We start from the raw sequence: 570,223 nt of genomic DNA, 5'->3' as shown, positions 1-570,223 counted from the left end.
TTCAAGGTTATCATAATGATTTTTAATCGGACTTTACAGCATAAATCCCATTTCCTCTCCCTCTATCCTATCCACCCACCGTGATGGAAATCGATTCCCACGTTAGAGTGTAAATTACTTTTTTTTCTCTCTTTAATTCTGATCAATGAAAGAGGGGAAAAGTTAGTTTTCTGCATGGCAGAGGACGGAAGCAGAAATACATTTGAACTGATGAGCATCTCTAAAGTGATAACATGGTAGGTCTCGGCTCATTCTCTCTGACGTGCAATAGCTCGTTTCACCCCTCCATTTCCCTCACTCTTACTCTATTCCCCATCCTCGCCTCCATCCTGTAGATTTACAACATCCAGTGGATAAAGTAGGATTTCACAGGAGCCTCAGTCATATTCAGTAAAACTGGCACTACGGAAGAAAACACAATATTTAAATGGGCAAAATATACAGTAAGCAAACAAACTATCCTTGAGCTTCTGAAATACACAACTTGATGTACAATGAAGATATAGCTACTATAGCTTAAACTTCATCCCCAGTAAAAAAAAAACAAAAAAAAACATTAATTCAAAAATAAGCTGCAAAGACAGCCTATTCATTGAAACAATACATGATCATTCGCACATCGATATCACCTTTTCATAGCGAAGATTTGAAGGGCAACACAACCATAGAAATGCAGCACAGGCTTCTCAATTTTTTGAAAGCCATAAATATTTAGATCACCTCTCAAAAGAAAAACAAACTGCAAGTTCTAGGCACTTGCAAACCATTTTACTTACTAAGACTGAGATATTTTAAAAATGCATACTATATACAGGCAAGCAGATGAGCCCATATGAACGCAAACTACTAATGCATGTTAAGTGTTTTATTTCTTATGGTAAAATGCTTAACATACAATTTATAGCATTGTGTTCATATTCTAGGAAAAGCTGCTTGTCTGTATATAGTATGCATTATCAATAATTTCAATAATTTTTGAGGATTTATATCACAGTCTTAGCACACTACTTAGTAGAAAACTGGAAAAATAACTGGTGGGCAGCAGAAGAAGCTTTGTTTTTCCCTCCAAGTGTGCGTTCAAGGATTGACGTGAAAAATATGTATTGTTATGGTCAGGTAGTAAAGAGAAAGTCAGATAATATTTTTCCTAAATACCAGAAATCATGATATAAAAAGTAAACTAAGCCTAAATCTTTCAAACATTGTCCCATTCCAAGTTGCATGTGCATGACACTTGCTGCTCTGCATATCATATCTCAACATTAGCCACAAGATGATGAAGTATATTTTTAATAAGACCCTGATAATTCCAGATCACAGTAGCTATGGTTACATGCACATGATTATCATCAGTCCAACTACAGTCTAAGAGCTGCAGTCCAGTGAAAATATCCATTTGTATGTGTATCACAAGTTTACTGCTGTGACACAAATCTGTGCAATAAAAATTCACAATAAAATATAAATTACATGCTCATAGTTACATGCACCACCTATTTCAGTCAGAAAGAAATTAAATGTGGATCAAACTCAGTCTGATCATTTTTAATCCTACTGAGGTTTAAATTGAGTTATCTGTTGGAATTGAATTACTAATGGATTATAAGGATGCATGTAAACATAGCTACTGTAATGCAGGTTTTGCAAAACAAGGTTGCTATTGACAGATGGTAAAGATGCAGCAAACCAACAATTTCACATGAGAAGAAGGTTCTTCTTAAAGGCACAGTGGCAAATAATGTATTATGAAAATGTTTTGTTTTGACATGTTAACATTAAAAGTAGTTATACGTTACATGCCTGTTGTATAAGTATGTGATGCAGAAGCCATTTTGCCTTGATGATAATCCCTGCTTGAATTTAAAACATTCATAGGAATAAAAGCTGAACATTAGTGATTCAGCTAAACATGGCAGTCACAGCCAGACACACAAAAAAAAAAAACCTGCGGTATTTCTATTCCCAGCTCTCTGTTTTACTGCCATTTATTTGCACGGGAGGAGCTGCTTCAAAGCTGCTAAAAATAGCCTGAGTTCAGTCCTCTCACAACTTCCAAAAAAAAGCCTGAGTGAAGGAAGAGAGGATGTGAGAGGGAGCAAGGGCAGAGAGGGGAACGGGGTTAAAGGCAAAGAGGAGAGCTGTGGGCCAGGGAAAGAGGTTAGGAAGGACCCAATGGGGAAAAGGATGATAAAAGAGACAGATGCAGAACAGATGGTGGAACGAGGGGAGGAGTGGAAGAGGCTCACCAGGCCACTGACAGAACTAGAGTATGAGAGTTACAGCAGTCAAGGGAAATGAGAGCTGATGAGGACCACCGGAGCAGAGGGAGAGAGATAATGAGGGCGCGAAAGAAGGGGTGGATGATACTACAGTACTAAACACAGTATGGCTCTCATCAGCAGCCCTAAGTAGTATTTGGACACTTAAGCCACACTTGAAAGTAAAATGAAATCAGACCTGACCCTTTTTAAATCTATTATGGATATTCCTATTTTTATTGTGACTGATTTTTTGTTAACTTTATTTCTAAGAAGAAAAATGCAAACAATCGCTGATCATACAGTGGCATAGGCTACAGAGGAATTGATATATGGTTAATCTTAGCGCTGTTTTAATAATAATTCTTCAGGTATGGCAACCTGATTTCATTAGAATTCATAGGTGTTTACAACATTAAGACACATTTTTGTACATTTGGATATACTTGGAAACATGCTATATGGACATACTGACAGCACCTGAAATGTAAAAATGTTTTTTATACAACTTAATTTTTTTTTTCAAATTCTCTATATTGTTCTTGAATAGTTATTTTACACATTAAGACCTTTCTTCTCAACATTATGGTTATAATATCCTATAGTATAGATTCTGTTGTGTAGTCTTAAAGTAATGAAGTGAATAAAATAAACTACTAAAATGCGATGCATTGCATTGACCATCTTTGTATTTCTTTTTATTTTATTGGTTTATTGTATCATAACATTCACTGTACAGCTCATATATACAATGCTACTGTTTTAGATGTTATTTTCATAAGAAGATTAAGCCAAGACATTTTAAATAAACAGTATGATATCAACTGTAATATTCCCAGGTCCAGAAACGTAGTAAGGACATCGGTTAAACAGTCCATGTGACATCAGTGACTTAAATTTAATTTTGAAAAATTAAATTTTGTAAAGCTACGAGAATTTTTGCACAATCTTTGCGCAAAGAAAACAAAAATAACAATTTACTCAACAATTTACTCACCCGAGTTACGTCTTCCACCATTTTGAAGACAACCCAAGAACGTACAGTATTTGACGTAATCAGCATTGTTTGCATTCAGGGGGAAAGTGCACGCATGAATGTAATCTGCACAATAAGCATTGTTTACGCTTAGGGGAAAACTTGTATGCATTGTAATACTCTCTAAAATGGCGGAAGACATAACTCAGTGGAGAATAATGATTGAGTAGATTGTTATTTTTGTTTTCTTTGTGCAAAAAAAGTATTCTCATATCATTGAAAAAATTAAGTTGAGCCACTTATGTCACATGGACTGTTTTACTGATGTATTTACTACGTTTCTGGACCTGGGAACATTTTTGTTGCATTGCTGTCTATGGAGGATCAAATAGCTCTCCGATTTCATAAAAAAATCTTAATTTGTGTTCCGAAGATGAACGAAGGTCTTACGGGTTTGGAACAACATGAGATTGAGTAATTAATGACATGATTTTCTTTCTGGGGTGAACTAACCCTTTAAATGTGCCATATATACATAGCTTTATGAGTTAATGTGCCACTGCGAGGCTGTACATGAAACCAAAAGGGGTGAAAGACTGTAGTGAGGAATCAAGTATGCAAGCGAGATGCACAGGTTTAATTTACTTCCTTTCACTGCAGCATGAGTTTAATTAAAAGCAAGCCTTTAGAAAATTAAAAAGTAAAAGAGTAAAAGACAAAGGAAGAGTGAGCGAGGAAGACCAGCAGGAAATGCAGAGAGAGGGAGACATGATAATTAACAGAATAAACGAAATGACACAAACGTTATAGCACCTGCCTCTCACTGCCTCCCCTCCCTCCCCCCCATCCCCCCCCCCCCCCATGCAAGTCCCTCTTTCCCCAATCAATCACAAACCTAATATCATCTTCCTCTATGTAAGCCCTTCCTCTCTCCACTCCACTGTTTATTTATTTAGCCTGAAAGTCCCATTAGGCCCTGCTGAACTTCACTCATCTCAGCATAATATATATAATTATAAAACAGCAGGCGCTTTATAGCTAACATGACGCTATTTGACTCTGGAAGTCAAACACTACCTGCCAAAAGTGCAAGAATAAAATACAGTATGCATAAAAAGAGACTTCAATCCTTGATGTTTTAGCTTGTAGTAGTTTTTTACCAGTTTGGTTTTAACCTGTCATGACAGAGTTATAGCCACAAACTCCTCCGCTTAAGCAAGTGCCGCCCGCGGTCAAGTGCAGTCTGGTGTATCCACACCCTTTACCGTGATTTACTGTAGCTGTTTATTACTGTTTGGTAAAAGACAACTGTACTCACTCACGGAGCAGCAGCGTGCTGAAACCATCTTTGTCAAGCTAAAGGCTAATCAATGGCTGTAATTAAAAGGTCGGATCAATTTCAGCTGGGGCAACCCAATAAAAGTTGGGCTCAAACTGCAAAGCCCGTAGCCCCATCAGTCCTGAAAAAATTCCAAGCTGAGACGAGACCCTGAGCAGCGAGACTAATGACATACACAGCACTTTCTGCCTTTCAATTAATCACACACACACACACACACACACACACACCCCGGCCTGACACCACAGTACACTCCCAAACGCAAAACCAACCACTTCCCAAGGTTTTATTTTCCTCTTTAGAGAACTTGTAGCCAATGTGCAGTTTGTCCTTTGCTTTTTATTTATTCTATTTTTGTAATTTTCTGAAGTGTCTTGAATCTAAAAGGGATGTTTGGGATACCTTGTCATTACTTACCACAATGTAGTTTTTTTAAACCTTACTGATCCAAAACTTTTGGTACGGTAGTGTAGTTAAAAAAAAAAAAAGTATTTATTTCCTGTTTTCACAGGAAAAATAAATAAATAATACATGGGTCCGGAGCAACAAAAAAATGCAAAAATGAACAATCCCTTTATCTTTCAGACTAAATTACCACATTATGTCTCATCGGGTCCACATTTTCCTCAGGTCATTTATATAGTTATATTAGCCCATAATCTGTTTCAATTTGCATTGACTATTGTTATACAGAAATGACACTGGAGAACATCATAATCCTCCAATAACATCTGCTTAATCACCTTGTTTCAACCGTACAGAGTCACTGAATCCTCAGTCCCTCGTGTCCTCAGGGCCAAATAAACATTCTCAATAATGAACCGCCAAATTAATCACAGGCTGGAGGACATCCCACACAAAAGCAGGTTCACACTGAGGGCGACGCACTTGTGCACTGAATTGAGGACTCTTACGCTAATGAGTTTTGAAGAATCTGTGACAGACGGAAGCTCTCGTAAACAAGTGTTTCTCTTCCTCACTGCTGTCCAGAGGCCTGGTATGAGAAACAGAACTGTAGAAAAGAGAATCAAACATGAGATTGTGGCATTATTGCTCCTACACAGCAATGGGATTAAAAGGAGAGCAAATGGAGATGAATTTTCCTGCTACTGTTTTTCTCCTGAGAAAGAGATTCTGGTATTGTCTACTCAGTAGTTTCAGAAAAGATCTCAACAATCTGAGAAACTGTGCCGTTTGCCAACATGTAAAAGTATGTTATGATAATATCACTGCTATGAACTCAAATTTCTTATTTAATTTGTCAAGACCAATTATTTAAGCTATGTCATCCGCAATGATTTTATAGCTTTATAATAATCTGAGTGCCAAAGCCTTATTTGCAGCATTTATTCTCTAGAAATTTAACAAAAAAAAGATCTGTGTATCTGAGAAATATTTCTTGCTTAAAGTGTGAGGTCACAAATTCAAACTATATAGAAATAATAAACTAATTAGTGTTTATATATTATTTAGAAAATACTATCTTAAATGTATTAAATAAGTGGAAAAAGCAAAGCAAAGTGGAAAAGGACAAGAAGTTGCCAAACACCAAAGCACAGCAAAATAAGTAAATCAAATAAATTACAATATAAAATAAAATCATAACTGGACATGATTATTGCATACACCATATCTGTTATTGGCTAATATTAGAGAATAATATTAATATTAATAATATTTTTGTGCTGTCTGTGAAATGTACAAGCAGTGTCTGGGAACTTTTTTTTTCCAGTGCATTTGCTACCATGGGCTTGAAGCCAGAAGAAGAAAAAAAAAAGGATATGACATGTGTCAGTGCAGCTTGGCCTTTAATTAAAAGGTTTAAGATTAACATGAGGCTGATTAACATGAGGACGTTCATTTTGTTTGTCATCACATATCTTTCCTGACTGGCGAGAATCTCTACAAACACTGCATTTTTTGTCAGATGACAAAGGCTCTGAGATTCAGTGCATAGATCAAGGCTGACACTTTAGACACAATTCCTCGCCCCAAAATGCACTATAAAACATAATCTCTTGATCTGCCTTCTCCCTCACATCGGTGTCATTTGGGGGATCGGTGTCAGCTGCAGAGCTGCCTCTGCCTCTCCCCCTGCAGCTCTTCCTCGACTACAGTGCCGCATCAACTTTTAAAGCAAAAGAGAGATGGAAGAGTCTCTCTCTCCACCTCTTTGCTCTTCTGCACCATGGGAGGCTACGCGGCTTTTGAGACGTTCAAACTTTTTCTCTGTCTTTTTATTTTACTCGGTTTCTCGTCCTCTCTCTCTCTGTCTCTTGCCAGGAGCAACACTCTCCGAACTCACACTGACAGAAATGACTGTGCATCTCTCTCTGACAGACACAACCCCATAGTATCCACAAGGCATAAGATGACTCATGCCAACACATACATGTCTAAACACAAGTGCTGTGTTTGACAGGTACAAAAAGTTAGGCTAGCCAAGTATATAGGCTGAGAGCAAGTTCAAGGACAACTACGTAAACCAAAACTCCACTGCAAGAAGTAAATGTAACTAATATATAAAGTATCTAAACATCATTAAAGTAAGTTGATTTAGAAGCAAGATTAAGTTTTCAATAATTATTTGTACGATTAAACGAACATACATTTTTAAAATACACTAATAATGAAGGCTACTGGAATCATGAAATTGTCAATGTAATATTAATTTATGGGTTTTATTTATAATCTTTATTTTGCATACTTAAACAAACACCAATTGTATTAGCAAGATGCCAAACACATGCAAAGATAAATCAGCACACCAAATTATTAGGTATATATATATATATATATATATATATATATATATATATATATATATATAGCTATGGCAAATAAATAGATAAATACATAAATAAATATAGATATGTAATTCATGAACATTGGAGGGGGTTGGGGGGGGGGTAAATATATCCTGTTTTATTATAAAACACTAATTAAGAAAAACATTTTTAAAGCACATGTGTCTGCCTGGCCTATACTCATTCTCAAGCTCTCAAACAGTCTTGTCAGTTTTGCTCTAGTAAGCATGTATCAGTCAGTAAAATTATAGTCTTTAAACCAGGTGCTGAAAAAAATCAGCATTCATTCTGGAAGAGTGAAAAAGGCAGCTCATTATGATTTATATTGGAGTGGTGAGTCCTTATTTCCTGCAGAGCCACTCACACAAAATACATTTCTTCAGTACACACAAAATTACAACATGTCATGAGACAAGCAGAATACTACAAAAGAGAGACAGACCCATTTACACACTGTGAGAATGCATCTTCCTCTTTCAATTGTTTATCTGTGATTGAACAGAATGCAGATCTACTTCTAAAACATCCATGAAGCCCATGACAGAACGTGTCATTTGGACCAATTTGTTCCACTTTGAGAATGTGAGCCTAGAGATGTTGCAAGCGGGAAACACTGTGTAAAATCTCCTGGTGGGCAGGGATGTGATATCTGACAACTCTATACTGCACAACTGTCTTATATTGATGCAAGCTAATGATATTTGAGGTTTAAATCCTCTCATTTTAGATGTACATGACAGTGATCAAGTAAATGCAGTCAATCCCTTTTACACCTGGCATTCTCTCCTTTTGAGGAAGGAAATGTAATACGGGTTTCGAAAGAATTTTTCTTCATTATTAATTTCAAACATTCAAACACACATTCAAACATCAGGTCACGATCAACTAGCACTTAATCACATTACATTCCAGGTGTAAATGTACCCAAAATGCACTTGTATCATATTAGTACAACCACATTGAGTAACAAACAATAACAGTGACATTTACATTTAATTTATAATGTTAATACCAATCTATCCTAATGAGTCCTGGATCCCAGGAAAGGGCGGCATATTCATCTCCCAAGCAATTATTACTGTGACCCCAAATAAGCACTACAAAACTGCTCTTAATCAAAAGATCTCATAAAAATAATGATACAAACAACAGAATTTGACAAACAATATCAATAAAATGCAGTTACCATCTCCATCCTACCAGGTAGTGTGCGTTGGTCTGGAAATTATTTCAATCTCCCTTGTGGCTGTTGCAGTAAAAAAAAGTGTTTTTGTTGTTGTTGTTTTATTCCCAGTGGAAAAATCAATCAATCGGCCCTTTTACTAAACCCGGCCTTAAAACCATTTTACCAGTCTCATCAATGTTTCGATCATGCAGCTTTCTTTCCTCCCTCGTGAATTTCTTTGGCCAATCTCACTTTAATTGGCTTTTTGTTTATAAACTGCTAGATATTAATGTTCTAATAACTAAGGCTTTCTAAATATCACTAAGGTAATTCAAGTAATGGCTTCCCTCTTTACGGCAAAAATATATATGGTCTCAGCTGTCCATTTTCAGAAATGTTATCATAAAGCAACCAGATGTAAACTCACCACTCACGTGACACAATACAACATCAATATAATTCATGGCATAGCTTCTCCCTGACCCCCAATTTTCCTCCACTTTTCTCCAATGTAATGCAATTTTATAAACATTGATCACAAACACATTAGAATAAAAATAGGAACATTTTATTGATCAGAGTTTGTTCCATAGCCAGAAGAATAGAACCATCTGAAGAATAGAGATCTCAATTATTCCATTACTAATAAATTAATGTTTACTTTAAAAATTTAAATCCTTGATTTTAAAATCAAAAAAATATTATTGTTGTTGTTTGTTTGATTTATTTCAGAAATGAAGAAAGGGTTGTATTAACCATTGTTTTATACTCATAAAAATACATTTTCTAATATGGTGCCAATATTGTTTGATCTCCGACATAGTGTTACACCAGTTACACAAATAAATTAAGCATATGAAAAGAAAATCATTTTATGTGGGGACAAGCAATTTTTTCTTTATTATTTGCATTATTAATTACATATTTTGACTTGCTTTTTGCACAGTTGTTAGATGCTGGACTCAAGTTTAACATTGAGAAAAAAAATTTTAATAAACAAATAATCAAATAACACGGTAAATCCCATGTTACCAAGGGAACAATGTATTTTCAGACACTTTTTTAAATGTGCAAAATAATATAAATATAAACCATTTTATATTTTTCATAAACTTGACTATTTAAAACATTTTTGAGTGAAGAGTCATGATAAACAATATGGTTTATCGCCATATTTTGATAATGACCATATACAAAATGACACAACTGTTGACATCTCATGTGATAAGAACCTATTCTAATTTGCTCAAATAGTTTGTTCTTGGATGAATCTGATGAAAAATGTTTGTTCATACTATTGATTCCTTGGCAGTTCTGAGCACAGTGTAAGTTCTTGGGATCTCTTCAGAAATTCTAAAGGAGTCACATTTACTAGTGTTTTTCATATCAAGAAAAACTTTGAGATACAGAAGAGTTAAATAACAGTCTCCATTTGCTTTCCATGTAATCTGTTTACCATCTAGGACAAACATTAAAGAGAATGTGTTTGCATTTTTTTACTTCATATGGAATGGGAAAACATGAGGACCTTGAGAACCAATAGGTGTGACAGATGTAAGGAATGTCTGGATCGGCTTAATATTAATACGGGAATAAAACCGCTTGAGCACTACTCCCATCTGGTGAAATGGCATGAAGAGATAGCTCCAATAGACATGTAAAAAAAAATGGAGGCATCTCACTCTGAAGGTCTGCCTGGGGGACACAGAGCCCCACATCACATGGTGCTGACAGCACTGAGGAACACAGATCTGTGAGTGGCATTCTTTCACTGGGGAGCACACTGCAGTGTTCTTCACACACACACAGCCCAAATACAGATGGAAAAACTATTGGTGAAAATAGGAGCTCCGTTCCTCCAAGGACATTTCTCAGCATAGTTTTGTTTGTATGTAATGCAGAGGCAGAGAGAGAGAGAGAGAGAGAGAGAGAGAGAGAGAGAGAGAGAGAGAGAGAGAGAGAGAGACTCGTGCTTCCAAAACTAGTATTATGTTATCAACGACAAATCCAGCTGATATTTCTAAACTGCCTAAAATGTCAGGGTTTGGCTTTATCTTCCAAATGTTTTGATTGCTAAAGGTAATGACTTGTTGATTGCTTGACCAATAGCATGCATGCATTGTACATAATCGACCAATCATGGCATGCGAGAAGGTGAGATATAGAGAACGGTCAAATCAATGCAAATACACGTACATATAATGTATGAGCGATTTTTTTTGACACTTCAGCTATGGGTATTGAGGGTGGAAGAGCACTGTTCATTCACTCCTGTGACCTTTCGGGTTACAAGTCCAACTCACTAACCATTAGGCCACAGCTCCCCCTTTAGAAATGTCAGCCAGAAAATGCCCAGGAGAAACAGATCTAGTTAAACTCAACCAAAGCATCTGTGGATCACTAAACAAAGTTTATATTGCTCTGATGCATTTCCTGTGTGGCTCACGGCATCATCGCATTAACCTGACTGTGGATCCTCCATTCAAAGCTTGAGGAGGTGAATGAAGGGACAGTTATTAAAACAGCTCAGCTCTCCAGTGCCTCACTGTGTCCTTCCCCTCAATCTGCCCTCCTTAGCCTAAACCAAGTCAATTAAAATCAGACTTGTCAGATCAAACAGACTTCCATTTACTTTTGCACACATAACAACCCCCTGAAGAATGCAGGGAGGCTGAAGAGCACTGCCTTTTATTCACAACTAGAGAAGGATCAGGAGAAGAAAGCTGACGTTCGAGGACAGGCGAGTGCTCAGCCAGGAGATCCCATGATGCATTCGCTGCTCGATACGTCCCTCACAGCTGCTCCAGTTCAATTTGGAAAGTGGGGTGTGAGTCCGTTTGATCTGCTTGAGGAGACAGAGAATAAGCTACGATCTTCACATGAATGCAGGATGATTCTCTTTCCCTCTCTCTCTCTCTCTCTCTCTCTCTCACACACAAACTCACACACACACACACACACACACAATCTCACTATCTGTTTGCATACTATAGTTAAAATGATTTAAAATCAACTATTCTTTTTTATGTGGCAAGATGATATGCTTGTTATCACAAGCAAAATTGTGATATTGCTTTATAAAAGTTCAATGTATTAAAAAGTTAATACTGAATCACTTAAATTTTAGACGCAGTACTGCCAGTTACTTGTGCATTTAACTCCACCAACTAAAACAGTCTGAATCCACTGTGGAACTAAACGTGAATGTCCACTACAGTGGCCACTTACTAGAAAGCCTCGGCTTTGTGGTGTCTCTGTAGCGAGTGTGTATAATCCTTGTTTTTTTCAGCGCATGGCCAATATAATCATCATAGATACACTGGATTACAGTTGGAAAGATGCAAGCATTGTTTCTGAATGCCTAAAGTAACAATATGCTTTCAATTTTATAAACTTTTGTAAACCCAATTGGAATAATCACAATGAAGCATCCAAACTGCAATATTTAATATTTTTATATAACAAATGCAAAACATCCTATGTGTAAACAATATGCTTTATACACACTAAATCCAACATAAACTCCAGCATTATCTGCATATTTTTAAAAGCTCAAGGCAGAGGTCACTACCTTGAAGGAGTGGATGCCGAGTTGCCATATCCTTCATACTGATATTAATTATATTATTACATTATTTCTTGTTTGACTATTAATCAAGTTATGGCAGGAGTGAAATGTGGAACCTTGAGAATGTGCGCTTATGAGATATTAAAGAATCCTGCTTTATGCCGTACTTCTACTTTCTAAGATGATGACTTCATACTGTGTGTGTAACGAACCATACTGATAAAATTCTAGCTAGGGCTAGGTGGCCTTAAAGTTCTGATAAGTTTTCTGCGTATGTGTGTTAGTATCGGTCTGTACAGGAGGAAGCTCAGACAGTCTCAGGACAAACGTTCAACTGCCAATGTCCAGCATTTCAGATATACGTCTTTGGAGAGTTTATCTAGGTTTTGCAACCAATCAGAATATTGTTGACTTATGCATTGACGCAATTAGTATCCTCTGTCAGGGTATAATTGTTGTTGATTTTGAATTGTATGCAGAGCGGCCTACGAACTCCATTGAGAGTACTGAAGCTGACTTCTGCTGATGAAACTGCAAACCATGTTCTTCAGTAAATTTTTCTTTAATTGAACGCATCTCTGACTCCTGGTCTTCATTCATCATATTTGGTCCTTGGGTTTTAATTGTACATTCCCCTACAACCTGAACCTCACAGTGTCAATCCCAAATTCCACCGTGCCAGCATGGAACTCAACTCCCAAAGAAATTAATCGAAAATGCAGAGTAAATGCTGCGTTTCTGCAAAGTACTCAGTTGTGGTGCCTGTGGTTCCTCAGTGAATCCGTGTTTTGAAACTCAGTGATTCAATGAGTGAATAATTCAATGACTCATTCAAACAGCAAGTCACTTGTTCATTCCTGAATTAATCAGATTTTAAACAAATTGAATGATGGAATGAATGATTCAATCATTTGGGCTTGTTTCATTCATGAATGAATGATTCTGTTTTTTGAATGATTTAATGACTACTTTATACAACCGGTTACTTGTTTCATTCCAGTGTTTTATTAAACTAGTCTGAATCATTCATGAAGATGGTGACTGGACACTCCATACTGGTAACTTGAGAAAAGAGTCAAAACTTGTGTTTAAATGATGGCTATATTAAAATCATACAGTCTATAGAAAGTTTCAACAGAAAGCAGATTTCTACAGCCTTTGAGGAAAATTAATTACATAGTAAGCATGACAAAATGTTCTGACAATAAATATGGCCTTAAACACAAAAAGTGTTATGAACTGCTCAATGTCCAAAATACTGAAGGATATTCAATTAGATATTCGACAACAACAAATTTCAATCTTATATAAAAGATGACTAGGTCTTGTTTTATTACACTGCTTACACTAGAATGAAAGACAGAGTCATCGCAGGACATCAGACAGCACTGAGATTAGACATATTTCAGTGAACATCTAGCATACCTCTATAGTTAATGAAACTGTGCCAATATACAATTCAATAATGCTAAACACACTCAGTTTCCAGTAGAATGAAAACAATGAAACAGCTGTGCACAAATATGCCACTGCAAACTGCTGACAAAGGCCGCTTTTTTTGTTGATCTGTAATATTTCTAGATAGATATTCCCTCTGCCAAAAAATAAAAAAAAGATTTAAAGGGCGTGAACTTTTGTGCTATCTTTTCAGGGGCTTTCTTATATTTGAGGGCATATTTCTTTCTAACCCTATGAAAGATATGTCATCCTTGTGTCAAATACTTACATTTAATCATTTCATTAACATAAAACATAGTAACATAGTAATTTTTTCCCCTCCATTTTATGGAAGTCAATGGCTCAGCAACAATTTGGTTACAAACATTCTTCAAAATATCTTTGTGTGTGTATGTGTGTGTGTCTTCAACAGAAGGAAACTCGTACAGGTTTGGAAAAACTTGAGTGTGAGTAAATTATGACAATTTTCTTTTTTGGGTGAACTATTCCTTGAATAAAAAAAATAAAATAAAAAAAAGCAGAGGAATTCATTACCAGCCCGCCACAATTTCAGAGGCATTTTTGACTCATTTTTGACCCCACATTTTTGACACTAGACTCATCTGATATTGTTCCCTAATTTCAAGAGCAGCATACAAAAGAGACAAATTCTCTGTGAATCCAACTTTCAATTAGTTTAACAGAGCTCCGCTGCAAAATCTCATTAGGAATTTTATAACTTGAATATTTGAAGTTCTTCTAATGCTGTCACAACATTTATTACACAATACCCTAATTTGCATAATAAGTGATAAGGGCATGCATAATGACTCCCATTATACTGACATGACAGGGGAATTCAGGTTCCTTTCAGCACCTCCTTTATTACGAGACTCGAGCAGCCATGATGATTATTAAAGATGATGCTGACCTGTAGGAACTTACAGAGGAAGATGCGGCACTGACAATGATTTAATTACTTTAAAAAATAATGCTTCGCAGAAAGACTTTGAATAAGTGAGTGATGTCTTCATGCGTTAGGACTTTGAGAGTTTACGGAGAGGTTCCCATGTCTCAGCTGATCTTGTCACCTAAGACAAAAGAGCCATGACGTAATAGCACATATGATACGCCTCATTTTGGAGAAATAATCACCAGTGCTTCAGCAGAGATCAGGTCAAACGTCTGCCGCTCTCCCCACTTTTTACTTAGCTTAACATTTTGTCAGCGTGTCAACAAGGTGCACTTTAAACATGACAGAGGGTCAACATATACAAGGCACCCTAGTGACCCCGCCGCACAACGAGAAGACAGGCGACGTCAATGTCACTCACTAAACCAATGATTCTCTAATGAGCCTATCAGCACAGACGCAAGAAGGTCGTGCAGACCTTGTGACGAGATAGAGACGGAACATAATCTGATGAACTGCCATATTCCATAACTGCCATCCAGCCCAAACGAGAGCAGCGCTGAGCTCAGAAAGGTGTCAGCGGGGAGCAGATTCTGACATTAAACAGTAAGAGCATTATCATCTTCACCCTGACAAAGCCAAAGACTACATGTGAAAGGGTTTAATGTCACACAGTGAGAGAGCTTAACAATACCACCAGCTGTCAGACAGGATGTGCCTGTGAGTGCAGTCAGATGTCCTACATCCAAATCTTGAGGATGTTTCTCATTTGACCTCCTGAAAAGTAGATCTAATACGAGGGGTGTTTCATGCACTTCACAATGAAGAAGGATTAGCCCGCCATGCAGCAGCAGGGGACAGAATTAACAACGAAGAAAAAGAAATGCACTGTTCTGCTATCACATTGGCTATATTATTGGATCTGCATTAGATCATTCCACAAAATGGGACCATGAATTTAAATTCATTTAGTCAACAGGATGCAGAAGTGTAATTTAAATTTAAGGAAATAATGAATTTTAAAGGAGTTTTAAGCCAACAAAAAAACACATAATTTCCTAAAATGCCATTATTTAATCAATTCAATTATAAGGTCAGTAAGATTTTTAATGAATGCATTAAATTAAAGACATTTATATTGTAACAAAATATTTATATTTCAAAATAAATAGTGTTCTTTTGAATTTTCAATTCATCCAAAAAAAGCACAAATGTTTTCAATAATAAAGCTTTCTCAAGCACTAAATCAGCATATTGAAATTATTCTGAAGGATCATGTGACACTGAATCATGTGACATAACTTTTGTAAACTCTTTAAGGAACAGGTTTTCTCCAATCATTTTCACTTTATGTTATGTTGGACAGTAGTTGGGCAGCATTAAAATGTCAACACAATCATCATGATTTTGTACAGGAAATAGAGAATCAACCTTTTGTCCTTGAGTTTAATGCCTTGACTATATGTTTAATGTTTAAATGACTAGAAAATTGTTAGAAAGACGCAGTTTTGATTACCATTGACAGAAAAAAAAGAGACATTTTCAAAATATTTTTTATGTTCCACAGAAAAAAAAGAAAGTCATATAGGTATGGAATGACATAAGGTTGAGTTAATGATAACAGAATTTTCAACCATCCCCAACCTTCAACTCTCAAGAAAAACACACAATCTTATTTTCAATTGCCTGCACAAAAAAAAAAAAAAAAAAACACTGATCGATAATTGCAATAAACAGAATAAACAGAAATACACAGCCTCTTTTAAGTGGTCATAAATACTGTGCTTAATGAGGGAGCATTTATAGCACTAGTCTGGACACAGCAGAGCAGTAGCTTCCTGACACAAGGCCAATAAACATAGCCAGTGCCAGCTCACTAATCAGCTAAACCAGCCGTACGGCATTCACTTCACGATGACCAGACACCGGGTTAACTATACAACGAGAATGAATGACTGTAATTGTAGCATAACCTGGCCTTGTCTTACTCACTGCTAAGGGAATTTTAACTGTATTTCATCCCAGACACTTATGAGGTCATAAAGGAACCCGATTTCACCAGAAACAAGGGTTGTGGTGTCATGGGATTCATTTGATGTCATGTCAGACTCTGTGTGCGAATTCCTTGATCTCAGGGCAGAATCTCTAAGCTACAACTGGTCATGTGATTTTCCATGAACAACCTGTTACTTGCAGTTTCTGACCTAACCCTATCTTCCCCGTACAGTCCTTTTATCTGTGACCAACCTCCCATCTCTGCTCCGTCCAGCAGCGCTTTCATTCCACACCACCTTCTCCCAATCTTACTGTCTTACTTCCACAGTCCATTGAAAAGCCATCTGAAGCCATAATCAATTCCAGCTGAATCAGTAACAATTGGCTAGGAGGAGCAAGAGGTGGCAGTGCTCATTGAGCTGTCAGTCAAATACTTACTCCAATCTTAGAGTCCACAGCATTCCTAGCCATGGGTAGGGTGAACGCAGAAAGAAGAAAAAGCTGCAGAGGTCCCTAGTGCAATGTTTGAAATTCCAAACGGGTAATGAAAACACTTCAATCTACGCCATCAAATGCAGAGTAATCGAAAATGGTTCTGTCGGAGTGTAATCTTTCTTACCGCCTGTATGTTTATCAACTTGGGATTGAAGCAATTTGATGGAAAGGACTGTGGTTTATAACTGGGGAAAGTGTTTTTGTGAAACATGTCTGCTGCCAGTAAGATAATTGCTTGGTGATTTTATGGTTACTAGGTAGTGCAAAGTTTGTGGTATTTTTGTAAAATAATGATGGAGGAAAACATAAATAACGTATTTTAAAACAGGGAAAACAGAACAAAGAGAGCCAGCAGTGCATTTGTTCACCTGACATGATACTTTTTCTTCACTAGGCAGAACATGGTGTCTGGTGGGAGATAGAGCTAACTTTTTCTGGGGTCCACATACAGACACGGATGACTAATGTGTGTTGCTCTTAACAGACTGCTAGCCTTGGTCTTAAAAAAAAAAGCTTTGAAAGGGCCAACAACAGACCCAGAAAATTGTAGTTATATATCTTCTCTTGATTCGGTGAGAAGAGCACATCTATTGTGTATGTGTACATTGTTCATGATTTTCCATAAAAGAAAGTAAGTGATACAGGTCTGAAATAACATGAGGTTGAGCACTTGATGACAGAATTTAACTTTTTGGGTTAAGTATTTATATGTTTATTTTTATTTTTTTAAATTATACTCTAAATAAGAAACTAAAACTGCCATTAGGTGGTGTTAAATGTCTTTATGAATAAGTCATTGAGTCATTTATTCATTCAATTCATTCAATCTGCTGATTCATTCAGGAATGGAGTAAATGGCTCACTTCATTCAAAATGTGGATTCATTTAGAAACAAATCACCGCTGTGTTGCTCGAAGAGACACAACAGTTCAGCTGTGGCTTTACAGGTAATATTTTCTTTGGCAAAATTGAGCAAAACAGACGATATTTTAGCCTATCTAAAATATAACTATATATATATATATATGTATATAGGGAGGGATTTATAAAATGGAATATGTGTGCCACACTGAGTTCTGTAGGTATGTTGATTATGAGTGCCACAGTCTAGAAATAGTTTTTTATTTATTTATTCATTCAGTGATGTCATAAAATAATTTTTGGGTTCCTTAACCTTTCAGTGATCAGTTCTTAAAATAACCTTTTTTTTTCTTAGTTTTGAGTAACTGGTATTTGGATTCTTTTATAAATATATAATTTATAAAAACATAATCTGTATAATTTTAAGATTACAATTATAATTTATATTATTTGTAAATATTTATAAATAATTCCTATAATTAATTTAATAATGGTTAACATTTTTATAATTAATATAATCTTAATAAAGATTCTTTTGGAAAGCCCTTCATGTGGGAAGCAGAGCAAATGTGTTAGCCATGATTACTGTCACCCACAAACACAGTAGCTAAAGATCAAAGTTAATGACTTTGAGAATTTAAAATTAAAAAATAAATACATCTTTCCTTTGCATAAATATATCCATTTTGTATTCAAATTTACCATGTTAAAATATAACCATGTTAAAAATATTAAAACAACCTGCATTTTTTATTAGAGTAATTCTCAATGCCTCTTAATTTAAATGGTGTTGCATTTGATTATACATTTTTTAGGCAAACTACAATAATTGTATATATATATATATATATATATATATATATATATATATATATATATATATATATATATATATATACAATATATATATATGGAATTATATACATAACAAAAAAGTGTGAAACAACTGAAAATATGTCATATTCTAGGTTCTTCAAAGTAGCCACCTTTTGCTTTGATTACTGCTTTGCACACTCTTGGCATTCTCTTGATGAGCTTCAAGAGGTAGTCACCTGAAATGGTCTTCCAACAGTCTTGAAGGAGTTCCCCGAGAGATGCTTAGCACTTGTTGGCCCTTTTGCCTTCTGTCTGCAGTCCAGCTCACCCCTAAACCATCTCGATTGGGTTCAGGTCCGGTGACTGTGGAGGCCAGGTCATCTGGCGCAGCACCCCATCACTCTCCTTCTTGGTCAAATAGCCCTTGATGCCTTCAGTGTGACTCTACAATTTTCATAGTCATGAAAATAAAGAAAACTCTTTGAATGAGAAGGTGTGTCCAAACTTTTGGTCTGTACTGTAAATATATATATATATATGTATGTATGTATGTATAGAGAGAAAAGGGCAACACAGTAATAAATAATTCCAAAAGATGTTGCCCCACCACAGCCTAACATATCCCACCTCTCTTTATCTTTGGAATTCATGTTTCAGTGATAGCTGCTGATAGTTTTTCACATTATGTCCTGCCAGACCCACCCTGAGCCACAAGAGAATCTGAGGATGGGACCTGGAAAGAAAGCCAACACCGTGGGCTTGTAAGGATGGATTTAGTTCAGGGCTTGCTGCTCGCCTGCTGCTCAGAATGGCTTTGAAGCCTTGAGTCGGGCCTTCGTCACACTGCCCGCAGCATCACTTACCATGGCAGAGCTCACAGCAAACCTTTGCTAACGAGACATGGTCGCAGCATCCGAACAGACATATCTCTTTCTTGACAGGTCTGTGTAGTCCTATCACGTTCCAGAGCAGACTGCAGGACAAGCTGTGCTGCTGATCTTATAGCGGTCTGCCAACAACATCAGTTGCCCACTAGGAAACAGAAGGTCACCAGTGGGCCAATTTAGGACACAATGTTTCAGCATAAGATGGGAGTGTATTACTACAGATTTGGTGCCTTTGGCTGTGAAGGCTAGAGCTTGCCTACTCAGTGTCTTCTCTCCAGTTTTACAGGACTCGTTGCCAAGCTTAAAGCTCCTCCAACGGATATTTCAGGTTGTGGTTGCTTTCCAGTGATTATATCCACTCAAAGTTATGCAGAGTCATTACCATGGTTTTTCTTCTTAGATGCTTGTCACAAAACCCCATCCTCAGTAAACACACACCATCAACAACTGCTCTCAGAAGCACAGACTGGGTCTGTTGGCTCATTTGGCAGTAAGCTTACTTAGTCAAGCTGATCTGTAAACAACATTTCACAACAAGCAAAGTATCTGCCAAACCTAAACTAATTTGCCGAACTGCTTTTACATTGCTAATTAAAAAGACTTCTGGATGTGTTGGGCTACTGCCTTTTGTCTCTCAGTGTGGAGAAAACCATGGCCAAAACTATCATGAAATGGCATTTACAACCAATTTAACTCTAGAAACTTGACATACTTCTGAGAGTATATGGCAAAAATATTGGCATGAATACTAATTAGGTGACAACTTTTCCCCGTAGTCCTAACTTGGGGAAAATCGAGTACTCATACGGCAAAAGCACCACAAAATGACACTTACAACCAATTTAACTATAAGAATTTGATAAATGGGGGGGGGGGGGGATTTGACTGGATTACAATCAAAGCAATCAGTTTAGTTCAAGAATATTAATTAGGTGATGAAACGTTCACCTTGTAGAGTCCTAACTGAGAGAAAATATGGCACTAACCATGGCGAAAACATCATGAAATGCTATTTAACACCAGTGTAACATTATGGACATACTTCCAAATTAAACAGTATGCAGTGGCAAATGATGTAAGATGGACAATCAGCTTTGTTCATAAATATTAATTAGGTGACAACATTTGCCCAGGTAGTGTTAAATGGGGCAATAAACCTATAATGGCAAACAGGACTCCATGGTCGTGTGGTTTTCATGTTTGTGCAATTCATAACAGGTGCAACTAATTGGAAGATTCTTCTGCTAGGTAAAGTTGAGAATTAATTATTTAATTAATGTATTCATTTAAATACAATGACAGAAGACACAGAACAGCAGATTTTTTATTTTACTTTTAGGCTGAGCAAAAGTAACTGTCAATACTGTCTAAAATATAAGTTACTCAATATTTATTTTACTTTTTACTCAATATTACCTGTTACTGTATATCGCACTTGCAATCAACATGCTAATATAAAACCAGCTTTGGCTGTCAATGAAAACAGCAGAAGAGGGATCAAAGACCAAAGGATAGAGATTTAGGATAGCATTTACTAGAATAGAATTTACTTATGAGCTGTTCACAAAAAGATGATTGACATTTACATAGAAAGTGCATTTTGATGCCATGTTTTCTTTTCCACATATGATTTGGTGGGACCAAAGGAGGATCATGAACTTTCGTCACACATTCACTGACAGATGGAGTGGAAATGGAAGAGATAAGAGTAATGTCTGACAGCACTGCAGAGGATTCTTTCATTGCAGTACTCTACGTTTCAACTCAGTCATCAGCTGTCTGTCTTTTCCCCGGCCCACTATCAACTCTACTCATGAGTGACTGGAGGGATCCTCTGAAATCAGCCTTTGCTTTTAAGATCTAAAATAATATGTCAGATTCTCTCCCATTGACCTGGTGTAAAGCTATCTGAGTGTGCATTCAGTAAGACACAACATTCATGTTAACAGAGACAGATTTCTCCCACTCAGCTCGAGACAGTTTAACTGACCGAGAGTAAATGAGCCCATTTCTTTCAAGTGTAGGAGGTGGTCTGAACAAACAATGGGGGGAAGGAGTGCAGAAAAATTGCACTGAACAAACAATTTATCACACTGAGATTAGACAACTGTCCACAAAGTAGAGAAAATGAAAACTCATTTCACTTCAGACAAGCTCTTTTGTGACTGTACCATCTTTATTAGCTCAAGAACCATACTTTGAAAGACTTTCGAGGAAAAAAAAGCTACAACACTCTACCAAATCATGGAGCAAGATAAATTATTAAAGAATTACATGACTCCAGGAAGACAATGCAGATATCTTCAGTATATCAAACATATGCAAAAGAAACAAAACCTCAAACCAAATCGCCCAGCAAGTGTTCTCCTTTTTTTGCTTGAACCCTCTCTCTATATATATATATGAAAGACAGAATTCTCAGTACTCAAGACTAGACAAACTAATGCGGCTGCATTGATCTGAACAGAGGCATCTTTGCTTGTCACTACCCAGCACACTCACAGTCGACTCATCCCCCACCAGGAAACAACTTAAAGGAATATTTGCAGCTAAAACAATCTTCAACCATATTTTGGGTGAACTATTCCTTAAGGCCTGAGCAGTTTTGATGTGCAATTATACTGTTTTTGCTGTTGCAGGGGACAGTTACATAACCAAAATGTCTGTAGAGAAGCTTGTAGAGCTGTTTTGAAGCTTTGTTTATTGAAGTCCATAGATGTTAAGAGCTTTTCTGGATGGTGTAAACACTGTAAAACACAGTCAAGAAAAAACAAGAAGAGAGAAATGAAATGGTGAAAACAAAACACCTCTACAGTTAAGCGATTCTGCCATGATATGCCAGTGTGTAGTGTCAATGGCATCCTATGTCAGGGATTTGCAAACTTTTTTCTAAGGACCTACAAATATAATAAACTAATGCAACCCCCTTAATAAAATATAAAGTCAGCTATCTTCATGTATAAATACTAAAATGTTATGTTATATGTTATATTATGTTATGTTTTGTTATATTTTTCGATTGCTATTTTCTAAGATTTTAATGTTGTCACAGTTTCATTATTAAAGAAATGTTTAAATGAAACTAATAATATCAAACTGAATAAATGTGTTGTAATAAGAAATTAATTTCAACCCCAAAACTGAAAAAATTAAAAATGCATTTTGTGAAACCCTATTATTCCAGGACCAGGGATCCCTGCACCTTAGTTTACTTTGCTTCTTACTTTTTAGAAGTACTGTTGATTTTGTATAAGGATACCTTTCATTCAACATCCATGAAAAAAAGCTCTGTTAAACTCACAGCATCTACACAATATCTCCATATATGAAGAAAAATCTAGAATTAACAAAGGATTTTTTGAGATTATCAAAAGTTGGGCTATGCGTATTCAAATTTTAAGGAGAATAGATGTGCTGGTGACGTGACACGTTCTGCATTTGTATTATGTTCCTTTCATGATTTATTATGCATCTGCAATCTCACTTCCCAAACTCTTCATCTGCTTCGTGAAAAGAAACAAAACCACTTGACAAAGTAATTTTTGAGACGATCAGTCAACATTCTCCAGTCACAATAAACAGCTCTATTAGACTCCATCTTATAAACTGCTCCCTGTGTCTATTTATCTCTGTTCAGGACATTGCGATTTAGCTCAGTTTACTGAATTGCAATTTGAGTCACATATTCTAGTGCTGGAGAACCAGAACAAAAATGATCAGTCTTGGACTCATCTCATAACTCACACTCTGTCCTGTCACATAATTCTGTAACCATTTAGCAGATATTAAATATTCATTCATTATACTGGCACACTTGAAACTGCTCACTGCAGTCTGCTCATCCATACATTACAGTGATATATTCATGCTAATAGTCCTGCAATGACTTTAGGCTGCTGAACATGTTAAAGGCACCGGCGGCGCCAGGGGGGGTCCTGGAGGGTCCTATACGGGATAAATATAAAAAAAAATTTCTTCAAACTACGCAGAATAATAATAAATAATAATTATTTCGACATTTATTCGTACACTGAACGAGAACCGTTTCTGTCGGACGCGTCCGATTCGAGAACCGAGGAGCTGATGATACTGCGCATGTGTGATTCAGTGTGAAGCAGACTAACTCACAGCTCGTCTGAACCGAACTGATTCTTTTGATGATTGACTCTGAACTGATTCTGTGTGCTAGTGTTATGAGCACGGGTAAACCGAAGGCTTGAATGAAGGGCAGTCATCGCTAATGACATTACATCGAGCGCAAAAGAACTTATAATCACAGGAGCGTTTTTACTAACGAGATGCGCATGAAAATCGCATTCGTTTTTTTGCACAGCCCTAACATCTAGTTTACAAAGCTAAACAGTGTTGCCCTTTGTTGCAACACTTACCAGTTGTGGTCCATAAACAACGCCTTCTCCAGACAAAGAGGGAACTGCTCCATCTTTCAAGAATAATCTTTGTGCGAATCCGGCATTAAACTGATTGAGATTGAGGAAGTTGTCCTCAGCAAGCTGTCCTCAGCAAAATGTGCTGCACATAGTTTTACATATGGATTATAATTCTCGGGAACCGAATTAAACATAAATTGTAACCATTAATCTCCAAGTACAGCGTCCCTGTGAACCCAAACATAGATGATTGGACTCCGAGATGGAAATAACAGCGTTTCAACGACATGGCGACAAACACAAACGCAGCTCTTCCTTCTTCTCCGTCGGAGCGCAACAAGACCACGCCCCCTTTTTTGTGAATTCATGTGGGCGGAGGTTAGTCAAAAAACTGTTTTAGTGACGTCATTACTGCAGGAACTAGAGGGCTGTAGTCCAAACAGGTCGTTTTTTTTCTGTTAAATAAAATATCTCGCTTGGCATTGAACTTTGAGCTTTAGAATTTTACAGATATTATTTATACTCTAAAAACAACATTACACACTAACTAAAGTTTAAAACATGGGATCACGAAGAACGGGACCTTTAAAGTCCTCAAAGCCTTTTTGTTTGAATTGTATAATCCTAAATATGATAATGAATAGTATTCATTATCATATTTAGGATTATACAATTCAAACAAAATAAAAAAAAAATTAATCATAAATCTATATATATTTAATCACAATATGTTGTAAAAGTCTGTATTCATTGAATACAGACTTTTACAACATATTGTGATTAAATATATATAGATTTATGATAAAAAAAAATTAACGCACTATATTACGTTACTTATCTTGCCTGTGAGGTCAGGGACAATTGTAATAAAACTGAAACTGTATGAATTTATATATATGCAATGAACATTTTTCATTAAAGTATCTACTAGAAGACTGTTCTTGAATTATTATCTGGTCAATATACAGTATATATTTTCATTTTTCAGCAAGGATGTATTAAATTGATCAACAATGACATTTATAAGAATTGTATTTCAAATATTTGCTGTTTTTTAAACTTTCTATTCAATAAAGAAGCCTGGGAAATTAAGCAGCTGTTAATAATAAAGCTGATAATAATAAAGGTAATTGCTGCTGAAAACTCAGCTTTGCCATCACAGCAATGAAGCCTTCTGCTGTGGAGTTGTGGAGTGTTTGGAAGTGAATATTAGAACACTGTTTGAACAAATTTTGCATCTTTGATGTTGCTACAAAATTCCATCCACATTCAAATTATTGTCACGAGGGTCATCATGATGGGACGGAGGCTCTCCAAAATTCTATTTGTTTTCATTGATTGACACTTGAACAAGGATTTACAGACTGAATAAAAAAGAATGATCCACATTTGGAGTAAAAAAGCTCCTGTCTGACAGATATAGATGCTGCGCAGGGAAATGACAACACTCGCCCCTTTTGCTGCCAAAATGTATTATTTATTGGCATGAAAGAATACGTCTTAGTAATCCGGCGTCTGACAATAGAAAACAAATAACACTATCTAGAGCCTAATCCACTTACAGAGGAGAACAGGAGAGGAGTCAAAATGTAACTTGTATCTACAAATTCATTCTCGACCACTTTTTCGAAGGACACACAACCTTGTTTCCTTTTATCTCAACAATTATTTAAAGTATCTGCCTTGCACCTGCCAACCACATAACTGTCTGTTGAATGTTTAAAAATGAATTGAAATTGAAACCAGAGTGTTTTGCCTATGCAGGCCACGTTGATGTACATCTCAAGCCCTGCTAAGGCTACAAAGTCTACTGGTTAAATCTTACTGACACCCGCTTTCTCTGTCTCTTTTGAGAGAGGTTCCAAGTGAGAAATACCGTTGCCAAAATGTGACGTGTAAGTCCTGCTGATCATGGATTGGCTGGAAAGAATCATCACTACCTGCATCACTGAATTTGTGACATGAGACACTACACCCGCTAGATTAAATCAGCACAGCCAGCGAGGATCGAACGCAACTTTTTTTGAATGAACACAACAGTTTCAAACAAGCGCTGTAGTTTGTTTGGCTGCTATCAGCCTCTTTTGAAACAAACTCCTTCATCCTGCAGTTATAAAAAAATCCAGATGCCAAGAATAAAGAAAACAATTCCATCAATATGCTCCATTGTTGTGTGTTTGTTTGTGTCACGTTTACGATGATGTCACAGCAGTAGAGGCAGCGGAACTATAACGACATGTCTATAATCCTGCCCACTCTAAACCGGTACTTAACTGCCATGGAAACTGAGCCCAACCTCACTGTACTCTGCCTAGTCAAGCTGAGCCATACCATGCAGTGCAAGAGTGCCGTTAGTTTTCTCTTATTGAAGCCTCCGCATCTGCGGCAGGCCTATGAATCTTAACTGAGATGCCCACATACTGTTCCCCTCTCCATCCATTACATCTCTGCATTTGTCTCCAACATGCTACCGTCTTCAGTACTACTGATTTACGGTCTGTTATATCATATCAGTCATATCACATGAACACAAACATTTCAGACTGGGACAACCACTTACAAAACACCCACGTGATACTATATGCATCATTTTCTAGGCCACTAGTGGCACCAATTTTTGGAAGCCAGTTTCCACTTAACTCTAAAACAATTGCTGGGTAAAAAAAAAAAAAAAAACTTTTCTGGACTGGTTAAATATGTGAGACGTGACAGGAGCAGTAAGAGCAGCCAATGGGAATTTGTGGAAAGAAAACAATAGGTTACTGTCGTAACCCCGGTTCTCTGAAACATCGAGTGGAGAGATCTTCCTGCTCCCACCACAGAAACCACCATGGAGTACCCAAAGGCTTAGACACCCTGCCAAGCATTACAGAGGACGAGGTTGTTAACTGTGAGCATCTCCTTTCAGTTGGTGAGGGGGATCCCTTATCCATCTGTTGCCCTAAATCATCCAAAATATCCGCCTGGTAAGCAGAGAGAAGGGAGGAAACATTAAGGGCCCTGACAGCCAAGGCCGAGGACTTGTGAACTGAGGCAGAAAAACGGTCCAATTTGTTAAGCAAGACCAGCTTCGGGAAAGTGAGCAGCCTGCCATGGATGGAGTTAAGGTGCCTGGTAATCGATGGCTCAATAGCTGGGGGATCACCCATGCCGAGAGCCGCCATATCTTTCACCTCAAGGTTCGCTCCAGTTGCGTTTCATGTGCTTCGCACATGCTGGAAGGATGGGAAAGAGTTGTTTCTTCAGGCGGGAGTGGGACCCAGAAGTTTCCCGCCATAAATTTCCCTTTCCTGGTTGGTGGAGCTCTGTAGAGCCAGCCACTCAATGTTGAGGCGAGCAGCCGCTCGTTTGCACACGTCCAGGAGGACAAACTAGAGTAAGGCCATGGGGGCGTTAGCCTGGGGAACGACAGAAGGCAGAAAGGCCTCCTCATCCTCTGAGACCCAGAGAAGGGCCATGTCGTCATCAGAACTGGTCAGCCCAATTGAGGGATGTTGCACCATCATCAGATGTCGCCATCACCTTGTCCCCCATCCGAGTTACAAAAGCTGAGCTCGATGCTCAACGCAAGTCATGGCAACTTGAAGATGGCACTGCAGGAGTTTTTAGGCAGCATAACACAATGGCTGTAATTCTTCAGGTTCTCCAAAAAACCTCTTCTGCGTGCTTGATGCCCAAGCAGACAACTCAGAATGGGTGAGAGTCTCCAGCAGCAATCAGGTCACTACACACAGCCAGGCAGGCCCGTGATGAGCTGTTTCCCTGCAGGAGCTGCAGATTTAGGGAGCGATATATCAGCAAAAAACTCAGTGAAGTCCATGGTGGGCAGCAGTGGAATCTGGTGAGATAATGCAATGTATGGGTGAGCTCAGGACGCAAAAGACAGCTAACCTTGGCTGAACAGACGATCGTCACATCTGGCGGAGACTGATCTAGGGATATTTCCTCCTGAGGCACACGGAAATCTTGTTACATATAACAGCGATGTCGCGTCATGTTTCAGCCCTGGTCGTGCATTCGTTTGGCGAAAGGTGTAACTTCCATAAAGGCTAGCATTACAACCAGACGTTAGCTGCGACGTACATTTAAACATAAAAGAAAAATGTGAGACTACAGATGTTTTCCTATTTGTACAGTAATAATTTGACATGAATACAAGGTAATACCAACCTTAATTTAATTCAGTAAGTTTCCTCTCAGAAAGTTTTCTCTCAGGACAGAACAAAATGGCTGCTGACAAAATGACCATAGTTTAATAACCCAACACTGATCCAGCGCTGGGTAGGTATGTGAGAAGGTTCATAATTTGTATTGACAGTAAAAATGACCCAGAAGTTGAGTTACAGAAAAACTACCCAGCACCTCGGTTAAAAACAATAAAATGACCCAACAGGATGAACCCAGCATCTGGGTTAAAAATAAATAAATAAATGTGAGTACAAAATTAAAAAAGAAAGTTTTAATTCAAATTAAACTAAATAATGTATTTTTAAAAATGCCACTAGAGTGAACGCCTTGGAGTGAAAAATAAAATGAAATATTAATTAATAAAAATAAAAATAAGAAGTGCCACTATAGTGGAAAACTATACAAACTGGATTCGCCTTACAGTAAATAAAAAAACAAATAAATAAAAAAAAAAATAAAAAAAATAAAAAATTACCAGTGGAAACAAACTAGAGTAAAAAATTAAAAAGGGAACTTTAAAATAAAATAACAAAGTAAATGAATACATAAAATTAAGTAAATTAATTAATAAAAAATAAATACATGAAATAGTCATAGTTTTAAGAAGCAGCCGCACTATGTGATATAAATTCACAACTGTGAGAAATAAATTTATTGTGACATTTAATGTTGTATTGTGAGAAGCACAGTTAAACTTAAAAAAAAAATGTCAGAAATAAAGTTGCAGTTATAGGACACAAAGTTTAATACATTTTTATTTTTTTACTCTGATGCAAAAATGGGCTTTCATTTGAAATAGATGTTTAAACTCAGTATGTTGGCCTATGAATGGCTAACTTTCAGGATTACTTACAGGTTTGCTCATTAAACTGGGATGGGATAAAGTATTTTAACAGAAAAAAACACACACAAAATTCACCTTTAAAAGAAGGCAAGTGGAAAAGAAGCCATTAGCTGAATTCTCACAATATCCTTTAGAGTTAAGGTCAACGTTTGGAACGGAAGGTGTATGCATTAACTTCAGTTGATAGAATGAGCGCACTTTGCATAATTTCTTTACTTCTGAGCCTTGTCACAGCAAGCAGGGCTAGACCAGTGCAAGCCTACAAGATAATCTTCATCACTCCCCTCAGCCAAATCACCGTTTGAGGTCTTAATCAGGGCAGAATGCCTCCGCACAATGCAAAACGTAACTCCTGCACAGGACTCCAGGGAAGCAGCCAGGCAAACCGGCTTCTTCATTACCACACACGTCTGCCTTTATCTGCCACTCTGAGGACTGCCAAGAGCCCTTTCGTAGTCTGGATAATAGCAAAGTGCATCTCTCTCCAAAGCGTCTGAGATAATCCTCCTGCAGAAACTTCTCTGCCACTCTCTTCTCAGTTGTTATCACTTCAATGGATTTATAACACTTTTCAGGATGCTCATATTTTGGTAAGTGCAGCTGACAACCCCCTTTATCTGTTTGGCTTCATCATGAGATGTCACACAAGAATCTAAAAATAACAGAACAATATAATGAAGCACTATAGTGCAAAAAGGTTAGAGATGCAAAGTCAACAAGAAGCCAGAAATGTTCTAATATAATGCCATATTATAAATGTTTTTATTGTTGTTGCTGTTGTTTATTTCATTTTTTTTTTATAAATTAATGTTCATTCATTCATTAAAAATTGGAATGTAAAACACACGTAAGCATAATTACTAGTACCAGTATTGGATTTGAACCGAATACACAGAACCTAAATATACACAATATTGACTAACGTGAGGTCAATATCACACATAAAAAAATAAAAACTAAACCATATTTTAAGACCATTCTTAAAATAGCCAGAGGCACAAACTTGCACAGGCACAGACTTGCACCATGCACCCGCCTCCATCCCAAGCCTGGACTTGCCCTGAGGCTTAAAAAAAAAATAAAAAATAAAATACATGCCACTCATTATATCGCTATTACTCACAAAGGTTAAGGCACATTCATACGAACCAGCAAATGATGATATAGAAGCACTTTCATGTCAGTCAGTCCAAGGTTTTCTTTTCTTTTTTTTTTGCTCAAATATGAAATTTAGAGCACGAATCGCCATGACTATCGCTACTCATGGTTATGCGTGAATTAACAGGAATGAATACTAGCTGGCCTTACTCACAAACATTCATCAAAAAGTAGACCTTGAGAACAGGAACAATACCACTTAAAACTACAATTCACAGCAGCCCGTTAGGAATAAATTAAGAAAGTGCAAAGGTGGGGTGACAAAGAAAGAAGAAAGGGTTAAAGGGAAAACAGACTGTTTGGCCTTCATATACAACAAAGAACAAGTAGTGTGCAAGCACGGTGTTTATGTCGTGTTGTGTGTTTGCTGCTGGGGGATTTCACCAGAGGATGCTATTATCATAAGACAAAACAGAGTTTTTTAGACGTAATGGGAGAGAACAACAGTCTGAAGTCTCCCCAGAAAGTCCACAGAACCAGATTTAGAGATTTGTCAAGACACACAATCTTCAAATAGAACAGTCCAGGTTAATAGCGCATGGCCAAACTCAGAAGGTCACACTTTATAAGTTGTGTTATAGATGGTCTGCATCACAAAAGTCCTTTCAGGCAAGTCGTGCCACTCGGCCGCCATCTTGGCAATGCCTCCGGGCAGCTATTTCAGAATAACAAGACCAGCTCCTATCTAAATGAATGGGCAGAGAGTCAGAACTGCACTTTCACTGGTCACCGGGACATAAAAACAGCATGTATAGAAACAGCAGTGAAATATGATAATCACTGAAAAAATTTGATGACTTTGCCCCAAAATAAGGTTTAAAACGCCTTTTTCCCCACAGGTTATACCTTTACTATGCATGCGCAAGGGTTCCTCAACTGTGCGCATACGTCAGTGGAACCAGACGATAGGCTTAAATGTTTCCCGGCTTGACTGTTAAGAGCAGATGATTGGCTTTCCAGCGGGAGGGGCAGGACATGTGCACACAACCGCCATCTTTGCCGTTACGGGTTTTCCTTATATAGTTGTATTGAGGATTGAGGAAATGGCATGTCTCTTATAAACTGTCTCTGCTACTACTCAAGACTTGCTGTAGGGTGAATGGTTGGCCCAATTACGAGTCCAATCTCCTGGTTCCTGGTTCTCTTCTTTAGTGGAAAGCGCCTATGCAAATTTTAGCTTATTTTATGGTCTGCTAGAAGAATGGTTTCTCAATATTCCTTAAATTCCTAATTAAATAAAGTCTTGATCCATTTAAAAACACTTGGTTATGTTATTTGTCTAATTTAACCCCATACATCATAATGTATCATAATAATCATAAATGTTGTAGTAATCATTATAAACATGGCACTGAACACTGGCAGAACACTTAAGTTTAAAGGGGTCATATGATGCGATTTCAATTTTTCTTTTCTCTTTGGAGTGTTACAAGCTCTTGGTTCATAAAGAAGATCTGTAAAGTTGCAAAGACTATGGTCTCAAATCCAAAGAGATATTCTTTATAAAAGTTAAGACTCTGCCACGCCCCCCTAAAACGCCTGGTTTAAAAATGCCCCTGATATTGCAGAGTAGCCTACAATCCGTCTGTCCTCAAAGGCTGTTTCTATATAGTGGGGCAGTTCCAACTATGCAAGGACTATGCAAGTCTGGCGCTTCCGACTCACAGCAAGCAAAAACTTTTTTTTATATTTAAAGAATTTGCCACTTATTTTTTAAATGTGAGTTTTTAGCAGTGTAGAGTAGTGCTTATTTTACATGATTTTATGTTTTACGCAGTGCGATACGCAATGCAATGCATAAAAACACAGTATAAGTCATTATAATCAGTGATTATGTACCCACTGGATGCAAAAAAATGCCTAATTTGTAATGGGTTTTATTCGTTTTGTCTCGTCGGGACACGGCATCACAATATAGTAAGGAGCATTACATTTCCGTCACATGCTTGAGGTATTTAGCAAATCACAAAACATTGGATGGCTGGCCAACCAGCATACATCTCGCTTTTCAGAACGATGAGCTTTGTTAAAATCGACGCGTTTTTAGAAAGGTGGGGCATAGAGGAGCAACAATGTACATTATGTGGAAAATAATGTTTTTTGAATCTTAAATCGCATAAATACATTGCATTACACCAAGTACACAACAAATACTGCAATGTCATATGACCCCTTTAAGAAAACTTTTTTTTATAATGATAGGATCATAAAAGAGAATGTTTAGCACTTAATCTATTTACAATATCCAATTAACTACTAATTAAAGTGACCATTTTACAGCAAAAAGGTACTACTTAAAGGGTTAGTTCACCCAAATATTAAAATCATGTCATTAATGACTCACCCTCATGTCATTCCAAACCCGTAAGACCTCCGTCCATCTTCGGAACAGAGTTTAAGATATTTTAGATTTAGTCCGAGAGCTCTCAGTCCCTCCATTGAAGCTGTGTGTACGGTATACTGTCCATGTCCAGAAAGGTAAGAAAAACATCAAAGTAGTCCATGTGACATCACAGGGTCAGTTAGAATTTCTTGAAGCATCAAACACATTTTGGTCCAAAAATAACAACTTTATTCAGCATGGTCTGCTCTTCCGGGTCTGTTGTGAGCACGTTCACGGCATTGATGACGTATGACACTGCTGACGTGTTTTCTGGTGCACCAAAAAACAAAGATAACACTTCGGCAGTGTCGTACATCAACTCTCACAGCACTCGCACTCACAACAGACCAGGAAGAGAAGACAATGCTGAATACAGTCATCATTTTTGTTATTTGTTATTGCTTCAACAAATTCTACTTTGATTATGTTTTCATTACCTTTCTGGACATGGACAGTATACTGTACACACAGTTTTAATGGAGGGACAGAAAGCTCTCAGACTAAATCTAAAATATCTTAAACTGTGTTCCGAAGATAAACGAAGGTCTGACCGGTTTGGAATGACATGAGGGCCATTAATGACATGATTTTAATATTTGGGTGAACTAACCCTTTAAACGTTAAATGCACTATATGTTAAGCAGAAAATAAAGAAATAAAAATAAACCACAAACACAGACTCGAGAACACAAACAGCTTTATTATTTGTAATAAGAGACATACAGTGTGAATCTAATACAGTGTGTGCCTTGTAAGCACATGAGTGTGAATGGGTTTATCAATGTCCTGCAGGTTTGGTCCAGGCATTCTTACAGTGACAGGTTGTACTTTTTCTCTAGCCAACCTAAATCACTGCTGCAGATCCCTGAATGTGCACTAATTTATAATTCTCTAAACTCCAAGTCCATTTCTTTCTCGATTTGTCTCTTCTACGGTCTTCAGTTCAGCAATTTCTAAAGAACTTCAGGCCCTTTCCAATCAGTCAACCCTGGGTACAACAGCACAAGCTAATCTGATCTTGCAGTTTTTTAAAAAGTTATTGTGAAATTACTGACAAACACAAAATGGAGGAAAACAAACATGAAAAAAAAAAAAAAGTCAAAAGATGCTATACAATAAGTACACACAGCACCATAAGAAACTCAAAAGTTCCACACAATAGCTGAAGGATTTGTTCTTTGTAACACTGGCAGTTCTTCTACTGTGCAGCCAACTTCCTTATGTTGATGATCAGCCGTTTGCTGTATTCTCGATGGTCAACCGGCTTGGCGTCCACCACTGTCACTTTGATGCGAGACTCATCCTATTCAAGACAAAACAAAAGGTATTAGCATCCATCTCCCCGAATTTCCCAATTCATCCCTATCCTAGAGCAATTTTAAGGTCTCCTATGGAAACAAATGTTTTCTGTTTGAATATAAACTGTTCCTATTTTTAAGCCCAAATCAGTATTCTGAGTTATATTCATGAAACAAGTAGAAACAAGGAATGAACCTGCACAAGCTAAGAATAACCTGTAAACAGACTACAATCACAATTTTGGAATAATCATGAGTATTTTCTAATGCCGCATGTGGAAACTCCACAACATTAGTTTAAAAAAAATAAAAACTTTTAGCCACAACTGCAGGCATTAAACATCTTTAAATGTGATATTGCCTCAGAGACAAAGGGCAGATTAAATGTAAATCTGCCATACATTAATAAGCTTTAATAAAATCATTCCCATTAAGACCCACAGGAAGCAAAAGCAATCAAATGAAACTGCAAAAGCAGCATTTTGAAGATTCTGTTGTTTTGCCATTGCAGAACTAGGTCTAGCACAATCTTTAAAGCCGAATTCAGATGATGGGCAAAAGACACCAATTTTCCACCAAATTGTAGCTCTCTTGTAGTAGTCATTTGCAGATTTAATCTTCCTTCTGACGGCTTGATGGCATCAAACCTAACGAACCAAATACACTTCAGCTTCAAACCAATGAAGGCATATTTTTTTAGAGATGAGTCCTGGACATACCTTCCTAGAACCCACACAGTCATTCCTATGCAAATCCACATTAGTTAGCTTGAAATAGTTTGACAATGCTGTTCTATTCTATAACATATTCAAAAAGCCTCCACAAAAATAAAAAATAAATGTCACAAACAGCCTGTAGATATTTTAACAGATAGAGCAGCAATGAGAAAGATGACCAGCAATCTAATAGCAAACAAATTAGTGCATACTATTTAATGACCGTGAAACAATACAGCTTTCTATTAATTTCAACTTATTGCAACTTGCATTTGTCTCAATTACAATAAGATCATCTGCAGAAAAACAAAATTTCAAATTGGAATAAAAAGGAAAAAGATTTGTTAGCTTCAATCTGGATTAAGAGGAAGCACACACCTGGGATTCACAACTTGTGTACACACAAATCTCTTCTGAAATTTGGGTAATTCTAAATAATAATAATAATAATAAAAGTAATTATCAAAACATGTTCCAATTATGTGCATTTCTGCATACATTTATTCTAAAGGGTTCCCAATAGCTTTGGTCAATGAATTTCCAAATAAAATATTAAAAATAATAAATTATAAAAAACAAATATTAATCATCCATACCACATTTCCAGCTAATGAAGAGAGCTAAAATACCCATTACTTTTAGGATTTATATATATATATATATATATTAGTATTTATTTAATGATGACTTTATAAAACAAAACGGCCTCCATTCAGTCTGATCTTTCTAAAAGATAGGTTACATTTGGTCAACTGAACCAAACTGAGTAGTTTACTCCTAACTTGTACTCTTCATGTACATACCTAGAGAAAATCCTAACCCTGTTAACATTCATATTTTCATAAACCCCAAGTTAATGGTGGCCTTCACGAGTGCTGACTGTGGCCTTGTATTCGGATTTCATTACCTGAACATGTAATTTATCGATCTCCAGCAACGTTACGGGTGGGAATTCAGATACTGATACAGCATTTTAGATACTAACATTCTAATTTCCCTTCAGAATAATAAATCACATTACCAGAGACTGACTGCAGCCCCACTATATGCCTAACTCACTTAAAGAAACAAGCTAGCCAATTTAAAGCTATAATTGTATGTAGCTAATATGAAATGGAGTCAAATTTAAGTTGATTTGAATTTTGAGATGTAACATGAATCTCAATTCTGATAATTAGAAAAAAAGTTAATAGAAGAAAATGCTAAAATGTTGTTCTCTGCATTAGGTTTGTAAGCAAGTGCGTTTGAGGAAGCCATATGGAGTAGGTGTTGTTCTTTGCTTCAGGTTCACAGAAACAACCCAAACATCCTCAATATTCACAGTTAATCTATCAACATTGTTCTCACACAGCTCTCATGTAGCACGTCATGCGGAGAAAGAACAAGGAGCAGAGCAATTTTCATCAGCAGTACTGTGATGGACGGGGTGGCAGAGATGCCGCGTCAATTTCCATAAACCTCAAATCACATCAAACGGTGCAAAAACACTGTGATATACACATTATGTTCAACTTCGAAAAAGATTCCTTCATCCCTGTTTTGTATGCAATTTCTGCAAAATATTTTGGCTTAGAAAGTACAATGAGTGGGGGAGATATACAGCAAGGGTATTCAACATTTGTCCACTTGGGTGGATAGAGATGGAGCAGTTTGTTACAGTATAAAACATGTTGCATTTTACACCTAGCCTTTAATAATGAGCATATATTTATGTACATTTCTGTTTGAAAGTTTTAAAAGAAGTCTATTATGCTCATCAAGGCATTGTTTTGAATTAGAATTTCTATATTAAAATCTAATTCATTCCTATCATGGCAGAGCTGAATTTTCAGATTTTCAGCAGTCTTTCGTGTGACAAGATCCGTCAGAAATCATTCTAATATGATGATTTTCTGCTTAAAAAATAAATTTTATATATATATATATATATATATATATATATATATATATTTTTTTTTAGGATTCTCAATAGAAATGTAAAAAAGAAGTGTTTATTTAAAACAGAAACAATTTGTAACATTAAAGCATTTACTGCCACTTTTGATCAATTTAATGCATGCTTTCTGAATAAAAGTATTAATTTCTAAAACAAGAAACATCTTATTGACGCCAAACTTAATTTTAAATGTAATGCATACATTTCAAATACATAAAAAAAAATCACTGACGTACAAATTTATATTTTCATTTTACTTAATATATTTTAATGTGTGAGGGACAATGAAATATTCTTCATTTTCTTAAATGCAACAATTTTACATAAAAAGTTAGTATGAAATTCATCTGTAGTTGTCATACACCCTGCTGTACCTCCATAGCCCACATGTGGAAGGTCCATGATATTTCTTATTTTAAACTTACATTGTAGGTCTCCAGCTTCACTCGGTTCCGGAAGACAAAAGTATTGAAGTTTGCATGCTGAAAGACCTCATCAAATGCAGCTTCGTTCTGTAAAAGCAAGGCAAGACAATAATGTTAGAGGATTACAAACAACACATTGTAAAATAACACTGTCTCTTAATATTAAATCACTTTATGAGAGATTTAATCAACCTCTTAGAGTAAGACCTTGTTAAATATCCTTGGGCTTAAAAGCCTTTTTCATACACGTGTCACAAAAAAAAAAAACCTCAAATTCACACACAATGTGCTACTTCTCAGAGCATCTCTGTAATATGCTGGCCAATACTCGAGGCCACACTTTCATGTACCACATGGATGGAAAACTTATAAAAATGAGAGTGAGAAGCAGGCAGGATAAAGAAACTCACTGAGTCCTTGAGTTGGCCAAGATAACCTGCATTTTGGCCCAGGAGGGTCTCTGCACTGTCCTGAAAGCAAGTCACCCATTGGTTGTCTCCAAAATCAGCAATGTTGGCCTGCCGTAATGAAAGGACAATTAATAAATAGCACAAAACAATTTCAGTCCTAGCTGGCCAGAAGTCATGTCCAACGAACAAAGGCCAGGCTGAATCGACAAATTTGGTGGTGAAGATCTGAAAAATTAGAAGCCATGTACATGAGATCCAGAGTTAAAGACATCAATTTCTGTCCTGGAATTTGCATGCAGCTTCTAAAAATAGGGGGCAATCAACAAAATGTCTGAGCTGACGAATAGAAGGTGGCCTCCAATGAACAATACATTTAGAACAGGAAAACAACAACTCTGGTTGCTAATTCATTTTTAGAAATAACTATAGTTAACTATTACTATAAGAGCAGAAAGGGGATGGCATAGATACTTATTTTAGGACAACCAGAGAATACTGACTGGAGGAGGTAAAGATGTTATATTAGAAGAGGCATGGGAGCCAAGGGCAAGTCCCTTACCGAGAGCATGAGACGGTATTTGAAGTCGGGGAACTCTTTGTCGCATTTCTCACAGCGGTACATGCCGTTCTGCTGGTCCACCACCTTCTTGTTGCAGTCTTTACTGGAACAGGCCTGATACAAGCAGTTCTCTTTACGGATATAGACTATGGTGGCGATGCAAGAGAAATAATCAGCCTGGGAAGAGAAGACCATTGACATTGCTTAAAAATAAAACACTATACGAGTGGAAAAGGTGACAGTACTGTTTCTGCAACACAAAGCTGATTCTAATAAACACATTAGAAATTTATTTCCATTTTGCACTATAGTAAAGACAGTTGGTATGTACAAATTTTTGATTTGTATTGCACATTCTAACTACCAATTCTATAGTAAAAAATACCTAATGTTATTTGTTATGTGGCAGATGCAGAACTTAACATGATATATATAAAAACTAAATGAAACCTGCCTGCCCGGCCTGTATTCAATTAATGAATACGCAAAACCAGAGATTTGCATAAACATTAAAAGGCTTCTGAACTGGGCTGAATGCAGAAGTGAAACGGCAGCCATAGAGCACCTGGAGGGGAGGTCAAAGGCTCTGTGCTAAATGTATGCAGAAGAGACAATGGGAGGACAGGAAGTGCACAGCCACTGGGGCTGGAGATGAAAAGGAAGACAGCGATACAAATAATTATTTTGTGCATTTGCCACTTCCTGCAAAGACAGTACACTCAGGTATCTCAATTAATTTTCTGAGAGCTTTATAGGCACATACACCATGTTTTTGTTGTTAGAATCATAAGATGTGTCAGATAAAGTATTATCTTACAATAAAATAACCGCATAAAGAGTTTGTTTGCATTTGTAAAATATCCTATATTTTTATGTTTAATTACATTGATCAAGCTCTACCATTCAGCCCTGTTATAGGGCTGGACAATAATTCAATATCAATATTTATCGCAATATATTTTTTTTTAATTAACAGTGATATGATTTTTAAACACATTTCTGATATTTCCATATACATTATCCAGTGTTACCCATGCATTAATTTATTTGTGGCATTTGACTTTAAATAAACATGAGCACTGCATGTTTCAAAATCAAAACACATCGCGGGTGTTTTTAAATAAAAGCATCTCATAAGAGAAAGATTTATCTGATTAAGAAGCGTTCATGAGTGGAGCTGATTTGATTACAGCCGTTACCAGTAAAAAACGCTAGTTTTATCAGTCTAAAAGAGCCTGTTGGCAGAGAATCAGCTTGCAATTTCAAAAAGCCCGTCTACAGCAACGTTTTTGTTGTTGCTCAATTATTTTATTGATTTATTTTTTCTGCAACACTTTTCATACTCTTTATACTGGCTAAAGTACTTTTGTTTCAATACATAAGAAAAATCAGTCTACACTACCAGTCAAAAGTTTGGAATAGTAAGAATTTTAATGCTTTTTATTTATTTTAAGAATTCTCTTCTGCTCACCAAGCCTGCATTTTTTTGATCCAAAGTACAGCAAAAACAGTACATTTTTACAATATTTTTACTATTTAAAATGTAATAAATTCCTAAGATCAAATCAGAATTTTCAGCTTTATTACTCCAGTCTTCAGTGTCACATTATCCAGAAATCATTCTAATATGCCGATTTGCTGATTATCAATATTTAAAACAGTTGACAATCTTTGATGAATAGAAAGATCCAAAGATCAGCATTTATCTGAAATAAAAAGCTTTTGTAACATTATACAACATTCCATTCAAACATGGAGTCAGTATGATTTAAGAAATTATAGAATTTAATACTTTTTAGCAAGGATGCTTTAAATTTATCAATTTATAATGTTACAAATGATTTCCAGAGATCGGGTTGTCGGGGGTCTCGCCTTCGACTGTCTCTCGATCCCCCCGACGACCCGATCTCTGGACACGGAATCTGGCTTTAGGGACGTGGAATGTCACCTCTTTGGCGGGGAAGAAGCATGAGCTTGTGCGGGAGGTCAAGAGGTACCGACTAGATATAGTCGGGCTCACCTCAACGCACAGCTTGGGCTCTGGAACCACACTTCATGAGAGAGGCTGGACTCTCTAACACTCTGGAGTTGCCCATGGTGAGAGGCGGAGGGCTGGAGTTGGTTTGCTTATAGCCCCCCAGCTCAGCCGCCATGTGTTGGAGTTCACCCCGGTGAACGAGAGGGTCGCTCCCCTGTGCCTTCGAGTCGGGGATAGGTCTCTCACTGTCGTTTGTGCCTACGGGCCGAACGGCAGTGCGGACTACCCGGCCCGCTTGGAGTCTCTGGGAGGGGTGCTGGAAAGTTCTCCGACTGGAGACTTTGTCGTTCTACGGGGGGACTTCAACGCTCACGTGGGCAGTGACAGTGACACCTGGAGGGGCGTGATTGGGAGGAACGGCCCCCCTGACCTGAACCAGAGCGGTGTTCTGTTATGGGAGAGATCTTCAACTCCCACCTCTGGCAGAGCTTCGACCGGATCCCGAGGGAGTCTGGAGATATTGAGTCCGAGTGGACCATGTTCTCCACCTCCATTGTCTCTGCGGCTGCTCGGAGCTGTGGCCGTAAGGTCTCCGGTGCCTGTCGAGGCAGCAATCCCCGAACCCGGTGGTGGACACCGGATATAAGGGATGCCATCAAGCTGAAGCAGGAGTCCTATCGGGCCTGGATGGCTTGTGGGACTCCGGAGGCAGCTGACAGGTACCGGCAGGCCAAGCGGACTGCAGTCCGGGTAGTCGTGGAGGCAAAAAAAGGCCTGGGAGGAGTTCAGTGAGGCCATGGAGAAAGACTATTGGCCTCGAAGAGATTCTGGCAAACTGTTCGATGCCTCAGGAGGGGGAAGCAGTGCAGTGGGGGTTGTTACCATCTTTTGATTATTTTAACAAAAGCAACAATATAATAATTGTAATACTAATTCTATTATACTATATATATATATAAGTTTAAAGATATTAATATTAATTAGGTGAGTGTGAGAAGATGATTTAACAGTGATTTTACATTTCTTGTTTGTATGGAACCTGAATACAAATAAAAGGTGAACATTAATTTATTTGTGCTGTTATTTTCACTCTAAAATATTATATGGTTTATATGAGGTGTCAGACATGGCAAATTTGTTTTTCATTAGTCTGTATGCCCAGACATCTGTTGTGGGCGTTCTTGGCAATATTGAGGAGGCTTTTCTTTAAATAGTGTTCATATCGATATATCGGAAATAAATCGTATTTACTGGAAATAAGAAATATATTGTGATATAAATGTTGGCCAAATCGTCCAGCCCTACCCTGTTATCAAAGTTATTGCAAGCAAAAAGGTCAACCAAGCATTTCTTTAATTTAATGGAAATGCTTTTATCAACTACAAACCAACATTTGGTCCTAAACATTCCAAAACCTTCTGATTGTTTTCTTAAAATCAATATTTGTGCCAGTGTTGTGAATTTTACCTTATAAAGTTTATTTTGGAATTTTTGTTTATTGCTACAAACAAATGGGTTTTGAAATGGATTTAAACAGGTAACAGGGTTGGAAATTCTTATACAATGAATAGAAAACAAAACATGCAATTTCAGGTCCTATTCTGTAGCCTTTTGTGGAAAATACCTCATCTAGAAGAACCTAAATAAGGTTAAACAAAATCTCGAAGAGTCAGCTAAGGGCACCTTATTGTTTTCCGCACATCACACATCAAGAAAGATGATGGAGGACAGACACAGGGCATTGTGCATTACAGGGTAAAAAAGGGGTCAGTGGCTGGACATCAGCATGACTCTGCTCTGGAGAAACATTAAACCAAATCTTTCCTACACAAACACTCATGGAAGCCACGTTTACACGGGTTACATCGGTGTTGACAAAAGCACTAAGATGAGATTCTTCAGCACTGACCTACAGTAGGAATAAGAAACTTACACTCCTCAGAAAATCAGGGCTTGATTCACATTTATGCTGTAAAATTGACTCTTCAATGAAATGCAAAAAAAGGGCACTTTGCCTTTCAGAGGACCGAGAATTCGACAGTGGATTTATCATCTCTCTTTGGACCATAATCTATACAGGAAATGGGATACAAAAACAACAACAAATGGCAAAAAAAAAATTCTCAACTGTTTACTTTAACTTAAGACATAACTGACAGTTTTTTCGAACATACTATCCAAGACGGGTATTTTCACATATTTTTTATGTATTTGTCGGTACAAGAGCAAAAACAGACAAATTCGGTGTTTAAGTGTTTTGAGACGCCTCTCTCTGCGCGAGCCCTGAATACCAGAACACCGCAGTGCTGAAGTGGGCTCTTACACATCCTTTTCTGTTTGTTTAAACAACTGCGATTTGTATTTGTTCGTTCAGGTACAGGAGGAAGTTCGAGGAGAACTTCGCAAGCGAGAGGTCGGTTCAGTGTCGCTGTCTGTGAGACACGACTCTCTCTCCGCGTGTGCACCGAGCACAGCACGCGAGTAACCAGCTACTCAGTTCAGCTTTTCCGCGTCTTGTGTTTGAATGCTTTAAATTCTTTTGAATGGTTACATTTGCAAGTGGCAAGGCTTAACACGTGAAAATGATACGCTTTCATGACGACACGCAGCAGCGTTCTGTCAACTGTCCTGAGCGTCTTTTTAGACTGGCCTCAGCCAGAAGGTTTAATCGACTATTAAAGGCGGGATATTTTTTCCTATTGAAAGAACGATCATAGCTCACTATCAGCAGTTATTTTATCTATGTTCGTAACATTTCTTACATATTATTGCTCTGTGAAAGAGAAAATAAAGATTAAAGGTAAACAGTACCAGTACGAGTGATTGCGTGTGTGAATTAGTCATACCGTCTTTATATTATTGTGAAGCTGTGGGTTGTAAATAGCCTAGTTCCTTCTAAAGTAGAAAATTAGGCTATTATAAGTTTTGAGATTCTAAGATACTTTAGTGATAAATCACAGGACAGCGCTGACAACTGCGTTCCTCTGTGCGCGCAATCTTCACAGTTATGAGTGTTCATGCCACAATGCAGCTGCGCGAACATGGTAGCTAGATATAATAATACACATCCGATCGTCTAATCGCTTTAACGTCCAAACCATAAAACAAATACAACTGACAAAGTTTAGTGAAGACTCAAGGCTCACCGCTCGCGCACCATCACTACGTGTTGAACCAGCGTTCACCTCCTTGTTTTGCTTTTATTTATTTTATTATTTTTAGAATCATGTGGCTACACACACTTTTAAGGGGGAAGTATTAACAGAAAATAACCGAAATAAGCATAATATTGCATACAGAATATAACGAAATAAGCATACAGAGCATAATATTGTTTCTAGCTGCTGGGCAATATGGCTGACAATTTTATTTGTTTATACAAAATAAAGCAGCAGTTTGGGAAGTCAGAGTAAAGTCATTTATTTAGTTCCATAAGCATAGACAGGAAAAAAAAATCAGATGTTAAAGTGCCCCTATTATTCCTTTTCCAATATTGTCTTTCATGCAGTGTATAATGTAGCTTATATGTGAAGTAGTGGTCGGGCACTCAGTATTCTGGGAAGTTTGTGTTGGCAAACGAGAAAGTATTACAATGTTTGCCTTTCCATCTCCACATCCATATCAGACAGAACTGTTAATGACAACAACGAACAAAGAGTGTGAGCACTGTGCGCGCTCAGGCGCTGCCGCTCTCAGCGCTGTCAAAATAAAAGTCCCGCCTCGAACACATCAGCCAAGCAGAAAAACTTATATCGGCCAATGCCGATATTTGAAAAATGCTGTCATAAGCGGAAGCTGTTCCAGTGGATGACACAAGAGCGTTGCATGATTAGTGATGAACGTGAAATTGAAACAAAACAAAACTCTTTATAGAGCACAAAACAAGTGTTCCTGTAGCTCAATTGGTAGAGCATTGCGCTATCAAGCGCATGGTTGATACTCGATCGCTGATGTTTGAATAGAGAAACATAGGCTATGGCCATTTGGAATTACTATTGGGGAATTTCACTGATATGTTTACCAGTTTCCATATAGACAGAGAAAATGCAAAAGTCTTTGGTATTCATTTATATATATTTATATATAAGAAATAGCTATGTGCTTCAGCAACTAGCTCCCCATTTAAGAGGGTTTTTAGTGTCAGTAGGAAGTTTCATGCCACAGAGCTTCTCTTAAAACCACAGACAGTTGACAGACTTGTGTTCTTAGCTTAAAAACTTGTTAAAAAAATTAAAATAAAATACTTATCCTAGTTGCATAGTTTAAATTGTGAATTGCTTGCACTAAAAAGTTGACAGAAGGCACTTTCTGTAACTGTAACTTAATTTGCACTGCTTCAGTTACATATAGGCCTACATGTATTCATTTAATAAAAAGCAGTAAGTGATCTCTTGGTCTAGATTTTTTAACTGCTTAAATTAGCTGTTTAATCTAAATAGTTTTTTTTTTTTTTTTAATGGGCAAAAGAAAATCATGTTTTATTTTTTATTATTTAAATGCAAATGCAAACATAGAGATAAATATCGAATATCGTAAAACTTTTGACAATATCGAGATATAATTTTTTTTTGTTTATCGCCCAGCCCTATACTGAACTATGTTTATACCATTGTTTGATGCAACTGCATGCTATATTTTATATGAAAAATAAATGGCGACCGTCAAAGCCCTAGCTGTAGTATTGCAATAGTCATCTATAATTGCCAATTAATATAAAATAATCTCTGGTACTTATCAACTACTAAAACAGTGGTATCATGACAAAACTACTCCCACATATATGACAGAAAAACCAAAAATAGGCAGCAGACAAGGTAAGATTTATTATGTATCTTATCTGTAGTATAATCTCTTAATTATTAAACTTAATAAATGGAGTCCTGGTAATCTCCATTCTCTATCTCCAGTGCTGAATGTGAATAATGCTTAAGCACACACCTTGGGAAGATGGGAAGGGCATTGCAATGCATGATAAATGAGCAGAGAGAAAAGTAACAGTGTAGCTAAATGACTGCATCGGTCTCTTGTTTCAGAACATGGTGTCATGCAGGACTGACGGAATACAACTTACCAGATGAACAGACAATGAGACACCCTAATAAAGTGATGATCCACAAGACAAGGGATTTCTAAAAAAAGGGTCATAATTATGGCTTAATCGTTTCATTTTCTTTTAGCTTTCTTTTTTTTGCACTGAAACGAGCCATTTTTATACGCCCATTTTCCACCCTCTCTGTGACCCTTGAAATTAAACAGGCTGTTCATTGCTGCAGTTTTGCTATGCACATTTGTTTGCTATATACTACATTATAACTATTAATGTGTAAATGTGAACAGTCAAGTGTTGTAGGTTTCTGACGTAAGAATTCTAACTATTTTAGAATGAGCCAATCAAAAACTTATTTTTAGACCAGAAAAACTTTCGTCAATCACAAGATCCCTTTAAAAATATTTATTTATAAAATGCAAATTTGAGATAGAAACTTAATTTTATGAAAGTAATATATAAAAGTTAATAAAATAAATGCAATTGTTTGGAAATGTATTCTAATGTATTCTTCACAGAGAAAAAAAAATGAGTCAAATCTTAATGTGTGGCGACATACTTTGTCTCCATGTCCTAAGTGCTCATTCTTGACTTCCGCAAGTGTCTTCCAGTTTGTGTTTCCACCACCGCCGCCAGGTCCTCTTAACTCAGTCATCGACTGGCCATCTATAGCATGTCCTTCCTTATCATACCTGTAAAAAACAAGACAAAAAAAAATGCTGTAAATTATATTAAAAAAAAATAAAAATTCAGTCAGACATATGTTCATCTCTAAATACAAAGCAATAACTCATCTGTTCAGGCAGATAAGAAGCGGATATCTTAACTATATCTACAGAGACAGAGAGATCAGCTTTAGCTAGGGAAAAACAGCAGCGGCAGCCACAGAGATGCTGGGGGCTACTTGTGAAACAAATCAACAGTGTAGGAATGGTTCAGGAAGATGGGGTCAGGGCTGCATTGGTGAAATCAGAAACACATTTCCACTCATGCTCCGGATTGGCTGGAAAGATGAGGTTGGAGAGAATAGAAAACTAAGCTCACTCAGGATGAAGCAGTGTGTCTGAGGAATCAATACAGCATTATAATCTAGAGACCACAGGCCTGGTTAACAGAGGGAGTAGGATGGTTTGGATCAGTAAATACAAGGGTTCAGGGCTTGTTCTGGGAGGCACGACTAATTGAAAATATCCACGTAAATAGACAAGCGAGTGGCCCTGGCTGCTTGTGCTGTGTTTGCCAACTGAAAAATGTGTTGAATTCTAAAGCATGGTATCTTACCTTAATTTTCAGCTTCTTTATATGACCGCACTTATGTACTTCCCAGAATAATTCCCCAAATACAGCGCTAGTCATGTGTTGCAAAAAGGATCAGCCAACTTCTGACAAATTAAATATAAAATATATTAAATATAATTAATTTTTTTTGTCCCCGGTGTTTTCAGCACACTTCAATGAAAAGTGGATATTGAGAAAAGGCAAGCATATTCATACAACTGATGTTAACTGATACTACGCTGGAATAAAACATGAAACTAATTGTGAATCTTGCGAATGAGTCATAAAAACTAAACAATACAGCAGAATAAAACAAACGCTTCACACGGCCAAGACCTGATTGTGTGCGGTAATTGGCAGACTGAGCCTGAATATATGGATAATGGGCGGTGCCATCAAGGCAGAATGAACACCGGAGGAGCAAACTGGAAATGGCATGTGCTTTAGAGCAGTGGAGTGATAGTCTGGCGTTCAGTGCAGCATGTCTGAACTGAGCTGAGCAGACAACAAGTGGAAAGCAGCAAGATTGATCACTGAACGGACTTGTCACATGTCAGAGGACATGAAATACTCGTGACAGGAATTGTAAGAGAGGACAGGAATTGTAAGAGAGACAAGAAAATTAAGAATCTATGAAGGAATGCCATCAACAAGTCTTGGTTGAGAGCCATTTCTCAACGGCTTGGAAAAATTGTGATATTTTATGATTTTTCAGCTCGTTTCTCACATATTGCTACTGTATGGCATCAGAACACTTAGAATGTAAACACTCCAGTCATACGGACTACTTTAATGGAACTTGGCAGCATAAATCCTCTTTGCTATTTGGAAAAGTTTCGAAGAAAATAACACTGGGGTGGAATGATATGGGGTTGAGTAAACAATACCATTTTCATTTTTGGATCAACAATTCTTTTGACCTGGAAACAGCATGGCAGCATATATTCTCTTGAAGCTCATTGTACAGTACAATGTTCCCAGAGGACTTTGCTCATGTGCAAGCCAAGCAGAGAACCCCAAAAACGTATTTAAACAAAACAGAAACTGAAACTAGTGAGCCTTTCTTAAGATCTCTAATAGGATTTGGTGGAGGCAGGAGAGTTTCCACTGCCTCTGAGAAGTCTGTCGAAAATGAGCCAGTCAAAGTAATTGGCAACCTATGAGTAAGAGTGCATCAGTGAATGAGAATGAATGATAATGAACAGGGTGAGAGTGGCAGAGGGAGGAGGTGTGACTGATAGTGTAGTATGAAGTCCACACTGCAGTAGGAGCAGACCAACAGTGGTCCTAGTCTCTGATGCCATCTACTGGACAAAAGATGCCTTGCATCAAAATGCTGACATAACCATATTCTAATATAATTAAGGGTTAGTCTATATAAATTATGGAAGCTTTGGCCAAATATGTACACTGACTGCCACACTAAAACCAACAGAGGTGACAAAGAGCAACTGCTTGCCAATTAAACATTTAAGAGCTAAGCATTGAAAGAACAATACATATTCAAATACCTACAACTTCCCAGGCTCAGACATTACAAATGTAAAATGCCGATATATCATAAAAATAAAAAATGTCCAAAAAATTTATCCATTGGTAATATCTATTACACAAGATAATACAGTCAGAACCATGTCTTATTCCTGGATTATTATTATAGTGAGAACAACTCTCTACACTGAGCTCTGGAGCGTGAGAAAAAGATCCTCAATCAATGTGATTAAGAGTGAGTGAGTGAGTGAGTGACGTGAGTGACGTGAGTGACGTGAGTGACGTGAGTGACGTGAGTGACGTGAGTGACGTGAGTGACGTGAGTGACGTGAGTGACGTGAGTGACGTGAGTGACGTGACATTCAGCCAAGTATGGTGACCCATACTCAGAATTCGTGCTCTGCATTTAACCCATCCAAAGTGCATACACAGTGAACACACACCCGGAATGAATGAACACACAAGTAAATTGACTTTAAATGGCAGACATAATGTGTATACCCCAAAATGAGGACCAGACTTCAGAATCCCACTGAGCCTACAGCTTAACAGAACAAAAATGGGCACCATTCTTTATTTTTTACAACCTGTTTGTTCACACATTTTACTCAAAGCATTTCCAAGTAATACAGGATATGCAACTGAATAAAATTCAAGGGGGAAAAAAAGCAAAAACTGTTTTTCAAGTGCTTAGTGCATCTTTCTAGCACCTTTTTAACCAATGGTGGCAGAAAAATGACTATAACAGCTGTAAAATAAAGTTACAACTTTAAGAGGTCTCTGAAGTAGAAAACTGGCACAATGTGTCAAGTGGCTGAATGAGTCCTCATGCTGCAGACCTCAACAACACCTCCAGGTTCAAAATAGCATTTACTGCAGCTCTACTAATTGAAGGGCACCTATCGATTCTACAGTGGCCCGCTGGACCTTTAGAAAGCTGGCCAAGAGGCCATACACTGTGCGTTGGCCCATGATTTGAAAGCTCATTACCTCTGGTTCTCCAAGTGAAAAGAGTACAGACGTGAGCCCAGAGACTAAGCAGCTGAACTTACCTATGACTGGATCAGCAAAACTGAAGTTCTGAAACATCGCTGACAAAGAGCATTTTTAGGCCCTCAAAATGCTAGGAAATACAAGCCCAAGCCCAACGCACAGCCATGCATAGAAACCAGAAGCTTCGAGCTGGCACTCTGGGATTTTAAGGAAAGCTGCTGTGAGATCACTACCTCACCCCACTGTGTTCAGTCACATTCCACTACCCTCATTATGTAAATGAAGCCTTCAGAACCCCCCAAAATAATTAGACTCAAACTTGCAGACTAGAGGCTGAAATGAAACGGAGGCTGTAATCGCTTGTCAAACTGTGCAAAAAAAGAAGTGGCAGAAAATAAAGTTAAATTCAACTCTGCAGCCCTGTTATGCACCGCTTTCATCTTATTTCCCTTCAAGGCTGGGGGTCTGTGTGATACTGGGAGGTAAATAAATGGAGCACACGGAGAGGAATTGATTGAAACCTGCAGGGAGAATGAAGAGAGACACTCATGGATTGCTTCAGCCAGGTAGGCTATTAAGCCCGGAACACACCTACCCAATGGTCATTTTTGTTCGTTGGCCGACTAAGTTTTCTCAGTGTTAACCACACCAAGTTGGCTCTCATAGGCTTTTTTTAGGCCGATTCGACATGTTAACTGGGCGGAGTTAATTGGTCAGTCGGGCCATCTGATTATTCTGATTGGCTGTTCAACTGGTGAACCAGTGCACGAGAAAAAAAAAACAACACGGATGTGCTACTTGGCTGTCAGGCATCGAGCGTCGGCTTAGTGTCAGGGCAACTTAAGAATCAGATGTTGTATCAGCGGCACCACAAAGGATACATTTTTTGTATATTTACGCTTTGATTTGAAAGAAAACAGCGCAACCTTGTGGCGTGGCTGACTCAGAAGAGCATATGCTGCCTGCATTCAGCTCATAATCTCCAAAATGGTGCTACAGTGATGTGGAGAGAAACAGAGGAGAGGAATTGTTGATTAAAGTCGTTATTTAGTAGACAGTAAAAAGCCTACTGGTTTTCATCCAAAAATATCTTAAATTGTGTTCCGAAGACAAACAAAGCTTTTACGGGTTAGGAATGACATGGGGTTAAGTGATTAATGACAAAATTGTAATTTTGGGGTGGAGTATCCCTTTATCAGTGTGGCACTATAACAAACAGGGTTAAATGAGGTTTAAAGCTGAATATCACTTCATGAATAGCACACAGACCATTTAAAGGGATAGTTCATTCAAATTAAATTGGTCATTTACTCATCCTCATTACATTCCAATTAAACCTCTATTGATTTTATTCTATTTTGAAGAATGTTGGGGTTGAAAACTGTAGTGAAAACTGTGGGTGTGGTCATGTCACTTCATATGCCTCTTTCACACAGTAATACCAGTAAATTGCCGTAAAATTACCGGAACGACTTTACCGGTAAATTCAAAAAGGCGCTGTTCACACAGTCAACGACATTCCGTCCTTTTTCCGGAAAAGCACCATTCACACATCCATTCCAAAATACCGGTAAATTCTGTGACGTCATTAACCTCTAAACATCTGCGCTTGTATTTTTAAACATGGAGGGTAATACGTGTTCAGTATTTCTGTTGATGGTTTCATTTTTGTTTCAAACTTTAGTATTCATGCAACTGCTTTTGTTATGGAGACATCGTAATAGACGACTGGTTTAAATAATTATACTCACCATTAATAAAACACCCGATGCTGTCGGGAGCTGACCAATTTAGTGAAAATCGGCTTGAAAGGATTAATAGCACAATGAAGTTGCGATTGTAAATTGCAGTCTGTAAGATGCGCGACATCGCAGAAAATGTGCGTTCACAAATGTAGACTATGCTGATGCAAATTCATATCAAATAGTCAGCGCAGATAAACAGTTCTGCGTTCAAATTGAGTTCAAAAGATGTCGCAAAGCACCAGAAAAAGTAATTACCATGAATGTGACAGAGGGAAATAGTAAAAAGATATTTTAATTATTTAATAATAAACTAGTGTTTTCTGAGTCTGTGTCCCAAGGATGAAGTTGTCTGACTCGTCATCTCCTCATTAGACGCGCCTTCTATAAGGATGATTGTATTGAGATTTTTTGTTGTTTGTTTTTATTATTTCGTTAAGTAGTAATTTAAAGCTTTCTATAGATATATTTATCATGTCTGTGAGGCATGTATTCGTTGAGTTTCGGTTTATTTTTGTAAGCTCTCCTGTTCAAGACGAGATGGCAGAAAGCATGTTTGTTTTCTTTATTTTATATTATGATCGCTCTGGCACCTATATGTCCCAAAAAAGCGTGCTTTATCTTGCACTCTCCGCACAAAATATTAGATATAGCACACATGTATCTGGATATAACGTTAAAACATTGTTACATGCTTGAACTGTTTTATATCTTTAGATTTTATTTTAGACCATTCGTGATGATTTGAGAAGGCTAAACTGATAGGCTATGTAAACTCTCTCTCTGTGCTTGCCGCTTTAAAAACAAAACTTATAGGCCTGTTTAATCAAAAGCTGCTCCAAAGATACAAAACTGAACTATTTTAATAGCTGAAACAGTAGTATAAGCTGTTTTGGGAGAATTGGGGAAAAAAGACGGGCTGAACATCCTCAAGTGAGTTGCGGGGCAAACCGAAAGTTGTGTTTCTCCCTATGTGTTTTTACCTATGTAAAAACTAAAATAAGTTGTAAAACTTAAAGTTATTATTATTATTATTTTATTGTGTTCGGCATGGTGGGCCGCATGTGATTTCATGATGTGCCGCGGGTTGAGATCCACTGGTTTAGAGCTACAGGATTTGTGGAGTAGCAGGATCCCCAAATAGATTGACAAAAGTCATAATAGGAACAAGAAATACTTCAACTACTACTTCGTTTGTGATGGTCATTTTTTTCAGATATTAAGACGCAATGTTTTCAGTTTATTGATGACCTGACTTTGTCCTGTGAATGCATTGCTCTCGGAGATAGTTAACAGTTATTTTATCATACGTTACTGCATCACTAACAGTTTCTCTCAGATGACGACAAATTTCTTCATCCGCCCGGATAAGGAGAAGCACTTTAATTTCACTGTCGCTTCAGTTGGATGACATTTATTTATTTTCTTAAACAGTGCGTGAATGCGTCACATTGCTATGATTGGCCCGGAGTAGACGTCTTACGTCACCGCGTTCTGAACTCGTACGTGCTCATACCGGTAATTTTCCTTCTGCGTTCACACACAGCAGAATTCCGGCAATTTACTGGTAATGTTACAACTTCTCATACCGGTAAATTGCCGGAACGAATTTACCGTTATTTTTGAAAAGATCCTGTTCACACATGATCTCTTTACGGCAATTTACCGGTAATTTTCCGGAAAAGTCTGTATGTGTGAAAGGCCTTACAGTGTAATACATATACACGCATCTTTTTTTAAACAACTATTAAACTGGGCATAAGTGGAATATATATTTTTTTATTTGCAAGTGGAACTGCTCCATAATTTTTTATTTATTTATGAATGTATAAAGTTTTAGTGGTACACTTCATTGTTCGTACTATTTTTTTAATGAAAAGAAAATTTAGTTAATGCAAAATTTGTGAACTGAGATGATTCCAGTTCATCAACCGTATTTACATAAAACTGAAAGTGTACAACGATTGTTGTTCACTCAAATCATAACAATCTGGTGATTATGCAATAACGTTGACGGGTCTATTCGAGATATTTTAAGATTTATAATTATAAATTTGGCAGTCCCAACAAACGCCTAAATTGGCAAGATAAAGCAGAGGAGAACATTAAAGGAGTCACAAGAGTTTTTCCAATTCCTTCAGTAGCCAATAAGGATCTATGAAGATTAAGACAGCTCCTGTGCTTGGAAAAACACAGGCAGCCATAATATACTTGGCGCTGCTGCCTTTTATGCAAGTATTTAGAACACCACCATCTCTCAACAAGGCATTCAGTGCCATTGTTTCCTCATATTCCTTGTTGCACATTCCCAGAGCAGAAATAAACATTCCTGTTCTCAAAGGAAAGGATTAGCCATGATTTGCATTCCTATATCAGCCTGAATGCAAAGCCCACCAGAGCACAGCTGATAGAGCTAATCTTGATATCAAAGGCATGAGCATGCTCACCCTCTCAGAGTTCTAGAGTGTGCATTTTAGTGTTTGCTCTCTGCTCGTCCCATTTCTCACAAGTGGAGAAATAAAAACAGAAGCGCATCAGAATGCATCCGTTTCATCTAGGACAAACACTTAACAACAGATGCAGCGTATTGTCTTTGAAACAGAGAGAAAAATCACTCACCATCCCCGCAGTTTGTATGCCTCAGGAATGTCAGGGTTGATCATGACCGTGCTGCTGTAGAGAGTGGAGAGAGAACGCCCACCAAAGTCAGACAATCTTGCTCCCTTAATGGCCAAGATAGGCTGCCCACTGCCATCAAACGTCTCTGCCTGGAGAGTGAGGGAAGGAAAAGAGAAATAGTTAAGCACCGAACAACTGCTCATACTCCTTCTACAGTCTGATAATTATCTTTAAAGCAGCAGTGCAAAGGATCCATAAGTATTTACCATCTAATTGGTTTTAAGCATTTGGTCTTTTATGGCACATCCTGTTTGGATTAGAATGGCTAACATGACAAATAGAAGCCGACATCTGGCAGCTGTAAATAATGGGAGAGGGAAGTTTCTCCAAATGCTTGACAAAAACAATCCGGTACAAAATCCGATTGTTTAGGGCTGGATGTCACTGTTTGCATGAGGATTATAATCAACTGAGATTACATTACCATCCAAATATCTATAAGTCTATAATTTATTTTTATGTTTTCTTTTTTTGAAGGAAACTAATACTTTTATTCAGCAAGTGTGCATTAAATTGACTAAAAGTGACAGTAGAGACATTTATGTCACAAAAAATTTATTTGAAATAAGCACTGTTCTTTTGAACTTCCTATTCATCAAAGGAGAAATAAAAAGTACTGTTGTTCGGTTTAATATTTTTTATGGAAACAGCATTGATACTAAAAATTAATATTAAAAATGCTAAAAATGTTTCTTCAACACCAAATCTGTATATTAGAAGTGAAGGATGATTTCTAATGTGAAACATTAAAATCTTTAATGAGTCTTTATGCAACTTCACTGTCCACAGAAAAATAATAATCTTAAGCATTACATTTATCACAATATTAACTAATTTTACAAAATCATTTTATTTTGTACTACAAGGCACTGAATAATGTAAAATAAATAAAGATTGATCTGATCCGTTACGTACATCGTTACCCCACATGGTGAGCTGGATGACTTTGCCGGACATGTCCATCAGTTGGATGTTCCTCTTCGATACCTCACGACTGTTTTTGGTCGTGATGCGCGTCACATCCTCTGTGTTTTTACAAACTGCAATCACATCTGCAATCACACACGCCACGTGGGTTTACAACACTGCTTCTCCCCCCAATTTACCAACAGTAAATAGGTTTGGGATGACTATACCACTCATCCAAAATGTAATTCCACAACACCCTTCAATGCTCCATTACAGCGCACCATCTTAATCCTCTCATATCAGAAGCTGTTATAAATCATTCAGCTGCCATTAGGAGCATTTCACAAATCACTGCCAGCACCTGACTCAAATCTCGGATAAGAAATACGCCTGCTAGACCTCGGTGTTCTCCAACTGCCATTACCATAATTAGAGGCATGCTTATTGACTTCATTCTACCAGTGACAGTATCTTTCACCTTTAGTGCTGCTAGAACCCGATAGGGACACAAAGTCAATCTGCTCCACAGACCATTACTGTCATAAGCATTATTAATATTGCGTTCATCAACGCTATAATTACCACAACCTCTTGGGTCTCAACAAATTTGTTACAGAGAGCCATGCTGCTTTCTCCATCGCAGTTAATTATTAAAATACTGGTTATTGATGATGCCAATCGCACTGGCCCGGGTTAGATGCTCACCTACGATGGTGTCTTTCTCCCGGGACTCCAAGTCAGCAATGGAAACAAAGTCACACTGCACCTTGGGGACATCATGGCTGTCCTCACAAGGGATGATGCTTGTCTCGCCATTGAGAGTCATTTCATAATCATTCTTAAGTGAGGAGAATTGTTTGTTAGCAATCTTCAGGCTGCCTTTTGAGATGTAGTAGACCTGAGGACAACAAGAGGGATGAATCAAGTCATGTTAGCAACACAGATTATAACTTTATTGTTCTAATCAATTGTGTAGCCCTACTTCCACACCATATTAGATGAGAACATAACTAAAAAGAAAGTAGGCCTTACTTTTCCCTGCTCAATGATTGAGTAGAATTTGTCCACCTCGTGATTAAATCCAGTTGCTCTAATCTCCCCCTATAATAAATCAAAATAAAGATGTTATTGCATTTTAACACTCTTACAAGCTTCTAATCTGATCACTGATGATGAATGCTTACGCTTTCATCCACAAGCTCCATGGAGAAGAGCTTCCCATCCCCTTTGGAGTTACTCCATGTGCGGATGGCACTCTTATTGGTGACTCTGGCTCTTACAGTCCATCTGAAGAAAACAACACTCTTATGAATTATGCCCAACACAATATGTTACGTGATATGCAACGGTCAATAGGATTGAAAATAAAAATGTGAGATTTAGACTGACTTTGACTGGTATGGATTGAGACTGGAAATGGGCACAACTTTAGAGCTGCCTCCAGGAGTGCTGGGGGCAGCCATGGGCTTTTTCCCGAAGCTCTGAGCAGAAGGTCTGTTCACTGAACCTAATAAGAGAAGAAGACAAAACCACACGTCACTGCAAAGAACTACAGAAATAATCACAGACACCAAGAGCACAATTTTAAAATAATTAGTTTCGGTTTCATACTTTATAGATATACACTTATTTGTAAATGCTACTGCTTTTAATGTTAGCTTTTGATATAAAGTTTTATCCTTATTAAAGCCTTATTAAAGTCGCAGGACCAGCCAAACTATGAAACAAAAGTGCGACTTATAGTCAGGAAAATACGGTATTTAGGCTAAGCATCAACATTCACAAACCACTGTCCGTAATCATTACTTTATAAGTTGGAAATAGGAGGTTTCCGATAGCACAGGAAGAGAGCAGAGTTGAATGCATTGTTTTGTTAACTTTGTGGTTTATTGTTTTGAGTCCTATGGGACGCAGTAACACACGTCCCTCTCACAATATATTGCTTTACACATCTATCGCTTTTGCTACTCAGAAATATTCATGCAATCCTGCAGCATGTATCAGAAGATCTGTGCTCCAGTGCAGTTAGCGCTCACGCTCACTGATCTATATATAACTGAACCGCGCTCTTGCCCACCTCTTCCTACTGAGCCAGGGACTGATAAATGGAGCGATCACATTAGTCAAATGAATCAGGCTTTGGGAGTCAAACGCACTCCGGTATGGTTAAGATTCCCTAGTGTGATTTTATATAAAATATTTTCTATTAATCGTTAATGTCCTCCAGTGACAAATGGCTTGTTTTATATTTTATTTAATTACATTAACGTTATAAATTGAGATTTAGGCTACAATCAATATTTTAACTGCTACTATGTAAAAGGAATACTGCTGTAAAAAGCACCTTATTTGTTTAAAGTGTTTGCAAACCAAATATTGTTACAGTTTTTGTTCATATAGCAGTGGGCCTACTTTTAAATGGAAAAAAGTGCACAATACACTACTTTTGAATACATTATTAGTTGTGCATGATGCAATTAATCACAGAAAATAATGCGATTAATCCAGATTTTTTTTAATGTATCGTTGCCAAGCATCAATAATTTCTATCAGTAATTAACAACTCCCTTTGCATTGAATTGAGTTTCGTAACTTTGCAGATGTTGTTTATGCTCAAAAAGCAACATTACACACTAAAGTTAAAAAAAGTGAAATCATAATCAAGGACCCCTTTAATATTCATTTTAATATTAATACCTGCCTAAAAAAGCAAAACTGGGAGTGATAAAAATATTATAGAAAATATATAAATGCACAATATTTCAGAGGATATGATTATCTACTGACATTCATTAGGACATGAACAGCAACTAAAGGGATGCTGTGTACCAGCAATATGATTCCTACCTTTTCTACTGTTGTTCTACTTCATACTGTTTCTATAACCCAGCATATGAATAGTTTAAAACATTTCTGATAGACGGTGGAAAGAGTAAAGTGAAAAAAAAGTAGTTTGGATAAATTAGTAGTTCATTCATAGGTTCACCCAAAAACGTTGATCAGTTGTTCGTTTTTAAATCAGTTACCATAGTTACGAACAGTTTATCATTTAAGGCTTATTGCCTTAATTTTTTTTTTCTGAACTTTAATAAATCAGCACTTTTCAAGGAACTATGAGTATCTTGAAAATGGTCAGATCTTCAACTGATATATTTTAATTTATTAATCACGTAATGTTTATAATCTAAAATACAATCAATTCAGAACTTCAAAACCCAGCCACTGCATTAAAGCTCAGGAACACATTAATATAACTAATTTATATACATATTTGAGGGGTTTTATATACAAACATCTATACTAAAAACTGAACACATTTTTGTGTTTTTCCTTACCATCATTTCCATTCTGAGGCTGTAATGGACGCACAGTTGGAGCCGGAGCTGTACTCTGTTGTTGCTTTGACTGGCCTACAACACACAAATTAAGACATTGCAGGAAAATGATTCATTTCATCACCTTAATCCCCTCTAGACAAGGTGACTGACATAAGAGAACCTCAAAGCTAAACTAAATTTAAAATGTTTTAATATGAGCATAAATAATATAAGTTTTGACATAAGTTTTTCAAAATTTGACATGTCAGATGTACTCTCACCCTCCACATAAGGAGTTGGGTCTCCAATTTTTCCTGCCATCTGGTCAGCAGACTTGATCACCTCCATATCCAGTATAACTATCACACGTCTGTGTACATCAAACATAAAAGCTTGATAAGATGCATTAATAAACAAAGTTATTGTTCAAAATTTTGATGTCAGTAAGATCTTTTTTTTTTTTTTAATTCAGCAAGTTTGGACTGATGAAAAGCGACAGTAAAGACATTTATTAATTAACAAAAGTTTTCTATTTCACCTAAACACTGTTCTTTCAAACGTTCTGTTCTTTCAAACTTTCAAAGGATCATGAAAAAAAAAAAGCATCAAGGTTTCCACAAAAATATTAAGCAGCTGTCTTCAACTTTGATAATATGAAATGTTTCTTGAGAACCAAATCATAATACTAGAAATATTTCGGTAAGATCATGGGTCAAAAATTATTTTAAATTGCATATTATTTTATAATAATAATGATTAATGTATTTTTTATTTAAATAAATGCAAACTTGTATAAGAGGCTTCTTACAAAATCTTTTTATTTTTATAAAAGTATATATACTGCAATGATCCTATTAATAACAACTGGAGACAAATGCTTACCGTCCATCTTTGAGAATATTAGTGACGCTTCTTTTCAGCATACACACACAGTTAGTGGCCAACTGTCCTTGCTCAGCCATGGGATTGAGCTGTGTGGAGAGCATGAATGCTGGATGCAAGGAGAAAACAGACAAAAACGATTAAAGAATATATGGTGTCAGGCTATTTGCATTTTTATAGAATAGCTGAGGTTTGAATCCCAATGATGAGACAACATTATATCTTAATGGCTAATGAACAAGCATCACTCACTCCTAACTTTAAATAACTCCTTGTCCAAATTATCCCAATACTGGCTTTAAAACACATAAGCACCTAACAAGCACATTTATGTGTACCTAAAAAAAAATGCAGAAAAATATATGGCTTTGGATCTTATGGCCATCCAAACATAAAGCTCCACATGTGAACTCAAGTAACAAAATAACATCCTGGACATGGAAATTCCAATCGATTTAAAGGACAGATATCAAAGTAAATTTACAGAACTTACAGGACATAGTGTGCAGCCCGTCACTCATCATGACACGGAAACGAGACAGGCCATTTCCCCCATCAATCTTGCGAATGTTCTGGAAAAAATATGCAACAAATTAAAGTTGACTGACTAGCATGAAAAAAATTGGTCTGATGCTTTAACCAAACAAAGAAACTAAAGTGTAAGCAAACGAAATATGAACTAATTACTAACAAAAGTTACTGATATGAACAAAGAAAAAAGAGAAACAAAACTGATACACCTAAAGTTTCCCTTTAGGCCTTTTGAAATGTTACAATTAATGGCTTGCAAACATAAATGTAACATTTACATTTCGTTTGTCTCAGAAATATCAAAATCTGAATACTGCATTAATGCAATGCATAACTGCAATATCTGCATTGACCACCATCCCTTTAATTTAAATGTAGAAACAAAATAATTTGATTAACTTGTAAACAGTGTGCAAGAAATATGACAGTTACCACACACTGCAGAACAGGGTTGTTGACTTCAGTTCCTTTGGTCAGGGACTGAAAAGAAAAAGTGCACAGTCACTTAAAGGGATAGTTCACCCAAAAATGAAAATTATGTCATTAATAACTCACTCTCATGTCGTTCCAAACCAGTAAGACCTCCATTTATCTTCGGAACACAGTTTAAGATATTTTAGATTTAGTCCGAGAGCTCTCAGTCCCTCCATTGAAACAGTCCCTCTCTCAGTCCCTCTAATAAAAACATCAAAGTAGTCCATGTGACATCAGAGGGTCAGTTAGAATTTTTTGAAGCATCGAAAATACATTTTGGTCCAAAAATAGCAAAAACTACGACTTTATTCAGCATTGTCTTCTCTTCCGTGTCTGTTGTAAGACAGTTCAAAACAAAGCAGTTTGTCATATCCGGTTCGCAAACGAATCATTCGCTGCAACCGGATCTTTTTGAACCAGTTCACCAAATCAAACTGAATCGTTTTAAACTGTTCGCGTCTCCAATAAGCATTAATCCACAAATGACTTAAGCTGTTAACTTGTTTAATGTGGCTTAAACTCCCTCTGAGTTCAAACAAACAAATATCCCGGAGTAATTCATGTACTCAAACTGACCCTCTGATGTCACATGGACTACTTTGATGATGTTTTTCTTACATTTCTGGACATGGACAGTATACTGTACACACAGCTTCAATGGAGGGACTGAGAGCTCTCGGACTAAATCTAAAATATCTTAAACTGTGTTCCAAAAATAAACGGAGGTCTTACGAGTTTGGAACAACATGAGGGTACGTTATTAAATGACATACTTTTGCAAATTGGGCGAACTAACCCTTTAAAAACAAGAAAACTTTCAAGCATTACCATAGAAATCAGATCAACCTTAGCAAATTGAATTCAGATGTCTGGCCTTATTTCACCTACATTCAAAACTCGGGGAAGAAAAACAAAGTCCACTTTCCATGTAAAGTAACTCTGACATTCTTATGATCTGCTTAAATAATAATGATATATTATCTTAATATTTCAATATTTAATTAAAAATGGGTAACGTTGACGTTAATTCATGCAACTTTACTTATACAATGAGTTTACACTGAGCGGACAAATTAAACGATCGTTGCATTTATGTTGTAATGTGTTGGCACATAACATTTTATTCATTCCATTTAACCTCGTCACATTTAAAACATGCAACCATTGTGAAAATAACTTCAGGAAACATGGAAGTCAACGATAACGACTTGATTTGATATTGTTGTACTGTTATAGTGCAAAACCGCAGGATATAAACTTGCTGGCTAACGCGCTTAAGTTAGCGAGCTTATGTTTGCAAAGGATGTAATAACTCTGCTGCCTTATTCTTACCTCAATTGCCCCCTCTGATAATCGAACAGTCATATTTTCACAAAAAATATTGCGAACCGAAGATTAATCCTTGTAAAGACAATAAACAACGACAGCCGCTGGTGTTCAGCACTCTCCAGTCTCCTCCCGCCAACTCAGTCCAAACGCGCGAAAGGGTAACAAACGATGACGCGTTTCCTGTTACAAACAACTTCCGCTGAACTTCATAATAAAAATGACAATTTTTTTTCTTTTACCAAACTAGTATTATTCCGGCTTTAAAACACTGAATTTTTGTTGTTGTTGTTGTTGTTGTTGTTGTTGTTTTGTTTGCACGTTGGAGACCACTTAATCTGGCCTATGTTTTATATATATATATATATATATTTTTTTTTTTTCTATAACGTTTTTCATTTCATACACCAGTTTTCTGTTAATGTACTGTAAAGGTTTTGTGTTCTGTCATGATGTAATTTTTTTTTTTTTCAATTTTCATGTAAAGATCAGCAAAGAAAAGAGTAATAATCTGAAGTACATGTTTGCAAAACCACAAAGTGTTTAGCAAGTGATTTCTCTATTAGTAATGCTGAGGATTGTTATAGGATCTGAAAGAATCCTATATAGAATTTCACTAAATTTAATAAACAGAAAAAACTTATGAGACACTTGGATTTTTCAGTCAAATTTCTTTAATTAAAAAAAACAAACAAACAAATACACAAATCATGTCTTTTTAACAAAGATTATGATATTTAAAACAGTATAAATTTATTTAGGGGGGGATAATTTTAGATCATCTGCTAGAATTAATTTATACAAGATATGTCCTTAATTTGCTTCCGAGTGAGGACCAGCTAAGCAGTCAACAATCACTTATGGACTCATTCTGCTAAATGTATAATAACAATCTACTTTGGAGGAACATCAAAAGAGTGTGGCTTGTCATTAATTTTATCTGAATTGCCAGGATTCGTGACCACAATAGATGCTCCAGGGTTTGGGTTAGAAATTACTCCCAAAAACAATGGCGTTTGACTCAAGTCATCCATTAGGGCAAAGAAAAATGGCTGGTTGACAGTAAATGAAGGGTTGGAACGTGAGATGACCACACTTGTTGCAGCTGCTGCCTTTGCCCCTTCTTCATTTATCTCAATACTGGACATATGCTGTACACTGGACACAAACAAAGGGCCCTCAGAGATGCGGCCCAGCTTTGGATGACTAAATAGCATTCCTAGACCTGGATTGGAGTAGAATTATGTTAATGTGTTAATATAAGTAATTAAGAAATATTAAAAAGATTTTGAATCCAACGTGATTCTAATGACTAATGAGTCATGAATTAGATGCAAGACATCTTACCCATGTTTGTCATGGCCTCTTGGAGGTCCTGGTTGAAGTCAAGTTTGAATTTTGGGAGTTTGACCTGCATGTTTCTTTCTCGTGGTAATCGACGATAAAGATCTGAGATATTGAGCTTAGCTGCAACGGCAGATACATTCACATGTCCAGATGTTGGCATTATTACTAGTAGACTCTTGTCACCTTTAAAGGGGAATCGAGCAACCTATAAAGATGAATATAGATCAACAATGATGCATAGAGGGTTAATCAGTGGTATATACTGTATAAAGTAGTATCTTAAAGGCAGTAACCTGGGCATCCAGCTCATGGTGGGTGAAAACGCTGAGAGGATACTTTGGCCCAAGCATCATATCCACATTAACAATCTGGTTTTCATCTATGTAGAAGAGCTCAGTGGAGGTGAAATGAGGGTCAAAGCGAGTGAGCCACTCTCCTGTGAGAGAGATAATTAGACTTGTATTCTTGACTTGTATAATTCATCTTGTGTGGTCCTTTATCGATTTACACTTATATACTTAAATAACAAGAGAACGATAATGCAACAGATCTGAGTATTACAAAACCTCTGATGTGACTCACTGATGTACTAGAGGAAATTGTAAAATACTTGCTGGTAATAGGTGTTTGTTCTGACCTTTGTAGTGCAAAGCATTGATGAGCATCATAACGGCGCTGAGAGGCAGGCTGGACAAAAACTCTGAGATGTGCCCATTTGTGACTTTCTTAACCCATTCATTGATGTCATTAACATCAGTCAAAGTGGCCGGCTCTGAGTCATACAGTTTCTGAGAATCTTCCACAAAGTCCTGTTTCACTTTAAATCCTAAGGGGAAAAAAAACAAAACCTTTTATGTTTCTCAGATATAAAAGCAAATATCAACCCGAAATCAAATTTCCAATCTAATTAAAAAAAAAAATAAAATAAAATAATATATATATATATATATATATATATATATATATATATATATATATATATATATATATACATACACAGTGACCCCAAAAATTTAATTTGGAGACTTTTAACACCTTTAAAAAGGGTATTCATATATTTTTTCAATATTAAAAAAAATGTCAAACCTAAAAATATAAATAAATGTAAAATATGTTATATCATTTAAAATAATTAGAGACTGAGATGGACACTTTCTGGTTGTCAATCCTTAGTGGAATGTATTCATGAATTTCATGATTTTATGTGACCTTTTATGCCACTGTATCAACCTGCATGACAATATATCTGTTTTGTGGTATATTTGTGACTCTCACCAGTTTTAAGATAGATGCGGCTTGCGATGGACAAGCTCCTTTTGCGGAAGTTGCGCAGGAGGCTGCTGAGGGCAGTGTGGTAGCAGGGCAGTGCTTCTGCATGCAGGTGGTGTAGAAGCAGCTCTTCAGTCTCATTAGTTGCTCCTAAGATTCAGAAAACCTTATTGAAATATATATAAATATAGTGTTCCTGTAGCTCAATTGGTAGAGCACTGCGCTATCAAGCGCAAGGTTGGGGGTTCGATTCCCCGGGAACACATGATAGGTAAAAATTGTTAGCCTGAATGCACTGTAAGTCGCTTTGGATAAAAGCGTCTGCTACATGCATAAATTTAATATATATATATATATAGGCCCTACATTTGCAAAAATAAAATAATGCAAAAAAGAAACTGAATTTGAACTGAATGGAAACCAAAGCATTTGTTAGTCTTTTGTTTTTCATTGTAGATTATAGACTTGCCTAGCGCTAGCTGCGAGAGTGCTACAGACAAGCTAAGAGGGGAAATGATGACATTGGGCTGCTCTGGACTAGGCTTCAAGTTTTCCAGGAACCAAAGGCCAAGCTTCAGAATGCCGCTGCCAATGGTCCGCTTAATCTGTTGGCTGGTCATGTCTCCATCACAGAGCGAATCAAGGTCCTCCTCAGAGGATCCTTCTTTCTGACCAGGAGAGGGAACCGGGGCTGAAGGATCTGCTTGCAGGTCATCTGGAGAAACTGTGAGTGCTTCTGTTGTGGTGGGGTCAATAGTGCTCTTCAAATCCTGAAAGAGACAAGTGATTGAAGTGTCAAAAGTCTTAAAGTGTATACCTTCAAAAATGTAACATTGTGGGTTCGCACTGATATGGGTGTACTAGGCATCAGTGGGATGAGAGGAATTAAAGGATCCCCTCCATCTTCTGGTTCAATCGCATCCTCCTGCAGTGACGGAGAAATTTATGGCATTTCAATAGTAGAATAAAATCAACAATAAAATATAGAATAAACAACATAAGATCAGTTGAGTGCTTTACCGTCCAGCCTTGCTTGGCATAACAAAGGAGGAGGAATGCCAGAAAACACAAGTTCATGTTCTAGAAGTTGTTCTAAAAACCAATAAAGAGCACAATTTATTCAGAATTTGGAATGATTTGGCATTGGCCGCATGGTCACTGGTTATTTGTACAAATGCGCTCTTTCCATTTTACTACATATTATCCATACTTATTAAAATATTACTATTAGATAAAACACTTCATTAGATCAGATTGTTCAGATGGAACAGAAGATAAGAACCCTCTCTCACTTTTAATCAATATATTTGTTGATGATAGAAACTGTCTAAAAAATAATTCCTGTAGGTCTCCCTCACTTGCAAAGAAATCCATTACCCAGATACTGGCAATAAACCATAAATACATGATCTGATTAACAGCTCTTGAACAAAATATTCAGTCTGATAATCAATAAATGCTTCACAGGGCTAAAGGTCTGTCAGCAGTTGCATAATTCCTGGATTAAGCATTTTAAATTTGCTTAAAGCTACAAGTTAAATAAATTCAGATTGCAAGAAAAGTACAAATTTAAATTAGGTATATGTGTGTGTGTGTGTATATATATATATAGTTTTTAAATAAACAAGGTGAATTTGGAAATGTTACTCCATTATAACTAATACATTTTCTTGTACACACTAAATATGCTTTATTAAAAATGTTTTATAATAACGGTCTTGTAGTAATTATTTGTGATTACTGGGAATTATACTTCAAAAATACGCAAACCTAAGATAAGGTGTACATATTTACTAACCAAAAGAGCTGGCAACAAATTAAACTTTCATATTTTAACACAATATCTCCCTAATATATTGCAAACAATTATTTATAATGAGAAAGTTTGAAAATGAACAAAGCTGGGTGCTTACCGTGCAAATATCCAGTTGATCCAGCCCTGATTAGAGAAAGAAACACAAAATTCTTTGCTGTAGGGGTTGGCAGTCTTAGAGCAAGCAGTTACATTTCAACTTTCATTGATCTTTTCCCTTATATAGCTCTCAGACCTACCTCTTCAGAGATGTAAATACAGAGAGACCTTGGGGTCAAACATCAAACTCGAGTGTGTAGATTTGTGGATCTGTTAATGCTTTGAATGAATTAGGTTAGAAACTGGTGGTACTGTATAGTTTGCTGAGCCAAATAAACTCACTGCTGACAGTGCATGTGAGCCACTGAAAAGGAGTAAACATGCTGCACAAGAAAAACTGCACATAAATGAGGAGGAGATGACGAGTCAGCACTGCCAATACTGATATTAATAAACACTGTTATTGGATAGAGGGCTTTTATATTGCTTTCTTATATACCAGACAAACAAGCCAGTGCCAGACTCTACCATGACCTTGGATCATCTGCAAGCACATGCCAAGATCTCCAAATTGAGAGCAGTTGAAAGGCAGTGTGTTGCAAACACTCAAATGGACTTCAACCTATCAGAGTAACCTCTCCGGTGGGAGCTCATCTTCCAAGCACGAAAATCTAGAGCAAACTGAACGAATGACCAGTCTTTCTCATGCATCAGTGAATAGGTCATCAATCAGCCAGTTAGGAGTTTTTCAGACAATTTTTTTAGACAATATATATATATTTTTTTCATATATGATCAATGTATTTTACTTTAAATCATTGAAGAGAGTCATTTTAGGGAACATATAGAAAAAGGTCACAGTTTAAAAAAATGAAATATAAAAGAGCAATGGCCAACGTCACAGACAGTGTGTTGCTTATGTTACTGTACATCAGACAGATGTTTGTCAATCTCAAACAGACATTGTCTTTAGCATGAATCATCAAAATTATCACTCACAGTAAAATACGACCAGTTGCATTTTTAAAGGCTTTTAAGAATTCAAATATAAAGCGAGATCAACTTTTCCAAATTGTCTTCCCATATAGTATTCACTGCAATCCTCTACTTAGTAACATAAAATAATGTGCTTTTCAAAATGAACGCTATACAGTAGTAAGGCTGTTTCAACACAAAATAATAAAGGCATGCATTCTTATCAGAACTTAGAATTCACAAGCCAATTCTCCAAACCTGACAAATAGTGGCTTACAGAAAGTATATCGTGCTGAATTAGAGAGCCAGTAACGTATGAATAAATTCTCATTAAATATTCTAACATTATATAATTGGAATGTCTGGAGACGATAATGTTTTACATAAAGCAATCCAGTAATAAATTTAATAGTTTTTTTCTAATTCATATCTATTCAAGGACGCTGCATAAAATTATACTTTTATATAGTAAGCATTAGGCTCAACAAAGATATACATATATATATATATATATATATATATAAAATGTAAAATGTGTAAAATGTAACATGTTGCTTGACCTGGGGTTGATGTGACAAACAAATGAATTACATCATCAAGGTTAATACAGCATCTAACTGATCTATATAGTCATAAGATACATTTTAAATGTCAGAGGGTCCAATCTGAGGCTTAAGGACCGTCCCGTTGCATATTAGGTGTTTACACTTACAATCAGTGTACAGTAACAGAATGAACAGTCATCTTGGACTTGACCAAGGTCACATTTTGTTCACATTTGTCTTGTTCTTTATGCTCTATTGACATGGATGAAGAAACATACTGCGTAGTATAAAAAAAAAGTGCCAAAAATGATGCACTATAAAGGTCTACCATGAATACTGCATAGTTGCTGAGCAAGTCTGGTGAATCGAATCATATGATATGATCAACATAGACTAACCTGTGATTCTCACAGTGTTGTTTTTGGCAATTTCAATCATCTAATGGAAAGTGTTATCGCTACACTAGAACCACACTTCAACTTTCCTGAGCAGCTCATCGCATGCAAGCATCTAAGTATCCATTCATCTTACTTTTTTGAAGAGAATTTATAGAGTTGATTATTATGTACAAAGCAGCTAGTGCAGTTATATCACATGAACCCTAAAAATCATAAAAAAGATAATTCATTTGAATGTATGTTTCAGAGGCAATATTCAGTTTTGGTCACTGCCTTAATGAGCGAGGTTTTAACTTCTCTTTCAGCGAGTTTAAAATGGAAATGTCAGGCTTACTCCTTCTGTGACTGAAACAGGTTTCTTTGTGCATGGTTGGCAAGATCGTTTCATTCTGGGAAATGAGCCTAAGGTGGCACAAGAAATATAATTTTCTGAAAAATCACACTAGCTAGTTTAAGCTAGCAGCCTGATGGCACCATTGTCAGAGCCAAGCAGCAGAAGCCTCTTGGTAGGCAACAAAGACAGACTTGTGAGAGTCCCACGAAAGTTCTCTGTGCTGAGCTTGGTGGATCCCCCCAGGTTGGCTGAGCTGTCCAAAATGGAGTACACCCCGATCTTGTTAGCAGCAGTACCTGCCACAATCTCAGCACCATAAAGATCAAATGCATGGATGGGGTCAGATGGAGTCCTGTACTGGTGGAGTGGCTTGTGCTCCACATCTTTCCAGACTGTCAGTGTATGGTCTGATGAAGAACTGATCAGCAAATTTCCCTCAGCTGCCTACAAAATGATACACACACAAAAAAACACGTCAAGTAACAAATGGATGGGGAAGTATCTACATTTAGCCAGCCAAGTACTTCTGATTTTTACTTGCCCATATTTTGTATTTATTTTTCTGAAAAAGAATGGCACATGATACAAACCATTACTGATTTATAAGAATGTATCAACACATGCAGCACAGTTACACCACAGTTTTTTATGCTCATCAAGGCTACATTTATTTGATTTTCAGGATTCTTTGATGAACAAAGTTTACAAGAGCAGCATTTATTTGACATAAAAAATATTTTGTTACATTAGGCATGTCTATATTGTCATGTAATGCATTCTTTTTGAAAATTACAAAAACACACACACAAAAAAAATTTAATCTAATTTTTGAACAGTAGTGTACTTACTGAAGTCTATCTTGATTACTAATCAGCAAAATATGCAACAATTATGTTGAACAGATCACAGAAAACCAAATATTTAAATTCATAAGATATACAAATGTATGCACAAGATCAATGAATCTGAGATTATCAATAGCACCACAGCAGCAGCCTGAAACTCCCTCACACTGGCCCAGGGCCAGCAGGACATCCTTATTGTTGAGTCCTGCTAAGGTTCACCTATTTCCTGATAGTCACAAATAATAAAAGTAATAGTGCAGCAATCTGCAAAGCTCATAGATTTTGTCCTAATGAGTAACTCATGTCTATATTTGCCCAAACAAGGGCCTCTGGTGGCAGAGACATACCTTTAACCCCACAAATCAGGGTTAAATAAAGTTTGCTTAGTTCTAGTCACTTGTTGACTGCATCGGAACAAACCAACAGGGTACAACTTTTACTCATCCTACTGAAATCTCAAATACAGACATGAATCATGACACCAAAACAAAGACGGGAATCTAGTTCATGTTCTGTAATGATTCCTGGTTCCACTCCGTTCTAATTTGTGATTATATATAGTACATATAGTCGTCCTGTAAATGTGGAATTATAACTCTTCACGATGAGGTGGAAAGGAAAATCTTATTCAGAATTTTTGTTTCAGCTATTTAAAAAAAAAAAACTGTATCCATATAATATAATACTCCCTAAAATAAATAAAGTATGTGAACTGCAAAAACATCAAAGGACAAGAGAGCATGCAGTTGTAAGCACGTCTTTGATTACACATTAACCAATGACATGCATACTCACTTTCATTTGCAGTATATCTCCCTCGTGACCGGGCCAGCCTCTTAGCACCAGACCCGTTCTCGCATCCAGCAGCACTATAAATCCAGTGGAGAAGCCTGCCGCCACAGTGCGTCCGCTTGGACTGACAGCTAGGCAGCGGATCAGGCCAGCGTTCATGTTATTGTAGGCTAGACGGGACTCATGCTGTCAAAAGAGAAATAAAAGTGTCCTTACTGGTAATCATAGGCATTGCAATTAGAAAACCCAGTCAAGACAATATAATGCTGAAAAAAAAAAGATCTGAAAATGGCTTGTAACGTAACATGTATTGATGAAAGAGGACTGAGCAATACCTGCAAGCCAGGTTTGCGCGTGTCTATGAAACGCAGCACAGAGTCTGCGCTAGCGAACACAACACTGCAGTGAGGAGCAGGCAGAGTGGTGATGGCCGTGATGGGGTTCTTCCCGTCCAGAGCTTCATAACAACGAATATTCTGACCTAGTTATATGAAAGAGACAGCCAAACAATAAATTATGTTAAAGCTGTCAGTCTGACAGATACAGTCAAAAGACAATCTATATAAGAATATATATGCATTATATCTGTATTAATGTATATATATATTTTTTTATATTAATGATCTATTAATAATATCATTATGTGATGGAAATGACAGTTGTGGATATGCTTTTTTTAATAATAATTTTTTTTAAATTAAATAATAATTTCATACCATTTGCATCATATACAGCTTGACTAAATTATGCACAAAAATATAGCACATTTCATATTTTTCATTTCATATGCTGACATTGAAAATTAGTATGGGACGATCAGAATTTTTATTTTAGTTGTTTTTTTTTATTATCATTTGAAATGTTTTGTTTTTCAGGTAATAATTTGCATTTTAGGAATGGATTTTCAAAGTTTTATTACTGAAGGCATCATTAAAAGTTAAAATTGAAAGCATATTACTCTCATTAAATACCATTTTATTTGAGGTGGGGTAAGATTTTTTTTAATGTTTTTTATGTAAATAAAACAATAAATAATAAGTATAAAATACTTAAAACATATATAGTACTGACACCAAACTTTTTAGAAGTAGTGAACGTAAATGTGAAAAAATAAAAGATTAATCACCCAAATCCTATGCCATAAAAGGACAGTTGCTACAATACTATAATACAACACATGCTCAAATTAACAATATTGTTACTCTGTCTCACCTGTGAATTGATTCCACAGATGCACAGTACCATCGCAGCTCACCACTTCCTGTGAGGCCTCTAGCTGGCCAACATAAAAGACAGATTTGCGGTGGTCTGTGTATGTGAGTCGGGGTTCAACCTCACGTGTGCCATCACCGTTGTTATAAAGGGGCCACAGCCTCACCGTTTTGTCTTTACTCCCAGACAGGAAGTAGTCCTCCCCTACTAGTGGTGCCAGACATTTTGCCGTGCCTGAGTGGCCCAAGAAACTCTGAAGACGTATCTGGTGGAAGTGGAAGTGCGAGTCCTGCTGGTTAAGACCTATCTCATATTGCCAATAGGCAAGCCAGTTACCCTGCAGAGAACGGTTGCTGCGTGGGAGGTCCTGTTTCAGTGCACTGTCCTCCGGTGTGGGTCCCAAGACCCAAGAGTATGAAGAGTGAGAGAAAGAAGGTATGGCTGAGGAAAGTGCAGTAGTGGCTAGACTCGTCTGAGGGCCACTTATGCCATATGGCCGTGCCCATGTTTCCAAAGAGGACAAGTTAGGACTCCCACAGGCTTCAGTGTCTCGGGGTACCTGGATACGGTTTCCCACCAGATGACTGCCAAAGGTTCCTGACTCAGGCAGGATGTCTCCACCTAGTGGTGTGGAAGTGGATGAGGGAGCAGGGAAGGGACTACGACCCATGTGGCGGCCCATACTAGGAGAGAGGCCCATAGCAGTAGTTTTCTGACCTCCAGCTGGGTTGGTTTCTGGGCTACCCGGGCTTTCTCGCTTGTGATAAGATTGAGCCAGACTCCAAACTAGCTCATGATTTGTAACCAGTTTACGAATCGCTGTGTCACCTAAAAAAAGTATATACAAATTAGTTAATGTAGATGAATAGAAACACATTTATCAATGCTTAAAAGCTGTGTTTATCAAGCTAACCAGTAGAAGTGTGACTTACCAATAAGACAGTAAAAAGGAATGTAAGATGCATAAGCCATTTCAGGATTAAACACAGCCTGAAGTTCCTCCAAAACCCCAAGTTCACAAGTAATCTCTGTTCCATCTGGAATGTGCACATCCAAGTATGTGCTGTCTCCAACCTCCCTACGTGGGGCACTTTCCATCTGCACATAAAGAAAATTAGTTAACATCATTGATGTAGAAGTATATGAATAAGAAAACAAACTATTTCGGATGAGGCTTAAAAATTCTCAGAGGGTAATTTCAAAGTATGCTACCATTCAAAGGTTTGAGGTCAGTAGGATTTTGTTTTTTGAAAGACATTAATTATTTTATTTATTAAAAATTTGTGACAGTAAAAGACAAAAAAGACCATGTTTTTCACAAAAAAAGCACAACTGTTTTCAATATTGATAATAATAAGATTTTTTCCTTGAGCGGTTAAAATAATTTCTAAAGGATCATGTGACACTAAATTTTTAATTTCTTAAATAAATGCACCCTTGGTGACCATAAGAGAAGTCCTCCAAAACATTAAGTGAAGAAAAAAAACAACCCCAAATTTTTCACCGGTAGTGTATATTCTAATTTTACAAAACTGTCAGGAAGTATAAACAACATGAAACTAAACAAATGAAAAACTAATAAATAATGATGCATTGATATTAAAATTCTATACTATTTCCTATACATTTTTTGTTAAATAAATTAAATATAATAAAAGACTTAATAAAACTAAAACCAATTATTTTAAACGCTATAATTTTTTTTTTTTTTACATAATTTCAATCTACAGTATGAAAATAGAATACTGTTAAGATGTGCATAAGATTAGATCTAACAGTGTTGTAAAATTATTTAATTATATTGTTTTTAACTTTATGTAAGTGTTAGATGATGACAAAGGTTAAATGTAAAAATGAGCACTTAAATATCCAATATCCAAATAAACTAAAAAATCAATCATATCGTGTGATTACAAATATGATATTGATAAAGTATGCATCCTATTATATATTATTATATAATATTACACAATATTGTAAACTGTCTATGGTTACCTGTTTTTGCAGATACTGCAGTAAGGAGAAAACCCGGAAGAACCTGGAGAGGGTTTCTGCCATGTGCTGCTGTACCATCTCTCGGCCAATACGCAGACAGATCAGTGCCATGAGGCTAAGAGTCTTTAGACATACTGCAGAACGAGTTTGCACTCCACTAGGAAAGCTGAACACAGAGAAACAAGTTAATAAGAGTTCATTTTAGTGCACATGGTGCATAAAGCAGAGTGCAGCTCTGATTTTTATAAGTTGCCAAGTTTTAACTTCCTGAGTATGACTGATGCACTATATGTAAGCTTTTACCCCATCTTAGTTGATGTTAACAAATCCAGCAGAGGCAGCAGAACCTCCTGGTTAATCTTCATCAGCATATCCATTAGAGTGGTGTCTGACAGGAACACTATAATCTTCTGAGTGAGTACTGCAGCGCCCAAAAGCCCTGCCTCCTTTCGAGTGTTCAAACGGCAAGAAGACGGCGGAGAGACCTGCAAGTTTCAAGGATGTAAACGTTTAATCTATAAAATCTATAAAGAAAAATAAATTTTACAAGCTAAACTGTTAATCAGTGCAATTCAGAAATTTCAGTTACCAGGTAACCAATGTAGGGTAGGTATTGGTAAGTCAAGACTGGTTCTCCATAGAGATGTGCAATGTAAATAAGACACTCGAGAACTGGTCGTGCAGTCTGGTCACCAACAACTGGCTTCTTCTCATACACACTTCCTACGCTATCAAGGCTATTCTCCTCATTTGTAGAGAGCATGAACTGGTGTTTATCAAGACCTTAAAAAGAAAAAGATTACTTATAACAGAGATGACAAAACCACCAAATACCACAGAATATAGAGATAAGTGTATGCAGTTCAGAAATTATACCTATGTAACATGTAGTAAGAAGTCGCAGCAAGTTCCTAGCTATGAATCGAGATGTCAATGTCGGCCCCAGTTTTGCAGACAGCCATCTGACAGTTTTGCAAACAGTGTCTGGAAAAAGACAATGTATTTTTATTTTCTTTTTGGTATTGAATAGTTCAGGCATACTATGAATATTAAACATGCACAAATAAATCAAAGAAATACTCAAAAATGACCAAAAAGACACATCTGTTCTAACTCACCTAACAATATCTTGTGTTCTTTTTCCTCTGAGTCTTCTAAAGGGTCATGTTCAGGGTCTTCTTCCTCCATGTTTTTCTCTGCATCTTCTTGCACAATTCCATTCATGACGTCTCCCTCAAGTGTGGCCACGGTTGCCTCAGACTCTTCTGTGCAAACTGAAAGAGTCATCTCTAGACTGGGCAACCTTTGCACTGTAATTTCTCGGTCTTCCACGGTCTCCTCATCCTCAAGCTCTCCACCATCCTCACCATCACTAGCTTGCTTTAGGTCCTGACTGCTGTCAACAGACTTTAAACTTGCACGGTCTCCAATGGACACCTCACTAGTGCTGCTCTTGTCGCTCAGTTTCCCCATGCTGAGAGATTCATGGTCTTGATCTTTGCTTGCAAGGCTTTGGTTCTGCTGTTTGGCAGCAAGCAGCATTGTTGCCCCAGATGCACTATTATTCACATAAAAGCCATTCTGAAAGTCCTCACCTTCAGTCGGAAAAACCTGGTCATTGAGACTGATGCCTGAGGAATAATCCACAAGTCCTTGGTCTCCAACAACACCAACACCTCCACTACCACCTCCGCTGCCTCCTCCTACTTTGCCAGATGATGTGGCAGTAGATGACCTTCCATCCTCACACTCATAGTCCTCCTCTTCTTCCTCTAAGGCACCAGCAACACGCCTTAAAACCTTCAGGCCTTCCCATTCAGTCCCTGCAGCTGTATTGCAGCTTTCAAAGCCGATGATGACCTGCAGAAAATGTGGAAGAAGGCTGGAAAGAAAGGCTTGCAGACCCAGTCTTACAATAAGCTGCAGCACAAAGCAGTCTGTGTAGAGGTAGAAGCGGCCTCGAAGGCATCTGGGATTCTCGTACACACCTACCAGAGGCTTAAGTAGGTACTTGGAGGCATTGCGAGGCCCAAGAACCCTGGAAACAGGTTCAAATAAGTACCAGGCAGCATAAACAGCAGTGGACTCTTCTGACATCAAAGAAAGCACAAAGGGAAGAAGAATCTCAAGCCCCTCTGCAGTTATGTTGTCCTTGAGAAGTGTCTCCAGCTGTTGCCATAGGCTAAAAATAAGGTCACGGCCCTGAACACCGTTAATGGACTCCATATTGGAGTGGTAGGAGAATATGAATCTATGCAGTACTGGAAAATATGCTGGAAAGGGTAGAGGGGAAAGAACAGGACTAAGCATTTGCCAAGGGTTTGGTGGTGGAAGACCCTCACATATAGGGTCATATTTGAATAGATACGGTAGTCCTTGCGGGTGTATTGTGAATGTTTCAATGTTTGCCTTAAAGCAATACTTGTGGACCTGCAGAAGTGTCTCCAGTGCATGATGGAGTGGCAATGGAACATCTCGAAGGTTTGTAGAGTACAGCTTCAAAACGGCTTGAAATCTATCACTCAGATGTGTTCCTGGTCTCAGTCCCCGCAGTTTGGAGAAATAAAAGATCTCAGCAATGAGAACACCTAAGGCTTGCATATCTCTCTGGAAAAGATCTCTGAATGACAGAGGAGCTTTCAATACAGGTCTCAAGTCGTTCTTGTTAATGCCAAGGTCCATTGTATGCTGGACTTGACAGTGTAGACCTTTCACCAAGAAGTTGTTTAGCTTTTCTAACTCTTCCAAAGGCTGCAAAGGTTTAAATCCCTCTGGCAGGCTTATCTTAAATTCCTCAAAATTAGAAGACGCTGGCCTTTTACTCACAGCAGCTGCTCTGTGAAGCACGGATGCTCTAATACCTGACCCTAAGGTATTTGTGACATTTCCAGGTGTTTCACCAGGGAAAGAACCATGAGAAGGTGACAAAGCTAAAGCAATACTCTCTCCATTAGTCTTTCCACCAGCAGTACCAGCCGAAGGAATTGGAACAGAATTAGATGATGACGAGCCACTTAAGTCAAGGGCTTCTATTGCTTGCTCAAGCTCCTCATCCCGGCCTACCACTGACCAATTACTGGATTCACATCCTGTTGTTTCCGGGACCAGTCCATCCACACCATCCATTGTGGCTTCAAGTGGTGGAATCTGCCAGGTTGTTACATTGACAGCCCCAAATTGGGGAGGCTCTGAGGGTGAATACTGGTAAGGTGCAAGACGAGGTGGGTGAGGGTGGTCAAACAGTTGCACAACTCCGTAGCTGGTGAGATGGGTGTGATTATCCACCAAGTGCAAGCACACATTCTTAGTTTTGACAGCTTCTTTACCTGATAACTTGTAGCCAAATGTTAGGTCAATCCAGTGATGCAACTGTTGAGACACTTCTCGACTCTCTAATAGTTGTCTATGCACAGCAATAAACTCTTCGTAGGAGTTACACCATGGAGGTATATCAAGATCTGGCATGTCTGGGTGAATGGAGTGGAATATTGTGGGATCCGTGTAGAATTCTGGGATGCATTCATCTGGGGTCCAACTCTGAATACGTTCCATACTAGCTGGATATTCATTGGGCTCCCACTGGGAACGAACATGGCTGCACAGGACAGATTTGGGTGTCTGTCTAGCTTTGTAGACATAATAAGTGATGTCTGACAGAACATCTGAGATATGATGGGGAACGTGGAGGTGATCCGACTGGCCTGAGCCAACAGGTACTACTGGTCCACCAAGGTCTGAGGCAAGATTGCTTCCACCACTTCCGATAGCTGCTGCTAGTGCTTCTTTGGTCATTTCATACGTGAAGTCCAGTTGTTTATCACCCTTATTCAGACGAAATTTCGACTTCTTGAGATCACGAAACCTTCCATATGGCACAGTGAAATCGACCACCCAAGGTAAAACTGGGTGATAATTTGGGTCTCCCTCACGCCTCCCAGCCAGTCGATTTAATTCCATCAGATATTGGAAATTGCTGACTCGACCATTAACCCAGTCTAGGATCAGAGATTTAAGCTCATCCAGACAATTTCTACAAAGATGTTCTCCCACGCTACTTTTATGACTCTGGTTGTCTTTTGCTGTAACACTTGTTGGCACTTTAATTCCTAATGCATGCGGCACAGCATCCCTGTACTCTCCAAACATTTCATAATGTGCCAGTGATATCTTTAGGCGACTGCAGAGCTGCTCATCAACTGCAATGTCAAGTAAGGAGAGTTCACCACACAGTAGGCCTGAGGCATGACATTCACGCACTGCTATGAGTAGTTGGTACAAAATGAACAATAACTTAGCATGGCTGTTAGCCAGCTTAGCTGGACTGTAAGTGACAATGTCATGAACAGTGTATTGGGTGTATGGGAAAACCACATAAAGAACCTCTTCCGACTCCAGCAAGCATTCTGCAGGTAGCACATTTGGACACAAACTGTCAGTACTTTGTTTGGGAACTGAACAGTTGGATGGGAATGGGCTGTCTTTCTCCTTCTCTTTGGCTGGAGAGAGGGATGGGGACACTCGATCAGTAGAGATAAAGCTGGAGCAAAACAGCTTCTGTAAGGCTTGGCGAACAGCATCACTGGCCAAAATAGGTGCTAGCTCAATGGAATCTGTGTATGGTTGCACATGATTCATGTATGTTTCACGCCATAGATTTCTGAGAAAAAGAAAAAAAAACTACAAAATTTTATTACAAGTAAACACTGATTCAAAAAGTTAACCAAATGCTCATTGTTTGGAAAATACTATAAACGTAAGAGCACAGAGAAGAATTCTATATGGAATAAGCAAGCACAATTAAATATCCAATTCTAACATCAGCAAAAAAAAATTGAGCAGATTGTTTTAATCAACAGAATTAAAAACACAACAATTACGCAAGTATATTCTCACAAAAATATCTAGAAAAGACATAGTATTGTACCTGAAATTAGACTGGCATACTCCCTGCATCAGGGTCATGAAAGAGTCCTGTGAGAGTCCCTCCCCATGGCAGCCTGGCTCCCTGGCTAATCGGTATCCCAGTTTGCACTTTCTAAGACCTTGGATACAAACACGTGTCCAACCAGTTGGCGATTTCATCTGAGAGCGCTGGAGGAGAGTGCAGATGTCCCCCTCACTGAAGCACTCGTATCGCGCACAGCGTGTAACTCTTTTGTTTCTCAGGGCCATTACCCATCGAGTTGGGACCAGGACCACCAGTTCATTGGGTCGCTGACTGGGTCCAGTCTGCCGCTGGTCAATACCCAGGTCCCTCTCCAAGGCTGCCGTTAGCCACTCCATGATCTCTTTTAGTTAACCAGACTGTGGCCCTTGAAGGCCCCTATAAGAAGCTAAGAAAATGTAAGGAATGACAGGAAGTAAATTAAAAAGCACTAAAGATATTACTATCGGTTTCACCTTATACGAGTCATGACATGTGTTCATAATAAGCTGCTCAGTAAATTGCACAGTGGATACATGTACTAATGTTGTGGAACTAAAAGTTATATCTTTCAATATTCTCATTCCCAGTATTTTTCCTGCTTTTGGGCCCACTGCAAACTTGACTAAGACCCTTAATGCACATTGTGCAAGATGTGTGAAATCCAAATAAATGTTAGTTCACCACAGATGATATTAAAAGTGTAAACTAAAGAATCACATTACTGAATACTCTATTTATAGTAGCTTAATTTGAATACTTTCACATTACATTTCAGGAGAGATCCATTTAACAATGGCAAACAATGCATATTACTAAAATCATAAATGATACAATCATTTGAATGCTATGTTTATGACGTAGAGATGTAAACTATTTGAAAATAAAATACTGTAGAATAATATAAACTTAAAATAACATTAAAATAACAAATAACATTTTATTATACAAATAAAATAATGTTATGCATACAATAAAATAAATATGTATCAGTAGAAGCTTGCAGATAAAATCATCTTCAGGGTAGCAACAGCTTATAATTTGTCGAGGACACTGATGTCATCACTGAAAATGTCATGCATCACCCCCGTGACTTTATTCTTCCACACTTCGATCAGATTATTAAACTTCATTTATAACATCCAAAACATCTTCTCGAAAGATTGAGCATGTAAAATGTAGCACATACATTAATTTTTAATTTCTGTATTTAATTTCTACATTTTAATTTCCTCTTACAACTGTCCAGACAATAAGGAAACAGTGCGCTTCTGTCAGATGATTCTCGCTTGTAAAGTTATTTAAAAGAGCACAGCACTATACATGAAGTCGCAACCTGTTTGATTAATGTAAACACACAAACACTACCGTAAAGCAAACATTTGTAAAAGAGGAGATCTGTCCATGTAAGCTGTTGTTGTTGCTCACCTCTGCACTGTTTGCTGCTTCTCAGCAACTGCGCTCTTAAACAGCTGCCGTCACGATGCCAAGTCCCATGTTTGCGGGATGTATAAACTGAAATTCCAGTACTTTAAGAACCACCATAACCGCACAAATATTTCCTAAGAAGTCGAGAATATGTTGTTGTCTTCCATAGTGTTGAGTTCAGATCCTCACGTGACTCTCATCTCTGTGCGTGCGCTTCCAGACCGTGTGACTCTCAGCCAGTACAATTGTGTCATAATATAAGTCACTTATTTATATATATATATATATATATATATATATATACTCAATGTATACTCAATATATATATATATACTCAATATCAACTCAACTGACCTGCTGATATAGTTAACTAGGTAATCTTATATAAAATAATTTTAAGTCATGTTGAGTCATCTTTAAGGAACCCGAATTGAACCACTGTAACATATGGACATGCAAATATCTTGTAACTTTTAATTAAAAGAAATAAAAAAATCCATGAGCTGAAGCATGGGACATTTAAAATGTGCAGTGCTGAGGGCCCAAGAACAGGAGAAATACTGGGAATGAGAATACCGACAGATATAACTTTTTTAGTTCCACATCATTAGTACAGGTACCCACAGTGCAATTTACTGAGGTTGACCCGGGCGTTGGAAGCGACACATGCGCTGCGGTTGCTCGGCTCTCAGTCTCTGCATGACTCGTAGACTGAAGAGTAAACCTGTTGCCTAAAGAGTTCCACTAGAGGGCGTCCTGCTATTAATTCTGTTGTGTATTAACGCTTATAACTGATCTGTTCTAATGTTCTACATATACAGTCAGTCACAAAATGAAAATTGGGAAAACTGTTTCAAAATCCTACACCAAATTTATTGAGTTCCGTTTTAATTATGGTTTAAATTTAGCAAAATCTATAATATGCTATTTTATGAGTCACCTACTCTGAGGAATATTCACTAGCAAAAAGTGTCAAAACTAGTCCCATACTTTTCCTTTGATTATCACAAAAACAAACAAACAAACAAACAAACAAACAAAAAATTCATCAATTAACCTCCAACTAAACATTTGACTACATGGGTTTATTCCATCTATAACAATGAAACGCACCTGAATAAAACTTTAACCATTTTTGTTCATGTCAAAGTTGTTAATATAGCATCTAAACAAGTGCAGGTCTATAACAGTGTTAAATGCATAGACTGTAGGTTAAATGACATCCACTCTTTTGCTAAATCTCAACAGCCTATGCACAAACAGCAACTCCATCCTTACAGTATCATCAAGTTCTAAACATGGGAATATGATTTAAAACCTGGCTATGCATAGGAGTCTAATAATTGTTTTTTTCTCTATTATATACTCTCCCTCACTCTCTCACTCCACCTCAGAGAGCAGGTTAAAAGGATGCGTCCAACACTGTTAAAACTTACTTTATATACACAAACTCTCTTTTTTTTTAGATGATCCCAACTCTAAAATCCATATGGACCTTGAAGAATGGGATAGTTCTTTTCTTCACTCCTTTGAATTTTCTTCCAGTCCCATACACTTGTCTAATTATTTATATTATGTAGATTTTGTATAAGGTTATAATTGTTAAATATAAGTCTTAATTCCTGACTCAGAGGCAATGCGTTTTGGTCATGACCCTCATGTGCATATTTGAGTCAATGCTTATATTAAATGGATAGCCTATAAAACTACAATGTGGGTCCAAAAGACATAACATAATAAAACAAAGAACATGTCACAACTTTAGGGTCAACTAAAAATCAACTAGGTTCATTTCCAGGCAAAAGCAGTCTTGTCTTTGCACTGAGGTTTGTCCAGAAAAGCACACGCAAGCAGTCATCATCATACTGTAAGTGACGAGGTGGTAAAGGTCCCGAAACTCTTGTGTGTGCCTCTCAACGAACTGGTTCCCCTGTGAGAGAAGGAGGATTCTTTTTGCTACTGGATCCATTCTTTGGGATCAGTACTTCTTTCACAAAGCGATTACAAATAAGGAGGTGAATGCAGCAATTTAGATTTCTTTACATAAACTCAAAACAAGAACAGAACAGAACAGCCAGGCTAAATACAACGAGAACTAACCAAGAACAAAAGAAAACACAAGGCTTAAATACACTGAAACAAACCAATCAGCTAAATGAATAGCAGGTGCAAACACTCAATGAAACCATCAGTAACAGAAACTAATGAACACAGACAAAGGAAACTGATCTAGAAACAATGAAAATTCAAAGTCAAAAACAAAACACAGACACATTTCAAATGGGTTTAGCATCATTCTAGCATGCAGTTATTAAAGAGCACAATGTTTCCATCGTCCAGGAGTCCAGCTGTGCATATGTGATCATACTGATGGCACTTTACTGGTGTACTGAGGCTCTTCCTATAGCTGTCACTTCACTGCTACCAGCCTGATGATGGGCTTCATGGGGATGATAGCTTTCCTTTCCTTCTGGATCAGTAACACGACTACTACGGCCATGATAGTCCCCATAGTGCAGGCTGTGCTGGAACAGCTGAACAAACAGGAGACCGAGTCGTCACAGATTACCTGCGGTGAGGGGCGGCCCCAGGCCCCTGAGGCGGAGTACAAACAGACAGCAAAAGACAGAGAAGGTCAGGCGAAGAATTGATTGTGAGGTCCAGGCAACAAGATTAATTTTAGCAGTGGACTACTGTTCAAAATTTTGGGGTCGGTCAAAACTGTTTTTGAAAGAAATTAGTACTTTTATTCAGCAAGGAAGCATTCAATTGTGGAAGCCAGTTTTCACCACAGAATAAATAAATTACTTTGTTTCTTGCAATTCTGAGAGAGAGAGAAAAAAAAAGTCTGAATTGTGAGATCCAAAAACAGGATTTTTACTTTGCTATTCCGAGTTCATATCTAACAATAATGAGTTTATATGTCGTAATTCTGACTTATTCTATGAATTCAGAGTTTCTATGAATTGTCACAATTATGAAAAAAAAAACAACAACCAAAAAAATTCTTTATATCACAATTTAGATTTTTTTTTCTCACAATTGTGAGTTTATATATCACAATTGAGATTTCATAATTCTTTTCAGAATTGTAAAATTACATCTCGCAATACTGAGTTTATTTCTTGCAATTCCGAAAACTAACAATAGCAGGATTAAAAAAGTATAAAAAAAAACATTAACAGGTATAAATTGCATTATTATTTCAAAGCATAACTGTTTTTTTAAAGTGTGTGTGTTTAAAGGGATAGTTCCCCAAAAAATGGAAATGTGATGTTTATCTGCTTACCCCCATGGCATCCAAGATGTAGTTGACTTGGTTTCTTCAGTAGAACACATGATATTTTGATATAACTGATATTTTAAAAACAAACCATTGCAGTCTATCAGTCTTATAATGGATGTGAATGGGAATTACGACTAAAACGTAAAATAAAACAAACAAACAAAAAACATACACAAACAGAACCAAATTAAACTCTGGAGCTCGGAGTCTAATCAGTTGTGTATGGACTGGCAAATATTACATACATGGTATATATTAATTAATGTGAAAGTGTTGTATGAACACTTAAAATCAGTGACGTGTGTTCAGTTCTCTATAGGGTTCAGTGAAGCTGTTAATGTGATAGTGGGAAATGCCATGTGAGCAGGAGCCGTGCTCAGACCGAGCTCTCTGCCAAACTCCCTATGATTTGTGCAGGTAATACTAAGAAAAAACAAAATTTTTAGTTTTGTATACATAAATCATGATTTTATGCCTGTTCTTTGCAAATAGGTTGCTTATACATCACTTGTGGTGATCTATATCCATCACTAGCTATTTAGCCATTCTAATATTCTTATTGAATTTTTTTTTTTTCAGTGTCTGTTGCATTAGTTTTGGCAATTCTCGTTGTTTCTTCAAAGGATGTAATTTCTTATATCTTCACAAATGACAAGTGAGTGTTCTTCCTTTAGTTAAAACATTTGCTTCATTTTAAAGCCCCAAATTCATAGAATTCATAGCCTCACAAAATAGTCATAAAATAATGTTATTTTCAAAAAACAACATTTTGAGAAAAACAAGACTAATATTGGGGCAATTGTTTTCTTTCCTTCCTCTCACAGAGACATCAGAATGAGGGTTGCCACGGTAATGGTTTTATTCGCTCCTTTCCATCTTCTTGATGCCACAGTGGTAAGTCATTAGCAGAGTTGTGTTAGAGCACTCACAGCACTCATTAGTGTTAATAACAAAACTGACAACACCAACACATCGATCAGGAAAGTGGAGCTCAAAGCTTGATCATATTGGATATTAACATCTGAAACTACACTGCAAAGGGTCATGTGGGGAGAACATGTTACTTATTATTTCTTCCTTCAATCCAATCAGGCAGCAGGTGGCAGTATAGTGAAAGGTCTGGGGAAGTAGAAGATTGGGGCTATCTGACCGTGTAGGATATTATGCTGTTGGGTTTCCTAACGGAATATTCCTGATGTTTGCTGCGAAATGGGGACTTTTTGGTGAGGCATATATGTAATATAATAAATTAAAAAATATATATTTTCTATCTGTTACATCTTATATATTATTATTTCTATTATTGTAAAATAGAATTTATTATTGTTTATAATTATTATTATTAATAATATTCATTATTAATTTATTCCTAATGGAATATTCCTGATGTTTTCTGCAAAATGGGGGATTTTTGGTTAGGCATATATGTAATATATGAAAAATATATATTTTCTATCAGTTACATCTTATATAAATTATATTTATTATTGTAAAATACAATGTGTCATTGTTTATTATTAATTAGTATTGTGTATAAATAATTCATAACTTATTTTAATCTTAATATAAAAAAATTGTGTGTATATAATAATAACAATAATAATACACTAAATAATAATAAGTTATTAGTTTATTTAATATTTATAATTATTTAAATTATAAGTATACATTAAAATGACATGTAACAGAAAAAAACATAACCAATAATAAGTCAATTATATTTAATAATATTTATAATTTATATTAAAATATGAATATACATCAAACATTTTAATAATTATATTTAATACTAATATGTAATTCTAAAAAAAAAAATTCTGTTTCACTCTGTCTTGCCATTCCTCTAATCACCTCAAGGTCTGTGGACTGGCTGTTAATTTCCATCTTCCTTCAGTCAGTGTTCCTCTCTGTCATTTTTTTTCAAACTGAACTGGACGAAAGCAAAGAGGGGAGGAATATAGGATTTCCTTTCATTAAAAGTTGATTTAGTCCTTCTCCAGTGCACTTAAATGTGAAACATTTCACTGATCTAATGAACTTTTCACTTTCCAGGCACAGATGAGGGCTGGTGTGCTGCCGAGAAGGACAAATGATGGTAATATGTTTGTTGTGACACTAACAACTCAAAAAGTAAGTTTGAGGGCTGTGATGCGAATAATGCTTCAGATATGGATGGATATATATATATATATATATATATATTAATCTGCCATTTACTGTTTAAAAAAAAAACCTTTACAATCCCAAATCCTGCTATAAATCTGCAATAAAGCTGTTTCAGCATATAAGGCTATACTTTCATTCCCACATGCTCTCACATGTCATGAATTTATATTGAAAAGAGCAAATGTGTTGCAGCAAACACAAATGACAAACATGAATACCAAAACCTCTTGAAATGAATGCTGTTTCAATGGACTATTAGTTGAAATGCACAATAATCAAAAAAGTAGATAGACACACATTGTCACTGAAGTCACTATGAAATAAAAATTCACTATTCTTATATTTCTTTTTAATAATTCAAAGTTTATTATAAATGATTTATCAGTGAACATATATATACAGTATGTGTGCTCATAATCTTAATCCAAATGTGCAACCTGTCATTGAGATCTCAGCAATTAGCAAACAATAATTACGTATCTAATAAATTCCCAATGGGCAAAATCAAGTCACACCCAAAAAAAAACAAAAAAAAAACTATTTTTTGGATTTTTATATTATATTTTCAAAAAGCAGTTTTACTCAGACATCATTGCAATATGGAAGAAAAGACTATTACAACTTCCATTTCATGCCGACTGAAACCATGCCACAGCACATCACATACACGACCTTGGATTTCAAACTGGACAAACACACTATGATCAGGGGATGTACATTGCATCATTCCAATTTCATTACATTTTTATTTTATTTTATTCTATTCATCCTTAAGTGACCTGGCTCTGACTATAGCTGCTATAGAAAAAATAACCCCAGATACTCTGAATAAAATGGGATAGTAGTTTATTGACCCAGGGATTTCACTTGTGATAAGCTGCTTTAAATCCACTATGTGCAATCTTTGCAGCGGTTTAAAAGTAGGAACTACATCTAATTATAGATTATATTTTTACAACAAACAGTGCTTAAAATGACTGTAAAATGACTGTCCTCCACAGGGCATGTGTGTGTTTATATGTCTTGTTCAATTTAAATTATGTCATTGACTTCGTTATTTCCAATGAGACAACCCCCATTAATAACACTCTTTGCTCCCTGCAGCTGAATTATCTTTCCACACATGAAACTCATCTGAAAACAGCCCAGATCACAGTCCCAGTCACATCAGACGGTTTAATCTGCTAAATTCCTTTGGTTAGTTAATCCTAATGGTCTATAGGAGCCTTGTTAGACATGTCAGCATGTATGTGAATATATTTATGTATTAGTCATATGAAGTCTTATAGGGTTAAAACGTAGGTAAAAAAAATGTAGTAATCTCACAAAAGGTTGCACTATGTATACACCAGACGCAAACCACATGATGTGACAAAAGTAAATAGAAGATAATATAATCAGTGATTCGCTCTACACTAGATTTGCCGTAACGGCGAGTATAAACAGATAACCTTTTTTGTTTCTGATGTACAATATGTCACATGATTGCTCTACTTCCAACAGTACATATGGATGAGCATGCTTCTAATGTAGACTTTAGAGACCGTGTTCTTTGTGTTTTTGTGTTTAAAAACGTGAGATCCAAGGCAGTGTAAAGGGCTGTTCACACAGAATGCGGTTTTGTATTCCACTGCACTGTGTTGTCATTGATTTTCCTATGTCAACGTGTTTGACTGTTGTGCTTGCATCTCATGTATTTTACAGCATCTCAGGCAAGACACAGTTTTCTGAAAATGTGGCACTCAAGTAAATGGCCATGTTTTTAGAAAGGCATGTTGAAACATCCCCATCTATCGCATATTTTACATCAATCGAATAACAACAGAGTGGAATTAAAAAATGCGTTGTGTGTGAACAGCCCCTTCTTGTGCCTTTTGCAGTATCTCACACATTACACGATGTTCTAAAAAGACAGCAACCTTTTTTTCTTCATTCCACTGCCCTGCAACTGGCATTTCCAGTGCAAAAACGCTTTCTGTGTGAACAGCCCCTCAAGTTTCAACTATTCCACCATGTTTAATAATACAGATTTTTCAATATATGACAGTGGCTCTATAGAACATCTTTTTGACAGTATTTCTCCAGCTGCCGCCTGACTAGAAATGTCAACTGAAGAGATTATATGACTGTGCCAGTGGAGAACAGACCTTTTTGATGCTAAGCTGTTTGATTTTCTTACTACTTGGTCTAATGCTGTGGACAGTGCAAGTGCACACAGAATAAAAATATGATCCTCTGTCTAGGTCACAATATACAGCCTCAGACCAATGTTAAAATGCTTCTATATTTCTAATTCAATACAGTTTCTTCATTACCTCTCATTTGCACAGCATAGAGATAGAAAACATTCACAGTAAATCTATCTGAGGTCCAGGTTTCAAATGATGCTCACTGACTAAATGGGAGTAGCTGTGGTAAAGTTTGAGTCCAGACTAGAATTTGTACCAGCACCATAAGACACTTCAGGTAAAGGCACAGTGAGATGCACAGCTATCCCTGCAGCTAGGATGAGAAGAGCTGCGAGGCTGGTCAGACCCCTCCTGAGGATCAGCTGAGCGGTAGATAGCAGAACTGCAGGCTTTTCCTCCACTTGAGTCACGTTTGGCCCCTCGTGTACCACAGTACAGTTGAGTCCCTCATCCTGATCGTGAGAGCCCACAACCACATATCCATTCCCATTCTAAAACAGTAAGACACAATTTAACCAGATTACTATAAGAGATTTTACTGTGCAACACTTCTTTAAGAGGGCATCTTATAGTTCATGTGTATGACTTGTGTATGGACCTTTATGACTTTGTTTTGCTAAACACAAGATTTTTGAAAAAAAAAAAATCTCTGTGTGTGTATGTGTGTGCATTCTTTATAATATCTTAATTTGCATTTTTACAGAAGAGATTAAGTCATAGTTTGTTATCATAGGAACAACATGCCATTTTTATTTTCAGTGAACCAAAGTGTATGTATGAATGTATAAATGAGCAAACATCATTAAATGAATTGATTTTTTTAGCATGTTATTTATGCAAATAAGTGTAGTAAATGAATGCATTAAACTAGTAGTTCTGGTTTATTATATAAAATGAAAACTACAAAGAAAGAAATATACCTCTGCATTCAGGACCACCTGGTAGAAGCTGTTGCGATGGCTCGGGGTAATTGCTCCATTTGCACTCTTTGCAGTACGCTCAATTGCCTTTCAGAGATAAAGAACCACGTTTAGTCATCAATTCATCATATGATCATGAGCAATATAATTAGAAAAAAAGCTGCTGTTTTAATAGACCTGATATGCCTACCTCTTCTGTCATTTTCTTCCAGTTTAATTTGAAAATAGCCACAATGAAAAAAATCGCTAGCAAAAAGACCGCAATGAGGAGGCCCAGCCAGAAGCCTGAAAGAGTGGACAATAAATAATTGTATATATCAAAAGGTTCCCTGATTATTTATGTAACTGAACAGCAGTAAATGTGGTAAGAGTCAATATGATGCATTCAGACAAACCAGCAACTTGTAACTTGGCTGTGAACATTAGAACAATGCTCGATGGGAGGCCAATGCAGTAGTAGCCAAAGAGGTTAGCAATAGCGGCTATCTTCTGCTGCCCTGTGCCAAGCAGAATGCCCATGCCAACACCCTGAAAGAGAGAAAAAGGAATATTCATTTTAATAATTACACACAGCTACATTTTAGTTCAGTTATTTCAGTCATTTTTGTTTAGTTTAACTTGAAGTACTAAAATAACCAAAAATGCAAAAAAAATATACAGAAATAAAATTTAACAAGAAAACATATATAAATAAATTCTAATTTAAAATATATAAAATAATAATTAAAAAAATTTTTTTTAAAAATTATATATATATATATATATATATATATATATATATATATATATATATATATATATTATATACCATTAACTGTAATACTATATTGATGATACTAAAATAATACTGCAACAAAGTCATCATAAGTTGGGCTTCATTAGCTCAAAGCATGCTGATAAGTTTCTGTAAACTGGCTCTATACTGAGCGTTACAATTTCTGCCATTTATTTTAATACGGGTGGTCAATCTAGTCCCCCTATATACTGTCACTGGTAAAAATCTTAAATGTGAGAAATAAAAGTCGTGTAGAACTCACCAATATTCCATTAAAGAACTGAAGAGGGCAGTAGATGTTCAGTAGCTGAGACACAAGTTCTGCTATAGCCCTTAATAAGACAAACATCACAAAGTGAAAAACCGAGCAGCTGTTGTTGACATTGTTTCTTTTAAATCTTAATTGTTAATGTAAAGACTGGAGTGTTTACAGATTTGTTAAGTATTCTTATGCCAACAAACATTTTGTTTTATGCGCTGGAAATAATGAGATAAGTGGCTTACTCATCGGAAGTGAATATGTAGCCAATGACTGTTTTTGTCGAGCCCAGGATAAAACCTTGAAAGATTGCTATAACAGCTGGGGAACAAAATCAACGTGTATTCATGACATCAATCGGTGCTGCATATGACTGTCTAAGTGTTATGACAAGCTTGGGAATGATTGATATCAAATATTTTTACCTGCACTGATGAGAGACACCTTGCTGGTGAGGATTGCAGCAGCTGTTTCCCCAGCGCCGAGTGCATTTCCCACACGAACACACGCTGCACCTTGCAATCCTAACGGGATCTGACATATATCAAAAGGAGGTGAACATAAGCTGCAGCATCATGAAAAGGATAAAGTAATTTTTATGATAGTGTGAATATTCTTAGACCATCCAAACAAACCATGTAGTTGATGTACGCCAGCATTATAACCACATGTTGAGCAGCCAGGTCCACCTCACTCAGCATTCCTGACGGGAAGAAGTCATTCATGAGGGAATGATTCAATACAAAAAAATAAAAAAACAATAATAAGAAAAACTGTACTGTACTGTGAATGTGCCAGTGTTATTTTAGCATCATCTACATACTATAATAATTTGCATTAATATTTAAAATATAGTTTTAATAATGTTTATAATTTTGTTGTGTTTTTGTCATTTTTTTTTTCAGAGGCCCATGGGCACAATGTTTTGTAAGGGCCCCCACCCCACAAAATTAAGGTCTTAAATTATATGCTACTATTTGTTCGAAACACCTCTAGCTTATACAGGATTTACAATGACAGGCTACAGTCTATGATCATTACCTGAAAGACAATATCAACACCTGCAGATATTCTCCATCATACAGTATTTACACCACATGATTGCAACAATGCTTTCCTGGACCAGCATTATTTTTGTGAAATATTTCCTATTATATATATATATATATATATACGCTTATATATGCTTAACGCCCTACGATACTGAGCTTGTGGCATAACTTGCATCTTTAGTAATGTCGTCTATGTCAACCAGACATTGGTGGGTGGAGCTAGTGTAAATATCCTCTGCCGACAAGGTGGGCTATTTGCACTTAGTTTATCATCGAATGTACCTGCCAGGAAGCCTCCAACTTCATAGATCCACCATTCAAAACAGGTCATCAGTGTGCTGGGAATGGCCAGCTTCATGTAGGAACCCCAATCCTGGAAGGCTTCTGAAGACCACCCTTTTGGAGCAAAAGGAAAACAGTAAGAAATGAGCCACAGAGCAACTAAGTCTCAATGTGTTTTGCCTTCACAACCCAACCAATATTCACAGGGACTTGCATTCAGAAGTAAATAAGCCAATGTAGCAAATAACGGTATAATAACCTGTCAGTTGTACAAAAGGTTACGTTTTTAAAATTGTGTAGGTTGTCCAATAACAAGCTCAGTTTTCAGCAAGTAGCGTCAAGCAAGCTGAATGAACAAACACGCTCATTTTAGTGAGAAGCGTTAGTCTGATTCATTTTCAGTTTAATTGTCTTGGAAAGTTTCATTCAATTTAGTTAATGGGTTCGTCCTAATGGTTTTCTACGCCATGTCTAAGAATATATATACACAAGAAAATCAGAATTATTCCAGTGAATTGACTCCTACACTGCTGCATACAGCAGTGAAAAGTCTGATTCAATTTAGTGAATCGAGTCATTCCAAATGATGCTGTCTGTCATAGTTCGAAATTATTGTAGTGAATTGGTTCACCCTAAACTGCATTCAAAGCATTATTTGCATTATATAGCTTGACTAGGTAGTTTAATATGGTAGTCAAGGAATTAGTTTCAAAGTAACTTCCCCAACACTGATAGAAACTCACCTCCCCAAGTTTTCTCATAGAGCCTCTGCCAGCGAATGAAACAAAACAGGGCAAAACAATTAAAAACCTGAGCAAAGGTGTTTGCAGCAGCAGACCCACTAAAATGAACAGAAAAAAGGCAAAAATATTGAAAACCAAACACATTTGAAAAACATATGGAAACCATATACAATATAGCAAACTCACTAGACTCCATAATCCCACCAGTACAGGAGAAAGTAGTTCACTATCACATTGGCAACATTGGAAACTGCAGATGCATACATCTGAGGCTTGATCACTCCCTACAGAGAGTACATGTGAATTACTACATCAACATACAAGAACTGAACGCAGCTATTAAGTTGTTCTTTTACTTAAAAGATCATTTTATCTACCTGGTTCTGAAGATATGACAGTTGCAGCTGATAGAGAAACATGGCCTGTCATATAGACAAGTGACAGGATGAGGATAAACAGAAATGCATACAAAGAATTATTTGATTTGAATTCATCTAGGCTGGAAGTGCAATCCATAATCATCCATTAGTGGACCTTACCGGAATTGCTGGCAAATATGCAACCACATAGAGCTGTGCAATCCTGAGAGAGAGAAAGTGTCAGTCAGTCACCACAGACTTCTAGTGCTTCATTGTTCAGTTTAAGCATTCAACAGCCAATATCAATACAAATACATACATTCAATCAGTGTGTGTTAATAATAAGTGAGACGGTCACCTGGCCACTTCAGGGTCCTGCCCCAGATAGAGAAGCAGAGGCTGGGTGTTCAGAAGCAAAGCCCAGCAGGGCAAACTGAAGAGCGCCAGAATTAGGATGCCTCTTTGCAGGATGACACCTACACGGAGAAGGTTCTTACTCCCGAATGTCTGAGAGCAAGATTCAAGACTTGCATGAGCTATTAGTTTCTTTACTATACACTCTCAGAAAACAAGGTTAAAAAACCGTCACTGGGACAGTAACTTTTTAAAAGGTACTAACGTACACTTTGGGAACTAAAGACACATTTTAAAAGTACGTATATGTGCCTTCGAGGTACTATTATATACCATTGTGGGATAAATAAGGTACAAAAATTTACCTTTTAGCTTTTTTACCTTTGCTCCAATTAAAGGTTTTTTTTTTTTTTTGGAGGGAATCAACCTAAAAATGTGTCTTGACTATAAATGATATATCAGAATCTTGTTTTTATCAGTTACTTTAATTGATCTATAATGGAAATAACACATAAAACCCGTTAAGGCTATTTATGTAAATTTCTTGGCCTAATGTTATACAGCATTTCATTAATATGAGATGCAAGATGTCAGAAAATATGTAAGGTTAGATGCCATATTGAATTTCACACAGAACAAGGCTGTGAGGGATAAACTAATGGCAAGTACTATATAAAACTGACAGATAAACTTTCCAAACTGATTTATAGAGTTTTTGTCACCTGAATGATTTTTATTTTATCAGATGAACAATCGTAGAACTGTACAATCCATTAAACGCACTGTATATCAGTCCCTCACAGCCTCATTTTCATTACTGTCAAAAATTGTTGTGTGATTCACGGTAGGCCTTTCATTGTTTAATTCATTTCTGGCTTTTGGTTTATTATTTTATTAGGCAGTTGGAGTGCTATTTGTATATAAAACACACCTGTGATACCAAAGTGTCGCAGGCCAAAGCAAGTCCCAACCCTGTCGCTGCAGCTGTTACATTTATTGTCTGAAAAACAAATGGAGCAGATTTTGTGTTGCTTAATGCTCTATAGCTATATTGCAAACCATAATAATGTGGTACATAACACATATTGGGCAACAGAAGTTTTGAATAAAAACAGACTTACAGCTGAGGCCATTGCATAGCCTGCTAACACAGTGTTCCCCATGCGGCCACAGAACATTGTCACCACAAAGAAAAGGAGGAAATTCAGGAACCGGCACACAAGCTAAGAATACAAACAAAGAAATATTTAGCACAAAATGAAGATGAAAGTACTAGGCTCACATGGATTACAGCTCTGAAAGTACACAGGCACATGGATGAAAAACAAAGCACCTCTATAAAGATGCATGAGAGAATGTTGTTTGTAACAAATTTCTTTAATTGATCTATTTTGGAAATTTTCCATAAAAACTGTTAATATGATTTCTAAGCCATTTACTCTATGACATATTTTTATGCAGTATTCAAAATGTAAGACATCATACATTGTTATGGCTGCATTTAGCAATCAAGAATCAACTCATCCAGGATTAATTTGAATTCAAATGGACATGCATGAAGACATAATACAAACTGTTCCCAAAACAGATCATGGTCTATTCAGTAATGCAGCTGCATTTCTCTGCCAGCTCTCTACTATTCATACAGAACAAGCATAGCACATTTTCATGATGTGTATGTGACAGACTCCTCACCAGGGGTCCAGTCATGCGCAGGATGTGGTATAGCTCTTCTCTATGCACCAGAGGGATGCAACGCCTCACGAAACCACAGCAAAACAGCTTGGCACTGGGCTCCATTGATAGGGCATCAGTTCTGGGACTCGAGACATCCATGATCTTCTCAACTGTAATCCTTGAAGACACTGCAAGAGGCCTGGTTTTGCTTCATAGAACGTAAGGGGCCCTTCTACAGCTGTTCATTCTTCAGGTCCACATTCAGCACCTTTGAAGGCTTACCGATTAAATGAGGTAAAGACAATGAGAAGCTTTGATTTAATCCACAGGATGGGAGGAGGATGTTTGCAGTCCTGGAAAAGAGATGCATTGTGTGACGATAGATTGTTTCACAAGATCAATCAATCCCTTTTAGAATCCAAGTTGATTAACAACTGTGTTAACATATATATATATATATATATATATATACACATATAAAAGTAATATGCACAATTTAATACAGGCAGAATTACCAGTACTAAATTAATTATTTATCCACCACAATAACAACTTTAAAAAAGCTTTACATATTATTTATTGTTACTTAACTTAATGACTTATTGTATCACAGCTTGGTGGAACATTTACTATAGTGTACTCTGAAGTATATGAAAACTACTTGACATGCTCAAATAAATAAAGTATTATTTCAGCTTCAAACATTTTTTTAATGAAAGTACTGTACAGTATATCTCCAGTACTAAAAATTACTATTAAAATTATTTAAAAAGACATTTTTAATCGTATTCAGCTATTGGATGCATTGAATTAGTTAAAGGTGATAGTAAAGACTTTTACATTGTTACAAAAATATATATTTCAAATAAATGCTGATCTTTTGATCTTTCTTGTCAACAAAGAATGCTGAAAACAATGTATCACAGCCTCTGAAAAAAAACATTTTAAGCAGTTCTCACTGAGTTAAATTAGGCATATTAAGCAATAATAAAACTGTTTTCAACATTGATAATTATAAGCAATGTTTATTGAGCACCAAATCAGTATATTGGAATGATTTCTGAGGGATCATGTGACACTGAAGACTGGAGTAATGACTGCTAAATTCACTTTTGACATCACATGAATACATTTCATTATAAAATATATTAAAAGTGAAAACAGTAACTTTAAACTATAATCATTTTTCACAATATTACGGGTTTCAATTGTAGACAGTGTAAAAGCTTAATATACTAAAAGCTTATGCTACTAAATAATCAAGTTCTCAGGTTTTTGATACTCCACATGACCTTTGGCCTTTTCTCTTGCAATGTCCTTCAGATTACAATGACACATATATATTTTTTTTTTGCGTGTGCATGCCATTCACATTAACGTTATCTCTCTTTTCCTCTTTTTCACATCCCCCTCCATGAACCCATGTGAAATTATTCATCCAGCTGCTCTTTCCATTCTCAAGCTAGACCCACAAATATAACTTTAACATTTCAAAAGCCAAGATTTGTTTATCATTACAACTTGCTTTCAGTTGTCTTTTGCTGGTAATGTCACTGTAATTGTAGATCTATTTTGGTTTGTTTCTTCATACAGTACATCTCACAGTCACAAACATTTACAAACAAATCAGTGAATCATCAATCAGGTTCCTGGAAACAATTTTACGAGTGACTAATATCTGTTGTACATTAGACGCATGATGTGTTGGATCATCATATACAGTAGACTGATTTCATACAAAGGATTACTTTTTTTAAGGAGAGAAGTAAACATTAACATGTCTTCCCTTCCTCCTCAGTGAAAGATCTGGCAAGATTTCAAGAAAAAGACTAAGGAAAACAAAAGAAGAAGAGAGAAAAAGCTAAATTATGTTGTAACAGCTACTCCGAGTTTCTACAAAGCTGGACTCATGAATTTGAATATTGCAAATGTGTGTTGAGTGACAAATTTCAAAGTAGTTTTATTTAATTTTTTTTCTATCATTTGCCAAATAAATATTGTGCATACACCAACCTGTCTCCTTTTATTTCTTTTTCAATTATGTTTAAAATATTAAGGATTTGTGCTAAGGATTAATGAACATAGGAACATCTGTTTTAGCATTTTCATTTACCTTTTTTTTATTATTTAAAATCAAAACAAATCAAATCAGGAATGCCTGATTATATAAAATATGATTTAAAGACTGCTCATGATTGAAAACTTTTTAATTGTATTTGTGTATGCAATCCTAAGATGTTTAAAAATACATGTAAAAATGTTTGTATTGTGCTTTTTTTGTATTTTGTATGTTTCAGAAATTCTAGCATGTAAGGCTTAATGTGTCAGAGGATGCGAGTAAAATAAGAAGAGGGTACAAATCCCTAAAATTTTTCTAAGGATTGTTGCATTTTCCTTTCTGATAACAGCAGAACATAGTCAGCAGATGGGACCATTCATTCAAGGTGACCATAAAAATTGCTTTTTTTTGCCCTATGAATCCCTGGGGAAGAGGTAAAAATGTAATGGATTATGCTATCAATGTTGTTCCCAAACAATCTCAGTCAAACATGAGAGTCTAAAACATTAATAATCGCTGCAAATATTTATGAATTAAAAGAACAACAACAACAAACAAAAAAACAGACCGAAACAAAACAAAAGCAATCTGCAGGTTTAAATGTTATTTTCTTAGTGTTTTATCTTGTTAAAACTAAATATTCTTAAAACCAAATATATTTGCTTTTTTTTGTTTCTCAAAGATTTATATATTATTTATATATTTATTATTATAAATTAACTTTCTAGATAATGGCGAAACATAAAACACCTGGCATATATGTATGAACAGCTACAGCTCTAGCCTCTTGTTTTCAGATTGAGATTGAAGTTGAATGGATGAGAGATGAAGGAGTAGTAAAGTTTGATCCCAAAGTAGTATTTGCTGTGAGGGCATAAGACACTTCAGGTAAAGGCACAGTGAGATGCACAGCTATCCCTGCAGCTAGGATGAGAAGAGCTGCGAGGCTGGTCAGACCCCTCCTGAGGATCAGCTGAGCGGTAGATAGCAGAACTGCAGGCTTTTCCTCCGCATGTGGCTCCTCGTCCTGATCATTCAAGTTCATGGTCATGTACTCATCCCCATTCTGAGAGCAGACAAGACGTCAAGCTCAGTTTTCAGAAATGTTTTGTGTTAAGACACAGTAAAAGTCAACAGACGTACCTCTCCGTGCCTCGCTGTGAGACTATTCGGAGTTGACACTGCAGACATTTGACTCTTTCCAGCCCTTTCCACTGCCTGAAATGTTATGGATGTGCCATACATCATGTCATATAATTGATGAGAACAGAAATGAATTAAAAGCTTGATTTTGTTTGAAATTGCACTTGCATTTTTGAAAGGAAATAACTGTAAGCTACTGTAGTGCAAGCTACAGTAGACATTGTTTTATCAAACTCACATTCAATCTGGCTCCATTTTAGTATGTAAAAGTCTCTTTTCATAATTTGATCAAATCATGATAGGCATAATCAAGTCTCATCCTACATTTTTTCCTCACTGAATATGTTTCACTTAAAATTTATGGAAGTAAAATGGACTGTGAATTGCATTTCTTTTTGACTAAATGTTTTTAAACATTTAGAAACATTTTAAAGATGAATACAAAAAAAATAAATAAATAGGAAGCACACATGAAAATACTGAAATATACCTCTTTGGTCACTCTCTCCCAGTTGAGTTTAAAAATGACTGCAATGAAAAAACTGGACTGCACACATACACAGATGAGAAGTCCCAGCCAAAAGCCTGTGAAAGCAAGAGAGGACATTGCTGTAGGACAGCTGTTACCTTATTACAGAATTGTTTTAATGAATGCTGCTCTGGGTGCTCCAGATGCATTAATGCAATTCCCCAGGGACCAGTACTCTGTCCAACTGATGTTCTCTATGTTCTTCAACCTAATGAAATTATGATTTTAGAAACCAGATGCTAACATGGTGATCAGAGAGCATGACAAGGTCACAGAATATCAATAAGTACAATGAGTGAAAATTTCTTTGAATTGTTAATAAGATCACAGTATAAAAAAATGGAAGAAGACAAACCAACAACGTCTAATTTTGCAGCAAACATGAGAGAGGTGCCAAGTGGAAGTCCAATGCAGTAATAGCCAAAGAAATTAGCTACAGCTGCGATCTTCTGCTGCCCTGAACCCAACAGAATACCCATGCTGACACACTTGAGGAGAGAATAAACATACATTTAGACATTTACATTTATGCATATACATATGCTTTTATCTAAAGTGTTTGTGCATACAAGCAACACATTTTATCAGTTTGTGTGTTCCAGTCTTCCAGTTGAGCTAAACAAAAACTGAAATGATCATACTGCAAAAAAAAGCCCGAAGAGCAAAATTTTCATAACTTTTTTTTCCCCCCTACTGGCAACTAAGTTGTTAAAATTATTAAAACTGTGTTAAATAATTTACCAATGGGGTGAGTAAAATAATCTTTACATACATAAGATATGTTCTCCATTATCCATTATATATGATTTGTTTACTGTATATACTGTATTACGAAAAATCTTTTTTTCTTTAAATAAATTTTAACTAGCAAATTTCACAAATGCAAACAAATGGCAAGTAACACATTGAATTAAACATTATATTTTTAGGTAGAAAGACTGAAATAATATTTTCTTTTAATATTGTTTTAATTAAAACTTTGTATAATCATTATACTTTTTTTAACTGTAAAACAAACGTAATGATTTTAAGAAAGAAAAAAGCATTTGGAAAAGACAGTCCTCTAAAACCATGCATAAAAAAATCACTTGTCAATTCTTCTGAAAAAAGTAACAGCAATGTAAAGTACTCACAACAAGACCATCAAAGAACTGAAGCACACAATAGACGTTTAAGAGTTTGGAGACGAGCACCACAATATGCCTACAAAATAAGACACAATCATCAGTACAGTACTGTTTAAAGAACATCTCTACTGCAGGTCTGATTTGCAAAACAAATACTTACCCGTCTGATGTAAATAAGAAACCAATCACAGTTTTTGTCGATGCAAGTACAAGACCTTGCAAAATTGCCAAGGCAGCTGCATCCAAATGATAAAGGAAAAGAAAAATGACATGTCGGACACAAACAGACAATGAAAGATGAATGTGCCTCAAAGGAATATGACTGTTTGTAAACCTGTGCAGATGAGGGACACCTTGCAGGTGCGAATCGCTCCGGCTGTATCTCCAGCTCCAAGTGCATTACCCACACGCACACACGCTGCACCTTGAATCCCTAATGGAAACTGTCATGGAATATACATAAATGTAATTTTTTTTTTATGTTTTGAAAGAGGTCTCTTACGGTCACCAAGGACACATTTATTTGGTTTTTAAAAAATACAGTATAAAAAATACTTTTTTTTTTTTATGTCATTTATTCCTGTGATGGTAAAGCTGATTTTACAGTTCAGCAGCCATTACTCCAGGCTTTCAGTGTCACATGAGTCTTCAGAAAACATTCAAATGTGCTGTTTTGATTAGCAAGAAACTTTTCTTATTATTATCAATTCTGAAAGCAATTATGCAGTTATGATTCTTTGATAATTAGAAGGTTCAAAAGAACAGCATTTATTTAAAACAGAAATATTAAAAAAATGTATTTAGTGTCACTTTTGGTCCATTTAATGCATCTGTGCTAATCAAAAGCATCAATTTATATATAAAATAATAATAATAATATTAAAAAGATTATTAATAAATGAATAAAATCTTGCTGGCCCCCAAAACTTTTTAACCATGTGTGTAAACCTGTACATAATTAATCAGTTCTCTAATAATTTCATATACTTTATTTATCTGGTAATGCATCAGGCAAATCATTGTTTGACCAGGGACATAGCGGGAAAAGGGAAGCATCTGTTATATTCCTTCAGGAACTTTATAATTGGGTAAATATTCAGGCTTAAATTACCATGTAGTTTATAAAAGCCAGCATAATGACTGCATGTTGAGCTGCCAGATCCAGTTCCCCTAGCATGCCTGAAAGAGACGGATATAAGGGAATGCATTTGACAGTATAATAATGTTACATTAAAGTGGTCTCTTCTCTGTGTTAAAGCTATTACACAAGCATTTTCTTTTGTCCGGAAGCAATCATGCATGAAAAATCATCTGAGGCTAAAATTAATAACCTTAAACCACATTAAGCACTACATCCAAACAGACATTTTAATTGGAGGCCATTCTTCATGACTAGGCCTAATAAAATGGATAACTCAATTACATTTTATAGGCAGTGGTTTCCGTGTATTAAAACAAAGGTTTGTTTTTGACTTTAGTCTTTAGAAAGCACCTGCTAAGAATCCTCCAACCTCATAAATCCACCACTCAAAGCAAAGCATCATGGTGCTGGGGATGGCCAGTTTCATATATCCATCCCACTCCTGCAGTGAGTCACATGACCAGCCTGTGGAGGAAAGAGAAAGATTTCACATTTATTATCCATTTATTAAACATTGTCGCAGGTTTGTGTAGTTTATCGGCAAGTTTAACTAGCTAGTTAGCTCACCTCCCCATGTTTCAACATGGAGCTTCTTCCAACGAATATATAAATAGAGGAAAACACAAATATAGACCTGAGATATGGTGTTGGCAGCAGCAGATCCACTGAAATACAAAAGACAGAAAATACATGACTGTAAAACTGATACATTAGTTGTTATGTCCTTGTATGGATTCAAACTAAAATAAGTGTAATTGTTATAAATAATAATAATAATATTACAGCATAACTATGATTTTCTTGCAACCCTATATAGGATAAATGGTGTATGAACACCTTACAGTTTAGACACAATATGATCAGTTTCATATGGAAGCCTAAAATCCGCCACATACGAAAATTACAATTAGGTCAAAGAAGTCATAATAATGAAATTGAAATTGTGACATACTAAGTTGAAAATATTACAGTCGTAAATAAGAGATAAAAATATATATTTGGTTATTTTAATTATGAGGTTTTGACTTATGTCATCATTTAGATTTTTAAAGTCATATTTTTTAAGTCATAATTTCGAATTCTACAATCAAAACTTTTAAGGTAAGAATTTTGACTTCATCTCATAAATATTAGCTACTTTATGACTAACCAAAGCATGATTTTTCATGTCGCGGATATCTGAGCAAGACAAATTAATTGCGTTTCGCTGAATGAATGAATCAGTGTTTTGAACTAATCGTTTAAGTAAATGAAGCAATGACTCACTCTTCAACATTTCAGAAAGAATTGGTTGATTTATGATTCAGTGAATTGTTCATAAAGTCAGTCACTTGATTTACTTCTTAATGAATCAGTGAGTTTGAATGAATCAACTGAATGAACGGTTCAACACAGTCAACAGACTTGTTGCCACCTATGGGAGTAGTGACGTATACTGCCGAAATGGAACTTGCAAGCGAAGACAAGCGGAGTTATACAAGCAATCACATTACTGTACAACTAAATATTACAGATCCTGGAACGCAGTTCGACCAATCTAATTCGAGAACCAGATCTGTTGTGTAAATTACTAAAACAACATGATTGTATGTAAATGAGTGACAGCCCCTTCAAACTTACTATAACCCAAGGTCCAACCAGTTCAGAAGGATGTAGTTTGTCAACACATTTGCAATGTTGGCTGCAATGGCTGCATACATCTGAGGCAGAATCACTCCCTACAGGCCCAAAAACGGTCACTGTGAAAGCATCCTTTGGATCTACAGTCACTGCTGTGACATTAGATTGAGTGACACGTATGAAGCCACATTTATAAGTCACACTATATCATACAGCGAGGAAATCTCAGCCAATAAAGATCATACTCTTTAACAGTTGGAGGCTGATTGTATTGATTGATACAGGTCTTAAGATCTTGCATGCAACAATGCTTTTGAAGAGCTCAGCTAAGGTGCTTATCTGACAAAAAAGATTGCATACCTGGTTTTGGAGATAGGCTACTTGCAGCTGATGCAAAAACATAGCCTGTGTGAAAAGAGAGAGAATGGGAAACTCTGCTGGTTGAAGATGGGGTGTGTATATATGTATCATATTTCAAGCTATATCATGTAAATAATGTGTCTGTGATGGTAAGAGGAAAATTATGCTATTTTTTATAACTCACTGGAACTGCTGGCAGGTAACAAACCACATAGAGTTGTGCTATCCTGAAAAGAAGCACATTTGTAACTTTGATATAGAGGACAAGGCACCATAAATGATTTTAAAAATAGAGCTTTGAGTTATCATTCAGCAAAACAAATCTGCTATGCAGTTCCATTTTCATCTTGGCTTGCATCTAAATTGAGTATTAGAATGTGTGTCTGTGCACATTGAAATTCCTCATTTAACAACATTGTCAACATTTATTTAGGAAGGGGCATTGCAAAATATGTTTGCTGGAGATAGGGAGAACTGTCATTATCAGACACTATCTTTTTTGTTAAAACCTTGGGGATCTATAACTTTACACTACCATGAATAAATATTGCCCTTTTTTTTGGTTCTAGTCAAGATTATTTATTCATTCTAAAACAGCGGTCTTCCTTTGTGGGAAGTCGTGGCCTAGAGAGTTTGACTCCTAACCCTAGGGTTGTGGGTTCGAGTTTCGGGTCGGCAATACCACGACTTAGGTGCCCTTGAGCAAGGCACCAAACCCCCAACTGTTCCCTGGGCGCCGCAGCATAAATGACTGCCCACTGCTACAGGTGTGTGTTCACTGCTGTGTGTGTGTGCACTTTGGATGGGTTAAATGCAGAGCACGAATTCTGAGTATGGGTCACAATGTTGTCCCATTCTTGTCTAATACAGGCTTCTAGTTGCTCAACTGTCTTAGGTCTTCTATGTTGCATCTTCCTCTTTATGATGCGCCAAATGTTTGGACTGCAGGCTGGCCCTTTTAGTACTGGGATCCTTCTTCTACACAGCCATGATGTTAATTTATGCAGTTTGTGGTCTGGCATTGTCAGGTTTTCCCTGAAAGAGACGACATCTGGATGGCAGCATATGTTGTTCTAGAACTTGCCCAGAGAAAACAACTGTGCTTCTGGATCATGTTTAGATATGGCTTCTTTTTTGACCTATAGAGTTTTAGCCGACAATGGCAAATGGAACGGTGGATTGTGTTCACTAACAATGTTTTCTGGAATTATTCCTGAGCCCATGTGATTTCCATTACAGCAGCATTCCTGTATGTGATGCAGCGCCGTCTAAGGACGCGAAGATCACGGGCATCCAGTATGGTTTTCCGGCCTTGAACCTTATGCACAGAGATTGTTCCAGATTCTCTGAATCTTTGTATGATATTATGCACTGTAGATGATGATAACTTCAAACTTCAAATGCAATTTTTCTCTGAGAAACTCCTTTCTGATTTTGCTCTACTATTTTTCGCCGTAGCATTGGGGGAATTGGCGATCCTCTGCCCATCTTGACTTCTGAGAGACACTGACACTTTGAGAGGCTCTTTTTATACCTAATCATGTTGCCAATTGACCTAATAAGTTGCAAATTGGTCCTCCAGCTGTTCCTTATATGTACATTGAACTTTTCCGGCCTCTTAATGCTACCTGTCCCAACTTTTTTGGAATGTGTAGCTCTCATGAAATCCAAAATGAGCCAATTTTTGGCATGACATTTCAAAAGGTTTCACTTTCAACATTTGATATGTTATCTATATTCTATTGTGAATAAAATATAAGTTTATGAGATTTGTAAATTATTTCATTCCTTTTTTAGTCATAATTTGTACAGTGTCCCAACTTTTTTGGAATCGGGTTTGTATTACATGTAATTATATAATCTAATAATGAACAAGAAGACAAAAATATTTTAATTCATATTTTTGTTTATTTTTTGCAGTGAATCACCTGGCCACCTCTGGATCTTGACCCAGCAGCAGGAGGAGGGGCTGGGTGTTGATGAGCAGAGCCCAACAGGGCAAACAGAAGAGCAGGAGGATCAGGACACTTCTCTGCAAGATGATGCCAACACGGTGCAGATTCTTCCCACCAAAGGTCTGACAAGGACATGAAGCTAGAACTCAGACACAACACTTGCAATTTATACTGTATTCCTAAAATGTCCCATATGGTTAAAAATTCAGAATTTCAGCAGAATGTTATGTATTTCATATTTCATTGTAGGAGATCCAGTGGGGTTTTCTTCTCCTAATTCAGTTGATGTTTAACTTAAATTATGAATCTTAGCTCTCTGTTATGGTCTCAGGCTATTGGACCCACTGCATATCCAAACATATTTTCATACCTGAGAGATAAGAGTGTCAGCAGCCAGTGCAAGACCTCCACCTGTAGCTGCAGTTGTTATGTTTATTGTCTGATAAATCAGAATAACAAGCATCAGCTACTTCTCATCCATCCTCTGAACTACTTCAATACACAAGCTTAAAAAACAAAGGCTTAAGATACGTTCAAACCCCTGATGGCTGAACTTTTACATACTGTGCCAACATTTGCATTTTTTTTATATATGTATTTTTTTTTTACCACAAAACAAACAATATGTAATACTCCAGAGAAACAATAAGCAGAGCGAAATAAACTCACAGCTGAGGCCATTCCATAACCAGCGAGCACACTGTTTCCCAGGCGACCGCAAAACATTGTTATGACAAATGGTAGGAGATAATTCAGAATGCGCGAAGCAACCTGGAATGACAACCTGAGAATTCTTAGGGGATGAGAAGTATTTGAGAGCAATGAGCTACAGTATATGGAGGAAATAGTGACAGTTCTTTGACCTTCTGGTTTGCAGATTCATTATTTGCCACTTGAGGTGATATTGATATAAAACTTCCAAAGTTTACAATATGAATACATATTTTATATAGATGTGCATACATGAATGTAAATGAGAGAAAGAAGCTGAGTTCATACCAGGGGTCCGGTCATGCGCAGGATGTGGTAGAGCTCCTGTCTATATACTAGAGGGATGCAACGTCTCACGGATCCACAGCAAAAAAGCTTGGAACTAGGCTCCATTGATAAAGCTTCAGTCCTATGATTTGAAACATCCATGATCTCCTTAGACCTGATCTGCAGTGAAGCCAGAGACACGGCAGGGGACAGTCCCGCTGCTGCAGCTGTGCTGCTAACAGGTCAATGTGGCAAAGTTTCACCATCTTAAAAGCTTACTGATTAGGTGAAGCCTATGAGTGGAAGTGTTGAAATCTGCAACCAGCTGACCTAAGTACAATAGAGACCTTTACTTCTTGAGAATGGTTACAAGATGGGAATTTGAGGAATATTTTCAGCATGTGATATTTCAGTCAGGATTTTTTTTAAATAAAATTGATTGACACAATATACAATGTACATACACTTAAGACAATTCCAAGAGCTTGACGGGGGAGAGGGGGTCTGGAGTGCAATTTTTACAGAGGGGGATTTCAATACCCCACATATTGATAGCAAATCCCTAATGCGCAAAAATAATATACAGTTTTAGAATGTTTGTGGGAGTGGGAGGGAGCAGAACGCACATTGCAGGAGCGGGCAGTAATGGTCAGAAATTCAGAGGGAGCAGAAATAAGAAAACAGTCCCGTTCAGGGCTCTAGCCATGACTGATAGCAAGCGGCCGAAAAGCAACTTTCCTCCCTCCAAAAACAGAACCGTCTGGCCGAGGCCAGCCTAAAAAGACGATCAGGGGTGCGTTTTCCTTACAACGACGTAGCTCGCAGATTAACCACCATAGTACGATGCATCGTTATGAAAACGAACGACCTAGTCACGACTGTTTCCCGAAACCATGGTACCTGTGTCGCAGATCCATAGTTCAACTTCAAACTACGTTTTGAGCTGTTCGTTCTTCTTCTTCTTCTTCTTCAATCTAATGGCTGTCTGGAGACAATGGCACATACCGCCACCTACAGTAATTTGGTTTTATTTTCTCTTTTGAGAAACGTTGAGAGACGTTACGAAGGAGTCGAGTAATAAAGAATCATTCGTTTGTTCTGCAATACATTTTACACACACGGAATTAAAAATGTGCTCTTTTCTGATCCCAATGTCAATAATTTCACAATTTCAGATAAATACTATTTCCTATGTAGGCTAATATTGATAGGCTACTTAACCACAATTGAAAAAAGATGGGTTTTGAAAAACTGTGATGTAGCCTACTGTTGTGGATTGCTTATTTTGCTCAATCTTTCTTATTTATGTCTTCTTGCCTTTCTGACATGTTAATGACACGAAAACCCCAATTTTTTCAAAGCTTGAAATTGCAGTTCTTTTCAAGGAGGTGGAAAATAGTAAAGTCCAGCTATTTTTAAAGCTGAAAAATAGCATTACAAATGCTGACGAAAATAAAATCTGGGCAGAAATCACTCAAAAAATAAATGATGCTAGCTATGGATATTGACAAAGCCCAGACGAAGTCAGGAATAAGTGGAGGGACTTTGCAAGTGTAACAAAACAGAGGGCTGTGGCACGTAAGAGGGAAGCAAACAAGACTGATGGGGTATCAGTTCAGTTCCTCCTGTCCCTACAGAGGAAGAGAAAGTTTTGGCCATCCTGGGGCCTGTTGCAATGGAAGGATATAGAATATATTTGCCTTCAAAGTCCAGGCCTCCAACATCAGGCCCTCTCCAGTTTGGCCCTTCAACATCAGGCTTCACATCTTCAGAGGGCAATAAGAAGAAACAACGCTTTAACAACTGCAGTTTAAACCATTTGTTTAATCTGACATAATTTCTGTTAAATATTTGGTTTCTTTGCCAATATGCATTATGCAATATGCATTAAATGAACACTTATAAACATTAAAAAAAACTTTTGCAAACAGTGTTTACTGTCTCTCTTTCTCTCTCTCTCTCTTTCTCTCTCTCTCTCTCTCTCTCTCTCTCTCTCTCTCTATATATATATATATATATGTATTCACACACAAACACATTTGTAGAGAGTATTCTATATTCAACGAACTATGCTTCTAACCACAGGTGGAGAGCTGTCGTTCCAACGACACAAGTTTGCGAATGTTCGTTTGAACCATGGTTTCGGGAAACACCGAATCGTTGAACTACATTGGTAACCATAGTTGGCTAACGATGCTTTTGGGAAATGCACCCCAGGACAGTTGACAGGCCACTGCTGCATGTCGTCACAAAAGCTTATAATTTTAACGTGTTTTTAAACCTTGCCACTTGCCAATTTAAAGGAGCATTGCATAGGTTCTGAAATTTCTAACTGTTACTGACACCAGTGGCCGTTAGAGGAACTGCAGCCAGTCTCATGCTCGTTCTCAGTGCGCACGCTCTTTTTTTTTAACTTACGAGGAGGTTCTGTGGGTGTCTGAATTGTGCTGAAGGCTGGTCGCTTCTTTCCATCCGCAGAATCCATTTGAAAACACTATTGCCACTGCTTACTATAATGGCTGGCGTGCCGTATGGTTGTAAGCCCAAGTAGACGAGAACGCGCATGACGTCACATTCTGTGACATTCACATTCTTTTCGCGCCAATTCGGGCCCGACTCCTCCACACACAATTGAGCCTACAGGCTGATAGAGGCAACCGTGGTGGACAGTCGAGGTGTCATTCTTTTTTTTTTACATCATGGTTGGCTCATACATGTACGGTACAAATGAAAACTCTATCTTGAAGATTTTTTTAAGTGAAAAACTCCTCATAGCTCCTTTAAACATTCAAAAGAGTTTAACCTCTTACAGTAAGTGCCACTAGCCCACCGGTGGGCCTGTTGGCGCTCTTTTTTTGTTGTTGTCTTTTTTCTGTCACATATCTTAGTAAAACTCATAACTTAAATATCAATTGAAAACTTAAAGCCTCAAAATTCATCTTGTGAAATGCATCTTTAAATCGTACATTGCGTTATCATGGAAATGGTACTTTAGTGGGTAGAGTCAGCTGTCATATTACAAAATGTATTATGGTCTTTTAGAATCAAAAGTTCAATGGAGTTTTGATGGAACCCAGTTGCTGTTTGTGGTATAATGCCCTAAATAAAATCTCTCAGGAACCTCAATTTCTTTAATAACAACTTCAAATTTGTAACATAACTTATGTATAAGACTTTCATTTTATAGCAATTTTGGATTCAAAAATATTTAGAAAAATATTTATTTGATGTAAAATAAAATCAAAATGGTATACAGTGCATTTTCTTAACAGTAAATTTAAACTTCTTTAACTTTTTGATACTTTAATATTTTGAAATGGTTTAACTTCTGCAATAATCTGTAGATAGTTTCATTAAAAAAAGAGTCTAACCTTAGGTCAACATTCCAAAGCATCCATGAATTATAACAATTTAAGTTTGAATAGTGCACTTTCACATCTATATTCAAAAATGGGGGTGGGTTAAAGCATTCAAACACAAGACGTGGAAAAGCTCAACTGAGTAGCTGGTTACTCTTACGCTGTGTTCGGTGCGCACGCAGAGAACCACGTCTCACAAACAGCAACACTGAACTGAACTCTCCTTTGCGAAGTTTCCTCGAAGTTCCTCCTGCACCTGAACGAACAAATACAAATCGCAGTGGTTTAAACAAACAGAAAAAAGGACGTGAAAGAGACCAATTCAGCCCCCGCGGTGTTCTGGTGTTTAGGGCTCATGCAGAGAGAGGCGTTTCAAAACTCTTGAACACTTTTTTCTCTTGTACTGACAAATACATTATGTTAAAAAAAACTGTTGGTTATGTCTTAAGTGAAAGTAAACAGTTGAGAGAATTTGGATGTGTATTATATTGGATGCATTCATTGTCTCGTGTCTAATTTAGCTACTAGCTGCTGTAATGTTAATCCAAGAAAATGAAAGAAAGAAAATCACTCTTGATGCTTGAACTGCTCTTGATTTAATTACTTTGTAGTTTTAACAAGAATTAATGCACAGTCAAACCAACAATTATTCAGGCACCAATTTGTTATATTTTTTTCAATTCATTTATGTAAGTGGGTATAGCTAAATAAAAAGTGAACTGTGATATATATAGTTCATACAGTGGACTACTAGTGAGATTTATATATAAAAAAAAAAAAATAATAAAAAAAAAAGTTTAGACCTCACCATGTTTTGCTACGTGTTATTTCCTGAATTGCTAATGCAACCTTTTTACATCACAGACTGGACAAAATTAAGCATTGCTTGTTAATTGGTCAACAAAGTATTGATAGTTTTATAAATATTATCATACTAACAGTTGTCTGAAGTTTTGGTTGATTCTATCCAATACATACATTTCTAACAAAGTTATCTGACATTATCAAGATGAATTTGTTCTGACACAGTTTAACTCTGAGTTATTTATTTACATTTTATTACCATTTTTTAAACTATAGAAAATAAACTGTGATAATGTGAGAAATTTTGAAGATGTCTGAATAAATTTTGATTTGATTGTGTATTTAATTTTTACACTGAAGACTATGCAGTGCTATTTTACATTTAATTATTCGGTTTCTGTACCTGGACACCTACAAACTTAAAAAAACTTAAACATTGTGCAAATAGCACAAATAAATAAATAGAACGAACATACAAGTTAAACACTTTCAAACAGGGCCCACTGGTACAATCTGCACAGGGGCTACATCTTTTCAAGTATATTCTCTAAAATTCCTAAAAAATTCGTTAATAGAATCACAAGGAACAGGAACTGTTCCAGATACTCATCCCTGTTACTCTTCTATATGAACTAGAACTTGAGGACAATGATTCGAGTTCACAGCATGACCTGCACAGAAGAGGGGGCAACAGAGCTTTAATTATAGGCCTATTAGAAAAATCCCTGTATTCTTCATAGTGTATATAGAGGATATCTACTGTATGGTTGTTCCTTTAGAATTGTACATTTATAACAATCTTTTATAAAGTGCATGTTTTAAACAAAGACCCACGGTGACTGCGTGTTTCCTGTCACTGCTCCCTAAAAAAGTAACTAATTACGTTACTAAGTAACTTTATATGGAAAGTAATGCGTTGTGTTATTTTTTAAGTCTGGGCTGGGGTTGCTGTTTGTTTTTAATATGAAACAAGTTTTAAATAAAAAGCTGTGCTTCCATTCTGGATTACACAAAGAATAAGACGCAGGAGAAGAATGTTCAACATTCTTCAACAATAAAAAAAAAAAAAAAGTTTTTTGTCCACATGCTGTTCAGTTTTTTGCATTTTTTTGCATTTTGCATTTTTACAAAATGGTTGCTGCAAGGTATCAAACCACATGTTGTCAATCATGGGATACTAACTAAATGAAGTAGTTTTATCAATTTGTATTCGTTTTTTTTTTTTTACAATTCTCTAAAAATAAAGTAGGTCATACCAGAGAGTTCATCTAAAAGCTTAATATGAAATCATGAGATAAATTAGAAAATTTTGGATAACTGAAAAGTAGTCTTGCATAGCCAGACCTTCAGACTGACAGCTGTAGTTCTGGAATCCATGGCAGTTTTCATTGGCCAAGGGACGCCCATAAGGCTGTTTGACAGACATGTCAACAACCAAAGTTTGTTTCATTCAGCGTCACATTTCCGGGCGTGGAAATGTCGCTACAATAAAAGACCGGTGTGTAAAACTCACAGACAAATTGTAAAGATTCTGTGCGCAAACTCAGGAGTGGACTTACCCATTAGGCAATGGTAGGCGACCACCTTGAGCCCCCTAAAGCCAGGGGGCCCCCTAAAATGCTTTTCTTATAGAAGTTGCACCTTAAGCGCTAACACATGAATGGTTGTTTACGGTGTTTATCACCACGAAAACCATCCGAGTCTGCAGGTGTATGGCTGGACGCACTCTGAGTACCATGAGTGCTCAGACTGACCTACGATTTGCCCTGCAAACATTTCAGCAGTTATCATAGGCCTGTGTGTGTCCCGTATTTCTGTCGACTGAATCATCCATGCCATTAATTATGAATTTATCAGTCTTTTGCATGCCAATCAATTTCTGCATAGAAATATTACACCAAATAGAAGCAGAAAGTCAGGCTATATGCACTTTCATCAGCTCGGGTTAGCCTACAATAATTAATTTGTTGCCTATTTTACAAATGGGACTACAAGAAATTCATGACATGGGTAAAAAAATAAATAAAAAAAGAGGCTAATAAATAATTCACAAATAATTCACATATCATACATGGCCCGGTTCCCCAAAACGTTCTTATCGCTAAGTAGTTCTTAACCTATTCCTTAACCTCTCTCTTAACCTTATGGCACGGTTCCCGACACGTTCGTACGCTAAGTATATCTTCTGTAAGTCACACTTTCGTAAGGTTGGTCTGGACCATTCTTAGCTCTCTCTTAGCGTTATTTGAGCTCATGACGCTACTGTACAACAGTCTTTAGAAACCAGCGCAGCGAAGTACAAGTCAAACTATGGTATGTTGACAATTTTGTGGCTCAACAATGATTTTCTGTTATTTTTTAAGACTCATAATAAATTATGTTCGCAATGGATACAGGTCTATTTATGAAGTTGACTTTATGTGGTTACAGAACTAATAAAGTGGTAATTAGCCTAGGCTTTTTCGTAATGTAATTAAAGCGAATTGGCAATCATTTTTTTGATCATTAAAATCTGGCAAACAATTTGGCTCTAAATGGCTAAGATCTTTAAATGGGTAATCATGGTGGTGTCCAGTAAGCGACCAACTATCGATCCAACGTGTTCTTGTATTGAATCAAAGACGGAGTCGGACTCGGAGCCGTTTAGTCCATGTCAGTTTTTTTATTCGGCAAAACTTAAGCCCTTTTGACATTTTGCCTGACGTGGCTATATTAAAAAATCCCCTCCCAAGACAACTCATTGTGGAGCAGCTGGACCTTCCCAGACCTGCGCTGGCCAGACTAATGCGGCAGAATTCTGCTTTAAGCCCTGAAGCCCAGCGCTACTTTTTTTTTTTTTTTTTTCTTTCTTTTTTTTTTTGCTACAGAGACATTCATCGAGGTCGTGGGACAGGGCTACAGCCTAATCAAGACCTCTGTGTGGAAGTGCGTCCACACTGTCTCCAACGCCCTTCTGCGCCATGCCGGGGATTGCATCCTGGTGGATGGCACTCATGTCACGTAAAAGAACACAAAATCCAATTGCAAGTAAAACAGTTTATTTGCCACAACGCAAACAGCAGGGAACAAGAAAATAGAGCAGGTGAGCTGGTGAACAGGTGAGCTGGTGAATCGGTGAGCTGGAGAGCTGTCTCTGTAACACGGAGACTATGAGGCACTGACCCGAACCAACCGAGAGAATTCTCCTAGGAACAGGCGTGGAAGCACACTGAGCTATATCCTTGGCAGAGCGCAAGAAGAGTGATCTGAGGACAGAGAGCAAGACCAGCATCGACAAACACAAACAACGATCTGACAACATGCAGTAACAACCACAAGACAGATAAAGACAGGACAGAACCAGCATCAGGTGCAGCCATGCTGATTAGCTCATCAGCCCAATGATTGCCGGAGCAATGCTGAATGAACAATCAGACAGAAACGAGAAAACAGACATGCAGAATGAACACACAGATCTATGAACCGTGACAGTACCCCTCCTCCTAGGAGCGCCTCCTGGCGCTTCCAGAGGAACCTACCTGGCGATTGTAATCATCAATAAGCGAATGATCCAATATGTCCCTAGCGGGAACCCAACTCCTCTCCTCCGGACCGTAACCCTCCCAGTCCACCAAGTACTGAAATCCGCGTCCCCTCCGCCTCGAGTCCAGAATACGCCTTACCGAATAAGTGAGTTCCCCATCTACGAGTCGCGGCGGTGGGGGAACTGGGACAGGCGGATTAATGGGGGCACGAAAAAGGGGCTTTAATTTGGAGACATGGAAGACGGGATGAATTCTCCTGTACGCAGGAGGAAGTTTGAGGCGGACTGCCACTGGACTAATAATCTTGGTGACAGTAAACGGGCCGATAAATTTGGGAGCAAGCTTCTTACAGACGGAACGGAGAGGAATATCTTTAGATGAAAGCCACACTTTTTGACCAACAACGTAGACGGGTGGCTCAGACCGGTGGCGATCGGCCTGGGCCTTGGTGCGCGCCCCCACCTGGAGGATGGCTTCTCTAGCCCTCCTCCAGGTGCGGTGGCACCTCTGGACAAAGGCGTGAGCAGAGGGGACCGCGACTTCGGATTCCATACTCTGAAAGATAGGTGGCTGGTAACCTATGCTACATTGAAACGGAGATAGGCCCGTGGATGACACTGGTAAAGAATTGTGTGCGTACTCCACCCATGAGAGTTGCTGACTCCAAGAGGATGGGTTTTGAGACACCAAACACCGCAATATCCGTTCCAAATCTTGGTTGGCCCTCTCCGTCTGACCATTACTCTGGGGATGAAACCCAGAAGAAAGACTAACAGTCGCCCCTAACAAACGACAAAATTCTTTCCAAAATTTGGAAACAAACTGAGGCCCCCTGTCAGAGACCACGTCTGCCGGGAGGCCATGAATACGAAAGACGTGATCAATGACAGCAACCGCTGTTTCTCTGGCTGAGGGTAATTTGGGCAGAGGAACAAAATGAGTTGCCTTCGAGAACCGGTCCACCACGGTCAAAACTACCGTGTTACCCTGCGATGGCGGGAGTCCCGAAACAAAATCTAGCGAAATGTGGGACCAGGGTCTCGAAGGAACCGACAGCGGCTGAAGGAGTCCAGCAGGGGGTTGATTGGAAACCTTAGAAGTGGCACAGACAGAGCAAGCCAAAACAAAATGACGTATATCCCGGGCCATAGAGTGCCACCAGAACCGCTGTTTGACAAGAAATACTGTACGATTTACCCCTGGATGACAAGCTACTTTGGAACAATGGCCCCAACGGATGACCTCGGACCGTAATTCTTCTGGCACAAATAAACTACTCGGTGGGCATCCAGGCGGAGGCGTTACCCCTTCTAAGGCCTTACGGACCTTCGACTCGATCTCCCATGTCATACCAAATACCACGATGTCATGTGGCACTATAGACTCGGGAGACAACGGGCGTTCAGATTTATCAAAAATACGGGACAAGGCATCAGGTTTAACGTTCTTAGAACCTGGACGATAAGAAATTGAAAAACGAAAACGACTGAAAAATAAGGCCCACCGAGCTTGCCTAGAATTTAACCTTTTAGCAGAACTGATGTATTCAAGGTTCTTATGGTCAGTCCAGACTATAAAGGGTTCCTCCGAACCCTCCAACCAATGTCGCCATTCTTCCAAAGCGAGCTTAACTGCCAGCAACTCTCTATTACCAATGTCATAATTACATTCGGCAGGAGAAAAACGATGAGAATAATATGCGCAAGGGTGAACCTTACCATCCGTGGAAGAACGCTGGGAAAGAACCGCACCAGCCCCGACCTCTGACGCATCGACCTCCACCACGAACTGACGGAAGGGGTCAGGGGCCACCAGAATGGGAGCTGAAACAAAGCAACTCTTTAATTTGCAGAACGTAGCTTCCGCCATGCTAGACCACCTGAACGTCATCTTGGCGGAGGTCAAGGCAGTCAAAGGGGCGGCTAGCTGGCTGTAATTGCGAATAAAACGGCGGTAAAAATTGGCAAAGCCCAGAAACCTCTGCAGGGCCTTGCGGGAATCTGGGGTTGGCCAATCTACCACAGCCTGGACCTTGTTGGGATCCATGCGTAATCCCTCGGATGATATGATGTACCCTAGAAAAGAAACAGATTGTGCGTGAAAAATGCATTTCTCCGCCTTGATAAAAAGCCCATTCTCTAGCAGCCTCTGAAGCACTACCCTGACGTGCTGAACATGTTCCTGGAGAGAATGAGAAAATATCAAAATGTCATCCAGGTAGACATATATGAACTGATCAACCATGTCTCTCAGCACATCATTGACTAGTGCCTGGAAGACCGCGGGAGCATTAGAGAGCCCAAATGGCATAACAAGATACTCAAAATGCCCCCTGGAGGTATTAAAAGCGGTCTTCCATTCATCCCCATTTCTTATGCGAACCAAATGATAGGCATTGCGAAGATCCAATTTTGTGAAAAAGGAAGCACCCTGCAGACTCTCGAAGGCTGAGGACATCATAGGCAAAGGGTAGGTATTCTTTACCGTGATACTATTCAACCCTTGATAGTCGATACAAGGACGCAGGGAACCATCTTTCTTTTCCACAAAAAAAAATCCTGCACCTGCAGGAGAAGAAGAAGGACGGATGATCTTGGCTGCAAGAGAATCAGAAATATATTTCTCCATGGCCTCCCTCTCCGGTACGGAAAGTGAGTATAACCTGCCTTTAGGCGGAGAAGTACCTGAGAATAAATCTATTGCACAATCATAAGGACGATGCGGAGGAAGAGAAGCAGCCCGGGACTTACTGAACACTCCCTTCAGGTCAAGATACTCCGCGGGCACGTTTAACAGATCCACATGTTCATCCTGCAACACAGAACAAGACACAGAAGAGCAAGCGGACAACAAACATGATGCATGACAATATTCACTCCAGGATGAGACTGTGCTTAGTTGCCAGTTTATATTGGGGTTGTGTAACACTAGCCAGGGGTGACCCAAAACCACAGGAGCCAAAGGGGAATCAGTCAAATAAAAAGAAATGGTCTCAGTGTGGTTGCCCGAAGTGATAAGACTCACCGACTCAGTGGCATGAGTGATGGGTGGAAGCGACTGACCACAGAGGGCACTGACTGAGATAGGTGGACTAAGTGGAACTGCACGAATACCCAGCTTAGACGCTGTCCCACAATCCAAAAAATTACCCTCTGCACCAGAATCCACCAGTGCTTTACAAGAGAAAATGTCCCGGCCCCTCCGTATTTGAACCGAGAACAGAGTTACCGGGGAGGAGGACTTCTGAGTGGTGACTCCGCCCATCAGTAGCCTCCTTACTGACGAGCTCTGGTTTTTACCGGGCACTGTGCAGCGATGTGACCTGCGGCACCACAGTATAGGCATAGCCCCAGGTTCCTACGCCTGTCCTTCTCCTCTCGAGAAAGGTGAGCCCTGCCCACCTGCATGGGTTCTGGATCAAAGCGGTGATCAGTTGTCTTCTCCGCCATGGCTGCAAACTGGTCACGCTGATGTAGTCTGGTGTCCACTCGGATGGCCAGATCGATCAATCCGTCGAGTGAAGTGGGTAATTCCAGGGTGTAAATCTCCTTAATGATCCGGTCGGCCAATCCATGCCTAAACATGTCCCACTGCGCTTCTTGGTTCCAGTTGCATTCTGCAGCCAATGTTCGAAACTCAATAGAATAATCCGTAACTGACCGATCTCCTTGGCGTAACTCCGCCAATTCCCTTGCCGCCTCCCTACCAGATGCAGCCCGATCAAAAACCTTCCTGAGCTCCTCAGAAAACAATTGGAATGAAGAACAGCAAGTGTGTCCTTGTTCCCACACCGTTGTTCCCCAGAGAGCCGCTCGTCCAGAAAGCAGAGTTATGATAAAAGCCACTTTGGACTCCTCTGTAGGAAAAGACGAAGGCTGGAGAGCAATGTGAAGAGAGCAAGTGGTCAAAAATGAACGACATAACAGGGGCTCACCGGAATAAACAGTTGGAGGCGGTAGACGAGGCTCAATGCGTCGGTTGGTGATATCCACAGTTGGAAACGTCGGAGGATTAAGCGCAGTGGGTTGTTGGGCAGATTCAGGTTTTAACTGTCTGACCTGAGTGGTGAGATCAGAGACCTGCGTGACGAGTGCCTGCACTGCACGACCAGTAGCCATGATTTGCTCCTCTTGCTGTGCAAAACGACTATTGCTACTGGTAAGAATGTCTCTCAGCTCTGCCATACTTGCTGGATCCATCTTGGTCAGATCGTTCTGTCACGTAAAAGAACACAAAATCCAATTGCAAGTAAAACAGTTTATTTGCCACAACGCAAACAGCAGGGAACAAGAAAATAGAGCAGGTGAGCTGGTGAACAGGTGAGCTGGTGAATCGGTGAGCTGGAGAGCTGTCTCTGTAACACGGAGACTATGAGGCACTGACCCGAACCAACCCAGAGAATTCTCCTAGGAACAGGCGTGGAAGCACACTGAGCTATATCCTTGGCAGAGCGCAAGAAGAGTGATCTGAGGACAGAGAGCAAGACCAGCATCGACAAACACAAACAACGATCTGACAACATGCAGTAACAACCACAAGACAGATAAAGACAGGACAGAACCAGCATCAGGTGCAGCCATGCTGATTAGCTCATCAGCCCAATGATTGCCGGAGCAATGCTGAATGAACAATCAGACAGAAACGAGAAAACAGAGATGCAGAATGAACACACAGATCTAAGAACCGTGACAACTCATCCCTATCGCCAATCCATCAGTGAATGATCAGGCGTAGGCTACTTATCGCGAAAGGAAGACACGGCCATAAATGTGCAGGTTAAAGTGGACCATAGGGGTGTGATATCTGACCTGGTGGCAAGGTCCAGCAACACTTCAAGTTCCTCTGACGAGAGGCTTGGTGCCCTTTTTTACGTTGCTTCCCCAGCATATTTTGTATCTAACTCTCTCTCTCTCTCTCTCTCTCTCTCTCTCTCTCTCTCTCTCTCTCTCTCTCTCTCTCTCTGTTCATTGTAGATAGGTTGCTTTTTATTAAAAACATAAACCAATTGCAATCAATACCGCATTAAACAGAAGTAACTGCAGCTGCTTGCCAATCAATTCTAATTGTAAAGTACCTTGCCATTAATATAAAAGTGTATTATATAATTTTTATAAGTCGTTAAACCCATGTCAAGAAGCGGCACAAGTGGCACAATGGGATGGATGATTAGCGAGGGATACCCGGTTTGTCTTACCGTCACAACATATCGTGTGAACATTACTGACCCTTTGATAATTTAATTTATAGTCTATATTTTACTGATAACTTAAACTATGTTAAAATAAATGTTACTGTAATAATTTGAGGAATGTTTCATTTGCATAGAACGTGTTGTCTTTCTTAACGCTGTATTGCACCTTCGCGTAAAGTGGAAAATCGATTCATGAGCAATCGATGCCAACTAATTCAGCACCCTGACTTTGGACAGCGCTCCTGTAACGTCGGACGTAAGAGGCAGCGTGCTAAGAAGCTTCCTAAGGGACACTTCGGGGAACACACTTAGAAACATCAACAACTTTGGTAAGATATATCTTTCGATGTCTTCTTAGCGCGCTAAGAGTGAACGTTATCGGGGAACCGGGCCCATTAAGTTTCAGCAAATCCAGAGAAACATGAAAAATCAGAAAAAGCAGCTATACAATTATAGGACAAAGTTTTACATCGCCTATACTGTATATGCCATTTTAATTTGTGTTTTATTTTTTAATTGTTCGGAATTATAAAATAAAACTCTTATTATAATCGGGCCTATTTTAGGCTTTTCCTTATTTTTATATTTTAGATATCAATAATGGTGATGAAAAAAAATGACAAGCCATTTCCTTATTGGCCTTTAAAGAGAAAGGCATGGATTCCATAATGAAAGAGTTTCTATTTTCATTTTAAAGTAGGTTAGTAATTTAAAGCTTTCTATTTTCTATTTATTTTTTATCAGGTCTGTGAGGCAATTCGCTAAGTTTAGGTTAATCATTGTGAAGTGCACCTGTTCAAACACCAGACAGCAGAAAGCGTTTGTTTTCTTTATTTTATAAAAGCACAACATTTTGTTGATATTGTGTGAGTGCACACAAATAACACTAGCCCCTTTACAGTTTAGAATGAGGTATTACTCTTACCGTTATGAGCAAAATGTATGACTGTGTATTAAGTTGTTTCCACTGTTAGAATAAAATGCAAAGTGATCACGCTGGCTCCTCCATGTCCTGCAGAGCATGCTTCAGATTTAACTCTCCACACAAACGTCTAGGTTAAACAATTAAACTAACATTGCAATATGCTTGAAATGTTTTATATCTATAGACTTTAGGCAAGTCATGATCATCTGAGGAGGCTAAACTGATCAAACATATAGGCTATGATCAATTCACTGTCTGCCACTGGCTGTAAAAACAAAACAAAAAGAAAAAACAAAAAAATTAAATGAACAAAAACTGCTCCAAACATTTTGAAAAAATGTACTGTATAAAAAAAAGAAACAAAATATAATAATTTTTCCATTACATAAAACATTTAACTATTTTAATAGCTGAACCCATAGTATAAGCTATTATAAGAAAATGATATATAATTTATACATATATAATTTAACCAATCTGATGATGACTTAGAAACTCCTGAAGTGTTTCCACTTTTGTGTTCCATATGCATCAGACAGTCAGCCAACGGTCTGTGGGCGTGACGTCTGAGGCTGAGACTAACTGACTAACAGGCTAACAGAATAAAAATTTTATTCTGATTGATAATGAGACCATATTAATATGTTCTCATTCTCCCTGGCAATCGAATGTGATCAAACACCTTTTTATTAATTAAATAAATAAAAAAATTTTTAGTTCATTAAAATTTAATATTTTGAGGACATTTTTTTTTACCAAGTAATATGTGCAATGATTATGATCCATGAATGGCCATTTAAAATATAATATTTTCTAATATATTTATCCATATAATATATTTCTATATATTCTTATATATTTATACAATAAGTGTAGTTTGGTTAAAATAGGTTAAAATAGAAAAACGTATTTAAATTCCAAATGCATAGGCAAATTAGAGGCATTTGGTGACTGAAAAAAAATATTCACGTGTAATGCCATAGTTTAACCACTAGATGTTTAAATAATATTAAAATAAATATTAAATAAATGTTAAATTTAAACCTCTAATTATTCACATCCAAGTGTTATTTTATGATCTTATACGCAACAAGAGAATATTAATGTATGCAAGCAAATACGAAATTGAACCCAATAAAGAAATTTAAAACAGTTTTTAAAAAACAAGGCAACCAATAGCAGTCAGTGAAACTATTATAGAATGCATCCATTGAAGCATTTATTTATTCCTAAAAAGCAGCTAGTTATGGGCAGGATTCACAGAAACTCATTTGACCTCCAAAAGGGAGACAGAAAGATTTCAGAAAGACTAAATACTATTAAAAATATGACAACTAAAATCTGGTTATAGTTGCAATTAAAGTGTTGCTCATGTTATCTAACTGCAATTATAGTATTAACTGCCTATAATAATATATATGTGAAATATCACAACACACATTAACTATAAGGTTGGATTCCTGAGAGGTTAACAAATGCATTAAAATAAAATAAAAAATGCATTAATTGCTTAAATTTACCAGCGAGTGTCCTAGAGAGAAACTGAATTAATGGTTATAACAACTGTTGGTTGTTTGGGACCAATGGCTGCTCCATGGCACGTTACTTCAGCATTCCTCGGTTCCTATGGAATTTTTCAGTCATTTGACTGGCTCGAAGATATGGCGGGACAAACATCCATAGAACCGCAGCTCAAGCCTGTCAATTTTCAAATTGCTTCCAATCCACAAATAATTACATAATCTTTCAAAAGGATAAAACAAAGATATGTGAACAAAATGCAAGTTTTGTCCATTTGCAATACATATAAAATCAATCCCCAATATTTCATATTTAAAACATTCTAAAACGTTTAATGTTTTTTAAAACATCTTTTAAAACAGTGATATTAAAAGATCAAAATCAATACACACTTTATTGATGATGCATACTTTTTACAAGCAAGATGAGCTCGGAATATGAACGCAATGCGCTAAATGGTTAAGTGTTGTCTTTATGATAGTTTTCTATGGGAAAACAATTCATGTGAAACTTCGGCATTGCGTTTATATTGGCTGTGAAGCCACCGGAAGTGTTCAAGCCACTATCCACTTGATATTCTCTACTGGCAGAGAGCATCCTTGACCGACTCCAAAAATCTTGATCTAAAATCCCCCAATTTGAAGCATTTCAATCACACATGATTATTTTTCCCATAGAAAACTATTATTAATACATTTTATGTCTAAAACAGCATGAAGTCTGTACATTCCTAGAATTACTCCGAGTCAAAGCAGGAGGCTAAACAGGGCTTGTTCTTTTAACTTCTCTAATTGTTTGTAATATGACATTCACATACGCTTAATTCCGCAGATTTAATTTCCTGCATCAGATTTAGTGTATCGTCAAGGTGTGATCATCTACTAATTACCCAGGATGCGGCGCAGAGAGGAACAGGGGTCTCCATGGCAACCGCAGGATTGCTATGCAAACATGTCTTGATCCATAAGCAAACTGAAACGCATGATTTGGACTGACATGACGGAGATTGCGTTGTCATGTTTTGCCAACCACAGTAAGTTTGAACAGGCTGTTGATGACAGCAAACAAGATGGTTTCGTGTAGTTTTAGTCGCGATTAAATTCCGAGGAGCACACCATTCTTAAATAGCATTTCAATGACAGAGTCTCTCTCTCAGTATTCTCTCCACATAGACATCCCGATATCACCAGTCAGCTCAAAAAATTGCTTTAGAAAGCAGGAAGAGTGACAGCAAATGATAGAGCTAATGAAATTCTGCCTATTATGTTGCACTGTTATTTAAGTTTACTGGTGGTACAGTCCAATTCAATACAGTTTGATTTCCACCTGCGGAGGCGTCAAACCTCACTGTAGTATGACTTACGGGTCAGGTGCTTTTTTATTCACACCCACTGTTGGCTATTTCTGTCAGGTATAGTGTATCGTCCTCTACATTTAGCTTTGGCAGTCTGGAATGAAAATAACCGAAATGTGAAGGGCCTTTCAACCTCTCTGTGCTTTCTAAATCATCCAGTAGCTGGTCGGAAAATAACAGCATCATTTATCCTTCACAAACTCTCTGACATATTCGTGGTATAAAAAGATGTTGAAATTGACATTTACGCACTTTTCCAAGACAGCTAGATGGATTTTGTGTTGTAGCCTATGCATTTTTTTACATTTCAATCAGTTTGATGAATTTACAATGGGCAGCTTTTATAAATGTTCACTTACTAAGCAAAAGACTGTTTTGAAATTGGGGTCTGGAAGAACCTGAATGGAAGCAAAATGAGAACACAGAAAGAAAAAAAAACATCACACTTCGAGTTAAGTTTAATTTAATATGACCTTATTTTCACTTTAAAGAGCCCTCTCTTTTGTGTCACAGCTGATCTTGTCGAAAAAATCTGTTTGCAAAGTTTGATTCATAATTAAATTGAACAAATGAAAAATCATTTGATATAATTTGGCTAATAGTGACGTGACCACACATTCTCTTTTCCCCCAGTAATATGTCCTTATTATTGGATTTCTAAATTGGCTAAAATGTCCAGGCTTTGGCTTTGTTTTGGTGATCTCTGCAAGTCAATGGACGCCCATTTCCACTACGAAATGAATGAATGAATGAATGAATGAATGAATGAATGGATGAATGAATGGATGAATGAATGAATGAATGAATGAATGAATGAATGAATGAATGAATGAATGGATAAGGTTATTGCAATTCACAATTCTGAATTTATTATCTTGCAGTTTATGATCGTTCTCTGTAGCGCCCACCTCCTTGAACATGACGATTGACTGATTATGTACAACGCTTGCACGCCGTTGGTTAAACTACTTTTCAGTCATTATCTTCATCAAGTATGAAAATAATGGGAAAACAAAGGTTGAACTCAAACATTTTTGGCAATTCAGAAATCCCAGACAGTACACGTCTAGGAAAAGTGTCCGATTATTATCCCTGGTGTCATCATAATGCAAAGATATGACAGACAGAATAAACTCAGCACTATTCTTACAGCAAATTCATTTGTTGTGCAAGAAGTCTTAATTGTTTCTTGTTTGGCAGATGGTTTAACGAAATTATCCAATAACCCCCCAAAAAGATTAGAGTGAGAGAAAGAATTAAGGAGCTATGTTTGAAAATCACATTAGGAAATAAGCACACTCAAAAAGTATTTTTATCTTGTCAACTTTTTGTTTAATTTCTTTTACTGTTACCTCAACTGAACACCAATAAACCAGCTTCCTGGAGAAGGAATAAATCGAGTACTAGGAAACAAACTGAGCTTAGATGACCAACAGGTCACCTTCACCTGCCACTTAAAAGACTGAATCCACAGGCTCCATCTAATGAAGATGGACAAATACTGGGAGTCCTGCGTGGAGGTGATGGGAACCTCTTATTATCCATTCTTGTTCAACCATTTTAGAGAGAATGTAATTTCAAAGATAATTGGTTTGAATGACGTAAAAACAGTCCCGTTGCTTTGTGGTTAACACTGCAATGTATTTATTGTTATGCAATCAGAAAGGCTAGTGCACTTCCTCTCTAGAGTATAAAAGCGGCAGCGGAGATTGAGGCTGTCCTGTACATGCTAACCCTCAATGTCAGGCTGGAGGGTGGTTACGCTCTGAACCAGGACACCAGGGTGGTCATCAGTTGTGCTAAACCCCCACGAGGCTTTCAACTGGGGCACAACAAATCTTTAATAGAACTTATTTCATCTGTCATTTTCTTTTCTATAAACTAGAGTGACAGCAGGTCAAACTGCTTTTCAAGGCCTTGGTCAATGGCCATTATTTCCTTGATGGAAAAAACATACTAGTTATCAGGTCAGATTATTATTCACCAAGTTACCTCCTCCTTATCCATACATAGAACAGATGTGCCACAAATCCACAACTGTAGCTCATGAATCCTAAAATAAAATATGGAAATTACTAGTTTCCAGAGTACATTTCATCACTGTTTACCAGATAGATAGATGGAATAGGTGATGCAATAGCCATTTTTCTGGATATCAAAATATGGGCTGTTTTAGGAAACATGACTGAATCATCTGAATGATTCACCACAATGATCTAATATAATAGGTTACATTTTACTGTAAGGCTGAAGTCATGTCATCTAAAACCACAAATGAGTTAAATATTAATGCTTAGGTTCAAGACATAGTCCAATTTGATGTCTGTGAGCATAAAAAAAAAAAAAAGCAAACACAATACTAAGATACAATGACCAAGTAACGAAAAAGTAGAGAAGAAATGAACAGTTCAAAGCAAAATGAAGCAAAGCCACATCTAAAGGAGACAATAAAAACTCAAATAAACCGCAAGACAAAAAAAGAGAGAAAACAAAACAAAACAAACAAAAGTCAAACAAAAAAGCAACAAGCCCCAATGCAATACAAAACAAATCAAAATGAAAAAAAAAAAAAAAAAGACACCAAAAATTATTTTATTATTTTATTTAAACAGAAAAGGCTACAAAAGAGAGGGGTTGGTTTATGAATCACAGGATATGCAAATCATACAAATTCTAATTGTGTATGCATACACTGTGAATATTTTACAGTTTTTTACGATCACTATGACCATTTTTTCAATACTTTTAACTATTTTCCTAAACTCTTAACACAAATTTAAAATGCTAGAACTTCTTTTACACACAAGTTCAACTAAGAATAAAATGTAATTTTACTGCCAAATTTTCAAATGCTTTTACCCTGTATGTCAGAACAGATAACATCATGTTCTTAAACTAACTTATAGCTAAATTCAAAGTGAACAGCTGTTCATATTGTGAATTGAAACACAAATATGTCTCCTGTATTCTATGCCATTGCTAATGAGAAAGAGCTGATTAAAATGATGCAAATACAGATTATGCAAATTAAATCTTATTTAATCTTATAATTTAATTAAATCTTATGACACACTCAAGTGTTGAGGCTCTTTCAATTGCATGACCATATGATATACAGTAAAAGAGGACCTATTAGGCTGATCTTGTGTGGAAAAATATTATTCTTACATTTTGGAAAAATACTGTTCAAAAAAATAAATAAATAAACATTAACAAGCTTTTCTAATCTTTTAGTATTATATCTATGTGTTTTATTTATGTATTATATAATTCACAGGAGAAAAAAGCAAACTGAGGCTTGTTATAGCACTTGCTCTTTTGTTGATTTTGATTGCTTCCATTGTCATTTTGTAAGTCGCTTTGGATAAATGTGTCTGCTAAATGACTAAATGTAAATGGAATGAAAAGTACACTCCTGCATAAATGTGAGATTTTAGAAGATCTGTACCAAAGACTGGTGCCAGAGAAAGGGGACAGGTGGGAGACCACTTGCCAATATATGTGATTACATGGAACAATGTGGCATTCCACTATTCCCAGAGCAGTCAGTCAATGATGTCTCTTTTCCTTGGCACTTACTCCCATTTCCTCAACCCCATTGAGGAGTTTCACAGGGCCATTGTACACAGGGCCAAATGTCCCTCCAGGATACAATGGATGCTGAATGCCAAGACATTACAGCTGAACAATACCAGAAGTGGATAAGGCAAAATATACTTCCCAAGATATCAGGTGTGATGTGGATGAGAACATGTGGCCAAACGTAGAAGATTGGGCAGATTAGATTACATTTATTTATTATTTTCTGTGGCTTTTCCTGTTTTATGTATATATATTTTTTAAATACTCATAATAACATAAATTATAAATAAATGACAGCTATATTGCATTTTTTTGTCTTGTATTTTAGTTTTCTTTCCTTTTCTAATGTCCTGTTGCTAATAAAGCCTTTACTGCAGCAATTCGGTCTCTGTTTCTTTTTCCCCCACATAAACCGTTCATTCTATAAAGCTACTCTGAGATTGGTCTTTGAAATTTTGCACTGAATTTCTGCAGCAAAATAAACAAAATACATGCATTTACTAAATCCCAAAAGAAAAAGAAACTAGTGTAAAATACAATCTATGACCAATGCAATATACTGTCTATTGTATAAGGTCAGAACTGACACCTAAAATAATGCAGTTTCTGTAATTCCATTTGATGTTAGTGTTTTCATGATATTGTGCTATGATTGACTAAATGTTCTTGTTGGAAGAGAACGTGTTGGTGTTTTGGAATAACAATTTTATTTTGAGACATGTTTGCAGTGTCTTGGTAGATGTAGTGTATTGTGTTAGTGTACTATTGTGATTTGAATATTAGTGATGGAGTTTGTAATGAGTGAATCTGAGCATGAAACTGTTTTGTCAATTGTGTGTTGTAGGTGTGTTGATGCGTTAAGAGTTTAGGAAAATTGTTAGAAGTATTGAAAAAAAAAATGTCATAGCTAAAAAAAAAAAAAAAAACCTGTAAAATCCTGTACATTTGATGATTCAAAACATTTCAACAGTGGCTTTAACAGGAGTTAGCTTTAGATGCTGCTGGATACCACACCACATTCCCATGAACAACAGTGACTGGGAAACTAGTCCCGAGAGGCGCATGGGCTTGACCCTGCAACTGAAGAATATTCTGTAGCAGGTTATGTATTATGACAGACGGTCTGCTGCATCTAATAGTTTTTCCGAGAGAACACTAGTGTGTATGTGTAAATTTTTCAGGATAAGCTCTCTCCCTGAGTCTTGCTTGTCAGATTAAAACATCTCCTGTACTCATACATAAATCATCCAGGAAGTCACTCAGGAAGTCTCAAAATCCCCAGATTCACATAACTCTACATGGTAATGCTGAAAGAACGCTGCAGTGCAACTGCTGGTCTTGAGGGCGCTCTTTACTGGAATGATATCTATAATGTGTATGTGTTTGATTGGCTTCCATAAAAAGGCTGGAAAGAAAAAACTAATAGATTAGTAACTAATAGATGATGCCATGCTGGGACCAATCTTCATAATGATGAGAAAGGCACTAATGTGTAATTATTCATTTTTAAAGCTAGCAATTTAAAGCTATAATATCAAATTGAAATGGGCTTCGTTCCTCCTTTGTGGGATTTCAGATATAGTCCCTGCCTTTGAAAAATGTGTGGCTTTTCTATAAAAGGAAAAATTAAGTTTGCATCAGGTCAGATGAAAATGCAAATTGTTAAAATATGTTTTTATCCCCTTAAACTATAAAAAAAACAATAACAACAAAAAACAATAGCACAGACAGGACATTTTCATTTCAAAGCAATGCAATGACACCAAAATATGAGCATGAATTTTGCTTTGTACTAGAGAGAAAATTATTCATTTTAATTCTCATTTTGTTGATAAAACAAGCAATTATCTGCAATATTTGCAAGCAGTAATTACCGTGCGAGTCTGAAACGAAGATGCATTCAATCAAAAACATACAACAATGCTGGCACGTCGAGAACAAAAGATTAAAAAGCGTCCATCGATAATCCCAGTGATACAATTCAGACACAATGCACATGCTGACCTCTCCGGCACATGCCTGGAGCATTAATCAGATAAAGTGTGTGATTTGTGATTAAAGGGCTATTTACATAGCATGCAAAAGAATGAGCCGGATACATTCATTAATGGTGACAGCCACTGAGAGCAGTTGTTCAACTTCACCCGCTGACTTTAAAAGACCACAGACAATATCCTTCCTGCAAGGAAAAAAACTGTCCCTTGAGGGGGAAAGAAAAAGCTAATTTCACTTGAAACCTGTTGTCTGCACATTTATCGCTCTCAAGGACAGATGTTTTATGCACACGGGTGTAAACTAATCGGACAGAATTGAATGAGGAAGACAAAAGCGACTGGTGTGTTTTGGCTGAAAATCACTCTTTTGCTCAGGCATAATTTATACCAGCGTAAAAAAAAAGTGATTAGATAGTATGATTAGCTTTGGATTTACATACATATTAAGAAACAGGAATAGCCCATCCAGAGCATCGCTAACCTTGAAAGAACATTTTTGCATGAAAACATAGAGCTGCTTCCTCTGACAGTGTGTGTTGGAAATTGATAGAGCTGTGCTCTCAGGTCACAACTTCACAGTACTGACAGCGCTAAAGTTTACAACAGATATATCAAGCAGGATTTATGATGGTTTATTGAAAAATGAGTATACAGCTCGGTATAGACCCAACAGAAGCACATCCACTGAAATAGAACAACTGGAGCAAATACCACAATAATACATGTTGTCAAGAGTACTTTTATAGGAGGCCACTCACCCAGTTGTGAATAGAATATGTATTATACTGTAAACGTTGTTAAAATATAAATATACTTTTTCACACACCATCTGAGAGTGTAGATATTAGACAAATAAATATACATCTTGATAAGGCTGAAAACATGTTCGTATATATATACAATTCAGCAATGTTGTTTAAATGTTCACACGTAAAATAATTAAAAAGTCTGCCTATAAAATCTCCACAAATTACAGGCTCAGTTTATAACTATCAGAGGATCAAAAGGCCACTAGCACAATCTCTGAATTAAATGTATCTACAATAAATACAAAACAAAATCTCTCAAACTAACACTCACATAAGATTTGCATACACGTGACAGACATGTGCACCCATAGAAACAGACCCACACAGACCATAACACTCGTGCCTACCCACTTTCACACTCTATAGTCTTATATAAAGATTTACAATTAAATATTCAATAAAATAAAATTACATAAATACTTTCACTGTGAAATTGCAATTTTCAGGAGACAGCCCCATACAAAATACCAAAATCAGTAGCTACAATAGGAAAATTTGACATTACAAGAACTATTGACTATGGACACCATCTGGCAGAGTCGTGGTGACAACAGCATTCTAGTGGCCTGATTGCGTCTTTTGTTCACACACAGCAGTTTGTTTACATTTCTTTATTGTAACACCAAGGTTGTCCTCAAGCATAATATAAAATACTAATATAGTATGTTCTTTAACAAGGCCATCATACTCTGTGAGATGGATTTCCATGTAAACAATATCAGTGTGATTCTGTGCAAGTTGTCGAACCGATAAAACCAATAATGTGACATGACGACATCTTGACAACCACAGTCACTTTACAATACAGATTTATTTTGGTTGTTTGGCCATTTAATGTGAGATATTTAAAAAAAAAATCTGATTTTTAATCTTGGTTTTCAGTTAAAATATCTAAGCATTCTTAAAAAGATAAATTTACTTGAAGAAAAATAAATCAGTAAAAAAAAACATTAAGGTGCAGTATGTATTCAGAGAATATATATTTAATTTATACACCACTGTTCAAAAGTTTCAGATCAGTAAGCTTTTATAATGTTTATGAAAAAAATCAAGGCTGCATTTATTAGATCAAAAAAGATTAAAAAAGAAAGTAAAATAAATAATGTTAGGTATTACAGTGTAACATTTGTTTTCTATTTTAATATATTTTAAAATGTAATTTATGCCTGTTATAAAAGCTGAATTTTCAAGCAGCCATTACTCCAGTCTTCAGTGTCACATGATCCTTCGGAAATCATTCTAATATGCTGATTTGGACCTCAAGAAACATTTCTTATTATTATAAATGTTAAAACAGTTGTGCTGCTTAGTATTTTCTGAAAACCATTTATTTATTTATTTAGTCCCAAGATATACAAGTAAATTTATCTTGTTTTAAAGATGTTTAAATATTTGCACTGGAAAAGAGACAAAAACACGAATTAAGAAAACGCCACACGCCATACATTATACATTATCAGTTTGCCTCAGTGCCACTTACTGCATATTTTACAACACAAGTGAGAGACAGGCACAATAAGAACCAACGATAGTTGTAAATATGCTTCTGCAGTGTAGGAGAGTGCTGCGAGTTGTGGCGTGACCCAGCGGAGGAGTGGGCGGAGTTTAGGAGCAGTGGCCATCGCTGTCAGACTCTGTTCTGGCTGAGCGGCTGAACAGAGACAGGGGTGACAAGAGTTCAGGCCAGGTCGCCACACTGACACAAAAGGTTAATGTACAGTTTGCAAGTCCGTCTGGGCACAAGTGGGCCATAGACAGATGCTCAGAGAGCAGACAAATGCCTGCAATATTAAAACAGAGGGATTACGGTAGGCGTCAGCACAGCCACCTGTCCGAGCAGTGGGATACTCACCCTCCCTCTTCCTCCATATTGCTTAGGCGTGAGGAAATTTGATGTTTTCTGAGGATCTTATCAGATATCCTCTTTGTTCCTTATGGGTGATGCAAGGAATCCTTCGTACGATGTTAAAAAAATCCAGAAGATCCCGACATACATCTTCAAATCATCATGCTGTGGGATTGATAAGGATGCTGTGGGATTGAGGGAGGAAAGAAATAGTGAATCAAAGAGAGCTCCACACAGCAGTCACACTTCAATGAGCGCACAAATAAATGTGTATTTCATTATGAAAATCATCCGAGAAAATGACAAATGTCTTCCCGAGGAATCACACGCAGGCCGCGACCGGCATCTATCTCATCAGGCAAACATTATTTGGCAAATGGGAAGAGAGCTTGGAGTTGGGGAATGTCTGGGCACTCTTATTTGCGGATCACTGGGCCCAGCAGAGAAGCCCCTTAGTTGCACATTTGCATTCAGATTTGCACAGCGTGATGGGAGATGAGGCGGTGGGAGGCCCAAGCTCTATTAATAATTCTTCAGCCTTTTTTACAGTCCTTATTATGAATGAACCAAAGCTGGAGGAGGGGTACCCTCCCATTTAGTGGTGAGGTTTGAAGGATGTCGAGCCATTAGTACTGTCCCTAAACACGTTTTTCCAATTTGGTGGGATAAAGCCACTAAATCATTCAAGGAGGGTTGCAAACCAATATTGTGGGGCTTGAGGTCTAACTGGGTTCTGAATTTAAATTTTGAATTCAAATTTTACTTGGTTATGAATTCAGTGATGCTGAGACTGAATTATTATGGAATAATTTACAGCACGATGGTAATATAGCGAGAATATTAGACCTGTGCTCATTTAAAAATGTTATTTAAATGGTCATGCCTAATCGACACACAAAATCGGTTTATTATGCATTAGAGACAAAACAAAAAAAGCCTAAGGGACTGTTCAACTCAGGATATGATGGGGATGAAAAAATTATACTTTTCAAACTTTTTAACAACAGAAACTAGGAGTGACAGTATATTTAAATAATTACATTAATTATAAGTAATTAAAATAATTCCTTTTTTTTATAAACTAAATGCTCTACATGGTTTCATTTTTCTTAACACTGAATTAACATCAAGTTAAAATGTTATTATTTTCCTATTAATAAATTTAAAAATATGTTAGCCATTTTAAGCCTTTTGTCCAAAGCTTACCTGGGCTTTGTCCACCGAGAGATCATTCCCATCTGTCCTTTTTCCATCCCTCCTATGTTTCTCTTGGGTCAGGGAGTGGTGTCGCCACGGTGCATGGACCCCCGTGCCCACATGGCATGTCCTAGACCCCCTCCACCCCCGTGGTCCTTGTCGGACTCGGGCTGGCTCTGAGCTCGCTCTGGTTTAGGGTTGGGTGTCATGGGTGGGTCAGGCTGTTGCACTGACATGGTGCGGCGAAGGTGTGTCCGCTTACACAGGAAGTCTGTTTTGGCTGACAGACCAAATGAACCCTTTCGAAGAACCATCCGCACAGAGCTCTTCTTGGGCCGGGCTCTGTGACTGAACTGCAGGGAGGAGAGATGTACTGCATAGCCCTCACTCAGGAACTGTGATAGATCACAAGATAAAGTAAAAATATATTAGAGAAAACTAGAATAATTTTGACCATTTATGGTGGAAATTTGAACGAAAGACAAGGAGCAATCAAAGATAGTTAACCTGGCATTGATTCTGGTACTTCTTGGAGGGCCGACCCACTATATATATCTGGTTGGGGTTGAGGCCCAGCATGCTGTAGACGGAAATGTCCTTCATGGAGCCATAGGCACAGTTGATTTTAATGTGACACTGGCAACATGAGAAAAGGGCATAGTGTGATAGACAGCCTGAGGATACACTACGAAAACACCTCAGTTCCTGTGTGACTACTCATGCGTGAGACAGAGGAAGCAAGCGTGAGAGAGATGGACCAAGAGAAGCAGAATAAAGGAATAAAGAAAAGTGATACACTAGACTTTCAGAAATATTCTCTGGTCAAGGTCAGGTAATTTATGAGTCATAACTTCTTGTGTACACATTTGAAGTTGAACAGGATGGAAGTCAAAAGCTGTATTTAACCAATGCTCAATGAGATTTAGCTTTCATGAGGGTGTCATTTTCTAAGTGTTTGATTAACCAACTTTCAAATGTTCTGACATTGTTATAGATTTTGTAATTTGATTTAAAAAAAAAGATAAGATAAGTAAGATAAATTAATTCCCCAAAACATCACAAATTTCTTCAGATCAGTAGGTTATATCGCTGGTGTTACAGTATTGCTGTTGGATTCCCACCAAAAATGATGCTGGAGGATGATGTTATTGAGGAACTTGTTAGTTTAAAGAATTTTACAAATGATTAACATAATGGAAAGTGAAATTCAAAAAACCTTTTATATCGATTACTATTTAAAACAATTTTCCTCAGAAAAATTTAATGTTTTGTTTGAAATAATGTAGGAGAAAAAAAAGAAACACCTCAAATGTTAGCAAATATGGAAACATCCATTACAACAAGCAAAATTATTTTAAATTCACTTTTATGTTCAATTAATTGAGATTTATGTAATTGGTAAGATAAAGTGTTTTATGCAATGTATAGAAATACTGTTTTTTAACTTTCTATTGATTCGGTGGTGGGGGAAGACTGGTGGACATTTCACTGTTTTCACAAAAAATAATAATTTTTTTGAGCACCAAATGAGCATATTAGAAAAAAAATTGTGGCCCTGAAGCTGGGAATTCAGCTTTGCCATCGCAGGATGAAAAGGATAAAATTATGCAGCTTAAGTGAGCATAAGAGACTTCTTTTAAAAACATACATTTTACTGAACCCAAACTTTTAAATGGCAGTGTACATTACAAATATATTATGGACACATGGAAATATACCATGTAGTAGGAATGAAGTGGAAAAAACATATCCTTTTATACAAATACTTAAAACTAGGTATATTCAAGGTATATAACAAAGGTATATTCCTATTCTACAGTAACAGAGTTCAAAAGGTACTGCAGAAAAGGAATGACCCATATACTAAATTTGTGGACACAGTAGCAGAAGACTTACCTCTTGCACCAAGTTCCTGAGGAAGATAGTTTTCTGGCGAAGAGGGTCGTGCACCAACCCCTCTGAGAAAAAGATCATCCCCTGGGGGAAGTTGTGTTGAGACAGCCAGGACACAACTCTCTGCTTCTGCATGTCTGGACGGCCAGTGATGTAAATGATCAGGTAGCCCAGGTCCTGCCAGTGTCTGCATGCAAAATACTACCATTTACCCTCTGAGCAAACCCATAATGCTTGGCGAAAAATAGTTGGGGACTGATTCCCAGATAGTCATGGCGCCTTGTCCTCCAAAAACAGATTGCATTTGACAAAGCAGTACATTTGCCCAAGGACAGTCTGGGAAACAACCCAAGATTGTCCATTTGTAAATCCCAAACCCCATCTGATATCTGATATCAGCACTTCACTATCTCTCTACTAAATGAAATCCAATTGTGCCTCACCGTCAGGCCAGTTCTTTTCAATATTGCTATGGCATGAAATGAAAGCATCGATCTTCTCTCACACACATTTACACACAAAGCCTCCACGTGAAACTGTTACCTGACTACATCCACAGCTCCGGGCCGTACTTTAGGGTCACTGCCCATAATTGAGACGCTAGCGGCAAATGAACCATCAATGCTAAAGACAACACACTCCATCCCCCGAGGCAAGACCGTCAGGAAGGCCTCTGCGCTTGTCTGGTCACCCCTGAATAGAAAGAGTGACATAAGGTGCGGGGAGAACACAGATCCAACTCTTAATCAAGCTCGAGATGTGGCATGAGGCCCAAGATCAATTAAACAGCGAGGAGTCCTTCTCCTTCAGCCCTCAGGGTGAGAGTTTTATGAGTGCCAAATTGAATGCTCTTTAGTATCCTCACAAATTATCCCCGCTGAGACAACCTTGAGAGCACAGCCATTTTTGAATACATTACAAGTAATCTTCAGGGTCCCATTGACTTACTTGACAACCATTTTGATGGGGTAGACCCCCACAGCCATTTTTTTGCTTTTGGGGATGGTGTAGGTCACTCTGCCACTGCTGTTGGTCACCTCGGTGTCGAAGTGCTCCCAGCGACCTGACTGTGGCTGGGTCATCACGTACACATCGACCTAAGAGACAAAACAACACAGAAACAGACAGTGGAGGGAGCGAGTGCGATGGAGGCAGATTATTGAGGCATAGGGTTGTCACAACACCACAGTGTCAGTAGTCAATACCAGTGCCAGTGATATTGCTCTACATCAATTTCAAAACCACAGCCAGCACTATTTGTCTATTCAGTCCTTAGTTTGAAACATTAAATTAATTAAATTAATATACAAATGTGACAGTACAGACAGTTATAATGCCACTAAAGATTTCAGGGTTTAAATAAATGTAGCTCTTTTGAACTTTCCTTCCATCAAAGAAACGGTTTTCAGCATTGATTATAATAAGTAATATTTCCGTAACACCAAATCCACTAATCAAATTTCTGAGGGATCATGTGACACTGAAGACTGGAGTAATGGCTGCTGAAAATGAATAAATTACATTTTAAAATGTATTACAATAATATAAATAAACAGTTACTTTACATTTAAATAATATTTCACAATATTGCTGTTTTACTGTAATTATGATCAATCTAATGCAGCCTTGGTCCATTTGCAGCCGAAGGACCAGTATTTTTCACATATCCGAGTAGTTCCATTGTGAAAAAAACAACCCCTTAACAACCCCACTGAGATTTTAGTTGCATGCAAACAGCTTGTTTAAAGACATATTCAGTGATAGTGGGCCACTGCTCTCTCACCTTTTCCCCAGTCAGGGTCACCATATCCAGCGGACCGTACATGAAACGACCAACCAGGGTCTGATGCCCGTCCTCGGTTGCGATAACATCATTGACTCTGTGGTTGGCGGTGACATTCTGCACACAGAAAAAAAAGAGATCTCTGTGCTTTTCTATCGTTTTCCTGCCACAACAGTCTGATGTGAAAAATAGGGCAGAGGATGAGTGTAAATTACACTGATAATACTGCCAAGCACCATTTCAGACAGATGGAAAAAGAGAAAGGGGCAAGTATGCAGTACAAAGTCCTTCCAAAAGATGGTGTCACACTCTAATCCTTCCCCTTTCAATAAATTTCATTTCAGTGATAAAGCTGTTCTACACCGAGCTCAGTGAAGATAAATCCTATAGCCCCTGCTGAGGCAGCTGTGCTTAAATGGGAAATAAAAGCCAGCAAAACACTGAGCTATGCAAATCCTGAAAATAACTGGCCACAGTCACCTTCATGCCAACAGAGGAAGTAGACAAACATAGAGGAAGATAAATGCAAGAAGCTTGTACTTTGCTGCTTTATAGAGCAAAGGCAAGGCTATGAGACAGTGTCTGAATTCCCAAAAGCGTCTTCACATAAGCCCGACTCAAAACATCCCTCTCACATACCAGCTTCTATAGTGATGAAATGCAACAGTATACTGAGGCTTAAATTAAACTAGGCTCAAAAAAACAACTGCAAACAGTACTAGATCTTCAGATTTTCTGAACAAGGTTTGAATGGTGCTTGCCCAAGGCTTTATATGCCACAGCTTAGGATTTCTGAGTGGTTGTTGTGAGCATGTTGCTATGAGGTTGCTAGGGTGTTTGAAGTGGTTGCTAGATGGTTATTTATAGGGCTGCATGATTCTCTGAGCTTGTTTGTGAGGCTGCATAATTTGGCCAAAATGTTGTGATTATATATTATTATGACTTAAAAAAAATTGCATTGTTATTATGAATATTACGATTACTAATTAAAATATGATATATTACTATTGTGATATTTCACAGTAGCAGAAAAAAATCATAACAATAACTTCATTTCACGGTACAACTACATATTTTAAAGACTGCCTTAATTTTTACATTTCAAACATTAAACCATAAAGTGTTTATTATTTCTGACCATTGAGCTTTTTAATTTTAGCCAGTTTCATTGCAGGTTTGGGAAGACTGTTGGTTCCTAAATGCACATTATTAGCGACCCAAACTCAGAGCAGATGCAGAGATGAGTTCATTTGAAGCTGCATTTAACTGTAAACAAAGCCAGTCTAAGACACAGAAAACACCTGACCATGAGCCGCACTCTTAAACACATAGTACATTTTTTTTTTTTTTATTGCAGCTTTTGCAATTTTTTGATAATCACACTAAGACATATCATGATTTTGCTGATTGTGTTTTTCAGTTATTTACTACAAATCAAAAGAGCCCATCCGTGGGTTTCTATGTTATGTAGCTAAGTAGATTTGGCTCTTGTCACATCTACAATGCAAGTCTGTGAGATTTTTTCTTTTCGGCAAAAAAAAAACAGTCTGAAAAAAAGAAAGAAATGAAATTAATTAAGAATGAGAAACAGTCATACTATTTGAATTCACAAGCCCCACTAAACAAATCTCTTAAGCTTAAGTTTGCATCTCATTTTATTGTTAAAACTCAACAGAACAGTCGCTGACACTCAAGTCACCAGAAATAACCAACTCTCATTGGAATTGAATGACTTCAGTATGGTAGTGTTTTGGTCACTTTAAAATAACTTCTTGGCAGGGTCACTTTTGGATGTGAAGCTATGTACTGTGACTGTGAATATTATGCTATCATGTTGATATGGCTTGTGCCGACAAAGAGCTGTACAGCCTCGTAAATCATTAGCCCACACAAGCTAATGGGAATGATTGTGCAGATTTGTAATTTAATGAAGCGGCTAAACATTTCTCAGCTTGCAGCGATTTACATATTGATTAAGTCAGTCAATAATTAATCTTGGCATGGGCCCATACCATGATTGCCATATGATGAGCTTCCAAACCAACACATATAAAGATGAGATATGCACAAAAAGCCAACAAGCAACACATCGCTCTAGTGGGCCATATGTGCTGGTAACACACCTGAGTGAATTTTATCAGACACAAGACTAAACTGACAAAGGATCATGTTGCTGTGTAGGAAAAGCACGTATGTTTTGATCCAGATTGGTGCCGACTTTTTGCCTTGCAGCTCGCTCACTGAGCCAGAATGATGCTGCATATAAAATACTGACACATTCAGGGTGTCAACAGAATCAGGAGAGTCTTTCAAAAGCAACATGACTGCATAGAAACGCCTTTGACTTGAAAGGCTAGCAAGAGCCCTGATCAAATGCTATTGAGGCCATGAGCGCATTCAGAAGGGCTCAGCAGGCCGCAGAAATAACCACAATTTCAGATCAGGGTCCCGAGTGATCAAAAAAACATTCCCAGTGAAAAGAAAAGGTGCCAGTGATAACACAGAAGAATTTGACTGAGCTATACTTAACCTCAGTGAAGGACTGGAAGAATTGTTCTTTGGTCTTTGAACGTCACTTTCCCAAAGAGGCACAAAATCACTTTCACAGACTTTTAGTTCCCTCATGGTGGAATGACCTGCCCAACTCAATTCAGCCGAGTCCTTAGCCATCTTCAAGAATCGGTTAAAAACACATCCCTTCCATCTTTATTTGACCCTCTAACTCTGGCACTTTTTATTCTAAATCTATTCTTAAAAAACAAACAAAAAACATGCCCCTTTTAGACTTACGCACTATTTATTTACTTACAGCTTGTTTCTTAAAAAAAAGAAAGAAATTAACATTACCTTCTCTAATCTTTTTATATTCTATTTGTTTTCTTTCTTCCTTATTGTATAACTAACAAAAGCAAAAAAGGCCTCTAACACTAGCTTAGTCTATTTTTGTTTCTGTTTAGAATTTTTATGGTTTTCTTTTAATTTATTATATGATTTAAAAAGACCTTGCTACGTGCACTGCGTTAAACTAACTGAGACTTGTTATAGCACTTCCATTGTCCTCATTTGCATAAAAGAGTCTGCTAAATGACTAAATGTAATTTAATATAAATGTTATGACAGGTTTTTTGAAAGATAGTGCTAAAAATACCCTGTAAACCAGCACAGGTAGTAGTTTTCAGCAGCACTGTTAGGTAATTGTGTTGATGTGTCTCCGAGATGTAAATCAAGGTCGGCCGTGATGCTTATTTTTGTTAGGCGCAGATTTCTGCCCACACATGCTGAGCTATTGTGTGCCGTGTTTGAGAAACTCAAAGCCCTGGCGGAGGGAGGATATTTTTAGTCCTCATACAATGTCAGGACTCTGCTGCAGTCCACATTTTTACTTGAGTGATTTGTGTGTGTGTGTTTGTGTGTATATATATGTCTGTCTGAATCTGCAGACCGGAGTCAGAAATTAGCCAGGGCTCAGGGGGGAAAATGACATTCAAAAGGGACAAAAATGCCCTGTGATTTAAATATAATGGCATAAAAAAAAATTCTCCAATCGAAACAGCTATTACATCGAAATCTACAGTGACAGCAGACAATATACTTAACAATTATTTTAATTACTATTATTATTAGGGATTTAAATAAGGAACTGATATTAAAATTCTTGATTATCCAGTGAAGTCTCAGAGACTCCTCTGGTGACGTACAGTATGCCAGACTTCTCCAATCATTTAGTTCGTTTAAACCCACCCCTTTCTTACAATCAGACATGCTTCAGACAATGGATGGAACAAAGTCCCTGGCCTACATTTTTTTTTCTTTCTTCTGATAATCTGTCTTACTTGGATTTATGTCACAATATGGAAGAAAACATCTGCTGCTACCTCTGTTATATTGCAACTTTAAGAATCCAACACTGATTGATTTGATAAATAAAAACACTCAGTTAATAACCAATATAGTAGCAATATATAATGCGGTGTGTTTTTATGTGGTTAGAAAAATAATATACCCACATAATAACCACTGAAAATCAATTTCAAGAGGCAAACATTGTCTGACACTTCACCAGACGGAAACCTCTATCACACTGACATATTCATGCACAGAGGTCTACAATTAATCACAACAGACACTTATAATGAAGAGTAGGTTGAACTTGCATAATGTCACTGCATACTTGGGTGAGAACATGAAGCTTAATGGTGTTTGGAGGTTTTCCAATGTATGCGACAATGTGTTTTTTGTCAGCTTGGCCATGTTTGTCCTTACCCTAAGCTTGACATGTGTGCGTCTGCGTAGCCACTTCTCCCTCGGACTTGAAGGTGAGAAGGGGGCAGAGTCAGAGTTGTCCATCTCTTGGGCTTTCACATAGTCACAGTGCATCACCTGTCAATCAATCACACAGATATTATTGTTATGCAAGGCTATGCAAAGCAAGTAAGGTTTATTTATATAGCACATTTCATACACAATGGTAATTCAAAGTGCTTTACATAAAAGAGAAAAGGGGTCTCAAAAAATCACAACAATAAAACAAAGAATTTAAAAACTTTGAAAATGATTTAAAATGTATTTAAAAGGTTTAAAATGAATTTAAAACAGTTAAGAATAGAAAATGATTATACATAAAATATAGTGCAGTCATTTCAGACATCTCACAGGTCTCATTCAATAAATGCACAGCTAAACAGATGCGTTTTGAGTCTGCATTTAAATGTGACTAATGTTTTAGCACATCTGATCTCTTCTGGAAGCTGATTCCAACTGTGGGCAGCATAATAGCTAAAAGCAGACTCCCCTTGTTTTGTGTGAACTTGGTATTTCTAACTGACTCGATCCTAATGATCTGAGTGGTCTGTTAGGTTTATATTCAGTGAACATATCTGCAGTGCATTTCGGTCCTATTTTAAATGAGCAAAAGTACTTTAAAATCAATCCTAAATGTAACTGGAAGCCAGTGTAAGGACCCGAGGACTGGTGTGATATGCTCAGATTTTCTGGTTCTAGTCAGAATCCTGGCAGCAGCGTTCTGGATGAGCTGCAGCTGTCTAATGGTCTTCTTTGGAAGGCCGGTGAGGAGACCATTACAATAGTCCACCCTGCTGGTGATAAAGGCATGAACAAGTTTCTCCAAGTCTTGACTGGAAACAAAACATCTAGTTTTTTAGATCAGGGGTTTTCAAACTGTGGGTCGCGACCCACTCGTGGGTCACGGAATGGAACAAGGTGGGTCGCACAAAGTCACTTGGCTGCAGCTAATTTTGCGTTTCAATGACACACAGACACTAACACAGTTCAGTCTAGGGCTGCACGAATGTGACGAGTGGGGCGGGGCCTAGTGCCATGGGAACAGAGCTAGGCCGGTGGAGTGATTGGGAAATGAGCAACACTCACCGGTCTCAAGAACCACGGAGGAGATCGGAAAGATACAAAAGAGGAGCGATGACAGTGAAGGACGAGAGAGGACCAGGCCTGGGTTTTATTTTGTGTTTGTTTTTTATTTGTGCACGGCAGTCATCCGAGAGGGGCTGTCGCGCTGTTTTGTGTTTATTTGGTTATTAAAACTTTGTTTGATTGTCCGCCGGTTCCCACCTCTTTCCACGAAGGAGTCATCGAGGCGGTGGGCTGGAGTGAGTTCGCCCCCCCCCCACCCCCCCCCCCCCCCCCCCGGCAACTCACTCCAGCCCACCACATCGAGCACCCTCGGCGGCAGACTCCTTCGCCCTGCTCGATGGCACTGCGGATTCACCCCAGCGGCGAAGGATCTTCGGCAGCGCGCCCCTCCTTCCTCCCTGGCTTCGGCACCAGTGTAAAACATTAAAATCTTCACAATCACAGGAAGAAGGAGGCGGGAACTGGGAACCCACTCATCACAACGATATAGCCCACCAACATTAATAATGAACTGCAATATCCTTAGTGTGATTTTCAAATTGCAATTAAGTCCGTGTGCGTTGCGTGTTTTGAAGGTCTCAGAGCAATGTCATTAAAAGGTTCAATCGGTCTTTTTTTACCTATTTCACAATTATTTTAATCTCCAAACTGTTTTAGATAGTTCTGCTTTGCTTCTTATGCTTTTCTAAAAAAGTGTTGGATTGTGCTCCGTTCTCGCCGACACACACGGAAGGATCATGAATGCAACAAAACACAGCAGCGCAGATCACACTTCACTGGAGTGAGCCTGCTTCACGTTTTTATGGACACTACATATTTTAACGCCAGTAAACAAAAATTAAAACTTGTAAATTTGTAGTGAAATTTTCAGTTGTACTCTAAAATAAAATGGTTATTTTTCTTAAATACTTAATTTCTGTCATAAAAATTTTAAGTAAGATTAGGTTTAAAGTAATTTCACTCGTTGTTTTTTTTTTTTTTTTAATATTTTGGTGGGTCGTGAAATATATTACACTTGTCTAGGTGGGTCGTGGAATGGAAAAGTTTGGGAACCACTGCCCTATAGAGTCAAGGTATGCATTCACCTTGAGAACTTAATCTTTGTTTCCAAATACAATGACTTCAGTTTTTTTCTTTGTTTAACTGAAGAAAATTCTGACACATCAACTGTTAATTTCATCAATGCATTGGCAGAGGGAGTCAATGGGGCTGTAGTCATTTGGAGATGAGATTAGGTAAAACTGGGTATCATCAGCATAGTTGTGATAGGCAATTTGGTTCTTTCTAATTATTTGACTTAGTGGGAGTATATACAGGCTAAACAAGAGCGGTGCAAGAATTGAGCCTTGTGGGACTCTGTATGTCATGGACGTCCACTTAGACTTATGCTCTTCTATACTCACATAATAACCTCTCCCTTCTGAGTATGACCTGAACCATATCATTACCATCCCAGAAGGCCTGACCCAGTTTTCTAGTCTCTCTAATAGTATGTTATGATCAACAGTTTAGAACGCAGCACTGAGATCTAGTAGTACCATTACTGATATTTTGGCAGAATCAGAATTTAAGCGGATATCATTTATTATCTTAATGACCTTTCATTTTTCTTTCTCTGTGCTGTGATGCGATCAGAAAACAGATTGAAAATTGTCCAGGTATCAATTTAAGTTTTAGTATTTGTTCAGCTTATTAAAGACTACATTTTCAATAATATTGCCTATAAAAGGAAGATTTGATATTTGTCTATGACTGCTCAAAATTGTGTTATCAAGATAGCTATTTTTCAGAAGAAAAAGAGATGTTTTTTGATTTGAAGTAGCAGCAGATGTTTTTTATGCAACCTCTATGGGATGTTAAAGGTTAAATTAAAAATATCTGTGGACTTAGCAGCAGTACACAGAATTACAATTGTTTTTCAACAGATAACAGGTTTCCTGTCTGCCCTTGTTTAAATTACAGGTCATCCCACCTTAAATGTATGCCACTGGTCGAGACAGATGCTTGAATGTTGGACTACAAACAACTTTTAGTAGTATCTGCACATTATCCTTGGATAGAAATTATACAAAATGGACAGTAAAGTATGGATTGTATGTGGTCATCATGTCTAAGAGAAGGTATCAATCTCACATCAGTGCTGTTATTTAACTGAAAGAGCAAATTTGTTTAATAAAAACACAGAACAAAATTACTGCAATTAAAATGAAAACCTAAACATTCAAGTTAATTAAAAATAAAAACTATAAATAGTAAAATAACATCCTGAGGAACATAAAACACACAAAAGTAGAACACAATCAAATTAGACCAAATACATAAAACATGAAAACAAAAGCACAACATTTGCACACTCCACTATCTGGAATCTAGAGTGTGACACCTAAATCAAACACTGCAGCTGGTCAGCTCTATTCCTCTCCTTCACGCAGGCAAAGATAATTCTGAAGGAACTGCATTCAGAAAGATAGATTGGTCTATCATTTGCCTAAATTGACTTCTTCCTCTCCACCTGTGCCGAGGCCACTTCTTAAGAGAGAATTTAATAAGAGGTGCCATTTGCATTTAACACTCTAAGAGTGAAGCCTGTGTACATCTGCATTGAGAGATACATTAGTGATTTGATCTTCAAAAGTCTCTGAATGAAGGATGTGCCACATTTATATGTCTCTCAGCCAGAGGTATGTCTGATATGAATATTATAAGGTATATTAGAATGAGATGCAGTACTTTGGGTGAATCGAAATTTCCAGCACAGAAGACAAGAGAGGAAGGAAGGAGATGAATTAGGAACATTTTAAGAAGAGCACGACAGAGAGAAAGAACTCTTTTGATAGAGGACAGATAGAGGTTGCTATCTTAGAAGTAGAGGTTGCAGTCTTGTCACGTAGGACTAATTTGATTTCTCTTACATGAGGAAAGCAATAGTCAGGGAGTCCAAAAGTTATTTACATTTCTCTGACCTTAAAGATGCACAATAAAACAAACAAAAAATACATAAAAAAAGAAAAAATACAATGGCTGTAGCAAACTCCTACGAAGTTCAGGGTGGTCCTCCACACAACTCGGGATGATTTGAGGTGTCACTGTCCTATAGCAAAATGGAAAACAAATTTGACCTTTGTTCCATGTTTAATAAATGGCTCTGAATGTACCTGTCGTAGAAGGAAGGCGACCACATCGGTGGATTCCCAGTAAGAAGCGTGAAACAGATGAGGAAGAGCCACTGTGGGGAATGATGTCAGAACGTCTGGACAGTACAGAGTGTAATCCAACCGTTTAGACCCCCACCAGCTGCTGGAAACTATCACACACAAAAACACAGTTTGGTAAATACACACAACTGTTCACAATTGTCTGAAATCAGTATGATTTCTTTAATGATTAAAGCACGATAAAAGCAGTTACCTGGCAACCACATAACTTTCAGTTACTACTGGGAGGACAGTGTCACCTAATTAACATTTATAAACCAGAATGACAGGGTTTATAATACGTTTCCCCACTTTTAAGACCATTTTTATGCCCTTGTATAAAAGAGAAAAACATATAATAAAGAATAAAGCTTAACATTATAGCACACTTGCCTCTACTGTACCGTTTCATACTGTATATATATCTCATCAGAGACAGACATATCTTGTAAGAATAAAGCAGTGTCAATGAAACTGCCATGTTTTCGACTAATAACTGCCATTATGTCCTTTCCCTGCAGCTGAGATATGATCTACTTGAACAGAGATAGACTGCAGCAGACCTTTTGGCAGCCTAGAGAGCCCTTAACACTGCATTGCTTGGCTGGAGAGCAAAAAGCATCTCTAATTATGAGATTTGCACAGTATGGAGTGAAGAACAGGTCTAACAAAAGACCAAAAAGCTTTAGATAAACTTAGTAATAGAATTGAATTTTGTGCCCGGAGCTCGCCCACCCGCTGCCCACTCACTGTTGGTGATGGTGCTGCTCAGCTTGCTCTCCCAGCAGCCCGAAAACTGGCTGTCCATGCTGGTCAAACTGGACCTGCGGACCTCAACGCCCACCCGCCCACCTGCACTGTGCTCTGTCTGGGGAGAGGAGGAGTGCGGAGCGCCCACTGGAACCGTGCTACCGGCCAGGAACACATCCGAGTAGCTATGGATTTCATCAACTGGAGAAAAAAAAAAACAGATCATGATGGTGACAGTTGGATATGTACATTAGGGTTGGATCAATATCAGAATTTTGGCTTCAGTATAAATATCTGCCTGTGGTTGATCGTTCACTTTTATTGTATATCCGTGAGTGCAGTACACCTGCAAAGCGTTAGCACTCGTTAGCTTGTCATTAGCGTTTTCATTCGAACCTATCGCAAGTTTCACAAGTTCATCAAACAACCGCAGTAAGAATTTTCATCAAGCACGGTGAGTAATGGCTTCTCCCGTCATTGTTACTTGTTACTGTCACATGTACAGTTTATTTATCTCTGTCGCTGATGAGGGATTCACATGAGATAAATGCAGGTAAATAGTTTGGCTGACAGAGAAGATTTCAGAATTAGAGACACGCATCCAAACTTTAATTGAGGACAGTAAGAATGTTAGGGCTCTAGATACGGCTTTGGATGCGTCTAGCTCAGGGATTCCTGTACATTGTTCGGTTCCGGAAACAGAGCCCCTGCAGCAGGGCAACTGGGTGACGGTGAGGCAGCATAGTCGTGGGTCAAAACACCGCTCTTCTGTTCCGATCAAAACATTAAACAGGTTCTCCCCACTCAGTGATGCACCCACTGAGAAACCTGATGAAAGTGCTCTAGTTAGTGGTGATTCTATTGTACGGAACGTGAATATAGAGACACCAGCCACCATAGTCAAATGTTTACCGGGAGCCAGAGCGCCTGACATCTTGGCAAATTTAAAAGTGCTGGCTAATTTCACCTAGATATCACACTATAGAGACTGTGTCTGTTCCCCGAACTAGAAAAAACAAAAAACGTCCAAACCAAGTTAAGATTAACAATTTAATTGAGGTTCAACAAATAAAAAACAGAAGCAATATGGATAAACAAATGATAAAGCTTGGCTTATTGAATATCAGATCCCTTTCTACGAAAACACTTTTTGTAAATAATATGATCACTGATCATAATATAAATGTACTCTGTTGGACAGAAACCTGGCTAAAACCTGATGATTACATTATTTTAAATGAGTCCACCCCCCAAGATTACTGTTATAAACATGAGCCGCATCTAAAAGGCAAAGGTGGAGGTGTTGCTTCAATTTATAACAACGTTTTCAGGATTTCTCAGAGGGCAGGCTTCAAGTATAACTCGTTTGAAGTAATGGTGCTTCATATAACATTATCCAGAGAAACAAATGTTAATGATAAATCCCCTGTTATGTTTGTACTGGCTACTGTATACGGGCCACCAGGGCACCATACAGACTTTATTAAAGAGTTTGGTGATTTTACATCCGAGTTAGTTCTGGCTGCAGATAAAGTCTTAATAGTTGGTGATTTTAATATCCATGTTGATAATGGAAAAGATGCATTGGGATCAGCATTTATAGACATTCTGAACTCGTTTCAGGACCTACTCATTGTCGAAATCATACTCTAGATTTAATACTGTCACATGGAATTGATGTTGATGGTGTTGAAATTATTCAGCCAAGTGATGATATCTCAGATCATTATTTAGTTCTGTGCAAACTTCATATAGCCAAAATTGTAGATTCTACTTCTTGTTACAAGTATGGAAGAACCATCACTTCTAACACAAAAGACTGCTTTTTAAGTTATCTTCCAAATTCCTTAGCATATCCCAAACCTCAGAACAACTTGATGATGTAACAGAAACTATGGACTCTCTCTTTTCTAGCACTTTAAATAAAGTTGCTCCTTTATGCTTAAGGAAGGTTAAGGAAAACAGTTTGACACCATGGTATAATGAGCATACTCGCACCCTAAAGAGAGCAGCCCGAAAATGGAGCGCAGCTGGAGGAAAACAAAACTAGAGGTATTTCGTATTGCTTGGCGGCAAAGTAACATTACAGAAAAGCATTAAAAACTGCTAGATCAGATTACTTTTCTTCTCTTTTAGAAGAAAACAAACATAACCCCAGGTATTTATTCAATACAGTGGCTAAATTAACGAAAAATAAAGCCTCAACAAGTGTTGACATTTCCCAACACCACAGCAGTAATGACTTTATGAACTACTTTACTTCTAAAATTGATACTATTAGAGATAGAATTGCAACCATTCAGCCATCAGCTACAGTATCACATCAGACAGTGCACTATAGACCCCCTGAGGAACAGTTCCACTCATTCTCTACTATAGGAGAGGAAGAATTGAATAAACTTGTTAAATCATCTAAACCAACAACATGTATGTTAGACCCTATACCATCTAAGCTCCTAAAAGAGGTGCTTCCAGAAGTCATAGATCCTCTTCTGACTATTATTAATTCCTCATTGTCATTAGGATATGTCCCCAAAACCTTCAAACTGGCTGTTATTAAGCCTCTCATCAAAAAACCACAACTTGACCCCAAAGAACTAGTTAATTATAGACCAATCTCGAATCTCCCTTTTCTGTCCAAGATACTAGAAAAGGTGGTATCCTCACAATTATATTCCTTCTTAGAGAAAAATGGTATATGTGAGGATTTCCAGTCAGGATTTAGACCGTATCATAGTACTGAGACTGCTCTCCTTAGAGTTACAAATGATCTGCTCTTATCATCTGATCGTGGGTGTATCTCTCTATTAGTTTTATTGGATCTTAGTGCTGCGTTTGACACAATTGACCACAACATTCTTTTGCATAGACTTGAACACTTTGTTAGCATCAGTGGAAGTGCATTAGCATGGTTTAAATCGTACTTATATGACCGCCATCAGTTCGTAGCAGTGAATGAAGATGTATCCTATCGATCACAAGTGCAGTATGGAGTACCTCAAGGCTCAGTACTAGGGCCGCTACTCTTCACGCTTTATATGTTACCCTTGGGAGATATCATCAGGAAACATGGTGTTAGCTTTCACTGTTATGCTGATGATACTCAGCTCTATATTTCTTCGCAGCCCGGTGAAACACACCAATTTGAAAAACTAATGGATTGCATAGTCGATATAAAAAACTGGATGACGAGTAATTTCTTACTGCTAAATTCTGAAAAAACAGAGGTGTTAATTATAGGACCTAAAAACTCCGCTTGTAATAACCTAGAACACTGTCTAAGACTTGATGGTTGCTCTGTCAATTCTTCGTCATCAGTTAGGAACCTAGGTGTGCTATTTGATCGCAATCTTTCCTTAGAAAGCCACGTTTCTAGCATTTGTAAAACTGCATTTTTCCATCTCAAAAATATATCTAAATTACGGCCTATGCTCTCAATGTCAAATGCAGAAATGTTAATCCATGCATTTATGACCTCAAGGTTAGATCATTGTAATGCTTTATTGGGTGGTTGTTCTGCACGCTTAGTAAACAAACTACAGCTAGTCCAAAATGCAGCAGCAAGAGTTCTTATTAGAACCAGGAAGTATGACCATATTAGCCCGGTCCTGTCAACACTGCATTGGCTCCCTATCAAGCATCGTATAGATTTCAAAATATTGCTTATTACTTATAAAGCCCTGAATGGTTTAGCACCTCAGTATTTGAATGAGCTACTTTTACATTATAATCCTCTACGTCCGTTCTCAAAACTCAGGCAATTTGATAATACCTAGAATATCAAAATCAACTGCGGGCCGCAGATCCTTTTCCTATTTGGCGCCTAAACTCTGGAATAACCTACCTAACATTGTTCGGGAGGCAGACACACTCTTGCAGTTTAAATCTAGATTAAAGACCCATCTCTTTAACCTGGCATACACATAACATACTAATATGCTTTTATTATCCAAATCCGTTAAAGGATTTTTAGGCTGCATTAATTAGGTAAACCGGAACCGGAAACACTTCCCATAACACCCTATGTACTTGCTACATCATTAGAAGAATGGCATCTACGCTAATATTTGTCTGTTTCTCTCTTGTTCCGAGGTCACCGTGGCCACCAGATCCAGTCTGTGTCAACTGAGCCTGGTTTCTCCCAAGGTTTTTTTCTCCATTCTGTCACCGATGGAGTTTCGGTTCCTTGCCGCTGTCGCCTCTGGCTTGCTTAGTTGTGGACACTTCATCTACAGCGATATCGTTGACTTGATTGCAAATAAATGCACAGACACTATTTAACTGAACAGAGATGACATAACTGAATCCAATGATGAACTGCCTTTAACAATCATTTTTGCATTATTGACACTGTTTTCCTAATGAATGTTGTTCAGTTGCTTTGACGCAATGTATTTTGTTTAAAGCGCTATATAAATAAAGGTGACTTTGACTTTGACTAATAAACAATCAAAATCTTATACGAATATTTCTTGCCATAATATATATATATATATATATATATATATATATATATATATATTTTTTTTTTTGTAGTTAACATCTCTAGCTTTTAAAAGAAAGAAAAATATAATGTTAAGTATTGGGTTCAGTAATTAATTTGGAAAGTATCTGGGAATCCAAAACTGCAATAATACAACAATTCTCTACATTTGATTTTTAATTTTATTGAATTTACAATATTATAAATATTAATTTAATTAATATATTAGGTTATATTAATATAAATTAATACAATTAATATAATATTTAATTTAACTAATATTAATTATATATATTTCTTTGATTTAATGGAAAGACAATGCAATGCAATGTGTGTGAGAAAAAAAAGAAAGAAAGAGAACTGGTACAATTATAGAAAACACCACACCCTGACCCCAGAATTGCCTGTTTGAATTGAATTTATAAAACCCTCAGCCACTGCACAACCAAAACAACAAAAGCCTCCCTTTCACTCTCAATATAACTCACCACAATGTCAAACTATGTTTGTGCAATGGCCCTAAATGCTTCCTGACAGGGATCAAGTGCTGTTCTTTCCTCCCTCTTTGAGAACACAGAATGACATGCAGGCAGAAATTCTTTAAGTGTCCACCTTGGCTAATCTGTCCCTTTATATGCCTGCTGCCTCGTGCACACATGGCCTGTTATTTCTGACAGGGGTAAATTTAATATGTTTTCATTAGTCCAGCAGCCTGTGCAGAAAACATCCCATTAGGTTGGCCCACATTATGGGCACAACCACATACACGTGTAAGCAGGAATATTTGTGTGTGACATTGGCAGCTGTGTGCCACTGACCACTACAGATGGTGAAGAACACACTCTTCTGTCATTCCAGCAATTGGCTTCTCTCATTTGCCATTGCCTTGGGCTCACAAATGGCCAGGGCTTCAATTATGAAGAAAGTCACTGAAATGTGGGGGACAGGGATGGTTGAATGTCTGTAACAGACAGGAGCGTAGGATAATTCTAAAAAGCAAGGGGACTGCATTATAAATCATATCAGCCTCTTTTCAAAAGTATGACACAGGTTTAAATGCCTATTTGCTACAGATACACTTCATTCACAGAAATCTTCACAGAAATCATTTAAAGTTAACTCTATTGATGGAATTCTAGTAGGGGCAGTCCTATCAGTGCTGGTCATCAGAACGAGCCTCTGTGATTTTACTGCTTTCCAGTCATGCTGAAATCTCTGAGAGCTTAGCTAAGGTGTGTTCAGAATCTGCTTACGTCTGCTCCAACAGTAGCCACAATCTGTAAAAAGCTCCAGACAGCCAAACTCTCCTACTGTATGTGGGAAGAGTTTTGCAGAGTCTCTCAGCTTGAGCTAGTTTTTGCCAGGCGCTGGACGCATGGCTATGCTGCTTAATTTCTCATGTCACTAAAGGCTTCGGAGCCAGCTGCAGAATAATAATTCACAGGAGCTCTCTCTTCAGAAAGCGTGGACTGGAATCAGACAGCACCATTACGCCAAATCCGGATTAACACAGGAAAGAAGACTGCTCTTTATGCAGACATGAGGAACAGGCAGACAGACTGATCACACTTTCGATACAGAGTTCATTAGCATTACCAAAGCCATCTATTTATGTGAGCGATGGGCTTTTCACAACAATCCCACTCATTCTTACCAAGACGAAACCTGCATATAAGTGGTAGCAAACATATTCTGTTGTGATCACCACACTGATGAAAACATTTGCGTGAGAGATTAGTTTGACAAATGAACAAACACTTAACACTCTCTACAGCTAGAGAGCACAGATGCATTGATAATACATCAAGGAGGATAACTGAAAACACAATTAAATAGCCACTTCTTAAGAAATTCAAACAATAAGTACCGTTCTGTGACTCTTTAATGTGACGTGACTCGTGACAGATCAATGTAGTGCCACAGTTCAAGCAGCACATGAACTGATCATCTCATCCTCTTTAGTAGTTATATCATGAAATAAACATTAGAAATGATCTTGTTTCAACCACGGAAAGACTTGAATACACATTATTTTTCAAATTCAAGTGCACCGACGTTAATCTACTCTCCTATCCATTTTTTTGTCCTTATAGTGGAGCGTATTCCCCTAAAACCTACTACTTTAGTGTTTTAGATATTACACAATCACTCAACATAGATGATTGTTTGGAAGATGTGAATACTGTAAAATGTATAGAAATTTAATATTACACTTACATTTTTTTTGCCACTGATTAATCAGGAATCACTGACATGTTTTGTGATAAAGGGACATAAAGTATGTCTACATTCCATTTAATTATTACGAGAAAAATAAAAGTAATGAAAATATTAATAAAAAAAATTAAGTCTATGTTGATTTTGGGCCAGATCCCACCTCCTCCTTCCCATATCAACTAACTTCATTACACTGGAGACAAAACCCTGGAACAACGAACTGGCTCAGTATGAAGGTACACTTTAATAAAAAAAAAAAACCAAAACAAACAAAACAAGCACACACAAAAAAACATAAAACATCCCAGGCCTGGTCCTTTCTCTCCACCATGATGTGTGGCGTGAGAGCACCATGGCTTGTCGAACGTAGCAACAGTAACTAAGGGGGTGGGTCTTTGCGACAGGTCAATTGAGTAAAAGGTCCTGCTCAAAATACTGGCTTAGTGTGACTTCAAAATGACCAGGCAACTCTAAAGAAGATTTAAAACTCAGGCACAGCAGGATACAGCATTTACTACTGTGCTGTAGAATAACACTAGAGAACTTTGAGATGAGGGCGAGGTGGTATATGAGCTCTGGGCATGAGGGGCTGACGGCAATACAGAGTTCAGTGGAAAGAATCAGGCTGTTCTTCAGTGTAATGAGAAAAATAACTCCATGATGTCACTTCACATATGGCTTTGGGATCGCAGTCCCCAGTTTCCAGCTACTTGAAATGAATGGCTCCGGATTTTCAGTCAACCGCCGAATGAAATGAATGAATCCAAATGCACAGGAACAGCGTAAACACAAAAACAGATGGATATCAGATACATTTATCACATTAAAGGCCCACTGAGTAAATCTGTAATGATTCATACTGAAAGAACCTAACACAAGGGAGGCCACTCCAGAGATACTCCATTAGGAAAGCAATTATTAAGTACTGCATTAAAACAGAGCATGTGTGTGTGGTGGGTGTGCGCATCCAATAAATTAGACACATCCATGCCTCAGTATCCAACAAATATTGTGACATTCTTTGCCTATGATCAGCAGAGTGAGACTTGATATAATTAAAAGTCAGTGTCACATTTCCTGTGAGACACAGACTTCTTCCTCTCAATGGTTGATGCCTCTCTCTGTTGCATTGTGTTGTGTTGCAAGGTTTCAAGTTAATACTCTATATATTTGATTTCCTGTCAAATAATCTTAAAAACAGCTAATTTACCCATCATATTTAGAGTGGATTTGTATGTTCCTTGAGATAATTATCATTAAGCATTTTCAAATGAGTTTACTTTTCATTAAGTAGATATTTTGAATGAATTGTCATCTTTTCATCTTCTGAAAAATCTGTTTACTGAAATAACGCCCAAATTTGTTATGTGTGTGTGTGTGTTAGATGCAAACAATACAAACTAAATTAGAAACTAACTGAAATAAAATAACTGAAATACTACAATCCCTAAAAATAAAACTGAACAATTTAAAAAAATAAAAATAGTAATAAAAATAGTAAAAATCTCGATTGCATCAAATGACAAAATCTAAAATTAAATGAATATATAAAAACCAAGCTAATTCAAAACACTAATAAATACTATACTATTATATAAATAATATTAAAACACTAGTTTAGTCTCATTATTTCTGTCATTGAAAGGTTTCTAAATGATACATCATTAGCCCAATAATATTTATCCTACTTCTAGGCCTAGCCTAGAATATAGAATGAGCCTAAAATGGATGACATATAAGTTAAATATGTCTGCAAAGCAGGATAAAATAGGCTCTAAATAAATCATGAACTCATTACAGAGTGAGACACCAGCCAGCAGAACTTGGTAAAACCCCAGGGAATCTGACACTGAGTTAAAGAATGTAAGGGGGGCGAGAGGAGGCACAGTATTGCTCACGTTAGCAGTCCAGTCTGGAAAAGGATGCATACAAAAAGACAAATTCACAGAAAAATTAAATGTAGTTTCTTCCGCAGGAAACCTTTTTAACAACCAAACCAGAATAATTCCTTAAAATAGCACACAGAGACAATCTGGCAACCCAAGATAAGCACTTCCCTGTGACAAAGCAATTATGAAACATAATAAAAGGAACAAATGAGTGAATATTGCTTTTTTTTCTTCTTGTGCATGGGGTTTAGTGGCGAACAGTTTAATTGATTCTCAATGGGATATCTCACTTACCGATAAGAGTGGAACGGCCGTCTCCCAGAGGATAACGCTGGTAGCGGGGCACAGGGAAAGGAGGCAGTTTGTGGAATTGAGAGTGCAGCAACGGCTCCAGTCTAGAGGCCGATGGGTCAGAAGGGTAAAACAGGTTGAAGATCTGTGAACATGCAGGCCGGAGCTGAGACACTGCAGGATAAACAGAAAAGAAAAAAAAAGAAGAAAAAATTAATTGTAAATATGATTGAGTAGAAGAAAACCAAACCTAACAGAAATTTCTGCCAATGTATTCAGAGGGCAATGTGTCCTGGTCATTAGAGTATTTTCACACCAACCCTGGACAGCTGGAAGCACAGTGCGTCTCATAGCTAGCACCAATCCAAGAGGACAACCCAGCAGAAAACAATCCGACACCTCAAAGTCAAAGCGACCTGGATTCAACACTAGACTGGTGCTGCTGCTTGGTCTCAGGTCTGTTCCATCCTGTATCAGACTGAATACATACACACAAAAGATGACATTTACATTTAGGTGATGCCATATATGTGTATGCCTGTAAGTGTTGCTTTTGGATGACTCTGGGCAATGTGGAAGTTGTTGTTTAAATCGATGGTTCACACAAATATTTTCTGTAAATTTTCACCTTAGGCCATCCAAGATGTAAATGCATTTGTTTCTTCATTAAATTTAAATAAAATTTATGCATTTAGCAGATGCTTTTATCCAAAGCTACCTACAGTGCATTCAGGCTAACAGTTTTAACCTAACATGTGTTCCCTGGGAATCGAACCCACAACCTTGCGCTGGTAACGCAATGCCTTACCACTTGAGCCACAGGAACACTCAAGGAACACTCAAATTTGTCAAAAAAGATTTGGAAAAATTTAGCATAACATTATTTGCTCACCAATAGATCTTCTTCAGTGAATGGGTGCCATCAGAATGAGTCCAAACAGCTGATAAAAATATCACAGTAATCCACAAATAATCCACACAAATCCACTGAATCAATGTATTATTTTTGAAGTGAGAAGCAGTGTGTTTAAAAAAAACAAATTCACTAAGACATTTTTTTTTGTTGCTTCTGGTTAAAATACAATCCTCCATTCATAATATTGCTTTCTCCAGAAACAAACTAATCCTTGATGGCCTGAGAGTGAGTTAATTTTCAGCAACTTTTCATTTTTGGTGAGCTTTTTATGTAACCCTTCCAGAGCACCCAGACAAAACAAAGCAGAATATACAGTTGTATATAATGTGCATATACCCTCATATAAAATCATATCCAACCCCAATGGATTACATCAAGGATCTTTCTATTAAACTGTCAACAACTAATCTTCCACTCCTCCTCACTGCCTTTCAAATCTCCACCCTGTTTTCACACATTGTTTGTCTTTATTACCATCATGCTAGGAGTGATGACAGAAAAGCTCTTAAAGGCTCTGACTGGCTATCTCTCCTCAGACTGAGTGTGAAAAGGATGGGGTGTGCAGGAACCCGGGGACAGATGATTGGGAGTGAAATGTGGTAGAGCTGAGGGGTATGGATGAGCTAAGTGATAAGTCTCCCTAAGGTCCAGCACTATCAGTCCTGGGTGAGAAACAGTGCTTTTGTCCAGTACTCCTCTCAGCGGCCCTTTAGTGACTGGCTGCACAAAGGTGCAAGATATAAAAACCTCTGGATAAGATAACTTGCATTGTAAAGGCTGGTATTGAGAAGGTTGCTCGATCAATCACCAATATTAGATGCTAAGGCAACCAAGCACCACAGTGCCCTTAAGATAACTTTTTTATAGAAAAAACCTAATGATGTCTTAATTCTTTTTATATTTTGCATATCAATATGCATTTTCTATGTGAAAAATAAAAAAAAGTTTTATGTAACAGCAAATGTATTGCTGCCTAAACATACATTTAAACATACAAAAAAGGAGGCTTGTTGATGAAATACCAATAGATAAAATTTTTATTTTTGATGAAAGAATAGGCTGAATTACTAAATGAAGCATTTTTTTTTCCGGGTAAGCTGTACTTGTGAAGTTCAAACCGAGCATCAGAATGGGGAAGAAAGGGGATTTAAGTGACTTTGAATGTGGAATGGTTGTTGGTGCCAGACAGGCTGGTCTGAGTATTTCAAAATCTGCTGATCTACTGGGATTTTCAAGCACAACCATCTCTAGGGTTTACAGAGAATGGTCCGAAAAAGAGAAAATATCCAGTGAGCGGCAGTTGCGTGGACGAAAATGCCTTTTTGATGTCAGAGGTCAATGGGCAGACTGGTTAGAGATGATAGAAAGGCAACAGTAACTCAAATAACCACTCGTTACACCCAAGGTATGCAGAAAACCATCTCTGAATGCACAACACGTCAAACACTGAAGCAGATGTGCTACAGCTGCAGAAGACCACACCAGGTGCTGCTCCTGTCAGCTAAGAACAGGAAACAATTCACACAGTCTCACCAAAATTGGACAATAGAAGATTGGAAAAACATTGCCTGGTCTGATGAGTCTCAATTTCTACTGCGACATTCAGATGGTAGGGTCAGAATTTGGCATAAAGAACATGAAAGCATGGATCCATCCTGCCTTGTCTCAATGGTTCAGTCTGGTGGTGGTGGTTTAATGGTGTGGGGTATATGTTCTTGGCACACTTTGGGCCCTTTAGTACTAATTGAGTTTCATTTAATCACCACAGCCTACCTGAGTATTGTTGCTGACCATGTCCATCCCTTTATGAATATAGTGTACCCATCTTCTGATGGCTACTTCCAGCGGGATAATGCACAATGTCACAATGCTCAAATCATCGGTACTAGCTAGGTGTACCTAATAAAGTGGCCAGTGAGTGTATTTTCCTGATTGACTTATGGGATTCATACCTTGGCAAATGGGAAAGTGCAGCTTCAAAATAATGTATTTATTCTAATTTGTGTTCAAATTTGATTTAAAACAGTTCATGTATTACCCAGTAACTCAATTTCCCCCTTGACATGACACAGCTTAGAAGCTATCCGAAGCTGAATAAGATTACTTCTATTTATTTAATTCATTTGATATGTAATTTTATACATAATGGCATAAATTGTTAGCTGTAGCTGAGTGTCAAAACATGGAACACTTTTGTGAAAAAAGGAGCTTTGCTGGAGACTTACGACAACAACAGTGGAGAGAAATCTCTCTTGCCACATCAATACCCTAAAGAGGATAATTTAGAAGATAAACAGTTGGATATTTGGTCCTTTGCTGCTATGGTATTGAGCAACTTCTGCCGAAAAGGCATTGTTCATTCGTGCTTCAATCTCTCATACAGTTCTTGCACACTGACTGCAGATGTCACTATTAATAGCACTGCAGGCAGATGCAACATGCCATCAAGCAGATAATATTGATAAACAGAACTGAGAAAAAGGGTGATACATTTATGTATGTCTTGTCCAGGGGAACATATCTGGGTAATCTTTTTCTGTTTTCTTACTAAAAGAAACATATTAAATAGAAGCATGATAATCCTAAAAATCACTAAGAATGCTTTTTTGAGCCAAAAACAATAAAAAGAAATGCCAATTTATGAAAACCAATTATGAAACTAATGCAATTTTTCCCCTTCTGTTTTTGTAGGAAAAAATAAAAATAGCAATCACACCTCAAAATCATGCCAATGATAACATGCCAGTCTACGCAAAATACAAGAATAATATCAAAAATCAACAACATATTGTTTAAATTCTACAGGGTTGTTTCTGCATGGAGAAAATATTGTAATAGAAACCTTTACTCGCAGCATTTCCAAGAGATCAAAACTTTGGTCAGCAAGCATGCAGTACCTGCTGAGGAACGGGTGGTGCTGGCTGCCAGAGGAGTCTCCATCATACGAGTCGCTCTGTTTGCGGCTGAGGGAAGTTTTCCTGTTGCGGGTCTCACTGGGGGCAGATAAGTCAATGCTGCTCCTGCTAAGACGTTTGCTGGAGCTCAGACTCGGACTGACCTCAGGGTTATCCTGAGTGTGTGTAAAATGTGAGACAGCCAGTTGAACATTCATAATTTTTAAATGTGCAAATATAAAAATCTCAGAAGTACAGTGTCAAATAAAGTCTGGATGATGTGTCTGATGTGACAGCTGTTCTGTGCTCCCTGAAGATCACAGAAGTGTGATTAGAAAACCCAATCTGCTCAGAAGTTGCTCTTTCATAGCTCAGAAGACTAAAATGAGCTCTGAGTGATGTTTCTTTTTCATCAGAGGCTTCGGAGATAAAAATAAACACAAATGAGACAATTATCGACATTCAGAGTTACAATACAGAGCTATGAAATTAATGTAGATAGAACAGCTGAGAGTGCTTTGCCGTGAATTTTAAATAGAGGACATTTTTATAAAGAGATATTAAATATTCAGACTTTGATATCTTGGCATATCTGAGCAGAGCTGTGACATTGTTGAGATTTCATCCACAACTTTAAAGATGTGATACTACTAGGGAAAAATCTGAAAGCAAAACGTCTCATTGCAGTCTAAGCATATAAAAGTCAGTATTGGGTCATTTCATCGTGCATGCAGTATTTGATTTGTTATTTATTGTCAACAGTGTATTCCTACTCTACTTTATTTTTATTTTTTTACCAGAACCACTCTAAGACAAGGGAAGCAAGGAATGAAAGTTACAGATGAGCGAGTGATTCAGTGTTTCTGTACATACCTTTAGGCTCTCTGTGCTGTTACGTTGACTGGTGTGGATGGGGCTGCTGTGTCGTGGGCTGTTGCTGAAACAGAGAGCGTCGAAACACAGCACACCTCCCACACAGTCACCCAACAAACACACCTGTACAAACACACACAAACAAATTCAGCCAGAATCAGCGTTTTTACATGCAACCAACACTGTCAGGCAAATCTCAGGACAGCATAAAGACAGCTCAATCTACAGTGCAGCCTGAAAGTCAATAACACGTTTAATTAATCATACAGAAAAACAACATAGCTGTCACTCTCTGTTTTCCTGTTTGCTGTTGATGTGCAGCTCTGTGGTGAGCTCAATTAATGTATGGATGCTCCACAAACAAACAAATCCACAGGTTTAATTATCTGTGTCTACAACAGAGGAGTCTGTGGCATGCTTTAAATAAACTACATATATACCTATGCTTTGTAAAAATATATATGCTTTTCCCCAAAATCAGAAGGCTAATATGCTATTCAGGCCCTATTTGACACTTGACACACAGCTCATAAACTGCGGTCACCACTTCAGCATATCATTGTGCCTTCACTGCCTTCTAAATTGACAGGAGTGTGTTATTGGATTAATTGTGTGAGATTATGGAGCAAGACGAGTGGAAAGACCCCCTCCTTTTCATCTATTTTGAATGACTCATCACTGATGAGTCACTTTCGTTGCCAGAGACCCACACACCCTTCCCACTGATGCTCCACACAGTTTGCCTTTCTAATACTGATCACCCTCATCTGCCTGTGTGGCCAGATCTAACGAGGGGCCATACAAGCCATAATTCATTCTGGCACTCTCTGGCACTCTCACACACCTTTCATATACATATATTCTAGCTTTTACACACTTACATTCTCTTTTTACATACATATATTTTTGCATTCACACACATACATTCTCCTTTCACATACACACACACACACACACATATTTAGAGAGCGAGAGAGAGCATGAGAATGTATGTATGTCTGAAGAAAATATGTGTATGTAAGAGAAGAATTTATGTATGTGTGAGAGAGAGTATAATAGAAATGGCAGGCGTATAATGGAAAAGGAAGGGAGGTCAGGCGCAATCAGGGTCACCCGAACATCTTGGTTTAATAAAAATATATAGATAAATATTACCTTTGTGCAAAGGTTAAATGGCCTTGTCCCTTGAGCGAGTTGTGATTGAGGATATTGTTATTTCTGAGGAGAACTGACTGTCTTCAGAAAACATTTGATAGCATTTTCTTGTTCCTCTTACCATCGTTAAATACATATTAAAGTTGTGCTAATTAGGCAGCTGCATACAGCAATAACCCAAGAAAAGCTGCTTGTGTTCTGTAAGCGCCACCTGCTGTCAGAGATTGAATTTGCATTTTCATCAGAATCAGAAAGAGTTTTATTGCCAAGGAATTTGTCTTGGTGTCAGGAGCTTCCAGAACAGAAAGTACAAACATAGTGCAGACATACATCTAATTAAGTTAATAAAACACTAATAATAATAAAGAGCAATAATCAAATATTCATTCAGCCGGTCTGATGTTTTTGTTTTGTGCAGTTGCTTCATGTTGCATATATGTATGTGAAAGGAGAATGTATGTTTGTGAGAGTACTAATGTATGTATGTGAAAGGAAAATGTATGTGTGTGAAAGCAAGAATATATGTATGTGAAAAGAGAATGTAAGTGTGTGAGAGTGTTAGAATGAATTATGGCTTGTACGGGCCCTCAAAAGACCTCATTTGTTACGGAAAAACAGCCAAAATGGTTTCAGGACATTATATTTGCCATTGCTCTGCAAAATTCTGCAAACAATATATAATTTCAATAGAGTGGAAAAATCCCACCCACTTTTTCCATGGCACTTGTTCTAAAAGGTTTTTTTTCTTCTTTTTAAAAAAAAAGTCTTTGTTGAAGTATTCTCAGCCATGAACCACCAAACCAACCATCTATGAGGTGAATCACAACATTACAACAACTTCTATTTGAAGCCAAAAAGTATTTGAAAATCAGACAAAAAGACAAATGTATAAGACTTTGTGCTTAATGGCTTTAATGAGGGAGAGAACTACATTCCCATGAAACACTGTGAATTACTTAATGGACATAATTGAACGATGGAGAAATACAAAAGTATTCTTTTTAAGTTGTAGAGAGCCAACCAAGAACAACTTGATGAATTAAATTGTGGTGCTTTATGGGAGTGGGTGTTCCCTGCCGAGCTCCTTTGCCAAAATGTTCTCACTGCAACACTCTGACTGGACTTTACAGCATCATGAGAACGCAGCATCATGAGTAATGTAGTTTTTCACCAGAAATTACACTGTTTAGCATAATTCTTATTTAAAAAAATAAGTTGAATTAATGACAAATTATGGCCTACATAATTATCAGTTATCAATTTCTTTAAAATCAATAAAAATTCCCTATTTTTATTTTTACTTCTGGAACCCAGGTGTGGCACCATATAGGAACCTGTGCTATTATTAAATTTTGCATGAGGGTGAAACAGTTCCCCACGCAGGTTGACCACAGTAAGTTGCTTGGTTTGCCTGAGATTACTGTGTGAGCAAATCTTTATACATGCACCAAAATTTTGCTAACCTGCAGAGAAATCTGGACCAAAATAACTAAAATAAATGAATTGAAATGAAGGTGCCAATGCTGATGCCATAACTGACCTATTGGAAAGCCCCGCCCCCTTTAGTTACTGTTGCTCACTTGGACAAACAAACGGAGTTGCTAACTGTTTTACAATGGCAGCTGTCAGTGAAAACCTTCTTCCGAGGTGAAATTTGGGACACAGATGGACCTTCAAGTGGGACGTAAATATGCCATGGAGGGATATATAAAAGATAAAAAATAAATATGTAAAAATACAGATCACAATGCAAATGGGAAAATTATGTTATGGTCGTCACGATCGCAATGACAACATCCGGGATCAACACCGTTCATATACTGCAGAGTAAGATTAAATTAATTTACATTTAACCAAATTAATATGGAGAGGCACTCTCATATAGACATTCGTTTATGTGTTTTTGACTTTCACTGCACGGTACATGATGTGAGAACAGTTCGCTGAGGTTTGTATGTTGTGACAAGATGTTGTGTTTTCATCTTCATTGTGATTGGGGTTGAATGCTTAGGGACATTTTGCACAGTTTTGGTTGGATTTAGGAAATGGATTAAAATAAATTACATTGCCTATCCTCTCAGGATAACTGGAATTAGTGTTACAAGTACCCTAGGCACATAGGTACCCTAGGTTTTTCCATTTTTGTAGAATAAACACCATTAAACCAATACAAGCATTGGCTCATCTGCGTTTGAGGGTAGGGGCTTACCAATAGTTCAGTTAATGACTCCAGACCCAGACAGTCTCATAAAGGTGATCCGCAGAATGCTCTGTTGTAGCGCCTGAACTGTTGGTGTTACTGCTATTGCACACTGAACTTGAGTCATTGAACTTGATTCACTGCATATCTGTTTTAAAGCACTGGGTGAGAAATTCACTCCATGATTTGTTTAATAAAAGCCTATCTTTTTTGTTCTACTTAAGAAAAAAATACACCAAATTCTTGGAATGGCCTGAAGATGAATAAATTAACAGCAAATTTTCATTTTTGGGTGAACTATACCTTTAAGATTGTTGGGTGCTCATGAACTCACCTGGCCTGTGAATCCCTGTCCCTCTGGAGACTGCAGAAAGCTGTGGTACACCTGGTTGGCCCGGGCGATCACAGTTGCAACAGCATCTTGGTAGTGTGGAGCAGCAATAGCGAGCAGTGGTAAAGCGGCCAGAGGTAAATGGTCTACGCTGCTGGATACGCAACTCTCGTCGTAGCTGTAAGGGTTCAGACTGTGGAAGTGAAGAGCATGTTACTATTCAAACTGATGACCCATTCGCAAAGCAACAGACACAAAACATTTTTGTTTCATTACCTCTCTGAACTTCAAGAGATTAAGTTCACCACACACTACATCAGCAAGTTTTTAAACGCTGGATGTTTGGCAGGTGCCCCAGTACTTGAGTTGATGCCACTCATTCACGTCAAAGTGATTCAATCGCTCTTTTTAAGGAAAATCCATTTATGATGGTAGCTGTGTTTTCTAACATGGTAGCTGATTTCTAGATGTTAATCAGCAAATGACCTTCTTTGGCCAACTAGAATAACTAGACAAACTCAAACTACCTAATGACCAGCTCAGACCAGCAAATGACCATGACCTATGATGCAACATGAGAAGAAGAACTGCGGTGAAGACCGAGGTGCTTTATCATGCTGCACTACATGAGTCCAGAGATTAAAATAAATAGAAAAGTGAAAGATAGTCCTGCCCCAAAATTGTCACCTTGAAGAGCTGTGCTAACCTCAGAGCCATTGATCAAGCACAGTGATTAGCGACCCAAAGAGTCTGACAGAGAGAGAGATCTCGGGACAAGAGTACTGATGATGGAGGGTGTGCAGTCTTTTTACAACCCAGGACAGGACTGGGGCAAAAGCTTTATCTATCTAATCTACCTATGTATGTATGTATGTATCTATCTACCTATGTATGTATGTATCTATCTATCTATCTGCAAGGCCTATATAAACATTTAAACTTCAAGGCTTTCAGAACTTTAATTTTTTTCCAGAAGACTTTATCCAACCAAAATTAAAAGTTTGAAGTTCTGGTTTAAAATTAAAGTTAGATTTTCATTTTAAATCCACTTCTTTACATTCAAATTGGAACTGCAATTCTGCATCCTGTTTGCTACCTCAATTCAAAATCAATGTAAAATCAAATAATTATTTAACAAGTACTGAAAATTCATATCTATCTGTATCTATTCAAATCTGAAGGACGCTAAAACCTGGCAACAAAACAGCAGTGATGTGCGGAGCGAAGATAGGAAACTTCCCAGGTGTGTAGTTGTGATAGGCTGCTACTTGGCGAAGTGTGGCACAGGCTACTTGTGAAAAATGACTGTTGAAGGTGACGCCTTCAAATGGAAATGAACAAGTCCCAAATGGATCTGTCTGCTGGAGACCTGAAAAAAGTAGTCAAGCTCCTTTTATCCTATCCTTTTGACTGGGGGAACTATGTAGCTCTAGGAGGGCTATGAAAAAAGACACAGAGAAGTCACTTCTCTGATTATAATGACAACCCATAAGCTCACTGTAATCAGTCTTCGTGTCATCGCCTGTGTTACACAAAAGCAGGTCCCATTTACATCTTACTCACAGGGAGACAAAGGCTGCTTTTTTTCCTTCTCTCGTTTAATATACTGCTATTTTTTCTTGTAGCATCTCTCCTAAAACATGCAAAAATTCCTCCGAACTGCGCTGTGGCCACTGACCTTTACCCTGACTCCTCACAAGGCTAGGCTAATGCACTATGACCCAGTGTGAACAATAGTTCCTGTCATGTTTACATGAACTCTCCTGGCTGGAGAAGGACATATCCATTACAGTAACAAGCCTGCAGACCAGGGGCCAGCCCTATTAGACATGCTCCACAGCAGGAGAGGGTTCAAAGAGCATCTCCAAAACGCTCAGTATGCCCCCTCTCCGGATTCATTATTTATTTACACAGTCCGTAATTAATGTTTGGCCCATGCTAGCAGCTGGCATTGTTGCTGGGATGCTGTTTTACCTCACTAACATGAATATAGCAATTTGGGTAATGAAGTCTAACAACCTGTCATTTTTTAAGGGTAATGTCTTTTCTGAGACTTTCTAGTTCTCATTACTTATAGGCAGCACATACCTAAGTGTAGCCTTGTTGGCTGTTAATGGCTGTCCATCATGAAATCAAATGGCTTTAGTAAGAAAAATAACAATGATAAACTGAAATTAAGTTACAAAATGCAACATAGATATAAACTTTTGGCAGATAGAAACGATTAAGTCTAGGTAAGGCTTACATCAAAAGTATATATATATATAAAATATATATATATATATTTTTTTCCTGTGTTGTGGGTGGTTGCTATGCAATTTTCTGAGCAGTTTTAACCTGCCAACATTGTTGTTAGGTTGTTCTACGTGGATGCTAGCATTGATTCAGTGTTCTGTGTGGTCGCTAGGTTGTTACTTCAGTTAGAAGTGCCTATTTAGTCTAGGTCCCTTCTTTGCTAGGTGAAAATTTAAAGTCAGATTGCTTTGAAAAGTAATAGCACACCTCTTTGCAACAAGCAGCATGATTTGAGGTGTTATTCATGTCAGTAGTAAAAAAGGCATCTTAAGAACCGTTGTCTGTCAAAAATGTCTTTATCTTTGAACTGCCTACACTTTTTACCGGAGGGGAGTAAAAAAGAAATATCACCAGAAAAAAAGTAATTTGAGAGAAGAAGAAAAAAAACAAGCACTGAACTTTTCTGTTTGATGTGAAATTTTGATCTGATGTTCATCTCTTGTACAAGAAAATGTTAGCTTAGTATTAGCAATTGTGAATTTAAACAAGCAAAGGCCTGTAGTATTGTAAAAAAGTAAAAAGCATGTTGCGGTACAATGGTGTATTGATGCTGTCAGATAATAATATTAGAGAATTTTTGTACTGAATGATGTTCAAAATAATACCATGAAGATACCATATCCCAAAAAATACTGTAATATAGTACTTTTGTTAGTGAGACCTCCAAAATGTCGGTTAAGCAAATAAAACGGTTTAAAAGTTTAAAAGGTTAGTTCACCCAATAATTAAAATTATGTAATTAATAACTCACCCTCATTTCATTCCAAACCCATGAGACCTCTGTTTATCTTTGGAATCCAGTTTAAGATATTTTAGATTTAGTCCGAGAGCTCTCAGTCCCTCCATTGAAACTGTGTGTATGGTATACTGTCCATGTCCAGAAAGTTAAGAAAAATATCATCAAAGTAGTCCATGTGACATCAGAGGGTCAGTTAGAATTTTTTGAAGCATCGAAAATACATTTTGGTCCAAAAATAGCAAAAACTACGACTTTATTCAGCATTGTCTTCTCTTCCGTGTCTGTTGTGTGAGAGAGTTCAAAACAAAGCAGTTTGTCAGATCCGGTTCGCGAACGAATCATTCGATGTAATCAGATCTTTTTGAACCAGTTCACCAAATCGAACTGAATCGTTTTAAACTGTTCGCATTAATCCACAAATGACTTAAGCTGTTAACTTTTTTAATAACCCTTTAAGGTCCGTTAGTTTTTTTTTTTAACATAAATACTGTTTTCTTTTTTTTTTTTTTTACATTAATACTGTTATTTATAATGTTACAGAAGATTTCAATTTCAAATTATTGCAGTTCTTTTGGACTTTCTGTTCATCAATCAACATTCCTGAAAAAAAAAAATGTATCATGATTTCCAGAAAAATATTAAACCGTTCCATCCATCCAGCTAATGTCATACTACTCCTAGAACACTAATCCTATGGCACTCATTAATGATGTTTGAATGACTCACACTAGCAGAAGTGACCCCTGCTCAAAGACGAAACCTTCCAAGCCTCAAAATAACCTAGCTCCAGCTAAGGAGGGCAAGAGGAAGTAACAATATTGCTGCTAACAATATTGTGGTTGTTTTTTACTTATAAATAAGATAAATATAAATAATATTTATAAATAAGATAAATATAAATATTTATAAGTAAAAAAAAAAACAATGGCTGTATTGTGAGCAGCGACACTTTGTTAAATTAAATAGCATTCGTTAAATTATAGCCTTGTACCACACTGAGACCAAAGTTCACATGAGATCTAGGCCAAGTTAATATAAATATGTAAAAATATATAATATAAATAATATTTATACATATTATAGATTTTTACATATTTATATTAATTTATAGGCCTATGTCTCGTGTGCGCTTTGGTCTCAGTGTGGTACAAGGCTATAATTTAACGAATGCTATTTAATTTAACAAAGTGTCACACACTGCCGTCATTGTAAGCCTGGATATCTTTTTCGATGGCCCTTTAATGAAAATGGAATTTTAGAATCACATACTTAAATGTTTAATTGCCTACAATAATTATTTATTGATTATATTGAATTAAATCTCGCAGGCCTAGCCTATTTGTAGTTAATCTTTCCAAAAACAGAGTTGGAAGAGAGTTCAAACTTACCAGTACTAAGGAGTGCTGAGGCAGGCCCAGCTCAGTTTGTTCTTTCTGAAGCCGTTGTTTCTTTTGCCAGCTATGGGAGAAAGCGTTCACAAGCGTTCGACACAAACCCATGGCCCGGGCAGTGCGTTCTTTTTCTGCATTCATGGAGTTAGTGACGGCTAAATGGAGGTTGTGGCCGAAGCATGGTAGCCATCCCCATCCAAGTTTTCTCACCGCAGCCACAATGTTTGCTCCGTTATCACTAGTGACACAAGCCAACCTCTTCTCATCCAGAGGCCATTCTTCAAGAGCCGATCACAGAGCCTCGGAGAGGTTATCACTAGTGTGACTTTCTGGCATAAAGGATGTCTCCAAACACCTTGACTTCAGCTCCCAGTTGGTGTTCAGGTAATGAATTGTCACGCTCATATAGGGCATCATATTAACGCTTGACCACATATCTGTTGTGATAGAAAAATGGTCAGCGTCCTTTAACTCGCGTGCCAAACTGTCCTTCATTTTCATATACTTCTCTGGTACTGCCTTTTTTGAAAAGTATTTTCTGTCAGGGGGGACATATTGTTTGTCGAAGGCCTGTAGCATCGCCTTAAAGGCTGGCTTCTCGACTAAGTTAAATGGCAACTTTTCCTCCACTAGGAGACGAGTCACACTATCCGTCAGGGTTCGCCACTGATGGCTGTCGCGTTGGTACTTAGTCCCTTTAGCAAACGAGTCTGCGATGCACAGCTGTCGTCCCTGGCCTGAGGTTGTGGGCCGATCTTCAGACGAAGCACTTGTGGTGCTCTCAAGGGCAGCAAATGTTGCCGGATGATGGATTCGAAGATGCGTCCTCAGGTTGGACGTATTTGAACGTGATACCGGAATCTTTTTGTAGCAAATTCTACAAATGGGCTCATTAAAATTGCCTGGAAGTCCTTTTTCATCAGGTTCAAAGCCAAAATGTGCCCATATTGGCGACGTGACATTTGGCTTTGCCACCAAGTTAGCCCTCTCTGCCATGTTTCGATGGAATAGTAGCTTAAATGCTCAATTGTCGGCTGCGCAACCACGTGAGAGAATTGTGTTAAGCAGAATAAGCACGTGCAATTAAAAACTGAGGTCCTGCTTTTTTGGCTTTCTCATGAGTCATCCGCCTGTATTTTATGCTTTAGTAAAATTAAATGAAATTCAATATATAGGCTACAAGACATTACACAGGTACTCTAGGCCTAATAGTCAATACAAATGGAATGCTATTAGCCTATTAGAGGTGCATAGATACATTTTTAATCTAGATTAATCTCACTGTAATCTTGGAATTAATCTAGATTAAAATGGCTCATTTGACTTCTGCCGAAGGTATTCAGATGTGCAGGCCAAGGTTTTTTTTTTTTTTTGTGCGGTGATGACGGTTACAGGTTTAGACCCGCGGTAGGCGTCACGTGACCGCGGTATTGCGGTAATGCGGTAACCGTCCCAGGCCTAACGCACACACACACACACACACACACACACACACACACACACACACACACATGCATACAGTTTAGAGTACAGGAATGCAAGATTGAGCAAACCATCAGTTTCTTAGTTCTTACAAACCCTTCTTAAAAGGAGTGGGAATACTTAATGGATCAAACAATGACACTAAGTTTCAGTGCACATTCCAGTGAGGAGTTCATTGCTGCATTTCATGAGGTGTGGACTTCTTTTAAAACTGAATCTACTCTACATAACCTGGATGCGGATGAACATCTCAGTTATTTTAATTCCACCTGTGCTTCTATTCTGAACAGTATTGCACCTTTAAAGCTTAAATTTCGTAAATCAGTGCCAATTCCATGGTTTAATGACTCAGTGCGCTCTCTTAGGCAGGCAGACAAATTGCATGTTTCATACGAAATTATGCGAAACTCTCTTTCCTCATTTCAGAGGGCAGCTAAAGCTGCTAAGAGTAAATATTTCTCCGATTTAATTATGCTTAATAGAAATAACCCACGTGTGCTGTTTTCCACTATTGACTCTGTGTTAAATCCACCTGTTAATCTTTTTCCTGAGCCTTCTGTCTCGCTCTGTGAAAGTTTCGCAAACTTTTTCACTAATAAGGTATTGGCTATTAGATCTAAGATGTCTCAGACAGGACATGATTTGCCAGAGATTCCACTATATTCCGTCACATGGTCTGTGTTTGAGCCACTCAGCTTTCAGGCCTGTAAGGAAATTGTGGATCGTCTTAAGCCTACATCATGCCTACATGATATTGTTCCATCACATTTCCTAAAACAAAATGTGGGTGCTATGGGTTCAAGCCTGCTGTCAGTCATTAACAAGTGCTTACATACGGGCACTGTTCCTGTCTGCCTCAAACAGGCTGTGATAACTCCTTATATTAAAAAACCTAATCTAGATCAATCATCTCTCTCCAGTTTTCGACCCATTTCAAATCCATTTCAAAAAGATTATGGAGAAAGCAGTTTTGGTACAATTACAAACTTTCCTGTTAAATAATTCAATTAATGAAGTTTTTCAATCTGGTTTTAAAGCTTTACATAGCACTGAGTCTGCTCTTTTAAGAGTTCTTAATGACATATATTTTATCACAGATTCTGGCAAACCATTGGCTCTGATCCTCTTGGACCTAAGTGCCACTTTTGACTTAGTAGACCACAGCATTCTTCTGTCACGCTTGGAGTCTTGTGTAGGACTTCGGGGTTCTGTCTTACAGTGGTTTCGCTCTTATCTGTCAGATAGATGTTTTACTGTTCAGTTAGGTCAATATTCATCCTCTAATAAACCGCTTAATTGTGGTGTCCCCCAGGGATCAATCCTTGGGCCGGTGTTATTCTCTCTATATTTACTTCCTCTGGCCACTATCTTTAAAAAATATGGTGTCTCCTTTCATTTATATGCTGACGACACCCAACTTTACCTTCCCTTGCAATGCAGTAATGATTCTTCTCTTCAGCCACTGTTAGACTGCCTGAATGATCTTAAGGCATGGCTTTCCCTCAATTTTCTTCATTTAAATGAAAACAAAACTGAGTTTATTCTGTTCGGCCCCAAGGAAAACTGCGATTTTGACCTTGACCTCGGCCCTCTCACCCCTTATAACTCAAAGTGTGTTAGGAATTTGGGCTTCTTATTTGATTCAAATGTAAAATTTGATAAACAGATTTCTGCTGTAGTCAAGTCATGTTTTTACCAACTTCGCCTTCTCAGTAAAGTAAAATCCATTCTTTCAAGAAATAACTTAGAAATAGCCATTCATGCCTTCATTACCTGTAGGCTTGATTACTGCAACTCATTGTACTATGGCAGTACTCCGGCATCTATCTCCCGCCTACAGCTAGTTCAGAACGCAGCCGCTAGATTGCTTGCAGGGAAGCGTAAGTTTGACCATATAACACCTGTTTTAATGTCCCTTCACTGGCTACCAGTCAAGTACAGGATTGAGTTTAAAATTTTATTATTTGTTTACAAAGCTTTGAATAACCTGGCACCGCAATATTTAACTGAACTTTTGGTTCCTTATACACCATCTAGAAACCTGAGATCCAGTGACCATGGCCTCCTAACAGTTCCTAAAGTAAAACTAAAAAAACGTGGCGATCGATCTTTTGCTGCCGCATACCCGAAGCTATGGAATAGCCTTCCGATGTTTATTAGACATGCCCCGTCTATCTACATTTTTAAATCTCAGCTAAAGACTCATTTATTCTCCATGGCTTTTAACACTATATAGCTATTTTCAGCTATATTATTACTGCTCGCTTGTTCTTTTTTTGTATTATATTTGCATGCTGTATCTGTTTTATTTGTTCTACTGTGTTTCTTTGATTGCTTGTGAAGCACTTTGGTCAACCTTGGTTGTGTTTTAAATGTGCTATATAAATAAATGATTGATTGATTGAAGTTTGATAGTTGCATGTCTTGCCCACTTGAATAAAAGTCTCCTGATGCAGTTTGTTGAGGCTCCAGTTGATATTGGATGAAGTTGTCTTGATGAGAGAGAACCAGCTAAAGTCTGAGGATCTTTGGTGAGAGGAGGACAAGGCCACAGCCTGGCACAAATGTAGGGGTCCATAGAAGACTTCTAGCTCAGCAACCTCATCTTTTCAGAATATAAAAATGAACCTGATATATAATATATAGTAGCCCTGGTAACTGAGCCTTCCTGGAGTAATAGTTGAACTTTTAGGGGATGATTCCTGGAACTCACAGAGTGGGTTTTAAAAATTATATAAATGTAACAAATAATCGTGTGTCTAATCATTCCAGCAGTAATACATTTTAGACACAATAATTAGTAGTTGCTTTGTCTGTTTTTGTTCTGCCACTGTAAATAGCTCCAAACTAAAGCCCATGTTTTACGTGAGCAATCCAGATGTATACACGGACAGTGCGGACAGTACTTGTGTTTATACTACCTCTGCGAACATGTTCAATACATGCGCAGTAGATCAGCTTGAACAGTAAATAAATGTGAACACAAAATTGCCCATAGTTATTGTACATCTGGTTGCCTTTATAGTTTTATTGACGAATTGTACAGGTTCGAGTAGCAATGGGCTTCTACACATTCTTACATCATGTATACCATAGTGGACCCTAGCAGACTCACGGAAGGTATAACACCGGCTTAAGGCAACGCAGCACACTGGGCACCATGGAAAAATGCCATTAAGAATGAATCAGTGTTTTTCAACAAATTGGTTGAATGATTCAATAACTTACATGTTCTTGAATTAATCAGTATCTTTGAAAAAAAATGTGAGTGAATGATTCACTGGAACATCATGAAACAAATCAGTATAGCGAATGATTTAATGACTCACTCATTCCTGAATGAATCAGTATCTTTGAACAAATCAGTGGAGTAAATTGGTTACTTTAATAATTCAGTAACTCACTGACAGTCACTTGTCATAGCCACCCACTGACACAAATATATAACAGCCAATCAAATCTCCAAACCCCTAACGCACAGGGCCCGGTTCCCTGATAACGTTCACTCTTAGCGCGCTAAGAAGACATCGAAAGATATATCTTACCAAAGTTGTTGATGTTTCTAAGTGTGTTCCCCGAAGTGTCCCTTAGGAAGCTTCTTAGCACGCTGCCTCTTACGTCCGACGTTACAAGAGCGCTGTCCAAAGTCAGGGTGCTGAATTAGTTGGCATCGATTGCTCATGAATCGATTTTCCACTTTACGCGAAGGTGCAATACAGCGTTAAGAAAGACAACACGTTCTATGCAAATGAAACATTCCTCAAATTATTACAGTAACATTTATTTTAACATAGTTTAAGTTATCAGTAAAATATAGACTATAAATTTAATTATCAAAGGGTCAGTAATGTTCACACGATATGTTGTGACGGTAAGACAAACCGGGTATCCCTCGTTAATCATCCATCCCGTTGTGCCACTTGTGCCGCTTCTTGACATGGGTTTAACGACTTATAAAAATTATATAATACACTTTTATATTAATGGCAAGGCAAGCAGCTGCAGTTACTTCTGTTTAATGCGGTATTGATTGCAATTGGTTTATGTTTTTTATAAAAAGCAACCTATCTACAATGAACAGAGAGAGAGAGAGAGAGAGAGAGAGAGTGAGATACAAAATATGCTGGGGAAGCAACGTAAAAAAGGGCACCAAGCCTCTCGTCAGAGGAACTTGAAGTGTTGCTGGACCTTGCCACCAGGTCAGATATCACACCCCTATGGTCCACTATAACCTGCACATTTATGGCCGCGTCTTCCTTTCGCGATAAGTAGCCTACGCATGATCATTCACTGATGGATTGGCGATAGGGATGAGTGCCATCCACCAGGATGCAATCCCCGGCATGGCGCAGAAGGGCGTTGGTGACAGTGTGGACGCACTTCCACACAGAGGTCTTGGTTAGGCTGTAGCCCTCTCCCACGACCTCGATGAATCTCTCTGTAGCAAAAAAAAAAAAAGAAAAAAAAAAGTAGCGCTGGGCTTCAGGGCTTAAAGCAGAATTCCGCCTCGTTAGCCTGGCCAGCGCAGGTCTGGGAAGGTCCAGCTGCTCCACAATGAGTTGTCTTGGGAGGGGATTTTTTTTTTAATATAGCCACGTCAGGCAAAATGTCAAAAAGGCTTAAGTTTTGCCGAATAAAAAAACTGACATGGACTAAACGGCTCCGAGTCCGGCTCCGTCTTTGATTCAATACAAGAACACGTTGGATCGCTGCCATAGTTGGTCGCTTACTGGACACCACCATGATTACCCATATTAAGATCTTAGCCATTTAGAGCCAAATTGTTTGCCAGATTTTAATTATCAAAAAAATGATTGCCAATTCGCTTTAATTACATTACGAAAAAGCCTAGGCTAATTACCACCTTATTAGTTCTGTAACCACATAAAGTCAACTTCATAAATAGGCCTGTATCCATTGCGAACATAATTTATTATGAGTCTTAAAAAATAACAGAAAATCATTGTTGAGCCACAAAATTGTCAACATACCATAGTTTGACTTGTACTTCGCTGCGCTGGTTTCTAAAGACTGTTGTACAGTAGCGTCATGAGCTCAAATAACGCTAAGAGAGAGCTAAGAATGGTCCAGACCAACCTTACGAAAGTGTGACTTACAGAAGATATACTTAGCGTACGAACGTGTCGGCAACCGTGCCATAAGGTTAAGAGAGAGGTTAAGGAATAGGTTAAGAACTACTTAGCGATAAGAACGTTTTGGGGAACCGGGCCCTGATTGACAGTTTGTGTAAACAATATAAAATTGGAGGACCTAAAACGAACTGTTGCTTAACTTGATATGCACTATATTCTAAGGAGAAAACAGGTAAGAAAGAAAGCAAAATAACAAAGTTTAAATAGTTGATAGATTAGTTGGCCACAAAATAAAATGATTAAATGGTCAAAGCTTCAGGCCTAAGAATAAAGAGGAGTTACAGGTTGTCTAGACGTGAAGCACATGAATAATACTAAGCAAACTTACACCATCAATGTTCACAGGTGGTACTGTCCTCGAGAGACAAATCAGTGTGCCCCTCTTTACTATCTAAGATATGACAGGGCCCCAAATTGTTTTACTCTAGGAATCACGTATTGAATTGACTTGCACACCATGCTTTGGGGAGAGAAAATCAATGTCGAAGCTTTTTTTTTTTTTTCCAGACTTGCTAATTGGAAATGCTGTGTGGACGCGGCAAACACAAAGCTCCATAACGTTCCGCCCCTCTTTTTCATTTCAGTCCTTCCTGTCCACAAACACTAATGCATGAGTGTCTGTGTGTGTGTGCATGTGTGTGTGTGTGTGTGTGTGTGTGTGTGTGTGTGTGTGTGTGTGTGTGTGCGTGCGTGTGTGACAGTTGCTGCTTCATACATGCACTGTAAAGCCACATCTATAAGCACACCTCATTAGGAGAGGAAACTCATTATGAGGCTTCATGGCTTGGCAGGATGGCCACAGGTCACAAAAACAATTCCCAAAGCTCTTGAACTGAGGAAATGAGAACCTACATGCATGGCAGCTGTACTGACAGAAGATGTGTGCGCTATAAAAGGAGCTTTAAACACAGCAGTGAGCTGTTTACATCTGAAATGTCTGTCAAGGGGGAGTTAGCCATGAGCCTTAATTGGGTGATTCTCACAAAAACATGTCCAGGTCACATTTCACCTCAACACCATAAAGAATAATATAAGACATATTGAATAAAGATAATTAAGCCATGTAAAACAGTGACTTGCAATATATATATATATATATATATATATATATATATACTTACAGTATATATATATATATTTTTTTCATTTAAATAAAATGATATGTAATTTATTTCCTCAACAACTAAAATCATAATAATCAATAACAAAGGTACTTTATTTTGCTTTGCAGTAGCAAAAAATTAATAAATAAATAAAACTAAGCAAAAAGAAAAAAGTGAGAAGTCTCAAAGTAGGATGCAGGAAGGATAAACAGTTAAAATTGTAAAATGTCATATTATTTAAAACATACTTCCATATGGGCAAATCATCAAGCACTGAAAATTGTTCATTTATAATATATATACACATATATATATATATATATATATATATATGTATATACGTGTGTATATATATATATATATATATATATATATATATATATATATATATTTCTTTTTTAAATAAAAATATTTATATTATATATATATATTTTTTTTTTTAAGAATAATTTAAAAAACTAAAATCATCAGATTAAACAGATTATGGATTATTCATTATTACTTCCATCATTATTATTACAGTGCCCGCAACTAATATTGGTATCCTTGGTAAATATGAGCAAAAGTTGCTTTGAAATAAATCTGCATCTGTTTATCCTTTTGATCTTTCATTTAAAAAAAATCACAAAATTGAAGTAAAACAATCGAAAGTGGGGAGGAAATCTAATTCTGAAATAAATGTTTTTCTCTGGTTCACGTTGGCCACAATAATTATTTGGCACCCATTTATTGCAACGTCGTTTTCAACAGCTCTGGGTTTTCTTCTAAAATGCCCGATGAGTTTGGAGAACACCTGACAAGAGATCAGAGAACATTCCTTCATACAGAATCTCTCCAGATACTTGAGATTCCCAGCTCCATGTTGGTGCATTTCTTTGTTTCATCTGACCATAGAAGGCAGTCCTATTTGAAGTTCCAGTCATGTCTGACAACTGGGAGTTTTGCCATATTGCATCATGGATCAAATACCAACAGGTAAAAAAATGTACCGTAAACCATTTGAAGTGAAATATGATTTGGACATGTTTTGCACAGGTTTCATTAGATTTAGCACTTTGTTTAGCCCTCACTGTAGCAATCCAACAAGCTGCCAGTTCTGAGCATGAGATAAAATCAGCCACGCGTCTCTTCCTGGAGAACCAGAGCTTACCGATGTTATTTTGGCGGATCCTGGTCTAACAAATGACCGCTTATGCCTTCATTAATCCTGTGAGAAGCAAAAAGGAAGTCGTGTTGCTGAAAGGAAAACCCCATTGTGTGATTCTAAGGGTGTGTGTATTCGAGTGTATTCTCCACTCAGGGAGCATGATTCGACCTGCAACAATTACTCAGTCTCTACCAGCAGGCTGTTGTTCTTTATTATATCACTTTTATTAAATCCCCTTTTTCAGTACTGGTCAAATGCAAACAGAAAGACGTAAAACTATTCATGGGTTCTGTATTTATCCCTTTGTCCTTTGCCTTAGGTCAGTTTAATACTACAGCTACTGCCACTGAACCATAAAACCAAAGCAAAAGAGCAAATGCAGTTGTATGTACCTCATGAACAGGGTTTATCATGTTAATCTCCTTGATACTGCAATGACTGACATTTTTTATTACTGTGACTTTATACTGTGATAATGTGATCAAAAACCCTCTTCTGCTCTGTTTGTTTTGACTAGAGCTCCTCCATCTTTCATTGCTTCACCCAGGTGATGACAAAGACAGAAAAAAAGGACACAAAAGGCCTAAAGCTATAGAAGAAATCACTCAGAAAAGCTCCGAGCCACTGAGCTCTTGAAGCGATGGATCCGCTTTCACGGCTTAAAGGAACTCATGTTCATGAATCATGTTCATTATAAAGGCTGATTCTCACAGAATGCATCACCGTTACATGCTTACTTGGGGCTGTCTTCTTACCACTTATTCATTTCAGCCCTTATAAATGAACAGCAGCATCGAGGGCTGACAAAACTCTTTATGCCTCATCAAGAAAACAAATCATGCTAAGCATAGGCTTTGAATCTTATCTGCACTTCTTTCTACCTGCATGAGATGAAGAGATGCTGTGCAAAAAACAATGGAATTAACACTCTTTAAAAATACTCTTAAAGGTACTTATATTAAACTTTGTTGCTTTTTCTGTAAATCATTCTAAATGGTTATTACATTTACATTACATTATTATCATTAGATTTTCACGACTTTAACACAGGATTTTTATTGTATACATTTGGGCTGTAGTCTGCAACAACTAACTTGGTAACAAATATAGTGCATTCCCTTCTGTGACTTTTCCATGTGAAAATGTAAACACGGTAACGGTGAAATTGTATTGCAACACTCTACCATTCAAAAGGACAGCGTTTTTGTTTGTTCGAAAGAAATGAATAGTTTATGTATTTATATGTATTTTATACATTAATTTTTTTGAAGTGTATCAAAAAAGACAAACCCACATATTGGTTTTAGGTTTTAGGACAACTTTGATGAAAGGGTTTGATCCACTTCTAATGTTGACTACATAAATATTTTATCATATAAAAATTCAGCCCTGATGAGCACTTCTTTCAGACACATTCTTATATGAACTCAAATGTTCTTCAAATAAACTTGAGTTGCTCAGCTAGTTCATAAAACCAGCTCTAAAGGACAACTGCAACTGAATCTGTCAACATTTCCCCATAAAAATGTTTTTCATGCATTTAACCAGAATCACCATAGGGTGTTCCGACGACATCAGGGCAAAACATCTAATTATGTAGCATCTCTTTCATAGTGTATATGCAAAAAAAAAAAAAAAAAAAACACTCCATGCCAGTAAATTCAGCCAGTCTAAACCATGACAAAACAGTACTGCTGGAAGGAAACAGTGATGGTATCAGATGCTAGCATATACAATGGTATTAACTTCAAAGAATACCATGGCCCATATTAAAAAAACATGGTCATTTAAAGTTGCTTTCAGTAATAGCTACTTACTTTGATACAAGGCAGAAGGCCTCTGCGCATACGGCTGGGCACGGCACCAACTTGATGACGACATGCTGAGCTGCAGCTTGGAAATGATCTTGAGATACTTTCTCCAGCACTGAGGACAGTGTGTTTACATCTGCGGTCTTCGAGCCTGCCTCTCCACCCGCTAGGTCCAGTATGTTTCCCCCATGAACCACCAACACCAGCACATGTGTTTGACATTTGTTCTGGTAAACAAGGGACACAGAAGGTCATGGCACAATATCATAAAAAAATAAAGCAGTTGCACACTGACTATTCAAAAAGATCATCTTACCTCAGCTTCCTCTAGACCATCGATGCTAGTCTGAGGGACACATTTTGACCTCCTTACATGGTAAAGACTCTCTGACCCCATTAAGGAAAGAGCATGAGATGGATAGATGGGGATATATAAAAAAGATACAGAGAGGAGGTGATTATAGCCAATTTGCACAGATGCACAGCAAACAGAACCACAAATGATTATCGATCCTTCATAGCACACACATCCTTCTTTCATTAATGATTTTACCTTCCATTTATTTTCTTCATAAGATGACACAGCAAAACCACATACTGGTACCATCATATTTCAAAACACATAAATCGGAAACAGACAGAGCTTGGGATTTGTATCAGACAAACCCCTTCATTTTGATGTTGGCTGGTGTCATAAAAAAATAACAAAACCACATAACAAATTACACACCAGAGGAAGTGAATTGGACCAACAAAGGGCCTTTTGATGTCTCTTATTCTCTAAATAAGACCGCTGGTCTTCAGCCACAGTCATTACACCTCACCTTCACCATTCCATATGCTCTATTTTTTTTCTATTTGTTGCTTTCTGCTTCATTCTGCCATCTCATTCTCACACTCTCATGATATAACGCACCTGTTCTAGATTGCCTCCAGTCATTCTGTCAGCATGAAGCTTGTGCCCATGCCTTCTCAATGCCTTTTATCAATATATCTGCTTTTAGGTTGGGAAATGCTGGAAACTCACAAAACATGTTTTGAAAAACATTCAAAATTCAAACCCCCAGAAGTGGTTGTTCAAATTAACATTGCACATATTAACTACATCACTTTTATTTGACAATGGCAAACTTATGAATAATAATAGCTGATTCTCCTGTTTTCTTTTCTATGTTACTCACTTCCACATTTATTAATTCAACAGATTGTCAAATTCCAGGTATTTTTCAATGAAGCTACTCTACAACATTTATTGAAGTCCAATCCCATCATTCTGTAATGACAAAACCTCATTCGAAAACAGAGCCAGTTAAAAGTTTGTACAAACAAACACTGCATTGATTTAAAATTAGGGATGCACCGAAATGAAAATTCTTGGCCGAAACCGAAAACCGAAAAAGAGAAAACCAAGGCCGAAAACCGAAACCGAAACACCGAAAGAAATTATCCCAATTATTAGTACCATTGCATTTATTGCTATGACCGTGTACTAACTTTACTAAAATTAAAACATTGCAATTGCATAAATTAATATTAAAGTTTCAAAGATAATTACAATTACATAAATTATAAAAAAACATAAAAATGCATAATTACAAATTATGCAAATATTTATTAAGCACATTGCAACAATGCACAGTATAAAAGAAAATTCAAACTAAAATTTAATCCCACTCATCTGTATATTAAATAATAATGTACAGGCCTACTGGCCTGCAGAAAGGTTTTAAAATTAACTGTTCTCTCATAAAAAGTGCATTTAGGTGAAGAGCATTTGAAATTTTTCTCTGTAGTACTAGAAAGTGCATTACTTCTCCAGTAGGCAAGACTGTTATCACTTCTGGGGATGGGGACTTCAGACAGATAACCATCTAGCTGTTGAGCAGTTGAGCTTGTCATCTGCCTGACATTTGAGAAATATTTGAGAGAGTGTATTTAAATAGGGCCAGGGCATAAATAAACATTTTTATCAAATTAAAGCAGAAATCTAGCAAAAAATCTAGCAGAAATATGGCTACAATCTGATATTATGCATGTATATGTATATGTGTGTGTATTATATATGCAGAGACGAGTCTTTTTTTTTTTGCGCTCTGATCTCAGTCTCCTGAGCTTGGCGCTTCTCCGTCTCCACGCGGGTTCTCCGCATCCAGCGCGGCCTGGAGCATTTCTCGTGTGCTCTGCCATATTTCCGCGTCCAAGTAATGGTCTTTATAACGCGGATCAAGCACATTCGCGATGAAGTGCGGAGGATCCGAAAAGATCTCAGTGAGACGTGTGCTAACAGACTCTATAAGACTGTACTTTTCTTTGTTTTCACTTCGTGGTCCGTCTCAATCTCTTTGTTAGGAGACGCTTTAGTGCTGCGAATAAAGGAATAAGAATAGAGAGAATGTTCTCTATTAAGACCCACTGGTGTGAAGTGAATGACGCGGGGAGCTCGTGGTCTGCGCTATGCAGGTGCACGTGCAGGTCGCGGTTTCTGTTTGCGTCATCATAACATTTCGGCCGTGTTGTTTCGGTTATAAAAGTGTTTCGGCCGAAAACCGAAAATGCACTTTTTGGCCATTTTCGGCCGAAAATTTTCGGTGGCCGAATATTCGGTGCATCCCTATTTAAAATCCATCCTTTCGCAGACAAGCGTGGGAATTCGCTTGTATTTGAATTACTGAGATGATGTCATGACAACCCTCAGCTGCTATGACATCAAACAGACTGAGCCGATGATAGACCAGACTGCTTCTCTTAATGGCATATTCATTCACTTCTAATCATTGGGTCTCCAAGGAGCAATTGTGTTCATTGAAAAGCTGTACCAACTGCAAAAAAAACCCTCCCAATAGTGAGAGTCTGTGCTCATCCCAGCTGCAGGCTTTCATTCACAGCAGCACCATGAGGAAAACAGCCAGGGTGCTGAGCTGTGCTCTCTCTTGTGCTTAACACTGTAGACATACTGCCAATCAGCCACAGCATTATCAGGCTCACTGACACTTTCTTACTACTGTCTGTCTGACTGCCTCTCCAGATGCCTTCAAGACACAAACCAATTCAGCCTACATAATGTGCTATATAGACCCTTTTTCAGTTAGTAAACATTGTGATGTTTTTTTATGGATGAACCTTAGGTGGAGGCAGAAAAAATCCCCTAACTGCTTCACAAACACTAGCAAGTTTTGTTTGCTTGTTTTTTAACAATGTCTGGAGAACATTTTATTTTATCTGAATATGTATAGGGCCCTATCATACACCCGGCGCAATGCGATGCAAGGCGCAGCGCAACTGTGTTTGCTAGTTTCAGTATTCGCATTTTCCCATCCAGCACCACTTCGTTTAATTAGAAAATGCATTTGTGCCATTTTTGTGCTCATGGGCGTGCTGGTCTAAAAAAGAGGTGTGTTCAGGCGCATTGCTGGTGCATTGCTATTTTAAGGAGCTGAAAATAGAGTGCGCCAAAGAACTACTCAAACCTGGTCTAAAGTCTAAAGTCAATGGGGCAATATTTTTTTGTTATTTAAAGAGCGCGTTGGTAGAAAATGCGCCTCTGGGCGGGTCCACAGTGCGCATTGAGATGAGAAAACGGATTGGCTGATTCTTACACACTCGCTCAATGGATGGACGATCCGTCAGGACAGAATAGCCTGACACACCAGAGAAACATAGTATGCATATTGAATAGAAACTGAGGGAATATAAATATTTAGATGCCTATAACTATGTACTAACAGAGGCAATTGTAAGCAAATGCAACTACTTGAACACACATACCTGACATACAGTATAACATGGGCCTTCACTGTTCACTCTCTCTATAGTTGCACAAATGGCAATTGTAGAAAGCGAGACAACACAAATGGTTTCCTTTATGTTTAGTCTCTGGTCGTTACTTAAAGTGTCCCCAATTTCTGATTAGATGGGCATGCATGAGAAATCTTTAGACTCATAACCAAACCATAATCCATAAAAGACAACAGTTTATTTAACCTTAACTGATATTGTTCACTGCAAACGATAGCATTTTAGATGATTGTTTCAGTCCAGTCTGTTTGTTTTATTGCGTTTTTTTTTATGGCAATGGCAGCAGTTATGTGATAAAATGTCAAATTGAAGTGTTTCTGACACTCAAAGGTGACATTTTAAGTTCCTTATATAGCCAACTCTATGATGGTGTGTATTGGCTGCCTCAAGTTATTCCTTTGTTTTGCCTCCAGCTAAACCTGTGATGTCAGATAAAATGTCTAAATTGACTGACAGACAGACAGACAGACAGAGAGACAGATAGATAGATATATAGATAGATAGATAGATAGATAGATAGATAGATAGATAGATAGATAGATAGATAGATAGATAGATAGATAGATAGATAGATAGATAGATAAGCAGATATATAAAACAGACGGATGGTCAACTTTGTGTGTTAATGAAATACTACATAATATAGGAGCTAAATGCTCATCCAGAGCGGCAGAACGTAGAACACTGGGAACTCCTACAGTTTAGTTTCAATTGGACTCAAAAGGTGAGAAAGCATTGGCAAAGAGATGGAGTGAAAATGATAACAAGCAATAACAACAGGACAACGAAATGACAAGGTGGGTGCCGAGCAAAATAAAAGACAAGATTATTGATTCCCCCTCCCATTCCTCACAGCCTCTGCTCCAGAATGTCACTTCTCCATAAATGCAAATGAAACACTTTGTTTTTATTCACTCTGCTCTGGAGTTGCCTGTCTCTCTTTGCCATAGCTCATGTCCTCTATTTCCCACCGCAGCTCAGTCACCCAGCATTACCCCTGATTTATAGCATCCTGTAGAGAAATACAGATTCAAGGGACAGGGAAAAATCTGAATGAGAATTAGCTTTATTGCCAGGTATGTTTACACATACAAGGAATTTGTTTTCATGACAGAAGCTTCCACAGTGCAACACAATGACACCGTCAGAACAAAAAACACATATAAAAGAATTAAAAAATAATAATACAATAAAAATACAAATAAGTAGGTAAGGAATAACAATATACAAATTGACAATTGTATGTGCAGGTATTTTACAATAGGCAGTTGTATGTACAGGTATAATATGTGCAAATTTGAAGTATAGACTAAAGCCCTATTCGGACGGCACTAGTTTTCTAAACTACGTTTGAGTTTCGATTCTTACCACCTGACGTCTGCGATTTTCATGTACCAATTCGGACTGGACTAACATCTCTGTGTTTATTACAGAGGTGGGAGGGTCTGTTTTGTGCATCTGGGCGTCACAGAGATCACACGCTCTGTATGCGTGCATTGCATATAGTCATTCGGATTGATCACCATTAGTATTATTACACAATAATACATATATATAAAAAATAAATATTTGATCGGTGAGTGACAGTGACAGGGCGCGTACGAGAGAGAGCCCCGGCTGCGCGTGCACTCACAGTCTTCAAACAACACGAGCGCTTCTTGCTCTCTCCCTCCCTTGTGCATATTAATCAAAATCATTAAACACGATAGAAAAAGGGCGAAACACCAAAGTTACACACGCGCTTGCGCACTCACAGTCTTCAAACTACACGAGCGCTTCTTGCTCTCTCCCTCCCTTGTGCATATTAACCAAAATCATTAGACACGATAGAAAAAGGGCGGAACGCCAAAGTTTCACGTGGAGCATTCTGAGATTTTTTTTCTCTATGACAGGCTGCTGACTCCCACTGTTAATTTTTTTTTTTTTTTTTTTTGTAAAAGCACTCTCTGTATTAGCTTAAAGCCCTCAAGTTTACATTTACATACTGTATTCTTTCAATTGCTCTAAACAAGTATTTTGGGTGACCTTTTTTATTGAATACTAGACATCTAGTTGTTGTTATTTTCATCTGAAAGAACTTCTTTTTTCAGTAAGCTAGGCCCTATGTGTTCAGTAAGCTTGTTTCAGTAAGCTATGTGTTTTCAAGGTTTCAAGGTTTTATTGAATGCTATCTCTATACAAGTGCAAAGTAATGCATTCTTAGTCAGTCTTTTATTTTGTAATTTTAAGAGCAATAAACATATATTGCAATGTTAAGGAATTGATGTTTTTTTTTCATTCAGATATGTAAATCAACATGTATAAATTGTTAGTAGTCAATTAATGGGGAGATAATCGAAATCAAATCGGTCTGAAAAATTAATTGTTAGATTAATCGATGCATCGAAAAATAATCGCTAGATTAATCGTTTAAAAAATAATCGTTTATCCCAGCTCTAGTCCAGAGTGATTTTGCCAGTCCTTTTGCTCACTCTGGAGAAGTACCGTTCTTGAATATAAGGGAGGGTTGTACCAATGAGTCACTCAACAGTCCGGACTACCCTCTGTAGTCTTCTGAGGCTAGATTTGGTAGTTTAGCTGAACCAAACAGTTATAGAAGTGCATAGGATGAATTCAATGATGGCGGAGTAGAACTGTTTCAGCAGCTCTTGTGGTAGATTGAATTTCCTCAGCTGGCGAAGGAAGTACAACCTCTGCTGGGCCTTTTTTACAATGGAGTCAGTGTGAATGTCCCACTTCAGGTCCTGAGAGATAGTGGTGCCCAGAAACCTGAATGACTCCACTGCAGTCACAGTGCTGTTCATGATGGTGAGTCGGGGGAGAGCAGGGGGGTTTCTCCTGAAGTCCACTATCATCTCCACTGTTTTGAGTGTGTTCAGCTCCAGGTTGTTGAGACTGCACCAGACAGCCAGCTCTTTAACCTCCTGTCTGTAAGCAAACTCATCACCATCCTGAATGAGGCAGATGAGTGTAGTGTCATCTGCAAACTTCAGATGTGCAGTCATTGGTGTACAGGGTGAAGAGCAGTTGGGAGAGAATGCAGCCCTGTGGAGCTCCAGTGCTGGTTATACGGATGCTGGATGTGTATTTTCTCAGCCTCACTAGCTGCTGCCTGTCTGTCCCTGGTCTGTCTAGATGTTGCAGAACATAATGCAGTCCCCATGTTTACAGCATCGTCCACAGACCTGTTTGCGCTGTAGGGAAACTGAAAAGGATCCAATGATGTGCTTCAGGTGGGCCAGCACCAGTTTTTCAAATGACTTCATGACCACAGATGTTAGAGCCACAGGCCTGTAGTCATTTAGTCCTGTAATTTTTTTTTGGGGGGGGGGGGTGATGGTGGAGTGTTTGAAGCATGTAGGGACTTGGCACAGCTCCAGTGATCTGTTGAAGATCTGTGTGAAGATGGGGGCCAACTGGTCAGCACAGGATTTCAGACAGGCTGGTGTAACAATCTGGGCCTGGTGCTTTTTTCCTTTTCTGCTTCCGGAAGACCTGGCGCACCTCCCCTTTGCTGATCTGAATTGCAGGTGTGGGGGAGAGAGGGGTTGCAGGAGGTGCAAATGGTGTGAACAGTTGTGTGGAGAGGTGTTCAGGGCAGGTGATGGGTGTTCTTCTTTCAAACTTGCAGTAAAACTCGTTCAGACCGTCTGCCAGTTGTTGATTCTCCACAGTGCTGGGGGATGGTGTCTTGTAATTGGTAATCTCCTTCAGATGTTTCCACACTGATGCTGAGTAACTGGAAGTTATAAATAAGAGTCCTTATTTTTCCAGAATAATTCCTCTTTGCCACTCTGATCTCTTTTTCCAGTGTGCATTTAGCCTGTTTATACAAGACATTGTTCCCCTTCCTGTAAGCATCTTATTTGGCCTAACGGAGCTGTCTTGAGTTTTGCAGTGAACCATGGTTTGTCATTGTTGTAAGTTAAATGAGTCCTGCTAAGAATACAGATATCCTCACAGAAACTGGTATAAGATGTTACAGTCTTTGTGAGCCTGTCCAGATCGGTGGCAGCAGCTTCAAAAACACTCCAATCAATGAGGTTTAAACAAGCTTGTAAATCCTGCTCTGCTTCATTAGTCCATCTTTTTACAGTCTTTAATACAGGTTTAGCTGATTTTAGTTTCTGCATGTAGGTCGGTATAAGATGAACCAAACAGTGATCAGAGCACCCCAAAGCTGATAGTGAAACAGAGTGATATGCATCCTTTATTGTGGTGTAACAGTGATCCAATATATTACTGTCTCTGGTGGGACATGTGATGTGCTTTCTGTATTTTGGCAGTTCACGGGAGAGATTTGCTTTATTAAAGTCCCCAAGAATGATTAGAATAGAGTCCGGGTGTTGTTGTTCTATCTCTGTGATCTGATCAGCGAGTTTCTGTAAAGCCAGGCTCACGTGCTCATGTGGAGGGATGTAAACACTCACCAGAATAAATGAGTGAAACTGCCGCGGCGAATAGAGCGTCTTGCAGTTAATGAAGAATGTTTCTAAATCTGAACAGCACATCTTCTTTAACACTGTTACATCTGTACTCCACCTTTCGTTGATGTTTTGCCGCCGTGCACTTTCCCCATTGATTCTGTGTCGCGGTCCGCTCTGAACTCCTGAAAGCCTGGCAGATGGAGCACGCTGTCCAGAATGGGGTAGTTTAACCAAGTTTCCATGAAACACAGAACGGCAGAGTGTGAGAAATCCTTATTTGTCTGGGAGAGCAGAAGGAGTTTGTCCGTTTTGTTGGGTAGAGAGCGGAGATTTGCCAGATGGATGCTAGGCAATGGCGTTCAAAATCCGCATTTTATGAGTCTCACAACCACCACCCGCTCTCTTTCCCCATCTTCGCGTCCTGAAAGCATGTGATCAGCACAGCTGCTCTGCCAACGAAAATGTCCAGCAAAACATCAGAAGAGTCGAAAACCGGTAATATATCGGGATATTTGTGGTGCCGAATGCCAAGCAATTCTTCCCTGGTGAAACTGATTGCATGAATATAATTAAATACAGGACAAACTAACATAAACACAAAAACAACTTCAGAGCACATCACGGAGACAGCCATGCTGTATTGGCACCTCAATCCAATCAGACAGAGCAATTAGAGAAAGAGGACATGTGAAGAATAAATAAAGAAAGGAAGGAGATTGACAGAAAGAATTGGCCACTCCAAAGAATATAACATCTAACCAACAACTCTCTTCCTTTACAAGAGTGAAAACGAAGTACAAAGAAAAACAAAATCAACCAACAAGTAGAGCTGCTCCCTCAGCTTCAAAGACACTCATCTTTTCTTGAAGGGCACTAAATCTCCAACAAGGTGACAATAAGTAAAACCAATTTTCAGCTGATAAGACAATAAACCCTACAGGGTCAAATGTGTATTGACTGAGGCTGTTCCTCATTTTGATTCCATAGTTTAACAAAACATGGATCTCTGTCAGGCAAACCTGAACAATCCTGAGTCATGATAGCACTGCTGTGGAAACATCCCTCTCTCCAGACTGCCAAAACAGACCCAGCCTGAAAAACATAGTATGAATCATGGACTGAATCAGGTATTTTGACTTAAAATTAAAAACTGTGTTAATTGTCATTTTGGCAAGCAATAGTACAATGCACATTTGTAACCTGTGACTTTCATTTGATAACATCAAATACACAAGAGTCACAAATATATATATTTCTATAGGAAGAAGATATCGCTGTGCTACTTTGTATTGTTCACTGTAATGAATTAACCCTTAATAATCATCGGGAAGAAGGAGGCGGGAACCGGCGGATAATCAAACAACATTTTAATAATACAAAATAAACACAAAACAGTGCACCAGCCCCTCACGGACGACTGGTGCGCTCAAATAAAAATCAAAACACAACTAAAAGCCCAGGCCTGGTTCTCTCTCGTCCTTCACTGTCGTCGCTCCATTTTTATATCCTTCCATCTCCTACGTGGGACTCGAGACCGGCAGTGGGTCGCAGGTGTCACTGATTTCCCAATCATTGCCGGCCTCCCTCCTTGTTCCCACGTCGGCCCCGTCCCACTCGCCACATTCACCAACAAAAACATTTACAAAATTAAGTGTATTTAAGTGTGATGTAGTGTAATTTTCGGCTGAAGAAAAACCAAGCTTGCTTGATAATCAACAAGTGGCAACAGTTGCTAAGGTAGGACTGTTCAGTAATACATGACGTAGTGCTAGGGCTGGACGATTAATCGAAAAGTAATCGAAACTGAAATTTAGAACCTCTAACCGATGTAATTTTCCCATGTCGGTTATTTCCTGTTAATACTTCCCCCTTAAAAGCGTGTGTAGCCAGTGGCATAAAAGCAAAACACAGAGGTGAACGCCGGTTCAACACATAGTGATGGCGCGCGAGCGGTGAGCCTTGAGTCTTCACTAAACTTTGTCAGTTGTATTTGTTTTATGGTTTGGACGTTCAAGCGATTAGACGATCGGATGTGTATTATTATATCTAGCTACCATGTTCACGTAGCTGCATTGTGGCACGAAAACTCATAGCTGTGAAGATCGCGTGCACAGAGGAACGCAGTTGTCAGCGCTGTCCTGTGATTTATCACTAAAGTATCTTAGAATCTCAAAACTTATTATAGCATATTTTTCTACTTTTGAAGCAACTAGGCTATTTACAACCCACAGCTTCACAATAATATAAAGACGGTATGACTAATTCACACACGCAATCACTCGTACTGGTACTGTTTACTTTTAATCTTTATTTATCTCTTAAACTATTTATCTCTTACACAGCAATAATATGTAAGAAATGTTACGAACATAGATAAAATAACTGCTGATAGTGAGCTATGATCGTTCTTTCAATAGGAAAAAATATCCCACCTTTAACCCTCTGGAGTCTAAGGGTATTTTTCGGGCCTGGAGAAGTTTTGTCATGCCCTGACATTTGTGCTTTTTTCAGTTTCTTATAAATATCTAAATGGGTAAAGTCTAATCTCACTATAATCAGCACAAACTGGGCTATAATAATATGTGAAATGCATGCATGTACATGATTGTGTTTTTGAGAAAAAAAATGTTATGCGTGGTTAGTGAAAAACTAAAAATGTTAAATCACTTGAATAAGGCCATAAAACACATACAGAACATTGGTTCCCGGGATTTTTGATAACTGGAGCTTGTAGCCTAGAATTTTTCTTTCTAAATTATGTGAAAATCGTCGATCTCAACCTTCTGGCTGAGGCCAGTCTAAAAAACCACTCAGGACAGTTGCAGAACGCTGCTGTGTGCGTTATTAAGCCTTGCCGCTTGCAAATGTAACCATTCAAAAGACTTTAAAGCATTCAAACACAAGACGCGGAAAAGCTGAACTCAGTAGCGGGTTACTCGCGCGCTGTGCTCGGTGCACACGCGGAGAGAGAGCCGCGTCTCACAGACAGCGACACTGAACCCAGGTTTCGTTTGCAAAGTTTTCCTTTAAGGTCCTCCTGCACCTCAACGAAGAAAAACAACTTGCAGTTTAAACAAACAGAAAAGGATGTGTAAGAGCCCACTTCAGCACTGCGGTGTTCTGGTATTCAGGGCTCACGCAGAGAGAGCCATCTCTAAACACTTAAACACCGAATGTGTCTGTTTTTGCTCTTGTAACGACAAATACATAAAAAATATGTGAAAATACCCGTCTTAGATAGTATGTTCGAAAAAACTGTCAGTTATGTCTTAACTTAAAGTAAACAGTTGAGAAAAAAATCGTATGTGTATTATATTGGATGCATTCATTGTCTCTTAAAGTGACCGCGCCTAATAGGGCTTGGGCGCCGCGTTGCATTCTGGGACGTGGCGGGCATGTTGATGAACAAATAAACAGAATGAACATACAAATTAAACACTTTCAAACAGGGCCCACTGGTACAACCTGAACCGGGGCCCCGCAAACCCCAACTATGGCCCTGTTTACAGTACAAACCTTGTAAGTGAACTGGGCAAAAAAAACAAAACAGAAACAAAATAATCGTTCATTAATCGTAATCGAGGTAAAGTGTTCAATTAATCGAGGTTTTGACTTTAGGCCATAATCGTCCAGCCCTACGTAGTGCAGTGTCAAGACAGAGCGAAAGATAAAAAGAAAGAGATCAAGGAAAGAGAATGACGGTGCAACAAGAGAACAGAGTTACAGACAGAGAAAAAGAAGTGAAACAGATTGAGTGGAATAGATTGAGAATGAAAGAGATAGACAGAGGGGTCGGTTCAGAATGCATATATGCATTTAAACAGGAATGTGTTGCCAAAAATACACCTGGGTTGACCGCGGCCGCAGGCTGCCTTTAACTCAGCGACTGGTTGAGCTCATGCAGAGACTCAACAGAGAAGTGAAGAGTATAATTCAACTCAAGAGAGCTAGAAATTATATCAGTGAAATGTTTCTTGGATCCAAAAATTGGACACAAACCGTAACTGGATTGCCAAACGAGTTGAGCAAGCAGCAAGATTATCAGAAATTCTAGGAAATGCAGATTCGATTCAAAAAGGCCATGGTTCTCAACCAAGGGGCCGAGGCCCACTAGGGGGCCTCATCAAACTTCTAAAGGGGCCACAGGATGACTTAAAAGTATTGAAATGTATAGATTACTATAATATATGAAAATAATTTAATTGTAACTTAAATGCAAAAAAATTCAGATGTAAACTGAAATCATATTTTTCTGCCTCAATAACATTTTAATTTTTCTTTTATTCTTTTAGTTTTTATTGAATTCAGTTCTGGAATAAAAAATTAATTAAAATGAATATATCAATAAAGCCAGTTTCTGTTCAATCCAAAACAAGTCTGAAAACAAGACGTTTTGCTTTAATTATATCAGAAATAATATAAATACTGAAAATATTACCAGGCTTTGATTTTGTTTTTAAAAATCTACAGTAAAACCATGCATTTATTTTAGGTTAAGAACCCACAGTAACTCTATGCATGAAATTTGTGTTGGACAATGGGGGACTATTGGGAGAAGAAAAACAAAACTACATCACGATGAGTTTGGTGTGACTGCCACATGGGAAAAGTGTGCGATTTCAGGAAGAGCAGAGCAGAGCAGACATTTCTGACCATCTGCTTGCCACGGAACACACCTGGCTGTTCCAAATCCCAGGTGCAGAATGTTAAAAATAACAGATTCCAGCTTCTCGTCAAATTTGCCATGGACAGCAATATGTTCAGTGGAAATAAATTCAACAGTCTGATTTCAGCACTCACCCTCTCAAATAAGAGAATATGAAGGCAAAACACAAATTCCTTCTCTCTCTCTCTCTCTCTCTCTCTCTCTCTCTCTCTCTCTCACACACACACACACACACACACACACAAATATATTCCCACACATTCACAACAAAAAACACATGAGCTGAATTCTACCCAAATTTGAGTCTGTGTATGTGACTGGAGTGACTGCCCGAGAGCATCTGTACCCTCTGCTGTGTGTACATTGGTATGCTGTGTGTAGACAAGTCTGGGCAAGCTCACTTTCACAACTGATGAGTCTGGATCTAACACCTGTGCACCGACATTCCTGTCTGTCTGCATCCACATTCTCACACTACAGAAACACATCAACTTGTGAGGAGACATTACAACAGGTGTATGGTGTTAACACTCAACAAGCTCATTTTATTCAGGCTAGATGCAACAACAGCATTCATTTCCTATTGTAGGATAGAAATGTGTCAGCCACTAGAAATTCTGCTGTAAAATTTGTATTGAGACACATTCACAGTGTGATTTAAAAATCTGTCAAAACTATAATCTATTCTGTTAGCTATTCAACACTTTAAAGACAGTTTATTATAATGGGAGTGAATTGGTTTTACCACCTATCGTCCAGTTTAAGGATGGTGTTACTGTGTTATTAAAGGAATAGTTCACGCAAAAATGAAAATTAGCTCATGATTTACTCACCTCAGGGTATCCTAGGCGTATCTGACATTCCTCTTTCAGATGAATCCAATCGAAGTAATATTAAAAATTGTCCAGGTTCTTCCAAGCTGTATAATGGCAGTGAATGGTGCCCCAGTGTTTGAAGCCTTAAAAACTGCATCCGTCCATCATAAAACTACTCCATAAGATTTTGATCATACTCCTATTAATACCCCCATCAAAAAACAAGCTGAAAACATGATTTTGTTCAGTATTTTCTAATATTTTGTTGCCTTAATGCTATAAATATTCAGTGTAATGTGATGTAATAAATAGAGATCTGGATAAAGAAGAAACTTTTTAAAATAAATTGTGTTTTCTTTGGTAGATGGTGATTTGAACTACATTAATAACTAACATCATAGAGGGTCGGGTCATCATTCTTAATATTAATCTTAAACCATGTATTGTTGTAGTTATCAGCCAACTGTGGAGTAATTCCCTTTTATGTAATAGCCAAAGCCAAAGATTTTAGCATGGTAATGTTGGAACCCGAACACCTAGTTCTCAGAACAGCAGAATCTGTCACAGTCTGGTATCAGTGTCCTTCAGCGCTGACAGATACATAAAAGTCAATATAACAATCGTGAGCTCTGAGCTCCTCCTGTGCAAATACGCGCCATATACACTTTATTATGGTCCTTTTCCTCCCTTTTCTCTCAATCTTTCTCTCTGTGGAGTCGTCTTATTGTTACCAGATTTGTGTGTCTTCATTTTTCCCTGCTTGGGGCATTCTGTGGTTAAATGGAGAAAGAAAAGGAACGAAAAGTACTTAAATTGGAATTAGCGTGTGAGGGAGATTGTGCCTACAAGTGGCATATGTTAAAATAGGACTTGGTAGGAGCTCACGCTGGTTAGAATACTGATGAGGTATGTTCGAGTGTCTGGGTTTGGTGAGGCACTGAGAGGCCGTGTCTGCGAAGAGCTAGAAGCGATGTGAGCCTGTCAGCTGCAGTCCTTCAGATAAGCTGAGCAGATAACTTGTGTGATTCGATCAGCCGACAGAGACATCTATTCTAATTTAATCAGCCAAAGCAAATCATAAACCAGATTGCAGAGTATTTGTTTTTGTCACAGAAGCCACTGACTAGGAGATTAACATTTGAAAACTTGAGTAAAAAAGGGCAGAAAGCGAAATGAACACTGAGATCTTTGACAAATCAAAAGTCAAAAGTTCATACCACTATTAAGCTCAAGAGCAAGATTTTATCACTTTGATTTATCTGTTGCCTAGTGGCTACATGACTGCTATATATATTGCTGTACAACTGGCCACATGCTTCAGAAGATCTGGTCATAAATAAGAAATGAGGGAAAAATAATTTAAGTAAAAAAAATTATTAAAATCTTAAAAGATTTATTATTATATATGAACTTTTTATTTTATTGTAGTTATAATAATTAGTAATATTATATATTATTTTAACAGCCAATCAGTTCTCTTTCTGATATAAAAAAACAAACAAAAAAAAACATTGCATTTGTCTAAAATTATCACATGTAACTGCTCACAACTCCAGGGCTATTATCGTTAACTAAATCTTAAACTAAAAACATTTTTTAAAAATTGTCATTATTTGAAATAAAATAAAAATGAACTCAAAATAAGTTTTGATATTTTATTTAACTGATTATTTTCATTAATTCAAGTACTTGATGTATAGACAATAAAAAAATACATATATGACAAATAACAGAACTAAAATTAAATATAATTTAAAACTATATCTCATTTTAGTATCTCAGCTATCAGTTTAGTATCATAATGATAAGAAAATAACACCGAATCACTCTCAACTATAATATCTCAGAAGACTGATCTTAAAGAAAATAAATATATATTTTACAAAAAATGGCCATGTACTGTAGTTATACGATTATATTTGTTCTCTATTTTGTACACTTTTAAAGTGACACTTTCTCTTATATTCAGGTTTCAAACTAAAAGTTAATGTGGTGATTTAGAAATATCATGATTATAAGGTGCTTTCATTTATTTCAATGCTGTTTTGTCATATTTTAAATAATGTGGAAGAGGCCCCGTGGTTGCGAACCACTGTAGTAATCACATCTACTGTAAGCTGCTGATAACATAGAGGAAGCACAAATGTATGTATACTTATTCATAATCAAGGGGGAAAATTCATAAATTAAGAAATGACTTAAAAAAAGTTATAAATCTCAAGTACTAACCTAATGGGGTCCTTCATTATTACATTGATTGAATTCGAGAAGAGAAAAGAAGAGAAGAGAAGAGAAGAGAAGAGAAGAGAAGAGAAGAGAAGAGAAGAGAAGAGAAGAGAAGAGAAGAGAAGAGAAGAGAAGAGAACTGATAAGATGTGAGTATATATATTTGTAGAGAGCGTCACAAACGTCCCCAAATCCCTAAACTGACTCCAGCTGTCTGTCACGTATATGATTCCTTAAATAATCAGGTCGTCAATCAGGTAGTCCTTAGGGAAGGCATCCCAGATCCTGTAGATCAGAGACTGATGAGATTTCTACTTGCGAGGAACTCCAATTAACTGGAGTGTCTGCTTTAAAGGTCCTAATGAGTCCCCATTAAATTGATTTATAGAATCATTATCATCTTGCTATGAAAAGTGAAAATGGTGGCATGGATAATAAGTCAAATTTTCAAAAGTACCTACTGCTTTTACATCAAGGGGAGCAGATGGAATAAAAGCAATCCCTTAACCTTTGTGAGTTTAGATGTACAGCAGGACACAAAGAGCTTGTGTTTGGCTGATGAAAAGCCAGACGGTATTCAGAAACAAAGAATAAAAGCTACAGGTACTTCTGAAAGAAGAAAAAAAAACACATCACATCTCCAGCTTATCTAACTAGCTTTATTGCTGATTTTACAAGATTTGACATCAATGGACTTTATATAAAGAACCATCAAAACAGCTCATATTTAATGCAGAGAAAGAATATTTGAAATAAATGTCTCTATTCAGCCAATAATTTTACATGCCAAACAATCTGCGCTCCACATGGGAGACGTGACACAATTGATTTCAATAAAATCTGCCATTAGGACATTGTGGAGCATGTTAAAAATGCATGGCACAAATATTTGTCCATAATAAAATAATATTTATTAAATGAATTATATTTCATTTATTTTTCAAGTTCACCGACTGAAAACTAGTGGTGGACCGATATATCGCCAAGGCCGATATATCGGCCGATATTTTTCATTTTTCAAATATCGGCATCAGTCGATGAGTTTTGCTTGGACGATATGTTTGAGGCCGGACTTTTATTTTGACGGTGCAGAGAGTGGCAGTGCCTGAGAGCACACAGCTCAAACTCTCTGTCTTTTTCGCCGTCATCTTTCAGTTCGACACTTCTGTCTAACACAGATAGAAGTCTGTCTAATAATAAGATAGAATGGTTAAACAAAGAAATTAATGTATACAGAAAGTATTATAATGACTGTTTTTATAGGCCTATTTGTAATATAAAGGCAAACATTATAATACTTTCTAGTTTATGGTCAGCATTAAGCAAATATGCCTTATATAATTTAAACAAATCTTTGAATGACTAATAAACATTTAATTTCACAAACCCTGCAAACTTAGTCGAATCCAGCTGTGAGATCTTGTGAAGTGTGCATTTTTATCCACGTGATCACATGTTCTCTGTGTGATGGTCAGTCCGTGTGAATTAAATGCTTTAAACTAGAAATTCGTGATTTCAAATTATATTGCGCTTTATGCATTTGCCCACTGTCATATTCATGTAAATTTCACTGTGTGCTGTATGTAAAATGAGGGTTACCCTGGCTTTATTTGAAAAGTATGAATCCCAGTGCACACAAACTTCCCAGAATACTGCTTTCCAAGATATCGACATTGGCTGTCAAAAAACACATCTCGATCGACCACAACTGAAAACTTTTTGTTTTTGAAACTGACTTCTGTGCAAGTTGTCCTTTACACATCTCATTGCTACTGACAATGGATAGTGAGCATTTTTGCATTATTTAAATTTCATCATTATGACTGCACTTTAGAATGTGACATAATGGCAGTGTCTATGTTGCCTAAGTAGAAGGGTTAACCACATGTCAAATGTTCTGACAACTGATTGTAATATTTGAAGGATGGACGCTGAAGGATGTCAATATCAGGCAGGAACCTACAGGTGTCACTCAAGTGTTCCCATACTGCACACAGATCAATCAAGAAAAACCCTCTATTTTACTCCACAACAGGATCAGACAGCATAGAGACTGCTTTGCTGAACTCAAGCTGGCTGGAATCTGGACAAGAAGACCCCCCGCTAGCTGCATGTGAAAGTAGCTTCAGCACTGTTTTCTAATTAGCATCAGTCTTTAGCAAACCAGGTAGAAAGCCCATTATTTGACAAGCTAATTAATCTGGAAACCTTAAGTGCCCACAGACTTTCAGTGTACCTCCAACAATTAATCCCTTCAATAAAATGACTCAACTGTACTGGACTATGGGGAAATAAGACTGGGATTCAATATAATTACTGCTAAGTTTAGAAACAGGACATTTCCACTTGAAGAAAATATTTTAAGCTTAGTGATATAGTTTTAGATATAGTTACATCAATATCTGTCATTCTTTGATGACTTTGTTTAAATGCTTCAAATAATTTCAAATGCTTTCCTTTTGAATGATCGTCTAACAAAAGATTCCTGATAAAAATGTCAATGTTTCAACAAAACATTAAGCAGCAAAACTGTTTTCAACACTGATATTAACAAGAAATATTTCTTGAGCACCAAATCAGCCTAAGAGAATGATTTCTGAAAGATCATGAGACACTAACGACTGGAGTAATGGCTCCGGAAACAGAAAACAGTTACTGTTATATTAATACTATTATTCTTTACTGTATTTTTATCATATAAACACAGCCTTAATCCACATAAGGGACATTCAAAACATCACAAAAATTGTACCTTCACGCACACACACATACACACACTTTTTTAATTAATTATTATACATTTTTAAAATACAAATAATTTATTTGATGAGAAAAAAGTGAACCAGATATATATGGGAATGTCATGTTATGGAAAATGACTTCTGTTTGTGTGTTAGGGGTTTTTATATGGTGGATTTTCATCACTGGTATCACTCAATATGGAAAAGTAAATCGATATGTAATTGCTGTGTAATTACATATACCACAGGCAATAAATCACATGAGGGAGACATATTTTGTACATAAATTTGATTTGGACGTATCAGCTACTACATAAGCAAACCCTGCAGAAATGTACACTATCCTCCTTCCACGTTACACTGAACAAATGCTAGCAGAGCTTTCAGAAACTAAATATAACACCAGATAAACAGAGCATTGAGCAGAATAAATCTCAGCAGCATTAGTGTGAAGCTAAGAGCCTCTTTAGGTTTCACATATGTATGGACCTTTGCACAAAGAACATGACATATTAATAAATACGGCTACATTATGTTAAGCTAAGCCTGAAAGCAACTTCAAAAAGCTCCAAGCAGTGAGAAAGTGAAGAATCTGATGTTTACTTCGCTAATGACTCATGCTAGCTAACTCTTACCATTATAAGAATATGCCAGATAAGAACAAATAGTAATACAAATCAATGGAGACAGCTGAGACATGATGCTGCTTAATGAAGCCTGACGTCTGTTTTCTCTGTTTTCACGGCGAAATGAACAATTATGAACAACATGGTTGGTTAATGTAAAACATAATGAGATGTTTTATAAAATGCCATTTCAGATAACAGCCTCCTTTGTTCTTGAGGATATGAGCTAGAGATATGCATTTGGGTCATTTTGACTGCTTGAGTACTCAGGGTGAGGTCTATGTTCACATGGACACTCAGCTGTCCGTGTAAATGTTTTTACCACTGCAGAACATAACTAATACAATATACATGAATCGTGACTTTTAATATCTCTATGGGGAAGTATGACTGATGAGAGAAAGTATAAGATTTACATTTATGAGCTCTTACCCTGCGTCTGGTCGATGTGGCCCAGGGTTTCTATCTGTTCAACAAGATCATTAGAGTTCCACTGACTCATGCCCAAAAGCATGGCCGTCTTCCCCTCCAGCACCTCTGAAAGACATCACACACAAACACACATTAACAATGAGCGCAGTATATTATGAGGATTACACAATCAATCATCTAGCTCATCAAAAAAAAAAATTTCACATGGAATGCAGCAGTACATCAAAGACTATTAAGATTCATCGAATTATCTTTAAATACAGCTAAATCCATAAAGTGATGTCCCACTAATGAGCACAGAGTGAGTGACTCGGTACTCTGCCGGTCCTTGTGAGACAGTGCTTGATGGAGGACTCGGCTGTGTGGTTCACAGCATGTGACAGGGAACTGTAAGCCCAATGCTGTGTCGGATCTCGCTTGGATGATATTTCAGTATGGTAGAGAGGTTTTGACCTGCTCATCAGCATCACTCACTCGAGCCGATCGGCCGCTGTTTATCGCATGCCAATCACTAGACTATCAGTTGAATTGTTTTTTTTTTTTGAGTTGGCTCTAACAAGGGTAGACAAACATACAAGCACGCTCACAGAAACAATGTGAAGGAAGCTCGGAGGTGAGAGAGGAAGTGTTTTAAATCACAATCCAAATACTGGCAGTTACTGAGTCATGTCGAATGGAATGCCGCTTAGAGAAAGCAGGAAGAACACAGATCTTCTGAAGTGTGAAATGTGCTTAGCACAAAGAAGAGCAATGACAGCAGCCCGGCTCCTGAAGGAGAGACAACCACCTATTTCAGTAAATAAAACACACAAACCGATAATGCACAAGGGTCTGCCAGCGAGGCTCACTGCGAAAGGAAGAAAGCAAAAGTTAAAAGGAGAAAAAGGGAGCAAAAGAACAATGTAAAAATGTGGGAACATGCTCTCAAAGCTTTGCAGAAGATTTCATTTTAAAGTATTCAGTTTAATCTGCAACATTATGAAAAAGGTTTGTAAATTAAAAAAAAAGTAATGTAAATTGAATTCTTGACACCTAGTTACTGTAAAACAAGTGCAAAACTATAAATTTTGGGGATTTTTTAGAAAAGACCTGACATTGGGGCTGTCAAAGTAACATATTAAAAATATATTTAATCATATTTATTTATTTAGAAAACCACTTTAATTAGACTTGAATCAAATGGGAAAATGTTTTATCTAACATTAAAACAGGGCAGAAAGGGATAAAGATAAATGGTTAAAACAATAAAAACGCTTATATTTATAATTTAAAGTACAATTACAATACAATAAAGATTACAAATTAAAAACACATAAAAATAGATTTTTAATTACTTGCTTTAGCTTCAGTTTAGTAAGAATATAAAAGTCAAAACACACAGTATTAACTTAAAACATCAACTTAACACAATGCAATTCATGATGTGAAATATGTTGAAAAATCACAAGATCTGAAGAATTTTAAAACATCACAGAACAATGAGCAGCACTTCAATAGAATAACTGACAGGGAAAAAAAAGTTTCATTAACTATCATAGAACATATTTCTATCAACTGGAATGCAGCTAAGTGCAAAACACTGCCAGCAAGCTAAATCACGTTATGAGATATTGTGTCTTTTGATTTACCCCTTTTAAATAACATTTATAAAATATTAAAAAAGTAAAAAAAAAAAAAGTCTTATATCTCTGATAAAGGCATATTTAAAAATCCCTGAGTAACTGAATCAGAGACTGAAAGGGTTAAAAGAAGAAAGGTGGAGAAACATTTTGATTGGAGGTTTTTAAAAGAGATAAAAAAAATACTTTAAAAGGAATCTGAAACATTTCAAGAATCCTAGAAAGACCAGTTAACGTGTTCAGGGAGCTTACCCATTAACATTCTTCAACTCTTCTTTTACTTTTAAATACAGACATGTCCGTGTGGGATGAAAGTTAGTAAAATACTGGTGGATTTCAGCTGTTCTTATTTCCAGTTCTCATATGAATATCTTCAGGATATGAACCAAATTTGCAACACAAGAAGTACATTTTCCTTGTAAATTACATGTACGGTATGTGTACTTTCAAAGTGAGATCATGTTGTTTCCAATCCGTATGACTTTCTTTTTTCAGTGGAACACAACAGGAAATGTTAGGCAATATGACAGCCTCAGTCCCGATTCACTTTCACTGTATGGAAATAAAATGCAAACTTACATTTACATTTATTCATTTAGCAGACGCTTTTATCCAAAGCGACTTACAGATGAGGACAGTGGAAGCAATCAAAAACAACAAAAAGAGCAATGATATATAAGTTCTATAACAAGTCTCAGTTGGGTTAACACAGTACACCTAGCATGGGATTTTAAATAATATAATATAAAGAAAATAGATAGTATAAAAAAAATAAAAAAATAAAAAAAGAATAGAGCAAGCTATTATTTGAGGTCATTTACACATACAGACACACACATACAATTGCATAATTAATGAAAAGAAAATAGAATATAAAAAGATTAGAAAGGTAGTTAGATTTTTTTATAGAATGGAATTAGAATAGTGAGTGTTAAAGTTAGAGGGTCAAATAAAGATGGAAGAGATGTTTTTTAAGCCGATTCTTGAAGATGGCTAAGGACTCAGCTGTCCGGATAGAGTTGGGGAGGTCATTCCACCAGGAGGGAACATTTAATTTAAAAGTCCGTAAAAGTGATTTTGTGCTTCTTTGGGATGGCACAATCAAGCAACGTTCACTTGCAGAACACAAGCTTCTAGAGGGCACATAAGTCTGATGTAACAAATTTAGGTAAATGGGTGCAGAGCCAGTGGTAGTTTTGTAGGCAAACATCAATGCCTTGAATTTTATACAAGCAGCTATTGGAAGCCAGTGCAAATTGATAAACAGAGGTGTGACATGTATTCTTTTTGGCTCATTAAAAATTAATCTTGCTGCCGCGTTCTGAATTAATTGTAACGGTTTGATAGAAATGGCTGGAAGACCTGCCAAGAGGGCATTGCAATAGTCCAGCCTGGACGGAACAAGAGCTTGATCAAGGAGTTGTGCAGCATGTTCCGATAGAAAGGGCTTGATCTTCTTGATGTTGAATAAAGTAAATCTGCAGGATCGGACAGTTTTAGCAATGTGGTCTGAGAAAGTCAGCTGATCATCAATCATAACTCCAAGGCTTCTAGCTGTTTTTGAAGGAGTTATGGTTGATGTGCCTAACTTGATGGTGAAATTGTGATGAAACGATGGGTTTGCTGGAATCACAAGCAGTTCTGTCTTGGCAAGGTTGAGTTGAAGGTGATGGTCCATCATACAGGAAGAAATGTCTGTTAGACAAGCTGAGATGCGAATAGCTACTGTCGGATCATTAGGATGGAATGAGAGGTAGAGTTGAGTGTCATCAGCATAGCAGTGGTATGAAAAGCCATGTTTCTGAATGACAGAACCTAATGATTCCATGTAGACAGAGAAGTGGTCCAAGAACTGAGCCCTGAGGCACCCCAGTAGTTAGATGTTGTGACTTGGACACCTCACCACTCCAAGATACTTTGAAGGACCTATCTGATAGGTAAGACTCAAACCATTCAAGTGTTGTTCCTGAGATGCCTTTTGCCAGTAGGGTTGATAGGAGGATCTGGTGGTTAACCGTGTCAAAAGCAGCGGACAGATCAAGCAGGATAAGTACTGATGATTTGGATTCCGCTCTTGCCAGTCTTAGAGCTTCAACAACTGAGAGCAAGGCAGTCTCAGTTGAATGTCCACTTCTGAAGCCAGATTGGTTGCTGTCAAGGAGGTTGTTGTGTGTGAGAAATGTAGAGACTTGGTTGAACACAGCTCGGTCAAGTGTTTTTGCAATGAAAGGAAGAAGGGAAACTGGTCTGTAGTTCTCTAAAAGAGATGGATTGAGGTTGGGTTTTTTAAGTAGTGGAGTTATACGTGCCTGTCTAAATGATGAGGGAAAAACACCAGTGTGGAGGGATGTGTTGATGATGTGAGTGAGTGCAGGTACAACTGCAGGAGAAATGGCTTGAAGGAGATGAGATGGAATAGGATCAAGCGGGCAAGTTGTAGGGTGATTAGAAAGGATGAGTTTTGAGACTTCTGCCTCAGAGAGTGAAGAGAAGGATGTAAATGAGTGTAAGTTTGCTGGTGATATGAGCTTGACTGATTGTGGTGTGGAAAATTGTGTACTAATGTGTTTAATTTTATTAATTAAAAATGTTGCAAAGTCGTCAGATATTAGAGATGAAGCAGGGGGGGAGGAGGAGGACAAAGAAGTGAGGAAAATGTTTTAAAAAGCATGCAAGAGTTAGACGAATTGTTAATTTTGTTATGGTAGTATGTCATTTTAGCAGTGGAGACATTAGCAGAGAAAGAAGATAGGAGTGACTGATACATATTAAGGTCAGTAGTATTTCTGGATTTGCGCCACACCCTTTCAGCAGCTCTAAGCTTAGAACGGTGTTCGCATAGAACATCAGATAACCAAGGGGCAGAAGGGGTGTTATGGGAAAACGTATAGTCAGCTTTGTTAAAAGTTAAAAGTAAGAAAACAAGCAGCATTCACTATGCACTGACTTAATTTTTTTTTTACATATTTTGTCCTACTAATACTTTTTTCCATGACCAGCATATGACCGTAGATGCCTGTGGCTTTCAAGAGGCAAAGAACATAAGACAGCGTTGTTTGTCTGACACAGTTTCAGTAAAACAATCTTCCAAATGAAGGCCCATATTTGGTTATGAAAATCACACGTCTTGACCTTCTTCCCAACACTGGAGTTTAAAACTCAGACACAAATACTAAGAAACAGCTTTTCCTTACGCGATTTGTGTTTTGTAATGAGAATAAAATGTTTATCTTGGACATGTGTCTATATATGCCACAATACAACACTTAATAAACAATTATATATGCAATTAAACTGCGTAAATTAAAATAAAAAACAAGCTGTCAACACTGAGATGGCTAATGATATACATAAAATCATAAAAAGTCCTGATGGTAAGATGGATTTTTCCATTAACAGGCTCTCTATATTAAAATGCAAAGTAACACAATTTTAAATGTGCTTTATAATCTGATAAAAGTTATAACTAGCCGATTTCTTCATGATTTGTCAGTGCAGATTAATCTTGTGTGCAATGGGCCCAGGGCTACCCGATTACAGAGAACAATCAATGCAACAGAAAATACTTCAGCTCAAAAAGCAAAGCCTGTGTAGGTAATGCTAATCAATTAAGAGTCACAATGAATGGCTGCGAATGCATGCAGCAATCTGTCTCCAACTGAAATTTACACAGTTTTAGATGAGGAACCAATCTTATTCCAGGTTATACAAATGGGGTCTGTTTAAGCACACTCTGACAAATCTCATTACTCAAATGCACACGCTCCAATAATAGACCTGAATTAACCTCCTTTGACATTTGCCAACATGTCAGTTAAAAATTATTCTGAATGCACTCATTCTTAATGAAAACTGCTTTGTCCTTAAATACCCCAGCACAGTGTTGAAGTACTTCCTATTAAAAGTTATTTGGGACATATAACTAATAAATAGTCAGCAGCAAAATTTTCAGCATTCATTTGCATTTTCAAATACTTGTTGGAAGCAACTTTTTTGAGTTTGCATTGAGCAGCATTTACTGCGGACCGATCTGTTAACACTGTTATCATGAACTGTTATCAAAAATCATAGGGCTTTAAACTGAAATGCACAGCACATCGTATTTATTCAATTACAGTCATTTTATTTTTAATTGACCAGCCAACTGGCAAGTAACATTTAGCCTACTCACCAACTCTGAATTTAACTTGCATTTGGTGCTCAGGCTCTGGTCACTCCTCTCAGGGTCCCATAAAGAGACACTCCAGGAAGCAACTTGAAGGAGTTCAACCCAGCGGATTATGAGAGGCATGGACAGGGCAAGTGAGAGTCTGACATGCATGAACGGGGCTCATGTGTCAGGGAGGTGAATGCAGGCTGACAAAGCTGGAATCGTAATGAGCGTCAATTTCCCTGCTGCTCGGCGCTCTGATCATCTGTAGCGCACACTGACTGACAGGGGTCAGTCTCACAGGTCAGTGAAGAGGAATCAACAACAGCCAGTCACAGAGAGTATCCACACAGACCCACAGAGACATATATTCACACACACAACCTCTGTGATTTCACAAACACACCCTTGCAGTGTCGCTTACATAAAAAGCCATTACATTCACACTCCAAGCCTGAGCCAAAACACTTGACTGTGGATTTCCTGACAAAAGTGATTGCTAAACAAACATTCAGCCACTAGAAAACAACATCAAGTGTGCACAACATTTCTTTTGTGATTTGTGAGTTCTTCTCACAGGTCAAAACAAGTCTGCAAATGACACTCAGAGAAGACAATTATCTACAATGCTTTGAATCAAGTTAAATTCTTTGGAAAAGTTCATTTACTAGAAGTAGAAACAATCTCATAATTTCAGAAGGACTACAAACCTTTTCAAGTTTTGCATGTTGATAAATGTGGATGGCCCCGCCCAGAGTGGATTCTCATTAGTCCAAAAATCACTTCTTACATAACTACACAACCAATCAAATGTTGGGGTAAGTAAGATGTACCTATTTAATGTTTTTGAAAGGAATCCCTCATATTGACCAAGGCTGCATTTATCTGATCAAAAAAAAAAAGAGAGAAAAAAAAAGTAATATTGTGAAATATTACAATTTAAAATAACCAATTCTTCAGTGTCTGGTGAACCTTCAGAAGTCATTATAATATTATGATTTGGTGCTAATGAGATATTTCTTATTATTATCAAAGTAAATGTTTTTGTTTAAACTGTTTCTTTTTTTATTTCTCTGAGAAATACTGTATAAGAAAAGCATTTATTTGAAATAGAAATAATTTGTAACACTTAAATGTTTACCGCCACTTTTAAACAATTTAAGGTGTCCTTACAGAAAATCAATAGTGTAAATAATAATAAACAACTTGCTGGACTCACTTAAAATGCTATATATATATAAAAACGTAATTGCAAAATGTGCAAAATGCAATGCTATTTCTGCTATACAGTATAGTACAGCACTTTTTTTTCTTATTTTTTGTGAAAAAATAAGGAGATTCAGGGAATAATGTAGCTATCTAGGAATATATAAATGAATCCTAACAAAGGATTAATAAAAACCAGCCAAAAACACATTAGGGAACTATCTGGCATGCTACTCACGCCATCCCGCTGCAACATCTAGTCCTTAACTGAGGTTCTGTATTGCGCGGTAAAGCGAGGGGTTCATTACGAATGAATGAGAAATGTGTCTCATAAAAGATAGATGTGCAAACATGTACTGTAAGATACTGATTACATTATACACTGCTACAACCCACTCTTAAGTTTTTACTAATGTGGGGCAGATCCTAGAGACTATGTGAATGAATTATAGAGCAGAATAATTTCCTTTTGAACACCAAAACAATCAAAGTAACTAATTTGGAGATGCGACTCAAGAGACGATGTGATCTTGCTCGCACCTCTAATGGAGAATTCTCTGTTATAGTCACAACTCCATTCACTGACCAAATGTTAATAGCTGCACTGGGACTCGACTGCCACAGGTTTGAACAGCACAAGTATTGTGCTAAAAACAGCAAGAAACTAACATTAATATGTATTATTGTTATTTTTATTTTCTTTGCTTTCTTACTTACATTTAAGGCCAACATGGACTGAAAATGTATTTACTTTTCTAATACACGTTCCTCAACATATTCTGCATAATAAAAGCATGTTATTCTAAAAACAAACATTCTACCATACATTTTTTCATTAAACATCCATTACAAAATAGTCACATTAGCAAAAACAAAATGGGTTGTGATGGGCTGCTTTAGTATGAAACAGATCCTCAAGTTGCTGTCTCTGCATGGTCAGTTACTCTGGATAATAGCGTCAACTAAATGTAAATGCTATATAATGGATAGCTGCAATGATGAGGAAGGCAAAGTTAAAGGATTTTGTTTGAAGGTGGCATTTTGCTGAAGATGCAACTCTTGAGCTATTTATTGTATGGGCCTCAATTGCTTCGCTGATGCTGGGACACTTATAAGCTGACAAGCACATATGGCTGCCAGCTTTCATCATGTTGATTGTAAATGCTTGTTATTTAGACCCTATTACAAACAAAAGTACAGTCAAGTTAAATCAAGACTTGGTAAGTGATAGTTTAAAGGATAGTCTACACTGTTCAGTCAGGTCACAGAGATTATGACTATTGTCTCTATCGCAGTCTCTAAGTGAAAGTAAACAGCTGAGAAAGAAAACATGCACAACAGTATACTGAATCCAGGCAGCTCTTAAAGTGACAGCTGTCTAATATTCCTGCTGTCTGTCATTCATGTTAATCAAACAACTCACTGCTCTTGACTAAGTAACTTTTGTAACTTTAATAAGAATAAATATATATTTAATTTACACAGTGAATAATATGCAGTGTTTTTAAACATTTGATTGATTAATACAATGTATGTAGCATTTCTTATTTATTTGTTCTACTGTAGTTTTTTTTTTGTTTGTTTGTTTCTTCTATTTGCATGTAATTGGTTTCTTATTCTTTTTAAATCGCTGACTGTTTTTTTAATTTATTTGATTAATTTAGGCTAGTATTAGTTTTTCGCGATATTGAGATGGGTGACCAGAATTATGAACTTTCTATGGTATCAAAAATGTTGATATCATAAAGACTTTATTTAAAGCAAAAATAACTATATTGTGATATTTTTTGCTACCAATAAATAAAATTACTCGTATCGTGATATAAGATTTTGATCATATCGCACACGCCTAGGTCACATCACAACAATCCATGTCAAAGTAACAGAAAGCCACATTTTACCATTTGTGTTCATCATGAAAGAGGCTTACAAATTTATTTCATACAAGTTTACAGCTTTTTTTAGTGCCTAATTCAGAAGAAATACATCCATTATGATGTGAGGCACCTGTAATAGACATCATATGATGGACATAAAGAGAGAGAGGGAGAGAGAGAGAGTAGGGCACAGATGCTGAAGAGCTGAAGCCATCAGGTTATTACAAAAGGTTGGAAACAAGTGACACTTACCTCGGGCATCAAAAAACTCATCATCTGAGCTGTCAACAGATTCCTGGGCGATCTTCTGCATACGCCAGTGAGAAGCACTGTGCTTGCGTAGGGTCGCTAAGGGGAGAACATGAAAAAGATATGATCAAACCAAAAGTCATAAGTGCTGTATGAAATTACTGAGCAATGTGTGACTAATTAATTAGACACGCATGATGACAGCATTATTTAATAGTACGACTTAAAGACGTCCATAGTATTGGAACGGCTGGGAATTAATTTGAACAGTTTTAATTAAGACTGGCTAATGTGTAAAAATTTGAGATTCAGTAAATCAAAATGAGAGTGCAAATCATACTTAAGACAGGACTTTTCAAAAGGTTCCTTCTATTGATCTTTAAAACCTTTTGATCTAAAAGTTTATCCTTAAATGCTTGAAATTAGTCACAAAATGAAATTAGACATACACATATCTACACACATTAACATACACAAATATTCTATAAATCTTTTTTATTTGTTTACATATATTTAAATATAAAGCTTTAAATATTTATTTATACATTTTACACACTCAAACATACATCCATCCATCCATATATACACACACACGCACACACACACACACACACACACACACACACACACACACACACACACACACACAAACACACATATATATATATATATACACACACACACATATATATATATACACACACACACACATATATATATACACACATATACAGTACAGACCAAAAGTTTGGACACGCCTTCTCATTCAAAGAGTTTTCTTTATTTTCATGACTATGAAAATTGTAGAGTCACACAGAAGGCATCAAGGGCTATTTGACCAAGAAGGAGAGTGATGGAGTGCTGCGCCAGATGACCTGGCCTCCACAGTCACCGGACCTGAACCCAATCGAGATGGTTTAGGGGTGAGCTGGACCGCAGACAGAAGGCAAAAGGGCCAACAAGTGCTAAGCATCTCTCGGGGAACTCCTTCAAGACTGTTGGAAGACCATTTCAGGTGACTACCTCTTGAAGCTTATCAATGCCAAGTGTGTGCAAAGCAGTAATCAAAGCAAAAGGTGGCTACTTTGAAGAACCTAGAATATGACATATTTTCAGTTGTTTCACTCTTTTTTGTTATGTATATAATTCCACATATAATTCCACATGTGTTAATTCATAGTTTTGATGCCTTCAGTGTGAATCTACAATTTTCATAGTCATGAAAATAAAGAAAACTCTTTGAATGAGAAGGTGTGTCCAAACTTTTGGTCTGTACTGTACATATATATACATATATATTAGTTGTCATATATATATATATATATATATATATATATATATATATATATATATATATATATGTGTATGTATAAATTAAATTAAATTTATGCATTTGGCAGACGCTTTTATCCAAAGCAACTTACAGTGCATTCAGGCTATCAATACATATATGGGTAGGTAGCTGCTAATGCTTGGCTGGTTGTGCAGTTGTTGCATATGGTCCAGCATTATGGTGTTGAAAATCCCTGTGAGGTATCTAATGTTTTATGTTCAAGAGCTTTAAACAAAAACTCTTTATAGAAAAATTATGACAACACAAATGAATACAAACTCATCCCTTCAATGTCTAAAGAGTCAGACAGTACTTGTCAACTCTGTGTCATCTTAGAGGCAGGTGGTTTGACTTATTTTTGTTTATCTTAAGATGAGTAAGGGGCAACCAGTATTATATTCTGAACGATATTCTGTCTTCAACACAGATGGCTTAAAATGATCTTCACCAAATTATTTCCAACTAACAGTGTGCTCACGAAGCACAGTCACAATAATCCGGCATGCTCTAATAATCATTGGAGCCCTGGGATGTTTAAATCTAAAGTTAATAACTTTCTAATCTAATGACAGATAGCGGCAATAATACAAATTACAAATCAGCGTAAGTCAAACGAAAGTTATCCTCTCCCAATCATATTAAGTGAGCCATGATTTAATAATTATAGATCAGCGTTATTGTGAGTGAACATATAGCGATGGGGATTTTTAATGCTTTATAGCTCAGCAAATGGCCTCTTTACACAAACCATTGAAGCATTTTGCATCATAAGTAATGTAAATCCATTAATTCATGCAGCCATGCTTAGTGAGTTCACTGCTGCATTTATAAGGCTTAAAATCAAAGCGCAATTTCATTTATATTGATTTAGCAGATATGACTTACAAATAGCGCTGTCAATTTTCAATTATTTCCATGATCTAATGTTGTTTGAATTAACGATCAATTAATCAATTAATCGTTAACATTAATGCTGAAAAATGCAGTCACCGGCATGAAAGGATTTGCAAAAGCCATTCAAAAAAACAAAGAAACAAACCGCTTTCTCACCCAAATTAAAGGGTTTTAAAATGCTAGTAGCGGGACTGCAAAATAAACAGATGTGATTATGATAATTTGATAAAATTAAGAGAGCGCACCTTACATTTGAGATCATTTTACTGTCTTGATTGATGGCTTATCCCGTCACGGAGACGACTGAACGTGCCTCTTTAAATGTTTTTGTGGTGCTGCTCGTTGTTGTATTTTAAAACACAACTGCAATATTTTTAACTCACATTATTGCATCTAAAATAAAATGATTCAAAACGTAGCTGTGGCACGTGTGGATGTGCTGCTCAGTCAGTGAACCGCTACCATCACCACTTATGCGGCAGCAAAACAGACTGTTGCTCACATGAAACATTTTTATGTGAGTATTATGACCAGTACTTAATTTGATCCTGCTGGTTACTGTTTTTGCATTAAATCTTGACAGTGCATGCGTGTGTGCATACGAGGATGGAGCGAGCGCAGGTTTGGCTAGATTTATTTGGAGGTTATAGCTCACATCTCATTTAGCACAAATCCAAATGTTTCCATATTCTCAATGTATTTTAATGTTAAGCTATTATTTATACATGTAATCTAGGCTTGTACTTTACATGCATTTGCATATAGACAGAAAAGATCATCCTCTTCACATGAGCAAAAACTGCTTTGGCATAACAGCGGAGTGGACCGGTATAGCCTACTAGTGCTGTGTTTGATACATTGATACGACGATGTATCGTCACAGAGATTTGACGATACGAGTATCGATACAGTGGCCCTTTATCGATATTGTGGCACGTTTGCAGCAGTGGACCGCGCTTAATTTGAATAAAAGAACAACATTTAAAATTTAGTAGAAAAGTGCACAGTTTGTAAAAAATAACAAATGGAGCATAATATATAGGCTAAAACAAAGTTTATTCTGGCCGCAGAGGAAAACAACTGGGTTGCCTGATATAAAGAGACTTAATCCCCGAAACAGAGCTTCCCACTTGCGCAATATGAAAAAATCTGCTAAGTGTGTTACTTATCTTTGTCAACCTGGCAACCTTGTGCACACACTCTCTCTCCACTGTGGATAAATATGCTTGCTTTCTGAAAACGACAGTTAGCTTACAGTTTAGAGATATACACTTCAATATTCTATTCTCAGTGTAATTGATCAGGTGTTCATTTATGAGAGAGATAGAGAGAGGCTGTGTATGTATTTATTTTTGTGTGTATTTATAGAGTGTGTTAATTTGTGCATTGATAACCTACCAGCAATCTAAATATGATTTCTTTATATATTAGAATGAGTACATTACAATATAAATTTATTCGAAAGAGTACATTATTATTTATGGGCTTAAATTAAAGTGCTTTGTCATGTTGGTGGTGACACCTCTCTTGCAACAAGCTTAACTATCACAGATACTCTACTTACTTTTTGGTCTTCTGATCACAAAATGTAGCCAAACTTTGGAGCGCTTAGATTAGCAAACAAGGCACTGACAGATCGCTAGGTCCAGTCCTCACTGATGGACAAAAAAAAAAAAAGTACAAAGGAGTCGATAAGCGGAATCTAAATTTAAATAGTATCTGATTCCTGAACTTAAGTATCCGATTCTTGAATCGGAATCGATTTTCGATTCCCTACCCTTGCAGTGCCACAGTAAATGATTTTGGAATTACTAGAGAGGTCTCAACTAAGCTGTCAGTTCTCAGCCCCCTGCTGTCTTGTACCTGGACCTTCACATGATCCTGCTCACTCTGATGAAACAATGAGGACTCTCATTTTCCATTACTGGGGTTCAGTACAGCTCTACTTTTTTTTTCTCTCCCTTTGGCTGCTGAGCCCCACATCACCATGCAGGCCAAAGGAGATGAGTATCTCTACCTTCTAAGTTTTCTGTTATAATAACAACGCATTTGACAGTGACATCAACAGAAGTCTGTTTTTTCATTCCTGAGGTCTCTGTCTGGACCCAAGCCCAGCCAGACAACATCTAGAGTTAAGTCACCATATAAACCCCCACAGAATTTCATGAAGAGTTCGAAAGTGTTGACATTATACAGTGGCACCAAAAGTATTTAAAACTGCAACCACACTTAAAAATTAAGAGGTAGATACGAATAAGCATCATTAGTACATGGTAGCATCTTCTATAAGCAGCCTAACCTTGTTTACATTTTTATGCTATATTTCTTTATATTATATGCAACATGACATATTTTCTTATCTAATGCATTAACATTTTAAAATATCGATTAAGTGGCCACTGCATATGTACTATTTATAATATCTCATAGAAATTTAAGGCGAAAGTTCCACTTTGTGATAGGGCTGGGCGATATATCTAATGATATGATCATGCACATTTAGTCAGTAGTCACTCAAGGCGATTCATCCACGATAATGAACACGATATTGCGTAGCTTGTCAGTGATCTACGGCTCTGTTTATTAAATGCCGCTCCATTTGAAAGCAGGTGATGGATATTTAGTGCTAATCATTGAACCAGATTTACTGACTAGATGCACATGATAATATCGTTAGATATATCGCCAAGCCATACTTTGTGATCATAACAGAATAAATAGTGAAGAAATGTTTACCAGCTCAATTAATTGTTTTACAAAAGTGACAGTAATCTATGGGGGTAGGATTGTAGCAATATTCCAAATAAATAGATTATGATCCACAAATAAATGTAAAGCTATTCACAAAAAATAATCGTATCCACAAATGAATAGAATGATATCCACAAATATATGTTAGGAGTTTAACAAAAAATAATTAAATTCACAAATATATAAAAAATTGATTTGCTAGTAAAAAAACATATTCACAAATATGTTTTTATGTCACAAGCACAATTCTGCCTGCATTCATTTGTGAATCGCTTTCTGTACATGTGTGAATTGCTTTCTGCACATTTGTCGAACACCTCACGCATTTTGATTTTGAGACAATTCTAGCATCACCACTGCAGAAAAATCCACAAATAGGTCGACTCCACCCACCGTCTACTTAACCCAATCAGATAATGCCCGTGTTGCGCTGACCAATCGCAGCACGCTCTCTCTCCAACCAATTACGTTTTTCATAACAACCAGGGCGGGAACAGACACATGAACGCGAGTCACTCACTACAGTCTCTTCAACATGGCCGATCAGGAGGAGTAAAGACAGGTGAGTGATGCTAATTGAACACAGTAATTAACTGAAGTTTTACCAGGTTCTTGATATGTCATTATTTGTCATAACTACTGAGGTAATGTTAGTTTGACAATTTACACCATGATTGAATCAGTTATTATTTGCTACCAAGCACCATTTCGAAGACTGTCGCATTTGTCAGCCACATACATCAAGGGTGTCTTAATTCTAAAATGGACCATTGTTCACTGTGAGGTGTAAATTGTTGTAATTTCTTTACTTTTGAATCTAACGTTAATGATTCAAACGAGGCAACTTCTATGATGTATGTGCCCTACAAAATGCGACCTCCTTGAGGAAGCAGCCTTCGAAACAGTCTGCGGATTTATTTTACATTTAGAATTACTGAATTAGTTTATTAGATTAAATAAACTATTACTTAAACAATATTGAGTGCAAGATGAAGAATATGTGTGAAGTTGCGGGTAGATTCGATGTGCGCCTGTAGTAGAGTTGCCAACTGCCTTAATTGTATACGTTTGGGGTAAGATCTTCCACTGCATATTATATGAGACTCGGTTTTCCCGTAATGAATCAGAAAAATTAACCCTTGTCCCTGTTAAACTTGTCACCCCCCGCAGTGGCATCGTCTCTGATACTACGAGCATGCGTGAACTGAACTGAGGGGCATAAGCTGTTGTTACGTTACCTGTAATGCAATGTAATGCATGACATGACCACAGCCTGTTCATAGAGACCAATTTATTATAAAGCACATTTGAGCAAAATTGGTATGTCGTCTAGGTTACTATGATTGGAAGTATTAATAAAATGTATTTAGTTACCACTTATAGTACAACTGAACTCCGTGTACTGTAAGTGGTAACTAAATACATTTTTGATTTAAATAGAGATAGTATATTAAAAGCACATTTTAGTTTTATGGTGTCTCAGGGCACAGTTGAGTACACTTAGATGTTCTTAAGATTATAATTTTTTATGAATACTTTGCAAATCAAATTAGCAATAATCATTGTTTTAATATGTATTATAAATGGTTTAATTACAATATAAATCCTGTAAAAAGTATTTTTCAAACTTTTCTTTCTAAGACTCTTACTAATTACAGTTTGACCGTTTTAATGCATACAACCTTCCATAAAATGTTAAGAGTTGTTTGTATGCATCTTCTGATTATTTTTCCACACAGATACTACAGACCAGCTACAAAAGCTTACATCATTTTGGACTGGATGGGAAGTCCCATCCAAGAATCTCCAGGTAAAAGTTTGGAATGGAAGATACTTCAAGGCTTCTACCTGCAGCAGGACCCTGATGATACCAGCTGAAATAACCACAATGGATAACTTTGCATCTACATTGCAAGCTTGTGCAAACACATCCTCCACTGGATTTGGACTTGTTTAAGTCTGGACACTGGTTCTATGTACATTTTCTTTCTATTTACAAGTAATAAAAAAAACTACTTCAATAACATTTTGCAATAAATGTAATTCTTTTTCAGAGTCTGTCTTTATTTTACATATGTCTTTTAAAAGGTTGTTTCCACAAGTTCTCTTACGAGAGCTCTCTCGTACTGCGTCTTAGCTAAGACGCTACGGGAAAAGTCTCTTTTCACGAAATACTGAAGCAAAAAATTATCCTTAATTTTGTATTTTTGTAAAGCGCATTTGCAGGAGTACACAGCCATAGGCGAGACGGCTCGTTCGCTCATTGGCTTGTTCTGCGGCAACTTCGCGCCCTTCTTGCCACTTCCCGCCGAAACGGGTGTGGCCCAACCTATAAAAGGAGCTCGAAAAGGCTGACTCACCTGATTTTTCATCTCTTCAGCGAAGCTCACGCATCGCTGGATCACGGAGGAAGCAAGCGCCATCTGAGAAAGCATATCAGCGGGACGAGCCATTCTGAAGCTGCTGGCATCGCTGCCTTCAACTGCCGTTCCTGCTGCGCTGTCCGGCGCCTATATCCTTTCAATTCTGTTATATCCAACTGTTCTTTATGTGTGTGTGTGTTCGCCCTGCGACACACACTCGTAAAAGAGCTCGCGTATTTTTTAAGATGCCTTCCTGCGGCTCGTCAGAGCCCCACTCAGCGAGGGAGACCGGTACGTCATTTGTGTCTCCTGCCTGGGTGAAGATCATGCAGCGCTCGCGCTCGCTGACGGCGGATGCCCTCACTGCGAGCTGTTGCCATGGTGACTCTGAGGACTCGTCTGGCCTTTTTCTCTGAGCCTGCATTCTCCGCTGCGCTGAGGCGCCGTAAAAGCGTCGCTCCCAGCGGATTCCGGAACCGTCTTCAGCTCAACCGAGCTCGCCGGTTCGCCCTGCTTCACCGCCCCCCCCCCCCCCCCCTGCATCGCTTCCCGGTGGGCAGCGCCTGCTGTTTGCCGGTGCGTCGTCCGAGGAAGTCGATCTCAGGGCCGCGTCGGGGGAAGAGGACACACGCTCTCTGCTAGCTTCGGTCAGTGAGGGCTGGGCGAGCTCCGAGGATCTCGCGCCTTCTGCTCAGAAGCCCAGCAGACGAGCTGACATCGAGAAGGAGCCGGGGCGAATGCCTGCACAGTTGCCCGCTTGCCTGCACACAAAAGCCATTATCACAACAGCTTCAGCAACGCAGCTCGAGACCCCCGTTCTCGCTCTACCGGCCGTCGCCCCGCGCCGCGGGGACCGCGGCAGAGGATTACGGTGAGGCCGGGAGCCCCGAAGCTATCCTAGGAAAGCCATCTATGCATGCTGCATGACGCTGCGTCTGCACTACACACGATGGCTGCTTCATCGAAGTGCCGGTGTACGAGTTCCGCTGTGGCCGGGCTCTCACCTAAGCGCGCCGCTGTTTCAGTTCCAGAGATTGTGACTGTTTCAGCGTCTTTTGCAATGCGCAAGCCTGTACGGTTGCCCGCTTGCCTGCACACAAAAACCGTTATCACGGCTACCCAGACATTTCCGGAAAAAGGTGTAATTTCTGGTGTCCCGGCCACGGCCGATGGTGCTATAAATGTAGTGATGATGCCCACTTCTCAGTGCCCATCTCCACATATAAGCACAGCCCTTCACACAGGGCTCGCGCCCATAAAAGCGACTCAAGTCGATCATGCGCACTACATAGTAGACGTGCCCACTCCTCAGTGCCCACAATCACTATGTCACACGCGTCATGTGGTTTCTGTAAAAACGAAACCCGTGCACGTTCGTCCGGCCACGGCCGATGGTGCTATAAATGTAGTGAAGATGCCCACTCCTCAGTGCCCATCTCCACATGTAAGCACAGCCCTGCACACAGGGCCTGCGCCCATAAAAGCGACTCAAGTCGATCGCGCACACTGCATAGTAAGCGTGCCCACCCCTCAGTGCCCACAATTACTATGTCACACGCGTCATGTGGTTTCTGTAAAAACAAAACCCGTGCACGCTCGTCCGGCCACGGCCGATGGTGCTATAAATGCAGTGACGATGCCCACTCCTCAGTGCCCATCTCCACATGTAAGCACAGCCCTGCACACAGGGCTCGCGTGGCTTCTGTAAAAACGAGGCCCGTGCACGTACGCTCTGCACAGGCAGACAGCGAGTTGAAAGTGGTAAATGTGCACATATGCAGCCCACAGTTACTCGCAGACATATCGAGTCCCACGGGACCTGCTCAGCCTTCCCCCAGTCGATTAAGCGCCGGGACGGGGCTTCTGGCCGGCTGCATCTCAAGGTCAATCAGAGCTATGTCACAGCTCTGGCATCTTGGACAGCGAACGGCTGGTACCGATCAGGTGTAAGCCTGGGGACTTCCCCGAATGTGAAGAGGGTGTCGACGGACGCCTCCACTTCGGAATGGGGAGCGCTGCTCGAGGGCAGACCGTCCTTTGGCCTATGGTCAGAACGGGAAAAGCTCCATCATGTCAACTGTCTGGAAATGCTGGTAGTGGAGAACGCGCTGATGCTCTTTTGTCCCCAAATCAAGGATCACCACGTCTTAGTCCGTTCGGGCAACATGTCTGTGGTGTCCTACATAAATCGCCAAGGCGGTCTCGGGTCCTGAAACCTGTACAGGCTAGCGGAACGCCTCCTGGTTTGGGCTCAGCGCAACGTGCGTTCGCTGAGGGCAGTGCATGTGCCTGGGTCCAATCTGGGTCCAGACAGGCTGTCCAGAGGCAATGTTCCTACGGGCGAATGGTCTTTACACCCGCAAACAGTCCGGCTGTTGTGGGAGAGATTTGGCAGGGCGGAGGTGGACCTCTTCTCGTCCCACGAAAACGCTCACTGCCCTGCGTTCTTTTCCAAGAACGAAAGCGCGCTGTCACGGGAATGGCCGTGCTGCCCGCTTTATGCTTTCCCTCCCGTCTCCCTCCTTCTGCAGGTGATAGAACGGGTGAGAGAAACGAGATGTTAAATACTGCTTGTAGCACCTCTTTGGAAGAACCAACCATGGTTCCCAGATTTGATGCAGTTAGCACATGTCGCCCCGTGGCCAGTACCGTTGAGGAGGGACCTCCTCTCGCAGGCCAGGGGCTCTATTTGGCACCCTCAACCGGAGTTGTGGTCCCTCCATGTGTGGGCGCTCAATGGTTACCCGCTGATCTCGCAGTGGGAGTGCTAAACACCATCACTCAGGCTAGAGCTCCGTCGACACGACGTCTGTATGCCTCGAAGTGGTCGGTGTTCTCCAGCTGGTGCACAGCTCGAGGTTATTCACCCCTTAGTTGTGAGGTGACAGAGGTTCTCTCCTTCCTACAGGAGCTGTTGGATAAGGGCAGAGCCCCATCCACGCTCAAAGTTTATGTGGCGGCCATCGCAGCGTTTTCTGAAACAGCGCTCGGTCAGTCAATAGGAAGGAATGATTTGGTCATCCGGTTCCTCAGAGGAGCTAGGAGGCTGAATCCTCCCAGACCTCCGTCAGTCCCTATGTGGGACCTCGCGGCGGTTTTGGAGGCCATGAAGGGTCCCCCTTTTGAGCCTATCCAATCGGTTAGCCTTCAGCATCTGTCGTTCAAGACAGTATTCTTGTTGGCTCTCGCTTCAGTGAAGCGTGTGGGTGATTTGCACGCACTCTCGGTGAGCCAGTCGTGCTTGGAGTTTGGGCCTAATGACTCAAGGGTCATACTCAAACCTAGGCACGGTTATGTGCCGAAATCCCTCAACACGCCGTTTCGGGCTCAGGTTATTGCCCTGTCTGCCCTGCCGGTGTCAGGAGAGGATAGAGACTCGAGTCTTCTTTGCCCTGTCAGGGTTTTAAGAGCTTATGTGTCTCGCTCTGCTCCCTTTCGGCAGACAGAGCAGCTGTTTGTCTCGTTCGGTGGACGTTCCAAGGGAATGGCTGTTTCGAGACAGACTCTATCCAGATCGATAGTTGACGCCATAGCGTTAGCTTACGCTTCCAGGGGCCTTCAGTGCCCGTTGGGCGTCAGAGCACACTCCACAAGAGGCGTCGCCTCGTCGTGGGCATGGTCTACTGGGATCTCCTTGCAGGATATATGTATGGCGGCAGGTTGGGCCTCGCCGTCTACATTTATCAGGTTCTATAACCTGGAGGTTCCCGCCTTGCAAGCAAGGCTGCTGTCGGTATAGTCGAATCAGGCCCTGAGGGGAATTCTGAGTTCACGAGCGCTATGCGCTGCCGACTGTTATATGGGCAGTATTGCGTAAGACCGGCATTGCCACATTGGTCAGGCCTTGCCTCGGCTGTGTGATGTCATATTGCCACATCTACGGATGCTGCTAGATATGTGACGGAGGGCTTTCCCCCCTTTCTGTCCTGGACTCTCTGTGAGTCCCTCAGGTGACTGTGAACTGTAAATCCTGGGCGTTGCTTCAGGTTTATTGGTGTGATCCCTGCGCGCACTGTGTTTTACATTGGGTTCCCGTAGCGTCTTAGCTAAGACGCAGTACGAGAGAGCTCTCGTAAGAGAACGTACTCAGTTATTAACGTAACCTCGGTTCTCTCTAGAAGAGCGAACGAGTACTGCATTCTCTGCCGTGCGTACGATTCACTCTGGTTCGCTTCGGCGATGAAATAAATCAGGTGAGTCAGCCTTTTCGAGCTCCTTTTATAGGTTGGGCCACACCCGTTTCGGCGGGAAGTGGCAAGAAGGGCGCGAAGCGCCCTTATAGGTCTGATGTTGCATCAGCCTGCGCTTCGATAGGCTGTGCAGTTGCCGCAGAACAAGCCAATGAGCGAACGAGCCGTCTCGCCTATGGCTGTGTACTGCTGCAAATGCGCTTTACAAAAATACAAAATTAAGGATAATTTTTTGCTTCAGTATTTCGTGAAAAGAGACTTTTCCCGTAGCGTCTTAGCTAAGACGCAGTACTCGTTCGCTCTTCTAGAGAGAACCGAGGTTACGTTTAGTAACCGAGTACGTTTTACCTAATATACAACTATATATACACACATTTACAACCTTGCTGTCAAAATTAGAGCAGCAGAAATAAAACTTCAAATATCCCTTTCTTCAATCAAAGTCTGTACATATGTGAGAGTCTGTAGGTATACATCTACTCCAAATGAATCAAACACTTGCAGTGGGTCAATTTGCTCATTTGTGAGTTGTAGCCTGTGAATTACAGGCACATTGACTGCAAAGTGAACATGGTCAGCATCTCCACCATCTTGTTCAACTGCCATTGAGTCTGAATACTTTGTCTAAAGGTAAACAAATAAATCATTTTAAATATGGGGGGGTTAAACTAACAGCAAAAAAAACAAAGCATTGTAAGAGGAAATAATTACCTCAGGGTTAATTATTGGATTTTGTTACTGGCCAACCACATTCTCTCATCCGACGAACTATAGTTGTATGAGTGACACCTAAAATGTTACTGATGGTTTCCTGGGTAATCCAAGCTTCAGAAAGTGGATTACTCTGTCATTTACTGCCTCACTGTCCTACAATGCATTATAACAAACACAGAACATTTTTGTCAATGCAATAAACCTTGTTCATAATGATATATTAGTATAATTGGTGAATACAGCACAGTACTTTCGATTTTTAGCAGCCATCAAGTGGTCATTTAATTACCTTAAAAAAAAGTTTTAATAACACACAGACGGACGGATGGGTTCAGAAAACACCAGAGAGGTTGAAAACTGGGAAACACTAGTTAAATTAAAAATAATGTTAGTTTTCTTTTGGATGTTACTACAGTAATGATCATTATATATGATAGTAATGGAGCGGCCTGGCCCTGGTGTCAGATCCCTGGCGATTATCTGCACTAATGCCCGAGCAGCACTTTCACCTTGTGCAGAAAGGCCCTGAACAAACAGAAATTTAAACACAAACTACAGCCAAATATTTAACTGGACAGACTGTAGTTTAAAGTTACATGGAGTAACCATTCCAGGTACATACAAGTGATCATAATAATTAGGAAAGCCAACTTTTCTCTAGTGATGGGAAGTCAGGTTCTTTTTTCGAAAACTGGTTCTTTTCGACAGTTAATTTCAATTAAAATGTCATGCATTACATTGCATTACAGGTAACGTAACAACAGCATATGCCCCTCAGTTCAGTTCATGCATGCTCGTAGTATCAGAGACGATGCCACTGCGGGGGGTGACAAGGGGGAATCCCCTTCGATCGTTTTGCCTGTTTAACAGGGACAAGGGTTCATTTTTCTGATTCATTACGGGAAAACCAAATCTCATATAATATGCAGTGGAAGATCTTACCCCAAACGTATATAATTAAGGCAGTTGGCAACTCTACTACAGGCGCACATCGAATCTACCCGCAACTTCACACATATTCTTCATCTTGCACTCAATATTGTTTAAGTAATAGTTTATTTAATCTAATAAACTAATTCAGTAATTCTAAATGTAAAATAAATCGTCTCAGGTTACGAATGTAACCATGGTTCCCTGAGAGGGAACGAGACACTGCGTCCTCTGAGGGGACACTATGGGAACACCTCGTCGTGACCCGTGTCTGAAGCATACTTTGAAAAACGCCAACGTGTTGGCCGGCGACAGCCTCTGACGTCACTACCAGCGCGACTATAAATACGCGCCCGTAGGACCCGTCAATATCTTCTTCGTGAAGCTTGCGTCCGAAGCATGGCAGGGAGCTAGAGGACGCAGTGTCTCGTTCCCTCTCAGGGAACCATGGTTACATTCGTAACCTGAGACGTTCCCTTTCAAGGGAACTTCGAACTGCGTCCTCTGAGGGGACACTATGGGGAACAGTATACCCACGCCGCCATGCTGAGGGGAGTGCAGACCAGAATCATGGCAAACACTAAGTACCAACTCTACCGCTTTTCTCTTCACCGGGAGTCGCCCCTGGGACGGTCTGACGGCTGCCTTATGACATTATCCCTTACGGCCAAAGGCCTAAGCTACATACCCAACTTATCCTGTAGGGCCCTGGCCCGGGGTAGAGCTAAAGGCTTGGAATCACAAAGATTCCTTTAAAAGGATACGGCTAAGAGCCTGGCACTTTCCTCTACCAAGTCTTTGCCTGTCACACAGGGGCTACTGCTAGCTTTCGCAAAAACCTGCCAAAAGGGCTGTCCCCACAGCACTCTAGTAGCGGCGCCCTGTTCTAGATAGGTATCCGAGGATACCTAGGTGGAGTGGTGCCCAAGATGAACGGGGCTTAAACCAACTCAAGAAAGGGCACGAAGCAGCAGCGCGAAGCCCTTACCATCTAGGGATTTTAGAAAGAACGCAGAGACTAGCGTGCGAACTTACCACAATGTGGATTTTAGAAAGTGCGCAAAGACTCCCGTGCACACTTACCATAACATGGATTTAAAATACTGTTCTAAGGAGGGGTTCTCGTGGGACTCTGTCAGAGCAGCTCGTAGAAGAATGGCCCGGGAGCAGAGCAATTGGAGGCCTCAGCCCCTGCCTCAGCAGGATGCCTGCTCTCACAGAGCGTCTCAAACAGTATGTGGTACTGGAGCGCTCTGAAGAACCGGGAATCAGTCTCCCAAGAGAGGAAGACTCCGAGCTCCGAGCAGCATGCTCATAGGTGACCCTTTCAGAAAAGGGGAGCGCTGCTGAACTACCCGAGAATTGCCCACACAGCCCCCCCAAGTTGAGGGGGCTTGGGGGTGTACAATAAGTACACACCGGTTGGATGAAGCCCAAGGAACACCGGGGCGAATCATCCCGAGAAAGGGAACGAAGCGGAGCGCGTAACCCTTACCATACAGGATTTTAGAAAGGGCGCAGAGTCTTGCGTGCACACTTACCACCTTACGTGGATTTCAGAAAGTGCGCAGAGTCTTGCGTGCACACTTACCACTTTACGTGGATTTCAGACAGTGCGCAAAGCGTTAACGTGCACACTGACCACCATGTGGATTTGAGAAAGTACACAGGCAAGCGTGTGTACTGAAAGGTTACCTGACAACCACAGTATGTGGGAGCTCACATTCAGAGAGGCCTGTGAAGCCTGCTACCTGATAACCACAATATGTGGGAGTTCACCTACAGAGAGGCCTAGAGAGGCCTACTATCTGTTACCAGATAACCACCTCAGTGGAAACTGAAAGCAATATGGAACTCAACTCCAGGGAGGCCTGGTGAGGCCTACTACCTGACAACCACAAATCGCAGGAGCTCGCTTTTTAGGAAACGCACAGTATGTGGGAGCTAAATCTCCAGGTAGGCCTGGTGAGGCCTACTACCTGGCAACCACAGTATGTGGGAGCTCACCATCAGGGAGGCCTGATGAAGCCTACCACCTGACAGCCACAATATGTGGGAGTCCACCCAGCCCCTCATGTTAAGGGAAGCGATGCTTGAGGTGTATAACAAATACACGCTGGTTGGATGAAGCCGAAGGAACACCGGGGCGAATCATCCCAAGAAAGGGAACGAAGCGGAGCGCGTAACCCTTACCATACAGGATTTTAGAAAGTGCGCAGAGTCTTGCGTGCACACTTACCACTTTACGTGGATTTCAAAAAGTGCGCAGAGTCTTGCGTGCACACTTACCACTTTACGTGGATTTCAGACAGTGCGCAAAGCGTTAACGTGCACACTGACCACCATGTGGATTTGAGAAAGTACACAGGCAAGCGTGTGTACTGAAAGGTTACCTGACAACCACAGTATGTGGGAGCTCACATTCAGAGAGGCCTGTGAAGCCTGCTACCTGATAACCACAATATGTGGGAGTTCACCTACAGAGAGGCCTAGAGAGGCCTACTATCTGTTACCAGATAACCACCTCAGTGGAAACTGAAAGCAATATGGAACTCAACTCCAGGGAGGCCTGGTGAGGCCTACTACCTGACAACCACAAATCGCGGGAGCTCGCTTTTTAGGAAACGCACAGTATGTGGGAGCTAAATCTCCAGGGAGGCCTAGTGAGGCCTACTACCTGGCAACCACAGCATGTGGGAGCTCGTATTCAGAGAGACCTGATGAAGCCTACTATCTGAAAACCACAATGTGCTATTTAGTGGAACGCACAATATGTGGGAGCTAAATCTCCAGGGAGGCCTGGTGAGGCCTACTACCTGGCAACCACAGTATGTGGGAGCTCGTCTTCAGAGAGACCTGGTGAAGCCTACTATCTGAAAACCACAATATGCTATTTAGTGGAGACGCACCGTATGTGGGAGCTAAATCTCGAGGGAGGCCTGGTGAGGCCTACTACCTGGCAACCACAGTATGTGGGAGCTCACCATCAGGGAGGCCTGATGAAGCCTACCACCTGATAACCACAGTATGTGGGAGTCCACCCAGCCCCTCATGTTAAGGGAAGCGATGCTTGAGGTGTATAACAAATACACACTGGTTGAATGAAGCCCATGGAACCCAGGGCTAATCATCACAAGAAAGGGAACGAAGCGAAGCGCGTAACCCCTACCGTACAGGATTTTAGAAAGCGTCAACGTGCACACTGACCACTATGTGGTTTTGAGAAAGTACACAGGCAAGCGTGTGTACAGAGAGGTTCCCAAGCATCGCAGAGGCGCTGAATCGTACGGGAGTGGTGAGCTCCAACCCTCTTTTCTAGGCGAGGGGAGCATCACCTGAGGCAGTAAATACAGAGATTCTTGCCGTAACCACCACCTCCCCGGATGCGCCAAGCGGCCAGGCGGCCCCTCAGGGTGACCTGGCCGGACATCTATGGAATTCCCTGCAGTGCTGTGCCAATTCTTTGGCCACCTAGCTACTGTAAAGGAAACTCACAGAGATTGTTAGTAGACATATAACCACCAGCAACATAACGTCCATAAACAGGTAGAGCAAGGGTTACGTACTCACCCACCCTCCTGTACTGGAGTCCCACTGCGGGGCGCCCCCTTCTGGTCCGGACCGTCAGTAAGGCGGTTGCTATGAACATAGAACCAACCAAAACATCATAGGTACAGAAGGAGACTGTTATGTGAGAGACCGTCCACCTAACCTCGATCAGGTGGAAAGCTGGTGGCTACAGGGGAATTAGGCAGGGGAGGACAAAAAACAGAGGTTAAAAACAGAGGTTAAAAACATCCGGAGCTACTAGGTCATCCTACCGCTCTGACCCGGGCGAGGACGCTGCCTCGTCCGAATCACGTCCCTCAGACCCTGCTTACCGTTCCGTGACCCGCGGTTCCTCTTGCCCCTGCCCTTAGGCGGGGGAGGAGCGCGAGCCGCAACACTAGCCTTCTGCGCCCCTCTACGACCCTCAGATCGAGATGGGCCAGGACCCCTGAGTTGCTCGGGCTCGGACCTGGACCTTCGTGGAATGAAGGATTTAAAGGCCGCTGAGCGCGCCCTTGCCTCCCTGAACTTCCCGACCACCATCTCGACGGAGGTACCAAAAAGCTCAGAAGGCGAGACCGGAGCATCGAGAAGAAACCCCCTTTCTTCTTTCCCGATGTCAGCCAGGTTCACCCACAGATGTCTCTCCGTCACCACCATGGCCGCCATAGACCTGCCCATGGCGGAGGCGGCCTGCTTGGTAGCTCGGAGAGAGAGGTCTGTGGTGCGGCGCAGCTCGGCTACCTGGTCAGGTGAAAGGCCCTCACCTGTATCCAGGTCCTTCAGCAGGTCAGCCTGGTAGGCCTGGAGCACCGCCATCGTGTGCAGTGAAGCCACAGCCTGACCAGCTGCCGCGTATGACCTGCCATTTAAGCGGGATGTATCTTGGAGGGGCTTAGATGGCAAAGCGGGAGATTTAAGAGAGGACGTTTGCCCCACAGAGAGATAGCAAGCCAGCGTCTCTTCTACAGGGGGCATCCTCTCATAGCCGTTCTCATGCAAGCCCTCGATATTAGCATAGCTCGTATGCTGAAACCGGTGGATGCGAGAGGAAAACGGCCTCTTCCATTCCTTTTCGACTTCTGCATGTAAGTCAGGCAAGAATGGAAGGCTCACCTGGGCTGGAGGGCTATGGTCAGACAAGTACCGCTCAGCGAGGCGACCTCGTGGCGCCACCTTGCTGGCACGCTTCCATGGCAAATCTAATTTTGCCGTGGCGCGATCCATAACCTCTAACAGCTCCTCATACGCGGGACAGGAGGATCGAGAAGGCTCAGCCTCAGCTTCTTCACCACTCTCAGACATCCCCTGCTCTTCCTGGGTAGAACCCAGCAGAGCACTAACTTCAGTGTCAGAATGGGTTAATGATACCACATCTGCCTCCCGAAGTTCGCTCTCGTTCGCCGCCGGAGAGTGTGAAAAGGAAGGTCCCTCTCTACACTCCTCAGCGAGATCCATTTGTGATCCCCACGAGCTCATTCTCCTCCGTGCCTCGGCAACGGCGGGACCTGAGCCGCGGGATCCAGATGGATGTCCCTCTTTCCTCGAAAAGAGAGACAAACGAGAGTGGAGCTTTCTCAGAGAGAAACGCTCGCAGTGCACGCAGACCGCCCCCTCAAGGACATCGCGCGCGTGCTCTTCACCCAAACAAGAGACGCAAAGAGTGTGTGTGTCATCGGGTGTCAGATAACGCTGACACGGATGCACACACTGTCTAAACGCCTTGCTAGTGGAAGCCATGATGAAAACAGTAATAGATCGCTCTTACCGTCTTGGTCGTTTCTCAGATGCACGCTTCAAACAAACAGCCAACTGAAGACGAAGAAGATATTGACGGGTCCTACGGGCGCGTATTTATAGTCGCGCTGGTAGTGACGTCAGAGGCTGTCGCCGGCCAACACGTTGGCGTTTTTCAAAGTATGCTTCAGACACGGGTCACGACGAGGTGTTCCCATAGTGTCCCCTCAGAGGACGCAGTTCGAAGTTCCCTTGAAAGGGAACCACAGACTGTTTCGAAGGCTGCTTCCTTAAGGAGGTCGCATTTTGTAGGGCACATACGTCATAGAAGTTGCCTCGTTTGAATCATTAACGTTAGATTCAAAAGTAAAGAAATTACAACAATTTACACCTCACAGTGAATAATGGTCCATTTTAGAATTAAGACACCCTTGATGTATGTGGCTGACAAATGCGACAGTCTTCGAAATGGTGCTTGGTAGCAAATAATAACTGATTCAATCATGGTGTAAATTGTCAAACTAACTTTACCTCAGTAGTTATGACATATAATGACATATCAAGAACCTGGTAAAACTTCAGTTAATTACTGTGTTCAATTAGCATCACTCACCTGTCTTTACTCCTCCTGATCGGCCATGTTGAAGAGACTGTAGTGAGTGACTCGCGTTCATGTGTCTGTTCCCGCCCTGGTTGTTATGCAAAACGTGATTGGTTGGAGAGAGAGCGTCCTGCGATTGGTTAGCGCAACACGGGCATTATCTGATTGGGTTAAGTAGACGGTGGGTGGAGTCGACCTATTTGTGGATTTTTCTGCAGTGGTGACGCTAGAATTGTGTCAAAATCCACAAATGCGTGAGGTTATTGACAAATGCGCAGAAAGCAATTCACACATGTACAGAAAGCGATTCACAAATGAATGCAGGCAGAATTGTGCTTGTGACATAAAAACATATTTGTGAATATGTTTTTTTACTAGCAAATCTATTTTTTATATATTTGTGAATTTAATTCTTTTTTGTTAAACTCCTAACATATATTTGTGGATATCATTCTATTCATTTGTGGATACGATTATTTTTTGTGAATAGCTTTACATTTATTTGTGGATCATAATCTATTTATTTGGAATATTGCTACAATCCTACCCCCATAGTAATCAAATTTAAAGCAGCCAAATACACATACAGTATTTTATTTTAAACACTTTGATGGAGATTAAATGCTTTTTTCTTTGGGACACAGGAGGGCGGGGGTGGGGGTGGAGGGGTTCTAAATAGAGTTTAAACATTGAGAAATGCTTTCAAGGCTTGGTAAATAGATTTACAGGAGATAAAGAGGTGCAGATTAGAGTCCAGTGAGGCCTGTCTTCAGAGATGGTAGGGTGGATATAACCTCAGTTTCTGCACCTTATATCATCTCTAATTGAGTCTATTCAGCATTCCCATTTTACATTTCTAATCACATCGTTCATAATTCACCCTGAAATGAAGACTGAGAAAAGGGAAAGGTTGAAATTGTTTGGCAAAGGAAGAACGCATTAGAAAAACATGAATGGTTTCAACCAGTAAAAAAGGTGGTCATGGTTTCACAAGCTATAATCAAAGTATTATTATAAACCACTGCATAGCTGAACTGAGATGGATGTAGTTACAAGTGGCTTTGTTTGGCTGGCTTCTTTTTGCACCAAAACAGCAACCCAATAAATCTGGCTGAGCAAAGGATGTACTTCAGCCATGAAATTGGAATGGTCCTCATGAATTCTACACTTACAAAAAATAATAATAATAATTTATTTTGGTTCTATAAAAGCCAGAGATAAAAATGTATTTGTCCAGCTAAAGTCAGTATAGCATGTGGACTTTCCTTTTAAAATGACATCATCAACTACAGGAGGATTACGGGAAACTGAACACATGCTGAAAGGAAGTCTTCCTTTAAAAACATAAAAAATGTAGGTTTGACTAATAACTAAACTAAAGCTCTTAAGAAAAGATGATTGTGGTCTCATTTGTTTTAAGAAAATACTTTACTTTCAGTGTCTATTCTATTAAATTGGATGTGCTATAAACATATTACGTATCACAAACGTGTACGTATCAAAACCTTTCTTATTCAAGGAGGTTTGAATATTTGAAGACGCAAAAGCCTCTAAATGCCATTTGTGTCAATTTTCTTCTATAATGAAAATTTTTCTAAGGCTCCTATGTGTAAGTTCAGTAATTTCACTTCAATGGCAATGGACAGGTTCTTTTCATTGCCATTAAAGAGAAATAACTGAACATAAATATAGGAGCCTGACAAAAATGCTCACTTTAGAAAAAATTTTCAATTGGCACAGAGGCTTTTGCATATGAACTTTTCATTTATTAAACTGATACTGGTTAGGATTCATACAGGACAGAATCAACAACCTTTAAGCCACTACAAGATATCTGACTATGCACTTAATTGCATACAGAAGCACTGCAAAATCTTTGGTTAATCAAATGTTAACATATTTGTCACAAGGCAATTTCTAACTGAAAAACTGAAACGGTTTGTTCAAAAACACTGGTTCATTCAATAATGAAAACCACTACTGTGTTGCTTAACAGTTAATTATGTGGTGTCCAAAATAATTTTGATTCAAATATGCCATTTAATGTTTATTAAACTGCTGCATAAAACCCACTCAAACAGATATTTGAATAATCCATGACCCATTTAACTATGTGTCTAATTTTAGATGGCGCTGTGAGTTGTGAATGCTGGTTTGAGGGATAATGATTAAGGTCAATATCGAGGTTTGATAAGTTCCCTTTCCATGAAGCCTGCACAGTGCAAAAATGGCATTTTCTCCAGAGCACTCACAACGCGACTCCCTGAGAGACTTGCTCTTAATCAAAAACATAATCTCTGCTAGAAAGGAGCTGCTTTCCTCCAACAATCTTGCTTTTCTCTCTTTCTTTAATCTCTATCTCACCATCCCTCTTGCACTTTCTCTCCTAAGCTTCAATTCCTTCCTCTTCCCCTCACCCTGTTACCTAAGTACTCAAGAAGCTCCTCCACCATTTCTACTCATTTGTTCATCAGCTTCATGTTAAAGCCCCTCTAGAGAAAAGTGCTGAGGTTAAGGCCATTATGATATCAGAAAGCTCCCATTGGCTCACTGCAGTGGTTTTAAGGTTGTGTGTGTGTCTTGAAAGAGACGAGACAATAAACAAAGGCCATAAGGGCATACTTGTTGGAAAATAATAAGATTCTGTGATTTCCAGGTCTAGACGTCTTTTTACTGGGGACTGGCATGGACCACTTCTCTATTAAATTCAAAAAGCTTCGCTGTTTTCTTTAATAAATGATGGTTATTATCGAAGAGATTTTTCAACCCATCTTTTTTTTCTGTAATGAGAAGTTTTTTTTTAACTGAAACTGGATACATTTTAACATATACATTGTGCTCCTTCAGCCACAGGTTTGATTCTCAAGGAATCCATGAACCAATCAAATGTGTACCTTCAATGCAATGTCAGTCGCTTTCAATAAAAGCATCTTCCAAATGCATAAATGTAAATCAAATCATTAAAAATTAAATTTAATTTAATTGAAAGTAAAAAAATATATACATAATAATTTATAAATTAATAATAATATAAATGTATATTATTTAGAAATATTTTATTATAAATAATTAGATATTATAATTTTATTAAAAATAATACATTGTTTATTTATGTATACACACATACACACACACACACACACACACACACACACACACATACACACACATTACATATCAATACATACATTTTATACGATTTTATCATCCATCCAATCAAATTTTAAATAATTTTATTTTTAATTATTCGATTGGATCATTTATTATTTGTAACGAAAATAAACAGGGTCAATTATGTTGGAGATGGAGTTATGACAGCAATATTGTTTTTCAACAATCAAACCTTGGACTGACTTCTACTTTTTGGAGAAAACAGCAAACTGTTCTCAATCAGTTATTTCATAAATTACTCTGAAGAATACTCTCATCCTTATCCCTGCATCACCAAAGCATGTGCGCCTGCAGCATATGTGTCATGCGGCTTGTAAACACCTCCGTCTGGCAGCTCAAAGCAGCGCCGCACACACTGTGAAACGGCACATATGCCAAAGTTGCACAAAAAAAATGGTGTGATAAATAACTTAGCATAACAAAGCAGAACTGTGATACTGAAAGACTAAAAGACCACAAATGCAGAAGTTGATGCAGACAGGCAATGCAAATACTGACAAAGGCTGCATTTCCAGGCAGTGCAGGCTAAAGCCATACTGTGTTATCTTTTCTGGCCTTTATGATTGTTTCTTGTGGCATCTTGGGTAAAAGCCAAAGGAGACTGTGCAACATCAATGACTTATGAGTCTTTCCCAACCACTGTGCCGCAGCACACTATGCCATGACAGCTTGTCAGGTGTGTCGTGTAAAATTATCAAAACTTTCTATCGCTATTATATTTTTTTCATCATTATTATTATTTTAAATCAATGCTACTGGTCATCTTTACCTCCATTTGTGGGCTCTACAAATATTTAACCAATGAAATGCATTCAAAAGAGCTTATGACTAAACCTTGCAACGCCATTGGATCTTCAAACTGTCAAAGTCCCGTGCGCAGCCTGGAGACAGATCTCTGCTCGTTAGCCATGCAAGGGTAAATAAAGAACTGAGGTTTGAATAAGTACAGCATTTTTCTTTACTCAAGAAACACTATGTCTTTAAAGGCCTTTAAAGGCTGTTTTTTTCCTGTGTTTGAAGAGCGGAGAAGTATATATCCTCTGCATTTGTGTTTCGTCCTTCATATCATAACATTTTGGTCAAATGTATTCAACTAAAAAAACTGAGCGCCCATACAGCTACAATAAACTTTATAAAGTAAGTTCATGAAAACGTTCGTGAAAACGTTCCCTGCCTCAGATGTGGGCATTCTAATGATGGACAAAATACATATTTGTCATCATTCGCTGGTTAAAAACCTCGTAAGTGTCTGATCATATATAAAGCCACAATACCAACTCTGACAACGCTGTTTAATTATTAAAAAACTATTCTTTTGTTTTTATGTTTCCTGAAAGTGGTAGTGGTTTTGGATATAGCAGGTTTCAGTCCAATACTACTGACGATATGTAAATTTGTTGATTTATCATCACAAACAACATAAACCTACCTATGTTCCTACATGACTTAAGCTCAAGTTTCATGTTAAATGGGACTACTTTTCATATCATATCCAGTTTAAATATGCCATTTGAAGCAATGCAAGTTTATGCAATTTTGCTATGTTTAAGTGCTTAATGGTATACTTTGGGATTTTTTACTTATCAAAACATTTTAGCCGTGGCCAAAAAAAGGTTAGGAAACACTGACTTAGGACTCTGGATGTGATACAGCTGCATATACTGCAACAGATAATGGTAAGTGTCAAATCATAGCAGCAAAGGAGAATACAGTGGGCAAACCTCATGCAGGATCATAACATTAAGAGGGGATTGAGAGTAAACTACAAATAACAGAGCCACTTTACTGGGTTACTCAAGAGCTTCCTCCTCCTCCTCCTTCCAAAATCATCTTCTTTAAATGTTCATATACTGTAGATGAATGTTTTATTCTATCTAGTTAAAATATCCATTTAATAGCCAAAAATAAGCCAATTAATACTAGTCTCCCATCTCAAAGAATCACTGAATCAAAATAACAATGAAAAAATTTAGACCTGAAATTCCTGTAAACAGACGCAAAAGCCAAACTGCAGTACCACAGACAGTCATTAAAGGTTGTCATACTCTCGTTCCCTCACAGGACCACAGGGTAGCAGTGAGTCTGTCAACACCTCTCGTGCAAGGCTATTTTTAGCACCATGCTCTACCCAAATCATTGTGCACATTCGCTAGAACACAATCATTATAGAAGGAACCTGAAATCTGCCCTGAATTGTTCAGCTTGTAATGAGGTGTCAGGTAGCTTTTAAGCCTGTTATTCACAGCTAAGAGCATAAGAAAAATGGGGTAGAGACTTTTAGATTTTCTCATTTCATAAAAGAAAACACACCAGATTTTCCCAGAAAGCAGGAAGGCTTAAAGGGGTCATATGACGTTGCTAAAAAGAACATTATTTGGTGTATTTGGTGTAATGCAATGTGTTTATGTGGTTTAAAGTAAAAAAAAAAAACACATTTTTTTTCACCTCTATGCCCCGCCTTTCTGAAACGCGTTGATTTTTACAAAGCTCATCGGTCTGAAAAGCGAGGTGTACACTGATTGGCCAGCTATCCAGTGCATTGTGATTGACCGAATTCCTCAAGCGTGTGACGTAAATGTTGTGCCCCTTACCGTACTGTGATGACATATGTCCCAGCGCGACAAGACAAAAACCAATAAAACCCATTAAAAACAAGGCATTTTTTTTGCATCAAAAAATGCATAATTACTGATTATAATGGCTTATACTGTCTTTTTACGTGTTGTGTTGCATATCTCGCTGCGTAAACATAAAACCATCTCTGCATTGGTGATCGGAGAAACGACAAACAACAACCTCTACACTGCTCAAAACTTGCTTTTCAATCTTAAGTGGCAAATTCTTTAAATATGAAAATGTATGTACAAGCTGTGAGTCAGATGCGCCAGACTGTCCTTACAAAGTTGGAACTGCCCCACTATATGGAAACAGACACCGGCATTGGCTACTCTCACAGGAAACAATCCTCATCCTCCTTGAATATTTGGGTTGAACTGTTCGGGAACAGTGTTGTAAATACAACTTAAACATTAATTTCGAGATGTGTCCTCTTTTGGAAGACCAAACAAAGTAGTTTCGCTTTCACAACGAACACACAGTGTCTCCACGCCATGGTTACGCCTTCTTTCTATCACGGTTCATGAATGCACCATTTCCTGCTCGTCTCATGTTACGTCATGTTGATTGTTTCATGTGGGTGTTAGCTGCAGCTCATTCCACCAGCCTACTTAATGCCCTGTCTTTCGTCTCTTGTTTGTCAGATCGTTGTTTGAGGTCCTTCGTGATTCTTGTCTGTGTTCCATCTGCTCAGCTACGTTTGTGTCTTGTTCCTGTTCGGTCGCTATTGGAATTACCAGTCATCATACGGATCCCTCACCATCACCAACCTGCACACTCAATCACCTCCTCACGTCCCTTGGTCACCCACCATCAACCCAGCCTGGCAATACTTCTCTAATAAACATAATTTACTTGCAACTGCTTCCTGTCCTTAATTCGAACGTGACACTTTCTTTGCATGAACATTTGGTAGGCATTATGCAAATCTTCCCACATCGTGACGTAGCGATGTGGGGGCGTGTTTTTAACGAGCCGTTTTAGGTAGGTGTGGTTGACTCAACTTTTATAAAGAATATCTGTTTGGATTTGATACTTTGCAACTTTACAGATCTTCTTCATGCACCAAGAACACTCCAAAGAGAAAGGAAAACTTGAGCTCTTTAAGGTTTCTACCTGTCAATACACATATTCTGGAATGATTCAAATCTGACCCACCCTAACAAACCTGCCATCACATGCCATAGTTTCACAACTTTCAATGCATACTATGTCATAAGCATAAAACCAGTTTCACTAACCGACGTTTGCACTACAAATCTTCATGTTAATATTCTTTATTAGTAACCTTATCACTCATACAAAAGCTCAAAAATATCAACATGTATTACTATTCAGTATCAAACTTAAGAGTCCAATTTATATAAATAATTCCATACCATAGAGTTAGTTGAGGAGAGGTGTGCTATTACTCAAATAGACCCACAAATGTTTTAGGCAAACAATAAAAAAAATCCAACAAACTTATACAGACCGAACCTTAGTTTTACACAACAAAGGCAAGTGCAACAAAGGCCAGCGCATTTTATTCATAAAATGTTTATATTAAATCATATTATTATATTCTCACATTTTCATTTTTTACTTTATTACTTTACCATGTTTATTTTACAAGTCAGTTTCTTCAACAGTTCTATCATATGCCCTTTTATTCAAACGTCTGGGTCTTTTATGCTCACCATGTCTGCATTTATTTGAGCAAAATAAAAACAGTAATATTGTGAAATAGTATTACAATTTAAAATAACTGTTTTGTTTTTATATTATTTTAAAGTGCAATTTTATTCACGGGATGGCGAAGCTGAATTTTCAGCAGCCATTAATGATTCAGATTTTAATGAATAGATAGTTCAAAATATTAGAAATCTTTTGTATCATTACACATGTCTTAACTGTCATTTTTAATCAATTTAATGCATCCTTGCTGAATTATAAAAAAAATATATTCTTAAAAAAATAGGTAGTGTATTGGACAGCATAATATAGAATATAGTGCAGTAGAGTACAGCAGAACAACTCTATACCATTTAGCTGCATTGTAAACATGGTACTGTAAGACCTTCATCTGTCCTTTGCAGATCTGAAGGAAACTACATGAGCAGCATCTAAAATACCTGAATAGTAAATGAAATAGTAAAATAAGGAGATTTTTCATGTCACAAACACACACACACACACACACACACACACACACACACTCACACACACACATAGACACACACTACTCCAGTAGGTCTCAGGGTTTGAGAGCTACTGATCTAGAAGATGCTATCTATTGTGCTTAGCTTAGTTTCATAAATTCATGAGTTTTCATCAAGTATAGAAACGTCCTTGATGTTTTAACAGGAATAACAGTCATTACTCACTATACTGCGTGGGGTGCAGCAAATGCTGAATTATGGGTTTGAGAATAAAAATAGAATTTCATTTTCTCAGTGATGAAAATGGCAAAATAAAGAAACAAAATAAATGTGAAACAAGAAGTAAATGCAATGCTGTTGACTGAAATGCCATTACACAGACGTAGTGTTAGAATGCCTTCAGTCAAAAATTAAAAAAAAACTAAAAACTAATCAGCACAAAACAAAACGAAAAAATAAAAAAACTGGACTAAACAAAGGAGATGGAATGTTTCTCATTTGAATGTACATCACAAAGACGCCACAGGAAAGCACATTGACTGAGGTTGCACGTTAATTGGTATGGCAAAGACAAGGCAACTTTGCAATTCAATCTTGCTACTGTGAAAAAACACAATCAGTTTTCCTTATTTTTAATCTCAACCAAAGCCAAGCAAAACGAGTTTCTGAGAATTGACACAAAAATACTATTGCTTATCTGCCACTAAAAGGTCACTTGAATGGCTAAGATGAAATATATCACTGGAGCACTGACTATGCCCTTTATATGTACATGAAACATGTATACATTAAAAGAGCTATTCTGGAGAAATAATGTAAATAAACATCTACCATCACACCTGAAAGTGTATTTCGAACCAATTCATCAGAGACCTTCACCTGCCTAAGCATGCCAATATATGAATTCCTATTCACATTACTAAGCGATTCATTCTTAGACCTCTTTTTTCCAGAGCACCTTCTTTTTTTTCCAAGAAAGGCAATGCAAATGAATTGTGCACAAAATTAAATAAATGTTGTGCAATGGGAAATTTCACCCCTTTGAAGCTTCGAGATCATGCAAAACTGGACTTACAGACAAACACAATATGATGGTTTGACTCACTGAAACCGCTTTGAATTCAGATTGGTGCAGAATGATGCAGTCTGGGGCTTATCTGCTGAGGGAACATAGACTGTGAAAGAAATAAACAGCGGCTCCTGTACCTGGGACTTACAAATGACAGAATAAATGCTAATATTCACTGAGTGGTCTATACCCTAATATATAAAGAATGAGCATCAACTACAAAATTTATAGTAGGAGTATACAATTACTGTTGGAAATGATCCAACCTCCAAATTTTCTTCCCAACAGGGAAGGTTTGAACAATCAAACATGCCAAGATAAGGTAGGAAACTTTATCATGGCTAGGAAAGCAATGTGCATTTCAGGAAAATATTATGCAAATAATATTTTCTAAGTCAAAGTCTGATCAATTGAAGAAACTAGATGACACAAAATGCGTCTCTGCGTCATGCCGTTGCCATGACATTTAGCACATTTGCACTATGCATGAGAATGAGCAATTGGCTGAACTAATTCACTGTTTCTTACGTTACGATTCCAGTATATACATTAGGAAATGCTTTATATATATGTTGTGTCTATCTGTTGATTAAAAAAAATCCTTTGATCTACAGATTAACTGACTGATTTGCTATTGAGTTTTGACTTTGGATAATAACAAATATGAATACAAAAATCTTGAGAAATACATGAAAAAATTATCTGGAACCAAACAGAACAGACATCCTTGATTCTTTCCTTGCTATTTAAATGAAACAACCCGAATACTGTGTGCTGATGGGCTGCCAATTCTGATCATGTAAAATAGCTAACTTTGCTCCACTGATGGCATATCTGAACAAGTTCTGCTTGTACAATACAGTGAGCTGTTTGATGTAATGCTGATATGATGTTCAACCATCCTTTCCTCAGCAACACTGATTCACCAACTAGGAATTTGATAATCATTGTGGTACATTGCATAACCAAACAAAAGGTCTGTAGGATTACAAATTTCCACATACAAAATCAAATACTGATTTCCTTAATGACAAAGAGAGGAGAACTTCTTGGCTGATTTGTAAATATGTCTAAGGAGAAATTAAAAATGCCTATGGCTGTTTATTAAATGTCTGCAGTCATCACCACTGTCCAACGTATGGAAACTGTTGTACTTACATGAAATACAACATCGATGACATGCTGTCACTCACAACAATTACCCAGAGAGTTTCATAGAGCTTCACATTCAAAACACAGATGATCCATGCTGTAAACTTCACTTCATAGCAAACCACTTAAAACTGAAGAAAATGCTCATGATCGTAAGCTACAAACATACTGACAGCAATAAAAAGATTAAACTGGATCTATGTATGCTGAGATGTATAGTGCAGACACTCAGCCCTAGACTCAATCATATCAGTTTGTCCTAATGGATAAATATCTCGAAGAGAGACCATCAGCTCTCCTTCTCTTTCATGAGACCAAAACAAATCTCCAACTGACTTTTCATGCGGAACATAAATTATGAGTTGCTTATGGGTTTTTGAAGACTACATTTTGTCTCATCGTAAGTGTTTGAAATTCACAATTTATACTGTTTATTAAAATTAAAGCATATTGGTGGTGAAAAAAACTGACCAATGGATCATTACTCTCCAGCTGGGCTCAAATTAAATGATGTCAAAGATTAATCAAATGTACAGTCATAATCCAACACCATCTGGAAGAAACAAACAGTTAGATGCAATTTATAGCTAAAATTATTAATCACAGCATTGACTATGTACAAATTTCCTTATTTCTTGATCTTTACAATATATATTATTTAGTGTGGGGGGGGGGGACATAAAGGTACTGCAGGTCGTAATATTACTGGTCGTAATAGGTACTGCAGGGAGTCTATGGACTGAAATATATAACAAAATGGATCTATGTAAATAACCATAAATATTATTTATTATGTATTGATTTATAGTATCTTTAATGATACTTGATATCAGTTATTGGACATTTGTTTAATCTCTGGGTCAAATCATCCATTAGAATACAATATAGGTCGATCTCTAAAAAAAGTTACACAGCGTTAATCATATCGTAATATTTTTGTATTAGCAGTCCCTTGCCTGGGAGTCTGTGTGGGGGATCCCTGGGTCAGATATGGATGACAACTCCTGCCCTAGTTCCATTAAACATTCTACATTTAATATTACGACCACTTTGTTAAGAGAACATGTTATGGTGAAGCAAAAGCAAACGTTTGAACCGTCTGTCAAAACCAAGGGAACGGTAGGCTACTGCATTTGGGGCGTCTTAAGCATTGGAATGCGCCCATGACGCCCCAAAATGCTGTCCAGGGAGGCAGCTCACTAGGTTTTGAGACACAACCCTGGTTCATCACGCATTCCGACAGATTGACGCGGAAAGTGAAGGAAGCAAACTGCCAATCTACTCTTTCTGCTTTGAAATCGCAGCTTGCACGTCAATTCCGGAAATGTCACATCACATACAGATAACCCACAGACATCTCCTTACCTTTCCCTCTGATCTCTTTATCCATCATGCGTCTTTGCAGTTAGTTTGGACAGTACGCACGTCTCTTTTATCTGCCCCTTGTCTGCGCGCGTGAGAAGCGATTTCAAGTCTATGCGCGATTCATGTTTGAAGCTTCCGTGGAAATGTCATGCAAAAGTGGGAGTATCCATGGACGCTGAGAGATCGTTGTGTTGAAGTAAGCGCGGACTTGGAGCTGTTTGTATGTGTGCAGACTTTGCTGCTGTCCTCCTCTCCTCCTGTTGAGCTCGAGGTGTGATGCTCGACTGCCTCCAGTGGTTCTGCGCGAGCTGCAGTGAAGCGCATTAATGCAGGCTTCATTCAGACCACCCTCCATCAAATATTAGTTATTCCTTTATGAAGCCTACTTTGAATAATTTTACACTAGCGCCTATTTAAAGATGTTTGTAGCCAACGCAAACCATAGACATGACACTTAAAAAACGCTGACAATTAGGGGTTATTCCTGTTATACAGTGACTTTTGTGTCCCAATGATTTATTTAATCGTATTTTCTCTAAAAAGAGTCACATATTTATAAGATATGGCTTAAATTGTATATTAAGGTATTCTTTATCACTTAAAAAGTGATATTTTACACACCTTTTCAATGATAAAAATATAAACCATAAAATCATAAAAAACTCAAAATGTGTTTTAATTATGTTATAGACTAGGCTAAACGGCCTCTAATCATATATATGATCATGTGAAAATGTAGTTATTATTTTTTTTACAATTTTCTTCAATTACCATGTCCCTGAAGTCATTTTCCAACGTTAGTACATACTTTCTTGCCTTCCAAAACCAAATGCAATTCCATTGAGACCATTTTATAGAAGTGAAATAATTTATTTATCCCACTGGAATTTAACTGTACAAACTGAGGTAAGCTTCAACTCTCAATCCTAACTATTTTTTTAGTTTTTGAAATGTTATCCTGATTTTGTCCCACCCTTAAAATTCCACCCGGTTAGGCTATGTTATGGAGAATTTTTGTCCTATCAAAAAAAATGTAAAAACAAATCTGACATAGTTATAAAAGTATATATATATATATATATATATATATATATACACACACACACATATATATATACTGGCATTGTGCAGTTGAAAACAGAAATATATCTTCACTCTGCCAATGTCAGTATATAGCCTAACTGTAGTCCTATTGTAAGATGACTGTGCAAAATGTTACCTCCTTCATAAATCACCATATCAAGATTCCTCCTCGGGCTTTTAAATACTCCATCACATCACAGTAAATCCTACAGCAGTTCAGCTGATTAATGTTGGGTTGTAATGACTATAAAATATGATTCTCGTGGTAGCTGTCAAACAATAATTCAAAGACAAAATGACAAAATCAAGGCCAAATATGGTGCATTTTCCATAAACATGTTTAACAGCTCATTGCCTTAATGAAAAAGTGTTCTATGTTGCAATGTATGAAAAACCAAACCACTCCCAGTTATATTCAGCTCTCACCCCAAGATAATGTATGGCATTGATGCACATCAGGTAGGCCTATCCCAAATAACTGTTCTCGAGTAGTTCTAAATGACTGTTGATAGAGGTGAAGCCTGGAGTTCTTTAATTCTCGGGAACTGCCTATGTTGCATTACTCAACTCCTTTAGGGACTTGACCTATTTGTAGCAGTCAGCAAACCCAATGACAAAACAATTCAGACTCCAAACACTGCATTGTGTTTCTTGTAAAAGCAGCAGTAGAACAGCCTGCAGGTCAGACAAGCAGAAAGATAGATAACATTTATTGTACCAGCTGGGTGCAGGAAAAAATGGATACTATTAATTTAACTTTTTCTTTAAAAAAATTTAATCCAGGGCACGGAGTAAAATATGCCAAGTCAAGGGAGATGCCGAATGAAATCATGATTATAAATACAATACAAAATCAACAGGTATCTTTCACCAGCAATAAAAACACAACCAAGAACAAGTTCATGCCAAATTGGTGACTACATTATTCCCGTCACAGCATTCATAATAGTTCATGGCACAAAGCCTAGAATATGATAACAAATGCAGTAACTTGTGCTGTTAGTTTGCTTTTGGCATTTTTCTCAAATAAGTAGGTTGCTGAACACTGGGAAGAAACCAGTGACTCACATCTGGTGGTTTAAACTACAACTTGACAGGTTAAGAAACATGCCCTAAAATCTGCGCACTGCATTTGGATTAAGCACTAAAAGGGACAACCAATACTTTTAAAGCCATATAAAGCTTTCACTTTCTGATTATTATAACTGATTATTTACTTCATTACATAAGAGCTGTAGGCATGTAAATTTCAACACACAGACCCGGTAAGAATGCTTGTGAATCCTATAGTGCTTAGGCCCTGGTTGTCCTGTTCAATTATATTCCCAGCATACTGTACCAGCACAACATCTGGACCCATCTGGAGGCTATTTTCCCCTCAGGCTCTGACATATAAACTATACACATACTCTAAATATACCTCACCTTTCCAATCACACTGGGCAACATATGGATGCTTATTGTGATATTAAAGACAATTAGCACAGAGAAACCAAAACGTATGTTTTAGAGTGTATAAAAACAGTCCACAATGTAACAAGTTTTTGTTCTGACGTGGACAGCATTACTGCATTCCCTAATTCTTATTCAAAATGAAGCGAGTGTGTTAATCCTCTAGTGTGAGGTATTTATAGAAAACAGCACAAATCTTATCATTTGCAATGCATTAATAATGTAGAGGTTCTTTTAAGGCTTTTGTCTCTGCTGAATAGCAACCACAGAACTTGACTAATGCATTGACTAATGCACAAAAAAGGTTGAATGGATTATGGCACACTGATGTGACATTTGTTAGCCGTGTGCTAAAAAGCATCTGTTTGCATTTAAAAGTCAGACCGCCCACTGAGGTTTCACATTACAACAGAAATGCCCATCTTGAGTATAAACCGAGCTCTAACCAGCAGGTTCGATTCAATGATTGTAAAGTCCAATATTTAAACGTAATTTATGGTAAAACGTACAAAACTATGAATCTGGATATGACCAAGTTCAGTTCCAAAAACATATCAAAATGTCATTGCTTCTAAGTTATAAGAAGTCTCTATGACATTGATGTGGTGGGAGACTGGACAAACTGGAGGAACTCTGAAGTGAAAACAGCTTCCGCATACTCTTCGGAAAAATCCTGGAACTCTACCGCCACATTAGCCAGAGCCTCAGCCATTAGCTCATCAGCCAGACTGCAGGAAACAAGGGAAAAAGAGAGTTACAGTTACACAGCACTTACTGATCATTTTACTTTAAAGGGATAGTTCACCCAAAAATATGGAACTATTCCTTAGTCATTATAAATGACTCATTCAGACGGAGAGAGAAAAGAAAATGTTGAGTATATTTTTGTGTTAGTATTGTTACTGTTAACTAAAACAAACTATTAAAAATCTTTTTTTAAAATAGAAATAAAGCTTAAATCAAATGAAATAAAGTTAAAGGGATATTCCACCCAAACATGAAAATTTGTCATTAATCACCATGTTGTTCCAAACCCGTAAAAGCTTTGTTCATCTTCTGAACACAATTTAAGATATTTTGAATGAAAACCGGGAGGCTTGTGATTGTCCCATTGACTGCCAAGTAAATAACACTGTCAAGGTCCAGAAAAGTATGAAAAGCATCATCAGAGCAGTCAATCTGCCATCATTGATTCAGCCGTAACGTTATGAAGTGACGAGAATACTTTTTGTATTTGTGTCACAGCTGACACAGAAAAGCGTACGTAGTTTGTGTTCAGCATGTTTTCTTCTCGTACAAAAACTATTCTCGTCGCTTCATAACATTAATATTGAACCACTGATGGCAGATGTACTATTCTGACGACGTCTTTCATACTTTTCTGGACCTTGGCAGTGTTATTTACTTGGCAGTCAATGGGACAGTCACAAGCCTCCCGGTTTTCATTCAAAATATCTTAAATTGTGTTCCGAGATGAACAAAGCTTTTACGGGTTTGGAATAAAATGGGGGTAAGTGATTAATGACAAAATTTTCATTTTGAGGTGGATTATCCCTAGGAGAATTAGAAATGTTGCCTTGGGAACTAATTGAAATAAATGATTTTTTAATTTTTATATTTCAGTTTTAGTAATTGAACTTATTTAAGACAGCATGAAAAATCACAATTTTTTTCTTTTTCTATTCTAATGCATGTTACAGATTTTATTGTGAACAATTCATCTGAGAATACTGAATATGTTTCATTATTTGTATTTTTCTATCTTCTGATCTCATAATTTTTCATAAAAACAATGTCACTGGACATCAGGTTTAAAGTGACGTATGGAAAAAAAGATCTATTGCTACTTCTGTTTCATCGCAGCTTTGAAGCTATATAGAAATATACAAAAAACCAAAACACAAAAGCACATAAGCACATAACAAAATTACCACAACTAAAATAATGATTCAAGATTTTAATAAATACTATAATGTATATAAAGACAAAAATAACAGTTTGTGTTCTCTCAGCATTAAAAATAAAATGACCTCTTTCTATCTCTTTAGGGGAGTGATGAGATCATCTAAATCTTTTCTTTTAGGCTTTTAAACCTACCTGGAGAGCCCGGTCAGTCTGTGCTCACTCAAGGCCTTCACTGCCTTGAAGGCTGTTATTACCCACAATGCAATGTAGACTGACAAGGGCCCGCACACAATCCCAGCAGCAACACTAATTGCCGTGACATTTCGCATCTTCTCTATTTCTCTAGAATAATAACCATTCAGAGTCTCTGCGGTGCTACACTGACCTCCAAAAATAATAATAAAATAAAAAAAAATCCTCAACTTCTTTTTATATCCATGCAATAACTCATACTTTTTTCAAGCTGTAGCACACAGAAAAATATTTTCACTTTTGATTCTTCACTTTCTCCTTTCCGTAAATGATTTCTGCAACAATTCTTCTCACCACCCACACAGCCCATGCCACGAGGATCAAGTCTGACAGATGAGACATAAGCACTAGGATCATATTAGAATAGTTTTTGTGTTTCTCTTCCCACCATTGTTAAAAGTGTTCTCTATCTGGACTAGTAGGACTTGATAAATATCCACCACATTGCACCAACTTAAAAATTCTGTTAAGTATGCTAATGGCAGGGTGGACGTGCAGGAGTACTAGACACAACAAACAACAAAGACACTCATATGCACGGGAGCATGCTCTACATTAGCATCCACCAAAAAACAGATCTAATATTTACATTTAAAATGGCATCGTGTGCGAGGCTCATTATAGCCATGAGGCTGTAAACAATCTCAACTCCTTCTAGCTGTGTCACTGGGTGAAATGCACTGGGGCTTTTGACTAATCTGCTGTTGCTCTGGGTGCAAATAGAAGAGCTGAGCTTTTAGTGTTTATAAATCCAGGTATGTGTCTTGAGCATAAACAAAATAATGAAATATGTCAGGAAATTGTAGATATCAGTGATGAATAAAAGCCAATTTATGTTAGATGTCTATGTGCCTATGTGTCTATGTGCAAGTTTACTACATCAAAAAAGCTATACATATGGCCCTGGTTTTGTGTTGCAAAATTAAAAATGTATTCGTTTAACAATCATGCACTATGGTAAAAGCATTTTGAGATCATAACATAGTATTGTGCTCGTTACCACACAAAAAGTTTTTAATAGCCTGCCATTGTAAAAATAATTTGCGTACCATATAAGACCATATAAGTTTCTGAAATATATTGGTTAATCTAGGCTAAGCTGTTAGCTTGCTAACTGAACACACAAAGAAAGAGAAATGTTTAATTTGGATAATTTCAGCTTCTGTAGCAATGTCAAAGACTTTACTTAACATATTATCATGATTAAGAATAAATGTATGGTAATGTGATTTTCTATTATTTCTAATCTAATGAATTCAGCCCACACTTCAGTGTTGATTGAGATGTTTTATTAATAATGCATTTATTAGATTCAAACCTGTCTGCTATTTCCCAAGGATTGAAGCTCCCCAGAGCCTCGTGCGAGACCAGGAGCAGGAAGGCATCATGGTCGTCCCTGTATTTCTGGATACTCCTCTGCATGCTGGGCAACACAGTCAGATAAACCCCAGGTCTGCTTTCTCTTCCAGCTGGGACTGGATGACTGGGGTCATTTAAAGTTAAAGAGTCCTCATCTATTATTGATGTTTCTGATACAGCCCTGTAAACTGAAAAATAAAAAAATGTTGATGGTTAATTTTCATGGTTTTTGCTCTCTCTTTCATAAAGGTCACATTTTCAAATTTGTGCCTCTAAGGCAACATCAATTATTTGCAGGTGTTCTTGTGCTTGTCTTTCATGTATGTTTTTTTTTTTGTATACAAATACAGAGAATCTATATCTCATGGCTAAAGCACAAATACTCTTCAAATTTATATATATAGCAACAGAAATAAAGAACTCCTCACACTGACATTCTAGGTAGACTTTAATACACAATATTAGACGCAAGCCCAGTCTAGAACTTAAGGCTGCCAACAATGTACAAGGGCCATTTATTCTCTAATGGAACATTATAGGGGTCCGGCACTGCTATTGTGGAATTACTTCCCCTTTACTGTTCCCTCAAGGCGCCCTCTTTGTGCGACTAATAGAATACTGCTCCAGCTAACAGCTACCTCAAGCGTTTTGGGCATGTTGTGACACTCTGGAGAACTGAGGATTTGACCAAAGCTAGGAGAATAATGTCAAACTTTGAGCGGTTACACAGTGCAGACAAAAATGGCATAAACAGGTGAAAGAACGGTAAAGATAAGCACTCAATGAAGGGATTCACATTAAAAGGCATCACCAGTGTTAAGTCAGATCTGTCATAAGCAAGAAAGATCATATAAGTTGCTGAGAAATAAGTGGAACAGCATTTCAGTAAGATGTTAAAATGAACATAGATATGCCGAGGTGAACAGGTAACTGTTTTCCATGCATTTTTGGCGAGGCCAAAAATAATGACCAAAATTTCTTCCCTTCTTTCAGCAACAGCTCCAGCAGTCACAAGCAGAAAAAAAAACACTCCACATAAAATTTATATGAGCAGACACAAAGCTGGGCTGACTTGTGCACACGCTCCAGTGTTTGACAGACAGCATGAGGCAAGGGAGATGCGGAGTGAGATGATAAGAACTTGTTCTTGGGGAAGCTTTATCGACAAATAAGATATCCAGTATCAACAGGTTACAAGTTAACACCTATGAAACAAGAGCTAAAGTGAATTCCTCACGTATCCAGTATGCAATAGCATACAAGTAGCAGGTTAACAGGAGGGTAAAAAAAACAAAAAAACAAAAAAGATATTTCATGAAAATTGCCTGGTTTTAAATCAGTTTGACAAAATTAAATCACTGAATGAAATTACTGAATACAGATAATACAGACCTAAAAATGAGTTTGAAGATGTATATTCTTTGAAAAAATGCCTTGAATTATGCAATACTGACAAAAAAAAACTGTTCTTTGTAAAACATTAGACTTTGGTTGGGCTTGCAGAAGGATTTATTCAAATTAGAATGATCTGACTATTAATGATTTAATAGTTAATTGTTATAAAGAAGTACACTACCCTTCAAATATGCATTGCATCCAACCCTTCAAATATACATTGCATCTGAAATCAAATACTTCCATACTATAAAGTATGCAAAAAACAGTATGCAAAAAAAGAAAGAAAAAAGAAAGTCGTACAAAAAAGTAGTACAAAACTGACGCTGTAGGTCACATGACCATATCAACATGGCGGATGTAGTATGTAGTATAACACATGGAAAATATATAGATTCACTCTACATACAACATCAGTTCAAATTCAAATGTAGTAACTATTCAGACAGTATGCAACTTTTTTTTTAATAAATGTTAAATACTTCATTAATAAATACATTAAAAAACATAGTGAATATTTTTTCATACATTAACATTGCATGTGTCATTGCCATTCTGTGCTTTAAATAGCTGAAAAAGCTTGCAACCAGTGTAGCCCTGTTCCTTAAGCAAATGTCTCACCAGTTCTTTTAATGAGAAATTCATCAGACTTGTTTATCGAAGTTCTCATAAGGAACACAGAATGGGCCAGAAAAGCAGCAGACCACAGGATATACAGACATCATTTGACCTGAACAGATCAGGTGTGATATATTGGAGAAAGCCAGCTGTAATAAGGTTGTACAAACAGAAATGAGACGTGTAAAAGTCAGTGAATGAGATTCTGAGCCACCAATGCTCTATCAATATTCAGAAGCCATAGATCAAAACCAATAAAACTACAGGGCTGCAATTTACACCTTTAATCCAGTGAGAATCAATCACCAGCAGCAAAGTTACAGCTGAGGAGCCAGATAGCGAGAGCGATATTAGCTGGATGAAGGTTAGATGGTGAGAAAGAAATGGTGGTATGAAATAAAAGGTTAGAGAACGGAGAATGGGGATCAAACCAAAAGCTACAGCCTCACCATTGGCTCCGCACTGATCTCTTTGAGCTTTGAATGAGCAGTGATGGATCACACACTCTCTCAGATGTGTTGAGACTCCAACACCAATAACCTCTATGTGCGGACAAACGACATTATAAGATATCGCCACTTATCAGCTATCACTCCTCGATGATTCTGTTCCTTATAGTCACACTTTAGAAAACTTCATCCAGTGAGTTTGTGCTGCACAGTGTGGAAGATTCAACAGTACACTGCAAAGTTAACAAAATGATTTAAAACAATACAAATGTACCTGAGAAGCAGAAAATGTATTTTGTTTTCAGAAAATAAATACTGGATTGCGTTTGTTTCACACACCATTCAAAATTAGTAAAAACTCAAAATTCTGGTTTTAACACAAACCTTACTAACTTCAGTTAGAGCTATACTTAAAAAAAAAAAAAAAAAACATTGTCAATGGGGTAAGAGAAAAATTAAAGCAACAAATGAGTTTCAAGATGTGTATTTTATGAAAACAAGTCTTATGTTATGCAATATAGACTATTTTTTACATAACATTATAGAGTTTTGTTGAACTTGCAGAAGGATACTTTCAAATGACAATTCTTTGATTGTTAATTTTCATATTTAATTGTTTTAAAGAGTTACACTGCTTTTCCAAAGCTGTGGTCTGTAAAATTTTGAAATATTTTTGAAAGATGTCTCTTATGCTATCCAAGTCTACCTTTATTTGACTAGAAATACAGTGAAACTGTAATACTCTGAAATATTGTAAATATTATTCACAGTACATTAATATTATATTCTAAAACTTAAAATAACTATTTTCTGTTTTAATATATTTTAAAAAGTAATGTACTGTATTCCTGTAAAGCTGGATTTTCATCAGCCTTTACTCCAAGCTTCAGTGTCACATGATCCTTTCGGGAATCATTCTAATTAGCTGTTTCGGTGCTCAATAAATATTTCTTATTGTTATCAAAGATGGAAACAGATGTGCTGCTTGATATTTTTGTGGGAACAATGATTCGTGGCTTTTCATGGTTTATATTAAAAATGGATTTGTTTAATTGAAAGAAAAGCATCTATTTGAAATTGAAATCTTTTGTAACATTATAAATGTCTGCTCTGTCACAATTTAATGTGGCATTGCTTGAATAAGAACTTCAAATTTAAAAATGTTTTTGCCTTTGCAATATTTTTGTAGTAACTTGCTAAGTCTCTGAAATAACATCCCTTTTAGACTAGGTTTCTACAACCTCCTGTAATCCCTGTACTTTCTGCCCACTTTAAAATGGATAAGATTAATAAAATCAAATCCAGTGCAACATTGACTGAATGCCATTTTATTCTGAATTGAAATATAACCTTAGTTAAGCATAAAGAAAACAGAAATGGGGCACAATTATATTTTACATCAAAATCCTTCCTCTCTGTCTGTGTATTGTCTGAAATATTGATGTTAAAGGAGCATACTAAAATGGACTAGAATGGAAGAGGAGTGTCTGGTGATTTCAGCGCTCAGATTGGGCTGTTTGATGCTTTCACGGCAGCATCAAATGATACTTGACTTTACAACCCACTAATAGAAAAATCTAAACAAATCACAGAGGGAGAAAAACCGAGAAGCAAACACATGTATTGAATTTCATTACAAATCAGGCACGGTGATTGATTATGCACCAGCAGAGCTTTTTAGCTTCTCCCCTGGCCCCCTAACATCTAACAGCCAAAATGGTTCTCTGAATATTAAAAAAAAAAAGAAAAAAAGAAAAAAAGAAAACAAGAAAAAAAAAGCCACATTGACAGCTCTCTATTGTGCTACAGTAAGGACGCACACTGCTGCAACCAATCTAGCAGTAACAAATGAACCGTATAAATCCCCAATCGGTTTGTGTGTGCCATTTACAATCTCTGCTGTGTTTCCATGTCAAACAGTGTGTTGTCTACACAGCTAATCAACAAATAATAAACTCTGCATGATAATCAACATCAGGGCCCAATATCTGCTTCTCAAATGACCTCCCATGAGCCTGCACTACATCCACACAAAGACCCCAGAACTTGCTCCTTCTAGTGGCACGTTTAATACTGAAAAATAAAGTGTTAGTGGTTTCTCATCATAAATCATCTGTTCGGCCTTGGCCTTTAGTGGCTATACTAAAAGCCGAGTAATTACCATAATGCTTTGCATAATTCATTTTCCATGAGTTTTATCTCTCCCGGCCACATCCGTCCAATAATTGTCCATTCTGATGTAAATAAGCTGCAGAAACGGATGATAAATGCTCACTGAGAGTTTGATTGAAGCATTAGGTTGATTCTAATATATCAAACTGTAACATTAGGATAGAATTAACGAATGAAGCTGGAAGAATAAATGGCATTAAGAGAGAGCTGATGAGCAGATTGACTGTAACTTTCTGATCATGAGTGGAATGTCCATTTATGTGGCTTTTAAACAAGCAGCATGTTGCCAAGTCGTCATTACACTCTGCAAGCAGGATGACCACAGAACACTTCTTATGGAAGGATTAGTCAAAAATAACTTGCAAAAGCTTTCAGTGACAGCCATCTTCTGAGTCAGAGTAATAAAATATCGCATTAGCTTGCCGGCTGGCAGCTTTTCATTAGCAGACAAGGAACTTGAAGTGATGTCAAGATCTTGTCCTGCAAAATATGGTGATAGCACTGAGTGTAATATAAAGTTGTTTTGGATATAAGCAACTGCTAAAAGACTACTCACTAACTACAGTACTGTGAAAAAAGTTAGTGCACCCCATTTACGAAAAAAAAAAGACGTTCCATCCTCAGAATTTGTGCTCTACATTTAACCAATCCAAGTGCAAACACACGGTAGTGACCTGGAGCATTGGGCCCAGGGAGCAGTTGGGTGTTTGGTGCCTTGCTCAAGGGCACCGTAGTCATGAAATTGAAGGTGGAAGAGAGTGCTGGTCATTCACTCCCCCACCAACAATCCCTGCCTGAACTGAGACTCGAACACACAACCTTCAGGTTACAAGTCTCTAACCATTTATTAAAATAGAAAACAGTTATTTTAACAAAAATATGCAGCCTTGGTGCAAGAGGCTTCTTTCAAAAACATTTTTTTTAAATCTTAACAAACCCAAAAATAATCTTCTACTGTGATTTTTTTTTTCTTGGAAAACTGCCAGTATAACTGCCAGAGCCTTGATCCCTGCATCCCTGTCAGTCCCTGCAGCTCACTGGATTTCTCCAGTCCAGAGGGATCTTAATCATAGTCACAGTCATTGCTCATGTTTCAACTCAGACATAGACACAGTAAGAGAGACTAAAGAATAGTCTCCTGGTGCAGTGACATTTTAGAGCCAAAGTTTTCTGTCAGTATTAAGTGACTGGCTGAGGATAAATAAATCCAAACAATGGTTCAGATCAGGGGCGGTGGAGAGAAAACATGGCCCATGCAGCCTCAATTCTCAGCAGCCTGTGACATCCATGCTAACCCAAACGCTCATGGTGAGTGCACTGGAATACAGGGAGAATAAACAAATCTCTGAGTGAGATGGCTAACCAGTCCTTGTGGTTACTGTCAAGGATGTAAAATGAATGTGTTAACATGTAAAGGTATAGTAACACAAACATTACTATAAAAGGATTACAGTGTCTCTATCAGTCCCCAGCAACAAAAGACAGACATTACATTAGCATTTATTTACATATATGTATTTATCTACATATATATATATATATATATATATATATATATATATATATATATATATATATATATATATATATATATATATATATATATATATATATATATATATATATATATATATATATATATGTATATATATATATATATATTAACTGTTAGTCCATTAGCACTTAACCTGTTACTGTCACACATCATTATATTAGTTTCTACCTTTGAAACGTTGTATTGCAGCATTTATAATGATTTGCTTGTGTTGTCGCTTTGATAAAAAAGCATTTGCTACATGAATAAATGCAAATGTAAATTATTGAAAGGTATGTTGATCATTTTAGTCAGTATGTAGCAGACAGAATGCACCCTTGAAAGGCTTGTAGATCCTGAGATTAGACATGAGATGGTGCTTTGAAGTTTGTGTTGACATTGTGCTCCTATGTTGAGAGAGAAAAAGCGTTCAGAGCCTCTCTGCGAGCTGAAGCTGAAAAGGAGAAAGGATTTTAATCTTCTAATGTATCTATTGAACCTGTTCCACTCATTTTACCCTTTATGCCCCTCTTGCTTTAGACAACTCTCATGCACTCAATACTGTTCCATTTAATTTTACATTTTCCTCATTAATTTACTGAGCCACAGCTGCTGCCAAAGCTTTGGGCAGAAAGAAACGAGGATCTCTCTCTCTCTCTGTGTGTGTACTGGCAGAACTATAGAAGGGGAGGTGGAGGGAGGGAGAGATGGAGAGAGAGACTGGCTTTTACCAACAGATATTTTGGAATTCGATTTCAATGTGGCTGTTATTGAATATTCCCTAAACAGACAGATATTGCAGTGCAAAAACACTCTGGTCAATATGAAGTTTCCCGGCAATTCAAGTGAAGACTGATTTAACTGTGAATGATCCAAATGTGCCTGATATATATGCAGTCAGTAGACTCTAAAATCAGCCGATAGTTACTCACCCAGTCTCCACTGGCTTTTGCAGGAGGATGTCAGCCGTACCAGGGGCATTCAGGAATATTCCTCTGAGCATCTGCAACACACAAGACGTTTTATTTTAGTTTCATTGCTGCCATCTGGTGGAAAGCATTGTCATGTCAGCCATACAAAATGCAGAGCACATACTCGTCTGTCTCTCCAGGGACAAAGTGGGGGAGACGCTGAGACCGTTATTGGTTGTCGGCAATTACAAAACATCACAGAATAGTACCTTGTTACAATTTTTATTTGGAGCTGTGCACTTTGGAGGTTAAAATGTTCAAATGAATCCTTCCCACATTTTTGTTTTATGTGAATGTTTGTAATTTGAACATTCAGTAAATATTCAATTTACAAATGTTCTAGGTGCTAAAGATACAGGAATACGGTAGACTCTCTTTCCCAGACTCTCTTTTAATCATTCTTGGAGATTTTAACAATGCAAATCTTTCATGTGAACTCCAAAATACAGACAGCACACACACACCAGAGACAGTAATGTCTGATGTATATCACTCTGATAACTGTTTAGTTCTTATAATATCATCCTACAGGCAGAAACTGAAATCAGCTAAACCTGTATTAAGGCCTGTTAAAAGATGGACTAATGAAGCAGAGGAGGCTTTAGCACTTACTGGAGTGTTTTTGAAGCTGCAGTCAACCAATCTGGATGAGCTCACAGATACTGAAACTTCATATATCAGTTTCTGTGAAGATATGTGCATTCCTACCAGGACATCTCTATCATTCAATAATGATAAACCATGTTTTTTGGAAACTCAATCAGCTTTGTTATGCCAAGGAGGATGCTTACAAAAATATTGTAAGCAATACCACTGCTTACAGACAGGAGGTTAAAGAGCAGGCTGTCTGGTGCAGTCACAAAAACCTGGAGCTGAACAACCTGGAGAAACCCCCTGCTCTCCCTCCACTTACCATCATGAGCACTGTGGCAGCAGTAGAGTCGTTTAGGTTCCTGGGCACCACTATCTCTCAGGACCTGAAGTGGGACTCTCACATAGACTCCATTGCTAAAAAGGCCCAGCAGAGGTTGTACTTCCTTTCCCAACTGAGGAAATTCAACCTACCACAGAAGCTGCTGAAACAGTTCTACTCAGTGTTCATCCATAACTGTTGGGTTTGGTTCAGCTACAAAATCAGACATCAAGAGACTACAACGGACAGTCAGGACGGCTAATAAGATTATTGGTTCCCCCCTGCATTTCATTTTCAGTTTTTCTTCTATTAGTGTTATATGTAATCTCTACTGTGCAATCATGTATGTTTGCACTAAGTGTGTATTTTCTTTTGCACTGGAAGCTCCTGTTGCCAAGACAAATTCCTTATGTGTGTGTGTAAACATTATTGGCAATAAAGCTCTTTCTGACTTATGAAAAAAGTGTGGGTTTTCACCTTAACTGCAATCTTCTGCCGCCCTCTGAGTGTGTAACTTCCTGTTCTAACCACCTGACGTACAAATATGAGACAAAAACAGTAGAAACAGGATTCTCTATTTACATCCAACCTACACACACAACAGCTGGTCTCAGTGTGCCCAAAGGGAAGAACATTAAAATATTAGGGAGAAATGGTCCAAATGGTACACTCCGTGTTAAAAGGATTTATATCTCCTGCTGATACACTAACATGTCAGAAATTATTTTGGAAAAACAACATCAGATGAATGTTTAGCTGTGCTTGATCCAACAAAGGTTGAATTGTCTCTCTAGCGGCCCGCTCAGCTTTTTCCGCTCCATTGTGTGGAAGAGCCCACTGTCGTCCTACCATGGCCACATATGGCCTGCACAAGACAAATACCCATCAGTGCAAACACACACTCAAATAATAGAAAGTTCAATGAGCTTTCAAAGCAACCAATGAGGTTTAGTAATAAAATGTTCATAAGAAATGCATTGTATTAGCTCATTTTAATTTAATTAACTTAATTAAACAAGCAGCAAAATTCATTTCTCGCATACACAGTTCATTGAACCACTGGTTAACTACAACAATGAGGGAGCTGCTGTCGTACGAGAGATTGTTAATGCGGTCAGCCTCCTCTTTACTCAGACGATTCAGTTCTCTTAGTCTGTCTGCAGTCACTCTGTCCATTCAGGCTTGTCTATAGCACATAAACATACACACCACTGAACATCTGCTGCTGTCTCATACTCAACAGCTAAAAAATATCACTTACATCAGCGAACATGAGCATTTAATGACACAACTGAGGATCATAGTGATGATCGTTTAGTTACAAAGAGAGCCCAGTGATAATGAAATGTCTTAAATAACTGAAAAAAGGGTTCATTATATACCTAAGGGCTTCATTTTGTGCTTGATTCCTGTCATGTGATGAAGGGCTGAGCTGTGTGCTGCCACTGGGTTTAGTCTGTGGCTTCTGCTTTTCAGAGAACAGACATCTGGCATCTGGCCGGCTAGACACCAAACTATACATATGTTTATATACAGATATATTAGGAGAACACAAAGGTGCAAGCATGTCAAGTCCTGTGTGCAAGATGTACTGACCGTGGACGTGGAGGAGAGTGAGGGGATGTTGGTATCCAAGGCACAGCGGACTCTTTCTGAGGTACCTGGTTTTCCCTCAGTCGGGATGAGACAGTGGGCTGCTGGAAGCTGGCATCACAGACATGACCGGCCTGCTGAATGAGAGCCAGTGTCTTTTTTTGGTAATTTTGTGGAAACCTTGACACATTTTTTCATGACATCTGATGTTAATAGAGCAGCACTTATTTAAAATTACTATTTTTACTGCCCCTTTTGATCAATTTAATGCATTCCTGCTGCATAAAAGAAACTTCTATCAAAATCTAATTGGCTAAAATTTTGAAAGGGAGTGTATCTCTATAAAAATTAGAGCAATAACTTAAGTATAAATAAATAGTTTTGAATAATAATAATACTAAAAAACCTTAACATGGTCTGGGTTGATGGCTCTAGTTTTTTTTTTGGGTTTCTGTGCTTCCGCCTCTCTCAGTTATTGATGATGTAAGAGGTTCTCTGGCCCTGCCCTCACAACTTCGCTGTGCTCCTGTGGGATTTTCCTGCCAGTCAGCTGTCTGCATTCAATAACAAAATCTCAAATTTTCTTTTGCAATACCCTGAAATCAAATATCTGCAAAGGAAGCAGCCAGCTCACACTGCAAACCACTTCTGCACAAGACAAATAATTCAATACTGATTTGATTTTGATGTACAGCGGCCCAAAAGTTTTTGTACACTTATCACTTGGTTAGATATTTGCTATATAATGCAAAAACATACAGACACTTTTAAATGTGGCTTAAGTGTCCAAATTCTTTTTTGGGGCCATTGAACTTATAGACAGATAACAAAACCAAAACGCTTTTTGAAAAATGAACGTCACCTTGGTTGTTATGACTCACCACCAGGCTTTTTCCCAGCAGCTGGCTTTTGGGGTCTTCATGAGGTCCTCTCAGCTGGTGCTCTGGCAGGATGGGGAGGGGACATGCTGCGGGTCCTGACCCTGATAGAAGTCTTTTCTAATGGGTTGACATTTTGGAAATCTACATCTCTTTTCCTGGTTGTCTCCTGCTTACTCAGTGCTGAGTCCAGCATCTGAGCAATCATTAAAAAAAACACAGCATTAAATTAAGGCTTTGACATTCATTGAAACCTTATTGTATTTATATATAGTATATAACCTCTAATTTCTGCAGGATGTCGAGGGCTGTCACTGGTACGGCAGATCCTTGCCCCACCTCTGCTTTGGCTAAGCCGAGAGAGAGCTGGCGAATCAGCTGCCCCAGCTCTTTGCAGTGGGTGGGTACTCTGTTCTCTGCAGGGTCCGACAGCTGGTTGATAAAAACCTGGATGGCTCTTACAGCTCCCCAGTGAACAGCAGCCAGTCTGTACATTGTCCTGGACTGAGAAGACATCCATAGAAACATTTAAAACCCCTGCATTACTCATTCTTGCACTTTAAAATAAAGCTATAATCAAACCTTTCTGATATTGATTTTTTGGGGGCAGAATAAACTTTGGTAGCTTTTTGGTGTGTTTGACATTCTGGGAACGCAGCTTGTCTAGATCCTTCTGTATTTCTTTAACCTTGAACAGAACAACAAATCATTCCTGATGTGGATCTGTAAAGCCGCCTTTCCATCTCTGACAAATGAGTCATTCGTGTATAAGAATGCACGGTTTTGCATGATTTTCTGACTATATGCAGAAGTTTTGGGTCCAGATTGACCATCATGTGCGCAGAAATAGTTAATAGTTAAATCTGTGAAATGGGTGGTCATCAATAATTATGTCTGAAATCATTAATTTTCCCTAAAAAACTATTATGCTTTTCTTTTAAATGTACTGATGGTCATCTGTTTGATTATGGATATATTCACACATTCATTATTCATTAATACATCCATTCAACCAAAGTGAAACTGCAGAATTATTTCTTAAATAATAATTTATATTAATTAGCCCTTGAAAACCTATTATATTTTCCTTTCAGATATATTGGGGGTCATTTGTTTTGTGTGGATATAGTCATAGATTCATTACTCATTCATTTTACCATGGCGAATAAATGTGAAATTATAAATAATTATGTCCAAACTAATGATTTTAGAAAGCCTTCGCAATTATTTGCATTAATTAAGCCTAGAAAATCTTCTGTGCTTTTCTTTCAAACCTACTGGGAATCATTTATTTTGTGTGGATATATTCATATATTCATCATTCTTATATATATTCAATAATTATGTCCAAAACAAAAATTCTAATAATTTTAGATTTCACAATTATTTACATTAATTAGCCATGGGAAACCTACTATGCTTTTCTTTACGACTAATTTGAAAGTTCTGTGTGACTTCCACTTGGGGATGAAATGCAACAATTCTACTTGAACATGAGACTAGAACATGAGAGAAAAGGCAGCTTAAATTCTGTTATCTTAAACCTTTATGTTTGTTAACTGTGAACTGCTAAAAAGCATATAAAACACATACTATTTATTTAATCTTATTTAATTCGTTTATTTGTCAGGGACAATGTACAAAATACATTAATCTTACGAAAAGATGTTTTGTACCAGAGTAAGCAAATACTAATTTCCATCTGCAGTCCCGGGCAGGTGCACACAATATTAAAACATTACATTACAAATAACTGTCAGTAGCACTTACAAATACATGCAATATTAGTTAAACAATGATCATTTAAAGCTAATCAAATGTTTAAATGAAAAGCTAATCAAAAAACCATCACGGCCTAAAATATATACAACGTAGTCAAAAACATTTACTTCAATATTACATTTGTAAACTTTAAGTGTGCTAATGCTGGCAACAGCTGGTTATCGAGGATGTATTTCTTTAAGCTTCAAGAGAAATCATTCAGGTCTACAGACAACTTTAGACTGGACGTTGATTCCATTGTTTAATGGTTTTAAATGAGAAGGCTGTCTGTGCAAAGGCAGAGGATCTCTTCGAGATAGCACAAATATCTGTGAGCAGTGGAGCGGGATGTTCAGTTCACTTGTTCAGAATAAAGTTTTATGATTTTTTTCATTGATGGTGGAGCAATATTATTAACAATTTTGAAAATGGTTTGTAAATTTGTACACTTGGGTGTGTTGTCGCCTCTTATAGGACTGAGTTTCCGCTGTCTGAGGAGACACAAAAAGGTTAAATTTAATAAATAAATTCATAATTTATAAAATAAAATTAATTTTTATATATTGAAGTGTATAGTGAATTTATTCATGTTGTACCTAAGAAAAATATTAATCCCCCAAACATACAGATAATCTTCACTGAAATCTTAGATTCAGCCCTAAAAAACTGGTTATTTTGTAAATAAAACTAAATCCACAGTGTTTTAAACTAAAGCTGGGGGTCCATGAAATGATGTTTTCTTTACAAATATATTAAATATACATATATAAGCCTACACACACACACACACACACACACACATACACACACACACACACACACACACTTACAGTATATATATATAAAGTTGAATCGAATCTAATTCGAATCTAAATCGAATCTAATACACACACACACACACACACACACACACGCACTAGTGTGTTACAAATTAGGCTTGAAAATAAATTATGTAAATTAAAAAGAAACTATTACAAAGCCATCAAATATTTTTACATTTCTATAAAATATATGTTTAATATACAGTACAGACCAAAAGTTTGGAAAGATTACTATTTTTAATGTTTTTGAAAGAAGTTTCTTCTGTTCATCAAACATGCATTTATTTGATCAAAAATACAGAAAAAACTGTAATATTGTGAAATATTATTACAACTTAAAACAATACATTTCTTTTTGAATATACTTTAAAAAAAATAATTTATTCCTGTGATGCAAAGCTGAATTTTCAGCATCATTACTCCAGCCTTCAGTGTCACATGTAACATCCAGTCTATCACATGATCATTTAGAAATCATTCTAATATTCTGATTTATTATGAGTGTTGGAAACAGTTCTGCTGTCCAATATATTAGATGAATAAAAGGTTAAAAAGAACTGCATTTATTCAAAATAAAAAAAAATTCTAATAATATATATTCTAATAATATATTTTCTTTACTATCACTCTTTATCAATTTAACACATCCTTGCTGAATAAAAGCATTGATTTTATTTAAAAAAAAAAAGAAAGAAAAAAAATTACTGACCCCAAATTACTGACCAGTAGTGTATATTGTTATTACAAAATATTTATATTTTAAAAACATAGCTTCTTTTTTTTTTTTTTTTTTTTTTACTTTTTATTCATCAGTGTCCTAAAAAAGAATCACATGTTCTGAAAAAATATTAAGCAGCAGAACTGTTTCCAACTTTGATAATGAATCATCATATTAGAACGATTTCTAAAGGATCATGTGATAATGATCCTAAAAATTCAGCTTTTCATCACAGAAATAAATGATAATTTAAAGTATAATAAATGTAAAAACAATTATTTTAAATTGTAATAATATATCACAATATTAAATTTTTTCTGTATTTTTGATCAAATAAATGCAGGCTTGATGAGCAGAAGAAACTTCTTTCAAAAACATTAGAAATAGTAATGTTTCCAAACTTTTGGTCTGTACTGTATATATTTTTTAAATCCTTAAAAAATAGTTACACACACACACACACACATTACGAAGGACATTTCAAGGGCATTTATTTGTACACGCTTCTACACAGCTCAGCTGCTCTCTGCCATCGTTTACTCTTCGATACCTTCAGGTCAGATACCCTGTCCCCATGGTAACACACCATCAATGGCCAACCTCACTCAAGCGGTGAACTTCTGCCACAGACAGACAGCTCACCTGAATAGAAGAGAATCAGAGCACATGAAATATGGGGCATGAACAGAACAAACAAGGTGGTTGCAACTGCAGGCCAAAATGCAATATCGAGCTGTTTATGGCAAGAGGAAATCAGGGCAGGGACAGCTGATAGAAAGAGGAGATTGCCTGAAGGCCTGTCTAACTAATCAATTCAGTAGTTATTAAGCACACAGACAATTTAAAAGTTTAGAAAGACACTAGCTAGCATTGCACACAGACGACATGAATATATTTGATTATATTAAAAAGAATTCAGGTGACCACTCTGAACTGTGGTCCGGAGCAAGGATTTTTCTGCAAGCTATGAGAGAAGGGAAGGCCCAGCTTGCTATTTGTGAATTTGTGATGTGATTTGCAGCCCTTATGCACTGGAACATGATGAAGAGAAACGGCTCAAAGGACATGAAAAATATCCCAGCAGTGACTTTCCACTTTCCACCCAACTGGCAATCCCTGACCAGGTCACTTAAAACCCAGCTTTTGCATCAAAAGCTGGATCTTTCCCTGCCTCGATGGGGAAAGGACCATCATGTCACTCTGATTCAGTGCTGTGCACTAATAGCAGTTTTTGGAGATGGATGACACCTAAGATTGTTCCTCACTCAGCCTGGGACTCTCAGATTAACCTGCTGGTCCCTGGCGAGGATGTTGAGGATGTCGAAATTTCTTCTTTAACAGCAGAAGATTCATAGACAAAGGTGTGCGAAACCATTGCTTTCTGGAGAAGGGCAGTGAGAAATTCCTTGGACTTGAAAGAATGGAAAGATGCAATCTCAGCATGTCTAGCCATGTACATTTTTCTAAATCAGACAATAATTATTTTCATGTATTTTTACAGTGAAATGAGAATTATGTCCACACCACATCAAATGTATTTGTGACACAGCGGTGACACATTTACCCAGAGCTGAGTATCTGAAGACCAACCCTAAATAAAAATCCCCAAAACTTAAATATTAATTAATTATTCAATTCATTAATTCATTCTAAGAAACTTACTAGAATTTTGGTTAATGTTATTTCAAACGGATCTATTTATATACAGTGTGAATGTATTTTAAATATTAAGTAATTTATTTTTTGTTTATTCTTTATGTATTTATTTATGTGTTCATTTTGTTCTGGCAGGCCTATAATAAAAAGCTAAATATTTAAGTCTGTCATTCCAAACTTGGGCCAAGTGTTCATTTATTTATTTTTTTATTTTTTTGTCTTGGTTTGGCTTGTTTAACGAGTCACAATTATCAAATAATTGATGACAAAATATTGATTGTGAATAAAATTTTTTTATTATTAATAGTGCTAATTGATGAATGCATTTTCGATAGGTTTGTTTTAAATATCATATATTGATTTCCCATGATGAATAGCTTATTAAATTGCTACATTATGTTATTCTAGATGTAAATTAGTTATATGTGATTAAAAAGTCAGAAACAGAATTTGATTTCTAAACTTTATTGTCTTTATTAAAACGGTAAGGTATTATATCGCCCTCTTGTGGATTCAGTGTTCACATACTGAGTATGAAAATCAATCAAAATTTTGACAACACTTGATATAAATATGAGGTAAAAATTATTAACTTTGTTTGAAAGTTTGAGTCTTCGTGTGGCTAAAGCATTTTTAATAAAATAATTTTAGTACTACCAAGTGTTCTCAGAGCCTTTATTAAAGTTTAGGACATTTAAGAACCCATTCAGCATCAGGAGGTATAGCCAACATTCAAATATCTTTACAGAAGAAGCTGGCAAGGTGGGAATGTTACGCTAGACACAATTACACTTGACAATGGCCTTGTTTAAACTTCCCTGATTTTAAAATAATTGCAATGAATTTCCTCTACCTTAGGAATTATTCAGAATGTCAGCTATATCACACAGCAGGCCGCAGGGGAACTATCCAGCCCTGGCAAGACTCCAAGCTACTCTCCCTACAGGACAGTGCTGTGGAAACGGGCACAAAGTATAACCACTCTGCTTCCTCTGCATTCGATGAATAATTATTCCAAAAACAGAGGTGGGTAGTAACGAGTTACATTTACTTCGTTACATTTACTTGAGTAATTTTTTGGGGTAACGAATACTTTTCGGAGTATATTTAAAGATGGGTACTTTATACTCTTACTTGAGTAAATTTTTGGGGAAAAATCTGTACTTTTACTTCGTTACTGTGGGCGACGCTCCTGTCGTTACTTTATCTTAATGCAATAAATGTTATAATGCTTCAGTTTATTCCAAACGCGCCGTCTACTTTTCTCTGGGCAATGAGCGATGCCCATTCGCGAATGATTCATTCTTTTGAGTCAATTCTGTTCAAAGGCTTGATCAAACCAATTGACAAACGAGTGAATTGGTTCATGAATCAGTTTGAATGAGTCGTTCAGGTCCCTGCCGCACGCGCTGAGCGTCTGAAGTGGTTCACTCGGAGTTGTAACGTTTAAGAACAGAAAGAGCGTTGAAAACGTGGCTGGAACTGCACTGAATTGAAATCTGCAAAGGCTATTATTTGCTAGCGATGGAGATCCTTATTAGATGAACACCGCGTGTGCTGTCTACTGTTTAACAGGTAACTTGGGCTACATTCGATTACAGTACACGATACCACTGTGACATTAGTTTGTTGTACGTGTGTGGCTTATAACAGAGGGGAGTCAAGTTGAATGCAGCTTCCAAAAGACAAAAAATAGCCGATTAAGATTTTATTAATTTTAATACAATCACACTGGTGCAAGTACGTTCAGCGAGTCATATTATCAGCTGCTAAATTCAGATCTGTGATTGTTTGCTGGCGCTTAGCCAGAGATAGATGCGTTTATACAGCGCTGCGCATTATAACAAATCACACATGATTCTTTTGAGCTTATTAAAGCATTGGCCAATCAGAGGTGTTCAGATGAGTCATCGCTGAAATGCCGGTGCTTCCTTCACTCGCTTGCTGACTGGAGACCTCTTTCTGGCGAATTCTCTCGCAGAAACAACAAAGTACAGATGTGTGTACGAATCTATAATTAAGATATTGATTTCACAGTGTTAACAGTTTCAGTGATTTAATGGGAGTTTCTGAGAGTGATTGAAATGTAGACTGTCAGTGAAAATGATCTTTAATAATGTAAATGTTATTTGCTCTCTTTCTGAACAAAGAAAGATTAGTAGCAATATTTATATCACATTAACTTTCAATGTTAAATTCACATTTAATATAAAGTCAGTCGTATTAAAAATATGTTATGGCATGACACCTATATCTGTTACTTAAGTAAACAGACAGGGTTTTATAATAAATTACATAAATTGGAGTAAAGGCTGATGAAATATATACATTTATACACGCACACATACATTACATACATTTTATCTATATATCTAAATAAAAATAGGCTCAGTACAGTATATATGACCCAAAGTAACTAGTAACTAACTACTTGAGTAGATTTTTTTATCCGATACTCTTTTACTCTTACTCAAGTAACTATTCAAGACTAGTACTTTTACTTTTACTTGAGTAAATATTTCTAGAAGTACTTTTACTTTTACTTGAGTACAGTTTTTGGGTACTCTACCCACCTCTGTCCAAAAACAAATGAGGACAGCCAAAAAAAATGCCACATAGGCCAAGGTGGCATGGATGCAGATAAAGCAGAGTGCCAAACGATTGCTAAAAAACAATTTTGTTGACTCCTTGCAACACACTCTCATTCTCATCCATACAGGTCTGAGTTTCTCTCACAAAATAACATGTGGACTAAGACCATGATGCTAATTGCAGTTTCTGACTTCCTCCTTGAGCTTGCTAATTCACATTTCTGCAAAAATAGAAAAGGTTGATATACTACTGAGCTGCAGGCAGTTTTTTTTGACCAAAATGTAATGTAATTCAAGTTTATGTACAGTAATGCCTCATTCAAACCAGCAACAACAACTATCGATACAGATATAAGAATCGTTCTAAATGTAAAAGAATAACAGGATCCACAGCACATTTATAAAAATAACACGGTAACAATATTGTTGGAATTACACTCAATTTTTTTTTTTCAGCCGATGAACAATAAAAACATCAACAGACCCTCAGAATCAATCTGCGCTGGTGTGAACGAATTAGTGTAGACGCTACAGGAAGTGGTTACCGTTTGGCTGTAGTGTCTGCTCAACTTCTCTTATTGTCATTGTACAGCCAAGCTCAACTATCAACACAAATCACATCATAAGCAAGTGATCTTCTCACATTGCCTTGCACCTTTTCAGTTGTACGCTTACATGTGCATTTTCTTTTTTATTTTGTATCTCTTGCTCCCAAACAAATAATTCACCTGTATGCATAATTAGTGTTTGCATATTGAAAGCTCTGTGGTAATTGGGTCCAGGATGAGGTGATCTTAAATGCCAATCCTTCCTAAATGAACGCATGGGGTAAAATGTGCATTGATATAAGATATGTACCATATACACCAAACATTTTTGGAGTGACATAAAAAATAAAAATAATTGGTCGTTTTTTTTTTTTTTTTGCAGTTGATCATGTTCCTGTCTGTTACTATTATATGAACAAGAATGAAAGAGTTGATTCAATTACTGATATGCAAAGTAACAAATAGCAATATTTCCAGATTAGAACAGCAGGGAATATCCCTTGCATATTTACAGCAATATTCTGCTTACTGCAGAACATCCAGACATATTTTTCAGACTACAAGATTGACATTAAACGGAAAAGCATGCATGTAAATGTGGCAAGTTTTAGTTTGACAAAGTCTTTATTTATCTTTATCTAACTGGAGAACATTGTAACTTCCCAATACCTCTGCTGCAAGTATGAACGGAGGGAGAACAAATATGTCCTGACAACTTTCAGTTCAGTCTAATTATTAAACAAATGAAGAGACACAGTGTCTCCAACAGATTCACTCATCAAGCAAATGCACACAGACACACTGACAGAGACTAACAGTAGGAAATGGCATGATCAAGAAGACAATACATCCATATCTGATTTACCGTATGTTCTTATAGTCACATCCAATCTGCGGTTCACAACAGTTTCTAAATGTTATTTCAAAATGGAAAAGGGCCCAGATTCCCCGATACATACATTTATATCCCACGATTTATATTCCATCATAAACAAAAGAAAAAATAAGGGAAACATCACAAATACAGAAATACAACAAAGCAATAAACATCAACTGAACAACATAAAATGTATCATAAAACCCTAATGATAACTGATCTAAAAAATATGTAAATTGTAACTATTTCAAGTAAAAAATGTGTCGTGCAGAGATTTTTTTTTTACATTCTTGAACAGTTTTTCATTATTATAAGGTGCCTAGTTTTACTTACAATATTTTGCTTTAAAGGAGTAAACACATTGTGTAATATAGATTTTACATTATTATTGTGCTATTTATATAAAAATTATAGGCCTATTTTTCTATCATTTATAGTAAAGTAACTTAGTTAATATGACTTACTATAACATTTTAACTAACAATTTAATTTATTTGAAATTATATAAACCAAAGGTCAATATTATTGGTAATTTTAACTAATACAACAAAACCCATTTGTTGTTAAATGGTGCATCAAATACTTGCTTGTAAAACAATAATACATCCCGTAGCCTATTATTAATGCAATTAAACATAAGTTGCAACAGGAAAATAAATCCCAATATAACACTAATTAAATAAAATGAACAGTCGCCCATTTTAAATAAGCAAAGTCAGAGCAGAAGAAGGACATTCGCACTGATAAATGTGCGAATGCAAACTGTGCTGGGACAGTTTGCATAGTGCATTAGAAACAGCTGGAACAGCTTCTTTCAGTTCCACGTGATTGAATCCAGAAGCAGTCTCTGTCCTTGTGAACTATCCGCGCAGGCACGAGCCGTTTGTCTTCGTGGCGTTGTTGTGACTGTCTGGGGTCCAGAAGAGCACGTAGTAGATGGCTAAGAAGAAAGCTGCGACTGAAACACACAGAAAGTAAGCGATGCCCATCGCCACTTTCACCCAGATCTTCGTGGCTCTGTTGGCGTGTTTGACCCTCTGGTCTCCGGTGTAACTCGGTCTCCTCTCCGCTCCTCCGTTTGTCCTGCCGGTGCTGACGGGTTCGTCTCCTCTCATGTTGAGATGACGGATATTCCTGTTATTTCCAGCGGTCAGTGTGTGTTTCTCGAAGGATTTGAGACGTCTGCAGCGAATGCCCTGATTCAGGTGACTGGATTCCTGCACTTCTCTGAGCTGCGAGAGTTCCTGCACCATCAGAGTGATTCTCACGCCAGATGCACACTAGTTTAATTGAACAGTGGGCGGAGTCTTCCTCCATTGGTGGGCTTCACCTCTTGTGGAACAAATTCTTCTATATTATGCACTCTTTGCAGATATTAGGAATTGGAAATACCTTATTTTATTAGTTAGTCAGATGAAATGTCATTAGGTAATTCCTATTATTTGGCTATAATACTTTAAATACAGAAATGAGTCAAAGGCAGTACTAGCTTTGTTATATTAGATTTGACATTTTATTTTATATTGATTACTAAAATATATTTGTGAATTTAATTGCCTTTTGCGTTCATCTTTTTCATTTTCAGTAATGTACTCTGGAAAAATGTGAAAGAGTGCTTCAGTAAAACTTGCTCAACTGTATATCACTTTATTCTAATATTTTAAAGGACAATCCAAATATACTGTAAAGTATTATTTAACAAGTAATCAATTATCTTAAACCAAGAATTTAGAATATATTAATATTTACATTGTATTATAAAAAGTATCATCAAAAGAATCATCTTTTACATTATGAATTCTCCATGTGAACACATTTGTATTTTTTTCTAAAAAGTCCAAAATCCGATATACCAGTAGCCTAACATTAAAAACAGACTTGTCAAAAAAAGTTTTTTTACCCTGACCTTCCCAAAAAAATAAAAAATAAATAAAAATCTTGAGCCAAAAATGAATCAATAAATAAGGCATAGATGTCATTTATTTGATATGACGGCTTACAGAGTACAGAAACAGTTGCACTGTTTTCTTATTGTTCACACATCATAATTCAGTGAAACAAGCAACCAAGAAATATCTCCAGTAAGCTTTATAAAAAATTAAATAAAAAGTCAACTGCATGTAGAAATATTAGAAAATTTGGAGGAAAATCCTATAAACACTTCCGTATCATGCTACATGCACTTCTGAAAAGCCAAGTCAAACCAAACCTCCTAAAGGAGGCAAACCCAATTATATATAAATTTTCTATTCAAACAGGAAGACATTTCATCTGCAGGGAGATGTAGCAGGTACGTTACAATCACAAATGTCATGATTATTTCTGCTCCATGAGCTCAATTGATAAACAGACATATACAATGCACATGTGAACAGAGAAAAGAGCACTCATACAAAGCATTGGAATGATGGTCAGTCTAAAAGACATACACATATATTGCAAGTTTTCAAGCTCCTGCTCAATTCATTCAAATTCAGGAACACAGAAATACACATACTATAAATGCATAAGATTACTAAACAAACATTAAAAAAAAACGGTCAATGAACAAATATTAGACTTGAGGTACACAATCTTTTGTCCTAATTCAAACTCTTTACAATTCACCACAATTTTATCTTTGGTCCATGAGCATATAATATCTAGGGTACCAATAATTTATAACAAACTTAAAATCCACAGCTCATTTTCATTTCAAAAGTTGCCCTGAAAAATAATAATAATTAAAAAAAAAACAAAGCCCTAGTTTATAAAGAGATTGAAAGAAGTGGTCTAGGGTGGTTAAACAACACCGCTCCATGATAAAAAAAATAAATAGTCTTATGGTTGAAGTATAACATGCTTTACAGATTGAGAACAGGGTAAATGTGAGAAAAGAGTAGCAGCTTAGCTCGACAACAGCATAGAGTCCCAACCAATGAGGAATAATTAAACAATCCAGAAAGTTATTCGGATGAAGTGTTGACAGGGATCCAAAGATGCCCCCTCGACCTCTTTAATTTAGTCAACAGCCATCCATTACACCTGATGTCTTCTCTTTCCTCTGCTGACCTCCCGTTTCAGTTTGTGAAGCAACAAGTTCCCCTACTGCATTTAGTCCTCAGCCTGTTGAAATATATAGAAAGCAATCAAGATGAAAACACTTTCTGACCAGAAAGTCGACTGCAGTTTCCTCATAAAAGCATTTTTAGCAATAAAAATGTTTTCCTGGATGTTTCCTCCTGTTAAACAGGCTAGCAGAGTAATCAAATGAAAGGAAATACAAGAATCTTGTTATTGAGCCATTAGTTTGTGGTGTTTTCCAGAGTGCATGTGGACAGTGGAAATGAGGGAACTGGCAAGAAATCACATCCACCCATTAGCTGCTAATGAACAGTTAATTGCATAATAAACTGGTATGATGTAATGGCAGTAAGCAGAAGCAGGTGAAGAAGGACAGAGATCCCAAATGATTGAGTGACAGGGTTGAGCCTTTGGCAAAGGAGTGGATACGATATCAAACATTCATGAAACACAAAACACTCAGGAGTCCAAACATGTCATCCAGGCAAAGGTGTGAAATCAAAGAGGTGCATGATCGACACAGAGGGGATCTGGGAGCACAATAAATGTGGGGTTTCTGTTATGTTGGAGGAGGTGTGCAAGGTTCACAGTGGAGAATGACAGTAAACGTGAAGCTGCAGACAGAAGCAGTCAGTCCCAGAGGAGGGGAAGGACTGTCATAGCCCGAGGAGCTGCATTCTCATTTGACAAAGATGATAGAAACAAGCTCAATAGCAGATGCCATCTCATGCCATGAGACAGATGGACATGGGAACTTAAAGGAGACATGAGTGTAGTGAACAGGGAGGGAGAGACAGAGAGACCAGAAAGACTGAAGTGTGCAAAGATAAGGGGAGGCATCGGTTAGTTGTTAGAAGTCAGCTGAAGTAAGGCTTTCGAAATTCCAGGGTCTCGAAGCTGGTAATATGAATAGCACCTGAGGATGGTTTAACTGAAGAATCCACCGCTGTTTCCTTCCCAACCTTAGTTTCAGGCTGACGGGGCTTAACAGATGGGTTGTTGTTTGCAAAAACTAATAGAAGTATCGGAAAACGAAAAAAAAAATAAAAAAATGGAAGATGAAGGTATAGACAACAGCAACGGATATGCGAGGATGTCAAAAAGTACAACTCGACTTTGCTGTCCTCTTCAGGTCAGACTATTACAGTCGTAGTGCATGTACCGTATTTTCCGGACTATAAGTCGCAATTTTTTTCATAGTTTGGCTGGTCCTGCGACTTATAGTCAGGTGCGACTTATTTATCAAAATTAATTTGACATGAACCAAGAGAAATTAATCAAGAGGAAAACATTACCGTCTGCAGCAGCCAGAGGGTGCTCTATGCTGCTCAGTGCTCCTGTAGTCTACCACTGAAAACAGAGCGCAATGTTTTCAGTGGTAGTGTTTTCTCTTGGTTCTTGGTTCTAAATAAATGCGACATATAATCAAGTGCGACTTATAGTCCGAAAAATACGGTACATCATCCATCTGAACAAGTTAATGCCAGTGGAGTCTAGGTTAAAAGGCTAGAACACTTGACTGTGTGTGAGATGTAATGGCAGATGGAAAAATGAAGCATGCCCCAGATCTTGCTAAGTGTCTTAGCAAGCACTGCTAAAAAGAGAACCTAAATAAAGACCATAATTATCCCACCTGTAGATGCACTTTCTTTTCTTTCTGGTTCTTCTGGCTGGCTGGGGGTTGTAGTCTTGTTATGTTCAGCTGGATTGTTCTTAGGTTGAGCTGGACTGCTTTCAGTGCTGCTGGGCCTCAGAGGGCTCTCATCCAGAACGCTCTTAGGAGAAAGCATCTCCATTTCTTCACCCCAGTCTGACACAGGCTGGTGGTCATCCAATGGGGAGAAAGGGCTGAGCGGTTTGGGTCCCTCTGGTGTACTGAGTGTCTCCTGTGGGGAAGGGATGTGGACTTTGGGTCTTGGGGTACGTAGTTTTTTTGGGCTGGGACTAGAGGGTGCAGGAGAGGTAGGGGTCTTTTCTGTTGGTTTAGCATCTTTTGAGTCTTTCTCGTGATCTGCCTTTTCATCCTCTTCCACATCTTCCTGTTCACCATCGCTGGCATCCTCCCACTCATCATCATCTTCAGCGAGGCCTCCTTCATCAGACTTCTGCACAGCAGGAGAAGGTAACAAACAATTGAAACCCAGACTAATTAAAAGCAACCTTCACTCATATGGCTCTATAAAAGAACTCTAAATACCATGATACTCAGTGTTTTCAGGCGCTTTACCTTGTCTGACAACGGAGGCTTGAGGGTGCAATCTTTGTTCTCGTTTTCCTTCTCTTTGACCTTCTCTTCATCCTTCTTCTCTTGCTCCTCCTTTCTTCCTTTCTCCTCTTCATTTTCCCCTTCCCACCGATTATCATGCATGCTTTAGGAAGGAAGGATGTGGGTCAATCAATATTAATTCATGAAATGCTCTCTTGAAAGATAATTTCTCTACTTTTAAATGCCACCTGCATCCAAACAGCAACCAGGCATAAAATCACAAACCCTGTTACCATCTGGTATCAAGATGCTTTTTTGTGATCTGGTCACAAGTGGTGAAGCTAAATACAGATAGAAATTGGGTTTAAAACCTTCTTTTGATTGGATCCTGGAAACCACTTATGGAGGTAGCTGAAAACATGTTGATGTTGTAGTGGAAATTGTGATCGCTCTCATAATGTGAGAACACACCAAAACAACCAATTTAAATGTTGCTCTTTTGAACCAAACACTCATATGTAGTCCTTCATACTTTGCATTTGCTTCCTTTCCTGCTAACCAGAGTAACATAGGTTGATCTCCTTCAGATGCATTTGAAACACATGTTAATACCAGGTTGAAAATGTAATGGGTCTTGTCTGACTACTTGTGATCAGATTACAGATACCGCATCTTACTACCAGGTGGAAACTGGGCCAGCGTTTAGAGAACATAACTAAGGCCTAGTGGCTACTAAAAAAAAGGGACAAGCTCAAGTCAAAAATGGTGCATATAAAGGTCACTTGCTGTCTTGCATGATACAACTAAATTCCCAAGCGTGGACTTTATAGAGCAGGGCTGTTTTGTCTAATTCCACATGTTATAATAGGATATCAATACAGGAAAGAAAAAACGGTCTAGTTAAGTCATATCATAAGACCGCTAGAACACTGATGTCTAATCCTGCTCCTGGAGTGCCAATGTTTTGCAGAGTTTGGCTCCAAACAGCCAAAACACACTTGAAATTTCTTGTAATCCATTAAGATTATGATTATCTGGTTCAGATGTGTTTAATTAGGATAGTGGCCCTTCAGGAGCAGGACTGGACTCCCCTGTTCAATACTGGTGTGGTCGTGAAAGATAATTCTCCACAATGCAAAGGACTATTGCATACCTGTAGCTTTTCCCTTGACCACGACCTTTCCCTTGTCCATGGCCTCCCTGTCTGGGTTTGCCCTGTCCCAAGAAGTCCCCGAAGGTTGGTGCCTTGGGCGGCTTCTTGTTATCTTCTGCATAAGAGAGATTACAGCAATATTTATCCTTTAAGGTTTACGTAGGGCTGAGCAAGACCTTGGTAAACTATTCTGTGACTGAAATCTGTGGTGGAGAGAGATGACCCCGGGCTCACAGTAACAGATGGCCCCCTGTCATTCTGATGGATTGCCCCTCTATGAATCACTCTTCAGGATGAGAGGAGGGGAATGGATGAGGAAATGCATGCACATGTGCCCTTGATTTGACAGCACTGTGATGAGACTTGACTTGAACGTTGTGAGGTAGACACTGGGCTTGTAAAGCATTCAAAGCCAAGACATCAGCAAATGAGCATGTATCAAAAGCAGCAAGGCTTTCTTCAATAGAAAAGTATTTTGGTTTGTTATGAGCGACAGCTTTTTAATATCAATACTGAGGAGAAAAATGAAATGTAAAAAATTACAATGCTAGGGAAAGAGTGATGTTAGAGGATTGTGCCTTGGCAGGGAAATGTTAGTTTGAGAATAAGTCAATTGGAAGTATGCTACAATCCTGAACATAACAGAACACATCTTACAGTGCAGATCTAAAAAAGATAACACACTGTTTTTGATGAGGACATTAAGTTTTGCTGGATTGAACTGAGAAGTACCCAAATAAAAGCACCAAAGTAAAAAAAATAAAAAATACATCAATTTATTTTAGGTGCTGTGCTGATGTCCTAATTTAAAACATCCCAGAGGATGCAGGGCCTAATTTTTACTGCAAATGTTTAAATTTAAGACATACATATATATATATATATATAAATAATAAAAAATGTCTTATGTCTTAAATATCTTAAACTGTGTTCCAAAGATGAACGGAGGTCTTACGGGTTTGGAACGACATGAGGGTGAGTTATTAATGACACAATTTTCCTTTTTCGATGAACTAACCCTTTAAGATAAAGACTTATTTACCACTAATTAGCCAAAATTAGAGTGTCCAGAGGCTATGTGTTTACCCATGTAAGTCTGCCTTTGGTTTGAGCAAACGGAGTTTTCGGGGCTCAAAAATGTGGGTTGGTTTTGAGCAGGTTTCGTCACCCTGGTAACTTGAGTTGACTTGAGTTTTAACTCGAAACCTACCCTGAAACTAGCTAGCTTCATGCAGCAGGCTTGTGTTGCTTTTACTGTGATTTTTTTATGCAGTAAAATGTCACTCAAGTCAAGGAGTTGCCGGGTGCATGTTTTCTGCTCAACAAAATGACCTGGAAGCAAGTGTGAAATAATGGATGGGCAACTTGCAGAAAGCAATGATAAGGAAATGTTCTCAGCTATCCAGCAAACTGCATTTTAGATAATAATCCAATCAGATACACACACTCCCACCGTACCTTATTATGGAGGAGTGGAAAGCAATTAGAAACTATCAGTGCAGGAACGACTGTTGGCTTGCACTCAAACTAGGGCCACTTACACACACACACACACACACACAGTCCCATGCTGACATGAAGGTCCATTGCGTTGCAGTACTTGGGCATTGCGCCCCCTAGCTGCTCATAAACCACAGCACAAAACATCACCAAAGAGCCACAAAGACAATTTTCACAAGAAATGTGTATAAACGTGTACCTGTAACTACGCTATGTTTTTGCTGGATTATTATAGTCTATTGGCTGGCTGTATGAAGTAATAGGCACTCTAAAAAAATCTTGGGTAACATTCATGGTTTGTGTAGAACAGGTGTCAGGTGGTCACTGTGAAGAGTGTGCAAGTATTTGTGTTCGATTTACCTCTCTTGTTGCTTTGTTCTTGTGTGCCCTCTCCAGCCACAGCTGAGTCCTCCTTGAACCTGTGAAAACACCACAGGGTCACTGGTCGTCTCATTCTCACCCTGTCAGCATGAATTACTCCTACACACCGAGTACTTATCTGTCTCTCTTTTTAACACAGAAATAAAATTGTTAGAGTTGAAATTAAGGGCATAATTAATCTCACAATAAAAATTCTGTCATCACTGATGTCATTCATGACATTCTTCTGGTCAAGTGAAAAAAGGCGTTGTTTATGGACCACAACCGGTAAGTGTATTTTATTATTTAAGTTGGTGCGTTTAACAGTTTCTGTAACTTATTACACAAAGGGCAACACTGTTTAGCTTTGTTAACTAGATGTTAGGGCTGTGCAAAAAAATCGAATGCGATTTTCATGTGCATCTCGTCAGTAAAAACGCTCCTGTGATTATAAGTACATCTCCAGCACATGCTCCTGCCCACTTGCTTCTCAAAACTAGCCTAATCGCGTTTACAGGAGGGCAGCCTGCGCTCAGCTGCAGTCGAATCACAACACAGGAACGCTAGCACAATCAGAATGCGTTATGTATTTCTGAAGGAGGGACTTCATAGAACAAGGAAGTCATCAGCCCGTTTTTATGAAAACAGCGTTATACAGATAGATGAATTCTGCAAAAAATACTGTTTTTTTTTTTTTTACACGCGAAACATGAACACGTTATATTGAACACTGTAAACACAATCAAAGCTTCAAAAAAAGCGCGAAAAACGGGACCTTTATGACAAAACCTAAGAAGAATTCAAATTCTTGAAAAAAATCTTCTTAAATTTAGGACAGCCCCAGACCCTTTGTCTTAAATCCCAAACTATAAAGATTATTTAATGAATTTATTGGGCTATTTCAAATGAATTGTTATATTTAAGCATTACAACAAGAGCTACATATAATACATAGGAGGACTATTGTGCACAAGTTTTCTGAAGAGACAGCGATGACTTGATGTTTACATGATCGCTCATGATTAGTCTGTGTGTGACGCTGCTTTTTGCTGACATCAAAACTCATTAGCAACTCAAAAACGAGTCAGATAGGGAGCTTTAATTGAACGCCCTTAATTTTAGCTTATAAATACATAATCATTGGCAGTATTCAGTGCATATGAAAGCGCAGAATGCATTTGCTGTAGAAGCGCGGACTCAAATACCGGAAGCGTTCACTCAGATGAGAGAGCAAAAACACGGCACAAAAATGAACGAAACATATCGCTGCAGCTTGAGACAGACTATTTTAAAAGTAACTATTCAAAAACAGACCGCATTAAAAACGTGAAGCTGAGCGCCAGTCAAAGTCTCAACGAAAATATACAGTCTATGGTGCGTGTTTATTATGATTATTAGGGTAATCTACCGGAAGTTTAGCAGCGCGTCATGTATTCATTCAGATAACAGCTGTTATTTTCTTCTTAAGAAAAAAATTAAGATGTTCTTAAGAAAATATTTGAGAACTTAATAATTTTTCAAGAATAGCACTAAAGAACATTCTTACGAAATTCGTGGAATTTATCTTAAGAAATTTCTTAATTTATTTCTTAAGAAGATTTTCGTGAATCCGGCCCCTGGTCTCCCTTTGCCATATAGTGAATGTGCAGTATTTATGTTTACTTCCATGTTCTACAGAAGAAAGTACATCATATGGGTTTTGGACCAAATAAGGTCGAGTAATATTTTTTTTTAATGAACTAGCCCTTTAAGGATTCCATAGTTTATGACATATTCATAATTTCACGTTTTTATTATACTCACATTGTATCTGTTTTCTGGGCATCCCACTCTCGTCTCCACTGGCCAGTGGCATTACGGTGACGAGCCATTCGTTCTTCATCAATCTGCTCTCGCTCCTTTTTCCAGCTGAGATACTCGGCTCTTTCTCGGCCAGTCATGGACAGAGTCATATCCACTGAGCCTTTACCGCTTGGCCTACGATTCTGTTATGGGATTAAAAAGAGAGAAAGTAAGTCTGAAAGTATAAATAACATGCTGGTCTCTACCATTACACAACCATGGGATTGGTAAAGTTTTATCAGTCAAATTTTGAAATATTTGAAATATTATAACAAACAAAAATCAATGTGCTTAGTACCGTCCATTCTTTCTCAACCTCGGCACCAGTCTTCACACTGTCAAAGTCAACCCCACCCCAGTTGCGCACGTGGCGCCGGCTTCCCTCCTTGCGGTCAGTTTCTAGTATCGGCCCACTACGCCGTGGGTCATCAAGGAAGTTTCTGATGGGGTTCTTCTCTACATCAGTCTGCAAAAGAGTGTGAATGTGCACGTGTATCACATTGACACTAGAATGATACTTTAAAATGAGAAAGTTGGATTGACCAAAACATACCTTTTGGCCTCTCTCATATTCAGCAATCTTTTCCATCTCTTCATTCATCTTCTCTATATTCTGTCTTCTTTTTTCCTCCCACTCCTGAGAAATTGGATATCAACTCTGACTAAAATGGCTTGTAGATTATGATGCTAGTGTCTAAAAACATATGTCCTAATATCTGTATATTGTATTGTGTCCTACACACCTACAAATGACTTTGTAAGTAAATAAATGTACCACAACAATGTTCTATACCTCAATTACAAAAAAAGTTTAGACAAGGTTACAGCTGACTGTCAATAGTGACCTTTGATTTCCTGTCCGAGCCTGTTCCTCCTTGCGTTCCTCTTCCACCTCTTTGCCCTCCTCTAGAGGAGCGTTCAGTATGAGCTGGACCCTCTCCACCTTCACCATCCTGAGGCTGCCTCTCTGACCATGGTTCTCCTTTGTTTGAACGAGGCTCGCTTCTTCCGCCACGGTGGCCACCTCTGCTCAGTCGGCCCGATCCAGTTCTGTGGGAAGGACTCTCACCATGAGGCAGACCAGTCTCTTCTTCTTCTAGGCCCTGGTCACCACGATGACTAGCTGGTTTCCTGTAATTCACCACACGCTTCTCCTAGAAAGGCAGTATAGAGATTGAGGGTCTTAGTCCATGAGTATAAAAGCTCAACATGACATTTCTTACCAGTCAAGTTCATAAGACCAGTGTAGTTATTTAAATTATCATTTGCTTTTATATTTTAGGTTTAGACATTTTATGTGCTTGTCATTTATATTCATATTATATTTTTTTTTATTCATATCTAGCCAAAAAATTTAAGGTTTTCACAAAAGTTTTAGTACTTAAAATTTAATTTAATTTAATTTCAATTTGTTCCTAGAGCAACATTTCTAATATCTGAATAATAATTTAAGTATATATTTTCATCACATTTTATTTTTTCCCAGCTTTATGTTAATTAACCAAAAATAAATTGTATCGTTTCAGTTAATAACAACAACACTGCATTAGACATAGTCAATGCACAATAATTGGGAATCACATTCTTTACCAGGCAACAATTTGCATGTCCATCTGTCTAGTTCAACAAGTAGATTTGAAGAAAGTTTTCTCACTTTGCAGTTACTGAAAGGCATGACCTTCACAGAGCACGATAGGAGGATCTATCACAGCTGCGCAGACCATCTGTGATCCACTGAAACTCTACAGGTATTGATTAAAATACTCTACAGCTTGTCTCAGCCTTCCCTAGGTGGGAAATTAAAATCCTCAGAGCTGTGAGGAATGGGAGGGCCAATTAACTTCTACATGCTCATGGTCTCTATTGGAGCTGATGCAAATCATCAGTGGTCTGAGGTTATTCAGACTCAAACTTGAATTAAAAAACATAGTACATATATATTAACATGGAACCCTTACATATACAATTTAATATTTAATTTTTAAAGAGTCAAAAATGTCTGATAAACTATGGGCTTTTGGGATGTGAAGAAGATATAGATCATAGTTCTTTTAGGGGTGTGCAATATGTATAGTCTATGATAACGTTACTGAGAAACTCTTTGTTTTCACCTACTGGAGGTTTTAGTTCCAGTCATTCATATTTCAATGTTCAAAATCTGGCAGCATTATTTATGCAACTGCAGTGTAGATGCATATATGCCAACTCTGAGTTGGATTAAACAGTCATTTTTTGCAGAACCAATTATGATATTACCATACATAGCATTTATATGGTAAATTGCCGTTCTATAAAAATATTCTGCTCTCTGTCTTTACCGCAGCTGGTTTGGACAAGTCAGCTGTCACGGAGAAGTTCTCCTTTTCAGTCTTTCTCCATTCAGACTCAGGCTCGTGAGGGCGGGGTTTGCGAGGTGTTGTCACAGCGATGCCCTCCTGTTCTGCCTTTTTCTTATCGTCCTGTATTTCCTGGTGACACAAAAGAAGACAAGCAATCTGAATGAATGAATGAATAAAAACTGACCAAGATAAAAGCCTTGAATATGAGGGTTCAATGCATGCACAATGAATAACACTTGAAATCAATATTAAAGTCGGGGGGAAGTCATGGCCTAGTGGTTAGAGAGTTTGACTCCTAACCCTAGGGTTGTGGGTTTGAATCTCAGGCTGGCAATACCACGACTTAGACCCCCTGCTGCTCCCCGGGCGCCGCTGCATAAATGGCTGCCCACTGCTCCGGGTGTGTGTGTCACAGTGTGTGTGTGTTCACTGCTCTGTGTGTGTGCACTTTGGATGGGTTAAATGCAGAGCACGAATTCGGAGTATAGGTAACCATACTTGGCTGAATGTCATGTCACTTTTTCACTTAAAATTATTAGCAGTACACTAAATAAATAAACTAAATAAACAAACTGGCAGAGTGACTGGAGTTAAACTCACCTGATATCTCTTGACCAAAGCCTCATTCTTCTTTCGCAGAGCTTCAATCCTTTTGTCCAGCTCTGCATCTTTCTCCTCCTTCGTCTTTAGATCCACCACAGTAGACTGACCAAGAAAGAAAAACATGATTATATTACAGTTTTAACACATTTGGTTATTTTCGATTTTGATATATCAGGACCCTCTGGTTTTTTAATCTTGTCATGAATCCTAACAGAATGATGATAGCGAGCCTCACCATGGCTGAAAGCCTGTCTTAAAGCGAAAGGTGGAGAGCTGAAGAAATCCCTGAACCTAGAGGAGAGGAGACAAGAATTCAACAAGATCAAAAAACATCCATGCATGATCACACGACCATAACCATTCAAATCATATAATGGGAGAGGTTGGCATCTTCATAAACCCTCTTATGAATACGGAACATAAAGCTATGAACATGGGAGCCGAACGTTTGAATACATTGCCAGAGCGTGTTTACCGTCAATTATTTCTCTGAAACAAGTGTGAGGACTATCACTATGTATCAATAGCATCAAAGAAGCCGCCAAGAGTCTATGTGGTCAATTCATGAGGCGAGCTCTCTTGGCTTTTTGACTTGTTAAGTGAAACAAACGGGCAGACATTCTTCCACATATATAAATGAATGTTTCAAAGATTTAAAACTTCACACTGTTTTACCTCTAGAAAGCGCAGGGTCCCTAAAAGTGGCCTGTAAGGTACAGTCGATCACCGGAGACCGACTACTCAATCTACTTCCGTTGATAACAGCTTCCACTTTCAGAACGGGTGTGAGCGTCAAATTAGACGGAACTTCAAAATAAAAGTCATTTAGTTTGCGATTTGATCACACACATCGTAGAAAACCAAAGAGAGAAGCATAAAAAGAAAAGAGTGTAATTAATTAAATCACTCTATACACTCTCATAAACTTATTAATACAACTCTCATAATTATTCTAACACTATAAAATCAGATTATGGTGCATTGTATGTTTTAGGCTTAAAGCACCATCTGCTGGTCATCGCTTGACATGTAATAATTCGTATATCTATTGGAGATTATTGGAACCGCTAAAAATACTGCACATTTCACTCAGTTGCACTGGACGGACTGATCATAAAGGCTATGGCTGGGTATTTTTCTTGATTTTCAAGATAAACTACTTGTTCTAGATTAACTTGTCTTTGAGACGAATAAGCACAAGGGCAAAGACTCCTTCAAAATATGCTGTAACTTGAAATAAAACAACGATTGTACAAATATGCAATCATAAATTATAAATAATAATATTTTCTAGTAACCTAGTCGTGTATAAATCTTCACAATACAAGTATGTTTACAGAGTAGTATTAGCTATATGCTTTTATAGATAAATAATGCTCAAAATAAATAAAATAAAAATAATAAATATAACTGCTGTAGTTGTTGCTAAGCATCACTCTCAACAAGAAATGAAGAATAAAACATCAAACAACATAAACCAACATATTTTCCCCACCATCCTTCACCCATCTGAACAAAACAAAACCATAATATCCATCATGCAAAATTACTGTTATACAGACGATGGAATACAATGGGATAAAGAAATGAAATAAACCTTCCATTAAAAGATGCGTGTGATGTGATGATACAGTGTTACATGCTTTCATTACTATATTTACTAAATTTAAAGTAAGAGATGATTGACAGATAGATAGATAGATATCATTATACTCATATTATGCCAGTCTCATGGGCTCTTTTCAGTAGCAAATTAAGGGTCAAATAAATAATTTAGGGGTTCCACTGACCCGTGACTTGTCGTGCGTGGTGCTTCTGCGCATGCACACAACCTCAAATGTAAACAAAGAGGAAAGCGCACCCCCGGCAACAGTCCTGCCTAAACATTAAACACTGCTCTTCTACCGGCCTTTTTGTTCGATCAAAACATGGATGGGATATTTTCATGTCGGGCCAGTATTTATTATGACCAAGGCGGTAGGAAATACATGGAGGACTTAATGACGATGAAGCAGGAGGATGAGCCGAGAGAAGACGAACTGGACGCCGCCGAACGTGTCGAGATCACGGCACCAGCACAGGACCAAAACCCCGACGCTTCAATCCAAGACTGCATTCCCGGATCCATCACTGTAACTTATGTTCAAGATGATGACCCTAGCTCTGCTCTTCAGCAGGCGTCGATACACTCCTCTCACCCGTGCAAAAACACTCGTCGGCCGCGGGCTGTGGCTATGTTCGCCGTGTTCGACGGACACGGAGGTCCGGACGCCGCGCGCTTTGCCCGCCGCCATTTGTGGGACCACATTAAAAAACAAAGAGGCTTTTGGTCTGAGGACGACAACGAGGTGTGCGCGGCTCTGCGAAACGGATTCATCTTTTGTCACCACGCCATGTGGAAGAAATTACGTAAGTTATGGCATTTTATGGAAGTGCAAGGGAAAGAGTCCGGACAGCGGATCTTTTTGATTGGAAGTTGCAACATCCGATGTATCCCGCCAAAAGAAGTTACACAGCCTCAGGGCCACACCAAACAACTAACCCATATATCTGAACTAGAGTGACAGCACATCAGAATAGTGTTTTGCTTACAGAAATCACAGCTTAATAACACCCTGCTTAAATGTGCATTAACGTGTTGTGCAATTGACTGAGTATCTACATCAAAACTGTGACACAAATGTGTTAACTTATTAAATACATATAGGCAGAAACATAAAGGTACATCTAGACAGAACAATCAAACCCAAAACAAACGACAAACACAATATAGCACTGGTTTAAGTTAAGACCAGCAGCTTGGACATGTTGCCAAATATTTGCCTTTTTCTTCTACGTGTATAACAGAATTATCATTTTTAAACAGAAAGAGTTATTTCATCACTGATCTGATTTTGAAAACCATATAATCTGCTTTCTTGTAGCGGAATGGCCAAAGACGGTTACAGGACTTCCCAGCACATCGGGCACAACTGCAAGTATTGTCGTAATACGACGTGACCGTATGTATGTTGCCCATGTTGGGGACTCAGCGGTTGTGTTAGGGGTCCGGGATCACCCCTCTGATGAGTTCATCCGAGCTGTAGAAATTACACAGGACCACAAACCTGACCTCCCGAAGGAAAGGGAGAGAATAGAGGGGCTCGGTGGCAGGTGAGTTGTTCTTATTAAACAAGTAAGCTCACACAACTAATGTTAACTCTGTTCACACACTCTTCTGCTTTGGGTAAATTAAATGTGGAGGTATGAGCTAGGTATGAGATTATTTTGCAATTTGATTGTTGGATTTTATGTTACCCGTTTTTTTTGGTTAAACAGGTTTGGTTCCTTCGTTTTTTTGTTTTATGTCAACACTCATCAAGAAAAGGCAAACTGTTGCCTGTTTCTCTCAGCCCTGTTTATCCACAGAGGTCTGACTGGTTTTAGTTTATGCACCCACAGCATCAAAGTGGGACACTAAAACCAAGCATGCTCTGGCATCTGTCCACATTATCATAATCTAAACACAAGCTTTCTTTGTCTTTTAGCCTAAAAAAAAATAAGCATGTCAACATGTTATAGCACAGCATCCAACGGCTTGTATCATTGTCTTTCCACATTAAATGTAAGTTTCCTAATGGGTTAAGGAAAGGTTTTAGGTAGAGGTCCTATTATCTTTGGTCAGCAGTTTTATTTTTGCATTACATTTGAGCCAGCAGTGATCATTGTCACACCTCTCCTCTAGTGTCATTAAAAAGTCTGGAGTCAATAGGGTGGTGTGGAAGAGACCCAGAATGACCCACAATGGACCAGTAAGAAGGAGCACAGTCATCGATCAGATCCCATTTTTGGCTGTGGCCCGAGCTCTTGGTAAGAGGGTTAAGCTATTTCATAACAAGAGATAATTGTTGCTGTTATGATTGAAAAAAACAGTGATTTAAAATGTTGAGTGAGTTTCAATATATCTGACAAGTCAGCAGAGATTGTCTGTTGTTCTGCAAGTTGCAACATGTCACCATGATATACTCTGTTCTTTAGCAACGACAAACAGATTGTTGAATTGCGACACATGCTGTTTAGGTGTTTAAACTAGGTTTAGGAAGGTTGTTGGGGCTCAACAATGAGGATTGCCATTTTATCACGCTTGAATGGTCAAATAAATGTAAAAAAATATGTAAACAGGCTGGTGCTGTATATGTGTCCTTAATATTAATCAAGCAAGAGAGAATCATTCACTGCTCCTGACTGAACATACAGTGATATTTCTCTGGTATGTAAAATGTTAGTGGTGTAACGGCCTTATGTATTAGAATGCAAGGTTTCATAGGTCAAATGGATGCAGTATCTTTTCTTTTTTTGTAGTGGGGCCAGTAAAAATTTTGCCAGCATAAGTAAAACCGCATTAGGGAAAATCTTCAGCGCTAAGCGCTGGTTTAAGGAGATGTCAAGCAGTTCAAAGAAGAAACGGTTCACTCCAAAATTAAGATCACTTTCAGGTTCATTTACATTTTCAGGTGTATTGTTCCTTTAAAACTTTTAGACGATTTTGCCAATCAAAAATTTACTGACTAAATGTGTTCAAATGCCACTGATTTTTAAATTTTTGTTGTTGTTGTTTTTTGTAATATGCATCCAATAATTTAATGCACATTAATGTGTCTTCAGGTGATCTGTGGAGTTACGACTTCTCCAGTGGAGAGTTTGTAGTGTCACCAGAGCCTGATACCGCTGTTATCAAGCTGGATTTGAAGCAGCACCGTTACATCATTTTAGGCAGTGATGGGTTATGGAACATGGTATCACCACAGGAGGCTGTGTCTATTTGCCAGGAAAATGACAATGCCAAGGTCAATAATTACAATTTATGTGACAGGAGAGGTCTTAATTGTCCTTTAGAAACCTTCACTTATCTGAATGTTTATTTCAACAGCCAAAGAACCAAAATGAAAATGTTTCAAATGCTGTTCTGCTCGTGAACCATGCCTTACTGCGATGGCGTCAACGCATGCTCCGTGCTGATAATACTAGTGCCATTGTTGTCTGTTTGGAGCCGTTCGGGACATCCTCTGAGTGCTTGCCAACTTACGAGACTGTGTATAATCTACAAGGACCAAAGTGTGGCTCCGTTCCTAAATCTTGCACTAACTCTTTGCCCACTCAGGTTAGGAGTGTTTCAGATATTCTATTTAAAGGTATAGTTAACGCAAAATTTTAAATTTGCTGAAAATTTATCATCAGGCGATCCAAAATGTAGATGAGTTTGAGTCATCATCAGAACAGATTTGCAGAAATTTAGAATTCCATAATTTGCTCACCAATGGATCCACTGCAGTGAATGGGTGCCGTCAGAATGAGAGTCCAAACGGCTGAAAAAAACATCACAATAATCCACAACAGACTCTAGTCTATCACTTGACATCTTCGGAAGTGAAAAGCTTTCTTAATAAGAAACAAATCCATCAGTTAGGCATTTTAACTTTAAACCGTTGGTTCTGGCAAAAATACCAGTCCATAATAATGCTTTTTCCAGTAAAAATGTCCATCCCCTGTTGTCGTCTCACATCAAATTCCACTGGCATATTTTATTGTAATGTTTTTATCAGCTGTTTGGACTCTTATTCTGATGGCACCCATTCACTCCATAGGATCCATTGGGGAGCAAGTGATGTAATGCTAGATTTCTTTAAATTTGCTCTGATGAATGAACAAAATCTTTGTGCTGGGTGGCCTGAGGGTGAGTACATGGCCAGCAAATTTTCTTTTTTGGGGTGAACTGTTCTTTAAACAATAAAACCGCAGTGTCCTTTCAATGAATTAAGGCCTGCTTCATTTTATAAGGCTATTGTTTTTTGTTTTGCATTGTATTATATTGTGGACATTCAAGCCTCATACATAGTTCCTTGTTTTATAGGGTCCTGACACTCAAGTACATTCCGTCCCGGAGCAGCGAAACGGCAGCTGTGAGATGAGCATGATATTTGAATCTTCTGCTGATAGCCTTACAAACTATGAAGACATGCCTTATAATGACTCACTGGAAAATGAGGCCCACTGTGACAGAGTGCCTACTGGTAAACGGGTGTTAGAAGATTCCTCCTCACCTGTGCTGAAGAAACCCCGTTGTAGTTTATCCCATTCCCCTGTTAAAGTGTCCTCGTGTACATCTTCAAAGAAATTGAGCACACAGTCCTCTGCGAAGAGCGGTGGTGGCAGCAATGGTCAGAAACAGACTGAAAATGTCCAATCGCTGCTTCAACAGCATGGGACGGCTACTGTATGTGTTTGCTGACATTCATCGTCCTAATACAATGCAATCTGTACACTTATGCTAGACAGTCAGACTCTGATATTACTTGATATAAGCTATTGAGAAACCAAAATCCTGAAGCAATGTCAGAAGAAACAAACAAAAAAAAAATCACTCACTTCCATTCACTACACTCATATTTTAGTCTATGTTAGTGTTATATTGTTATACTTTATATTTTGCAGACTAATGAAAATGTGTTTTGATTTTTAGTATAATTTTTTAAATGATGAATAAGAAAAAAAAAAAAAAAGAAATTCTATCTTCCGAGAAGATATTTCCCTACAGCGTACACGTCGCCTGTTTCAAAAAGATGTCAGAAGTTTTTTTTTTTCTGAACAAGGAGAATGGTGCATCATTTCTAGTGTTCACTGCTATCTTTACCCTGTTTCATAAGGTTTAACAATGTATTTAAGCATGAACTTTATGGATTTTAAACATTATGGTTATTTTAATGTTTTAAGGATTTCATTAACAATGTTGTTTTTTTTCCTTGATGGTAGAAACTGTCATTCCAATCTAAAGGTGCTGCTATGCAAAACAGGTCAATAAAAATTTTGAAAACTATGCTCTAAAATAAAAACATTGAAAGTTGTTAAAAGGCCCAATTGAAATAAGAAATAGGATTTCAGTTTGCATGAAGTTGTTTTAATATAACATTTTTTATAATTTCAAGTCATCCTTTGACGATAATAACCTGTAAACATTCATACATAGTTTTCTTGTGAGTAAAACTTCGTTTTCCCGAAAGAAACCGAGGTTGTGCGAAATAGCTTGGTTTGTGATCACGTGATACTTCGATGTAAATAAACATATCAACGTGACGTGATGTAACGTGCGCGTTTTTCCAGGCTGTTGTGTAAATTTTCAAACGTGGAGATGCACATATGAGAAGTGAAACGAACAAATATTGCTTTATATAACACTTCACCTTAATGTTAATTTTAACAACGCGTCAGATTCCTTCAGCGAAAAAACCCCAAAAACGAACAAACAGTGCTTTCGGTCCAAGCTCCCACCTTTGTCCTAACTCTATTGGCTTGCCGTCTCCGACGCTAATCTCTGATTGGCCAAAGCATCTGTTGTTTCCGCTGCATGCCAGCTTCACTGTGGCGTTTTGTGAGGACCCCTGTCTGTTGATCCGTATTCAAAACACAAAACCTCAGGTTAGTACAAATGTCGCTTCATTAAACATTTAACTGCACATTTCTTACATACATTACATATTTATTTATTTCAGGAAGTTAGAAAAGTTATTGTCATGGATCAGTTTATTGTCTTTGAAGCGCTGTAATGACAGATAACTGTTAGCGGTATTGGCTAAGCTAACGAAACAGACAGGAGATAACGTTAGTTGAAATGATGAAATGTTAACCTGACAACAACACACAGCTGTGTTTTCTTTAAAACACTCTTGACATCTTTTTGGACATTTTCTTATATTAAATTTAATAAAAAATAAAATGTAATAAAGGTATTTACATCCTATTTTTGGTTACTAGCAAATCTTGCTGGAGTTGATTTAAAGTGTTTTCTTTTGTTTATTTCGCTTTACATAGCTAGTCTGTGTTTATAGATCCTTTACAGGATCAATACTTTACAGGAATGGGTCTGTTGTGCAGATTAAACTGAGCCAGGCACATCTGAGCCTTATTTGTTTACATCCATCTGCAATGTGGATGATGTAGTTATCATATATAGCCTTTTATTTAATTTGAATTTAGAGTAATACTGAAATCAGAATGATCAACGAGTCATCTCTGCAGTCATGTTTAGTGTTATAATCATATGTAAATCATGACTGCATCTTCTCCTGCTCTGCTCCAACAGGGTACTGAGTGGTTGGCCATGGCGTCTGACTCCCCACGCAGACCGAGCCGCTGTGCTGGTGGTGTTGTGGTTCGAGCACAGGCTGCAACGTAAGACCATGATGGCTTGTTTGTGAATAAAATAACAGCTGTAAAGCTGATTCAGTGTTGTAAATGTTAAAATGTTGGTGGTCATAAATAAAAAGGTGAAAAAATATTGCATTGGTTCACAAACTTTTAGGTTTAATGGTCAGGTCTTTTCATGTGTGGTTATATTATTTTCATAAGAATAGTTTTTACTGTTTTGCAGGGAGCAGTCGTACATGGAGAGCGTAGTTACGTTCTTGCAGGATGTAGTCCCTCAGGTAAATGTTGTTGTTTTTTTCCTTAAAATGTTGCTTGGAAATTTTGTGTACAAGACTGGAGATTCACTTTTTTTCTTGTGTGTTGTAATTTAAAGTCCGCATTGGATAATTCTTGATTTTCAATGTATTTCTGTTGTAAAAAACGTGAGAGCCCATGAAAGATTATTTTTAGACAAATAAGTGATGGATAGTGAGAGTAAGAACAATTTAGTTAAAAAATGTTTTTCTTTGCATTTTCAGGCGTATACTGGGACACCTCCGAATGATGAAAAAGAGAAGATAGTTTGGGTCCGTTTTGAAAAAACTGACATCAATGGTAAGTTTGTGCTGTGTGTTTTGAGTCCTTGCAAAAACCAGCTCGTATGAATCATTTGTTTGTTGGTCAGACTACATCAGATTGGTCATGCTGCATGTTTTTGATTCACTAACTAGATCTGACTCATGGAAATCATTTGTTTGTGAATCAGACTACACCGCATTGGTCACGCTGTACTGCTAGATGTTGTTGGAATATATATATATACATTTTTTTTGGTTTGATGCATGGTGGATATGAACACATTGGGTCTTAAGGCCTTAAGGTCTTAAGTATTGCAACTTTTTATTTTTTGTTTCAATGAAGTCTCTTATGCTCACCAAGGCTGCATTCATTTGGGTATTATGATTTATTGTGAAATAATATTATTATTTAAATGTACCTTTTTATTTGAATATATTTTAAAATGTAATTTATTCCTGTGATGGCAATACTGAATTTTCAGCAGCCATCACTCCAGTCTTCAAGTATCACATGATTATTCAGAAATCATGTAATAAACTGAACTTTTTTTTTTTTTTAGATATAACAAATAACATCATAACATCCATTCAGGATAAAACACAACAACAACAAAAGACATATAATCAATTTACATATTCCAATAAATGAACAGCATTTTTCTGAAGTAGAAATATGTTGTTATTATAAATATCTTTATTGTCCCGTTTGAGCAATTGAATGCCAGTATAACAAGCATTGACATGTTACACACATCCTAAATGTGGTATGAGCCTACTAGTTCATATTTATGTTGTCGTATTGGGTTAGTAAAGTTTTTAATTGCATCAATGTCGGATTATCTAAATGCTGAACATGCTCCTGATTCCAGCAAACATATCATGAGGTTAGGGGATGAGATGACTGTCAGAAGATTAGACATAATTTTCCAGTTGTATTGACAACTCAGCTTTGATCTTTGCTTTTACACTTTCTTTTCATCAAAAGAATAAACAGTGGCGATCAGAAAGGTGCCATATTTTGAATCATTATTTATGTATTCCATTGTTCTGGTCATCTGTTTGTTTATTGAGCTGTTTACATCTTACGCCAAGCCTTTGTGAATTACTTGCTTTGTGAATGATTTGTTTTTAGTTCTGTGTCATTTCTGACTACGTGTGCTTCTTGCTATTTGTCCAGATGTGGCCCGCTTACCAGAGTTCCAAGAGATGCATGGCAGCGGCACTGACTCGCCTCTCTGCTTGATGATTGGCTACACGGATGGAATGCAGATTTGGAGTATATCAGTGAGTACTTTTTAAATAATCTTTCTTGCCTCTCTTACACTGGCTGCTTCCAAATATGCATACTTGCTGACTATTTAGTAGGCTAAAAATAGTATTTGAAAAGATTAGTGTGTCTGATTTCACAGCATTCATAAAAGTGTAGGAAAAAAGTACTTGGATAATCTACTACTTCTGGTGATTTGTGGTGAGATTCTCAAATGCATAGCCAGTGGACCCTTTACTATCCCATGAGGCTACCGGAGAGCTGTGAAGTGATGCAACCGATGCTGTAGGTCATCTGAAAATGACAACTTGAAAAATGATCTGGAATGCATTTATGTAACACACAGTCATTCTACAACCCGAATTCCGGAAAAGTTGGGACGTTTTTTAAATTTTAATAAAATGAAAACTAAAGGAATTTCAATTCACATGAGCCAATATTTTATTCACAATAGAACATAGATAACGTAGCAAATGTTTAAACTGAGAAATTTTACACTTTTATCCACTTAATTAGCTCATTTAAAATTTAATTCCTGCTACAGGTCTCAAAAAAGTTGGCACGGGGGCAACAAATGGCTAAAAAAACAAGCAGTTTTGAAAAGATTCAGCTGGGAGAACATCTAGTGATTAAGTTAATTGATATCAGGTCTGTAACATGATTAGCTATAAAAGCTTTGTCTTAGAGAAGCAGAGTCTCTCAGAAGTAAAGATGGGCAGAGGCTCTCCAATCTGTGAAAGACTGCGTAAAAAAATTGTGGAAAACTTTAAAAACAATGTTCCTCAACGTCAAATTGCAAAGGCTTTGCAAATCTCATCATCTACAGTGCATAACATCATCAAAAGATTCAGAGAAACTGGAGAAATCTCTGTGCGTAAGGGACAAGGCCGGAGACTTTTATTGGATGCCCGTGGTCTTCGGGCTCTCAGATGACACTGCATCACTCATCGGCATGATTGTGTCAATGACATTACTAAATGGGCCCAGGAATACTTTCAGAAACCACTGTCGGTAAACACAATCCGCCGTGCCATCAGCAGATGCCAACTAAAGCTCTATCATGCAAAAAGTAAGCCATATGTGAACATGGTCCAGAAGCGCCGTCGTGTCCTGTGGGCCAAGGCTTATTTAAAATGGACTATTTCAAAGTGGAATAGTGTTTTATGGTCAGATGAGTCCAAATTTGACATTCTTGTTGGAAATCACGGACGCAGTGTCCTCCGGGCTAAAGAGGAGGGAGACCTTCCAGCATGTTATCAGCGTTCAGTTCAAAAGCCAGCATCTCTGATGGTATGGGGGTGCATAAGTGCATACGGTATGGGCAGCTTGCATGTTTTGGAAGGCTCTGTGAATGCTGAAAGGTATATAAAGGTTTTAGAGCAACATATGCTTCCCTCCAAACAACGTCTATTTCAGGGAAGGCCTTGTTTATTTCAGCAGGACAATACAAAACCACATACTGCAGCTATAACAACAGCATGGCTTCGTCGTAGAAGAGTCTGGGTGCTAACCTGGCCTGCCTGCAGTCCAGATCTTTCACCTATAGAGAACATTTGGCGCATCATTAAACGAAAAATACGTCAAAGACGACCACGAACTCTTCAGCAGCTGGAAATCTATATAAGGCAAGAAACAGACCAAATTCCAACAGCAAAACTCCAGCAACTCATAGCCTCAATGCCCAGACGTCTTCAAACTGTTTTGAAAAGAAAAGGAGATGCTACACCATGGTAAACATGCCCCGTCCCAACTATTTTGAGACCTGTAGCAGAAATCAAAATTGAAATGAGCTCATTTTGTGCATAAAATTTTAAACTTTCTCAGTTTAAACATTTGCAATGTTATCTATGTTCTATTGTGAATAAAATATTGGCTCATGTGATTTGAAAGTCTTTTAGTTTTCATTTTATAAAAATTTAAAAAACGTCCCAACTTTTGCGGAATTTGGGTTGTAAATAGAACAAATTTTTTAATGGTTGTGGAGTAAGTACTTAGTATTTTTGGATGCATCTATCATGTTTTTCTCTACACCACTCTTTCTGTATGTCTGCCTTGAGGGATGTTCACACTGACAATGGTTTGCATTGACAAAGCAACTAAAATCATTCATTTTGGTGCTAATGGAGTGTAGACAGCGATGATCAGTAGTGAAATCAATACTGATGTACTTGCCTACTAGACACTGTCTGGTGTCACTATTTGTACTAACCTTAATAAGTGAATTTAGCTTTTTTTTCAGTTTTGGATTTAAAATCAATACTAAGTCGAATACGACTCACAAATGACCTCAAGGTTGTGTTTGATTTTGCTGACTTGCTTTTGTTTTGTTGCGGTGTAATGCTGTGACTCTCTTTCACCACTTGGTGTCACCATAAACATAGCCAAGAATACAGATTTTAGGCTTGAAGCTGGGTGAAATTATGTCAAGATGCATGTTAAACTCTGAATCCTGTCAAATGTTAAAACTAGGCCTAATCGTAACTGAACATGATATCGCTTCCCCAGTAAATTAGTGAAAATGTCAGTCTTCTCAGAATTGGCTGTCTCAGTCGTATGGTAATAGAGATCAAGATATCTGTCATGTTATGTGATTTGTCACCCTGACTAAGCTTTTATTTTAGGAAATTCTGAATGTCCTAACAGTAATCACTTTAGGAAAGAGTTGCACTTCTTATGACATGAATTTGGAAGCTGTGAAGCATCATTACAGACATCATCTCACACTTTTTGTGAAAGTGTTGAAAGCGTCACAGTGTCTGGCTTAAGTTGCCTTCAAAGTGTTTGTGACAGTTGCTGAGCCGACACCTTCTGTAATGGCGTTGAAGGGAGGAGCAGGAGTGGCACTAGCCCTAGTACATTTCTTTGTTCCTGTGCATTAGCATCTTAATGGAGCAGAATCTTTGATGGAGGTGTTGCTGGCTGGCAGGAGATAGCAGTTCGATTAGACTGGGCTAATTGAAGTGGTGTTGGAGTGGAGGGATGACATGCAGTACACTGAAGGTGTCTGCTCTGCTGTTGTTATTAAAACAGCCCAATGCATTTCATCGTTTTCTTCCAATGCTGGTTCCAACGTGTAGAGACGGGTGTTTGAGTCTGTGGTGATGATAGTGTTTAAGGATTGATTAACTGATAAGGGATGCACAAAATCTTGCAAGATATTAGATTTATGTATTTACTAAAGAATTTTAAGATATGAGCAGTGGCCAATATTTAATATTTTATTGATCATATTACCTTATTTTTTTACATTTTATCTTTGTCATCACTTGTTCACTTAAAGTAAATCTTTAAACTCATTTACATTTTTACATTTTATTTATTGAGCGAACACTTTTCTCTATAGATTAAACAAGAAACAACTGATTCAATTAACACTATTAAACAAACAAATCCCAAAATTAGAATTTTTTCATTACACATTTTCAGTGTGTCTTAGTAGGTACTGATCCCTTTTTTTTGTTAAATAATTAAGTCTGGATATTGAAGTAGATCTTGAAATATTTGATAGGATTTACTATTGTTATTATGGTCTTTTTTTATTTTATTTTTTTAGATTAAACCCTTCATAGAAGCAATAATTAATAACTGCATTGAACATTAAGTGTTTTGGATTGGACTTCAGACACTACAACTAGGTTGTTGTAGTGTGTTTTAGGAAGGATATCAAAAATTCCTATTTGTATTATTACTATCATATCAAGAGCCCAGAAGGCCAGGAGACAGAGATGTCACAAATCTTTCCCATCTATTGTGGGGCATTGTCTTCTGTCTGCTCTGCTTTCTAAGAATACATATAGAGCTGCCGTTTCTCTCCGCACAAGATACTGTTGATTCACTCCGATTCCCTGAAATACATCACACAGAGTGGCTGGAGATGACCAAAACTTTGTCCAAACCCATCATTTAATCACAACTTCTCTATACAGCCTGGTTCGTCAACCATAACTCTTTCAAGGACAGCCAGAAACCTAGGAGTTGTAAGGGGCCATCAGTTAAGCTTCACTGACCATATTGCTACATTGACCCGGTCCTGCAGATTTGCCTTATACAACATTAGGAAAATTAGACCCTTCCTGTCAGAGCAAGCAACCCAACTTCTTGTCCAAGCTCTTGTTCTCTCCAGACTGGACTATTGTAATGCTCTCCTGGCGGGCCTTCCTGCATGTACTGTCAAGCCTCTGCAATTGATCCAGAATGCAGCAGCGAGGATTGTCTTCAATGAGCCAAAAAAAGCTCACATTACTCCTCTCCTCATCAGGTTACACTGGCTACCAGTAGCCGCTAGCATCAAATTCAAGGTACTGATGCTAGCCTACAAGACGACCACTGGCACGGCACCAACATACCTAAACTCACTGGTTAAATCTTATGTGCCCTCCAAAAGTTTGCGCTCTGCAAGTGAACGACGCCTTGTGGTGCCATCCCAAAGAAGTTCAAAATCACTCTCACGGACCTTTTCCTGGATTAGGGCTGTCAAAATTGCACAAAATTGACGTTCGAATATTCCCTCTAAAAAATACACGAATGTTCGAACTATTCGAACATCTGGTAGCGCATGTTGTCAATGACGCGCATTACGTCAATAACAGGCAAAAATAATACAAAGAGACATAACCACTTGTATAGATAGTCTATTTAAGTTTAAACATATATGACAACGTATTACCTACACAAAAACAAGGAAATCAACTAATGGCCAAGACTGCAGACCTCACGCTCTCTCACCCTCACGTTCTCTGCGCATAATGGTTTAAATGAACAAACAAATTTTTGTGCAAGCAATTTAAGGTCGCGACTGTTGTCCCAAATATAGCAGGCTTCATTCAGTGATTGAAACAAATATTATTAATATTAATTGAAGTTTTAAAGCATATAGAACTGACATTGAATGCTCCGAGCGAGCTGTGCTGTGGTAAACATGGAACTTTTCCTTGACATGAAACGATAAATAATCAAACCTCGGATCCATTGCTTGACAGAACTCCCCGAAGCGTGCCGCATCCGCGATACTGATCGGTCTCATGTCCTTACAAATGAACGAAATTATTTTATCCGTTATGGCCTCTTGTCGTGTTGCAGACAAAGAGCTTGCGGCGAGCGATGCAAAGTAACGTTAAGTGTCAAGACGTGATTGTTTAGCTGGAGTTCCACACATTATGCCATGCTCATTTGGGTGCACATTTTTGAGATGTGATTGTGACCGCATGTTGCTAGTGTTCGAATGGTATGCTAACTGCTAACTGTATCTTAAATAGCTTGCATACAACTTTGTCTCACGGGTCAACAATTTTACCTCATTTTCTCTGCTGCGGTCGAGTTGGGCTCTGCACTTGCTGGCATCTTCCATGAAGACGCGTCAACTTTCAGCAGTGATGCTGTACCAGACAGTGCGACTCCTGTGAGGCTGTGACCTGTCCCTGAACCCTCAGGCGCGCTAGTGCGCCCACTCGCAAAGCAGACAACCACGCCTCCACTACCGCGGGCCTTTTTTTCCACTTTTTTTCCAGTTTTTTAAAAACTATTCGAATACATATTCGAATTTAGAATATTCATTGACAGCCCTATCCTGGACTGTGCCCAGCTGGTGGAATGACCTCCCAATCTCAATTCGTACAGCAGAGTCTTTACTCATTTTCAAGAAACATCTAAAGAATCATCATTTTCGCCAGCACTTAACCAATTAATACTAGCACTGTTCTTTCTTTTCTTGTCTTTTCATATATATAAAAAAAAACCTGGTTATGCATTCTGAATCTGTACTAGACTAACTGAGACTTGTCATGGCACTTGTATACTGTTGTTGTTCTCTTGTTGATCTGATTACTTCTATTGTTCTCATTTGTAAGTTGCTTTGGATAAATGCATCTGCTAAATGTAAATGTAAAAACTCAATTTATGACCAGCATCTCCACTGTATCCTTGCGAATGAAATTAGAAACAACAAGAGGGAAAAACAAGAAAGAAGCCTCAATTTTGCATATTGCTTTGATATATATTAATGTAATAGCCGAGAGTTTGGTGATGGATGCCACCACTAAAGCCGTGTAAAGCGAGGATGAGCAGTCTGGTAATGCACAATGACAGTCGCATTAATGGAAACCTCACAATCCACTAAATTCCATTATTCCTCTGCCCCATTTGCCAGCTGGGGGTTTTGTTTTGTGGTGGCCCGCATGCATTACCTCTCTCTCTCTTGTTTTCTCCCCTTCTGTCTCTTTCACATCAAATGTATCGTGATGTAGATGCCATATTAATCTCCCACTTGGCAGCTACAAAGTCTGCAACGAGTGCTTTTAATAAAAACACAGCTCTAATCTACTAATTGTGCATTCTCTGTGGGGCTTATCTGCTTAAGACACATGGATTATCTCCAGTAATGTGATAAAGGACGTTTCTGTAATTTAAAGGGTTAGTTCACCCGGGAATGAAAATTCATCCATCTTCTACTCACCCTGGAAGCATCCTTAGGTGTATGTGACTTTCTTATATAATAGCATAATAGAATAGTCCCCCGTAGCGAATCTATGCGTTTTTGTAAAATAAATATCCAGATTTCAGATGTAATAAACACTTATTTTCTCACTTCTGCTGGAGCTGTGTGAGAGGCGTTTTATTACAGATGCGTGCACTTTTTATTTCACTTCTTCTGAACTGTTGACAACAAACACACGCTTACCCCATTGAAAGGCTTGGTAGAGCAAGAACAATATTTAATTGAACTCCTATTGTATTATTCTAAAAGAAGAAAATCACATACACCTAGGTTGCTTTGAGGGTGAGTAGAAGATGGACGGATTTTCATTCTCAGTTGAATTAACCCTTTAACGCACATAGAGACGCACATTCAGGGCTTTATACTTAAAATAAAAAGCTAGAATAAAAGGCCATAGGAATTGGGGTGCCAATCAAAATATTTCCACCCCTGCGACGTGATACGCTACTCAGCAGCTTCGGTTTCACAGATCTCTGGATTTCCACCAGCTTATTACAGTGTTGTTGTGAGAATGACATGATTAAGACTAATTTTGATTTAAGTCTGTATTGATATTACAGCTTAGTCAAATGTAGCTGGTCATTCTAGGTGCTGAACATCGGCTTGGGACTTTTAGTCACGGTCACGGACATGGTGTTGCTTATTTTTAATTATGGGTATTCTCTAGCCGTTGAGCGTACATCAGTTGCACACTCGTTATTGCGTTGCATTGTGAGATTGAATGAGTGTACTCGATAATGTCTACTAAGGTATCAGACACCAATAAAAATAACTGTCCCCTCAAATATTGCCCCATTAAAGGGTATAGGGGCGATTTCGGACACAAGGAATATTACACATTTCAGGGTAGTCAACCTACTGAAGTCTTTTAATAAGTAATTGAATAAGAAGCTCTGACCTAGTTAACTGAATCATTGTGATTCAAAAGAACTGAACATCAATACTTTTCATCACTACTTCTCCAAGAAGAGCTAGATCAAAGTTTGAAAAATGACTTAAATTTGGGTGTGTTCTTGACACAAAGCTATTACTTTACTTTATGGCTTTAGAAGACATGCAATGTAATGGATGAGTCATATTAACCACTGTTATGATACTTCCGAGGAGCTGGTTGTCATTTTGGAGCTTGACAGTCCCAATGCTCATTTATATTCATTATTTTAAAAAGAATAGCTGGGATGTTCTTAACAATTTCTTCTTTTGTGTTCAGTCTTACAGTCTTACAGGGTTTGGAACAAGTAAATGATTGACCCATGATTAAATTTTTTGGGTGAATTGTTCCATTAAGCTGGAACAGGATCATTTGAATGTGAAAAAAAAAACAGACTGTAGCTTTGAAAACAACACAAGTGACATTTAAGAGCATGTTTGTTGCAGAATTCAGTTTTGTGGCTTTTATTCATTTTCCGTTCATTTCCAAAGACCAGATAACATTACACGGCAGTGTTTTTTTTTCTTGCTTTGGTTTGTGCCAGATGTTTATCTTCTAGTTGTTCGGTGACTCATTATCAAACCACATCACAGCCACAGCAGACCAAACAGAGCATTGTGTGATTCACAGTCAAGTACTTTTATGTCGTTAAAGTTCCAAAGGGATGCCACAGTATTTAGGACATTCATCATGGCTTTTTGTCAGTCTGACACTCTGTGTCAACACTTTCAAATGGAATGTGTTAGCTGATGCACAAATAAAAGATAAAATGCTGGAGCCCCGTCAACTCTGTACTGTTATTTGGATGCCATTTCTGTGTCTTTGAACTGGGTTTATCTCTCTAACATCACTGTCTGGTGTGTTTTAAGTGTGCCTGTTTGTTTCTTCTCTCTGCAGCTGAGCGGGGAGGCGCAGGAGCTGTTCTCGGTGCGGCACGGACCTGTGCGAACTGCTAGGATCCTGCCTGCTCCTCTTATCTGTAAGTATCATACACCCCAAAAGTTCATTCTTCATTTATCATGCAAAGCCACAAAAGTGCATTAATTTTAACATACAGTGGTCCCTACAATTTTTTTTTTTTAAATCATACGAAAATGTTTTAATGCTGCATAGGCCCAGCAATCTGCAAAACATGACATGTATTACAATTCAAAAGATTATTATTATAATTTTTTTTTAAAAGAAATTAATACAATTATTCACCAAAGGTGCATTATATTGATCAAAAGTGACTACTGAAGTAAATACTTCTGTGTTTCAAATAAATTATGTTCTTTTGAACTTCTTAATTCATCAAAGAATCCTGAAACAAGATATTAAACAGCACAACTGTTTCCAACTGATAATAAGAAATGTTTCTTGAGCAGCAACTCAGCATATTAGAATGATTTCTGGGTGATTATGTGACACTGAAGACTGGAGTAATTATGCTGAAAATTCAGCTTTGACATCACAGAAATAAATTAAATTTATTACATTTATTTATATCATAAATTACAGAAAGTTTTAAAATTTACATTGCAATATTATTCCCCAATATTACTGTATTTCTGATCAAATAAATGCAGCATCGGTGAGCATAAGAAACCTCTTTAGAAAATGCAAAAAACCTTACAGATCCCAAACTTTATGAATGGTAGTGCAGACTGAACAGCAAGACAATTTTTTACAAATGTTTCCATCCTAAGAAGGCACAAACATTTGGTTGCATTTAATTTGTAAGCTCTACAACCCCTGCTAGAAGTCTTTTCATTACTGCACGTAAAATTGCTGCTATGAAATATTATTACAAACTCTACATGCCAGTGACATCTTAATTTTCAGCTTGTCAAGAACAAGCGTCCACCCCCAAATTGAAATATGTTGATGGAGGGTGATCTCCCGCTATGCTTAAATTTATTTCAAATGTCATATGTTACATAAACAGCACATTATTTTAATGTCTTGTCATGTTTGCCACCATTATTTTCCTAGAAACTTGCAGAAAGTAAAATCAGTTTTAGGCAGTTACATGCTTTTTCGAAACAAGTTAGACTGAGATGTGGCAATTTATAAAGTCCTATGTCTCTCTTCCTTACTGGCTTTTCCATATATCATGTTTAAATTAAAGACTACCTTCTGTTTTATAATAGCGCAGAGAGCTCGCCAGAGCCCTGCTGTTTTCCCATCATAATATTAAAATCAGTCCCTCACGATTATGTTGGCATGCTGTCAGCTGGCTGCCTGGACTTTTACCGCCGCTCTGGCAGAGAGGATCTGCAGACTTCTGAGATTTTCCTTCTCTTTCATCACGGCTCACTCATTGGCCATTGCATGTCTGCGCTCATTCCATTTGTTAAAGGATGAAAATTAATAGTCTGAATATTCTGAAATGCACACTGCATCTTACTAAACTAAAATACACGCAACCTGTTTAAATATTGATGTTATGTCAAACTGTCTCTATCACATTTTGTTTTTTCCTGTCTGATGATTTTGCACACTTTCTGTGACTAAAACCGTATTATCTGGTCAGAAATTATGAAGTCTGAATTAATTTTGTTAAACCCATCCCTGACTAAAGTGGCACGGTCATATTCAAATGTCAAAACAAAAGAAATAGGAAATGCATGGAGTTGTATTGTAGTGTGACATTTATGCACAGAATTTGTGTTCTTTCCTTTCGGCAGATTTAAACAATGCACAATAAAGGCATTGAACGCCGGCTGGATTCAGATAAAAGAGAATTGTCATAATAAGAAGCAGCAGATGGCCAACACATGAGGAGAATGCTTCTCAGCTAAATCAAATGAATTGTACATGCAGGGAAACTGATTGTGATCTGTTTGGCGCAAACAGTGTCATACTGTAGTGGGATTTAAAAAGAGTAATTGTTTTTGCTTAGTGAGCGGATTTGAAAAGTCCTGAAAATAGGTGTCTTTTTTTTTCTTTCCCAGAATAAAGGAGGAAGTTCCTCTTTCTCTAAAATGGCAAACTGACTTTTTTTCAGGCGACAGCTATGGACAGTCATATCCACAGCAGACCAACATTCTATGACTGCTTCCTCTTTCTTTAAATGTATCACAATGTTGAAAGCTCAATAAAAAATGGCCCCTATAAATGTATTATTTACTGAAACACAGGAAATTTGTTAAGTCTTCCAGAAAACAATTCCCTCAATATTTTGCAGCATAAATTGAAAACATGCTTCGGAAAATACAAATGAAAACCACTTGTTTCGAAGTCCAGCCGTTTTTAAGGTGCACAGCTATGGAAAGGAGAACGGGGTGGTTTTCTGCCCCTTAATTGTTCTTTCAAATAGAAGACAGCTGTTGTCTTTCAGAGGCCCGTCATATTTGCATTATGATTGGATACCGTGACCAGTCGCAATGTCTGATGACTGAGAAGTGAAGACAGAGGAGAAGCCCTCTAAAGTGTTAAGGTTTGAGAATGACACATTTGCACTCACATGCCACGCCACTGGGACCGTAGGTTTCTGGATCTGATTAGTTTCATGGCATGGCTGCCCAAATTACAGCTCCACAAAGGCTAACATCTTCTTCTATCCGGCTATGAATGGAAGTTTTCCCCCTCTTCTCTTTTAAATCAAGAGAATTAGATAAATATGGGATCTGTAAACTCACTGCGACATGTTTTCTCCACCCAAAATATGCCTATCGGCCTTTTGCCGTTCTGTAATTCCTTCGAAGCCCTGAAATTAAAGCCAGTCAGACAGAAGACTACTCCTAAAGCTTTGAAGGCTTTCTCCATTAGAGTTGGAGGAGAAATGGTTTGCATTCAACACATTGCAGTGAGTGGCGTTTCTGTTCTCTGTCTCCATTTAATGTCTTGCATGCTGGTATTTTAATTTCATTTTGATCCCCATAAGTCTCTGTGAGGAACAGGGCATTATTCTCTTCCAAGTGAGGGTGTGTTAATGTCAAAGCTGACAGGAATGTTTTTTTTTTCTTTTTGATTACAGATCTCTTGTAATGCAATCAACACGCTTCCGGCTTTGGTAGCTGTTTTTAAGCTGGAGTACAGTGGGTGGGTGGCTTTGGCTGAGAGACAACAGGCCTGATGTGCGGGTGGCTAATGAATGTCGCTTTTTATGTGGGTCAGTGGTTAATGTTCCCCTCTCTGTCCCTCTGGCTGCAGGTTCCCTCAACACTGACAGCTTCGCTGAGAAACGGCCCCTCCTCGGCGTGTGCAAGAGCATGGGCTCTTCTGGGTGAGTGCGCAACAACAACGTCACTTCCACTGTCAGCTCGGCCTAGTGTTTCGAATGGTGCCAGAGCTTTCATATTCACAGGTCACGTGTTGTGACTGGTTTTTTTCCAGTTACACACAAGCACAGTTTCAGCACAATATGCGGCTGATGACACAATTATACAATGAGTATATCAAAAGCAGAGGCATTTTTTGGTTCATTGCTAAAATTCTTAAAGGAGGGGGGGGGGGGGGGGTACAATGCTGTTTCATGCATTCAGAATTGAAGAGTTGGATTCTCATGCATGGATAAAGTTTCAAAAGAAAACTACAATAGTTTACTATGAATTAAATGGAAATTAAATAAAATACAATTAATTGTGTAAATGGAAATTTAATTAAATAAAATTGTGTAAACAAAATACCAAAAATGCACCCCCCCTCCAAAAAAAAAAACAACCAAAAAAAAAAAAAGTGACTTAATTATAATGTTTACACTATAGCGATCTGATCCTTCAGGTGAGAAAGAAAATATGCATTCTTACAACCGTCTAAAACATATTCTATAAAGGACATTAAGTAGACAATGTCATAATTCATCAACTCGAGTTCATAAGCAATCGCTTGCTTTAAATGCTATCCATTGATTGAGAATCACTTTGAAGCATTCAAATTTAACACTAGTTAATCGATCGTGGATGGTTTCATTATTTTAGTCGGATAAAAAAAAGAATGAGGATAAAAATAATAAAGCAAAAGTGTTTCTCCATATATACTTGGGCAGCCATTAATATACCTGGGCGGCCCGCCCAATTAAAGTCTACTGGTGGGAAGCACTACACACACATACACACGCTTAGAATTGTTTATGGAAAAATTGATCAATAAATCAAAATATAAATATATTATTCAATGATAATGATTTTTTTTTATTGTTCATTTGAGGAATGTTAATTTAGGTTGAATGCAGGTTAGGGGCATTTAATATATATATATATATATATAGATATATATATATATATATATATATATATATATATATATATATATATATATATTATTTTTTTTTTCTCCAAGTGAACTTTTATGGATATAAGAGGCTTGTATCACCATCTCTTGGTGTGCACAACACGAGTGGAGACATGTAAAACTCTTCATGCGGTGAAATCTATGTGCTAATGGAATGTTCCGCCGTTGTCCGGTTCATGGCATTTTCCTGTTTTGAAATGCGGTGGACTCCAAGCCACATCCCTCAATATGTGCAACATTTAGATATTATGAGGTACAAATCCTAAGTACATATGAAATCCTGTAATTTGTTATACATAATAACCTGCATCAAAGGTCTGATGGGGCCAGGGAGTGGTCTGGAGAGAGATTGCCAAACCCTACTGACCAACACGGTCGGCTCCAGTGGGCCAGACTTGCAACCTTGGACCCCTGACAGAGTCTGACTGCAATCTGTGAGAATTATGCCCCCTGAGGGAGTGAGAGGGAGCAGGGCACATCAGTTATTGGCTCCTCTCCTCCCCTCAGCTACGTCTGCCACCTCTTAAAAAGAACTGCTCTGCTTCTGCTGCAAATCTTAACTCAATATTTCCTCCTGAGGAAATAGAATAAGGATGTCTGTCTTCAGCACACTTTGATGGAGACCACCATCCCAGCCGGTCCAAGACTAGAGCTTTGCTCTGCCGGCACTTATGCAGCCAAACTCACCGTGTCCGCCCCGACATGGAGACAGGCTTTGACGGTTTGGCTTTGTACTCCTGCAATGGTTGGTCTAATGCTGAAAACATGCTTCGTGTTGAAAACCATAACCCTCTCCCTCCGGGTGAATGGTGTTCCTGCTTGTACGTTCCAGTAGAAGTGTTTGGTAAATAGCCCTGTATTTTTTGAAAGGCTGTGCTGTGTTCGGTTCTTTCCCCTTAACTGAAATAGTTCATAAACTTACCAAAGTCCTCACACAAGTTTTAGTATATAATCATTTTGAAATAACCACTTTTGTCAACCACCAGTGTGGAAGCTGTCTTGACACTCAAATGGAAAACAGATTGCAGTCTTGGCCGATACAGCACTGCTGGTTTAGAAGTTGGTTCACTCAGCTTTAGGCTTAGATTACAAGATTTGCAAATTAAAGGAAAACCAGAAAGAGGAAAAAGCATGTGTGTTAAATCCTTCATTGCCAGACACATTCAACATCATTTTATCAATGGAGGGGATTATGTCTTAAGTCCAAACAATGTATGGATCTGGTGAATTTCCTGACAGCATAGTACACGTGCAACCCTTCATGCCGTGCTACAGAGCCAGTGGGGTTTGCAAATTAGCAAGGAATGTATGTGCTATTCAATCCACCATTGGCCCCAATTGTATCTGGAAAGGATTTGATTTTCCACCATACCACTGTTGTTATTCTATGTTTGTTTTAATTAGAACTACAGGTATTACAGTGACCAGCTTGAGCCTGTTGGTCTCTCATGCCAAATGCATGCAACTTAGTGTCAAGGCACTTTTATTCAAAAATAAAAAATATAAATAAAATTAAGTGTATGAAATGTTGGCATTAATTCTAATTTTTAATTCATGGATCCAAGGTCTTACAACATTAAAACCATAAGTGAAATAATTAAAAAGGTAAATAAATAAAAGGAAAAAGAAAGGGTTAAATAAACAAAAATAACAAAAAAAACGTTATTTGCAGAATATTTGATATAATCTCAGACAGTATCAGGAGATATATATTTTTTATTAACCTGGATTTTAAAAGCATGGCATGTAGTTTTTGTGGTCTCTTTGGAGGCATAACATATCAACCCTCAAGAGGCCTGCTTTTGTTCTCTGGATTTTGGAGAAATTAAGTTGTTGGACAGGCAGAAAACGGTGCCCTCTCTTCCTTCCCCTTAAACCAGAGTACAGCTGGACCACTGTCAGGGACTACAGCATGTGGAGGTTCAGAAGAAGGCCCAGTCCTTACAGGCATAGAGCCATTGTTTTTGACTCCACAGTGGCCACACTGTGCCTGGCTCTGGGATGGTGGCAAAGATCCAGTGAGGCTCCCATTGTATGGCTCTGAAGAGCAGAATCTCATCCTACTGTCAGCCCAGTGTTATCGATGAGATCTGTATTTACTTTTTTTCTTTAACCGTGGCCCTAATTTTCCTTACCCAAAGCTGTATCCATGCAAAGTCCTGCTGGCATCCACTGCCTGCTTATTAATTACACAATACCTATGAGGAACGGAAACCCAGTTTAGTCCAGTGACTATTTTTAAAGCGATTTAGCAAAAACCTACTGTGCTATTAAACTGTGCTTTTCATTGCATTTTTATTGAGATGTGAAAAATCCCTTTTAAGTGTATTAAATGATAAATCTCTGTGCGTTTGTATTAGAGACAGGATTATGGGAGGATTGAGAAGTGATGCTTTTAGAGCACATGAGCCTGTTACTCTCTTGCCATCACACCTGGAGGGTGCGATCATTTAGATATAGCAACTTGTTAGTAGGATGAAAACAAGGGTACATTTAAAGGGATTTAAGGGATTTAAAGTTCACCCCAAAAAAATTTGTCACCATTTAATCTTATAAATTAAATATAGATGATTTATAGTTTTTAGTATTAAAGGAATAGTTAGCCCAAAAATGAAAATTAGCTGGAATTTGTTCACTCTCTGGTGATGTTTTTATCAGCTGTTTGGACTCTCATTCTGACAGCACTCATTCACTGCAGTGGATCCATTGGTGAGCAAGTGATGGAATGCTAAAGGTTGAGTAAATGTTCAGCAAATGTTTATTTTTGGGTGAACTATACTTTTAAATTAATTGTTTGACAGTTTTTGCATTTATGGTTTATGTGTACACAAAACTCCCAGAGTGTTGATAAAATGTAATATTTCGTCTCTCATGCAACTGGCTCAATTGCCAATTTTTTTGGCCCACACACAAGATATAAAGATTTGTTTGTCTCTTTCTTCTGCTATTGCATTTGATGCATGGGTCTGCTTTAAAACCAATGTTTACTTTTGGGTCCTTATGTGGACTTTAAAAAAGATTAGATGAAATAAAACCTCTTTATGACCATGAATCATTGGAGACATCTAATTCTTTATTTGGAAGCTCAGGGAGCAAAAAGCAATGTTAAAAGTTTATCACTCCACCTCACACACATTCTTTTTTTTTTTCCTCTGTCATTTGTGCTATTTTACCATATCCATATTTTGCTTCGCGCTTCAGTGTAATTTGAGGTAGGCATTATGATCTGCTGATAGGTCTGACAGACACAATCCTCACTCTTACATTCATGTTAGAGATGAATGCATTTCCTTCCCATGATGGATCCTCCACCCTTCAAGTTATTTTTGAGAGTTCATGCCAGGTGCATCTTCGGGTCTCAGATCATCCCTGTGCGTGCTTTTTCATGCTGATTGGATGGCCACATAATTCAAGATCTCTTGAGGATGGGAATCTCATGGCTTTGAAGTTTTCCCTGTTTTTCAAGGGCACTTGTGTCAGATCAGTTTTCCATGACTATACGTCTTCTTATCTTTCCGATTAATTGCAGAGGAGGCGCACAGGCGTGTAACATAATCCTTTTCATGATTGTGCAAATTTAGGAGTAATGTGCCTATTACCTTAAGCCCCCCCCCCCCCTTTTTAGTAGGATGCTAGTAATCTCTTTTATTTAACTTTTTCAAGTACATTATTTTTGAACATTCCAACAATTTGAACAAATGTCTACTATTTTTTTTTTATATACCAGTGTACTTTTTCAATATAAATTTACATTTAGTTAATTATTCATTTTAATCTGTATAATTGTTTTTCCTACAATTGTTTAGCTCTTGTTTTTAAATGTTTAATAATGGTTAAGTGTTTAATAGTTTGACATGAGCAAAGTAGCAAAAAAGTCCAAAGGTATTACTATTGTATTACTATTTTTTCCCCCAACTATATAAAAAACTTAAATGCTCATCAATACACCAAACTTAGTAATTGACTACCCATAAGGACATTTGATTTGGAAAAAAAAGAGACAGGTCCTTTTTTTTTTATTAGTAATTAAATCGTGTAAACACCAGTATAGGATGCCGTTCATATATCGCACCTAAAAACGCGTGGAAAAAGCTAGGCGCACCGCTTTCTTCTTCTTTTTTTCCCAAAGCGTTTGGGTGCTTGCGCTCTGGAGGCGTCTGCCATTGCTAAGCAACCATGACCTGAAATTTCAGCAAAAAATAAATTGATTTGCAGCACTCAGAAATTGCTTTCAGTAGCTCTGCTGATAAATTTATTAAAAAATGGCTATTCATATACAGCTATGATCAGCTGTTCCTTCATTTTGGCTGAGCTTTCAATGTTGTTACAGGAAAGGATGAAGCTGATTGGTTGTTTCTCGTCACATGACCCACAGTGCACTTGCGGCATGCGAACCACACCACTTCCAATAACGAACTTGAGCACACAAAAGACGTGATATGTGAACCAAGAGTACCAGTGTCACTGCAACAGGCTCCTTATTTCAATGTGTTTCCAATATGCATGTGAATCTGTGGAAAGCCCAGTGAAAGGGGAGGAAATGTATTTCTGGCAGTGCTGCAGACATGGAGCTGCGGTTGAACTTTTTACCCTAATTACTTTCCAGCTAATGCCCACGGCGTGCTGGAATCAAAGGGCCCCCTCAGGCCCCAAGAAGCCTGTGATGTGGCCAACGTTTGTTGTGTGTTGAAGCTCGGCTTGAGAAAGACAGGGGCAGAAAGAGAGAGAGAGGGCGCAAAATTGTGACAGATTTTTTTTTTCTGCTCGAAAATGTCTCCGTTACCACCCACCTCACTTGTTGCCTACAAAAATAGAGTAATTGTTTTCATCTGTGTTTTTACATTGCCGTACTTGGAAATAGCTGTTATAAATCAGTATGAGGTTGGCTCGAGGGACTTGTCACGGTCCAGAGATCAGAGTTTCGATTTGTCTGTTTCTTCATTTTCCTCAAACACCTTTTGTAAAGAGATATCTCTTCACTTTCAGCATCTGTTTTCAGTGTTTCTCAAATGCTAAAAAAAAAACTAAGAGGATAATAAAAGAGCCTCATGTCTTGCCTTATCTCAGAAGAAACGTTATACGGGGTGGTTTTATCGCAGTTTTAGGCGATTAAACTTTTGAACGGAATTAAACGTCCACTTTTAACGGATTTATTTTTATTTATGGCATGTTTATTGAGTTAAGTTAGTGAATTAAGCTCCTCATGTTTTGTGGTGTGTTTCTCAGAAGGTTGCTTGGTATTTTGGGGTAAGGCAGTATTTGTTTTGCGTTTCCAGAGCATGTAATTGTCTGTTCATATTCGAAAAGCTTGTAAAGTAGCTGAAGCCAAAATGTGATGACGTCGCCTTGTAAATTGATTTACTCGCTAGCACTGTTGTTCGTTTCCAGACTTCCTATTTTATATTCCTTTCCCCTTGTCAGTTTCCGTTCGGGTTAGTGAAATAATTAAAACCTCACAATGTAAAAAGCACCAAAATGGTTATCTTACAGGGTTCAGTGTCATGCTGAAATACGGACATCAAAACGTTTACGAGACTATAAAAGTGATGAGTTTGCCAGCTTGTCACATAGTGGCATAATGTGTGTAATTATCATTGTAAACATATGTGATGCTAAAATTAAGCCAAACCTTAACTGTAAAAATTGTTAATGTTCCACTCCAGAATGACTTTTCCCATTTGGTTACCACAAGGGAGGCTAAGACCAGAAAAAGGCCTTTTTTATTGTCTTATGATGCTGAGGGGAGATGGATTTTGCAGGTGTGTGTCTTTTGAAGTTTTGTGAGATTGTACCCAGCTATTAGATGTGCTGTTGAGATTGTGGATATTCACATTTAAAGCATTGTGAAGTTATGTCACGCTGAATAAAGAAGGTTGAATTTTCTTGACGTGAACTTGTGAGTTGAGGTCACCACCACTTCCAGAATGTAAAATACTAAAAAAGTATGTAGAAAGATAGTCTTTAGTGGCCAGGCCTTTTTTTTTTTTTTTTTTTAAGAAAGAGACAAGAAAAAGGGTGTTTCTCAGGCAAACAAGGGAAAAAAGGATTTTCTCTGCTCTTTATCCTTAAAATTATGATAACACAATAACTTTTATGGCCTTATTTTAATCAGATTTAGTGTATGTATTAACCTGGCCTTTGCCAAAGAAATTGCCAGGATGAAAGTGACATATATAAAGTCGGATGACTGAAGCCAAAGGACAGGTCATAATATCTGTGCTCAATATCACCTAAAAGTGTACTACACTGAAACACTGATATGATTTTATAACAATAATTGAAATTTACTGACGCTTTCAAATCGAAGTCTCGATTGTCAGTGAGAGGAAATTGTATTATGTTAAGCGTGCGCTGCGTCCATTAGAAGCGGGCCATTAGTTACAATGCAAAAAGGCAAACAATTGAAGTGGCCAATTTGATGATTCTTTTTTCAAGGCTATCATTGTCCCATTTATCAATCTGGGAGCATATCATTTGTGTCACATTGGCTCTAAAACGCTTTAAATTGGATTGATCTGACCCAGATTATATTGAAATCAATGAATAGTGGCTCTGAGACAAGTTTAGGAAGTTAAATGCCCCTATTAATCTCTGTGTCTGAATCCAGAGGGTTTTTAAGCTATGATGATCATCTCTTTGTAGATAGCCATGTCTCTCTCGCCGAGACTTCAAGCGTCCGCAGCTGTGAAAGGACAGTAGAAGAGAATAAAAATGCAGACTAATAGCTTTTGCAGATTTCTGTTTGACACACTTAAGCTATGTTCACACAGCAGACAAGGCAAGGTTAGTCCCCACACTCCCCAATTATTATTATATATATATATATAGTGTGGCTCTGGTACAGCCACTGAAGCTGATTGCGGCCACTCTAGACAATGCTTGTGTTTATTTTAACCGCACCATGCATGTTTCTGAAGTTGCTTTCTGTGCTGCTTCTGTAAAGATACACACTTACCCTCATTTGAATAAATATAGCCAAAATCCCACCAAAATCCATTGCCATGACTTATCGCGAGAGGCAAAAGGTTACGCTTTAGTCACATAACATTGGTTAATGGAAAGACCATCATTTCACAATACTTTTTAATAGACATTTATAAAATATCGCCAAAGTTTTGCACAAACTTGAAATGGAAACGCACCTATTGACTAAAATACGACTTGTGTGTTTGTATTTGTGATGGGTCTCTGAGACAGGGTTGTTACTGGCAGCTGGTCAAAGTAGAGATGCAGCTCTGGGCACACATTCATGTCTGCGGTGGATTGTACTGCTTACTGGATTGTGTTGTTCTCACGCATACTATAATCCAGTCCTGGGTAAGCCTGCAAACTAAAGCTCCCACAGTGGGCTCAGACTAATCACCGGCCAGTTTTGCCACACAACTCTACCTGTTGGCCAGTCAGGACCTCCAAATGGCCATAGCACAATTTAAGACTTGGGACGATTCCATCAATCACTAATGGATCTGAGACACTGAGCATCAGTTGCAGGTTTGACCTTCCAGACATTAAAAATGGTATGTCTATCACACGCACTGCGAGTCTCCTGCCCCAAGACATTATCATCCTATCTTAAAAACATAATGTGCAATCTGTCCACCCTGACCCCAAGCCACAGCACAGGAGAAGTGGCTCAAATGGCAGCTGTTTGGGAACACACTCAAAGTAAAGGCTGGATTTACAATCTTCACGCATTCACTCAGAGATCACTCACTGTCTGTGAAAGTAATGACAAATTAAAAACCTCCTTGGCTCTTCATCACTCAGTATCAGAACTCTGAAGTAGGATGTTGAGACGCCACAGCTTTTTTTCATTTATAGTTTAAGTACAGCCATGTTCCACAATTTGTGGTTTGATGTCTTGGCTGCGTTGTAAAAACTGATATGTGCATGTTTGGAAAAAGAGTCGTTTCCTCGACATGCTGTCCACGCTGTTTTATCCACTGTTTGCATGCTTGTAAATTATGAATGAGGAGTAAAACGACATTTTCCAACATTAAAAAAAGGAGGAAACAAAAAAAGGGTGAATTTGAGAGCCTTTAAAATTATATATTTATGCAAGTATAAAAGGCTGTCTTGTGAATATGAACACACACTTAGTTTTTTTACCATTTTTTTAATTAAATTCTGCTTGAAGGTTTACTAATGGCTTTTAATGATCAGCTAGTGGTTCTATTTCTCTCTCGCTATAATAATAATATTATAATAGTATTTATTTTTTTTTTATTTTCCAAAGGTTCTTTCATTTGTGCCAATAAAATTCTCTGTTTTAGATGTTAATTAGATTTTTCTTTTTTGTTTTCCCCTCTTTTATTAGAGTGCCGGCAATGTCTTGTGCATTAGTTATTAGGCAGTTTGCATGATAAAAACGGCGTTACTATATACATAGATATGCAGATGGCTGTTTTTGGCCATTGTGTCACGTCTCACTGTTTTATGAACATCCTGCAATGAACAATGCACTTTTTTTAGAAGCTGTGACAAGTTGGAAAATTAGTCCAACTTTTAAAAATGCTAGATGAGCAATTGTTTTTCCATTACAGATTTGAAGATATTGTGTGTTACAGCCGGCTCATTGTATTGGCCAATCAGAATCTGTGACTGGAGCCATCTAGCCTTTTTTTTTTTTGCATTAGAACATTAGTCAAAAGACCCTTGTTTTTACAGTAGCTGTGTTACATTAGCAGCAGAGCAAATAGCGCTATGCACTATACGTTTTATTGCCAAACTCTATGTTAATGCTAATCTATGATGCATGATATAATCACTTCTTGTGAAGCGGCAGACAGTCGGTCGAATTAAAAGTCAGACGCAGCAAATCATTAGTGGTTGTTTGCAAAGCTAATTGTTTTGTCAATGAAGCACAGGCTATTGATCATCTTCATTTACATGGAGTGCTCGATCAGCTCCGCGTCAGTGTCAATAATCTGGCCTCTCTGGTTCCAGTTTTGTCTGTAGTTAGACTCCTGACATGCTTAAGTTTATTACTGAGGTTTGAGCAACTTATGTACACTTAGCTACGGCTCCAACAGAATACCTGACTTGTTACTGGGTTGGGCAGTGCTGATGCCATGCTTATTACCACAAGACTAATATCCTGTGGAAAGCAAAGTGCCCAGCACAGCGTCTTACCAGAAACATTCTGTTAAGTTGGTTAATATGGCAGGCCAGGCTGTGCCAGCTGAGTGCAGAACACCAAATGAGGATTGATATCTGCTTTTATCACAAGCAGCAGCCACTGCTTTCACTTAACTCCCATCTCCTTGATGAAGGTAGAGAGGAAATGACTACAGAGTTAGAAAGTGTGAGAAAGTTCTCTGTGAGAAAGTGGGACTTGATCTTGTAATGTGTTTTGGGAACCTAAACTTTGGGTTTTGTTCATCAATAAAAATGTTCTAGTCTGTTTTAATTTTTTATTTTATTTAAAAATGTTTTAAAAGAAGTCTCCTGACTTCTCTTGGCTCATCAAGGCTGCATTTACGTAAATCATAAAGGTAATATTGTGAAATATTATTAAGATTCAAAATAAATGTTTCCTGTTTTAATATATCTTAATTGTAATTTATTCCTGTGATGGCAAAGCTGAATTTTTAGCAGCCATTACTCCAGTCTTCAGTGTCACATGATCCTTAAATTATTCTGTCACTTTTGATCAATTTAATGCATCTTGTTGAATAAAATTATTTAAACTCATTTCCTTGATTATTTGACATTAATTTATCAATAATATATAAAAAACAACATATGTATAAATAATATGGTTAAGTATTGAGACTATTCCAACCAACTAATCACTGCTCTGTCTGTCTTTTGCAGGACAAGTCCCCCTTATTGTTGTGTGGATCTTTATTCCTTGAGGACAGGAGAGATGGTCAAGTCCATACAGTTTAAAACGCCCATCTATGATCTGCATTGCAACAAAAGGTCCACATTTTATCCTACATTTTACCTTGTAATCAATTTAAATGCAGCATTAAGCTAATGTACGCTTTTATTTATTTTTCCAATGCAATCTCCATCCACTGATGACCAAAGGATCCTCGTCGTTAGTCTTCAAGAAAAGATCGCTGCATTTGACAGCTGCACCTTTATGAAAAAGTTCTTTGTCACAAGTAAGTGCTGACCGTTATAGATGTGTCTGCTGAACTTGACCCTTCTTGACCTTCTGTAGTCTTCGACGCAACTTTTCTCTGTCTCTTTGATCTGCAGCTTCGCAAAACAGGAAACCTAGTCTTGATTAATCCTCTTTGCACACTGAATTCATTAAACCCACAAAACCCACACAGCCCTCATACATGCTGTCACACAAACAGAGAAGTTTTTTCCTGTGTCACTCCTCACGGCTATACAATATCAGAGCTCATCCACAATTCCACAGGCCTGCTTGTTTACACAAATGCCTTTTTGTTTTATAATGTGTCAGAGCTGGGCATTACCGGAAACGTCTGTGTCAAACTGCCATTGCTCCGCGTAAACAATAACAAACAAATGCATATTGTCCCTCAGCCCAGCTCTAGCACATAAAGAGCCATTTCCTCTCCTCCAGGCCAGACCACAGGCAAAATCTGAATGGCTTTTTTGCACCCTTGAAGGAGACGCTGTTCATAAGGTTCCAACTCTCATGTGCGTGTCTGGTCTCTGGGTATGGTTTCAGAAGAATAAACTGTCCATGTCACCATGTGAAACCAGGCCTCTGCTGCCCACTTAAGCAATCGTCTGTTGTAAATTGCCATTAGTGTTATTTTAATGGCTCTCATTGTCTATCTGACTTCCAACTCAACGTCTGCGCCACAGGAAACGGGCATGTTCAATAACCGTTTACATCATTAATCGCTTCTCTTAAGCTTCCTCAGCATAGAAGGAACAAGACTAGACTTATTTTTTAAAGTGACAGACTGAAGACCAGAGTTATTATATTTAACAAAAAATAAAAAATAAAGAAACTATAAAAAAGTTAAAATAATAGTAAAATGTGAATAATTTTTTTTTAACTGTTTAACATGCTGCTAATTATAATTTAAAGCAAAGCTCATACCTTTGGATTTGTGCATAATGAGAGAGATACATGAGCCCAAGTGTATAGCGAGTTTCTCACACACTGGTAGATTTAGTTTTGCTTTAAATAAGTTTGTTTAGGCTTTTAGAACAAATGTTGTTTATAATGAATGCCACTGTTTGTTTTATACTTCTATTTTTAATAATCCCCCTTTTCTGAATACTGTTAAATTCAAAGGATTTGCTGTGGAGTGAAGGGGCTAAAATACATGCTTAAAATGTTTATGATGTAATGTTTGTAAATGTATAATTTCATTACATTTCAGTATTTTTACATTTATTTCTCAATATACAGTACTTGAAATAATGTAAATGTTATTTGAAAGTAAATAAAATAAATTAAATTTTATGTGGCATTGATTCAGCAAGGTGCTGAAAGCATTCTCTAGAAATGTTGGCCCATATTGATAGGATAGCATCTTGCAGTTGATGGAGATTTGTGGGATGCACATCCAGGGCACGAAGCTCCCATTCCACCACATCCCAAAGATGCTCTATTGGGTTGAGATCTGGTGACTGTGGGGGGCCATTTTAGTACAGTGAACTTAATGTCATGTTCAAGAAACCAGTTTGAAATGATTCAAGCTTTGTGACATGGTGCATTATTCTGCTGGAAGTAGCTATCAGAGGATGGGTACATGGTGGTCATAAAGGGATGGAGATGGTCAGAAACAATGCTCAGGTAGGCCGTGGCATTTAAACGATGCCCAATTGGCACTAAAGGGCCTAAAGTGTGCCAAGAAAACATCCCCCACACCATTACACCACCACCTCCAGCCTGCACAGTGGTAACAAGGCATGATGGATCCATGTTCTCATTCTGTTTACGCAAAATTCTGACTCTACCATCTGAATGTCTCAACATAAATCGAGACTCATCAGACCAGGCAACATTTTTCCAGTCTTCAACTGTCCAATTTTGGTGAGCTCGTGCAAATTGTAGCCTCTTTTTCCTATTTGTAGTGGAGATGAGTGGTACCCGGTGGGGTCTTCTGCTGTTGTAGCCCATCTGCCTCAAGGTTGTGCATGTTGTGGCTTCACAAATGCTTTGCTGCATACCTCGGTTGTAACGAGTAGTTATTTCAGTCAAAGTTGCTCTTCTATCAGCTTGAATCAATCGGCCCATTTTCCTCTGACCTCTAGCATCAACAAGGCATTTTCACCCACAGGACTGCCGCATACTGGATGTTTTTCCCTTTTCACACCATTCTTTGTAAACCCTAGAAATGGTTGTGCGTGAAAATCCCAGTAACTGAGCAGATTGTGAAATACTCAGACCAGCCTGTCTGGCACCAACAACCATGCCACGCTCAAAATTGCTTAAATCACCTTTCCCATTCTGACATTCATTTTGGAGTTTAGGAGATCGTCTTGACCAAGACCACACCCCTAAATGCATTGAAGCAACTGCCATGTGACTGGTTGATTAGATAATTGCATTAATGAGAAATTGAACAAGTGTTCCTAATAATCCTTTAGGTGAGTGTATATCAGCCAGTTGCCAAGGCAAAATTTCTAATTTTCATTTAGAAAAAAATTCAACCAATATTAAAGCTGAAATAATTTAATGAATTTAATAAAAACTAACAAAATGGCAAAAACACAAGACAAAATTATTAAAACTAAATGAAAGTAAAATGAAAACAGAAAATAGCCTAATTCAAATGCATTCAGTAATAAACTAATTCTAAATAATTATAAAATCTGTAATAGTATCTCAATGATACTAATATAACACTTCCAAAGACATAACAATATAAACTATGAAGCCTGTTAGTTTTTTTTTTTTTTTTCATTTACTTTTATGTTATTTGGGGTGGAAGCGGTGAAGAATGAAGTCTTCTCTTTCTGACTGTGAAATCACAAAATAATGGTGAAAATCCCCCAAGCCCAGCTCACAGGATGTGTTAAGCATACGTTATCTCACTGCATTGGCTCCCTCCGCTTTGGAAAGGCACAAAAGGCTTTTGCATTACTGCGCTTGTGGCTTACCTCAGGCCCCATTCACCGAGTTTCAGATCCTGACTCAACACCCTAAATTACTGTCTGCAAATATTTTATATTCACTCCATGCTATAAATTATTGTCCGTTCACTTCACACTGTGATATGCACTTGCATAACCTTTCAGTGTACAGTGCAAAGACAGAGAAAGATATTTGTTTTTTCTGTTCTTATTTATTAGCTTTAAGTTGAATAATAAGTTTAATTATCTGATTTGCATTTGCTTGCATGTTTGCCCTGTTTGCATGGGTCCCACATGTGATGTACAGCTACATTATCATGGCATGTGGGACTGATAAGGATTCTATGTCTGTATTGCTCTCATGGGTCAGTCTGTCTGGCAGTTAATAAGCCGAGGAGCCATCCTACTGTCACAAAATGCCATAACCCTTATTTAACCTCTGGTATTACTCCAACCCTAAGCTCTAGTAAAACACATTCTTGGGCGAGATGCTGCTATGAAGGATTATTTATGTGTTCTTTGTGCTGTTATTTAGTTTATCTCTATTATCGGTGTGTTTTTGTTTGTGTTGCAGGCTGCTACCCCTGTCCTGGGCCCAACCTAAACCCCATAGCTCTGGGAAGCCGGTGGTTAGCCTATGCTGAGAACAAGGTAGTACAAACATCCAGTATTTTAAACCATTCCAGTTGCACCCAAAATAAAGACAGCAATTTTATTTGTGATACATTTGGTTGTGCTCCTTACAGATTTTTTTTTAATCACAAGAACATGCTCTTGTGAACCCCCTGCACATAATAGTCAGCCTAATTGTTCAGGTCTTCCTTAAGACTCCCTTCCTTGCTTTGCTTAACCCTAAATCAAACTACAGTGGTTTTATATATATATATATATATATATATATATATATATATTTTTTTTTTTCTTATGAATTGCACATATCATTATAAAGACAATGTGTGTCATTTTGATAGGAGCTAACAATATAATTTGACATTATTATTAAGTAGACCCTTGATTCACCATCATTTATGTAATGGGTGCGGTTTGTTTGCCTTAGAGAGGCCAATTGCTGCCTAATAATGGACAGATGGGACCGTGTGTCTGGGCAAAGGTAATGAGTTTCTGGCCAATGAGTTTCTGGACCCTAGAGGGAGTGCGTTTTTAGAATGGGGCTGAAGAACTGTTTGTTGTCCTAATGGCATCTTCCTCCTCCTCTTACTCACCGTGCCTTCCTGCAGACGTCCTGGCGCGGGCTGTGACAGGCCTCTGTGGGTTAATGAGCGCGGGGGAGCTGAAAGGTTCTGAATGATAATGTGACTCTGTTTTGTCTCTGTTTGTGTGTGTGTGTGTAGCTGATCCGGTGTCATCAGTCCCGTGGTGGGGCCTGTGGAGATAATGCCCAGTCCTACACTGCAACTGTCATCAGTGCTGCCAAAGTGAGTATGTGCTTTTTACCGCTGCCACGACAAGTCACGATCTTCAACAAGGCACAGAGGCGTCAAAAAGTATTTGCACACCTAAGCCACAAACAAAGGACAGATCGAATAAGCACACTTTTATAATAATTGCATTTCACACGCACACACACAAAGGTATTACTTTCAGGTTATGATTAATGGGTTATTTAGGGTAAAATGTAGTACGTTTTAGAGAAAAAGCATTATTTGTTTGAAAATGCTCCATGGTTTGATATTTTGTATCTAATGCAGTGAAATCCATATATTTTAAATAGCATAAGTGTCCAAATACGTTTAGGGGCCACAATGAAGCATTTGTCCACGCGTTTGACCAACAGATGCTTTGTCTGCACTTGTGGCAGATTGTGATTTATGCACAGATTATTTCAGTTATGTCTTGTTGAGAGACTTCTTGTTCTATTGAGCATTATTTACTTTTGTTTATAAGATTAAAACCAGCCATTCTTTTGTTAAATCTGATATTTATAAATGTTGGTGCACAGTTGGCAGTTGGTCTTTAGATCCCCACTGCGTTTAAAAATCATTCAATATGGTGATGAAATGATCTGTTCATTACTCTGGCCAAACTTTGTAATATTTTTATTTAAAACTGCACAGTTTCAAGGACGTTCAGGATGATCACCCTTTATTTTAAAAATATGATTGGCCAAGTGATCTTTGCTTCTGGAAAGCTGTGTCACAATAATTTAAAAGCCTCTTTACAAAGCAATGAGTCAAACCATACAGATTAAGCCTTTTAAGTGTTCGCTGACTCTTGCAATTGTGTTTTTTCTTGGCACTTATTTGTGTATTTTCAGTCAGTCATGCTTTCTTTCCTGTTTCCTCTGCTCTAAATGAAGCTCATAATGTGTGCTGTTCCACTCACTTTATTCACCATATAGCATCCTAGAGCAGTCTTGGCATGGTCCTCAGTGATTCAGAGACCCACTAGAGTTCATTTAGTGGTGCCAGAACCTTGGTGCTTAACCTTTCATATGGTTCCAGTCTCCTCTCCTGGTTGCTTAATTGATTTATTAAGCCCACATCTGTATTCCCCGGCCACCAGCCTGATCACAGCCTAACGAGTGCTAACGGCTTACGTGAGAGAAGTACCATTAGCCTTAATGGCGGTATACATCAAAAGGAGCATAGTAAAGGTTAGCGGAAAGGAAAACAAGGTTAAAACAGCCTTGATACGCAGACAGGCCGTCTGCAGAAGGGGCTATGATTTATAACCATCTCCTCTGCTCTGACACACGGTCCCTGTGCTGAGTGGCTCGGAGTGCGGCCGTCTGGGGGCCAAGGGGGCAATCTCCCATCAATCCTGTAACACAATCACAAAAAGGAGGGGGAGGGTGCCTTTTGCAAAATTGAATTCCTGCAAGGCACAGATTGTGTAAATGAGTGCGATGTGACCAAAAGAGAGATATCATTGTGCCAGCCTCAAGCCTGCATGAACGGGGTGCCCCAGGGCTCTGTTTTCAGACCTCTGCTGTTGTGAACTGTTTGGGGTAAGTGGATAGCATAGCTTAAGTAGGGTCTCCTCTAGTTCTCACTTAATGGAGTGAGCATTGCTAGCTGTGTGTGTCTGTCTGCCAAGGCCCTGGAGAGCTTAATCAGGCATTTAGGCCAAGCGGCAGCGTCAATACCTCGTGGCGCCTATGTTTGTTGGGCCCTTTGGAGAATGCTTTGACAAGCCCACCAACTGACTGTGTGTAAATTGCTTTGCCCCATCAATTATTAAGAGAAGCGTTTGCCTCCTAATTGATCAACACTAATGTGTTTTCTAATCACTGCAGTTAGAGTTTTTAGTGCTAATCCAAACAGTCCCCATTGATCCGGGTCGGCGAGGAGAGGGGGTGGCCGGCTGGTGGCAGACATTGCACCAACGGCCGTGCCAGAAATCTGACATCTCTTCTCAGCTCTCTTCTCGGAGTAAACATCGACACTCACTCGTACAAACATTAACCGTTAACCATTAGAGTCAACTCACACACCTGTCTGTTGACATTGCCTCAAACAACACTGGATGCAAACATGTTTTTTAGGTCATTGCTCAACAAAATCTCTGGATGTGGGAACATTGTCTGTGCTATTGATTTGAGTGTTGCCATAGTACTCATGCTTAGCTTGCACAAATGTTGCTGAATGAAATTGATTTATTTTAACACTTTGCATAAATTTAATAATAATAATAATAAAATAAGAATAATAAAAAAAAGGTTTACATTTTACTTGAAATCTAATTATTCAACATTTCTTTCAAAATGATGATATTAAAGATCCATCCATGTAAAAAATGTTAGTTGAATATAAGTGAACATGACTCCTTGAACAGCATACTGAGTTTAATTACACAATTATTACCCAAATTTATAGCCCAAACTTAATTTTTGGTTTCGATTTTGGAAAAAATACAATTTGGGTTTCTGTGTCACTAGAGCTTTTAGATTTTTAAATCTTTTTAAAGTTGTGTCTCTGTCTTCCTGTCAGACGTTGAAGACAGGCCTGACCATGGTGGGGAAAGTCGTGACCCAGCTTGCTGGTACACTGCCATCAGGGGCACCCGACGAAGAGGGCACTGCCCATAGCGGGACCCGCCGCAGCCCTCACCAGCCTGGTGTGCTCACCATCATAGACACACACACTATGGGAGAAGGACAGGTACGAAATTCTCACTTATACATCATAATCTGTAACATTTTTCCAGAGAAGGGTGTTGTGAATTTCTAGCACACAACAGTATCAAAACTGTTTGTCTGTTTATGGTACATTCTTCACCCATCTGACCTTGATTTAAAAGGACCCGGATTCATTCCCCTTTTCTCCGAGATAAATAATCCATTAATCCCATTCATAACTCATTTAGTATTAGTGCTTCTTGTGGCCCAAGGGGTTTGTCATCACCTTGTCATAAGAGCAAATTCTTCGCCATTTGTTCACAGACTCCGTGCCAGGCCTCAGTCTACTGATCTCATGATTTAGCCACTTCCTGTGGCTGTTTCCCCCTTGGCTGGCAGAGCCGTAGCCTTTTAGCATGAGATCACAGGAAGGTCCTTGCAGGCGCATTACAGAAAAGGTCTACTCTCTTTTTTCTTCTCCACCAAGGCCTGAATGTGTGTTAAAAGAGGACATGTAGGTGTGTGACACATGATCACTTTAATAGAGAACTCAGTTTAAAGGTTAACTTTAATATTTGCAGTTCTTCAGTTCAAGGATTTTTACTTGGAGAGAGGTTAAGTTGGAAAAGGTTCTGCTATCCAGTTGATTCTGACCCATGAAAATAGATCCTCCCATTTTGTGGGCTGTTAAAAACATGATGACCCTCAATTCCCCAGAGAGTCTACCATGACCTGGTCAACATGTTGCTCTCATTTAGAGGTGTGATTTATTCTGCTTATTTATAAACCTATACCACTCTGATTTGCCAGAATCAACACTTTCTAAGAGAGGTTTCCTGTGTTTATTTCACCATCCGCTCCAAAGCCAACCTCACAAGAAGCTTCTCTCCTCCCAAAGCGGAATAGTCATGCTTTCGATGTTCACACAGAACATCTTTATGGAATTTACTGTTAGTGCCATCCTCCCGTGATCCCCCCCACCAATCTACCCTACTCCCAGTCTTCGGGGATATGCTCAACTCCCTCGTCATCATCATCCTCTGTATTTCCTGCAAGAAGCTTATTTGCTCTGTGGACTAATACTTTTTTTTTTTTTGAGGCAAAAGTATATTCTTGTACAGAACAACATTGTCTGTTTTTGCCCCTAGTAAAAACGATCTGGTTTGTGTCACGGGCATTTTTTGCAGTCTGAAATAAATGTCTGGGTTTTAGAGCAAGGCTGTTTTCTGTTTGGACTGGATCCTATTAAAAGCTGCCTTGCTCCTTAATGCAACACTCCGCTAGATTTATCACTCTTCTCTCCAGCTGTCTCATGTCTGTGCTTAGTTATAATCTCTTTCATGAGCAAACTTAACAGAGAAAAGCCCCTTATGAGCAACACACTCTCCTTTTTCTTTCTTTTTTGCCTTCAACTTTGATTGGCTATTTGAAAAGTATTGGAATTTATTTAGAATTTTAATATTTACACTAATTTTGGAGTAAAGCTCATTGCACACGGAGTCCGGAAATTTCTATTACTAATAATATAAAAGCAATCGTTATAAAACATTTTTGTATACATTACTATGTTTAACCATTCTTTCTGATTATTAGACAGACTTCTATCCATATTAGACACAACTGTTAACAATGAGGGAGAACAAGAGTGAGAATGTGAGCACTATGTGCTCAGGCGCTGCTTTTCTCAACGCTGTCAAAATAAAAGTCCCACCTCAAACACATCGGCCATGTAGATAAACGTATCGGCTCATCCCGATATTTGATAAATGGCAAATAATCACATTTACACACTGCGTCCTAAATAAAAAAAATTCGTATTGGGTTTGTTTTTTTTTCAGTTTTTCGCATCTGTAGCAAGCATCTTGAAAGATGTTTTGACAATTCAGTGCCACCGTACAAGCGAATGCCAAAATCCAGGATGGTGCTTGTCAAGTTCATGCACTTCGTCTCACAGCACAAAGCACTGTAAAGATCCTTGCACACTGAGTTCACAGAAATTGGTGGTGGTCTTTTTAATAAGTTACTATAGTATTGCTAGTAAAGCATCAAACTGAGCCGCTTACATCTTGAAGTGAACTTTGAGTAACCTGTAATAATCCCACTGCTCCTGCGGGGGAACTCTCCTTCCTCTCTATTTCTCAGTATTGGATGGACCCAATATTTCCTCTATTTTTCTCTTTTTAAGAAGCGAGAAGACATCAAAATCATCCTCAATGCTTGAAGACTCCATTTAGTTCTGTTTTGCAAAATTTTTCACAACGGATTATTTAATACACATCGGACACAGTGTGCAAGGTTTCTGTGCATGACAAATTTTTAGGATAACGAATATGAAAAAACGCATACGAAAATTTCGGACTCAGTGGTCAGAGACTTTAACAGTTGATATTTTAAATGCAATAATAGTTTTGCTACTTTCTGTTTTGTGTTGATTTTCATTTCTTTTAAATTTTATTTATTAAGTAAATTTCGTTTTAAGTTTTATTTTTTACTTTTTTAAACCTCTGTGTTTGGTTTTTGTTTTTAATTTAATATTTGGTTCATTGAGAAAATGAAAAACATTCTCTTTTTGTTACTTTTTTTGCTTTTATAATTTTTTTTTTATTGCCCTTGATTTTATTACTCTTTTTTTTTTTTCCTGTCCTGTAGTAATGTACATGAGGGGATGAATTACAGATCCACATTAGGGTTTTGTTTTTAACTGGGAGATATTAATCTCTTTTGGTTATCAAAACGTGAAGAGACGCTATAGAGTTTCTTCCTGCTGTGTTTGTTTTTAACTCCTTCAACATGCCACTTTTTCTTCCTGTCTGATACAGAACTGTTGCAATGTGGGCTTTGGCAGAATATGCACATTGATCACAGTGGTCATTTGGGTTAGTTTTTATTTCTTTGAAGCCATGTTCATAAAGCACACCAACATATTTGCGGACATATTTTAAAAATGTCTATTTGAATTCCATAATGAAACTATTTTGCCGAACATGTGTCATTTAGAGCTAAAATCTTTCAATGTGGATTAAAGTAGACACAAGGATAATTGTTAAGCACCCGCAAGAGGGCAACATGTTTAAGGCTGAATGACATGATGGGGAATGGATGATGATCATAAAAAAAAAAAAAGAAAAACATATGGAAACCTTTCAGACCATTTTTGCTCCATACAGTGGAACACAACTTGGAACACACTATGTTTTAAACAAAATGCCAAAACACATCTTTGCTAAACTGATTAAATCATATGTAACTGTAAAGATCAGATTGCACAGGCCACTGTAGAGCCAGTGACCAGATATGTGTCTAAAACACTGAGATGTGATGTAAACAAGATGTCAGCCTTTATTTATGTAGCTCCATCAACTTACTGTAGCTTTATTGTATGTTTTTGGGTGTATATGTTTCAGGTTCTTGTTAGTGAGGATTCTGATGGAGAAGGAGTGATTGCGCATTTTCCAGCACATGATAAGCCTATATCCTGCATGGCGTTTAATCCGAGTGGTAAGTGAACACCTCATTGTGATGCCTCACTGAGTCCTACCAAAGCACAAAACTCTAAGCACTTGGTCGGCAGACGTTTACATGGTCTTAAAGGGGACGCGTTGTGGATATCCTTGCTTTTTTGGATAAATGGTTTGACATTCATTGCAGATTTATTCTGTTCACAATGAAAAGTTCTCTTCTTAGTCCACCAGACCATTTATATAAACCAAACTGCAATTCTACTGACCTGCTCTGATATCCAACCCTGTAGTGCACTGGTATGTGGAGATAAGCCAATCATAAAAGAATGCATTTTCATTTAGATGTCTTAAAAGTACAGTAGCAAGTTGTTTAAGGAGTAGTTAAGATTGTCATCACTTAATTTTCTTTGTCTTTCCAAACCTGTATATTTCTCACTTTTGTGGAACACAACAAAAAGTATTAAATGGTGATGTTGACTTCTCTTTTCCAGATAGTCTTTAAAAGTTAAATTTAAAATTTAACAGAATTTTTGTTTTTGGTTGAGCTATTCCTTTAATTCTAAGGGTGAAAAATGGACTTTTGACTGTTTTTAATGCAGGAAATGTTGTCTGATATTAAAAGTGGACTTCAGGGGAAAAAGGAATGGTGCAAAAGTGTGAAATAAGGCCCATTTGAGAAGGAGATGGTAGTGTCAGTCATGTCACCTTTTTACATGTAACCTCATCGTGTTCCCTAAGCGCTACTGTCTGCTTGGTCCCCTTAAGAACTGTTGTTCTGAAAAGCAGCCATTGTGTATCTTCTGGTGAATCTGCCCCAAGGCACATCGGTTACTGTCATTTCTCCCTCATTTTTCTTTCTACCCATCCTTCTTCTTTCTTCCCTCTTGTCTCTCCTTAACACATAGTGGAATATTTAGTACTCATTGATCTTGTTCATGTCTGTCTCTCTCGAAGTGTATTGAGGCCAACAAAGCCCTCGGTCTCTTTCAGATGAAATACCCCAAGCACTGAACAGGTACAGTTTCAAACCTTAAAGATGAGAAGAGCTGTGCTATTCAGAAGGCGTAGGACGGGATTATTATTCTTAGCACATTCAGTCAGCCACGTCACAACATGCTTTACTCATCATAAGGGCCTTTATTCATAAATGCTGGATTTTGCACTTTGATTTTTAATTATATTCAGGATTATTTTATTATTATTATTATTATTATTATTAATAATATTTTAGGATTAACTTCTGCTTGAGCACCATGATTTGATGTCACTAGGTCATGGCTCCAACCACTTCTGGGATTTTATGGAAGAATACAGTAAAACCACTGCAGCATTGTCCTCAACCTGCCCTTGAACGAGCATCTTGGCTCATTTTGATAGCCAGTTATCTGATCACTTTGCAGTTTTACATATAATCATGTTTGTTTCTCCGGAAATCCAGTCCAGTCACAATGGTTCATTGTAAGGTGTGTGTTGCAGATTGAGAGTCCTTCTAATAAGAAGGTGCTGAAAGCTAATGATAGCCATTGCCTTAAGTTAATTCCTTCACATATCTGACCTTCTACCGAAACACTATGGGAGACTCCATTGAGGAGGAGTCATTGTGTATACAAGAATAGAGCTCCAGGTGCAGATGATTTTTGCATAGGGTTACTAAAAGATTGTAAGGAAATAATGCATGTCTTAGTAGATCAAAACATTCCTGATGGATGTTCTGTTTCAACCGCACAATATTGAACTGATGCCAAGCCATGCCACAAAACTCGTGCCTGTGTGCCGTCATTGAACTTGGGTGCAGTAATATTATAAAGAGGATTTATTCAAAGACTAGTTTTAAACAATAAATATAATTTCTTAATTTATGATACATTTTTTTAATTCAATTTAATTACAGTAATTTTCATATAAATAAATATATATTATAAAATAACGTGGACATTGACATTGATCTAATTTAAGCCCCATATTCTTAGCTTTTAATTTTTCTGCATTATTAAACTATTGCATTCTTTTGAATTGCATATAGGGAATAAAATGCAGTGAAATACACCCTTCTAAAATGATTTTCCTGAACCCGCTTTGGACAGAACTTTTTTATCTCTAGGTGGCGCTATTGTTTAACCTTTAAACCTTGAGAGTAGCTAGCCACCTTTTCCTCATTAGCATGTGTGGAGCAGGAGGTGGAGGTGAAGTCAGTGTCCCATCACTATGGTCAACTGCACTGGAACTTTCAGCCCAGTAGTCCCTCTATCTTTATGAGTCAGTCAGAGAAGAGTGCTATGGATCACGGAGCAAAGCAAACATACAGTCAACAATCAAGGCCTGCTCAGGGACATTACTTCTACAAATATTAGTGCAAATGTGTGTTTTTCTTAGATCAACAGAGAATCGAAGGTCTCAAACAATAAAATAAATGTGACTACATAACTGTCCTAACAATCTGAAATGCTACAGAGAAAATTATGTGAAGGGCTCATGATGGTGTAAAGTCACATTGTGTGAGAGACACGTTATTATCAATAAAATTGTGATAAGCATCATAACCATATATATATATATGTGTAATTTTTTTTTTTTTTTTTCAGCAAAAATGTTTTTATGATTCGATAGCTTTTTTGAATGAGTTACATAATATATAATATCTATTTATATATTTTTTTGAAGCAAAGCATTTTTTGAGGGGTAAAATCTTGGTAAACATATGTTCATGTTTACTTATTTAATTTATTTTTTGTATGTACACTACCACTCAAGTTTGCAGTTGATTTTTTTTTTTTTTTTAAGAAGACACTTATGCTCATCAAAGCTGGATTTATTTGATAAAAAAAATACAGTAAGAACAGCATGACTGTTAAATATTGCTTCTATTTTATTATATTTTTAAATATAATTAATTCCTTTGGTGAAGCTGAATCTTAAGTGTAACATGAACATTCAGAAATCATTCTAATATGCTGATTTGTTGCTCATGAAACACTTATCAATGTTGAAAACAGTTGTTACTCTTTTTTTGTTAACTGTGATGATGCTTTTTTTGTGTCTAGGACTCTTTGATGAATAGAAAGTTCAAAAGAACAGGTTTTATTTAAAATCTTTTTTACATTGATAAATGTTTTTACAATTCAATTCAATTGGATAAGAGTGTTAAATACAAATCCAGCCAGGCTAACTTAAAAATACTTATTGTTAAATCCTGACCTTTGTTTGAGAATCACTGATTTTGGATCAGTCCATCTCATGTGAAGGGTTGGTGTAATGTTTTGGTTAGTCTTTCACTGAAGATTATAATCCCAGCCTAGGGAGATCACAGCCCTGGTCCCCTGAGTGCTGAGCCCCCAGTGTGGCCCTTTGTCAGGCATCCTCTGCCCTCATGAGGAGTGTGCTCTGGGGCGACTTGTTTTAGATAACAGTAGGGTGCTTTAAACTTCAAACAGTTTGACCTTCACCTGTCAGCTTTATTCAGAAATAATGGGATGTGTCTGTTATTACCTCATTTGCTCGGGCATAAATTGACAGGGCTATAATAATTGTTTTGAGTTATGAAATTGTTTGGCACCAGGAAGGCTGAAAGAAATCCCTGTAGTCCCCGATACAGAAAAGAGCCTCCAGATATGCTGACTAACAAGGTTAGGCTAAACGTTCCCTGAGACCGGTGTTCACATCCATGCTGTAATTTACATTCCTGACATCATTAACACATGATCAAAAACAGCTCTTTGAGATTTGCAAGAAATGCCTTCTCGGCACTGTGAAGGAACCTGAACGGCAGCTTTAAGTGAGAAGTTTAGCCTCGTCCATCTAGCCTGACTTCCAAAATTAACACTGTTGAAGCCACAGTGGAAAGTGTCACTCCGGCCACAGGGCCGACCGCAGCTCCATCCGGACGGTTTTGATTTCAGAGAGGGAAAAGGTCGACTTGAAAAGAAACAATGTGGCGACTTGACATTGACTGGAACGTGCAAACCTCCACTGAAAAAAAGAAGCAAAAACACTTATGTAAGAAATCCACCTCAACAGTGTGTGTTTGATGAAAAACAGAAGGTCGAGGGTAGAAAATGGCGGCAAGTTGGGTAGCTGGCGCTTGTGCTGTGGTGTTGGAGCTTCTATTCATAGGCATATAATTAAAGGATGCTCCTACGAACAGTGGTGTGCAGGACTCACTTTAGCCAGAGTATCTGTTTTTCACTCCTTGTCCTCTGCTGATCTCTCCTCTCCCCTTTGAGGATGTTTCTACAAAGTTTAAATGGCGCTAAACTGGTCTTAATCGATAGCAGAGTGAGCAATTGGTGTAGGGGTATGGTTGCGTGCAGTGCGAGGATGGACAGGTCTCATGGCCCATGAGACACTGTAATTCCACTCAATCACAGAACTGATAAACATCAAGGAATCTACTCTTGCGAGACAGCTTAGTTTAGCTCAATTCATTCTGGCTGAAGTGTTTGCTTGGGGGCTCTTAAAGGGGAAGGGTGATCTGAAGAGCCTGTTTTGTCTGTTGCGGATGTGGCCTTTCTAGCACCCACTCTCATGAGTCACTCACAAACACCCAACTGGAGTGTGGTAGAGTTTAGAATCATGTTGTTTAGAAAACTAAATATATTAAGCAAATTTAGCTTTTGTATATATAAGAAAAGGAAATAAAAAAATATAAATATATATTATAAATGACAAAAGTTACACTTAGACTGTAGTCCTTTATTTATTTATTTATATATATATATATTAGGGCTGGGCAAGTTAACGCATTAACCCAGTAATTGATTACCAACGATAATAATTTTATTGCGCGTTATAGCATCCGTTGCTCACTGGCTCTGAATACACATACAGACAAATCATAGGTCACAGGAGGGGATGCTCCCGATCAAATTATTTGATGAAATTAAAAATGACTAGCGGTGAGGTTGTGAATTGCAACCAACGGTCCAGTCCCCCGCTCACCCCTCCCTTTAGAAAAGTAGTGATGGGAAGTCTGATTCTTTTCCGTGAACTGGTTCTTTCGGACGGTTCGATTCAATAAACCGGTTGAAAAAAACGGTTCACCGGTTCTTTTACGCTCGACGTAATGACATCATTGACGATTGACGTAATGGTGTCACGTCTATCAAACATTCAAATATATAAAGTCAGTAATCATAACTTTAGTCAGTTAAAAACCTCATAATACAGTAACAGTAATAATGTGCATACGAGGATTTAAGTCTTGAAGATATAAAGTAAATAAATTAGGTTTCATCAGCGCAGAAACCATGATCAACTTACTATACATAATCCATTGCGATGTATTGGTTATTAAATGAACTTACGTTTCGCCAGATTGCCCTTCATTCAAGCCCTCGGTTTACCCGCGCTCATAACATCAGTTCAGAATCAATCACCAAAGAATCAGTTCGGTTCAGACGCTCTGTGAGTCAGTCGGCTTCATGCTGAATCACGCATGCGCAGTATCATCAGCTCCTCTGTTCTCGAACCGGACGCGTCCGAAAGAAACTGTTTTCAGTTCAGTGTACTGGTGATCTGAAAACTGATGCAACCGGTTCTTGACTCGAGAACGAAAATCAGCTCATCGGTTCTCAAATCGGGATGCGTCCGACAGAAACGATTCTCGGTTCAGTGTACTTGTTTTTCTGTAACAAACTATAACATATTTTCTATAAAAACGTTAATGTCCTGGCAGTGACAAATAGCTTGTTTTATATTTTATTTAATTTAAATTACATTAATCTTATAAATTAAGATTTACAAGAAATATTTTAACTGGTACTATGTAAAAAGAATACTGCTGTAAAAAAAGCACCTTATTTGTTTAAGTGTTTGCAAACCAAACGTTATCACACTTTTGTTCATATAGCAGTACTTTTAAAGTAAAAAAGTTTAGGTTGTTAAAAAAAATACATATTTAGGAAATATTTTAAGAAACATTTGTTTATTCATTCATTTATTTTGTAATGATGACAGGGACATCATATGCAGTTCTTTTGCCTGAAGCATGAGCTCTGTTTTATAATGGCATTATGAAATCTGATGATGTTTTTTCAATGTTCTCTTTTTGCTCTAATTCTTTATTCTATTCTATTCTATTCTATTCTATTCTATTCTATTCTATTCTATTCTATTCTATTCTAACCTTAAATGATGAGTCTACATTTTTAATACAGGCTCTGAGCAAGGATGACCTTGTAGAACGAGCATGTTAACCAAAAGATTTGTCCTTAAATGATTACATTTATGTACAATTTTTTATTTTTTTATTTTATTAAAAAAATGTCAAGCTACAGTGTTGCAAATTCCAATTCCAGACATATTAACTGTCAAACAAACAATCTAAAAATTGTATCTTGGCTATTCTTTACGACGTCCTGGACGACGTCCAGGGGAAGTCGTGGCCTAATGGTTAGAGAGTCGGACTCCCAATTGAAAGGTTGTGAGTTCGAGTCCCGGGCCGACAGGAATTGTGGGTGGGGGGAGTGCATGTACAGTTCTCTCTCCACCTTCAATACCACGACTTAGGTGCCCTTGAGCAAGGCATCGAACCCCCAACTGCTCCCCGGGCGCCGCAGCATAAATGGCTGCCCACTGCTCCGGGTGTGTGCTCACAGTGTGTGTGTGTGTGTTCACTGCTCTGTGTGTGTGCATTTCGGATGGGTTAAATGCAGAGCACAAATTCTGAGTATGGGTCACCATACTTGGCTGAATGTCACGTCACTTTCTCACTTTTTTAATGATGTTTCCAAATGGTGGTAAAAGCAGTGTCTTGTGAAGTCTGTACCTCAGTTTGTAGTTGTAAAACCTTTGTCAGATGCTTTGGTTTCACGGCTTCAATGGAAACATCCTCCCTGTTCCCCCTGTTCTATCTTGTTTTTGTAGGAAGGATTGCCTGTGTAGACCACGTTTTTGTTGACAGCTTTATGCTTTTATGCTCAGAGGCTTTTTAGCAGTTGTATTAGTTTGATTGGCCGGTTGGCTTTAGTCTCCAAAAGTTCCACCAGATTCCCAAGAAACATCCGACGTTAGTTTTCCAAACACCTCAGCTGCAATGAATGATCCATTGTCCTGAGAAAATCTTAAGGTCATCCCCCAAATTAAGGGCATTAACATTGAAGCACGGCATGAAGAATTGAAGAATTGTATTTGCTGTGGTAAAAGTTTCAGAGGATTAATTATCTCACAAAACCCTTTAAAATAAAAGAGAGTGCTGAAATGTAAAGAGATTATAGCGACTGTCTGTTTCCTGAGAAAGGATTACTCTCTTTCCATACTCCTCCTTTCTGCAGTCAGACTCTTATCTAGAGATTGCTGTTTAGCTCATTTATTTGGGGCTTTCAAAAATCAAACAAAAGCCCGTTTTAGGCTGACTAAGCTTTAAGGAGACTGTGCTTTTCCACCACTGAGCGTAAAATAGATTTGTACTGCCATCAAGCATCAACTGCATTTTGTGGCCATAGATGGATCCACAACAAGAACCTACAAGAGCAATTTCATGGCTGCATAAATTGTTAGCTGAGGATAACAAGGCAGTGTTCACAATTAACACTTGCCAAATTCCACATGCAGGTTTTTTTCTTTATTGTATATCATTTACTCATTTGGCCTACAGTGAATTGTAATAATGATAATCTGACTGGTGTAAATAATATTAAGTGAATCAAGTTATACCAATGATTTACTAAACAAAATAATTTTGACTTGCATGTCATTTATTAAGTTTTGTCTCAGAGAGCAAACTTTTGCTTTCTCTCCAGATCTCAAGGGCAGCACATATAAGAAAATCTTCTTCACCTCTCACTTAAAAAAACACCTCTAATGATAATATGAAGACTGGGAACAAAATGAAGTTGGTGCTTGACAGCAGGGCTCATGTTTATAAATATGTATTTTTTTTAAGCATTATTACAAAAAAATGCATGTATGCTACTTTTACTTTTCTGTACTTATCAGGAATATTTATCAAGGACTTATTTCAGGTAAGTCAGCTCAGGAAATGGAATAAACTGAAGTATAACAAATAATAAAAGAAACAAAGGCAATAAAAGGTAATGAGGGAACTTCGGTAGAACAGTGAACTGCGGTCAGATGAGATGTTGTCAGGCCATATGTCTGTAATAACCAATTTTCCTGTCCTGTCAGCTGTTAAACTGTGCTCGTAGCGCATGCTCTTCAGTTGCACACACAAATGCAGTTGTGGTGCGCTCTAGCCTGTATCATTTAATATTAAAGCATGATCAATGAGCATGCAGTGTTGTAGTTATATCGTGAGTTAAGTCATGCAGTTTCCAAACATTCTTTTAGCCATTAATTGTTATAGTCCAGTGATATTTTTGTTTGCACAAGGAGACAGATGACTGCCAGTGCTCCACGCAGAGTTCTGATCTTACCATAATCCAGTTTTTCTGGAATGACATGACTAAATTCAGAAGAACTGTGGCAATGTCTCCAAGGCACTTGAAGAAAACTATCTGCTGTTATGCTGAGACACAGACAAAGTGAGGCAGATCCAATTGCAAGCAGTTTATTGACAACATTAAAAAACACATGGGTAACAAAAACAGGAGCTAAACCAGAAATCATCAAGGAAACAGCTGATTCTTCGTGACATTTCAGATGGACTGGATGATGGTGAGATCAGATCTTTGTGTGGAGCATGGGCTGGTTGTCAGACTCCTTGTGTGCACAAAAACTCACTGGATTATTACAATTAATAGCAAAATGAATTTAAACTGCTATTTACTACTGACACGTTAAACAAAAGGTAGATATAACTGGCTTATCTGACTTATCCCAGGAAAGTCTGATGCCTATTAAACAGAATTTCCTCCAAAAAGAGCTCAGGAAATGTGAGTAAAAAGTGTTCAGATTCCGTGTGGGCCTAGTGATAACCTACAGTACACTTCCATCCTTACTTAATGGACGTGACCTCGTGGTCACCTTGGTTACACTGGTTCTTTAGAAGGCAAATTTCGTTGAAGTGTTGAATTAAAGTAATGATTGCCTTCTGCCGAGAAAAGATCTTTATGATCTATTAATATTCAAGCGCTTACAGGTGGTTTGGCTGTAAAGCAAATACATAAACATTCTCCTTCGTTACACTTGAATGTGGCTCAAATGAACCGTGAGCACCTTTTCCTCCTCCACCTACTATTTTTTTCCACTCCCTCAAAGCTCTCAGTATAATTGTGGATGTGGCTTCATAGCTAAGAGCGTTGAGTGTCTTTTCAAGCCAGCATGCCCACAGCAGCAGCGTACCATGTTTAAAGAGCATATCCTAGGTACCAATGTGCCTAGATAAACAGTATCCCTGGCAGCATGACACTGCCCCTTCTGGAATCCACAGCAGTCATCCCTGCAACCCAGAGGAATGGAAACTGGAGATAGCATAACATCTGCCCGGCATACTGCAAGACTGCACAGATACTTTGCCAGGCCCCAATCTGCCACCCCGTCATCGACTTCACACAAACACAAACACAAGCTGCCTCCAGGTTGGGATCAAACAGCCCAGCTTTTAGAAGTTCTCACTTAGTCTGTAAAAGATTAACAAGTTATTGACTGCATGTTGACCCATGCCGGTCCCCTCCTCTCCTTAGTACTGTTATCTGATGGTTGGAGTGAGGGTGGCCTGTGGACTAAGTGAGGGTTGATCGCTCCGGACTTGAGTGGGCGGCTTTGATGTGAGATGTGCAACCCTGTGTGTGTGTGTTCCACAGCTTTCATAAACATCTCCACAAGTGCAGCATGACAGGAGAGGAAGCCGTCCAATGGACTCACAAAGGACCACAAACACGCATGCATGTTCGTGCTTTTACAACTAATGTGGGTAGCCACAAGGACAAAATTCTGTGATTGATTTGTTTATTTGTTCTTTTTTTTTTCTTGCATGAAGTTCATGTCTGCAGTATTAGAGCACACCGATTCCCAGTGTCCGCCCTTTAAATCCACATGTTTATAATTTGAGATTTCCTCTTTTTCTAAGGTCTTAGGCGAGTGTTGTTAATTTGAAAGGGACACTTTTGTTTCAGTCCTCTGACTTTGCCAAGTTGGAGGCCTCTGCTTGTCGGGCTGCTGAGATCATTGAAAGTTGGTCGGGGAGAGTGCCTAAGACACTTTTAAAAATAAATCATGGCTATGAGGAGGTTTAGCAGATGTTTTGTGTTTAAAGACTTGTTAAGGGGAGAACAACAAAACGATGAATGCAAGTATGAAGAATCACTCAACAGCTAGTGAATGTCAGTTTGTTGAAAGGATATTCTGAGGTGTATTTTGCAGTTCATATCAATGCGGTAGGGATGGTTCGATACCATAATTTTGGCTTCGGTACGATACCAGAAAGTAATACCATGGTATCAATACTAAATCGATACTATAGGTGGCAAATAACCAGCCTCAAAAAATATGTGAACTGAAAAAAAAAAAAAAGGAAATGCTCATCATTTATAGTATTTATTAATCTTGGTTAATGTTAGGTATGCGTTTAATGCATAAAGTAATGTTAACATACTAAACATGTATAAGTAGCCTACATTTATCTTTTATAAATAATCATTGACCTACATTTATAAGTACTGTAATGCTGTTGATGAATTATATATATAAAAAAAATTCAAGTGTTATTCTAACAGTCACAGTAATATGACAAATCACATTATTATTTCTTTCTCCCTCAGATTGTTTTCAGATTTCAGACTTAGGCAAAGAAAAAGCTTTAAATATAAATCTCTCTCTCTCTCTCTCTCGCCTACTCCATGTTAGCGGTTTACAATGGGGCAAAAACATTCCCTTCATATTATTGATACTAATATTAATATAGCAAAACTGTTCATTTGATTCAACACTCCACTTTTTTTTATTGAAAATAGGCTCATTTTCCAACTCTCCTAGAGTTAAACAGCTGAGTTTTACCATTTTTGAATCCATTCAGGCGATCTCTGGGCCTGGTGGTAGCACTTTTAGCTTAGTTTAGCATAGATTAATATAGCAAAACTGTTCATTTAAATCAACTCGTTTCATTCAAATTAAATTAATATTTGACTCGTTTGAAATGCAAGTGCAAATATGTGACCAAAATGTCACTGGTTCTATCGCACATGTTTGAGCTTTCATGTTTACTGCTTTCATGTTTGTGTGTAAATCAGTTGTGAATACAAGTTAAAATTAAGTCTGAATTTATGAATGATGCACTAACCTGTTTATCACTTAATTCTCTGAAAAGATCAGGATGAATCCTGTGGTCAGTTCGTTCACGTTTATCATCAGCTTTGTATGCCAATTATTGCCATATTACACTTCTACTGTTCTCTGTATTTATTAGTTTTGGGTGCGTTGATAGTTTCATCTGTTTGATACATGGCGTTATTCTTCAGGTTTACAGATTTACATGAAATACCGAACTGAGCAAAATTATGATATCGTACAGTATGAAATATAATATGTACAGGTATTTTTCCAATATGTATGTGTATACCACACATCCCTACAATGTAGTCCGTTCCAACTTGCTGAAGTAAACTGCTTTTGATGTACGATTTCAAATGTTTTGAAATGAACAAACCCAATACATTTTTATTTACATGTATTTTGAAATGGGATTTTAGGGTGTTTTCATACCTGTAGCTCAATAGTTTTGTTCCAAAATGGGAACTTAAGTTGTTACAATGTTGCATTTTCTTATTTGCTTTGTTTTCACAGGGAAACATTTCAAAGTGCAGCAAAATTTGTTCTGTATTCCAAAAATGTAGTATGTGTCGGGACACTATTCTTGCAATGCACCTGTTTTGGACAAGAGCAATGGCTATGATTTTAAGATGAAGAGCTTTGGTTTACTACAATGATTAAAGTGCTCACCCACAGAATAAGACACTACTGCTTTTTGAATACTGCATTTCCTATTATGAATTATGATACAGCTTCTTTCATTGGTCTGTTGTGTTGGTTGATTTTCTCACCACAAGTAAACCACTTCAGAATTTGTTTTCAGTCGTGCTGAGACCAACTTGTTCAGGCTATCCTGGACTGATTGTTTTGGTGAATATCTGAGCTCGATTGCAGTGTTCATATATTCCTAAAAGAACAGAAAGAAATCTTGCCAGAACATGTTGTTTGTTATGCAAATGTATAAATTATATATTTTTTTTATTTTGGGTAAATTATTCCAATATTCCTTAAAATATTTGATTACTGTAAGTATTATGTTATGTGGATATATGTTAGTATTGTAGCTTGAGTACGCAAAAAAAAAAATCAAGTTAAAATTCTCATAAAAAATTACTATTTTGCCTTGCGGACGATGTGGTATAAATAGGATGCATCAAAAATTGCTTTAACATCTCAGGTTCCTAAAATTTTATGGCTGCTTACCATCACAGAGAAGCTCTCTTTTTAATTAAGCTTCCCACAGGCCAACCAACTGACGCCTCTTCACGAGGCTCTGTATTTCAACAAGGCCGCAAAAGCCCCAGCACTCGTTTCCATTCTCCTCTGGCTTTTGGAGAACAGAGTGTACCATCAGCAAACTTGTTTCCCAACATGTTGGCCAAGCCTCATCTGTCAAAGCCAGGGTGAGCGCGAGAGTGGCGGGGTGAGGGAGAGGAAGCTCCCAGATAAACATACCACAGCGCCTAAACTCCTAATCACTCTACGCTTCCGTTTGTAGCCTCTATAATTAGAAGGCACTCTCTTCCATGTATTCCCAGTTAACGCAAATGCTTCTTGTGGCTTGGCACCTCATTTGGGGCGTGGGTTAGTTTATGGCCAGGCTGTAGCTTGGTTTAGTCTTCTGATACAGCATAAATAGCTAACCGCTGTCTAATTCACTGGCCGACTCTGTTTTTCTGTTTCGTTGGCGTGACCCTTCCTTCTTTCACTGCCACAGCCCATCGCTGCATGCTTCCTGTCTTACCGCTCAATGAGATGGCATAGCCACACCTAAAGCAGATTCTATTCCTAAGTGTGAAACCGAAAATAACGTGGGCAGAAATAGGACAGATGAGCTTGTCTGAGATGGCCACTATTCCATCGTCGTGTTTGGGAGTTTGTCTGATCTCCAGTAATATACTCCATTTTAGATTTGTCAGACCACCCAATAAATGCTCGCCACAAATTAAACCCCTTTGTGAACTCGGCATTAGAGATTCAGCATTTGAAAATCACAAATTATTGTCATCTTAAATTACATCAGATCGAGAGCCAGCGGCTAAATCCATCTTAATCTTTGTGTTGGAAAAATATTTCCAAAGTGGTAGTGACCAGACTTTCATGTGTGGAAAATAGCCTGTAGAGCTGTCACGCTGTTTTTAGAAATAAGTTGTATGTGGGGTTGCGTTGCCATGAAGATTTGCTTCAGGGTTTCTTTTCTATTGTGGTTTAGTAAGTGTGTTGTTTACAGTAAGAGCTTATACTTTCTGTAGTTTCACTATCAGAGGTTCCAATTGGGTTCTCCTGCGGTTGTATTTAAAACAGATCCACATATTCTCTGGCCCGGACAGCTGAGGGAAGGTCTTGGCATGCAGTTAATTCTAGAACACAAATTGCAGTGGAACAATATTGCCCTTTACAACCATGTAAACGTGTCTCATGAAATGCTCCGTACTTGATGGCAGTCTGGGTGCTGTCGTTTTTGACTTGCAGTATGTTCTTGTCAGTTTAAAGGAACACTCCACTTTTTATTATTATTTTAATTTTTAATTTTAAAAAGAAAAAAAAAGCTAATTTCCCAACTCTCCTAGAGTTAAACAGTTGAGTTTTACCATTTTTGAATCCATTCAGCCGGTCTCCGGGTCTGGCGGTAGCACTTTTAGCTTAGCTTAGGGTAGTTGCAAAATGCCTATTTTCAAAAAAATTGGAGTGTTCCTTTATGCTCAGAGTTGGTGCACTTAAAGCAAGTAAATGTTCAAATGAAATTTATATATGTTTAGAGTGGCCATTACTGCCATTTATTGATAGATGAACGTGGACTAATCAATAGCCCACTATTCAGAAACACTAAATTGATTTTGATCCCACCATTGGTCCCCAAATCCAAATGGTAAAACCCTAGAAAGTTTAGCTTGGGATGGGAAAAACCTAAAAACTTAAAGCTGGGAGGATCATATCTGTAGCATGTAGCATGGTATTGGTTACCATGGTGAAATAAATGATGCTCTTCTCTGGTCTTCAGGTATGTTACTTGTGACTGCAGACACCCTTGGCCATGACTTCCATGTTTTCCAAATCGTGACTCACCCATGGGCGTCTTCCCAGAGTGCAGTTCATCATCTATACACACTTCATAGAGGAGAGACTGAGGCTAAGGTAAGAACATACAGTATGTGTATGCTCATATTTACATAAAAGCTTTTCCTTACTTTCAGCACTGTCCTTTAGCACGCAAACTCATAAACTTCTATCCTCCAAATGGAAGATGTATCCACAACAAAAAGAAACTGTCTTGCATTCAAGGAATACGTGGACCATGTGGGATATTAATTTAAACTTCAAAGCTCCCGTTCCATCCCTTGCTCACACGCACATGCCTATGTACACTCAGGCACTTTTCGAGGGAGTTATTGAGATGAAATATTGCCTTTCTGGACTCTTTTAATCATTAACATAATCATTTAAAAGTCTTTGTGGGCCACCCACAACTGTTTATGGTTGCCTGTGCTTGTATGGCTCTGGAAATGTGCAATTTGAACATGTTTTTCATCGTCAGTGTATCCCTGCATGTTATCTAAATAATGTCAAGAGACATAAGGCTTTGTACCACTGAGCTCCAGAAGAACACTGTACTGCTGTCTCAGCTCCTGAGCTAGACAAAAAGTGTGGGAATGACCCATCTGGTTGATCTTGAACATGGCTATGAGATACATAAGCCCTTGCTACTGTGGTATATATGAAACGTGAGTGTAACTGTATCCTAAACTTTTGTCACTGTTCAGAATGTTTATTTTTATTTTATTGTTGTACGTTTAGTCAGTTCGTGGCTTCCTTTACTTTGATTTTTAATTCTACATGTGTCTTTGTGGTAATCTGAAGACCTAGCTACTGTTCAACTGTCCACCAACTTAAGGTTAAGAGCATCAGGGCTTTTCCAGAGTCACAGCAACATGAATATTTTTGTACCTGGAGAGCTTTTGCCCCCAGTACAAAACAAAATGATGTGGATCCATGTGAAATATTTGTGCTCTCAGCAGTCTTTGCTTATTCTAAAACTTCCTCTCCTGTGACTCCCATGTTTAGTTTTCAACACTGTGGAATCTAAAGACCCGAAACTATTAGTGTTGCCAATATGTTTTCAATCACCAAGGCTGCAAAAAAAAAAAATACCTCAGACGGGGCTGGTGAGAGCTTAGATTGTGCTTCTGACTAGAGCTTTTACTCTTGCACCTTGGGGACAAGCTCGGGGCATGTAACACCTACGATATCTTAGGCTATGAGGTCATGGACTAGAGGATATTCCCATTGGGACAATATGGTCGCACTTGCGACTTTACGCCTCTCTCTCTTAAATCCCTGGAAATAGACTGTTGGCAGCTCTGAATATAGGCTCCTTAATTTTTCCACTTCATCCCGGCTTTATAAATTACAAATCTAGAATAACTAATGGTGTTATCTGAAAAATAATTTGGTTTTTGGATTTTGTTCAGTTTGTTGCAATTTAGTCCTGCTTAAGTGCAGTAAGAAATAGTTTAGAATTTACAACTAGAACATAGTTACTGCATTACTGCTGTGAAAACTAGAACTGTTGTATTACCTGGCAGGTTCGATTGCTTGGAGAAGTAACCGTAATATCTCTATTCTAGTCACATGATTTGAAGCCCCATTTTTTTTTATTTTTTTTTTTTTAGTTATTTATTTTTATTTTATTTTAATATAATTTATTTAAATGTTTTCACTTTAATAGATATTCTATTTTAATTATTTTTATTTTATTTTTATTTACCATTTTAGTAGTTTTTATTTTAATTTTAATTTTCACTTCGTAATAGTTATTCTTTTTAATTTATTTTATTTTTACTAGTTTAATACTATTATTTATATTTTTACTTTTTACTTAAGGCAGTGTATAGTGGTCTCAAAACATATTTGATCAAATATATTGATGATTCTTCTATTCATTTTATTTATTTATTTTATGTAACGTTACTTCAGGTTGAATAGTTGAAGCGGACATCTAAGGACATGATCAGCTCATTAGTGCCTGCCAAGCCTTGGTAATCTATCTGGGTGCTTTTAAAGTTTAATTTACTTTTGTGATCTATTGGGTTATTGCACAAATCAGTTTGGGAAATAGCTTCACTGATTTAGTTTTCCTCTCTCCTAAATACTGTTTCATCCATTTAGCCTTGCAGCTGTTCCACCACAATATCTCCTTCAGTTGGCAAATTGTAAGGTTTTATTTGCTTAAGTAGAACTAATATTTATTCCTAAAGGGCCTAGACCCTTACTTGCCCAGCCAGTGTCATGTTTGGATATGCACACAAACCTGTTCTCTGCTCTGGTTCATAAACACACACTCCCGCAATCACACTGACACATTCAATGTCTAAAAGCATGCCAGACATATTTCCCCTAATTTAAATCCTTCTTTATATGATAAATATTAACACTACAATGAATAAAAACTTTATCACCATATGATATTTGCCTATGAGTGCCATGCAACTGTAGCACAGTCAAGTGATATATATCTAAAACAGTGGTTTTCAATCCTGGTCCTGGGGACCCACCACTCTGCACATTTTGTGTGTCTCGCTTATTTACACACACCTGATTCAGTTCATTAGGAGAGAGCTCATGAGCTGAGTGTTTCAGATAAGAGAGACATACAAAATGCGCAACCAGGATTTAAAAACCACTGGTCTAAAAGAAATACTTCCCTTTTTTTATTCCTATTGCATTCATATTGGTATAGAAAAGAATCACCCCCTTTAAAATAATCACATTTTGTTGCTTTGCAGCCTAAAATGAAGACAGACAGTTTTTGTTTTATCCAACTGTATTTTACTATACTATAGTTTTTTTCTGCTTTTTTCTGTTTTCACAATTTTTTTTTGTCCCGTTACCCTTCAAGTGAACTCTGAGGTGGGTGAAAAAGGTTGAATTGCATGCTGGGTACTGGCCCGTGGGTGAAGTTTAAGTTCTTCTCGTTCCTGCTCCTTATATTGAAGGTGTGCCGAGGTGGCCCGCAGCTCTGCTGAGATGAGAAAGGTGGTTAATCTGTCACCGGCTCAATGCCAGGTTTGCTGCCTGGCCATGCATTGGCTTTGATCTGGCATTGTAAACAATGCAGACTGCAGAAAGCAATCACCCTCCAAGACGCATTATCTTGAACTGAACAAATAAAAGGAGTGATAATGCCTAGTGGGCAGACGCAGGCACCAGGCCTTATCTGGCTGGCTGATTGACTGCGCTTGTACTGACTCCTAGCCTGCTCCTGACTGACCTTAGCGTGCATGAAGGTAAATAACCAACCAGGCTGCACTGCCTGAAGCCATACACCGTTTTAGCTGTTCTGGGCATCACATGACTGACCAAACAGCTCATTTGATTTGTGTCTGATTAACTAACTTAAAGATCTCAGTCCTTGTCTTTGGTCACCTAAATCTTATTTTTATACCTCCAGGTGAGGTATCGTCCCTGAACAGGATATGGTCATTGATCTTGATTCATTTGCTCATCTCTGGATTGCTGTATTCAGCATGAGACTGATCTGAGACAGATAGAGTCGAATGACCTAGAATCGGACAGATCTCCAGACAGCTGCATTCCAGTAGCTGATGGCTATCAATAAAAAGTGCTGTAAGAAAAAGCCATTAGCTGAACCTTGCTGATGGCAGAGTGCTGTACGATAAAGCCAAGTTTAAGATTTCTGGACTACGTCTTGGGGAAGGTCTACCATCAATTCATAGAGCTACATTTAATCACACAGGGTTCGTTCTTGTGTTCAAAAACAGCTAGAATAGGATTTCAAGATGCTGTCTTATAAAACTATGCTCATGACGCAAGATGCTAAAAAAACAGAGTGGGATTCAACAGCCCTCTGACACATGTATACATAGACCAACAATTTAAAAATAGTGTAGACTGAACATACTGTCGAGGTGTGAAGCACAGAAGCATGGGACGCACTGTTGCAGTTTCACAGTTAGTCTATTTTTAGATGTTTTTTTAATGCAAAAGCCAGGTTAGATATTCAGGTTTTTCGTGCCAGTAACCAAGATCTGGTGATCTGTTCCGAAACCTCTTCATCCCAGCATCTAGGTGTGACTACCAACACTTCTTTCCTTTTCAAGCGTTTCACAGAACAATATATATATATATATTTTTTAGAGAGATTTTATCTCTTTGCCAGAAACTCTTTATGAAAAAATAATCTTTCTTATGACTAACACCAGAGAAAATTCCAACAGAAGTCAGTTTGCATTCCTTAAAGTTGGCATGAAATAAAAATGGAAAAAACAAACAAACAATGATCTTATTTTGAATGATTCATCCATGTGTGTGTTTCATTTTAATAGATGTATTTTTTCTGACCTAGTAAATTTTAATTAATTATATAATTCTGGTAATGTGCCAGACTTCTCCTATATATATATATAATGTATATTTTTTTCTCGATAATATGTTTAATTTGAATGTTTATCCCAATACATAAGAAGATCTTTTACCTCTATTACATTGTGACTTTAAGCCAATTTTTGACAAAGGTATTGCTGTATTGTTCATACTGTTACTCAAGACCCTAAACTAAAAAAAATTAAATGTACTCAATGTAATGTTGATTTGATACATTTTATTGATAATATTTCATTTTCAAATCCTAACCAACTTAAATCTCAAAGCTGGTTCTGAGCTTCTTTCCTTTCTCTTCTCTTACCACTCTAGGTGCAGGACATCTGCTTCAGCCAGGACTGCCGCTGGGTGGTGATCAGTACCCTTCGAGGTACATCTCATGTCTTTCCCATCAATCCATATGGTGGAGCGCCATGTGCTCGCACACACGTGTCTCCACGTGTGGTGAATCGCATGAGCCGTTTCCAGAAGAGTGCCGGACTAGAAGAGATCGAGCAAGAGCTGAGCAGCAAACAGGGCGGACGATGTAGCCCTATTCCTGGCCTCTCTAGTAGCCCATCTGGATCCCCACTACACGGTTAGCAAACCCATTTCTGTTTTTTTTTTTTTTTTGGAAATATTATGCACCTCTTACACTTCTACAGTCCTTCATAAGTTAGTAACACTAGTTCTTCTGGTCCAAAACCTAGTGAGATGGGAAAATGATCCATTTTTAATTACTCTGAACTATATTTTTGGTAACATATTGAATTAAATAGATATTTCAATATATCATATTTACATTTCTTGTTCACCATCTTGAATTCATTTTAACGGAGCTCATAGACAGCTTTGGCCATTCAGGGGTTAATCGAGTCACCCTAGAAGACCTTGGGATTGAGCCTGTTGACTTCTGTCACAACACTGTGATGTTTGTCAAACACTGTCTCTGGCTGCAAACACACTCACACTGACCACGCCTGACCGTTAAACAGCCCACACACTTCTCATCTCTGTGCTGATTGCCACAGGAGCTGGCACGCCTGTCAGTGTTGTTTGCCCATCAGCACTCCCCACTCCACAAAGCAGAGGTCTGATTAATCAATACCCCGTGCTCGCTGTAAGCACCCTGCTGGTACGGACACAGTAGACTCCAGTCAGCTGCGAGGTGTTTGTAGAGCTTCCCAATGTGTTCAAGAGAGCCTCGCTTTAATCTGTTGCCCAAAGTCATATATCAAATGACACCATACAGACACTTCAAAAAGTAGTGTACTGAATTACTTCAAATAAATGTAAATCAGAAAATGTATTTTTTTTTAGAAAATTAAAATCAAAATAATCTGCCTACTGCATTGCGTCTTGCTGATTTTCAGCATCACCACATTTTTCAAGTTAAATATTAAACTTTATGGACTTTATAAATGTAATTGAATATAATTTTATTTATTGTATCTTGCTACAATAAAGCTGTCCATCCTTCCATTCATCCAAAAAATCTAATCCAAGCAAATCTAATCTAATTGAATTAATTTGAGTGACGTTTGACTCTCTCAAAGAAAATATGAAAAACTGTTTTCACGTTGAATCGAGCAACGCTGTGGGGTCACAGGGCCGGAATGTTTGGCGTCTCATGTAGGGATGGTTACTAGCAGCCATGAAAATGGGCCTCAGAAGCTTTGTTGTAAATCAGACTCACTTTTCAAAGCTGGGCATTAGAAGCACCTGTCAACAATTAGTCCTGTCAGCTTCAGCCTGATGAGACACTTTAACAACAGGGTTCTGAGGTGGCATTTTTTTTGTACTGGGAACAGGGTGGGGGAATCTAAGAAACAGAAAAAGAAAAAAGTGACGTGACATACAGCCAAGTATGGTGACCCGTACTCAGAATTCGTGCTCCGCATTTAACCCATCCAATGTGCACACACACAGCAGTGAACACACACACACAGTGAACACACACCCGGAGCAGTGGGCAGCCATTCATGCTGCAGCGCCCGGGGAGCAGTTGGGGGTTCAGTGCCTTGCTCAAGGGCACCGCAGTGAGTTCACAGTTTTAATGGCCATCTTTGCTTTAATATATTTTCAAGATCTGAGGTAAACTCTCTTTTGTTGCTTTCAGTATAACTATAATGTCACGCATAATTATATTTAAACTCATATTAGACAAATTTAACTTTGAATAAAGCGCATCATCACCTGAGATTATCTACTGTCACATAGTTTGTTGTTGTTCCAACTGCAACATCACGGAAATAGAAACCGTTTCTAAATTAGAAGTTTCGTGTGCCACTGTCATGGCTAGTTTGGACAAAAACTCAGATTAATATGGAAAAGATACTTTTTATCGCATGTCGTGGCATTGAATCATGTTGGACACAGTGTTAGAGGCAAACCTTGGACTGTCCGGATTTTATAACCTCAAGGATCATTCCATAATTCCTTAAGCTAAAAGATGGGAGGATAGCAGATGAAACGGTGTGGGGGAGAAAGGGAGACTTTCCATGGTCCCTGTGGGCCTTTCCTATGGGCTCATACATGGAGCTTGAATGCTTGAGCCCCTTACATATCCTGTCGGAGATGTTTGCTTTATTTTCAGACCAGTCATTCAGTTTTTCTTTCTTGTTATCTCACTGTTTACTTTTTCTTTTACGTTATTTCAGTGTATTCTAATAAATTATACATTACTCTTCTTCACACTTTTAACATTCACCTTTCCTAACATTTGATAATAACATTTGTTTTGCTAATGACACATTTGTTTAATAAACGATTGCAGTGAAATTATTTCTTAATAAGTTCCATACATTTGCAATTGACTGCATTTATTTGATAAAAATACAGTAAAAAGTGTAATATTGTGGAATATTACTACAATTTAAAACAGCCGTTTCTATTTTAACCAAAATCTGAAATTTCATCAGTCATTACTCCAGTCTTCAATGTCACATGATCCTTCATTAATAATTCCAATTTGCTTATTGGGTGCACAAGAAACATTTATTATTATTATTATTATCAATGTTAAAAACAGTTGTGCTGCTTAATATGGTTTGTGAAAGTTCAAGAAAGTTCAAAAGAATGGCATTTATTTAAAATGTTAATCTTTTGTAATGTAAGTGTTAATGGTCACCTTTGATTAATTTAATGCATTTTTGCGGAGTAAAAAAAACGTCATCGTAAGATCTGCAAAATAGTTTTTGTGGTTGACACACTTTTAAACCATTTTCCGCTATGATTAGTTATCAGACAAAAAAAGAAAAAAAGCTATCAGCATCACTTTCCGTTTGCTTTTCCGTCGGTTTTGTTCATTTTTGGGTCCCTGAGCGTGAATGGAGGCGGCAGAAATAACTGATTGATAAGAAAAGCCACAACAGTAGCCACAACAGTAGACTGGCAATTGTCTCCGGTGACAATTCATTGATTTAGGGAAGGAACTAGAGAAGTACACATCCTTCAGAGCTGGTACTCTGTAAAAATAGAAACCACAATCGGGCTTTCTTCTCTCCCAGTTTAATTGTGAAGTTTTTTTCAATCTATTTTAGGACCAACATCCTCCTTGCCTTAGGTTCATGACATTGTTATATAATTCAACAAGTCCTTCTTTGTCAGTCCAAACAGACAGTTGATTCATTCGTTTAGGTGCTGATTTCTGATTTCTGAAGTTGTTTTGTCTGTCTGTCTTTTCTACCTATAACTGAACAAATGCCAATGGAAAATGCTTTTTGAAGCATAACTGTTGTTGTATGGTTTCCATTCACGGGAATTTTTAGGTCACATGTGGCTTTGGTAGCCACACTGTGCAGCGATTCAGCTCTGTGTCGGCCAATGCGTGAGGATGCAAGGAGTGCGATGGAAAGAGCCGTCTGGACTGAGGTGGTCACCGTTACATTTGCGCTCACAGGAAATTCAGTGTCGCTTTGACACAACTTGGTGGTCTCCTTATTTGTATATGTTCATTGACTATTTTGAAAGGAAAAACAAGGTGCAACAGGAAGCTGTTAATTCGCTTTTATTAAGTCAGGGATAACGGGATACTTCCTTTGAGCCATTTAATATCAGCATACGGCTTGTTTGGGTTTCAGGCTTGTTTTATCAGTAACTACGCCTGTAGTTAGGCCTAAAGCAAAAACAGTCAGTCATGGATGCTTTTGCTAAACAGATGACACTATGTTGTTTGGAGCATTGTTTGGTTATAAAGTCACAGATCAAATCTAAATGGCATTCATTCAACTCATTCAATGCTTTTTTTGACTTGTATTTTATACATTTTGTTTTCAGCAAGGATGCATTAAATTGATCAAAAGGGACAGTGAAGACATTTTGAATGTTTCAGAAATGTCCATGTCAAATAATTGCTGTTCTTCAGAACTTTACTTTCATCAAGGAATCATTGAAAAAATGTATCACTCTTTCCACAAATATATTAAGCATATTAGGGATATTAAAATTATTTTTGAAGGATCATGTGACACTGAAGACTGGAGTAATGATGGCTGCTGAAATTTCAGCTTTGCAATGACATGAATAAATTGGGTTATATTAAAATACAAAAAAAAAAAAACTTTAAATTGCAATACTATTTACTCAATATTACTGTTTTACTTGGTAAAAATGAAAGAAATATTTACAGACCTTAATGGTAGTGTAAGTTTGCACAAAAAAAAAAAATCATATTGAACTTTTCCACTAAAATGTTATAATATAATTTGCAGAGAAAGATAATTTTCCATTAGTGGTCTCAGACTTTTGGAGCCCACTGTATTTTTGTGTATAGAATTTAATCCAGATATCTGCATTTGAAATAATGGACTAAACCGTCTTTCGACTTCCATTTGATGTTTGTTGTTGGGCTGTAGTACTTGTAGAGCAGATTATATGTTTTGTTTTCATGTGGAGTGTGGCAGTATAAGATGTATCATTCTCTCTGAGTCCTGTGCTGAATCATTTACAACCATCAGATCAGTGTCTGTCGGATATGTAGTCAGATGAGCCGATTTGCAAACACTCTCTGTAATCACAAACTGTCTCCTCCCTTGTTTGTGGCACACACACACACAATTAAATTCCGTCATAGCTTCACAGCGGCTCTCAAAGATAAAGCTCAGTGCCTCCGCTCACAAAACAACAGACGTGCAATCAGCCAGGCATCAAAGCGCCACTCTTGTTTTAACATACCACAACTCTGCATCATGTACGGTCTCAGTCAGACTCCCTATCCTGGAGATTCATTTCTCTGGTTACAAAGTCTTCTCCTATTGCTGGTCACACTACTGGTCCAGGCCTCCATGTGGCGCTGTGCTCTCAGCATTCTGTTGACCGGCCAGTTTCAAAAGAAGGACCTTATTTCACTCCATTGGCAGAGAGAGAGAAAATACTTAGGCCTGAATCATGCCACTATGTTTTGTCTTGATATGAATCTAATCCAGCAAAAGGGCTGCAGTTATTCTGTTATTTGTCCTGAGTTTTATGAATAGCCTCATCTTAAAAGCAAACCACAATGCTTCCTCTCCTACTTATGCTTTAAAGATAAATAATTTGTTATGGATTCTTATTAGTCATTTTTTTTCACATTTGTGAATATCATTTATTTTATCACTATTATTTTAAAATGTCACTGAAATTTTTTTTTGTGAAATCTATTTTTAAATATTTTTTTTTGTATACAATTTAAACAGTTTTTTTGTTGTTTGATCTTATTCCATTTTAATGGACATTTTTATCATTTTAAAGCTCCCCCCTCCTGTGACTTCTTGCAGCATTGTCTTTCCCCTGGCACGGCGATTGTAAACATGCCATTGAGACTGTGTTGTTGTTTGGCCTGGGTGGCCTGGTAGTTTTTTTTTTTTTTGTCGCTCTCATGGGAAAACTTTTTTTTGAGTGGGCTGGTGTGTCTTTATCAGCCAGAGTGAGCCATGCTGATGTGCTGCCCTTTCCCACTGTGAGGAAATGTGATTTTGACACTTCTCATGACCTGAGACCCTGCACTGTCCCACAGTGAAATATTTTCTGTACCATGATGCAATGCAGCATTCCTCCTCTTGCTGTCAACAAGTCTGATATGATTGTTTGAAATGTTTAGAATGAATAATTCTTTTTATATATATATATATATGTATATATATATATGTATATATATATATATATATATATATATATATATATATATATATATATATATATATATATATATATATATATATCTATCTATCCATCCCATTAAGGTGCGCTTTAAAAACTCTGGTGGTTAAATGTGTAACTTTGACCAAAACCACAAACTCTGTTTTTGTTTACACAATATAATTTTATGGTAAGCAAATAAATGGATTATATTGCCTATTTTGTAGGTGAAACAGCTGCTGGATATGCATGTTTTTGCCATATTGTAAAACCGAGACTAGTAATGGTGGAATGTCTGGTTTATAATTTCTTATGTTAGATGCGTTGATATTATTTAACACTAACTACTTTCAGGGTTCTTCCAGTTAAAACCACCTTTGGTTTGTAATTTTGGTTGTAATTATGAACTTTGGCAGTTCTGCAGGTTTGATTTTGTGGTTGGATTCTACATATTGTAATTGCATTAATGAGTTTGAAAATATAGTGTGCTTTTGGAAACACAGTAGAGCTTTTGAGTTCAAAGAAATTTTGATTATTGACATATCTAGGCTAGAACAATTTATACAAATATTTATTAAAGGAAACCTCATTTGTCAGTGCTGTTTAACACGTCCTGGCACAGGCACAAGAAACAGGAAATTCTCCTACATTTCCTTTTCATTCAGCTGCTGCAGCATTGGAATTGTGCTGCTATTTAAGGTTTTTATTATTATTATAATTTTTTTAAATGGGTCTTATATAATTTGATTTACATTAGATTTGATTTAATTTATATATATATATATATATATATATATATATATATATATATATATACTAATTATTTAATTATCTTTTTTCTTAATATTTGTATATTTTTTACATGATTATTTATTGTAAATCAGTTTCTCTGTGTAGTCACTTATTTTTGGGGTATTCTTTTGAGTGATATCACGGATTCTTATCTCAGATGTATTCACATTTTCAAGACTGAGCAGCATTAAGTGTAATAATTTAAGAATCACACATTGTAAACCAATATTCGTCAACCACTAATTTGAATATTTGGGGAGAGGTGTGCCCCTCAGTGTCTGTAGCTGTTACGATGCTATTAGGCAGCAAGTTGATAGACGTCTTGGTTCTTTGTATTGAACTTATTCACTAAAACGCTTTTTTTTTTCTCTGACAAACTAGCGTAGGGTTTCATTTAGACATGTCTGAAATGACACTGCAGCGTTCATGACTGGGAGGAGAGAATACAGTTCCCACTTACCCATAAGTAAATTGACATGATCAGATTACGTGCTCTTGATCAGAGCCACATGCCGAGGTGCATTGATTGAGTCTGCGGATGCCTTCCTGTTCATTTTCTCATGCACCGTTTGCAAAGTCTGCTCGTCTGAGGTGAAACATCCTCACACACACACACACTCACACCTTGCTAACAAACTCGCACACATATGGTTTGAGTAAGGCTGTTATCTGAGCCACAGAAAAGTGTAGATTCCCACTGTCACCAAGGTGCACCTCTGATGAGCTGTAAACGCTGACATGTTGTAAACTATTGGATCTGATTTCAGACAGCCTCATAGCGAGATGTTCGAATGTAGTTTTGTTAATAAATTACATGCTTGAATGCTTTCACATTTTCTTTATAAATTGGTATATTGCTATTATACAGCAGTGAATGATTTCGGTCATGATGTAATAGCTTGTAATCATATGGCGACTTCTGAAGTGAACAAGGGGAAACACAAAACGTACCATTTTAATGCAGTTTGATGTCTTATGGTGAAAATACTCATATGGCACAATGTCTGGTAATAGCTGAAAGTAACAGTAAATCTTGTGAAGTTTATTTTCTTTGCAGCATCTTTGTTTTAAAATAGTTATTTTAATTTGTTTTCTCTTTGTCCACCGGGATCGCATTTATCCGGCCCTTTTTGGCCTCTCCTTTTACTTACTCCCCCCACTTCCACTTGCAGTACTCCTCCTTTGAAAGTGTGTATTTTAATAATGATAGCTTTGGGAATTGGCACAGGCAGACTTGACATGACAGCGCCTTCCCCCTAAGTGCGGCGGTACCGCCATTGTTTCTTTTCCTCTCCACTCATCCCTCTTTTTTCCCCTCCTCCCCTCCCATCCTAATCCCTACCTCCTGTGAACTACGCTCTTACAGGAGCATGTCTGGGAAATCTGGACGAGCAAGAAAGACATGAATGGGTGAAACCAAATATATCAAAGCATTCCCAAACCGTAAGAGCGCAACTTTTTTCGAAGAATTCAAGTCTTCCGTAGATGCTCCTAAAGCCTTGCAATTTCTCAATGGTTGACACTTTGGAACGTCGTGTGATATTCTGTCCCTGGGAATGTTATTCGCATTGGCAGCTTTCAAGGTTGAATGTAATTCACTTCGGTGGTGATTAGGGATGGGTATCGCTTACATTTTATTGATACCGATACTGATATTGCTTACCGATAATGATACTTATAGATACTGTTAACGATACTATTTGGTGCAAAAAGATATGAAGTTGTTGAAAATTTCAAGTTATTTTGTTAACGCTTAACTTTAGCAACTGTATTAATGTTCTTCATTTAAGAGCATTGAGTCATTTTTCTCTGTTTTTTATTTTATTAACTTAGTTCAAACAAAAATGAAAATTGTGTCGTCATTTACTCACTCTCACGTTGTTTTAAACCTGAATGAGTTTCTTCTTCTGTTGAACATAAGTTATTTTGAAGAATGTGGGAAACTAAACAGTTGCTGGTCCCCAGTGACTTTTATTTATTTATTTATTTTCCTCAAAGTCAGTGGGGACCAGCAACTGTTTGCTTACCCACATTCTTTAAAATATATATTTTTTTTACGTTCAGCACAAGAATAAATACAAATTCTTCATGTTTGGTACAACATGACAGAGTAAATAATGACAGAATTTAAATTTTGGGGTGAACTATCCCTTTAATGACATGCTGCAGTATGTTTAGTACTGTCCCTTTAAGAGATGCATGCACCCATTTCTCTCTTGCCTGTTTACTTTTACTTTATAAATAATTAACTGTTTATATGTAAACCTTGTGTGTTTTTGACAGTATTAGCACAATCAGATGATAACTAATGTAATTAAATAATCAGGTGCTGTTTGACTGAATTTTAGTGTATGGATGCTTCGGGTGGACGCGCTCTGAATAAGCACATGTTCGAACTGCACGCTAAAAAAATGTTTCACGGGCAAGGCCTTAAAGCACACACAAATAATGTACTTTTGTGATTGCAAGTGCAGTGTCTCTTGAGTGTAACTCTACCACTGAATTGACATTTGATGGGAATGTGTTGGAGCTGGAGCAGTGAGACATAATACAGTGCATTTCTTGAGGTAGTTGTTGTTTTGTTAGTAAATGTTACATTATGTTACTTGTGTTGCTTCCTTGGTTCACTATTACACTACTGAATATATTGCATCAGACACTGGTGTAGCTTAGTTTTGCAACAAAAGCCCACATTTTCGAACGTTTCAGTCTTGCCGCGATGACTGACTGCACGCACACACACACATATCTGCAGTGTTGGGAAGGTTACTTTGGAAATGTAATAGGTTACAGATTACAAGTTACCCTGTTTAAAATGTAATAGTAGTGTAACTTTTTCAATTACTTTATTAAAGTAATGTAACTAATTACTTTTGAGTACTTTTTGATTACTTTTGTAAATTTGTGAAAATTAAAGAATAATAAATGAAAGCATATACATCAACTTAAATACAGTTATCTAATAAGCATGTGACGTATTCTGTGTACTAAACTCCTGAAACAAAATAAGTAAAATGCACATGAAGTGACACAGAGCAGTTCTAGAAATTATGTTTATGTGCTCGTGTACTCCTATATTGAGGCGGCAGGGGTTGAAAACACTGCGAGCTTAAGTAGGCCTATGTGTAGTAAATGAAACCATGTCTTTGCCATTAATTTACAGAAGGGGTGGACTGGGAAAAAAAATCAGACTGGAAAATTCAAACTCATACAAACAAATTCATGGACAACTATTTTTTATCTATTTTAAATCTTTAATTTGGGGACATGCAAAATAATTAAAAGTTCTCTCCTGAACTGCATCTTCACTTCCATTTTTCTCTTCAGTCTCTTTATTTTGCCCTGTTATGCATCTCTCTCATGACTTTAATACTCAAGATTGAACAAAACTATACTTTACAATACAATACTCTCTACAATACTACAATATCTTTATAGAAAAATCCTATATATAATCCATATTTTTCCCTTACAAAAATTAACCATGCTTTTATTAGCCTATATAAAAGTAAAATAACCTTGAGTAATTTTTTTTTTTTTTTTTTTTCAAATGGATTTGTATTTATTTTTAAATAAATACATTTGTAAAATAATTTAAAATTTTTGGTTATCACAGTTAAACAATAGTAACCATTTCTCTGGATTTATAGTTAAATATTAAAACGTTAATTTTCGTAAGGGTTGTGTTAAACCCTAAACCTATAAAAAAAATCGGAATTATTTTTCAGCTAAATTACTACTGTAACATTACAACAGATAATAATGATGTCCTTTATATAGTATTTTGAGTAATGACTGATGAGCAACGTGCTGCTGCTTGATTAAATAAATAAAAAAACAAAGACAAAAAAGCATCTTTACAGATGAAACTGACCTGAAACCCTGAACAGTAGTTCTGCTTCTCTGCTCCAGCAGTCCACTCTATTCTTTCTTTCTTTCTCTTTCTCTCTCTCTCTCTCTCTCTCTCTCTCTCTCTCTCTCTCTCTCTCTCTCTCTCCTCTTTCTCTCTCTCTGTCTCTCTCTCTCTCTCTCTCTCTCTCTTTCTTTCTCTCTCTCTCTCTCTCTCTCTCCCTCCCTCTTTCTCTCTGTCTCTCTCTCTCTCTCTCTCTCTCTCTCTCTCTCTCTCGCTCTCTCACGCTCTCACTCTCTCTCTCTCTCTCTCTCTCTCTCTCTCTCTCCCTCTTTCTCTCTCTCTGTCTCTCTCTCTCTCTCTCTCTCCCTCCCTCTCTCCCTCTTTCTCTCTCTCTCTCTCTCTCTCTCTCTCTCTCTCTCTCTCTCTCTCTCTCGCATTGATTAATCTGAGTCTGATCCAAACCGTTTGGCGGAGGCGCGGAGAGCGCGCGAGTCATGACTAACACTTCATGACTTATTAGAGATTTAATTATCAAATGGCGGATTCGCAAATGATCGCTTTAGTACATTCGGCAGGCAATTATACAATAATGATATTAAATAGTGGGGCAAAATCGTCTGCCAGGCCACCGGGAATTGTCCCGGTTCTCCCGGTGTCCAGTCCGTGCCTGATTTCCACAGACACGCAGAATGTGCAAGTCATATATTGCATTTTTGGGGCTTAATATTCACAGACACTAGTCGATGTCATGTTTTGATTCAAGTGTACTGACCTACTTTTGATTTAGTCATCCAAAATGTGGCATATTCCGTCCGCGTTAGGCATTCCGTTTTTATGACTGGATTCTACGAACCAGACTGTGTTTCCGCATCCAGGAAATTATTAGGGCGTATGTCTCAGAATAGTCAGTGCAATTTGGGAAAGAAATCAGTTAAATCTGTATGTGGATGTGTGTAAATATTCAAATGTAATCCCCTTTGTAATCGTTAAAAATTTCATAAGTAACTGTAATTTAATTACTCATTTTTTCGTAGTAACTGTAACTAATTACAGTTACAATAATTTTGTAATTAAATTACGTAACGCCGTTACATGTAACTAGTTACTCTCCAACACTGCATATCTGGATATCAAACGCTCGTCGAGCAAACGTTGGCCACATATTTCAGTGAAGGGAAATGACAAACAGCAGCTTTTAATTTGTCTTTGACATTTAAGTATACAGAGATAAAACCACTCCAGTATCGACCCAGTTATGCACCAATCCAAAAAATACAGGTTCTCGGTACCCATCCCTAGTGGTGACCATGTGTGTGCCATTAGAAGAAAATCTTTCCATTGGCTTGTCATGTATCACTGCGAAGGCCATCACACATGTCATTAATCAAATGATGGCTTCATAAGCAGTATCGTTTTGACTGGCCAGGCGCCTTGCCTCTCTCCGACGCGCCATTCTTGAGGGTTTCAGCCGAGCCTGCCACACTAGGGTTGACTTCATGCGGCGGCCGAGTTTCACATCATCCTAGGCGAGGCGTCTGCTTTTTGAGGGCTTAAGCTTTGCCGTCGTGATGTTATTTGCGTGCGTGTCTGCGAGTGAGTTGGGTTTTGATTTAGTGGGGGTTAAAAAATGTCCTTCTTGGAAAGATTCTAAATTCATTAAGATTTTTCTTCCTCTGCTCCTCGTCTTTGTCCATCAGAAGCACCATTATGGGTTTTCAGGCTGCTTCCCGTTCAAATTCCTTTTCTTTTCTGCTGCTCTTGCACACAAAAGGTGGCTGCGCTTGGGGTGTAGTGGTTTTGAAATATGAAGGGCCCTTGAGATCCGGGCCCTGTGTGGAATGGCGCAGGGGTTTGTGTAATGTCTCCAGCCAAAGCAGACCTTTATCGAGGGCCATGAGGCCTAAATGGCCTCTCTTTGGTTAAGGACAAAGACAGCATTTCTGGGTATTAGAGAGACACAGTGAGGCTGGCTAATGATCTAAAACCCCTCCAACACTGTGGCACGACTGTTCTCAGTGCTTTTGCCCTCAGATAATCAATGTTTTGTGTATCAGGTATTTCTCCGATCCCCTGAATACCCTCTTCCTGGCGATATTACAATGGAAGCAAGGAAAATGTTCGCTGAGATTATTGGACTAGTTTGAAATATTGTACTTTGAAAGAGAAAAAAATTAGTGCAGTTAAACAAAAACCAAAAAGCAGCACTTGAACTTCGTGTGGAATATTTGTGTTAGGTACATCTGCATTATATTGTTTTTGCTGTTTTAAGAAGTGCATGGAAGCATGGATCAAATTGATGCTTCTTGTACTAGTTGGAATAAAACTCATGAAAACTGGATAATTAAGGGGAGAGCTGTAGAAACTTTGTATCTGTTGTTTATGTCTCTGAGAGGATATGCTATATTATCAATTCCATACGTGTATTTTAGCATGATCGGAATGGTGACCATTCAGCATTATTTTTAAGAAAAGACTTAACATATGCTGTTGATTTAAATGATCAGTTCACTTCCAGAAGAAAGAAATCCTGATAATTTACTCACCCCTATGTCATCCAAGATGTTCATGTCTTTCTTTCTTTAGTCACAAAGAAATTAAGTTAAATTAAGGAAAACATACCAGTATTTTTCTCCATATAATGGAAATCAATGGTGAAATCAAAATTGGCTGAAAGTCTAAATTGAAGTTTCAATGCAGCTTTAAAGGGCTCTACACAATCCTAGCCGAGGAATAAGGGTCTTATCTATCGAAATGGTAATTTTCTTAAAAAATAAAAATCTATATACTTTTTAACCACAAATTTTCGTATTGCACAAACTCGACTTCACGCAATATGTAATTATGTTGGAAAGGTCACGCATGACGTAGATGGAAGCACCGACCAAGTTTTTACAAAGCGAACATGCAAAGAAAGTCAAATACCTTTTACAAAAAAAGGTAAAACAACAATGTTGGACGATGGTGTTTTCTATCTTTTTGAACCGGAGCACACAGACAAAAAGCTAACCGCGCTTGATTTTTCCAATGTGATTTATGTAATGTGTAAATTTGTTGCCACAGACATGTGGAAATATTGCAAGATGAGCATTTGTGGTTAAAAAGTATATATTTTATTATTATTATTATTATTTTTTAAGGAAATGACCAATCGTTTCACTAGACCCATATTCCTCTGCTGGGATCGTGTAGAGCCCTTTGAAGCTGCATTCAATAATTGTCGACTATTTAAGTCCATTATATGTAGAGAAATCCTGGAATGTCTTCCTCCAAATCATTCATTTCTTTCCAACTGAAGACAGAAAGACATGAACATCTTGGATGACATGGGGGTGAGTAAATTATCAGGAAGTTTTTATTCTGGAAGTGAACTAATCCTTTAATTTAAAGTCTCTTATTCTCACCAAGGCCCAATGTATTTGATCAAAAATACAGTAAAAACAGGAATATTGTGAAATATTATTATAGTTTTAAAGAACTTAAACTTATACTTTTTTTCAGCAGCTATTATTCCAGTGTCCAGTGTAGGGCTGAAACGATTCCTCGAGTAACTCGTTTACAAATTCCTCTGCCTCAAAGCCCCTTTTAATTTATTTTAAATCTCACGTCAGGTTCTTTCGCAATGATTTTTTTAATGACAAACAACGCATTTACGTCACCCACAAAGCGGAAGGAGACAAGCGCTGCGTCCGAAATCTGGGGTGCGGGCAAACGTAAAGAGAACGTCGTGGTGTGTGTCCATTGCAAGATAGAGCTGGCATACCACTACTAGGGCCCTATGATTTCAGCGATGCAGAAAACGTGGAGGGAATCGCGGAATCCAGTCATAAAAACGGAATTTGCCACATTTTGAATGAATTAATCAAAAATAGGTCATAGCACTTACATCAAATCACGATATGGACTAATATCTGTTAATATTAAACCAGAACAGTCTATTTAAATATGAATCCTGCATGTTCTGTGTGTCTCTGTTAATGAATGGAGCAGAAGCGCTTCTTCCTTTATCACACACACTGAAGTGCGCGTGACGCACCGGTAATTTCAGCGTCTGCTGTTTCACTAAATAAGGACGTGAACACATGAACAACATCTCCAGAACTGCTCTGACAGTCACTTCATGAGCATCTGACCATTTGATTTGAGTAAAACTAGCGTCACATCACATACACAGAACTGTAAAGGTACATCAACCCGTCAAAATAAAAGTCCGGTTAAAGACTTTTGTTCAGCAGAATGTACATAGCCCACTACAAAAAAAAAAAAAAAAATCAAACATTATTTTTTAAGGTTTAATCTCACAACATTTCTTCCATGTTTTATTTTTAATAGTAAATCCCCTTTGTTTACCAAAAAGTTAAGTTAATTTTCAATAATTAAAAGATAAATTAAATTAATGTTTTATGTGTTTAATGTTTAATGTGCATCTCAGAAAATGCTTTATTTAAAACCCCAACTGAATGGCACTTAATTCATCTGTCAACTTTATTGTCATTGTTCACAGTACAAGTACAGACAGAGAAACAATGGGTAATCATTAAATGTTTATTTTTGATGTATGCATTGCATTCTATGCATTTAAAAAATAAAAATATTTTTTTTCTAAAAAAGGAAACTTAGCTGTTCATTTTAAGAGACCCAGGAGTCTTATTTTCTCTTGCATAATTAATTTTACATTTTAATTAAGCAAAAACACATTTTATCCGATTACTCGATTAATCGATGGAATTTTTGGTAGAATACTCGATTACTAAAATATTCGATAGCTATAGCCCTAGTCCAGTGTCATATTATCCTTTAGAAATCATTCTAATATGTTGATTTGGTGATCAAGAAACTATCATTATTATTATTATTATTATTATTATTATTATTATTATAAATGCTGAAAACAGTCATTATGCTTTTTGTGTATGTGAAAAGGAGTCTCCCATCAATGAATCAAAAGTAAAAAACAAAAAACAAAAAAAGCTTTTATTTGAAATCGAAATCTTATGTATCATTATAAATGTTTATTCTTATTTGATAAATTGAATGCATCCTCGCTAAATAAAAGTATTAACATAAAAAATGTAGTATATGTGTGCCCTAAAGATTTTTATTGTTAGTACAAATTATCATTTCTCTAATTTTTTCCATTTCTTTCACAGCCAAAGTGACCAGTCAAGAATCCTATAACAACTTCACTAACAACAGCATGGGTAACCCACGCCTGTCTCCATTACCCAGTTTGACGATCGTGCTTCCACTGGCTCAGATCAAGCAGCCGATGACCTTGGGCACCATCACCAAGCGCTCTAGGTGGGTTTCTCCACACTATTTTAACAATTAAAGGGATCATTATGAACCCTTTAATGTTATGTTTCAATGCAAATAATGATAACATTAATTTCAGATTAACAATTGAATTCCAACTAAAGAGCTAAACAAATCCTGAACTCTCACATCATATCTGTGAAACTGAAACGTTTCTATGTGACTATGAAAATGAATTGCTAATACTTGAGGCTATATTCTGGCTGGATAAGAAGTCTGCTACTTATTTGACCTACTGGTAGTCTTTTGTCATTTTGCCATTTGGTGAGTTGTCACTTCAAACCAGCCATTTCAATGCACAAGGTACTTAAAGCAGGTAATATCTTTAAAAAGTATTGATTCATGCCATCTGTTAGACAGGTTATAAACGACAACTTTACACAATTATCTTTTGTTGAAGGACAGGCTGCATTGGTCAGATGTTATGCAGTTCAGTGAAATGTTGTTGTAAGTCACTGGATATGTCAAGACCATTGCTGGCGATAGCATTTCTCTTTTGCAAGAACTGTGTCGTGGATTTGAAGCATGACATGAGTTTGCGTGAACTCTTGACTCGTGCTAGAGCACTTAAGTTTCATCAAACCGTCATTTGCCAGATGATTGCCTGAATTTACACAAACATGCAAACTTGTTTTTTCCCGTATATTAATCTTTGCTGTACTCTGTTGTTAGTTCCCAAGCCAGACGTATTACAATCACTGAACATACCATGTGGTCGCCCTTCATGTAACATGAACACGCCAGTAAAGACTGGTTGCCATATCAATGACTGCAGTGTACATTTACATACTGACTTGACATAATTATGACTTATTCCAAATGTTTATTTTTATTTAAATTCTACGTTTGAATGGGAAATATGCTTACGAAAAAGTGGCAAAGCGGGTCAACTTTAAATAGGCAGATTTATACAAGGCCCTGCAGCTCATTGTCATGCAGAACACTTTGTGCTTAGGTTGTTTTGAGGGCTCTCGCTCATCTAGTTTTGATTTGAAGAGTTGTCAAGCATGCATCAGTTTGAAGTTTGAATAATTCAGCCTTGTGTTTGGTTTAGTTTCTGGCTTTGGAGACATTATATGCTCTCAGTAGCCATTTAAACTGCATTTTTCAACAGACATGAGTCCAGGGCTGTGCATGATGACAGAGTAGACGTCTTCAAGTCCAGTCCCATTTCATCCCTTCTCTTTCTCTCCTTAGCTGAGGCTAGCGTACGTGGTGGCAGACAAGAGATGTCCTATGTTGTTCAGAACCATGTTGTGTGTCTGTGTATATGTCAGTCAGTCAGCTGTTTCCCCACACCAACCTGTCTCTGCTCATATTGCCTTTGCCCATCAATGTGCCCAAAACTCTACCCTCAGATGTTCAGCACTCAGAGCTGTTTCTGGGGAATTGCAGAGGACCTGGCCACCACATGGGAGATCGTCTTCCTTACAAACAGTCTCTCTGTAATAATGCAAATGGACATTTGTCGCCTTGGCTGAATCAAATGTCCTGGCGTGGGAGAAAAGCATGGTGCGGGTTGAAATGCTTTTTACCCCAACTGCTTCCAAGTGAGCGATATTGGGCATTAAAGGGATAGTTCACCTAAAAATCTAAATTATGCCATTAATAACTTACCCTCGTTCCAAGATAAACTGAGGTCTCACGGGTTTGGAACGGCATGAGTTATTAATGACATCATTTAGATTTTTGGGTGAACTATCCCTTTAACACAGTGTAAATTTGAGTGAACTTTGCAAAGCAGTTCTGATTTTGGTGGCCTGATCCAATTTAATTTCCCAGTTTCATTTTCTCGCTTTGATTTGCTCCATATTTTTCAATTTATTTAGGTATATTTCAGTTATAATGTCCATTTTTCTCAAATACTGTATGTAAAAATGTATAACTAAAATAAAGTCTTTGTGTGACGAGTGGTGCGGGGCCGAGGGATGTGGGAACACGAGTGAGGCCGGTGGAGTGATTGGGAAATCCGCTACACCTGCGACCCACCACCGGTCTTGAGTCCCACAGGGGAGATGGAAGGATATAAAACTGGAGCGACGACAGTGAAGGACGAGAGAGGACCAGGCCTGGGCTTTTAGTTGTGTTTTTATTTTGTGCGCACCAGTCGTCCGTGAGGGGCATGTGCGCTGTTTTGTGTTTATTTTGTTTTATTAAAATGTTATTGGATTGTCCGCCGGTTCCCGCCTCCTTTTTCCGGATGAATAGGAAGTTTTAATTCATTACACTTTGTTAATGCTTTATAGAAAGATTCTAACTGTAAACTTTTTGAGCAATTCCAATTCATAAAAATAATTGACTTAACAGCTATATGCTGTAGTTGTCAAAACAGTATTTAGCTGTTAAACATCGTCATGCGCTAGCGAACGTAAAGTTAGCCTACTGTTACCGGAAGGTTACAGAATCAATTCGAAGTTGAATGGTTAACGTTAGTGTCATGAACACACCGTTGTCAATTTTGAGAAGAACCACCTTCAAACAAGTTAATAGCAAGCATTTAAGGGGCCTGCTAAAAAGGAAGCTATGTTAGCGTTAGAATAACGTAACAGTTGTTGTTTTTTCGAGGCATGCTGTACATAACTTCTAGTCATTGACTACACGCGCCCCCCTGCCACAGTTACGCGGTCATTATGTGGGAAATACTGCAGATATATTTAGAATAAGTTAAACGCTAATGTTATAGTTTGACCTCTTATTAACGTTCGCACTCTTCCACTGATAAACATGGTATTAGCTTTGTGGCTAATCTAATATAGCAATGCATTAGCGGCTGTAAGTGATGTTACAGAATATTTAGAAGTGATAATGATAGGCCCGTTAGCTAGAACTACAACACTGTTTTTATATACGGTGTATGAACTAAATCTACAATCATTTCACAGGACGAACGACAGACTCACCGTCAAAAGAGTACATCTCCGTGGCTTGGCTGATAGCTTTCTTCTGTAGTGGATTTCTGGCGCTGTTGTCAACTGGGGAGTTGCAGACCTCCCTCTGGTGGGCAAACAATGCAACACTCATAACATGAGTGAAGCATGAGACTCTGTTTCTCATGTTTCAATCGGCCGTTATAAATGCCGATGCCGATTTAAATGCAATTAGCTCATATCGGCTCATAATATCGGCCTGCCGATATATCGGTCGGGCTCTAATTTATATTTATGCATTTTGTATTTCAGCTAACTAACTGTTTTAAGGGGTTTTTTTCTTTACTTTAAACAGTAGCAACACTGTTTTGGATTTGCTTAAACAAGCTAAGTGCTTTGTTCAATGTTCAAAATCACATTATGTACTTTTACGTTCTACTAGGTGCTTGAGTATATATTTTTTATGTCTATTTTGCTAATCAAGTTTTATTATTATTCTTATTTTCTCCAATCTGTAAACAAGTGGAATGGGGCTAGAACACAACTTTTTCAGATGGCCAACCTCTAGTCCACACATCCAATAACTGTGTGCTTTGGTCAAGACTTTTAGATCTTTTATTCCAGCATAATTCAGTATTAATGCTCATCTAATACTCACTGAAAACTCTTGTCTTGAGAAGTGTCTGGTCGCCTCAGATAAGGCAGCAGTGTGAGTCTCACACTATGTTAATATACTGTGCCGTTCCAGGAGCTGTGCTACTGTCTGACCTTCTTTTTCTGCGAACCACTTCAGCTGTTCTCTTGATTTCAGCTGTCAAATCAGTCAGCACAATGAGTCCTGATATCAGCCCTGATGACTTCATCTCCCCTTTTCCATGTGTCTGCTAAGTGATGAGTAATCTTTCTTCTACATAACCTCCATTTGTTCTTTAATTCCTCCTCCAGAGTCACTTCATCAGCCAGCTTAGTACCATTTTTAGACCATGTTTACCTGAATATTGATATAGTTAGACTCTAGTGATGGTTCTAAAATTACTTGAATCTCACAGATGCTAGTGGTGTTTCAGTAATGACTGAATGATCACTGTTTTGGTGAGCATTGGAAATAGCATTAGAGTGTGGGCTTTGAAGAAGCATATTTTATGGAAAGCATAATAGATGTTCTTTCTTGCAGTGAGTCGTGGACTACAAAAATGAGGTTGCTGTGGAGTTGTTTTAGTCCTGTGTTTCAGTTCTATTTGTTGTTTACACAGTTTTACCATTTATCTCATGTTCAACAAGCAACTAAATACTAAGTACTACAATATTTTTGGAGGTTTGCAATAGCATAGTATTTATTAAAACCAAATATCATAAGTCTTATTGACTTTTATAATAATAATTTTGTAAAAAACTTTAAAAAATGTAAATTTTACAGTATAAAGCTATAATTTACAAACAAGCAAATTTGAATGCTACTCAAATCTGTTTTGTAATGTTTAAAATGTACTGAAAACCACCATGATAAAGCAGATGGTAAAAGAGAAAGCTACATGAAGAATCAAAGATCATCACAAGTAGCTTTTCCACAAGCTGAAATACAAAAGGTGCACAGAGTCAGTGACACGAACACAAAACACCATCATGGAAACGCACATGACAATTAAATGCAATAAACTTTCATTAAATAACAGAAGACTGTACCCAACTGTACATGTACAACTGATTACTAAAACTATTAAGAAACTTTATTCAAGCGAAATACTTTCAAATGTGGAGTATGGCGCGAGGAATTTGGGGAATATCAGTTTTTGAATTTTAATTTAATATTGGTTTGTTTTTTATTTTTAAAAACTGTATATTTAACATCATTTTACTGTGAAATTACATAAAATTTCTGGTTAGATCTTTTACAGTTTTATTCCTGTAAATGGTAATTAAACTTACTGTTAACCTATTGACTGTTTTTATAATATTTTACATTTAAAATGACACATTGTTTATATTGTACTTAAAACTCTTTTTAGTGCCTCTTTTTAGGTCTGTAAATTAAAAAATAAAATAAACTAAACAAATTTGAACAAATCTTTTTGCTGGACAGATTTAAACTATTTGAATCACTGGGTTGAATCACACACCCCACCAATAACTGATGGTGTTCTTTCTTATTCAACAGAGTGTGAATGTCCGTGTTGCTGGGTGGCGGGATCTGACCTCACAGATGTGGTATGCTTAGTGTAATACGTGAATTGAGCAGCTTTTTGGCCATTGTCTCATAGTGCCATAATGACTGTTCGCATAAAGAGCTCGGGTAATACCCAGCCATGTTACATGTCACAGTCTAAGCATTTGCTCAGATCACCTCATTTTAATGCCTTTGGATGTCCAGCATTATGCTCACGCAAATCAAAGAGATAAACATGCAAAAGATTATTCTGATGAAGTGGGGTTGTTGCCCTTGATGCTCACTGCCTGTCATCATGTGATTTCTTGCTTCCTGTTAACAGGCTTTTTTTTTTTTCACTGTAAACATTTTTCAGGAATAAAGACCCTCATGGCACTCTATGGATTTGGATAAAATCTGCTTATTCTCTTGCTTTTTATGTTATTGTTATGGTTTGCTGTCAGGTCTGATCTTATTAGAAGTGCATGAGCGTGTCATGTGATAGATAGTACAGTGGTGCCCTACTTATTTTTAATGCAAATGTGTCCCTTAATCTTTTATAGACATTTTATAACTCACAGTTGCACTAGCACCAAACTGATCATCAGTGCTGCTAAACAAACCCAGGTTTAACCCTCTGAAGTCGATTAACGCGTATACGTGTTCGGAGTCATTTTCTCCTGACAACCCCGAAAATAACTTAAATTACACTTTAAGTTTTGATCCTACAGATAAGAGCAATACATCAATAGAATCTGTAAAGGGTCTACTTTTTTGTATACAGATATAATAACAACAAAACTTTGTGCATTTATAAAATAAAGATAACAAACAAGGTGTGCTGTCTGCAGCCTTTGTCTGCGCTGATCTTCATTTACAAATGCTTCATTAAAATGAACTGTAACTCAGTGAATACTCAACGAAGAGACATGAGAGAGATATCTATAGAAAGCCTGACATGTCTACTTTTAAACAAGTGCTGCGGAAAACAAATATTCTGTGATAAAGTAATATTCCAATATTATTATTACATTTGTTATTATAATCCATATTAAAACGTGATGTCCGTTTTTCACGTCTCCCTTCATTATCTTCTAATACGATCATGCCCCGCGCTGAACGTGCTATTCAGATTCTGTTTCACTGAAGCGCGTGGCTTGAATACGCCCACACAACTGAAGCCAACGTAGCGAGACTGTTCAAGTTTTTTTATTTTACTGTTTGCTTCGCGATGAGAGGAATAAGACAATTCACCCCAAATATATATATATATACTTGTACTAGTTTTCACATAACATGTAAACATTTTACTAGTTAGACTTTTTCCAAACTATAATTCCTGTCTAAATGTAGAATCAAATGAAACATTATGAAGTTTCAATAACAATATACAATACTATGCCATTCAAAAGCTTGATGTAAATAATATAAATGTAACAAATAAATGTAAATACAACAAATGTAACAAACAATGCTGTTCTTTCAATTTACCCCCCCCCCCCCCCAAAAAAAAACATATTTTCAACATTAATAATAATAATAATAATAATAATATTTTTGTTTGTAGAAAATCAGATTGTTAAAAGGATTTCTGAAGGATTGTGTGACTGGAGTAATGATGCAAAAAATTCAGCTTTGAAAGCCAGCTTTGATTGTTCCTTATTAACTGTTTAACTTCACTCGCAAGTGGATATTAAAGTATGTTGTGGGATTATTAAATATATTCTAAATAAACTACAAACATAATATTATATACATTTATTTTGTCCTCACATTCTTTCTTGTAACTCCTTCCTCTCAGTGACACAGATGACTGAAAGGCTCATTATGCAGCTCATTATGCGGGCCTTTGTCTTCTCAGGTGTAAATCACAATGTTCTCTTGCGAGAGCTCTCTCGTACTGCGTCTTAGCTAAGACGCTACGGGAAAAGTCTCTTTTCACGAAATACTGAAGCAAAAAATTATCCTTAATTTTGTATTTTTGTAAAGCGCATTTGCAGCAGTACACAGCCATAGGCGAGACGGCTCGTTCGCTCATTGGCTTGTTCTGCGGCAACTGCACAGCCTATCGAGCGCGGGCTGATGCAACATCAGACCAATAAGGGCGCTTCGCGCCCTTCTTGCCACTTCCCGCCGAAACGGGTGTGGCCCAACCTATAAAAGGAGCTCGAAAAGGCTGACTCACCTGATTTTTCATCTCTTCAGCGAAGCTCACGCATCGCTGGATCACGGAGGAAGCAAGCGCCGTCTGAGAAAGCACATCAGCAGGACGAGCCATTCTGAAGCTGCTGGCATCGCCGCCTTCCACTGCCGTTCCTGCTGCGCTATCCGGCGCCTATATCCTTTCAATTCTGTTATATCCAAGCTGTTCTTTATGTGTGTGTGTGTGTGTGTTCGCCCTGCGACACACACTCGTAAAAGAGCTCGCGTCTTTTTTAAGATGCCTTCCTGCGGCTCGTCAGAGCCCCACTCAGCGAGGGAGACCGGTACGTCATCTGTGTCTCCTGCCTGGGTGAAGATCATGCAGCGCTCGCGCTCGCTGACGGCGGATGCCCCCACTGCGAGCTGTTGCCATGGTGACTCTGAGGACTCGCCTGGCCTTTTTCTCTGAGCCTGCATTCTCCACTGCGCTGAGGCGCTGTAAAAGCATCGCTTCCAGCGGATTCCGGAACCGTCTTCAGCTCAACCGAGCTCGCCGGTTCGCTCTGCTTCACCGGCCCCCCCTGCATCGCTTCCCGGTGGGCAGCGCCCGCTGTCGTTCATCGAAGCGCAGGTGTACGAGTTCCGCTGTGGCCGAGCTCTCACCCAAGCGCGCCGCTGTTTCAGTTCCAGGAATTGTGACTGTCTCAGCATTTTCTGCAATGCGCAAGCCTGCACAGTTGCCCGCTTGCCTGCACACAAAAGCCGTTATCACAACAGCTTCAGCAACGCAGCTCGAGACACCCGTTCTCGCTCTACCGGCCGTCGCCCCGCGCCGCGGGGACCGCGGCAGAGGATTACGGTGAGGCCGGGAGCCCCGAAGCCATCCTAGGAAAGCCATCTACGCATGCTGCATGACGCTGCGTCGGCACTACACACGATGGCTGCTTCATCGAAGCGCCGGTGTACGAGTTCCGCTGTGGCCGGGCTCTCACCTAAGCGCGCCGCTGTTTCAGTTCCAGAGATTGTGACTGTTTCAGCGTTTTTTGCAATGCGCAAGCCTGTACGGTTGCCCGCTTGCCTGCACACGAAAACCGTTATCACGGCTGCCCAGATATTTCCCGAAAAAGGTGTAATTTCTGGTGTCCCGGCCACGGCCGATGGTGCTATAAATGTAGTGACGATGCCCACTGCGCAGTGCCCATCTCCACATATAAGCACAGCCCTTCACACAGGGCTCGCGCCCATAAAAGCGACTCAAGTCGATCACGCGCACTACATAGTAGACGTGCCCACTCCTCAGTGCCCACAATCACTATATCACACACGTCATGTGGTTTCTGTAAAAACGAAACCCGTGCACGTTCGTCCGGCCACGGCCGATGGTGCTATAAATGTAGTGGTGATGCCCACTCCTCAATGCCCATCTCCACATGTAAGCACAGCCCTGCACACAGGGCCTGCGCCCATAAAAGCGACTCAAGTCGATCACGCACACTGCATAGTAAGCGTGCCCACCCCTCAGTGCCCACAATTACTATGTCACACGCGTCATGTGGTTTCTGTAAAAAAAAAAAAAAAACCCGTGCACGCTCGTCCGGCCACGGCCGATGGTGCTATAAATGCAGTGACGATGCCCACTCCTCAGTGCCCATCTCCACATGTAAGCACAGCCCTGCACACAGGGCTCGCGCACATAAGATCGACACAGATCGGTCGAGCGCGCCGCATAGTAAACGTGCCCACTCCCCAGTGCCCACATACACTGTCACATACGGCGCGTGGCTTCTGTAAAAACGAGGCCCGTGCACGTACGCTCTGCACAGGCAGACAGCGAGTTGAAAGTGGCATATGCAGCCCACAGTCACTCGCAGACATATCGAGTCCCACGGGACCTGCTCAGCCTTTCCCCAGTCGGTTAAGCGCCGGGACGGGGTTGAGGAGGAGCGATCTGCCCGCTGTGATCAGCGCGCTCCCCGCCTCAAATGCGCAGCACACCCGAGCGCCGCCGTTGCCCGGTCAACAGAGCGCGCTTCGCATCCAGCCCTTAGCCATTCATGCAGATGCATGGTCAGCGCTTCCAGGGGTTTCGGATTGGGTGCTAGGCATTATAAAGAGAGGCTACTCGCTACAGTTTTTTTTTTTCGACGCCCTCCGCGCTTTTCAGCGCGTGTCGAAACTACGGTCAAAACAGAAGTAGCACACATACTTCGGGCCGAAATATCAAAACTGTTGAGCAAAGGGGCTGTAGAGCCTGTGTCTCAAGCTCAAAGCGAGGGGGGGGCTGTACAGCAGATACTCTCTGGTGCCCAAGAGAGATGGGGGTCTCAGGCCCATACTGGATCTAAGACAGCTGAACAAGGCATTGATGAAACGCCGTTTCAAAATGTTTACGACCAGGAAACTCCTCGCGCAGATTCGCAGAGGGGACTGGTTCATGTCAATAGATCTGAGGGACGCGTATTTTCAAATACAGATAGCGTCAAACCACAGGCGATATTTGAGATTCGCCTTCGAGGGCCAGGCATACCAGTTTACAGTCCTCCGTGGCTCCTCGTATGTTTACGAGGTGCATGGATGCAGCGCTCGCTCCTCTCAGACTCAGAGGCATACGAGTGCTGAATTATTTGGACGACTGGCTGGTTCTGGCCCGATCACGAGCGGAGCTGAAGGGCCGTTTTACTCTATCACCTCGAGAAGCTCGGCCTCAGTGTCAATTGGGCGAAGAGTTCGCTGAACCCCAGTCAGACGATCCTGTTTCTGGGTATAGTTCTGAACTCGTGTTCCATGACGGCGCGGCTGTCACCACAGCGCCCCCTGCAGTTCTGGCTGAAGGCTCGGGTGCCGCGCAGAGCGTGGGCGTCTGGCCGGCTGCATTTCAAGGTCGATCAGAGCTCTGTTGCGGCTCTAGCACCTTGGACAGCAAACGGCTGGTACCGATCAGGTGTAAGCCTGGGGACTTCCCCGAGTGTGAAAATGGTGTCGACGGACGCCTCCACTTCGGGATGGGGAGCGCTGCTCGAAGGCAGACCGTCCTTTGGCCTATGGTCAGAACGGGAAAAGCTCCATCATATCAACTACCTGGAAATGCTGGCAGTGGAGAACGCGCTGACGCGCTTTTGTCCCCATTTCAAGGATCACCACGTCGTAGTCCGTGCGGACAACATGTCCGTGGTGTCCTACATAAATCGCCAGGGCGGTCTCGGGTCCCGAAACCTGTGCAGGCTGACGGAACGCCTCCTGGTTTGGGCTCAGCGCAATGTGCGCTCGCTGAGAGCAGTGCATGTGCCTGGACTGCAGAATCTGGGTCCAGACAGGCTATCCAGAGGCAATGTACCTATGGGCGAATGGTCTCTACACCCCCAAACAGTCCGGCTGTTGTGGGAGAGATTTGGCATGGCCGAGGTGGACCTCTTTGCGTCCCACGAAAACGCTCACTGCCCCGCGTTCTTTTCCAAGAACGAAAGCGCGCTGTCACGGAGATGGCCGTGCTGCCCGCTTTATGCGTTCCCTCCCGTCTCCCTCCTTCCGCAGGTGATAGAACCGGGTGAGAGAAACGAGATGTTTAATACTGCTTGTAGCACCTCTTTGGAAGAACCAACCATGGTTCCCAGTTTTGATGCAGTTAGCAGATGTCGCCCCGTGGCCGGTACCATTGAGGAGGGACCTCCTCTCGACCTCCTCTCGATTTGGCACCCTCAACCGGAGTTGTGGTCCCTCCATGTGTGGGCGCTCAACGGTTACCCGCTGATCTCGCAGTGGGAGTGCTAAATACCATCACTCAGGCTAGAGCTCCGTCGACACGACGTCTGTATGCCTTGAAGTGGTCGGTGTTCTCCAGCTGGTGCACAGCTCGAGGTTATTCACCCTTAGTTGTGAGGTGACGGAGGTCCTCTCCTTCCTACAGGAGCTGTTGGATAGGGGCAGAGCCCCATCCACGCTCAAAGTTTATGTGGCGGCCATCGCGGCATTTTCTGAAACGGCGTCCGGTCAGTCAATAGGAAGGACCGATTTAGTCATCCGGTTCCTCAGAGGAGCTAGGAGGCTGAATCCTCCCAGACCTCCGTCAGTCCCTATGTGGGACCTCGCGGCGGTTTTTGGAGGCCTTGAGGGGTCCCCCTTTTGAGCCTATCCAATCGGTTAGCCTTCGGCATCTGTCGTTCAAGATAGTATTCTTGTTGGCTCTCGCTTCTGTGAAGCGTGTGGGTGATTTGCACGCGCTCTCGGTGAGCCAGTCGTGCTTGGAGTTTGGGCCCAATGACTCAAGGGTCATACTCAAACCTAGGCACGGTTATGTGCCGAAATCCCTCAACACACCGTTTCGGGCTCAGGTTATTGCCCTGTCTGCCTTGCCGGTGTCAGGGGAGGATGGAGACTAGAGTCTTCTTTGCCCTGTCAGGGTTTTAAGAGCTTATGTGTCTCGCTCCGCTGCCTTTCGGCAGACGGAGCAGCTGTTTGTCTCGTTCGGTGGACGTTCCAAGGGAATGGCTGTTTCGAGACAGACTCTATCCAGATGGATAGTTGACACCATAGCGTTAGCTTACGCTTCCAGGGGCCTTCAGTGCCCGTTGGGCGTCAGAGCACACTCCACAAGAGGCGTCACCTCGTCGTGGGCGTGGTCTACTGGGATCTCCTTGCAGGATATATGTATGGCGGCAGGTTGGGCCTCGCCGTCTACATTTATCAGGTTCTATAACCTGGAGGTCCCCGCCTTGCAAGCAAGGCTGTTGTCGGTATATTCGAATCAGGGCCCTGAGGGGAATTCTGAGTTCACGGGCGCTATACGCTGCCGACAGTATTGCGTAAGACCCGCATTGCAACATTGGTCAGGCCTTGCCTCGGCTGTGTGATGTCATATTGCCGCATCTACGGATGCTGCTAGATATAGGACGGAGGGCTTTTTCCCTTTTCTGTCCTGGACTCTCTGTGAGTCCCTCAGGTGACTGTGCACTGTAAATCCTGGGCGTTGCTTCAGGTTTATTGGTGTGTGATCCCTGCGCGCACGCGTTTTACATTGGGTTCCCGTAGCGTCTTAGCTAAGACGCAGTACGAGAGAGCTCTCGTAAGAGAACGTACTCGGTTACTAAACGTAACCTCGGTTCTCTCTAGAAGAGCGAACGAGTACTGCGTTCTCTGCCGTGCGCACGATTCACTCTGGTTCGCTTCGGCGATGAAATAAATCAGGTGAGTCAGCCTTTTCGAGCTCCTTTTATAGGTTGGGCCACACCCGTTTCGGCGGGAAGTGGCAAGAAGGGCGCGAAGCCTATTGGTCTGATGTTGCATCAGCCCGCGCTCGATAGGCTGTGCAGTTGCCGCAGAACAAGCCAATGAGCGAACGAGCCGTCTCGCCTATGGCTGTGTACTGTTGCAAATGCGCTTTACAAAAATACAAAATTAAGGATAATTTTTTGCTTCAGTATTTTGTGAAAAGAGACTTTTCCCGTAGCGTCTTAGCTAAGACACAGTACTCGTTCGCTCTTCTAGAGAGAACCGAGGTTACGTTTAGTAACCGAGTACGATTTTCATGATAGTTGACGCCTACTCGCATATGACTCTTACAAACAAAAAGTGTCTTAGAAAATTTAAATCAAGATATTGTTTTCTGTGAGTGAGTAAACAAGATGATTTTCACAGAATTTAGAAAGAAAAATTCTAGGCTACAAGCTCCAGTTCTCAAAAGTCCTGGGAACCAATGTTCTGTATGTGTTTTATTGCCTTATTCAAGTGATTTAACTTTTTTAGTTTTTCACTAACCATACATATATTTTTTTTCTCAAAAACACAATCATGTACATACATGCTGCTCTCATATATTATAGCCCAGTTTGTGCTGATTACAGTGAGACTAGACTTTAGCCATTTAGATATTTATATGAAACTGAAAAAAGCACAAATGTCAGGGCATGACAAAACTTCTTCAGGCCCCCAAAATACCCTTAGACCTCAAAGGGTTAACATGTTTCCTTCTCCATGGAAACCATTCATTTAGCAGTGGCGTCCATCCATTTGCCCAGCTGGATATTTGTTGAGTCCATTCAGCTGAAGTGTCTCACTCTGTGCCACTTGAGACGCAGCTAAGCAACTTTTTTTTTGCTCGGGTTGCAATGTTTGAATATCTTAAGCCCTGTGTGCGTTATGATTAATTTATTATCCAGAATTTCAAACACAATAGCAATTATAAGTTAAACTCAGCCAGACCATCACTCATCTCCTCACCTGATCTGGGAAATTCTTCATGATAGCTGTTTGCCAATGAGAAAGTTTCGGTGTCAGTGTAAAACTGTAAGGTTTTGTTTCACAGACAGTGATTCACGACTACTGAATAGTAAACTCATCCAAAGGGCCGCAGAGTGTCTGACTTCTTCTGCCAGAGTTGGATTTCATGTCCTTTTTATTGCTTTTGGGAAACACTATTGGCTGTAAAATGTTTACGGTCATCCATTGCTCTGGCTGTATATCAGGGAACCACTTCTCCTTTCTACTAACCCTTCAGCATAAAACAGCATCTTCCACAGCATCTTACTTCAATTAAACCACTATTGAACTGTCAGACTGGTAGAAACTGACCTCATGTCTCCCACGTCCCTCCTAAATACCACCAATGGAGTTTACTTTAGACATTTGAGGAGAATTGCATTATATTGAGTCATATTATTGCTATTTTGATCTGGTGTAGTAGTAAAATATGTTAAAACACATTATTTTCATGGCTTTTTAACTTATGTATCATTAAACGGTAAACAAAGTCAAATGAATAATTATGCTTTTCTCATCTATCTCTGTGTATCTGTCCCTTCATGAAGACCCTACCTCTTTGGGGCTGGATGTTTTTCCATTAAAACTCCATGGTGAGTTTTTCCAATTCACTCCCAGCATGCTTTGTCCTCGCTTCAGCAAACGACTGCGTTCATTCCATCTTTCATTCGTTTCCTAGAATTTGTACACATATTTTTTTCTACTTTAGTTTCTTTTAGCACGCTGTGGGGAGAACCAAAGGATGTTTTTTATTGTTCGTTTTTTTCTGTTTCTGTATGTGGATTTGCTGTTTGGCTTTTTTATGTTTTTTTTTATTTTTATAATCGCTAACCTGATTTGTTTTAATTGAAAATGTTGAAAAGCACTGTACAGAAAAACGACCGTGAGAGGAATGTTAGTGAATTATTATATTTTGTTGGTCATAAGCATGTCTATGCTTGGTGTTTAAGTTAGTCAGTGTCGTTGAATTCATGGGAGAGAGAAAAGAGTTTTTGTTGCAGAGTTCATCGCAAAATATTGTGTTTTGCTACGTTAGAAAACATCAGAGCTCTGTTTGTCAGTCTATGCTGTGGTTTAAACGAACCTTCCCTTCAAAGTGATCGTTCCGTTCCTGCACTGTTTTTCCCCAAACAAACGAAAGAGATTGTTTATTCAAAAATGCTTTTGTGTTCACATTCATATTGTTGTCGTTATGATTTTATTGACTGGTGACTTTTGGAATAAGGGTGAAAAACGTTTTGGTGCGCCGTGCACCGCTCTGGCTAATGGGTGAGTCAGATGTGTGCAAAACGTTTGCAGTCATTCATCTTCTTCACCCTTTAATTTGATGTGACAATTTTATTTGGACAATGTATAATCATTGCCTTGAGTGTATATGGAGAAAAACAGAGATTTTTATTAAATGGAAACTCCGAAAGTTACTTTACTATCAAAAGGGGGGTGATTATTATTGAAGCAATGCATAATTTTGCTGCAAATATTACAGTTAAGAATTAAAGCAGGAAAATGTTTTATGTGTGTATATATATACAGCTTCAAAGATTGAACCTCAGCAGACTTCCCTGCATCCCTCATCCCCCCGAAATATGAATCACATGTGCTGCTGTCCTTCCTCTGGCTTGAGTTTCAGCTTTTGGTGTGGTATCCTCTCATACGTTTTAATTAGATCTTTTTCCTGCAGTGCTGTACTGTGATCTCAGAGGACGTATGTGTTTCAAAGCTTTATCATTAACCTGATAAATCTTAATATTCCCCAAAGCTTCCTCTTGACTGGGCTATGCACATTAATGTGGGAAACAACTGGAGCTCCGCATTTCATCGAAATCATTTGATTGATTTAGATGTTGTATTAAATGTTAATTGGTTTTTCCTTTTAGAGAAGTGAACCGTGTGTTTAATATCACATGTAAGTATTAAGTATCATCAAGTGTTCCAAAACAAAACTCTCTCACGCAGGAAAAAGATGGAAGATTGCAGCTCAAATAAAAATGGTGGAACATAAGATTTTATGATAAACAGCTTAGGAGACATGAATTAAAACTTATTATTTAATTAAACCAAAAGTATAATGCTTTTTCCGCTTCCTATTTTTCCTGTAAATTTACAGCATTTTCAAATCATTGTGAATAAAGAATCCGTATCGGCACCATTAAAAAAAAAGTATGATGTTAGGCAGTTGACTTCTAATCATTTATTAGATGTATAAAAACAATATATTTTATATACTGCAGAATTTTCGCATGGTTTGGATTATACATTATGCTATACATTTATTTCTGCATGGAGAAAAATCATGCATTTTTACTTCCCAAACTAATTGTTGTTCTCTGTTTGCAGGATAACAGAGATCTTGTGTAGCTCAGGAAAGGTTTTGATTGATGTAGGTTGTGAATACTTATAGTGTCCTCTACTCAGAAGAGCACAGAATGTGGAAATACAACCATCACAATTCTCAAAACTTGGTGGCTTGTAAATACCACAGACTGCCGCGCTAACACCTGGGGAACACATATTTTCCTTTAGCTCTCTAAGGAAAAAGGAAATCAAGCCCGAATCAGGCACCTTCCTCAACAATATCCCAATGAGCTGGAACACTGGAAATGGAGGGGAAAAGTTTCTGTTTTTCTTTTAGCGTTTGATGCGGGCCTCCCAAATGGCTACCACGGTGTGTGTGGACCATGGCCGTGTGCCCGAGCCGTGTCGGAGGAAAAGCTGCAGCGAGATAATAAATGTGACGTTGATAGAAATGTCTGCATTTCATGAGCGCTGTAACACAGACCCCGCTGGCTGACGTACAGCGACCATATGGTCAGCTGGTTACGGCAAGTCCCCGATAAGTTCAAATGAGAGCCGTGCTCCTTTTTTTTTGTTTAAACCCCACCATTGCATTAGTTTGAAAACAAATCAGGGGCCGCCTTCCCCCCTGATGGCGCCTCGTCTGTGGCACGGACTGTAATGTGTCCGGGCTTTGATGGTGGACATCACAGATTGAATTATGCCCTTGAGGAAAAGCTATTAACTCACGTCAAGAGTCCTCATATGTTAAATTAAAAGTGGAAATGACATGCAAGGAGTCTTTTCAGTGAATTAGTTAGAGAGAGAGAGAAAAACACTCTAGAAGCAGCAGGGGAAATGCCAATAGGGGGAAAACAAAATTGGCTTCTGTTTAGTAACGTCTGTCTTCCCTTCTCCTCCATCTCACTAAACATGTTTATGTTTTATAATTTATTGATTTTCGGATACATTTTTGTGTAAGCCGCTCCCCATGCCAATATTTATTTAGAATAATCCATTCGCTCAAATGGCCCGCTGAATCACTGCAGCTTGAGTCATACTAGCCACTTTAAGTGAAACCCAGAGGGAAAGAGTGATTTCAAATACAGACAAACCAACTCCAGCGGTCGCTTCAAGGAAATTCAGATGCAATGCGAGTGTAAAGTGCACTCAAATAAGAACATGTTGACCAAATCATCTGCTGACCAAAGCCTCTTCAAAGAGCTTTTACCATAGTTGGCCAGCTTTAGTCCCACCGCTAGGAGATGAGCGCTCAAAGTTATGCCCAGCTTTTAACTCAGACTGGCTCTTTGCAGTGTTTTGCGTCCATCTCATCATCATTACTGGCATGACATTATATACCTTTCAAGAATATTTCCAGATTTATAATGCAAAGCACTTAGAAATGGATACAATTTCCTCTCAGATTTGCGGTGGACAGTGTCAGCCTGTGATTTCAGAGGAGTAAATGTTTAGTCACAATGAGTTTTCTTTGGTTTTGTTATTAAGAACATCTGTGCACCCATCCTTTACAGTTTTCCTTCAAGAAAGTGCATCAGCTTCTCCAAAACCTGAAAAAGCCAGCTCTTCACCTGCATCCCAGACTGGAAAACTTCTAAGCTCCTTCACTTTCCTCACTGCCTTGAGCTCCATGTTGGAACAGGAAGGATTGAAATGCTTCTTTGAGCTACGCTCAGTGTTTTTCTCTACATTCAGGGATGGTCAGGGCAAAGGAAGCAGCGTTTCTAAATATTTGAGGTAATCAAAATATCTGTTGTCTTCTCTCCTCGATATCCCACTTGGGATTCCTGGTTTTATTAGAGGGATAAAAAAGGAAACCGCGCACTTCACTGTGCTCTGCTCTTTAAATCATGTGGTGGCTGAGCATGTTTATTTAGTGCCGTGTCCTATGTTCTACGCTGACAGACAGCGAGACGTTCTCTTTTGCTCCAGCCAAGTTGATATACAGACAAACCGCTCGTTTCTCCCCATCAGCGGCTCACACCGCTCAGATATTTAGTTATTCACTTCACCCTCCGTCCAACACCAATAAATATGTGCCAGTATCTCTCCCTGCTTTTCTTTACTTTGTATTTTTTGTCTTTAGCCCTTCCCAACCAGCAATCCTCGCCTGGTGTCAGCTAAACAAAGATGTCAACATCACTCTTCATCCTGAGAGTAATTTACGACTTGATGACAGTTTTAAGGGAAGTGACAGAGTGAGAGTATAGCTCAGCAACAGGTCACTCAACACCTATTAGTGTAATGCAAGTCTTGAAGAGTCCCGGTTCAAACACTGGACAATTCATCCACATTAACTCTCAGTCCAGACTCCACAGTCTGCAACAATTTCATTACAATCGGCAGTTTTGTTTTTTTATCTTCTCTTTCAGTGCATAATGACTAGGGCTTTCAATCGATTGCATATTTGAATTGAATGAATTACATGATATGATGATGATGATGATGATTTAATACAATTCATAGCAATTAATCACATATATCAGGGGTTGCAAACTAAAAGGCAGTGTCTGCGGTCCTGGGATTAAATATTTACTTTAAATTAAATTATATTACGTTAAATTAGAGATGTTCATTAGGTTAATGCATGTACAGGTTATTACATTATTAATATTTTTTTTCCAGAAAATATATTAATCATTCGATTTAGCTTTAAAACAGTAGAAATATTAGAAACTTCCATTCAAAAGTATGGGGTTGATATAATTTTTTTTTCCCTCTTAAGCTTATCTAGGCTGCATTTATTTGATCAAAAATACAGAAAAAACAAAACAAAAAAAACATAATATTGTGAAATATTAAAATTTTAAATAAAGTTTTCTATGTAATAAATTCTTAATATATTTTGTAAAAAAAAATACTAAAAAAACCAACAAAGGATTGCATCAGAAATCAGTACGTAGTTTTTTTTATTCCTGTTTTTCATAATTTTGCGCATCAAGTACTCCGTATTTAGGATGCTGTGTCAAGTATTTCATCCATTCTGTTTCTCTTCTTTTCTCTTCATGGTTTTTGAATGCACAAATGTGATCCGTGTGAATGGCACATTTTGTGGATTAAGTGTGGTTTGCGATACAGCCGAGGTTTCACTCACTGCGGATGAGTAGCAAAAATCTTTTTTTTTTTTTTTTCTTAATTTTTTAGAATGTAGAATTGGATTAATTCTACATTGACAGACGGATCGGTGCAGCTTCTGCAGTAATGCGGTCGATGTACCGGTCTGTCGTGGTGAAGAAAGAGCTGAGCCGCAAGGCGAAGCTCTCGATTTACAGGTCAATCTACGTTCCTACTCTCACCTATGGTCATGAGCTTTGGGTCATGACCGAAAGGACAAGATCCCGGATACAGGCGGCCGAAATTAGCTTTCTCCGCAGGGTGGCTGGGCGATCCCTTAGAGATAGGGTGAGAAGCTCAGTCACCCGGGAGGAGCTCAGAGTAGAGCCGCTGCTCCTCCACATCGAGAGGGGTCAGCTGAGGTGGCTCGGGCATCTGTTCCGGATGCCTCCTGGACGCCTTCCCGGGAAGGTGTTCCGGGCGCGTCCCACTGGGAGAAGACCCCGGGGAAGACCTAGGACACGCTGGAGAGACTATGTCTCCCGGCTGGCCTGGGAACGCCTCGGTGTCCCCCCAGAAGAGCTGGAGGAAGTGTCTAGGGAGAGGGAAGTCTGGGGTTCTCTGCTTAGACTGCTGCCCCCGCGACCCGGCCCCGGATAAGCGGAAGAAGATGGATGGATGGATGGATGGAATTGGATTAAGTTCAGTAATTTAGTTGCATTAAATTTAAACTCATAATAATTTGTTGTGGTATCTGAGGTGTAATTCTGTGTGAAACAGCTGATAGTCAGTGTTTTGGGAGTCTCTTGTATGTTTGAGATATGGAGGGCAGGTTTTTACAGTTGGACAATAACACCACATGGCGTCTGTTCTAGAATGAATTCCATATGTGAGTCCTTATCTCCCAGCTTATGACCCCTTTTCTCCTTGTTTTTTTTTTTTATATCTTAGTGACGTAAAGAATAATTCAATAGGTCCTAATAATTTTTCTCAAATGCCAAGACTAAAATGTGGCCTTCCAAAGCAGCTTAAAAGCTTCCATTTAAAGCAGCTTGATAAGCAAATGACAGCCATTATGTTGTATCTGTGACTCCTGAAGTGTATATGTATGTGTTGAGCTTTAACAACATCATTAAATCCACTGAACAGAAACGTAAAACATCAGCTTGCAGTTTTCTGGTTTCGACAACTGTGGTGAAATTGTGCTCGCTAAATAAAACTTAATGTGGTTCTTTTGGCAAACACAAAGTGAAATAAGAATTCTGTCGAAAGCAACATTGTTAATAATATGCATTTTACTGCACATTTAAAAACATTTTCTCATTAACATATGTATACAAAAATATATTGTAAATTGTGTCTTCCAGATTACACTTAAAACTTAAGTGTAATCTTAAAACATGCAAAAACAAATTGTGAAATAAGCCAAATAACATGTTTTTGTTTTTTTTACTTGCATGAAGTATGAATGTGTAATATGTTTATTGTATACAAGCCCAGTATTTTGTTTGTGGATGTGTATTTTTTGTTTGAAACTCTTGAGCGATTTCATTCATATGCAGGAAATTTTGTCTTGATTATTTTTTACATCCCAACTGTGTCTCTTTTCTTGTCAGTAATTTGGCTTTAATTTTCCTGTTTTACTCTGGATGTCAGTCACCAAAAGCAGTCTTTAATTTCTTTTTTGCTTTCTCTTTCTCACTCTCTATATACTTACTGTCATTCGTATATTTTTTTTTATGTAGCAAATCCAAGCCACCTCCCCAGATCTCTCCCAGTAAGTCCAGCGGTGGGGAGTTCTGCGTGGCTGCAGTCTTTGCCTCCTCCCGCTCTTGGTTCATCACCAACCCCAACATGAAGAGAGAGAAAGGTCTGACATGGCTTTTTTTAAGCTTTAGCTTAATTAAGATGTTTGATTATTGGCGGTTTTATATATATATATATATATATATATATATACACATACACACACACACATATATATATACACACACAGGTGCTGGTCATATAATTAGAATATCATCAAAAAATTTATTTCACTAATTCCATTCAAAAAGTGAAACTTGTATATTATATTCATTCATAACACACAGGCTGATATATTTCAGATGTTTATTTATTTTAATTTTGATGATCATAACTGACAACTAAGGAAAATCCCAAATTGAGTATCTCGGAAAATTAGAATATAACTTAAGACCAATACAAAGAAAGGATTTTTAGAAATATTGGCCAACTAAAAAGTTTGAAAATGAAAAGTATGAGCATGTACAGCACTCAATACTTATTTGGGGCTACTTTTTCCTGAATTACTGCAGCAGTGCGACATGGCATGGAGTCGATCAGTCTGTGGCACTGCTCAGGTGTTATGAGAGCCCAGGTTTCTCTGATAGTGGCCTTCAGCTTTTCTGCATTCTTGGGTCTGGCATATTGCATATTCCTCTTCCCAAAACCCCATAGATTTTCAATGGGGTTAAGTTCTGGCGAGTTTGCTGGCCAATTAAGAACAGGGATACCCTGGTCCTTAAACCAGGTACTGGAAGCTTTGTCCAAGTCCTGCTGGAAAATGAAATCTGCATTTCCATAAAGATGGTCAGCAGCCGGAAGCATGAAGTGCTCTAAAACTTCCTGGTATACAGCTGCGTTGACCTTGGACCTCAGAAAACAGAAGCAGATGACATGGCACTCCAAACCATCACTGACTGTGGAAACTTTACACTGGACCTCAAGCAACGTGGATTGTGTGGGTGCACCGGGCCTGTGCAGAGAAAGACATGGAGTAGACGTGGTGGGACTGTTAACAGCACGCTGTATACTTACCCCGGACTTTTGAGCGTCAGCCCGGAATGATTCCAGCGCGGCTCTCCGCTCTCTCAGCTGGGCCTGCCTCACCTCCAGGTCACGAATCTGCTTCTCCACGGCCTCGAGCTGCTTTCAGTGTCCTTACCTGCAATCAAAAGGTAGACATTCATCTGCCATTAAAGCAAGTAACAGTGAACACAGCAATGGTAATGTGTGTGAATAGAGTATTAGCAATGTAAGCACGTTTAGCAACAACCACGCTTGTTGATGCTAACGGGCTATAAGCTAATAGCGGACCCGGGAGATCAAAATAAAACTAGTGATAACGAGGCGCTCTGATTGTTTTTGTTTTAGAATACAATAGAGGATATATTCACATGTTATATAAACTGAAAAAATGGTGTATAAAATAGATTAAGTTAAAAATAGTCGATAAAAAGAATATAGATAAAATAGTGTGTGCGTAGAAAGAATTCGTCCGCACGTCGCTCAAAAAAAAAAAAAACTTTTTGATGATATTCTAATTATATGACCAGCACCTGTATATGTTTAATTCTTTTATCCTTTAAGTGGTAACAGATGTAACTGCAAACAACAATTTGAGCTTATGTTAGAAACTAAAATCTTAATCTTCGATTACTTAGTCTTGACTTTTCTTCCCTGTTAGATCATTCTCGGCAGGCTGTTGTTGAATCTCTGTACATCCTGAGTTGCTACGGAAACCTGGTGGAGCATGTGCTGGAGCCTCGTCCAATCAGCACGGTGCACAAAATAGGCGACGACACGCCTCTGGAGCTGAACACCTGTCCAAGAGCCTGTTGGAATCTAGCCAGGTCTTGCCCCGAGGCTCCCAGCACCACACCTATTTACCTGCTTTTACACTTCACCTTCAGTCCGACATAAGCTCCTGACACGACCCACTGCAGTCATATCATTTACATAAAACAGCTTATATGGCGCCTTAATGAGGGCAAGCAAATAATTAACGTCACCGACCTAAGGCTTAGTCAAAATGCAATAATACTTGTGGCCAAGTGAAGAAAATGGAAACAGGCAGGGGTAGCTCTCAGAATGGCTTTCTGATCTGATTGTACATGTTAAATGATTATATGTACTGAGCTGTATAGCTCGTGTGCCCACATGAGACAGGAGAAATGGAAGGTCTGCCGGGCTGTGGAGAGTTTGAGTCCATTATAGCTCAGCTGGAGACTGTTATATACATCTGGCCCTTTGATATGCACTTCCTAAATTGATTTCTGTGTTTGTTTTGAGTAGGACATTGCAGTGGAATGAACTACAACCACCTTTCAACAGCAACCACCCCTTGGTGCTTGCCTCAGACTTTGTGCAGTACTATCAATACCTACTGGCTGGATGTAAGTATTTGTGTCTCACTGGAGATGTTTGTTTTTAACCCTTATTGGTGTACCACAACACGTAGAACGTTTAACTCCGTTGCTTCTGTCTGCCTGTTCTTGAGCGATTGCAGAAATAAATCCTTTCCATTTAACGTAGCAGTTGATGAAGCGCTTTTTTTTTTTTCATTGGTGTTGTGAATTAGGCCTTCGTCACTCACTAGTACATACATGCCCTGAAACTCATCATAGCGCCAAATTAACCCAGAGATCAGATTAAACCAATTAGTGTGGCTTTAAACTCATGTAATTTAATAACAATTGCATAGCGAGCGCAAGCACTTTTGCTTGACGTATGAAAGGAATGCAACTCGAGGGCAGAAGGCTCACGGATGACCACACATCTAATATATTTTGAATAAGTCAGCATTGTTGCGTTAGCTGGATAATCATAAACATTGAGTAATTAGCTGTCTGGGTCCTTCAGGCCAGGCTTCACATTTCTTCTCTGCCACTAAAGCCCAAGTGCTCAAGGCTAAACGGGTAGAATATTCTCTTGAAGTCGGTCTAATCACCATGCATGTGTCAGAGTGATGAAATAGCCATGCATGAGCTGTCGTGGCACTCTGCGTGGATGCGAGCCACCAGGGGGCAAAGAAAGGCATAATGAGCTTGTTCAGTGCATTGATGCTAATGTTTAATTAAAGAAAGTCAGAGATCTTTGCATGGTGCACTTCTATTACAGCTGAACCTCACCAACCTGATACTCAGGAGAGTATGTGCATATGCATGTGGACGTGTTTGTCCTGCGCCCCCGGCCCTCAGTGTGCCAGGCAGCCCACGACGTGCCACTTTTGATTGCTTGCTGTGTTGTGTCGCACCATGAGCAGCAACCACTGACGCATCCAGTGTCTAAGGGTTTTCTCAGTCTGACTAAAATGGCATCTAATTTTAGTAGGTGAAAATAGAATTTCGGTTCAAAAGTGCAAAATATTCATATATTCTACATATTAATTTAAATGTATTAACAGGACTATGTCTGTGATTGGGTTATTGACTATTATTGACGATGATTCGGTTATTTGAAAAACTATTTTAAAACTCTTTTTTTTTTTAATATATCATAATGATGCACTTTTTTTCTAATTTAATTTACACATCTGATCAAAGCAACCACTGACGTATTCGAGTTTTCAGACAAAATTTTATGCAAGCTTATTTTTTCTTGTCGTCATTTTTGTATTGAAATAATTTTTCTACTTCTAAATCAAGAAACCCTTTATTACTAAATGTTTCAATTAATACATGAATTAGATCACTGAGGTCTTCTCAGCAATGTAGTTATAGGCAGGAAGTGAAGCAACTTCTTTATGGAAGAAGCATAAAGAAGCCGTAGCTGGGCATTTATGTTATCAGGCTGTTGTTTTCTTTGTAATTACTTTGTTAAAGGCCACCTTGAAAGGGAAGAATAGAAAGAAAGATGGCGGAAGAGAGCTGGAGATAGCAGAGGGGAATTAGTGGCAGACTGTTCCCAGGCTCAGCGGTCTCAGAAAGGGGCGGGGTGCATGCCTTTACCCTCAGCTCTGAGGACTCGCAGCGAGCAGGGCTTTGTGATTGACAGCTCTGGTCTTGCTTCTAGATTGGATGACCTGGCTGATTAAAAATGCAGCATGTGGACGATAGGGTCAGAGGAGCTGGAGCCTGCACGACTGGTGATAAAAGCAACCGTGGCGCCACTTCTTGGTCACTATCTCCACCTGTCCATCTGCCCAGCCTTTGGCAGCACTCGGGAAGGGGAGCATTACCCAACCACTGCTGATGATACCCAGATGATGGGTAGATAACAAGGACACGCTGGCCCAGCAAAGCTCCTTTGGTCCAACTGACAGCGCTCGGGGAATCCTCAGCTTGCGACATTAGCTGTCATTGAGCAGAGAGAGTGGCGGCTGTGTGTCTGAGAGCGCTCTAATGAATGAGCCCAGATTTCATAAGGAAAGGTGTGAGGGTTTTATTCAAAGCTGCAGGAAGGTGCAGCTCGTGACCTTTACAACTTACACACTGCATTTATTAGGCATAATCTTTCATTGTATTGTTGGAACAAGCGAGCAGAATATACCCAAATGCATCTGGGATTCTATAGCTGTCTTCAGAGTATACTAAATAAATAAGTTAATAAACTTTTAATTTGTATAGAAAAGGGCCACATACAGAATACATTTTTACTATACTGTAGATCAACCAATGGAAAAAATGCAGAAATAATGAAATAATTGATTAGTTTTTTATTTATGTAAATATTTATGTTTACATATTTTTTATTAACATTAATACTATATATATATATATATATATATATATATATATATATATACGTGTATGTATGTATGTATATATATATATATATATGTGTGTGTGTGTGTGTGTGTGTATATATATATATATATATATATGTGTGTTTATGTATGTTATGTTATGCATAAAAAGTGGCCATACACATCATTCATTAAAATTAAAATAATTATGAATTAATTGATTAATAAAAAATGTGTACATAACTAAATATCTAAATACATATTTACAAATTTACAAATTTTCACTTTTTCTCTTTTTTATATAGTTATGGAAATACTTATAAATATTTGTTTATTTATTGTTATTAGCACAATTGTAATTAGTATATTAATTTATCTGTTTGTTTATCAATTCATTAAGTTGTTTAAAATGATAAGTGTTAATTTTTTCGAGGTAGAGTGGGGAAAATAACTACAGTAAAAGCATCAATGTTAACAAAACCTCGTCTGGCTTCTTTTTCCAGGTATCAGTATGCACACCGTTATGCATCTGAACAAACATTATTTAACAGAAAGCTCACTTGTACATGGTTTGTGTGTTGGTGGCCAAAGCAAATTTGTAACCAGGCTGTGACTGTGATTCTGCAGGTTTATGCGGTCAGGGTCTGTTTCCTGTCCTTATTCTGTTGCTCACACTCTAACTCACAACAGATAAACTGCTCTTAACCGTCCAGGAGCCCTCGACCTCTTAAGCCCGGCCATTATGAACCCACTGTAATGTGATCTACAGAGCTTGCTACTGTTCTTATGCTTCAATTATTTATTAGTCAACACTTATTGTCCCCCTGGGCTTTAGAAAGGGTGGAGGAGGAAGGCCAGAGCTTGATTGTGTTTAAGAGGTAACATGCTCTGGCTCTGTTCTGACCCATCAGAGGTCGGTAAGTCACTCTACGATTTATATCCGCATAATGCAGCTTGCTGGGATAGCGGAGAGCGTGCTTTGTAAGTGGCTAGTGTTACTGTGATTGAGTGGGATGGATAGCGAGCAGATTTCCCCTTCAAGTGGAGGTGTCGGTGTATCTGTTACTCGCACAGTAGTGACTGCGGCAGGAACACCTCATCCGGTGTGTCTGAACACCTGGTGTGTGAGCACTTATGTCTGCAAGACAGATAGAGAGAAGAAGAGGCAACAGGAGCGACGGGCTCCTTGTGTCCTCCAGATGAGGACTTGACATCTTTATTATTCTCTGATGTATTATGTACATTGGTAACAAAGGCATGTGTTTGCCTGGAGGTGGGAAGGGAAACCACTGATTGTGCACATTAGTCTGAATACTTGGCGCCTGCTTAGCGAAGCCTCCAAGTGCTCCAGCTGTCACTGCCCATGCTGTCTTTGCTGCTGAAAGCTCCGCACTCTTTTATATGTCCTGCTCTCGCTCACGTACCAAACTGCACTGTGAACATTTTTGTTGGCTTTCCACAGCCCAAAAATGTTAATTACCAAGTAGGTGTTTAATTGGTGCACTTCTTACGGAGTCTTCATGGAAAGAGCTGAAGATTTTATTACGGTTTACTCTTTATTGTTAGCAAGGTGACCCATTATTATTTTGTGTTGTGTTATGTTATATTATATTAGAGTCTTTAAAAAAAGTGCACTGCATTTTATTTTATTTCATTTTAATATATACGTACTCTGTATTTTTTTTTTAAATAAAACAAAAATATATTTTTTGCTCATAACTAATATAAAATATGTTTTTAGTACATAATTAATAATTATTTTCTCTCTCTGTGCAGTAGCTCCTCCTGGCAGCCCTGGCCCCATTACTCGGCATGAGTCTTATGACAGTCTGGCATCTGATCACAGTGGTCAGGAGGATGAAGAATGGCTCTCACAGGCGAGTCAGAACTCTCAGGCTCCTCCCATGGCCTTCATCTCTGCCTTGGCTTAATATTAACCCTAATAAACAACACTCAAGCTACACACATCATTCAGTTCAGTGAAACACTTAGGGCCCTATTTTAACGATCTGAAACGCAAGTATCAAGCGCAAAGCGCAAGTAACTTTGTGGGCGGGTCTTTGGCGCTGTTGCTATTATGCCGGCGGAATAAATGACTCTTGCGCCCGACGCAAGTTTCAAAGAGGCATGTCTGAAGTAGCTTCATTATTCAGAGGTGTGGTTTGGGCGTAACATGAAATAAACCAATCAGAGCTTCATATATCCTTCCCTTTAAGTAGGACGCGCATATTTCATAGCGGATCGATATTTTAACGGCGGATCTTCCAAGGCGCGCGCCAGGTGCGGTGCAGAGCTGAGGAGACAGATGTTCTCGTCTGGCCATAAAACACAGGTGACATTGTATGGGGATAGGAGAAACACAACCTAATAAGCTTTGGTTTAACAGGCATATAATAATTTTGTAAATGTGTAATCTAGATTAAAATGCCTATTTTTCAAAGAGTCCTGGCCGAGAATTGACAGCATTTACAGATTGAAACAACAGCAAATCAATGATTCCTCTTCGCGTGACAGAATAATATATTTAAAATGCCAATATATTATTCCATTCAAATGGAACTGCGTAGCCTACATAAATGCCATTTTTCCCAATTCGGTTCTTGCAAGTGAAACGAGAGTAAAACAATTATCAGACCAGAGGGAATATTCACAAAACCATTTTTAAAACAACCTAAATAAAAAGGCAACAATCCCAGAATAGTTTTTATAAATATTTCGATAAAAAATAAAATTTCCTTCTAAAATACAAAAATGACCAGGATAAATTATTATACAATTTATAATTAAGAGTTAAAGGCTTACAATCGGATTTAAATCTTAAAGCATCCAGAGAAGAAAGAAGTAGAATTCATACACCACATAACTGTATATAAGTAAAGGCAAGACATAGTAGAAACTTCTCTTTCTTACATTTCATGTTTCTAAAATAAAACCCAAGCTTTATTTCATTTTTTTTCTTTAAATGAGTTATGTGAGACTCAAAAGATAATTTATCATCGATAATGATGCCAAGATAATTAAATTATTTTACTAACTTAATCACATTGCCTTGTGAAGTCTGGAGAGGAATGCACGCACACACGCTACACTATGGCCATTGCGCGCTTAAAATAGCATCTGATAACATGCCCATTGCGCCATTGACTTTAGACCAGGTTTTTTTTGGTTAGTTGCGCAAACGTTTTATTGAACTGCAAGATAGCATCAGGGACTGTTTGCGCCGGATCACACCTTCTTTTTTGCGCCGACCCGCCCAGGGAGCGCAAGTTCAATCTGTAGTTTGACAACGTGCGTCTGTGGAGGGAAAAGTCCGCTTTGCGCCGGTGCAAAATAGGAATGCTACTTGCGTCAGTGTACAAAGTCAATTGCGCTGGGTGCAAGATAGGGCCCTTACACTTAATTCATCAGAGTTGTTGGTATAAGTCATACATAATTTCTTGTGTCATTATCAGCTGTGCTCACCCAACATGGATCTTATTGCATTATTTTTTTTTCTCCAGTTTTTGTTATCCAAACTATTATGCATGATTGCCTGATTTATTAGAAAACACACTTTATTTATTTATGAAAGTAATTGATGTTTTGAATTAGATTTTTTTTATTTTTATTTTGACTTAATCATTTATTGTTCATCTTTTATTTTTGGGATTTTGTCATTTTAATTCGATTTGTTTTTCATATTTCATATAAAGTTGTTATATTTTATTTCAACTTTATTTCAGTAAATGTAGTTTTAAAAGGTTTAATTGATCAATAATGCCACTATTTATTTATTTAGATGTATACAGTGGGATCCAAAAGTGTATGAACATTAGTCAAAATAGTTTTTGTTATTTTAAAGTACAAATGGTGTTATCAGCATAATAATTTATTATATAAAAAAAAGTCGCTTGGGTATATTTTGAACAATAGCCAAAAAAAAAAAAACATTGCAGGGGTCAAAATTATAGATTTTTCTTTAATGCCAAAAATCATTAGGATATTAAGTAAAGATCATGTTCCATGAAGATATTTAGTAAATTTCCTAGCTTAAATTTATATATAATTTTTTTTTTATTGGTAATATGCATTCTTAAGAACTTCACTTGGATCACTTTAAAGACAGTTTACTCTTTTTTTTTTTTCTTTTTTTTTTTTGCATCCTCAGATTCCAGTTTTCAAATAGTTGTATCTTCGCCAAATATTGTCCGATCCTAATACACCATACATCAATGGAAGGCTTATTTATTCAGCTTTTAGATAATGTATAAATCTCAATTTCTGAAAAATTGACACTTAAGACTGGTTTTGTGGTCACAAATTATTCACAATCTCAAAACTTTATTTATTTCCCATTTTAAATTAGGTTCTTAACCCCAGATTTACAATCTGTTATCAGACTTTTGTACATTTTATGATGTAATACTCTAGTTAAGCAGATGCAACAGGTCCAGCATGTGTGTGGCAGTTTTTGTGTGGCCTGACCGGCCCCAGCCAAAGATCTTAAATCTTAAGGTTGGTAATGCACCATCATTAGCGACAGCATACATCCCCATCACATCCTGCCTGCCTAATGACACCATTAACACTTGCAGTGACAGCTATTGGCTAAACACAGCCTAAACCCTGTTGATGGCTCTATTTATATGCTTTATATATGATTGTAATTAGTCTGCTTGTCTGTTGTGCATTATGGCAACATAGCATAAAAAGCACAGTCCTCTGTGAGTGCTGTGGCAGCAGGCTGTGTGTAATAAGTGCTGTCAGTGTGGGGCAGCCCCAATATGGCGGGCTCAAGGCGAAGTGTGGAGAGAGTGTAGAGGGGGGCAACATCTGGCCATGGTCCTCACGAAAGCAGAAGAAAAGCTAGCCCCGCATCTGTTTCTCTCATAGCTGTGTGACATCGTTGGTGTTAACTACAGAGTAAAAAAAACACACACATACCACTGGCCTCATTTGCACAGATGTGACAGGAAGAGGACAGAAGAGTTGACCCCACACCATGCTCTTTCAGAAGAGATGGAGAACTGAAGAGGAGTGAGAGATGCTGGCTGGATGGACGGTCTACTCCTCCACTCCTCCCTCTCTCTTGCTTTATGATGTTTATGTCTTTCTGTGTCTATGTTAATGAGGTCCACTGGGGAGAAAGAGTGGCGTCTGTCTAACCTCGCTTCCTTTCCCCAGATTTAAAACTGCTGGTCAAAATCTTATTGAATGTTATTATAAATATGAAATATTGTTATATAATGTTATTAATTATGTGTTTCAGCTTCAGCTAGTGTTTTTCAGTTAAGTTTCATGTATGAGATTTAAAAGATGTGCTAAATAAAACAACGCTTTTATCACTTAATTTTAATAGTCATAAGAAATGTAGAAATGCAGATCATATTTTATATTTTAAGAAAAAATATATAATAATAATTATACATTGACCCCCAGTAATAATATGAAATAGTTATTAATTGTATTATTATTATTTTATTTTAATTATATATATCTACCAATATGAAAACGAATGTTTTGCATTGGGAACTGTGATTAAAAAAAAAACAGTTTACTGTTGATGTAACTGATGTTGTGTGAGCAGAGAAAATAATCAAATAAAATAAAAATGATTATTAAAAACCTGATGCATAGAATAAAGTCTTGTTTGATTCACCTGAATATTGTGCATTTGAAAATATATTACTTTGCTTAAGTTCAGACTGTTGCTAAAGCTGTTTAATTGCTCATCTCTACAGGTGGAAATTGTGACCCACACCGGCCCTCACAGGAGACTCTGGATGGGCCCTCAGTTTCAGTTTAAGACCATCCATCCATCGGGTCAGACCACTGTTATCTCCTCCAGTTCCTCTGTACTACAGTCACAGGGGCCCAGCGACACCCAGCAGCCTCTTCTTGATTTCGACACAGACGACCTGGACCTGGACCTGCACAGCCTCAGGTGCAGACACTAAACACACATTCACACACAATGCTGCTCACATTACCAGCTGCAATCATCAACACCCAGTTCACAATATGACAGCATCGACTCATGTTACTAACCACAGAAATTCACTAAATATACATATTGACCATCTCTAGCCAGCACTTGTACAGTACAAACACTGCTATCTCTCTGTTCATCTGTCATTAGTTTTATTTTTTTGTCTGTCTATTGTTCATTCTCTCTGTCTGTCTGTCTATTGTTCATTCTCTCTGTCTTTCTGTCTGTTTGTCTATTGTTCATTCTCTGTCTGTCTGTCGTTTTTTCTGTCTATCTGTCATTATCTATCCATCTATCTTTCTGTCTGCTGTTCTATCCTTTTATCTTTCTATAATTTCAGAATTTGGTGGTGTTTTTACAGCAATTATTGAGATATGTTTAAGATTTAAATGCTGTATTAATTAATCAGCACACTATGTTATTCATTCGATTAAATTTAAGTGATTTACTGAACCTCTTAATTCACACTTCTATTTCTATTTCACATTTCTAACTGTCGTCACCCACGCTTTTGTGGCTAATGTGTAGGAGTCTAATTCATAATTTTTGAGTATCTCTTGTCCTCATGTTGCAGAATCCAGCCGGTGCGTTCAGAACCCGTTAGCATGCCTGGCTCGTCTCGCCTGGTGGCCGACCGTAGAGGCCAGTCTACAGTCATAGATACCGGCTCAGGTAAGACCACTGGCTGCTCTTATGTTTTTTTTTCAACAGAATATGAAGCATTTGGATAAATTGGATTACAAAAAACAGTTACCAGTATGATGAATCCGCAAGAATCCTATTTAGCTTGACTCAACTTTCTTAGGACACTTTATGCATTTAAACTTCACGGTATGTTACACAGAAATGGATACGACCTGGCTGAAAAGCTATCAACAGTCTTCTTTTGGTAAATAGGCTTATTGTGACCTTTGTGTTAGACTAGAGGGATGTTGTTTGAAGGGATTGTGATTCCTTTCATGTACCTGTAATGTTAAGATAATCCAATCAACAAAGATCTGGTCAGGCTTGTACTTTTAAAAGGTTTCTCTCCATTTCGAACCTCCTTATGTGTAGATATATACGGTCTAAACAAAACAAAGAGAGAAAATCACTTTCAGAGAATTAAAGTACACTGCACTGTTTGCTCTTTTTCAGTCACAAAGTGATATTTTGCTGTGTATGCTTACACATATATATTTGTGCGGCAAAGTCTTTCATGTTTCATTGAAATCAAAGCACCACATTTGGCAAGCTCCGAAATGTGGTTTGTCAGTAGAAGGTAGGTCGTGTTGACTGTTGTGATGTTTAGTGCCTGGCCTGTAGACACACATTAGCTGCATCGCACTGTCAGGAGTTTTCATCTTTGAGATTGCACTGACTCTCTGCGGTTCCTTCAAGCATACCTGATGTTCCTTTGCATCTAGTGACTTCCTTTCAAGAAAACAGTCTCGTCATCATCTCACGTCGCCCCTCCTTTAAACCCTCACCTCTAAAAGAAAGAAAGTAACCATCTTTATCACTCAGCTCCCCTCCCTCTTTTTCTCTCTTCTCCGGCCCGTCTGGAGGAGAGCTGCCGGAGTCGTCTTTATGGGCCGATGCTTATCAGTCTGTGTGATTGCTCAGCTCCCAGGGCTTCAAGCAGTGTGGCGCCGCCTCTTATCAGTGCTCATCGCTTTGTCTTTGTGCCTTCAAAAGACTGCACAGCCCTGTTTATCCCGCAGAGCGCATAGGCACCTCCTCTACCGCAATGTCTCTCTCCAGTCCAGGCTGTCCTGGAGGATCTGATGCTGTCCTGTAGGACAGTGTCTCTGTCTTGTTTTCTGTTTATGCCTGGTTTAGGCTGTCTCACCCATTTGACAACTTTTATGTCTGCTTGCATCGATGTGCATTCTGTTCTAATAACTAGTGAGCCCATGTAGACACTAAGTAGGCATTTTTTTAAGGCAACTTTACTACCTTAAGGCCAGCAATGGTTATCTCAGATGCCCCCAGAATTTTCTCCCGAACTTAGTGTTGACAAAAATGTTGAATAATTAATAATTATCTGACGAAGAAAATAAAGAATTAATAATTAGTCATCAATTAATTTGAATATTAATTTTATATTTTTATTTGTATTTATAACAAAAGTATTTTATTCATTTTTTATTATAAAATGTTTAACTAAGAAACATGTGGACGTGTTTTCTTTAAGAAATTCAGTTATTTACAAATTTCTCGAATAAAATAAAATGCATTAATTAAAATATTTTATTTCATTTTTATTATTAGAACTTTTAGTCTGGAATAAACAAAATTATCAACATCTTGCAACACAGCACACACAATGTACATAAAATATACTTTTTTCTTTAAAATGGTGTATTTTTGGCATTTTTATTTTATTAAAAAAATGTAATATATATATATATATATATATATATATATATATATATATATATATATATATATATATATATATATATATATATATATATATATATATATTAATTAGTGGTGGCACGGTTCGCTGAAAAAAAAACGAACCGTTCGGTTCACCTCACACGGTTCGGCACGCGCTGGGACCACGGTTCAACTTAAATCTACCAAAGCATCTGTGTAATATATGGTTTGCTATAAATATCACGTAAAACATACTGGGTTCAACTAATATATGTTTATGTTGATGGATGCGCATTCTGGATTCCCAGACATTACAACAATAGCGATGAAAAAAGAAAAAGAAACCCTGGACAAATCATTCACTCTTGATCAATGTTAATGACTTATGCTGGAATATGAGCAGTCCTTTCGCCATCAGCCGGTTGCTGACAGCGCGCGCGCACAGATGAGACCTGAACAGCACACGTTAATATGTATTTAAGCTTTGTCAGTTTAAACATATAAGAACCAAAGGACGCGAGCTCGCGCGCACAGTGAGAAGATTTGTGAATGCGCACACCCGAAGCGCGCAAACCCGCGCCTCAGAATGTGCACAAATATTAAGCTCTCTCTGAAGTATTGTGTTTAAATGGACAAATTCACACAAAAATTATGTCAAAATGCCCGTTTTGGTAAGTATCCTACAGCAGACATAGCCAGCTGAACGTAGGCCATTGGATCAGTGCATTTTCTTAAAGTGACAGTCTTTATATTAATAGAACAGCAACAACAAAGAAATCACTCACTGCTCTTAACTAAAAAGCTTTTATAACTTTAATAAAGAATAATGTTTAATTTATACAGTCCAATATGCAATGCTGTTTTACATTTGATACATTTGATTTTCAATTTCTGTACCTAAAAACTTATGCTAGACCTGCCTAAAAAAAAAACCTGAAAATTAGTGATGCACCGAAATGAAAATTCTGCGCCGAAACCGAAAATTTAGGATGCACTTGGCCGAAAACCGAAACTGAAGCCGAAAATGGCTTCTTTTAAAAACGTATATATATATATTGCTTGGATTTAATGGATCTGAATGGAAAAATCACAATATAATAATCAAACTTTTATTAACAGTTACATAACAAAACATAAAATATTTTTTACAATAAATATAAATAATAATTATTCTTCAAGTTTTATGTTCCATCAAATAAAATTGTTTTTTAAAAATTGTGCAAAAAAATCCACAATTTTGGAGATTTTTGCAGAACAAATGTTACGTATTGCAACTTTGGTGTCCTCTCGTATAGGGCTGTCACTTTTGTGAAAAAAAAATCCTGTTCGTTTTTTGAGACATAGGCAAAGTGTTCATTGAATCGTTAGTAAATTGCCTATATTTGGTGTTGATCCGTTTTTCAACGCCAAATATAGGCAAATCCACCGACAACTAAACAGGCATTAGGGCGAACGTAAAGAGGGCGCTTGAGATGCGCACAAGTCAGCAATGTGGACTGCCATATAACATCAATGAAAAACATTACTGAAGGCTACATTGATATTATGCACTAATAGGCTCTCTGTGTGTGTGTGTGTGTGTGTGTGTGTGTGTGTGTGTGTGTGTGTGTGTCAGAACCTGCAGTTGCTGTGTGACGCGCGTTCGCTGCGAGCGTATAGTGACGAGCTGGACGCGCTCCGAGAGAAGGCCGTTAAAATCGATTCCCTGTTTTCGTTTTCGAAACTTGTGTTGGTTGGTCCGATCGATTGTGCAGCTTTTGTGACAAGCTTTTTTTGATTGTGACAGCCCTTTGACATGTCTTTGATAGGCAGACGCGTGATAACAGCTCGACTGTGAGTGAAACCTAAGCGCTTGCTCACGGATGGGAGGGGCGGGTGACATTCATTTTCGGTTTACGTTTTCGGCTGTTTTTTTTTAATTTCGGGCCGAAACCGATAATGCCATTTCGGCCGAAATTTTTCGGCGGCCGAAATTTCGGTGCACCCCTACTGAAAATCACTGTTTATTGTTTGTATCTTTACTCTATTTATTTGTGTTGTTGCTAGTAGTTGGATAGAATATTCTTCTTCTTTTTTTTTATTAGAAAGTATAGTTTTTCCATAAGCATAGCACATACCGAACTGTACCGAAAACCGTGACTCTAAAACCGTGAAACAAACCGAACCGTGAAAAAGTTGAACCGTGCCACCCCTAATTTAAATATATTAAATATTTAAATGAACATAATATTTAGAAGGAAGGAAAAAAATGTGTTTTGGTGTTTTCTCTTTTGACAAATTTATAAAATAAAATAAATGCATTAATTAAAACCATAATATATATATATATATATATATATATATATATATATATAATAAATATATATATATATATATATATATATATATATATATATATATATATATATATATATATATATATATATAATATAACTCTTTTTTTATATAATAAAGTTTACACATTTATTTAATTATAATTAAAATAAGTAATTTAAAAAAAAGTCAACTTATACCTTGACCAGAAGTCACATTCTAAGTCAGCATTACATGTATCCCGTGTGGAGAAGTCAGTCCCAGAATGCATTGAGACAGTCCTGCTGTGATCAAGTGTTGATTTGTATAAAAAGTTTTGATTCATTAAATACTTGAAAGATGTAATTAAATCATGTTTTAAATATAATAATTAAATTAGTTTGATTATGATGAATATATGAATATACACAAATTCTTGAATATGCTATGTGTCTTTGTGTATGCTTAAAGCTTTATTTGACCATATGTAGACGGCAAAGCAGCCCACTAGGTTTTGCAACAGATCTGTGGTCTTTACATTGTAAAGTAAGTGCTTCAGAAAGATCACATGAAGATATCACAGCCTCCTGGCTGTTGTATATTAATGTTACTGTGCTGTGTGTGTTTATGTGGTGTCCTTTGTGTGATATACCACCCCTAAGGGAGCTAGCTCCATGTGGCCATTTCTGCCGGATGTGTGTTCTGACATTAAACCCATCATAAGCAGCGCCCGTCTGCTTGACACAGCATATCAGGAAAAAGGAAAAAACTCACAGCCACTGTCTCAGCTTCCCCAAATCAATTGGAGATGCAGCCAGCATTATCGATACTCATATCTGGTCCCTGGAGCGTCACCCTGGCACTGCTAGACTACACAGCGCATTGTGCGAGAGAAGACAGGAGGCACTTTATCTATTTGAACCATGAAGGGTGAAGGAATACAAGTCTCTTTTGATTGTATTTTGTTATGACTCAGTAGCAGAAACACCCCGTCATTTGTTCGGCGAGAGCACTTTTCCTTCCTGGCCCGGTTGTTATGTGTGTGGCATGGCGGGGTGGCAGGGGCCTGTCGGAGATCAGAAGATGAGCGGGCGACAGTGCACGAAAGATGCTGGTGTGTTGTGAGTTGGCTGTCGCGTTCTGGAAGAAAATTGACTGATAGCTGCAAGTGTGTCTTGTGTTGTGTCAGGGGCGATGACACGTGTTTTGTTGGTACTCATCTGTTTGAGTATACAGTATATTGTTGTTATTGTGGGGTACGGATTTAAAGTGCCGAATGAGTACAAATGTAACTACATAGTTTTAACTGTAAACGATATACCATTTATCAGTTAAGCACTATCATACTTTTTCCTTAGTCTAGAATTTACCATTATGCATGTATTTTAGATGCTTAAAATGGTAATTTTTTTTCCTCCAGAACAAATGAATTAATAATAATAAAACATAAAAATATTTAAATTATAGTATATAAAATTCCTATTTTCTACCTTTTCTCTATATTTTGAAATTATAAAATCATTATTATAAAATATCAAATCATCAAGAAATCAGATTTTGTAACAATTTTACACTTTTTTTTTGTGTGTATGAAGTAAGAATAGTCACATACTTTTCTTCAATTTGCTTAGGGTGACCAAACATGTCATTTTCCCAGGAAATGTTCTGGCCAGGATTCTATATTGCCTAAAATATCCATGTTTTGGCTTTGTTTGCGTTCCACAGACCAATTGTTGTATGACAAAGTACCGTGGGAGCTCTAGAGTAGAGGTCTTCACGGGTCCAAAAATTCGTACCCGAACCAGAAAGAGACCCGTAATGTACTACACCGAACTGACCCGGACCCGTCTATTATTTCAAAAGCTGAACCTGGACCCGTGTAGATCCGAGAAATGCCTACCCGGACCCGACCTGGACCCGTCTATAATTTGAAAGCTGGACCCGAACCCGCGGGGAAGACACAGACCCGACTGGACCCGATTGTCACATTTTCCACCTTAAATTGCTATTAGAAGTCAATAAACCTGTTGCGAAAAATACAGCTTTTTGTCTTACCTAATTTAAGGAGCCGTAGTCTCTCTTCGTTGTACCTGACTGCCTGTGATGCATTACAATCCTCCGACAAGAAAGTTATCCATGTTATTCCTCTCGTTATTCCAAGTCCAAGCTTAATCCACTCATTATTTCAGCTTCAAAAGTACATTTGATGTCACGGTGACGAATGACAAATTCAACTGTGCACATGTACATTCTGACTCGAGTTAACTCTCATAATAACTTCGACTGTTTGCCCTTTGAACTATAATAACGATCGCTCGTGCAATGCCATGACCGCTGACGTTATTTATTTGCTATCATCTCTGTGCTCTCTGCTCTGCGTCGAGTCTGAATCTGACCAATAAAACTTGAAGATTAAACGGTTCATTTATATTATTATAAAAATGGGAGAAAATGTAAAGCGCGGTCGAAGTGTCCCTCACTGGTTGCCATAGAAACATGAAACACGCTCAAAATATGCTTTAACGCAATTTGAGCGTCATAGAAAACATTCATGTGACAGTTCACCTCAGATTGTGTTGCTGATTTGAAATATATTAAATATGAGTGTGTCAAGTCTACACGCTTTATTACCGTGCGTGCACTTGCATTAACTGTGCGCTCTGCTTCTGACGGCAGAGAGAGAGAGAGATCGCTTTTTTTGGCTCACACTTTTCTTTCTTAATTTTTCTAAACTTTTCCCGGGTCGACGGGTCTCGGGTGCAATGTGAAGACCTATAAGTATGAAAATGAAACCAAAGCCAAAACCTGGATATTTTAGGCAATATAGAAATCCTGGCCAGGATGTGTCCTGAGAAAATGGCACGTTTGGTCACCCTAAACTTGCTAATAAAATATTTTCCATATGTTGCCACCTAAATATAGCAGTAACTGAATGCATTTGGACTTCATATTTCTGTGCTGGGTGCGATTGAAACGGTGGCCTGTGATTTTAGTCACAAAAATTGAAGGAAGGGGGAAACTTTTAATTGTAAAAATTATATTATGTATTATTTAATTGCTTTCAGTTTGTTATTAGTACCACATATTTACTTAAATCTACATTTGTTGCATTAGTGCATTCATGTCAGTGGTCAGTGCTGATTGCTGTTATCACATTGTGACTGTAAATCTCACCGATACTTATCACCAGCAGTGTGTGCCATGTGTTTTATCTACCACTCTCACACAGCCCTCAACTCAGGTGCGGAGGGAATGTGTGTGTGTGAATGGCAAGACAAAGCCATCTCTGTGTTTTACTGCTCTTCTGTGCTGGTTATGCCTTCGGGCCAGTGGGACAGGCCTGACCGCTCCCAGCATGGCTGAGCGCTCATAGACCGGGCACCTGGACTCTACCTGCATCCAGCAGTAATGGATCCTCACCCATGGTCTGTAATTACCAGGATGGGCATAAAGGTGACTTGTTGTCAGAGATACTGTGCACATTCAAGACCGAAAGATCCTGATCACATTATCTCCCCAAACAATGAGAGGTGTTTTTGAGCTGCCTATAGATTGGGGAGCCGTTCCCATGACCCAGCACTCTCCTTGCCGCCCTTGCCTGTCTCTTTCAATAGCGACTCGCCACCTGCCCCAGGCCCCCTCTCTGCCACACTCACTGACTTCATTCTTCTGCCCCTGACCTGGAAGTCCCCACCACAATACAGAAGCTGCCATGGACGCCTGGCCAGATTGGCTGATCTGACTGTGAAAGATGCCATTCTTATCATCAACCTACTGTCTGAAGATCAGAGGCCCAACGGCCTTATCTCATACTGGCATATCTTTCCCTTTTGTTTCTCTCCTTTTTCTTTCCGTTTTTCCTGATTTCTTTGTAAAGTTCCCTTTTTTTTTCAAGTACTTTGTTGTCTTGACTGTATATATATGATACTGCCACAGCATCAGTAAAAAAACAACAGCAAAACAAGTGACCAAAAGCAAGGTGTCAGTATTTTTTTGTTTTGTTTTTATATTATTTATAAATGTAATTTTAGTTGTATGTAAAACAAGAGTTATTAATGAAATGTATAATTATTAATTAATTAAATATTATTTTTCTTACACAATTTTACAAGAAAGGTAACTTACTATAAAAGTGTTGGTGCTTACCGCGCTTCACTGAGCGTAAATTTAAACTTAATACATCTCAAGATAAATGAAATAAAAAGAAAATCTAAATCAAGTGTTTTGAGGGCTTCAAAATGAACATCTCATGGCTCAATGTCTTATGGACTATCCTCCATTGCGGTCACATGCACCTCGGGTGGCCAACTCCTGTAGTTTGGCCTTCTTGATCTTTGGCCTTGGCTAAACCATCTGGCCACACTCTTTTTAGCAGCAAAATCTTCCAGACTTGACCCCTCTACACTGATTCTTGTCAGATCTTCCACTGTGTCTGAATGAAGGGATGCACATTTAAACATGCAACCTCTGATTTTGTCACAGCATTGAGAAATTAGGTCACACTCTAGAGCCCTGACTTTTTGGTGTATGTGGAGTTCTTGTTTTGCTGAATTCAAGAAAACAAAATGATTTGAGCACATGGTGGATTGTTTTAGTGAACAGTAAAATAAAACCGGTGAAGAGGACAGTCTGAAAATACATTTTGCTATTTTATGTCCTAGTTTTTGTATTATACGTTTTTGTGTCTGTGGATAATAGTTGTTTAGCAGTAGTGGGTTGGTATGATGGGTCAGTTTTCAGCCAACCAGAACATCCTAGCAACCACGAAGCAACATTATAAAGAACACTCAGAGCTCCTCCATACAGTATTTGTGAACTGAGGTCTGTGTGTGTGTGTGTGTGTGTGTGTTTGTAGTGCCAGGGGCGAGAGCAGCTGCTCTTTAAAGCGACTGAATGGACAGCGATGTGTCAGGCATCTGCTGTGTACTCACTCGAAGCTTTCACCTCTGCAGCATTGCAAGCCACTCCAGCACATTCTTACCATCAACATATGAATCCCCTCCTCATCATTCATAGCAATTCTGTTGCAAAATTGTGATATTAGGGTCAGTTCTTTGGAAACTTTCCAACACTTTTGTGTTTGCTTGAAAACTCACTGTGGTCATTGGAGGAGCCGGGTTGTTGTATGTGGGCTTGTTTGAGTGTTTTGGGGCATAATTGAGCACATCTGGTTGAGTGGGGTTAGATGTTGGAGTGCGATGAGGTGACAGGAAGGACATGTGCAGGCGTTGGCACTCCATGTGCTGTTAAGATCCTTGCAGTCATCATGATGGCAAACAGCAGTGGGCGAGTTGTAGACCCTAAGGATTCTAAGGATTTGGTCACAAGGATCGACTATAGTTAACCATTCATTTTTCTAGATTTTTACAAAATGTATTTTTAATCAAAGTTATTTTTATTTTTTTAGGTACAGTGCTGTGCTTTAGAACTGTAAAACCCTTTTGGAAAAGTTACAACTTTAAATTAAGAATGCACAGCATTCTTTTATTTCTGTACAATATCAGTTATCTTCCAATATAAGAGATTTTATTATCGTTATTGTTTATCAAAATCATTCACTACTGGATATTTTTCAGCAGATAAGTAATGTTAAATTTTAATATTTTTTACTGTCATATAAAGCTAACTTAAAGTTTATTTTTAAAAACACTAATTTAGTAACACTTAATCTTTAGAAAATCTCAAAATTAATATCCTTTTTTTTACACTGTACATTATAATGTTGGTATATTGTTTTAGTTTATTTAGACATTTTATTTTATTAAATTTCATTTTATTTATTTTATTTGATGCTAGAAAAAATGAATATGCATTTTTCACATAGTACATTTATAATGTTGTGATGCCTAAATTCACTTATTTTTTTAATGTATTAACAAAATTGATTTTAGCTTTTAAGTGTTTTTTTTAATCATTATTTAGACAATTTATTTTATTTTATATTTCATAAACTGGTTATCAGCCATAGCAATACAATCATAATCGACCCATCTGTATCCTCCATAATTTTTATGTGTGTGCATCCCTAATTTGACAGCCTTTGGCTGTTGCATATAGTGTCTTGCTCCATTTTACACAATATTACAATTTTTTAAAATACTGTTACAAAATGCTAAATTGTGTCTTATTCCCTATAACTGCACCATAAGAATCGTGTCTGTTAAGGGTCAGGTGCACTGAATTATTGATTATTCAGATTATTGATTATTCAAGGCTTCCTAAAGATTATTCAGATAGTTGTTCAGTCACCTAGCCAACTAGTCAATTGAAAATTTAGTTTTGCACATCACTAGTAGATTCGCACATACTCGTCTCATGCTGCTGAAATGCCCCCCATTCCTCTCTCAGCAGTTAGGTCTCATCCTGTGAAAGTGCATACTTGCTTCAGGCACAGTGTGTTCTGTCTATCTTCCCCACTGTGTATTTTTGTTGTTATGTGTGTGCGTGTGCCTGTCTGTATGCTCCTGACTGCCGCAGAAAAGCACAGCTCTTAGTTTGGGCCCGCTGTCCCAGCCTGCCACATCCGTGCGTACAAGAAAACTCTGATGGGGGTGACAGAGTGACGGGCCCCCTCCAAGGTGGGGCCACAATTAAAAGCTAAGAACAAAAGCTCTCTGCACCGTAGTGTGCCTTGGCGACTCAACATATGCCCGCCGCTCCCAGCACAGCCCTCCAGACGCTAATGGAGTCTGACAGCGTCTCCGCACGAGGCGGCATTATCTTCCCCAGCATGCACTCTCACTCCATAATGTATTGATCGGGCAGCTGCGATGGTATTTTTTACACCTCAGAGTCGGCGCCTGATGTACGCTGCTTCATTGAGTCATTACGGCGAGCGGAGAGTGGCATGTAGAAAGAGCTGTTAAAAATGAATAGAGGATGAAAAATGAGAAAGCATTCCATCAAACCCCGCCTCTTCCTCGCCGCTCGGGAGACAGCAAGTCTGTTGCATTTGTTTTGTGTCTTTTCGATTGTCGTGTGAGCGAGTGTGTGTCACAGTTAATGTTTGTTTTTTAGAGTGGTGCTGTTGAATACTTGGTTGGCAGACATTCAAAGCTGTTACTTTTCGGTAACTGCACACATATGAAGTTTCGCCTCTATTGACCGCATTACAGTTCCATATTATTTGTGTGTGTGTGTTTGTTTTAAACGAAGCAACTAGTGTAATCTGATTCCCAAACAAATCATTCTAATGAGTTGGTTATTTTTAGTGAATCAAATGCATCCGGAGAGTCTTGAATAAATTATTTTTATAAGTTGGTTCTTTTTAGTGAATCAATCACTGAAACGTTGCATTTCTCCTTAGTGTAATAATCAGATTTATTTTCTTAGATCTAGTTTGTCTTTAAATGTATAAATCTTAAATGTATTTATAAACTTATCTTATTGTTTGGCAATGAAATTTGTTTTTAAAGTAATACTTAAAAGTATAAAAAAAAATTTAATGGAGCTATTAAGGAAGTGAAAGTTGAAATTGCCAGAATCATACAGTGTATTTTTATTTTTCATTTTTGTTGCCTGTAGTCAATAGTTCCTTGTATGTTTTTCACTTTACATGATGATAATTTAATTATGTTTTGTATTATTATTTTGTAGTCTCTATAATAGAATGGATGGTTTTAGTGGCCTCCCAATGGCTGATCTGATAGTGACCTCATTCTGATCCTTTTGAGTGGGCATGTTCTTTCCGTGTGTGTGGAATGAGCTGCTGTTGAAGGATGACTGAAGAGCTGTTGACAGATGTGAGAGATGAGTTCCTCTTCTGGAGGTGAGGTAATGTGACATGGTCAGAATCTCCAGGACAGCCCCTCCTCTCTCCAGGTGTGGAGGTGAGGTGCTGCGGGTCATTTCCTGTGCAGATGAGTTTCAGTGTGGGAAGATGATCTGAGCTCACCTGCCCACAGAGCTATCCTTTGTTTATTCATTTAGTGCCGCAGATTAACCCCGGCTGGTGGGCCATTCTGGAAACGGTATCCTGGTGAATGCGTGGAGGTGAGTAGCCTCTGCTTCTCTCTCTCCTCACCTGGAAATAAACGTCTGGTCACTTATGCCTGTGTGTTTCAAATCAGTCAGGAACGCCTGAAATGTCTGGGCTAGATTCCACCATAGCTTCTTCTAAATGAAGCCGAAGAGAGATGCAGTGCTGAGCACTCATGCATGCTCATTTACTACAACTGCAAAACATTCACAATTTTACACAAAATTGAAAATTCTGTCATCATTTTCTCACCCTTATGTTGTTCTGAACTTGGTTGAGAAGAATGAGAAATTGTACAGGGTGCTCTTTTGGTGCCCTGCAATTACAATGAATAAACACTGGACTTTCATGCAGAAGCACCATTAGAGTATCGTTTAAGTGCTTCAACTGTATTGTACATACTGTACATGACTCGTGCACTATATTCTAAATCTTCCGAAGCCATATAGTTGTTTTGCTGAAATTTATTTGCTTTTTTTATAATGAATTTGAGCATAGCATTCGGTCACATTCATTAGAGTTAATGGGATAAGTACAGATGTCTAGTTTGTGAACATATTTGTATTAATGTAGATCTTTTCAATTAATTATTTGATTCAGTTCTCAAAACCTGTCTGAATGATTTGTTCACAGATTCACAGGACTCAATAATCAGGTCATAGCCTTTAACCGCTAGATTATCAATTAATAATAGAAGACTCAGAATAGATTGGCAAAGTCGTATGAACAACTTTTTTTTTATCCTCTTTGAAGCTTGAATGCCTCAGCCCACATTCAATTTAATTGCACTGAAAATAGCAACTAGGACATTATTCAAAATATCTCCTAGAAAAGTCATACGAGTTTGAAACAACATGAGGATGAGTAAATATCTTTTTTTTATTATTATTATTATTATTTTGGACTGAGCTAATTCTTTAATTTATCATTCTCCATTTCTCTTGTTTTTCCTCCATCATCCATTCTTTCTTAATCTCACTGAGCTGAGGTGCACGGGCGTCATCAGCAGAGAAAGTGAGCGAGGCAGAAGTGCACACCTTGCACATTTGATTCACAATCTGTTTTGGCAGGCTAGGCAAGCAGGAGATACGACTCCGGAGCACCAAAAAGGTCTTGACAGTTTTCTTAGTGAGCTTTTTCCCTGTTCTTTTTGTTGTTCCTGTTTTTCCCCCTTAATATAAGAGGATTTATGACATGCATGTATGTCAGTGTATGTTTGTGTAGCTACAGAAGGAAAGCGTGTGAGGTTTGCTGTCCACTGCTGTGTACACTTCAGAAGACCCTGTGCCTCCCTCTCTCTCCCCTTGGGAATGTTATCAGTAGAGCAGGAAGCACAACTTATCACATTCTTGGTGCACACAGCTTCAGAAGTATCCATTAATTTGACGACAAGAGCACAGGACCAGATGTGAAAATCTCGCTTGATTTGAACTTTGCCCAGATCTTATCACAGTAATTTATACCTCATTGTCTCAGTCCAGGGCTGGAAAGCATCATTTCCAGATCATTTTAATGGATTTCTTTCCCCACTCCCTTGTTTCTCGTATCTCCCCCTTGTTTCAGAGGCCTAGAGAATGTGGGTTTGTGTGAAATTATGAAAAATGCTTTCATTAGTATTCCTCCGGCTCACCGAAACAGACCCCGCAAATGGACCGCTCTACCTTCCGTGCCTCCCCATGTAAAACACCATAAAACAGTCTCCAAAACGCGTCCCTCCTTAGGACAAAGGGCTCGTTGCCAGCTACATCCATTGTTGAAAACTGTCTCTGCATGGGGACGTTCACCCAGGGATTCGACAAGAGTCTCTTCAGAGTGATTGACGTCTGGTGCGGTCAAACAAATGTGTTTCCCTCATTAGAGCCACTGCTGTGCGGGTATTTAACCCATTCGGTTACATTGAATTCTGCCAGCCGTAACACAGTCAAATGGGAGCGGAAATGTATTCAGGAGCACCGAACACGCAATGCGGTCTTTCCCAGAAACATGTGTTTCCAATGAACTCCCCAAACTGCTCGCATGTAAGCGGTGGTCAGGCATACGGGATAATTTATTCTGCTCTGGATAGACTTGTCATATTAATTATAGCCCTGGCCAGAAAGGCTGGATGGCAGGTTGGAGTCACCTCAGTTATATTTGGAAGCCTCGAGACAGTGCTGCACGCTTTCTTTTCACCTGAAGAAATAGCTTCGCTTCAACACTCTGCCTGGACTGTGTATGCCACTCCTATACAAACAATGTCTCAACGAAGGTCTCAGGCCACATTAATGCGGACTTGCACAATGCTATAGTGGTCTTGTGCTGTTTCTTACAGGCTCTGGAGAGTCAAGGTGCTGTTTTTGCTTTTGATAAACATCCTGGTTTGAAACGAGGTCAAAGAGGCCAGAGATGCACCTTAATTGTTATCACTAGGGAAAGATAAGCCCTTTAAGCCTGAGCCCATGGGCGGAAAGTGTCTCTCCTTACGCCTCTGTCGCCTCAAACTAGGCTGAGTGCTAAGCGGAACATAATTCAGTAAATTAGTACAAGTAAACACAACACTGAGCCCCAGAGCCAATCAGAAAAAGGAAACATTGCAGGGCCGTGAGCAAAAGATGTCAAAACTGTTGTGAATCAAGCTGCAAGTATGTGTAAATGATTTGGTTTCCGTTCGTACCAGCAAAACGTCGACTCCAATGCACCATCCTGCCCGCAGTGTTCTAGGTTTTAGCTTGGTTTGTTCTTGTGCATCACAGACAGAGATTGAGTGGTCTAGGCATTCTTGTAATGACCCCAAGAAATATTTCCATCGAAGCTTTGTTGTGAATTCTAATAAACACCATGATTTGAATTAACCGGCAAGCATTTTGAGTCATTTTAATAAATTAGCTCCACATGTTCTTCTGGTTTTTCCCCTTCCACCCCCATTCCGTTCATGGAGCACCATAAACACTTGTTTTTGTCTTTGTGTACCACTGTAGGGATGAGTGTATAACACCCAGGAGGTATACTTTGTTAGTGTAATTTTTTGGAGGTTGAACGACATTGAAAAGAAGGTCAGGGAATATGTCTCTTAGTATTTTTTATTTGGTTTGTTTTTTTAGTCCAGGAGTTGGAGACGTTGACATTCAACCTCTGACTTCGCTCAGGCAGCTGGGGCAGGAAAATCAGGATACAATTTGGCACTTATGGAGACTAAACGATTTCCTCCTCCCTGATGATTTCTACTGGGAAATGTGTCCGTGTACTGAAAATTACATCCGGGAAAATGTTTATGTAGGGTGTTTTCTTTTTTTTGCCTCTTTCAAATGAATCAATATTCCTCTAACCTTTTACATGCAGCACAGTGTAGACCTCTCTTTCCTCTCATTAGCCTCCTTTCTTACCATTTTTACACAACTGTGTCACTGCTTTCTTTGCAAATGCCTGTTTAGGAGGTTTGGAGTACTGAAGAAAACTCTTAAAGTATGGCCTTTAAAGAGCACTCCTTACTCAACCTCCCCCCGATCTGTATGTGCTCAGACCCATCATGCCCAGCTGTGGCACCCAAACCCCTCTGTAAATGTAAACAGTGCACCACTTAATTCTTTTATTTTGCCGTCTTGCACCCAATTGGACTCACTTTTAACCCCTCTGGAATTTTAATGTGGTCTGCTGAGAAACCTGAGACCCTTACATAGTGAAATGAAGGTATTTGATGTTGCATGTTGTCCTCCCACCAGTTACACATTAAATGTAATTACTTTTTTCCTCGCTTGACGCCTATATTATGTCTGTTCCACCTAGAGCACCAACAGGCCTCTTTCTCGCATTGTTTTTCTTTCCCCCTCCTCTCCATTCACAATATACCTGCAGTTGTACACATCTACCACAACACGCTATCTGGAAACAAAGAATTTAAGGCCGAACCATGGAACTGTTAAAACCTTTAACAGTGCTGACAGGAAAAATGCTGATAAAGTCTTGTGTGAAAGATTCCTCTCATGTACCTTAGACTGATGTTACCAGTTCTGTCTGTTCTGTCTAAACAAGGCTGCCATTAGGTAATGTGATGTTTAATTTGGGGTTAAGCGGTTGGAGATGCTGGTGCATAGTTTCTCAGATTTCTGATTAATTTGCTATAAATAAGCCCAGAGGGGCCAGAGGTGTTGGGTCAGAATGGCAGAGGAACTGAGAGGGGAGGAAAAGGAGGGATGCTTGAAGAATGAATCCACTTTTTTTTTTTTCTTCTTTAAACAACTCCTACTCACACAACACATTTCCACAAACACCAATTTAAAAGAATACCCCCAAAATTTGCAGTTCAGTTTATTTTTATATTTAACATAGACAATAATCAATGCAACCAATAAATGCTCTGTGTATTACAATTAAGTAAACTATACATACTTATACAAACTGATGAGTGCTTTTATAAACAAGTTATAAACTAGAAAAGCTCTTAATGATTCCTTAAGTATGTATACTTATAAAATCTGAACATTCCATGTATAAACTCTTATGTAAACATCTAGTTTCTTTTGAAAATCTTTCCCGGTTAACTCTTTACAAATGCAAGGAATTCCATTTCTGCTGGCTGAAGCATAACTGTGTATTGTAGTGCATGTGTGTGTGTTTTTGTCCCTCTGAGGCTTGAGAAATCCCCGGTGGAGCCTCTGGACCGTGCTCTGTGTATTTCCAGCTGGAATCAGCATGATTGCAGTCCCGTCACAACAGGCGTATGCTTTCACTTAATTATATTATTTGTTAAACATTTTTGCACTCATTTTTTCCTTCTGCACTTGAAAAAAAGGGGGACTTTATGTGACCCTTTCTTTGCTGAGGGGTCAAGTGGTGATTGCTGATGTTGCCTGCTCTAAACACATGTTTAGCTCAACGCCACTCACCCAGTCCCCCTGAAGGTTTGGTAACCATTAAGTTACTTCCTAAGTCAGTTCCGGAGTCAGGCCTCAGAGGACCGGACAGAAGGTGGGCATATGATTTGCATCAGTGTCTTTTTTTATTTCTTCTTTGTTTTTGTACCTGTGTGCAAGTTCCCATGTGCATTTTTATGCAGGGCCATTCAGTCACTGGCTTCCTGGTCCTTCTCACACAGGTGAATATCAGACCAAGACATGGCACAGCTCACGCAATTCTGTCCCAGACAGGAAGTGCCATGGTAAGCTCTGTTATGATAGTGGATCAACAGTTAAGAGGAAGAACTTCACATATGCTGTGAACTTCACATGGGAGCAGAGCCACTGAATCCCACCATGGCTGCCACCTCAGGGACCAGCGGCCCGGCAGGAAATGAAAGGATCATTTAGTTTGTGGCAGATGAGCAGGAGGGGAAAGGGAGGGAACGGCACAGACACAGATGCACAATTGTAACCCTCCTGAGACGAGCAAAACAAGCTCTGTTCAGATGTGCTGTGGCAGAGGTGTCAGTGTTGTACGTGTGTCTGCGGTGACCCGGTGGAGGTCACATGTCAGAGAGTTGTGTGGTGGGACGGAAAGGGAGAGAACGGTTGTCATGGCAGCTGCGGTAGCTGTTTTAATGCTGTTGGTGGTGGGAGATTGGTGACAAGCCAGTCCAAAGGTAGCTAGCTTCCCTGTCCAAGTGAATGTATCGCCTTCATTTCAGACCTCGAGTGCTTGTACTCTCCATTCTGACACCTCGCCCCAGAGTCAGGATGCCTCATTTGAGCCTCACTGCATTTCAACATTAGCTTAGGCAAGCATCACAGTTACTGTTGCTCATAATTCAAATTGAACTCAATCACTAACCCTTAATATTACTTTTCAGCAGGTAACTAGTCCCACACTATTTCTATTGTGGGCTTCAACAACACCCGTTAAATTTTTTGACTTCTGTAAATTTTCTTACGTTTGTTTCCATTTAGAAAATGTCAATTATAAAACATTTCAGGTGGGGTTGTTACTGATGCTTCAGATATTTTTTAAATCCCTGGAGTGGCAGAGACTGTGATACTCATCTCCTAGTTCTTTTACCTTAATTATTGCAGTCTGGCCTCTGATTAGAGATGGTTTGGAGCACATGGTAGACAGATGAGTGCTGTTCCTATACTACTCCATATAGAAAATGTCCTGTTTGGTCCTGAAAATATTTAGGAGTTTGTAGGGTTTGAGATGATGTTGATGGTAGTTTGGATAAAAGAAATGAGAGTACCTAGTAATGTCGAAGACTAGGACCACCTTGTGATATGCGTGTTATCCTGTGTATAACACTGTACAAATTTATAAGTCATATATGTTTATGCATCATTGCTTAGGCCTGTTCAAGTAAGACTGCAGTAGGTTTGTTTCCACAGTACTGTGAGTGAAAGTCTTAAGTGTTGGCACTCATGAGACACACCTTACTCACCCAGAACTACGTGGCAGGAGGCACAAAGCACATTGAAATGACGTGCTGTCATCCATGGTGACACACGGTGCAAGAAACCTGTAATTTGGCTGAACAAGCTGTCTTTTGAGTGAGCACTGCACATTTTCAGAGAGTAGCGGGCGTTTGGGAAAAAGTGCAGAGGGTGCCTCTCCTGAGCCGTCTCCTGTCAGATGGAGGATTTAACTTGAAGTCAATGTAGCAGCATTGTCGCGGGCATGCTGTCTAAATGTTTACAGCAAATGATTCACAAATCAATGAAATGTGGACTGTACACAAACACAGATACTGCTGAGTTGAGAAAACAAAAGGTTTGGTTGAGTAGGGGGAGGTTCTGTGGTTCTGTTGACTATTGTAGTTTGGGCTTGAAGTGGCACATGGCCTGAGGTGCAGAGTTCAGACATGAGAAATACTCTGTGTGCCATTAGAAGGGTGATTAGGATGTCTGCTTTACCCCAGGCTCATGACGGCCTCTGGACTAAACAGGCCTTTATGCTGGCCTTCTACATCCAGATCCCTGTCTGCTCACAGCCCTCCACTTCAGACTCCTTATGGAACCAGTGAGCAATCACAAGAGGAGGTGCCCAGCCATAAGAGCCCAACGAGCATTTGTGTGTGTTTGCATGAGTGTGTATGTGAGTGCTCCAGCAGTGTGAACCGCCAAGGTTCAGAGAGAGATTGTTAACACGATCCAGCTTACAGGCATGACCAGCATTCTTCGGAGAGGACGATACCGGGGCCAAAGGAAATATTCACTGTGCTCGTTTATTGCTTATGGCACAGCTGGAATGTCCCAGTGCATCCTGGGTGTTCCACTCTCTCACTCGTTAACAGCATTCACACAGGGTACCAATTAACCACTCACATCCTGTTCCACAACAGGTTTTTTATGTTCCACAAAACTCACAGCTTCTACTCGGAGACCCTTTTAACAGAAAACACCTCTCAGTGTGTTTCGTGTCCTCACACAGCATCTCCATTAGACTCAGCGTCCTCAATTTATCCCTCTTGACCTTTTGCCAGAAGGCCACTGGCAGTTTCAATTCAGTTCACTGCACAATTTCCTTGAGGTCACTTTGTGGTCTGCTACAAAACATTGCAAAAACATTGGAAGCTATCAATGATGATATAATGGTGGCAGAAAAAGACACAGTTCGTACCATCCGCATCCAAGTGTTAACTATACTGTTTTACACTACGATGTAAATGGCATGGTGGAGGGATGCACAGATATTAAAATAATTGCCTACACAGAAATGCTGGTAATTATTTTAAGGCCAATAACCAAAAGATTCTAGGCTGTTTTGTCTAAATAACTAAAAATACTAAAAAGTAAAATCATTTGGCCAATAACCAATTTGGTACCAATATATGGATAATGTAATTGTTTTTAAAAGCAAATAAATTAATACATTTACATTTTTAATTGTTTTACCATTCAAAATGTAATACATTTTTATAATCAATAATAATATTTATAATAAATTTAAAATAACTATTCTACATTTTAAAATATTCATTTAAATATTACTTTATTCCTGTGATAGCAAAGCTGAATTCCAGCTGAATTAAATTTTCTGCCTCTTCAGTGTTTAATGATCCTTCAGAAATCATTCTAAGAAGCGGATTTTATGCTCAAGAAAGATGTCTTATTACCAATTTGGAAAAGTGGAAAATGTTTAGTGTTAACCTATGTATAGAAAGTTCAAAAGAACAGCAATCATTTGAAATAGAAATGTATAATATATATTTTTTTTGTATCTGTATATAAGCATGCACAGGTAAATAGCCAAATATGGATGAGTACGGTCATGCATGATGAGCATGAATGTGTGTTTATGGAAAATGAGATGTGAAGCTTGGGTAATGTTCAAAAAGAGCCCTGCACACCTGTTGTGTTATCACCATGCTACTCTCCGTGGCTGTGTACAATCCTGCCACATCACAGTCTATTTAGAAATAAATGGTTAAATGCACTTGTCAGTATTTGCTCTTTAGAAAAAGTAAGGAAACCAGGTCACAGGAGCCCCTTGCAGTCAACTCCTAATTGGTTCTCTTGCTTCTGGCATGCGCTTTGCACTTCACTGATTTGAACTGAGCCATTGTTGAGCCCCAACAAGATGGACACCCCACACTTTCCTCCTCCCTGGAGCCTCAGATGTAATTATGGAGCTTGTCTCCTGGCAGTTGCAGTCGGAAAAAGACAGTGTCCATTAAGTCTTGTGTGACTTGGAGCATACAACCAAGCATAAGACCATCTCTACCCATCTCCCCTCAGCAGCAGGGAGGAGACGACCTGTGGACTCAAAGCACTTATTGTGCTTTTTTATAGTCTTTTGAATATACTTTTTCAGCCCAGGACTTTTTTTTAGGTTTGATGTTAAATATTCACCTGTACATTGTGTCCATTGAAGGTCTGTGAGCACGTGGGATGCACAATATATTGGTGCCATATTCTTAATTACCTGATATTAGATAAAAAAAAGTGTTATGTAATCAGACACCTTCAACATTTCACATATTATTTATTCGCTATAGTTTAGAAAATAGTAATAAAATATGACAAGAACTTAAGAGTTAAACGGTGTCAGAACAAATTCATCTTCATAATGTCAGACAGCAATTAAGCAAAACCAGGTCAGGTCAAAGTGTCTGAATAATTTTTGGTCCAAAATTTTTATCAATTTTACTGGTACTGTATGAATAATTTTGGGGTATAATATGCCAGAGTTTACTTTATTTTGCTATCCTCACTTACATGAACTATGATGTCCTGCACTCACTTGTAAAAATATATATATCTGGTGTCTGAATAACTTTTGGTTTGACTGTAAATACATATATAATGTAAAAGACTGCTGGTATTTAATGATGAGAAAAAATATTTGAATATTTGTCTTATGTCATTCTTAATTTATTGCTTAAAGTGAATGTGGTCATGATCAAATTTTTCATGCCACTTAAAATCTTATACTGTATATAACGGTTCGGTACATTAAGTGCAGTCAATTTCTTTTTTTCTTTTTTTTCCCGGAGTAAATATTCAAATTCTTGAGTAGAACATGACGTTTCTTTTCATGTGTTAAGAAGCCATCTCGTGCCACTTGATCTCTGTGTCACTGTGGCATGCTGGTGCGGACACATGGCTCTGGGCCGTCCAGCGGTGACATTGCAGTAGCAGAGTGCCGCCATGCTCAATCACTCATAAGCCACACTTGTAAACTCCCCATTGATCAGCACTGTCACTTACTAGCCATGTCGTGATGTGTTTATAGTCACTTGCTAGACATGCAGATGCTGCGGCGTGACACTAATGGTCATTTGGTTTTTGCATGTGCTTTCTCGCATGTGTCCGCCTGTCCGTCTGTCTCATATCTTAATTGAGTAGAGGGAAAGCAGAGAAAGAAAAAAGGCGCACAGCTGGACACGCACAGTTTGCCAATTCACTGTTTGTTCCGGATTTCAGCCAGTTTACACACTCTGCTCATTTTTATTCAGGCTCTGGTTGAGTTCCATGTTCCATTGCCTTTTGAAGTCACGATAGCTCATTTTGGCCTTAAATTAGCGATAACATGATACTGTTGTTTTGCTATAAAAAGCCTCACACTCCCTTCATGGGCTTGTCTTGTTGCTTTCGCTTGTTTGGGGGTTTACAGATGCCTAAGTGATGCTATTGTTTGGCGTCTTAAGAAAACAATACGCAAATGCTCCAGGAAAAGTCTCCTGAAGAAAACTTTATGGAATGCTGAGGCTAAATAATTTGAGGATCTTTGGTAGGATGCAGTTTGTAATTAGACACAGATGTTTCTAAAGCAGCTTGGCCAGTACTTATTTTACCCTCCTCATGTCAAGCTGTACTCACTTTGAAACTTTCCTAAAATTCCAAACCCTAATGCAGTTTTACAGTATGTGGCATTTAGTTGAATTTTCAATTCCATTGACTCTCTAACCAGCAAGTTATTGTGGATATTCTGGATATTTGTCAACTAGCCTTTGCAAGGAATTTCAGAATATCACTTATATTAATGAAGACCGTTTAAGGGCGTATTTGTTTGTCCTTTGTTTTTTTAATCTGTCAGAACAGATTGTGCTGGGTAAGATGAATTTATGAAACACGTTCTCCAAAAGAGGCTTAGCATCACTGCATAATTCATATATAGTATCATATCCTTACTCATATATTTTAATTCATCACTGTCTTCTAGAGATCATGGGTAGTGAAGTAATTCTGGTGTGGACAGCAAGACTCTATTGGAATTCCCCAGTCCGATGTAACCATACTCGCAGCTTTGATCTGGCGGGAGCATTTGTGAGCATTTCAGTAAACCAGGATTTAGTTTACTGTGATGTGTGGTGGATAACGGAGAACTAGCACTGTCATTCAAGGATTAGTTTTTATGACTTTGACTTCTAACTTTTTGGTACTCTCAACTTGCCTATTGTCTACATCCTACATTGACAGCTGTGTTTTATGGCAGTGTCCTAACTGGATTAGATAATGACTGATTATCTTAAAGACTGAAGAACTCATAAATGACTGATTTTGGGCACGTAGGCCCCATGAAGCACATGCGACTAAACTCACAATTCAATTATATACACACTGTAAAAAATGGCTGTGAATTTAATGGTAAAAGACTGTAAAAATGCTACAGTAAAAACCTGTTAAATGGTTAACAGTATATGTTCACCTACTAGTTATGGTGAGAATCTGTAGTGGACATTACATGTAATTTTACGGTAGCATGCCGTTTTTGGAAGTGAAAAAGAACATATAATTGACAGTGAAGGTGGCAATGCATTATTAAAAATTCATATACTTAGCACACAAGTATGAAATATAATAGTAAATACTGAAACTTTTTTATTTTGATAAATCTCAGTATTTGGATTTAATATATATTTTTAAAGCATATTTACAATATTCAACATGTCTCGCTCATCATTTTTTTGCATTCTCTGAAAAGGATACCATGTAATTTAGGGGGGGAAAGTATAATTAAACATAAGTTGCCTACCTTTTGGAACAGCCCTCACACATTTCTTTAAACTGTCTATGTAGGCATTTCACTACGTGTTGGAAAAGCACTATAGTCTTTAAAAAGCACTCAGTAGTGTGCATTTTAATAATCTACTGATGATGGCAGCAATCCTCTCACTACGAGAGACTGATCCCGCAGCTGAGCATGCTGGTTTGAGCGGTTGGTAGCTGTGTGTTAAACTTCTGAACTGAAAGACACATTGTGAAAGGCAATTCCGTTTTCATCAAAGTTAAATCAGTCCCTCTTTAAAGTGGCTTAAACTGTTCAAATTAGTGGTGGGCTTTTTCAAAGCCAATGTATAGGAGTCTCTCAAGGCCATGTGTTTGTGTCTTCCTTTAAGGTCAAATGTTGCGACGTGAGCTCTTTCGATGACTCGCATGGTAAAATCGAATGAAACCATCATGAGATCATCTGAGCTTCAAACTGTTGCACCTGACCAAAATACTGAGGAGATGAATTAATTGAATACCTAAGAAGGAAAGTATGACGCGGTTGTTTCGACTATGCTGAGACAGTGATTTTCTCTTGAATGCCAATCTAACTGTAATTAGTTTGTTCCGTCAGTATTTATATTTTTAACTCTGGAGTGACTAAAGAGATTAAGGGAGCAGTCTATGACTGGCTGGTATCCACATATGGGCCTGATCTGGAAACGGCTGTTTGACACTTGCCAACCTCCATATTGAAGAGATTTACAAACGCAACAAAGCTCAAAATGTTCCATGTCACAAAGCATTGGGTTCAGCACAGCATTCAATGGAAAGGATAGGTAAGCATTTTATTCTTTCTGTTTTGTGTACTTTTAAAGGGATAGTTCAAGGTAAATTCTGTCACCAATTTATTTATCCTTTTAGTTGTTCCAAACCCATAAGACCTTTGTTCATCTTCAGAGCACAAATTGAGATATTTTTTGATTAAATCGAAGAGCTTTCTGACCCTGCATGGATAACAAGGGAACTTGACCATTGATGTCACTTGGGCAATCTTAACGATGACTTTACTACGTTTCTGGGTTTTGGGTGAATTATCCATTTAATGCACTATTTGTGAAACCAGACTGATTTGTTAAATAATGAATACTTTTGAAGTGTTTTTAAAACATTTACATCTAACAAGAGCATTCATTTAATCAGTTTGTTTAAAATGTAATCTCACATGAGACGGAGACGCCAATTATAATTGTATGAAAAGGCTGTTTTATTTTACGTAAAGGTCTACATTGTCTCTCATCATGGTGACTGCCATTTTGAGATAACATTACCAAAAAAGTAGTATGCATTTTTTTTCCCCCTTTTTAGGAAACTTTTGGTTAATCATGCATGACAAATAGGATGTTTCTGTTGTGGAATCAGTAGCTCAAGTTTTTTTTTTTTTTTTTTACCTCAGAACAACCACACCAGTAGGTGTCAGTATTAGGGGTGTAACGGTACGTGTATTCGTACCGGACCGTTTCGGTACAGGGCTTTCGGTACGGTGCACGTGTGTACCGAATGACGGAATGCAATATTTTGTATGCAGAACATAAATACATTTTCGTGTTTCCAACAGAACATATTAAGTGGCGGAAGTCTTCGCGTTCAGCGCAAATCCCTCCCTGCAACTGATTCTAAGGCCGGCGACACACTGGATGCGTGGCGGAAGCGTCTCAGCTGCGTGGCATGTCCGTTTTTAATTCGGCTCCCATGTTAACAGGTTAGAGCTTGAAGACTGCCTGCGTGAGACGCGCGTCTCAGGCGTGGCTCGAGCCACGCGGAAAACATTTGCATGCTAGAAATAGAACCGACGCCTATTTTTCACGCGACACGCAAGCATGTTGGAAGCGTTTCCAGGCAAAATAGAATAGGAAAATATGTTTATATGTCATTTTGTACACAAATACATATTAATTCATGACACTTTGATGTTTGAAAGTCTAAAGGTTGACATAAATTCAGATATGTAATTAAAAAAATAAATTAATAATTATCGATTTTCAAATATTGCACCTGTCAAACAGTCTATTTTGCCGTCAATACTGTTGACGGTGTCCTTTATCAGTAGGCTTTATATTTATGCTCAACATGAATTATAGATATTGTTGTCATGAAGACAAGAGCCTGGTCTGTCGGAGGCCTCCCTCTATGTCACCTACAGCAGCAGCATGCTGGGATTGGTAATGCTGCACTGTAATCATATTTATTTATTTATATTTTTCATTATATTTTATTATATGATATTGGTTTGAGACTGAGAGTATTTTTATTTTAGTGGAGAACTTTGCAGCAGTATTTTATTTCTTATTCTATTTTTATTTTATATATATTTTATTAAAAAGTATTTTTTTTAAAAGTGTATTGTAATAAACAACCTGCAGTTTAATGTTTGCATTTCTTTCCCTTATTGTACCGAAAATGAACCGAACCGTGACTTTAAAACCGAGGTACGTACCGAACCGTGATTTTTGCGTACCGTTACACCCCTAGTCAGTATACAGTATAAAGGACCATTGTGGCATTGACCAATGATGCTTTAACAAAGGAATACTTGGTGAATCTTTAATTTGCAGTTCTTTTATCATTTTTATACTACTGGGAATCCCAGACTTCTTTGATTCCTTCACTGAAAAAGGCAAACCACACAGAAATCACACCATTATTATCTGTACAGTTATCATGTAATTACTTGGCAAGCTGAACCTCAGAAAACATTTCCATTCCATCTGCTCACACCCACCAGAATCTCAGTGTCATCTTCATATTGATAAATAAGATGTGGTATTACCATAATCACAACCAAGCTGTGATAATGGTTTTGCATGACCAAACGTGCAGCAATTTGACTGTGGCTTGAAAGTGAGGAGGTGCAAACAGCTATTTCTTTTATTCTCAATTTCCTGCACTTTAAAGGATCCTGTGGTCGGTAGAGTGAAGTATTAAAACTTTATTTCATCAAATGTAGTACTCAACCGATTTTTAAATTAAGTTTTAACATATGGGACAGCCGACCACAAACAAAACGAGTGCAGATTGTGAACAGTTTTGAGGACATTTAAGCTTCGAAATGTAAAAGAATAGTTTTGCCAACAAGGCTGGTTTCTTTCAAACACACACACACACACACACACACACACTTTGAATCCATACTTCTGTACTTATATATGCAGAAAAAGTTTTGAATCTTGTTATAATGTTGACTAATCTATTCAAATGTAGTGTATGTTCTTTTGTTTTGTTTTATTATATTTTATTTTATTTTGCTCATTTTTTTTTGTTATGGTGGTTTCAGATGGTTCAAAATTTAAGAGCAAACCAAAAAATAAGCAATGATGCGAGTTGTGCACACATATTCATGCACACATACGGTTAGTGAATTATTTACGTATGTATTTATTTATTTATTTTTTGCCAGGTGATGCAGTGACATCCTGTCCTGTCTTTGACTGACTGTAAAATCTTTTTCTCTGTCTCATCTCTTGCTCTTTGTTTGATGCTGAGCATTTTTCCCTGTAAAACCCTCTCCACCAGTCCGTAAGTCAGTCTCACTCGTTTTCGCTCTCCTTTTCTGGTCTGTCTTCACCTTTCTTGACAGCTCTGTGCCTCATCACCAGCAATCTGAAGTGACAGCTCACATCCTGGGGCTGCAATGGGGCTGGCTCACTGAAAAAGAGCAGCACAACACATACACACACACACACACACGCATACCCTAAACCCTCTTTGCACCCCCATACTCTCATTCGCTCTCATTGACACATATACATTTACAGCCACACAGACCTTTCTGCTCCTGTATTAACTCATAAACGCATTTGCTCTAGTTCACTCTTGGTGCTGCAGGGGCGTCTGTGGGGCTATGGCGATACGCTGGGAGGGGGCGCCCGAACACGCTTCACACGCTACTGCCTGCACACTCAGCCTGCTGCCCGATGAAAAACAGACGGCCGCAGACACATATAGTGAGTGTTCTGTTGCACAGAAGATTCACTGAAGTGTGCTTCTGAACGGCAGCAGAGAGCCACAGTTGGACATTAGTGCTCTGAGAGGACTACAGCTGCAGCACAAGCCTGAGGCTCCTTCACCACACTGTAGAGCTTTAAAACTCAATGTTGTTTAGCTTACATCCAATAGTTATATGCATCTATATGGGTCCACAGATTTTGGGGAAGGTTAGCAGGTTAGCACAGGTGATGTGACACTGTGAGCTGTGATGCTCATGCAGTCAACACAAGTTTAATTCTGACTTGAGGTCTTTCTCGACAATGTCTTACCTCTATTTCCCCCCTCATTTTATGTTTTATCTTGATTATCTGTATTAATTAAAGCTGCAAAACGAGCAATAAAATAAAAGTGCCAGTTATAACAGATAGTCTTGACTTCAGATAGTAAATTATGGATTATGCTTGAAATTGTTATATGGGAATCGTAAATTGCCTTAAATTACACTAATGAACTATATTACTGTTCATGGACGATTGTTTGTTACTCTTCATGAAGGATTTTATTTTTATTTTATTTTATCCGTTTCTAGCCATGACCATAACATCTCAGAGTTTAGAGCACATTTTTAGCACATTACTTTCTGTGTAACAGCTCAGACGTTGCAAAAATTATTAATAATTTTAGTAATTCTTAATAAATCATTACTATTGTCTGTCATTTTAATGCTTTTGATAATTGGTCATCATTTCACCAATTTTTAACCAAATTTAGATGATTAGTAAAATAATTCTGATGATTATTATTAATTACTTAAATAATTTTATTGTCTTTTATCATCTTGCTTCTGCTACCATGTTATAAAATCAATATGTCGAAAGAGGCTGTTCATTACAGTGGTTGTACCATGGTTTCATGGGTTTGTGATGTCCCTGTACACAAGGTAAAATTACTGTAATGCACAACTTTGAGTGGCTTATTGTTCAGTTCTACACACATTAATTAAACTTTAAAGAATCGTGGAACAGTTCCAGGTCAATCATAATAAAAAGTAGTAGATGTTGTTGTTGTGAGCAGTTTTTTTTTATTCCAGATTTGTCACAGTAGATTTTCTTTTCTTTTCTTTTTTACTTAAAGCCTGAGATTTGTTATATATAACCAAGTCTGGCAGCAGGCCTGGCTCTAGACACTGCGACAAGAGTGAACTAAGTTGAAAGCGTCTTGGGATCTCATGAAAATCAAAAACAAATCTTAAGGAGCAGTAAGGTTAAACCTACAGGCCCAATGGCCCTTTGAAGTAAAGAGCAGTGTTGTTAATTGTCGGAGCGGGCTTAGCAAAAGGTGGTAACAATTTAACAAGAGTGTAGGGCAGCGGGGTGCTGGATGTGTATCAGGTGTTTGCAGATGTTGTGTGTGGAACAGAGGAGGGGAGGGAACTCCAGAGATGAGAGGCCAACTTAACAACCAATAAGTCTTTGTTTGCTCTGCCAATCGCGCTGTAATTGGTCAGAGAGCGAATAGAAGCCCCGGGATTGGATGACTGGGCTGTTTACAGCAGCTATTTTGACTATGCTACAAGACAGACGTTAGCAATTATACCTCCGATATCTATTTGCTCCGTGGTACACACAGTCGATTAGAGGAGAGCTCTTTCTCTCACCCAGCAACAGGTTTCAAATATAGCGTGGAGGATGAATGAGTGTGCTCTTGTACAACAGCCTGGGAAATTTTCTCCCAGCTCTTTTGCCAGACTTGGGATGCTGGGGACATTTACGGTCCCTCACCTCCCATTTGATACTCTGGGTCTGTTGTTGCATGTTGTGTTTGCCAGGTTTGTGTCTGGGTTGTATTGTTTCCACGTAAAAAATTAACAGCACCTGCATTTTCATGTTGAAGACCTGTTTGCTTGTGAGTTTGCTGACGCTGACTTCATCACAAACTGTCTAGAATATACAGTGCCATTTTGAACCAAGGGGTCAAGGTTTGGCTGGTTAGCGTGGTCCAGTTAGCTCCTGTATTCTGTATCAAAGGTCAATCCAAAATAGTAATGTGTTCAGAATAGTGTTGCATGGTGCACCGATACTTCAAAAGTATCGAGATTCTCGGAAATTAAAAACGTCACGATTCCTAAATTTATTAGTATCGATACTTCAAAGAATGAGTGCTTTCCATATTTGGAAGAGACGTATTTCATGTTGGTGTGTGCAACGCACGCTTCCAGTGCCTCCCTATGGACGTCTGTGTTTTTTCTCCTCACGCAAGCAGCAAAAAAGCACTACAGAGAGATGGCTGCATTAGTGGCTTTACTAAACTGATTTGGCTTTACTAAAATGTGTGCATAATCGCATTAAATAGTTTAAATAAGTTGTTCAGATGAACAAAGCACGAGGTTTTCTTGCATGAATAACATTTGAATTGTTTGGTAAGACAGTTCATATATAATATTCACATTAATCGGGGATTAAACGTGGAGTTATGTTCTGTATGCTAAATATGAAAACGAGCGTATCTGCACAGCACCTATAACTGCGCTTTGTATCTGCTGATTGCTGATCGAGATTTACATGCTTGGCTCACTGACCCTGTATACTTATTCATCTCGTTCATAAACGAGATGTATCAGTTCAGATTTCTCGATCTCGTTCAGTGAAGGGCGGATGGGTTCACTACATTCAACAAATCACATGCTCCGTCACATATTGAGTAACTCTTTGACAGGATGAAACAGTTCACAGAGCTGTTCACGAGCTGCGCATGCGCTGCTAATAGTGTTGCGCTCGCGCACTGCTGTGGAGGGAGGAACTTCAGTAAACAAGAAATATGAGTCAGTGGATTACGTGAACAAGAGTGATTAGTTCACCTAAAAGATTCGTGCTTGAACAAACTATCACTAGTGCAATTTCATATAGCCTATATTAAATATTTGGAATATATATTTTCATATTTTATTAGGGTCTTTGATAAGGTTACAATACGAAGGTCTAGGTAGCAACGTATCTTCCGTGATGTCCCCGATGCGCGGGTCGGGGTGGGTAAAGAAATGTTACTTTATTTGCGGGCTGGGGCGGTTTTTTTTTTCTTTTTACTTGAATGCCATTGCTTAAATTGATATTATTTATCTTTTGACATTTAATCTTCTGAGTTCAGAAACATTGTTTAATATAATCACTGTTCATATTTTTATTCAAAGTTCAGAATCAAGATAATTTATTACTCTTATGTTTCTTATGATAACTGAGATAATGCTGCTAAATTTATTCTTTCTTTACCTTGAATGTCATTGCAAGTTTTTATATTTTGATATTTCATATTTTGTTCAAATATTTAATATATCTGCTGTTCATATGTTCATTTATTAGTGTGTTATATTTCCTTTTCAGGAAAAGTATCGAAAAAGTATCGAAATCGCAATTCTTGCCTAGGTATCGGTATCGAAACAATAATTTTGGTATCGTGACAACACTAGTTCAGAAAATGAAAGAAAAAAAAAAGAAAATATTGAGATATTTATTAATTTAATGTTTTATTGTAATTTTGTATACATTGTGTCGAGTCAGCTTTTCCTCCCTGATTGTCACCGGCACCCCGTCCTAAATCGCCGCCCTTCACCAGGCTCCCGACTGGAGTGAGTGTGTGAGAGGAGGGGCGCTGGACGAGTCAGGGCTGGTGGCGTGTGATGGGGCACACCTGAAGGAAATGGAGCCTCATCACCGCTGCTGTTTAAAAGCCCAACGCGCCTCTCCTCGGGAGACCGGTCTCTTCCCCGTGCATGCACACTGGTGTCCTCGTGGGTCCAGGAAGGGTGCGTTGAGGGACTCCCGCGCCACCAGAGACGTGAGCTGCCAGACCCGTGATCTGGATGGATCGTTTACACGGCCGTCGGGCCAGGATGCCGGGCCGTCCATCCCCTGCCAGCGCCGCGGCCAACGAGAGTGATGCGGCCGCTAGAGAAAGCCGCCGCCCCTCGCGCCCCGGACCGAAGAGGGGAGCGCGTGCGGCCACCGGACTCCGCCCCATACCTGGACCCTTCCTCCATGAACACTGCCCGACCCACACGAACCCCACAGCACGACGAGGACACCAGATTCCCTGTTTATTTTGGACACTCTTCCCCTTTGGCCACCTTTATCCCCTGTTTTATTTGATTTTCTGTTAATTAAAGCCTATCCGAGGCCTGACGCCACGCCCACTGTGTCTGTCTTGTGCTCCTCCCGTCACAACATATTTTAATATGAATAGATTACAAGCGTAGGTCACCCAAAAATGAACATTTGTTTAAAAAAATGTACTCGCCCTTTTTTTGGAAGCCGTTATGTTAAAATAGCGTGTCTCACTAATTGCAACTGGAAACTCTACAAAGGAGAAGCAAGTAGCTCATAGCTGCTGCTGTTTGCTAAGAAATTACAGAACTCCTAGTTACAGACCCAGGATCAGTAGTTAAAAGCACACTGTGGATGTGTAGGGGTGTTTGAGTAAACTAATTAGAGGTCAGTAATGCAGAGACTTTAACGCCATCTGTAATTAAAATTAGTTTGACTTCTATCCAGCTTTCAGTCACAGCTCACACCGCTTAACATAAAAAGCTAAAACACTGTATGTTCGTGTAAAATGTGAATGTTCGAATGAAATTAGAGCCCAGTACTGGTTTAGGATTTGCCCTGTGTGCAACCAGGGGGTGTTAGTGACAAACAGAGAGGGTGTGTTTGTTGGGCTCGTTAGTGTTTCAGCGTGTGCTGGATTTCACTGTGTGGGTGTTGTGGCTTTCAGTCTTTGCACTGGACTAAAGACAAAAGTGGCAGCAGAGAGGTGCAGAGCTCCCAGTGTGCAACACGGACACTGTGTTGAACAGAGAAGCTAGTGAACAGCAATCTCATCCTTTTGTTCTATCTCTCTCTTTCCTCACTTTTTCAGTTCACCTTTTTGACGGATGTATTCCATTTTGTGGTTTAAACATGATACTTTGGAACATTGTCAATTTGTCATTTCCAAGAATGTCAATTTAAAATTTTTGCTAACATGCTGTAGCTTTGGTATTTTATTTTATTTTTTTCTCAAATATATATTATATAGATACATTGATACAGATACATTAAGTATTAATTTATCAGTTATGATTTTCATTTATTTATTTGCTAAATATATTTGTGTGTTTATTTAACATTGCACTAATATATATATATATATATATATACACACACACACACACACACACACACACACACACATTGCACTATATATATATATATATACATATATATATATATATATAAACACACACACATATACATATATACATAACATTAAAAACAGATTACTTCCTCCTCCATTATCCTCATCCTTTTCTCCTCCTGTTTAATATCTGTTTTCCTTTCTTTCTCTCTCTCTCTCTCTCTCTCCCTGTCTCTCTCACCCACTGCTTCTTTTCCCAGTGGGGGTGTTGTTTATAGAGCATTATAATTTATAACTGAATAGAGTGGATTTAATTTCAGTGCAGAGCCTCGCCAGGAGGGCGCCAGGCTGCAATCAGAGGAATCAGTGCGCTGCGAGCCCTGTTGAATGGAAAGTATTATCACCGGCCACAAACGGACACTGTTTCTCCTTAAACAACTCCCTCGATGCTCCGTGGGTCCAGCTACTCTTTCACTCCTATTCCTGTTCCTGTTAACCACCCTCCCTCCCATTGTCCTTCAGTGCCACTTCCCTTGCTATTTCTCTCCCTCTGACTGTCATCTCTTTTCCTCTTCATTTTTTCTAGTCTTCTCTCTCTGTTCTTTCTAGTTGTCTTTTTCTGTCTGTTTTCAGTGTGTGATGAGCTGTTCTGACAGCATCCCTCTTTAGCAGATCCATGCTGATTGTTATTATACAGCTCATCTGGCACTACATTTGTTCATACCTCTTCATTTGACCTCTATTTGGAGACTGAACAGTTTTTTTTCCAGTCATTTATGCCACTGGCAGGACAGTGAAGCCATGGATGCAATGTAAATTACATGGAATAAGAAGTCCATAAGGCTACACTATTTAAGTAAAAAATCAGAATGAACAAGTGATTAAAAATCTAAAAATGATTAAATAGTGTCCAGTTAAAGCACTGTAAGTAGTGTCCAGTTACACTGGGGTCCAAAAGTAAATTTGTGTTAATTTTGCAGTTCAATGTTTATTTTCATGTATTAAAAATTTGCTTCTAATGTTGCTTTGTGAAAGTTGTAAATGTTCCATGCTGATATTTAAGACACCCTTGACACTGTCACTTTCCGACTACTTTTCTACCTCTCCTCTCCTCATTCTTCCCTGGGCTTTGCTTTCCGCACTCAGCAGGGCTCGATTATACTGACCATATTTTAAATGGAGCGTGGCAGCCAACTCACTCTCCATCTATTCAGCATAATTAATACCTTGCATTTACACTGACTTAGATGAACTCCTCAAACCCAAGACATGATTGCAAAATGGTTTGAAAAGCTTTATGGAGTTCGAAGAATAATACGCTGGTTTGAAAAAAAACGAGAGAGAGAGAGGGACTGAGAGAGAACGGGTTGACATCGAAAGCCACAATTAGCTCATTACTTTTACTTGAAGTTTGGAGACCACATAAAATGAAAGGAAAAAGTCATTTCTTTCCTTGCATTTAGTGTTTTCTCGAAGGACGCTAGCAGAGCGGGTTCATAGGAAGGGCTTGTCTAGTAAAAAACTTACAGTATGACCATTTTTATTATCAAATATGTTCCAATAATCCTTCTGGGTGTTGCCTGTTTTTCCCGTCGGCCAGCAGTGGTGGCATTTTGCTTCTGTCCTAGTCATAATTCCAAATGATGTGCTTTACATAAGCTATTTTCTTGTCGTAAATTCACGAAAATGTCAAAAAGTGATGTACTCTATGTGAAAAGTCTTCAGAGTTGATTCTGGATCTGCTCATTTACATTTATTCTAAGGTCAGTCCCCTGTAGTTATTACTAGAAACCTGGGAAGAAAAACCAGGCCTGTCTTAATTGCAGCTGCCCCTCCTGGCAGTATCAGGACTGAAGAGCATCCAGGATGAATCAAAAGTTAACGGATCAGTGTAGGATGTGTTCAAAGTTAGGGCGCTTCGTTATTGCTAGTGTACGTGGGTAATTTGCAGAAAGGCCTGAGTCAATGGGAGTTTGCTTTGCTGGCTCTGGTTGGGGGAACACATATGATGTGCCTGAAAGATCAAAACACACACTTGATGAATGTGAGGGCAGAGCCTGGCAGAGGAGGGGAATGCCCTCTAATCCCGGCTTTGAATCACTGATCAAGGTCGTTTTCAGTTCATTAAATTCTGCTGAGAAGCTCTGCCTGAGTAAGCAGCACAAAAGTACACAACACACACACACACACACTCTCAAACACTTACAAGTCATTTTCACCTGCCCTTGGACAGACTTTGTGCTTTGTTTATTATGATTTGTGTGAGCTATGTGGCTTATTAATTAGTTGTAATATTTGCCTAGCTTTGGGTGATTGGATACATGATGTTTACCACAAAAAAAATGTTTCACCTCATCCATCGTTTTCAGGGAGTCACTTAGAATGGAAGTGTATGGGGCCAGATTTTGTAGAATTTACAATAGAAGTGAATGAGGCCAATATTTAGAGGATTTGAAAGAAGACGTGAAGTTTAGAACTTTCTTCATTATTAATTTACATTAAGCTGGTAAGTCACATTTTTTAATGTATGGTTGTTTCAGGGTTTTAGGTAATATGTTGTCATGGACGAAGCTGTACAATTATTCATTGAACTTGAAGCAGAAAATGTCTTGAAGCAATTTTCTTTAAACATATATTGTGTACATCGTGTGGCTTTACTGTTGAAACAGTAGGCTATTTTAATTATTCATTCTATTCTATTGTAAGTGCCTCACTGTAATGTACTTTTTTATTAGTAAAGTGACGAAAAATGAGGGACGAATGAAAAATTTTTGTGGTAATTCCACCTCAAATAAAGTCAATTGGGCTTAACTTGAGCTTTTACTCAGTGATAAATTACACTACAGAAAAACAAAAGTAATTTTGTAATAAGTTCAGGCAATAATAATAATAATAATGAAAAGTTAATTCTATATTAGTATGTTAGTTCCATATTTATACTAAATTCAAGCTTGTAGAAATTAAAGCGTAAATATAACCTACTCTAAAACCAACTAAACTTTTTTGATACTGGTTTCCCATCCCATGATGCACTGGGACATGAGTAATTAATGAGGTAAAAATTTATATATATACAATATATACTGTTTTCCAGCTGCATTTAGTTTTTTGTTAGGTCTAGTAAGTTTATTTTTTTTATTTATTGCCAAGTAAGCTTTGACTAAGTAAAAATTACACAAACTTTTGCTGACCAAGCTAAAGTTATTTATTATCTTTGTTAAATTGACTGAACTTAGGTAAATAGATTTGACTTGATTCTATATAAATTAAATATAATTATGTAATATTTGCTTTATTTCTGTATGAATGTTAAGTTCAATAGTAAGTGGAATTTACTCGACTATAACAGGTAAATTGTACAGAGCCGTATCAGTGAAAATTACTTGAAATATGTTAGCGCAAATTTTATCAAATAAATATTTATAGATAAAGGTATTTTTTTTCCATTGAACCCAGAATATTCTTTTCATGATTTACAAATAAGAGAGAGAATCTGCCCCACTCTGTGCCTCTTCGTGATGGTAAGCGCGCCAAAAGTCATCTGTCTTTTTTACGCTTGACGTGCTCCACCTTTCCGCCCATCTGTCCGTGGCTGGAGATATGGAGGTGTGGGGGCGGATGGGGTGGAGATACTGGCTGTCACACAGTTGGGCAAGTGCAGGGCATCTGGCCATGGCCTGAGGACTCAGGCAGATCTTAAGTGTAAAAATCTTGTCATCTTCCCGATGGGCAAGTGAGCTTTGAGCGGATGGGGAAATCCCTCTGTTTGTGTCGAGTTTAATGTGTTCTGCTTGTGCAAATGTGATGGATGTGTAAAGTTAATGCAATATACATGCTGAACCATGAGGATGTCATACAGAAAACCAGGAATAAATGAATCCGTAATTAAATAAGTGCATTAATTCTCTGAACGGGGTACGTTTATCCCAGCCACTAACTATGATAGGAAGGAGTTTTATCTGCATGAATCCATCTTTAGAGCACATTTGGAACGAACATGAGTTTACATCAAATCTCTGATCTTCCCGCGGGCGTATGGCAACGGGGGAAGTTGTTTTAAGTGCGGAAATGGCTTAAATTGATTTAACTAACAGCTTCCACATAGCCCGCTGCTTTAGATGCGAGGCCCGCTTAATGCACTAGATTCGAATCAAACCCAGAGTCATATACTGTACAGAAAGAGAGCTGTGTTCACTTGCCATCTCAAGCCCTGCCACTCAAAGTCAGTATGCCAGAATGCCTGCCGCATTTAATTTAATTTTCATGTAGTGACTTTTGCATTGCGTGTTGATCCACTGGCACTTTTTTTTCCATTCTCATGTGATTTGATTAAAATTTTTTAAAGCACACACACACACCTCTGTTATGTTTCCTGGGAGATTATTGCATCCAGAGGGCCAGAAGCTACACAAGAGTTATGCATTATGTCAGGAATCTCCCACAATGATGTAGCCAATGTTAATTACTTAATTTATTTGTTTATTTTAGTCATACCTTTTGTCATTTGATGGAAATGAGTTATTTTATTTGAAGTAATTTTATTATTTATTTATGATTTAATTATAATTGTAAAAAAAAAAGCATTAACATTTCACAAAACATGAGAAAACAATTGTTTTCAAAAAACAACTTTTTTTGTTATGGAAAGAGCTTATCCACAATCTGACTTAACACATTCTGACTGGTAAAATTTCAGGTCATTTTGTTCAAATGTAAGTCGTAACATTACATTTATGTTGTATATGTCTGATTAATCTTATATGTATTGGATGCATTTGTATGGGTGATTTAATTAACCCTTTAGCAAATTATTGTAATTTGTTTAGTAAAAAAAAATCATTTCAGCTTATGCAGCTCAATCAAGTTAAGCCCAGACATTATTATGATTAGTTTTAACAATTCTATTCTTTCTAGAGTTTTCTTCTTCAAAATCTTCTAAAATTAAATTATCATCATAATATGCATCTTTCGCCATTATTGACTAAAAAAAAACATATTTTGCTTGTGAGATTGCGTCTAACAGCAGCAGATCCCCAGCGAGGTCTTTGACCTATAGTCCATGAGTCTGGCAAGAGAGTCTGGTAAAAAGAAGAGAGCGAGTACGATGGAAGAGGAAATTTGTTTCCCTCAGGAGCGGAAGCAGAGAAAGCCGAGACAGCTCTTCCCCCCCCCCCCAGAGTCACATCTGTATGGTTTCTTGGCAAGGGTCTACATCACATTACCTCTACCTGATCATAGCCAGCTCTTTTATTCTGAGAGCGAGAGAGAGAGTGAAGTAATGTTACTGGCTTTGCTGGCCTGTCATCTTATTTTACGTTTTGGCAGACTGCACCATGACGCATGGCCTTGCATCTTATTACAACAGGAGTCTGGGGCTCGTCTCTCTAATCAGCCGATCTGCTTATGTCTTTGGTGTCAGACCTGGGGAGAGCAGCGCCGGTCCATGTTTTCAATAAAATCCCTTCAGTGGGAGCTTTTCCTCGGCTGAATCAAAGACTCAGTATGCCACAAGACATGACTGAAGCTTAAAGGGATAGTTCATCCAAAAATAAACATTCTGTCATTGTTTACTTGTCCTCATCTTATTTCAGAACTATGACTTTATTTATTTTGTAGAACACAAAAAGAGATGTTTAGCAGGATGTAGCAAGCTGCACTTTTCCATACAATGAAAGTGGATCGGGATCAAGGGCTGTTGAGCTCCAGAAAGATACATCATATAACTCTGTAAAAGTGATTTATATAGGTCGAACAGACTGAATTTACGTTGTTATTCAATGAAAATGTACCATGTACTTTTATTGTATGGATCAGACCAGCTTGGACATTTTCCTGTGAACATGCTGGTTAATATTGAATTTATCATCTTTAGCAAATTAATGGATTGCTTAAGCCGTGTAGCAAAGGTTTAGTTGTTTTGAACCACTCATCACTTTTTTTCCACCACCTCATTGTGCCAGCTCATCTAGGGAGATTTAATAGTTCACTTGTTTTTAGTTTTTTTTTTTTTTTTTTTAGCACCATTTTTTTCTCTCTATTTGTGATGGATATAGGCAGTAAAAATAACCGAGGAAGTAAACAGTGCACATTGACTGTTATTTGACTTAGCAGCAGTGAATTTCCATAAACATGAGTGCAGAGATTTATACTGTCGGTTTTCATAGAGCTCTTATTTGTAGTAAAACCCTGCATAGGTATTATCTGTCTGTTATTTACACTTAAATTCAAATTTACTACATTTAAGCATCTGTGGACTAGGCATGAATGCATTTGAATGCCAGTGACGACCATATCGTCTGTTACACAAATGAGGTTGCCGTTTGTTAAATCTATTTCAGCAAATTAGCTGGAAACGGACAACCATAAACAGCTGTTGCTGTTGGACTCCGGCGTCTGTCTGTGTCTCTCCTGCTCATGTGTTTGTGTAAATATGTGTGAAGGAGAGGAAGAGGGGGAGAGGAGACGCATTGTGTTGTACTGACCTGGTTTTGTCCCACAAGCTTAACCCCTGCTCCTCTCTAGATTAATTTTGCGCTTTATGGTCATGCGTGGGCTGAGGGGATTTACTCTGTTTGACACCTCCTCAAATACAGTGTGGGATTGTCTTCACATTGTGCTTGAAGGATTGTCTGACGCCTTCTGATTATGAGGGGAAGGGGGGGGGGGTGATGGTCCAGGTGGCCGTGGTAGGGTCAGTCAATCCAAGGGCTCTCTCATCATCCCTCCCTCCATCCATCTCTCTGGACTTTGGTTTTACGGCTATTGATTCAAACACCCGACATCTGTGATATGATCTGTTACAGGAAACCTGCTTACAACAGTTATTGTTAGGACTGTTGAATTATATTTTAAAATAATAATAATAAAAATAATAATAATAATAATAGAATTCTACTTAAAAAGTGTTTTTTAAAATGCCGTAATATATTTATATTTGGCATAATGCAATACTTGTTCATATTATTAGTAGAAGTAGTGGTAATATGTATTTAGTCAAATATAGATAAATAAATATACTTTTTAATTGTTTTAATTTATATTAGACACTAAACAATTCTCATTGTTGTTTTCATCATCATCATCCTCATCATCAATAATTATAATAACAATAGTTTGTATTGTTTTGGGATTTAAATAAATTATTTAAATAAAAATATATATTTATATTAGACACAATACTTGTTGATATCAGTAATAAAATTCATTTTGTTGTATTTTAAATAAACAAATAAATACAGGTCAGTGATACATATTGATAGCCTTAATATTAATATCAATAATAATAATGAATTTTTGTAATTTTAATAAATACATATTTTTATGTATATATTATTTATTTATTTTAGAAACTATTTAATTCTCGTTGTTGATCATGTTTTTATTATTACTGTTGTTGTAGTTATTATTATTAATGTTGATGATGGAAATGTATTGTTGTATTGTAAATAAATAAATAAATAGTTCATTTATTTAAAAAAAATTATATTAGACAATTCAATACTGCTGATATTAGTAATATTAGTAATATCAATAGTAATAGCAATATTTACATAATATTTACATAAACAGTACCTTGATATTATTATTTTAGCATTACTATTATCAACAATATCATCATTTCACCCTGATCTGTGTGTTCATCTCACAGCTGTACTGACTCTTAATCTCTGAGCTTGATTAACCCATCAAGCTCTGCGTTGCTCTGCCTGCAGCCGGCACACTGGGGCTCAGACTGATTTAGCCACATCGATGGCACTGTGCCCAGCTTCAGCTTTAGAAAGACCCCCTTAGCCTGTTCCACTGCTGAGAGTTTGCTTAAACACATATGAATGGGCTGGCACAGTCTGTGTTTCATAGCATGTGCAGTACAGGAAGAATGAGTCATACTCTTTTCAGGACATAACCACCAACTTTTCAAAATTTCACAAATGTTTACTTACCCTGAGGGTGCTCTGCGGGTGATAGATGAGAGCACGCCTGGTCCCGACCCTTGAGACACAACCGGAACAAGAACACAGCATAGTACTGATAGAAAACTTCCTTTATGTTCCCCCTTTGGACTGGTAACCCTTTACTGCACTGTCACTGGTTGATATTTTCAGCAGGGTGTTTCTTCTCTGCTGGGCTGGTGAAGATTTTGCACATTCTAGATTTATGCAGTGCTTAGTGTTTCCTTCCCTCACCCCAGCCACACTCCTCCGTGTAGCTGCATATCAAACAGGCCGGAGATATTTATATCGTGGTCTCTGAGCCTGAGGCAGAGGCCCTGCTACTCTACTACTGGAAGAGAACAGCTTTGACTCAAAAGCCAGTGGAACCAGGTATCGGGAGCTGGTTCTGGAACCTAATTCTCACGTATCTTTACAGCTTTTTAAACATAAGACAAAAAGTGCTGAAAAACTGGAATTGTAAGAGTAATCAGAATTAGAACCTTTTTTGATTGGCTAGTTTGTTTGATTAGCTTAAAAAGCAGCGATCTGGAGGTTTTATGGCTATAACAGTAATGACTACAACTTCTACCAGTTTTGATAAAGAAAATTATACTTAATAATCTTTCCATGTACTCCGTTCCATGTACGCCATATATGCACTGCATGCTCAAGCTGAAATGAACACCATTTACATATACAGTGTAAAACTAAATTAACACATTATCTGAATGTAAGAGGAAGAACATACCCTAATACATTACTTTAGGTGAATAGTAGTATGCGCGTACTGTAGGTGTAGAAGAGCCCTTGACTGATAGCTCTTTCGAACATCAGTTCTGGCCCTGTGAGGAGCGGCACCTAAGCTGAGAGAGCAGTTCAGCTGAAGGTCATGACGGACTTATTTTCTTTTAATTGAGTTAAGATGGCCAAATAAATGGTCTGCAGACTAGCACAATCATTACCCTCACCCAGCGTCTGCACACACACACACAGGCCACTCACACGCCACTTGCTCGCTTTCACTGTTCTGACAAGTCGAACGAGCAACAGTCAAACACACGTGTTTTTCTTGTGTTTTAAATGCATGCTTATAGCCTTCGTCTTTTTTTTATTTTATTCCTGTCGTGCTCTTCTTTGATGTTCGGTGAAACTTCATGGCGGTTTACCTCACATCTCTGCTGGCTTTTTACCGGCATTCTCTCGCTGGTGTTAATGTACAGTCTGTGTTCACCGCTAATGTCTTTAACGGACAGAGAGCAATCCAGCAGCGGTATGACTCTAATAAGCTAATAGCACAGTCTCTTGACAGGTCCATGAGAGTTCATACATTAAATGGATAAGCGCTGCCTTTTCTTCCCAATGTGCATTTCTTTCCCACACCACATAGACTCACTCAGGAATAGTGTTGGGGGATGTAACTTTCAAAAGAAACGTGCTGTAATATTGTGGTAATCATAATGAAAAGTACTACATTGTAAGTTACTTAAATCTTTTCTCTATTTAGTGATATTTTTAAGTGCATATAATATGCAATGGCATTTAGGCCATACCACAAAAAAAAATGTTTTTAATGTGGCATAAAGTAAGTGTATTTACACTGGAATCAAAATCGAAAGAAAATATTTTTTTTTAATCTTGCACATCCAATAGAAGTTTTTTTTTAACATCTAATGCAACATGGGAATTTAAAATGTTTTTAATGGAATGTCGGTCAAAATAAATGAATAGAAAAGTAACACCACTTATTTAAAAAGGTGATATGATGTACATTTAATAAATAACAGTTATTTACTCATTACTCAGTTAAATCATAAAACAGTAGTAATAATTGTTTACTTCAACATTAACCCCAACACTGCTCAGGAATAATGGAATAACTTGCACACTTGTCGGAGTGTACACCTGACATTAAACACACGCTTGTTTTTTCTTTTCTTTCTTCCTTTGTGTTTTTGTTTCTCTGCAGGTATTTCCTAAAGGATGCTCTTTCTGCCAGTTATCATTACCGACTTTCCCTTTTATTATAAATTATTATTATTTCTGACTTTTTCTTTTTTTTTTAAGCATGCACAACCAATCCATCACTCCTCCCCTTTCATCTTCCGTTTCTCCCTTCATTGAATTACCATCAATATGTGTGAGATTGAAGAAGAAAGGAGAGGACACGAGACAGGAGGGCCGCAGCCCAGCACAACACCCCCTGCCACCGGTGTGCGTAGGGGCGCTAGTGCAAAATGTGGATCAAAAAGCAAATAATGACCGCCATGTAACAAACACTTATCTTCATTGCCAGTTGGCTCATTTTTTTTTTTTGAGACTAAAAGTTATGTTCTCAGAAAGGGGAGAATTGCACTGTACCGATTTCAGGGCTGGGCCACAAAAGTAGGTGGCAAAAAGTCATGATTATACTGTGTTTAAACATAGCCTGCACATAGCACAAACAGATCAGTGTTCATTAGTTAATGAGTTGGTCTGATAGAAGAAAAGGCACAAAAAGTCATTAGCTCCCTTGATCTGGTAACATTTATCACCTACTGAATAGCGGAGCGCACCCACTGCCAGCTTTATGGAAGTGTTCTGCAACATAAAGCAATATTATTTTGAAATTTAGAAAGAAAGAAATATTTGAAATATAAGTGCTTTGTAACATTATTAACATAAACATTTTGTAACACAAATCTCAAGTATTGCTGCTCAGAATGTTGTAAAAGATATTCATTGAATTAATGGTAAAAAAAAAAAAAAAACCTTTGGCCTGTGCACTGTGCTGTGATGTTGTTACTAATGTGCCATGTGTATGACTGGTTGGAGCTGTGTCTATGAAATGGGTCTAGAAAATACAAATAAAATATTGAAATATTTATGCTCAGAAATGATTCTTCTTTCTGCTTTTGTGCCCCAACTATCCATTTATCTCGGCATGTTGTTTTGGAGTGTACATACACTATAAGCTTGTTGGAACACCACCTGCAATGCTGGAATAGATTTTGGATGAAGCTTGCGCATAAGACCTCACCGGCTTCATGTGTGCACCCGTGTGTAAGATACACAACAGTAGGACTGAAAAATAGGATGTGTTTGTGTGTGTGAACTGCATTTTTAATGAACAGATTCTTGCCATGTTTGAACTTTGTCATCATCTGCAGGATTTAGTCAGGCTGTTGTAAATTTGTGCTGTATCTGAATGTGCCAAGTGTTCTTGTTTTTCTGTATCCCCTGATATCACTGTAGCTAACCTGTATGACGTTCTTCTGTAAAACATAAAAGAAGATATTTCGAAAAATGTTGCAAATATTTTGTATCATATGCACTTAAAAGTCAGTAGGGTCCAGTGCTGTTTTGACCCCACGTGGTACTTGGTAAAATGTTCTATTTTATTGCTGAAGTATATACTGACACCAAACTTTATAATGGTAAATATTTTAAAGTTATATGAATTTATTTAAATTTAAGTTAGTTATAATTTCTGCAGTTGCAAATCGCATGTTCATTGTGAATAGGAAACTTGCTGGTTGTTTGTTTTGTCACACCAAAGGTATGGACAAAAACAGCTGAAACATTCTTTAAGATATCTATTTTTATGTTTTGCAGAAGAAAGCAGTTCATACAGGTTTGAAACAACCTGATGGTGAGAAAGTACTGACAGATTTTTCATTTTTTGATGAATGACTCCCTTAATGCCGGCAGTAAATGACAGACTAGAAGCATACAGACTAAAGCCCAACTGTGAATGTGAACTTTTGTTCACAAAATTTTACTTGAGCGGGAAACAGAAATGAGCAGCATGTGATTGTGGATTGCTGTGAGGATGGATGTCCTCCAGCTGCATGGTACCTCCAGTCAGCTCTCGTCTCACCAGCTCGTGGCCAAGCCAGCTCCATTTACGACCTCTGCGTTCAGAAGTTTTTGATACTGAATTTTATACTTCTTGGCTTTGCATGACGGCGCAATCCACTTTTTAACTCTTTCACGCCACACCACTGTGCTTTATAATCAGTTGTGACGATTATACGATAGAAAATACGCTCAGATCGCTGCCCGTGTTTATTTTGGACCGTGATACTTGGCCAAAAACAATACCAGTCAAAACAAAGCAGGGCTTATGTGTACTCGCAGTAATTTGCACTGTCTGTGAAGAGGTTTTTGCTTTCCTTTGAAGTGTCCAGTGCCCAAATTACAGTGCTGCCATAATAAAGTATTACCATGCAATTACCCAGCAGTGCACTACACACAGCAGCCGAGCAGAGAAAGTGCTGAGAATAGTGTGTGTGTGTTGCAGTGCCACGCTGTGAACAGGACCGCTTGGCTCTACAGTGGGCAGCTCTCACCTGAGGTGGCAGGGCCTGATGAATTATGGAGAGCTGGCAGCTTCATCAATGCTTCAACGACAGCGCAAAATATGCAGCTTATTTGCACCAGCGATGCGTTAACAGCAAATGTAATTTTAATTAATGCTGAGCCTTCCTGCTTCGCTTGACAGCTGCTGTAACCATGAACAGGGATTGGTGACAGCTATTTCTGGTGTGCAGGTAGCACAAAGGCTTTAAAATTTTCACAAACTGAGATGCCTGCCTTCCTTTGCACTAAGGCCCTTGGGCCACTTCCCTTCATCTTAAAAAAAGAAAAAAGGCACATAACCAGGTCAACACAACATTACGTACCAGCCATTTAGAGATGGTTTTTAATTTGTTGCCACTTGCTTCAAGTCTGGGGAGTAGTATTATTCAGGCTTCCATAGAAACCAAAGTTACACCTCATTGGCAGTTGAGTCTGTGAAAAAAGAAGAGGTCGACTCCTCCCTGCTACAGACGCCTTGATTAAAACCAAAAGAGAGAGTGATGAGACAAACCACATGCTTAGTGACTCATACACACCAGGCCTGCAGCAGATGCGCGCTCGGCGATCTCTAATCAAATCTCGCTTTAGTCTGTCATGGAAGGATTTGGAGACAAACTCACTCTTTATGTCAGTAGCGGAAGTTTTTCTGAAGGCGAATCTCCTTGCTTGCATTTACCTCAGCACAAGGCTTCTGCTCTTGGATACTCGGGGTCAGTCGTGGCTGAAATGAGAACCAGGGACAGACGCGGGGTCAGCAGCTGGAGGAGGATATGGCAATCATTTATAAAAATATGCTTTCCCAAGCCCACAAAAACAAAAGCCCCAAACTCAACAGCTGGGAAGGGTTGGGAGTAGCCCCAAGGCTGGCAAGTTCCCTTCCAGATGGAGAGGTTAGGCCGAGGCTAGCCAGGCAGCTTCACTTAAACTTCCGATTCCCATTAGGCACAGAGAAGATTGCAGGGAAAGGGAAGAGGAAGAAAAGCAATGAGCATGACTGCTCTGTTTTTTCGCCCCGCTTAATCAAATAAAGCAGGAAGCTTCCGAGACGGAAGAATTTTGTTTATTGATACTTATGAATACTCAGAGTTTGTTTGTTTTCGAAATCCTCTCTCTTGCTGTGTGATATTGGTGTTTGTGGTCAGCCATTCCTCTCTTTTTTTTGTGCAAATCTTTTTTCTGGGAGAGTTACGTTATCGCTTTTTTTTCCATAATATAATTATTAATAGTACATTTAAAAAAATTGAACCATTGGGAAATTGCACAAACCATTCAGCTTCGAGTTAATAGCCATGCCTTGTCAAATACTGAATGAAACAGGTCTTAAATAAGAATTGATGACCTTCTCTCTGTCTTCTGTTGTCCTGACACCCCGCGCAGCACAGAAGTAACGGGGTCCTGGTGTGGATATTATGTTACCATCGGCTCAACCCATTTGGATGTGTAATTGCCGTCTTAAAGCTCCAGAACCTGATGAAGACGGCCCCTTAAAAAGAGTAATGTACACACCGAAGCCTTGGGAATAGATCCACGGCACATAATGCGTATCTTGTGTGAGTCGGTGTCAGGAGCTAATGGCTATAGAAAGACACGAGGGGAAGTTGACACAGGGTCCGCACAACCAGGCAACCTTTTGAAAGCATACATGTGATATTCATTGAGAAAGACGCTGAGCGTTTACCGCTAGAAGACCGAGCTGCTGATGTATTAAGCTCTATGAGGTCTGATGGGAATTAATCAATGAAATAGCAGAGGCCTGAGGCAAGTTTGTACCTCTCTTTCAAGCCCCACAGCAAATGTCATATTCAGTTTTTTTAATGAAACTCCGTTTAAAGCCTGTTTGAAAAATTAATAGTGTGTTTTGTTTCGAAATGAAACGGCTCTTCAGGTCATTTATTTTAAATGCACACTTTCTGTATGAAGGCAGTGGCTTAGTTATTATTATGAAATGTGGATTTGATTTTAATGCACATGTGTAAAAGCGATTGAAATCAGGTCGTATCACACTGAAGACATTACCATCATATATATTAATGATCCGAAAACCTCACAAGTGAGTGATGACTGTACAGGTTACCATTACACATTATGCAAAGACATTTTGTGTTGCTTTTTGTCTCATTTTGGCTGTGTATGTTTCTCCTGAGCATGTGAGGTAATCCAGAACCCCCTTAAGCCGACAACCATCGACCCCTTTGGGCTCTAAACACACCAGCAGAGCTGAGGGGTCATGACCTGAGAGGTCAGGGTGGCGGACAGCAGGGGCAGCCATCACAGGCCCATTACTGGAGGAAATTGGAAACACTGACCCAGCTCAGACACGGACAGCATGCGCTCTGACGCCATTTGTAGCGCCTAATTGTGCCATAATTAAGATGAACTGAATGGGGGGATGGGAGTGGTGCTGGAAGGAGCAGCAGACAGGAAAGAGGAAAGCTATCATCACATTTCACATGCACGCGTTCGCACAGTTCTAGCCTGAGTGGACGTGACTGCAGTGGTGTGTAGTTTTTATTTACACTGTTGACTGCTTATTTAAAGATTATCACATTTAATCACACTCTTTAGGTTTAGTGTCAGATTTTATTACTTTCTTAGTGTTGCATTTTTATTGTTATATTGTCTTTTTTTCTTCTTTTCTTTTTTTTTTTTTTAAAGCAGTGGTTCTAAACAGGTTTGTGTTCATAATGCAGATTTTTGCATTGGACATCAATTGGCTGTCCAACATTTTTTTTTTATTATTATTCAAGACATAATTTACTACATGAAACACACTGTGGCTATCAGAAATTATGTCTATCCCATAATTAGTGTACTATGGGTTGTATTTTTTTTCTTATTATTTATGAATTTTTTGGACTTTTAATGGATTTTGAGATTGAGGGCATTTTTTCTCTTCTACTTTCTATGATTTGACAAAGATTTAGCTCCAAATTATTTGATTATTTAATTGGATGTGTTGCCTTGTCTTCCTTTGTAAAGTTAGGAAACTTATTTATTTGTCATGATAATCTTTGGGTTGTGAGCCACCAATTGAGAACCGCTGATTTAAAAGACAATTTTAGACATCTATTACATGAACAAAAGAAGAAAAATCACAGAGTTTAGTTGTGTGGTTTGCAGTTTTGTCATCAACTTATATTACATAAAACAGGCCTGCGACCGCAGCATAGCGATTAGAGATGTTCCGATACCGATTCCGATACCTGGGCTCAGGGTATCGGCCGATACAGAGTACTGATCCGATACCTGGGTGTGTATCTGTATATACTACTAGCCCTGTGTTAATTGCTAGAATTATTTTATGGTGTGCTTCAGACTTATTCCTTAATAAAACATGAACAAATACATGTATTTATTGAACTACTGTATTTATTGCAGTATTTTTATTATCTGACATGAATTTGACAGTAATATTATTTATTTTCTTAAGCGAAAAAGAACTTCAAATGCAGCCAAAAATCTAACACCGCAAACTAAAAAAGGTATTTTAGTTTTACAATATAACTGTATAAAAAACCTGCAACAAATAATATAAAAAATGATATATTAATCAGATAATCTCTTTACAACAAAACAAGTAAAAAACAAGGAACCGTCGAGGCATAATTATTATTAGACGTATTATTATTACTACATGGACATAGCTAAATCTACTGTAGGCTACAACAGTAGCTTAATATATTGTCAATTTACTCACGTTAAACCGAACAGTTTTCTCAAATGAAACGTTAAATTCTCATGAAGTGACGGTATATGCGTTCGTGTCCTCATATAGTGACACACGGCATGAGACTACAAAACTGCGAGCTCCCGCGCATCTGCGCCCATCACCCACAGAGATTTAGAATTTGCAGGAGTAATATTTAAATAGTATTTTGCCGTTTAATATTCACAGACACTAGTATATATATTCGGCTACAGTCTGGAGCCCTGCGCTTACACTAACACGGAAGCGACTGAACGCAGCTGCGGGTAACGAATATACTCAAACTTACTACCGGTTCTACAGAGACGCTGGTATCATCACATTTTTAAATTTTCAGCACCGACTTGGTAGTGAAGTGCCAGTACTTGTGGCATCCCTAGTCGCCGTTTTACTGTCTGGTTGGTCCAGTCTGAAATACTGCTAAACAGCGGACATACTGCTTACCACTGATCTATAACATAGAAGCGGCTTCCTGCCAACACTGTCTGTTGGCAGTTTAGAACGCAATGAGCGATCCAGTCATATATAGATCAGTGCTGCTAACGTGTTTTCATTTCTTCTTCGCTGCTCTAAACAGGGGTTGCTTGTGGCAACACAGCACAACTTCCTGTGTTTTCAATGCATTCTGAGCAGTGAAGAAGAACCGTGCAGCAGTTAGGCAAAGCTAGCGGTCATAACTAGGTCGTTTAAGAAAATGGTATCGGATTGGTATATGGGTTCATGTACTCGCCGATGACTGACAGAATTTGTTGTGGTATCGGTGATATTTCCGATACTAGTATCGGAATCAAAACAACTCTAATAGCGATCCTGTATAACACAACTGTGAGTTCTGGGGCCACCGATCTTTCCCTATTTGCATGTTTGAAACGACAGGGCCTCACCTTATAATGAAAGAAAGCAGCTCCCCTCCATGTTCATTTCAGCCATGTTGAATTAGAATAAAGAGCTCTGCGCTTTCTCAGTCAAACTCCCATTCTCAAAAATTTCACCACTTAAAACCTGCCCTCTCATGCTCAGTTCAAACCGAGCCTCTGATCAGAGTCAGATGAAATTGGATGTTCATTTAAACATGGATTGGAGCAGTCAGATATGCTGTTTTGATTATGTGTGTTTGTGTGTCAGGCAGAAATGAAGGGCAGCCAATGGTTTCGTTAGACAGGGCCGCTCTGTAAACAGACACCTACTGGCAGCTGGGCGCTTGGCAACTGGACAGACTTGCATGTAGAGAAGGATACTGACCCCACCGTCTAATGGTCTCCACCCACACACACACACACACACACACACACACTTGCTCACTCACTCACTCACTCACTGCTAGCCCTTCCTGTGGCTCGGCCGTGACTCGTCCCGACTCCCACAGTGACAGACAGCGGTGTGTTTACTGGATTTCCGGAAACCTCGACAGGAAGAGCATATCTCTCCACTTCCAAATTTTTGTTTTTAAATCAACACTTTGTATCATTTATTTGTGCCCAACAAGAAGTCAGCGTGATTTATTTTGCTGTAATCTAAAGCCACTGTCTCCAATTCCTAAAATAAAGCGCTGGAAATGCCCGGAAGAATGTAAACTGAATGCTGGAGAAATTATACAAATACAGATAGCAGTGAACTCTTAGTCAAAATGTTTTCTCTGAAGTGCGCTGGGGAGCCTCTCGAGGCTTGCCAGGAAAACACTCATACTTATCTTTCTTCCTCTAAGCTCTTGTTGGAGACCTCCTCCTGGAGTGAGAGCTCAAGTACTTGTTTTAACAGCTAAACATGCTTTTATCTTACACAACAGCTTTTATCCGTCATTGCGACAAGAATGACGTGTATAATATAATTTAGTGATCAAGCATATATATAAATATATACTGTTTGCTTATAATGAATTTGTTTATTTTATTATGTTTTTTTATACTTAGGTATTATTTTTTATTTCATTATTTTAAAATGCTTAATGTAGTATGTTATATATTTGTTTTAATATTTATTTTTATGATTTATTATTTTAAAATACATTATAAAGGATTTTTGTATTTATTATTTACAATATTTTGTATTTTTTTCATGCATAGTATTATAATTGTTTTGTTTTTATGTATTATATGTATTTATTAATTATTATTTTAAAATGCATTATATGGTGTTTTGTGTTTATTAGCGATTGTTTTCTAATATGCTTATTGTTATTTTTTATTTAATTATATTTTAATATAAATTATTTTGTTTATTATTTTAAATATTATGTGTATATTTATTGTTATTATTTAAATTTTTTATATTAGTTTTTTTTAATTAAAGATGCATTATATAGTATTTTATGTATTTATTATTTTTTGGGTAAGAACCAGAGTTTGACAGTTTTGTTTACTTGTAGCCGTTGTGCACATTTAAGTATTTGTGGTACAAATCCGCATTGCTCTATCTGGTCTCTTCTCTAATAATTAATCGAGAGAACCATTAATATTCAGCACATTCTTCTTTGCTCTCACTGTCCTACTCTCTGATCATCACTCCTAAACAAGCTTCGCTTTATCATCACTGCCAACACTTCTCTAATAAAGGCCTGTATGCAATCACCAAAACACACCAGTGGCTCACAAACTACAGCCTGTTTGTTTCTGCTGCCTAATGCCGGGCTAAAATTAGGGCCCTCGGCCTACCAGCAGCCTATGATTACCATGTTGTTTCTCCATTTCCATGATTGATGTAGTGTAGGTTTGGTGTTAAAATGAGGGTTGGACTTCAGCGGAACATCAGCATCTCTGCGTGGCTTTGACGGAGGAGAGGACAATTATTAAATCCGCATGGCCAGCTTTCTTCCAAGGTTGCCTTCCTTCATACGACAACTCCTTCTAATACCCTAAGATCCACCTAACCTAAAACGCCTCGCTGTCTCCTCCAACTGTCCACCCTGTCTGACCAGAGGGAGACACATGGTTACTACAGCTACTTGTGTTAAATGTCACGCACATTGAGGCGATCTCTGTCTGTCTGTGTCTCTCACACACACACACTTACGGCCCTCTGAGGGCATAAGTGGCTGTCTCTTATCACCAAGTATGTGAAAAATGTGTAATGCTGGCAGATCTGAATTTGATTAAAGTGAGGAAGTTTACAGAGGAGGTAAAGTTTGATGAGCAGGCCTGGCAAAGAAGCACGATGACTAAATTGGTTGTTTCACTCCAGGCACGCAAAGAAGGCTCTTTTTTCTTCTTCTTCTTTTTGTCATACTAAAGGGCTTTTAATGTGAGAGGTTAGCGTATGACTGATTTCATCATCATAGTGTGGTCTGTTTTGTTTCAGTTGATTAACTTTATTGTTATTCCACAAGTGTTTTTAAAGGCTTTGCTGGATGTCATTCTAAGAGCATGTGAGCAAAGATTTAAAACTTGTCTGATTGAACTTTAATGTTTTTAATGAAAGTAAATGATGAGGGACTAGCATTCCTCAGAAAACATTCTGGGTATATGTAATGAAGTCTTACCGAGACCTCGTTTATTTATTTAACTTGTTTATTAAAATTTGAAATATACCTATGTGTGATACATTTGCATGTAAATGCATGATTATGGCATATAAAATAATAATGATTACAGGTGCTGGTCATGTAATTAGATTATCATCAAAAAGTTGATTTATTTCGCTAATTCCATTCAAAAAGTGAAACTTGTATATTATATTCATTCATTACACACAGACTGTAATATTTCAAATGTTTATTTCTTTTAATTTTGATGATTATAACTGACACCTAAGGTCCCAAATATCCCAAATATATGTGTGTGTGTGTGTGTGTGTGTGGAATGCTTGTTGATGGAGATGTGTAATTTTATATATGTAGCATTACATTCTTACATGACATCCTTATGCTTTTATCAGTTGGTTTTTATTTTTTTATTTTAGTTATATTTTATTTTCAAATTAATAACTTGTTTTAATTAAAAACAAATGTTTTTCTTTTTTTTATCATTTTAAAAAGTGGCAAATTTATAGAAATAAAAGTAAATATAATAAATCCAGACGCCAATATAAGTATGTGCAAGGCAGCAAAATAATAATGTTGACGTTCTAGCCTCAGTGTACATTCTCTGTGTCCATTATACATTACGAAACCCTAGTGCCCTGTAAAACGATATGTATAACAGGCCTCTCAGACCGAGGCTCCGTCGAGTGTAAATATTTGGAGAATTGAGAGTCAGAGCAGTCACTGTTACAGTCAGAAGGCCCTTGAACTATTCGTCTCTCTCATGCCTGGTGGCGAAAGGGATGTACCACTCCGTCTGCTGGTTCGCTCTTTCCCTCTGTGTTCGATCTTTGACCTCTGGAGCCAGACACTCAGGGTCCTCAGTCACTCGTCAGTCTGATGTCTATGGCAGGCTAGCAACTGGACAAAGTCAGTGTTGTTTTGGGGAATGTTGGTGATTGTGAATTAGGCTTGAGGGGCAGGGAGGGCTGGGGATGTTGTTGTGCTTCAGGGCTGAGCTGAACTTCCTGTAGAGGTGTAAAGGATAAAAAATCACAGGGAATGGGGTGAGCAAGAGGCGACAAAGGAGATGAGTGTCTGAGCCTGGATTTAGTTTTCATTTCACTACCATAACCCAACCCAAGAGGCATATCCTTTCAACTAATACGCTTTGTACCCACTGTATACTTGTAAGGTCCTTTTTCCTGCCCTACTTTCTCTACATCATTATTTTAATAAAGTGTCATTAGCACAGTTATTGAGGCAATTAGCTTGTTAGAAGACCATCCATCAGAGAACAACAAAAACTAAGCGAGGTCACGGTCAGCAGACGCAAATGTCAGGTCACAGTGTGGGCAAAGGAGGCGTTGTCTGAAACACCCTGTGTGTCTTATTATGGGGGTTAGCTGCCTCCTTTGAATTTCATTACAGCTTTAAAAGAGGGGCTCAAAGTATGTAAGAGCTGGCGTTAAATGTTTGTTTTCTGCTTTCAGTCGCATGGTTTGCGAGTCTTTGCGGGGGTGCGTTTGAGGGGCCTTTGTGCAGTGTGACAAAAAGAAAACTCTGTTAACTGGGCCGGCTTTGTCCCTGTGCGGCATTGCAAAATATGATTTGTGATGAGGACCCCGGGCCTTTTCTTTCAAGAAACCTGTTTTTATTCTCTGCTAGCATTCTAATCAGCATTTGTCCCTTGAGTTAAAGCATTGACATAAAGCCACAGTGTTAATCTGAGTCACTTCTGTCCCGTAGGCGCAAGAAAGGAATTTAGGGATCTGTCGTCTGCCAGACATTAGACATCCCAACCAGATCCCTTCCTGTTTTTTTTTTTTTTTTGATTGACCTCTTTGTGTGCATTACTTAGCTCTATGGCATCTTGCTCATCCAGTTTTTGCAATCAGATTTAAACACTGAATATCAGTCCCTCCACTGGCAGCAAATACATCATAGTCTTTTTTTCTCCTCTCAAGTGAACCTGCTAGTGGTCAAACAATATATACAGTCATGGTCCACAGTGTGAAAACACTATGGTGTCAAGAAGATGCTATCTAAAGTATACATTCTTTTTTTTTCTTGTGTAACATATATCACAAGATATTAGCATCAACCACTATCACTCAAAAACCTACACTACTGTTCAAATGTTTAAGGACAGTATAAGAAGTTACAAAATAAATTAATGCTTTTATTGAGTAGAGATGCATTAAAGAGATCAAAAGTGACAGTAAAGTTACAAAAGATTTCTATTTCAAATTCTTTTTAAATGTCTAAGCAGCACAGCTGTTTTTAACATTGATAATAATCAGAAATGCTTCTTGAGCACCAAATCAGCATTTTGACTGTGTTTCATTTGACACTGACGACTGGAGTAATGATGCTGAAAATTTAGATTTGCCATCACAAGAATAAATTACTTCTTAAAATATATTAAAATGACAAAAAAGTTGTATAACCTTTCACAAAATTACGGGTTTTTTGTACGTTTTCTTTTTTTTTTTTTTTTTTTTACTGTATTTTAGCCAAATAAAAGCTACCTTGGTGAATGTAAGAGACTTTCAAAAAACGTTGAAACAAATTATTCTGACCTGAAACTTTTGAACATTTAATATACATGTGCAGCTGCATCGATTCAATAACATCTGCAATAGGCGGATAAATGTTCAAAATTATAAAACACCTACTCTGCAGGACTAGGTAAATGCAGCTGACAGGAGGAAACTGTTTCTGCTTCCCGACAACACCAACATGAGCGGTGTCCTTGTGCATATCCTTATTCAACATGAAAACTTAATGGTTTGGGCCGAGAAGGCTGCTGATGAGTTCACCAGAGCTGTGTGCACGATGCATCAAGAGAGAAGTTCTCATCTTCTTGGCCAAAGATATAAAGATTGAACAGGACAAGTCATTAAGTTTTCACCAGCCTGCTTTCCCAGGCACCGCCTCGCCCAGGGCTCCCAAACCTCCCGCTGCACTATGGGATAGTGCAGTGTTCAGGGTGTCACAGCAGCGGAATTTGTACGAGAGCTTGAGGCAATTTACAACACTTCCTAGTTCTGTCCTTTCTCACTTTTCTGTCTAATTCACGCTTTCTGGAGCAAAAGCTTTTTATGGGTTGTATCAAAGGAGCTGCTTTGCAGATAAATGATAGGGTTTGGGGAGCAATGTTTACCCAAGTATCTTTCTTTGACCATGCCAGCCCTGCCACGCTGCTTTCTGGAACCAGCGCTTTATTTACTCTAGTGCAACATTAGCTTCGGTCTCTGTATTACAGATCTCACACGAGGAGTAGCGTTTATGGCTGTCCTGGGAGATTTGTTCAAATTAGACCTCTAGAGATCATATAACCTAAGTAGAAACAAATGTTGCCACTTTTCCAAATCATCATCCTCCGTAGCGGACGAGATGGGGGGCAGTGTGAGAGCCAAAGCTGTGAGTAGGAGGCCGAGCTATGCCATGGCCCTGGCTTCATTCAAGAGCCGGCACGTTTAAGATGGTAATGAATGGCCGTCAATGAAACGGGCTCCTGTGCTGATATACGCAACAAGCTTGCCTTTCTCACGGCACCAGAGTGGGCAAAGAGAGGCGCCCCTTTGTCACGCCGGCACATGTGCCTTGTCGGCTTTTTGCATCTAGTAAAATATGCCTCATTGTCCTGAATGTCAAATCTGTAGATCTCCAGACCGACAGCATTCTTCGAGTATGTGACTTTGTGGACTCACATTCTGCTCGCCCATCCTTCATTAGATTAACCACAGCTCCATCCATGTTCACCTGACATGTGTTGTGTCCCAGGGAGTGTTTGTAGCATTTTAAGTTAATTTTTGCTTCACAACATTATAATGTAAAGTGCATATTTATTTTTAGATTTGTATATGAAGGTTGGGGTGAGTTATTAACAGTATTATAGTTTAACATTCTAACTTTTTAAAATACTTTTAACTGAAGAAAAAAAATCCCGTCAGGGATGCATTAAACTGATCCAAAGTGATCGTAAAATCATATTTGAACTTTATCAACAAATCCTGAAATTTTTTTTATCACTGTTTCCATAATTCAGCTTTGCTGTCACTGGAATTATGTTTTAACTTGTTTTAAAATACAAGAAAAAAGTTTTTTTAAATGTGTAATAATATTTTAGAATATCACTGTTTTTATTGTATTTTTTATCAAATAAATGCAGCTTTAGTAATCTGGAGACTTGTTTAAAAAACATCTGAAAACACCATACTTTTGAAAGAGTGTAATTATTGGTGTTTTCAAAGATTACCTGTGAATAAGCGTTACATAAAAAATAATAATAAAATTATATATATATATATATATATATATATATATATATATATATATATATATATATATATATATATATATATATATATATATATATATATAATTTTTTTTTCTTTTTTTTTCTCTTCATGAAGGCTATTTATTTAATCTGGCTGCTATGCAGGAGAGCAGATTTGAGCTGGCAGTGAAAAACATGTATTTTTAGGTATCTGAAAGCTGTGTAGTTCGCTGACTTCTCTAATGTGTGCTTTTTGGCAAATGAAAACTCTACTTTGACTTACAGATACAGCTATTTTAGCACTTAGCTCCGAATTGAAAGTCATAAATCATCTGAATTTGTTGGAAATATAAAAGTGTTTGAAACGGCAACAAAAAGCAGGTGTGGTGTGAAAATATATATGTCCTGTTTACCCGAAGGCCCTCCCCTTCCTACGTGTGGTCAAGCTTGATAATGCATAATGTCTATTATCAAAAATATTATAAAATATTATTGAAAAGTGCAGTCTTTACCAGACTAAAATGGTTTGTTTAGCACTTTTTCATTTATTTTGTGTAATAATGCTAGCAACTGTGATGCTGATTCAGAGCCATTTTCCTCTGTGAGGAGTGTGTGTAGAGTTAATGTGCTCTGGCCATATGGTTGCGGTGAATTGATGACGGATATTTGACTCTGTGTTGTAGTGATGGGAAGCAGTGGGCTGTATGCCACAGTGATACTGAAACAATAGTAATACACAAGCACACGAGGTCAACCGTGTGCACGGTCCCTGCCTGGAGGCAGGAAGGATACAAGCAAAAAAAAGACAAGAGAAATAGCCAGAGGAAAGAGAAAAAATAGAACTGAAACTGAATGGATAGTGGTTGAGGAAGACGTCTTCCCTTTCTCCTCCATTATGCGGCTTACACGGTCACAGTCTTTCCACGAGGTCACAGTGCACTTTTGAACTTTCACTCTTTATGGACATTGGCCCCGTGTTTCCCCGGGAGAAAATCCATGGCGTTTCCCATGAAGCGATCACATGGGGCGGGCGAGTCAATTAGATCATATTTGAACAAATCTCTCAAACCAATGAACCTTCTCTGAAAATGTAGAGCATTTTTCTTCAAACTCCAGCTTTTCTGTGTTATTAGATCTATGATATTAGAGTGACACATTGAATATTTTATTGACTGTCTGAATGCCTTGTGATGACACGCTAACTTCTCTCAAAAGAGACTCCGTGTCACTCCGTATTAGGCAGCCAGGCATGATGCTCCCCGCACATTTCCTGTGAATAAACTTCTGCTCAGCAGGGGGGAACACAGACCAGAGGTGAGCAGGGTGCATGCACACACACAGTACTCACCAGCCCCCCTCCCCTGACAGTCCCCCCTTCCTCCTGAGAACGGCCTTATAAAATCCATGGAAGCGCTCAGTGAGTTGAAGCCTCCTTAAACCTTCTTTTATCACTTGGAGCGGCTCTTCTTATGGAACACTCTGTCCAGGACACAGCACGGCTACCTCTGCCCAAATACAGTGATCCACCTCCTGCACTTTCTGTTAGACCTTATAGGCTACATTCTTCATCTTAAGTAAATGTGTGGGTGTCACTTTTGTGTAAAACTGTCCTTTCAATCAAGATAAATATTGTACTTAATTAAAATGAGAGTTAAAGGTGCACTGTTTCCAACTGATGTGGTTTTATTTTACATAAGTTTAGTTGTCCTGTCTTGTTGGGTATCATGTTGAGATCCCTAAAACAATTGCAATTGCAATTTGTGCTCATAAACACATCTTAAATCTTAAAATTAATGCATCATCCACACATATTACTTCCATAATTCATGTCATTATTTGTATATTTTGTTTATATATATATATAGATGGATGGATGGATGGATGGATGGATGGATGGATGGATAGATGCTTTCTGAACTGTTTACACAAAAATAAAAGCAGCAAAGCTGTTTTTAACATCGATAATAATAATCAGAATTGGGTATAACACGTTAGTGTATACTAATTACATTTTCTGATAATGCGGAAATGTAAAGCATTACTTTTTAAGTTTATGTAATTTGATTACAGTTACTAATGTCAATAAAAGGACATTATTTAAGTTACGAATGAATTGTTAATAAAAAAAAAAAATAATAAGTAAAATGCATTTTAAAATCATGTTTTGTGTCAGTATGTCTTTTAATTAAACACCGGAGAATGAAAGCTAAAATGCAGACGAGTCGTACAACATTTAGTGCCAGCCACAAATGTAGTTTGTTTGTCTGTCATAAGGGAAATATTATGGACCATGTCACAGGTTATGTGGAATACAAGTTTCTTAGAAGTTCTATCTAGAACTACATTTCCTTCTCTCAGCGTCAAATATCAGCCTCCAATTCTCCTACACATTGAGCACACTGTTCTTTACACATAACAACACGGCACTTACACACTTACAACCCCAGACAGACCAGAGACTAGAATGTCAGTCGCCAGTCTCCTGTCACAGTCATTTTACAGGAGTCATTTCTCCAGACATGTTTGACTTGCTTGTTTTTTTTTGCGTGATGTTTTCCAGTAAAGTCGACCATGAGCCACCAACATTATATCTTTAAAGTTTATATGGTTTCGCCACACTATTAATTTGCATCCCTTGCTCGTATGAATTGTCAAAGTGTCCCCATCTGTCCTCAGAGCTGTGGAGAGACACTCAACCAGCGGGCACCCTGCTCAATGCAAGTCTTTGTGTTGAAACTTTTATGGGCTTTGGCTCGAGTTCATAACGTCATTGAGGGACTCTGACTACAGCTCATGTCATATCTGCAGTGGTGTTTAAACACAGTGGTGTTTTTTGGTCTTTATATGGCGTCATATTGTGCTCCTATAGTCTTATGTGACTGACCAACTCTTAAGTGTGAGGACAAATGGGATAATAAAACAAAAAGCTGTGGTGCAGAAAGTAGTGCACTTGCCTACAATATATAAGAGCTGTTGCCTCAGGGTGTCCAAGGTTCAAATTTGGCCTTCGTCATCAATCATTCCCTTTCTCTCTTACCCACTTTCATGTGTTTTCACTGTTCTATAAGTGCTAACATTCTTAAAAATTAATTATTTTTTAAGCATGTTTGGTTATTTTATTTATTTATTTTATAGTGAAGAGAGAGGTGGTGTCAGGAAATACTGTGAACCAGGTTCGATTACCGATTATGTGTTGAGCACATACACCACAGCTCCACAGCTCAATGTGTCATGCACTAACCACTATGCTGCTGTTCCAACATATTTATTTATGTATTTATTTTTAGATTTTTTTGTGTATAGACGTGACGGTAAATAATATAAGGTGCCCCTAAAAAGTATTTGGACTCTTTTGGAAATGTAAATCTATCAGTTAAAAAAAATGTGACATCTGAAAACCATGCTAGAACTATGATTGTAGTTTTGCATCTCATTAAAAAAAAAAACATATACATCAACGTTATTTAAGTATTATTTATAAAATATTATAGTATGCATTAATATTTTGAATTATTTTTTTATTGCTTCAGTTTTCCTTTTGTCATTGTTTTAGTGATTTTGTCAGTTTTATTTCTATTTAATATTTCTATTTAACGTTAAATTGTCTATTTAAGTTTTATTTTTAGCAATTTTAGTGCTTCAACTTAAACTTTGCCAATGCAACATTTTCTAAATGTTTTGTTTAGTTTTTTCATCTAATGTTTTTTATGCCCCCCCCCCCCCCTCCCCAATAAAAAATTAACAATAAGAACACTGATAATGTATAAATACAAATCTTTTTGAATAATGGTTTGATATATACAGTATACTCTGATGGAGTCAATGTTGTCTGCTCAGTTGAGTGGTCAGCAGTCTAGTCAGAGGTCCGTTTGTGCATACAGTACATTTAAGGCCTTTAAGCTCTGTTTCTTTCTGAGTGCTACCCGAAAGCCTAGACCACATATTGATTCCCGCAGGTTAAGCGTCCAGCACTTTCAGAGCATCGTAAAAGACATGATGAAGGCCCATGCATTTAACATAATAAAACCACCTCACTTAAACCTGCACATCTACAGAGATCCAGAGTCTGGGAGAGAGTTCAGCCACCTCCCTCGGAGATCTCAGCAAAAAGCTCTCTGACATCTCCTTGGGCTCTTCCCTCCTGAGGTGTTTCATCCCTTATCGCAAAAAGTGTTAAAAAGAGGTCAAAGAAGCAAAGTGAAGTCTGCCCAAATGTTTTCTGGAGTTGCATTTATGGCTAATGTATTGATGCGGCAGATGTAGTGAATAAATAAAGTTCCTCTCCAGAGGAAAGCTTCTGAAGGGTTAGACCAAGCATGCTGAGAGAGTTACTATTATCCACGTAAATGCTGCAAATGTAATTCAGCCCGAGGTTGGAACTGTAAAAGTGAGACCAACATGTTTTTTTTCTCCTCTTTTTCCGTTTTCCTTTTAATACTTCTGAGTGTAAGCTGGCCGTTTTAAAAGGTTTTAAAAGGTTCAGGACTGAAGATCATATGATGGTGCTGAGGCACAAGCCTCCCCTCCCTGCTCTTGCCTGGAGAAAGCTTTATAAAACTTTGATGCCCAAATTAGGTTTTTACTCATCTTGCACCTTCCTGCTCACAGTATTGAAAGCAGCGGTGAACTGCTGCGGGGAGATAGCATCTCAGCATTTGGACTGGGTACTCCGCCTCGCGGCCACTGACAACAGCAGAAGTGTTTTAACAGGGTTTTAATGGCCGGCCACTTCTGCTCCTGGGAGCATAGAAAATAGCTGCTGTGAAAAGAAAGAAAAAAACGCTCTTTGGCTGATGGGAGCTGACATGGCCTGCTTTTTCAGTCGCCATGCTCATGTGACTTTTGCATCAGAGCTGCTGGGAACATCTAGATGTCTTTTTTCCCACTTTTTTCCCCAATTCCTTCCCTGCCAATTTTTCTGGGAGGAAGGCAGGAGAAGAGTCGCTGGATCAACGCGCCCCCCCCCCCCCCCCTCTCTCTAAGCTGAATTTTATTAAAACAATTTTATTGACCTGTTTAATTTATAATTATAATACAGTTAAAAAAAAAAATAATAATAAAAAATATTGTGAAATATTATAACTGTTTTATATTTAAATATATAAAGTGTCATTTATTGTTGTGAAGGCAATGTTGAATTTTCAGCAAGCCATTACTTCAGTCTTCAGTGTCACATGATTCTCATATTGGTGCTAGAAACATGTATTGTTATTAGCAATCTTAAAAAAAAGAAAAAACTGTTGTGCTGCTTAACATGTGTCCTACTATAATAAAGAATTATTTGATGAATAGAAAGTATGTGGTAATGGTTATATAGGATTTATTTAAATTATGTAACTAATAAAACCTGATCTCTCTCTCTCCCTCTGTTTTATTTATGGTTTATTTTTTTTTATAAACATTGTAATAATATATATGAAATTATACTGTAATTTTAGCTGTATTTTAAGTTCACCTTCTGAGCAAAGCTTGAAAATGGGGGTTGCTTTTATGGTTTCTGTCCATTTTCCCTTTTCTGTCCACACTTCCCCTCCCTTCCACTGTCCTTGTTTGATTGGCTGGTCATTAAAGTGTGTGCTGACAGAGATTGGGCTTTGCCCTTTTGATAGGGGCTGAGTGCCCTGGCCGCCCCTGCCAACCCCCACTCCAACTGCCCACTGTGGAAACCTGGCCCTTGCATTGTGCTCCTGAATGGGGGCCCTGTGTAGCGTTGTGGCCCTGCTGGCTACGCTCATTAGCAGAGTTTGGCGACACACAGTCCCCCTGAATGAGTCTGCTTGTTGCCACACAATAGATAAGCCCTGAATGTAGGCTCAGAGTCTGGCTCCATGCTGACACCTCTCAGCAGCCACAGCACTCTCATAGCCACTGCTCAGCTCTCGGCCTGCACTGCACAACCGCTGCGCTCCTCTCCACTGGCTCATTCTGTGCAGGAAACAGGGATGTGGGAAAATAGAGAAAGATTTGCTTAATTGATGTAACTGGGCATTTCATATAGGTCATTCAGCTTCCTGCTCACCACACTTTTCAGCACACACCCCTTGACCATGACCCCATGCTGCATATTTGCACACATGGCTGCTTTGCTCTTTTCGGTCTTTTAAAGGAATATATTTAAGGTTCAATATAAGTTAATCTCAGTTTACAGCATTATGTGACAATGTTGATTACCACACACACACAAAAAGTTATAGTGAGGCATTTACAACTGACATGAATAGGATCAATTTTATTTATTTTGTTTTTATTAAATTTTTTGAGAATTTAAAAGCAGAAATCGGAGTCTTAGAACTTTATAAAAAGCACTTGAATTAATTATGTTAAAACGTGTATTATATGAGCTGAAAAACTTAAAATAATTTTCATTGTTGTTTAAGGTTTATGGAAAAAGTTTTTCATAAATTGTAAATAAAATGACAGAAATCTTAGTACACTCTTGAAAAATAAAGGCTCTTCGTTGATATCAATGGTTCCATGAAGAACCTCCTCTTGGAACCTTATTTATTTATTTTGTATGTCTGATTATTTTAATGTTTTAAAAACCGGTTCAATCTTCATGGTAACCCAGATTTTTGCTTTTTATATAAAGAAAAAGAGGGACAAGTCAAAATTTTTTTTTTGGTAAATCAATATTATGCCACAAGTGCTGTCAACTTGAACCCAGAATATTCCTTTAAAAGTGCCTTGTTTATTCCAAACCATTTCAAATGCACCAGATGTAACGAATCAGATCTGATTATCCTCTCCTTGACTCAAAAATTCATAATCTGCAATGAAAGCAATCAGCATGAAAAGTTCATGCCTCCATTTGCTGTCATCTGTTTGGGTGGTCAGCTCGAGGTGTACAACATGTCAGTTGGCGTCTCATCCTCTCAACAGTGGCACAGCTGCGAAAGTTTGTTTTCACCCCATCATCTTCCATTATCTGCCTTAATCAAATTCTGCTTTTGATCACGGGGAAGGGTGTATGAGGTCTGGCTAGGGAGACCTTGCGGGGGGAGAGTGTGGGACATCAACAGGGGGCCTTCATGTTTCCCATCTCCTGAGCTTCATTGTATGAGTGTGGGTCAGTTTAAAAGCAATTGCACCAAATCGTGTAACCTGAGCCGTTGGCTGAGCGCTTGGCTATGTTAATAAGACCCGAACAGAGAGGAGGATAGGTGATAGCTGGGCGAGATACAGGGGAGTGTCTGTCCTCCTGAACACTCAGGGAACAGGATTGAAATGATTGCTTGTACTGTGAGTGGTGAGTCTAGAGTGTGTGTACGTGCCGAGTAACATTTATCTGTTTGCATGTGTGTATTTTCCTTATGTGTGTGCTTTGGAGTGTTCTTACCTCTGCTCCTCTCCTCTCAGCACATAGGCTGTGCTCGCTTCCCCACCAATTAAACTGATTGAGTTAATTATACATTCTTCACTATGACCTTGTGTCCCTAACACTGATTGGCTGACCTTTGTGTGGCCGCCAGTCCTTAAAGTGAAAGAGGTGGCCGATACAAGCTAAAATGTGTCACAAACTTCACAGTATTAACCAAAAAATATTTTTGTCAATAGTAATGGTATATAAAATGATCATACCCAAGAATGAATGTTATATGCATACTAAGCAACTAGTTTATACTGAGAATTGGTCCCTAAAAAAAAAAAACTTAAACTTATTCAATGTGAGCAATTAAGTTTTTTTCTTTAGTTGAGTATGATGAGTTTTTTAAAGAACTTTGCCAGTGAGTTTATTCCATTAAATATTCATTAGATTAAAGCTGAGTTTGAGTTTTTTACATGAATCGTTAGAAGTGCTGACTTGTTAGTGAATCAAATACTTGTCACAGGTGTTCTTGGCGAAGTATTACAGTACACGTTTTTTTTTTTTTTTTTTTTTTATCGCATTCAATTCAGACTAGGGATGTTTTGTTTAACCGGTTAACCACTAACCTACCGTTGAGAATTTTGACCGATTAATACAATCAGTTAAACAGTTTAAAAAGTAATTTATTTTTTTATTTTTTTAAAGTAATTTATCAAAATATTTAAAAAGGTTTGAATGACGTGAATCCTCATGTTCTGTTGTTTGTTGTTTGTTGCTTTTTGCGCATGTAAAATGAATCCCCGGGAAACAAATGTTAGTATTTATAACGGGTCACAAACACTTATGCTTTCTAATTTAATTCAATTCTAATTTAAAATAATCTTGTCGGTTAATAATCAGTTAACGAGCGTGGGTTGTCGGTTAAGAAAAAGAACAGAAAATTAACATCCTTGAAAATTCACAATTCAAAAAGAGTTTGTAAACTTAAGTCATTCATACAGTCATTCATACAGTAGAAATGTCTGAATGTCATTTGGTGAGATTCTTACATTTGTGTGTGTGTGTGTGTGTGTTTGAAGTGTTCGAAAATACTTTTTAACCCCACTTGATGTTGATTTATATATTGCTTTGAATTCAAAAAAAAAAACACCACATTCACACTGTGAATAGAGCTAACTTCTCCTGTCTCTTTCTCCTTAAATTCTCTCTTTCTTCAACTTCCCTCCACCCCCTTCCCCTTTGTACCTTGCTCTTGGTCTGCTGGTCAGATGGGCTGGGAGAAAGCCAACAAACCTCCAGCCTCTCACATGCTTTTCATTCACAGTATCACGTGTTGTAATGCCCTGACCCCTTCATTCATGTTCTACAAGCTGTTCATTAACTCTCTGAGCCCTGCTGCTCGAATTTATGAGGCAATAGCAAGTTTGTACATGTTTTCAGTAAATTAAGCAATTGACATTTAAGGGCCCATCAATGGGCTACAGACCAAGATGGACGTTTGTGTGTGTGTGTGTGTTTTCCTATCCTGACAGAGACGTACACTATGCTCATGTGTATGTGCATTGTATGTTAGGTGATCTAGCTACACAAGATCAAATATGAATACATGCTCTCAAACACCAAACACTCCCGGACTGACACGTATAGAAACAAAACAACACACACTTTTAGCCCTGATCAGATCAGCATAGTGTAATCATGTCATTTAGCGTCATTACTGCATTAGCAAAGTATGGCTAATGGCCACAGCTGTTTTACGACATCTTGTGATGCTCTTATGATATCCAGACTGATAATTGCTTTTCGCTCATCAAGAGCCCCTTTCATTTACAGCAGCCCATCTTTAATGCTCGAGCAGCTATGTGTGTGAGTCAAGAGTCGCATGGAGTCGGGCACCTCCTCGCGGAGACGCAGATGCACACATGCATGCTAGACAGGTGCTGTTGTCCTCAGGCAGTGAGCTAACACCTGAGAGCTTAGCTCAATAACAGGCCCTCCTGTGCGGCTAAGCTAGGTGTTCCTGGGTTTATCTGCAGCCCATCAAAAAAAGCTTGGGGTTGAATCCCACTGTGTGTGTGTGTGTGTGTGTGTGTGTGTGTGTGTGTGTGTGTGTGTGTGTGTGTGTTGTGTGTTGTGTGTTGTGTGTGTGTGTGTGTGTGTGTGTTGTGTGTTGTGTGTGTGTGTGTGTTGTGTGTGTGTGTGTGTGTGTGTTCCAGTCCGAAAGGGATTTCCACTCAGATTCTCCTTGTCTAAGGCTATATGTCAGCATCCACACATTGGTGTTGTACCTTAGTTCACCCCTGTAATTTGAAATCTGGACAGTTTGTTAAATCACATTAAAATGAGAAAAATATACAATGTCAAGGATAATTTCATAATCCAACAGTATATTGGTGATATTTTGTGAATTAAGTTGAAAATTTGTTCTCAAAATATTGCTTGTTTAATCTTATAATGAAAGGACTTCATTGTTAAAATGACAATAATAAAGTTATAGCATTAGGGCATTATAGTAGTAATATAATGAGAATAAACTCACAATTCACAGTATAAAGTCAAAGTTTCAAGAATAAATTTGGATCTTATGAGAGTATTGTTGTAAATTGAATCTCAAAATATTACTAGTTTAATCAAATTTAATAATGGACTGACATTGTTCTCATATTTTTCACTACTTCATTATGACTTAATTATTGTGATTTTTAACTTTTTTCAAAATACTTCAATCTCATAATGCTGTTAATTTATTTTCATAATATGACTTGAATCCCATAATGTGACTTCATTCTTAAAATCTCGATTTCATTCTCAAAATATTTAAAACTATTTTATTTTTGTTTAAAAGGCCTATAGTAAGATTATTCTCAAAACTTTACTTCTTTATTCTCAATCTTAGGTTTTATTATTATTATTATGGAGTCCCACACATGACATGCACATAATATAGATATAATAATCACAAATTATACATTTTTCATTTAGTTTAATCATGGCCAAGAATTGACTAAGATTAGGAGATTACTTTAATTTGTGTGAACAAATTTTAATTTGTGGCTACGATATCTTGTCCCCCCCCCCCCCCCCCCCCGCTTTTTGTTATATGCAGGGCTCTGTAAATTTCACAATAGCAATCACTAATGTTGTATCTTTTTTATCTCTTTAGAGGTAATTCTCATTGGTCTTTTTTGTTGGTATTTCCTCTTCACTCTCGCCATGTGGCCATTGTCATCCTCAACCCAGGGTGTACAGATGAAACTCCCCGCGATTCTGCGTTGTGCTTTCATCCCCGTCAGGTCATTGTAAAAAGTGTATCTATAGAGCAGTGTTTGGGGATCAAAGGCTCTCTGAAATATCTCACTCACACATTCTGCTCTACTTCTTTATCTTGCCTTCTTCCCCACTGAGCTCTGTGAGAGCTGTGGGTTCAAACGTTCAAGTTCGGTGTCGGAGATGTCCGCCGCTCACACCTCCTCTCCCCCATGAGAAACACGAGCCTCCTTCGGCCGCAGAACTGACGAGAGGAGAAGGAAAAGAGAAAGAGAGAAGGGGAAAAAGAGCGGCTGGAAATGACTGTCAGGGGCCTGGCTGGTTAATGGCTTTCGCAGAGCTATCGCCCTCAACTAGCATGTCTTCTCCATTAGCGAATTTTGTTCCGATGCGCTAAAGTCGTGTTGTTTTCTCCTCTCTTTTGCTCTTTCTCTCACTTTAGTGTCACTTTCACTCCGGCAGGTCTACGAGTGGCTTTTAAACGATTCGTCCCACTTTCTGAGGCTCTGTGACTCAGTGTCAACGTCCCGTATGGCCCATGTGTATGTTCCTTTCCTGCGCTGTGAATGACTCTGTGCTCAAATAAACCCAGAGGCCAGTCGTTGGCTTTGATCAGGGCTTTGTCATCTTTATGGGAGTGTTGAGAGGAATAAGCCAGGGCCAGCAGTGCAGGACCCCAGATTAAAGAAGACCAGAGACGGGGGGTTTGCAGGCCTCCCTCTGGAGTTTAACATCACATGTAACTCCATGGGCTGAATTTACTCCACTCTGGTTTTTAGACATATCAACAGCACCCGGCGTTCACAGAAAATGGAAAAATGGAGCATCAATCCACAAGTTCATATTTATTTCTTCCTCCGGAGAAAGAATGTAAACTGTAGGCTGTCGTTACAAATACTGCATGATTTGTGTGCTTCAAAAAAAAAAATCTGGCCATGTTCGGTCACATATGTGCGCCTATTATGAGGGTGAGAAAGAGTGTGAGAGGATGTGTGTGTGTTTGTGGTTTTGTGTGTGTTTAGGATCCAGATACACTCCAGTGTTGTTTGAGATATAAAAGGAGAGAAACGGGGGTCACATGCTACAGCGTCCAGACGGCATTTGCGTTTGTGCCCCCTTTCCGATAGCCTGGCTTTCCACAACTGCCTTGACCTCCTCAACTTTCAACTTTACTTGAGCTTCTGGAACGTTGTGAGTTAAACAACAACAGAATGAGACAAACAAGGCCATTAGCCCCTACGCTACAATATGCAAACCACACACACAGTTTTATTAGTTGTACATTGTTTATAATGAAACAACAGTGTTGTGTAATCATGAACATTGATTTTAAGAGGCACAGACCTTTAACCTTAAGTCTGTGCTTTTGCTGTGGAATAGGGTGGCTCTTGTCCTAGCTGGAGGAGTGGTAGATTAGCTAATCCTGTCGCTGTGTTTGGGCTCTTGGCCCCTGCATGCTTTTGGGGTAATTAGCTTACATGACAGGACCGAGGGTTAATATTGTTCTCTGTGCTCAAACAAAGGGCGATTATATACTTGCAGAGATGGAATGCATCAGTATGGCTAATAAAGAGGTGAAAAGTGCTCTTGGTAAAAGTTGGTGTGTTAGTTGTGAGGAATGTGGCTTTTAGTATTGTGGCAAGTGTGTTTGTGTTTCACTTTGTCCACTTTAACATTCGGAGATGTGAATTGTTTGCATAGTTGTTGGGTAATGTGTGGTTAGTGGCATTTGCCTGATTTTTTTACAGGAAAATTATTTAGAGTAATGGTTTAAATGGTTTAGAGTACACATGCCCAAAATAGGCAGTACCAGTTGCAGTTGCATAGATTTTGTATAGTCTTTGTAGCTACCACAGTTTAGATTTTGTGTAATATAAATACAATTATATTAAATAAATTTTTTACGATTATATTTTTACAGTTTTTGTAAGATATAAGTATTTTTGCTTTTACACATCAATTGCAAGAATATTTTAATCCTAAAAGAGAGCTCAAAACTTCACAAAACTCAGTGAACTCGTGTGTAATATGATTCTAAACAAGCATGCAAAATTTTATTGAGATCGGGCAAAGAAATGCCACTATTATAGTTATAACGACAAAATATTTCTATGGGAAATTCCCTGAAATTGCAGTTATAACCACTAGACCACTAATGGGCTCATTCAACTCACTAATAAAGTACTTTTCACAGATTTTGCTTTTGGAGTCATATTTTATACATTATAAAATCACTTATGAAATTACAAATCACATTTTATTCTACTAAGAAATCAGTTTTTGCAATTATGCTAGATTATGGTTACAATGAAACCTGAAAATTATATTTGCTTTAAGTATTTTCTTACCTATAATTTATTTAAGATATTTATATCTGCAGCAAAATGTGTGAGGATATAGGGGCGTGTTTTTGTGACATATCAGGACACAACTCTGTATAATGACATTGGTATGACACAGGTTTTACAAGGAGAGGGTGACCTATGAGGACATAACCCATGTCCCCATTTTACAAAACGCTTATAAACCATACAGAATGAGTTTTTTGAGAAAGTAAAAATGCACAAAATTTCCTGTGAGGCTTAGGGTTAGGTGTAGGGTTGGTGTAGGGCCATAGAATATACAGTTTGTACAGTATAAAAACCATTATGCCTATGGGATGTCCCCACTTTTCACAAAAACATAAGTGTGTTTGTGTGTGTGTGTAAGCATGCTTAATGAGTATTCATGTAATAGTTTTAGCCATTTCATTTGTGTGTGTGAACGTATTTCTCTATTGTACATTTTTGGTTGGCCTAGACCCTAACAGCATCCATGTCATAAAGTCCGTAAAGCGATTGAACCCTGGAAATTGCTGCTTGCAGCTTTATTTTTTTATTTGTATGGTGGAAAAATATATTAACCAATAAAGATGTATGTATGTCTTTATTTATTAGTTCATTTATTTATATAAGTTCTGTTTTTAAAAGTTTTTAAAGAGTAACTAAACCCTAAACCATGGGGCTTTATTAGTGCTGTTCATTGATTCGAGTAACTTTTTTGACATTTGAGTATAAAGTGTTTTAATTCTACAATATATGGTGTAAAAATGAGTGCTGCCCTCTTCAGGTTGAACGGTGGCTACTGCAGTTGATTTTTCCTATTGGATGTTGTGGTGGCAAGTGACGTAAGCAGTGGCAGGTGACGTAACCAGTTTCCAGCTGACCACGCCCCTTGGTACGAGCTACCACGCCCTTGGCAGTATAAAACCATCTTGTTCCCTCAAAATCACTGTAGTGAGTCAGGAGTTGGAATTGCGAGTATTGATAACGACCAGGGTAGACTATTATAGCATCTATTTAGCATAGCAATTATATAGTTATTTAGATCTTCAAGTTGGCATAGATTTATCTGTATTTAGTACAGTGCTCAGGATGGTACGGAGGTCTGTTGCTAGTTGCAACAGCACTGCTGGACTGCATAGTTTACCAGCAGACTTTAAAATTAGGCGCAAGTGGTTGCATGCACTTGGCCTGGAAGACCGCGAGTTCCCGCCTAGAGCTGGAGTGTGCAAACTGCATTTTACGCGGGATTGCTTCTCCAATGCAATGGAGGTGGAAATGGGCTTCTCCACACAGCTCGCGTTGAAAAGCGACACGGTGCGGGAATTAAGACCGCAGTTTGAGCCAGCGGCTCGAATTGATATGAACAGACACCTCGACACCCTCCACTTCAGGTGAAAGTGGGGGAGAAAAGTCCTCTACTTCAAATGATCGCTCTGTTGCAAAGCTACTTGCGTCATTACAGTCACTCTCCATTTTGGCGTCTCTGACAGCAGCTGTCAATCAATCCTTCACTGCGGGTCTCAGGATCACGCCGCACTCGCTCAGCCCCGCCCTAGGTTCGTCCCATCTCCGCTGTGATCTGCCCACTTTTCAGCATTTTTCAAATATTGTCAGTGGGTGGAGTCAGGCTCTTACCAGGGGTTTAGTTACCCTTTAAATGTTTTTTAAAGATTTTTATACATATTGGACAAATGTTTTATCCAAAGCTCCTTACATGTACAATAAATTGCATATAAGGGATTCAGTACATTTTATCAATTCATGCATAATCTTTTAAATTATATGTCCAGAACTGGCGTTCCAAATTTAAACAAAACAAGTCAGTAAGTTTGATCTTGGGTTGAATGGCTTTTGTTTCATTTTGCTTTGTCACATCACTCTTGATGTGAATAAAGCTTCACAGTGAATTTGCAATCACTATGTATCTGTCACTACATTAAATGTGTCAGCAGTCAGCCTAATATATTACTAAGGATCGTTAAATGAATTATTGTGCAGTCTTGATCTCTCTATTTAGATTTGTTCGTGCATTGTTCCTCTTCGCTCTCTCTTGCTCTGCTAAATGACTAAAGCTGCTCTCTAGCCTTAGGCAGTGCTGCTGGGAGAATCTGCTCTTATCACTCTCCACTGACTGCACAATCATGGAAGAGAGAAAGAGGGGTGTTAGTGTACATTGAAGAAAACCCTTAGATCTGAGCACACCTCCCCTTCATCACGCTCTTTTTAGCACACCTTCTCCATCTGCCCGTTTGTGTGCCCTCTTCCATGCATCCGATAGGCCTATTTCAGTATCTACACAGAAGCAGCAAAGTCCTTCCTAGTAATCAGACTGGTCGGGTTTAGAACAGGCCTCTGGATCCAGCCGGATCGGTAGCTAGCACCGACTGCTCAGCGGTATTTAAATTAGATTGGGTGTTACTGAAGCATCTAACGGGGCAGATTATACCACAGAATAATATTGTCAGGAAAAGTCCCTGAATGAAACGTGAGCTCGGCACAGCAGCTGTTGATCTGCGTGGGTCAACTGGCGGTCAGGGGCTGGTGTGAATGCTTCAGTCTCATCAGGACTCTGACTGCAGCATGCATGCTGCGCTCACCCGATCTCGAACCCTGTCCGTGTGTTTACTGTTCTCTTCTCCAATACAGCCAGCACTGGACTGTTTATGGAGCGGGAAGGAGGAACGGATGAGTGGAAGACTTCTACAGGGGCAGTCAGGAAGGTGCTGAAAGGTGGGGGGCTCTTGCTTTTGCATGTGCTTCAGAAGTCAGCCATTTGTGAGAAGGATTTAGGTGAGAGGAGGAACCCAAGAGAGCCCAAGTATAAATCCTCATGGGTCTTTGGGGTGGGAGAAAATATAGATTTTTCAATGCATCGTGATTTTTCTCTTAAACCATTCTGATTCTAAAAGTTGTGCTTTGCTTTACAATGTGCAGTTCCACTCACCAATATTTAAGTGTTTTCTCTTCCTAGTGCTCTATGAAGACATCTTTATGCTCTTTGAATTGCAGTATAAATTTGATCCATGAAACTCACTCACTGCTTTCAAGACTCACGTGCACTTTATGTTTGTTAGTTCTGAAAGGCGCTCACAGCAAACATTTGTGAGCAGGTAAATGAACTTGTTTCTCCAAATGTTTTAAGGATGCAATATTGATGTGAACACTTGTCTTAAGGACAGGACATAATATTTGATAGGCTAAATTGATCTGTGCATTGTAAAATGCAGACCTGCTGCTGTCTATGATGTCATCAGTAATAACATCAGCCTGGTTACCACTATTTGTTCAGCTCTCAGCTAATGTCAGCCAATATCTGTGGGTATCTACATACACTGTTACAGAAAATGACAGGAAAAAATTATGTAAACATTTTTTACATTAAATTAAGTATTTAATCATTTTGGGGAAAAAAACGGACATTTGGGTGCTTTTGTTGATTTTATAAGTGCATTAAAGCTTATATACTGTAAGTTGTGTTTATGTACAGTACAGACCAAAAGTTTGGACACACCTTCTCATTCAAAGAGTTTTCTTTATTTTCATGACTATGAAAATTGTAGAGTCACACTGAAGGCATCAAGGGCTATTTGACCAAGAAGGAGAGTGATGGGGTGCTCCGCCAGATGACCTGGCCTCCACAGTCACCGGACCTGAACCCAATCGAGATGGTTTAGGGGTGAGCTGGACCGCAGACTGAAGGCCAAAGGGCCAACAAGTGCTAAGCATCTCTCGGGGAACTCCTTCAAGACTGTTGGAAGACCATTTCAGGTGACTACCTCTTGAAGCTCATCAAGAGAATGCCAAGAGTGTGCAAAGCAGTAATCAAAGCAAAAGGTGGCTACTTTGAAGAACCTAGAATATGACATATTTTCAGTTGTTTCACACTTTTTTGTTATGTATATAATTCCATATATAATTCCACATGTGTTAATTCATAGTTTTTATGCCTTCAGTGTGACTCTACAATTTTCATAGTCATGAAAATAAAGCAAACTCTTTGAATGAGAAGGTGTGTCCAAACTTTTGGTCTGTACTGTATATATATATATATATCAAATAAGGTAATATTTATGAGGCCTTTTTCCAATCAGCAGAATTTTCTTTCAGGATGCAGAGCTGTGTAACAAGCATTAAAAAGCAATAATGCGGTGAAAAAGAAAAATCTCTTACTGCATTTGTCTGGAAAGCTTTCAGACATTTAGAGCACTTTTTGTTTGTTGCTTGTTCTTTGTTCCCATTAAATATACTTTATATGTACTAGTATGTTTTAAAGCTATATTAAGTTAGTTGATACTTTTATGACCTAACCTTTAATGTATTATTAATTTGCAATTATTTTGAACAAATAGATTTGATATGCATAGTTGTTAAACTCATTAATTAATAAGAATATAGGAAAAGAGTGGTGTTTGATTTAGATTGCGATTCCCAGAATTGGAATCATATCGGATCGTGGTCTCAACCCTAGTGTTTCCACAGACAATGTTCGCCCATAGTCTCGGTTCACTCTTTAGAAACAAGAGGGGAGCGCTGACCTGCTCATTGGCAGACGGTGACCGGTAACCCGATACCCCCTCTGCTCATGGCCAGGTCCAGCTTTCCCCTCAGGCCTGTCGTAAATCAGATCCAAAGCAGCGGGGTCTGTGGCCCCCAGACCTGCTCTCACACCCCTGAGCTCAGCTGTAATCTGTCTGCATCCCGCTATCGGCCTCCTCCCATGCGTTAGCCACACTGGCTGATGTGCGTAACCACAGGCGGTCCTCTGTGTGAAGATGGCGCTCCGCTCCTCCTCCTCTTACAGATCAGGATTAAGAGCTTGGCAGATTCCTCTTCATTAAAATTTGTATTTTTTTTGGCATGTTTTTTGTAATCTTTGCCTCTGGTGATAATCTGCAGGAGTGTGACATTAGGAAGGAGAAAAAAAAACAGAGACGCAGAAACTAAATTTTAAAACAGCTGGGTGAGCAGCTATCAGGTGACCTTCAAAAAGCTGGCCTGTGCAAAGCATTACCACTGCCTGAGGACGCAGAGAGAGATGCAGAGAGTTTGTTTCTTTCGCTTACGTGCTTTTGAGTCCTCTCACCCGTTCATACTCATCCAGAAAGTTCTGCCTCTTCCCGCTTCTTATCCATCTGCCATCTGTGCCTCGGCCTGTTTCTGTGCTTTTAAAACACTCACTGCCATCTTAATTATAACATGGAGCAGCACACAAACCACTCACAGGACCCTCTTGAATTTGTTGATCTACTTTAGTTTTGTACCACCAACATTTGAAGCAAGTAAGCCTTTGTATGCACGTAATGAGCTTGGCATTTTGAACGCCACAAACTCGTATAGAAATTGCACTTGCCTGGTTCTTTCTGGTCTTCAAAACACATAAGATCTCTATTTCAAATAAATGCCATTCTTTGAATTTTCTATTTTTTTAAGAACCCTAAAACACAAATCACAGATCCACAAAATATTAAGCAGCAAAACTAGCATAGCATATTAGACTTTCAAAAATTTAAAAAACAAAACAAAAATCTTACGAACCCCAGACTTTTAAACAGTAGTGTATATTGATATGATGATTTAATAAAAATATGCATAATTACCAGATCTACCAAAATATTTCTACTATTTTTCTACTATGTTGGTAGATTTCTTTTTTGGTTGTTGGATTTGCTTGTTTCAATGGTAATTGACTAATAAAATATAATCATAATCTAGTTACATTTTTATTTCCTAAACTAGCAAAAGTAGATCAGTTTGACTTAATCAGTTGAATAATACCACTCTTGATTTACTCTGTTCATCCATGAAAATACAAAAAATGGTGTGGCTAGTGTGACTAGTAGTTATAACTTCAGCTCATATTGATGAGTTGGTATAATCTAAGTAGCGGTGTCTTTGTCTGGCTTTGGCTCTGTCCCCGATGGCTTTCATAAAGTACACGTGGGTTTTGTTAATGTGCAGGATGGATTACACTTAATTTCAGCCCAGTACAGTCCGACCCGTGCTGAAGAGAGGTATGTTGGAAAGAATTCCTCTGATGGTTAGAATCTGTTTCAGTCAATCTAAGAACTTTTTGACCACTTGTTTTGGTCAGCACTGTTATTTTCGGCATGATGTTTAGCTTGAAAACAAAGAAGCGCCACATTCAACAGCCTGTTTTGGTCAACAAAGATATTTTCAGCATGATGGTCACAATAAGCCAGAGAAACACAACATCCTGCGTGTTTTCTGGGTGAATTTGGCCAAGCCGATTGGCAGGTGGCAAGGTGACAGGCATGATTATTTTGGAGGAATCCGAATGAATATTACTTGTTTAGCAACATTTACCTTTACCTTGGATATAGAACATTGTTATTTTGCAAACTGCGCAAGGATGAAAGTGATTCTACTTTTTCTGCTCTGTTTCTATCCTTTGTTTATAATAGAAGCCATTTGAGGAGACAAAAGAAGTGCGTGGAGATTATAATGTGTCATTGTTTCCCTGAAAGGTTATTATAAAGGTATTAGACAGACAAGAGGGGGTATGTGGCTCCGAATCAGGCGCCTTCATTCTTTTCCTCCCAGCCAAAGTCCAGCTGGCTGTTACCTTGCCTCACAAGTAAGACTCACCTATTAAATCCCCTCCAGAAGGTCTAAATTAGTGTGACAAATCCGAGGGTCACAGCGCGCGCACGCGTGTGTGTGGGGGACCTTCTTGCTGTCTCCGGTGCTTGGCATTAGCTTTCTCTGGACCTTGAAATAATTAGCTGTGGATTCACAGCCTCTTTGTCGCTGACAAAACAAACTTTGTCTCATATCCGTATACTTTGACCGGTTTTACCGTTTGATGTGATACCTCTACCTATTCTCTGCACTACTTATTCGCTGTAGACAACATTGCCAAATAATGCTCTTGTGTTTTAGAGGCTACACATCAGCTCTGAGAGTGTTTTGACAAGACATATGTTCTGGATGCTGATGAACTCTTTGTCCTTGAGGCTGTGAAGAGGAGGAACTCTGCACTCGCGTTCACAACTGGTCTAATGCGGTTTGGAAAGGTTTTTATATTCCCAGAATTGTATTTCATTCAGCTTCTATCCTAAACGGAAAGAGTCTCATTCAATAGACTTCAGGTTGATACTATCAATAAGTTTAGTGCAGTGTTCATTTTTACAAATTTTTTATCTTTAGAATGTGTTTTTTTTTAATGTATTTACTATTTTCTAATGTCATATTTATTTTAAGCAGTTTTACTCCATTTAATACATAATACAACTTAATAATGCAACTTTTAATAAATTTTCAATTTTACAGACCAAATTTTTTGATCAGCGAAAATGAAATTTAAGAGATTTCAAAGTTAAAACAAATAATAAAATATTTCATTTATTTAAATTTATTTTTACAAAAATGAAATGAAATGTATGCTTTTGTTTGTTTTTTTTCAAATTCCAAATATTCTTATTTTTGTTTCAATTAAAATTGTCTAATTGTCTTCAACTGCCCATCCCGTTTAAATCAAGAAAACCCTCAGCTGACTATTTTTGTGAGTGATTTTATTGATGAAATTAACATCAGTTTAGTGCATTTATATTATCTGCAGGTTTGCTCATGGTTTCATTGCTTTATTATATAGAAATGCTTTGTGTTGTCAAGTATTCAGGCTTCTCGTTGACCTACAGATAATGAGCCAATACTGTCCGTCTCTTGTCTCGCATCCTTTTCCCACTTCCTGACATGTTTCCCCCTCTTTTTCTGTACGCGTGGACATGTAGACCACCTAACTAGCTCCATTTGTCCAGATTATTTAGAGGGGTTTAACCTTGCAGCCTCTGTAAAACAGAGACATCCTTTAAAGGCTGCGCTTCCCTTAAAAGCCAAGCCTGTGGCCATACATCAGAAAACAAGAGCTGTGCTTTGATAGCCACTGCCATTAGATCCAGTCCTGTAAAGGGGCTTTGCCATTCAAGGCACTCTGGAGATAATTGTGCAATTAGCAAAGAAGATTGTGGAGTGCTTTGATCAGGAAGCAACATGCAACTTCTCAAGATATCAGAGTCACCAGAAAAGATGCACTGACAGCAGGGAGGAGGAAAAAGCAGCCTTTTGGAGTTTTTTAGTTTTTAGGGCTCCAATTTGCTAAGCACTCACACAATAAAACTTTAGCCCTTTCATCTACTGTCCTCGGGTGCAGATTAGCACTGGTTTATAATGCATTGTTTTAGTTAGTGATGAGCTCCAAACACAGATTACAGAGGAAAGGAGAAGATTGGGGTGAGAAAAGTTCAAGGGAGTAAAATGTCCCTCAGGAACAAGAGAGAGTGGAAGAGTCTGCAAGGAGTAAACCCTTTCATATCAGATTTGACCAAGAGGTGAGAATGGGATGCTGGTTTCCCCCGTCACAGTATAATTTTTATTCCCCATTAAGAACCAGTTCTTAAGCGTCATTTGATTCAGATTATACTAGTTGCATTTCATGAATTTGATTCACTAAAAAGAACCATCTCATAAGCAGTGTTTGGAAGAACGGCATTAGGTAACGACGTTATTTTTTCAGTAACGGGGTAGTCTAACTAATTACTTTTCCCGTCGTTACAACGCCGTTAACGTTACTGAACGTTAAATGCGGTGCGTTACTATGCATTGATTTAATATTACATATTAATAATATTAATATTATAACGAGTTACTTTTATTATAGAGTAATTCAGTTACTAACTCAGTTACTTTTTGGAACAAGTAGTGAGTAACTATAACTAATTACTTTTTTAAAGTAACGTTCCCAACAGTGCTCATAAGTCTCATTTGAGTCAGACTACAGTGGTGACACTTTATGGTTTTGATACACAATTTTTTTTTTATTTATTAGAATTCATTGGTTGCACTGTGTGAGTCATTTGAATTGGACAGTAGTAGTTGCACTGTATAGTTAGGATTCACTGAAAAGAACCATGTCATAAGAGTCATTTGAATTAGACTACACTAGTTGTGCTGCGTGTTTTCCACTGTAGACATACTAGTAATGTAGCAGGTCACTGACTAAGCAAAATAATGCACATTAGAACTGTAACAGGACCAAATGTCTTACAGTTTTTTTTTTTTAAATAACTCTTTTCCATCCCTACTCACAATACATTTAGATGCTGCCTTAGTCCTTCTACCTCAGCTTCAGAGTAACCTCACCTCCTCTTCTCGGCCACACAGCCTGCGGAGAGTTACTCTGACGTAGGAGAGGCCTGGAGGGCTACATCAGGCGGCTTGGCACTCCTCTTTCTCCACGGCTTTTCACATAACCCGAGGCTCTGGAGGGGAAGAGAGGAGGCAGGCTGCACTATGCTCAAGGGGCACGAAGCACTTCCAAAATAGCACTGGGTAAATAAGATCGCATGGGAACCAAACATTGGCCTGGGCCTCTTTCTCTGCCACATTTAGGCCTGTCCTGCAGGGGTCAGGACTCTCCATTCCTCACATATAGACATGAGTGACGCCCTCAATAAATCACACCAAACATCCCCTCCGCATACTAATGGTTATGTTGCCCACTGGGGCCTCCTTTGCTTTAATCAGCTGGTCATGGGCAAATGATGACAGAGGGACCACCATGCTTCATCCAATGGTTTCTGAGGTACAAACTCAAGAAAGGTACAACAATACATACCTTTACAGTGGTTTGATCAACTTTAGCTGCATGTCTTACACTGTTTGTACACAAAAACTGTACCTGGGGTGATACCTTTTCAAAGGTATCACCACTATTTTATACAATACAGCGTTTAATTTCCAAAAGAGCTGTAATTGAGGCCAAATTCTACTAAAAGAGTGAAAATATTATTGTAAAAGAATTCTATATGATTGTAGTTGCTTTCAAAATGCTTTCTATATTATTAGACTTAGAAAGTCAAAGGCCATTTTTATACCAAAATGTTAAAATGTTATTTCCATTATATTTAAACACAGTACATCCTTTGAGATGTGGTGGAATGACGCTGTGGTGATAATTTCCCTTACTTTCCTGAAATACAAGGAAAAGTGTTTTAAGAGAGTATTTTCTACTCAAGTTGACAGAGCCAAAAGTGTTCAAAGTTGAAGAAACACCCAGTCTCTTTTGGGCTGTAAAATCTTTAGTATAATATGCCGCGTTTCCACCGCAGGAACTTTACCCAGGAACTAGGGACTTTGGCCTGGTACTCGGTGTGTTTCCACCGCAGGAACCATGAACTATATAAAGTTCCAGGTACAAAAATGCCCCTCAGAAAGTCCCTGCTGGCGAGGTGGTACTTTTTCAAAGTTCCGGAACTTTCGGGGGCGGAGCTTGGGCACTAAACATGCTGATTGGTTGATTTCACGCAGCATTGGTTGAGTTCAACCACCATTTATTCGGATCAACATTTTCAAAATGTTACTTTTAATGTGTCATGAAATGTAATTTTAAAAGTATTTCAGGCGAGAATGTAGTTGTTTAAAACTCAAATCTGTGGTTTATTTATAAAGACTGCGCCTATTTAAAAAATGTGTTTCGCCGATCTCAGAGACGGTCAGCTCCACGCGATCAGCGGGAGCTCAGTGATCATCTATCCGCCGAGAAGCAGCCTCACCTTGGCTAGACCTTCTGATATGTGCCGCTGGCTCTGATGTCTCTTTAGTGGTTAAACATAAAATATAATTCAGCTGCGGGGTAAATCTAACAGGTTTTCTTTGGTCTGTATTCAATTTATCTATATGTTAAAATGAAAACAAAAAAGGCAAATTTATATAATATTTCGTTTCATTGTAATGGCTGTATATATATACACATATGCCTGAACTAAGTACATTTCTGCAGCTGTTATTATGCTGACTGAAGTTGTCAAGTACACTGCTGTTTGCAGAATTACCGGATTTGCGTCGTCGCGGACATCACACTCCCGAGTCGAATGAGCAAAGTCTGAACTACGAGGATGCACGTCCAAAATCAGGGTACTTTGTATTGAGAAACGCGCGCAGACCTACGTCACCAGTCTATTTGCCTAATCTTCCCGGTACTTTACACCGCGGTGGAAACGCAGAAAGCAACAGGTCTGGGGGGAAAAAAGTTCCTGGGAAAAAAAGTTTCTGGTACAAATGTTCCGGGTAATTTCGGTGGAAACGCGGCAATAGAAGATATGAGAGCTGGAAATCTGCTATATTAAAAAAAGAAAAGAAAGAAAGAAGGATCTTTATCCACTGCCATTTCATAAATAAAGCCTGTCTGCATTGTATCATTGTGGGCTTATCTGCATCCTCAAATGCTTCTTTCATGTATTTGTGCTTTCTGTGTTTATGTAGTCTCCATATGGCTCTAGCACAGGCCTCGTGGTGAGCTTTGAAGGTCTTTTTTAATGTGCAACTTCAGGGCTTGAGTGGGTCTCTGCACTTAAGACAAACTCCAACAGCTGCTCTGTGGCCTGTACTGTGAATAATGCAATTCCAGTTAGTGAGTCTCTGCTTGAGTGTGTCTGTATGTTGTTGATCGGAGACATGGGAAAGAGTTTACACTTTTCATGTTCCATCAGTTCAGCTATGACTGGAATTAAGGCCACCCCTGACACACACACCACTGTTGCCTCCACCAGAAGGGCCTGTGTCTTGGCCTGGCAGGCCATCAGAAACCATCACAGAGTAGACTTGTGATGAGAGGCACAGAGTGACACCCTCGACCACACACGCTCACACACACATATACTCACACATACACTCACTCCCCAGAGTGTGTAAGTGCTGCCGCCTCATCTGATTAACATGAGCATGAGGCTTTACGTGACCTTTTTTCCCAGAATCCTCTCCAGGGCCAGGATGCTCAACCTTTTTTTCCTCAGAATTTTCTCCATTGCCCTGATGCTCGACACAATCGTGTTTACTGTCTTGACTCTTTGCACTTTGCCTTCATTATTTCCCAGTGAAATCTGTCTTCACCCCTCCTTGTGTGCCCGTTTGCTGCTGCCGCTGGCATGAATGTAGCCCTTATTAAAGGAAAGAAAGTGTTTGTGACACCTCGATCCACCGGTGTGGCACTGCAGTTGATTTGTCTCCTTTAGTCCACTCACATGAACACCCTCAGTATATCACAAGGTTGAATCAACATGGTTTCCTCACTCAAGGTGCCACGCTTTATAATTAGAACACACACACACAGGCGTTGGACTGCACTAGAGGAGAACTGTCAACACACCTGTACTCAGGCGGGCAGGCTGGGCATCTCCTGAAGATCATTAAAGTGATTTGATCAGAGAGATGATGCTGCAGAGTGTATAGTGGGGCGCAGCCTGTGGCTAAGATGTCCACTGTTGATGTCCTGATATGAGCAGGAATGAGACTTATAACCACCTTTGCTTTTAGGACCGGTTGATAATACTGATTTTCTGATTATGAAAAATCTCATTCTTCATTAGAGTGATCTCAATAAAGCTGATTCTTAATATTTAAAGATCAACCTTTTGATTTATGCATCTTAAATCCGCTGAATCTACAGCCCCACAACAAAAGAAACCATATTTTAGAAAATAATAGGAAACATTAACTGGACATATTACACAAATCATATATTCTTTTTAAGATTTGAATGTAGTAAGATAAAAAAAGGATGTGTACCGTTGAATAATTGCATGAAAACATCTTTCTATTGACTTTGTAGCCTGCATGTAGTAACACAATACAGCATACCCAACTTAATCCGATTTATTAAATTAGTATTCCAATTCATGCAAATGACTCTTATGAACCAGTTAATTTTAGTGAGTTAACCTACAGTTTAACCAGTATTGTCTAATTCATGACAAATGGTTCTAATGAACTAGTTATTTTTAGTAAAGTTAAAATCTGCAATACAGCGCAACCTATACAGGCGGAATCACACAAATGACTCGTATAAACTTTTTATATATATATATATATATATATATATATATATATATATATATATATATATATATATATATAAGTAAATCAACCTTCAGCTCAGCTTTTATAGTCTGATTCATGCGGAAATGGCTCTTATGAACTGGTAATTTTAAGGGAATCAACCTGCAGCACAACCAGTGTAGTCCAATTCATGAACAAATGGTTATAGTAAATTAAAATCTACATCTAAAATTAAAATCTCTGCGTTGTCCATTCACGCAAATGACCCTTATACACTTGTTAATTAAAAATAAATGTTTAATATTTATTTAATAAATCACAATGTACCAGGTTGGCAGTAGCTAAATCTTGTGAATTTGAAATTGAATTGTGTATCGATACCCAGCCCTAATGGCTTTGTCGTTGATTTTTGGTAGTGGGGGCAACAGCTCTGGGAAAAACCATGGCTGGGATGATGGGAGAAAGGGTGAGCTGGAAAATAGGCTGCAGGCCTGGGAATCAATGGCTCTGTCGAGGAGCAAAGACCATGCAGGGCCATGCAGAGGGGTGGGAACGCAAGGCGCAGTGTCCTGCCAGGCTGATCTTCCCGCGGGAGCCTCGGACAGAGAGACACTCGGAGTCTATAGCCTCTCTTCCTGCCGCGGGGTCAAGCCCCCTCCACAACTTCCCACCAACCCAGCAGGGCCCGGCTCACAGTGGCAGGTTAAAATTAGTCTCTCTGGCTGATCTCGAGGCCTCCCTTTCTCAAGCCACTTGCTCAGCTCTGAGAACTAGAGAGTTTGATAAAACACACAGTTTTCACACAATAACTCTTCTCCGTCAGAGAGACAGATACCATCCATTTTCTTTTGGCCCCCATGCTGAGAGGCGGAGGATGATGGTGCTTTTGCGCACTCCGTACTTGGGAGTGAAGCTCAGCGCTGAACTCTGTCTGAACTCCCACTCCGTGATTTCTGCTTTATTATGACGCCAATTTCATTTTAAAAGCTGAATCAGGCTGCAGTTCCCCTCAGAAGCAATTAAAACACAGCAGGGGCAACCTGTAGGATATCCTCTGCTGTCTCTTCAAGATGGCCAGATGCACGCTAAGGCAACCTGTTGGTTATAAAAATGTTTTTCTTCCTTTTGTTATCCTCCCATGCTCACGCTGTCCCACGTTAGTCATCCTAAATCACTCACAGGTACTCTGGCATTTCATCAAAGACAGAATATACCACATAGATTCTTATTTTTAACATTAAATGTTGTCATCGGTGTACAATTTATAACATTAACCCAACATTTTGCACTAAAATATGACATAGTGTTTATCATATTCATATGACACCAATTTGTGGTGTTTAAAGTGCAAGTCGAGCTTTCCAGTCTGTTGAAAGGTGCTCCTATAACAGCTCTCAGTTGTTAATTCAACAAATGTCAGCGCTAATGTGTGCAAATGCTCCCAAATAAAGCGAGTGTTTGCCCACAGAAGTGGAAGCTCCTTTCTTAGGTTCCCAGTGTAAGTGATATTGACCAGTCCAATCCTGGCCAGTCTTCTGCCCAGCCTTCCAGTAAGAGGTGTATGTGTGTGCGGAGGATCGATGCATGTGAGGCCAGACAGCGTGTGTGTTTAGACAAGTTCGAGGGGATAATGGCTGTTGCCGCTCGGACACACCGACCTAATGGAGACGAATGGCTCCAATCCTCATTAAACGCAAAGCCGATGGACTAGAGTTTCGGTGTTAATGTACTGCTTTCATTGTTAAGGTGTGTGCTGGCTCTCAGAGTCAAAACAAGATAGGAGTGTTTTCACACCTGGTTAGTGTAGTAGTGGTTTTTCAAATCCCGATACATTTTCAGTCAGCAAGTTTGCAGCTAAAAAGATGATGTTGAAAATGCTGCTGCTAATAAAATTCAAGCTACAGAAGTTTTGTTTATATCCAGCATGTTTTAGGTCTACCTACCTGAACAGTGACATTCTGGTTTAATGGTAGGCATTTGAAGATAACATTTAGGCCCCTCGTTTTGAGATTTGTTATTGCCACAATAAAGCAAAAGTCAAGCAAGTAAAGTATGGTTACAATTTGTTTCTGGCCATCCAATTTACATTAGTTTTACAATGATTTAGACTGAAAAAGACTACGTTCACACTGCAATTTTTGCTCAGATTTTCGTATAGCTGTTCACATTGATGTTTTAAATGTGGCCAATATTAGATTTCCAGTGTGAACAGATCATGGTTCTGAACTGACCCGCATGTGCAAAAGAACAACATATACAGAGTTGCCAGGTTTTCACAACAAAACCTGCCCAATTGTTTCTCAAAACTTGTTCCAAAACTAGGTCGCATACCATGGCTAAATATCGTTTTAGTGGGGTCGTTTTTACCAACAGAGTTGAAAAACGATGAAAACAATGAAAAGTCCAATTCTGCAGAAAATTGTGGACTTGGCAACACTTGAGTAGAGCGCTGTTATACAGAAGTAAACACAGAGGACATAAAGTAAGAGATTATGTGTTGATTTATAGTGTGATCTGCCACAGAAGCCAACGAAATTATGCACAGGCAATATGAAAAATGAAGATAAGGATGTGACAGAAGAGAGCAGAGTTTTGAAACTTCTATGATACAAGCCCTAATTTTTTGCTTTTATATAGAGTTGTCTCATAATACTTATGAGTTCTGACACATCACTGTACTTCCACTGACTCCCATGAGCACTAAATCATGACGAATGCTGATCTAGAGTGGCCTAAAAGTTGCATGAATTCCAATATGACTGTTCAGACAATGGTCGCATTGCAAAACATCTGACCTGTATTGGAGTTAGTACCACGTATGGAAGTGGCACAAATCAGGATTGAAAAGATCAGATTCCATGTGGTTTGTGCTGTCATGAGAAAACCGGATCTACGTCACATGTGAGCAAAAAAAAAAAAACTGATTTGGGACACATTTGCCAGCACAAGTTGCCTCCACATATGTGACTCTGGATCACAAAACCAGTCTTAAGTTGCTTGGGTATATTTTTAGCAATAGCCAAAAAAACATTATATGGGTTGATTTTTATTTATGCCAGAAATCATTAGGATATTATATAAAGATCATGTTCCATGAAGATATTTTGTAAATTTTCTACTGTAAATGTATTAAAACTTAATGTTTGATCAGTAATATGCATAGTGTGTCTATAAACTTCAAAGGCGATTTTCTCAGTATTTAGATTTTTTTGCACCCTCAGATTCCTGATTTTCAAATAGTTGTATCTCAGCCAAATATTGTCCGATCCTAATAAACCATACTTCAATGGAAAGCTTATTTATTGTATAAATCTCACACTTAAGACACTTAAGTTTTGTGGTCCAGGGACACATATAAACAACCAAAGTGTGTAGATTGTTGTTATTTAGATTCATAAAAATCAGATTTGGGCCACATTTGCCTTTACACATTGCTGCCACATATAAACAACTAAAGTGTTTAGTTTGTTGTTACTCATATTCCTATTCACCGGCCAAGATTACATCACATACACCCTTAAATGCGATATGCATCCAAAGTCATGTTTTTGTTTTTATCTCATACATATTTGGTTGATGTTTTCTCCTGGCAGACACGGCTTCAGAGTTCATGAATGACGCTGGGCTGCATTAAGATGTCAGTGCTCATTCTGATGAATGGGGATGAATGGGATTTGCCATATCGTGCAGTGCCACAGCCAGCAGGAAAGCAAGCAGATAGCACATCCTTCTCACATTCATCAAGCTATATTTCACAATCTCTTCAAAACGAAAGACCAGAGCCGCCCGTCAGCGGCCAATTTGTGTCTCCTCTCCCCTTCGAAATGTGGGAGTAACAATTATCAGCAGACTGAGAATGTGTGCCTATGTAAAATATTCACATCGTTTTCTCCGTTTCTTCCTCTTCTAGACTGCAGTTCATCCTATGTTAGAAGAAGTGGGCGATTTAACAGCTAGTCATAGAAGTCAGCTCAGGCTTTTTTGTTTGATCCAAGCAGTGGTGGGAGGTTATATTTTGGAGAAATTGTGCAAGTGTGTATACCGCTCCATCCTCAAGTTTACAACTGAATCATAATCGTCATCTGTGTATGATTATGTGATACAAACACTACTGAGGCTCTGTGTGTGTGAGTGTATGTTTGTGTATGAGAGACGTCTCGTGTAGGACTGGCTAGAGGGCAGGGTATAGCGTGCATGTGGAGTGTCCGTAGCAGGGGACGCCAGGCTGTCTCCAGGATCTGAGGCCCTCCCCACCGGCGCAGACGCAGGAAGAGCCCCTTCATAAATCAGCCCAGATTAGAGGGTCCGCTGGGCCAAGCTCCGCAGACTGCACTGTTTAATGTCAGAGCACCAGAGATGGCTTAAACAGTCTTTCTTCTCACTTTTTATTAAATCTACTCAAACTCAAAGGGGGAGACTGAGAATCGAAGGTGAGAGAAGGCAAGAGGAAGGATGGGATGCGGAGAGCCACAAATGATGAGCTTTCCAGTAACTGCTGACAGAGCGACTGGATTTATAAAGTATCTGTTGTGTTATATAGCTGAGACTAATCTGAGCCTGGGGAGAGAGACAGCCATCCTGCTCGCACTCGCATTGGCTGAACAAAAAAGGCCCTCCATGTCTGCACGGAAATGCAGCGTCACATAACACATTCTTTCACACACATTCTCTCGGACTTGATGCGCACACACACTTTATTTTTCTCACGCTCGCAGACAAATGCTCTCTGTCACAAACTCGCGCTGTCATTTCCCGTTGCCTGTATCAGGTACCACATGTTTTCCTTATTATTAGCTCTGGTTTCGGAACCCTCCTGGGCAGACAGCGCTCACTTCTGATGACACTGCATTGTTTAGAAAATCAAACAGTCAGCTGTATTTCTGTGCTTTTGGAGTTTTGGGCTTCCTGATACTGCTCAATGGTGAAGTCTCATCTTATTTAGAGACTACAAAAACACAATCAATATATCTCATGCTAAGGTATAGAATATAGTTACCCAATTATTTAAATCTTTATCATATACTTTCATACGTTTCGATTTCTTTATTTATTTTGGAAATATTTATATTATATTATAATTATATTATTTTGGGATATATATATATATATTCTTTTTTTTTTTTAATTTAAGGTATTTTAGATTTAAACCTTTGTTCTGTTCCTTTTTTCTATTCATTTATATGATGATACTTCTATATATATTTGTTATAATTTTTATATTTTATAATTTAATTATTCAATTTTTTTTGTCTATTGATAATAAAGATCTGAGTGTAAATGATAGTGATGTTTTTTTTTCAGTGTGGCATGCTGATTCAGCTTAGAAGAAAACATGATGAAATTAAAACTATTTCTCAGTTTCAGTGTTTCACACTCTTGAATCCAGATGATTTAAACCATTTATAGACACACTTTGTCATTTTGGTTTCATTCTTTGTATTTTAATTATCTTTTGTAGATATAGTCCTGCTCCTTATAAATTAGACTTCATGATAATCAGAGTTGTATGTTCTGTAAAAATCTGCATATGAACGCCATTGTGCTAGGCCAGGTCTCCCTTCAAGTTTATCTTTCAAAGTTCCTTGTGAAACCTAGGATGTGTTGAGAAGAAAATCTGGGTTCGGGTCACAGGTCCACATCATTTTCCAGCAAAGTCTGTCGACATAAAGTAATGGCTTACATGTTGTTCTTTCCTATTTTTAGTTATAGAGACTGAACAGTATCATTGTGTTTGCTCACAGACATTTGAGTTGAGCATTAGTTTTTCCCACTTCAAGGTGGTCCTGCTAATCTTTGGGGGCACTGTCACCATCTTGGTTTGGAAAGAAGTATTGGCCTTCAGTAAGAGCATTTAAGGGCAGTACTGGCTTTGCCAGACCCATTCCTTCTTTCACCACAAAGTAGGAACGTCTTACGCCACAGCGAATAATTCCTTGCCTCCTTACATTTAACCTTGACATCATTTTACACACACACACACACACACACACACAAGCTTTTTCCACAGATCATTAGCAAAAAGTGATTCTTGGTGAATTTGAATCAGCAATTAGCATTAAGGATGCTTTCATACTGGAACTTTGATGGAGAGTTTGATGGAAAAAAATGTGTAAGTTTTGAGCTGAATCGTCATGTTTATGGACACAAATTGAGGATGTACATTGTACCGGTGCCAAATTGGCTATTGTGGTACCAATATACTAAATATTAGAGTTTTTTTATTTATTTATTGGTGTATATAATATTTACACCATGTTCATTTCCCATATTGTTACATTTAGATTACCTTTACCATAGTCTCGTCTCAGCCTCAGACATCACATCCACAGACCATTGGCTAAACGTCTGATGCACACAGAATACAAAATTGGAAACACTTCAGGAGTTTCGAAGTCAAACGGGTTGGCACAGAATCTTTCAAATACATCACAGAGTTTTACACACCGGACTGTTATTGTGGCCACATTTCCACCCCCTAAAACGTGCCACTGAACAAAACGAACTGTGATTGGATTAAAAAAAAATGTAACTCTTATTTAATAGCACAAGCTGTATGTCAGTTTTCATCGGTGTAATACAAAATATATATTTTTTTCATCCATAAAATTGGAATTCCAAAACAACATCGTAAAGACCATAAAAAAGGCAATTCTTGAAATGAATATCTGTTTTAATGTTGCCATTTCTACATTTAATATTTTAAATTATTGATTTTAGTTAGACCAGGTAGAATTTGAATTTTAATCATCTTAAATGTTGTCTTTAAAAGGGTCATGATTGCATTTTTGTATTATTATTATTTATAATGTTTTCTGAGGTTCACTCATAATGTGATGATATGAACATAATTTGGAAGTAATTTTAATAATTTAGAAGCTATTTTTTATCCTGTTTCTGAGCCTCTCTGCAGAACGGTCTGTTTTTATAGGTGGGATTGCAAGTAAACACCCACTATGCTATGATTGGCTAAAAGTTTTGCTTTTAAAATGGACAGGTGGACTGCTGTGATGTACTCTGAAAACAGCATGGGTCATTTGGGTTAAAAACGTATAAATACTCAGTACATATCAAACGGTCTGGAACAGACAATGCAATAGTAGTGCTAAAAGCACATTTACTCACACTTATGTATTGCGACATTACTGTTGGATCTGCTCTAGTCAGACTCAGCGCTGCATCATCGTTTACTTTCAGTTTCTCTGAAAAACCTGCATCATACAGTCTTATTTTAAAAATGAATCATTAGCAAAGTAAAGCAAACAAACAACCAAACAGTGTTTTACTGACACAATCTGGAGCTCTTTGTTAATTTTCCCCTGTGTTTACACCAGACGCGAGCGGCACATCGCGACTGTAGACAACAGAACCCATTATAGTCTGCAATTCGGTCTACACTGAATGCAGCATGAATTAACACACTAGTAAAAAGATGTCCCACTCAGTAAAATGATGTCCCATTCTATTTCTGACATACAAGCATTCACGCTGCGTCTGACCTGAAAGAGAAATTGAGTCAAGACAATTTTTCATAACTTACACTACACAGTGTCTTGTAATATTGCAATTTCATTTGTATGGTTCTATTAATGGAATAATCCTGTGTGTGCGTCTCTCTAGTATTCCCTCTCCTACTGCACATGTGCGTATCAATGGCTAGGGCTAAAGATGCAGTGATGTAGCAGTAGGTGTTGATCTTCTCCAGCGGAGGCGGTGGTTAGCCACACTATTACATCATAAAGTGGCACATTTCAAAACGAGTCATTTTCTGAGAGTTTGGTTTCAATAAAAGCTGTTTTTAAACTAACGAGAAGGTTTTGAGTTTAAAAACAAGATGTTTTTATAGTAAATTGATCTTTTGACATATAGCAGATTAAAAGAAATTTGTTTTCTCAGTTCATGTCTTCTTTAACATTGTTTTAATAATGTTTAATAACTAAAAGTTTGTGGTCACTAAGACTTTTATTTTTATTTTATTTTTTAATACTTTTATTCAGCAGGGATGTATTTTATTGATCAAATGTGACATTATATTGATAAAAGAAGCGTTCTTTGAAGAACAATTAAAAAATCTTACCAACCCCAAACGTGAACAATACTGTGTCATTTATCAGCACATAAAAAATAATTATCAGTCATAGTTGTTATATCAGTGTATATCTAATACTTTGGCACTTATCTGAACAAAATAAAGATATACTTCACTGGAGGGAGGAAGAGCACCTAGTAAAGTTACAGTGAAGAGGGACGTGATCTCATAGAGCTCAAGGTTAGCAGGAGTATCTGGACCTCTCAACACCACTCAGCAGCAGCCCCAGCTGCCCTGCTCTCACTCTCCTCAAGGCTGAAATAAACCAAATGCTTCCTCGATGTACGTTATCCCCTCTCTTTCATCAACAAACTGTGCTAATGACTTGTTCAAAGCTGTTTGTTCTTGCTCCTGCAGAGAGAAGGCTTTGATGATGTATGGCGGTCTCGGGTGATGTGGCCCTTAAGAAAGCTTTGACACTTGGAAGGCCTCCCATCGCCTGCGAGCTGGTTCAGTGGCACTGGTCCTCACGCTTCACGGTCTAAAACTGTCACCATGTGTAGAATTACAACAATTAGCCTGTGATTTGTGTGAGACAGTGGCCTGAGGCTGCAGACCACCCATGCGTTGCTGCTGGGGAAAGGTGCTGGTGACTCAGCCCTCTGTAGGCGTTGGTGGAGCCATTCCCCAGATTGAGCAGCTGGCTAGCAAGGGTGATTGTATAAAGAGGGCTCAAACTGTAAGGCTTCTGGGGGATTGTGATGAGGGCATTCATTTTTTAGCATGCTAGCTGCTTTTGTTTAAATGACAACCCCCAGTGCTCTATTACCACAGACAATCCCAGATATTGAGGAAAAAAAGCAAAATAATATTAGTCCAAACTTCAAAAAAATAAGTAAAACTCCTGGTAAATCGTGACAGCCACCAAAAGTTTCTCCTCTATCATTGGAGTCTCCAAACGTTCAAAGTAACATCAGATTTTTGTCACCACAATAGAAGGCCAGCCTCTACATTCATTCAATCGGACAATGGAAAAAAAAAACTAGAAGGACGTTGGGTGCTTTTCTGCTCAGAGTTTTTTTTTTTTTTTTTTTACTTCAGGCGCTCAGAGCGCTCCAACATAAATGCAAGGTACCCTGGGAACATAAAACGGGAACAGCAAAAATTGCATTGAGGCCTCAGTGTACAAAATATTTAAGCTACTTATTGCAGACAGGACTCTCTCGATGGCTGGCAGACTTCCTTCCACAGGAGAACAATGCTTGTATATCTCACATACCCTCCTCAGAATCATGTTAAAGTGGTTTATCACTGTTGAAAAAAAAATCTAAAATTTTCATAATTATAACAATATCCATAAAATTAAGCTGTTGTTGTAAGTCAAAGCCATATACAAAGAAGCAAGATCCCAGTTTGGCAGAGTCTCTAGGTATGCTGAACCTCCTAAGATCAGACGTGATGGGCTCAATAGCCTGAGATCAGTGACGGCTGCAGGTAAAGGGCTCCATTTACCGTCCCTACTATCTGAATGGAGCATCTAACTGTTGCCTATTCAATAGGCTTCACTCACTATAATTGCAAGTAACTATTCGCCTTTGAAGTCTGACATGAGGAATCTGTGGTATTCTTCAGAGTCTGTGCCTGAAAGAAACATCCTCTATCCATGTCCCAGCTCAAGTATATAAACAGGTGAATTAAATAATGGAAAGTGATAATACTGAGTAGAATTTATGTGTTTTGCTAATGCTCATCAATTATTTATATAAGTGTAGTTTTTTAGCTCTTTATTGATTTTAAAGGCTCCCCTGAATCTAAAACCCCTGCTTTTTGCTAGAAGACCTGGACACCATTTGACTTCTAGGTGAAATGTGCTTTTTTGAGGCCTGATGCTCCTAATTAATATGTCTCTGAATCAGCCTACACTTTTTCCTTTGTGCCCCTCATCCCATAGCGTGGTACTTCAACTTTGAAAAATACCAGGAATTGTATCTCATGGCCCAAAGAATGTTTTATCTGCTCAAGTTATCGTTTTTCACTTAATGATGGCCATTATGGCCTCAGAGTGGCAGAACAGGCTCCAAGCAACTGCATAAGAAGTCTGAAGTTTTTTTTCCTTCTTATCCGTTCTCTCTCCAAGGTGTAATGCAATCTAACCTTGGGAAGAGGCCTGGAGTGGCTGGAGCCGTAATGTGTAAGAGGTTCCTCTGTTAAAAGTGGCGTCGCCAGGGATGGAGCGAGGGGAGTTAGCACCGAGGAAAGGCAAAGAACCGGGTCTGGTTCTTGTCACTCAGGGCAGCCTCTGCCCAGGGAGTCTGTGCTACTGCAACCCAACACGGCCAAGTGGCCATGCTGACACTGCATTCAAAGGGCTACAGTGAGATAACCTATTTAAGGAGAATCAAGCTTCATCATCCATAAGATCACTATTAGTTGTCCAGAAGCTCTTTAATAAACCTCTGCAGGTCATGCTGGGATGGCCTGGATGACTGAGAATCTCTATATTCGTAACCCCTGCTAATTCCAGCAGCTAAACCCTTCTGTTTTGTGTCAATCTGTGTGAATAGCAACCAAGAGGCATCAAACCAGTGTTTGTGTTTCTGTTTTAATGGGCCATTTGAATAAGCCTGGTTGTGACCTCCTAACACCCATCACAATGAGCAGGGCAGCAAGGGGATTAGCTGCTATTTTTAACAACTTTCTCTCACTCTCTCGTTCTTACATGCCCACTGAGATGTTTCTTGGAAGCATCTCTTGTGACCAGATATAATGTAACACTTGTGTATGTGAGGTCACTACAGGTGACAAGGGCCTCGGCCTCCTGTTTGCCTCAAACATTTCGCCCAAACACCATTGGTCATCTATAAACCAAGCTTAAGGTACTAAGGTAAGTTTACCTTAAGCACCAAGCTTGGTGCTTAAGGTAAACTTACAAAAACTGACACTCTCCTAGTGATGTATAAAGGAACATAGCTTTAAGTTTCTATTTAAATATATGGGTCATTAACACAATGCCTTATTTTTGTCCTACGTGTTAATTTGTTTAGAAATGCAATCAAAATGCAATCGATCCATAGAATGAATATTGTGCACCTATAAACATATTTTACATTTAATAATAAATTACTAAATAATTCCAAAAACAATGAATAATAATATATTATTATTTAGGCAAGGTTAGAAATATACGGTGCCATCTGTTTTTACGTTTGCTCTGATTGAGTCATCAGACATGAGCAGACTGGGTGCTGAGAGCTGCCTGCACTACTGCAGATATATTCTCTCTGGGATTGGCCTTCACCCCTGCGGATCAGGGTGTAAAATTGCCGGCCCCTTTGCACCCACATGTGTTGATAAGTCCCATTAATATCTCCCTGATCCCTGCCAGCTCAGAAGCCATGTGGGAACTCTAAACCCCATCATGTAGAAATGGCTATCAGCACTATGATATGGAGTAGAGAGGGAGTGGCTGGCGCTGATCCCCAGTAGGCAGGATCAGGGAAGCGTATGCGAGCACAAACCCATGAGGGGGGATGGAACCAGGTCTGAGTTGGTGACAGGTGCCGGGCCTGGCTGTGGCTTGTTGTGACCCTCCGTGCTTGGCGGCACAGGCTGGCGCTGCCCACCTAATCCCCAGCCAGCTGTTGCAGTTGTCGTCCCAATCAGGGTAAAGTGTCTGGGCAGGTGGCGGCTGGTTCAGGTAGCTCTGGCGCATGCTGATCGGCAGATCCGTGTGGCAGTGACAGAGCTCTGCTGTCATGGGGCTGCTTTTTGCTGACGACCGGCTCCCTGAAAAATCTAGGCCACATGTTTCTAGAGCTGTCAGCAGCCCTCCAGCCTCCAATCCATTATCCCGCTGACGCTTCGGGGCAGAAGCAGATCGGGGCCCGCGGAGAGGGCAGGAGGTGGGTCAGGGTGCACCAGACACCCCTGCCAGTAGTGAATGAATCAGTCCGGCGCTGTTAGAGTGAGTTGCATCACAGCACCATCAATCAAGGCAGGAGTTTGTCTGTCTGAAGCGTTAGGTCTGCTGAACAGAAGCAGGATGTTGTGTCTGATGCTTAAACCTGAAGAGTTCATTTGCCTGGCCTTTATTGTGACTTACAAGTTTTGGATATCTGGAATTCTACAGGAAGCTTGTTGTAAATCAGCATGTGTGTTTTGGCATGGACATTATGCGATAACCAGATTCAGTGATTATTTTGCAAATGCAAAGCAGAATGATCTCTTAGTTTAAGCAGTGGAGCAGAGTATATTAAAACAATCAATATGCACCATACGTGAAGATGAAGATGCTGAGTGCTCCCTCTGATCGATCAATACGATGCTTAACGTTTCCCCTGTATAGTTTTAACATCAAAGTCAATAACAAGCTTTGTAAATTGCAGTGTTAGAATAAAAGATCACTGGGGTCTCAACTTCTGCTCCCCATCCTATGAAGTGAATTTGATTATTATGGAGAAATCCAGTGTCAGACAGAAGAAGAATTCATCTGAGGATGTGTATTTTGAGAATGTTAATATTGTCGTGTCATTTTTAGGTATCTTCTCTGATTTTGAAAGATCTTCTAAATTTAAAAGACTTAATATTGCTCTAATGCTGTATTATTTTGTTATTTTGGTGTTGTATCATATATATAGTATGTAGTATTTTGTATACTATAATATGTATAGTATTTTTATTTGTGTTATTATTTAGGGATATTTAATCATTGATCTGTAAATGTTTGTTAATTTAATATTTTTAACTTATCAACTGTTGATTTATGCATTTCAAATGCAGTCAGTAGAAATACTGTAAAATACAGAAATCTGATTTGTATTTTATATAAATATTATCAATATTAATGATCCTATAATAATACAAGATTAAATACAAAAATACAATACAAATTTAGCACATACCACAATTATAATACAAGCACTCAATTTTTTTTAGTTCTTAGAATTTTTTAAATTGTGTTTTTCATATAAAACAAATAAAATTACATAATGCTGGATAAAACTAATTAGGTTCCTGCTAAACGAAAATACAAATTTAGCAGACTACACAATTAAAATACCTTCTTTTTTAAAATGGTGTATTAAGTACTGGTTCATATATGGTGTTTTCTGTTTCAGTAAAAAAAAAAAAAAAAACATGTGTTTTCTGTTTTGTCAAATTTAATCGTTGACCAAAAAAACAAATACTGACAATGAATGTATCTGTATATGTCCACAGATTTAAAACCTAAATATTTGTAGTTTTTTTTGTTTTGGGAATATAGTTTTTGTTGTCTGTAGGCAATATATATGATATGATATCATACTTTTTCTGAATTATTTAGGGCAAAAAATGGCAAATATACAATGACATGTATCAGTCTCTGCTTACTGTTTGTGGTTCAGTATACATGCAGTTTCATTTAGTGAATACATTGGAATTAGAAGCATAACTAGATCCCAAAACAACAGCTTTACACTTACTCTCATCGTCTCTGTATGCAAAGTAATTTTGTTTATGCTCTCATTATTGTATTTGTGGGTTTTTTAGATTATTATGTGGGCACATAGACTTTATATGTGGTCTCTGTTGAGTCAGTTTGCATGTGTGTTAGTCTGTTCACGTGTGCAGCTGGCATAGTACAGGTGTGGTGGTCCAACAGGGTTTGATGTTAATACTCTCCATAAGTATCCAGTTTCCGGAGGCAGTGTTCGGATGGGAGTGTATCAGTTTCCATAAGACTCTGGCAGTGCTGATTCGTCTGTGGTTATTGGGTCGTACAGACAAGCTTTAACAACGGTGTCTAGTGCTGAAGCAGAGGGGAGAGGGTCCTGCCAGCCTCAACCCGAGAGTCCCTCAGCACTCTTTACAGTAATAAAACAGCACAATATCGGACATCTGACACCCAAGATCAAACCCCATTACATTAAGGAAATATTAGACCTGGAATGCCAGCCTGATGCATGCACATGTCAAGATGGCGGACAGGACTGGATGGCTGAGTCTGTACTCAGAGGAAACAGACATGAATTAAAATGTGTTTACCCCCCAACATTGTCAGAAGTTGGCATGCTCTTCACAATACTGATGCAGTCTTCACATGGGCCAGAGTGTGTATTGATTGGACTGTATCACTTGCATCAAATGCTTCTTTTTCTCTATTGAAGCAGTTTGATATTTAGAAAATCACAAGTGGAATACAAAAAATGGCAGTTTAGAAAATACTTGGGTAAAAAAATAAATTCTTGTAATTTATGTCATTCATTTTCATTTCCAACTTGTAAGACTTACTTTTCTTCTGTTGAACACAAAAGATATTTTGAAAAGTGTCTCTTTTTGTCCATGCAATGAAAGTTCAGTGTTGTTTTAGACTTCACTGACTTTTATTAAATGGTCAAAAACAGTTGCAACATCCTCAAAATAATCCTAATTTATGTTCCTCAGAGGAAAAAGTCATTTGGTATGACATGAGGATGAATGTTTTCAGTGAACTGTCTCTTTAAAAATGATTTTTTTTAAAGAAGATATTTAGAAAAATGTTGGGATCCAAACAGTTGATGAGCACCATTGACTTCCATAGTAAAAAAAAATGGACTTTCATAGTGCTCATCAACTGTTTAGATCCCAACATTTTTCAAAATATCTTATTTTGTGTTCAACACAAGAAAGAAACTCATACAGGTTTGAAACAAGTGGGGGGTGTGTAAATAATGACAGAATTTTCATTATGAAAGTGAACTACTCCTCGTCGCGTGTTGCCTCTTGACTTTTACTTGGTCTCGTGAGGTTTGACTTATGCGATGAAGTACATTGGTAGATCAGGGGACTCATTCAGGAGGAGCTGAAGTGGTTGTTCTTGAACAGCGATAGTGAACGGAGGCTGATCTTCATTGGAGAGGGCCTAGCGAGGGGCTGATGGCTGTGGACCTCTGCAGCTCGGATGATTTAAGTGTCCTCTCTCCGCCTGGCCTCTATAAGGGTCACAGCGGGCCTTTGATGTTTCATTATGTACAGCGCTCCAGGAACAAAAACATGCTGGCCACATCAAACGCCTGTCCCGCCGAAGCGTCAGGAGAGGCCTCTACCCCCGCCCCTTCTCTCTTAGCACTAGATTTCTAAAATCAGCTCTGCCAAAGACGAAAGCCAAAACAACATCAACGCACCCACAACAGAAAAATTACACCAGTGTAAATCAAGGAACGCCATCAGCTGGATGGGAAACAGATCTGCTCCCACTAAATCAGACAGCACCTGTGTTGTTACAGCCTCGCAAAGTCAAAGTTGTCTGCTCTAGAAACTCATTTGCTTGCTGAGTAGCATCTGTCTTTTGTCTGTTTGAGCTGACCAAAAACATGACAATTAACGTGGAAAAAATGTAATGTCTGGTTCCTTGCCGAGGGGCTTTTTTGGTCTCTCGTGTCCTGATTTCATTGTGTTCCAGCGGAGGTTAAATGGGTTAAGAATCTTAACCGCTCTAAAGCCCTTGGAACGGTTACTTATTAATCTCTTTCTCATCGAAGACATTACCACCAGGTTTAGCCGGATTTACCTCACCAGATAACATGGCCAGATTTGTAAAAACAGCTCAGCTGAGACTAAGGGCGGCAGACGGAGAAGTGAATCTCTACACCCATCTGCGTTCTCTCTCTCTCTGTCTTTTTGTTTCTTTGCTAACCTCACTTTGTGGTATGCATACAGGAAGGAGAATCCTCCAATTTTCTTGGTATTCCTGACTTTGTCAGACTTTATCAGGTCATCCACGCATTGACCCAGATTTTTTTTTTTTCTTCAAACATGCCTTCAGTATCTCCTTAAAATACTGATACAATCGTTAGGAATGATGTCAGTGCAGCTCCATGTGCTGTATAGCCAAGTCTAATGGATGCTCTTTTATTTATCAGAAACTCCTGAGCACCTTACTGGAACTCTGCTCTGTCTCAGACTGTCTTCATTTGATTAGTCATGTCGAGGATTGTTAAGCCATACTACAACACCCCTGAGAATTGTTATGTGCGAGTACACGGCATCTGTAATATATTGAGTCATTGCTGATGTACAGTACAATTCAAATTTAATTGCACTCTCAGCATGCATGTGCAATAATTTGCCATACTTTTTTTTTTCATTTTGAAATTCATTACATTTTCAGTGTGTTTTTTCCTGTATTTTAACACTTCTAAAAAATTATTGCCCATATTTAATCACAGGGTCGAAAAACGGAGACAGGAGCCTCTTCTAAAATGCGCAAAGCTCTTATGCGTCTAATCCCGCCTGCTCGCGGTCATGGTGTGAGGTGATAAAATAGCCACCTGAAGAGGCCATGGGTTGGATGTGTTATAGGGTTATGGGAGGTTACCGCTGCATTTCACCTCAACAGTGCTGCTGTTGCCGGGCTGTAATGGGTGTGTCTGTGAAATGGTTTTTATTGTAGGTTAATCTGTGGACAGTGGCAGGCCCATTTCACACGGAATTCCACCCTGTGGGGCCGTGGCTAATTGGACAAATTTGCACAGCGGGGAAGGGGGCACAGAACGGCGGGAGGCTTGATATATGGGCACAATCGAAGCTGGCCAGTCACACACACAAACACACACTGTTGACTTGTCTGCACAGACACTATCGGAAGAGAACTGAACTGAGCTGGACGATGACATCACTGAGTCAACAATGAACTGACTTTAACTGATAAACTGACTGTTTTCTATTGTCCTCTTGCATCATCAGCACACACTGTAAAGCTGCTTTGACACAATCTGTTGTATAAAGGTGACTTGACACACACACACATACTCCTCCACCTTCCATCCATAGATAAACCACAAAGCTGTGATCTTTATGTCAGTAAAGCAAAATTCAGCTTAGATGAAAACAAAAAGTATTTCAGTCACCTCTAGACTTTTAGATTTGCTGAAATTAAAAAGCGTTTTGTTTTCTAATTTGCGGAACTTATTCGATGACTTACTGAATTCATGAATATTAAGGGATTTTTATTTTTTTATAAATTTTGTTATACTTAGGGTCAGATTTAAAACTTATCCAAATTTGCAGTTAATTGAGAGAAACATGAATTATTGGAAGATAAGAATTCTTTTGAAAGTGTTTTTGTATATGTATGTGCATGTATGTGTATGTTTTAAAATGATAAAAATGATAAATTTATGATAGAGATTTAAATAGATGTTTGCTTAGTATAATTTTACAGTAGCAGGAGTCTTTGTATTTTTATTTTTATTTGATTTTAGAATTCAGGCTAACTGGAATGTGTTGTGTAAATTAAACTTCTAATTCATAACAATTATTATTATTTCCCTAAATATATATATATATAAAAATAAAATTATTCTGCACAGATACAATTATATTTTATTTAATAAGCATAAATTAAATTAAGTACATCAAGTGGTGCATGATATTTATTTAGAACCATTCGTATGAATAGCAGGCTCACTTCTTACACAGGCACTGAGTCCTGCTGCTTGTAGGAATATCCAAGTCAAAAAAAAGTCTCTGTGATTACTTGTGACCAGAAGCTTGTAGAAAACCGTGCATTCTTAAATCACAGCAAACCCGGGCCTGGAGTGTGAAGGCACGGGCGTAATTGTTTTTTCTATAACCTCAAGCACAGAACTGCACCACTGTCTTAAAGGAGCTTATGACTGCTGTTTCCTTTTAATGCAGGAATAAAGGCATGTTTTATGTTCCTTTATTCACCCCGGATCTTTTTCTGTTCTGTTTTGTCATCTTTGAAGTTGTGAATGATGTTTTAATTAATAGTTTCACTGCTTGTAGAAGGTCGGACTATGGCACAAATGTAGACATGAGAATGCAGACTGCTTTCTGTGAAGGCTGTGAAACCGAGCCCACGTTGAAATGAATGATAATTGCAGCGGTCGAGCACGTGTGAAGTCAACCCTCTGGAATTAAGATGCAAGCTGTAAGCTCCGGCTCTAATCACGACTTGGCCACACTCCCTTCATTTGTGTGTGTGCAGGTCATAAGCAACAGTTTCATCAACGCCCTGGAAGTATAAATCTTGGTCCGGAACTGACCGCAACACCAGCTGGGCTCCAGCTCTCCGCTTGGTGAAAACGACATGTCGATGCTCTCAAATCCACGTAGCCATGCATCTTGACCCACATAATGGGAGATTTCTGCACCCAGACCACAGCTAATACAGAAAATGATAGGGGGAGGAGCTCGGGGATTTTCTCCGGCTCACTTGTTGTTGTTGTTGTTTTTCTGTCATGGCTGCACTGCTGGCTCGGGGCTGGGCCCTGGGATCTTTTATGTGTGAGCTGCAGGAGAAGGCAGGCCGCAGAATATCAGCCTCCCTCTGCTGTGGCAGCCATGTATCCATCTGCTCTTTCTCACACAGGCCGCTCGGCCTCCTCGCCTCACGTTGCCTAGCTTGCCCATCTGGATTTAGTTACTTCATATTACTGTTCCAGCTCCATGCCTCATCCTTCTTTCTGTTTCTTTTTTCTATCTTTTTCTATCTATTATTGGTATGCTCATTCCTTGTCTTTCTTTCACGCTTTTTTTCTGTCAGATTCTGTTACATTCATTGATCTAAGCCTCCATATTGACGCCTTTCTCTATTTCTTTCTTGTTTCTTTGTTTTATTATTTATCCGGGAAATTTTAGGTTCATGCTTTGCATTAATTATTGTCAGTTTAGGTCAGTCTCACAATGAATTGATCATATTTATCCCCCAAAATATAAAGAATATATATTTGCAACAAGAAATAAATAAATAAAATAATTATCAAATCAAATTTCAAATAGTTTAATAAACATGAATTAAAAATACGATGTATTTTTATTTATATTTATCTTTTGCATGTTTGCATCTTCCTAACAATTATTAATATTTACTAAAATATAAAAAGAAATAGAGTGGTGAAAATCAAAGAAATAAACAGGTCATTCACAAAGAAATGATGGGTGATATTTGTCCCCAAAATAAAAATAAATAGATAAAATATATTTTTGCATAAAAAATAAAAAATAAAATTTTTTCCACAAGGGTCTTATTTTGGAATAAAGATGTTTTTTTTCCCTAACAGTTATTATTTCCTAAAAAAATTAATTATATAATATTAATTATATATAAACATGTATATTGCATGGTGTATATTTAAAGGAATTGTCATCATTTACTCGTTCCAAACCTATTTGAGTTTCTTATGTTGAACATAGAAGATATTTTGAAAAATGCTCCTAATTATACGGTTGATGGTCTCCATTGACTTCCATAGTAAGGAAAGAAATATTATGGAAGTCAATGGGGACCAACAACTTTTTGGTTCTTCAAAATATCTTCTTATAACATGAAGGTGAGTGAATGATGACAAAATGTAAATTTTTTAGGGAACTGTTCTTAAGTAAAATTTTACAATTAAATGTAAAATTAATAAACATTTGTTAAGAATGGGTAATTAATTTTTTTCATCATAGGCTAGTGAGCATGGTACGGTGGTGCAGTGTGCTTAATTGTCATAAAATGATGCAAAAATATGCAATGGTTCTAAAAATAGGCTTCATTGTCATTTATGTGGAATAATATAGGACTTCCCTTGACGGTTTGCATGGGATTCACTTCATTTAGTACTGATTAGCATTACTGAGCATCATCTGAGCCCATAAAGGATGTCAGCTCACATTGTGCCCATCTGTCCACCTTTGCAATGGATTATTTCAGCGTCTTTCCCTTTAAACACATCAGAGTCCCGTCTCCACACACTCATCAGTCTCCGTGTCTCTCTGTTTGTAGTGGTGTGCCATTGAGTCCGTGGTTAGGATGATATCAGGCTGATATAATGAGGCCGTTCCAGCTTCCCTCTCTGTTTCTCCCTCTTCCGCTCTCAGATGATGTGGTTGTGGTTTTTGCAAAGAGGTCGCTGCTTCAGACATTAGCTCAGAGCTCATTGTCCGTCAAACAGCCTGAGCAGATGCAGCGGCTTTCAGTTTTTCACCTCTTACTCAGTACTTCTCCTCAGAAAGTTTACATAAGACAAACTATTCCCGTTCTTTGCTCTGAATCTAACAATCTATCTGTTGCTTCTCTTTTCCACACCCAAAACAGATGACTTTCACCCTGAAATGTTCAAAATCTTAACTGTTTGTTGTCGGAGTGCAGTGCTGCTGTATCTTCGTTCTCCTGGGTGGAGGAAATCCGACCGCCGCTTTGATCAGGGAAGAGCCTCGCTCTGGTGTGGGCTGCCTTGTGGTGGATCAGATCTAATTCTGACACTCTGTCCTGCTTCTGGGTTTCAGGGCTGTGTTTGTGTGGAGAGAAGTGTGTGTCTCTTTTGTGCTCTTACTAGATCTTCAGTGAGTGAATCATTGCTCTCGTTTCAAGCTGTAGAGACAGAGGTTCCTGCCAATGTGGCATCATTCATCCAAGGCATGTTTGGTGTGAGCTGACCAGGCCATTTATGTCTTACATCAGCAAAAAACTGTTCCATTTGCTTCTTATTAATTTCATATTGTTCCTAGTTTGTCTAGGACTAATGCAGACCATATTAAGTCTGACTCCTGGTATTGAGAACATTGCATTTTAAGTAAACTGACTTTGATGTAATAGCCAGTAGTTATTGTGTATATATATAATACATATGTGATTATATTGTGTAATTATTTTATTTTTATTGTATTTTCAGTTTTTGCTGTGAAAGCCTGTTTCTGCATCAGAGTATAAAATAAAAAAAAGTGATTGTGATTGTGATTGTGGATCAAAAAATAAAATCACATTGCAAGAAATATAATATTATGTTGTGGACTATAAAGTCACAACTATGAAAAAATAATCATGCAATAACATTTATATTACATAATTTTATATTATTTGTACTGTATGCCAGAAACAAGCTTTTTTTTTTTTTTTATTAAATCTGAATTTTATCCAACATTTACTAGTTCCTGGTCCAAGAAAAGCAGGTTTAATTGTCTAGTGCAGAGCAGATTTTTCTAGTAATTTTTGTTATTTTGGTGCAGTGGGACTCCAGAAGCTGTTTTTGGTAAGTTTTTCCGTAAATTTGGAAGCTTTTTTGACACCAGTGTAGTCTCTCGGTTCCTCTGAAGAACTTTTTTTGAGCAGCAGTTGGCTATCTCTATAGAGACTTCTGCCTGGATGTTTGTTCTTTCAACCTCATTAGCGCAAAGTGGAAGTTTACCGAGTCTCATCTTGTCTCATTTTTGCAGAATTCCCAGCCATGCTCAGTTCTTTTGGCTCCTGCAGCATCCTCAGCACGGCCGCTTTTTGGGCTGTTCTCAGATCAGATTAACCCATCTCCGTTTTCCACCCGGCTTAAAACACTTGTGTGCTAGAGTCTCGCTTCTGCACTCAGTCACCCCCTCAAAACAAATCAATGAGGTCTTTCATTTATTCTTCTTCTCCATCTGGAACTATTTTATCATCGATAGGTACATTGTATGTTTTTGTGAATATGCAGTTCTTCCAAAAACAATATTTGTTTATTTGTTTATGCACCTTTTGTGATGAAAAGGCTGCCAGAAGTGGTGATAAATGGAGTATGGGAGGACCGGGCTGTCACATACAACTTTAATGCAAATTTAGATGTCATCTAATTGACAATAGAAAAGATTACACAGAAACTTCTTTTTTTTTCTTAAATGAAGCATCATCTTGCAGGTGTTTTTGGGTAGTGGGTGGGAATGGTGTGACTCTTTGTTGGGGGGATCGGTGGACTGTAAGGGTCACAGAAATAGATTGAACCTGCTCTGCAGACTCCTGTCCTCCTGTGTTTGGCTTGGCCCGGTCCAGGGCAGATCACTGATCTGTAAAGTGGATTTGTTATTGCCTTGTTTGCTTTGGCAGGTCTTGAAAGCGTCCGGCTGATTACAGTCCCAGATGTCACTGCACACATTACTGCTTAGCGTTGCTTCTTCTAAAGGCTGTTTCTTTTTTCTTCTTCTTAGACTGCATTGCTTCCGACATTTTATGTGCATTCATACATGTCTGTGCACACTTGGCTGCTTTCAGAATTTAACCTTTCAGGTTTTGTTTAAAAATCTTAATTTAAGTTGCTTAGCATTGATTCTGTTGCTTGTCCTTGACCCTTTATAGCTCTGGGTGAGAGAGTTTCACTATTGTTCGAGTGTTTTCATATTCAGATACATCATTTTGATTATATACTTTCTTTGAATGTAATAATACATTTCAGTCTTAGATCTTTACTTTACATCTGTAGCTGAAAGACCAATGTTTAATTGACCACCTGCAATGTCATCTGTGTAATTTCTAGATTAATTTGACTAGCTGTTAGTATAAACTCTATTATTATTAATAATCCAAATTGTATCAAAATATTTATTTAAAATGATCCCTGAGTTATAAAAAGATGATCATTCTGTTCCATTACCCTGACTTAACATGTTTTTCATTATTTATTTTTAAGCCAGTTTCCAGGTGTTTTTAAGTGGTGAATATTTATTTTTAAGTGAAGCTGCCATAGAAAATAACTTTCATCACTTTCTAGCTATATGTTTTCTAGGTTCACTTGTATTTGTGCGTATGTATTGTGTAGAATCCTGTTTGTTTTCATTTAGCAGCAGTAAAAGTGTCAAGCAGATCTGATTTTATTAGCAGCACAAATATGTTTCTGTCACTGAACTTCCTTACAGCATTAGGTATCCTAAATAATAGTTTGTTTTTCAGATTACTGGTTTAAACCCGTCTCGCTAGTAGGGTTGGGTATTGATTGTTTTTTTTACGATACCGGTGCCATATTGATACTTTTAAAACTGTACCGGTGGCTAAATGGTGCCTGAACCGATACTTTAAAAAAAGAAGAGCCACAAAAAACTATGGATAACATTAAAGAACATTAAAAATATTTCAAATAAATCCATAGCTTTCACACGCTCCTTGGATGCTCTCATTGTTTAATACAAAACCACACATTATGTTTCTACTGTATCTCTGTCAATCTCTGATATTTAGTTAAAATGAGTGCTGTCTGTCACTGTCTTTAATCAGTTCTGTGAATGACTGTATGCTCATTCTTTATAAAGTAGCAACAATGTTGTTTGTAAAGTGCAGTACTGTGCAAAAGGCTTAGGCACATTATACTTGCACATTTTTTCAGGTAGCTTTGCAGGAAGGTTTCTTCAAGCGTCTTGGAGATATGACCACAGTTCTTCTGGATTTAGTTTGTCTCAGTTTCATCTGTTTTTTTTTCATGTAATCAGACAGATACGATGATGGTGAGATCAGATCTCGATGTGGAGCACCGGCTGTTTTCAGACTGTTTGTGCATTCAAAAATCTCACTAGATTATTATTATGATTAATGGCAAAAATGAATGTTTGGAAATGTAAACTGATATTTTCTACTGACACACTACAGCAAAAGATATAAATAACTGGCCAAACCCCATTCTTTGGCGTGAAAATACTAATGTGCCTAAGACTTTTGCACAGTAGTTTATGTATAAAGTATAATTAAATTAAGTATATTTAAATAAGTATAATTAATGTATGTGTTCATATGTGTTAAGGGCTAGATTTTCACTGGAGGAAACAGCTGTGGTGTGATGAGCGATGAATGGAGCGAAAACTTTACTGTAAATGTAAAACCGATTTCTCCCTCGTGACCTTTTGTAAACTGTATTTATGACAAAGAACTGCACCGATACAGTTATTCTAACAATCTGTCGATAAACACACCTTGTGTTCTCTGTTTCTGTTTGAGTCCACTCGCGCTGCTCCGCCGCTAAAAAGCTGCCCATGCCCATGCTTCTTGTGTACATTTCGGAGAACCAGGACAAATATTTCAATCGATCGCTCAGGCATTTAAGAGGCACCGAAATCTGTATTCTAATTCGGTTTGGTTCATACCCATATTGGAACCGGGTTTCGGTACCCAACCCTACTCGCTAGAGACCTGGACTCCCAAATGTAGAGATTTGAAACAAGTTGGTATAGGCCTATTCGTCAGGTTGGAATGGCGTGATGTTGCTGTTGTAAGCAGCTTCGAGTGCTGGAAGGAGAGAATGAATGAAGTCCCAGGTGGACGACTGGATTTGGTCACAATCATCATATCAGATGCTCTTCAGTGGCTTGCAACACACAGTCCGAAACTCACTGAATGATGAGACTATACTTCTCTCGGTCTCTATGATAAGATTACTTCCTCGTAAGAGGGTTTAGACTTGACAGTGGGGAGGAAATGTAACAGTGGCTGCACAGTCTGTGTTATAACTCAAAAACGCTCAGATTAAAGACACATTAGGCGGTGATTTCTCATTATCAAATGGGATTGTGACAGATTGCACCATGTCCAAAATGAAAATCCTCTCTGCCTACTCTCTTTGATGCCAGAGTGGGCCGTGACCTGCCTGGAGGCTGGCAGGCTGGCTGCTGGGTCGATCGTTTGGCAGTATGGGTGGTGCTTGTCCTTTATGGCCCTCGAGTCTGGAGATCTGGGCTGTTATTACTGCGAGGAGGCTCTGCTTCACATTGCCACATCAGAACGTGGTAGTTCGGCGCTCGACTCCACTAAACCTATAATTGAACTTTCGGCATGGTGCAGGAAGTATTTGTAAGTGATTATAAGCAATATGTTTCTCTAAATAAGGCCTTTAATTAGCTCCCACAGCTTGATTTTCTTTTGAGTTTCATTTGCAACTGTTTTTTTTTCAATCGACAATTTTTGTTAAGAATATTAAGGGTAAAGTTTTGGCCCTTTTCTTTGAATAATAACAATAAGAGGGTTTGTATCGTTCAGCTGTCCAATGAGAGGAAGGTGAGACTACTTCCTTTACAGGCACATGTCAAAAGCTGCCTTTAAACTCATGCACACAGTTCTGAACTCGTTCACAGCCACTGTTCAGTAAGAAACATGTAATATAATTTATTATATAATTTATTATTATTATTAGAAATGCTAATGATGATTATTAAATACTCTCTGTTTTGCTTATGTACGTACTATATGCCATCAGGTTTTTTTTTCTAATCAAGATAAACTTTTAATGTTTTTGTTTGTTTAATTATAGGTAAAGTTTAACCTAACTGTACTTTACTTTTCTAGGTCAATCTACATGTGTTCATTCATTATTACATCATGGCTTATCCAATTAGATTTAAAGCTGGAGATACAGTATCTGTTTTATAAATACAATGTATACAGTTCTTTCTAAACATTATCTTATTTAACCTAGTGGTCCACTGCTGGTCTGTCATTGAAGAGGAGACTCTAGGCTCCTCAGACCTGGCGGCCAATCAAGTCTTTGTTCCAGTCAGGTGTAAGCGCGGTTCCAATCAATCAGATCACTTTCTACCGTAGTGTGGCCTCTGTGGTGCACATCACCGGTCTGATAGATAATGCCATCTGACAAGGCCTGGGCCCTGTGGACGTGTCTGTGCGAGGGGGGAACTCTACGGCGCTAACCTCCCATCGCACAGCCAGCTGAGACCTCTGTCCGCTGCACGTCTTCACTCTCTCTCGCTCTCTTTCTCTCATTTTATCTCTTCCCCCAATAGTGGACATGAGACAAATTGTTGTCCGTGCGATCCTAACTTAGTTAGCCGAACAAACGCAGGAATATACTACTCTGTATATACTCTGCATTATATAAGGAAATAAAAAAAATCTAATTTTTGCATAGTATTGTACACAAACTTTTCTCTGGATATAGGCATAAAATGTAATTAAAATGCTGGCCAATAGCGATAAGCCAATTAATTATTTTGACCAGTATTAGAAATGCAATACTGTATTGCCTAATTAAATTTAAAAATCAATTACAAGTCAATTTAGGCATCACAAAGTGTAATGCATCCTGTTTCCATGTAGAAAATTATTATTGTTATTTTATTTTTATTTTTTTAAGCACAAAGTCCTTTGTACTTTTATCATGGATGTATTCCTGTAGTCAGGCCAGAAGTAACAGGAATGTTACGTTTCACATTTATTGCATGAACCTAATGCATACTGTATTTTGTCCCTGCAGCATCTTCATTGCTTTGAGGTATTGGAAGTATGTGTGTGTGAGACTGACAGAGAGAGTACAGGTGTGTGTTTGTGTTGTGTGGGGATTAAGGCCATGTTCATTCATCAACTGCGGGCTGGCAGTCTCAGGCGGTGCGTGGGCTCGGGTTTCCGCCAGCTACAGCAGTCTGATGGATGGGGTCTGCTGGGATGGGCGGTATTGTGATTAATGTGGATACTCACCCCTAGCGCCAGATTTTACGCATCTCGCATAGATCTGAGAAACACGTTCATGTCCACACACAGTATGCTTTGACGACAACCTGTCTGTTTGCCTGCCTGTCCGTCTGTCTGTCTTTCTGTCTGTCTATCATTTGTTCATTTGGTAGTTTATTAATTTGTTGTTTGATAGTTGTTTTTGTTCGTTTGTTTAATAGCTTGTTCATTTCTTGTTCACTGCTTAGTTTTTTCATTGGTTCATTTAATATTTGGTTTGTTTGATCTATAAATAGTTTTTCTAAATTTTTTAACTAAATCCTTCATCTTAACATGCTTTGCTTTTCTAGTTAGAAATTTAATTTCAGATCATTTTAAATTGCTATACTGCTGTGTTTATTTACATTTAAATTGAATTTAGTAAAATGTAAAATATTCTCAGTTCAATTCTGAATAGTGCACAAATAAATTATTTTCTGTAAGTCTTTATTTTATTACAAGTCTGAGCACAGTCTGAGTGACTGATTCTTAGAAAGTATCTACAAATATTGCAGTTTGATTACCTGTGAACTCTTGCCATGCACAACAACAATGCTGAAGGTTATTGACAAGAACAGCTTAAATAAAAGTAACTGTGTCTGTTGTTGCTTTGAATTAGATTTGATAGTGTTATGAGTGCTGATTGTTGAGTCAAGCCCTGGCGTCATGTTTTGTTCGGGGATCGGTGGGGCCTGTAGGGTTTGGCTCCGGCGAGCACGGGAGGGGCTCGATACGTTCCAGCCTGTCAGAGAAATTAATGCACTCAAGTAGCTGTGAAACACATTAGCTTCTCAGCATAAACAAGACGTCTGCCTCGTTAAGTTACAGTGTAATACAATACTCTTCCATATCAATTAGGCATCCCTGCCACTTTGGATGGTGGAAAATGGCTTCTCGCTCGTTCACTCTCCATCATTAGGCCACGTTCTGTTTGCATGGACTCTATCAGTTTCATTTATTAGAAAAGTCTAGGGACACACCTAACATGCGATTGCTGTTTAACTGAGAAGCATATATTACGCTAATGTGCCATACTCCAGCATGAGTGGTGAAAGACTTGAACGATCAACACTTGGATGTGTGTATGTAGTGTGTTTGCGTGAGTATGTGTGTGAACCCCACTGAACATGGCAATGGGAGTGAGCTCTCTCGCCTGAGCTGTCAGAGAGTGGGGCACTTTGTCAGCAAACACACCCTTCGGGGTCTGCTCTGCATCAAGTGTATCATTCTCCTTTAATCATTGCTGGGGCCGCGGCGCTCTTTATTATTAACGTGGTCCCACAGCCCTTGATTCGAAGCAAAAGAATGGGAAAGGAGAAACACACAGCAGTGCTGTCCCAAGTGAGGTCACATTCGTTTCTGCCCTCATTTTTATCACGGACAGCGAGCAAGAACCGCTACAGCAGCCATGCTGTTCCCTAATGCTGATGTTTGATGTTGAGTTATGGGGTTCTGAGAGCAACTAATGAGAAGAGTGGCTTGAACTTGGAAATGGAGGTGGATGGGACGAGTTCAGCAGCCTCCCTCCTGCCTGGAATCACTCTTAGAGGGTAAAGGGAGAAGTGGACCCTATCCAAACCAGTGGGTTTGATACTGATGATGCCCTCACCAATCACAACGTCACCCCTATTGCTTTAATCATCAGTTGTCAACATCAACATAGCACCAGTGCACTTAATATCAGATGTGGGCTTGTGAAAGCTCTTGTTTATTTTTGCAATCTGACATTAACAAAAACTTTCATTTAATGTTGAATTCATTTATTTAAGCTTGCACAAATTTCATGATTTTGTTGGGTTTATTTCAGGCCTATTTTACATTGGCCGGTGACGTTTTAGTATTAATACTAATATAAGCACGTTTTAAACCAAATTGATTTACGTGCAATTCAACGATCGATCAAAGTGACATGATTATTAGCAGTGTAAACCCTCATTGTATATAATCTGAATAGCTGAAATCGAATAACAACACATTTGCATTGATATCTTATGCACTGATATGTCAAAAACTGTTTCAAACCATCTAAAAGCGTGTTTTCACTGAGCCACTTCACAATCCTTTCACCTAAAATGCATGTTAATGCCAGGTGTAGTGGATGAGTTTTTGGCTTCCTGTTTCTGCCTCTTCTCCATCTCATCACTCAGTGGAATGAATAACTGTTTTGAAACCATATATAATTAAAGAAGGCGAATACAAAGGACAGAGCATGTGAATACATAAAGACATAGGCTTCTCTTAATCTATTAAAGGTGTTTGGGAGTCCAGCCAGGACTTTCTAATCCAGCTAGGCTCAGTGGGTGCATTATGATCAAGCGCTGTGATCATTTCACAACCCTTTTGTGGAGTGAGCAGGTCATCATATCTCTTAGTGGCATTATCAAGGACTTAACACTGATTTTTGATCCTCCTCCGGCAGGAAGAGCTGTTTCACACCCATGGAGTGAATAAAGATGTTTTCATGAATAGGAGACACAATGTCTCTGAATACACTTTCACAGTGACAATAAAAGGAGCCGCAGCTAATGCCACACACGAGGCGTTGCTCTCTTCGCTATTAAAGGTTTAAGACTAATTGTCAGACGGCGCTCTGTTTTTCTAAGTTTGCCGACCTGACTTTTGAACGGGGCGGAGAGTGCTGTGGCTGAGTGAGCCAGAATCCATTGTGTGAAAGAGCGTAAAAGCCCGGTGAGGATATTGATGGGATTACTCACACTCTCACAGCTAAAGAGCGAGAGTGAAAAGAGAGAGCGAGGGAGTAAATGATTTAAAAGGCAGTGTAATGTAATGAAGATGGGGGCCTTGGAGGTGGGGGGAAAAGACTTTGGGCATCTATCTGACTGCTAATCCTCAGAGCTTACATCTTCATCAACATTCACACATGGGCGCTGCTCAACACTTCTAGCAGCTTTTGGGTCCGTATCGCTCTAGCTGTGGTGCGCTCATCTGGCTTGTTGATGCTGCGTGCGTTTGTATACCGGTGGCACTTTAAAGTGGTCTCTGATTAAGAGCCAGTGAAAGCAGGGTGCACACTGAGGAGCTGGAGGGCATGGAAATAAAGCCGGCCTGAGTGCCCAGTGTCTCCCTTATCTGGAGAGTTGGATGGCTTGATCTCTTCATAGAGGACACTCACTCAAGCAAGGCCATAATCAACTGATAATAAACTACAGTCCTCGACTGAATTCTGGCCATGCTACTTTCCTACTAAAGTTGCCACATCCATTCATTTATTTTATTTTATTTTACTTTTTTTATCTTAGTGATTTGCCAGCAACTTTTTTTCCAGCTTTTAAGTAACCTTTTTGATTTTATTTTACTTTATTTATTTATTTTTCATTTATCAGTTAGCTTGTAATTAGTGCAGAGTGTGTAGATCATGTGGGCATTTCCTGTTCCCGATCCACCTCTCTCCTTATCATTTCCTGTCCTCAGTCAACCCTCTTCTAAATAAAAGTGGCAAAATGCCAGAAAAAGGTGAAGGTCTTCTCAGCAGGGGTAATTCAAGCAGATGCCTTCTTGGACAAATGACGACCCGTGATTTACACAGTCCATTTTCCACCAGAAGCCAGTTTGTTTTTAGATACAAGTGAGCAACATTACACAAGTCTAACACACTTTCCTGGGGATAATTGCTTGTTAGCTCAATTTCACTTATAGCCCCTTAATAAAACCTAATTGAATTAGACCCACCTTTGCTGTTCTTTTAGGTGTTTACACTTCTCTAGTGCCCCTTGTTGCCCAGAAACAGGATAATGTGCCCCCCCCCGCATTCCTCCGTAAATCTGCCATAACCCGAAGCTATCAAGGTGAATGTTCTCTGAACTAAATAAAGAAAATCTCAAAAATTACATAAGTAGCCCTGCATTTGCCAACATTTAGGATAAAAAAAAATTCTCCTCCTGCTTGTTAAATGTTAATATCACATTCTCATACCTCAGTAGTTCAAACAGGATTTCCAAGTGAAGAATCAAAAGCAAGAGGAACATGCGAGGATCCACGTGGGTCCGCTCAGGCCTTTTGTCTCAACCAGAACCTGCGGCAGGCTTTTTATTATTGAATTGGTGAAGCTGAGCTCTGACGGGTGTGAATAATGCGGAATGTGGGCTGTGTTGCTGTCAACCAGTCTGATGAAGAGATCTTCCCTATTGGTGGGGGTGAACTTCTGACCCCACATCATCTGTGCAGTTCTCCTTCAGCTGGGGCTTGGGCTGCTTTTAAATAACACTTGCAGTAGTGTGTGCTTCAGCATCCTAAACTTGTTCAACACTTTCAGCAGTTAGATGACCCTGACCTTGAAAGAAAGCGTTCTGGTCAGGTGTTTTGTCTCTCTCCTGAACAGGTTGCTGAACTATCATTGACCATCACAATGGTTTCAAACATTAGTAATAAGAAATGTTTCATGACCACCAAAATCAGCATACTAAAATAACTTTTAATAAGGATCGAGTAACACTGAGGACTGGAGTAATGGCTGCTGAAAATTCAGCTTTTTGCCAGCACAGGATTAAATTACATTTTAAAATATATTACAATAGAAAATAGTTATTTTATAACAATACTTTACAATATTACTGATGTTATTGTATTTTTTATCAAATGGAGCCTTACTGAGCCCAATCTTTTTAACAGGCAGTGTACTGTATATATATCAACTACATTATATGGAGATTATTATCATTATTATTACTTAAAAAAATATCAAAATTCAGTATATATAGTGTATGTATTGATTCTATTTCTCTTCGTTGATCTTTTTCTTTACTAATCCGTATGGTTTATTTTATATTTATTTTTTAAGCAAATTTTATTGATTTGATTTGATTGAAAGTTCTGTATTTCTGTACGTCTTGGAATCATGAAATATCAAAACCCCATAAAAGACCAAAGTGCTGTAGTATGCAGAGCTGTTGTTTGTGGGCAGCAGGTATGGTTTCCACTTCCACTCAGCCTGCAGGAAGTTGCTTTGATGGCGAGCCTGTTGACTCGGGTGATTTCAGTGCTTTGAGGAGTCAATGGCAGACACAGGACAAACAGCTTTTTATGAAGTAGTATGAAGTTATCTGCTGTCTTTGTGCCTGGCTGGACTGGTGTTTTAAAGCAGATAATGGCAGGCCTCTTGCCTCCCTATCAGCGCTGTGCCACTGGCCGCCCGCGCTCCTCTCTCGCCCGCACATTAGCGCCTGTCAGAGGCCTCGAGTGTGGCTGAGGGTTTGCAGGGGAGGCCAGACAAGGCCAGATAGTCGTTGGCCTGCAGATCAAAGGGTCTTCCTACAGGCCATTCAGATAAAGCAGCAGTATTTCATGCAGCAGGTATCTATAATAGAAAGACGCCACTGTCTGAAATGCAGCATCACAGGAGACAGACAAACTGTGTTTCCTTAACACCCCCCTGTTTATGCAATACCTCTTTTATTGAAAAAAAAAATGAGCCTAGTGTTTTTGTTTGAAGTCATACTGGCCCAAAGTGGTGTTTTTCAGGGGTTAGTCATTTCCTCTTAGCTATCCCTGTCAGAGGAAGGCGGGGGTGGGGGGGGTGGATCAGCTGAGGCTTGAACTGCTATGTGTGCCAGATGTAACACAGATAGCTGTTTATGACCTCCGAGTTACACCAGCATAGCCATGGATACTTTTCAGGTTCATTATGTATTATGACTTCAACTAGACTTACAGAATTGCAGTGTTTTCAAGCCGGTACCATGTGAATTATTATTATTATTTATTTTTTTACTTCGATAAGCAACGATTATAAAGGACAGAAAAAAAAATTGCAGTTTGCAGTGATAACATTAAATTGTAATGAGCTTTAATGCAGTGTGAATCAAAATTGAGGTTTGAACTGTTGCTCTTGTCTCTCATTTATTCTCTGGCAGGCATGTTTGACCGCAGCGTCACCCTGCTGGAGGTGTGTGGCAGCTGGCCTGAGAGTTTCGGACTGCGTCACATGTCCTCTGTGGAAGCCACAGAAGAGGGCCTGAAGGAGAGGCTGGCAGATGCAATGTCAGAGTCGCCCAGCAGAGATATTGTGGGCTCTGGGACAGGTGAGTGCAAACCCTCTCTCTAATGCACAACATATAGGCAATGTATGTCAGTTAACATCACAGATTTAAAAAGAATGGTTCTAACAAAAATCATTTATTCATTCTTTCTCTCTGCTGTGAAACAAAAAAGTAATGTGTCAAGTGTTTTGGTTCATATAATGAAAGCCATTGGGGCCCAGAACAACATTAGACCCCACTGATACACTTCATTGTATGTACAAATTTATTTTATCTGATGTTCAAAAGGAATTTGAATATGTAATGATTACTTTGTACAAGAAGATAAACAGGTGTAAAATTGTCACTGGGTGTTACCCGCGGTTTAAGTGCTAATATGTATTTTTACAAAGTACTAATATGTGTACCATTTAGGAGTAAATAGGTACAAAGATGTACCTTTTAGCTTTTGTAACTTCTGAGAGTGTATAGTAAAAAAACACAGATATTATTATTATTATTTTTGTTGCTGTTAAAGACCTGCCAACAGAACTTCAGTCAAGTTAATTCTTCTCATTAGTAGCCCGTTAAGCTCAAAAGCAAACTAACTCCCTCAGAGGTTAATATGGTAAACCCTATTTTGTTCGATTTGTTCTTACTTACTCCTCCAGTGACTAGGGGAATCAGTTATGTCTCCTCAGTCCTGTTCGAATTATGCAGAGATAAGAATACGTCCTGGCGTATTTATGTGATTTCTCGTACAGATCTAGGAAAAGACACATTTCCGAGGTTTTACAATAACAAATTAAGTCAATTGCATTGAGGGAGAGACCAAGCGAAATGAGGGGGGAAATAGCCACCCTTAACAATCCAAATGTTTAACTCATTTAGGAAGCTGCTGCTCTCTGGCCCTCCCCCTTGTCTGAACAAGACTTTCTTTGATATCTGGGGAAGATGGAGGTTGGATCTTGGATGCTGCTGCTTGGAGCAGCGAGGTCACAAGGCCCTAATGCATTTAGCATCGACTGGCCCTCTCTCGTAGCGCGTCTATTAGGCACTAATTTGATTTGTACCTATTCATTTGCAGTCCCTGCAGCAGCTCCGAGTTGGCCCTCTCCATAATTGGTTCTGTCTCTATTTTTGCATCATTAGATTAAGCCCGACTCCCGGACACTTGTAGTCTGTGCTTGTCCGTCCATTTATACAGCCTAATGTAACACAAAATTCATTACTGATCACATTACTCTCAACTTTTGGCCCCACGGGCTGGTGGATGAACGTAATGTTAAGCATCTCCAGAAGCAGTAAACCCAGAGTATGGAAGAAAAATGGATTGTGGCGAGAGGCTCTAAATAAGCAGCACAGTGGCTGGGGACAGGGTGCTGGAGCCTCTGATGAGTGCTAGTCATCCGTTATGTCAGTCTGTGTCTTCTTCACCCAGACGAGCGGCTGCAGTTAAGAATCAGTGCCAGACTTTAAGAGTTCAAGCCATTGCCATTTAGGTCTTTGTTGAAGGTACCGACTAATGTGACAGTAAGTGCTGAGAGTAACGGCCAAATATTGGTAATTACCCTATAGTCACCCAAAGTAGCCTCTTCATTTGTAACCATGGGTCGTGTCTGGGTTGTGTCTAGACGGTGGAACCCGTGATTCAAGATTTTCAGATGAAAACTTTTCATTAAGGATTTAATGCATCAAATTCATTTCTTTAACAAAACTACAAATCTTACTTACCCCAAACCTTTGAAGAGTTGTGTATGTGTGCAGACAATACTGTGTGAATTAGGTAAATAATCTTTTATTTATTTACTCACAATAACACTTTTGGTCTCCATGAGACCCCCATTTCAAACTCTTTTTCAGTGTGTAAGTGCCATAACTTTACTCTTAGGCTTTTCACAGATCGAGGTCTGCCATCGAGACGTGACTTTACGGCTGGTGTGGGATTTATCTAGTCGGTTGTAAAGCAGCATGGGATTGTGTCCTTGAGCTGTGGGTGAGCCAGAATACCTGACCAGCTTTCTTTGTAGTTGTGGGGCGCCCTGTTTAATAAGGCAGGTTCAGCCAGGAGCCTCTTTGAAGGGTGGAAAGCAGATGGTTCGACACTTAGCATCTGCTCACGCACAGGCGCTTTTTCAGAAGAGTATTGTAGCATCAGGGGACATCTCAGACTCTTCTTCTACGTTATCAGTCGCTAACTACTTCTCCATGTTTCATTCCTTCTGTCTCCTTCCTCCAGAACTCAGATTTTGCATTCTTGCGTAGTTTAACATCAGTGAAAATTGACAACTGGGAATTTCTTCTCATGCCAGGCGATGGGGAGCGAATGCAAGACTCCCAGTTTACCGTCATGCTAGGAATGTAAGAGAAAACTCTTGAAATGCAGTCATCTTAAAATTAGATTTTACCAGCGGCATAATGTTGCAAATTGGATTTTTGTCATTGGCGCTAACCTAACGTAAATTCCATTTAAGCAGGGGGAAGAGGACAGAACTCAAACCTGTCAAGCGCGGTGTCCCTCCCCACACCACCGCTGCCAGTGTTTACTGAGGTTACATACAGGGATTAAGTCTATGTCATTCTTCATTACTCCAGCTGCCCCCAAAAAACACATTTATATCTATTTCCCTGTTAAGCCTGCAGTACTGAGAGCACGCTCTCAATTCCCTATCTCTTGAGCCTCACAGAGCTCTTAGAAAGTAGTAGTGATGTAGACATGAAAATGCTAATACACCGTCTGCCTTTTATATTTTTCCCTCATTTGATTTGAGTCTGTTAATTTGGTTCACATTTTAAATAATCTGGTTCTTTTAAAAAATCAGATAATATGTCACCCTATTAAAAATTCCCAATGTTTTTTAGTAGTGATGTAGTCATAACCTGTAAAAATTGATATAGCAATGCAAACATTTTGTTTATGTTTCTTCATTGATATAGAGATTTGAATGCATGCTTGTATGTTTTATGTAGTTTATTAGCACAGCACTGTGATTATGGAAATGTTTTACAGTAATTGTGTATGGTGGTGTGAAAGCTGAAAGGACTCTCCTTTGTTGTCTACTGAACCAAATATATGTGTTCTTGTAAAATTATTAAGGCCGATGGGTTTTTGTGCACTTGAAGAAGAGCCCAAACTGTTGGAGCCGGACATGCCACAATAGCTTCATTGTGAAGAGGATGTTAGCCACAGCTCTCAAGCTTTCTCTTTCTTTCTTCCTCTTCATCCTTGAGTGTTCAGTTCGACCCTTGGGACAGAGCTTTACTGTGACAGCAACACACATACATACACACACATACACATACACTTATATACACTATATATATATATGTGTGTGTCAATGTTGTTAGCTAAGTGTCAGAAATATTTAATAGAGTTGCTAACTGCTTATTCAGCTTTACTGCAGTTGATATACTTTCATTTATGAATATCGAATTACTTGTTAACTACAGTTTTGAAGTAGCTTCCCAACACTGAAGCTTTATTACAGAAACATCCTTACGAATGGCCCTTAAACAGTCATGCATGGAAGCTGCTAAAAAAAAGAACGCATGTACGTAAGCATAGTTTTCCCAACATAAATGGAAACCACTGAGCTGACTGAACTGTGACCGCCTGAACTTACAATGATTAGAGCTTTTGTCACGAAACTAGGAACAATGCACTTCCATCCGCCAGTAACACTCATCTGTACATACTTCTCCAATGGCTAGACACTCCAGGGCGCCAAAAATCTGTCTTCCTCTCGATTGGCTGTTAGCAGTCATGAAAGAAGCAGGATGTTTGTTTTCCATCCTCTCCAAAGCCATCGAAACATTCAATCACTCCATATTTTACCCTTTGCTCACTGGTTGTCATAGTTTTAGTTTTTAAAATTGTCAGGTCCTGTTTGAAGGTTTTTTTTTTTTTTGGATTGGTTAGTAGGCTTTCAAGGAAACTGTGTGCAGAACTCCACAGAAAGTTACTGCGTTTTCCACAGAATTAGAATGACGTCATTCTGAAAGTTCTACAAGTCCCTAAGTGCTTGTGTTTGTTTATTTAATAATTTGGCTAATTTGATGATGCTTTCAGCTATGCATCACAATGTTATATTCTCAGCTTAAACACTGTACTATGTTTTTATTTATTCTATAGAAATCATCTGATTTTTCACCCCAAATCAGTGCAGAAATGTGAACGTCTCCCTGCTGTCTGACAGACCTGATACTTTGCGAACTTGATTTAAATGTCTTTGCTATTGCTTACACAGACTGAGCCTCACCATCTAATATTTGTTTCATGTATGCTAACAAAAATGTGAGGTTTGAATGAGAATTAGGCATGAAAGTGAATCAAACAGGCCTTGAGTTCCAGGTATTACTGTCGTAGCAGCTTATTCCAGCGTACAACAGGGTAGATCCTGTTCTGGATGTACTGAAAAGCTTCCATTGTTTGCTTACCTGGTTAATGACAGTAATATTCCCTGTTTAAATTGGAATAACCCACAAGTATTCTTTCGCCAAATCGCAAGCTATTATCAGAAAGAGTGTTCCATATCATGTCACGGCTCATTTTAATGTGGTGCGATAGCCATCACTAAAGCAACAAGACACAGCTGAAAGCAAAGCAGCCCAGTCACTCGCCATGCAAAGGACTTAGCTTGTGCTAATCAGTCATCCACCACCTTATACGCAGCACACAGATGATAGATTCCATAAACAAACCCAGCTCTAATCTGGGTCTGCTCAATCTCCAGCCAAACCCAAGTTCCTCAGTGGCAGTGTGTAGCAAGTCTGTAGCATTGGTAAACATGTTTAGCTGCCCTGTAATGCCGGGTACGTGTGAGTTTGGTAAGTATAAATACATCCATATGTCATTTAAAACTCCTTTGTCTTTAAACTTCCCCTCTGTAACCTGCATCTCTACCAGCACACAGTCACCCTGCATTTGTGGACAAGAAGACAAGTGTGATCATAGGGATATTAGGTCCATTTCTGTTGATCTGAACTCTGTGGAGCTGTTGCTGAAAATAGGGCCTGCAGCTCTTAGTGAGTTTACAGTACCATCGACCCTGAAGGTGACCTCAGCTGTAGCTGACATCATTACTTACATTGTCTGAAACCGGGAACACAAAAACAAATCTCTATGGTTCTTCATACTGTGAGAGCATGTGTTGGACAAAGAAAGAAGAAAGTGAGGTGGTATTAATGAATGGATAGATGTGTAGTAAGATGGCCAGGAGGGGAATGAAGTATAAAAACAGGAACACGATTATTGTTTTCTCCCCTCAGCACTCACCCATTCATCCCATGATCAGTCTCTTCAGTGTGAGAGTAATGTGCAGCGACAGGGTGAGATGATGAAGAAGAATTCCTACATTCAGAGCCTCTCTTTCTCTCTGTCTCCATCAGTGACACATTGGGCCTGGATATCATTTTAGCATGTATCCCCTGCTTTTTCCCTCGTTGTTCTACTAGCCTACAAACTAGTTGCTAAAACAGTAAAGAAAAGGATGGAAGCTGGGATTTACAGTAGAAACCAAAGCTTGCAGTAAATGGGCTTTTTGTGGGATTTTTGGAGACTACACTTAACAGCTCGCTCAAGGGAGCGAGAGTCAGAAAGTAGCAGCTCAGAGAGAAAGAAAGGGAGACAGCTGAGGGGCTGGAAGGAGCACTTTTAAAAGATGTTCCAGGATGTCTAGACATGGTGTTGGTGAAACATGACGAAAGCTTCAGGCATTTGAGAGCACTGCAAATGGAAGCAAGAGGCAGGTGTCGGTGAGACATGCTACGTGTCAGAGCTGTGATTCCACAACTAATTCAGACTCATAGGGCATTTACTGTGTTTAGCTTCCCAAGAGTATAAAGAAGAGTTCATTATTCAATACCACACTTACCTTGCTCTTTCCTACTTCTCCAAACTCTTCCTCCCTTTCCTTTCACATTTACACGTGTGCTGTATATATATCAGTAAAAGAGGTTGCATGAATTAGTGATAGAGGACATAATGGAGGGTTTCTTGAAAGCACAGCTGAAAGGCGTTACAGCGCTAACGGTCCACACCGATATGAGATCACTGGCCTGACTGCAGCACTTTCCAGGAAAGTGAAAAGAGGAGAGAGGACTTGAAGCAAGCAACTGTCACTGCCTGCACCGCTTTCGTTTCTCTAATGGCCTCACACTTAGGAAAGCACGCACGCCTCTCCCAGTACTGTGAATAAACCTTTTCTCTTTTTCTTCCTCTAGAGGCGTTCCAGCACTTTCAGGTAAATGTGCGCTCAAAGAGGAGAAGATCATTTAGTGCTATCATTTAATTGCTTAGTCATGATCTGACTAATGCAAAGCAAAAAGGCAATAATGCAAAGTAGAACACACATTGCTGTTTAGTTTCTAATGTGTTTATTGCTGGTAAATGAAAGCTCAGTTTTAAAGCGCCATTGTCCAGTTTGGTGTTGGACGTGCGAGCTTGAGCTTCAGGGCGAGTGAGTGAGCAATGGTGCTTTTCAGTAAAAGACCAGCTGAGTGCACGATTCCTCCTTGGGCTACAGGGATTTAATGAACCTCTCTCCATCAGAAAGAGTGTGTGTGTGTGTGTGTGTGTGTGTGTGTGTGTGTGTGTGTGTGTGTGTGTGTGTGTGTGTGTGTGTGTGTGTGTGTGTGTGTGTGTGTGTGTGTGTGTGTGTGTGTGTGTGCGTGCGTGTACTGTGTGTGTATATCTCAGGATGCTTGGCATTGAGTACAGCTCCGCGGCCGTCACATTGACCGTGCCCATCAATCAAAGAGACATAAAGCAATATGGACAGCATTTAAATCAACTAATTGAATCAAAACTCAAATTAAGCCACCAGCCTGAGTGGTTTGTAATTGTAAATGGCATGAGCCTTCCATCCCACTGGCTTAAATTTGAGACCTGCGCCTTGAGCAACTATTTAACCAATTACTCTGCTAGCAGTAAAAGACCTTCTTAATGTTGGCAGAATCCAAGTGATTTTGTTTGACTTGGGTTTTTATACAGAGGCTGTGGTCTAATCGTAGCCTGTGCGATAAATACAGAATCAATCATGTTTGTTATCCTAATGGATTTGGCCACGTTTAGTCCATTTAGCACATTTGGAAAGTTTGCTATCATTGTATACTATTCAGAAACAGTTCAAATAAACCAATAGAATTACAAAAGTCATTTGAGAGACATTAGTGGTGTTGCGAAGGCAAGCATCGCTATAAAGTGTAACGCTGCCCTCCCACTCTGGAAGTTTTTTTCTCATTCATTTTTTTCCATAGAGATTTATAATGTATAGTATAACATGTCCTTGGCGTCTTTAATTAAAATGAGGAATGAGAAAATAATAAATAATATTTTCAATTCAGCAAGGATGCATTAATTGGATCAAAAGTAAACACATTTATAATGTTACAAAATATTTCTATTTCAAACAATTGCTGTTCTAAAAAAAAATGAAAGTGTCAATGTTTCCACAAAAACATATTAAGCAGCACACCTGTTTTCAATGATGAGAATAAGAATGTTTATTGAGCAGCAAATCAGCATTTCTGAAGTATCATGTCACATTGAATTCTGTTGAAATGACTGCTGAAAATTTGGCTTTTTAAATATTCAATTAAAGTGCATTGAATGGTGTATTCAAATTGGTTTAATGTTCTTGATTACAAGTATGACATGATAAATGTAATATTTTAAAAGCTGCAAAATATTCAGATATATAGATAATTAAGTAGTCAATGTGATTTGTAAACCATTCATATAACCATACAGACTGATAGCTTTAATAGAAGTGCATACTATTGATTAACAACCCTAGAGCTCACAGTAGATCTGTATTTAATGATTTCAATTGTTAACACCCTAACAATCACATTGCAAAGTGCTAAAATGGTCCAAACACTCTAGCAACTGTGTAGCGATGCCCTGGCAACCAACCAAAACACTCTAGCACTGTGGTGATGAGATTTGCACAAGCAAATGCTGTTTTCTCGGTTCATGTTTCCTCAAGCAAATGTAAAAATCTAGTTCACATTCTGCTTTTGTAGAACACCACGAGCCACTGATGTATCAGATACAGCAGATGTTAGCATCATGTGTCAGAGGACAATGTTTCTTCTCACATTTCCTAGAAACATTTTCTCTTGCTCTTCCAACTCATTCATTATCTTCGTGTTATTTCAGTAAAAGAAAGAAAAGGAAAGTGTATGGAAGAAAATGAATTATTTAAGCGTGTAAGTATATGTGTGGAGAGTCATTCACACCTCTGTAGTAATCTAACACTAGAGCCTCGTTGAGTTCGGACGTTACATGCTGGAACATGAATATGCTTTCATTTTGACAAGCACTCAACTCATTGTGCTTTAGTTAGAAACACAGCAGCAATGTGAGATCTAGAGTTTGTGCGTGGTCATCCTTGTAAGTGATTCATTTTTCAGGACTGAAAGTTTTATCATTCATAACTCGGATTACTGTCTGCCGCAGTCCTGCTTTTTAGCACTTACTCACTAGATTTCCTTCTAAAGAAAATGCTTGCTTGCTGGTTGCTAGGCAGTTGCTAGGATGCTCGATAGTCATGAAAAGCACTTTCTGTGAAATTATCATGAAGCAATAGATTATGTTTGGTCTGTCTTATGTTTGTACCCTCAGGGCTGTCTGCATGCAGTGAGATGATGTCTGATCCCACACACACATCACCACGGCCTCCACCAATAGCGCAGCTGTGTTTCTAATGAGTAAATGCAAAATGTGCCCTTGCTGGAGGATGGTATGTGCCAGGGTAGCAGAGGTTACAGTAGGTTTCCATTATATGTAATTGAAAGCACAATGGAGGCCGGCCACCTTTACCTCATTCTGTAATGACCATGAAATATGGACTTTCACATGTGGGCGGGGCTTACTTAATGTAGTTCCCACTTTTCATCCTTTCTGATAGGGTCTTGTCAGTTTGGCAGTGGACTTTGCTTCTAATCCAGAAGGGGGTCTCTCTATGTCTTTCTCTCTTTCACACACACAGGAACATTACTATTAATAGCCCAGATGGAATGAGTAAACTGGATACAGGATAAGGCCATCACAATAATAGTGTCCCATACACACTCACAAGCCCCTCAGCTGGGATGTTGCTAATGCCCAGTTTTTAATAGGATGACTCCCTTAATGCCAGCTTTTCATTTGAGTGATAATCTCAGAGAGGCTGTGAAATAACTATCAACTGTGTGTGTGTGTGTGTGTGTGTGTGGGTCCCAAACTCTTCTTGGGTCGTTTGGTTGGCCCGTACGCTTACGGGAGCTGTCCTTGTCGACAGAACCAGCGGCAGAAGGTAAACAGTAATTATGTTCCATAAATAAATAACACAATCCACCATAAAACGTGCAAGAAGTAGTAAATAAGGAACTACTTGAAGCAAGCTAGTGGTTTGCTGGACGCTAGACACTACTTCCGCATTTGTCCACGACACTGTTGTCATGTGGTTTCTACGTCAGTAAAGTCGGTAGCAAAGGGTTACTAACGTCATTGACAGGCGACTGCACTGCCCCGTGTCACTGTTTAGAATGGGAATTTTCTCATGATTTACAAGTAGTTGAAAACATTAGAGATATTGTTAGTAATCAGCTGGACAAAATGTATAACACTAGCCTAGTGGTTTTTGGATATTTTACTGCAAATATCTTACAAATTGTACCTTTAATTTTATTAATAATGGTAATATGAATTATTATTATTATTATTATTATTTTTAAGCACAGTGTACATCATTAGTTCTCATTAGTTAATCTTAGTAAATGCGCTAACATTAACAATGAGCAACACAAGCATTTGTTACAGAAGTTATTATACTTTGTTTAAAAAAATACAACTGTAAGTTCATGTTAACTTCGGTCCATTAAATCAGTGATTCTCAAATGGGGGTACGCGTACCCCCAGGGGTACGTTGCGGTACTGTAGGGGGTACGTGAGATTTATAAAAAATAAAATAAAAAATTAAATTAATAAATTTTAATAAATTAATTTAAAAGATACAAAATCATCCATGATTACGAAAATAAGTTTAATAAAATGTTAACCACATCTTTAAATAAAATATTTCTATTTTAAATGTGATTGTAAATACCTAACATTAAATCAGAGAAGAAGAATTTTTTAATCACGCCGAGCGGGAAATCAGTTGCTTAGCTGCTAAATAAACAGACATAAATGAAATTCTGGTTAAAACGTAGCACTACTACAGCGGAGAACAGGGAGGATGAAGAAAAAAAGAAAGCCAAATTGGAGCCAACAAAATACCGTCAATATCAGGAGGGGTATGTTTTGATGGGATTCACGGCAACAAACGGCAACCCTCCCCAAGCATTGTGTTTTTTCTGTGGGGAGAAACTAGCAAACAGCTCGATGAAACCGGCGCACCTGCAGAGACATCTCAACACCAAACATCAGTGTCATGTTGGAAAGCCACCTGATTTTTTCAAGAGAAAACTTGCTGAGTTTAGATCATCGCAGGAAACAATGCGAAAAATCTCCACAACATCAGCCAAAGCACTTCAGGCGTCATATGCGGTGTCACTGCTCGTGGCTAAAGCAAAAAAGCCGTTCACGATCGCTGAGGACCTGTTACTCCCAGCCGCCGTTGTATTAACTGAGACAATGCTGGACAAAAATGCCGCGGCTAAATTAAAAACGGTGCCTTTGTCTAATGACACCGTTTCCCGCAGAATAGATAGAATGGGAGCGGATATTGTTGAAAAAGTTGTGGGAAAACTTGGCGAAGCATTTTCACTCCAGCTTGATGAGTCGACCGATGTCAGTGGCAAGGCACAGCTCATTGCGTTTGTGAGGTATGTGGATATTGACAACATTTATGAAAATGTACTTTTCTGCAAGAGCTTAGAGGGGAAAACAACGGGAGAGGACCTTTTTAATGTTGTGGATAATTTCTTCATTGAAAACGAGCTGGACTGGAGAAACTGTAAGAGTGTATGCACTGACGGAGCCGCGTCAATCACAGGCCGTGTTAAAGGGCTCATGACGCGTATTAGAAGTAAACATCCAGAAGTGCAGTGGAATCACTGTATCATACACAGGGAAGCACTGGCATCCAAAAATATAAGTCCTGTTTTGCATGACGTTTTGAATGACAGCATTAAAGTGATTAACTTTATTAAGTCAAGGCCACTCAATGCACGACTGTTTCACCGCCTTTGTGAGGACATGGGAGCAGAACACACGCAACTGCTGCTACACACAGAAGTGCGCTGGCTATCTCGAGGGAGAATACTGAGCAGGCTGCTGGAACTACGGGTGGAGGTGCACACCTTTTTGTCAGAGCAAAGATCTCCATATGCCACCCTGTTTGAAGATAAAGATTGGCTTGCAAAGCTGTGCTATCTGGCAGATATATTCAGTAAATTGAATGAGCTGAATGTGTGTCTTCAGGGCAAGGACACCCACGTTCTGAACCTGTATGATAAGGTGGGTGGTTTTCTGAAGAAAGCAGAGTTGTGGAAACGGGCATGTGTACAGGGGGATCTCACCTGCTTTTCTCAGGTGGATGCTTTCCTCTCCAGGGAAGATGTGGAGAGAGCACCAGTGAAGTCCATCATAGAGGAACATTTGGCCAACCTGATTGTGAGTTTTAACTCATACTTTCCTGATATGGAGGAGAAATCTGCACAGCTCAGTTGGGTGAGAAACCCATTTCTTTTGTCAGAAGAAAGCCGAAACAAGCTCCCTCTCTGTCACCAGGAAAAACTCTTGGATGTGTCATCTGACTATGGCCTACGGATGAAATATGAAAACTCCACTGTAACACAGTTTTGGGTGTGTGTAAAAAAGGAGTACCCTGAGCTGGGAGAAAAAGCTTTGCAGCAGCTACTGCCCTTTGGATCCACATATTTGTGTGAGGCCTCATTTTCTGCAATGACCATGATCAAAACAAAGCAGAGAAACAGACTGGGCCTGGAAAAGAGTCTGATCACTGCTGTTTCCTCCCTACCACCGAGAATGAACAAGATCCTCAGTGAAGCACAAGCACATGTTTCGCACTAAATTATAAGTGTAACTTAGTTTGTTGTTTATTGTTACAAGTGTTTTTGAGCTAAAATGTTATACACATCATATATACATACACACACACACACACACACACGTATATATATATATATATATATATATATACACACAGTGTATATATATTATTTATATAGGTTTCTTTTATCAAACATGTTTGGGGCCAGTCAAGGGGTATACTTAAACTGCGTTAACAGTAAAGAAAATTAAAAGTACAACTTAGTTTGTTGTTTATTGTTACAAGTGTTTTTGAGCTAAAATGTTAAACACATCATATATACACACACACACACACACACACACACATATATATATATATATATATATATATATATACAGTGTGTATATATATATATATATATTATTTATATAGGTTTCTTTTATCAAACATGTTTGGGGCCAGTCAAGGGGGATAACTGCGTTATCAGTAAATATACATTGTTAATTATTGCAAATGTTTATTGCAAATGTTTTATTATTTACATTGTTTAATAAATCTCATAATGATGGCACATCACTACATCGTAGTCATAGCTTTTTTTTTCATCTCAAATAATTGGGGCCGGTCAGGGGGCACTTGGCTGAGAAAAAATTTGATAGGGGGTACGTTATTGAAAAAAGATTGAGAAGCACTGCATTAAATAATACAGTTACAACTTTTGCTCAGTTACTTGAGTCTTAAAATGTTGAAATTAACTAAGACTAATAAATGATTTAGAAGAATTTTTCATTAGCAGTTTAACTAGGCTAATGCATTAGCTAATGTAAAATATTGGGGCCTAATGTAAAGTGTGGCTGAACAATAAAGAATCAAAACATTTTCAAACAGTATCAAGGCATGTTGTAGTCCAGATTGAAATGTAAAATGTACAAAAGTTTAAGCCTAAGTATTTGGTGCTGTGATGAACAGCATTGCTAATACAAATATCTTTATGGCTGTTAAATCCTATTCAGATACGGAAAGTAGCGGAACTGCTTTGTTTACGGGGTTTCCGTGGTAACGGCTGCATTTCTGCTTTTCCATCAGTGCAATCTGCTGTCAGAGAGTAAATGTGCATTTTCGGCAGCGCATCTCCTTCACTCATTCCATGCACTTCTCATCCATGTTGGGCTTGTTTACATGAAAGTGCACATGCAGATTTGATGCAGCATACAGCACATTGTACATTTTAACCAGTTGATGGGAATAGAAGGCTATTCTTAAAATGCATTCAAATCTGAATAATTAGTAATATATATTTATTCACTTATTGTTATTTATTTGAAATGCCCACAATAACAATAGCATGCATGGTCACAAACATGATATATCACATTACCGAATAACAGTGTTTTCTCTAGTCACAAAGCATGAATTTCAAACATTTTTGTGTGTTTCTACTGCACAGACAGCCAAGTTTTATTAAAAGCCCATCTTGTCAGGCAGAGACACATTACCTGGAGAGAAGAATGACGAGAGAGTGCTTATCAAGTCCAACTGTATCCATGCTACGATTAAAGTGCAAACAAGAAACTGAACTCTTAAAGAGTATTTATCAGAGTAAGTTACACCCTCTGTCCCGTTTACCCCCCCCCCCTCTTCCTCATAATGAGGGCACAAATTGGGTCCACTCTCTCATTGGCATTTCCACTGGCACAGCAGTCTGATTAAGGGCCCTTTACATGCTTTGATCTGTCAGGTTTCCTTCTAATGATCAGCCTGCATGTTCTTTGTCACTCAGTCTAATGTGTAAGCATGCACTGGTTACCCACAGCAAACAGCGTTCTAGGATCCAGAAATGCCGTGCCACGCTGGACTGGTGTTTACGGTTTGATTATGTTCTGCTGGAGCCTGCTTTCTGGGGAGCAGGCCCTCGCGGTGCACTCAGAATTAAGCTTACATCTAGCAATTCTGACTTTGTTCTCTGAATTCTGAGCTGACATCTTGCAGTTCCATTATTTGCAATGGAATAAGATGTTAAAAAGCCAATTGAGGCGTTTTGTAGTTATGAGTTTGACTTGTGACTTTTCTTCTCAGAATTGCATTTATATCTTGTTTTTCTGACTTTAAATCTCACAGTTCTCAGAACTGCAAGAAAAGTCAGAATTTGTGAGGTATACACTAGATATATATATATATATATATATATATATTCTCTGCTGGAAATAAGCTTCCATAGTAATGTATTCATGAATAAAGTCATTGTTAGATTGTTGGTTGTTTTGTTTATGTACTAATTATTATTATTATTATTATCTATAATTTTGTGGGTAGACTGAATAAGACCAATATTTGTATCCTTTGTTTTGCATCTATCAAATAAAGTCAAATAAATTCTAAATACTTATACTAAATACAAATGAGTGGTAATTCATATAATTATATCATTAAAAAACAATTTATTAGAGTTTACTCTAAATACAATACAAATGAATAGTATTGTATAATAATTATAATTATGTATAACAATCATATTATTGACGTGTATACCTTACTGGATTTTACTATGTTAAATATTTTACAAATAAATTGTAGTTCATATAATTTTAGAATTAAAGAATTTAATTTATTGAACTCTACTGTAAATAAAATACTTTACAAATGAATAATACTTTGTATAATTATATTATTAAAGTATTCAGTTGACTGGATTTTACTAATGTACAAATTATATATTTTAATAGATCATATTTATAGATATAGAGATATATACACACAATTTTTGTCTAGTGAAAATAAGTAGATTATGATGTAAAATTGCTTGATAAAAGATTCTGATCACACTGTCCAGCCCTCGAGCCCAAGAGCACAGTTTCCAGCAGATTCACGTTCCTCTGGTCCGGGTGTGGGCCCTGCCTCTAATTACTACACCACCGTGTGGCATCATTTAAGCAGGGTTTATTTGCCACTCTGTGTGTATGTGCTATCTGCTGGGCACACGAGGAAAAGCAGAGTCACTGTCTCTTCCCTGGCAGGCACACTTCTTTTGCTTTGAGCCAGTAGAACAGGATTTACGAGCACCTGTCACAGGGGTATGTGCAGCAAAGCAAACAAACAGCTCCTCTCCTCCCCCACCAGCGCAAATCAGCAGCGGGAATGTGGCCAGTCCCTGCTATCGTTTTAGCACTGTACGGTGTGTGTGTGTGTGTGTGTGTTTGAGATGTTCTGTATACACACCAGATAATAACTGAAAAATTATGGACACCACCATTCTGCATCTGATGAATGTTTAAAACACTGCATATATCTCAGCAGTTATGAGTCCCTGCTGTCCGTGACTGTGTATACAGTGGACAAAGTTTAACAACATATACAAAACAAATCACGCTAAGAATAACACTCTCCACAAGGTGCCAAAACACAATATTTGGCAATTATGTGCACAAATATTTTATGTACCATTTTTCATAGTTTTTGGGTCTATTTTACACTTTTTTTCCCCCATTGGATCCTTCACTTCAGTCATCATCAAAGTGAGTCTTTTTTTTTTTTACAAGAAAGCATAATACATTAGCATTGTATAGCATTGTACCTCTACCTTTTCAAGCTGATTGTGTGTGAATTATACAGTGACTTTTAAGGAGCTTGACATTTCAACAGGATTTTTTCCGGTCACACAGTTGAACTAATATTAAATATGGAAACATTTTTGTGGTATATTTGTAATATGCAAGTCTTCTCTCGAGTCATAATGACAGTGTTAATGTTTTGTCAATATTCCATCCAATGATGATCCTAATGAAAAATACTCCGGTACCTTAGTGACCTGTTGCTACGGTTACTACTTCAGGCAAAGACAATTCATCTTTGTGAGTATTTATTGACTGGATAGATTTTTGAATGTTTAAAAAAAAAGTATCTTATTCTAACCAAGGCTGCATTTATTTCAGTGCACCCAAAAAAGTATATTTATATACAGTACAGACCAAAAGTTTGGACACACCTTCTCATTCAAAGAGTTTTCTTTATTTTCATGACTATGAAAATTGTAGAGTCACACTGAAGGCATCAAAACTATGAATTAACACATGTGGAATTATATATGGAATTATATACAAAACTGAAAATATGTCATATTCTAGGTTCTTCAAAGTAGCCACCTTTTGCTTTGATTACTGCTTTGCAAACTCTAGGCATTCTCTTGATGAGCTTCAAGAGGTAGTCACCTGAAATGGTCTTCCAACAGTCTTGGAGGAGTTCCCCGAGAGATGCTTAGCACTTGTTGGCCCTTTTGCCTTCTGTCTGCGGTCCAGCTCACCCCCTAAACCATCTCGATTGGGTTCAGGTCCGGTGACTGTGGAGGCCAGGTCATCTGGCGCAGCACCCCATCACTCTTCTTCTTGGTCAAATAGCCCTTGATGCCTTCAGTGTGACTCTACAATTTTCATAGTCATGAAAATAAAGAAAACTCTTTGAATATATATATATATATATATATATATATATATATATATATATATATATATATATATATATATATATATATATATATATATATTAATACAACTTAAAGAAACTGATTTCTATTTAAACATTTAAAAATGGCAAAATATTTGTTATAGTTTGATGGCAAAGCTATGTTTTCAGCATCATTACTCCAGTCGTCAGTGTTACATGATCTTTTGCAACAGTGTAAAAGTCTTTACTGTCACTTTAAATTGAATGCATCCTTTCTAAATACGATATAGTACAAAAAACAAAACTGTCATATATTTTTATTTTATTTTATGATTTACTTTAAATTAACCAGAACTTGTTCTTTATTCACTTGATGAACATTTTCCCAAGTCCCATTATTCTGAAAGCTGCAGCATTGATCTTAAATTGTGAACTCTTCATTTATATTAAAAAGAATGAAACAACTACAGATAACTTGTGAGATGAACACTTTTACAGTAATCATTTAAAATCTCTCCTGAGTTCAAGCACTGCAGTGATCCTGCCTAACAGTGTGAGTCTAGTTTAATGTTGTTTGCTGCTTTATTCTCTGTGTGTGTTTTGAATGCAGCAGAGCTGCAGAGGGAGGGAAGCATCGAGACGCTCAGCAATAGTTCTGGCTCCACCAGTGGCAGCATTCCCCGAAACTTCGAGGGCTACCGGTCCCCTCTTCCCACCAATGAGAGCCAACCCCTCAGCCTCTACCCCACCGCATTCCCCTAAAACCAGCCGTCCCACCCACATCTCAGACCCGAGGAAACCTCTCTGTCGTCTTTGGACATTCTTGCCAGCACAACCACAACACATCACCCACGACAGGCCACACTCTTCACCCTGCATCCTGCTCTGCTATATCATTTCTCTTTTCTTTGAAATGTGGATTTTCCTTTAATCAGACTCGGCATGCAGGAAAACAGTGTTCAACCAGGCCCTGGCGTTAACATCCTTTGTCATTCACTTCCCTTGTAGAATAATGTTAATGTTGCCTCCACCTGGGAGAGAGAGAGAGAAAACGAATGTTAACTTTAATGGGTCAGATGTACTGTAAAAGAGATCCATTGGAGTTGCTACTTTATTCAAAGATGTGTCATATTACCAATATTATTATCAATCGAACTTCCAGTGCGTATCTTTATTGAACGCATGTGTGTGAGTGAGTGAGTGAGTGAGTGAGTGAGTGAGTGAGTGAGTGAGTGAGTGAGAGTGTGTGTTCCTCAAATACGTGTCCTGATTACTTCTCAGTAGTTGAGTTTAGGTTTGAGCTTATTAGACAAATAGTGTTTGATATATTTTAGTAAACATGTACTGTAACATTTGAATTGATTTGTCTTTTATAAGTAATCAAAAATGGTTATGTTTACCATTTGATCTGGTGTTACATAGTGTTCATTATTCCGCACATTTTTGCTGTATATTTGATTTAAAGAAATGTTTTAACAAGAGTCAGTTTCTTGGATTCAATTGTATTTGCTTTACAAACTAAATAGGTTCAAATGATTTAAATTCCTTTCATTTTATGGGTAAATGAAATGTATTGATTCTTTCAAAAGGCATTTTTGTGATTTATAGGATGTGTGTGAGGCTGATATTTAGCAGTGGTGATCTCAAGGATCCACAGCTAATTTTATTCAGCTCAGGTGATTTAGACACCTGTTCCATCATCATCATCACCACCAATATATCATTTTGTTTTAGCATATTTAACTATTTAAAATTACTTTGTTTGCAGAATGTTTTGCTTGACTGGATGTAATATTTTACATAAACTCACAACACACATTTATTGATAAATACCAATTAATCAAGAAATGTGAATACATGGTCCTAATCATCAGCTTGTCAAAAAGCTTCAAGAGTCTTCTGTTGGCTGACAGCGCTGTGCATGATGAAAGCTGGAGAGGAAACATGAAGAGTTTGTTCACTGTAATTTATTATGGCATTCAAGTTGGCATGACTTTAAGTCTGAATGCAGTGCACATGCTTTGAATGGACTATATTTTTTGTTACAATACTTGTGCGATGTGATCTTGAAATAGGAATTTATGCAAGTGAGTTTAACGAGTCTTCTATACATCCGCGTGATTGCTTAATACAGCATATGCATTCTGGCTTCCTCAGTTTGTTGTTTTCGCTTGTTAAACCTTGCTTTCTCCTGAATATATTTGTTAACAAAAAAGATAAATAAATGCATTTAAATGACGAGATGATAATCTCAATCAGTCAATCACCACCTTTGTTGAGACTGTTCTTTATCATCATGAATCTTCCACAGGCTTAAGGACAGGCTGAGATTTCTTCCATCACTGCTTTAATTGCATGTGTGTAAGCTTTGATTCATGATATTGTAATGAAAGCTTTATTTACAGTTATATAGAGCAGCTGATTTTTCCAGCACAAGCTGTCTGTTGTAAAAGTATTTAGGAATTTATCAGTACTATAAATGTGCACTTACAATACTGAACTTGTGAAATAATTTTAAACCTGTTTAGTAATTATATCTGCAAGGAAACAATATAATGTGTATATAATGTGTCATTTTATTATGAAACTTGACCTGATGCAGTACACAGACAAAAATCACACAAAAAAGATATTGTTGTTATCATAGTGCTTTTTATTGTGCGGAATCAGACAAGCAGAAATGTGTTGCATGCAAAGAAGCAAAAGGTCATTTTTTTTCATTTTTCAATCATCACCATCATCTTCAAGCATCTTCTCAACACTTCCACCTTACACACACACACACTATCACCCACAATCACCCTTATACAGTAATGCTGCACACAGTGGCTCAAAAGTGACATGAAGCAGTCATCTAGATGGTGTGGAGGACCGTGGCAGAGCCTACACTCTCCAATCTGGGAAGGTCAGTCCTCGTTTCTCTCTCTGTCTCCTTCCAGACCGCCAGTGCCACTTTATCACTGGAGCAACAGCCTATAAATACCAACAGAAGATAGCAGGCATTTCAGTGAGGAGTGTCAGAGGTCGCCTTCTTTCTTGTACATTTAGTTAAAGAAGCATTAATCTATAAACAATCTGCTGCTGAGTTACTGTGGCACTGATACACAGTCTACCATGAGTCAATCTGTCAAGGCTTGTTGGCAATACATGTAAGATTTTGTGGCTGTTTGTTCCAAAACACTCCTTGGATCCCAAAGGGAACGGGCTCCATTCAGTAACAGGCTGCTTTCTGGCACAGCTGCTGGTCTCTCCTCGCTTTGGAGGTCTCGCATCCTTTAACTACGAACTGAACTAATGGCAGCTCCTCTCGAACCATAAACAGAACACATAAGATTAATGTCTTTAAGGGTGGGGGGGGGGGGTGGTTGTATAAAGTATTTTTTCCTTTTTTCTTGTAGGTCTATTTCTTAACACAATAACAAAAATCCAGTAACTTGTTTTTCATTTTATATCTGAATGAAGATGTATTTTGGCCTCATGCAGCCCTGTTTTCTGGATGTGGAAATAAAAGCTTGTAAATTTGTACTAGCTTTGCTGATTTTATTCGCATAATGCACTGTTTAAATAAAAACAGAAATAAAAAAAGAAATGATCCTTGTTAAAATGAATAAAAACGTCGTTTCCTGTATAATGACCACATTATTCGCGCGTTTCGAAGGAGCTAAAGTGTTCGCCACACAATTTATTTGCTGTAGCTATGCTGCAAAGGCCTAGTTACGACATACATATTCACACACACACACAACACAACACATGTTTACAGGGGCTGGGTGGTTGTTGGTTGACTGTTGTCTTCCAGTAAACCGTGTATAATCGCTTCGTGTTTGTAATATGTTACTTGTCAATCAGACGAGGCGCGTGAAGCACTCATCTCCACAGTTGTTTGAGAGACAGTAAACTGAATAATATCTGACAGCTCCTGGGGGATTAAAGGGGTCAGTGTTGACATTAATGTGTGACACACACTATTTTTCAATTAGCTGCTGAATAGCTTCGATTAGATCACCTTATCTTCAGGATGCGCACACCTGCACGCGCATCTCGTCAGCTCTGTTTGCTGCTCACAGATACAGTGAGAACAATCTTCCGTTATCCTGAAATCATTCTCGCTGAATAACGCCCGACTGATTATTATGAAAGGGTGCTTGTTTTATATTATTGACGTTACTACGCAGAGTTTTCCCCCCTCATCTCTTATTTCTTATCCTATTACAATGACAAGTAGCCTAATCTTTACTATCGGAGTCTGTGGAAAAACATTATTTTGTATAAAAAAGGTATAATAGAGTATAGGCTATTAAACGATAATAATTAGGCTGTAAAGTCGGAAACAAACATTAGGTAAATGCAAATCGTATATAATATAGGAAATATGTTTATTTAATCACATTGCACAATAGCCTACATTTTGGAGGCGATAAAAATTATTTAAATCCATTAGTATTGTTCGTTGGAGATATTGAGTTAATATAACCTCAGTGAAGTAAAATAATTAGGCTAGAGTGTGCAGAGTAATAAAATCTATTGCTGTTTTAAAACAACAGGATAACTGCCACAAAAGAAGTGAAAGGATAAAGAAAAATAGCTATTTAACAAATGACACATCTAATTGTATCTCCTTCTGCTGTTATTATATATATATAAAAAACATATTATTAATAGTCTAAATGGATACTCAATATAAAAATTCAGCACAATACAACAGAAAATGTAGCCTAAGCTCTGTTGCTTGATTGTTGTTACACGTTAAATGAATGGAAACTATGTTTTAACATGATGAAAAACGTTTAGTGATGACCCTGGTTAGTGTATCATTACATTAGATCTGAAGGCAATCTACAATTCTTTATCAACAAATAACTTTAAATTTTACAAAAGGGTAAAGCACTTGTTGCATATAAACGGAGCTTGATGCTTCATCGCTGCAGTGGAACTGATGGGCTCAGCATCACACAACACAAAAGCTCAGGGGACCAAAAAAAGTCCTCTCTGTGTGTGTGTGTCATCATAAAGGGAACTAATTAATCACTGATTTAATTACTAATACAGTTTGATATTTACATGTGTAAATTTGCTGTTAACAGCTCTAGCTACATATCAGCTTCATTGCTAATATATGCTAAATGGCTAAATGTGTTGCTTTTTGTGATTAAAACATTTTTAAAATGTTTTTGGTTACACAATCTGTGGTTGTATCAACAGGTTATTGCTACAGCATGAAACAGAGCCTGTTATAATTTTCAGATGTTACTGATGTTTGCGAAACACAATTATCATTTTGTAATACTTAACATTATTAAGTATAAAATAACCGAGTTAGGCGTTCAGTGAGTTAAACTCATGCTTGAAAAAAAAGGAAAATAAATATTGAGAGAAAAAAGAAACAGGGTTTCCATATTAGAACACATTTTATTGTTTGCTTGTATCCCTGCTGATGGCACTATACACGCACTGAACGGGCCACAGAATCAGGTGAAATAATTCCCTGAGGTTATTAGAGCGCCCCCACCTGTTACCTGAGAAAGGTGTAGCTTCTAATAACCATCAGCCGTGCTTCGCCCAAATCAATTCGAACGTCTTTTAAAAACAGATTTAGTCATTATGAGTTGATTCTGAAAGCTCGGAATTATTAAAGCATTATGGGGAATATACTGAAAGATTTGCTGATACTATTTAATATGATGATTGCATGAATGATTTACCATTTCCATCAAGAAAACTAAAAATATAAAACTTATCTTGATTGTTTTGCAGCGATTATTGGTTGATCGAAGCCGTTGTTATTTATTAACTCGAATCTTATTTTTTCCCTATAAAACCAGTCTATCAACAAACTATATCTTTATAACAATTATTAAATTACTAAAATGTATAGCTAACTATGAACGCCTTAAGATAACCAGACTCGCGTTCAAACAAAGGTTACTACCTGTCTGGCAAAAATACTACAACGTAAGCCTATATAAATTGTAGCAATATTTTTTGCAGTATTACACCTAATAATTGTGAATTCGACTGTTTCAAAAAAGTTACAACTAAATTATGATCGATAACATCTCTAGTATGAGCTTGGTTTGGGCCAAATTTTGTTGAAAACATTTTGATAATTAGTAGGTTACAAATTTAAAACCCACTTGTGAGGACATCTACACTGGTTCTCATTAATAAAAATCATGTTTTGTTGTAAATCTATTGAAATCAACATGTTTGTGTGTGGATTAGGGTGGGGTTAGCAATAGCATCACCTCGGAATAAAGACTATTGTGTCTATATAGCCCAGCGAAAGCAACATGCTACGTGTTTTATAGTTTCAAATGGGCTTTTAGATTTGGGGAGACTACTATTGCCAATACTTCTGGGCAAAAGGAGATTGTGAGCGAAGAAGCAGAGCACCAGAGCTGTCTATAAAATAGTTGTCTCGCATCCATCAGGTACAGCATGTCCACGTCCAGAGGAGGTTCTGCTGACTCGGTTGAGTGATACAAAATGGGCTATGCGAAGAGCAAATTGTACGATTTGGCAAAGTAAGCACGAGCAGATCAAAAACACTGTCCTAATGAAAAAGAGGAGACATGTGGAAATTTATACAGGGTGTGTGTGGATGGGTAGAAAAAATGGAAGAGAGAGAACTGGACGGAAAGGAGGAGGAGAGAGGAGGGGGCTGCTAGCTGGGTAGCTATACATGTGACAAGGGGAAATATGAGGGACTTTGACAGGTCTTAAACGGTCTGGCGCCAAGGCCTCAGTCTACTGGCTAAATATAGCAGGAGAGATGATGCAGAGATGATGAAAAGATGAAAAGAAGGAGCAACAATGTAAAAGCTGAAAAAAAGAGCGACTGTCATTTAATGATCAGCCCTGGAGGATCATCTAGTTTCATACATGTGAAAGGTATTGCAAAGGTTTGCGTTATCTTTTTGCAGGAACGGATTAATTTCCTTAGAACCTGGAAACACAATTAGACACATTGTCTTACCGTCTCAAGGACACGAAGGCTGACAGAAGGAGATCATGCATAAAAGTTTTTTTAACTATTGAAAATGTCCTCTGGTCGAAGCTGATGCACATAGACACTTCTCTGCATCTCCTGACGGACCTTTACCCATGTTTCTTCATCATTACAATCATTTGGAATACAAGTGGTCATTGACTTCTGGACGCCTCGTTGTTTTGGCAGTAAACAGTGGCAGTGCTGTGAAACGTTTTCCAGCATGAACGCGTTTTAAATCATGTGTGATAAGAGCTCAGCGCATGATTACATTCTTGTCGGTTTAGATGTGTACAGCAGGAAAAATAAATCTGGCGTAATTGCAAAGACTTTGTTGATGTGATTACTTCCTTAAGTATATACATAGAAAACCATTACCATTCCCACGTGTAGTTAATCTCTTCCCAATCCAGATCACTCTCTGTCGAAGTTTTAGTCCAGAGATCAAACAAAGACTACTGATTTAGTCCTGTTTCAACAACTTGCTGCAGGTAACATTTCGCATATAAAGAATGTGTACATTTTCATAAACAATCTTTAATATTTACATCAAATGCACTAGGTAGGCCTGTTGAATAAAAGTGGAAAAAATTTCAATCACTAAACCAGGAAGTACATTGATAATAAATTGGAAGTTTCTCCTCTAGAATGTGATTGATGTTAATATAGACTTTTTTGAGTTCGTATAAATAATAAGACTTTATTTAAAGTTAACACTTAATTTTCTAAATGACTTTGAAACTCAGCATGGGAGAGTTATGGGTTTATTTTACTCTCATCAGACAAATTGAGATGATGTATTTTAGCATGGTTATTAATTTTAGCTTTAAATCATGAAGATTTTATATCAGGAGACACACTGCTTATTTTCTTGTCTGGCTATATTTAAACATTCTCCTTTATGAAAGCAGCAACCCGTTCTAATTCAAAATCTACATTTATTTAGCTATAATTTCCTACAATAAATTTTGAACGTTTCGTTCGTAATATTATTGATTTATTTTAATTCTGTATTATGTTAATTTTGTATTATTTTCACAAATTTTAAAAGAAATTCGTATCCTGTTTAAATAATCAGCATACCTGTCTGGTGAAGGCGAGCATATCCCATGTTTTAGTGTCAGTGTGAATAAATCCGGCTTTAGCTCTGTGTCTATTCACACGTGGCTTCGGCAACAAGTGTCTGCCTACTTAGTCTGCTTTTTTATTTTTACGGTGCGGAATTAGCTATATTCTTATTCACTATGTTATGTTGTGAATGTGTTATTATACTTTTCTATAGACATTAATGAACTTGCTAAACATGTTATCCGTTTTTTCTTGATTAAGATTTAATGTTCAATTCGAAAACGCGCCATAAAATAATTTTTTTTTACAAAGATAATTTATTTTTTATAATGACAGTATGCCGTGGTGGCAATCCGTAATGCTCTTCATTGAACCCTATGCTCTCTGAACCATTTTATATACAACCTGCTCTCTGAACCATTTTATATACAATTCAGTATAAATATCACAAATCGTGCAACTAAACACAAAAAGCCAGTATTAAACGTCCTCGCTGCCGTTTTAAAGAACAAATGCAAACGAATCAAGTTTCTGGCCAGCTGTTGACAAAAAAATAAACTCTGATTTTTATTTTGTAACTTTTAGGTATTTTCTAAACAAAATTTAATCACTATATCAGGTCCTCTCTGGCACAGTAAGGGTTAAACATCAAGCCTGTCATCTTGTTCTGCTGATTTGTATCAAAGTGTAAAAGTGACAACATTCCGCAACCGGTTGAATCCGTCCGCTCAAAAACACAGATTGGACATTGACGCGTTTTGAAAATATTGGAAGTATTCAGTGCGACATCTGATCGAAAAGCATAGGCTACACTGAAATGCTCATTTTTAAGATCCCAAGTCATCTGGAGACAAAGAAGGCAAGCGCAAGCCAAAACTTTGGCGTCAATGCTAAAGGGATTGGAGTGCACTGTTAGAGGATTTTGGAGTAAATATGAAGTGACATGAGACGGATCTTACGGCGGTACGTCAGCCGACTGGCGCCAAGCGGCTATCTAACAAACCCAATCCAAGTACATCTAGAGTCCATGAGTGGATTTCTTAAAGGTATAGACTACACTTATGGCTCGACCCACTGCTAAAACTACAGGTCGAAAGTAGATGGTTAACATTTATAGTGGCCTGGCACTTAAACTTAAATGCATTGAGGTGTAGGCTATGTTATTTTTCGAACATATATGAGAATAGGATTTTATCCGCTTACGTGTATACATTAAGCGTTAGGATCAATAAAATACATGTAAATTCACGAATATAATACCTTTACGTTCCCTAAACAGTTGTTTATGTATATAGCGACATAGGCTAGGCTATATGGAGTATATTAAAAAAAAGTTAACAACCGCAGATGCCTGTAAAGAGTTAACAGTTAAGAGTAATGCAGCACTCACCAGAATTATCTTTACATTGGTTTTTAGATTCCATCAACTCTCTTCCTCTTTCTTCGGCATTGCGCGTGGCTGTGCGCTCTGAATGACCCGGGGCAGAATTTAAAGTGCCAATGTCCGATTTTTGGCTGCTGTTCCCCACATGAAGTCGGTCGGGACACACGCGCACAGCACGGAAATAGTTATTCGCACAGTGAAACGTTGAATTCAATTCATATGCACAACCAGAATACTCGTACACGTCACTTTGACATGAACAGCGAAAAGATAAACGCCATTTGGTGTGTTTCTGATATTTTTAGTGACTATATTGCGAAAAGTTATCCTCAATTTATGTTTTAAAATGTGGAAAGCATATATATATTTATTTTTTAATTTACACGTGAATAATCTTAATTCCTAGTTTTCAGTGTATCGAAGAGTGAGTTTGTTCCACGAACAAGGAGGGATCGTAATTATAAAGCGTAAGCCGACCGAGGTGCAGTCACCACCGGCTAAGCACTGAGGGCTGACCCGCTTCTTGGCTTGGAGACGGGGGTGGGATTTCCCGATCTTTTCTGTCATTGGTTAATATTTTATTCTGTTGACATGTTTTCTTACTGCTAATGCTTCCGACACCTTCTTGTCCACCCCCTCTCCTCGAGTCTGGCCGGAGCTGTCAAAACCACGCCTATGGAGGCCCACAATTGGTCCAGAAAGCGTAAAATCAGCAATCAAGGGGGCTTGGTTCATTAGTGCTGGGATCAGAGCAGGAAGGACATGTGAGATAGTTACAGTTGTACAGTGGACAGAGCAAGATCTAACCATTTCAACTCCGTGTCGGCGTAGAATGACTGCGCTTGAATGGACATCCGCATCGATAGGGTAATCTTTTTATGAGAGCAACTGCTGGAGAACAGGAATCCCCAAATCTGCCTTCAAAGTGTCGTTGCGCTCACTTTGACTGATATTATTACGGGGACTTCGTGGAAACTAGCAGCTACGGGAGTTAAAGTGGAAGATCCTTACCACTGTCTTTGCTTGCCTTTTCGCGATCCAGATTTTGCCAGAATTGCCTTGCTGCGCTTTTCCTCCTCGTAGTGAGACAATCTATCGTGTGGATACGCGCTGCTTTTGCCAGAGAACACCACTAAATATATATATTTTTCACTACGATTGTTGGATGCACTGATGAGAGATCCAGTTTTTACAGGGACTGCGATGGCTTACCACCCTTTCCACGCTCACCGGCCAACCGACTTTCCTATGTCAGCTTTTCTCGCGGCCGCGCAACCCTCCTTCTTCCCGACGCTGACCTTGCCTCCCGGGGCTCTCACAAAGCCGATCCCGGACCACACTCTCGCCGGAGTCGCGGAGGCTGGGCTCCATCAGGCTCTGAGTCACCATCATCAGGCAGCTCATCTTCGCAGTCTTAAGAGCCTGGAGCAAGAGGAAGAGGTTGAAGACGATCCAAAAGTCACACTGGAAGCGAAGGATCTATGGGACCAGTTCCACAAAATAGGAACAGAAATGGTTATTACGAAATCTGGCAGGTGAGTTCACATGCGCTCTGTTCTTAGTCTTTTGTTTCAGTTTTTATACGAGGGAATAATATGATGCACTCAGCGTTTCACATTATATTTCACAATAAATTGAAAAGGTTTCTTAGGTCGATAGCAGAGTAGTTTAGCAGGCCCAGGAAATGCATTATTAAATCTGTATTTTGCTCGTCGCTCTCATAAGTCATTTCCCCTTTATTCTCCTATTAATGTCTTGCGCACTGAACTGGCTGACCTAATTATGATGTCAAAGAAACTGTAGAAATGGATGTCTTACTGTCAGAACATGTGTACCTTAACGATTCATCTTCTCTTTTGACTTATGAAAACAAAATGGGAAAAGTACAAGCGAGGCATATTCTGTGGCTAGCAAAAGGAAAATAGCTGAGGCTTTTTTGTTGCCTCTATTATTATCAACAAATATTGACTTTCAAGGCACGGTGTGGCACAGTTAAACCGTGCTTTCATGCATTTCGTAAAGAGAAATGTCCCTCTTGGTGTGCTTATGCACTGAGGTGACAATTAACTATTTTATGTAAATAACCTGCAAGTTTCACGGAAGATTTAAGTCTTGCGGCGAGCAAAATTATCTGCAGCCAAGTGAAATGTTAATATTTATTGAACACAGCCTATATTTTTAATGCGGTTGTTTTACTTAATAAATCTGGTTAGGATAAACATAGAACTGAAAACGTTTAAATAGTATTTAGTTGTGTTTTTAAAACGTTGCCCACACATGCAAAGGAAGAAAAAATATTTTTCTTATTTCTACAGGAGAATGTTTCCACCTTTTAAGGTCCGCATAAATGGACTCGATAAAAAAGCGAAGTATATTCTATTAATGGATATTGTGGCTGCCGACGACTGCCGCTACAAGTTCCACAACTCTCGCTGGATGGTCGCGGGGAAGGCCGACCCGGAGATGCCAAAGCGAATGTATATACACCCGGATAGCCCAGCTACAGGGGAACAATGGATGGCTAAGCCTGTTGCTTTTCATAAACTGAAGTTAACCAACAACATTTCGGACAAACATGGATTTGTAAGTAACACATTTTTTTAAAAGCACGTTTTTGTGTGTTGCATGTAGGCCTGTTGTAATCGTGTGTTGCTGTGTAATATATAAATATAAATTTACTGCCATCTGTGGGCTGTAATGCATACGCTCGCAATGACTGGACACGCTTACAACATCTCTGTTTATTTCTAGACGAAGTGAATTATGGATGTTCTAAAATGTTAATTTTAGCTTCCTTAATTTCTTAGGGCCATGCAATTCTTTATTGTCGCTACTTTGATCTCTTTCATTGTTTCGGCAAGCTTATAAACCAGATTTGGGGTACTAAGTCTTAATTCTATTCGTTATTATTAATGATGACATTGACAGCTTGGTTATGTAATGTAATAGCTACTTTATCCTGAGTTGTTTCTTGGCCACTGATACTTCTATTGTTTATGATAGCCACAGAGCGCTATAATTTTTATGAGGGGGTGGAAGTGACAAAAAATTAGGTCACAGGAACCGGAGAGACCTTGAATCAGTTTACAAATAGCAACAGTGAAAGTGTAATTTGGGCTGTTTTGAGTGAGCGCACCAACAAATTGCATAGGTAAAGCGACCTGTGCAGTCTTCAATGAACAGTGTTAAAAACCAATACACTATACGTGATCATGCAGTCAAATATAGTGTGTGTGACCTGCTCCCTTACTCGACTAGCAAACAAATCGACTGGAAACAAATGAAACATTTACATGCATAGCACAACCATTTGATATTTGAACAGTCAAATAAAAAATACATACAAATACATTTTGTGTGTGTGTTCATCATCACACTGTTGTAGTAAACAATTTGCTTCCTTAAATTGTACAATTGAGAAACTATTTTTATTTCAGATTTAATTTGTGTTATAATGATAGCACCACCGAATAACTCGTTGCATGTCCGCGTAAATGTTTTCTGTCTACCTGCCACCGGCACAGGCTTGTTGTGATTTAACCCAAAAACAATATTCCACTATTACAGCATATATTAAGCGGTAGTTATTGTCTAAAACGATTTTAAAGACTAATGACTTGAATTGATTATAATTTTGACACGCACTAATTTTCCATTCCTCTTCCTCTTCCTCTCCTTCTCATTAGACCATCCTGAATTCAATGCATAAATACCAGCCCAGGTTCCATATTGTGAGAGCAAACGATATTCTGAAGCTTCCGTACAGCACTTTCAGGACATATGTTTTTCCTGAGACCGATTTTATTGCTGTCACAGCTTATCAAAATGACAAGGTATGTGCCCATATTTTGACGAATTTAAGCAGCCGTGCTGTGGACCTTATAGATGTGCACTATATACAACTTTACATGTTCGTATCATTGCTTTTCATCTAGGATGCGTTTTGCATGTTCTCAGTTTGATCGGATTGATAGCTAATGTTCACTTAAGAGGAGTAGAATTTATAGAAGCATTATTTTGAGTACGTGAATGCAAAGGCGTATCTTTCAAAAATGTAAAGTCCTTCTGTCCAGTGCTGCTTCCAGGTTCGAGCTACTGCTCATGTTAATTGTATTCTGTGTCCGAGGGGCCTAGTGAGCTTGTCGGTATCGTAAAGTTTATGACATAGAGTCACAATCGATTAGCAGGCACTTAAGCTCGCCGGTTTGTCCAGGAGCTACACACTCTGAGGCTCAGCAATCAAAGCGTGTCAGTTACTAAACGCAAAAAGCAGAGGCCATCTAGTTTAGCAATCTATGAACTTTAAGGCCTTGGTTTCTCTTGAATTTATAGCCTACAGCGTCCAAATCACTTGGGCACAACGAAAATCGTTCTGTTACATCGCTCTGTATTTTCATGGAACTTGTAAAAACTGGCAATGGTTCAAACCACACTATTAATTATTGATAGCAGGTCGGCGTCACTCATCTAGTTCGCCTCTCTTGTTCTCTCTGTTGTGCTGTAGAGACTACCAGTTTGACAAATGAAAAATATTTACTCGTGGAATTTTCTCAGGGGGATCGTGATTTGATCTTTTTCATTTAACATTTTTAATAATTAAAATGATCACTCTAAAGTAGTCTGTTTAACGGTGTTGGGATAATAACTGGTGATCACACCACATATAATGGCTTTGCTTTTCAAGCAAGATTATATTACTTGTAGCTTTGAATTCGTGCAGCATAACATTGATAACAATACCACTACTGCGATTAATAATATTTGAATACCCTTAGACTGCCGCTGTGTCATTGTATTAATAATGTACGAACAAATTATAAATAAGCTATAATATGCATCCATTTACATGTTTACATTTATTTTGTTTTGCATTCAGATAACACAGCTGAAGATTGATAATAACCCCTTTGCCAAAGGCTTCAGAGACACAGGGAATGGAAGAAGGGAAAAAAGGTAGGTTTTGAAACCTTCACATTATTACGCAATGTAAAATAGGCGAGGATCCGGATTCAAAACCTAGCAATATGTTTTTATTTCAAGGGATTTATTATTCATTCATTTTACTGTGTAGTGTGGGTCAATAGGTCATATTTCCAAATTTTTATTGAATTTGTGTTATAGGAAACAGCTGACCCTTCCATCATTACGCATGTATGAGGATCAGTGTAAAGTGGACCGTGATGGCGCGGACTCTGATGCTTCCTCAAGCGAACACACAACCGGCAGAGATGGTGGTCATTCACCTGGACCGGTTTCAAGCCCACTTATATTTAACCGAAGTAGCAGAGGTAGATCTAAATCTATGAATAAATGATATTGCTATGCTTCAAGATCACTGAGAGGAAACATGCCTAAGTGTCATATCATTTACAATCCTATGTATTATGCCTTGAGCGTTTTTCAAGTATATTTTAATAATTGACAATGACATTTTAATAAAGCATTTATACTGAAACAAAGTGCTGATAAAATTAATTTCTCAAACAAATTATAAGACGAATCCGTCTGGAGCAACACATAACGTCCCCTTGGAATTATATTCACATAAAGCCTGAAACTAAGCCGAACATTTACATATTTCATCGCATTTATTTTCAGTTGGTCTCATAGTTAGCCTACTACACATTATTTTAGCAATACATTTAAAAATTATTATAAAGTGTACAAAAAAGTCGTTCGACTGTCAAGCGTTATGAAATATGGCATATAGGCCTACTGGACATGTAGGCCTAAGTAGTTTCCTACTTTACTATATAGGCTATTTAATTTCGTTATGAACATGGATAACGAAAAAGTTTATTTTATTTTATTTATTTATTTATTTTTACCACAGACGAGAAAACATGCACTGACAGTGAGCACGAATTGGACCACCAAGATGAACAGTGTGGGGGCTCCAGCAGTCCTGGACCAGAACCCCCATCTCCTTTCAGGTCGACATGTGAGGACCGGGACCGGGAGCTGGACCGGGAGCTGGAGAGGCCTGTTCTAGAGAAGAAAGACGATTATCCGGACTCCCGAAAATCTAGCGATTCTATATTTAGCATAAGAAACTTGGAGAAAGACAAACAAGAGAACAGGCCGAGGAAAGACACAGACTTGTCGAAGAAGGCCACGGAAAACGGTGGTCTTAGCGGCAGTAAAGACAGCATCTCTCCTCTAATGGTACAGACAGAGAGTCCTTCACATTTTGGGGCAGGGCACCTTCAGAGTTTGGCGCTTTCTGGCCTACACAGTCAACAGTTCTTTAACCCACTAAACACCGGACAACCTCTATTATTCCACCCCGGACAATTTGCAATGGCACCTGGAGCGTTTTCAGCCATGGGTATGGGACATCTATTGGCTTCAGTATCAGGAGCTGGTGGCCTGGAGAATGGAGGTCTGTCAGCCCAGGGAACTGGAAACAACCCGAGTCCTTTTCCCTTTCATCTGTCTCAACACATGCTTGCCTCTCAGGTAAGGGAACTTTCGCCATTAAAATGTAAATCTAGGCCTTTGCCATGATATACACTGTCTTATGGAAGCACGTGAGTGTAAACAGGCTATAGGTTGCATCTAGAGATCGTTTTGCTGAGATGCTTTTGATTTTGCATGCATGTGGTTGTTAAAATCGTAATAATGGCTGTCGAAATATTTTCTACATTACGGATATAGAATATATAAATAAATTGATAAAACTTTAACAAATAAGACTTCAGCCATTGAATACATAAGTCATATATTGATTTAAAAATGTCATGCAAATGCGTATGATTTCCTTAAAAATGATTTGTGGTAACACAATAATCATCGTAATACAATTTTGTTTCATCTTTGTGATTTTCAGTTTCCTAAAATGTCATAATCGGAAATAATTAATAAGTTAGCGCCCTAAAAGTCAGTAAATACGCCTGCCATTGAAATCAGATGGGCTGCGAACAGGTGGCATTATAATCGGTCCAAATTCTGTCTCTCTCAGCTTTCAAAATGTTGCATGTTCGGTGTGCTAAAAAGTCGCTAACGAATGTCTCTTATTACAGGGCATTCCGATGCCAACCTTCGGTGGACTTTTCCCGTACCCCTACACCTACATGGCCGCGGCAGCTGCAGCGGCCTCCGCCCTTCCGGTGAACAGCAGCACGGCCTCCTCGCTCTCCAGGAACCCGTTTCTGAGCAGCTCCACGCGCTCTCGACTGAGATTCAACCCTTACCAACTCCCCGTGTCGATCTCTCAAAGCACAAACCTGCTCGGCACCGGTTTTCCAAGCGGCCTAAACCCTTCATCCGAATCGTCTAAATGCGCTAGCAGGGAAGCGAGTCCTGTGCCTGCTCACAAATCTGGGGCGAGTCAGAGAAACGGCTCACCTAAAACAACAATGAAGGAATCCATCAATGAACTTCAGAACATTCAGAGACTAGTGAGCGGCCTAGAGAGTCAGCGGGAGACTTCCTCACCTAGGGATTCGCCCAAGTGATCAAGCACCCCCAAACCTATCCAGGGAATGACTTGAATTACCAGAGGATTTTATTAAGGGTTCTCTGCGATACATTTCATTACGCAATTTTTGCGCATGGATGACTGGAGTGGAAAAAATCAAACAGCAGTCAAAGTAAAAATTAATCAAAGAAAACGTTGGACTTTGTGCTCTTGGTGATGGAGGTCTGCGTAGGAAGTGCTGCGAAGACAATCTACGGTGTAATGGACTCTTTATAGAACATGCTGACAAGACCACACAAATCTTATAAAAAAGAAAAAAAGAAAAGAAAAGATAGAATAAGGAATTTACAAATAAAATCATTTTTCGCGTAACGTCAGTAGGATCACTGCTGGTTGCAATATCCAAATGGTGATTCACATAAAATCTGTAGAATGAAAACTTCCAAGCTATGTCCAAAAAGGAAAAGAAAAAACGAAGAAAAATTAAAAAAAAAAGGATATTTGAAAAGGGATTGAAATGACAGTTGGACGTTAGTTAAATTCGACAGGCAGTTATACCTGAACTATTTAATGTAATTATTAATAAAAGAAACCTAATTCTGTAAATAAGCTACAAGGACCTAAGAATATGCAAATTGGTATTAATTTATTCAAAGCTGTACATCTGCGTGTACATAATATTTAGAGTTTAACTCGTTGCATTTCCCCCTTTTTCACTTTGGTTGTTGTAAATGAAAGCTATAGCGTTTGTTGTTTGGATGGGTTTTCCTATCTGTGATGCGTTGCTGTTTAATCTGCCTGTGACACGTAATGAAAGCGTGTGCCATCAATGCATTGTAGCAGTCGCTGTAAAAACACTTACCACGCTGCGGGACTCGCAAGGTTTGGGAAGCCTCAGGTTAATGTACTCCAACAGAAGAGACCCACATTCCTCTTCTTGAGCTGAGTTTATATAAAGAAATATATGAACGTGTCCCGTTGTGCTGGCTGTCCGGATTTTTCTGTTGTTGTTGTTGTAGGATTCGTTCACAATTTCAATAAAAAAATCAACATGTTTAAATATGTTTACATTTATGACACTACGTTACCTCAAGCTGCACTCTTATTAATGACAGATAATTTATGTATTAGCGAGCAAGCCTATACTGACTTATAACAGGTCACTGAAAATATTTTTTATAACACACACACACACACACACACACACACACACACACACACACACACACACACACACACACACACACACACACACACATATATATATATATATATATATGAAAAAAAGCAGAAAGGTATTTGATAATTGCAACATGCAAGCAGAAAAAAAATGTTGGCCAGTATTTGTGATTACTGATCGCATGTAATAACAATAAACATAATGTTTTGGAAGGAAAAATAAGTAGAAAATAATAGCCTTCGCAGAATTATTTACAATTTAATCATGGTTTTTAAAGGGTTTTTACAAAATGTAGCATATCAGCCTAACCAAAGCAAAAGCTACTGCGCCCTCTGTCGTGTTCCGGATTATTTTACACCTCATCAACATCAAAGTGATTTTAAGATAGTGACCTCTACAAAGGTAGTTGTTTTTTTTAGGCCTTTATAGGCATCTGCATACTATTTTGGTTATTTATTATTATTATTATTATTATTATTATTATTATTATTTTTACACGAAAAAGAGTAGACTATTGAAAAGCAATATACAACTGCAACACATACAGACCTAAAATATAAAAATATTAACAGCAATAGCAACGTAATGTTCTATATAGGTTGTATATAGGTTACTGTAATAATAATAATAATAACACACTCTAAAAAATTGTTTAAAAAAAATAGTGCACATGTAGCCTACTAATTTGAAGAACTTTTATTTATATATTAATCCATAAAAAGTGAAATAATGACAGTGTTAGAGTTTGTTTATTTTCTGTGAGAAGATGACGTGTAAAAATGTGCTGATGCTGCTTACTGTTATGTTGAGTGAACGCGACTTATGTTCATTAGTGTCAATTTACCACCAGGCGAAATATTCACTATGATAACTTATAATTTATAATCTAATGTATAGGCTATACGCCAATCTGACTAATTATAATAAGGCTAATAACAACAAGGCTAATAATAATAATAATAATAATAATACATCATGGTACAAAGACCAGAGGTCTTAATTTGAATCCTCGTTTCTAGTGTGTCCTGTGGAGTACAATAAGCCTAATTTTAGTCGTAGAACTGCAATGTACGAGTAGGCTACTATTTACAGCCAGAGCTTGACTCGGAAGCAGAACTACCATCGACTCTCCCCATCTCCTTTCCTTCAACGACCCAGATACGTTTTGCGCTTTTTGGCACCGTCCATTAATGGTTTGAGCGCGCCCAGAACGTTGTTTAGGTTGGTAAGCAGTAATGAGTAGATAAGATGTACAGCAGAGATGAAATATTGGGGGTAAACTACTCTCATGTTAAAGTGAAAGGGTTAAAGGCTGCGGATAGGAGGTTAGGGAGGGTGAGATTTTGGACGCCCAGCCACTTTGGCAGCAGACAGCCCTTTGTCCAGCAACCGGCGTCTGTCGCCTGCCTGCCGGCCGAGCAGCTTCCCCACACCCGTGTACAAAGGGACAGATCACGAGAGTTTCAGCTCCTAATTAGAGATCCCCCCTTGTTTCTCTTCTTTTCCTTCTCGTGCAATAACCCCAATCCCTCGTTTTCATTAAGGGGCCATTGTTATATTCAATTAACAGACCGAACAACGCAACCTAACTCTTTGTCCAAACTAATCAGTCAATGACCAATCAATAGACTGCGATGACAAGCAATTACGGTTCTGGTACAAGACAAAACCAGCGAAGTGTTTATATAGTTAGATTTAAGTCCCTATGGGTAGGCCTATAGGCTAGACATCTGCCACAATTCTGCGAATTCGCAATCTGAGTTTTGTGGAGAAAATGTTCGTCTTGCAAAGAAAATAAGTATTTCGAGCGCACAAAAATCAATTTTGCATTTAAAATACATGTTTGGATGTTTGCATTTGTAACTTTCCCTAGCTTGCTCCCTTGATGTCCACCCTCTGTGATCTCTAGCTGGCTTGCTCAACACAACTCAGAATTACAATATGACATAATTACAGCTAATCAGACACAAGGCTGCTAAATTCTGATTGGCTACCTTGACAACCAATCACAACACTCCTTGCATTACCGATGACAGCAGAAGAGTGAAAATACAGTGTGGATGCATAATTATTATGCAAGTGGACAACATCAGTCTTAATTACTACTATTAATCTTGTATTTAATCACTTGTAACTGATATATAATAGTTTATAAGAGCTGGAAGTGAAAAATGATTAAGCAGGCTATCTTCTAGAGATAAAAATCAGTTTTATATACAAAAGCAGTCTTCAAGTATTTTACTACACTTCAGTATGTGATTCTTATTAAGTAGGGGTAATTTTTCTCTGAGAACCTGACACCTTGTACTCTTGGAGACTCAATGTAGGCTTCAGTTTCTGGAAAATGGAGACTAAATGGTTCCTGGTGATTTTACACCTAATTCTTCACTTTAATTCCTAATTCTTTTGCAGTTAACATCCATCTTTTCTTCTCAACATGTTTTTGACTGACCCTGCAGACCCACTGATCATTTTGCGATCCAATAGTTATGCATTAACTTTGCAATTTCAAGTATAGCATTAGTTTTGAACATTTCTCATGGGCATTTAATATTTTTTTATTTAAATCCTTCTTTTTTTTGGCTCATTTTATCTGTAAAAGAAAATCTGCTTGATAATTATGCACAGCTGAATATAAGACATTTTCCACTTCCAGTCTTCACGAACAATTATATATCAATTATAAATGATTAAATACAAGATTAATAGTAGTTATTAAGATTGATGTTGTTTGGAAGTGGTAAAATGTGCTTGGAAAAAAATATGATCAGAATAACAACTTGCATAATAATTATGCATGCACTGTATTTTTCTTCTGCTGTAATGCAAAGAATGTTGTGATTGGTTGTCAAGGCAGCCAATCAAAATTTAACAGCCTCGTCTCTGATTGGCTGTAATTATGGCATATTGTAAAGCTGGGTTGTGTTGAGCAATGGAATCATTGGCATTTAGAGAGCACTGAGGGTGGGCATCAGGTGAGCAAGCTAGTGAAATGTTGCATGCGCAAAAAACTTATTTTAAATGCAAAATAGATTTTCATGCACATAAAAATACTTTTTTCTTTGCAAGACAGACATTTTCTCCACAAAACACACTTTTGCGCACTCAAAACAAGATCTTTCGCATGCAGAATTGTGGCAGAGATCTAATCCCATATATTAGTCAACCAAATCAGAAAGTGAGAAGGACCGAATCTTAAGCACACAGCCCGAAAATGACATTACGTATAGAAGCCAATTACTAGTTGTTTCTTTTATATTAACGAAAGAAGAATAAATAAATAAAAAAAAAAAACAGACAAAAGGACCATTGACAATGTTGGGCTGTTCACAGTAGTCAGTTTTTTTTTTTATCTGATCTGCAGCAGAAGCTGAAATTGAACACTGAGAAGTTTGAAAATCTATGAAGGCACTGAGGGGTTGAGATGACTAGTTGCTGATATCATTGTATTGTATGATCCCCAGAAATACTACATAAATAAGAGCAAGAAAGACTTTTCAGGCTTATTGCTATTTAAAATAATAAAAGTACTATATCAGAATTTTAGCTTACATGCACATGATCAGTCTCTACTGGTTTATGTTATTTATTTATTTAAAGAAGAACATACAGTCTGTCACACTTGTGCGCAGGCTTATGTCGGTTCATACTAATATTTGACTTTGAAACACTTTTCTACATATACAATTATTCTAAATTTAATCATATAATTAATATACAAAAATAATAAAGGTGAGCAAACACCATCACCTAATACTGATTTTAGAATCGATCAGAATATATTTAAATTAAAATATATTTTGTGGATTTAAAAATTCCAATATCATATTTTTGACATATCTGTTGGGTAAACAAGTGAACACAATAAAACCACACTTGGATACATTCAGATCAACTATATAATATATGAATGTATAATGAATGTGTATTTTAACTTAAAGCACAAGTATTTGTGTCACATATTTTAATTAATGTAATGTAATGTTTAATGTAAATTTGTACAGTTTAATAACTACAAAATGTGCTAGCCAAACAAATGGTTCGATATTTCTTTAAATTTTGTTGCTGAATTGTATTTTTCTTCATAATTGATTCACTTAATAATAGGCCTATAATACGCTGTTTAATAACATCTTGCCCCATATAATGTGATAACACTCTATGTTTGTTTGGTGAACTGTACCTTTTTGTTTTCTAGGCAATAACAGTGAAAATTTAAACAAGCATCACTTTAGCCAAGATGAGAAGATAGTGACTTTTAATAAAATAAATTACCATGAAAAAATATTAAATACAGTAAAAATGTGACAACCTATGAAGTTTTATTCTCTCTCTGAACGTTGGTGGTGAGGAGCAGTGGTTTTCATTATGTATCAGGTAAGAAAAAGTGATTTGATGGATTTTTTAAAATATCACAGCGCTCAGGACAAGCATGTAATTGTCATCACACCTCCTCGTTAAAGTTTTCAAGCTTGAGTGAAGCTGTCAGAGTCTGTGTAGATCTTGTGAAGGAGCCTCATTCTCATACAAACTGCTTTTATAAAGGGTGATGGTGAGTTTCTCTGTTCTCAAGTATTCTTTCAGTGTGTTTCAAAGGCATTCTGTTAACACACAAATCACTTTTTGATCAAGTAGAATAAATAAAATCTGAATAAGGGATACATCGCCACCTTCTGGATTCTATATTAATGAACATAAGCATTGGTAATATTATATGTCTACATTTATGTTCTAGGTGCATGCTTTCTTACTAAAGCAATTTATAATAAAAGGTAGAGATTATAAAAAAATTTAGTGGCAATTACCAGGACAGAGAGCTGAGAATATATTATATATTACAAGAAAACAATACACAAGTACTATTCAAAATTCATATAATAATTTTGTATCCATTAAAAGTCCAAAAAGTCTATAGGAAGAAATCACAAAGCATTTAACTTTCCATGTGAGAGAGAGAGAGAGAGAGAGAGAGAGAGAGAGAGAGAGAGAGAGAGAGAGAGAGAGAGAGAGAGAGAGAGAGAGAGAGAGAGAGAGAGAGAGACTTTTAATGAGGTGGACAGGATCCAATCATTGTGCTGTAAAAATTTTTTGTAAAAAAACTGATTTATCACATTGGCATTAATATCACTCAAACATTCAGTTTTTTATCGTTTATTAATTAATTACGTTATTATTGCTGTGAACAATTTAATATTGTGAAGTTACATAACGTCCACTGAACAGACCTCAAAAGGCCTTCCTCTCCTCTGGATCCAGTGCATTGTCACTATGTAGAAAACAATCAGCTCACCATTTATACAGTATAAAAAACAACCACTAGGTGTCACAATAACCTCCTAACGTTTCTTTCATTTTTTGTGCAAATCAAACAGTTCTGCCTCATAACAATTTTCTTTACCAATCCTAACCTCTTTTGGGGCACTCAAACGGTTCTGATCACATTGTAAATATACTTTCATTTTCTGAATCTGTCAGTGCTAGTCCAACAGAAAGAGACTAATGAATTTCACCTATAAGTCACCAGAGTGGCTCCAGAATCCCACCACAATAGAAGAAGTTAAAAAGGGATTTGTATGTCTGACCCAGACTTGTAGTTTCTTGTTTTTTTGTTTCTTGTAGTGTAGTTTCTGGGATGTTTATTTAGCCTGCTAATTTTTCATTTGTGAAAAAAAATACCACAAACATTTCAACTTTTTATTCTCTCTCTCAATTTTTTTTTTTTTTTTTTTTTACATGTGTCAGAGTCAGAGATGATAATGCCTTTGATGTGTGCATAGAGAAGACAAACCAGGGTCATTAGTACTGGAGCAAAATGTGGGAGGTCAATGTCAAGGGTCATTTTAAGGGTCTCTGTTTTTTTAGGATTATATCCTGTGATATGACTGTTTGTAAATGATATTATAAACCCTAAGGTAGAGAGTGTCTATACCAGCATGCCCTGACAGGATTCATCTGGAGAATGATTCCAAAGCAGAAACAGCAAATATATTAAGCACACATTATAATAAATGCTATCACATAAGGTGTCTAAAGTAAATTATTTAAGGTTAATACGCATTATTACTACTAACTTGTCTCAATTAAGTCGCCATGTCGGTTAAAACACAACAGGCCCCACTCAACTATGAACACAATATTTTTAACAGTAGATTACAATATGTAAAAATATATCAAACAGTGACACAGATTTTTATTGTGAATTTTATGATACAATAGTTAATAAAAAAATTGTATCTCTTTGATTTAATTAAGTCCTGCATTAAAAATGTAAATGAAATTGACTTTACCAGGCTAGTTGTTCATCAGCAAGAATAATTACAACCACGTTAAAACAGGTTTCTTTACCATTATAACCTCTTGAGTCAATCTTGTAAATCGTCTGGGATGTGTGGGACACTGAAAGCACAATTTAAGGACCACATATAGCTATTAGCTGCAGTTGAAGTACCAATAAACTTAGTCCCGTGCCCCGTGTCACATGGTCAGAGGTCAGAGAGCAGCTGTGATGCTGGTGATTAGCATGAAGTATGACTGCTCATGAGCCATGTGATGTCTGATAGTCTAAGTGATAAAGACACTAAATGACTAATCAACCGATTCACAATGACAAGCATAATAAACAGCAGAAATTAGACTTCTGGCCAACTGAAACTCAACAACTGCTAAAGGCCACACTTTTGAACGATAGCTTTTTATTGCAACACAAATGCACGTATATATTTATCTCTACAGTGTTTAATAATGTTTTATATACAATCGTTAGCATATAATCGCGCTCAGAAGAAATCAGCAATAAGATAATGGAAAATGGAGAGGGACGCAGCCTTTAATCACTGGATGTACAGACATCATGTCATTTTTAAATCAAGACACGGGAAAAAAGTCACTATATTCAGTGTAAGATCTGCTTACCACGGATTAATTTGCTGTCCATGGAAATCTTTGACCTAGCAAAGTTATTAGCCTACTGGGAATTTCATGTTCTTTAATATTTTTTTGTAATGTTGATTTTTCTTCATTATTAGCTACTACCTTATGCACTTCAAGTGTTTTTGAGTTGAAATATTTGACCTGGAAATGGTCTTTATATATTAGCCAAGGCTCGACATTAACGCTTGTCCGGGACAAGTGGATTTTGTGAAGGGGCAAGTGAAAGAGAATTGTACTTGCCCGACCGGACAAGTAACCTGTTCAAAATTTTAATAACAAACAATAACTAGGGCAGCACAATCTGGCGAGAATGATTCTGATTTTATTACTTTCAGTGTAAACGGTGACTTATAACGGATAATGTATTGATAGTATCAAGGTCGCGTCAGTTGAGGCTCGTGCAGCCTCGCGGAGAAATCAACACAGCACACACAAAGAAACAAATATATTGAGGTAGAAAAAATATAAATATTCTGTATAATATGTGCAACATCACACGACCAGGAGAGATGCTTAGCCTATACCCGACTTTCAGTTCGATTGCAAATGTGATATTGATTTTACACATCTTCAGTTAAATAAACAAGTAATGTTAACTGACTTACATGTGGATCGTTTTTGCTCCATTTCAAACAAAATTAGTTCTAAGCAAACCCACAGCAGAAAAGCCGCGCATCTCCGAGCAACACACACTAAATGATTAATTTTTGAACGAGCAATGATTCAGTAAGCCATCTATCAAAACGGTCACTTGCTTCATTTGTTGAATGAATCAGTTGTTTGAACGAATCGGTTGAATCAATGATTCACTCATTAAGGAAAGTGACTTGTCACCACCTACTGGTGGTTTAATTTCATATTTAAAATTTCATATAAAAAAACATTTTTCCAACATTTCATATTTTGTATGTCAAAAAAGTAAAATGTTAATCAACATTATTTATGCATTTGGACAGATGGAGTTTGTTGATACTGGTTTAATTTTAATAATGTCAACCATAATGTCTTATTATTCTAATTTAATGTATTAAACACATGTAAGAATTCAACATAAATTTAGACATCTACATTTAATCAGTTTAGGAAAATATTTTCCATTATAAAGTTAAAAAGTGTAACAGCAATCAATTTAAGGAAAATATCAAAAATATATTGATTAAAGTAATACCTGATAGAGCACTGATGAGACTGCTTCAGAATAAATTACATTTGTGCCAAAAAAAAAAAAGATATTTTTTAAGTATTAACTGTACATACATTGCACTTGAAAAAGAAGCTATTGTGGCTCTTTTTGGTGAATAAATGTATATATATTAAATATATTTTCAAAAAAGTACAAGATTAAGATAACTGAATATATGTGATTTCAAATGAGGGTTAGCACAAATGTAATCTAAATGTAATCCAAAAGTAATCAGATTACGTTACCAAAAATGTGTAATCTAAGAGATTATATTACTGACTACATTTTTTACCATGTAATCTGTAATCAGTAACTGATTACAATTCATAAGTAATCTACCCAGCTCTGTATATATATATATATATATAGTTAATTAGTATTTCTGCAATACAATAAAACGACATTAGAAAGAAATCTTAGTCGTTTTATATGGTTGCCGCTGCAGTTATAGCCATATTGTGATGCTAACAGACTATTCAAATATGTTTTTTCAGTGAAACAGGAAACATATGACTGCACTTGTTGATTCTTTAGAATGATGCCCTTCCCAACTTTCCCTATTCATCATTTCCACTTTGCAAATCAATACTGCAGGAATACACAAATGTTTGTTGTTTGAAAGCAACGGTGCTTATGGCCCATGTGCAGGCTTTTCCTTGAGGCTGTATTCAAATACTGAGGCACAAGATTAATTACTCTGTCTGTAGCTGACAGGTGCTGAAACATTTGAGAACGACACCTGTGCAAGTCACACAAGTACTGCAAGTAGAAATGAAGGGAGGATGGAAAGTATATTTTATAAATTGATCTATTGTTGTACACCAACATGTTTGCGTTCAGCATTGGCTACACAAAAGCACTGAGCAGAATTAATGGTTTTAAAAAGTGCTATAACTAACTTTAGACTTCTGCAATGCTAACACAAATACACCTAAACAGAAAAGGGTGGAAACTGTGGCCACAAAATGCAAAGGTTCATGCATTTGGTTTCCCTTAAAGCTCAAAGTTGTACTGCTCGTTTTCCAGTAACAATCTGTACTACATCATATTGCAAACATGAGATCATCATACTGTTAGGTCTATCAGTGTACAGGTTGTGCCCAGTGAGTTAAAAATGGGTGTGAGGCTAAATAAACCATTCACTTTTTACAAAGATTTGTACTTCAGCACCTTCACTCGATGACAGCCTTGGGTCAATGTTTTGCTAGCTTTCAACTCAAGCAAATCCTGTATATAAACGGTCCATTTTTGATAATGAAATGCTGCCATGTGAATATGTATGCACACAGTTATAGTACATGGCCCACAGTGGTTGTTTGGTCATTTCCCACCTATTTTCTTTTACCCTCAGGTTATAAGGTCATGAATAACACAGCTTGTGTAAGAGCACAAAATATTTTGCTCAGTTAAAATAAAAGTTTACTTTTGGGGCCAAAATTGAAACATTTATGGTTTGTCCCAGGTCAGTTTAGAATGATAAAGTTAACTATGCAATATTTGTTGTAAATTAATCTTGACCATTCAGACTGTAATACTTTCCTTCTTGTTCTTGCATGATAACTTATAAGTTATAAGTTTTTGCAATATAACTTTTAATAGCTTAATAAAACAAATAAAATGTGACCTGACCATTTTCAAATGCTTTTAATTACATAAAATAGCACAATCAACCAAAATAAGTGATTAGAAATGCAAGACTTAATCCAAACACACTGTTTTGAACCCTGTTTCTCCAGCTCAATCAGTCTCTTTTCCTTAATTGGACATTCAGTATTTCTTGATGTGTTGAAAAAAGACCTGTTCTAATAATGTTGTATAAATATATTTTAAGGCCATACTTTTGTGTCTAAGGCAAAACCAAACCATCTGTGGTTAGATGGTTTATCCCACTGATCAGCGCTGCATTAGCCTAACGACAGAGAAGCAATTTATCTAGTCCTCTGTAGCTGAACAGCATGAATAGAGCAAGCATAGGACGCATGTGACTGCCATATTAATATTACATGACAGTTGATGTCATGAGTAGTAATGAGCTGTATATATTAAACACAATGAATGTAATTATCTTAATTATATAATCCTAATGTTTGTTAAATCAAATAGAAATCTGAAATTAAAATAAAGAGGAAAGATTTCAAGACTCAACACCTCACAAAACTACAGTGAAGTACTGTATATATTTATATCAAAGGCTTATAACATTAACTAATTCTACTAGTGATATATCAGTGATATGTCAAGGTTCAGATGGTACACATCACGTTGCATTCTGTGCAGCTCATGAGAGAATTCATAAATATTTGATAATACCTGGGAAAACTCACTGGTTTACATTAAATAGTGATAAGATTAATACTGCCCAGTTAAACAAACAAATTAGAACACTGGATACAGCATACATAAGAAATACACATGCTTATTAAACCAATTGTGATAAGATGGAAACTAACCAGTGAAAGGACTTGATTTCGGATATAAAAATGCTAATTCAAAACCTATGCACCCTTAGAAAAAAAGGTAAATCTTTGTACCTTAAATTGTTATTTCCCTCATATTTGTATTGTAAAGATACTTTAACAGTACACATGAATACCAAAGTATACATAAATACCTTTTGAAAAGTGGAATCTTTTGTACATTTGTTTCCGAGAGTGTGGCTGTTAAATCTAAACTTAAAAAAAAAGTTTAAAACAATTTTTAATTACTCATAAAAGCATGGTATAATGTTTGTTTTCATAATTACTTTTTGAACAAACGCTTTATCAAACAATAAAAAAATAAATAAAAAAATTCAGGCAAGTTTGCTATACTGTGAAAATATAAGTGTTCACACAGGAATGTGGCTTATAGGAAGAGGGCTAATGGTGGAAGAAAAGACACAGCATGCATTCTAAACACTCTGACTGCACACAGACATCTGAGCTAATGACTATGGCAGTATGGGGTTATGCTGGTTCCAGGGTGGCGGGTCGGTCAGAGGTTTTACTATGAAGCGATTGTGATGTCACTGCTCTGTACTCTCTATCTGCCGCCAGGCACAGACAATGTCGTACCTAGTGTAAAGCCAACTGCACATAATGCTCTTCCGATAATTTCATGCTAAAGACTATACTGGTCACTGTGTTACCACAGTATAAACCAGTGTGAAAAGACTGGATCTGGGCAGGATAAGAAGGATTTTGGAAATATTTGAGACCATAATGTACAGCACTGAAAGAAGATTTCAAGTAGGGAAAAAAGGAGAGAGAAATGTAGGAAAAGGGGGTTTTCTGGCCTCCTTACTCTTTGTTGTTTATTAGCAGAGACCCCTCTTGCCCATGACCAATTATACAGGCAAATGTTTTTCTAAGGAAAAAGAGCCTGCACTCCCATACGCATTAATCACTCACTGATGCTTCCACAGGGATACTGACTCAACTGACAGAAATACAGCAGTATTCTTTAAAATCTGATTTCAAAATCTTTAGTCAAGCAATTTTTATATTAAGAATTATGTAAAAATAAAGAACATAATAATAATAATAATAATAATAATAAATCAGATAACGAATAAAACAACAAAAATAAGAATATATACAAAAACTACTTTTTACAGTAAAAATAGCTTTTAGAATAAATTGCAATTTATGACACAATATCATAAGATTTTTCTCAAAAATGTAATTTGTAAATATAATTCATATGTAGGCTACATCATATAAATGTAATATAAATTTTTCAATAATAATTATAGTTTAGAAATAATTCTTAGGCTACCACAAAGTCTGCAAATGACACCATAGAAAATACTCTTTTTTTTTTTTTAAAGAAAAGATAAAATCAAGATATAGGTATTAATAATTTTGTCAGTTTAAACCTTAAATTAACTGCGTAGCTTTGAATATCCAACGACTGACGGTAAATTCGATTAAATATGTTAACATTCTATTTTTTTTAAACTGTAGGTTACTAATAATCTGTAAAGCCACGAGGAACAAAACATATATTGTAAAACGACGACCAAATTATTTAAAATGTCCTTCAATAATCAAGGTTTCAGCATGAATTTTGAATGATCGTCACATTTTTATTATTAAATGAGATGACTGATTTATTATAGCACCTTGTTTCCATCCATAATAGACGTTGTTAACGGTAAACATTTATCTGGAGGCAGAGTAAAAAAAAGCTATCGGTCTGACGGTAAGGCATCAACTGTAACGTGTTTTGAGCATCGCTCACTGTCCATTCGATAACACCCTGCTCTCAGTAACCCTACTGCTGTTCCTAATTTCAATACCACGTGACGGTGGGAGTGAGTGAAGTTTAAATTCCCTTTCAGAAAGGCAGCTCAATTCATCCCCTATAAAAAATCATCCCTTTTATAGCGACATCTTATATAGCACGCTAAGGTATAACTTGCCTACTTGAGGATCCCTTCTCGAGCGAATCTCAGCCTGAGGTTCACACACACAGAAGGTATATCAAGATCAGTGAGGTGGAGGTAAGACAAATTATTTTCAATCACGTGTGATATCGGTAGCTAATACACTGGGGTTTAAGAAATTAAATAGGCTACTGCCTAAAATTATTATTCCTCATGAGAATATTTTCCTGCTTCCAGCCTATAGGCCTATGCATTTTTAGATTATTTTATTTAGTAGTGAAATAAGACAAACATCAAGCTATTTATTTTTGTTCAAACCTGACAAGATGTCAGTAACAGTCGAGTAAATAGACCAGCACAGTTACGAAACAATTTCAAGAATTAAATGTTTTGTGATTTACTGAGCCATTAATGACGTGTGCATCTAGGCCATATTTAATGTTTATTTCAAACAAACTGTAGTGTAGGCGATATATTCTGCTTCAATATATAAGTTTATTGACAAAAAAAAAAAAAAAAAAAAAAAAGAGAGAAGAATAAAGATTTTGTTTTAATTATTGAAGTCGAATGGGACAAATAAAGCAGAGGGGCCTTCACGTGAATTAAAGCCGATATTTTGACTTTTGGTAAACGTGATGCTGCAGCTTACATTGCCTACATTAAAAAAGATGGCTGAATGTCTGGGCAAACACTGTTTTACAGCAATATTTTATGAAAAAATATCCTTATTGTATTTGTCAATAAAAACGTAAGAGAGTAGGCTACCGTGGAAAAAAAATAAATAGGCTACAGACAACAGATTCATTACAGTAATACATTAGTCCGTTCTATTATTATTATTATTGTTTTGTTATTTATATTAGGCTATATTTAATATTATGTCTGTTTTAAACTATTAGCTAAAATGTTTAGAAATGAAGCGAACATACCTATAACAAACTGAACAAGAATGAACTTATAACAAACTTTCTACAAGCGGCAGGGTGCATTTTTATTTATTAATTTATTTTAAATCAAACACGTAGGCCTGGGCTATATCTAATCACACAGTGGAGCAAATGTTTTAGCTTTCATGAGGATGGACTGTACAGATTAACATTAAAAAAAAAATCTAAACATTTGTCTAAACCTATAGACGAAAGAACAGTGGCCCATGTGTCGTCCGGAATTGCTCTCAATAGGAGGATCAAACTAATATCATAACACCCATGACTGAGGCATATCTCTTAAAACAGAAAACCATCGTGCATTATTATTGCGTTTATTCTTATCTGATAGCATAACCTGTTTGGAAAATTACTTTGGCGAGAACGACAAACAGGTTTGAGAAGGACATTTTCAGGCTGTTGCCATTCATTCGGTCATGTCACCAGTAAATATAAGTCCAGGCTCCCACGGCCCTCGAACTTCTGCAGGTGATTTACTGATCTTTCAGCCTCGTGCTTCGAACCATTTACTCCAAAACCGCAACCATATTTCACTGGAAATGCTAGGACGTTTAAACGAAATCCTCATAGATTTTACATTCAAACATGCGAGCTTATATAAAGCGGAGCAAATATGCGAAACTGTGAAAATGACAGAAAGCTTATGATATATGAACTAAAAAAATACATTGTTATATGGTCATAGCTATAACGTTCAACCTGTTTGTGTCCGAGCATGGGTGATTCTTCAAATTATAGGCACTTTTGGCTAACTTAAAATCTTTTCAACTGTTGCCTATCTGTTAAAACATTTATCATATCCTTGTATAAAGATCTGATGATGGTCAGCCTGTGGGTAGTTTTGGTATAATGTGTGATGTGGTCAAATGTGTGATCACACGTTAGGCTACACCTTCTAAAGTCCGTTCTGTTCAAATACCGCCACGAGCCCCGTGGTAACACCGGTGAGTGATAATGACATTTTGACAAAAAAAAAGTCTTGGACTTGATAAATAACAGAAAAACAAAATGACCGAAAATGTCTTGTACTTGCCAATGCTCAATTCAAATTATTTCTAATTAATTCAAATGATTCAATAATGACTGGTATGGAAATGGTAATGACAGAATAAATCTTCTTTATTATAGCCTAATGTGCAAATCTTCAAATGAATTATATTTATAATCTTCAAATGGTCACTTTGCTGTCAGTAATTCTCATAGATGTCTCTACGAGGAACTAGACGAAAAAAACGAAAAAAAAAAAAAAAAAAAAAAAGCAGTTAAAATACTTTTTTTCTTATTCGAAATCGTCTTAAGTGACCTTAAACACAATTTCCCCCTATATCAAATAAAACCCAACATTTCAAATGTTATTGTTTTTGTCCTGATACTTGAGGTACAGTATTTTGAATACTTGCATTTTACACTGTTCATGCGGGGGAGAGAACAAGGAGACGAGGATACAAGTCATCTTTTACGATGAACAGACTTTGCTGTGCTCGTGAGTGAGTCACGCGCATCGGGTTGTCTCGGGTTTAGTGTTATTGAGAACTGAGCAACGTCAGCGATGAGACGCGGGGGGAAGGAGGGAAGGAGGGAATGAGCCACGATATTCACCCCAGCTGTTCTGTGGATACTCTGCATTTCCAAGAAAACATCACGTAGGGACCATTTGCCTCTGAGACGGGCACTCACCGGTGTTACCACGAGGCTCGCGGCGGTATTTGAACAGAAGCAGACTCTGGGGAAGAGACAGCTCTGTCTGCCCATGATCAGAGACAGGGGATGCTGAGCTGATACTAGTGCACTGGACTCAACGCCACACCGGGACGTAACTTCCTGCTGTAATGTCGCAGTGGACAGATTAATGCGGTTTGGAATGATATGGAGGATTTCAGAACATAATATTTTATGAGGTAATATTGCATTTGTTCTCAGTAGGTCACATCATGCTGCTCTGAAATCCTTGTGCCTAACTGAACCCTCACTTATGTGTGCATGGAAGGCGGTAATGCGATTAGACGCAGTTCATTTATTCTTCTTTATCAAATTAACGAGAGGGCGTCAGTCATTCATAAGCTAGGGCTTACTTTTAACAATATCTAAATATCGTCTTAGCATGTTATGTAAACAACGCAACCTGACGTTCAAATTACACTAACTATTCTATTGTCTATGATTACTAAAACGAATATAGACTTAAATATTTTAAATGAATTGTTGGGTGCACATTGTTTACGTGTCTAAAAAACTGATGATGCAGATAGGCCTAGGCTACTTATGATCTTGTTCGTGTCCTTTCGCCGCGAAGCATGCAGACCTAAGGCTTTTAAAGCATCACCTTAATTCATTCTGAAGGCACAGTGCTTGGTAAACTATAAGATGACAATAATTTCTATATTTTTCGTCATATTTTTGACGCAAAGGTGCGAAATCAAAATTTAAATAAATAAATAAAAATGCCTTCATATCGCAAATAAATAGAGGACTGGCGTGAATGCAAAAGAAGAAAAATACCCACATAGCCTACGTAGCTATCAGCACAGTTGGATATTTTAAACTGGCTACTGATCTTTATTTATTTATACAATTTTAAAATCAAAACAATAATAATGATTTCCCTATTTAATTTTAGGTCCGTGAAATGCTGAAAGTTCGTGATAAATTAACAATCAACAAAAACACGTATTTGTACACAAACCGAACTATTCAATAAATAATCAACAACAACTATTAATAATATTAGTTGCAGTGTTATATCACAACGAAAACGCAATGCACAACTAAAATAAAATGACACCACGGCCAGATAGCAAGAAGCATACCGTTATCTTACAATGCTAATGCCCCCCTTCCCCCATCCATCCATCCACACACTTATTCTTAAACATAATCCAAAAACAACCGAAAATGAAACTACAGTAGCCTATATTTTCAACTGAACCTTTTGTGTTATAAATGGACCCAATAATAATAATTTTTTTTTTCTTTTTTTAAGTGTCAAATCGTATTTAATTCCCATGGAATTTCACCACAGAAAGCTGCCAACACATTTCCAGCATTTTCAATGTTCCTTCTGTGATTGTCGAAATGACAGTGACAAAATTTGTGCAGTCATTGGATAACTAAACCAACATATGTTAAAAACAAATATTCTAATTCGATTCCAAAAGGGTCTGATGCTTTAAGTTTCAAAACAATTTTGGCTTTAGGAAACTCTTTTGGTACGGGTGCTTTATAGAACCAGAAACCATAATACTAATCTTAGAAGCCAAAAATGAAACATCAATGCAATTTTTTATCTCCAAAAAACCATATACGCTAACTAACTCAAAAACCCTTTATACAAGCAAAACGATTCTTGATAAGAAGAGTGATCTTTCCTAAACACAATGTCCTGCAAAATACCATTGAAGAAATAGTGCAGAATATAATTTTACTCACGCAGGAAGGAAAACTGTGTCTTACAGTGTTAGAATGGGTCTGTTCTTTAACACACACTGTATCCAGTCTGGTACAGAACCAAAAGGAAGACCAAAAGATACTGGACCTCTATTAAAATGTGCATCAAAACTGTATAACAAAACTAGATCTGGAAGATGGACCACCTGAAAACTTCTTACGGGTCCAGGCAAGAGATGATTTCAGGATTCCAAATGGCATTTCAATGAACTATGTGAATTCTGACCACAAAAGCATGCCTAATATAGTGCAGCCCATCCTCAAACAATTGTATTTTATTTTTTTAAAGTAAGGACAGTTGAAACTATGTCAGCGTTGAACATTTTGGACAACAGGCTCTGGAAATAGCCAGCCTACCTCAGTGTGCACAGAGCAGTATCTGCCAGGAATAGTTTAGCGGATTATATGTCTGGGGTGACAGAGATGTAAACAGAGCTCTCGCTCACTGGGCTTAGTTAAACAGTGTAAGTGAAAGGCACATTTTGGACTGGAAAAGTCCAGGGTTGACATGCTGTAGCCTCACAGTGCCTGTCAGACTTTATCTTTATTAGCTTTGGCAAATGCCTGGCCGAGTTTACACGGAATCCCGCTCTTCTCCTTTTATCTGAAGGGCGCACACTCACATTGTTTACATGCGTGGGATTAGGAGTGGGTGGGAGGAGGTGGGTTTCACTGTGAGTGTGAGAGCGGTATGGTGTCTGCCGTGGAGATAGGCAGCATTTATGAAGGCAATGTGCTGTAGTACAGTAATGAGACATACCTCTGGTGTGATGTCTGAGTGTGAGCAGAGAAGGGGCGTGAGAGCGGGGCTTAGTTTGTGACCTCCCTTAATGGAATCAGCAGTGTTTAGCATGCTTTCATAAAACCGAGGTGCCCGAATGCTGGAAGTGTAAATATTTAATCTTGCGATACTTCAGAACAAACGGATCTCGACCCCTTTCCTCGAAATGAATTGGCCAGGCCATGTTATTAGGACAGACTTTCCCTCACAAAATGTAAATGTTAATGTATGCTATTCCTCAGATTTTGCAGCCTGTGTCTTGTCTTTGTGTGTATAATCAATTACAGCAGACTATGAGAGTACAAAGAGGAATTATGGCATCTGTGGTATTTTCATTACACGTATATCATTAGATCATTTTTAGTTTGTTAAAACCACAGCGTACGTTTTTGTCATTGGCTCATTTTCAAATTTTTTGTCAAATGAAATAAGTATACAGTATACACTGGCTGAATAACTGAACATAATCAAGAAACAAAACTAAAAGAAACTATGTGTTCTAACCGATTGATTGATTGAATTTATTGAATGCATTATTTTCTTAGAATCGTAATCTTAATGTTTATTTTATTTTCAAATCATGATGCAAGTTTTTAGCAGAAAAGAATAAAACAAGCAATGAGATGCATGGGAATTCTCAATTTTCAATTTTTTATTTTATTCAAAATGTTAGTCATACAAGGGGGAAAACCCAGGTTTCAGTTTACATTCAGTTTTCATTAATCTGAAATGATTTTTCTATTCTGAAAGTTAATTTGTGAAGCCACTGTTAAACTAATATTTCTGTAATTTTACAGAAATGCTACAGGAGAAGGCCTCAGCTGTGGCTGATGAAGGTATGACCGTGGCCCAGTCGGGTGGGCGCCCTGAGCTTGCCAGTGATTCTTCGCATTTGGGCCTGCCTACAACTCCCAGCATTCCCCAGAACAGTGAGCCTGACCAGGTAGCCAATCAGCTGCATTCTTTTAATGACTCCTTACTAGTAGGTCTTCACATCTACAAAGAGGTGTAATGTAACATGACAGATTTATTGCTAAAACACAAAATCAATGAATTTTAGCAAGTTCATATATTTATTTCTGCTTTTTAAGATTCTTCACTGACAAAGACTAATTATCATATATCTTTTTTTTTTTTTTTTGCGTGGGCCTTTAGAACATTGAAAACATCAAAGTGGTTCTTCACGACAGGGAACTATGGAAGAAGTTTCACGAGGCCGGAACCGAGATGATCATCACCAAAGCAGGCAGGCAAGAAAAGTGTCATTTCCATCCACCCATCTTGATAGATTTTATACATTAGCAGAGACAAAGAGAAATGTGGTGTTGTAACAGGGATACAAAAACATAAGTAGGCCATCTTGCTTCCAGTAAGAAATGCAAATGTGAAACCTTATCAAGGGGCTCAGTCACATGAAATGCTGAACCTCTTTTAATGGAATGTTTATAAAATATTACGTGACTACACTAAAGCAAGGCTGAATTCCTGTGCCTACAGATATCTAATTGAAAACACAAACGGCTGCCCCGTGTGTTAGATTTAATGCGCCCTGTGGATTAGGAGCAGGACCCTGGATATTAAGCAGAGAATAAGTCAATGCCAGTCATAGCCAGCAGTTTCTCAGCGCTTCTCTGTGGAAAATGCAAAAGGTCACCACAATTTTTCTTTAATGCTGTAACATTGTGAAGGATGGGCTTTCCCTTGTCCAACTGATAAAGTGCTCCAAGAATCCTCAAACCCTTTGAAGAGCCAAAGCACTGTTCCGTTGACAGCTGCGCACAGAACAGGAGACTACTTCCTCATAGTTGCAACAACAGATGGGCTCATTTCATTTTACATACTTTAGTGTATAATGGACACCAGGCTCTGTTAAAGATGCTCAATATGTCAATCGAGCCATGAAGCAGGAAGAGCTTTTCACCATTTCATTTTCTTTTTTAGAGGGGATATGACTTGTAGGACATTAGACAGCCATTCAGTGAACTGTAAATCTTGAGAAAACTCACCAGGTTTCTTCACGATGGCTCCCATTACACAAAATTGAGGCCAATTTCATGCAATGCTTCTCATCGTGGTCTTGTGTTACATAGCAGGCTTGAGCCATGTCTGCATGGTACTGTATATGCCGTCTGACAGTATAGGTTTACGCTGAAGAATAATACACCCTTATATAAAATTCATCGGGTGTAGTACAGTTACAAAAATTGCTTATGACAATATTTTGCTTCTGTGAATTCCACAAACAAGGCAAAAATCCAAAGAATAATATCATGTTCAGATTTTAGTGGGTTAGACTTGAAGACCAAAACTGTTTTTGTAATCAAAAAGCAATTTACTTAGCATTAACAGTAAAACAATCCCCTAGTTATGCGACTAGTGCTACTTTCTTTGCAGAGAAAGTGGGTCATACATTGTGTTTAAAAATATTCTGGGTTCATTTTAAGCTCAGTTAACATCCTTTGTGGCATAATGTTGATTACCACAAAGATTTCCACATTAAACCTAAAATGACAGCAAAATTGATGATTTAAACAGCTTCACAGCTTAAATAATACACAGGTTTTAACAGAATTCAGTGCATTAATAAAATGACACATATTTCTGCTTTTAAATCCGCCAAAATTGGATCCATTTATTTCCAAGTTAAGTGCCTTATTGCCATTGTTGGGGAAAGTTACTTTTAAAAGTAATGCCTTACAATATTGCGTTACTCCCTAAAAAAGTAACTAAATACGTTACTTAGTTACTTTTTATGGAAAGTAATGTGTTACATTACTTTTGCGTTACTTTCACGTTATTTTTTAAATATGAGCAGGGCTTGATTGTTTTTAATATAAGAAGTTCTATTAATAGCAAATGTAAAAGCCCTTTCACACCAAAAAGTGTAATGAATAAACCTCAGGCTGAAGGAAAAGTAAATTCACGTCTGTACAGTAGAACACAGGAGAAGAAGGTTCAACACTCTTCAGCAATAAAAAAAAAAACAATGAAGCACAATTGTTAGTTTATCTAAAGTCATTTTTTAATTATTTAGTATGGTTGAACTGGATCATTAAAGGTCAGCAGCAAAGACACTGTTAATAAAATGGGAATAGATACATTTGTGTTATTTAATATATTTAGTTATTGCAGGTTTGCGTCATATTCTGAGTTTGCATTTCACTGTTTTGATTAATTTTGATGAATACTAAATCTGTTTTGTTTTTTGTTTTTTTGTGAGTGGGATGAATTAATGCACATTCACATTTAGTCTAGAACTACAGTAACATGTTCACACAGCGCACACAACGCCTCCATACTTCCGATTTCTCCCAATATGGGAACAGGAGGCTTGTCAGTCAAAAAATGGGAATACAAAGTAACTGGCGTTACTTTTTTGAAAAAGTAACTCAGATATTTTCTTGTAAATTAAAAAGTAATGCGTTACTTTACTAGTTACTTGAAAAAAGTAATCTGATTACGTAACTCGCGTTACTTGTAATGCATTACCCCAACACTGCTTATTGCGACGTCCATTTTTGCGAAGCAAATTTTGCAAGTAATTTTTTATAATTTTTTAGGTGCTCAACATTATGAATATGCTGTTGATTTAACTTAATTTGCGTTGAACTCAGAATTTTCCTTTGAAGAAGTGACGAAACCTAACTAAAAATCTGCTACAACACGTCTTATTGCATACAGCCTGTGGCCCAGTACTAAGCACTAAGCATGACTATTGAAAGCAGCCGGCTGGTGTTTCTTGTACACAGCCTGTCAGAGTAAGCATCAGCTAGGCTGATGAGAGAAGCTCGGTGCCCCGTTCGATCATGTCTCCCAGGCCCTAAAGGTCCTAATCTTTGCTTCATCATCAAGCTCCTTTTGATCTAACCATTCTGCCGACTCCTTCAGATAGTATGAATCACTAAAAGCGCAGGCGTACAAAAGAACTAAAAGAAACAGCTGGCATAATGCGCATGCTGACATGACACCGATATGATACACCTTCATACTTGCCATTTCTCATTGTTGCCAGGCTCACCCATAAACAGTGCTTTTACTGAGTCATCATTTACTTGCCCTCATGTCATTCCAAACCTCTCTGACTTTCTTCTGGGGAACGCAGAAAAAAAAAAAACTAGCCATGTGATCTACTGTGGCAGCCATTATGTCAAAGTGTTACAGAAATGGAAAGAGCATTACACATCCCTCAGGTGTTTACACATGCGTCTTGAGTAAATGGGTTTTACTCCAGACTTATTACATCCTCACTGTTAGTACTGTAAATAGTGAAGTAAATTTTTCCTAACTGTATTTTCCTAACATGAATAATTTGTATATAATGTATATAATAATGTATATATATATATATATATATATATTTTTTTTTTTCCAGCATTTAGGTTCATGTTAATTTGACATACACCAAAACATTTTTAAAAGTTGTATACATGTATTAAAAAAGGAACACAATGAACAATAGCATATTTATAAATTGACTTTATTAATACACACTCATAATTAACCTAGATTTAAAAATACAGTTTAAATAAAAAGTACAATTCTATAAAAATGTAGTAAAAGTTCATTTGTTAGTTCATGATACCAAATGCTAATATTAACTAATTGAACCTAATTGTCAAGTGTATAAACTATGTCAGAACCAACAGCAAAATAAGACAGTGGATGATAATTTTTGCAATTATTGACACCTAAGGACAAGGAAACATCATTATCAAAGCAGACTGGTGGACAGGTTTAAGATGTTCCTAGTGGCTTAAAGCAACTGTATAGCAATCTCTTGCCCAGAGTGATTTACATTGATTGGATTGTAGACCTGAGCCAGACATGGAGCTTTACCTTTCCCTGAGCTCTACACTCTAGGTATTAAAGGTATGCTTTCAGGGAACTTTTTACATAGTGCAGGCCTGAGCAGCTCTGCATTTGCAAATGCAATGAAATTATTCAGTTCAGGGCACATTTATTTGCCATAATAAATGTATGACTGTTGGTGGAACCTCAAGAAAGTAATGCACTGTAGTGGAACTTTCTGGAGGAGTGGGGTGGTGCAATGGGGCTGTTTAACTGTCTGCCCTTTAAAAGACCTGCCATTAAAAAAGCACTCAGAGTTTATAAGGGGACTTGATCTTTTTGCAACTTTGCAGATCAGATAAAAAAAAAAGGATCTTTTAGATAATTCATGTAAAGAGGTCACCGAAGGTACAGTAGCTCCATTTATCTGTTTTATGACCGCATCTGCTATATTAGCATATTCTGTCTGTCATCTCAGCTTTAACTGTATCTGAACAAAATATAGATCCCACATTTTATAGAGCGGCTCCTTCAAAACAGAGTCAATCCCTAAAAATGTATATCTGTCCAAAAGCAAATCAGTTCCAGGTACAGATCAAGACTCCTTATATGGGGTTGTCGAGGATAACAGTTAAATTTTATGCTTTAGGTTTCATGATTTTTTTTTTAAGTTTAGCCTTATATAATGGGATGCTTGAGCATGCAGCCTTCTTTGAGATTAAAGAGACCTTACGCGCTTCTTAAACAACTAATCTGTCCTAAAAACAGGTTAAGATGTTATCTGATCATGATCTTCCACATGTACAGCACATACCTACAGATAATTGAAATTGTGTTACTCTCAGACCCTTGGTGCATACAGATAACACTAACAGAAGAGCATAAAATACAAGCCTGCGTAGATGTGATTGAAAGAGAATGACCTCAGTGAGCACAAAAGCGCATTAACAAGTTGGCAAGTTAGATCTAAATCGCATTTAAGGACAAATCCACAGTAATATGTAGATAAAAAAAGACTTCATAAAACAGAAATACAATTATTGTTCAAAATAGTAATGAATAAATTAATAAAATTATTTCTCATATTTTTACAACACCTTAAATGATGAAGTTCTATCTATTTCAATATGACATCATCTTTTAATGGTAAGGCACTATTTTTAACCCTTGATGGTATTTGCACATTTTTTAGGCGAATGTTTCCCAGCTACAAAGTTAAAGTCACAGGAATGAATCCCAAGACCAAATACATCCTTTTAACTGACATTGTTCCAGCTGATGACCATCGGTATAAGTTCTGTGACAACAAGTGGTGAGTTTAAATTTGTCTATATTTAATGTTCTTTTTTTGTTTTTTTGAGCCAGGCTCACAATAGAATAATTAGAACAACCACATTCTGTAAACTTGGAAATTCTGCTTGAACATGCAATAGCAAATGTGTGTGTGGATCAGAAAAGTGACTAGTCCCTTGAGGCATCTGGACAAACACAATCTGGACGAAAATGAGCATGTTTTACATTCTGCTGTCTCCTCCAGTCTATTTAATTCTAAGTTGTTGACATGAGTGGACAAATTGTGCCTTTCGCCATTCTACGCAGTACAATTTTTAACACACTTCATAATCGGTTCAGTAAATATGAACTGCCAATAAACTATATAATAATATAATAATTATAAATTTTTGGTTTACATTTGATTTTACCTTTACTTATACTTTGCATTCATGAATATAATGTTGGTTAATAAGAAACAACAAAGAATTTTTGGCCTGGTTTGTAACAGTTTTTTTTAATAAAATGAAGATTTATCCAATAAAACACTTTTTGCAAAGGCCAACATTGTAGGAAACTCAAATTGCAGCCATATTTATTAGCAAACAAAGAGCAGTCTGCATCAGTTTATTCTTGCAATGCTAGCTGGTTCTGGCTTTGGATTGTCATTAGCACATAGTTAATTACTGTAGGCCACAGCAGGCAGTTTGTCAAAACCAATGTGCTTAAAACAGCTGGGTTATTCACGCTGTCCTCTTTGTGACCCTGTGCCTCTGGCAATGCCACTAGATATGGGCACTATCCACCCATCCAACAATTGGCACCAGAAATAAGTCAGATCTGGTTGAATCCAGCATGAAAAAATTAAATAAAACAATGATGGCACGCAAATCTCAAAGAATTGCATGTTTTGTTACGAGAACGAGTATTTTATGACCATTTTTCAAAATCTGTGGGATAGACTGGAATTCCCGCATTTGCCAGCATTGGTTCTGGAGATCTTCAGCGACACCTTCAAGGCACACAATTAGCAGTGATGTTATGGGCAAAGCAGCCACCCCAAATCTTTGGGAATTACTCCCATAATGTCACGGACATTACCACTCATGGTCTGAATCTGTCATTTATGTACAGATGTTCTGCATAAAGCCTTTCTGTAGCCTGCGGCTATATCCTATAGAACTTGTGCAACACTGAAAAACAGTTTTCCTTTTAAAAGTGTTATGGCGTGATGTCAGGGTGCTGGAAATCTGGGGGACAGTCTAAATCACTACACCAACAACTATTAGCTACAGGTCTTAAGCAAATCTGGCTAGTTGCATCTAAGGGTTGTCAAAACAAAAAAAAAATTATTATGTTCTTTTGCATAGGATGGTGGCAGGAAAAGCAGAGCCTGCCATGCCTGGAAGACTCTACGTCCACCCAGACTCTCCTGCAACAGGGGCCCATTGGATGAGACAGCTGGTCTCCTTTCAAAAGCTGAAGCTCACAAACAACCACCTTGATCCATTCGGGCATGTGAGTGGCCATAAACAAACTATTTTCAAAAAATCTGAGCTTTGACTTTGGATTTGATGAGACAGTGGGTAAAATAAGAGAGAACTACAAGGTGGACTAGGTTGGACACAAAATGTAGTGGACATAGCAACCAATCTGTTGTTTGGTATTGTGACAATCATCCAAGTGAAACATATTAACTAAAAAAAGAAGTGTAGGGTGGGGGCTTGGCTTCCCCTGTCAGTTGTAGATTGTATGGAGGCAGATTTGAATGCAACCTTAAGCTCAATTTATTTTTAATTTCTTTAAACTGAAATTAAATTGGAATTAAATTTTCAAGCAAAGCTGTCAAACAAACATGTTTAAGTCTATTTGGACAAACATTTTGTTTCGTTGCTAAAAATTACTCAATTGGATTATTCAATTGGAATTACAATTCTGCGTCCTGTTCAGTTCTGAATGAATACACCTTATGTGAGAGCTGTGGTAAGGATCATCTTAAGAAAGTAGGAGAGAGGAGAAGAGAGACAGTGGAGCAGAGGTGAGGAGTCTGACCATGGCAGCGCTGCCCAAATGAGCCTGTGGACCTAGCTTGTCTGATGCAATAACATCAGAAACAAACTCATTAGGTACATAACCTGTCAGAACGGCACAAAGTTGGCCTGTCAGGATTAGTTGAATGCCTAGGAAGTGATAAGGGTGAGTAATGAGCTAGGAAAGAGGTTGCTAAGCTCTACTGACGCCCACAGCAACGGGGACACCACGGCTGGCTGAAAGCCCCAATACAGGCCGCCACTGTAGCCATGCTAGTGCACGCCACACAAGTTACAGTCAAAACAAACGCAAAAGGAGTCTAGGAGTCCCAGATATCACAATTTTGTGCTGGTGATAATTATTTTTTATGTTATGAATACTGTATATACAATATTGGCCAATACATTAAAAAAACTCAATTATCAACTGATAACCAATATTTCTGGATTTATTGGCATTTCCACTACACCATGCTTTGATTTCCTTTGCTAGGCCACTGACCACACAGACATCCAACACCCAAAGATATTTATAAGCTCTCTGTGGACTGATCTTGCAGGGACGTTTTTGGGTGCAGGACCATCTAGCTTTAAGGTCACATGACACAACTTTTATTCCCCAAAATAGATCTTAGATTAAAAGAAAAATTTGAGATGAAAGGCAAGGGCCAGCCTCGGAGTCTGCATTGATCTGAAAAGGGTGCTTGAATAATATACTTGGACAGCACGCATCAGTGTATCTGAATCAACAGTGCAGCTCGTATCACATGGTATTACCTCAAGACGCTAGCCAGCCAACCAGGCAAAGGTCACATGTGTCTGCATTCACCCATTGAAGCACTCAAACCATTCATTTGGCTTGGGCTACCGTCTGTGTCTGAGATGGGGGGTATTGACCTGAGGTTGCCCTCTGTGCACTAGTGCTCCGAACTCCTCTTAAAAAAATGCAGCCACGAGAGCTGCCTCACTCTCTTTCTGAGAGTCGACATAACAAAGGGAAAGGCCTTGATGCTACTTGGCCCTGACAGAACTGTGTTGGGGATGACCCTAGCTAAACGCTTCACTGAACACCAAACACATGGACGCACTGAGCAGACTGGTAGAACACTATGATCAAACACAGATACACAAAAGATCAAATTGGATTACTTGCATACAAGAATAAAACCTCTTGACATATTTATTGATAATGTCATTTTAACATATAATTAAAGCCTCATTAGTGTTCAACATACAGTTTTGTACATTTTGATATTCCCAAAAACATACAATATGGGTGTAAGAGGATCATACATATAGGTATTTATGTATTCAAAGCTTCAGAAATGTACATTTTTAAATGAAAAATGTACTGTAGGAATGATGAAAAAAATATATTATAAAATATTTTTGAGGGATCATGTGACACTGAAGACTGGAGTAATGGCTGCTGAAAATTCAGCGTTGCCCTCACAGGAATAAATTACAAAATAAATTTTAAATATGGTTAAAATACATAAGTTCTTTTAAATATATATATATATATATATTAGAATATTACTACTGTATGTTTTAGAACTATATTTTTGTAACTTACTACATTTAAATAAATGCAGCCTTTGTGAGCATAAGAGACTTTCAAAAACATTTATTATGACCCCAAAGCCTTTGAAGTTGTGTAAATATTCATAATCCTTGGATATATACTTTATATACACTGAAATTAACACATTTTAAAACAAATATTTATCATTATGTGTGTGTGTGTTTGTGTGTGTTTATAAATGTAATGGGTCAATAGATGTGCTGCAACAGTAATTTTAGTTACAATATACTATACAGATATATAGCTTTTTTTTTAGCTATGATGAAATTGAAAATATTTATGTAATTGATTAAATAAATACAATAAATTCAACCCAATAATTTAATATCCTGTAACCCTAAAATGATTCATTAACAATGTACATATCTTAAGTTTTTCATGCGTCAATTGCTGTCAGTCTGTTAATAATACAATTGTATTTCAATTGCATGAAAATGTACATGCATATGAAAAAAAAAAAAAAATAGAAAAGGTCTGTTTTTGATATTCTATCCGAATTTCTGTTATCAGATCATCTTGAACTCAATGCACAAATACCAGCCCAGGTTACACATTGTGAAGGCTGATGAGAACAATGCCTTTGGCTCCAAGAACACGGCCTACTGCACTCACGTCTTCCATGAGACAGCTTTCGTCTCTGTGACATCCTATCAGAACCATAAGGTGCCAACAGAACCTGCCCATAATACTATTGCAAACTAATACACCTGCAGTTATTTTTAAAATACACTGCAATTACTAACATGTTTGTTTGTTTTTTATAGATCACCCAGTTAAAAATTGAGAACAATCCTTTTGCCAAAGGTTTCCGTGGCAGCGATGAGGGTGATTTGCGTGTGTCCAGATTTCAAGGGTAAGATTATAATTTAAAATATGCTCAATAATGTACCAAACAGATATCTTACTGACCAAGTGCCCCCTTTCCTAGGAAAGATGACCCTGTGATTTCTAAAAACATGGTCCGGCAGCGGCTTATCTCATCACACGGCCATCTGTCAGGAAAACTGGGTGCAGGTGTGCTGAGTAGCCACCCGCAGGGGGTTTCACACTATCAGTATGACAGTGGTGTCTCTCTACCACACTCAGATTCCCAGGAAGCTAACTCCTTCCCATCTAGACGGGAATCCAGCCTTCTTTACCACTGCTTCAAGCACAGAGGTACATAGCTGTGGCAACCACCTTAATTGCTAAAAAATAATAATAATTGGTTAATCCTGACTAGAGATGCATGATTTTTAGTAGTCAGTTTAATAAGTCAGTTAGTCATAGTCAGTCAGTTTTTATATATTTGATATCAGCTTTGCTCATATCCTGTATTTTTACATTTACATTTCCTTTGCAGTTATCTAACATTCACTTAAAATTCTGATTGAAAAATGCTAATAATTTTATAGCACAAATGTAATCTTTAATCAATCTCAAAATAAATTCACAGTTCTTATACTCTACATTATAGTACTGTTGCCTAAATTCAGTTGTAGAATTTAAAATGATTAAATTCAATCATTTTAAATGCTACAGGTAAATTTATGCATCATAGCATTAGTTTTTAATAATATAATATAATATAATATAATATAATATAATATAATATAATATAATATAATATAATATAATATAATATAATATAATATAATATAATATAATATAATATAATATAATATAATATAATTATTGGCATGGGTGTAGCTCTAGTCCTGACATAAATTATGATTAGCTGCATTTGTTTATGAAGCATTTTGAGATTTAAAAAAAATTATTAAAATGATGAATTTTCAGCTATGTGTATTCATTATATTTTCTTTTAGATAACACAAGGCATTTAGAACTGGGATGCAAACGACCCTATCTTGAATCAGCATCTGCAGTTACAGATGAGCACTACTTCCGCTCCCCTCCATCTTACGATCCAGCCCTGCTGTCCCACCCATACTGCAGCGAGGCGTTGGGCTCTAGAGAGGCATGTATGTATGGAGGAATGGAGGGAGAGGCAGGTGGCACAGTGGGTGCCAATGATCTCCCGGCCCCCTCCTTGAACTGCAATATGTGGGCGTCAGTGCAGCCGTATCCTCGTTACAGCATGCAAACTGTGGAGGCTATGCCATACCAGCCCTTTCCTGCCCACTTCAACAGCACAGCCTCCGTTCCCTCTGTGGTTTCCCATCACTCACCATCCATGCAGCATCCACATCCAGCACCTCCCGACCTAGTTACATTTACCACACAGCGGGTGTTGCCACCAACACCATCTTCAGCTTCTTCCTCCCCCTCTGTCCCTGCCCCCTGTGATACAGCACATTCCTCGCTGTTTCATAGGAAGCCTGGATCGCCGTTACATTCACAAAGGGATTTCACAGGTTATCTGACCCACAGCCCCATTTCAACACGAGAACCAACCTATCAATACCAAACAGGCCTCTGCAGTGTTGGGCCACACTGGACTGACAGTTAAAGAGTGACCCACAGCACAATCTACAACTGTATTCCTCTTCAGCTAAGAGCAACAAACTCTCTCTGAACAACAACTGCAATGAGATTATTTTTATGTAGAACAATGATACGAAATTGTAGTATTGGAAGCCCACAATTTGTGGCACTGTGTATTTATTTGAATTTAAGATATGACTAGAGTTGCAGTTCATGCATGGGTGGTGAAGCCAAGCACAAACGCGTACCTAATGCACTATTGTTAGAATTAAAGGGATAGCTCAGTCAAAAATAAAAAAAATCTTATTTGATGATGAAAGTTGATCATTAAAGTTTGCAATGCCACGAGGGCAAGAAAACAATGACAAAATGTAATTTTTGGGTGAACTGTCCTTTTAAGTTGAACCTTTTCAGTGCTGACTTTTTGTATGAAGCACAAAATGTGTGTGTACCAATTGAAATTGTGCTCTGTCTGGATTATATTGAGAAGTTTAGTTGTTAGTTAAAGGCGCAATATGTAATTTTTCTGCTTTAAAAATAGCAGATATCACTATATCTATGTTATATATATTTTTTAGTTGTGTACTTACATTATCCTGAAAGTTTCCACGAACTTTAAAATCCAGAGAAAATTATAGTTTAATTAGAAGACACGGCACGTTTCTTTATTTCCGTTTTGTCGCCTGTCTATGGCGTCATATAAACTTTGACCCCTCTAGTTTATCTAACTTCCTGCGGAACCGCCAAATACAAAGGTGAACAGAAGCAAAGACGAGACGAAGAAGAAAAAGTAGTAGCTAGTCTTGATCGAGACTATTATATTGTATATTTATATTGTTTATATTCGTATTTATACCTCAATCAATAACTTAGTTATGGATCATGATTATGCTTTGCCTGCACGTTCTGTGAAGCGCAAATGTACGGGTGAAATAAATGACCTGAGAAGGTTTTGGGACAAGAGAACAAACAAGACACGGGTAGGCTAAATATTGGAGTTGCATTTCCAAGATAGAGAGAGCTTCGTGACAAGCTGAAACTACAGAGAGATGTTTGCATTCTAATAAACAGGTATGCATCCATTCAGCTAACTGTATCTATCCGTATATTTTGTAAAACGCAGACGGACTAGCTCTCATGTAGAGTATAATGTAAATCTACATGTGTTCTATATCTAGCTGGATAAAGTAGCTTTTTTAACATATATTGTGTTTTATACATATATTACTACTAGCTAGATGGAATATTGATTTGATAGGGGTCTGATAATTCATATATCTCTCAGTTCGAAAAGATGTGATTGTCAAAATACTAGGCTGCTGCTGCTGTAGGTGACATAGAGGGAGACCGCAGACCAGGCTCTTGTCTTCATGACAACAATATCTATACTTCATGTTGAACATAAATATAAAGCCTACTTATAAAGGACACCGACAACAGTATTGACGGCAAAATAGACGATGTTTGTCAGGTGCAATATTTGAAAATCGATAATTATTTATTTATTTTTTAAATTACATTTATATCTGAATTTATGTCAACCTATAGACTTCAAACATCAAAATGTCATGAATTAATATGTATTTGTGTACAAAATTACATATAAACATATTTTCCTATTATATTTTGCCTGGAAACGCTTCCAACACGCGTGCGTGTCGCGTGAAAAATAGGCGTCGGTTCTATTTCTAGCAAGCACGCGTTTTCCGCGCGCCTTGAGCCGCGCCTGAGACGCGCGGCTCACACAGGCAGTCTGCAAGCTCTAACCTATTAACATGGGAGCCGAATTAAAAACTGACACGCCACGCATCCAGTGTGTCGCCGGCCTCAGTTAAAATGAGTGAGTAATGTGGGGAGCGACAGAGCGCGTGTTCCAATGAACAACAACTTTTTTTTTTTTTTTTTTTTTTTTAATTATTATTATTGAATATAAAATTATATACACAACCAAGGCAAATGTATTCATACTACAATATGTAAAACATTCGAAATGAAAGGCTTGACACAAATTAGCTAAAAATTACTTAAAAGACAAAGAAAATAGACATGCATGAAATCATATCTTACATCTCAGATAGGGTATAAAAATAAATAAATAAATAAAAATATAAATAAAATTAAATTAGATTAAGGGGCAATATTACACCAAATCATATGAAATCAAAAGATCAATCAGTTTCATCGCACTCCTACCTCTCATTCTCTCAAGGGCTTTAGAAAAACACTTTAGATCATTTTTGAACACAATAAGTAGTGGGAGGGATTTAAAAAATCTACATTTGTGCATGAAATATTTTGCCAATATAACAATGTTATTGATCAAATAAAAATGAGCACAGCAGTCTTTGGGAATTCCAATGAACAACAACTCCCATGCGCCTAAGCTCTTTCCCGACGTCATCAAAGTACGTCTTATGTTATTATTTCGATTGATGACCCCTGGTGGCCAAAAATTCCATACTGTGCATTTAACCTAAACAGCAGCCATCTTCCTCTTCAAATGTTAGTGTGTCAAACCCGTGCCAAGCCCAAAGATTGGTTGGCTTTATTTTCTGGGTGTTAAGAGATCCTTATTATTTCCTATTAACGCAATAAAGTTTTAAACAAAATGTTTTTATATAACATTTACATGGAATTGCTAATGTACTGATGCTATGCAATTGATAATATATCTTTGTAATGCAACCACAACAATGAAGCTATTATATATTAAAACACCTGAACCTCTACCATAATCAAATAATCAAATGATATTTGTGACAAAACGAACAAACAAACAAAAAAACATACTAGACTTACATCTTAGATTAAAGTGGGCTTGGATTGGCTCCAATTCTTTTCCTCCATTTCTGTTGGATGGTGTCTGTAAATGGAGTGTTGGGCAAGCTGAACAATATGTGTTAGAAGAGAAGTGTTTGACTTGTGAGTCTGGCACCAAATCATTGTCCAAATTTGTTTAATCAGTGCAATGTGACATCAGAGAATTCCTTGCAACCAGATGGAAGCTTTAAGAGTGATCATTAAGAGAGGAATAGAGAAGAACACAGAACTCATCTGAAGTCCAAAACTCAAAAAATCCTTAATAGGTCAACAATGTGAAACAGACAGCCACAAGTCAAACTCAAAGAGAATGTGGTATCACTGGTAAGCACTGCGGTTCTAATTAACGAAAACAGGATGTGTTAAGGGAGCATAGTGGTGAATGTACTCGCACTACATCATTAAATTGGGAAAACTGACAAAAAGACAGTTAATTCAGCATGCGACTAATAATATGCATAGGTATTTCAGATTTTTCAACACGTTGAATAAACTGTACCTTTTTCTTAATTTCCCAGGATGAGCTTGTTTCCAAGGCCTCCTGTTTGAATGGACTGGGGAAGGCAAATTTAAGATAGTTAATTAACATAACCAAGAAACATGAAATAATGATCTATAGAAAACACTCAAATTTTGACCCACCTGAATGTAGTAGATGCTAAAATTGTGATTTGTAAAATTGTGGTTTTAATGGACGGTTGGATGATTTTTGGTTGTGTTGTTGAGACGTGTTCTTTGTTGCCATGCTATTACTTGTAAAAAGCTCTGACTAAAATAATTTTTGTAATAATTAATTAATAGCTACAATAGAATACATTTAGAAAATCAGCTACCAGCCATAAGAAAAATAAAATAAAAAATATATATAGCAATGGTGCAACACAAGAAATATGCTATAATTTGTGCAGTAATATTTATTATAATAATCCATAATTCTAGAATGAATGTGTGTTATACAGGTTATAATGTTTTCAGATTAAAACTAAAGGGCTTTTTTTAAGTCACATTGGATGAGAGTATTTGCTAAACTGTTTTCATTCTGATAAATTGATGAACAGTAGTGCTAGGTGATGTGATTTTTGTGACTTTAGTTAACTACAAACAAGTAAAAAAAATGGGTTGATTTTTATAAAGCAGGTTTCTCAGAACATAAGAGAAAAAAGTAACAAATACATAAATAAATAAATAAAAGGGACATTAAAAGGCAAATGGGAAATGCAGTTGATTCCTTTGAATGGGTCCCAGGTTAGATTGTGGAGAGGAACTAGATTGCTGATGAAACCAAGAAGATCTAAGGGTAAGGGAGGAAATGAGAACTTCAGCCTTTGGCTCTTTGAAATGCTCCAAAAAAACATTTTGATTTACATGAGTGATACACAGTCCAAGAATAAAACCCATAAAGAACCAGTAGAGTAATAGAACACATAAATAGTCATTGTATTATACATAACTTCAATTGAGTGCTGTTCTGTTTTTCACTGGGTTCAAGTACAGGAAGTGTCATATGGTACTTTAATATGCTTTTAAAAACTGAAACACTCTCCCTTACCAAATCCTATCGGATAAATCTAGGATCACTTAAAAAGAGTCCTCATTGTCATCTGATCAAAACTTAGCCGGCCTTTTTTTTTTTCTTCTTTTTTAAAACCAAAGCTTTGGTAGCACATAAAAAGACAAACTAGACCTATAAGATTCATGCGATTTAACTTTCCACATAAAAAGCTGTCTATCTCCATTAAAACAGAGCCAGATTTAAGCCTCACAAAGAATACTCCAGCTTGTAGTATCTATCTAAATTGGGACTGGGGGGCATCTGGAACTCATTGGAGGAGATCTCCCTTGCCCTCCACTTGCAGCTTCCCACTGTCGTCCCTAAATCCCATCTGAGAGCCACCTTGGCAAGGCAACTCTCTGACCCAGCAGCTCAAGTCACTCCTTTTTGTAAAACGTTGGAATTGGCTCTTCGAAGGAGCACTCAAAAGCACACTTTAAATACTTTGAGGAGATTTAATATCAAGTCCATTATGGCCTTTCTGGAGCCCAGTAAATAGTCAATTAGTGGATAAATCTGATTTGATCCACATGGGGCCAGATCCGCTGGGGCGACTGGACAGCTTTGCCTTCACCGGGCCTGCCAACACTCTCAGGATAAAAAAAAAGGGTGAGAGGCACCACATGTAGCCCTTTTTGTGCCTCACCTGCCCATTGCAACAGGCATAAATGCTGTCGAGTCTAACGCCAAGTTGCTTTTTAAACTTTTAGTTACTTTGGATTAAAAACAAAGTCATAATCCCTCAAGCTGCAGTTGTCTGTGGTCTTGCTGCATTGGAAATGAGGGGGTTGACTGATCTTAGATGAGAGGGTGGGTTTCAGGAGGAGGGCCAAATTGGTAGATTCATAGGTCCAACTCAAGGCGGTATCCCTTGATCAAAAAATGTACATCTGGTCAACTCCAATAAAACTTAAACCCAACTGTAGAAAATTGGGGTCCAACTTTACTGAGTCCCTTTGGATAAAAGGACCAATAAAAAATTATAATTGTATTATATATATGCTACGGATTAGAGTTTGCTAAAGAAATGGTGGATGGATTAATCTTTTATCCATCGGATTATATAAAGGCATGTGAGGTTGATATATAATGTGTTGTAATGGCAGAAGAACACAGGCAACAAATAAACTCAAATTTGAGGCAAATTTTTTATAAAAGGGTATTTAACTAATCACAACAAAACTTCTCAAAGAAAACAATGTTGATCTGTATCCAAATACATACTTCACTGGAATATGAACATAAAAAAAACAGGATATGATTATAAAAACGGTTGTGGTTGGATTTAAGGAATACACATGCATAGTCTCCACATTACCTCATTGTTGCATCACATTTGCTCGCCAACTAATGGCTTAGCATGTGAAACTGTGCTGGAGTAGTCAAGGAAAGAGCAGGGTCTGGATGGCAAATTAGTGTTTTAAAGCCTGATACGTCTTTGAGCACTTAAATACTCCGCCTCTGCACTCGATCTCAACAGTTTCTGTTGGGTCTAGAGAGCCAATCAGCTGTTAAAACACCAAGGGCCAATCTTAACTTGGCATCCAGGAGTGTGTGAACAGGGCAAAAAGGAAATGCAGGAATGTTGCACTGAATAAACCAACCAGCGAGAGGGTTCTTGCAGCATACACATGCCTTAAGTGACCAATCAATGATTAAAGTAACAGAGTCTGTTTACCTCTGTATTTTATGAGTGGTAGAACAACTGTACAGGTCAAAGGAAAGAGATCAGATTCCTAAGTCACATTACCAGGCAAACAATTAGACATTGACTGTTTTGAGAACAAGATGCAGCATTTGGTCTTAATGGGACCTCCTTGAGTATACAGAATCTTAGTGATGAAATTGTGTTTACAACAACAGATTCCTTCCGTCCACAGGTCCAAGTCTTCGACTCCCACATCAGCACTCCTTTAAAGGCATTAGTCATTTAAGGAAGTGGAAAACCAATCTGTTTAAGCTTGAGACATTGTTTATGCTTACATCACTTGTACCAGTTCTGTTACTACAGCACGTATTCCGTTTATTTGACCAAAATAACAAATGAATGAAGTCAAGACTTGACAGAAAAGACTTAACAGGGGCTGTCTGGAGTGGATAGAATATGGAATGGTCTATTCAAACAGGCAAGGTATTGTGTATGAGGAAAGGAGAATGCCTGCCAAACATTTTCAACCATCTAGAGTGCCAATCCCCTCTACTGGCTGAACATGGTTACTGCAGAGCCAGTTGGACAAATAAGCTTGTAATTTAATGTGATTGTTTCTGTGGCAAATTATTGGTTATTCATATTTTCAATAAAACACTGAAAAGTAACATTGTAAGTGCAAATGTAATGTTATGTTTAAATGGTTAGTTCACCCAAAAGGCCTTCAGAACTGCCTTAGTTCTTCATGGCATAGATTTAACAAGGTGTTGGAAACATTCCTCAGAGATTTTGGTCCATATTGACATGATAGCTTCACGCAGATGCTGCAAATTTGTCGGCTGCACATCCATGATGCAAATCTCCCATTCCACCACATCCCAAAGCTGCTCTACTGGATTGAGATCTGGTGACTGTGGAGGCCATTTGAGTAAAGTGAACTCATTGTCATGTTCAGGAAACCAGTCTGAGATGATTTGAGCTTGACATGGTGCATTATTCTGGTGGAAGTAGCCATCAGAAGATGGGTACACTGTATTCATAAAGGGATGGACAAGGTCAGCAACAAAACTCAAGTAGGCTGTGGCATTTAAATGAAGCTCAATTGTTACTAAAGGGCCCAACGTGTGCCAAGAACATATACCCCACACCATTACAACACCACCACCAGCCTGAACCATTGAGACAAGGCAGGTTGGATCCATGCTTTCATGTTCTTTACGCCAAATGCTGAGCCTACCATCTGAATGTCGCAGTAGAAATTGAGACCAAGCAATGTTTTTGCCATCTTCTATTGTCCAACTTTGGTGAGCCTGTGTGAATTGTAGCCTCTGTTTCCTGTTCTTAGCTGACCGGAGTGGCACCCAGTTTGGTCTTCTGCTGCTGTAGCCCATCTGCTTCAAGGTTTGACGTGTTGTGCGTTCAGAGATTCTGCATACCTTGGTTGTAACGAGTGGTTATTTTAGTTACTGTTGCCTTTCTATCATCTCTAACCAGTCTGCCCATTCTCCTCTGACATCAACAAGGCATTTTCACCCACACAACTGCCGCTCACTGAATATTTTCTCTTTTTCAGACCATTCTCTGTAAACCATAAAGATGGTTGTGCCTGAAAATCCCAGTAGATCAGATTTTTTTAAAGTAGTTTTTGATATACTCAGACCAGCCTGTCTGGCACCAACAACCATTCCATGTCAATGTCACTTAAATCCCCTTTCTTCCCCATTCTGATACTCGGTTTTAACTTCAGCAAGTCGTCTTCACCCCATCTAGATGCCTAAATGCACTGAGTTGCTGCCATGTTATTGGCTGATTATCAATTTGTGTTACCAAGCAATTGAACAGGTGTACCTAATAAAGGGGGAGTGTATATATATATATATATATATATATATATATACAGTACAGACCAAAAGTTTGGACACATCTCATTCAAAGAGTTTTCTTTATTTTCATGACTATGAAAATTGTAGATTCACACTGAAGGCATCAAAACTATGAATTAACACATGTGGAATTATATATGGAATTATATACATAACAAGAATAACAGGAAAGTGTGAAACAACTGAAAATATGTCATATTCTAGGTTCTTCAAAGTAGCCACCTTTTGCTTTGATTACTGCTTTGCACACACTTGGCATTCTCTTGATGAGCTTCAAGAGGTAGTCACCTGAAATGGTCTTCCAACAGTCTTGAAGGAGTTCCCCGAGAGATGCTTAGCACTTGTTGGCCCTTTTGCCTTCTGTCTGCGGTCCAGCTCACCCCTAAACCATCTCGATTGGGTTCAGGTCCGGTGACTGTGGATGCCAGGTCATCTGGCGCAGCACCCCATCACTCTCCTTCTTGGTCAAATAGCCCTTGATGCCTTCAGTGTGACTCTACAATTTTCAAATGTCATGAAAATAAAGAAAACTCTTTGAATGAGAAGGTGTGTCCAAACTTTTGGTCTGTACTGTATATATATATATATCATGAAGGTAAATGCAAATGGGGTCCAATGATGTCTTGGGTCCACTAACTACATTGTATGGACAAAAACAGTTCAAACAGTCTTAAGAATATTTTATTTTGTGTTTTGCAGAAGAAATTAAGTAATTCAGGTTTGGAACGACAAGACATTAAGTAAATGATGACAGAACCTGAGGCCCGTGTCTTCCAGAATCACCTCTATCACTTGTAATGTTGCTCCCAGGAGAGGCTGGCAATCCAAAAACCTGTGAGAGAAGATCTTTGGATTAGCCTGGAAAAAGCAACTGCAAAGCCACAGGCTAATTAATTTGTCCTCTTAAAAATCCCAGTTGAGATTCTCTGCCTCCTGAGACCTCACCTTCAGCTGATGCCTGTGCAGATCAAGTGTTCAGTTTGACAAATACAGCTTATGGAAGATCAGGCCATCAGAGACAGACAGAGGGGATAAGACCATTGAAAAGTGATTACCTGGCTAAAGGAGGAGCAAAATACTTTTTGTTTGTCATTTTGCACACTTTGCCAAGCAAAGCCTGTAATGCTAATTAACCAGATCCACCGGCGAAAATAAAAAGACTGGATTCGTGAGTCATCTGCCACACCCACCTATGGGCTTACTAGAAAACTCACGGTTCAGGTTAGCAGTGTACGCAATCAGTTTTATCACAGAATACGACACGTTTAAGGAATGAGAGCAATGTTGCGGAATCTGCAGTAAGTACATTGAGATGGACCAGAAGAAAATCAAGCACCTTTCTCACAATACATGAAGTAGCTAACTGTTTTTATAAAATGAAATTTTATTAATAAGATTCGGGAGGAGCGCGTCAGATACTTAGCCTAATCAACACAGGTGGACCATAATCAAGTAATCAATCCCATAGTATAAATATCGCTGACTT

The 570,223-nt window shown here is 38.1% G+C and overlaps 11 protein-coding genes, 3 long non-coding RNA genes and 1 pseudogene across 27 annotated transcripts; 5 read left to right on the top strand and 10 right to left on the bottom strand.

Annotated features, from left to right (window-relative positions):
* Window positions 1-33,158: 33,158 nt before the first annotated feature.
* Window positions 33,159-60,633, bottom strand: LOC132123617 (replication protein A 70 kDa DNA-binding subunit). The gene is made up of 17 exons (XM_059534383.1): window positions 60,476-60,633; window positions 59,102-59,149; window positions 58,632-58,710; window positions 58,139-58,247; window positions 57,538-57,626; window positions 57,275-57,349; window positions 55,329-55,446; window positions 55,124-55,226; window positions 54,972-55,040; window positions 54,645-54,837; window positions 53,946-54,082; window positions 52,971-53,119; window positions 45,407-45,539; window positions 37,823-37,999; window positions 37,264-37,371; window positions 36,854-36,940; window positions 33,159-33,781 (listed from the first exon to the last, which is right to left on the bottom strand). The coding sequence occupies exons 1-17, from the start codon at window positions 60,506-60,508 to the stop codon at window positions 33,677-33,679; spliced, it is 1,812 nt and encodes a 603-aa protein (XP_059390366.1). The 5' UTR covers window positions 60,509-60,633; the 3' UTR covers window positions 33,159-33,676.
* Window positions 60,634-61,125: 492 nt separating this feature from the next.
* LOC132122695 (alpha-2-antiplasmin-like) lies at window positions 61,126-65,070 on the bottom strand. Its single transcript, XM_059533031.1, has 9 exons — window positions 64,999-65,070; window positions 64,106-64,177; window positions 63,933-64,010; window positions 63,555-63,855; window positions 63,092-63,235; window positions 62,454-62,642; window positions 62,110-62,252; window positions 61,817-62,021; window positions 61,126-61,694 (listed from the first exon to the last, which is right to left on the bottom strand). The coding sequence occupies exons 2-9, from the start codon at window positions 64,160-64,162 to the stop codon at window positions 61,363-61,365; spliced, it is 1,449 nt and encodes a 482-aa protein (XP_059389014.1). The 5' UTR covers window positions 64,163-64,177; window positions 64,999-65,070; the 3' UTR covers window positions 61,126-61,362.
* Window positions 65,071-66,335: 1,265 nt separating this feature from the next.
* On the bottom strand, window positions 66,336-78,597 carry LOC132122694 (WD repeat-containing protein 81-like). Its single transcript, XM_059533030.1, has 12 exons — window positions 78,386-78,597; window positions 76,958-77,366; window positions 73,152-76,690; window positions 72,910-73,017; window positions 72,623-72,816; window positions 72,337-72,518; window positions 72,034-72,199; window positions 70,971-71,136; window positions 70,039-70,866; window positions 69,162-69,307; window positions 68,830-69,012; window positions 66,336-67,633 (listed from the first exon to the last, which is right to left on the bottom strand). Exons 2-12 carry the CDS (start codon window positions 77,314-77,316, stop codon window positions 67,307-67,309), a joined length of 6,198 nt encoding a protein of 2,065 aa, XP_059389013.1. The 5' UTR covers window positions 77,317-77,366; window positions 78,386-78,597; the 3' UTR covers window positions 66,336-67,306.
* Window positions 78,598-84,407: 5,810 nt separating this feature from the next.
* LOC132123615 (multidrug and toxin extrusion protein 1-like) lies at window positions 84,408-92,820 on the bottom strand. The gene is made up of 17 exons (XM_059534378.1): window positions 92,466-92,820; window positions 91,892-91,993; window positions 91,702-91,770; window positions 90,775-90,923; window positions 90,597-90,639; window positions 90,435-90,479; window positions 90,244-90,341; window positions 90,058-90,155; window positions 89,315-89,428; window positions 88,616-88,683; window positions 88,406-88,514; window positions 88,226-88,301; window positions 87,984-88,053; window positions 87,342-87,474; window positions 87,137-87,231; window positions 86,947-87,033; window positions 84,408-86,517 (listed from the first exon to the last, which is right to left on the bottom strand). Exons 1-17 carry the CDS (start codon window positions 92,604-92,606, stop codon window positions 86,233-86,235), a joined length of 1,782 nt encoding a protein of 593 aa, XP_059390361.1. The 5' UTR covers window positions 92,607-92,820; the 3' UTR covers window positions 84,408-86,232.
* Window positions 92,821-95,225: 2,405 nt separating this feature from the next.
* Window positions 95,226-103,666, bottom strand: LOC132123616 (multidrug and toxin extrusion protein 1). 4 transcript variants are annotated; one of them, XM_059534379.1, is made up of 17 exons: window positions 103,381-103,653; window positions 103,051-103,152; window positions 102,752-102,820; window positions 102,355-102,503; window positions 100,611-100,653; window positions 100,427-100,471; window positions 100,067-100,164; window positions 99,014-99,111; window positions 98,798-98,911; window positions 98,417-98,484; window positions 97,640-97,748; window positions 97,466-97,541; window positions 97,312-97,381; window positions 96,534-96,666; window positions 96,140-96,234; window positions 95,650-95,724; window positions 95,226-95,572 (listed from the first exon to the last, which is right to left on the bottom strand). In XM_059534379.1, exons 1-17 carry the CDS (start codon window positions 103,519-103,521, stop codon window positions 95,300-95,302), a joined length of 1,758 nt encoding a protein of 585 aa, XP_059390362.1. In that variant the 5' UTR covers window positions 103,522-103,653; the 3' UTR covers window positions 95,226-95,299. The 4 variants fall into 4 exon arrangements, with proteins under 4 accessions (XP_059390362.1, XP_059390364.1, XP_059390363.1 ...); XM_059534381.1 differs by having other exon boundaries at window positions 103,051-103,165; window positions 103,381-103,517; XM_059534380.1 differs by lacking the exon at window positions 102,752-102,820 and having other exon boundaries at window positions 103,381-103,666.
* Window positions 103,667-129,480: 25,814 nt separating this feature from the next.
* On the bottom strand, window positions 129,481-234,568 carry LOC132123614 (membrane-associated phosphatidylinositol transfer protein 3-like). The gene is made up of 19 exons (XM_059534377.1): window positions 234,249-234,568; window positions 203,676-203,771; window positions 194,572-194,676; window positions 175,160-175,230; window positions 174,850-175,070; window positions 159,726-159,915; window positions 156,037-156,159; window positions 155,174-155,339; window positions 151,674-151,835; window positions 151,357-151,527; window positions 142,474-142,674; window positions 141,685-141,833; window positions 137,405-137,521; window positions 133,142-133,258; window positions 132,307-132,455; window positions 131,902-132,051; window positions 131,362-131,545; window positions 129,973-130,101; window positions 129,481-129,860 (listed from the first exon to the last, which is right to left on the bottom strand). Exons 1-19 carry the CDS (start codon window positions 234,274-234,276, stop codon window positions 129,543-129,545), a joined length of 2,847 nt encoding a protein of 948 aa, XP_059390360.1. The 5' UTR covers window positions 234,277-234,568; the 3' UTR covers window positions 129,481-129,542.
* LOC132123240 (uncharacterized) lies at window positions 209,014-210,629 on the top strand. Its single transcript, XR_009426477.1, has 2 exons — window positions 209,014-209,212; window positions 210,390-210,629. It is a non-coding gene; the product is annotated as an uncharacterized LOC132123240 (long non-coding RNA).
* LOC132123239 (uncharacterized) lies at window positions 210,732-222,951 on the bottom strand. The gene is made up of 4 exons (XR_009426476.1): window positions 222,747-222,951; window positions 215,915-216,070; window positions 215,552-215,827; window positions 210,732-210,756 (listed from the first exon to the last, which is right to left on the bottom strand). It is a non-coding gene; the product is annotated as an uncharacterized LOC132123239 (long non-coding RNA).
* Window positions 234,569-236,125: 1,557 nt separating the features above from the next.
* LOC132123052 (protein moonraker-like) lies at window positions 236,126-251,522 on the bottom strand (annotated as a pseudogene).
* A 10,435-nt stretch (window positions 251,523-261,957) lies between these two features.
* LOC132123613 (coiled-coil domain-containing protein 9-like) lies at window positions 261,958-273,606 on the bottom strand. Its single transcript, XM_059534375.1, has 13 exons — window positions 273,536-273,606; window positions 273,096-273,151; window positions 272,858-272,962; window positions 272,237-272,386; window positions 270,764-271,072; window positions 270,472-270,555; window positions 270,217-270,384; window positions 269,880-270,061; window positions 268,077-268,135; window positions 266,217-266,331; window positions 265,085-265,226; window positions 264,491-264,962; window positions 261,958-262,899 (listed from the first exon to the last, which is right to left on the bottom strand). The coding sequence occupies exons 2-13, from the start codon at window positions 273,096-273,098 to the stop codon at window positions 262,895-262,897; spliced, it is 1,794 nt and encodes a 597-aa protein (XP_059390358.1). The 5' UTR covers window positions 273,099-273,151; window positions 273,536-273,606; the 3' UTR covers window positions 261,958-262,894.
* A 1,062-nt stretch (window positions 273,607-274,668) lies between these two features.
* On the top strand, window positions 274,669-279,713 carry LOC132123612 (protein phosphatase 1D-like). The gene is made up of 6 exons (XM_059534374.1): window positions 274,669-275,269; window positions 275,785-276,013; window positions 276,585-276,709; window positions 277,505-277,686; window positions 277,770-278,000; window positions 278,751-279,713. The coding sequence occupies exons 1-6, from the start codon at window positions 274,789-274,791 to the stop codon at window positions 279,126-279,128; spliced, it is 1,626 nt and encodes a 541-aa protein (XP_059390357.1). The 5' UTR covers window positions 274,669-274,788; the 3' UTR covers window positions 279,129-279,713.
* A 443-nt stretch (window positions 279,714-280,156) lies between these two features.
* On the top strand, window positions 280,157-514,084 carry LOC132123611 (BCAS3 microtubule associated cell migration factor-like). 11 transcript variants are annotated; one of them, XM_059534363.1, is made up of 26 exons: window positions 280,157-280,312; window positions 280,977-281,065; window positions 281,265-281,319; window positions 281,560-281,635; window positions 282,776-282,882; window positions 291,187-291,268; window positions 294,427-294,499; window positions 305,323-305,430; window positions 305,542-305,618; window positions 309,101-309,177; window positions 309,879-309,962; window positions 312,477-312,647; window positions 316,009-316,102; window positions 330,209-330,342; window positions 334,918-335,182; window positions 350,494-350,644; window positions 364,612-364,656; window positions 371,158-371,282; window positions 372,882-373,047; window positions 373,490-373,590; window positions 377,658-377,758; window positions 381,602-381,804; window positions 382,424-382,521; window positions 454,224-454,307; window positions 496,516-496,683; window positions 513,655-514,084. In XM_059534363.1, the coding sequence occupies exons 2-26, from the start codon at window positions 280,995-280,997 to the stop codon at window positions 513,801-513,803; spliced, it is 2,865 nt and encodes a 954-aa protein (XP_059390346.1). In that variant the 5' UTR covers window positions 280,157-280,312; window positions 280,977-280,994; the 3' UTR covers window positions 513,804-514,084. The 11 variants fall into 11 exon arrangements, with proteins under 11 accessions (XP_059390346.1, XP_059390345.1, XP_059390347.1 ...); XM_059534362.1 differs by having other exon boundaries at window positions 513,652-514,084; XM_059534364.1 differs by lacking the exon at window positions 364,612-364,656 and having other exon boundaries at window positions 513,652-514,084.
* A 1,589-nt stretch (window positions 514,085-515,673) lies between these two features.
* On the bottom strand, window positions 515,674-522,707 carry LOC132123610 (uncharacterized). Its single transcript, XR_009426542.1, has 2 exons — window positions 522,488-522,707; window positions 515,674-516,014 (listed from the first exon to the last, which is right to left on the bottom strand). It is a non-coding gene; the product is annotated as an uncharacterized LOC132123610 (long non-coding RNA).
* An 8-nt stretch (window positions 522,708-522,715) lies between these two features.
* Window positions 522,716-530,961, top strand: LOC132123608 (T-box transcription factor TBX2b-like). The gene is made up of 7 exons (XM_059534361.1): window positions 522,716-524,016; window positions 524,797-525,064; window positions 526,168-526,314; window positions 527,358-527,434; window positions 527,603-527,769; window positions 528,315-528,940; window positions 529,504-530,961. The coding sequence occupies exons 1-7, from the start codon at window positions 523,655-523,657 to the stop codon at window positions 529,936-529,938; spliced, it is 2,082 nt and encodes a 693-aa protein (XP_059390344.1). The 5' UTR covers window positions 522,716-523,654; the 3' UTR covers window positions 529,939-530,961.
* Window positions 530,962-546,115: 15,154 nt separating this feature from the next.
* Window positions 546,116-560,971, top strand: LOC132123238 (T-box transcription factor TBX4-like). Its single transcript, XM_059533810.1, has 9 exons — window positions 546,116-546,405; window positions 549,530-549,675; window positions 549,888-549,982; window positions 554,713-554,832; window positions 556,163-556,310; window positions 558,918-559,070; window positions 559,172-559,260; window positions 559,336-559,565; window positions 560,216-560,971. Exons 2-9 carry the CDS (start codon window positions 549,532-549,534, stop codon window positions 560,857-560,859), a joined length of 1,623 nt encoding a protein of 540 aa, XP_059389793.1. The 5' UTR covers window positions 546,116-546,405; window positions 549,530-549,531; the 3' UTR covers window positions 560,860-560,971.
* The last annotated feature ends 9,252 nt before the right edge of the window (window positions 560,972-570,223 follow it).

Source organism: Carassius carassius, chromosome 41 (genome assembly GCF_963082965.1).
Source record: "Carassius carassius chromosome 41, fCarCar2.1, whole genome shotgun sequence".
NCBI lineage: Eukaryota > Metazoa > Chordata > Actinopteri > Cypriniformes > Cyprinidae > Carassius > Carassius carassius.
This window is presented reverse-complemented; position numbering and strand designations above follow the sequence as displayed.

What these genes read in the sequence shown, in the direction of transcription:
- LOC132123617 (XM_059534383.1), bottom strand. Translation starts at nt 60,508, where the DNA reads ATGACTGTTCGATTATCAGAGGGGGCAATTGAG. An exon ending in CGGGCTGCACACTATGTCCT is followed by an intron (nt 58,248 to 58,631) that starts GTAAGTTCTGTA and finishes CCTTGCATCCAG; the next exon opens with CATTCATGCTCTCCACACAG. An exon ending in CTCAATCCATACCAGTCAAA is followed by an intron (nt 55,227 to 55,328) that starts GTCAGTCTAAAT and finishes TGTTTTCTTCAG; the next exon opens with ATGGACTGTAAGAGCCAGAG.
- LOC132122695 (XM_059533031.1), bottom strand. Translation starts at nt 64,162, where the DNA reads ATGAACTTGTGTTTTCTGGCATTCCTCCTCCTTTGTTATGCCAAGCAA. An exon ending in CAATGCTTTGCACTACAAAG is followed by an intron (nt 62,253 to 62,453) that starts GTCAGAACAAAC and finishes TCTCTCTCACAG; the next exon opens with GAGAGTGGCTCACTCGCTTT. An exon ending in AGAGGCCATGACAAACATGG is followed by an intron (nt 61,695 to 61,816) that starts GTAAGATGTCTT and finishes ACTCCAATCCAG; the next exon opens with GTCTAGGAATGCTATTTAGT.
- LOC132122694 (XM_059533030.1), bottom strand. Translation starts at nt 77,316, where the DNA reads ATGGAGTGGCTAACGGCAGCCTTGGAGAGGGACCTGGGTATTGACCAG. An exon ending in TTAACATCAACTAAGATGGG is followed by an intron (nt 72,200 to 72,336) that starts GTAAAAGCTTAC and finishes CTCTGTGTTCAG; the next exon opens with CTTTCCTAGTGGAGTGCAAA. An exon ending in TCTGTGGAATCAATTCACAG is followed by an intron (nt 69,308 to 70,038) that starts GTGAGACAGAGT and finishes TCATATAACTAG; the next exon opens with GTCAGAATATTCGTTGTTAT.
- LOC132123615 (XM_059534378.1), bottom strand. Translation starts at nt 92,606, where the DNA reads ATGGATGTCTCGAGTCCCAGAACTGATGCCCTATCAATGGAGCCCAGT. An exon ending in GCTATGCAATGGCCTCAGCT is followed by an intron (nt 91,771 to 91,891) that starts GTAAGTCTGTTT and finishes TTTGTTTTTCAG; the next exon opens with ACAATAAATGTAACAGCTGC. An exon ending in AGTTCTTTAATGGAATATTG is followed by an intron (nt 87,475 to 87,983) that starts GTGAGTTCTACA and finishes TCTCTCTTTCAG; the next exon opens with GGTGTTGGCATGGGCATTCT.
- LOC132123616 (XM_059534379.1), bottom strand. Translation starts at nt 103,521, where the DNA reads ATGGATGTTTCAAATCATAGGACTGAAGCTTTATCAATGGAGCCTAGT. An exon ending in TGGCTTTTATAAACTACATG is followed by an intron (nt 97,749 to 98,416) that starts GTAATTTAAGCC and finishes ATTCCATGACAG; the next exon opens with TTTCCATTAGGGATTCAAGG. An exon ending in GGGAGAGAGTGACCAAAGAG is followed by an intron (nt 95,725 to 96,139) that starts GTATATTTCAGT and finishes ATAACATTTCAG; the next exon opens with GCAGTGGAAAGGGCTGGAAA.
- LOC132123614 (XM_059534377.1), bottom strand. Translation starts at nt 234,276, where the DNA reads ATGATGGATAAAGAGATCAGAGGGAAAG. An exon ending in GCCTTCTGCCTTGTATCAAA is followed by an intron (nt 159,916 to 174,849) that starts GTAAGTAGCTAT and finishes TCACTTCCACAG; the next exon opens with TCTGAACCCTTACAGCTACG. An exon ending in GACAGGGATTCACAGGCCAG is followed by an intron (nt 156,160 to 159,725) that starts GTGAGTTCATGA and finishes GTGTTTGTACAG; the next exon opens with GTGTGTTTGTTGGGTGACTG.
- LOC132123613 (XM_059534375.1), bottom strand. An exon ending in CTTTGGTCAAGAGATATCAG is followed by an intron (nt 272,387 to 272,857) that starts GTGAGTTTAACT and finishes TTGTGTCACCAG; the next exon opens with GAAATACAGGACGATAAGAA. An exon ending in AGCCTCCGTTGTCAGACAAG is followed by an intron (nt 264,963 to 265,084) that starts GTAAAGCGCCTG and finishes CCTGCTGTGCAG; the next exon opens with AAGTCTGATGAAGGAGGCCT.
- LOC132123612 (XM_059534374.1), top strand. Translation starts at nt 274,789, where the DNA reads ATGGATGGGATATTTTCATGTCGGGCCAGTATTTATTATGACCAAGGC. An exon ending in GGCTGTGGCCCGAGCTCTTG is followed by an intron (nt 276,710 to 277,504) that starts GTAAGAGGGTTA and finishes ATGTGTCTTCAG; the next exon opens with GTGATCTGTGGAGTTACGAC. An exon ending in CTAACTCTTTGCCCACTCAG is followed by an intron (nt 278,001 to 278,750) that starts GTTAGGAGTGTT and finishes CTTGTTTTATAG; the next exon opens with GGTCCTGACACTCAAGTACA.
- LOC132123611 (XM_059534362.1), top strand. Translation starts at nt 280,995, where the DNA reads ATGGCGTCTGACTCCCCACGCAGACCGAGCCGCTGTGCTGGTGGTGTT. An exon ending in CATGGCGTTTAATCCGAGTG is followed by an intron (nt 316,103 to 330,208) that starts GTAAGTGAACAC and finishes TCTGGTCTTCAG; the next exon opens with GTATGTTACTTGTGACTGCA. An exon ending in GAGGAGAGACTGAGGCTAAG is followed by an intron (nt 330,343 to 334,917) that starts GTAAGAACATAC and finishes TTACCACTCTAG; the next exon opens with GTGCAGGACATCTGCTTCAG.
- LOC132123608 (XM_059534361.1), top strand. Translation starts at nt 523,655, where the DNA reads ATGAGAGATCCAGTTTTTACAGGGACTGCGATGGCTTACCACCCTTTC. An exon ending in TTTCGGACAAACATGGATTT is followed by an intron (nt 525,065 to 526,167) that starts GTAAGTAACACA and finishes CCTTCTCATTAG; the next exon opens with ACCATCCTGAATTCAATGCA. An exon ending in AACACATGCTTGCCTCTCAG is followed by an intron (nt 528,941 to 529,503) that starts GTAAGGGAACTT and finishes CTCTTATTACAG; the next exon opens with GGCATTCCGATGCCAACCTT.
- LOC132123238 (XM_059533810.1), top strand. Translation starts at nt 549,532, where the DNA reads ATGCTACAGGAGAAGGCCTCAGCTGTGGCTGATGAAGGTATGACCGTG. An exon ending in AAGTTCTGTGACAACAAGTG is followed by an intron (nt 554,833 to 556,162) that starts GTGAGTTTAAAT and finishes TCTTTTGCATAG; the next exon opens with GATGGTGGCAGGAAAAGCAG. An exon ending in CATCCTATCAGAACCATAAG is followed by an intron (nt 559,071 to 559,171) that starts GTGCCAACAGAA and finishes TGTTTTTTATAG; the next exon opens with ATCACCCAGTTAAAAATTGA.